General features: G+C 38.9%; 19 protein-coding genes and 1 non-coding gene across 29 annotated transcripts; 14 read left to right on the forward strand and 6 right to left on the reverse strand.

Moving 5' to 3' along the window:
- Positions 1-1708: 1708 nt before the first annotated feature.
- On the reverse strand, positions 1709-5335 carry LOC121962292 (RNA-binding protein 4.1-like). The gene is made up of 4 exons (XM_042512529.1): positions 5250-5335; positions 3430-3848; positions 2683-3326; positions 1709-2314 (listed from the first exon to the last, which is right to left on the reverse strand). Exons 2-3 carry the CDS (start codon positions 3836-3838, stop codon positions 2701-2703), a joined length of 1035 nt encoding a protein of 344 aa, XP_042368463.1. The 5' UTR covers positions 3839-3848; positions 5250-5335; the 3' UTR covers positions 1709-2314; positions 2683-2700.
- A 5357-nt stretch (positions 5336-10692) lies between these two features.
- tifa (TRAF interacting protein with forkhead associated domain) lies at positions 10693-11948 on the forward strand. Its single transcript, XM_042512491.1, has 2 exons — positions 10693-10804; positions 10897-11948. Exon 2 carries the CDS (start codon positions 10969-10971, stop codon positions 11551-11553), a length of 585 nt encoding a protein of 194 aa, XP_042368425.1. The 5' UTR covers positions 10693-10804; positions 10897-10968; the 3' UTR covers positions 11554-11948.
- A 3512-nt stretch (positions 11949-15460) lies between these two features.
- LOC121962054 (RNA-binding protein 4B-like) lies at positions 15461-21928 on the reverse strand. 4 transcript variants are annotated; one of them, XR_006107107.1, is made up of 6 exons: positions 21863-21928; positions 20908-21336; positions 20172-20795; positions 16966-17041; positions 16689-16795; positions 15463-15634 (listed from the first exon to the last, which is right to left on the reverse strand). XR_006107107.1 is itself a non-coding variant. In XM_042512244.1 (4 exons), the coding sequence occupies exons 2-3, from the start codon at positions 21314-21316 to the stop codon at positions 20185-20187; spliced, it is 1020 nt and encodes a 339-aa protein (XP_042368178.1). In that variant the 5' UTR covers positions 21317-21336; positions 21863-21928; the 3' UTR covers positions 16540-17041; positions 20172-20184. The 4 variants fall into 4 exon arrangements, 2 of the variants coding, with proteins under 2 accessions (XP_042368178.1, XP_042368177.1); XR_006107106.1 differs by having other exon boundaries at positions 15461-15634; positions 16689-17041; XM_042512244.1 differs by lacking the exon at positions 15463-15634 and having other exon boundaries at positions 16540-17041.
- Positions 21929-24800: 2872 nt separating this feature from the next.
- On the reverse strand, positions 24801-29970 carry haus4 (HAUS augmin-like complex, subunit 4). The gene is made up of 9 exons (XM_042512463.1): positions 29802-29970; positions 29337-29476; positions 28200-28331; positions 27280-27420; positions 26852-26948; positions 26607-26752; positions 25585-25715; positions 25377-25445; positions 24801-25251 (listed from the first exon to the last, which is right to left on the reverse strand). The coding sequence occupies exons 1-9, from the start codon at positions 29866-29868 to the stop codon at positions 25065-25067; spliced, it is 1110 nt and encodes a 369-aa protein (XP_042368397.1). The 5' UTR covers positions 29869-29970; the 3' UTR covers positions 24801-25064.
- A 3242-nt stretch (positions 29971-33212) lies between these two features.
- Positions 33213-57518, forward strand: fxr2 (fragile X mental retardation, autosomal homolog 2). 4 transcript variants are annotated; one of them, XM_042512050.1, is made up of 17 exons: positions 33213-33442; positions 37570-37622; positions 38685-38778; positions 40484-40555; positions 42690-42838; positions 43062-43155; positions 43459-43575; positions 45065-45235; positions 45346-45424; positions 47043-47200; positions 48596-48682; positions 52420-52639; positions 52747-52926; positions 53533-53727; positions 53889-53996; positions 54180-54268; positions 55740-57518. In XM_042512050.1, the coding sequence occupies exons 1-17, from the start codon at positions 33392-33394 to the stop codon at positions 55848-55850; spliced, it is 2028 nt and encodes a 675-aa protein (XP_042367984.1). In that variant the 5' UTR covers positions 33213-33391; the 3' UTR covers positions 55851-57518. The 4 variants fall into 4 exon arrangements, with proteins under 4 accessions (XP_042367984.1, XP_042367982.1, XP_042367983.1 ...); XM_042512048.1 differs by having other exon boundaries at positions 33298-33442; positions 53889-53987; XM_042512049.1 differs by having other exon boundaries at positions 33298-33442; positions 47043-47152.
- Positions 57519-60596: 3078 nt separating this feature from the next.
- Positions 60597-154337, forward strand: dock11 (dedicator of cytokinesis 11). Of its 2 annotated transcripts, XM_042512383.1 has the most exons (54): positions 60597-60848; positions 68836-68952; positions 71614-71703; positions 72517-72599; positions 74670-74736; positions 77360-77455; positions 77944-78078; positions 79066-79249; positions 80209-80288; positions 81624-81707; positions 81918-82058; positions 85748-86026; positions 92380-92502; positions 94370-94452; positions 95541-95663; positions 95900-95976; positions 97032-97216; positions 97839-97904; positions 100135-100227; positions 102639-102762; positions 103483-103595; positions 104187-104270; positions 104382-104471; positions 105607-105728; positions 105827-105896; positions 106708-106833; positions 107103-107174; positions 108393-108539; positions 109115-109198; positions 110283-110394; positions 110731-110769; positions 112706-112887; positions 114317-114430; positions 116323-116398; positions 118248-118336; positions 120442-120565; positions 120868-120934; positions 122227-122274; positions 122687-122832; positions 125237-125352; positions 125624-125761; positions 127316-127498; positions 127939-128052; positions 130315-130530; positions 132995-133052; positions 135589-135695; positions 136390-136512; positions 137319-137432; positions 139573-139719; positions 140089-140299; positions 141855-142045; positions 143745-143845; positions 144000-144138; positions 152962-154337. In XM_042512383.1, the coding sequence occupies exons 1-54, from the start codon at positions 60744-60746 to the stop codon at positions 153049-153051; spliced, it is 6288 nt and encodes a 2095-aa protein (XP_042368317.1). In that variant the 5' UTR covers positions 60597-60743; the 3' UTR covers positions 153052-154337. The 2 variants fall into 2 exon arrangements, with proteins under 2 accessions (XP_042368317.1, XP_042368318.1); XM_042512384.1 differs by lacking the exon at positions 110731-110769.
- Positions 154338-161696: 7359 nt separating this feature from the next.
- On the forward strand, positions 161697-177434 carry il13ra1 (interleukin 13 receptor, alpha 1). Of its 2 annotated transcripts, XM_042512077.1 has the most exons (11): positions 161697-161770; positions 161870-162043; positions 165957-166096; positions 167836-167995; positions 168101-168191; positions 168387-168553; positions 169082-169212; positions 169324-169465; positions 174764-174861; positions 176050-176136; positions 176216-177434. In XM_042512077.1, the coding sequence occupies exons 2-11, from the start codon at positions 161971-161973 to the stop codon at positions 176297-176299; spliced, it is 1173 nt and encodes a 390-aa protein (XP_042368011.1). In that variant the 5' UTR covers positions 161697-161770; positions 161870-161970; the 3' UTR covers positions 176300-177434. The 2 variants fall into 2 exon arrangements, with proteins under 2 accessions (XP_042368011.1, XP_042368009.1); XM_042512075.1 differs by having other exon boundaries at positions 161719-162043.
- Positions 177435-178522: 1088 nt separating this feature from the next.
- LOC121962394 lies at positions 178523-191852 on the forward strand. The gene is made up of 11 exons (XM_042512653.1): positions 178523-178656; positions 178875-178906; positions 181066-181205; positions 183140-183260; positions 183420-183519; positions 184987-185177; positions 185555-185682; positions 187281-187431; positions 189027-189126; positions 189211-189286; positions 190553-191852. Exons 1-11 carry the CDS (start codon positions 178523-178525, stop codon positions 190646-190648), a joined length of 1269 nt encoding a protein of 422 aa, XP_042368587.1. The 3' UTR covers positions 190649-191852.
- Positions 191853-197728: 5876 nt separating this feature from the next.
- On the forward strand, positions 197729-197802 carry trnar-ucu. The gene has a single exon. It is a non-coding gene; the product is annotated as a tRNA-Arg (tRNA).
- A 4790-nt stretch (positions 197803-202592) lies between these two features.
- kirrel1a (kirre like nephrin family adhesion molecule 1a) lies at positions 202593-251699 on the forward strand. The gene is given in 20 exon segments (XM_042512235.1): positions 202593-202859; positions 225109-225267; positions 231383-231532; positions 231617-231675; positions 231678-231708; positions 231711-231778; positions 233047-233094; positions 233097-233208; positions 234457-234500; positions 234502-234531; positions 234533-234564; positions 236776-236924; positions 237081-237208; positions 238377-238503; positions 239717-239817; positions 241880-242096; positions 242425-242532; positions 243496-243623; positions 243945-244022; positions 250178-251699. Coding segments are annotated over 20 exon segments (2490 nt in total). The 5' UTR covers positions 202593-202813; the 3' UTR covers positions 250853-251699.
- A 3310-nt stretch (positions 251700-255009) lies between these two features.
- On the forward strand, positions 255010-265622 carry ndufs2 (NADH:ubiquinone oxidoreductase core subunit S2). Its single transcript, XM_042512107.1, has 14 exons — positions 255010-255136; positions 256519-256622; positions 257091-257281; positions 257760-257880; positions 258777-258889; positions 260847-260921; positions 261091-261168; positions 261948-262033; positions 262150-262269; positions 262749-262878; positions 263150-263245; positions 264326-264409; positions 265267-265324; positions 265414-265622. Exons 1-14 carry the CDS (start codon positions 255030-255032, stop codon positions 265449-265451), a joined length of 1401 nt encoding a protein of 466 aa, XP_042368041.1. The 5' UTR covers positions 255010-255029; the 3' UTR covers positions 265452-265622.
- A 234-nt stretch (positions 265623-265856) lies between these two features.
- fcer1g (Fc fragment of IgE, high affinity I, receptor for; gamma polypeptide) lies at positions 265857-277107 on the forward strand. Its single transcript, XM_042512109.1, has 5 exons — positions 265857-266058; positions 272725-272819; positions 273818-273862; positions 276346-276369; positions 276461-277107. The coding sequence occupies exons 1-5, from the start codon at positions 265992-265994 to the stop codon at positions 276503-276505; spliced, it is 276 nt and encodes a 91-aa protein (XP_042368043.1). The 5' UTR covers positions 265857-265991; the 3' UTR covers positions 276506-277107.
- Positions 277108-280374: 3267 nt separating this feature from the next.
- On the forward strand, positions 280375-298752 carry nectin4a (nectin cell adhesion molecule 4a). The gene is given in 12 exon segments (XM_042511911.1): positions 280375-280830; positions 285822-286019; positions 287068-287235; positions 288225-288503; positions 289217-289334; positions 292950-293064; positions 293066-293108; positions 293340-293493; positions 293849-293924; positions 294192-294254; positions 295310-295498; positions 295639-298752. Coding segments are annotated over 12 exon segments (1845 nt in total). The 5' UTR covers positions 280375-280775; the 3' UTR covers positions 296026-298752.
- Positions 298753-300455: 1703 nt separating this feature from the next.
- LOC121961864 (ubiquitin thioesterase OTUB1-like) lies at positions 300456-309673 on the forward strand. Its single transcript, XM_042511912.1, has 7 exons — positions 300456-300692; positions 304734-304795; positions 305520-305618; positions 306831-306949; positions 307254-307338; positions 307589-307783; positions 309077-309673. Exons 1-7 carry the CDS (start codon positions 300608-300610, stop codon positions 309272-309274), a joined length of 843 nt encoding a protein of 280 aa, XP_042367846.1. The 5' UTR covers positions 300456-300607; the 3' UTR covers positions 309275-309673.
- Positions 309674-311423: 1750 nt separating this feature from the next.
- On the forward strand, positions 311424-313963 carry cskmt (citrate synthase lysine methyltransferase). Its single transcript, XM_042511913.1, has 2 exons — positions 311424-311570; positions 312993-313963. The coding sequence occupies exons 1-2, from the start codon at positions 311489-311491 to the stop codon at positions 313673-313675; spliced, it is 765 nt and encodes a 254-aa protein (XP_042367847.1). The 5' UTR covers positions 311424-311488; the 3' UTR covers positions 313676-313963.
- A 2734-nt stretch (positions 313964-316697) lies between these two features.
- On the forward strand, positions 316698-321372 carry LOC121962169 (macrophage mannose receptor 1-like). Its single transcript, XM_042512376.1, has 5 exons — positions 316698-316753; positions 319128-319493; positions 319585-319941; positions 320411-320508; positions 320594-321372. The coding sequence occupies exons 1-5, from the start codon at positions 316717-316719 to the stop codon at positions 320723-320725; spliced, it is 990 nt and encodes a 329-aa protein (XP_042368310.1). The 5' UTR covers positions 316698-316716; the 3' UTR covers positions 320726-321372.
- Positions 321373-324001: 2629 nt separating this feature from the next.
- epdl1 (ependymin-like 1) lies at positions 324002-327463 on the reverse strand. Its single transcript, XM_042512245.1, has 6 exons — positions 327353-327463; positions 327215-327249; positions 326063-326197; positions 325793-325985; positions 325545-325632; positions 324002-324674 (listed from the first exon to the last, which is right to left on the reverse strand). The coding sequence occupies exons 1-6, from the start codon at positions 327417-327419 to the stop codon at positions 324551-324553; spliced, it is 642 nt and encodes a 213-aa protein (XP_042368179.1). The 5' UTR covers positions 327420-327463; the 3' UTR covers positions 324002-324550.
- Positions 327464-335951: 8488 nt separating this feature from the next.
- On the reverse strand, positions 335952-339253 carry LOC121962031 (ependymin-2-like). The gene is made up of 6 exons (XM_042512212.1): positions 339142-339253; positions 338922-338956; positions 338230-338364; positions 337286-337472; positions 337108-337195; positions 335952-336953 (listed from the first exon to the last, which is right to left on the reverse strand). Exons 1-6 carry the CDS (start codon positions 339206-339208, stop codon positions 336818-336820), a joined length of 648 nt encoding a protein of 215 aa, XP_042368146.1. The 5' UTR covers positions 339209-339253; the 3' UTR covers positions 335952-336817.
- A 3143-nt stretch (positions 339254-342396) lies between these two features.
- On the reverse strand, positions 342397-351386 carry alpk1 (alpha-kinase 1). The gene is made up of 14 exons (XM_042512645.1): positions 351316-351386; positions 350039-350218; positions 348604-348758; positions 348321-348519; positions 348051-348110; positions 347872-347958; positions 347709-347785; positions 347501-347596; positions 346504-346608; positions 344559-346362; positions 344313-344460; positions 343776-343938; positions 342980-343166; positions 342397-342891 (listed from the first exon to the last, which is right to left on the reverse strand). The coding sequence occupies exons 2-14, from the start codon at positions 350142-350144 to the stop codon at positions 342680-342682; spliced, it is 3399 nt and encodes a 1132-aa protein (XP_042368579.1). The 5' UTR covers positions 350145-350218; positions 351316-351386; the 3' UTR covers positions 342397-342679.
- A 1692-nt stretch (positions 351387-353078) lies between these two features.
- LOC121962248 (RAS guanyl-releasing protein 2-like) lies at positions 353079-401459 on the forward strand. Of its 2 annotated transcripts, none has more exons than XM_042512477.1 (17): positions 353079-353504; positions 367967-368104; positions 369000-369102; positions 369291-369347; positions 369634-369765; positions 370919-371069; positions 371643-371816; positions 375925-376041; positions 377203-377484; positions 382081-382155; positions 382399-382521; positions 383617-383732; positions 383816-383957; positions 390739-390775; positions 396577-396735; positions 398365-398427; positions 400157-401459. In XM_042512477.1, the coding sequence occupies exons 2-16, from the start codon at positions 368035-368037 to the stop codon at positions 398421-398423; spliced, it is 1797 nt and encodes a 598-aa protein (XP_042368411.1). In that variant the 5' UTR covers positions 353079-353504; positions 367967-368034; the 3' UTR covers positions 398424-398427; positions 400157-401459. The 2 variants fall into 2 exon arrangements, with proteins under 2 accessions (XP_042368411.1, XP_042368412.1); XM_042512478.1 differs by having other exon boundaries at positions 382402-382521.
- The last annotated feature ends 175257 nt before the right edge of the window (positions 401460-576716 follow it).

Consider the following 576716-nt stretch of genomic DNA (forward strand, 5'->3'; position numbering starts at 1 on the left):
ATTTCATTAACAGTATTTAAGTTTTACAAGAGTTTAAAAATGTATGTCTGCCTCTATGTAACTTATCCATTCAAATGTGCCCAACTTAGAGAAAACTAGATGTCTTGAATGTTTCTCTTAATTTCAGATTTTTAAAAAAGGCCAACCGTATACCATAATCCATATCCAATTTCCTGGAAGTGACGACTGTCAGTTTTGAAGTAGCTTATTAGGGATGCACGATTTTTTATTTCTATTTTTTGGCTGATATCTGATATGCTAACCAATAGATATATCAACTTTTTTCTTACCTAATTCTAGTGATGGAGTTTCTTCTTTAGTGAAATTAAAATATTATGTATACTCTTACTGTGATGACCCACCAGTAGATGGAATCAAGAAAGACAATGTTTTTCAACGTCAACTTTCATTTTTTTTTATGCAAAATACGAAAAATACTTTTAGGGCTGTTTTGTACATGTTCACTTTGTCAATAATTTTACAAAATATCAGCTTGTGATATCGCCGGAAATCAGCACTTTGGCAAATTCTGATATTTCATTTTAAAGCCAATACAGGGTTTCTGCAGCTTAAAGGCAAGTTAAATTTATCATTTTTAAGACATTTTTAATGCCACTTCGAATTTACTTTAAGACTAGTACTACAGCAACGGAAATTGCAGGAAAAACACATGAACTGACGTAAATTACTCGGGGTTAGGGACAATTTTACCCACATTTTTTATTGTAACATGTCACAATAAAAAGTAATATTTAAATGTAATATTGGAAAAAAGTGTATATATATATATATATCCCCTAATCTGCATGCCCTAAATGCTTAAAGCGATCCAAAATTATTTATAAAAAGATTTCGCCAGTTATTTTGCCATTTTCCACTACCGTGTCTGAAAAAATAAAAATAAATTCACAATGTCCTACTTCCTATCTCATAGCATGTTTGAGACTTTTGAAAGACTGATTTACGACATTTCAATTTCAATTAAGGACTTATTTTTAGATGAATTAAGATTTTTTTAAGGATCCGTGGGAACCCTGCATTACCTGCAGATACCGATGATTTATCGATATTATCGTGCATCCCTAAAGCTGACAGCTGTTTTTAAGCTAACACTGCCAGTTAAAGCAGGCTTACAGTTGAATGGATACATGTGTGTACAGGTGACGAGTTAAAACACATATCTAACACTCTGAAACAGTAAAATGATTCATTATCAATGTTACAAACCTCGACAGTAAACTAGTGATATTTAGCTGGAAAAATGAAATGTGTGCATGTTTCTGCATGAGTGTCCTTAAAGCCCTTCACTTACCTGTCGACTCTGAAGGTCTTCAGCTGCCTCTGTCGTCATCTGCCCCCAGATTCAAGGTAAACTAGCCTCAGCTCCGAAAGCTCACCTGGTGGAGTACGGCTGAGGCGCGTTTCGACCTTCTTCACTCAATCTTTACCCTCGACAAGTTTCAATTTTGGAGCTAAAAGGGTACGCTGATGAATGAGCAAAGCTTTAGCATTCCAGACATATTTCTTTAATCAGCGTGACGATTTTAACAAGTTTGTTATCCGTGATGTCATTAATGAACGAATGGTCATTAAATGAAGGATTATTTTTTGCGAAAGGTCCTAGCAGAGTTTTCGAATTCATTCAAGCGGTTACAGTGATGGTGTTTTTTAGCGCTGGGCATGGTTTGGGGCACATCTGTGAACAACATTAACTGCACAAATCCGTTTATTTAAAACAAGGTCGGTAACATACAGGTACATTTGAGCGGTTTGCGGTAACTGTCCTATTAACAGTTACTTTCTTCATTCGTAACCTACGTCTTACAAGTTTTAGTTTTCACAGCAACGTCACATGGAGGTTTGGTTTTCGGTGGGAAAGCGTAACATGAGGGAACCAACGTGCAGGTTAGATTTGATACCAAACATGATTCAGTTGATTTAAATCTACAGTCACAAGTATCGCTTAGAAACTGCTGCTGAGATTATTCAGCTGTCTACTGTACACACAACACCAGAACACTAATTTTTCCAAACGTAAAAAGTACAAATAAAAAAAAAACACGCATATTTCAGACGTCAAGCTTAAAAAAAGTACTACAGCACAATGACAAACTAAAACAGTCATGGGAGGGGGGAAAAAACGAGTAAAAACTCCCCCAAAATAATAAAAACAAAATCAGACGTTGACGTCGGGAATTCGGTTCCTCCTGTGAGCGTCGCAGGGGAACGTAACGCGCTCAGCCGCAGACAGGGGGGGAGGATAGTGTCACGTGCATCAGGAGGCGGCGAGCGGCGACGCAGTTGGACGACGATCCTGAAAAAAGAGCAAATGACACACATGAACTGTCTGCAACTGTTGATCCAAAGCTCGTTGTTCCATCTCATGACATTTGGGCCTGTCGAGTCCCGCTCTTCAGCCAGAGATCCCAGACTCAGCAGTCTGCCTTCGTTGGATTATTATCAAAGTTTTCACTAAAATTAGCTAGAATCCATGTGAGGGCACAGACGTGCGCCACCAACGATTTTACACTTGCTGAAACTTCGTACGCATGCTCCTACAGGCTACTTTTTTTCCACATCAGTGGCGTGCAGGTTAAGTCATGAGCTGCCTCTGCCTTTACAGGGACGGTTGGCACTTTTAGAAAAGAGAAGAACACCAGTCTACCTCAGACCTATTCTCACCTTCACATGTCAGGGTGCTTAATAAGCGTAGCGTGCAGGCGGTGGCGGAGGCAGCCGTTCGGAGTAGGGGTCCCTGGCGCGTGGAACTCCGTATGCAGGGACCCGGGAAACCGGAGAGAGTCGTGAGCGCTCGTAGGAGTAGCCATTACTGGCGGGGGGCACTGGCGCGCTTGGTGCTCTCCTGAGAGGACTGCGATCTCGGGCGTAGTATGAGGACGGAGGAGGTGGGAGGGGACGACGCTCATACGGGTCAATAGGCGAGGTCATAAGACGGTCTCGGGCGACGGGAGGAGGAGGGGGAGGAGGGGCGCCGGGACGTTGGTCCTCGTAGGAGGGGATGCCATACGGACGGGCTCTGTACTTCTCATAGTAATCTACCACGCTGTACCTGTCCCTTTCACCCTCATAGGGACGTTCGGGATAAACTGCTCGTCTAGGGGGCGGCGGTGGCAGAGGAGGGGCGGGGTAACCTGGGGGTATGTGACTGAGGCGGCCTCTCATGTAGCCGGGCGGAGGAGGCTCGTGCCTCTCTCCTGGATAGCGAGGGGGCCAGTAGCCACCCCTGTCTGGCGGAGGAGGGAGATAGTCATCGCGTTCATCATGTCTCGGCCGGCTCTTAGAAATCTGGACATGGATGCGTTTGCCTTGATACAAAAAACACAACGAAAAAAACATATTGAACAATTAAAATTCAGTCGAAACACACCACAACTACAGCTTCACTTGCACATATAAGCCCTTTCTTACCTTGAAATTCAGAATTGTCCAGTCCCTTGATGGCATCCATGGCCTCGTCAGAGTTGGACATGTGTACAAAGGCGAAATTCTTGACAACAGCGCACTCTGTGACTGTGCCGTACTCTTCGAAGAGAGCGCGGAGCTCGTCATCAGCTCCCTTCTCGACGTTGGCTACGTGCAGTTTGACAGAGCCTTGGTTCTTCCCGTGGCTGGACTCCACATTGATCGGTGTGCCGTGAAGTTTGTAGAGGTGCAGACTCTTAATGGCTTTGGTGGCGGCCTTGCGGTCATCCATGTGGACAAAAGCGTAGTTCTTGATGATGGCGCATTCTGTGACTGTGCCGTACTGAGTGAAGAGGGCCTTGATTTCTTCCTGGTCTGCCTCTCGGGGCAGGTTTCCCACAAAAATTTTCACCATGGTTTAGAATCTGTTTCAGAGCAAATGAAGAAAAAAAGGAAATACGTGAGTCGGGGGTGGGGGGGCAGAAAGATGAAGGCCTGTTAAAAAAAAAAAGAAGCACTGAGGTACTGATGATTTGTTATAAATTTTGACATTTTTCCAGCAATGTTTTTTTGCTTTTTTGGCATGCTTCACCTGCTGAATGTTCTCTTTAACAAAAATAAATAAATAAAAAAATACTACAATTACATAATTTATCATAGCTAGGTACAAGCGTTGGATTTTTAAATTGCGGATGGTCCTTAAGACACAACGTGTGCTATGAAGACTTTTGCCAGAACCAAATCTGAGCTTACTATAAGATTTTATTAGAAACACTTTATTCTACATCTCATTTAATACTTTTGATTTATTTATTTTACTTTTCTTATCTTTGATTTATTTATTTAGCTTTTCATTTCTTTGGCATTGTTTAGGTAATTTTTCTTGTAACTTTTTACAACAAATGTTTGCTGATGTTTGGGTCATTTCTTGTTAGGCTGCTTGTCACATTCTCCCCACATTTTTGGAAAAAAATGAGGCAACCTGCACAGGTTTAAAGGATTAAAATCGCGATTTACACTACAGCGCTTTTTAAATAAAAAGAGCCAAAAATACACAACTTGCGTGATCCAAAGGGTATACACAAGAGATAAAAACAAAGACTCGATGATTTTGCCACCAAAATTTAACTTTCAAATCTCAAAAGATACTTTTAAAACACACTGAAGATAAAAAATCTATTTTTTGATTTTCGTAGCTTAAGGGAGGGTAAATATAAAGTCACACCGAGCCACCCCCTTGTCTGACAAATAAGAACATTTGTTGTAATTTAACTGGTAGTTCACATTTGGTCTATTTTAAATCCGTTTAAGAGTAAATTGCAGATAAAAAAAGAATACGTAGGAATGAAAACAAACATATTATTGCGTTTAAATAATCTGTGTTTTACTATCATGAAGTAACGTTATGTGTCAATCGTTTTCTCTCACGCGACAGTCGAAGTTTAGAATGAAAAATGACGTTTTTTTGCAAAATGGCGGACGTCAATTTTATACAATAACCAAACGAGCCTTAATTTCATTGTGAAAACACAATTTATCGAATTTTTTTAAATACTAAAACGTAAACACGAGTGTTATTGCTCCAGTAATACAGTGTGGATTGTCTAAGCGCAATTTCTGGTGTCAGTTTAGCAAATTTGTGCTAGCTGTTAGCTCCGGGCGAGCTAACCGGAGCTAACAGCTATTACACAAAGCACCGCTCTCCATATTAACGTAAAGCAGCGAGCAGGCAAATATTTCATAAAATGTTAGAAGACATTTTAGGAATTAAATAAATGCTGTAAAATGCAACATAAAAAAAGATTAATGTGTGTATGTTTTGTTACCTTTTTTGCCTGCTGGCCTCTACAAAAAAATTAGAGCCCTTTTCCAGAGCTTTCCTAATAGCAGAGCAGCTTTCCCTACGCCGAGAGACTTCCGCTCCGGTTTTTTCCTGCTTCTTCCTCCGCCACAGTTTTTCCTGCTGAACCACAGCGCCTCCAACTGGCCAGGCGGATTTGCGTATTTTTTAGGATTTTTTTTTTTTTTTTAATTTTACTTAAATGTGACGTCTACGACGGAGTTGTAAGGCCACATTGAGGATTTATTTATCTTTTTTAGAATGAAGTCCCAATATTATGAGAAAAAGTTGTAGCATTACGAGAATAAAGTCCTAGTTTAACAAGAAAAAAGTCGTAATATTATGGAAATGAATTCATAATATTACGTCTATAAAGTTGTAATATCACAAGAAAAAACTCGCCATATTTATATGAGATTAAAGTCGTAATATTATGAGAGTAAGTATATTACAAGAAAAAAATAGTAATTTTATGAGAATTAAGTCATATTTTTATGGGAATGGGGATTATATTACCGAAATAAACATAGGCTATTGCCAGGACAGGCAGCCTCCTCTTCCTGTTGATTGTTTTGCTCTCTTCTTTTTTGTTCTCTTTATCTCTTGATGTAAGATGGGATTTATTTTCTTTTCTGTTATTATTATTATTGTTGTTATTTTAATAGGATGTATTTTTTTTTATGATTTTTTCAAAAAAGGAAATTAGATTACATTTAATTCCATTAGATTAGATTGACACCACATCAACACAACAAAGGCAACGAGTATTAGCCAATCAGAGGGAGAGTAGGGCGGGTCATACCTTAGCTATCCAATTCCATTGTTATTTGGGTTTTAGGACAATGTCAACAAAGGGCTAGCTTCTTTGTTTTTTGCCTAAATAAATAAAAATATTTTATTTTATTTCTGGATGGAAAGTTTAATGGGAAAATAAAGTGGTAAATTAAATAAATATCGGCATTTTTGGCATTTTCATTAATTCATTGACACGTGTATTTATTCTTTTTTTTTCAATTTTAATTCATATTGAGTACTTCAGACAGAAGAAGCAGCAACATTCAAAATTTTAGATAAATCACTCACTTGCACTGAAGAATGAAAAAATATATGGACTGTGACATAAAACTGCTGCATAGGTGGAAATATTAACTCAATCCAAGCAATAGACAGTACGTAATTAAAAAGACAATATACACACACACACATATATATAATTACAAAAATAGAAGTAATACTGATAATATCAGCAATTCAATTCTAAAAATCATGATAGCAATAATAATAATAATAACAATGATAATGATCTAAATTTTTTTTAAAAGTTCCAGTTTACATCGGCAATGCAGATTTGAGAGGCACGTCCCTGCTCTATACAACTTAACAGATGTCCAGTAGAGTCTACTGAGTATTTTGATTTGGACAAGTTTAGATCTGGCATCTCTCATAGGTTGCAGCGTCTCTCTCAGAAGCGTGGTCCATTCATCTACTTGATACAGTAAGTTACCTGTAAGTCTCTTTCCCACACAGTTTTTAGACCTCTTTTAGTACAGTTAAAGTTCTCCATTAAATAAGTAGATTTGGCCTGCCAAATGTGGAAGATTGTTAAGCAGTATAAATGTAGAGTATATAGGGGATTGGATAAGTGGCTTTGTAACTACTAATCCCGCTTTAGAAAGACAGTCTCTTAACTGGAGAAATCTCCAGAAATCTTTGTTATGGAGGTTGTAAGTTTCTGCCTGTTTTCTCTGTTGGAGAGGAGAGATACTATCTGGGCGCCCGTGAAGGCCTCCTGGTATAGTATCATGATAGGCAAGCGCAGTCGTCCAAACTCTGTTTTGGCCTGGAGTCTTTTAAGTTTCATCCTTGCCTTTTTCCAGCCCAAATGAATTGAGTTATCATTTTTTCTATAGTTTTAAATATAGTTGCTGGAACATTCAGTGGCAACATGCTTGAGTTTAGGAGCGTTAACCATTTTTATTATTTATTCTCTCCCCCATAATGAAATCTGTAATTTATCCCATCCCTTTAGAAGGACTTGTATCTTAGTCAAGGCTGGATCAAAGTTATCAGATATAATGTTTTCAAGTCCAGGGTTCAGAAGGATACCCAAATATTTAAGTTTTTTTGGGACTCACCGAGATTTCCAGTTTTGAAAATGACTTCTATAGCAGGACTTGGATAAAGGCATCACCTCACCTTTAGTCCAGTTTATTTTGTACCTGGATATGCCTGAGAATGAATTAATCAGATCCTGCATCGGAGGGACTGACCTCTCTGGGTCTGACAGCAAGATCAAAATGCCATCTGCAAAAATTAACATGTATTTTCCTGACCGCCTGATGTGATACCTCTTATTGCTCCACTTAGTCTTATAGCTTCTGCAAGAGGTTCTCGTTCAATAATGAAGAAAAGAGGTGAAAGCGCTCTCTGTTTTGTTCCACGTCTGACTGGGAAAGTGGGTGATCTCAGATCATTAGTCGTAACCATAGATTTAGATTGTGTATATATCATTTTTATAATATCCTGGAACAAGGTTCCAAATCCAAATTCATTAAGAGTGAAATTTAAATTGCTCCAACTAACCCGATCGAATGCTTTTCGGCAGCTACTGGGGTGTTCAGATCTTGGGTCCTCCAGATTAAGTGCACGTGGCGCCTAAGGCTATCTGAAGAGGATTTGTACCATTTTTGTTTTAATCTATAAAGAGAGTGTTCTGCCTTTTTTTTAAAAAAAGATTGCACTGAGCTCATATTTAACCCTTAGTAAGCTGGCCAGACAAGTTGCACAAAGGTTTTCCCAGTATTACCTCTTCAGATGTTTAATTTCTGTTTCATAATTGGAGACTTTGAGCTGGTCTTGTTTTTTAATTAATGCTGATTGTTGTATCAAAATTCCCCTTATGTAAGCTTTAAACTCATCCCACACAAATCCCTGTTCAGCAGTTTCATTATTGGTTTCAAAAAATAGGTTGATGTGATTTTTCAGATTTAGATAGGATGCTTCCTTCTGTGCAATGCTGATGTTCATCCGCCAGCCTTTAGATCTTTCTTGTGGTGTCCCCAATGAAAAAACTAAGTAAACAGGGGCGTGATCTGTCAAAGCAATCATGCCTATACTACAGGCTCCAATACTTTCAATCAGAGAATGAGAGATCAGAAAGTAATCTATGCAGGGATGAACAGCATGCCTATTTGAACAGAAAGTGTAATCGTGAGCAGTCCAGTGTCTTTACATAGGGCTTTTATAGCATCCTGGCCTAGGAATATGGTTCCCTGATCTGTCTAAAAACACATCAAGCACTTGATTAAAATCACCACCCAAAATCATAGGGACATTGGAGAAAGAAATCAGGGTCTTCTACATTAGGTGTGAAAATATTGCCTAAGATTATTTTTTGCTCTGACATATTTACCAAGAGTATAATTGAACTTCTCTCTTTATCTTTGGATTCCTTCTGTGCTTTAACACTGGGCCTTTTTTGGTTGAAAGTGTGATGATAAGTGAAAAGTCTTGTCATCTGTCATGAATTCTAATTGTATCCTTTTCCAAGAGGTGCATTTCCTGAAGCATCACCACATCTGAGTTATTTTGTTTCAGGTAACTTTTGGTATAGGAGGCCAGGCCATTAACATTCCAAGAAGATATCTTAATCACACTGGTTCCCATAATTGTTTATCTATGCCAAATTATCTTTCATATAGATCCAGATCAGGTTAACCTCAAACCACTGAACTCTTATACAGTGCCACCTATAGAACAAACAACAATACTGGCTTTTTATTCCCATACAGAACACACCAATCCCTTGGTAACAACCCTCTCATTGACTCATGTATTTATGTATTTATTCTTTTTTTATTTTGTCAGTTTCAGTCCTCCTACCATACTTCTATGTATGCAGTGGGAAGTTATCATTGAGCCCATACAGCATGTTTTTACCTGTTTGGGCCGAAATCTCCTTCCAGCACATTCCTTTAATAGTAATAATTAACTCAGTCTCGTATTTAGGAACTCATTCCATCACTTCTCATGGCTTAAAAATGCAAACAACTTCTGGTAATCAGCCTCCATGTGTTATTGTGCAGTCATATGATTTTATAGCAGGGCTCAGTTTCCCGCTAAGGTTGGTTCATCCGGTCAATAATAAACGTGAAACCATGCAGTGACTGCCTTTCAGTTTCAACTTACATCATTGGGGAATTTTTCTGAGCTGCTGTGCTGCATTCAGGAGCTCGTCTTTAAATCGTACGTTAGAGAACAGCAAACTATTATGACATATTTGATAAGAAAAGTACATGATTTAACTTTAACCCTGGATTGACCAGTTTTCTTGTGTTGTCATCTGTTATTGATATAAATTCATTATATATTTAAATGTATTATAATTATATTACTGTTATTTATTTCGAATATGTAAAATACAACAAAAACAGTTGTTAAAAACATATTAATAACAAAAGAGAAAGAAAAAAACCCATAATGAATCCAATCAGCAAATTGCATTGATTAACATGTGAGAAATAAAGTGGGAAGTTGTATGAACTTCTTGAATCCTACCCCTTTGTTAAATAATTAAACTATCATTAAAAAATCCATTTTGAAAGCTTTGTTATATATATGTACCAACATACACACATATATCTCAATATTTACCATTCTGCCCACAATATATACTACTACATACCAACATACAATTTCTAATGGTCCTTGGATCATGTGCGCAGAACACTTCTGTCAGAAAAAAAACAATAACCAAAGCTAAGCTTAAAATAGTGAGATTTCATCAAAAGCCCTCTACATCTAATGTCAAATTTAGCCAAAAATGAAACATTTGTACCTACTAAGCAGCATACACGACAAGAATGAAAAACCAAGACTTTTTTCAACCCCAAGATTTCATCTTCAACTTTTCACTCACAAACGTCAAAAAGTTTTTTAAGTCTTATAAAAAGTCTAATAAAATACTTTGGGAAGAGTAAAATTACCCAAACAAACAAAAAAACAAAAAAGTCACACCCAGCCACCCCTTTTCTCTGATAAATAAAGATTCCTAACAGTCTTTTCAGTATATTCAGCTCAATCGACAGACCATTTCATTATTAAAGTGGAGCAAATGACTCAGCATGGAATATATTGTTTCACTAATTTCTTGCATCAAAAGAAAAAGAAAAAAATCAATCATAAAAAATTGCAATAAAAATGTGGCTAACACACTCATTTTTCCCAGTTGCTGGACAGAACTTCGATGCTCGCCTCATGCTGACAAAATGAAATGGAAAATCCAGACTTTTCTTTTCTATTTAGCACTGCATTACATCATCCACAGCTTGCAGCGTTGATTTTTCCTACTGGCACTTGAAAGCAGCATGGACTGGGTCTTATGAGAGTGACGAAACTCCAGAGGGAAGTCAACAGCTTGCAGACTGCAGAAAGTCTTCCTGTTGTTCTCACAGCAGCTGCACCGTTAGTTCCTCCTGAGTTTTCGCCGAAGGCTGAATTTGATCCGGCTTTTCTGAGAAAAAAAAACCCTTCAACATTCAGGTAAGAAACACATCTCTAAAGCAGAAATGTACTTTCTTGACTGGTAAACATATCGAATTCCTAACTGGTTTATTTTTCTTTTGTTGCAACAGCCCTTCATCAACAAAGATCAATAAGTCAATACACCACTTATTGATTTCATCGGGAGCTTTTTTGTTTTTACGATGAGTGTGTCCCAGACAATGGAGACAGAGGAGGACCTCCTGACTTGTCTCTACATCAAGTTTTACCACCCTCGGCAGCAATATGAGGGCCTTTACGGGCTGCTTCCTATGGGGACCAAGAGCAAACACCCTGCGGATGAGCCCCTCAGACTGGGACGTGACCCCCAGTCCTGCACCTTCTCCCTGGTGGACATGCGGGTGTCTCGCAAACAGCTTTGCGTCTACGCTTTCCGCACCCCCCAGAGCCCGGACATGCTGTTCTGCATCCAGAACTTGAGCAAGAAGGGACGGCTGTCAGTGAACGGTGCCATGCTGGGCTTCCTGGAGAGGATGGATCTCCCCAACAAGGCCCTGATCCGGTTCGGAGAGTATGAGATGCTGATCATCCAAGAGCCTGGGGAAGCCATGGGGAAAATTGAAGTGGACTTTGAGGTGCTGGCAGTACCTCCGTCCAGAGAGACATGCACACGTGTGCCTCCTCCAGCACCTGTCATGGAAATGGGCTCCTATGGGACAAGCTGTCCAGGTGAACTCAGAGTTAGTGCCCCCCTTGAGAACGACGAGACCATCATGTGTTTCTCATGATGTTTTTACTTTCCCTCTGACTTGCATTTGAATGCAAAACACACGACTGCGTAGATGTAACATAGACGTTAACGCGCTTGCATAGAATCCCTTTTGTAATGTGAAATCATTGTATTGTTTGCAATGTGAAATCATTGTATTATTTTTGAACCCTATTACTCCATGTTTAAAGCTTTGATCTGAAAAGTGAAGATTTAAACGTTATTTAGCTACTTTTAACCCTTTAAAATCTGAAAAGAATTTCTTTCAAAAACATGGGAAGAAGGCACTGAGCTATGACAGAAGAAATACCCCAGAATTAGTGAGAAATTTGTTGGGGGAAAAGTACAAGAAAATTACCAGAAAAATTAGTTAAAAAAAAAAACTAACAAAAATTAAAAAGAAAGAAAAAATCAGGCATGATAATTCTAAATATAGTTTTTTCCTTGTGTTTTTCTTTTTCTTTTTTTTTTACCCCTAGACATCTTTCCCTGGCTTTTTGAAATTTATTTTATTTTGTTTTTAAATAAGTTTCTAAATCAACTCATTTCATGCAATTTGTGTAACATTTCTTACCAAGTATCTCATTGCCTTTTTCCCGTGTTTTTGAAAGAAATTGCACCAATTTGTTTAGAGTTGAAAGGCTGAAATTCTTGTGACAGGTGTCAAAAAGCAGCACAAGAAAAGTGATGCAACCCCTGGCTTCAGAGGGCTAAAGCTATCATTTATACACATTTCCCACACTGGCTCGGCGCCTAACATTCTGGAAACAGGTCTGTCCAGATTTGCTTCAGTGAATGTAGCCATGTCAGCTTGAGCTCGGGTTACAGTGTTAGAGCAAAGACAAAGAAAAAATGAAGAGCTCTTCTGTTTTTGGCATCAAATTCATGGAAACATGCACTTTCTGTTTCACTCAGTGGTGGAGGATGTGTTTAGTATTCCTTTGCTTTAGTATGTAAAAGTGTCTAAACAAATTACAACCTTCCTAGTAAATGTTTTCTATTCCAAATTTTGCTCTCTAACAAAAGTATTAAAGGAACATTATTAAATATTAAAATAGAGGTATCTATCAGGCATTTGGCACCTGTGTTATGTTGCAATATGGTTGTAAAGCCTTGTAAAGGTTTTATGAATAGCCCTGGATGTGTGTGTGTGTGTGTTTCAAAAATAAGAATAAGCCTAAATTCTAAAAATAGCTCCAGATGTAAAATCTGTCTTTTCCTACAAACTTTTTGAATAAATGACTGAATAACTTTGAATAAATGTACTGAATTACATAGACTTTGTTAACATAAATATATTTAAATGTTTTCCAAATCTAGTCAATACATTTTTAATTGTAGCATTTGTATTCTCATTCTACTTACTAATAACATTTTTTTAATCAACACAATTCACAATTAAGCTGGAAAGTTGAAAAACAAAAAAAACCTTAGGGTAAATAAGGTGTGAGAGTGCATTAAAAAATATCAAAATAGAGCTTCCTGGACCACCCAATAAGGTTGGGGCTAAGCCCCCAATATCCTCAAATCCTGGATACGCCCCTGTGGTATAATATATAATTTAGAATTGCTATCACTGGTACATTAACGGGGAAGCAGTGACCATAGCTTTCAAATAAATATAATTAAGTATAAAGTAAATTAGGTAAATTAAAACAAATAAAATGTCCTTGTCCGCCACACTACCTTCAAAATAAATTAAAAAAAGGTCTTTTTCCAGGAAATTAATAATTTGTCTCGTTGTGCTCCTGATGTTCAGCACCAATTCAAAATATTTTAGTGGAAATACATTGGTTTAAAAAAATAAGATCTTTTACTTTATTACTAATACAAAATTTGTCTTCAGCCAATGAGCAGCTGTCACAGGAAAAAAAACAGGGCCCTGCCACCATGGCTGTATCCAGACTCTCTTAATACATCTATGACAAGGACCTGCTCCCTATACATAAACGGCTCATTCTTAAGTAACGAAAACATGACTAATCTTATTTTCAGGTGATTATACACGAAAGGAAACATTCTTCATCTTGGCCCCCGAAATCCTACACTTTGGACCTTTAAGTAAATGTATAATCCACTACTAATTTCAGAGCAGGCTGTGCTGGCATATTTATCCGATCCACTAATCAACTTGATGATTAGATAAATAGCAATATAGATGCAGAGGTGAGAGTGTCAGTATCAGATATCGCATTTGGGTCTGTTCTAGGAACTGGTGCTATTTTTTTAATAGTCTTAGAGCAAAGTCCAATTTGTTCATAAAATCCTAATCTTAGTGCTGACTTCACAGGCAGGCAAACGCTATGCGACATCTTTATCTACTCATTGAAGAAGAGGAACCGTGTTAATGTAACAGGTCATAAAAGCTTGGAATGTGATAGTTGCTGGAAGCGGTTAGACGGGTTCAGCAAACCACTATAAAAGAACAACGGTCAGCACAACAGTGATGACTCTCTGAACACATGATTTCCCAGAAGACCTCATTTGAATTCAAATAAAGATGTCCCCAACTTTAAAAAAAAAGAGGAACAGAGGATAAAATATGACACCTTTCATTCTCTGGAAGATGCGGAAGGATTTTCTTTCAGTTTTACTTATTTTGATTTAGTCGTTTTGCTTTGTTGAGTTTTTTTCCTACTAAGAAAACACTCTATCTATGGTTGGGTACTATTTTTGGTGTTTTACACTAATCAACTGTAGTCTGTTAGTCATTTTTCTAACATGCTCTGATCAAGAAACACATTGTTTCATTCACATTTTTTACTGAGACTGAGCACCAAATGTGACAGCATTATCAGATAGATTATCAGATCAGATATATAAGACAATGTTTTTAGGGCAGGGAATATGTTCAGTAAACTATATTCATGATTATATTTCCATTCGGAGACGTGAACAAATACGTTATACAAAAGCAGCTGTCTTCTGTATATTTTAATGAAGTGCTAAGAGATTTTTAAAAAACGGTCTATTTCAGCTGAAAGGACAAAACTCAGACACCGAGTGTACTATGTGAGATCACATCCTGTCACATATTTATAACTGAAAACACAGTGCAAGGAAAACAAACATTTATGTGTTGACTTCAGGTCAAATCAAATGTTTATATAAAGTGCATATTTAAATTAAAAGACCATTTTTGCCTCAACAACCAACACCACTCTTGAAAGTATATTTAATATGATATCCTATACTGTATTTATTTCTAATTCTTTTGTCTATGTATGTATAGAGTGTTGTTCTTTATACTATAATGCATGTTTTCCATATTTCTAAATATTTACACACTAGTTTTGCACAATGTGATGTAGCATAAAGGATAATTTCTTACATGCTTTGCGCATTATACATTTGTTTTCTTATTTTAAATACTAAATGAAAGCATAATGCACATATTTGTACTTTATTTTAACTTGCTTCTTTATCTCAAACTTCCTATTCCATTCTCTATATTTCTCTAAACATCAGAGTGACTGTAGGGCGTCAAAATTTCCCCCTGAAAATCAATAAAAAATACTGATTCTGAGATCTCATGACTGCAAATTTTGTTGTCCACATATCTTTGAAAATTACCCTTCTTTTATTCTGAGACTGTTAACTCTGTGTCAAACTCTCTCCCTGCAATAAACAATAAGCCATCTTTGATCAACAGCAGAGATCTCAAACTCCTCACTTTCAGACATTAATGTATTATTAGTGTAACCTTTTAAATAAAAAAAAATTAAAAAAAAGCCACAGCAACATTGTTTGAACAAGATGGGACAATGGAGACATTAGCTCAGTTTGAGAAAAATGTGTTTATCTATTCAGATTGATCACTTTACAACTTTACAAAAGTAAAAATATTTTTTAAAATGTTCAAAAATATATCATTAATACTTAAAAATAAAAAATATATATCTATAAATAGCTTTCAGTGCTTATTTACACGAAGCTATCTCTGGAATGAATAATTGAATTAATAAAAAGATAACAGCTGTGTGCCAAAGGTCGGCTGCAGAGATCAAGGATGCCACAGCGAAGGTTTTCTGAGGACTGCACATCGACTCCACGTCACCAACCGATGGACCAAACTGTCCCTGAAGGAGCCGATCCACTTCCTGTAAAACAGACGACACCTCAATCAAAGCTCATAAAATACACAAGTCTGATATCAGGGTGTATACGGGTATCAGGGTGCTGAGGAGTCTGTGGGAATTAAGACCTCACAAATTCAAATCTAACCCCTTGATTCCACCAGCAGTGTGTCAATGACATCACATCTGTGGCAGTGTTATGCTCCGTCCACCACGCGGCTCTATATCGTACCAGGAGCATCTGTGAGCATTACTTAGGTGGAGCTGATGCTGCAGACTTGCTGAGATTGCACATATTTTGTCATTTTCCCTTGATATTTGTTATTCTACCATGGCTGAGCCACACATTTTCAATCTATTCCATGTTAAATTGGATTGTTTTTATACTGATCTGTATAAATATTAGGATGAATATTTTTTTTTGACTGAAACACAGCCATAATTCTTTTATGTGCTTTGTTCCTGGTTGGACTTAAGGCTACAGCACAACAAAATGGGTCAAAAAACATCAATAAACAGAATTTAAACAGAATAGGAAAGTGTTTAATTATGTGGCCTGCTCAGCCATGGTAGAATCACAAAAGTCAAGGAAATCAAGGAAAAACGACCAAATATATCAATGAAAAAATGACCTCTAAAATTAAGAAAAAAAGACAAAAAAAAAACAAGGAAAAATGAGCAAAAAAATTAAGGAAAAATGACAAAAAATAAAGGAAAAAATGACAAAAAAATCTAGATAAAATGACTACAAAATCTAGGGAGAATGTCCATAAAAATCAAGGGAAGAAGTCAAAATAAACACAATCTCATTAACAGTATCAGCCAGCTGAAAGCTCAACTCCTCATTTGAAATGCTCCCGGAGGGATATAGAGCTGCGTAGAGGATGGAGCAAAGCACGCTGCTGGTGGAATCAAGGTGTGAAACGAATGACTTTCAAGGCGTAATATTTAAAATATTGGGGGCGACTTCTAGCTCACCAGGTGTGTGCGTCCCATATGCCTAAACCCTGAATTTAAGACATAGTTTAATGACCTGCACCCTGGTTTTGGACTTCATAGTGAACTTACACTGCTTTACCTTTAACTGCAGGAACGTCTGATGATCCCAGCTTGTAACGTTCCAAGACCACAGAAACCTGTGACTTCACTTCGAGAGCCATTAAAGCCACCAGTGCAGCGACAGGCCTGTGGACAACAGACAGAGTCAGTGATCCCATTTCTTATCAATGATCACATATGTCATAGCTCTTGCTAGAGTATGAGAATACTGTAGCATGAATGCAAAAACACGAGGAGGAGGCAGGAGATTATCTATTGCATTAGTAAAGTGTGTTTTGCGGTGAGATGACACCTACCTCTTTTCTCCTGGATGCTGCACATCTTCCCAGGCTGACTTACCATGAGCTGGCATCTCCTGCATAGTCTAACAACCTACAAAGAGCACAAATACTAAGAATACCAAGACTGCATGCAATTTTTGATACAAATACATAAAGTTAAAATATAACGACAATAATGTAAAGGGTGACTAATATATGGTGTGAACTTAATGATAGAGAAATGAAGAATGTAAATTGAGAACAGTTGTCGCACAATGACAAAAACACGGGTCATCGCAAAGCTCAGTGAATCGGTAACTTCCACGAAAAACTACTAATTTCCTCGACATAAAGTAAGCAGTGGGCATCGCAGCAACAGGTTACAGCTGGTTTAGCCACTTTTTTTTTCTTAAATCACTCCTTGGTTTGTGAAAAGTTACAGATTTATTAGCCATATTGACTCCAGTGGTTTTAGAGGGAAAGTCAGAATCAAAATCTCATTTTTTTTGTCATCCGGACTTACACCAACCTTTTATTGTCACGGGCAAATTGCAAATTTCAACGTCAGAGTGAAATTATGGTTTTACCTCAGTCGGTGGACGCTCCCGTGATCTGGATTGTTTACTGTAAGGGTGTCATAAAACTGCTGTCTTAAATCTTTTTTCACCTTGACATTCCGTAAAAGTAAAGTTTGGTAATATTAACATTTATCAAATATTATCGCAAGTTTTTAGTCTCGGCTCATGCAAATCTTTAAGTTCAATGATGTGAACATCAACAACCAATGGCAACGCTCTCTTCAGCACCAAACAGGAAGCAGCGAATCGGGTCGAGAGTAAACATGGAGGGGCCTCCGCGAGTTGTTGAGTGCGCAAGAGTCAAGTTGAACGAGGTGTTTATCTGATTTAACAACCAGCACTTTTGTCAGTGCGAAATCCAAGAACTTATACAAAAAAAAAAAAAGAAAAAAGAAAAAATCACCAACTGACTGAGGCTGCTACAGTTGAGGTAACAAAATCAAAAATGGAAAGTTTGCATGTAAACAATTTTTTTTGTGGATTACATTGATGCCGAAATGACAAGAATGCTGTTGACATATGACGCCGTTTATCTCATGTTCTCGAGTTGCATGTGTTTTTGTGGACATGTTATTAATTGTTAACATGTCACATTTTCTAAAGGAAGTTTGGCGTAATAGTCTCCTCCAGGAGTAGGATGAAAAATAATCACAGGAATCTAGAACCTTTTTCCACCAAAAATAACGCGGCAAACCAGCTTACAAAAGGCTATCGACTGCTTTCCCATTGCTAGTAAAGTTGAGCTTTGTGCACAGCTCCGCAGCAGACGAGTATTGTGAGAGTGTGTTTGGGTTGTTTTGGTGTGTCATGTTCGATGTAAGCCCGGGGGCCAGGTGAACTGTTGTAAAGTAATGTGGACAGAGGTCTGAAACTTTACAGTGGTTACTTCTATTTATGTATTACTTATTCAGTCTCTTTTAAACTCGGTGTGGACTAATTTAGATTGATGTTTAAGCGCTGCTGGGGCAGAGACAGACAGTAAGTGACGGCGCGTCATCGCATCTCGCTGATTGTCGCCTTTCTCATAACATTAAAAATGCATACATTAGAGGGTGTTAGTGGGTTTTTTTGAGCAGAGGGAAGGAGGCTTAGTTGCAGTCTTGCAAATGGGACACTACAAGATCCCGTCTTTACAAACTCTTAAAGTGCGCAATTAAGTCACATTGTCTTAAGATGTGAAAGGCCATCAGACTTTAGTCCCTGTAATAGTATTTTTTAAGTCTTCTCGTGTATTGTAGGCGTAAATGTTTAACTTTGCATACAAGCATTCTACAGAAGTAAAAATCATTTTAACCTCCATCAAGTTGTCAATATACAGGTGCTCAAAAGTTTCTTACTTTGCATCGCAAGCCAAGTTGCTCAGGTGAACAGGCATCAACACAAGATTTCAATGAAAAGCCGATCGAGTCTTCCTCCGCAAACAAAGACCTAACGTCTCACACATTTTTCAGAATTTTCCCCGGAATTGAACAGGGCCAAGAACACATCCCCTACCTATGTGTCAAGCTGATAAGTCTCACAGCTGTGCAGAGTTTAACAAGCGTGTTAGGAGTTAATCGCCTGAGTAGTACTGACTAAATTCGACTACATTTGGTCCGGTGAACAGAGTCATTAGGCCTATCCTGCGAGGAAGAATTTGACAGTTAAAACGCCGTTTTTGGTTTGATTTGTTTATTAAAAAGCCTTCAAATGAAAAGAAAGTCGTTAAGTAAATAAAATCATACATATTGGTGCTATAGATTCTATTTTCGCAAGAAAAGATAACACAAAGCGTAAAAAGACCAAAACCACACTGGAACTTTTGACTTGTCATGCTAATATGTGTCGCAAATCTGACGGTACAACCTGACACACCACGTCTCATATTAAAGCCCCTCTAAACTGTTGTTTTGATGGGTTTTTTTTTAAAACTTATTTCGATGAGCACTGTGTTAAACCAACAACCTCAGCCTGTTTACAAAGACTAGATATATTCATTTAAATGACTTCCCTTGTTATGAAATAATGTCCTCAGAGGGCAGATCCATTGAAAAAGATTGAAGACCATGGTGAGTTTGGCCATTTAACAGTACTGCGGCACACTGAAATAGACTAAGCACCTAAGCCAGCATCGTATTGTGTAAAACATTTGAAGGATTTAAACAATAAAACAAGCAGAGGAACAGAAAAGGCATGAACAGCTCAGAAGAATACGTGAACTGTAGACATGGAATCATATGGTTTTAATACGGGGCTGTCTGCAAAACAGTATCTTCCAGTAAGTCTCAGGTGAACGCAACGCAATCCGCCATAGACGAGGGGGTGTATAGCGCCACGTACATCAGCAGACGACGCCGATCTTGTCATATTCTAAACCTGGAAAGAGAGCACACCACACATGTCAAGGAGCGCGTTTTACTCAGGATTCGCGCAAGACTTTTTGATTTTGATGTTAAAGCAGCAATATTTTAAGTTTCTATCAGCAAAGTTTAGTTCTATAGTGATCTCCTGGCTGGACTAGATCTGCTGGAGTTAAGATCTCTGGCTGATGGTGATGGTTTAAAGCATGATTCAACCTCCACTTACGCATTCTTCTCTTATGTCGGTACATATTTAAGTTTTCTCAAGTACGTCTTATCAATGTGATTTATCATGTCACGTTCCGTCTCACCTCTCTGTTCTCACCTTAAATTACACTCTAATAGCCTGCGTATCGGGGTGGTGGTGGCAGCGCCCTCTCTGCGAAGGAATCCCTGGGGCGGGGAGCTGCATACATTGGAGCCCTGGACGCTGGGGAGAGCCGGGAGCGCTCATAGGAGTACCCGTTACCAGCTGGCGGAGCAGGCGGAAGAGGGGCTCGTCTGATGGGGCTTCGGTCCCTGGCACCGTAGGCTGGTGCAGGAGGCGGCGGGAGCGCATGGCGCTCGTACGGATCCCCCATTGCAAGGCGGTCTCTAACCAGTGCCGTGGGAGGAGGTGGAGGAGGGGGGATAGCGCCGGTGCGTCTGTCATCATAGGGCGATGCACCATAAGGACGGGCTCTGTATCTCTCATAGTAATCAACTGTGCTGTAGGGGTCTTGCTCGCCATAGCCACGGTCGGGATACCCTGCTCGTCTCGGAGGAGGGGGCGGAGGAGGTGGAGGCGGAGGAGGACCGTAAGCAGCCATGCGGCCTCTGTAAGGAGGCTCAGGCCTGTCCCCTGGGTAGCGAGGAGGATAATATCCTCTGCCTGGCGGAGGTGGATAGTCCTCCTCCTCGGGTGCCCCTCTGGGTCTGCTTTTTGATATTTGAACATGTATGCGCTTTCCTGAGAGAAAGAAAAATCATTGTCCCTCAAATCTAAAAAGGCACAGCACGAACTGAATGAACACCCCCAAAATTTCCAATTCTTTCATTCGTAGATTATCAAATGCACTTACCCTGGAAGTCTGAGTTATCCAGGCCCTTTATGGCATCCATGGCCTCATCAGCATTGTCCATGTGGACAAAGGCAAAGTTCTTGACGATGGCACACTCTCTGACTGTGCCGTACTCTTCAAACAGGGCACGGAGCTCCTCGTCAGAGCCCTGTTCTACATTGGCTATGTGGAGCTTCACAGGGCCCTGGTTCTTCCCTCTGCTGCGCTCCACATTGATGGGCCTACCATTCAGCTTGTGGAGGTGGAGCTCGCGGATGGCTTTGTTGGCCATCTTGCGGTCCTCCATATGGACAAAAGCATAATTTTTGAATTTGGCGCATTCTGTCACTGTGCCATATTTGGTAAACAGGGCTTCGACGTCTTCCTTCTCAGTGTGCTCAGACAGGTTACCAATGAAGATCTTCACCATTGTTACTCCAGTGTACTTCTCTAAAGAGGAGCAGAGACAACACAAGGCGCCATGTAAGGTTAGGAGCAGAAAGTAAGCAGTGAGAGAGCAAATGGTGAATCCATAACGTCATTGTCAGGATATAGAAAGCGTGTAACTGAGACGGCTGGAGGCTAAGGGCCACCAGAGCGGAACAATTTTCATCACTGTAAATAAGTAGTGTGTTTTCCTTCCACCTTAGTAAGCTTTAACTTTTAATTTGACTAAAAAAACTGCACGACTTTGGATATTGCTGACTTTTGAAGTAAACTGGAGTCGAGTAAGTTTTCGCGTTTTCACTTCCTGGTCAGAGAGCTGCTAGTCAGGCCCGTTTCATTTCAACGACTGCTACTAGCAAGCTAACGCTAGCTGTTAGCCATTTTGTATGGTGTGAGCGGACTAAATACACTTCGGTTTAACAGTTTATATTGAATGCAGTTACGTCTTAAAACTTGTAAAAAATACCGCGACAATAAAAAAAAAAAAAAAGAATAGAAATAAGCATTAAAAACGACGGTAACTACTCACAGCTTTAGGTCGGCGCCACAGCTAAGCCGAAACTCCTCTGATAATGACTCAGTGGATATCCGGCTGACGATAAGCGGGCAAGTAGGAATCTGATTGGTAGAGAGACGTGTCTATCAACAAGTACGGACTGTGATTGGATAAAGGTACGAAGGAGGAGGGTTTGCTGTGGGAAAGGCTTTTCACTATGGAACAGCTCGTTGTTATTAATTTATAAAAAAGTTAGCTTTGGCCTTTCAATCGTTTAAATAGAGTAGCTACATTTGTGTAAACGTTATTTCTTGACTTCTTTATATTCATTAAGTTTGTTTCTACTCTCACACTAGTTTTATATCTACTTTGATGTATTAATCTTTTGTCACGTGAATTCAGGTTATTTGCATGGGCAGATCATGAGACAATTGGCCTCTGGGCATCGACATGCAAAGGGCCCCACTACCCCTTCTACTTGAATAAAGCACGCAGGCTATGTTCGAAACCGCCTACTATACTAGCAGTATGTACTAAGTTGGTTCAAAATGTAGTATGCAGTACGCAAACAAAAGCGAAATCCACAGTATGCCAGAAATACCCAGATATCATACTGATTTGGAGAAAATCCTCAGTGTGCATCGGACCAGTCTGCCTTGCTTACTGTTTCCCACAATGAACTGCACCAATGTTTATCAGTCCAAGAGAACAATGGCAGAGAGTGCAATTCTTGTTGTGCCACCCATGGCTGGAGCCCAGCCATCACACAGCTGGGAAGACCTAAGCCATCAGATTATTAGGCCTTGCAAAAATCATATTTTTATCTTTTATTTTAATGTATACATTTTAATTTTAATGTATTTTATTAAAAATATTTGGCTACTGTAAAGGGGCTATGGTTCATGATACCACCAAACCAGCTTCGGCTTTCACATGAAGATAAAATCAGAAAGTTTAAAAGGGCACCCGTGTGATTTTTGCAGAATAAAGAGGATAATAGTGCGTGTCCCAAGCAAAGCTTAATTAATACTGGGGAAACTCGGCAGTAATGCAAACGTAACAGTGGTACATCTAGTCACTTCCAGTCCTTACAAAGGCGTTATTCATCTCAAAGGTAAGCCTTCATCACTATTGTCTATATATCACTTGTTTACTGTATTTCAAACCGTAAATAGATGCTACACAGTAGCGCTTTTGCTATTGTTTGCTTCAGCTTTCCAAAACCGAAAACCAGCCATGCCTGGCTCAGCATACTCTAAAACGGATCGAACTAAACAACTATACTGCATACTACTGTCAAAAACAGTATGTAGTATGTAGTGCATACTGCATACTGAGTTCAGCTTTAGCATGCAGGACACAGTTTCGAACACAGCCACAGACTCTGTGGGAGGCTGCTTTTCTTTGTGGTTTTGTGTCTCTGTGCCCATTATTCTGTGCCTCCTTGACATATTTATTTGTCTCTCCTGTTGCTTTGTAGTCATTAGCTGTGTTCCAAACTGTCCCCTCATTCACTCACTCACTATTCACTGTGTAGTGTGTATTAAATACTGCACTTTATAGGCAATAACAAACTAGATTTCAGACACTACGTTGGAATTTTTTTCCCATTTCCCATTTTCCGCATTGCATTGTGGTTTACGGTAGTTAGATGTAGGGTACATCGTATGTACCGTGGATGTATTTTAGTAAAGTTGGTATGTGGAGAACACACTATGCAGTGTGTGCACTATATCCATAGTAGGGAACATATTTGAACACAGCTACTTTGTGTCTTCTCATGGTTGTTTTGTTTATTTTTGTAATTATTTCATGTGTCTGTGCAGTTCCTTTTTACCTCTTAGTGGTAATTTTGAGTCTCTTCCTGGTTGGTATGCGCTAATTTGGGGGTCATTTTGCAAGTGAAGGCTATGGGGGCCCCCCTAACACTTCGGGGCCCCTGAGCTTGTGCCCAGATAACCTGTTATGTAGTCCATCAATGGCTACTTGTATCTATACTACATCTAAGATGTCAAAAAAGTCTGTCAGTACATTCAGTCAGTAGAAAATATATATCAACTTTACTTTTACAGTAGGCTACATAACAAATAAAAATGATGTTGTAAAATTTCTTGAAATTATTTTTTTTGTGATACTTGTATGATTATGATTATGAAATGCCACTGACAAGACATGTTTAGACAAGTCTTGTATACATTATTCGCATTACACAACTGTAGTAAAATCAGAAAATATGTTTTATAAATATATATATAGAGAAATTCCCATGCAGACTCCTGGTGATAATATATTATTTTGTCGATGTTGATTCAGCATTCACACTACTGAGAACCAAATCTTTTTCAGTGAGAGTGCTCATTAATATTAAAGGACCCTTATGTGTGTATTTTGTGTATTATGTGTGATTTTTTAAAAATTCTTTATGACTATGTATGAAGCATTTCTTCTTTCAGCCTTGTCAGATAATTTCAGCTTCCACCTCTGACGGTTTTACAGTTTAGCATCCAGCTTTTCTTAGCAATGTATTTCAGCTGTGTTTTTGTTTTTTGGTAATGCAGTTCAGCCTCCATTTCTGCCACTTGTTTCATATCTGTGCATTATCAGTCATGCATTTGAATCCATTTCTGCTGTAGGCATTCACGTGCATTTTCAGCGGAAGATGCAATTTCAAGTTTTAGTAGAATACATAGAAGAAGACATAGACATACATAGAAACTCTCACAACTTTTGGCATATTTTTTGTGTAATGCTACCATAAGTAAGGTGTTAAATGAGAATTCAACTTTCACAAAACTTCAAAATTCTATTTCAGGTGGTGTTAGATTGACCTACCCTGCAGATGCAACTAGGAAACCAATTCAAGGGCCACAGTACTTTGCATTATCAGTATGACTGTAAAGATTCTCACTTCCTTAAGCGAATACAGAAAGCAATTAGGTGTCCATGCAGTCACACACAAGACAGTTAAAGCTTAGTGTTAACTGCATCTTATTAAAAGAGTAATGAATACTGAACACCTTGAAGTCTAAAAAAGGCAGAAAGGCTGCTTACCATGGTGACATGCTGAAGACGCTTGAGTATTTTAAGAAATCTGAATTTACTGAAGTTAATTAAATAGCATTGTTAAGTTAGGAGCTGTCTTTGTCATGAATCCAAAAGCCAGCATGTCAATGTGAGCAATGACACACTATGAAAAGGGAACGGCTGGCCGATGTCCCAGCAACAGACATGATCTTCACTTGTCCTTGTACTGGGTAAACTCCTTCAGAGCCCAGTGTTTCATTTCTATCTCCTGTCGTAATCTGCAGTACTCCTCAGCCAAGGCCTCAAACTCTTTGCCCAGGATCTCAAAGGAGGCCAACTTTAACTCAACAGACTGCTTCTCCACCTGACAGGCCTTCAGCTCCGATTCCAGCTTCTCTCTGAAAATGAGACAACAAAAAGATTGTTAGCTTTTAAGAGAAGTATCAACCAGAATGTGTTTTTTTATATTAACTTTCAAAAAGCCTGATATTGGGGAGTAAGAAATGGACAAAAAATGTCTTGCCTTATTTTTCTATGAGCAGATATTGAGTCCGGAGTGTACGTGTCCAACTGAATTTCCACCATCTCAGTCCTTTGAAAGAAGAAGAGTAAAACTTTTTTTTTTTTAAATCTGAAACTTATGTCAAAGTGATTGTTTAAGACTCTCTGGATAAGGGCTACAGTAAAGCATTAAAATATATTTAATCAGACAAAGAAATAAAAGTTCTTACTTGATCTTCTGTAGGACTAATCCACATTTTCCCTCCAAGTAGTCCAACTTCTTCCTGTCCAAATCAGTCTGGACTCTCAGCCTGTGGTCCAAGATGAAGGACTGGAGAAGCTGAATACACTTGATCAGTTCCTGGAAACAAGTAAATCAGAAGAAAAAAACAGTTTGTTAACATTACAAACGAAACAGACTACATTTATGGCTTGTACACACATGAACATTTTAAATATTTTATTCTTTAAATGATCATGATCCTCAAACACAGAGTTGCAACAAAGTTGGATTTCACTGTCTTCAATCCAAAATATAATCAAAAGATTCACAGAATCTGTATAAAGGATATTATTACATTGGCTTGGGAATACATTATAAAAACACTGTTGGTCAACACAGTTCATCGCTGTATCTACAAATACAAGTTCAGACTCTAACATGCAAAGTGAGAGCCAGATATCAACGGCATCCAGAAACATTGTTGACTTCTCTGAGCCCGAACTCATCTGAGATGGACAAAGTGGAAAAGTGTGCTGTGGTCTGAAAAGTCCACAGGTAGATACAGGTTTTAAAGAATCATATGCTGCCATCCAGGCGATGTCTTTTTCAGGGACATCCCTGCGTATTCCAGCAAGACACAGAGACCCATTCTGCACGTTACAACAGCGTGGCTTCGTAGTAAATTAGTGCAGGTACTAGACTGGCCTGCCTGCAGTCCAGACTTGACTCCCATTGCAAAGCACAAAATACAACAACAGAGACACTGCACTGTTGGACAACAAACAAGAATGTAAAAGAATTACACTAAATCTCTTGTCTTTGGATTGTATTCATTATAGGTCAAAAGAGATTTGTAAATCATTGCATTCTGTTTTTGTTTTAATTTTACACAGTGGCTCAACATTTTTTGGAATCGGTGTTGTACTACATACATAAACACTATGTACAGTATGTGCTAATATTACAAAAACATAAAGAACACAGAGTACTTGGTTTTAGTGAACAACTTGTAATTGAAAGAACACTCACAGAGAGGTAGAGTTGAGTCTGTCTTTGCAGGAGGAGTGTGTTTTCCTGGCAGGTCTCCTTCAGACTCTCTGCTCTTTTCTTGTCTTTGTCCAGCTGAGCTGATAGATGAGACAACTTGCTGTTCTTCAGACCCTCACTCTCGTTTTCTGCAAGACATTACGAAACAGCATTCATGTCAGAACAGTGGTGTGATATAAAGGCAGTGAAAGAGAATACTCAATGGTAGAAAAAAAAAAATACTGCACCCCACTCAGGTTGATAGTAGGAGAGCAGGCTCAGGCACTTTTTCTTCAGATGTTTCTCCAGCTCTCTGGGAAGACTTTGCTTCATTCTTTGAACATTCTGGTGAAGGTGAACACAGCATAGCTGGTAAACAAGCTACATTTCTTACAGAAGTATTTCTAGTGATGGTCAGCTTCCTTAGGATGTCTGTTTTTGTACTTTTTGTTGTAATATCAAGTATGTAGGCCAGGGATGCTCAACTTAGGTTTACGCCCTTCTGCAAATAAAAGGAGCCATGGGCAAGTCGCAGCAGCCTCATACTTGTTTTTAGGATTTAATTCAGCATATTTCTATGATTTTGACATGTCTATGATTTTAGGACATTTCTAGGATTTTGAGACATTTCTAGGATTTTCCCACATTTCTAGTATCGCTGTTTTTTATGACTCACCTTCTCTAATGGCGTGAGCTCCATCAACTGTTGGGGGTTGAGACCCAGAATTGAGGGCTGCTGCTGGTTTGTAGTGTTGCTTGGGTCCAGCTGTCTGATACACTGAGCCACCAACAGACACCTCTCCATCGTGTCATAGAACTACACACACACACCACACACAGAAAATCAGAGATTGTTTATAACTTTGGTAAACATATCTGAACAAACAATGTGCAAATATAATATTACAGCGTATTTTGCATATATTACAGGGTACATTTCAAACTATAACCTTTAGCTTTAATTTGTAGATGATAAAATATATTGTCTTTGATTTACTTGCAGCCCCTTAAAGATTTTTTTAAACCCACTCGGAATAAAATTTAAGACTTTTTTGGGTATTTTTTAAAATAACTCAAATAAAACGAAAAACAACATGAACTGACATCAATTACTTTGGGACAGGGATCATTTTCCCCGAATGTTTACTTCAACATAAACACGAAAGTGAAACACATGGCAAACAGTGAACAAATGTAATCATAATTATTCATTCCTTGAAAGAAGCATGTTCGTTTTTCATATTATTATTATTATATTTCATTTTAAATAATGATTGGTGTTGTTGGTTCGTCTATAATGATTTGCCATGCGCTAAAAGTCAGTGCAAAGTTACATTAAATATTTTTTTAAAATAGATATAACCAATTATTGTGAGATTTTACAACGCAACATTAGAAAAAATATATATTAATATCCTTCTTCCAATGTCTTTGCATTTTTAGGACCGATGAAAGATTGATTGACATTTTAATACCAATTAAGGCCTTATTTATAAACTTGTGAATTTAATGCCTTTTAAGACTTTTCAGGGATCCACAGGAACCCTGGACAGCTGTCTGTCCATTAGTGGACTGTCAAAATAAAGATAAAAGTACCATGTTCTGGTCAGGGGGTACAGTGGCGTGGTGCTTCCTGATACAGTGCTCCTGGATCATCTCCTGCAGTCCTTTGTGGAGGCTCTCTGAGTGCAGCCAGTGACGCCTCTGGCTCTGCAGCTTCTGCTCAGCCTGGAATAAAGCTTCTGTAAGTGCTCACAGAATAACAAAAGCTCACACAAACTCAGCGCTGTGCAGGGTGAGACAGGTTTCATCTCTGTGACTGTAATTCTTACTAGTTACCAGTAGAGGTCGGTAAGTCATAGACCTTTTACTATGTAAATATATGAATGACTTCCCTTCATAATGTGGCAAATCCAGCATAGCTGTTTGCTGTAGTGGGAGAATGGTTAAGATCCTTTACTTACACACAAGGACTAATACCATCCTGTGAAAATACTGTGTTACAAGTAAAAATCCTGCTTAAAAATGGCACTTAAGTAAAAGTACATAAGTAGTAGTAGTACAAAAGTTCCCAATGCAGAAAAAGCTTGTTTTTTAAGAAAATCAAAAGTATTTAAAAAAAAAAAAAAAAAAAAAAAAAACACCTCAGACCTCAAATTAGATTTTTTTTAACAGGTAGGACACATCTTTTCTTTTTTTTTTTTTTTTTTAAAAACAAACTCAAAAGCATTTAAAACATAGAAAAGAAAAAAAACAATCCAAACTATTGTGTTTGTTGTTGTGTTTGTAAAAATTATTTTTGACTTAAATGTTTATTAATACTTCTCTGTGAATTGACAGATTGAGTAATCAACTAATCATTGCAGCTGTACCTTTGTAAACCATTGGGTAATTAAATAAAAAATAAAACGTCACATTTTACAAACTCCTTTTGTGATTTTCATGCAAAAATCTTATTTTTTGGGGATAAGTGAAGCTATCAGATAAATGTAGTGATGTTAAAATTACAATATTTTCCTCTGAAATGTAATGTAGTAGAAGTATGAAGTGTAATGAGAATAAAATACTCATGAAAAGTGCAAGTACTTGAGATTGATACTTAAGTAAACTTGAGTAAATGCACTTAATGACATTCCACCACTGGCTGTTTGGTCAAACTGCATCGTGTATCTCTGTTAGCAAATGTGGCAGGTAACATTACTGAAGGTTTTGTCCCCCAGTGCCTGCTGATACCTTGTCCAGCTCTGTCTTCAGTGGGACAGTGAGTCCACTTTGGTCCACATGTTGTGCCAGGGTGGCCAGCAGCTTACAGAACTGAGGGTTCTGGGTCAAATCCTCCTCTGTGATGTCACACAGAGGGAAGGAGGCCAGAACTGGTGAGAGGACAGGAAATACAGAAAACTTATAATTAATAGTCACATCAAATCACTGTCAGGACATTGAAAACAGTACAAAACTCAAACTTAGACTACCTACTACAGCTTCTGTTACGTTCAGCCTAGGCAGACTAACGTTACATTGACTTATAACGGTTAATAATTACTGTTGTTTTAGGACATGAATAAGTAATATGGGTGTAAATTCGTCTCTTATGTAAAAAAAAAAGTGGCTTCAAGCTACAATATTGGCATTTTATTACAGTAAATTGACAGTTTAAGGAGCAGCTAACGTTAGAAAAGTTTGTATTTACTTTCTTACCCTGTTGATGCAGAGTGTCACCCTTTCCGAGCGATGTTACATGTGTAGACTCGGGGCCAGCGGACATCTTCAGCTCAGTAATGTTCCTTATTAACCAAGCAATTTATCAATTTGGGGATTTCTGACGACTTTTCTCGATAACTTAAGCGCAACATAAAAATGAACTGTGTACTTCCGGAATCAAGTTCCGCGCGCATGGAAGAAGCGGTTTCTATTGGCTAGCAGACTCACGTGGTCATGCTTACGCGAACCCGCAAGCCACTTGTGTGAACGCGCATTGCAAAAACGAAAATTAGCCCATATTTTTGTGGTTTCTAAGGAAAATTGCCGTTTAACAACAATAAAATCTTCATTGGTGTTAATTATTATAGATGTTAAGAAGTCTAGATTTGAATAGAAGAAAAACAGCTCATGCATCTCCTCCAAAATCGACACAGAAATGTAGTTTATTTATTTATTTAACCTTCATTTAAAAAACAAAAAAACTCTTGAGATTAAAAATCTGGTTTTCAAGAGTGTCCTGACCAAAACAGGAAGCAATTTAAGTTGAAGTCAGACAACATACAACACACAAAGTCAGTCTTCAGAATACACTTTTATTGTATAGTTTAGTGTTAAAATCAGTCTAGCAACATTATCTGTTCAGAATGTTAAAGAAATAGTGCAAGCCATTAAATTAAACATAGACTATATACTTATTCCCTTACCTGAAGTGCTGTACAGTGGTGCCTCCATAACTTAACTTTAATATTGTTCAGCCTCCTGACTCTCTCAGCTTGGATCTGTAGCTAAAAGTCCAGCCATCTACAATAAGTTTTATGAATGCTCATAGTCTTTTCACCAGATGGATTATTATAACAGCTCTTTCCCTGCCAGAGAGGGCGTCATCTCAGCCATCCACGACGCACTCATGCTTTGCTGTTACACCATGCCTCAAACATATTCTTCAGGGTGTGAATGATTTTTTTAATAACCAAAATACCAGTGTTTTTTTTTTGTTTTTTTTAAATTTGTTTGCCAGTTCCAGAATCAGGAAGTCTAATCTCTGTAATAGAGAGAGTGCAGTGTTAGTGCAAACTGATATCTCTACTACCAGTGAGGCTGGTTCACAACTAGATAATGTTAATTCACTCTACACTGCCTTCCAAACATAAACTTTCAGAAATTCCTTAACCCAAACCCCGTAGCCAAATCTGGGCCGTTTTGCAATTGGTTCAGTGGCAAAGAAAATGAATTTAAATCTTTTTTACTATGGTCCATGATGACAATGATGACAGCCAGAATCAGGCCACTTTATTTGGCCAGATTCTAGGTTGTCACTCATCCCAATCTGAGCCAAATCAGGCAACTAAAAATGGCCTGACTTATTTCTCCTGGCATGCCGAGTTTGGGCCAATGATGGACCAGGTGATTTTTGATAATGGCCTTGTGATTGCATTGATAGCAGCTGGAACTGGGCCAAATAAACTGGCCCAATTCTGGGGCATCTTTCATCCTGATTCTCAGCCAAGAAGGGCAGCTGGAAGTGGTTGGACTTTTTTTTTGTTTGGGCATGCCGATGCTAGGCCAGGTCCTTTTTGATATTGCCCAGTGACGGCCCAGGTTTGGCCTGAGTCTCAGGCGTCATTCATTCTGAGTCTCACTTGAGTCAGACAGCTGGAGTGGACCTATTTCTTCCAGCAAGCTGAGTTTGGGCCATTGCTCTGCCAGGTCATTTTGGCTATCTAGAAATTAATATGATTACAATTTCTTAATATCAGTACTTGAACGTTGATTAGAGAAGATTGCGTTATGTTTTGTTATTTGTTGGCTCAATGGCTGCCATGTCCAAAGACAGTCATCTTCCTACTTATGTCAATAATCTCTGTTTTAAGCTTTTTTAAATTCTTTGTTAAGCACAATTTGAACAATTGTATCAAAACTTTCTGAAAGACTAGTTATGTATATCACAGTTAATTAAGCATGCTGTCATATTCTCTATCCATATTGAATCTGGAGTTTCACAACTGTGGATATTCCTGTAGGCCTACAGTGTGGCATTCCCCCGTGACCTCTGGCCTCTCTCGTGTGCTACTCACAGCTGTCTCTTCACAGCAGTCTTTGCCCATATGTGGTCTTCATGGTGCAGCATTCCTGGTGCTTTGGAACTATACCCTTACCTAACTTTGCCCAAAATGTTTTACACCTCTTTATTTGTTATTTTACTGCAATATGGTGTCACAATTTTGTGAGTCTGGACAAAATGTCAAGGTATGCCAATAAAGATTATAAAAAGTGTTTCTCTATCCCTTTTTACTCTAAATATGGGTGTTTTGAGCATGGGATGTAACTTTTGCTTGATTTATAACATGTAAAGTAAGATCCCTGTAGTGCTGTTTACACAATGGTTGGTGGTCCTCACTTATTAATGAGTGGGCAAAATTAGATATGGGAGCCAGTAAATTTGAATAAAACTATAATTGACATTAGTAAAACCAATGGAATGTGTTGGGATGCCAATCTCTAAATTTTATCATAACAATTTAATAATATAGTGTTTTCCCCTCTTTTTAAGTCAGAATATAGGTGTTTTGAGCATGTGATATAACTTTTGCTTAATTCATAACATGTGTAGTAACTTTCCTGTAGTGCTGTTTACACAATGGCTGGTGGTCCTCACTCATCAATGAGTGGGCAAAATTAGATATGGGAGCCAGTCAATTTGAATACAATTATAATTGACATGGAGTAAAACCAATGGATTGTCTTAGGATGCAACTCTCCAGATTTTATTGGTCACGCTTATGGACCAGCCCTTATTTACTAAACCAATTAACGAAAGCTAGTATTGATTGGCGAAGTATTTAACCAATCAAAATCCAGGATTTCCTAATGGGCGGGTTTCTGTCACGGAGGGGTGGGGTGTTCGAGGTCATTCAGTCCCTCTCTGATTCACTCTATCGGCGTGTGTTTGTGGGGACGGGTAGTTGGAGTAAGGAGTCGCCGGGCGGCAGTGCACCTCAAACCGCTTTTTGGGAAAGAAACGCCGCTGAAAAATTGCACCACAGACTGAAGAAACGACCCCCGGCGACGGCTTCTGTGAAATTACTCAACGCAACGACTGCGCCACACGCACAACCAACAAACGCAGCCAGGCTATCACATGCTAGCCAGCTAGCATCCCTCAGAACTGACGGGATCAAGGTGTTGATAGCTAGCCTCCCAGCTAATTATCCATCAGCTAGCATCCTCCTGCCGTAGCATCATTAGCTTGCTTCTCCTCCTCGCGCACGTCGAGACTCCACCATTGCTCGTGGCGGTGCCTTGTCAGCTCGCGAGCACCCGAATCCCACATTAGGACAAAAACAGCCGACGGAGCTTCCTAACTAGCCGGAGACAGCGTCTGCGTTGCATTAGTTAGTTGACACCATCACACCCATCTCCCCAACCCCTTCACCTCTGCCCCTCTCCCTCCACCCGAAACACTGGAAATCCACAAGCGGCCGGAGAGCGGCGAAGGGCCGGCGAAGCTGGGGGTGGTAACGTTACCGGACTCGCCGGGAGTCGTAACGGCTACAGACAAGCTCAGCCGTGGGGACCTACCGACAAGTATGGACGGGCTGGCCGTGGAAGTTCGCGGCTCGAATGGGGCCTTCTACAAGGTAACCAGGTTACAGTCGTAGTTTCTAGTTGTCCCAGATAAAAGTTTTGTTGCAGGAAGAGCTGTCGGGTGTTGTTCTCCGTAGCAAAGCCCTAGCTAGCCATTAACTACTTGACTAATGTTAGCTTAGGCTCACTTCAGACAAACAGGGATGGTTTTGCGTTCCATTGGGGCTGGCCATTGTGGGCTGGGTAGCTAGCTCCAGCTAGCTCCCAAGCTAGGCACACTTGTCATCACTATGTATGGCCTATATTTGGTCGTTTTTAGTAAATGTCAGTATGAATACATGGCATTCAAGTGGAATTAAATTCTCACATTTTTTGACACGGCATATAGTGTTTCTCATAGAATGTTGCTTTGTCTGAAAGTGTGGGATACAAGCTTTTAAAAGCGAAGCGAGCTGCTAATCAGACAGCTGTTCCTGCGTTCAAGTATGATGAGAAGCTACATCAGAGCTCACCTACTTCAGAATTGTTTTGTCCCCTAACCCACCTTAAAGCTACACTACTGAGCCTGTAGTCTTTGTGTTTATTGCTCTGACAAGGAAGAACTGCAGCCTCAGTTTCTGTTTCATTTCTGCTCCATTTTCAAAAGAAAGAGTGGTTTCATATTTAGACACATAAAGTCACTGTTGCTGCTGTGTCACAGCTTGTTTTCATACATCACACTACAACTCTGACTTCAAAGTAAATTCTGTATGTTCATTTTATTGAAAGATAGCTTAAATATCAATGTTTAAAAGCCACACATGCAAATTTGGGTTTTGTAAACATTATAGGTTCTGACATAATTTGGGATTTTATAGAAATTTAGTTTAAGACCAAATCCCAATCTGAGGAGGCACCATAGTGACTGGGGAGTGGCACACAACCCCTCTCATCCCCCTGGTTTTCTTATCTTAATTTTTTGTCTCCTCTTATTTTCATTGCTCTCAGCTGAATTTCCATGTGCTCTCCTTCTCTGTCTTCGGGTGTTCAGATGGTCAACCGACCACATGGTGCTTTAGAGATGAGCCTATATTTACTCTCCTCGTGGCGCTTCACCTGTCGTTCTGTTTTACAGGCTGACAGTTTGGCTCTGGCATGAATGAACGCTTCCACTCCTCTCTATTATCTCACAGCTCTCATTTTGTGGATGAGACGGACACTTAACTGTGGTAGTGACGTTCTAAATGTCATATTCCAGTAGACATGTTGTCCTTGATGGGAGTGAGTGGGGCTTAAGCTTTATTTCTTTTTTTTTCTCTTGTGACTGACACATGAGGTATAATCATTTTCGGTCTTGAATGCACTTCATTCACCTTGGTGTCAGTGCGAGTTATTTTTTTTTTTTTTTTTTTTCTTTTTAACTATGAATCAGGATCATATTTATGAACCTGTCAGGGCAATACAGCACCTGTCAGGAAACTGGCACTTGTGTAAAGGCTGCATCTTTTGCAGCAGCAAGCACATACCAGGCAAGGTGATAAAAGCCTAAATGACGATTCAGACAGTTTTTGTGGGCACATCTGATGGCTGAAACGATACAGAAAAGCCATAGCTATGTTTTCTTTAGCTTATAATCACCTGAAAATAAGAATTGACGTATGTTACCCTAGAATGGGCTGTTCAGGGTTTCCCATACATTTGCTCTGAGTGCAGAGCCTACTCTGAGCACAGTCGGAGCAGCAGAATGAAAGGCGCAGTTAAAATGAAATGTAACCATTCATTGCTCTTGGTCTTAAAGTTTTCTTTCACTCTCTTCTGCAACAGCTGCTTCTCTCAACTATTGATCTGATCAGTTCTGACCGGATCGAAAGACCAGTTATCCTCCTAGTGACTCAAACTCCTCAAACTGCTGCAGAGGGAAAAAAAACAACATGAGTTCCACCGGCGTTATGTTCACCAGCCCGCAAACATGTAGGAATTTAGAGAGGCAATTCAGAATGATGAAAAAAACAAGGTCATAGTCACCAGATTTAAGAAAACAATTGGGAGGTTTGCTAATTCATCTTCCACAGAGTCTGCCATGTTTCTTTTTTTTGCTTCATATCTTGCATCAACAAATATCTCATATTTTAACATTTATTTATATTTTATCATGAGCAGGCAGATCAAATGATTATATCTAAACACAATGGGTTCTCGAAACGATACAGTTATCCCATGTAATCTGTTTTAAGGTTGCAAATGTGGTTCTTCTGGTTGATGAGGTTTTGCTCATCACCACATGTACCTGCACGTGGCTGCTGGATGTCATAATGAAGCAGCCTATGTGACCCCTCTCTGCCCCCCGTCATATTAGGAAGAGGGCATGCCTGCCCTTTGACCTGGTTGTACTTGATGGAGGCATTACTCTGACATAACAGGCAGCTCTCTCCTAATATGACCTCTGAAAATTGGAGGACAAGGACCTTTTCACACCGACCTGTTGTCACTCACTGCTGGCGTCTTCTCAAAAAGCGATCCGGCACTTGTGCCACTGGGATCTCGTTGTGTGAGAGGAAGATACTAACTTTTCATGTTGCATGTATTGACCATTATCTGGGACCATGTCTGAACAGCATCAGTGGTGAATGATAATCAGAGTTGCAGTGAAAGTGGACTGCTTAAAGGTTGTAAAAATTCCAATGTGTCTACACACATATACCCATGATGCAGGCTGAAACTCTAGCCACCTCTTGTACTGCAGAGGAAGCACCTTCCCAGTAGGTGAACAGACATGCTTGCAACATACTGCCTGATCTCTCTGTCCCATATACGGTAGTGTCACAGTGAAACATGCCACACCCACCACTTTCCTCCCATCATGTCATTTGCTTGGCGTTGGTGGTGGTGATCAAAGCATATGGCATGCTGTGACAGATTTGTGGATGGTCATGATTGATAAGCAACATGTGATCTCTCTCTCTCGTAGTAGTAGTAGTAGTCTCTGCTTTCGCGTAACACGTCCATATCGGCGAGGCTGAGCGAGTGCAAAAGCGAATGCTGCAGTCCTTTTTTTCTGGGTTTTTTTGGATGGTCATATAGCACAAGTTTCAGAAGTATTTGTGTCTTTGTTCTGCATAGACAGATTCTTTTTACAAAAAGTCCATCTTACCAGCAGTGAAATACTTATTTTACCCTTTGAAATCTAAACTAATTGGCTTAATTTCTTTTAAAAACATGAGAAAAGGGACATTAGCAAAGAAAAAAAAGAAATTACCCAAGAAATCGAAATTGAAAATTAGTGAAAATAAATAAATAAAGAACAAAACAGAAATGACTAGGAAAAAGTGCCACATTTGAAATAACTAAAAATTAGTCATAATAATATTATTTTTTTAAGGTACAGAAATGACCAGGAAAAAGTGCCAAATTTGAAATAACTGTAAATTAGTAAAAAATAATTATTTTTAAAAAAGTATAGAAATGCCCCTGAAAAAGTGCCAAAAATTGTAACAACTTTTTTATTAATTTTAAATATGTAAATATGATAGTTATAATGTTTTTCTTCTAGCTTTTTTGTTTTTTTCTTAATGAATTATCACTAATTTTTTTCCTGCCCTTTTCTTTTTCCCTAGACATTTTTCCCTCGCATTTTAAAAAATAACTTTCTAACTCTACTAATTTCTTTTTTGAAACATTTATTACAAAGTCACTCATTGCCTTTCCCCCATATTTTTTAAAGAAATCGCGCACCAATTTGCTCTTGGTTCAAAGAGTAAAATTCTTGTGAAAGGCATCTGAAAGCAGCACAAGGAATCTATGTCTTCATACATGCGCCCTCATGAACATGTTTGTAAAACCACAAACTTCCACACAAAGCTTGTGTATTTTAATTCTGTTTGTTTGCAAGTGTGAGGGAGAAATTTCCAGGCTGTCTCTGCGCTGTCAGGAGGAGTCAGCGTTCATCGTCACTTTATCCACCACAGAATTCACAGCCAGAGAATTGTGTCAGTGATGGGATGTCTCGGCTTCCAAAAAGCCCTAGATGCGCTCTCTCTCTCTCTTTTTTTTTTCTTCAGCAGTAGTCACAGTATTGGTCTAGCACTAGTCTTCCAAGTCAGCTGTCTATGTTGTTTACATGCAAAAATAAAAGCCCCACCCCTCATCACTGAGTGTCTTGTGCATTCATGGGAATAAAATTCTGTCTCTGTTTTTCTTCTAGGGTTACATCAAAGATGTCCACGAAGACTCACTCACAATTGTTTTTGAAAACAAGTAAGTTTGTTCTCTCTGTGAACCTCCTATATGTGCGCTGTATGATGAATAGTCCAGAGTTGTGACCACTGCTCCATGCTTTACCCAGGCATTTAAAATCCTCCAATTCAGCACCTGTGCTTTGCAGCTGTCCATACATGTCACTAACATTTTTTTTATTTTTTTTTACCTCCTGCTCTGATCCCTCCAGCCCCGACCATACTGATAGCATGCTTTCCTATACTCCTAGCCCCACCTACTGTCCCTTTCCACCAGCCACCCATCCCCCTGGTCCCTCTTTATCTACTTGGCTCAGAGTGCAGAGCAGGGTGGCCCTAAAAATAGTGACCCAAGGTATGCAGGTTGGGAGGGGTGGCAGTATGGTGGCCTGTGTTGTTTTTTTGGATGCCCCCCACCCCTTCTCCTTTTACTTTCTCTGAGCACATGGAGGTGTCGGAGCAGCTGGTTTCAGGCTTCCTGGGGATCCTTAAAAAGTTTTAAAAGGCATTGAATTCATTACCAAAATAAAATTGCCCTTCTTCAATTTTGGTTATTAGAAAATTGGTCTTAAACTTTATTCCAGCGGCATTAAAACATCTTAAAAATTCTTAAATCTAACTTGTCTTAGGCTTCAGGAATCCTTTGGCTGTATAAGATAATGAATGAAGAAAACACCCTTTTGGGTCTCAAATGGTAGCAATAAGGCATAAAAATTATTTTAATGACTCAAAACGAGTTATTTTAGATATCAACACTGAATAAGCGTCGAGATAAGCAGGTCTTTACTGAATTTTATGGCAATCTTTATGAGCTATTTTCAAGTTCTTATTAACATAAAAGGACCTATCATTAAGTCACTCACTGTCCAGACACAGCTCCTCAAACTTCCTCATTAAACTTAACGACCCATTTTAATTTTTATTTTCATTATGTCTGGCAATGTGAGCTGGTAATACCCCCATGTCGTTGCCATCCCGGCATGAGAGGAGAGGAAAATGAACTGCTTTAACTGTGAAACTATATTGCGATTTGTTACCTGTAGTTGTTGATAAGCTGACGGGCGTTTGTGTCTTCTTGCAACAGCTGGCAGCCAGAGAGACAGTTGCCCTTCAGCGACGTGCGGTTGCCTCCTCCAGCCGACTACCACAAGGAAATTGGTGAAGGAGAGGAGGTGGAGGTAAGGCTTGCCGCTTTGCGTCGACTCTGACTCAGCTCGTCCACTAGAGTTTTCACTGACCTCATATCTCAAGGCCTCTGTGTCTTTGCACTTCACCAGAAGGATCATTCTCGGATATTATTGACCAGGGCTTCAAGAGATAATGAATGTCATTGTCGATTAATCTGTTGATTACTTTCTCAATCTATTGATTAGTTGTTTGGCCTATAATGTGTAATAAAATGCTGAAAATTGTCAGTCAGTGTTTCTCAAAGCCCAAGATGATATCCTCAAATTTCTTTTTTTGTCCACAAGCCAAAGATATTCAGTTTACTGTCATAGAGGAGAAAAGAAACCAGAAAATATTCACATTTAAGAAGAAGAAAAAAAACCTCAAACCAATTACCGTAAAACTTCAACAAATAGCCCAAGCTATTATTTGCTTAAACCACTGAACTCAGCAGGCTTATATTTGGGACATGCGTCTATATGGGACTGGGGCTGGCTGATATGGCTTTGAAATGGTATCACAATATTTTTAGGATATATCGCAATAAACAATATATTTCTCAATACTTTGAAATCTTTCAACTACTGTAAACTACTAAAATACGATAAATAGATTAAGTACAATTAAACTGATACTTTACCGATTTATTTTATACAAGTGGATAGTTTTTCAGTGAACTATGGTTAACTTTCCTCCATCTTGCCAGCGCCCAGATCAATGAAAATCTGCCAAATCATGCTGATGTTACTCGAACTACAGATTTAGTATGGAAACATATTTAGATCTCTTTCTCTCTCTCTCTCTCTCTTTCTGTCTCTCTCTCTCAGATCAAATGATAAAACTAAGCAGTGCTGATCAAAACCAAACCAAGATCCTGTAACTGCGTTGCCTTTTTGTCACCTAAACTGTCTTCAAAAATACATTTTGGTGCCCTGTTATGCTGTTTTAGAGTTATTTAACAGGAAGTGGGTGCCATACTGTTTCTTGTGTTTTTTAAAAAAAACCCAAACAGGCTGAAAAAACTGAGATCAATGATAAAACTAAGCAGTGCTGATCAAATATGAATCATGATTCTGTCACTGCATTGCTTATTTCTTGCCCAAAATGTGATTTTAGTTCACTGTGTGTCTGTAACTTTTGTTTTGAAACCCAAACAAATTGGTTTGACTTCTTTTAAAAACACGAGAAGAGAGCAGTTGGGAACCAAAGAAGAAATTACACAAGAATTAGCAAGAAATTAGTTTAAAAAATACAAGAAATGTAACTGAAAATCATAAAAATAAATAATAAATAAATTTAAAAAAATAATAAAATAAACAACACAGAAATTACCAAGAATAATTTCTTAAAAATTATAATAACTTTGTAACAGTTATAAATAATTATTTATGATTGCAAATATAGTTTTTCCCCTAACTTGTTTTCACCCTAGACAATTTTTTCCCCCAGCTTTTTCAAAAATAATTTTCTAAATCTACTCATTTCTTGCAATTTTTTATAACATTTCCTGCCAAGTTGTTAATGCCTTTTCCCCATGATTTTGGAAGAAATTGCACCGATGTGTTTAGCATTTAAATATATATCAAAGGCATTTGAAAGCAGCACAGCATAGGCAATGTGGCTCCAGGTTACAAAGGGTTAATGTATGAAACAGTTCTTGTTTTGTTTGTTTTTTGTCTGCGACTTAGCTGTCATTTCCTATGTATCTCCTTACAGGTTTACTCCAGGGCGAATGAACAGGAGCCATGTGGCTGGTGGCTGGCCAGGGTCAGAATGATGAAGGGAGAAGTAAGTGGGAACGTTCTCTTTCAAAAACAAAGAAAAGATAGAGAACAAAAAACAATGCTTTATTTTTCTAAATGGTTTCATTGTCAGTACTAAAGCAGAAAAGCACTAAGCATAACCTCTCTACTTCGGTGACGCACTTTTGTCTTTATGGTGTTCTTAAATCCCCTTTCCGCCCCCTGTATGTCTCCGTTAATTCAAACACCACAGTCACACAACAGTAAATAACAAAAGAACAACATGGCGCTGCTTTGTTGTCTTGTCATAAACCATGCAGTCGCTGTTTTTTAATCCGCTCTAATTTGCCTAATCTTTACAGCGCCTTGAATGCGGTAAAAACGCTATGGCGCTGAAGGGATAGTTTAGTTCCTGAATTTTAGTTCCTGGCGCTTAAATATTCTTGCAGCTATTTAGTTGAAAAAATGATTAAGAATATGATCTCATGTATCGGTGAAGAGATCTAGTGAGGCTAGCTCCGTATTTAATAATCAGTAACAGAGGCTCGGCTATTATCTTTCACTTTGCCAGCAGTGTTTAGTTGCATTGCCAGGAACTGTTTATTGAGCTCTGCTGTACAGAGAGTGAATACAGGCCCGTGGTGAGATAAGCACTGCTGGGTAATGAGCTCAAAGAGCCAGTATGTCCTGATGTGCTCTGACATTGTACCTTCGCATTATATTTCTTCATAGACTGTGCTTTTTCCTTCACTCTGCGTTCTTGTGCCTAAATGGATTTCCACCAGGTTCACTCTAAGTGGCACAGTTGGCGTATTTTGACATATTTTTTGATAAAAATCAAGAAGTGGCTCTTAGTCACCAGCCGGAGCTGCAGGTTGAATAGTGGGTCAGTGGGATATGGAAAGGACAGAGTTGTAGTGCCACAGTGCCAGGGGAGCTGCTGCTGCTGCTGCTGTAGTGCTGTTATTTGGAGCAGGCTGATAAGAGCCTGCAGGAATGTCTAACACTGACTGATGGCTTTAATTCTGTCCTTCTGAGCATGCAGTGTGCACTGTTCATCTCACCGTCTCCCTGCCTCGTGGTTCCCCTTTTTCCTTCTCTGCATCTTTTTCCATCTTTCTCCGCATCTTGCTTTTGTTCCATCTCATGTTTTCTCAAAAACAGAAGAAACTGGGAAAAGGAGTGTAGTGTGGCTTCATTAAAAAGATGAATGAATTTGTAGCATAAATGCATTTTTGAGGTGACCTATTATTTCTTAATTTGAGAGCGGACATCAATGGATTTTTAATTTGAGAATGCACATAAATTAATTTTTGATTTGACAGCTGATTCAGAATTTTTATGTGAATATGAAAGCTAAGAACTGCCAGGCCAAAAAACCCCCCCCAAAAAAACAACTGATCTGTTTTGATAAATGAAAAATTTCTTATTATGACAAGATGTTTTTTTCTGTTTATACAAGATATTTTGTGTTATAACAAGAAAGGTTTCTTGTTACGTGATTATATTTTTTACATTTTTACAAGATATTTTCATGTTGTTAAAAGAAAACATTCTTGTTCAAACTTTATACATATTTATTTGTTATAAATTCAAATGTTTCCCATTATTGTGTGACATGGGATCCCTTACCGAATGAAATGTTTCACGTTTTAACAAGATAAATCATTGTTCAAACAATAACAGTTTATTGTTTTAACATAAACATATCTTGTTATTACAAGAAACATTTTTTGTTATTACCTAAAATTATTTGGCCTGGCAGTTCTATGCTTCCATAGATCTTCTCTGTATATATCTTGGCGTGTGCTTTTTGTCAATTAATTGAGCTGTAAAGCTTTTTTTTTTGGTCATTCTCTTTTTCTTGGTTTATGTGAATGTTCAAAAACAAAATACACTGCCAAATGAACATGAAGACCTTTCAATCATGTAAAAAGGAAAAATAAATACATAGATAAACAAAGAAATAAATAAAGACATTAAATAAAAAGATAAATAAATAAAATTAAATCACTTCGTGGCTACTAGTTACACCACAGTGTGTTTCTGATACTTGTTCACACAGTCAGGTTTGATACTTGAAGCATACACTATTCATTTTGTTAAGTTTTTGAGGCCTTAAACTTTTGTGTATCTCACTGTTTCTGGATTAAAAATCTATCATTTTGTTCTGTTTTCAGTTCTATGTGATCGAATACGCGGCATGCGACGCCACATACAACGAGATTGTCACGGCAGAGCGCATCAGGCCCCTCAACCCCAACAGCCCCTCCTCTCGAAACTCTTTCCACAAGGTCCCCATCCCTGTCCCAGAAGACCTGAGGGACATGTGAGTGTCTTTACACCGTCAAACTTACACCCTGAAGATAGATTTGTGTGAATTAACCCCAGAATTTTGATAATCTTTGGTGTGTGCGTAGATGATTTTCCTCACTGGGACACCTTTCTTTGAATGTCAAGTTGTCTGAGTGAGCGGTGACGCTCTAATGGCCCACTGCTGCCAGATGAATAACTAAGGCTGACTCTCCTGTGGATTGTTTTCTTATCGACAGCTGTGAAAACGACAACATTCACAAAGACTTCAGGAAAGCGATCGGAGCCAACTGCATCTTCTACAGTGCCCAAACACACGAACTCATTGTGCTGGTTAGTACTCACAATACACCCTTCAGCTGGAGTCCACCTCATGAACAAGGGAACGGCTGTTTGATATTCACAGATGAGGAAATGATACAAAGGAGCTGCAGTAATTCTAACATAAATTAGGGTTTTCTGGGTATTCCTTAGGTATTGTTTGGTGGATATTACCTTACCTCCTCTTCCTGCCTCTTTTAGGTGTTATTCTTTGACATGATTTTCAGTCCATATTTTTGATAACATAGTCAGTCATTGTTAAAGATGAGAAATGTGATGTTTTGTAACTTGATCCATTTTTTTTGTTTTCTTCAGTCTACAAATGAAACCACAGTAAAGCGTGCCACTCTCCTGAGCGACATGCATTTCCGCAGCATCCGAACCAAGCTTATGCTAATGTCCCGCAACGAAGAAGCCACCAAACATCTGGAGGTAAACGTTTTACGTACACATGCGCACATCCTGTCCGGTGCAATTAAAGGAATAGCTTGGTTTTTTTGAAGTTATAATGGGTACTTATGTGCTGTTTTACATACAGTGGATGTCTGTCAGCATGTTCCCAGTATGGAGAAGCGGCAGGAGTACCATCACTTAAAGAGATCCATAAAAGTGTACACTGTATTAACCCTTTAACACCTGGATCAATATCAGTATACTTGTGCTGCATTGATGTGCCTTTCACTAGCATTTAAACCTCTGAAACCATTAAAAATTGGTTTGTTTTCTTTCAAAGCAATTTTGACAGGAAAAGCAATTTGATAAAAAAACAGTAAAAGGTGACAAGTAATTGATCTTAAAACTAGAGGTGGAGGGTATTAGATATTATCAAGAAAGGGAAACATTTCCAGAACACTGTTTTCATAATTCATGTCGAATGCACATCTAGAAGTTTAGCACTTTCTTGTATGGTGTTTTTTTTGTATTTATTTTTTGTTGTTTTTTTTTATTTTTCTTTATAATTCTCTTAATTACATATTTAAAATTATGTTACAGAAGCACGTCTAGACGTTTAGCACTTTCTGGAGGTTGTTTTCCTGTTTGGGTTTTTTTTCCTTTAAAATAAAATGGTTGTTTTTTTTGTTTGTTTTTTTTTTTTTACTTTTTTGTGCTTATTTTTGGGTAATTTCCTTGTTTTGAGATTTTTTTTGCCGTTACTTGAGTTGCACGTCCCCCACCCATATGTATGAAAAAAACATGTCAGTTTGCTCAGGTTTCAAAGGGTTGAGAGTAGTTTCATTGCTTTACCTTTTCTTTTTAGACAGTCTTTTAACAGGGAAGTCGTTGACGGCTTCAGTTTCCCTATCTGTGCTCTCATTAAAGCCACCAGACTCCATTGACAAAAACAGTCATTTTGGCTCACTGAACACTGGAGCTGCTGGTCTACTGCTGCCTACATCAGTTGGATTATTTGTGTTCATCTGTGACTTAAATGAGCCTAAAATAACACTTGTAAATGCCAAAGTCAGTGCTTTTCTCAATGGAGTCTGGCTTTAAAGAGAGCACTATTACTGACTTCAGCTGACTGTCAGAAATTGCGGTCTGACGGTAAGGTAAAGCAGTAAAAAACTAAATAGATTTTTAAAAAAAAAATCAAAATATAATGTACACTTAAACTTGTATTGATTTCTTTTGTTGGCTAAAATCTGTTTTCTTGCGGCCCCCATCCACAGCAGTACACTGCTTTACTTCTGCGTTGATACTCCTGTATGCTTCTCCAAACTGAGGGTGTACTAGCCTACATTTACTGTATGCAGTACACTCACTATGGATAAATATCTCATACAGCCCCACTCTCCCAAACTCTCCCTTTAATTTTGCCTGTATACTCATATATTTTAATTTAAATATTCCAAGCCCGAGCAAGCCATTTTGGCTAAAATTACTCAATGGCCCTCAAACCAACTTTGTGTTTTCCTTCCAGACAAGTAAGCAGTTAGCGTCAGCGTACCAAGAGGAGGTGAGGGTCAGGGAGGACCTGATGGGCCTTGCCATTGGCTCCCATGGTGCCAACATCCAGCAGGCGAGGAAGGTACCCGGTGTCACAGCTATTGAGCTGGAGGAGGAGAGCTGCACGTTCAGAATCTATGGAGAGGTACGCTGTTTCATCAGCTCGTGTGCCATAATATGTCGTATATCAGTTTTTTTTGACTAATATTTGGATACATGTACTGCAGTGTAATATGATGTGATGTTGTGTTACAGACCCCAGAGGCAGTAAAGCAGGCTAGAGAGTATCTTGAGTTCAAAGAAGACTACTTTCAGGTACCCAGGAACCTTGTAGGTGAGTGAGCTGCGTTCCTGAGGAGGTTCATTTTGTTGGTGACCTAGACCACTTCACATCCACCTGCTAGGGATGCAGAGATTTATCAGTCACACGTCACTGATATTTCAGAATCAGAATCAGAATCAGAAATACTTTATTGATCCCCGAGGGGAAATTGCCTTTAGTTACAGATGCTCCCATTCAAAAGTCTTAAAAGAAGTAGAAAAGTGTAGAATATATCAATTAAATTTCAACATAAGTACTAATATATTAAATAAATATATCTAAACACTAAAGTATATATATAAATGTTCACATTTGCCTCGTTAACTGCCATTGGCCTATCAGCAAATAAGAGGAAATTCCCGGGTGGCAGTGGGCAATGTTTTTCTGTTGTGTCACATTTACTTTGCGCAGGCTAAAGCCCCGTGTCTACCAATGGGTTTTTTTTTTCCCCAGCTGAAGATGTCCCACTGGGAGCGCATGAAAGCATTTTTTTCCAGTGGTTGCTATGATATAGAATATCTTCAGAAGTAAACATGGTGGCATTGGCACAAGGTAGAGTACTTGGTCAGGATAATGACTAGTCTGAAACATGCAGAGAGAGGATGGAACTGCTGGTCTGTGTCAGAGGTTTTATCCAGAGTTAAACATTTTTTTCACCTATCAGTACTCAAAACAGAAGAAAAAAATCGTCCCATGGGCAGCACTCAGTGCAGAATAGATACTCAGCAGCGTGTCACGCCGCTGGTGTTTGTAGCTCAGTGTACGCAGCACTACCTTTTCAAAGCAATAAAAAAAAAAAAAGATGCTGGCCTCAGAAAAGACACTTTGGTGGACACGGGGCCTTAAAAGCACGGCTCGAGACTACGGGGATGAGAATGTGTTTGGATAGAAGCAAATCTTTCCTAAGATGCCTTTAGGAGGAAATTGGGCAATAAACTCACCATTGATGCACAGTGAACAACAAATCTGCGTTGAAATCTGCAGGACAGCAGTTAGTTAATGTCAGCTGTCAGCTGTTGGCAGCTGCTGGTTGGAGGAAACAGCTGACGGAGGTTGCATTTGGTTACATTCTGATGCGTTTCAGTTCTGTTCAGTAAAAATAAGTGTTGGGCGATGGTATATTCTATCGTTAACTGGATGGTTTCAAATATAATCGTGTAAAATTAAGTTTTTTGGCGACAAACTTGTATAAATACAACAATTTGAAGGAGAAAAATTAGTGAGGGAATTATGATATATTGTAAAAAGGCTTTTAAAGTAATTATTTCTTTCAAAAACATTCTTAATCTAAAGTTAGGGTATGTTAAAGATTGTTTCATAAATTTGTATGATTGAATATGTGCTCATGCAAAGATGCGCTGAATAACTTTGAAACAGTTTTTTTTTGTCATGCCTTTGTTAATTTCTTTGTTTACTTGCACAAACAGCAAAGTAAATTTCAAAACTCAAACAAACAACACCCAAGAAAACAATTGTATTGGCTTAGGGACAAATTGTTGTTTTAAATATTGGTACTGCTTAAAATTTCAGAGTCGGCGCATCCCTAACTCCTACCATTACACATATACACTCTCATCATTATGATATTCTTTTAACCTTCTTGTTTTTGTCTTCTTTCTCATTTGCACAGGCAAAGTCATCGGCAAGAACGGCAAAGTCATCCAGGAGATCGTGGACAAGTCGGGCGTGGTCCGCGTCAGGATCGAGGGAGACAACGACAAAAAGCTTCCCCGGGAGGAGGTAGGCAGGCAGGGGGCAGGCAGGGACGACACTGCCAGCAGCAAAGAGGTGAATTGACCGTTCGGCTGGCCTCCCAGTCCCCTATTAACCCCTCCCTCCCCACCAACCCACCCACCACCACCACCCCCCCACCCTCCCCTACACCCTCTGCTCTCCAAAAAAGCAAAGCTTATTAACCGCAGCAGAGTGTAGAAGCCCCGTGTGCCGTCTGCTTTGACACTGTTGAGTTCTGCTGCTTTGTCTCTTTGTTTTGTCACTAGAAGTTGTGTCTTCATGGCTTTGAATACACACAGCCGCGTATGTCACTTCTGTTGGCTGTGTGTGGGAACTATGCTGTCTGTTTCTGTTGCTTCATGTGGTTTTTAAGCATATTAATAAATCCAGAAATGGTCTGTAATTCACCAGTTAACATGATATTTTTCAGTAAGGTCTGAACTGTTTCGGAGTCTCCTTGAGAATGGGGCTCAGTGTTTAACCCCTTGAAACCTGAGCAACTTTTTTTTTTTCAAAAACATGGGAAGAAGGCAATGAACAACAAATAACAAATGACACAATAATTAGCAAAATAGCAAGACATAATTTTAAATATGCAATTATTGTAATTATAGATGTAGTTTATCCCTAGCCTTTTTATTTTTTCCCTGGAGCTTTAAAAAAAGAATCTACTAATTTCTGGCTATCTGAAGAAGGCAATAAGCAACGAAAAAAAGAAATAACACAAAAATGAACGAGAAGTTAGTTTAAAAAAGTTCAAGAAAATTACCTGATAAATAGTTTTTTAAAAATGAAAAAGAAAGTAAACATCAAACAAGGAAATTACCTAAAAAATGTGCTTAAAAATTCATAATTTTGCAACATAATTTTAAGAATGGAATTATGATAATTATAAATAGAATTTTCCCTTGCTTTAAAAAATAGTTTTTCAAATGTGCTATTTTTTTGCAATGTGAAGAAGGCAATCAGAAATGAAAGAAAAAATTAGCAAGAAACCAGTAAAAAGTACAAGAAATTACCCGAAAAAGAGTTTCTAAAAAATGAAAAATAAAATAAAAAACAAACAAACATGAAATGACCTGGAAAAGGTGCCTAAAAATTGGTAATAATTGTGCAAAATAAATTTAAGAATGTAATTATGCTAATTATAAATACAGTTTTTCCCCGAGCTTTTATCTTTCTTAACCTAGACAGTTTTTTTTAAATCTACTTATTTCTTGCAATTTGTGAAACATTTCTGACCCGAGCTGCCCTTTTTCCCATATTTTTGAAATAACTTGAAATAATAATTTTCTCAGAGTTAAAAAATTTAAATACTTTTGAAAGACATCTGAAAGCAGCATAAGAAAACAGATGTCGCTCCAGGTTTCAAAGGGTTAAAGTGATGATTATCTGTTTATTTGAAAAAGACACTATACTCTTTATCGCCTCTTCTTTGTGTTTCACCAGGGCATGGTTCCCTTCGTGTTCGTGGGAACTAAAGAGAACATCAGCAACGCTCAGGCTCTGTTGGAGTACCACGTGTCCTATCTGCAGGTCAGTCCATCCTCCATGTTCACCAGTAGATGGTGGCACTAGCTTTTTTTTCCCTGTTCCTGTCACTCAAAACAAGTCAGATAAAACTTGATTTCATACACGTATTTCTGCTTTGGACACTTAGTCGAGGAAGCTTGTTTCTTAGAAGCACAGGTCCTTATAAACGTGGATAGGACAGAGCGCTGTTTGGAAATATGGGCGTGTGTGCAGGGTCATTTCATATGGGTCACCTGTTTCCCCGCCCTGCCCAGCGCCTCATGAGGAAAGCTGCTGAGAGCGCCTCGTTTTGCCCTTACCTCATGTGCTTTTATAAATAGCCTCCCTCTCCGGGATGGGGTGAAGGGTACGCAGGAGTTTAGATTACAAGCTATCTGGACCCTCAGCTACCAAAAATAACAGCAGACCCCTCTCTCGCCCTGCCTCTCTTCCTTCACGCCTCCCTCGAGGGTTCAGCTGTCGTTGGTGGAGGCAGCTGTCACACTGTGAAGTGAGACCCCCCGACTCCAAATCAGCCGCTAAAACACCACTGAAACTGCTGTCACCGCACTGCTGTCATGAGACGTCAAAGCCCACCCCCCTTATCTGTGTAAACGGCATTAGTGGCTTTCCAAAAATATTTTTAAAATTGTGATACTGCCAAAAGATTGTACTAGTTATGGAAAGATTTTGTTGAAGTTTCAGAAAGCTTATACCATATTCTGGCTTTATTTGTTTTTACAGTACTAAATTTGACTTAATGTGTCACAGTACTTTTACTTTTTTTTTTATAACAGTACTTTATTAAACTTTACTAAAACAGTATTTTATTTGACTTTACTATAACAGTACTTTGACTTTTCTTTTATGACAGCACTTTATTAAACAATACTTGATTTGCCTTTATTGAGCCAGAACTTTATTAAACCAGTACTTTATTTAGATTCATCATAACAGTACTTTGTTTTACTTTATTATAACAGTACTTTAACTTTTTGATAACAGTACTTCATTTAAATTAATTATAACACTACCATATTCAACTTTATCACAACAGTACTTTGACTTTATTATAACACTACTTTCTTTGACTTTATTATACAGTACTGTAACTTTATTATAACAGTGATTTTCTGAAGTTACTATATTTAACTTTATTATAACAGTATTTAAATCAATTTTTGACAACAGTAATTCATTTACCTTAATTGTAACAACACTTGAACTTTACTATAACAGTATTTTAAATTTCCAAAATGTGATACTGCCAGAAGATGATAGTAGTAATTAAAGATGTTATTTAAGAGTCAGCAAACATGATAAACCGATAGCTTATCTTGGCTGTAACTTTGTGTGTTGAATGCTGTGATGGAGAGCATTGGTTGTCACATGGACGGGACAGAGGTCCAGTGGATCCCCCGCAAAATGATACTATTCAGCTGGAGAACTGTGATAATGTCTGTTGATTGTTAGGAACCCCAAAGCTGGGGGAAGAACACGTCGGCCTGGGAAACTTAAATAAATCTTAGCAACCACTCGGGACGATCTATCCAGTGAGTTTTTGCATGTGTGAGTCAAAGGGGCCAGAGTGCACATTATGAATCTTTCAGCTATACTGTGCCATGTGTTGGTCATTTTGTCTGTCCAGGTAGATTAAAAAGTGAGGGGGTAGTTTCCGTCCACTTTGTCATTGAAGTCACATCCAGAAATGTTCTACCAATAAGACAACGCTGTCTTTTCCCAACCTGGATCTCTACAAGCTAATCAGTCGTTTGTCAAAAATTCGGAGGTGTTTGAACAAAAGTGTACATTCTGTGAAAGCACTCAGGGTTTTCAGGGGAGGTGATTTTGCACCAAATGTCTGGTCTGGTTGGAACACTATACTTTACGCATGACTGCCACTTAGTGGTAGAGTGATAGACTTAATAACAAGCACAAAGGCCCACAGCAGGTGTCTGAAGATCACGGCTTGGTCTCAGCTCAATACGGCAAAATTTGTGTGCAGTGTTTTACAGGCAGAACAGAGATGTCTGCCAACAAAATACGTTTTTCCACAATCTGTATGTATATAATCTCATATCAGTTTTTTATCACCCTTGTGTGATTGCAGTGAGTCATTGCAATCGTTTTTTTTTTTGAGCTTGCACATGGGGACCACCTGGTTTAAAATGCAGCACAGCTGCTTTGTTTCTAGTTAATCCTCATCGTGCATGTTGGTCAGATCATTTGCATAGAATGTCAGCACTCTTTTGGGCCGCCGCATAATTATGACAAACAGAGCCCAGTTCACCTTGTTATGTCTAGATACAATATCCTGCGTGGTACTAGCAGAAATGAGATTAAATTACTGTTACATTATATATTTATTATACAATTGCAGCTTGTTCCATGTGGGATGTATGAAATTACTATATCGAGAACATTAAATACAAATGGTCTTATTTTTGTAAGCTAGCAGCATTAGACTCTTGCTCTCTTCCTCTCACAGACACTTTATAACAATACTTCTTTGACTTTATTATAACAGTACTTTATTTCACTTTATTAAAATAGCAATTTATTTTGACTTTATTATAACTGTACCTCACTTAATGTTATTATAACAGTACTTCATTTAACGTTATTATAACAATACTTTATTAGACTTATGATAACAGTACTTTATGTAACTATTATACCAATACTTAATTTGAATTTATTGTAACTTTTTTCGGTAACTGATTTATTTAGCTTTATTATGACAGTCCTTTATTTAACTTAATTGTGACAACACTCAAACTTCATCATAACAGTGCTTTAATTTTATTATAACTATATTTTATTTAGCTTTGTTCTTACAATACTTCATTTAAATTGAATCTAAAAGTACTTTACGTAACTTTGTTGTACATTACTTTATTGGACAACAGTTATTGGATTCAACAATACTTTATTTCACTTTATGTGTAGTACTTTAACTTTATTACAACAATGTTCTATTTAACTTTGTTTTAACACTCCTTTATATTAAAGTGCTGTATTCAACATTTTAAAACAGTCCTTTAATTAACTTTAATTTAATTATACCAGTACTTTAACTTTATGATAACCATATTTTATTCAACTTGCTGTAACAGTAATTTATTTAATAATTTCATTTATTGTAATAGTACTTCACTTTACTTTTACCTTCAACTCATCCTTCAACATATGTAATTTTGTTTTTTAAACTTTGTTTAAAAAATGATAAATAAATCTACCTTTTACCTTTATTCAGCTTTATTATAATATTACTTTAACTTTATTATAACAGCAGTTTAACATCTTTGTAACTGTAGGTTACTCAGTAATTCTGTATTAATTAGTCTACAGTACTTTAAGGAGATCTCAAAATATGGAGAAATGCATTGTGAATTGTGATATAGGCCAAAAATATTGCAATATAAATTATAGGCCATATTGCTCAGCCCTTTATAATTAATTAATTCATTTATCAAGGAATCAATGCCATAAATGACTCACCTTGATAACTGTTATTTTTTTAAAGACTGTTTATGTTGGTGCTATTTGTTTTTCCGTGCGCTTTTCTTTTAGATGTTTTCATCTGCACTTTTATTTCCCATCTGTTTGTGTTTAATATCAGGCAAACATCAGGGTGTGCGGACGAATAGGCTGCAGGGAGGGAGGGGGATTTTCTCGAAACATTTCAATAAACCGTGTCCTGAGGAAGACACTATGAATCACACACTATCAACAGCTGTCTCATTGTCCCTGTCTTGTAGGAAGTGGAGCAGCTGCGCCTTGAGCGTCTCCAGATCGACGAGCAGCTCCGTCAGATCGGGGTTGGGTACCGCGCGCCTCCTAGTCGGACCGGGGGCCCAGGTGCTGAACGGGAGAAGGGCTACTTGACCGATGAGAGCAGCAACTCACTTCACACCTCTCGCACCTACGGAGGCCGCGGCAGAGGACGCCGAGCCTCCAACAGCCAGTACTCTGGATATGGTGAGAATGAAAGAGCGGAGACATTTTATCAGTTGGACACATTTGAGAGTGATATAGAGGAAAAGTTACACACATGTTTTCACATTACTTGTCTGTGCTTGATCCAGGCACCAACTCTGAACTGTCGAATGCTTCTGAGTCGGAGGATGTTGGCGAGCGAGATCAGCGGCCCCGTGGCATAGGCGGCGATGAGAGAGGCTCCCGACGGGGCGGCAGAGGCCGAGGCTCTAACTCCGGCCGAGGACGTGGGGGGCCCGGATCCAAGCCTTCCAACTCCATCAGCTCAGGTAGTTAAAACCCCAAAACAAGAGCATTACATTTCAACCTGGACTGTTATGTGATCTTTCAATCATAAGATGAGAAACAGAACCTAAAGCGAGCATACTCAGCTTGGTTTGTTTTTGCATTTCTAGGATGTCAGGACTTTTCTAGGACTTTAGGACTTTTTAACAATTTTAGGACAACTCTAGGATTTAGGACATTTCTTAGATATCCTGACACTTCTAGGACTTTAAAACATTTCTGGTATTTTAGGATCTTTTTTAGGATTGCCGGACATTTTTAGGATTGCAGGATGTTTCTAGGATTTTAGGACCTCTGTGAGGGGTTTTTGGGAATCCTCCACTGGCACTTTTTTTCACAAGCAAGCTCTAATTTGATGCTGTTTATGTACTCTTGCACCTCATGTATACTAAAAATACAAAAACAATTCTCAGTGTGAATCACTTTCATAAGTCAGAATCTAAGCCACTGTAGAACGCTCCTCATTTAAAGCTGTTGAAGAGCATTCACAGCGTGGTTTTTAATTTGGCAGTCTTTGTGTTCAAATTAAAGCAAATCTTTAACATTTAGAGAAGTGTAGTTGTGATGCTAATTATCTTTGGCTCATCCAGTGCTGAGGGACCCGGACAGCAACCCGTACTCGCTGCTGGAGGGTGAAGGCGAGTTGGCCGACACAGATATCAGTGAAGGCATGGGAGGAGACCGCCGTAGACGCTCCAGACGCCGCCGCAACGACCAAGAGCCCAGCGTGATGGACGCTGCTGCAGAGTCGGATGGCCAGGCGGGCCCCAGCGAGAACGGACTGGGTGAGCTGTCCAATCATGTGTGAAAATGGACATTTTTACCACTTGTGAAAGTGGATGTACTGCATAGTGAATCACTGAAACAGGCTTGTCGATGAAATTGAAAATGATTTTCTGTGACACTATCAGAGGGAGTAACCCATATTTTCTCCTTTGACTGTTAGATGAAGAGGCACGACCTCAGCGCCGCAACAGAAGCCGCCGTCGTCGTAACCGTGGCAACCGCCCAGAGGGAGGTTCAGCCAGCCGTGACAGACAGCAAGGTGACAGTGGTGAGACACCGTGTCTTACTGGTTAACTTTTCTTCTCTTTAGATGAAGAGGAGATTCTCTATCAATAATATCTACTCAGCAGCTTCATCAACTTTGGAATTTGCATTTTGAATCTCCATCTACAGCGTATGTACCCTGTAGCTCCCAGCACTTGTTCTAGCTAACAGATTGTAATGTTTCCAGTGACTGTTGCTGACTACATATCCCGTGCTGAGTCCCAGAGCAGACAGAACCTGCCCCAGAAGGAAAACCATGCTGGCCCCGAGCCCAAGGTACAGGCAGAAACATACTCACTGACCTCAGCCAAAATATGTGTTTTGACCCAAAGTTCCCGTCATTTTATCTGCGTTTCCACCACAGTCTAAAGACCCATGAAAATGTGGCAAATTAGTCTGCTGAACACATTGCAGCCTGCAGTTCAGTGTGCCCCCATTTCAAAGACATGTTGTAAGAAACTTGTAAATCGCTGTGATGGCATTTAGTGCTGCAGAGTATTGCTGCAAGTTGGATATATTAAATGAAAGAGAGCAGGAAAATTGAACTAAGACTCTATCTATACAGTAAATCATCTGTTGGGTGTTTGATGGTTATTTATTGGTGATTTAGAATGTAACCGCCCTGAAACCATCAAAAAATGCTTTATTTCCCCCATTCGCTGGCTCTCTCACTGCACCTAAGCGTCGTCTCGCCTGCGCTGTGTTTTCAGGTCACTGCTGCCATCTCTCACTTTTTTCTTTCTCTGTTAAAATGAGTTGGGAAGCTGACAGGAAAGCCGAATTTAACTTATAATGTTATCAAACAGGTGGTCTCTCCTCCTCCTAAAATTGTCTTAAATCAATACTAAAGTATTTTTTTGTTATGCCTGCAGCTGTCAGTCTGTCCCTCTGATTCTTCTGAACGTGATATCTCAAGAATAATATTGCAAGAACACCTTGAGGGAATTTCTCCAAATTTAGCACAAACATCTACGTGGACTCAAGGATGAACTGATTAGATTTTGGTGGTCATTGGTGAAAGTTCAAGGCCACTGTGGCCGTGTCTGTCATTCTTGTGAACACGATATCTCAAGGGAATTTCTTCAAATTTGGCGCAAACATTTGAAAAGACTCAAGATTAAACTGATCAGGTCTTGGTGGTTAAAGGTCAAGGTCATGGTGAAAGTGGTATCTAATGAACACCTTGAGGGAATTTATTCAAATTTAGCACAAACACCTCCTTGGACTCAGGGATGAGCTGATTAGAATTTGGTGTTCAAAGGTCAAGGTCACTGTGACCTTGCGTCCGTCTCGTTTTCATGAGTATCTGAAAAAGGCCTTGAGGGAGTTTCCTCAAATTTGTCCAGCTGGACAACTCAAGAATGAAATGATTACAATCAAATGGTCAAAGGTCAAGGTTACCATGACCTCATACAACATGTTTTTGGCCATAACTCAAGAACCATCAAGGACCACCTCGGAACTGTGCTTATGGTATAGATCATCTGTATGTGAAGCATCCAGATTTTCATGGGTGTAAGCTGTAAGTGCAACTTGACTGGTGTGTGGAGGCATACATCCACATGGCATGAAGTAGAAGTACTGTGTGATTTTGACCGATTGGCAACAGTCATCTTTGTAATTCCCACCCCAAATTTAATTGGTTTCTCAAAAAGTTCCTAGTTCCTGTGTTTGAAAAGGGGTCGTAGTTTTTGGTAAATCAGTTTGTTGTTCCATTCTCATCTGTTCTCGCCTTTCCCACACACAGGAGAACGGGACCAGCGCCACGAAGGATGAGCGAACGCCCTCCAAGGGTTCCCCCAACAAAGGCATGAGCTCGGCCGGCGAGACCTTGACCCTGGTCAACGGGGTCTCGTAAAGAGACGGCCCTGCCCCTCGCGAACCCAAGTCTAGAGCAAGACTCCATGGCAAACTCTGTCCCTGCTTGCATTAACTTAAACCTTAAACAGATGAGTGAAAAGTACCTGACAAAATACCTGAATTCATACTACGAGAGTGAAAAAGTACAAAAAAACGACAAACGCATCTACTTAAAAACACACGTTAACGGTGTATGCTATCCTATCTATCAGTACTTAGTGCTTATTTAAAAAAACAACTAGCTTGCCAAAAAAGAGCTGGTGGATATGACTTGATTTTTAAAAATACTGAAATACAAGAAACAGGACGAGACTTTTTTTTTTTGTTTTGTTTTTTGAAACGGTTGTCTTTATTTGTGTCTTTTTTTTTCTGTTAATTTTGTTCATTGTTTATCACTGGTTTGGACTTGGTGGTCGCTCTCTCTCAACCAAAACAGACGCGTCTCTTTAACAGTGTTAAAGTACAGACTCGAGAGATGTAGGCTGTAGGGAGTGGCATTACGAGCAGACAGTCCAATAGCTTACGTGACGCGGCGTTCGCACACTGAACCTGGGAGCGGAGACAGACAGATTGGAATATTGATAGACATTGTGCCTTGAATTTGAAAAAAATAATAATTAAAAAAAAACAGTTTTTTCCATTAAGTTTGTTTTTGTTTCCTAAGTGGAAAAAAGAGGGAGAGGTGTTCTTCCAATTTTTTTTTTTTTTTTTTGGTTCCAAGAGGAGAAAAGAGGATACAGAAATGGAAAGAGTGGCTGGCCAACGTGAGGAAAAACAAGTCTGGTGCCAAAATTCAAGGCGCTTGTCCTCATTCCGAGTGGACAGCGTCGGGGTCAGTGCGTGCGTGTACGTACGTGTGTTTGTGTTTGAGACATTTGGCAACCACAAAAACTAAACCGGGAGGGGTGATGTGACGTAACGCAGCCCTGGGCGGGGTCGCGCGCTGAGGCATCTCTATTTATCAACAGGACTGAGGGGGGCGTCTTCCTCCTCTCACCTGTTTGGGGGTCTTCTGAGGGTCCAGGGTGGCTCCCACACAGCCTTGTAAACCAGGACAGGCTGAGACCAGACAGACGGCAGACTTGAACTCTAGATTTAGACTTTAAGATACCGTGCCTCTTTTCTCTGTGTCGGAGGGGGGCGGCGGTGCTAGCTTCCAGCCACACTAGTGTCTTGATAAAAATGACAAAAAAACAAAAAAAAAAAACCAACAACCACTGCAGCGCACAGCTCCGGACGCACACGAGGGCGATCACCTTTCTGGGACGGGTGCTGCTAGTGGGAAAAAGAGTGGGAGGGGAGGGGCCCGGAACTTTGTGGGATTGGGACAGCTTCAAATGACATGAGAGCCACATGACACACAGGCCCACACTTACAGGTTACATACACACACACACCAGGCGCGTGGAAGTCGCCCGCACGGCGCAAAAGCAGAGGACCGCAAAAAAAGCGAACAAAACAAGCGAGGTGTCCGTCTTGTACCTGGCAGTTTGGGGTTGGCAAAAGGAGTAAGAGAGGGGGGACTCGATTAAAAAAAAAAAAAAAAAACCCTCAGTGGCTCTCTGCTCATGTTGTTACTGTTGTCTTGGTTACCGCTCTCAAGTTTTTTTTGTTGCTATTTCCACATCTTAGAAAAATATGAAATAAAAAATTGAAGTGAAATCAACCTCTTCTCTGGAGACGAACTTTGATTTCTCTGTCTTGTGAGTTTGCAGTCTATTTTTCTAACTTGCATGGCATTTAGTTTAAAAAAAAAAGAAAAAAAGTAGGTGGTGCCTGTCCTGTGCATGAGGAAAAAGGGTTTCATTAATCTGACTTACAAAGCCATTGTTCCATTCACTAGAACTGCTGCTAATGTACACATTGAATGTCCGACTAACTGTAGAAACCTTGAAGAGATTTGTGACTTAATGAAAAACAAAACAAAAACCAACCCCCCCCCCAGCGCCCCCACCCCGCCCCCGCCCCTACTCGCTCTCCCGCTCATCTGCCCAAATTTCTACGAGTCAGGAAGTGACCCATTCAAGATTCACAAAAGTATTTGATTACGAGGGCAACATTTTGCATGACAAGCAAGCGTCCACATGACCAAAGGTTTCGAGAGAGACAGATGAATGGGAGCGTGGTTGAGACGACCCAGATGCTGCTGTCATACATTTCTGCTCACCTGTATGTTGTGTTTTTAAAGGAATGAACGAGCACTTGAGTATTTGTACCTCAGTTTCAGTTGCATGTGTGCGAGTGGAGGACGGAGCCCTATCTGGTATGTTTGTGTTTACCTTTATACCTCATTGTGTGAGTACTGTATATCCTCATGTATCTGTAGCCCTCATGTCCTGTTGAAAGACTGCTGGCTGCTGTGTGTGTGTATGTGTGTATGTGTGTGTGTGTGTGTCTGTGTGGATGCCGGTTGTACAGACGACTCCTCACTCTGTCAGATTTTGTCTCTGGTTTTCTCACTCATGTTCTGATGGCAATAAAGGACTTTTCATTGTTTGGTATATATCTTTTCTGAACATTTTTTCTTTTACTATAGGCCAGTGATGCTCAACTTTAGGCTCGTGGGCCAAATCTGGACCCCGATAGGGTGCCGGGTGGCCCCCCCCAACCATTTTCTAATTCACAATAAAAATAAAGTGATACACACTGAATTGCTTTTGTACTTCTGTTATACATAATGTGCCAGAGTGCGTTAAACAATTTACTACAAAATAGTTTCAAAAAAAGTGCCAGTGGACAGTCCTGCACCCCCAACAGAGGTCCCAGCTAAGCCTTTAATGTCCTAAATTACTAGAAACATCCTGAAATTTTCAAAATGTCTTCAAATCCCGGAAACATCCTGAAATCCTCGAGACGTCTTAAAATCCCGGAAACATCCAAAAATCCTAGAAATGTCCTAAAATACTAGAAATGACCTGAAAACCTAGAAACATTTTAAATTATCCCAGAAATGTCCTAAAATACTGGGAACGTCCTAAAATACAAGAAACGTCCTAAAATCTTAACAATGTCCGAAAATACTACAGATGCCTTGAAATACTAAAAACGTCCTAAAATGCTCGAGGTCACAAGATCCTAGAAACGTCTTGAAATTGTAGAAATGTCCTAAAATGCAAGAAATACCCTGAAATCCGAGGAACATCCTAAAATGATAGAAATGTCTAAAATGCTAGAGATGTCCTGAATTACAAGAAACATCCTTAAATACCAGAGATGTTCAGAGAAATGTCTTGAAATCCTAGAAATGTCTTAAAATACTCAAAAAGTCCTAAATTACTAGAAACATCCTAAAATCCATAAAATGTTCTGAAATCCTGGATATGTCCTGAAATCCCAGGGATGTTCTAAAATGCTAGAAATGTCCTAGAATACTAGAAGTGTCCTGAAATCCTAAAAATTGTATTAAAATCCTAGAAACATCTTAAAATCTAGAAACAAGTATGGAGCTGCTGCGACTGACCCCTGGCCTCCTGTCATTTTGCAAAAGTGGCCCCCAAGCAAAGTACCCTAGCCCTAACTCTGACATGGAAGGGTTAATATGATAGAGGGACTCACTTATACACACTGTAATAATTTTAAGCACCAAAAAAAGTCAATTTGGTTTAAATGTATCTGCTGTCAGCCATATTCATGTTTAGCAAAACATTCCCATAACAAAAAGTCCAGCCGATGTAATATATATTATTTTTCTATTATTGTTTGGGGCTTAATCCACAAGATGGCAGTATGTTTTCAATTTTGACAGGTCATTTCCCATCAGACATGCTGTACACCCAGCAAATGCCCTTGTTCTGCTTTGCTGTTCTTAAATTTTACACAACAAAGGCCTGCAACTTTTTTAAATTAAAGAATTAAAGCTACACACATTAATTCATCTAAAACACTGTTAAGATATTTTGTTTTAGCACTTTAAAAAAAATGCATAATCATTTCTAATTCAAGCTGTTAAAAAGCTGACTTCCATCACATGTCACAGCAGTTGAGAAGTAACTCTAGTAAGGGACTGTGTGTTATTTATGAGAGGGGAGGGAGTGGTGCAAAAAGGGAGAGGCGTATAAGGGAATATGTTTTTAGTACTTGGGATGGGCTCATTTTTTTTTATTATTTTGGCAAAGAGGAAGTGCATAGAACTTTACATGGCTGTGTTTTGTAGAATGTACAAAATGACATCATTTATCATAACCAAAAACTGAAATAGAGGTTAGCGTTGGATTTTAAATTTTCTGACGGTCCCTGGATACTTCAGGCATGATGAATGCTTCAAAACTAAACTAAATAAATAAATAAATAAATAAATCTGATCTTAAAATAGTGATATTTCATGTATGTTTACACAAACTAACCAGACTTTTTTTTAGCTCCAGGATTGTGTCTTCAACTTTAAAATTTAAAACATCAAAAGGTACATTTTTAAAATATTGTAAATATGTATTATTATTATTATTATTATTATTATTATTATTATTATTATTATTATTATTATTATTATTATTATTATTATTATTATTATTATTATTATTTTATACTTTTTTATTTGCTTTATTCATGGTTTAAGGAATCATCTTTAATATTTTGATATTGGCACAGATAAACGCTGTCAGGTTAACGCACACTCCGTTGTCCGTCTAGACGATCTTTGTTTAATTCCGCTCCATTTAGAGGAAACGGAAGTAGCTCAGAGTGAAGCATCTCGCGTTGTTCCCCCATCTCTGCTCTCCTCTCATCAGCAGCACGCTCGAGCCCCGCCTCGCGACGCGAACCGCTGGCTGGTTCACCTCCAACACAACCCACATCTGGCTGTCACACGCAGCTGCTGCCGCTCCGTCCGGTACCGCGGCATGCTCGCGCTCACACCGGGACGTACGAAGTGGATTTTAACGCGAGGAAAACGATGTCGGAGGTGCGAAAATTCACAAAGAGGCTAAGCAAACCCGGGACGGCCGCGGAAGTCCGGCAGAGCGTGTCTGAGGCTGTGAGGAGCTCCGTGGACCTGGTGGTGAGTGGAGCTGTCTGAGCACCGGGCGCTCATTTTAGCTAACGAGGAGAATTAACCGGTTAGCTAGTAACTTCCCTCCCCTCTGCTGCCCCTGGGGAGTAAAGCTGGTGTATTTATTTTATTTTATTTTTATTTTTTACTTCTTAGGTTTAATTTTCACCACATTTTTACTCTTTTACCTCCGTTTTTCCCATTTTTTCCCACGTACGTCACATTTAACCTTTAGCTAACTGTGCCGCGCTGGTATGTTTGAATGCACTGAAACAATTTAGTAACTGGCAGCGCTACATGCTGTGTAAAGAAGAAGACGGGTCATTTTGGAGCCATTATACGCCGCGAAATTCAACTCCCATATGTTGGCTCGGTTTTCCAAATTGCCGGCGTTACAAAATAGTGTGACATTGTCCTGAAACACACATGGTTTTTCAGTCATGTGCGGCTCCTTTTGTGTGCTGGCGGATGAGGAGCGGTGCCAGTTGGACAGCTGCGGCATGGCTTCCCTCACTCACTGTCCTTGCACTGGAGCATTGTGTGTGTCTCTTTATTTCTGCTGAAAATTGGCCAAATTGTGCAAAAAAAAGCATGCTTCTTTAAATGATGCATATTGCTAAAGACATGTGCAAAGCAAAAGGTTTATTTTTCTCCTTTTGAACCAATAGCTGGTGGCTGATAGTTGGAACAGACTGCAATAATGAGGGATTAGGCGCAGTGGTTTGAGATTGAGGCTCCTGCTGATGCGGCATTTGTGTGTACGTGTCTGTATGTGTGTGTGTGTGTGTGTGAATTTATTTCCATGTCTGAGGCGTGACATTTGTCTTAGTGTCAGTGCACATTGACGCTGGCCTGATGATGACTTGTTTTCTTTTTGTTTTAACTAAAACCATCTGCTTACTCCTCCACTTTCTCATTATGTGACAAACTTCAACCCTCAAGACAGCAGTCCCACATCTTTGGCTGTTTAACCCTTTGAAACTTGAGAAAACTGGCTTGATCGCTCTGGAAAACATGGGAGAAAGGCAAGGAGCTAATTGACAAGAGGTAAAAAGTTGTAAGAAAAAAAATACCTAAAAAGAAAAAAAATGATAACAAATCAAACAAGAAAATTGCCTCGGGAAAATGCAAAAACAATAAATGTTATTCATTTTGAACACACAGTTACTATTAGGTAGTTTCCTGGACATTTCCCCATTTTGTAAAGGGGATTTCTCTTTCTCTCTCTCTGGCTTAACCCCCTCCCAAAACAAACAAACTTATTCTATGTTTATTCACTTTAAGGTTTTCCTAATTTCTGTCAGTTTTTGGGACATCTTTTGCCAAGTTGCTCATTGCCTTTTTAACCATAGTTTTAAAAGCCAATCCAAACCAGTTTTGTCAGTATTCTATGGTTAAATTGCTTGTGAAAGGTATCTGAACATAGCACAAGAAAACAGATGTCAGTCTAGTTTTTAAGGGGTTAACCCTCTAAAACTTGAGCAAATTGGCTTAATTTATTTTTTTCAAAAACATGGGAAGAAGTCAACAATTAGCAAAACAGGAAATGACCCCAAAATATCAAGAAATTAGTTAAAAATACAAGAAAATTACCTGAAAATTATGAAAAAAATCAACGAAAAATGTGAAAATCAAATTTAAACTAAACAAGGAAAACCTGGAAAAAGTGCTTAAAAATTGATAATGATAATTAGAAATGCAGTTTTTCCCTAGCTTTTTAATTTTTTCCCCTAAATGGTTTCCCTAGCTTTTAAAAACATTTTTCTAAATCCCCAGATTTCTTGCAATTTGTTCAACATTTCTTGCCAAGGTGCTTACTGTATTGTACAATATACACCAAATTTCTCATGGTTTGAAGTTTTAAATACTTGTGATAGGTGTCTGAAAGCAGCACAAGAGAAGTGGTGTAGCTCCAGTATTCACAAAGTCAAATAGCAGAGCTGTAGAAGTTTCCTGTAAGAGATAAACTCTTGTCCCCTTGGGATTATTAGGCTTAAGTCTTATGATGATCATCTAGAGGAGTGTGACGCAAAGAGGATACTAAGCGTAATAATCATGTGATAAAGTTTTAGTTTCCGTAGCAGAGGTGAGAGTGTGTGTTTGTGTGTGCAGCCATGTGTTCTGATTGGTTTTAGAGTAGCAGATTCGGGCTGATTTGTTTTTTGTGGGACATGGTTGGCTTGGGATGTGAGAACAAATGTCGTTTTGTGGAGGGTGCATGGGGATTCCCTCAGGCATGCTGTGACCATGCTTCCTGTGTGACTGTTTGTGTGGTCATTCTCTAGAAAGTCAGTCTCATTTCTGAGTCTCTCCCTCCGTGCCTGTGTTCTTAGATTTTCCAGGGAACAAAGTGCTTTTACGTGTTTCTAGGCAGAAAGTCATATACTGTACAGTTTTATAAAAGGAAAGAGCAGAGTGAAGAGCATTGGCTTTTTTTTTACTTAAAAAACAACCTTTGAGTTAAGTAGTATTCATTTGCATCATTCTGCAATCACTTCTTCCTTACTCGTATTAGAGTTCATAGAAAGTCCTGTGTTTTGTGGTCTTTTACATACAGTGTTTGGGAACGTAATTCTCAACCCTATAATTGGAAGTGCCCGTATAGTCATCATTCAGTGGATTACTCGGTTCCTATAAGTGAAAGCTACAGTGGCCCTGAGGGTCAAAGCACAACAACATTTTACAAAACACAACAATATTCCAGAAAACACAACATTTCACAGAATAGCATCAACATTTTAGAAAGCACAACATTTCCCATAAAACTACAACATATATGAAGCGCTGTCACGTAATATTATGTTTTATGAAATTTCGGATTTTGTGAAATGTTGTCTGGTTTTGTGTATTCTGAAATGTTATTGTGCTCTCTGAAATGTTGTTGTTTTTTGATCCTCAGGGCCACTGTAGAAACCACTGTGGTATAGCTGAAAATGAACAATGAACACAATTGTTAGTTGCAGTTACAGCCTTAAGTGGTTCCCGATCTTGGGAGATAAAAATGTGGATTGAGACCAAAGTTGAAGAGATGCTTTTTACGCCAGAAATTCTGATGTGTCAATATAATCACTAATTAATAACTAATTAATTACTGAATTGAACTGAACAGTAATTCCAGAAACAAAGCCAGTTTATAATATCATTACTTCCACCTGCACTATTAAAGTTCAAATATCTGCAGTGAAAATGTTCAGTGAATCCGGCTAATTTGGGTTCAATTTAATAAGTTGTGCGCTGGTGCAAACAAGATTCTATCTATGAAAGATTTTAAAGATGTCTATCTTAAGAGATACATCAGCCTTCATATGATTGTTTATGTCAGACTTCATGTCAGACTGCATGTCAGGCGTGTCTACTCAGTGAACATGTCACCCTCTGTGGATTAAATGTCTGAGTGCTCCGCTGAGTCAAGTTGACATTTCTCCCTTCCATGCAAGCCTCGCTGCCACATCACCATGCAGTGAAAACATACATCTCTATATTTGGTCATTCTTTCTGTTTAGATCAGCTGGTATGCTTTGGTATGTGTTTTAGGCAAAAAAAAAAAAAAAAAAAGAATCTATTATAATTACAAAAAAATGCACTGCAACAAATTTTAAGCAAGTTTTTCTTGTTTTCTGTAAAACAGTTTTGGGATAGATTGATTTTATATGACAGCAACACACTTCTAGTTAGCTATTTGCAATTAAATAAGTTATGAATATTAAGTTAGACCAGTGGTTTTTAAATTCATAGAAACCTCCTTTCACTGAATTTCGGTATATATTGTAAAGAGATGTTTTGGACAATGGAAAACAAATAATTTGATTTAAATTCAGTGTTAAACTTTCTCTCTGAACATTATTATTGTGAGAGCAGCAAAAAGCCCTATTGATATAATAATACATTTTTATGCCTCTGTGCCAGCGACACAGTGACATCCCATTCTCAAAAACACAACATTTCAAGAAGGGGGAATTTCCTCAAATTTGGCAAAAACATCCATTTGGACTCAACAATAAATAATAAATGAAAAATAAATAATAGATTTTGGTGGTAAAGGGTCACTGTGAACTCACATCCATCCCATTTTCTCAGGAACGCCTTGAGGGAATTTCTTCAAATTTTGCACAAACATCCACTTGGACTCAATGATAAACCGATTAGATTTTGTTGGTAAAAAGTCGAGGTTGCGGTAGGAGTATTTCCCTACACCTACCTTTCTGAACATTTTCAAATTGCTCATTTTAAAAAAAAAAGAGTGGAAACACCAACAATTGAAGGGATTCTTAAAAGATCTCAAAAAGTTTTTGCTATTGATTACAGTTTTTATATCTTGATGAGGACATGCAGTCCTCGATTTTGTAGCTTTTTTGCAGCAACATCCATATTTGCAACACCATCTGCTGTCATTGCTACATGAGTGTGTGCAGGCATGGATGTAAGCTGGAACTTGCCTGGTTGGCGGAGGCATACGACCACAAGGCGGTAATTTTAGTTTGGAATAGACAGGATTAATACAGGGATAAAAGAGGCTGTCTGGGCTCTTTTCTTCCATTGAACGAGCCGCTGTGTGTGTCATATACACACAGACTGGAGCACTTAGCGGGGTCAGCTGTGGGACAGTGGAGCTGCTTCACTGTGTCTGTCACTTTCATGTCAGTGTGTATGCACTCATCCATTGTGTTTTAGTGTGAGCTTCCCTAGCCAATGTGATAAAATCCACCTGGTTGTGTTGGAGCACTGTACATCTGCTGGAGTGTAATGGGACACAGACATCTGGACTGTTGCTAACATCGTCATCATCATCATCATCATGGTCCCTTGGAGGCACACTGGGAGACTTGCTTTGTAGTCAGCGATTGTTGTTTGGGTTTTCTCCAGCCAGAGGAGAAAGTGCTTGCGTTGTAGAGTCACGCCCAAGTGTTGGGCCACGTTTAGCTTCTCTGTGCGTTTCTCAATCAGTGACACTGCGGCTTTACAGCTGCCTGCTTGTGATTCTTCAGCTTCTTTCCTCTTCTGTAAAAGCAGAACTCTCTCTCTCTTTCTCTGTAACATGATCAGAGTTGCAGTCAGAGCCACTACGCTGCTGGTAGCCCCTGACTTATAGCGCTGCGGTTCAGCTTGTTGCACATGACAGGAAGCAGAGCTGCTGTTTCGGGTGCATGGGCGGCACAGTCGTGTGTAATGCTTTCAGCAGACTCGGAGGTGTTGTGTTTTACTGCAGGTCGCCCACTGTAAAAAAACAACAGTGACGCTTCATAACAGAGGAAAATGCAAAAACTAAATCTAACATTTCATAAGTATCAGTGGGAAGTTTTTATTTAGATTAGTGGTCTCGTGGAGACAACTGAGAAAGTCGGGGTCTGGTGGAAAAATCTGTGCAGAACATGTACTTGTAACCAGCTTATTTCACCACTGGCCAAATTATTGGTTGGAGAACACTGAAAGGGAGAACTTTCTTTCCTTTACTGGCTAGTGCACAGATACCAGGATATTCAAGAAGGACGGTTTAACCCCTTACTGTGGTGCCAGTGTTCAAAACCACAGCTCTTTTTGAAATTCTAGTGGAGATTGCAGAGGTTTTTCCAAAGATACCAAACATGTCTGAAGATGCGGAGTCTTGGGTTTGAATATTTCACTAAATGTAAACATCGTATAGCTTTAAGGAGTGGAACAAGCTGATGTGTATTATATAAACAGTCAGACAGTGTGGAATTCAATTGTTTTTCCATCTTTAAAGCAGCTTAAATCCTCTGAATACACAGAGAATCTCAGAAAAATGTGTTATGAAGGTCCCTGTTGCTCATAATGAGCGGGTGATTGAAAAAATATGTTATCAGATCCTAAAAAGGCAAAGGGGGAACCCTTGTTGAAGGGAAAGTCAATTCCAAAATCAAAAACACATATTTTCTATTTTTTTCTATTTTCTCTCTAACCTGTAGCGTTATCTATTAGTCTAGATTATTTTGGTGTGAGTTGCAGTGTTGGAAATATCATTCTTATGGGCTGCTGAAATGGCAACGTTTCTTGCATGAACGTTAAACTTTTGTTGCGGTTTGACCTTTTGTTCACACGCCAACAGCATTTGGGTACCTGAAAAAAAGTTTTGAAACCAGGTTCCAGAGTGTAATCTTTTGATAACGCCAGCCCGTCTGTCGCCATTTACTGCAAATGCACACATTCTGTGAGAACGGTGATGTCACGGCCGCACTGTTTCAAACAAATAGCCGTGCATGAGTAGGACAACAATAACAAGTTTGGTTCTCAAGCGTGTGTTTTCCATTGTCTTCTTGTTTGTTTATACTGTAGAAGAACGCCTTTATGCGCAGGCATGTGGTATGAATAGTAGTAAAATATAAAACATAATAAAGGATACAGATTTACAATAAAGAGATATAAAAGATGATAAAGAAGATAGAAAGATGATTTAAAATGATATAAAATCCAGTTTAAAAATAAGTTTTCAGCCGTTAGTGGGTGGAGTAGGCAGAGAGAGAGAAAAAAGTTTCTAGCTTTGAGTTAAAAGTCGGGGCTTGTTGCATGATAACAAAACACTGCTTCATTATGATTTGTTATAACATTATCTTGAGTTAATGAGTCATGAATTCTGGAAAGAGACATTGCTGTTCAGTTTCCTCAAATTTATTTTTTTTTAGCATTTTGAGCACCACAAGCTGAGTGCCATCTAGTTCCATTATATTGGCAAGAAGATGGACAGACATCTGTAGGGCTGATATTTCCAACACTCAGCAACTCACACTAAAACAATCTAGATTGATAAACACAACTACCGATGAGACGAAAAATATGTGTTCGTGATTTGGGGTGAACTGTCCCTTTAAATGGTTCACCAGACACATAAAACTGCATGTTTCCAGAACTACTGAATAGCTGCACATATAAACAGTGATAGTTTCAGAGGGGTGGCAGTATAAAGAGAGGGGCAGAGGTGGAAAAAGGAAGCAGCCAAACTACTGCATAACTTTATGGCTGGCTTTCTCACCCTGCCTGCTCACACAGTGGCAGGAAAAGTAACTTCTGGATCTCAGCTGCCTGGACAGCTCTTTAATGGAAATAAAACAGTTTGGAAAATGACTCAGTTGTACTCTTCCAGCTGCAGGACATTGTCAGAGTCCATCTCCCCACTGTGCTTGTTGTGCTTGTTCTCTAAGCAGTATGTCAGCTGCCGTGCACGTACCGCCTCCAGCCTCTGGTGCTGCAGCTCAGCAGTGCAGCACAGAAGCTGATCAGAACCATACAGTCTGGTTTCCTCTGCTCGGTGCTGCTCAGCCAAGGCTTATTGGCTTAGCTATTCATCGCCATCTTCACTGCTTAGCCTGAGCTTAAAGTGGCACTTTCTGGGAATTAATTCTCAATCTTTCCAAGTGGTTTGGGTTTGTACTTGTGATCACATCTTGACCCAGTTGTGAAAGGCAAGGTTTTAGCTTGTAGGCCTCTTTAAGACATAATGCAGAGTCTGATTTTATATATTCCACTTCTCTATGAAACTCAAAACAGGAAGTTTTGATATTTAGCCATGTGCCATGTGATATATATCTTGTGTTTTGTTTCGTTATTACACATGCCTCGTCAAGCACTTGAGCTTTATTTGACAGCACATAATTATCAAGTCAGATGTCATAACTTGCTCATTTCACATACTTTATCTAACCTCTATCTTTGCATATGTTTTTTGTTGTCAGTTGCTTCTCTTTCGTCATCTTTTACCTTTTTTTCCCATCCACCCACAACTCTCTGAGCAATCATTTCCTTGCACTGGTCTGTGACAGTCCTCTGAACTTTTGTGGTTGTGCCTTCGATCTTTTGCAGCTCTGCTTTTGCATGGGCGGTGAAAAGATCCGAGGGCGAGCCCTTGGTAACTGCTTTCAAACAGCAGGGGCATGTGGAGGTTGCAAGAGCTGCAGTAAAGACAAAATTATCAGAACACGTGATCAGATAAGTTTCTTTATTTGATGTGACATGTATTTGTGTTCTGTCCATCTTCGTTTCTCAGGAGCAGCCAAAGATTATCGAACCTCTGGACTATGAAGCTGTGGTGTTTCAGAGAAAGGCCCAAATCCACAGCGACCCCCACCGGGACCTGCTGCTCTGCCCTGTTGATGATGTTTCGGTGAGTCCCCTCATTCTGTCCCCCTGTGTCCTCTCATACTGGCCTTCACCCAGTTCATCTTACTGCACAGGATGAAGTCGTAGTCCTTCTACTCAAGACAGGAAACGGCCATATTGTCAGCTTTTTATTATCTTTTTGGGTTGTCTGTGCAACCGTACATCAGTACATCCATTTTGTTGTCAATATGTCCGTCCATCCCATTCTCGTGAATGCAATGTCTCAGGAAGACCCTGAGAGAATTCCTTCAAATTTGGCACAATCTTTAAGTTGGACTCAAGGACAAACTAATTAGATTTCGGCGGTCAAAGGTCAAGGTCACTGTGAAGCTGGATCCGTCTCATTCTTGAGAAGGTGACATCTGTAAACTACTTAAGGAAATGTATTCAAATTTGGCACAAACGTTCACGTGGACCTAACAATGAAATAATTATTATATAGATCTTCTTTGCTGCTGCAGGGGAAGATGCGTGTGAGGCATCCATATTTTTGCAGACTTGGTTGAAAACTTTAGGTAAAACTTTACTCGTGTGCGGAGCCATTAAAGCGTGAGGTGGTAATTCTAGTTTATTGTAAAGCTGTGCGGGTCAAACGGGAACAAAGAGCTATAAAATATCACTCTCTAGAAAGGTTTCCCATCATTAATCACTGCTCAACCCCAGCACGCCAGGCTCCATTCTTTACGGGTCGGTCCAGAAAGGCCTGACCAATCAAACACTATCAGGCCAGGTACCTCTGCTCTGTATTTATTGGTGCAGCTTCAAACACATGTGGTTTAGTTTAGTGGCACGTCTCGCTTCGTGTCTCTCTCTTTTTTTTTTTCCCCATCTGTTGACACTCATCTGTTCCTGACTGTGTGCCTTCTGTTTTCTCTCATCCACTTTCTCATGCTGTTTGTGGCTTCCTGCTACGTTACTATTTGATGGGAAGATGAAGAACTGCCGTAACCAACGTCATATACTGTATACATGTTTGTTTTTGCTTTGTGTAGGGCTGTACCACATGTCATTTTTTTTTACATTCAAAGCTTCTGCTAGCTTTTTGAGTGACACTGGAATGTCATCATATTTTAGGACAGTGTCACTCTAAAAATTTTCTTTAACAATCCAGAAACAAAATCCTCTGTCTGACTAAAGTGATTCGTTGGATTAAATTACTTCTTTACTATTAGAAAGGGGAAATAAAGCAATAGAAAGGAAAATAATATATAAAATAAAAACAAAAATGCTGACATTTTTGGTTCTAAATCATTCTAAGACCGGCACAATGCAATGTTTTAGTAAGGTTTGTAGCGGCAAGCTTTCTTTTGGTTCCCAGAATGTTTTTTCTTGAAGTTAGGATGACATTTTCTATATAAAACTGTTTTTTTTTTGTTTTTTTGTGAACATATCACATTACAGGAACATTTCTTAAAAAAATGTTGTGTAATCTCAAGCCTTAATAACTTCCTGAAAACATGTTCTGAGTGTTGCTTTGAAAATGTTCTTCCTTTATTCTCGTGTGACAGTGTGGGAGCGTTTCATAAAAGAACATCTTATGATCTGTCACCTCTCAACGTCACCAAAACACCCTCAGAATGTTTTAAATAAAACGCTATGTCTTGGCTAGCATTAAACCTTATCAGAAAATATTATAAGTGATCGACATCTTTTTAAAAACATTTTTACGACTTGTAGTTAACGTTAGCCAGTGTTGTGGGAACAGCTGATGTTAACAAGCTCTCCCCTTGCAGATTTCAACACAGATTTGTTGTTTAAGTTGTGAAATTATTAGGGAAAAAACAGGGTGAGTCCCAGATGAGTTGAAATTGTCTCCAGGACAACAGGATGCTGTTAGTCTTGAGTTTTTAGCCTGTGAAAAACATCAGCCATCGCCATCAGTGAATGTCATCATATTCGCCAACAGGACCATGGCACCAAATACTGGCTGATCCTGATATTCAGCCGGTAAATCTGTGCACCCCTAAATTAGTCTAGGCTAATCTTTACCTGCAGCTGTGCAAAAATGCCACGTGTTAACTGAATGAGTAGACATGCAAGAAAGAAGCGGGACAGAAAGGGTCGCCGATTATCGGGGCGATATTTGGCATTTTGCCGATTACGTGTAGGGGCGTTTTATTTTAATGATCACAGATAGAATTAATTAATGAAAAAGTGTGTGTATTTCACCTCACCAACACCAGGTAAGGCAGTCTGCAATATATGCCAAGAAAGTGCCAGAGTGGGAGGAACTTTTACTTACCTTATTTCTTATTTAAATTTTCACTGAACTTTATTAAAAAAGTTGCTGGAAACTTGCTATATATATGATGTCAAAAGTTTCATTTTTGATTTTACATTTGCATTTAAACAAAGTTTAGAGTTTGAGTTTGTTATATTACAAATTCTTGATTTCAACAGGAATATTTCCATTTTCATTGTAAATGCATATCGGTTCCAAATATCAGTTATTGATCTCATTAAGTACTAATAATAGGTATCGGTATTGGCCCTGATAAACCAATATTGGTCGACCCCTACTGCACAAACTTCAAATGTTGATTTAGAATTGGAATAGTAATGTCATGAATGATTCTTCTAAGCTTCAAACTATTTGTACAACCTTAAATATGTGTCTCACTGTGTGTGTGTGTGTGTGTGTGTGTGTGTGTGTGTGTGTGCGCAGGAGTCCCAGATCTTGCGGCAGAGAAGGACTGTTGTTCCCTCAGTGCCCCAGAATGCTGAGCGGGAGGCCAGGAGTCTGTTTGCCAAAGAGGTACTCCAGTAAAGCATCAGTCCCATGTGTACGACTTGGCCGCACGTGGTCTCAAACAGCACATTTGTAGCAGTCGACCTCTCTAAAAAGAATAAAAGGAGTTTTTGGAGTGAAAAAAATGGAGCTACGGTATTCATAGTCGATACTAATTCTTTTCTTTATTCCTTTCATTAATTAGAGTCTGCTCAATAAAAAGCAGACATTAAATGCAATGGGTTCTTAACAAACATTTAAGATGTTTTCATGATGACTTCATGGCAGACCTCATGACATTCAGCTTATAGTGGTCACTTGAAGCTCATAAAAGGAACACAGAATACACAGGCCAGTAGTAAACACACATTGTGCTGATGATATATTGTATTAGCAATGAAAAACAGACTCCTCTGGCTTTATGTGGATGCACGCTGCTGCTCTGCCAGCCTGTAAATCTGTGTTCCTCAGCCAGCTCTCATGACTGTGATACAGCATGGAAACAACTGTCCCAGGGACTGTTAGAACAGATCCAGGCTTACTCAGCATCTACCCAACAAAGATCCTTTCAGCTGATTTCATTTAGAGTTTCTGCTCGCAGTTTCACACTGAATAAAAAGTAATATGCACGATGAAAACCATCTTGAGTTAAGCAGAAGTCACAGCACACGTTTTGAGATCATAAATGATTGATTTGGGGCTGGAACAGTCTCCGTCTTCTGTGAGTCACAGTTGGAGGACAGGACTGTGAGCTCAGCTAGGTCACTTTGCTGCTGTGGCACGCTTGTTATATTTGCGTTATCTGCCCCTAATCCTGCTCTGTGTCGATCTGTTTGGCAGTGCATCAAGATGTACAACACCGACTGGCACGTAATCAACTACAAATATGAAGCTTACTCTGGTGACTTCCGCATGCTGCCAAGGTAAGGAAGTGAAAAAAAAAACCCTGTAAGGGCTCAAAGATTGTGCAAAACAACATCTCAACAGCCAAATATGTAACATTTACAAGAGATTTACTCAGCTCATGAGGGTCTGCTGGATGACGACATGCAACAAATCACTCTTTCTGTACATGAACGCAGCTCTGATCCCTCAGCAGAGGAAAGGAAATACTGCAAATGAATCGAAAAAACAAGTTCAGCCAAATTTTTCTCTGCAACACAGCAGGTTGCAGCCCAGATGTTATGAATTTTTATTGATGTAAAGCTTCCTAAGAAAATTATTTTTTATTACTGCAACCTCCACTTGAACTATGAATTGGAGTGAGAGAGATATATTTGTATTTCCAAATACCCTTAAAATTCCAAAGATCTTTTAAAAGCACTAACTAGATACACTTAATATTTATGGGAACGCCCACAAAACGTCATATCCTTTTACGTCAATGAGGAAAAAAAAGCATTTGCAACCATGCTGAAGAGTTGCTGTGTGCTTTCTGCAGATCAAAAAATTTAAATCTAGAGTTAAACCTGGACCCTATTTTCTCACATTTCTGTGTCCAAGTGGCTAAAACGAATAAAAATGTTTGAAACTGATCCAGGATTGAGAAAGCGCTTCAGCTGATATGTCCAATAAAAGATCTTGTTTTTGTCACTGACAGGCTTAGATTGTTGTTTTAAATGTCTGACAACATTATGGAAACGATCCCTACAGAGATAGACCTTTTTGTTAAAGAGTAAGATCCATTTTTAACCAGAAACAACTCCTAAATCACTTTCCTCAAATCCACCAGACTCCATTTAAATAAACACTTATTTTATCGTCGTAAAACACACCTCATTCAAAGTCAACAGAAACAAAATAAAGCTAAAATCTCGAAACTAAACTAAAAATCATCTTGGTTTGTCTCAACCAGCTCTGGCCTGGTTGAAGTACATTCTTAATTCATTACGGGCGACATGAAAAAATCAATACAGCATAGTAAGGACATACTTTGCATGGCAATATTGTATTGATACATGGACGCCAAGTATCGAATTTTCATCATAGAAATGATTAATGTTATAAAAACAAATTAAACTTTTGGTAGCCAACCAGAGTCATTAAATCAGTTGCCTTTCAGGCCAATTGATTAATTTTGCTGCAGTGAAGCTGATTACAGAGGAACAGACTGGAAATCTTATCTTATTAGATTAAAAAGACTTACATTGCGATATATATATATATCTCAATATATGTGTAGGCAATACTCAGCATATTGCAAAACATTTAAAATTGCAATAATATTGTATTGTGACTGAAGTATTTTGATAATATTGCATTGTGAAACCTCTGGTGATTACCACCCCTATAATTCAGCGTGTAAGTTTTTAAGCTATGCTGGCGATATACACAGAAAATGTTTTTTAAATAGTGGGTTTGGCAGTGGTGATTTTGAAACTGTTTCTGGCTAAACAAAAATAATCTAGAGCTTCATTCATGCAGTGCTGTATTTTTAGTGACTGGTAAAAAAGTTGTGAGCCTCTAAGGATCTGTGGTTCTTGAGGTTGCAAATGGCAGCATGATAACATCATAGTACATTGTTAAAATGTGGTTAATTGACTTTAGTGCTGTTATAATGTCTGGAAACATGCATGCCATTCACTAAAACATGCTAATTTGATACATCAAAGCATTAACGGTTGTAGGGTACTGATACTATGGGAAGTTTAATTCATCATATTTATAGTAAATGTAACAGTGTCTTTAAATGTAAGTTTTAGAACCGCTCTTTTCCTGCATTAACAGTTTGTGGGGAAAGGAGTGTTTGCCCCCTCACTGACCACGCCCTCTAACTATGACTAGACACCAACTGTATCTAAAAGGTGGCACAAAATTTACTGACCAATGCAGGACATCCATAGCAAAGGAAGCAGTGCAAGCAGTGATTTGTTGCACACTCTCCAAAGAGTGAAGAGAGATAGCAGACCTCACCACCACAGGGGGAGTACAGCGGGGAGGGGGGGGGCTGATTTATCCAAGACCGCTGACTTTCACTCACTGTCTTTTCAAAGCAAAGGCCTGAAGACGGACAAGCTGCCGGCACATGTGTTCGAGATCGACGAGGACGCCAAAGACGAGGTGAGTAGAAAGGGGCCCGAGCGCCGATAGATCACAGACATTGATAGCTAGAGTGAGGATGAGTGCTCCGCTATTGACTCAGAGGGCCCTTTATGGACACACTGCAGCGTGCATGTATGCAGAGCTTTTAGCGATGTGCAATAAAAATAAAAACCATCCCTTCAAATCCAGAGATACTCAACTGGCTTTACTTGGGGACAACTTTTGCAAAATGACAGGAGGCCAGTCGCGATGTCCCATTCATGTTTCTAGAATTTCAGGACATTTCTGGGGTTTTAGGACATTTCTGGGATTTTTGGATGTTTTTATGATTGTAGGACATTTCTGGGATTTTAGGACATTTCTGGGATTTAGGACATTTTTAGGATTTTAGAAAGTTTTTAGGATTTTAGGATATTTCTGAGATTTTAGGACATTTCTAGGATTTCAGGATGTTTCTAGAATTTTGGGAAATTTCAAGGATTTTAGGACATTTCTGGGATTTTAGGATGTTTCTGGGCTTTTAGGACTTTTCTAGGATTTCAGGGTGTTTCTGGGATTTTAGAACATTTCTGGGTTTTTACAAACAAACAAAATCAATTGTGTGTTATGCACTCTGGCACCTTATGTACTATATACCTTCAGTACAAATACAATTCCCAGTGTGAATCACTTAATTTTTATTGTGAATTAGAAAATGGCTGGGGAAACACCTGGCATGCTATGGGGGGGCAGATATAATCTGAGGACTTTAAGTTAGTATGATTACTTTAATCTCTTTGTATCATGGAGAAAAGACACAAACTTGGAACAGCCAGGCCCAGCGTGGACGTGCACAGAGCTGGTAATGGTGCTGGAAGATTCCCTGTGACTTATGGGCTGTCAGTCCTTGAGTCCACCCAGCAGTGTGACCCCTCAGAGACTGAACCCAGTACCCTCATGTATGCTATAAATAGCCCTCATCGATCCTCCTCCTCCCCTCTGGCCGGATGCGGATAGACAGAACGAGTTTAATTGAAGGAGAATAAACGTTGCTGCTGCGAGGACGAGGAGGGTGGGGAGGAGACGGCTTTATTACTTCTCGAAACGGCCCACGCTACTGTCACGCTTATCTCTGTGCTATCATCTCAGGCTGTGATGGCTGATCATGTAAAGTAACAAGAGTATTTGTTTGTAGAAATATTAGCTTTTCTGTCCTTTATATAACCTTTACAACCATCCACAGGACCTTACAATAAATCAGTAATAATGCAGTCTGGGACATTAGGTGGCCATGCAAAGTACCATTGTGGATAGGGTGTGGCGAGGTGTGTATGCATGGTGGTCAGCTGCTTATCTGCTGCATGTCAGAGGGAAGTACAGACCGCTGCAGGAGAAGAGCCAGCCAATGAGATCACAGGATGAAGCTGGAGAGGAAGGCAGAGGCATGACGCTTAGAGGACAAAATGCCACTTCAGTGTCATTAGGCTCATCTCAGCTGTACACACACATACATACACACGTCACCCTCTCCACTCACTGTTATGATGTGTGTGTCAGGCTTGCATTACGTTAATTAGCCCCCTCCTTTGCACCGTGCATTCCTCCAAGCAGCCGGATGCATCACTCTCAACCAGAACGTGTGTGAGAGAGGCCATTCCCTTGTGATGAATGCTTGTATTTTTGTTTGTGTGGTGCTGATGAACAGTCCCATGATAGTTATGGGATGGCAAGGCTGCAGTGACGTGACCGAGGCTAAGTTATGATGAACCCTTTATGGGAAACTAAAGAAATTCTCCAGATAAATTGATTTGGCTGGACAGCGTGGGATTAGAGTGGATGGCATTTTTCACTGACTGAACTATGTCATAAGATAAGATAAAATGAGATTAGATAAGATTACATAAAACAAGAAAAAACTACATAATATTGGATAACATAAAATAAGACAAGATCAGATAATATACGATTAAACATTAAATAAGATATAATTCGATACAATTAGATAACAAGGGATACTGTGCGATACGTAAAGATGACTGATAAATAAAAAAACAAAATAACATGACAAATAAATAAGATAAAATATACACTAGATACAACTAGAATCATTCAGTAATATATAATAAATAAAAATAGAAATGATACAGTAATACATGAAACAGAATAATTATATAAGTTATTAATTAATTGACTATTATAGTTAATTTACTAAATCTGTAATCAATGACCATTTCTTGCTGGTACTTAAAAAAATCATAATATTTGAAAAATTCATTCGATTGGGTCTAAAAGTTTGCATTGACTCACAGCAGCTTCTCCAGTCATCCATCAAACTGATCTGATCAGCTCTGAATGGAGCGACAGATCAATTATCCTTAGCCTGAATCATAAATTTCTGCTGCAGAAAAAAAAGAACTCATTAGAGAGCTCTGCCTGCACTGCGTTCATAGACCAGCAAAAACCTCTGAATTTAGAGAGGGGATGCAGAATGATACAAAGCAACACGCACACATTTAAAAGAAGTCTTCAAAAAACGTCAGCCCGGCACCCCTCTATTGTGATGCATAATATGTATGACCAGTTATAACCCGAATGACCCTGCACAATAAAATCCGTCTCGATCTGAAGATCGATCTTCAGCATTTGTGTCTGTGTCCATCAGGACTCATCATCGCTGTGCTCCCAGAGGGGCGGCATCATGAAGCAGGGCTGGCTTCAGAAAGCCAACATCAACAGCAGCCTGTCCGTCTCCATGAGGGTGAGTCACCACCAGACCTCCTGCCTGTTATTCACACAACAGCAACAAGTGACACAACAACAGCAAAACACAGAGTTCACAACAGATGGCAACTTTTTGTTCTGCATATTTCTAACCCATCATACTGTACTGTATGTTATAGTCAAGAATTATGTCATTGTCTACAGCTAAGTTGACATCAGCACTTACATCTATAAAATACAAATCTACTGCAGTTCTTTACAATGGTGACAAAATGCTTTATAAAGTACAATTTAAAATACACCATAAAACTTACAGTAAAAACAAGAAAAGAGTCATAAGCATGAGAACAGGTTGGTCAAAAAAAAGTCATCAATAAAATGTCTAAATATTATGTATAACACTGAGTATCTGCAGCATCTTCCCAGATAAACTTGTAGGCACAATGAGAAGAAGCCACACTTGAAGTTGTCAATAATCTGTTAGATATGACTCTCTGACTTGCTCTCTTTCACTGTGAATCGCAGGTGTTCAAAAGGAGGTACTTCTACTTGTCTCAGCTCCCCGACGGCTCCTACATCCTCAACTCCTACAAGGATGAGAAGAACTGCAAGGAAACCAAAGGATCCATCTATCTGGACTCCTGCATAGACGTCATTCAGGTATACAGGGCTGCCTGGAAGAAAAGAAAAATGAAATGCACAGTTGAAAAAACTGCAATAACAGTTGCAGCATCAACTCTTCGGCCTTCAGTATGCTATGCTGCTGGTTTAATAGAACCCGTGTTGATGAATCTTGCCATGTGCCCACTGTTAGTTTTCAGTTTTTTGGCACAAGTCGTCATCCTCATGAAAGTCAGTGTGTTTCCTCGTCTCGCCACGCTCCAGAGGCTTTTAGCCGCCTTGATTGGACAGATTTACTGCATTCCATTGACTTGGGCAGAAAAGTCCCGTTCTGGTGGATTAAGAGGGGCTGCTGCTGTTGGCTCATGGCACAGGCTGGTACCTCATTCAGGTCTGCACTGAGCGGAGAGGCTGCCAGGGAGCTTTCAGTTTGATGAACACATTCAGAAGATGAATGGGCAGAGGGAGGAAACTAATTTGGGCAAGTGGATTTAATGTGGAGGCTTGTGGAGTATGGCGTGTTTGTCATGTAAATCATGTTTCACACCCAAAAGCTTTACATTGCTTTCACAGAGAAATGACCCATTATAAGAAGAAACAATAATCTTTAGAAAATAATTGATTCAGCCGCTGTGACGTCATCCATAAGTTCGTGGACTGCTGTTTTGAAGCAATAAATTTTCATGAACTAAAAGCACTGAAATAGTGACAGCTACGGTTACGCATACACTCATAGACATTATAAAGTAAAGGATGAAGCCATTGTGACAGCATTTTTTAGCCCCTAAGGTTCCTGCTTGGTGAGGGCCTTGTCTCTTTGAGTCCATTTGGAGCTCTGTGCAAGAAAACGCTCACCATAGACTTGTTTTGAAATGTTTTGGTCGGAAAAATGCATACATCGCCTAAATTATATTAACCTTGAAGGCACGTAGGATGGTCTTTTAATATTGTAAGTGTTTTGTTTTGGGGAAAATGTTAAAGAAAAATTCACAAAATATCAAATACAATAATTCTTGCCCCCCTCAGAGCCCTAAGATGCGGCGTAATGGCTTCGAGCTGAAGATGCAAGACCGCTACAGCCACTTCCTGGCTGCAGACAGCGAAGCAGAGATGGAGGATTGGGTGATCACACTGAAACAGGCTCTGCAGAGCACCGCCGAGGCCAGCCAGGACAGGAGGAACGGTGCAGAGACACTGGACTGTGCCCTGGGTGAGTTCTACATCTGAAAACAAAAACGCTCGTGATAAAAACACGTCCAGATCATCTTTCAGTCAACCTATTATTTGCAATCTTATGAATAGCTGCTGTATGGTCCGTTTAGCTATGATGATAATAACAGCAGGTTTGAACATAACCTCTGAGCCTGTGTGTGTGTTAGCCAGGGTTAAAGTGATCCCTCTGTATGGCAGTGAAGTCCAAAGCTTGCCTGAGTTTAAGTCTGATTCCTGTATTTTGACATTTTAATGGCTTCCATATTATAGTGATACACGGACATTAAACAGGCTTAAAATTATACCCATAGTTGCTGCCAGCAGAGAGATATAAGCTTCCACATCAGCTGTAAATTCTATGATCTTCAGGTAAATCACAACTCAGGAATCCGTTTTCAGGTGTTATATTTTATTCTTTTCCCTCTTTAGTTTCTCTCCAAAATTCTCTCAAGCGCGTCTTTCTTCAGGGGGCAGTTATGATGAATTGTTGAACTCGTTGCTTGTCCCGAGCCGTGGAAGAATGCCAGCAGTTTTATGCAGTTTGCTGATGGCTTGCCAGAATCTATGGGGCCTTTTTTTTCATATATAATAATATACTATGCAGAATGTTCTAGAGAAATCCAATAGCTTGGTCAGAGATGCTGATGAGGGACTGGGAGGCCGTCCAGAGAGATGGAGAGGCACTTAGGGTTCACTCAGTGCATCATCTGTCACCTGGGAGGCAGCAGGAGAGTGAACTGCCTCTTTTTTTTTTTTTTTTTTTTTAAAAAAGGCCAGTAGACCGTAAGATATTAATTTGTCCATCTAGGAAACAAGATTTTCAGACAGTCACATAGGAAGCCATTAGAGAAAGTGTGCAGAGCTCTTTTGGATCAGATTAACAATGCTGTGATTTTTTTGTCAGACTGGGTGCATTCTGATGACATTTATTTATTATCATCATCCCTTTTAAATCAGACGACGACACTGCCAGCCAAGGTAAAGGTGAGAGCCTCCTGGAGAGCCTGGGGAGGAGCTTACACCCTGAACTCATGAAGGTAAGAAGAACGCATATATTTAAATGAATGCAAACAGACTGGCTGAGGTGGTGAGATATAGATGTGCAGAATCATTAAAGGACTACTTCACCTTCAGAATGACCAATTGTATTTGTTTGGGAAGTACTGAGCATACAACTAGATTAGGGATGCTAATTTAAAATGTTTTAATAGCCAATTGCCTACCCTCGTCAACCTATCATTGACTAGTAACAGCCAGGATAAAACCTCATTTTACTGTAGACCTGCATGTAGTGTGTTGCTTAGCTCAGTGCCTCTTACGTTTAGAGTTTTATGGTACGACTTGTATTATTCTGCATGAGTTGTGTGAGAGCTTGTAAATTAATGTTTTGCTATAGTTTTGTTGTCAAAAGTGGATGCAGATTACTTCAGTATATGAAGACTGTTCACCTTTTTTAGGTTGTCCATTCAGTGACTATAACCAAATTTTCTTTACAAATTCAAGGCAACGCATGGTGAGGAACTGATATACAAATGATCATTTTGCAAGTGAAGTATTCCAAGTGTATTCTCTTTTTTTTCTTCATCATGGTATTTGTCTGTATCCCTCGTGGGCAGTGTTATTAATATAACTATATTTCATTTCTCAAAAGAAAAAAATGACACATCTGTTCTCAGACATTAGTCGGAGCTTTTATACTAGACCAAATGTATAATCTTGTTTATGGATATCTCCATGATGGAAGAGATTTAAAAGAGCAGCTCTTTGTTGTATTTTCCGTGTTTGAGTCTGTTTTCGGAGCCTGAACGCAGCCGTGTTCTACAGAGAGCGTGCTGTTTTCATATGTCTGTGAACCCAGAGCTGCACACAGACAACAAAGCCCTCTGTGCTCTGTGCTGCTGCTTCACTGCTGTTAGCTCTGGGCCACTCCAGCTCTGCTTCCCCCTCTCTACACTCAGGATCACTAGTTAGCGTGTCTGCAGGCTGGTCACAGCGAGAGCAGAAACAAAGGGGGAGGAGAAGAGGGGAAGGAGATGGATTAGGGCTCTTACCGTGACCTGAGGGTTTGATATGTTTGTCTCCGTTAGATGCTCTTCTCCTCCTTTTTGTCTGTTGAGCGATTGTCTTATTCTGTGTTGGTTAACTAGCAGAGAGAGGCAACTCAGTCTGCTACTTTTCTTTTGAATCAGTTTTTGGCCTGATAAATATTTCAAACTAAAAGGCATAATTAAAATTGCAAGAACGCGGGGTATCAACGTGGCTAAATAAATTCCAAATGCCCAATACATTTTAGTGTGCATACAGTACTCTTTGTCTCTTTGTGTGTGTGTGTGTGTGTGTGTGTGTGTGTGTGTGTGTGTGTGTGTGTGTAGTACGCCCGGGAGACCGACCAGCTCAATAAGATCAACAGGAACGAAGGCAGACAGAAGCTTTTCTCTCTGGATCCTGAGACACAGGTATACAACATGTTTCTTTTAACATGCGCTTATCTTATTATTTATTTATTTCACTATCGATTCACACTATTTGGTCTCTCCTCCTCTTCCTTCTTTCACTGCCCACATCCTCGTTTATCTCCCTCCTCTCCACTGGATCAATCTCTTCTCTTCTTTTTGTTTTATATTCTGCCTTCTCTTCCTCTCTCCTCCCTCCTGTCTGATATCCAGAGGCTGGACTTCTCAGGCATCGAGCCAGATGTGAAGCCATTTGAGGAGCGTTTTGGCCGCCGGATCGTGGTCAGCTGCCACGACCTGACCTTCAGTCTCCAGGGCTGCGTTAGTGAGAAGGGCGACGGCGTCCTCACCAATGTATGTCATTACCTCACTTCCAGAACAGTCTTTTAAAAAAAAAAATGTATTTGTGACTTTTAAAACCATACCTTCAAAAATACCTTTTTTTTTTTTTACAATTACAATGCCTGTGTAATGCAGATATAGCACAATTTACAGGCTCATTGCATTTCTTTTTTTTTGTTTACCAAAAAAACAGCAACAAAATAATGATGAAATAAATAAATACAATACAATTAGAAAATAAAAAAAAATAAGGCAGAGGTGAAAAACAGACATTGTTACAGTAGTATGTACAGAAATCTTAAATGGGCTATAACACTTAATACTCCTGCCTCCAGTTGCCCTGACCCTACTCCCATCTTTGTTTTATTAATCTTTATCAATATTTTGTTTCAAAAAGTCCATGAAGCTCCCCCAAATATTTTCAAAAACTGTCAGCTTTCCTTTTGTAACATATGTTAGTTTCAACTTTAGTTGTTAGCAACACATGTCGATAAATCCTCAATACATTGTCTGGTATTTGGTTTATTCACATTTTTGTAAGAGTAACAAGTCTTCTAGCACACGGTCACTCTTCCTGGTTGTAAAATCACATAGATAAATACCCAAAATGCACTACTTTGGCCAACAAGGGATCTTCAGTTTTGTTTTTTCTCTATTTTCATTTCCATTTTTTGCCTCATCGTTTTGTTAAATGTAAAAGCAAATATATAATACTTCCATATCCACATATGCTCACATACTTACACTGACACACACATACACTGAAGCATTTACGTACTCGTGTATAACTGTCCATCCCAAACTCAGTAAGCTTAGTAAACTATATACACTGGAACTGAGTGTGCATTGCTACAGGTCCTGTTGAATGTGGGATTATACATTTAATCAGTTTATTCCAGATTTGATCCTCAAGATTCATTTTATATTCAGATAATATGATTCCATTACTACCTCTACTGCCTTGTGTTCCTCACCATTTATATAAACATAAGACCTTATATTCATAAAAGAAATTAAAGCAAGATTTTATTTTATTTTATTTTACCTTTATTTGATAGGATAGATTAGAAAGAGGGGATGACATGCAGTAAAGGGAAATGAGCTGAAATCAAACCCACGACCGCTGCAACAAGGACTTGGCCTTTGTAAATGGGGCACCTGCTCTACCAGCTGAGCTAACGGGTGCCCAGAATTCAAACAAGATTTAAAAATAGAAATAGGCACATTGGTGTTAGACCTAAAAGACCCAACTAAGGTTTAAAAGGTGATCACAAAAATATCAGAAAAATCTCTGGTGATTTTTGTTTCTGTGTGTACTTCAGCTTATCTAGTCACAACACACACTCCCGCTTTTAACATTGCACAACTTCTACCACGCTCGCCCTCTGCAGCGCTGCCCCAAAAAAATACACCTTCATTATTCATGTTGGCCTGTCTGGAAGCAATGGAAAGAACCAGACCAAAAAAAACAGCACAACCACGTATTGAGACAGCTAGACCTTTTTTATGACCACTTTACACCAAATAATCGAAATCAGTGGAGCGCACAACACACCAAACGACTTTTCAAGTGTGCATTTCCACTGTTGGAGTCAGATCAGAGTTTTGCCTCGTTTGACTCTCATGATCTCCATCCTTTTTGTCTAGGGTGGTTATAAAACTCAGTCTGCGCTGTCTTAAGGAAGCCCTTCTCTTGTCTTTGCGTTTTAAAAGTAAACATGTATGATATTATCAGAAGTTTATAGTCTTGGCTCCAGCAAATGGTGACTTTTATGACGTGAACATCTTCAACTAATAGCTGCGCTCTCTCCAGCACCAAAAAGAAAACAGGAAATCAGGTAAAAATAAACATGGAGGTGTCTCCAACTAGTGAAGTTTTGAAGTTAAAAAGGGTCTGTTTTTGATTCAGCGTGTATCTGACTCTCTCAGCCAGCACTTATTTTAGTGAGAAGTAATCATTTTTTAAACAGTTTCCCTCTCATTCCTTTCACTAAGATAACACAGCTAACCAACAGAGGCTGATCGCGAGAGCTGAGGTGACGAAATCCAAAATGTAAAGTTAGTCGACAAATACGCTTTTATCTTTCTGGATTTTATTGATGCCGAATTGACAAGAGTCAAGAGTACTGCCTTACACCTTTAATCTTTTGTTTCTAGAGTTGTTGTTTTTTTTGCAGACATGTTTGAAAATTTCCACTAGGAGCAGGATGGGAAAGAAATTTGTTGTAGTCTTGAAAATACAGACCCTACAAGACCCCCAGTCTTTACAAAATGAAAGCTCACATTGAGACGTGAGAGGGGGGTCACATTTTAGTCTTTCACTGTATCAAAAACAAGATTTTATCCTGACATTGGGAAGTTGTGTGCAACAATCAATTGAAAAGTAATAAGTTGTTTGGCCCGCAAACAAACTTTTTTGCTCCCAATAAACAAAAACTTTAGGTTATGCAAGAAGTGGGTCTGATAAAGGAGGAAACGTCCTCGATGTGCTCTATGTGAGGAACTCCTGGCAACATGAGACAGCAGTTTGGAGCGTGTGTGAGCACCGCCGCTGTCAGAGTGGATTGCTGTTGCCATAAAACATTGAGTTGGTGCATTAGAGGGGCTGCTGGGAGAAGGAACTGACTCATAATTGTGGTTTAGAAGCAGCACGCTCTCTCTCTCCTCCCTTTCTTCCTCCCCTCCTCTCCCTCCTCAGTCTCTGATAATGTTTATTGGATGGAATTTGGCTCGTCCATCGTGCAGGAACCATCCATTTGGGCAGAAGCGCACAGTCATTGAGAAACGTGTGGGCGAGCTAATGTAGAGCCAACATTTGCTCCCAAACTACAGATGAACTAAATAGGAATTAAACCTAAGACACAGAAATGCAACATTTTTTATGATTATCAGTGATGGAATGTAACAGAGTACAATAACTATGTGTTTAAGTACAAATTTTAGGTACTTCACTTTAGTATTTTCTCTTCAGGTCACTTTCTGCTTTTACTCCACAACATTTCAGAGGGAAACTTTTTACTTCAGTACATTTACCGGAACACTTTAGTTAAGTTACAGATTAAGATGTTTGCATAAAAACGTAATAAGATTTTTTTTTTTTTATTAAATCACTTAACAGTCTATACAAGTACAGTTGCAATGATCAGAATCGATCAGTCAGTTGACAAAATTAATTGCCAGTTGTTCTGATAAACATTGAAGTCTTTTTCTTTTTTAAATAAATTAGAGTTTTGAGGGTTTTTTAAATTATTTTTTGTTTTTAAATAATTTAGAGTTGTATGGTGGTTTTTTTCTTTCTTCTTTCTTAAAAATATAGAATTTTGGTTTTAAGTAATAGATTTTTGTGCACCGGGTTGTTGAAATACTTTTTCCTGAATATTCTTACTTACTTTTACTTAATGCAGGACTTTATAGTAACAAAATATTTTCACATTGTGGTGTTAGTACTTTTGCTTAAGGATCTGAATACTTCTTACATCACTGATGATCATAGTGTTTATTCTGATGTATTTTGGCTCAATTTATTTTTCTTTATGTAGTCCTAAAACTTCTGAAGAAATGCATATTTTGGGTGAATTCTTAATGGAGGGATTAAGCGAAATAAAGCGTGAAATGCGATATATAGTGAATGAATCTAGGATTATCATAAACCCTGGCTGATGTATTAAAGTGTGAAAAACGCTGTCTCTGCTGATCCTCAGGTGGAGCCGTTCTTCATCAGCCTCGCTCTCTTCGACGTCTCCAAGAGCTGCAAAATCTCAGCAGACTTTCATGTTGACCTCAACCCGCCCTGCGTCAGGGAGATGCTGACCGACACCTCGGGCCAGCTATCTCCTTCATCCGACACAGAGGGTGGGGGAGGAGGAGGCAGGGAGCCAGGAGGGGGAGGTGGAGTCATGGTGAACGGAGACTCGGCAAAAGGGAACGGCCTGCCGGTTCTTCAGAGGGTGTCTGAGGCTCTGCTGCGCTTCCCTACACAGGTAGGAACATGGCCGTGATTAGCTGTTTGATTGAGGAAATGACTCATTGAGTCAATGACAGTGAACAGCCTGTGAGAGGTATGTGTGCCACCTGAATCACTGTTGTATCACTCACACTCATCACACAATGTTCTGTTCTTTTGTGTAACATCTTTTAACAACAATATCTCCTGAAAAAAAAAGGAATCTGCTAGACAAAGTCAGTCTGTGTGTGTCATCATGGTAAGATATGCTGCTTGTGACACCTATTGTTGTGGGAACTACCACAAAAGCGATTTTGTAGGTGTTTATTTTATTTTTCAAGTCCTGGATTACTGGTTTGCAGCTGAAGTGATTCCATCACAAGATAATCTATAGTTTATATTCATGATACTAAAAAAAAAAAAGAAAGTTATTGTTTAGTAGTGCTTTAAATTTAACAAAATACATTTAAATATGATTAGCACTATAGGTGGGGACCATCTTGCCATGGGATCACTTCAGCCGCAGTAACAATCCACAATTTAAAAGGACTTTGGGCCAGGGGCGTAAAGAAGGGTGGCCAATTCCTAGCCCCCTTCTTTTGGACCACATCCATCTACAAACTCTGCCTTCATTTTGATTGCAAGTATACACATCAGGGTTCCACATACATCATACATTTATTTGAGGTGGCCACCACAATTAAATTCATCTACTTCCATGTATTGAATATGTAATATAATTTTGGAGCCGAAGTATCATTAGGAGTGCCGTATATATATATATATGTTATGTTAATGATTGCATCACGCTCTCAAAGTGCAGAGCGTACTCTGGGCACAGATGGAGCAGCAGAATGGCAGATGACGAAACTAACCATTAATTGCGCTGGGCCTAAAAGTTTACATTCACCAGCTTCTGCAGGATCTGCTACGCTCATCCATCTATTTGATCTGATCAGCTCTGACTGTATCAACAGATCAATTATTCACCCTGTGACTGCTGCTGAGTTCTGCCTGCACTGTATTCAGGGACCTGCAAAAACGTCCCAACTCAGAGAGGGATCAAAGATTGAAAAAAAGAGGACACATACACATACAAGATGAAAAAAAAAATGGAATTTGCTGACTGCCGTCATCCATCTTGTATGTTTGTGCCGCTATCACATTGACAGAATCTCTCCACAGACAGACGTATAAATACCTAGCAAAATACTCCAAACTGCTTTTTGTGGTAGTTCCTGCAACAATACCAGGATCAAACTTTGCCATGATTATAAACAGACTCAAGAGGTGAAAACAGTTACCAGCCGTCCAGTGAATATACCAAGATTACATCTGGTGGTACATTTGACGGGTGAAGGAAGAGTTTATCAAATCAGTGACAGTAATGTATCTGCTATACTTCTAAGGCAAGTGACTTAAAGGTCTTTATTTGGATTTTCTGTAGTTGTAGTAATAGCAGTTAAGTTTGTGTTGTATTTCTGACAGTGGTTTGTTTAGGTTGATGCTATTTACTAACGGGCAAAAGAGTTTTGGCAGCATGTGTCTTCCTGTTTGGTTAGAAGTTTTACTGATCATGTGAAACTGTGAAACTGTGTGAAATTTTTTCAACTGTTTATTTCTCTGGTGTTCATGGCAATTAGGCCACATGAAGAACTAGCTGAAAATGAGCACGAGCTCAGACTGTGGTTTGTTTTTCCTCTGTATTCTTTGGTCTAGTGTCCCAGCATTGGGAACTACTGAGAGTCAGATGTTAATAACTTTGTCTTTGTAGCTTTTAATTGTAGTGCTTTGGTGTTGTTTCTTGTTTTTTTGTTGAGATTATGTTCTTTACTTAAGCAAGATGAAAAAAACTGACACAACAGTTACGGATGAAGACATACGAAAGAGAAAGCTTTAATCTAAAATATTCAGTGTAACAGAATGCTACATTTTACCCTCTTGTCCATCTAAAGACACCATAGATTGACTGTTTGAAACCCCAGAAAACACCGTTGTGTCCTTAAGAGACCTTTTAGTTCCTCTTCTGAAACGGAAACACACTAAGGATTTAAAACTGAATCATTAACCTACACCCTACATTTTCTAAGCTTCATCACGTTGTGGTTTGGTGCTGTCTAGTGTTGCATTGCTTTGAAAATGTGCACACAGATTTCTGTGAGGTGACACACTGCTGTGTTCAAGACTCAGCAATCTGACTGCAGCTGGCCTGGCTGCAGAGGAGTGACCACATGATGGATTCCCTGTTCACCCTTATGTCAGAGGACTCCACTGACATTATCATGATGGATCTCTTTATCCAAATACTTTACTACTAATACTCTTCATCCTAGTCTGATGAAAATTTCTCATCTTGAATTCTCCCTTCAGTGTGCTGTGTAATATTTCTGGACGGTGAGCGTGTCTCCAGACAATGATTGGTCCATGTCCAACCTTTAAGAAACCCTGAATGGAGCCATGAGGCCTCAGTTTAGCTCATTCAGCAAACATTTGCAAGTGATTTTAGAATCTCTGTGGTTTGCCAGTTGTTCATCAGCCCAGTGCTTGTTGATGTGAGCTTTATGTCTTGTCACTTCTCTTCGCTTTTTTCAAGAGTTCATCAAGAGTCAAGAGTTCATTGAGGAAACAGTAATGCCCATGTGACAGTGATTCTGTTGGCTCAGGCTCTTAACTCCTGCAGGTGCAGTGAGATCAGTACACAAACACACACACACACACACACACACAGCTTGGCCACTCAGCATGACTTGTGCCTGTTATAAATTAGCAGCAGTTAGGTTATAAAACGTACTCAGATACTTACTTTCCACTTCCGTGATAAGAGACACGACTGGGCTATCACGGCAGTAATTACAATACAGAAACAACCTAAAGGGGACACATTATGATCATTTCCAGGTTCCTGCTTGTATTTAAAGTTTCTATTTGAACATGTTTACATGCTTTAATGGTCAAAAAACACTGTTTTCCTCATACTGTCTAAGATGCTCAGTTCTGGTCCCTTTAACACCGCCCCTGAAAAAGCTGAGTGCGCTCTGATGGGTCAATGTTTCAGGGTCTTCCATATCTCAGCGTCTCTGTACCGTCATCTCTGTGCTGTTATCGGATAGACCATAACAAATCACCAATAAAAGCTTCTAAACACAACTGGACATGCTCCAAAATCAACTTGAGTCACTATTAGGTAGATACCAAATAACCAATAACCAAATTGTATTTTAAATTCTGCTGAAATTTAAGGCATTTTGTGCTGTGTATTATGAGCATTGCATATTATCCTAAAAAACATTAAAACAGCTCATCAAGTAAAATCAAAATGCTGCGAGAAAATGTCATCTTTGTTCCCAGGAAGACAATATTTTATAGGTTATTAAAATGTAACGTCACCGTTCTTTAATCTGGACATTATTTTCCATGTTTTTGTTTCTAAAACCTCCTGCAGACCGTGAGGTTTTTGCACTCATAGATTTAGTGCAGCTACACTGTGTGACGTAGATTTTAATAAACTTGGGTACAACATCAGGTTTGATGTGTGCAGACTGTGCGATGACGTCACCTACTGAATCATGGGCTGCAACATACGTCCATCGATGTCAATACGCAAGAACAAAACGTCCTCGGCATTTGACATCCATCTACGCCACTGTAGAGGAAAACTTAAAACAAAAAAACATGAATGGAGCTCTATAGTGGCATTTATGTGTGTTGAAAAAAGTTGAAGAAGAAAAGGAGAATGTGGACGGAATCAGAATATTTATTAGCATCTATTAACATTTAGCATGCACTAAATGTAACATCAGTCACACAGTGTGATAGTCATCCCAAATTTCTGACAGTCTGAATGTTATCCCAGGCTGAACACACGACTGTGACAACTGTGTGATGTAGGACACCGTTGTAGAGCCACGACCGAAGATATCGCCACACTCCTGTCATGATCATTATCCTTCACATGAGCTAGCTCAAAAAAACAGGGTTAAGTGAGTGAAAACCAATTTTTGACATTGGCCTAGTAATGAGAGGGAGGGCTGCAGCTGGCGGCGGTGCAATGCTCACACTGTAACCAGATGGGCCAATTGTTCGGAAGCGTCTCTTTGTCTTTCACTTCATCCCGATATTTTGTTGGTGCAATTTTGAAATGCGTAAACACGAACCTTGTTTTGTTTTGTTTTTCTAATCTTTTAGATGGCATTAAACTGTGTTTGCTGTACACCGACACAACAAACTGTTACAGCACTATTCTCTCAAACTCTCACTTGTGTTTTCAGCGTTGTTTTCCTGCCACATCTTGTGAGGTTTTGGAACAACATTTTTTGAATGACACTTAGACACAATAACAGACAGACTGGATCAAGTGAAAGGTAAAGAGACACTTAATGTCTCCACCTTTAATGAGTGTACAGTGACAATTGCCCCATCTGGTTACAGTGCGAGCGTTGCATGGCAACATCCTCTCTCTCAGTACTGATCCACTTTAAAAAAATGTTGCTCGCATCAGTCACTTAGACACAAAAACATATGAAAATAGGGTCCAGGATGAGGAACTCCAAAGCTACCCTTTAAATGTGTACATCAAAAAAATAATACCTTTAGTAAGAAGTTTAATACACCAGTATTTCTGATGCCGACTTGAGATTTGAGAGCAACGTTTAATGGACCAGTTTGATGATTGCACACACCTTTATTGAGAAGATGAATTGGGAAAAGTCAAACAAGCACCAGAGCAAAAACAGTATTTCTGACAGAGAATGTAGCACTCAGTAGCAGGTCAGGCTGATATACACAGCGACAAAGCTGCTGTCATAAAATAATAGATCTGTTCCAAGTCTAATTTATGGACTTAATGTTACATTAAGCCAGCCGACATCTGCGAAAGTTCTCCACCAGCAGAACACACACATACAAACACATGCATACAAACACAGCAGGCTCTACCTCTGTGATTAGAGTGCAATTATAGCCCGGCAGACCACAGTTTAATTTAGGTGCATTGGGCGCGGTCCAAGGACAGAGCCTCCACTTGCTTTATGTCTCCACCGCATCATCAGCTCTCAGCCTCTGTTCCACTCCATTGCATAATTCACAAATCTAATAAGTCAAAGTGCAAATGTTAAGGAGTGTCCCCTTCCTACAACCCAGCAGGTGGTGTTTGCAAAAAGAGAACACTGTGTACAAACTATTCCAGGAAGTATGATGAAAAAATGAATTTAGGAACTTTCTTCTCATGTTTTGCAAAATGTATGCAGCCGTTTGCTGTTGCGTTAAAACTCTGAGGATCATTACGTTGAGCTGCTCAAATATTGTTCCGGTTCCAAGTTTATTTGTGTTTTGTTTGTTTCTTTTTTTAAGAGTACATATGCAGCCAGACCTTATTTCAGATTATTATTGTTGAAAAAAGAGAGTCTATTATTATTAGTAGTAGTAGTAGTAGTAGCAGCAGTAGTATTAGTTTTAGTCCTGTCTGTTGTTTGTTTGGGTCTTTTTTGGAATTTGCATTTTTTATTTTTTTGTTTGTTTCTTTCTTTTCTTGAGAAAAACATATTTTTGTAACTGTTGCTTGTATGAATAATATACAACATATACTTCCAATTCTAATTTATTCATTTTTTAAAAATTCTATCTCTCTCCCACTTTAATGTTAAAAACAGAAAATGATAAAAGTATGCAGTGCTGTATTATGTTCACATTTTCTTAAAATTCCAATAAAAATGTAAAATGAAATAAAAACTGAGGTTTAGGTGGGAGAGGATGGACATGACTGTGGCTTGGAGGGCAACCAGGGAGTGTGTGTGTGTGTGTGTGTGTGTGTGTGTGTGTGTGTGTGTGTGTGTGTGTGTGTGTGTGTGTGTGTGTGTGTGTGTGTGTGTGTCTGACTGGCACAGAGCTAGTCTCCTCTAAGATGTGTATTATTAATGTGCAGTTTGTCTACATGTATTTTAATTTAATAGTCGTGACGATGGTGCATCTGCTCCCTTGGAAGTGTCACTCAGTTTCATTACAGCTGCATGGTTTATGTCCGAATGTAATTTCTGTCCCCTCGAGATTGTTTGTGTGAACTGACACTACAAGACTAAAGACAGCCCCATCACGCCAGACCCAAAATAGATGTGAGCCCCATGTGGTTTTCCTGTATAACTTTGGCCAACAGCAGCCACTTCCCCTGCACTTGCCTTGTAGAGAAGCAGTGGATGAATTTGAAACTAAAAAGACATCTCAGGTTTTGAATTACTGATGACGAGTGCCTATTTATTTGAGTACCCAGCAGTTTGGATAAAGTGGTTTCTAGAGGGAGGGTTGCTCACAGTCTGATCCACAGATCTTGCTGCATAATATATCATTAAGTCCCAGGTCTAATTAGCCTCCTCGTTCATTTCTCCCTCTCTCCTGCAGGGGATCTTTTCAGTGACCAACCCTCATGCAGATATCTTCCTGGTGGCCCGGGTGGAGAAGGTGTTACAGAACGGCATCACACACTGCGCCGAGCCGTACATCAAGACCTCTGACATCAGCAAGGTCCACTGCCCTACTTTGCTTTTCACCTCATTTAAAGGAACACTTCATCCACAAAATTACCATCTGTATATCAGTTCCTGTGTTATGCAGAATTTGTGAACAAAACGTTTTTGCATGCCTACACTGTAGTCAGAGAATCCAAAAAAGGCAACAACATTGCTCATGAATGGGAGTTATCGGGGTCCGCATTTAAGAACAGCAAAACTATGTCAAATTTTTTGTTTGCAAACTCTTATACAACTCTCGTTTTTCCAGTCATTTGCTTAGTACTTACAAAACACATGCATTTTTCTTTAAATTTAACAATAAAAAACACCACCACCTATATGAGTGTGTGGTGTGCATTTTAGTTGAAAACTGAAGAAATGTCCCACAAACTTAAAGAAATTAGTTAAAAAAAAAAAGTTTAAAGAAGGGGGTGGTGTTAGAAAAATATACCAAAAAAGGGGAAAAAATGTCCAGAAAGCAATAGTTATTGTTGCCATAATATTAGTTTTGAATTACGTTACAAACAAACAAATTGATTGAAATCGACTTTTGGGGTCATTTTCCTGTTGGTTTTTGCTTTATTCTTTTCTTTTCTTTTTTTTTCTTTCTTTTTTTGCTTATTTTCAGGTAATTTTCTGTAATTTTTATACTTCTTTCTTACAATTTGTTTGGCAATATCTGGTTAAGTTTCTCATTGCCTTCTCCCCATGCTTTTTTTTATGAAATCATATCAACGCCAGTTTTCATAGGATAAAGTAACTGACATATTTGGGCACTTGCTTAAAATTATTATAAAGTGCTTGCAAAGGATAGAGTTGTAAATTGGCCAAAAGCAGAAAATAAGTTTAATTTGAATTTCATTAATAGAACCACCAGGCTTCAATTAGCCTATTAAACCATAAATGCAAAGTTCATAGAAGAAAAATAATAATATCTGCTGCTGCTGCCATTACATAGGTAGATGCAGACTGAAGGACAATATTCGGAGTCTGGAGCCGCTCTCTTCCCACTCAGTTCAACATCTGTCCTGTTAGCAGGAGCTAACAAAGCAGCAGTTGCTTACATCTGACACTGAACTGCTTAGCGATCTGAACAAACTCACATGACACTGAAATGGCTGACTGTCGTTAAACACGTTAATAACAGTTAGGTAACAATAGCTGTGTGATGCTAACAGTTAGCCCTGTCACTGTGTGAGTACAGGCGGACTCACACCAACTTCTAAATGTTGCAGAGCCTACACTCCTGCAGCAGTAGTCTCAACATGCACCGAGAGCTTCAGCGTGTCAATGAGGCGCCAAGTAAAGCTATATACTACCCGTAGCTTTACAATGAAATAAAGTTTTACTCATTTTATGTAGTAACAAAGATATGTAAGGTTTGGTGGTGATTACTCTATACGTTAAATGAATACATCCAAAGCCAGTACTCAAGTACTCGAGAACTCATACCATGAATTTTTAATTTCAACTTTTTAGTGAAACTTTTTGGTGAAAATGCATGTTTTTGGAACTACTGAGCATATGACTGGATGAATGACACTTTATACTTCACAGGTAGTGTGAGAGTTTGTAAATGGATACTTTGATTTACTTTTGCTTTTGTTACTCCAAAGAATGTTTTCGTTTTTGGGTTCTCCGTTCACGTATGTAGAGAACCCATGCGAGAAAAGGCATGCGAGAAAAGCTTAATTTTCTCCCAGAATTTAAGGTAACGTGTTGAGTAATTGCTGTACAGATGGTCAATGTGCAGGGGGACCTTTCCTTTAAAGACACGCACATGACAAAAGCAGCAGTGAGCTTTCCAGTTTAACACTCTGTCTGTCGCCTCTTCTGTTTTGATTTTGCGTCTTGTGTTTGTCCTTTCTCATGTCTCGCAGACTGCTCAGAAGGTGCTCAAAGCTGCCAAGCAGACATGCCAACGCTTGGGCCAGTACAGGATGCCATTCGCCTGGGCTGCCAAGTAAGACAGGAATAATCCATGAGTCCAGATATCACCCTGTCATGAATCTGTTTGGATTTTTTCTTTGGAATACGAATGCATTAAAGATATCCTTATGATAAATTAACCCTTTAAAATACTAGCGTCCTGGTTTGATATCTTTCAAAAATGTGGGAAGAAAACAGAAAACAGAGCAACAAATGAAGAACGTTCCTAAAATTAGCAAGAACTTGAGAGTATTTCTCATACTCTCAAGTTCTTACCTTAAAAACTATTGAAATAAATTTTAAAAAAGGAAATTACCTGGAAAATTAAAATAATTATGTAACTTGTAATTAAATATGTAATTATGATAATAATTATGATATATAATTATTATTATAAAAAAGAAATAATTACCTGTAAAAAAATGTTTTTTGCTACTTTTTTCTTTTCTTCATAAGACAATTTATTGTAGCTTTTAAAAAAATAATATTCTAAATTATTCTAATTTCCAAATATTACCTGGTGATGAATCTGCTTGGATTTTTTTCTTCATAATAAGAATGTTTAAGATATCCTTATGATAAGTTAATGCTTTAAAAAGAGAAATGGCCCCAAAATTAGCAAGAACCTACCCAAAAATATATAAGAAAATTACCTGAAAATTAGTCAAATAAAATAAAATAAAATAAAAAATGTAAAAAAAGAAAGTGACCTGGAAAAATATAATAATTCTGTCACATACATTTGAATATGTAAATGTGATAATAATTTCATAATATATAACAATTAAAAGGATAATTATGTTTGAAAATAGTTTTTCTCTAACTTTTTTTTTCTTTTTTTCATAAGACAGTTCCCCTAGCTTTTTCAAAAATAATAAAAGTAAAATAAAGTTTCTTATTTCCTACAAGTTTTGGAACATTTCTTAGCAAGTTTCAAGAAACAGCACCAAGTTGCTTAACGTGCAAAAATTTAAATGCTTTTGAAAGGCATCTTAAAGTTGCACAAAAAAGTGATGTCACTATAGTTTTCAAAGGGTTAATGCATCTTTTTTGAAACCATAAAGTCCATTCATGTAGGATGTGTAATGTATAAATGTCAGACATCCTCTCATGTGTTTGCAGGCAGGTGTTCAAAGACGCTCAGGGCAGCCTGGACATGGATGGCAAGTTTTCTCCTCTGTACCGCCAGGACAGCAGCAAAATCTCCACTGACGACATCATCAAGCTGCTGGCCGACATCAGGAAGTGAGTCATGCACCACTCCTCTGCTATTTTAGCCCGCGCTTCGGTTCTGTCGCTCCAAACACTCGGGCCCTTTGCATATTTATGCTCTTAAGTCCTGTTTGAAATGCTAACTCAGGATTCACCTCATGGAGTTCGTGCCGTGAATAAATAAATGGCTCTTTGTAAATGCGGAAAGATTCTATATTCTGACTTGATTGCATCTTGTTCTTACTTTGAATCTTTTTTTCACTCATCAGACCTGAGAAAAGCAAACTCCAGACCATCCCCGGACAGCTGAACGTCACCATCGAGTGTGTCCCACCTGACTTCTCAAGTATGTCGTCATTCCTAAAAAGACGTCTCTCTGTAACAGCAAAGGGAACACACTAAACCTCTGCAACACCATGTAGACACAGTATGATGGAGCATTCTTACTTTTAGCTTTGGAAAAAAAAAAAAAATGCTTAGATTAACCCTTTGAAACCTGGAACGGCATTACTTCTCATGCTGCTTTCAGATGCCTTTCACAAGATTTTAATCGTTTGAACATATGGGTGCTATTTCTTTCAAAAACATGCAATAAAAGACAATGAGCACACTGGTAATAAATGTTCCACAGATTGCAAGAAATAAATAGTTTTAGAATTTTTTTTTAAAGCAAGGGGAAAATGTTAAGGGGAAAAAGTAAAAACTGTATTTAATTTATAATTATCATATTTACATATTATGAACTATGTTACAAAAGTATTAACATTTTAAGCACTTTTTCCAGATCATTTTTTAAAAATAGTTGTTTTTTTTTTAAAAATTTATTATACAGAGTTCAGGTAACGTTTGTGTGCATTACCTGATTATCATAATTACATATTATAAACTATGTTACAAAATGATTATCATTTTTGAGCACTTTTTCTAGGTTTTTTAAAAAATCTTTTTATTTTTATTTTATTTTTAATTTAATTCTAGTTTTACTAACTGTAACACTTCTTTTCTTCATAGCTCATTGCCTTTTTCCTTTGTTTTTGACATAAATCATGCCAATTTGCTCAGGTTTCAAAGGGTTAAAAGATGATGAGAACTTACAGCGAGCAGCTGTGTGAGTCTGCTGTAGCTTGCTGCTGCTGCTGTTGATCTGATTTAGACTGTGGTGTTTCTAAACCAAAAGCAGACAGAGCTTCAGTTTCTTGATCACCAAGATTAAGAAAAACAATAGTAACAAAGTGTAAAGCCCAAATCTGTGGTTCCCTCACCACACATGCAACACTATAATGATATTCTTGTTCCTGGAATGCAAATGATACAATAGAGAATAGAAAGAAAGCCCTTTTAGTTATTTACACAGAATGATTGTGTGTTTACTTAATTAACTCTTATGATCTGTTCCCACAGATACGGTCACTTCCTCTTACGTTCCCGTCAAGCCCTTCGAGGACAGTTGCGAGCGGGTGTCGGTGGAGGTCGAGGAGTTTCTTCCAGATGAAGCCAAGTACAACTATCCCTTCACCACCTACAAGAACCAGCTGTACATCTACCCCCTGCAGCTCAAATACGACAACCAGAAGACCTTCACCAAGGTGTGTGAGTCACAGTGAAGCTCGATTAACACCTGAACAATTTGGTTTGATAACTTGCAAAGAAAATGAGGAGAATGCAACAAGCAACTCAACAAGACATGGTCTTAAAATTAGTAAGAAATCAGAAAAAAAAAGTTACAATAAAATTACCTGAAAGTAAGCACAAAAAGGAGTAAAAAAAAAAAAGTAAATGACTCAAAAAAGTGCTGAAAAATGAAAAAAAATCTGTTTTTAATGTGTCTTGTAACACAGTTTTAAATACATAGTTATAATAACTGTGAACTTGGTTTTCTATTTTTTTAAAATCTATTTTCCCCCTTTTTAAAAAAATCAATCGTCAGGTCACTTTGTTCTTACCTTTTACTAACTTCATTTTTACAAAAGAAATTAAACCAATTTTACTGGCGATCAAAGGGCAACATAGCTGTTAAAGGTGTCTGAAAACAGCACAAGAAAACTGATGTTGATCCAGGTCTCAGAGGGTTAAGAATGGTGATGCTGAGATTGGATGGTGTATTGGTTTCTGTTTTGTAGCTGCCTGCAAAAAGTGAAACTCATATCAGTGATCATTTGCTCTGCCGTATGCATTGACTGACTGACTGTAACATTTCGTCCACACCAGGCGAGAAACATCGCAGTGTGCATCCAGTTCCGAGATTCAGATGAAGAAGGTGCAACTCCTCTAAAGGTGAGCCGTATGAACTGTGTTCTGTGCTGTTAAATGTCACGCTCATGACATACATACATGCATAAAATACAGGCAAATAAGCAGATTATAGAGTCCAGATGTAGTTTTGAAGGAGATTGAAGCAGAAGGTAGAAAAAAAAAGAGGATAGATGTTCGGAGGGATGAATGAAGCACACACTTTATTTCCAACAGAGTAGCAGGAGTCTAAAACAACAATACTGTCATGAGAAGTTGTGGAATGTCCCACAGGAGATTTGATCAGCAGCAGACGCCACAAACATGATGAACTTTTCATTTTATTGCTTTTCACAAAGTGAAAGTCGGAGAGCAGCCGAGGGGCCAGAGAAGGAGAAAGGAAACGCTTCCAGAAGCCGGTTATTATAGCTGGCAGCAGAAGATAATGAATGGTCACTCTTTTTCACTCTCACCCTCTTCCTCGCTATTCCTCTCTGGCCACACATGTCAAATATCTGCGGGTGGAAACAGCCACCGAAGCCCCGCAGATCGTTTTTCTTTTTCGCTTTTCCAGAGGGAGGCAGGAAAACACAAATTCTTTAACTTCAACCGCCAAAACATGTACACTTGATGCCCTTGATTAAGTCGGTCCAGACAGGCAGATGAGCGCGCAGTCATGCGTGTTACACCTCAGATAGCAGACAGTCTGCTCACAGACAATGTCTGAAGCACAGCGAGGCAGAGAGGTGTTTACAAACAGAGATCAGGAGCCAGCAGCAGCAGCACACCTCTCAGGAGATTTCAATCAGAGGCGGCGGAGGCTCGGAGAGGCACAAATCTGACCGAGAGGAAATTCTTTACAAGCTTGAAGAAGATGGGATTTCCCAAAGGTTGTAAATACATAAAATACATTTAATATCTGCTGTGCTGCCTCCATAAATAATGTTGCTGACCAGTCAAACTTACATTCTTAAGGTATGATCTATTTTTGCCTGAATTGTACTTTAACCCTTTGAAACTCAAGCAAATTGGCTTGATTATTGGCAAAAACATTGAAAGAAGGCAATGAGCAGCGATATATATAGAAATGACCCCAAAACGTGTGAAAAAAACACATTAATGACTCACTAAAGCATTGTTTTTTGTTTTTGGTCTCAAACAGCAGTCTGCAGATAGGCAGGTGTCTCACTGAGGTATAACTTCATCTACGATCCCCTTAACCTCCTGATGACAGTCAGATCAGATACTACATCACTTTAAAAACATTGTTTGGAATGAAATTTGCAAATGCAACGTATTTGCTGTTTGCAGCAACTCACAATACCAACATTTTTCCACTGGGGACTGGACCGAGTGAAGCAGGTAGAAAATGTTTGTTTTTTTGGTTTTTGGCCTTGTGTGGTTCAGTGCCTGTATGAACAGGACAGCCTCTCTGACAGATAAGATCCACTTTGCACCACCTGGACCCTTATCCTGATTCAAGTTATCAGGACATCAGCCCCCTGAACTTGCTGCTGCTGTACGGACCCCTGAATGAACTTGTCCCTCACCAGTGTGCAGCGCCTGTGACTGCAACAACAGATCTTTGCTAAAATCTGTGTAATCCCCCCTCCCTCCCTCCCTCCAGCTTCCTCTCTGAGCTGAGAATTTGTCCTCTCCCGTCCTCCAGGCTCATCCAGTCCTCTTGCACAGGCTCCAGATTTTTTTTCTGACCTCACTTACAATCAGGCACAATTTGAATCAGTTGACTCCAGAACTCCGTCCTTCCTCCGGCCGGCTCATTACTGTTCATTACAGATGACTACAACTGTTAGCATCCTAATTACAGCATCGGAGCAGAAGCTTTTCTCCCCTTTTGTCGCCCCTCATTAGAGGTATCCTGACCTGGCCTAGCATGACCTCGCTGCTGCACAGGTTTATGTTTCACAGAGCTTTGGTTTTTCACTGTTTCTCTTACAGGCTGCATTAGTAAAATAACCCCATATTAACATCTGATCATGTCTCTAGTTGCCGTTTGGGAAGAAAAATAAGGTGAACAGCTTTGTAAGGCCTGAAATGTTTTAGTTTAGGCCATGCTTTGATAATTTTAGGTTCTCCTCTCTGCTCTCTCAATTTCTTGTTTAATTCAAAGATGCGATGAAAGACTCACACTCTCACCTCATCTTTAACTCTAAATATTGTCAGTAATCACAGTTTTCTCAGCACTTAATCACAGCTGTGATCTGACACCAAAACGGCCAGAGTGTGATGACTGATGTGTGTGTTTGCTTTTCAGTGCATCTACGGCAAGCCGGGAGACTCGCTCTTTACCAGCAGCAGCTACGCAGCCGTCCTGCACCACAATCAGAGCCCGGAGTTCTACGATGAGGTCGGATGATTCCCTTTGTATCTTTATTACATAAACACTCGTTCATCAGGTTATTGACACTGAATTACATCATGAGAATATCAGAACAACACTGAAAAACTAGGACATTTAGGATTTTAGGACATTTCTAGTATTTTGCTACATTTTTAGGATTTTATGACATACATTTCTAGTAGTTTAGGACATTTCTAGCATTTATGAAATTTCTGTGATATCAAAACCTTTTTAGTATTTTCGGATGTTTCTATGGTTTGAGGACATTTCTAGGAATTTTTGGACGTTTCTAGGACTTTAGGATGTATTAAGGATTTCAGGACATTTTGGGGATTTTGGGACATTGGGGGCTTAGCTAGGACCTGGATGTGTGAGGGGGGTCCTCCACTGGCACTTTTTTTGATAAGTAAGCTCTTTTATGATGCTGTTTTATGCACTCAGGCACCTTATGTATACTTAAAGTACAAAATAATTCCCAGTGTGAATCACTTTATTTTCACTGTGAATCAATTTTCATTGTGAAATGGTTTGGGGGCCACCTGGCACCCTATTGGGGGCTGTAAGTTGAGTATCACTACCCCAGAGCATAAGTTTTTTTTTTTTTTTTTTTAGAGGCAGTTGCTTTAGTCCTCAAAATTCCTCAGCCAGCTCTGAGATAATCCCATAAATGAGTTTAGGGTTTAGCTATGATGTCACACTCTACTGGTCAAACTGTCAGAAACGCCGCTACACACACGAAGGAAGGAGCTCAGCTATAGAGGCATGGTCAGGATACTGTGAGAGACGGAGAGCAGAGGGGGTCCATATGGCCCTGATATCAAACGGATTAGGGTTTTAAGAGCCCCCATACACACCCGCATGCACACATGGAGGCACACTAGCTGGGATTTACCTCCACGTGCTTCAGCTTCCTGTTACCTCGTGGAGCATTTCTGCTCAGAGAGGACAACAATGATCTTTTTCTGCGGGACATATTTTACCCCCATCTTTGTCTTCTCTAGAGATGTGGTTCCCAACTGGTCCAGATTTCTCCTTAGCCATTAATTTAAGGCCCACACAATAGATAACATGATAACCACATATTCAGTTTATTTTTATTTTTTTCACAAAATGTAAACAACACATTGGCTTAGAACACACCGAAATAAAACATAATGCAAGAATATACAGAAATGACACTCCAAAATAAAAGCCTTGTGCCAGAAACTCACCGTTACTTCAAAATAAAATGTATTTTTTTTATAAAGTTGACACATTCATCAGTCACTTGCAGTCCAGTAAGAATGGACCTGCAACCCAATTTTGGAACTGGACCCAAGAGTTGGCAGCCAGTGCTTTACAGCATCGAGTGTACTGAAAAGTGATATATACATTTGATTATTATCAACAGAGGTGGGACCAAGTCATTGTTCTGCAAGTCACAAATAAGTCTCAAATCTTGGCACTCAAGCCCAAAATTAATTCTTAAGACTGACAAGCGCTGCATCAAGTACCAAGTCAAGCCTGACAAGTCCCAGAATCAAGTCCCAAGTCTTGAATCAAGTCCCAAATTAAGACTTACACGTTCAGAGTCAAGTACTTAATCAAGACTTACAAGTTCTGAGTCAAGTTTCAAATCAAGATTTGACATGTCAAGCCCGAAGTCAAAACTGAAAGGGCCAAAGTTTTGATTTTGTGACAAAAATTTGACTTGATTATGACATGATTCCACATCTCTGATTATTGATATAATCATATTCATTAATGCACCAAGGAGTCTGATATTTCACAAAAACCAGCCTTAAAAACTGTCACAGTCTGATGGAGGTCTTAAATGCACTAGCTGAATGATACATACTCATGTCATAAATTGGAGTGTTGTGATATTCATTCATGACATTCTTAAGCAGTTTGGCAGTTACTACATCTGAGTTAGTGGTGAGTTACTGTTGTGAATCTGTATGTGTCACTTCCTGTGAGGAAATCTGCAGTGCAAGAAACAGGGAAACACATTTCCTTGCTGCTGCTGCCCCCTGGTGGATAAAGTGTTTAGTCAGGAATTCACAAACGCTGCATCATATGTGTCTAAAGGGTGTTTAATACCAGTAAAATATAGAAGCAAACAAACATTTTTATGTAATTTCTCAATATTAATTCAAAGATAAGAAAAAGTTGCAATGCAAAGTTACAAAGTTGCAAGGCCGATATGAAGTGAAGATAGTTACTAACTCTGCATGAAAACAAGGCGCCCCACTTTCAATTAATTTTACACCAAAATCTCTTTCATTGGGGACAATTTTGGTATTTTTTTATAAGCAGTACTCCATATCACAACTATATGTAATCAATAATTGATGTCAGTGATGTCCTGGTATGATGTCAGTGAGAATAAAGCAATATTGCAGTAAGTTTAAGGTGACATGTTTTGCTTTGTGCAGGTGAAAATTGAGCTGCCAGTCCACGTTCACGAGAAACACCACATCCTCTTTACCTTTTACCACATTAGCTGTGAGTCCAGCAGCAAGGCCAGCAGCAAGAAGAGAGAGGGAGTCGAGTCTCTGGGTGAGTCTGCAGGGAAATTCTCTCTGTCACTTTATTTAAGTGTGTCCCTGAATGCAACATTCGTAAAAAAGAAAATAAAATGACATTGCTGTCTATAGTCAGGAATTATATATATTTATATACTATATATTATAGTCTGGAATTTATACACAGCAATTTTCAGGCCTGGAAAAGATTTGGAAAACTAAATATACCCTAAAAGTTTAGGAAAAGTCATTGGAATATTTTTCACAGTCCTGTCTAATAACACATGATGTGTACAGGTACCATCGGAAATTTTGAAAATCCAAGGATAATTTCTGTTTTTACAGTTTCTGGCCGTATTGAATGGCATCCTTTTTGCTGATTATTTTTTTTATTTTTAAATAGAAATCATAAATATTCAGTTCTCATCCTGATCTGAATCCACTACTTTTTTTAAATAATGCATATTTTACAAAGCTATTGTATAGTTATGAAAAAGAACTGATCAGGAGTATTATTGGTTGTTTTAGAGAATATATGGTATTTAAGTTAAGTAAGTCATTGAAAAGTCATGGACATTTATTAAAAATGTGTATTAATCCTATGCAGTGTTCATGTTCTTAGAGGATTCCTGAATTCCCCCAATTTATTTGTAATTTATTTAACTTATAGTGTATTTGGTTTTGTTCTGTTATATTATGTATCCTCATAAATGCGGCTCAGTAAGTGAAATTCATCTACTTTGTTGTGTTTCAGTTGGTTACTCGTGGATGCCGCTGCTGAAAGACGGGAGGATGCAGTCAGTGGAGCTCCAGCTGACTGTAGCAGCCACTCTGCCAGCTGGATACTTGTGTCATGACACCAGGAAGGTAAGTCCAGTGCATCACTTGGGATATTTCGGAATTACACTGAGATGCTCACTAATTATTTTTATAGATATTTATTAATTATTTTGAGAAAAAAAATCAGAATTTCAAGAAACTCAGTCATTGTTTGAGAAAGTTTCTTATAATTTTGACATAATAATTACTTTTTTGGAGGAAATTTCTCATTTTTTTTTAGATGCTAAACCATTATTTTGGGATACTATATCATCATTTTGAGAAAGTTTCATTGTTTTGAGATAATTACATTTTTTGAAAATGTAGAATTTTTAGATACTATGTTATTATTTTGAGATACTAAGTCATGGTTTTGAGAGGGTTTCTAATAATTTTGAGATGTTAATCTTTATTTGAAGACATTACTCTTGCTTTAAAGATACTAGCTCATTATTTGAAGATACAACATCATTATTTTGAGATACAAGTTTCTCATAATTTTAAAATATTTACTTATTATTTTGAGATAGTTGCTATTGTCTCATCCAAATCCCACCAATGGACAAGGAAAAATGAAGGCTAATAGATAACTTGAAAGCTAAATGTCCACATTTATAACTTTTGTGTGTTCTTCTACAGTCCCACCCAGATATTAAATGGGTGGAAAATGCCAAGACACTGTTCAAAATGAGGACCCATGTGGCATCAACAATATATGCTCAGGTCTGACTCGTTGTTCTTTAGTCATTCTTTAAATACCCACATACATGTACAGAATGCATTAAGATAGTTGTGTCTATGGACGATTCTAATATTGTGCGGTGTACTCCACAGGATCTGCATCTACACAAATTCTTCCAGCACTGCCAGCTGATGGGGACAACGTCAGAAGGCAACCCAGCAGAACTGATCAAATACCTGAAGGTGAGATACCGTGACAGTCAGGGATCAGTTTACAAAACCACTAGGATGCAGCCCCATATAATGTAGTATTTGTGTTTTCTTACTATATCTGCATGGCACTAACAAACTCCCATGTACTGTAAAGCCTACTGTTTTTTAAGCAATTTTTGGGTTTCTCTAGGGGTGGAAATCAACAGAGGCCCATATTATCATGATACTTAACCCTTTGAGACCTGAGCAGCTTGACTTGATTTCTTGATTTTTAACAAAAAATTGGTAAATAAAAAAAAAAAATAAAAAAAAAAAAATTTGCAAAATAGATAGAAAAACAAAAAACAAAAAAACAAATGAGGAAATTACTGGGAAAAATAATAATATTTAATTTAATAATAATAATAATAATAATAATAATATGATAATTATAAATATAGTTATGTGGAATTTTATCCCTTAGCTTAAATCAATTAAAATTATTTTCTAACTCTCTTCTTGTTGAAGGTGTTTACTTAAGGAAAGTGATGTTGACCCAGGTTTCAAAGGGTTAAGTCATAATACAGTGTTATTGTGATTTTAAATGTGTTGCGATATGCCGAGTCTTGCAGTAACATGTAGTGCAATATATTGTGATTTACTCTTTTTTAAATGGAAAATTATGTCCCCAAAGGAAGACTTTGTCAACATCTCTGTTAACTCATGAGATAAAGTTTTCAGGCTTCATCTCACTTTATTTTTATTGCAGCAAAATGTATCTGTTGGACTGAAAAAGTAATTAATTTTATTATTCAAGTAGGCTACAAAAATATGATTTTTTTGTAGTATAAGTAACATTGTATAATGGAAAAAGATATCAGTAACCATTAAAGTATCAGTAATTCAATCTATTCAGCTACTGTCAATTATGGTGTCCCTCAAGGTTCAATTTCAGTACCTCCAACGTTTTTCATTCACATAAATCTTTGTTTCAGTAAAGTGTTCACAACTAGATACAAATAAAATGTAATCTAATTTCAATGAGTTTTGCCTTTAGAATAACCTCTTCGAAGACCCCTACTATCAGAATCAATATCTTCTGCACATGTTTTGACAAAAAAGCTCTCTGGAATGCAAGTTGAACTTATTTTACATAACACTTCCATCTATTTCTCCCTTCCGATAGTGCCTTCATGCCATGGAGACTCATGTAATCATCAACTTCCTGCCGACAGTGCTGATGCAGCTGTTTGGGGTGCTCACAGCAGCAACCAAAGAAACTCACGAGATTGCTGTCAACTCTCTGCGGTCAGTTGTTCACTTGTGTAAAATGCAGTTGCAGTTTGTACTTTTCGATACTGATAAAAATGCTCTCAGTGTAACACTTCCCTGCTCTGTGCCTTCAGTGTGATCATACATATAGTCTCCAGATGTCATGAGGAGGGCCTGGAACACTACCTGCGCTCTTTTGTTAAGGTAACCAACACAAACATGTATGGAAGTCAATTTCTGCCAATGTTATATGTTATACAGATACTGTAAGCCATTATAACAATGACTTAATATTGCAAAATAATTGTTTAGTGTCATAAAATAATGTATTTTAAGATATTAACTCATTATTTTAAGATACTAGGTCATCATTTTGAGGTAGGAAGTCATTATTTTGAGAAGGTTTCTCATAAGTTTGAAATATATACTTATTATCTTGACAAATTTCTCATTAATTTTAAGATACCAACTTGTTTTTGAGATACACACTTAATACTTTTGGAAACTAAGTCATTATTTGGAGAAAGTTTCTCAGTACTTGGGAATTTCCTAAATACTTAAAGATACTAAGTATTTTTTGGATAAGATTTCTCATATATTTAAGATATTGACTCATATTTTGAGATGCTACAATGCTTTTAGAAAGTTTCTCAAAATTTTGAAATATTTACTGTCTTTACAGACTATGTCATTATCTTGAGATACTTAGTTACTGTTTTAAGATATGAAGTCAGTATTTTGAGAAAGTTTCGCAAATCTTTGAGATATTTAACCTTTATGAGGAAATTTCTCAGAATTATGAGGCATTAACTCATCATTTTAAGATACAAAGTAATAGAAAAGTAGAATTTTGAGATATTGACGAATTATTTCAAGTCATTATTTTGAGAAGGTATTGGCAGATATAGGCTGGGCTCCCATAAACACTGCTACAGGGGTTTATAAATTCAAAAGAATTTCATAATTGTGTGTGTGTGTGTGTGTGTGTGTGTGTGTGTTTCCTTATTTTTCTTAGTATGTATTTGTGACCAACAACCCTGCATCGGGAAACTCCGTGACCACTCATGAGGTGCTGGCCACTGCTGTAACAGCCACCCTCAAGCAAACGGCTGATTTCAACACCAGCAACAAACTGCTCAAGGTCTGTACTCTGCCTTTGTGTCACTGCAGTCGCAGTACCAATAATGAACAGTGGGTAGCGTAGTTGCCTATAAAATGGCTCATAATGTAATTTCTGTAACCTTTACTTCCTCCTTCACTTCAAGAGAAGATATCCTGAAGCATGAAGCCGATTGTACTGTTATGTTACCTCTGTGATATTCAGATTATACATCTTCTCAGGAAACTGATTAGCATGTTTGGGAATACTGGGGTTTTCCAACTCTATTCCTCTTTAATGCCTCTCTGCAGTACTCCTGGTTCTTCTTTGAAACCATGGCCAAATCCATGGCCCAGTACCTGCAAGAAGGAAATCGCATGAAGGTTGGTATGAAGTGATTTCTTCCTTCCTTATCATCACTTTTTTATTTGTGTTTAACAAAGTGAGTCTGTGCTTGTGTCCCTTACTAAAAGTTCAAATGTCTACATCTGGCCGGGATTTCACAAACCAATTTATATCACGTGGTGTCACAAAGCATGTCAACACATTTAAACAAACTCCACACACACACACACACTCACTCAAAGACAGAACGTGAGACTCAAAGTGAATCATTAAGCTCTGTGTGTGTGTGTGTGTCTGTGTGTGTGTGTGTATATTTCACATTCTGATTCCCCGGGTCTGCATTTCATCCCAGCAATATCAGATGTTCAGCAGCAAGCAAAGTGCTGGCTGGAGCTGTTAGAAGACGTTGAACTGCAATCTGTTTAGAGAACATACACTCAGTCAGTAGCCACTTCATTAGGTAAACCTGTGTAATCTAATGCAACTCAATGTAACTGTTTTTCCATAAAGTCCACTTTTATTTAGCCAATAATGTGTTTATTTCAACAACATGTTTTAGTATTAAGTTCGTAGTCAAAGGTGGTGATGCACAAAACTGCACTGTATTCACATATTCTCGTGTATGTGAATGACAAAGTCACCAAAAATTGCATATCATGAGCTTCTTTGAAACCTGAGCAAACTGCCTTGATTGCTTTCAAAAACATGGGAAGGCAATGAAAGAAGAAATGGCCAAAAATTTGGCAAGAAAAATGGGAAAAAGGTACTAAAAATTATTTAAAAATTGGCTTTAAAAATTATATAATTCTAATTATAAATACAGTTTTCCATAGCTTTTTTTCTTTTTTTCCCCCTAGACATTTTCTGTAGCTTTTTAAAAGACTAATTTCTAGCAAATTGTGCAACCTTTCTTGCCAAGTTGTTTCATAACTTTTTTTCTAGGTTTTTAAAAGAAATCATACCAATTTGCTCACAGTTCAAAGGTTTAAATACTTCTGAAAGCAGCACAGGAAAAGTGATGTCGCACCAGGTTTCAAAGGGTTAAAGACATGTTCTGGCAGAGTGGTTGTATAGGACTTTATTAGATTGTACCAGTGTAACTAATAAAGTGGCCACTGAATGTATATATATATATATATATATATATATATATATATACTGCAAAAATTGTATTAATGTACTGGTAATCTGTTTTTTAAATTTTGATGCCTTTGAGCGATCTGTGGTTGCATATGTTTTTGTGGTCATCTGGTTAGATGCCGCGGGCCCAGCGCTTCCCCGACAGTTTCCACCAGGCGCTCCAGTCTCTGGTGCTGTCCATCATGCCTCACATCACCATCCGCCACATGGAAATCCCAGAGGAAGCTCGCTGCGTCAACCTGAGCCTGGCCACTTTCATCAAGGTCCGGATGCCACATCCAAAAACATGACACGAACCTATTTAACTTACTAAAGACGGTTTAAATTAATTACAAAAAACTGTCTGATGTGTGAAGAATAACTCAATTGATTTACATTTTTGTGCAGTAACAAACTATTAGAGATTAGATATTAGATATTTTTCTTTTTTTTTCTTGTTTTTGTAACTCTCTTTATTCATTCTAAATACGAAAACAAAATACACAACCAAATAAACATAAAGGTTTTTTTTTTTATCATGTAATAAGGGAAAATAAAAAAATGAATAGATAGATAAATAGATAAATGACATAAAAAGATAAAATAAATCAATCAAATCAAATCAATCAAAATAGAATGAACAAATAAATAGGTGGTAAAAAAAGAAAAGAAATAGGGGGTAATTAAATTAATGAAAATAATACATTAAAATAGGGGTACACAATAAGTACAGAGGCAAACAAAACAAGATCACTTTTCTTTGTACAAGTCATCATGTCTCGATCGTGTTCATTTTTAACTCTGCTGCAGCTCATTCTCAGAAATTTGTTTGTTTGCTAACAATTCTTTCTCCCCTCAGAGGTGCCTGACCGTCATGAACAGGGGCTTTGCTTTCGGCCTGGTCAACCACTACATGTGTCATTTCGGTCTCAAAGATCCCAAGGTACAGTAAGCCAGCAAACCACACCTGCACACCACAAGGTTTAAGGCAAGTGAAAGGCGAACGTAGTAAATAGGCCTGTCGCAATAATTACGCTACTGACTTATTGTTATACGAGCTTGATGAAAGCAATATGCGAAATAGGCCTAGAAGAATTCACCTTAAGTTTTATACAAACATCCACTTGGACTCAAGAATGACCTGATTAGAAATCGTGTGGTTGAAGGTCAAAGGTCAAGGTCACTGTGACCTTGCGTCCGTGTCCTTATCATGAACACAATATGCAAAGTAGGCCTTAAGGGAGGTTCCCTAAATTGGGCACAAATGTCCACATGGAGTCAAGGATGAACTGATTAGAATCTGGTGGTCAAAGCTCAAGGTCACTGTGACCTCATAAAATATGTTTTTTTTTTTTTTGCCTGAACTCACAAATTTATGCCCTAAAAATTCACACAAATGTCTAATTGGATATAATGATGAGATTAGGATATTTTATATCCAAGAGGTCAGAAGTCAACTGTGCATACAACCTCGAGGCGGTAATTTTAGTTAAAAATATATCAGATTAAACGTTCTTTGCTGTTTCTAACTTTCATTATTATGCTAATATATTATTATTATATCATTTACAAAGTCCATTATAACAAATCACAGTTTGCCTCAGAGGGCCTGACATTATACGACATCCCTCTGTCCCTCACATCGACTAAAGAAAAACTCCCCCAAAAAACCCTACAAAGGGGAAAAAAATGATAGAAACCTCAGGAAGAGCGACTGAGGAGGGATTCCTCTTCCAGGACTGACAGACGCGCAATAAATGTCGTAAAATCATCTCAAAATGAAAATGATATTATTTATCACAATTTTTTCTCAGAGAATATATCATCCAACAACTACACAGTAGTCTGTCAGTAGCACATTTGACTAACAAATGAAACCAACAGAGATGCCCTGTGTTTGAGGAGCCCTGTCAGCGGCGTCAAAGATTGTATTTGCTTAGTATGGAGGATTATTTGCACTGAGGCGGTTGATGGAGATTTGCATATGTTCATGCGGGTGCACACTCATGTCTGTATGTTTACCACAGGTGCTGACTGAAATGAAATTTGATTTCCTAATGACGGTGTGCAACCACGAACACTTCATCCCTCTTAACCTGCCCATGGCGTTTGGGCGCACCAAGCTGCAGCGCGTCCAGGGTGAGAGTCTGACAACATCCTCTGCCTCCCACTGAAATGCATTAAGCCTCCCACCACACATGTAACCACTGACTAGCCCTCACATGACCCCTCACTGATCCCCTCTATTAACCTGCCTGATTGTTTCACCCAAACAGGCGTCTAGCAGGTGGCAAGTCACACCCACCTGCAATTCCACCTGCTTAACAAGTTTTTACAGACTTGACACCACACGTTACACAACCACAAGTGAAAAGCAAAGTGGAAATGCTGCATGGATTGTTTACAGTTTCACCCCCAATTTCTTTATTTTTACTCCCCCCTTCTCTGTTTTTTTTGTGTTTTGCTTGTGGTCAGATTTTATTACGTATGCGACGGAGCTTTTTGGCCCTGTAGGTAGGTGACGCTCAATGCACCATCACGTACATCATGTTTGCCGCCGTATGCAAACCTCCTCACTCTGACCTGCACTAACTCGCCATCCTGTCAGCTCCCCCCCTTTTTTCCTCATAGGCAATTCACTCCCACTCACTCAATGCTAATGCTAGGCTAACAACCTGACACGCCTGAAGCTGTGTGTTGTAGAGGAGAGGAGCTTGGCTGTTTGTGGGAATCAGACGACCCTCTTTTCGTAGCGTTCAAGTGACTTCAGCAACATCTTTCACCAAGCTGCGGCTCTCTCTCTCTCTATCTCTCTCTCTCGCTCTCTCTTTCCTCTCTCAGTCTGCCTGTCTATCTCTGATATTAGAGAGGATAATTGCAGACAGGCACTCTGTTCCCACGCTGTATTGCCTGTTGATATTAACACAGCATTATTGTGAAACTGTACGCCATAGTTTGTGTTGACAGAGACAACTTCTCATTTCTAGTGGCACGTCTCTCCTGATTGCTGTTGATTTATTTCTCTTTTCTGAGTATAGAGAATGAACATAAACATAACATAATACATTTCATAACAAAGGCAATGAGTAATGAATTTTCGTCATTTCTCCCTTTGGTTTTGTGTGGGCACATTAATGTCTGACTGTTGTTTTGTTGAAATTCTGTTGCATATAAGTTTGCAGTGTTGCACTTTGAATGATTGGATGTTTGCCAGTGTATTACAGTACATTACAACTTACGTATCATTACTGATTACACCGCTTGTACTAAGTCATATACATGCCAGACTATGGAGATAGATTTGTCTCAATATTATTGAACAGATCGACAATCCATATGTTAATGAGTACTCTGTATTCATAAAACAACTTGCACAAAAAAGAAAAAGATTTGTAAACTCACAAAATGTAAAACGGATCTGCATCTACCAAAAATCCACAAACTAAAAATAGTCTGTGAATGTGTTAAATTGATTTATGAATAACTGAAAAGCATTTTTGTATGTCTTTTTAACAATTACAACTTAATAACAGTTATTGAATTAAATTGTATTGGTACGAATCCAGTTTTTTATTTGTGAATCTCAATTGTTAGTTTGTGGATTTACAGTTTACACACACTGAGTTTTGTCTTTTTCTGTTTATGGATTTTTTGTGTATTTACAGATCTGTTTTATACCAGCAAGTATTTTTGTAAGTTTATAAATATTTTTTTTTATTTATGGAATTCAGGGTTTCCGATGCATAAATTTGTGGCAGCCTGCCACAATGTAACATCTGATGCTGCAAATAAGTTTTGTATTTTTGAAATGGACAGTTCATTTGGAGCGCCGTTGAAATATATCAATCGTGTGGTTAGTTATAGCATCACTCTCTTGGAGCGCAGAGCGCACTCTGGGCACAGATGGAGCAGAACATTATGCCGCATTGAATGTGAAACTGAAACATTTACTCTGCTGGGTCTGCTGGGCCTCAAGTTAGCATTACCTCACAGCAGCTGATGAGCGGATTGACAAAACGGTTATCTACCCTGCGAATCACAAGATACTGCTAAGGAAAAAAGGAACTCATGGAGAGCTCCACCTGCGCTGCTTTCGTGGACTCGCAAAAACCTCAGAATTTAAAGAGGGGGCACAGAATCATACAAAGGAGCACACATTTAAAAGAATTCTTTTTGAAAAAATAAGGTTTGCAGTCATCTATATTTAAAGATGACATGTTTGGATTATTGAGACAAATCTATAGCCATATAGGACCAACAGAGAAATTATTGGGATTAATTCTAAGTTTTTGGGGATCTTCTATGTAAGACATAGATGCAGTAAAAACACATTTCTTAAGACTTATTATCAGATTTGGTCAAACAGAGTGTCTTAATAAGCCATATTATATCAGCATCAGTTGAGCCCATGCTTTATATATTGATATCATTCCTGTCTGGCCAACCACAGAGCAGAGTCTGGAGTTCAGCCTCACAGAAGACTACTGCCGTAACCACTTTCTGGTGGGCCTGCTGCTGAGAGAGGTGGCCGAGGCCCTGCAGCAGGGGCCCGAGGTCAGACAGCTGGCAGTGAGCGTCCTCAAGAATCTGCTGATTAAACACGCCATGGACGACCGCTACACAACATTCAAGGTGAGGGAGGGCGATGATGGGAGGACAAAGAGACAAGCAGATACAATAGAAGAAGTCAGAAGAACAAAGTCATTGTTCAGAATAATTCTATTGGAGAATGGCACTAATGTCACTAGCAAACAGTGGACTTGGCATACCTTGCTTTGTCACCTATACAAAAAACTAACAAAACTTTTTGTATATTATTTAAAATTCACTTCAAATATTCACTAAAATTTAATTTTTAACAGAACAGGACATTCCCACACTTAGGACCTTAAAATAAAATAAAACAAGTAAGTAAGCAAATAAACAGAAAATGCATTTCACTTTAATTTATTATTTTTCTTTTTTCTTTATTTGGAATGCTTTATGTCATTTTTCATTATTTTAAAAACAAAAACAAAACATTTCTTGATATAGGGCCTCAAAAAAAAAAAAACAAAAAAAAACTCCCAGATGTTTCACTTTACTTTTTCCTTTTTCTTTTTTTTTTGGAACTTCTTATTTATTTATGTTTGAATTTTTAACAAAACAGAATATTTCCAGTCATAGTGCCTCATAAAATGAAATGAAATAAAAATGAAATTTCAGTTTATGTTTCTTTTAAAAAAACAGAACTAAGCATTCCTTAACATATGACATCATAAAATGAAATAAAATAAAGCAAAATAGAATCAAATAAAATAATCAAGCACACATTTCCCTATTCTTTTCTAAAGATTCTGTCTTGGTCAAAAATAAGTCTTAACACTTGTCTTTCCTGAAGCAACAGAAACTGCCCTGGAAATGACTGGAATTATGTTTGTATAATTAAAAACATTTGAGTGCTAAATATACGATTTAATGCTCATAGTGGTATACAGTATATCCATCTTTTATAAAAGCTGTCCCAAAAAATGTTATTACGAGCTCTTATTTGCCATCAAACTTGGTCTGATGTTAACTGTAAGTAAAAGTCCAAACATGCAAAACTGTCATCTGTTTGTCTGCTGCATACATTTCTTAGTTACGCAAATTAACTAAGGTCCTAGGTGAAGCCAATGATGTTTGACAAATACACACAGCATGTCTCCTTACAGTGCAATCTGTGGGGATCTGAACCTCACTGTCTGCATGTGAAAAGTTAATGTTTAATGTGACGCAAGTTTGAGGTCACCCTCTGCACCTCCGATAAACTGCAGTTAAACGGCGCTTTCACTCCAAACAAGACATCAATGTCAGTTATGCAAACAAGCCAGTGTTTAGAGTGCAGGAACCTTAGACAGCAGCTTTTTGAGCTCTGTGTTTAACTGTGTTTATCTTGAATCTACAGTCTTCTCTAATTACAGCGGTAGACATTCCGTCTGCCTCTCTAACAGCATTTAACGTCACTCATCGTTCATGTACGGCCGTTTGACAATGCATTTGTTAATAAAAAAAGCTCATCTAATGGTGTTTGATGTTGCAGAACCAGCAGGCCAGGATCTGTCTGCTCTACCTGCCACTGTTTGAGCTGCTCTACCAGAACTTGAAGCAGCTGTCTGCGCAGCCACACACCTCCAGCCCCGGGCTCGGCCTCAATGTGAGTCCCCTCAGAACCAAACAGCGCGGTTACAGAATGCTCTGTTACTGTTTTCTAAAGCAAACTTTCGACACTGACGTCTGCTACTGAATGCAGTGTTTTTAGTAAGAAAACTGTTTACGATAAAGATTGAAACTCAAACCATCTCAAGTTCAAGTGAAAAGGAGGCTTGATTAATCTGCACTAAACCTGTAGTTTTCTTTTTTAGACTATTGTTTTTTTTTATGCCTTTATTTTGATAGGGTAGGGTAGCTTAAGATTGAAGAGGGTAGGGAGAGGAAATGACATGCAGCGCAGGGCTGTAGGTTGGAGTCCAACCTGCTGTCACTGCAGGAAGGAAACACATGTACTACAAAGGTGCCCGCTCTACCAGGTGAGCTACTGGGCGCCACAACTTTGTAGATTTCTGTTGGACGTCCTTTGACAGGATTCACAGTCACAGTTTCTCGAGCCTCCTTTACAATGCCTGTTGAAGGCGGGAATAGAGAACCCCATTGATGAGTCCTAAAACCCGGAAAAAAGAACAAGTTTCAGCACCTCCGGTTCCCTCGTCTCAAAGTTAATGGAGTTTTTTTAAAGGGTTTTTGGTTGGAAGCCTGAAATAAAGTCTGAGGTTAACGTAAGCTGAAGACACTTACACGTTTTGTTTTATGATATAAAATATGTCAGTAAATACCCCTCTGTGAACTTTTAAACTTGAATGTGATTTAAAAAAGGTGGTTGCTAAAAAGTGGCTAAATGAGACTACGGAACGTCATCACGCTAAACCGTGCTGAATACGCTTTTACAGCCTCATAGCAGTAGTGAAGTGACCACAGTGTAGTGGCCTAACATTAGCTTTTTAGGCCATACCGCGTTACACGTTATATTTTTATATATGTATATATATTTTGAAATCTGTAAACCACTGTTAAACTACCAAAATACAAAATTATGACATGAACTACAGTTACAAATAAAGTAGCTACTGCCATAAAGTCACATAAACTGCTGTTTAAGTTTAATAAAATGCTGTTATAATGTTGAATAAAGTATAAAGTTAAATCAATTATTTTTCTATAATTATGTCAAAGCGCAAAGCATTGTCAGATCATGTAAACAAAGTAAAGGACATTGCGTGATATGAGATGATAGACGTTTTTTAATCGTCAGATGATATATTTGGTCATATCGCACAGCCCTATTTGCGCAATAAGTACAGGAGCACCGAGAGGCTATTTGTCTGGCAGTGCAGTTAGGGGTGCATTTAACCCTCTGAAAATGACACAGCTTACTTTTTGTCCAAGTTTAGCAGTCGCAAAAGCAGCACAACTGTTACAAGGATTTTCTCCTGACTACCCCAAACAGCTCTTAAAAAACTGGAGAGTGAAGCCCTTTCACATCTAAATACAGTGTGAGATTTGGGTTAGGGGTTAGATTTTGCAAAGACTGGGGATCTTGCAGGGCCACTATTTGCGAGACTACAACTAGATTCTTTTTTAGATTATTTCCATCTTACTCCTGTTGGAAAATATTACACCAAACTCCCTTTAAGAAATATGACATATTAACAATTTCTTAACAATTTCCTAAAACACATACCTCTAGAAACATAAGACAAAAGGCGTCATATGTTGACACCATTCTCGCCATTCCGGCATTAATATAATCTATAAAGATAAACTGTATTTGTGTACAAACTTTTATGTTTTGGATGTTGTTGCCCCAACTCCCAACCAGCCTCCATTGTTTAGCTGTGTTATTTTAGTGTGAGGAGGCTGTGAAAAACGGACTTATTTTTATCATAAAGTCTGAGCATGCCTCGAGTTCACATGACGCAAGTGTTCTGTACGTAACAGTTTATATTTTAGTAGTAAACCATATTTCCTGTCTTCCATCCCGTTGTCGTCCAGGGCTCCAGAGATGACCTGATATCAACCGTCTCCACAGACAGCAGGAGGATCAGCACCGCAATCGACAGAGACCACGGTGAGCTTAGAATATGTGGCATCTGGTCGCTTCCTGTTTATACATCATCCATTACCATCACCACAGAGGAAACATTTATATTACACACATCTCCGTCCATTAGCAGCACTCAACGACAACAACAACAACAACAACAACAACTACAATGTGCCGCAAACTCACAGCACTCTGTATAGTGTTGCTGATTTATTTGTTGGGATTGGATGCTGCATACATCATAGCACTTTACTTGAGGTTTGCTTTTAGTTGTATACCATTCTTTAGTGATGTCAGGAGGAAAGTATGTGGATGTTACAGCAACCACTGACAACAATCAATGCAAAAGATAACACAAGTTCAAGTAACAATAAACTGAATCAATATATATCTTTTTTAAATTTCAGATGTTCACCATGAGCTTCCTCTGATTAATTTGTTGAGATTGTGATACTCAAAATAATGTTTTTTTACATAGCACTTTAGAAAACAAGTTTGCAAAGTGCTTCACAGACATAAACACAGAAAGTACAAATCGCAGTTAAAAGAATATATCCAACTTTTTGTCTTGCAAACTTGCAACATTAATCTCAGAGTTTTTTTCTCTGATTATTTCCCCTGCGATGTTGTATTTTTTTAATCCACAGTGGTCCTAACATGCCTCTATAGAGTAAGAATAAACAATGGTTAAAATGAGTGCAGCTAAAGATATTCTGACCTTCACTCTCTAGAATGACTCCTCGAAACGCACGTCCAAAAATGCAGCTCAAATGCTTCTTGTCCCTGGTGACATTGTGAGGGTTGTTTTTAAAATATACAAAAGCAACTAAAGACTCTCTACCACGGGGTTCACAAGCTCTGTATTGTTTCCTGTGTGACGTAAAATGAGCCTGCAGTAACTGGTGGAGTTCCCCCTTATGTCAGGGTTATTCCCTTCCAGGGAGAGATAGTCAAAACAATAAAAGAGCTTGGTACACCTGTTCTTCTGTGGGTACAAATTTGCCTTTTGGGGGACAGTTTATCTAAGATCTCAGAACCAGCATTTGCTCTTGCCCTCACAGGTTTTAGCACAGCAGTTACAGTTATCCTCCACTACTGGAAAAGTCATGTCAGACCTGAACATAGAGAGTGGATTCAGTTAATGACAGAGAATGCATCATTTGAGTTGATGATAGCCAACATGCATAACCACAGAAAATCATATTTGCTTGTCTAGAATTAGTTTTTGTCTTTTATAAAAGGATTAAACACGTCATGGGAGCCATACACTTTACTGAACTTTTCATAAACTTTTCTGCTTTTTGCATGTACATCTCATGTCAGACTAATATTATGAATAGTTCTTTCTCAATTAATTACAGCTGTAACATACAGATGGAGGAAGTGGGTTTTTGTTTCTTTGACTTTTGCTGTGCCGTTGGGACTTCTCTTTGTTTGAGAGGCTTGATTTAGAGAATGGGTCAGCTCATGAATCCTACAAGGATTTATGCTGTGCTGATGGACTTTTGATTCATATGTGTTATGAACATTGCAGTGATGATGTTGTGTTTTTGTTAAGTCTGTCAGTTTTTTTGTGGATCTTTTTTTTGGACTCCCATCCTTTTGTTTTGATGCTCTTTAAAATGGAAAATTAACAATGTAGGGGTTATTCAGATGTGTTTATCTGCCAGATATCACATATCATTGGAAGACAAATATACAGCACAGTGCATCTGCTAACTATATTTGCATCCAATATCAACCTAAATCCATCTTTTGCTAGAGTATGTCCCCTAAATTTTCAAATGTCAAAAGTGAGCATGCAGACTGTAGTCATGACTTAACTGTGGCGCTTTCAGTTGGTGTTAACAACACTGCACTGTGCTGTGTTCAGGTCTGCCAGCTCAGAACGGCCATGTTGTGAGGAGAGAGGACTCCAGATGCTCTCTGTTTATGGACCCAGGGACACCAGACAGCACCGAGGTGAGAACATTTCACAGCAGCTGACCCTTTGCTGCTAACACAGCGTGATGCGTCTGCGCTATCAGTCCTCCATTTGTAAAAGTCTTTTGAGCAAAAAGGCTCATGCCACGTACGCACACCACTTTGAATCGAAATCTGGCGACTCTACAGCTAATTTCCTCAAAACAAACAGTCATAAAAAGAATCTTTCAAAAAACATCTCTTTATTGCTTTTGAACAGGGTCACATTATCTTCTCAGTGGGGTGTGTGCTGTGTCTGAACACATGGCCAACATAACAAGCCCTCCACGCTTCCTGCTATTCAACTGTGGAACATTAAATAAGATTGGATTGGAAGCAAACTTACATTGCATTGATCTTTTTTTAAACACACACCAAAGACTTGATTTAATGCTAAAGTCCTTTTGATCTGAACACCACATGTTACATACTGAGGGACGCATGTTGGTATTGTTTACACAGGGGGAAAAAACCACAGGATTCATGTGATCACAGGCTTATTGATATTCTCTGGTCCAGTTCCATAGCTGAGTGTGCATCCGCCATCTGGTCATGCACCCAGATGTTGAATATATACAGACCAGAGAGGACTATTTATCATCCGTGTAAAAACACATACTTGAGGTTCTTTTTAAGCATCTTTGGGTCATGGCAGCTGGTAATTTAAAACACAACAGCTACATTGTGGGAACTCGAGCTAAAGTGTCTCCATTGCAGTGTATGTCCCTGAATTGGGAATACTGGACTCCGGAATTGATGTAGTCATTCTTCGTCTTCTGCTGTTTTTTTTTTTTTTTTTTTTATGTTGCCTCCATTTGATGTTTGAATAATCCAAATTATGACTTTTCCAGTTTCTCATGAACGGCCTCTCATGTCCGAAAAACAAGTGAGAGATAACTTGATAACAAGAGTTCTTGTTTAAACACTGTTAGCATTGCAGAAAATTGCCTTAATTTCTTTTAAAAACATAGCTATAAGGCAATTAGCAATTTATGAAGAAATGACTCAAAACATACAGAGAAATTATTTTAAAAAATAGGAAATTATCTGAAGAGTTGCAAAAAAGAAAAAAAAAGTTTAAAACAAATAAACAAACAAGGAAATGGACTGGAAAAAAAGGAGCTTTAAATGTATTATCATTTTTTGTAACATATGAAATGTTCTAGCTTTTTAAAAAACAGATTTTTCTAAGAAATCAAAGCATTTTGCTCCGGGTACGAAGATTAAAATATGTGTGAAAAGGGTCTGAATGCAGCACATTGTGTGTGAATCATCTACGTTTTACACTTTGTAGCTTCTTTGCAGCATCATCCATATGTGGAGCACCGTCAGCTGTCATGGCTACATACGAGTGTGGACAGACATGGATGCAAACTGTAACTTGACTGGTTAGTGGAGGTACACAACCTTAAGGCAGTAATTCTAGTTAGAAAGTGAAATGATGCATATGTGACCTTTTTTTAAAGATGTACCTCTTCAGTAGGAACTTAGGGCTGTAGTGCCACAGACAGGTTTGGAATGTCAGAGTAATGAGAGACAAAATAACTTATTGTCTAAACAAAAGACCCCAAATGGGTATCAAACACAGCAGGCACGTTAACCTGGAGCCTACTAATCTGATTAGAATAGGTTTAAAAGCCCAAACAGATTAAACATAGTCCATATAAACACCTTAGTCAGCTTAAACAGGCCCTAAATTGATTCAGAGTTCAATCTGTTGCAGAGGAGTAGTTTAAACATTAAAACCAATAAACCAATTTAAATTTTTTATCATGTAAACGATGAAGCAGATTCATCTCTGGCTGCATTCGTTCTGCGCATATTCCGTCATCACGTAAGACCAAAAAGGATGTCTTGTGCTCGCCTGCTTCTCCTCTTCATTGCCTGTATAAAATGTATAAAATAATGCCAGAAATGTTTAAATACACGTAAGTGTGCTATGTCTCCATCGTTCTATGTAAGCTCTGTCTCAAATGTAGAGTTGTTGACTAGAAAATCTTGCCAAATACAAAAAACAAATTCTGGTTTGGCTGGCTCTTCTTTTCTCCACCCTATGACTTTGAATGTCTCATTATTGAGTACGTATTTTGTGTGTGTTGTTGCAGCTGCAGAGACGTGGCTCCACCATGAGCACCAGCAGCACCATGCCTCCCATCGGCAGACTGGGACCGTATGAGATCAAAGGCCTCCTGCTCTGCTTCCTGCACATCGTCAAGACCCTGTCAGAGGGTCAGTGATGATCTATAACCATGCTGCACAGACAGGCCTTAATTCATTATACACAGGAAATTAAATAACCGTCCCTCTTGATATTTTGGGATAGAGTTCTTGCAGAAACTTGGCTTGGCAGCTAAAGAAAAACTGAGGTGACTGATTGTCAGCCAAGCATGTCTCGTCTAGGATGTTTAGTTGACTTAGCTGCACATCTCCTCTAAAGTCAACAGGAACTATTTATTCAAACTTGACTACACCTTGATTAATGTTGCCTAAAAAAAGAAAACATGCATCAAAGAGTTTCTTTTTGTCTACAGACACTCTAATGGCCTACTGGAACAAAGTGGGCCCCCAAGACATCATGAACTTCCTCAGCTTACTCGAGTGAGTAGTGGACAAGAATTTACCCCATAATGGTTTGCTGTAATGCAGTAAAGCCATGCGTTATGTCATGTCTAATAATGTTAAAGCTATAGTTGATAACTTTTAAAAATATATATGTTTGAATCATATTTGCTGTAACTGTCACTTTATCCCTGACAGTAGTACACAAGACAGATGGTATATTAAAAAAAAATCATGTTTATCCTCCTAGGGCTTCTAATGGCATTTGCAAGAATCCACCGGGACTGAACAAAAGCAAACAATCAGAGCCAAGAAGTCTTAAACGCAGCTGCATAGCCTATTTCTCGCCTCAGATGTTTTCAGAAATATATTTTAGTATACTGTTTAGCTGTTAAATGAGAAAGAGGAGGAGGAACATGATTTGTTTCACAGGTTATCTGTCTCATGCACTACTCTCTGGACTAGGATAGCGAGGTATATTGTGATACGAAAGTTGACGATTTCATACCGTGTACATTTACTTATTTTTGATACTTGAAAAAAAAAAAAAACAGGATGGAGAATCTCACCTTTATTTTAATTATTATCAAAAGGGAGACTTTTTACACATACGTCCATTGGAAAAAAAAATCATGTCTTAGTTATAGTGACACAACATTTGTTCAGAAAAAAACAAGGATTCTGTTTTCATCCTTTTAAAGGTCCTCGTAACAGATAGTAATAATAATTCTGTAATAATGTGATCCTGTGAAACCGCAATGTTTTCTATCGTACCATGAAAATCTCATCCAACCCTCGTCTGGACGTAGTAAGAGTTATATATGACAAAAAGTAATTTTTATAAGAGCTACTAAATATTGCTTAAAAGTTGACAGACTTATGTTGCAGTTGCGCTGCACTCTTTCCATGCCAAAAATCTTTTATTTTTCATTTGACAAGTGTTTTATGCAAGTGACACAACACTGAGTGCAAAAGGGGACTTTGAAAATGGAGAATACACTCAGATATTTGAAACTATGTCAGTAAGATCAACTTCTTATTTTTGCTTCGCTGTTGTAGAGTAGAGACAACTGTGTGATGATGAAGAGATGCAGCATATTAAAAGCATTTAGCAACCACACACAGTGGTCTTTGTGTTGACAGAGAAGCGGCTAATATTTCTCAGATGCTGCAGTGTTGCCTTATTGCTCACTTACCAAAACCAAATCAAAGACTGAAAAGTTACTGAAAAAATACAGGGACTGAAAAATAAAACTAAATTGAGCAGGATGTCCATAAACACTTTCTCTTCTCTTGCTAATATCAATATTATATTTTCACTCTCCATGCAGGATCTGTGTGGTTCAGCTGCGATACATTGGAAAGAGGAGCATTGGCCGGTAAGGCTGAAAACCCCAAGCTCTGTAATTTTACCTGGAAAGTGTGCCTGAAACTTGAAACACAGCTGTATTTAGTGTAGTTTAGAGGAAGCAAAATTCTGAGTTGTCAGATTAATGGAAGTGTTTATGTGGTTTGGTTAATCTTTGCATCACCCGCTGTCTCTGATGTGAAGCCTGTATCTTGTTTCTTTACTTTTTGTTAAACTTGAGGCAGGCAACTTTTCAAGATAAGTTGATATGCTTAAGCAAAAAAAAAGGTCCTATTGCCACTTTAATATAATAGGTTAGAGATCTTCAACTGAGTTAGAAAGTTTCTGCAGCTGATACATTTCCTTTCTGTGTCTTCCTGTCTTCTCTCCATGTCTTTCAAAAAAATAAAAACACTCACTCTGTGGATGTATTATTCATACAGGAGTCAGGAGATGTGTGCGTCCAAGTTGTTCTCATCAGACAGGAAGTCTCAGACGATGCCGGCTATGCGCTGCAACCGAGCCAGCCTCATGCAGACTAAGATACACCAGTTCAGCACCATGGAAGCCTCCCTCACTCTCAATATAGGTAACCTAACACACAAGTCAATATGAAAAACTTAAGGTTATTTTTATCTCAAGGACTACTATACCCTAATGATGGTTGCAACAACTGTGGTCAGAGGCATTATGTGTCTAGGTTGTCTGTCTGCCCATCCATCCATTCTGGTGAATGCGATATCTTAAAGGAATTTCTCCAAATTTGGCACAAACGTCCACTTGGACACAAGGATGAACTGATCTTTGGCTGGTGATTTTGGTGGTCAAAGGTCACTGTAACCTTTTGTCGCAGTCATTTTTAGTGAACATGATAACTTGAGAACACCTTGAAGGAATTTCTTCCAATTTTGGCACAAACGTCCACTCAGACTCATGAATGAAATGATAGATTTTCGTGGTCAAAGGTCACTTTAACCTTACATCCTAGTCATTCTGGTGAACATGATATCTCAAGAACACCTCAAAGGAATTTCTTCAGGTTTTGCACAAACGTCCGCTTGGACTCAGTGATGAGCTGTTTCAAAGTGAACCGTAGTTTTCCTATTGCAAAAAACACTCTGGATTGCATTCACCAAAAGTATGAAAGTGTACTGGAAAATTGGAACGTGCAGTGGTGTGTGATTCGGGTTGTGACTGACAGCAATATGATCAAAGCATTTAACCTCCTCCCTGGCACTGAGGAAGCGGATTATGACGTGACCGCACTGCATGCAGCAGCTGCTGCACTGTACATGAGGAAGAGGAGGATGAGGGACTACCTGTGCTCTCACAAGTCAAACAAGCTAAAATTAAAATACAAGGCAAATGTTGTTTTTTTTGTTTGTTTTTTTTTTTTGCTGAGCGATTTGAGTGGAGCGGGGTGAAATCTGAATGAAGGGTTGAGCAATAATTAGTGGAGCGGCCTGCATTTCCTCTGAGCTGGCGTAACTTATCGCTTCGTACGCAAGTAGTGTGAATTCTCATTGCTCCACTCCAATCACATGTTCTGGTGAGTATAGAATTTCAAAAAATTACTCAATCAGTCAGACAAAGCTTTACCAAAATGCATACAGACAAACTTATATTGCACAGTGATATTATCACCTTCATTGCTGAGCAGAAGCTTCAAAACCACGTTTTCCACAGTAAGCAGCTGTTATACTTTAGCCTGGACCAAAAAAAAAAATCTCAGTACTGGAAGAAAGTCTTGTTTAAACATCAAGCAAAGTTGCACTTTGCAGTTGGACTTGGAGAGCCCAAGTGAGGAAACAGCCACACGAGTTGTTGATGCAAAGTTAATCTCATAGTCATCATAAACATGCTGGATCTTAACTGAGGGCAGGAGAAAATCAAGCACAAACTGTTTTATAGCCAGAACAAACAAACCTAAACCAAGATATAATACCATGCTTTACCTGAATGGAGACTAACCAATAGGCAGCTCTTGAAAATAACACTTGTAGTAAGACTCACCTCAACGGTGAGTCTTAAGCCTCCAGCTTTCATAGATGTATTCTCCATCTGTTATTAGTTGCTGACTGTGTCAGCTCAAAGGCTTCTGTGAGCTTAATAGATATCTGAGCATATTAAGATTAAAGCAACAATGCTTATAATACACACTGAAACTTGATGAGAAATGCGTTGTTTGTTTCAGAGATAAATGGTACGATTATCTACATATCGACTTATTCTGACACCGCCAAAATCATCCATGTGTACCCTATAGATTACAGTATCATATGCTTTTTTCCTTGCTGGATCCAGCAAATTACTGATGTACCGTATAAGCAACATGCTTCATGCTAATACTGGCAAACTTGAAAGAAAATTTAATCATGCAAGACATTTCTTAGTAACATTTTCTCCCCTGTAAAGGGTCTGTATGTGGCATTCAAAGCATAAATATAGTAGCAAACCACTTGGTGCTTGGTAAAGACATAGATGAGTAATGGTGTTCTGAGTAGAGAATGAAAAATTGTAACCTGAGCTTCTCTAGTGGGAAGCAGGTCCTGCTGTGTGTGCGTGTGAGTGCTTGTGTGAGTGCTTGTGTGCATGCGTGCTAGTGCTTGTGTGCATATATCTTACTGATTAGCTTATTGCGGCTGCTTTGCTCTGATGATGTTGGGATGGCGTCATCGCAGGAGCATAGCACAATACCCATTATGTGAATAATAATTAATTAATATATAATTAATTAATATAATTTCCACATGCAATTGGTGTAAATTATTGTAAATATATTTTTTAACTCCTAAGGTTTGTGTCTTGTTTGTACTATTTATATTGTTCTTTTTGCTTTATTGATCATGTACATATCTTGCTTTGGTATCCCTTTTCTGCTGTAATAGTGCACGTTTTTTTGCTAGTATATTTAACCAGTTATTGTGCTATTATCTATGTGATCAAATTCAGTACACAATGAATAATTTGCCTGATCTGTGTGTGTGTTGTAGGGACGGGGCCATCAGAGGCAGAAGTCCACCATCAGGCTCTGCTGGAGGGCAACATCTCCACTGAGGTCTGCCTGAGCGTGCTGGACATCCTCTCGATTTTCACTCAGTGTTTTAAGGTCAGTGCAGACACACACACACACACACACACACACACACACACACACGTATAAGTACACTTTTCTTCTTCAATTCCACGTCATTGGCTTGAAGATATAATGACATTTGAGTCAAGAAAAGTGTTTTTCATGTATCAGTTTGTTTGTGTGTGTGTATACTTGTATTACTTGTGTTTTGGTGACAGAGTCAGTGTTTTGGTTTAGTTTGGGACATATAGTACCTCTTGTTAATCATTTAAGTCAATGCAGTGTCGTCCTGTGTGTGTATCAGACCCAGCTGCTGGACAGCGACGGTCACAACCCTCTTATGAAGAAAGTATTTGACGTCTACCTGACCTTCCTAAAAGTGGGCCAGTCAGAAGCCGCCCTCAGGCATGTGTTCGCCGCTCTCAGGGCTTTTATTAACAAGGTACGTCAACACACGCACACATACATATCGTATGAATAAGATAGTGACCGACAGTTAAATACTGGCATGTTGTTGTTTTTTTATTTTTTTATTTTTGTGGACTTGGCCTGGAAGATTTTCCACCACTAGTAAACAAACTGAAGCGTATGTCATCACTCGTGCAGCCTACGTGTCATTGCTGCAGTCTGTTCTCGTTTTATTTTTAACATCCTAAACAGTTTGCAAGGACACAATGTAATTTATCACTGCTAAACAGGAGAGGAAGCATTCGAATAAATATTTCTTGCTTCCTGTGTTTGTCAGTGTTGCTGGAGCCTTCTCCCACATTCACATGGTGCCTTAATACTCTTACTATCATATGTATTTTTAGATTTTTTATTTAGGGAGTAAGCAAGCTCGAACGTGACTCAATCTCAAACTCTTGAGGCATCACGCAGTTTCCCATGTAAGGGGGACTGCTCATTTCCTGAGCAGCATCCTCAGATAACATCGGCAGTATCAGTGCCAGCTGCCTGCGTGATGAATCAGAGGAGAGCAGCAGGAGAGACTCTGTTCTGGCATGTTAGTATCTGAATATGAGTGGGAAAGCGGTTGAGTCACTGATAGTAAATGTCTCTCTGGAATTATGAGTATGACCTTTGGCAAAGCTGAAGCAATAACAGACAGGATGTCAAAAATGAGAGAGAAATGTCTCTTGAGTTCATTAAATGAAAACATCTACAGAAAAATCTGCATTTTGATTCCAAGGCGCACATTGTCATTGAAATAATCATAGGACAGTAAAAGCAGAAGAAAAAATGAAATATTTAATGGACATACACCCAATCACAGTTCAACTTTAAATTATGTCACACTAAAAAAAAAGGAGCTTGAGATGAAGAAAGAATTATTTTATCCGCTCTCATTGACCCTTGAAACCTGGAGCGACATCACCTCTCTTGTGCTGCTTTCTGATGCCTTTCACAAATATTTAAACCTTTGCACCCTGAGAAAATTGTGATTTTCTTTTTTTAAAAAAACAAAGAAATTGCACGACATTATTAGATTTAGAAAATTTGTTTTAAAAAGCTACACTTTAAAACAAATACTTCTCAGAGTCATTTACTTGTTTGCTTTCTGTTTTACATTATTTTTCTTGTCATTTACTAATTTTTTTGCTGATTTTTGGGTCATTTTTCCAAGCTGACACATTCATTAAAATTGTTACACAGGACAGTAAAAGCAGAAGCAAAAATCAAATATTTGGACAATAAACATTCAGACTTTAAACCCCTAACTTTAAATTACGTTCCACCAAATTTTAAAAGGAGCTTTAAATGAAAAAAGATTTATTAAAAGTCAGTTTAGGTTTTACTCTTAATCGAGATTCAATTTGATTTTGTCGCACCAAAATTTTAAACTCCACTTTAAAATTGGATCCACACAGACATATATTGTAACTGGGCATACCGCTCTTGTTCCTTTCTAATGTCTTACTGTTTTCCTGCTGCCCTCATAAAGTATTTTTCTAATCCCATCCCTGCTGTTTAACACACTAACGCTTTGTCCCGGCAGTTCCCGTCAGTGCTGTTTAAGGGCCGCGTGACTCTGTGCGAGGCTCTGTGCTGCGAGGTGCTCAAATGCTGCGTCTCCAAGCTGGCATGCCTGCGGGCCGAGGTGTCTGCGCTGCTCTACCTGCTGATGAGGAACAACTACGAGTACACCAAGAGAAAGACCTTCCTGCGCACGCACCTGCAGGTAAAGCGGAGTGAGTGATGAAGAGGAGGAGAGAGCAGAGCAAACATGTCGTCCCTTTAAAGGCCTGGCCTCTGTTCATACATGCTCATGTTAACTACATACAACTACATACATGTTAACTCTCTCGATGGTTTGTAATGAGGTCTTTCATGATCTCAGTTCACTCTGATACTGACCTTAAACATTGTGTCCACACACACTCCTCCGAGTACTTGAGATGCTTTCAGAAGGCAGGTGGAGAATGTTAATAGGGTTTAGTTTAAACACACACTTCCTGCTGCGTTTTTGGCTCTACTTCCATTACAGTAGCAGCTCTCCATCAGCGCTCGCTGCACTCCCTCAGTACACTTTTCATCTTCTTCTCATCCACTCTCCTTCTTTCTCACTCGGTCGTCTCTCCTCCAAACATCTTCACACTTTGCTCCTTTTCTTCTGTCCAGATCATCATCGCAGTGAGCCAGCTCATCTCCGACGTGGCGCTGACGGGCAGTTCTCGCTTCCAGGAGTCCCTCTCCATCATCAACAACTTTGCAAACAGTGACAAGGCCATGAAGGTAAAGCAGGAATCAACAAGACTCTAGAGGGAAAACCAGAGAGTCTTAGCAATCACAGCTTCAATATGATTTAACCCTTTATCACCTAGACCCACATCAGTTTTCTTGTGCGGCGTTCAGACGCCTTTCACTAGCATTTAGACCTCTGAAACCTGAGAAAAGTGGTTTGATTTCTTTAGCCAACATGGGGAAAAAACATAATGAGTAACTTGGAAGGAAATGTCCTGCAAATTGCAAAAAAAATAGTAAAAGGTAAAATGACTAAAAAAATAGCTTGAAGGATTACTCACTCAGAATGATTGTTACCAGCAAAAAGTTGGCTTAAGAAAGTATATACAGTAGAATTCTTCATATGCTGCTTGCCCCACACAACACATTATTACCACATTAATGTTTACAATAAAAGTCCCTGTACTCATTTTTGACAATAAAAGTACTGTATAACACTGCTTTCAATTCATACCTTTTCACAAGTGTTTGAAATATGTTTGAGGGATTAAAAAAATTTGTTATTATGTTTTTATTTATTTATTTTTTTTGAAAATGCCAATTGTAATCGGCTTATAGGTCATCAGAAGTTTTAACTTTTTACTTATTTTTTGCAAAGTTTTTGGGACATTTCTTGTTAAGCTGCTCGTTGCCTTCTTCCCGTTTTCTCAGATTTCAAATTGTTAACCAAGAAAGCATAAAAAAATCAAAAGGAAATTCTTAATTCAATACATTTCTGAACATGCAATCTGTCGAAGCCAAGAGAGGATTCAACCAAGAAGTGCAGAAAGCCCCTCTTTGATCCAGCTGTCTGTGTTTCTGTTTACTCTCTCTGCAGAGCAGCCGCTGGATCCCATTTGTTAAACATTCGTGATGTGAGATCAAATATGTAGTGAGGCGTTATGACTGATGTGGTTTGTTGAGACAAAACATGTCTGGTGGAGGTGATTAATTACAGATTCTACTTTAAAGCGCCATTTAGGTTTATCCATGTAAAGATTTGACTGATTTGGGATTTGGGGTTTTGAACAAATACAGTGGAAAGTTATGTAACATTGAATGCATCAAATGTGTTAGTTACTAAGTGTAGAAACAATGGAAGCATTGTGGATCACAATGTAAACCAAACACAACAACACACACACACACACACACACACACACACACACACACACACACACACACACACACACACACACACGTATGTATATATCAGTTACCTCTGTTCATGCTGGGAAGCTTCCATATCACTCATGTAACTGCAATCACTTTAACAGCATAGACTGTACAAAATAATGGACGTAGCCACAATGACATCACTTATTAGTTTGTGGACTTTTGAGGCCTCGAGTTTCGCCATCTTGGATTTTTGGACCATTTTGGGGCGAGAGGGTAAAGATAACCATTACGCTAGCTGTTAACTTAGTCAGGACAGCTCATGTAAAGCTATGATTAGCTGTAATGATGCTGGTGCTAATTTTCACTACCAAAAAACTGTCTTAAAACCATTAAAATAAACCGTACTTACCGGAAAAATTTAAAATATTAGAGGGTCTTTTAGTACTATGAGTGCTGAACAACCAAACCGTTACAGTTAACTTTCATTAACTGAAAACAATCTGAAATAGCGACCGCTACGGCTAAACCCAAACTGTGTGAATCTGGGGTCATACTATGGTTACGTTAACTTACTAACGTTGTCACTATAGTTGCAACTTGTCAACTGATTGCTCCACCTGGGGTGGCAATGGCAGTGGCCATGTACTTAATTATGCATAACTTTAAGCCTTAATAACATTTAAACAAATGACTTGTATAAAAATTCACCCCTCGTACAGTTGTCTTGAACATAAAAATTAGCTTTAGAGACCAAAACTGTTTTTTGTTCCAGGCTGCAAACATGTTTATTTCTGCTGTAAAGTTGGGCATTTTAACATGGAGGTCTAAGGTAATGGTCTCACTTTTTGAGCCAGCCTCTAGTGGCCATTAGAGAAACTGCAGTTTTTAGAATTTCTGCACCGGCCTCAGGTTTCAGCCTCGGAAGTTGCCTCTTGGATCAGCTCAAAAAACACGAGTGATGATTCTGGTCTCTTTACATTGTCACTTGAAGAATGTCACTTAGTAGTGTGAATGGAATTAACAGGATTACCTAAACCTGATAACCAAACCCTGGATTAGTTCAGCCAAATCTGAAGTTCAGTATTGTATTTTTATTCAACATTCAATCATGTTTTCACAAGTGCGTGTGTGTTGACTCCTCTCTGTATGATACAGTCCACGGGATTCCCCTCCGAAGTAAAGGGTCTGACCAAACGGATCCGCACTGTGCTGATGGCCACGGCCCAGATGCGGGAGCATGAGAAAGACCCGGAGATGTTGCTCGACCTCCAATACAGCCTGGCTAGGTCCTACGCCAGCACCCCTGAACTGAGACGGACCTGGCTGGACAGCATGGCCCGAGCGCACCTCAAGAACGGAGATCTCTCTGAGGTATGAACAGGAAGACCCTGAATAATTTCTGTTTAACTTTGTGTTCCTTATTTTTCAAGCTGTTTGACCACTTTTAATCACTTCATACGTCTTTGCCTGCAGTCTTACCTGTTTTCTTTAAAACTTCCAACAATAATCTCTCCAGACAGAACCATGTATAGACGTCTTTATACTGTATATATGGTGTGGAGGCTCTTTCTTGACACTATGACTGTTCATGATGATATGTAAAAGTTTTCTTATAAACGGTCCATTTTAACCCCTTAAAACCTGGATCAATATCAGTTTTCTTGCCATTCACAAGCTTTGAAACCTGAATAGATTAGTTTGATTTTTTCCAAAAACGTAGGGAAAAAAAGGCAATGTGGGCAAAAATTGTCCTGCAAACTGCAAGAAATTAGTAAAATGTGACAGGAAAATTACCCCCCCATTCATTTATTTTTTAAACAGAGGATGATTAGGTAAAAAAAAAAACTATCAAAAAAACTTTAAAAATGTGCTTAGAATTATAACAATTTTATATTTGAAATTATATGACAGTAAATAGTGGCAAGAAAATTACCTAAAAAATAATATTTTTTTTAAAGGAGAGAAGGATTATTAAAGTATTATCCACAAACAAATAGTATGAAGTGTCCCAGAAACTATATTTATAACAAGAACAGTTTTACATTTAATATTATGTTACAAAAAAATGATAAAATGCTTACTTTTTTTTGCTAATTTTTTAATGTTGCCCGTTGCTCAAGTGGATGTTGAACTGTTGAACTAAAGTGTTCTTATGTGTAGCTGCTTTGGTGTACGTGTTCTGTAACGGCCACCTGCCACTGATCAATAAAAGAGTCATCAGTGGTGCCATGACATGCACAGTAACCGCGCTCAGTGAAACGCCAAAGCAAACATCTTACTGAATGGCTGACCTACAGCGCACTCTCCTCCCGCAGCACACTGTGAGTCAGTCCCTCAGTGTTTGATTTCAAACCCATAAAGTTTCAGGGAAGAATTACTCCCTTATCACTCCTGGTCCATCCAAAACAAAATGTAGCCAAATGTTACAAAGCTGTTCACTTACCTCAGGGGCTGCAGTGACCATCAGCTGAACAAACACCAATAAGTAACCACAATAGTCTGTGAACAACCTAAAGTGTTTTTGTGTTAAAACTGCTTTTTTTTTTTTTAATTTTGGTGAAGCTGCCAAAAAAATTAATAAAATTTGTTACTAAGAAATAAACATTGGCTGTTTCATCCTATTTCAGTGTAAACAAGGGAGACAGACTCAGGCTAAGAGGGATTCAAAAACAGGGAAAATAGGATGAAAGCACAATAAACTCAGCAAATCTATGCTAAATATTTGATTAGATGATAAGATATTTTCCATTTAGTTTTTATTTTATTTTGTTATTTTTTTAATCTTTAAATGTGCTATAATATTTTGATTTTATGTTTATTCATTTTCTATTTTTTCTATTTTCTTTTTTATCCAGTTTTATTTTTTGTTTAGTATTTATTTATTTATTTTTTTTGAGGGGGGGGGGTACCTCCTTTTTGTTTTTGTTTATTTTATGTTTTTATTAATATTTTATTAATATATTATATTTTTTAATCTCCTTTTGTTTGTCATATTTTGTTTTATTTCTGGGTTTATTTCTTCTAATTACAACAATGCTATACACAGAAAGGAAAAAAACGAAAACAAAAATTATAATTCCTCCCAGTAACTTGAAAGAGACTCATAAAACATGTGACATTTCTTTTTTTCTTTTTTTAGTTTATAATCATATGAAAATAAGAAGTTTTTGTGTTTTAGTTTGTTTTAGTTACCTTAGAATGAGCCGTTTATATCTACATGCAGGTGGTCTTGAGTCTGCCATGTTGTATCTACTGTAGCCCCGAATGGACAAACCAAACAGTGGCTCTAATTAGAGCCATTAGTGTTTTCGCCATCATAGCTCCTCTACAGGCTCGGCACACAGGACAAGTTTCAGTGGGCTGCAATCTCACCACTAGATGCCACTGAATCCCACACACTGGACCTTTGAAAATGTCTCAGTTAGATAAGAGACAGATAAGGGACCTTATGAGGGACACTTGAGATTGAATGCATCAAATTAAAACGGATATACTTTTCACCTGGCACCTGGCCTGAGTGCACGTTGTTCCACAGATACAAGCTTAGAGAGAAGGTGTGGCTGAAAGGTCTCTCACTGCTGTAAATTTGCAGTTTAACACAATAAATCATGAGTAACACATAATAAAACAGTCAACCCACTGATATATAATGACATTACAATGGCAACAATTTGAAGTATTACAGTTAAAGTTGCCAACTGCTGTTTCGCTTTTGTCTTACTGATTGTGGCAACGTGTTTCCTTTCAGTTTCATAAAGAAGTGAATTTTATCACTCTTGGTCCTGTTTTTCTGCTGCAAAAACGCTCACTAAATCTCCTGTTGTTGTCTCCACAGGCGGCGATGTGCTACGTCCATGTGGCTGCGCTGGTTGCAGAATACCTGCACAGGAAAAGTAAGACCACACACACACAAACAACGCTTTGACCTCCTTTTGTGACGCTCCCATGGCTATTACATTGCATGAATGTAACATAATGGTGAATTTATTTTCTGCAGCTGATGGCGTAACGTAGCTTTAATATGCTTTGGCGTGTGACAACATTTAGTTGATTTTGTTCATTTGTTCATCACAAAACTTTATTTTCTCTCGCATTCCATATCTCCCTTCAAGTATGCCCACTAGGCATGTCAAATCATTTTGTAAGCACTTTGGAAGGCAGGTTTGAGGGCTTTTTTCTTTTAAATTTAATTGGAGATTTCTTTTTAACCCATTTTTAAACATTGTTTAAAAAGTGAATAATATATTTATCTTCTGCCTTTTATTTTTATTTTTTTTAATTGTTTAACAATTTCTAAGCTTTTTTTTTTAGTTATTTTCTTTGCTTTAAAAAAACAGGTTTAGAAGGCATGTTTTTTTTAGCAATTATTTTCTTTAAAAGAAAAAAGATTTCTTTTGTCTTTAAAATGCTTTAGGCAATTTTCATAGAAAACTTGGGGGGCAAGTTTTTTTGGGTTTTTTTTCTTAAATTTTTGAAAGGCATGTTACAGTCCTCAAAATGACACCATTTATAATTGACAGAAACTTTAAAAAACAAATTGTTTGATTTCTAAATTTCCGGCAGTCCTTGAACTCATTTGGGATGCTGAAATTAAATAGAATCTCATGTGTTTGAAAAACGCCGGGACAGACAACAAAAAAAAGGGGGATTCCTGAAAAATCATGTTTTGTTTTGTTTTTTTGTGTTTTTTGTCCATGTTAATATTTGAAAACCTTGACGTATATTGTAACACCAAGCAGTGTGTGCAGTGTTTTTAAACAGCCCTGCTGGTTGAACCATCAAGAGAAATATTTGCTGACCTCAAACCATCTCAAATAAGGAGTTAAATTACAGTCTTAACCGACATGATGAGGACAAGACTACAGAAATGTGCCTAACCCTCTGCAGCAAACATGCTTTTTAACATGATGTGCCTGCACTGCTGATGAAAGATGTGCCAGTTTGTTTATTGACTGTTGTTGGAAACAGCATGCAAGCACTCCACAGACTCGTACTGTAACACCAGCATGGTGACATCTGGCAAAAACAAAGCCTCACAATGTGCTTTGTTTCATGGCCATTTTAATTTAATGCAAAACCTGTTGTCAAATAATCTAAACAAATGGTATTTATCTTGGAGCAATGTCAACAGTAAATGTCAACGATAATTTGTGAGGTGCAACAGTTGGTCGACAGGTAACGCTTATCTCTGAAAAATTTGTTTGACGGCTAGACCAGAGGCAGCACCATGTCTGTGTACACAGTGTCTCTGCTTTTATTAGTGATTTGTCATTGGGTTGTCACGAGCAACCAAATACAGCGTGACATTTAATCTCTCTGTCTGTTACATGTATATTTTCAAAGAGTTCCTCCTATTTAGTCATGACTAATATAGATTTCCTCCTGGAATTTCATGAGTTTTCACTTTTTGAGAGCCAGTTGCTAAGATGCTGTGCCAGTGGTGCCCCAAAGTTGGGGGCCCCGGGAGGGGGGCATGGCCACAATATTTGGCCTAACCTGGCAAAAATAATTGAAGGCTGACATATTTTTAGCCAGGAATTTGTGAATGTAGTGGTATCTTGTGATACTACACAAACCAGGGCTTCCACTGGTACTAACCATGTTAGCATAGCTTGTCAGCAAGAAAGCTTAATAATACTCCAAATTTAGGCAAAATTTTGGCCAGATAACATACATTCAAAAGGGTCCCTTTAACTCTCATCAAAAGATATCTGAATGAAAATGGGCTCTATGGGTGCCCATGAGTGTCCCATAAACTTAAAAAGGCTTGTTACCAGTTGTGAGTTAATCTTCACAATCAATATATCCCCTCAAAGGAAAGCTGTTTAATTTTATTATGCTTTCGGCTTGTCTCTCCGCTCATCAGTCCCATTTTCGTGAACGCAATATCTCAAGAATACCTAGGGGCAATTTTATCAAGTTGGAAACAAACGTCCACTTGGACTTAAAGATAACTACCTAGGCTTTGGAGTTCAAAGGTCAAGGTCACTGTGACCTTGAATCCATATCCGATATCTCAAAAAGGGCTTTCAGGGAATTTCCTAAAATTTTGGCACAAACGTTCACTTAGACTCAATGATGAACTTATTAGAATTTGGGCAATATGTACGTGAAGCATTCATTTTTTCCATGGTTTGCGAAGGCGTACAACTGCGATTAATTTTAGGATTTTTAGTTCTTTTTAAGGAAAAGGACATCCAGCCTGTTTGAGGAACAGTGAATCACCTGACATATATGAAGATACCAGATAATAAGTAACATTATTTCTGAAGTTTTTTTTTTTAAAAAAAAAGCATTATATAATTCCTGAAATTCAGTTATGGCTTTTAGTTTTGTTTTGCCATCGCAAGATTTTCAGCGCCTCCCTCTGGCCAAACATGTATGTCTATCAGTTTTTTTTATACCTTTTCTTTTGTGTTTGTTCATTAGAGTTGTTCCCAAGTGGCCTTGCAGCTTTTAAGAGGATTACCTTGAATATCGACGAGGAAGCTGCCATGAGGGAGGACACTGGAATGCAAGACGTCTATTACACTGAGGTGTGGCCAACGGTGCTTGGATTTTGTTCATTGTGTAAGACAATGTGAAGTGACAAAAACAACTTAGTCAATCCAGATGCCCTGATTTTACTTCAGCAGCTTACTTAACTGCCACAGAATTATATTAAATTTGAGAAATCTCCTTATGTTTCTGTTTCTTGATTAACCCTTTGAAACCCGAGTGAATTGGCTTGCTTTCTTGGAAAAACATGGAAATAAGGCAATGAGTACCTTAAGAAAAATTAGCAAGAAATTAGTGAAAATTTACAAGACCAAAGACCAAAACAGAAAATAACCTAAACAAAAAGTGATAAAATAAAATAAAAACTAATAAATATAAACTTTATTTTTATTTTTTATTTTTTTCATTTTGTGGGACATTTCATGCCAAGTTGATGATTGCTTTTTCCCACTTTTTTAAAAAAATAAATCAAACCAATCTGCTCATGTTTTGAAGGTTTAAACACTTCTGAAAGGTGTCTGAAAGCAGCACAAGAAAACTGAAAACTGTTTAAGGTTTCAAAGGGTTAATCTGCACCGTAACTTGCTTATTGAATCAGCATTAGTATTGGACATTGTAAAATGATACCTACATTTAAATCCTATAATAGAATATTTGCACTTGATGTGCTGATCTGATGACTTGATACAGTGAATGTGGATAAATAAAAAGCCCTCTTCTATCCCTTTTTAGGAAGTACTGGTGGAGCACCTGGAGGTCTGTGTTGAGGCACTGTGGAAAGCCGAGCGCTATGAGCTCATCACGCACATTGCCAAGCTCATCATCCCCATCTATGAGAAGCGTCATGAGTATGAGGTACCGTAGCAAAGCCCCCACACACTCAAATATCATATCGTAAACACGCAGCTACTGTTTCTTGCCTTTCCTCACAAAGTGATTTATCCACGTCCTTTTGCTTATGAAGAGCCAGTAATCACACCTATGTAAGGACTTTGGTTGGTAGAAACAGTTTCTTGATATAAATATGTGTTTAGTGTTTAGAGTTTACCCAATTAATTTTCCACCCATCAATAAACTTCTTGGTTGTTTAGACTTGTTGTTGCAGGGCTGTTATTATCTTTTCATCTTACTTTGCAAGCAGGTGAAAGTACTGCATGTGCTTGTGGAAATAAAATAAAAGCAGCTACTTCAGTTACACAACATGATGGCAGTGGAATCATTCTAAGTACCTTTTAAGGTCACTTTCTTTCCTTTTATGGATGTGATTTGGTTGTTATAAAGTGCTTTTAATAGCTCTTGATTATTGCTCTTGAAAACAACATCAGGGTGGGGCAAAGTCAGAGTACAAGGTCAGGGGCCTCACTACACACACGGGGCGAAAGTGAGAACACCAGCGTATCACAAGGCTAATACACAGGCTGACATGTTAATATCTGTCAATTATAGTTTTTAATTAGACTAATCTTTTTGTGTTTGATGCATGAGAGAAAACCCACACAGAACATGCAAATTGGTACCTTTCCTACAAGAAGACAGACTTAATTATATCATGTGAAAGTGAGATGTTTGTCAAGGCTTCCTGGCCTGTTTCTACATGTTCTGTTCAGTTTCTTTATAAATAATCTGAAAACAGACTAAAGGCAATGCTCTTATTCCCTCAGAAACTGAGCCGACTGTATGACACCCTGCACAGAGCCTACAATAAGATCATGGAGGTGATACAATCAGGCCGCAGGCTGCTGGGGACGTACTTCAGAGTGGCTTTTTATGGACAGGTGAGGTCAACAAGCATTTACAAGGGCTACAGTTGCAACTAGAAGGAGTATTTCTGCAGAAAATGCTTGTGAATGAAAAAGGCTGAAATTGCAAAGCATTACTGAAAAACTTGCAAACTGAGGCGTAAAACTGGCAGATTTGGAAGCCGAACTACATTACTGAAAGAAGCTAAGAGCTGAAATACATCGCAAGAAAAGCTAGCAGCTGAACTGTCACACTGTCAAATGTCAAATGATTCAAAAAGTAGTTTAAAATTGATGTAGAGGTTGAAAGAAGAAATGCTTTGAATGTTGAGTCATGCACTTACAATAATGACTAACACAGTTCACCTGAGGCACATGCTGTTAAGCTGCACATAAAAGGCTGGGTAATTGTACATTGAATAGGTGTGGTGGTGACTCATTCTCCTACCTCTTTATAGAATTACAACCTAAATGAGAATTCTATTGAATCACGACACCACAACTGAAAAAAAACCCATTGCAAACATGCATTACACTTCCCTTGTTAAAGGGTAACTTTGGTATTTTCCATCCTGGACTCTATTTTCCCATGTTTCTGTGTCTAAGTGATTAATGGAAATGACATTTTGGGAACCGGTCCAGCATTGGGCAAAAGCTCTGGAGACAGCCGCCCTGAAACAGGCTGCATTGTAACGTTAAGGGACAATTGGGCACCGTCAATGAATATCCAATAGCAGTGCTTTTTTTTCCACTTACAGGCTCAGATTGCTATTAGAGTGTTTGACAACATTATGGAAAGGATCCCTACAGAGATAGACCTTTTTGTTGAAGAGTAAGATAGCCCCAAAATTGCCAAACCCACCGGACTCCATTTAAATATACAGCAATTTTATCATCGTAAAACAAACTTCATTTGAAGTCAACAGAAACAAAAAAATTTTTTTTTTGTCTTTGCACTGTTCCAACAATCACCAGCTTTGGTTTTGTTGAAAAAGAAAAACCCTTAATTCAGCCAGTTAGATGTGAAATGAAGCTGAATCTATACATGCTACAAATACTATTTATTAAAAAAATGGTCTGTCTCTGTAGGGATCCTTTCATTATGTTGCCAGACATTTATAAAAACCAGTGGCACCCCCCCCCCCCCCCCCCAACTTTTAGTAGTTGTAAATTGACAATTCACAAATGCTCTGAGGGGTTACATTGCAGCCTATTTTGCTGCTGCTGCTGCATGCAATCTGGGACTCGTTTAAAAATGTTGTTCTATTAGTCACTTTGCTACAAAAACATGGTAAAAAAAAGGGGGCTTCAGGTTGAAAAATACCACAGTTTTCCTTAAAGCTCCGCTCTGGCAGGTCAAAAGATGTGACTGGTGACATGATGTCACAGAGGTAGCACATATCAGTTGTTTGGGAAACAATTTGAAGACAGTGGTATTGTTAGTGTTTGGGGCTTCTGTTAAAAAAAATTACAATTAGAAGTACACATCATCACAAGGCTCTTTATTTTTGTATTCTGGTGGACTGAGGCGATAAATTCCAGTAATGTTGCTGCAGCTGCACAAACACAAAGCAGGATGTTCAGTATTATTTTAATACATGAAAAGAGTGCAAAGCAAATGTAATGCGATGCCATCTGCACAAGCTGGGTATTGGATTTCACAGTTAATGCCAGGCCATCATGACACATGAAGAATGGCTGACCTGACTTGTCTCCATCCATTTGTGTGGATTGCATAAGAATGCATCAAAAACCTTTACAAAGTGGACAGATTATTGAAAATCTAAAATTACCAGTGTAATTACACTGGTAATAGCAGCCAAGTGCAACACAATAACTATTCTCACTGTGCAAAGGTTATGTTCACAAAGCATGGCAGCAAGCAGATTCAAAACAGAGAATGTAACAAATGAAAGCAAATAGCTGCAGTGACGTGAGGAGGAAACAGACACATTCAGGAAATGTTGTGTCATGCAAATGTGTTCTGCCAGTAAAGCACGATGTGGTGGATGTTTTGCATCTTACTTGTGCAGAAAGCAATATTAAAACATCACATCAAGTTTTCTTTATCTGATGCTGGCAGTTAAAGTTTTACACAGCAGAAAACAACGCTCAAACATTTATAAGACTCAATACTGAATCAAATGGGTTGTGTGAACATGTGTATTTCATCCAGGGCTTCTTTGAGGAGGAGGATGGGAAGGAGTACATTTACAAAGAGCCCAAACTCACCGGCCTGTCCGAAATCTCTCAGAGGTTGCTGACGCTCTACGGGGAGAAGTTTGGGCCAGAAAACGTCAGGATAATACAGGACTCAAACAAGGTAGATAAATGGAGGAGGTAGAAGGTTTGAAAAGTTTGGGAAAAAGTATCTTGATGTGTGGTTTCAGACTTTGAATGGCAGTCAGAAATGAAAATTAGAACTTTGGCATTGAAACCCTGTTCATGTGTTTATTTAGAAAATATTATTTGTCTAACAAAATGTGGGAAATGTTGAGTTTCTTTTCCACAGTTTTATTGTGAAGTCTCAGCTGACAAGTTAAAATTGTATTTCTTTGCTTGTGTACAAGTCAGTGGAGGTTGATGAGGCCGCATATTTATATTATTCCTTAGCAATGCACTTTCAACAAGACAAGGCTTTTTCAATTTAACACTCAGTTATCTTGCTCTGCTCTCCAAATATTTCACACAGGTTAACGCCAAAGACCTGGACACCAAGTTTGCCTACATCCAGGTTACGTTCGTCAAGCCGTACTTTGAGGAGAAGGAAGCGCCGGAGAAGAAGACTGACTTTGAGAAGTGCCACAACATCAACCGCTTTGTGTTCGAGACGCCCTACACGCTGTCAGGCAAAAAGCACGGTGGAGTGGAGGAGCAGTGCAAGAGGAGGAGTGTGCTCACAAGTACGCAAAACACACTCCTTCACAGAAAAATCCCTTGTGTTTAACACGATAAAGGCACAAAGTATCTCATATGAGAGACTACACTACATTAAAGGGATAGTTGGACATTTTTTTTTTTGAAGTGGGGTTGTACAAGGTACTTATCCATAGTCAGTGTATTACATACAACAGATGTCAGTCAGCACTGTCTGACAGAATGGTAAAGCAGTGAAAATACTCTCAGTATAGCTTTTGTCAGTGTGGATATTGTTTTTTTTTTTCTTCAGGTTGTTAAATACATTTGGCTGCTGGCCTCAGCCCACAGCAGCACATTACTCAGCACTCATGGCACTTCTCCAAACTGGGGTTGTGCAGACAGACATCTACTGTGTGTAATGCACTGATAATATAAAAAATACCCCAAATAACTGCACTTCAAAATATCCTTGCTATTCCTTTAATAATGTATTCATCTCAATATCATGATGACTCATATCACAGCGATGACACAGCAAAACCTTCAACTGTCCATCTCATTAATTTGAAGTCAGTCAACCCTTCGAATCCTGAGCAAACTGGCTTGATTTTTTTCAAAAACACGGAAAGAAAGCAATGAGCAATGAAAGAAATAATGGCCCCCAAAAAAGCAAAAAATGTGTAAAAAAAAAAAAAAATACAAGAAAATTAGTCATTAAAAAAAGGACATAAAAAACAAGGAACTGGCCTGGAAAAGGTGCTTAGAAATGTATAATAATTTTGTAACATGATTTTGCATATTAAATTATGATTATAAAACACAGTTTTCAACTAGCTTTTTTCTTTTTTCAGTTGACATTTTCCCCGAGCTTATGTCATAAATACTAAGTGTACCAATTTCTTGCAATTCCTGGAACATTTCTTACCAACTTGCACATTGCCGTCTTCCTTAGTTTTTGAGAGAAATTGCAATTTGGTCATGTTCAGATAAGGATTTAAATACTTCTGAGAGCAGGAAAAAAAAGAATGTTGCTACTGGTTTCAAAGGTTTAATGTTTTGTACAAAAACTTGAACCTTTTCTAACAGAGCAGATGTGCATTGGTTTATTTTAATAACTACTGACTGCTCACCCATCTGAACACATGTGAACTGCTGTGACCTCCTCATTTGCAGTAAACATAAGAACAGCTGGTTACTGTAGGCACACCCTGTTAGATACAGTATCTCTGACTTATCTCATTAGCATTAAAGAGCACCCTCAAGCCATGTTAGATTTTCTCGATAACCTAACACATGTAGTTGTCATAATGATGCACAGTTATTGCAGCACACAGCTTTACTGTACGTGCTAAAGAGAAGAAAAAAAACAACAGATACTTTATCTTATTCTTCCGCATGTTTTTTTGCAACATCAAAACAAATATAGTGTTGCCACAGCTTCAAAAACATTCACACAATGTGCTTTTGTCTTCACATTTGAAGACAAAAACCAGAGGGGTCACCTCATGATAACCCCTAACAGAAGCATGTCACGTTTATTGTTTTTTACTATATTTGCATAAAAGAGCTAACCTGCATTACCTGCTCTCTTATCTCCAGCTGCCCACACCTTTCCGTATGTGAAGAAGCGCGTGGAGGTGGTGGGGGAAAAGCAGGTGGAGCTGAAGCCGGTGGACGTGGCCATTGACGAGATGAAGGCGCGGACAGCGGAGCTGACAAAACTATGCTCCAGCCAGGAGGTGGACATGATCCAGCTGCAGCTCAAACTGCAGGGCTGCGTCTCGGTGCAGGTAAACGCAGCTCAGTGAAAAATACAAACCATTGATTTATATTTGTCATGTTTGAATTGACATGAAATATGTGTAAAGAAGAAACAGGAATGACAGTTAATGTGTAAAACTGGGCAGGGGTCAGTATTTAAAGGGACAGTTCACCCTCAAATCAAAAAATACATATTTTTCCTCCTACCCGAAGTGCTATTTATTGATCTGAATTGTTTAGGTGTGAGTTCCCGAGGGTTGGAGATATTGGGAGTAGAGATGTCTGCCTTCTCTTTAATATATTGGAACTAAATGACACTCAGCTTGTGGCACCCAGTGAAAATAAGTTTAAAAAATTCAGCAGCAATGTCTATTTCCATAAATCATGACCTGTTTACTCAAGATAATCCACAGACCTTGCTGTAAATAGATAATGCAGGAACTATTTTCTTTTCACCGAACTACAACTACCAACAGAATAATTGCACAAAGGAAGCATCGACTGCCAGCTCACCTGAATATTCCCTGTTTTGTTTGCGTTCGTGTTTGTTTACATCAGAATTTCATATTTTAGCCACGCCAGTCAACTTGCCCATGTCCAAAGAAAAATAAACACTTCAAAGACGACACAGTGTAGCTTGCGGGTAGCCTGCAGCTGCACTGTAAAGAGGCAAAAAGTCTGTCATTTGTAGTTGTTCAAACAACTTCATCTTTCATTTCGTAAATCCTCCTGCAAACCAGGCAGTCCGTCCCCGGGAGCTGTCTGCATTCCACCGGCCAGATTATGTAACATGTTATGTTAACGGAGCTTTGCAAAGCTTGTCCGTTAGTCCCAAGAGAGATTACTTGATTTTGCTTTTGCTGGCCAAATTTTGCGTTAAGTCTCTAATTTAGTAACATACATTTACAGTTTTAGTTTCAGTTTAATAATATTAGCTAAAATTGACCTTATAAATAAATAGTAATAAATAACCTAAAAAATGATAATAAATAACACACAGTTAAAAAATGAGCAGCAAGTTAAAGAATACTACAAAGCAGCAGTGAAGCAAAAGTGCAGAGGACAAACTTTAGGTCACGGAGATCATAAGCCTCAGCCTCTGGGAAGGAGCTGCACTTTAGTCTAGTTGTTCTTGCTTTGAGGCTGTTAAGTTTTATTGTATTTTTTTTACTCTCCAGTTGGGATGTCTGCATATTCTTGGGAATCAAGGTGTACTTGCATTATTATACTAGTGACATTAAAAGGTCTCAAAACGACAATAATATCATTTATCACAGAAGTATTCATCGTAACAGGCTGTCTCTCATCAACAAGTAGATGCACACTTCCTTCTGGCAGTGATACAGTTGGCAGGTGTAGTTTGGTTGAAAATTGAAAAAGTTCCTGCATTAAACTGTCCACATCAAGGTCTGTGGATTATCTTTAATAACTGTGTGTTTTAACTTATTTTTTTGGCGCTTTGAGCACCACAAGCCAAGTGCCATCTAGTTCCATTATATTGGATAGAAGGCAGACATCTCTACAGGCAATATCTCCAACGCTCGGCAACTCACACCTAAACAATCCAGGCTGCTAAATAGCACTACGGGTAAAAGGAAAAATATGTGTTTTTGATTTTGTGGTGACCTGTGCCTTTAAGTGTCAGCCCAAATGTTAGATGCTGATCAGTATCTGTGCGCTGATCAGAGACGAGGAATGCTCAACACCTCTGGGCTTGTTCTGCTGCAGGTGAATGCAGGTCCCATGGCGTATGCCAGAGCATTCTTGGATGACAGTAAATCCAACCAGTCGGGCAACAAGAAAGTCAAAGACCTGAAGGACATTTTCAGGTACCCATTTCCCTTGTGATTAAATACCTGAGCTGCTCACTCTGCCTCATTTCTTAGTCACTTTGTTTACTTTTCAAAGCTGTTTGTCAGTGATTTTATAAGTAGTCATTGAAGTATGTAATTAAGTTTGTCATCCTACTTATGATAATTGCAGGCGTTTTGTCCAGGCTTGCAGTATGGCTCTGGACATAAATGAGCGCCTGATCAAAGAGGACCAGTTTGAGTACCACGAGGGCCTCAAGGCCAACTTCAAAGAAATGGTAAAGGAGCTATCAGACATCATCCACGAGCAGGTAATCTTACTTCATCAAATGTTCTGGTGGTTTGACATTGTCTTTGTTTGGACCACACCCCATACCTTATTACACACAGACACACACCCTCTCCTTAAATACTCAGATGTGTACTTCTGCTCTGGCATGTTTTTTTAGTTAGAGAAGTTGCTCCAAATCAAACATGGGCCTCCTGTGTGGCAAATCAAAATTCTGCCACTCACCCATTATCACTTTAAAACCATTCAGCCTGCATCAATCGTGATAAAAGATGTGCATTTTATTCATGGGAGCATGTTGGATGTGATTATACCTAAGTGTAAATTATTTTTTGTAGTGCTGCAGTATGTTGTGGTTAAGTTGATATTTATCTCTTGTCATTATGTCACATTCTGCAGAGCCCCTTAAAACCTGAAGGGCGAAATTCTTTGTGTACAAGTTAACTGTCTTGTCAGAAAAAGTTATTATTGGAACAAGATAAAAACTGCCTTCGGGCAGTTTTGACATTCAGTTAATACATACTTTGAAAATTATAGTCTACTAACAAAATCAAGACATAATGACTTGGTAGATAAAACGCCGTAATAAGTTCCTTTAAATTTTGCTGGACCTCAATAGTGGCCGCCAGCTTTTAGTCCCCCTGGCAACCAGCTTCAGCATGGATTCCAAATCCAAAAAAGGAAGAGTCTTGGAAAAATAGAAGATTTATTAGTACATGGACAAATTTGTTAGCTTTCACCACCAACACAGCAAAGTTGAAATGCCAAATAATTAAAAATAGCCCAGTGCAGACTAGCCACCCATGCCCATTTTAGGCCCATACCCATTAGTACACAGGTGGCCCTGGTATAACCAGTGTGGGGCCAACTTGAGTAAAACCAGCCATATGGTCAATTGGCATGGGGCCACATAGGGCCGATTTTTCAAGCATTTTACTACCCAGATGGGCCCCACATATAGACATAAACATTTTCAGTCCCTTTAATGTTGTGATTGGAGACCATGGAGAGAGTGGATATCCACTAATCTTGACAAATAGAATCAAAACAAAAGTGTGTATAGATTGCAGTAAATGAAAAATTATGTGAATTGGTTTTTTTTTGTAACATGGTCGGGGCTACCAATTAAGATGATCTTTAAAGTTACTATAGTGACAGTCAGTATAGCCGAAACCCATTAGTGTTGCATTAATGGTGAGCCATGCTCTGTGTAAAAGGCAAGCCAATGAGATTATCATCCACTGTGAGCCATGTGGAGTCAGTAAATTACAAACAATGGAAACTGAGTCAAATCAAACTGTAATAACATATTAATCATTATTATATTTTGAATGGTGGTGTCCACTGCCATGTTTTCTCCAGACACAACTACAAGCACAAAGAAAACCTGTTTTGTAATTATATTTTATGAGATATCATAATTGTAATGTACCCATGATTACCTTGAGCAGCAATAAATATAAATAGCAACAAGCAGTAAACCTGAGTGAGCCACTTTTATGTGGGAAAACATTACCGGCACAGAGAGAACTATTGTCACCCCATTAACCCTGCTCGTTACGTTTGATAAACACAGGCTTGGTTTTCTAAAGACTTTGGGCTAATGTTTCTAGAAGTTTACGGCACCCTGCTGCTGCCACTATAATGTGTTTGTGGAAGTCAAAAGTAGAAGAACTCAATACCTCATGATTCCTCATCATCTTACATCATGATCAGACTTGGAGTGAGTCATAATGAGTTGCAACCGGAAGCTGTGTTCATTTAAAGTCCAGGAATAATTGGAAACTGAATTTCCTCTTAAACATTTCCTGGAACGATGATTCACACTCATCTGTCCCTGTTCTTACAATCCTTGTGAGTAGGTAACGTAAAGACTAGCTGTTTCCCAACAGTATTTACTGAAGAGCTGCCACCTCGGGACCTGAGCAGCTTGTTTGTTTGTGCATGTGATATCATGTTGCAGTCATTTTTCACAGAGAAAATACTTGCCTGCTGATATTTGATGCTACTTTAGCTACTCTGACTAACCAAACTAACACCCCTTTTCTCTCCACTGTGCTCGCCTTAAGCTTTAAGGAAATGCAGGTAATGTGATCATGAAGTGTGTTTAAGGCTTTGTTTGTCTTTGTGTTCCTTTTGAAACTCATGAATTCTGAATTTGCACCTCCTCAGTTCATTTCTTCCAGACATTTTCTGTTAAACGCAAAGGTGATTGAAATACAATCAGCTGCGTAAAAAAAATTTGGGATCATGAATGCAGTGCAGGCGGAGCTTTCCATGAGCAGCAGCAGTTTGTGACTAACAGGGTGGATAACTGATCTGTCGATCTGTTCAGAGCTCATCAGATCAGTGGATGAAAGAAGCAGCTACTGCAAGTGAATGTAAATGTTTAGACCCAGCAGAAGGAATGGTTTCACTTTCAATGTGCTGGACATTCTGCTGCTCCATCTGTGCCCAGAGTGCACCCTGCACTTCGAAAGTGTGGTGCAATGATTAACCGTACGGCATCTATATTCCAATAGCGCTCCTAATGAGCAGTCCAGCTCTGTGGTGGCAGATGTTTTAACTGTGGCAGGCGCCTCAAATAAATTAATGTGAGGGAAACTTGAATGTAAACATGGGAGAATAAACAAGAATAAATCAGGTGAATGCAGCATAAATTTAAATAGTGAAAAAATAAACGAAAATAAAATGCATTCAAATGGAAGATTGTCATGTTTTTAGCAGACATTTAACATTTAACAGCTGTTGAATCCTCCTTTGACAAACCTGTCGGATCACTGCAACACACAAGAGGGTATTTACTTTGTAGATAGTGGTGAGCCCTGGCACCAGAGAGGGTTTTGAAAACAATGCAAATGACAGATGCCACTAATCCAGTGATTTACATGCACAGTAGTTTCCCAATAGGGTTGGAACATTTGCATGTCCACCCACGTAATGACTACATCCTGGTAGCAGATCTGCTGCTGCCTCCCTCATTCCAAAACTAACCAGGATGATGGCGAGTAAACATTCAGGTTTCGGCCGTCATTCACGTCTTTGTGTCAAGTCATGCAGTTGTGCTTGTAGTAGTAAGACTAGAAGAAGAATTCTGTCCTCTGGAGATGAAATAACTTAATGTTTTGCAGGGATCGGATGCCGAATGTATCAATCCGTTTAAATTAGCTGTAGATTAATTGCAGGATGTTACTGTTCCACCACAAGTCAGACATAAACTGAAGTGGACTTATCAACTGCAGACTTATCCAGAAATGAGAAAAACTAGAAAGTTGAAATAGAAGAAAGACCTAGAATTACAGCTGACTATTAATTGGGGCTTGAGTCTATCCCAGTTAACACTGGACAAGAGGCTGGTTACACTAACTATCACAGATAGAAACAGACAACCATTCACACAACTTAAAGATCCCATATTATGCCAATTTTCAGGTTTACCCACACTATTTAGGGTGTCTGCGAGAACATGTTTACACAATTTATCTTCAAAAAACACATTTTCTCACATTGTTTTCACCTCCATTCACCCTCTTTCCAAAACACTCTTGAAGGCTCCCTCCTGAAAAGCCTAGTGTGCTTTGATTGGTCAGAAAATCTGGGTCTTACACATCTGCACTCCCTGCGTCTTTGCACCACCATTGCTGCTCGTAATGACTGTAACAGTATTGCAGTCACAGTTTCAACCTTCTTTTTTTTTTTTTTTTAGCAAAGTTGTGACATCACAACTTCACAGAAGTCCTAATGACTTGTTTGAGGGCACAGTTGGTGAATATGGACTGTGTACATTCCTCTGTGGATTGAGCATTTTCATACTTTTCCACTATTTATATAGCGTTTGTATTTGCTTTATAATTTAAAAAAAGAGAAATTTGTCCTTAACAATATGGAACCTTTAAAGTCACCAAATGGAAGGAAGCTGGAGAACATGCAACACGCATATAAACTCCACACAGAAGGGCCAAAGCCAGCCAGTTTTGTTTGTTTGCTTTTTTCAATGCACATTAATGCACATCAAAAATCCATCCCAAATAAATATCATATATGCAATAAAGAAAAAAAAAGGTTATAAAGGTTTTCTTAAAGGTTATACCCAGCCATCTTTCAGTTACATTAGATTGGACTGTATTAACTCCTAAGTTGCATATAGCCAGTCAGTGAAAAGGCCCCATGTAAGCATATACTGATCAAGTTTGTTAAATAGAGAGTATGTCACCCTCTTATAAGCAGCCAAGTGAGCAGTTGTTGTAGTCCATTCCTTATATGGGGGCGGGTTTTCCCTCAGTGCCTCAGTAGTATCTGTTTAGCTGTTGAGAAAGCCAAGATAATCCACCTCATCTCAAAATAGGACAAGTCTCGTTTATGGTTGAACCTTGTATACCAAGTTTTGCAGAGATTTGGAAGCTCTTTTTTCAGTACATCAAACATAACCTGCTGGATATTTTTCCACCTGTCCTCAAATGTGATGTGACAGTGTTTAGCACTACCCTCCATTAAATCATATATTCAAGAGTATTCTAGATAAAACTGTGCATAAACACAGTGATGATTCCAATAACTTGATGGTAACCCGGCACAGCTGATTTTCTTCAGAAGTTGAGTTTGACATTTTTCTGGTTCTCCGTTAGATCTTCTTGTAATGTTACAGAATTTTTTAACCTTTTTCATTTTACCGTTAATGCAGAGAGTCAAGGCCTGGTTTCTGTTGCAGCAGAGACTATTGACAGGCTTGGCAGGGTTTCACTATAAACCACATCTTTGCCAAATCACAGCAGAATTAACCCTCAGGCTGCATTCACACTAAAACAGGCATTGCTGCAAAAATGCTAGTCCTGTCAATCATTTGAATGTGAGCAGTGCATCAAGATATACACGATACAGGGAGAGGTGTGCAAATCGAAAAGGTGGTGGGGACGGACAAATAAGAAAACTGGAAACACCAAAACAATGTAAAGAAAAACACAGAATCAAATTTTCCAGTAACACAATTTAACATCACTCTGCAGTGGTCAGTCACACAACTGGCAGTCAGACCACAAGATACCCAACAAGCAAAACAGTCTCTTTCTACCGTTAATTGTTACAGTGAGTACCAGAAATAACAAACTTTGTAGTACTACTGTGTGTACTATCCTGTCTTTTGTGGCAGTAAAGAAAGCCAACACAAACAAACTTTACAAAGACAAATGCTCAGTCATTAAGATGTGGGAATTGGCTCTCCATCACTGGTTTCCACCCTCCACTTTCCCACACCACCACACAACCCTGCAGTTAATCTCCATCAGCCTCAGTCGAGCTTTATTTATTAAAGCGTGGCATGGATAGATGTCCTTTGGCTAGAAAAATTTGATTTTTAAGTTGTCGCAGGCCATGTATCACTTATAATACATATTTGTACTTTGAAGGTGTATTATGTAAGTTGCAGCCATCCAGTCCAACTGAATGGGAGGGGGGGGGCAGTATTTCACCCTTTAAATGTCGGTCTACTACTGTGTCCGTACGACAATTTACAGTCAGTTATAAATAATAGCAACTCATAACCGACAGCAGAGCAAGAATACAGTCACTCAAACTTAGACTACCGTCTTCTGATCTTCACGTGTGACGTTTGTGTTAAGTTTATTTTTTAGCTTACTGAGCTTAGTTTTAGCAATACCACAGTCTAAAAGAAAATTCAGCATCAGACTGCATCTTTTTACTCTCCAAGAGCTGTCTCCAGGGTTGGAAAGCCACACAGATATTTACTCTAGTTTTGCTTCTTCTTGCATCGCGTCTTTTCTTTGCCTCGGAGCGTTGCGTCTTTCCAGGAGCTGCTTTAGATGGAGATAACGGTTGTTGTTACCGGAACTTCTACCATCGCCGTGTTTCTTACGCACTAACTAACTCATTCACTGAGACTGCAACTTGTACGCTGTATCCATTGACTCTATGCTGCGGCCGGCTCAACGTCTTCTCCTCTGCTGCGGCTCAGTGGAGGCCACAGTGACTCACGTATCGCCCCTCAGGCCAGGACGTGTTATTGCAGAAGGGTCGGTTGTGTCTGGCTGTTTAGCAGTGAATATCTCTACAATACATACTTTTTTTACACTCTGTTGAAAGGGTAAATTTTTGAATGTTTTAAACTAAAATATGTCAACATTATGAGCGACACTTCGAGCTATTACAGCCCTACTTACAACCATATTTTATCATGTTCATTATTTTAGTGGCCTTTGATTTGAGTTAAGGATGATGCCAACATGCCAAACAAGATTTTGACTTTTGTTGCAGTTTGTTGACAAATCTGTCCTCAGGAGGACAGTACACCAACAACATGTCATTAGATCATTCTTAGTTTAGTGTGGCATGTCACGCAAGCTGTTTGCAGTTACACCTGCAAATGCTGGCATCGGTAGATCAGAGAGTTGCCTCTGGGCTTTTCAACCGAAACCCGCATGGTTACATTAAGTGTCGTTAGAACACCAGACTAAAAGGTAAAAATAATATATGACTCAGGAGATCGTTCCAGAAGTCGTGTCTGTTCTGCTGCCTGCACATCTAAACTGCTGTTTAGTTGGTGTAAATACAACTATTTAGTAAGAGATGTAAACACAGTGAGTCTTACTTGCAGCCAGACCTCTGAATCCCAGAAAACACCAGTGAAAAAAAAAACAAAATAGCATGTGTTGCATGACTTTAAATACAGCATAGTGAATACTCTGCGGGCACTTTGATGTCTGTTTTCAACACAGTCTCACAAAAACTACGTGTCATTGATATGACGTCTTAACAACACGTGAAACACATGATGCGTGAAATGTCTTCAGATAACTTGCTGGTAACATGAAAGCAAGGCGTGTCAGGTTTATGTTGTCCTGACAACCTGTTTTTACTTTTGTGCTGCATGGAGTCATTGTTTTAGTGTTGACTATGCAATGTCGGCTTATTGATTTTGTCTTTTTGCACATAACTGTCTTGTTTGTTAATGCACATAATGTGCATTACTACTCATTTTTATGTCTTGTTGTACAAGTTATAAATGTTGCACGTACTGTCTGTTAGCTACTTACATATGTTCTGTCCTGTAGAATTGTCTTCCTCATGTGCCAACCATTTGGCTTTACTTTATATTCTTGTTTTTATTCATGCCTCTAATTATTCGCATGCTTTTTTGTCTTTCTGTGTCAGTGGCTTAACACCTGGCCCAAGGACAACAGTTGAAAATGAACCTTTGGCCAATCACTGGCACATCTGCAGTAATCTTTATTAATGTTAACTGTCCCTGTAAATATGCAATCATGAATTACAATAGGGTTCTTGCACCATTCGGGGCTCGGGCCCGAATAAATAAATGCCAATACAAAGTCTGTTATGAACGGACACAGTTTCAACTGTGGTTAAAGTGAGAAGATCACAGTTTGATTTGGTTAAGGAAACAAAAAACAACGAAAACTTAGTTAAGTGCAGGAACAGATTTTGGTTTCAGTTCAAATAACTACATACTGAACATAAGTAATGTACTTTGCTTTGTTAATAGGGCTGTCAAATTATGAATTTTTTAAATCACGATTAATCGCAGAATTTCAATGGCTCATCACATTTTTTTCATCGCATGTTTTCAGTTCAATTATTTTGCACTGCAGTACAATTTTTAAGTCCATATTAACAAGGTAAAGCAGAGAATGATCTCCTGGATAAAAATGTGTTTTTTAAAGATCATGCTTTAAAAAAATATATACATTAATATTATTTTTTACTTCCACTGAGTTAATTTTTTTCAACCAACATCGGTACTAATTATAAATATAAAATATTCATTACTTTTTAGAATTTTAACCCTTTAAATGTCAGATGTCAAATGTGTTTTCAGATGAAAAAACACAGGTAATTAGATTATTTTCAATATACTACATGCAAAGTTGTTGTTGTTTGTTTTTTGTTTTTTTTTGATGAACACAGTCTGGGATATGTCAGTGATTTGCAGCAACATTGATTGTGACAGTGCACCTAGTGGAAATAGCATGTATTTTATCCATATGCAAATTATGGTAAAAAATGACATCATCAGGTGGGAAACAAAAATACACAATCTTGCCAAAATTTATGCCATATGCCTGAAGTCAGCCATGAAGATTGAAAAGCGCGTAAAATTTGCCAAACAGCCCCTAAGGGTTAAAACACGGCCATGCATGCAGAAGAACTACCTGTTTCATCAAATTGGTACATTTGCGCAAACCTGGGTTCCTGCCAGGCCCAGTCAGGATAATAATAATAATTATTATTAATATAATAATAACTTATTGTTCATGTAGCACCTTTAAAAACAGTTGTTTATAAAAAGGCAGGAAGTCAGGAAATAATAAAAGTAAACATCAACAAATGTACCAAACAGAGAAAGGTCAAGTCAAACAAAAAGACAAGAACCAAATGCAGAAACAAAAGCTCAACAAAAATAAAGCAAATAAAAGACATAAAAGTGATGAAACAGGCAGATCACAAAACAAACAGTTATAGTACTAAATGAAAAAAATATTTTAGAAAATGTAAGAATAAACGCAAGACGATAACAGAAGACGGTAAAAATAATAAAAGAAGTGATATAACAAGACGACATCAGTGGGGATAAATCGAAGATAGGGGGATAAAAACAGATGAATAATAGATCTTTGTGTTTGGTAAAACCTGGTATTTAACCTGCGTTTTATGTATTTTTTGGTATACACATCATCATTTTTCACCGTTCGCTTCTGTCACTCACTGTACACCACATCTCATAGTGTGTCACATCCCATCAGCCCATGCAGTCTAATACTTGTGTGTGTCACCTCTGCCTTTATGTATTAACTCTGTGTTTTTGTTTCCTCCTCAGATCTACCAGGAGGATATGATGCGCTCGCTGATACAAAACTCCCTCCACGTGTTTCGCGCCATCAGCGGGACGTCCAGCAACCTGGGCTGACATCCCTCTCCTCCGCCTCTACTGCCCTTTGTGCGTAACTTCGCCCTCAAGGACCCGAGCTGGATGGCGGTCAGGGATGAGAGGTGGCAGCAGAGCAGTTGGATGTAACATTCAAACCACAGTAGCAGTATTTCGGAGAATGTATCGCAGCAACGCCAACTAAACGTCAGCATGTCGGGTTTAGGCGTTGCGCTGAGTCTTGCTAGGTTGCACTTTTTTTCTGCCTTTGCGATAAACTGCGGGACTGATGTCTCTTTTGATGGAGAAACTGTACTAAAAAAAAGTAAAAGTCCCCCTCTTGTCCTCTCTCTGCATCGTCACCCTTTAGATCTATGCAGGACAAAACCCTCCCTCCATGATTCATTTTTACCACTCGAGTCCACTTTTAGAAGATCTTCCAGTTACAATTCAGTGTTTAGTTTGGCCGGGCCTTCACGTCAGGTGAGCAATATATCCAACCGGTTCTGCTGTAAAAGCAAGGGATTCCAGTCGAGCTGCTGGGTTTACTAGCGAGCGGCACATTCCAGCCACGTTACCAGGTTGTGATGAGCAGATAAATCTAACTTTCGGAGCAGGCGGCCAAAGTCACTGCTCTGTTTGTTAAACGGCAAATGCCTTCTCAGTGTGTTCCAAAGCGAAAGAAAAGAGACCTCAGGGTTGTATTAAAGCTGCTCTTAAGAAGGTAAAAGTAGCTCAATTACATAATAAATATAAAGAATCATTTGGTGATAATGTTGTAGATTGTATTAGAGGTAATGAGTAATGTCAAAGCAGGAAAGATAATGATTACAAATTCTATCAGAGCTTTTGAACAATCATGGATATTCTCACTTTTAGACATTTGAACAGGACACACTGATCACAGCCGTGTGATTATATTTCCTTCAGTACAGTTAGAAGAAAGTTCCTCATGTCTGGGTTAAGATCCAGTGCCTTTGTGCTTTGCCTTCGGAAAAAAAAAAGACACCCTTATCTCAAGTAATAAAACCGTCATCACATGCTGGTTATCTACAGTATTTCACAAGTGCTACACTGTAATTAGCAGATAGATGAATAATATTTAAGCAAATGTACATATATTGTTGCCAGGCTGTAAAGTGAATTCTGTATGTTTGTATGTACTGTATGTATGTATTTATATATGTAATGTTTTGGACTTATGTTCGGTCCAGAGTCCTCCTAGCAGAGAGATTTTTTTTTTCCATTTTTATTGCATTGTATACTGAAGTGCAGCTGCTTGTCAAACTTACTTTGTAAAGCCATTTTTCAATAAAACATGGAAAAACAATCAAGACTGTAGACGATTAGACCTTGGAGCAGTGCCGGCACCATAGGAAAGCACCCCTTGCCCCCCAAAAAGTTATTAGCATTATTTTTGTTGTAATTATTATTTTTTTATTATTATTTTTGTATTTATGCCTAAAAAGAACAAGATCTAATTAAAATAAACACAAATAACTTAGCAAATAATCAATAAATTCAATATTTTATTTTATTTTTTCCATTTTATTTATTTATTTTTGGTAGAGTGGAGGAAATTTGTGAAAGTGGGCGTGTAGGAGGCAGGAAGTTTCATAAGGAAAAATTGCATTGTGGGAAGTGTAGGATCCAGTGTTTTTGGAGATTGACCAATAATACTGGACTAAAAGCCAGGTTATCTTGTCCTCAACTGCACTACTTTTGACTATTCTTGTCTTTAATCTGCCCCTCGTGAGCCCCCCCACAACTTTATTACTAACTCTGTACAAAATTGCTAGAGTACCCCTTTAAGATTTCAATCATCTGTGCTGTTCCCTAAAGAAGTATTTTATAATTGAGTAAATCTTCATTTGTTGGCCTTATATGAAATTCAAAGTATTAAAGACCTCATTTACTTGTAGCTGTCGCGAACCCTCAACCAAAAACCCAATTCCTACCCTAACTTTGTTATGCAACTGAAAAATGGGAATATCAGATAATGTTTGCCTCTTTCTATGGCAGCAAGAGTGACAGTGAGTCATCCTCCACATGTGTGTTCAAGATCATGAAGACAGTTGGATACAAAACAGGTTCTACTGGATGATTTATTTTTCCTCGACAACTGTCATGTTTTTCCCAGGAATTTTGTTATCTCACATCTTGGAAAAAAAGTGCATATTACAAAACATAAGAGTACATATGGGGGAACAAGTTGTTAAGCTGTGTGCACAAGACAACAGGCTAACTTGTCTGCACAAGATAGATGGTTTCCACAGATAATAACTTGATCCCACAGTGTGACTGATTATTTTTTGTACATAGTATAATAACTTGGTCCCACAGCATCATTATCTTGTGTACACAGCATAATAACTGAAACGGGTGTGTTGTGGACCCAAATGCAGTACTTGGATGCTCGATGACGGTTGGTAATAAACTTTATTAAAACCAACACAATAATAGTCAAGTCTGCTCAAAGTCAGTGGTGCGGAAAGTTCGTTCTTCAGGCTGAGAGCCCAAACACAGTCTCTGGGAATCCCACAAGAAGACACGAACCTTGCAGTTGCTGCAGCTGGAGAGCAGGAAGCCCCGTAGCGTGTCGAGCCGACAACACGTGTGAGCGATCGTCGTCGGTTGAGCACAGGGATAGTCGAGGGCAGGCAGGCGGAGTCGCATATCGACCAGTGGCCCGTAGCAGAGCAGCTCTGGCCTGTGACCAGGTTTGGCGGCAGCGCCGGATGAAAGTCAAGTCAAGTCAGTTTTATTTATAGAGCCCATTATCACAAAACAAGGTTTGCCTCAGAGGGCTTTACAGTGTACGACATCCCTCTGCCCTTAGACCCTCACATCACCCAAGGAAAAACTCCCCAAAAAGAACCCCTGTAACGGGGAAAAAAAAGAGGAAGAAACCTCAGGAAGAGCGGTAGAGGATAGTGAGGGATCCCTCTTCCAGGACGGACAGACGAGCAATAGATGTCGTAAATAGCAAGTGAAATACAATCATGGCAAAAAAGGAAAGAGAAAGAGAGGGGGGGAGAGGGGGGGAGAGAGGGGGGGGGGGGGGGGGGCACAGAACAATAGAAACAGATGCATGTCATATTACAATAATGGTAGGTGTGAAATTAGTAATTGCTCTCAATGCTGATGTTGATAGAGATGATAACAGTCTCATGCATATGTGAAAGGGAGTTGTCCAAAGGCAAGATCACGGCATCGGCGAACCAGGACCAGACCACGATGAAAGCCTCCACCGACGGGTACACAGTGTCCTTCTCCTGTTCGGGAAACAGAGGGGGCTGGAAGCCGTAAGCACACTGAAAAGGGGAGAGTCCAGGTGGCAGAGCTGACCAGGGTGTTGTGCGCATATTCCACCCACATGAGCTGCGAGGACCAGGAGGCAGGATGAGTGGAGGCCATGCATCGGAGCGCCGTCTCCATCTTCTGCTTCATCCTTTCAGCTTGGCCGTTGGATTGGGGATGGTAACCCGAGGACAGACTGGTGGACGCTCCCAGGAGGCGGCAAAACTCCCTCCAGAATGCTGACGTGAACTGGGGTCCACGATCAGACACCACGTCGGTGGGGAGTCCGTGGAGTCTAAATACGTGGTCCAGCAACAACCCAGCAGTCTCTTTGGCTGACGGGAGTTTTGGGAGGGGCACAAAATGTGCCATTTTACTGAATCGATCTACCACTGTCAGGATGGTGGTGTGTCCTCCTGACAGTGGCAGACCAGTAACAAAGTCCAGGGAGATATGGGACCACGGACGATGAGGCATAGGAAGGGGTCTTAGGAGGCCGGCAGCGATAGGAGAGCGTGAAGTTAAAATGGGCAAAGAAGAGAGCCCACCAGGCCTGGCGAGAGTTCAACCTTTTGGCAGAGCGGATGTACTCGAGGTTCTTATGATCTGTCCAGATGAGGAAGGGATCCCTGGTACCCTCCAGCCAGTGCCGCCACTCCTCTAATGCCAGTTTCACTGCTAGCAATTCCCGATTCCCAATGTCATAATTTCTCTCAGCTGGGGACAAACGTCAGGAGAAGAAGGCACAGGGGTGCAACTTTTCATCCTCTGCCGAGCGTTGGGAGAGCACAGCCCCTACCCCCACATCCGAGGCGTCAACCTCCACCACGAACTGCCTCTCCGGGTCAGGGATGAGTAGGATGGGAGCTGAGCTGAAGCGTTCTTTAAGATGTTGGAACGCCTCTTCGGCAGCCATGGTCCAGCGGAACGGGATCTTGGAGGAGGTGAGGGCAGTGAGAGGGGGGGCCACGGTGCTGTAGCCTCGAATGAAACGTCTGTAAAAGTTGGCGAACCCCAGGAACTGCTGCAGCTGCTTGCGTGAATCAGGTACCGGCCAGGAGGTCACCACGGACACTTTGGAGAGGTCCATTTCCATGCGGTTGTGGCCGATGATGTACCCCAGGAAGGTGACAGAGGGGGTGTGAAACTCACATTTCTCAGCTTTAACAAACAGAGAGTTTTCCAAAAGGCGCTGCAGGACTCTCTGAACATGATGAATGTGTTCTTGCTTGGACTGGGAGAAAATCAAAATATCGTCAAGATAGACGAAAACAAACTGGTTCAACATGTCCCTGAGAACATCATTTATGAGGGTCTGGAAAACGGCTGGGGCGTTGGTGAGTCCAAACGGCATTACCAGATATTCATAGTGTCCTGTAGGGGTGTTGAATGCCGTCTTCCACTCATCCCCCTCTCGAATGCGAACCAGGTGGTAAGCTTTGTGGAGATCCAGTTTGGTGAAGATGGTGGATCCCTGCAACAGCTCGAAGGCAGAGGCAATGAGGGGGAGGGGGTAGCGGTTCTTTACTGTGATGTCACTCAGACCTCTGTAATCAATGCAAGGTCTGAGAAAAACCCCGCCCCAGCGGGTGACGATGAGGGTCGAATGATACCTGAAGCCAAGGACTCGGAGATGTAGGTATCCATGGCCTCCCTCTCAGGTGCGGACAGCGAGTAGAGACGACCCTTGGGAGGAACAGACCCAGGCAGGAGACCAATGGCACAGTCATATGGTCAATGAGGTGGTAGAGAAGTGGCTCTAGACTTGTTGAAAACCTCCCAAAAATCATGATTATCAGAGGGCACCCCGGAGAGGTCTGGAGAGGGACTGGAGTTAGCAGACGGTGCGGGCGTGACCTTCTGTTGGAGGCATATCTGCTGGCAGGAAGGACTCCACGACAGAACCGATCCAGTGGCCCAGTCTATATGTGGGTTGTGGCGTCGCAGCCACGGATATCCAAGGATCAGCGGTATGTTGGGAGAATCCAGGATGTGAAACTGGATGGTCTCATGGTGTTCACCTGCCAGGAGCATGGAGAGGGGGACGGTCTGATGAGTGACTGTCCCCAGGAGATGTCCATCTAGAGCACGGGCCGGCACGGAACGAGGAAGAGGGACCTGCTCAATCCCCAGCTGACGGACAAGTTCATTGTCGATGAGGTTTACGTCGGCCCCAGAGTCAACGAAGGTTGCGAGGGTGTGGGACCCCTCTTTCAACATGAGCTGGACGTGGAACAGAGGGCGAGGGTTGGGGGCAGAGTTCTGGGAACGGCTCAGCAGGATGCCCCTCTCTCCTGCTGAGCCCTCCCTTTTACCGGGCATTTGGAGACAAAAGGCAGGAGTTCCGTAACCAGGGAAGCAGTCCGCGAAGGCAGCAGCACCGATGAGGAGAGAGCAGAAGGGTTGTCGAAGCCAGGCAGAGGAGACGTTACCAGTGGAGCAGTCAGGATTCCGAAACGCCGAAACAGAGCACTTGGTCAGGGACAGAAGGCAGGTAGGTACACGAGGAGTCAGGCGAGGAGAGTTGGTCGGGGACAGGCAGAGTCGGCGTCGGAAGGTCTGGCAGAAGAACGCTGGAAAGTCTTGCATAGTGCAGTAGAACAATCTGGCAGTGAGTGAGTGTGCTGGAGTGGCTTATATACTGGGTTGATTGGTGATCAGTAGCAGCTGAGAGGTGAGCAGGCTGTGGAGGTGGGCGTGGTTTGCAGGTGGAGTGGAGCAGAGGGAGAGTGAGTGGAAAAGTACTGGCAGCAGGGGAGGAGGAGGCAGGCAGGCAGGGATTCACCATGACAATAACTTTGTCCCACAGCATCATTATCTTGTATACACAGCATATTAACTTGTTCCCACAAGATATTTACCTGCTGTCTCAACATAATTATATGTTCCCTCAAGATAATAATTTGTTCTCACAAGATAAAACTCATTCCCACAAGATACTAACTTATTGCCGTAAGATAGTAATTTGTTTTCACATAATAACTTTTTCCCATAAGATATTAACTTGTTCCCTCAATATAGTCACTTGTTCCCACAAGATTTTTTTTTTTTTGTTTTTCACAAGAGACCTTGTTCCTAATTACTTGTTCTCGTGAGATAGGCCTGAAATAACTAATAACACCAGATATGAACTTGTTTCGACAAGATAGTAATTTTTTCTCACATGATAATAACTTGTTCCCTCAACATTATAACTTGTTCTCAAGAGATAACTCCTTCCCATGAAGTAATAACTTGTTTCCATAAAATTAAAAATAAATATCAGCTTCTGAGACTTTTTAGGCTTTGTAGTATACACTGTAAAAAACACTCTTTGTTTTAACTTTAAAAAAGTTAGTGTCCGATCTGCCTTAATTTTTTACGTTGACTGAATTTAAGTTGAGTCGTTACAAAATTACCTGAACTTGTCATTTCAAATTGAGTCAACTTCAAAGTTTAAGGCAGCCTGGACACTACCTTTTTAGTTAAAACAAATAGTTTATTTTTAACAGCTGTAAATGGGGAGGAAAAAAATCTGCGCGGAGCATACCCCCAGACCACACTGGAAGCATGCTCGCTCATTTCCAGTGGAGCAGAGTTCAAAAAACAATACAGCTGAGATCAGATATAGTTAAAATGTATTCCTTCTGTATGTTTTCTCTGGCCCTTAACCATCAGTTTGTGCCTTTCGATGCTGCATGAAGCCATTATCATAACGATAATCAACTTATTGATTCACAGACTCATTTAGAGGCTGACGACTTCCTGGAGGAATGGAGGGACACTTATGGCACTTAAGACCACACGCGTGCGCGGTGTGCCTTCATTAGCGCTTCAGAGGCCGCATCCTTTAACCCTTTAAAACAAAAGCGAATTGGTTTGACTCCTTTCAAAAACATGGGTACAATACAATTTAACAACCAAATATAACCCAAATATTAGCAGTAAATAAGTTTAAAAAATCAAAAGTAGGTCCTAATAACAAAATTACCTAAATATAAGCACAAAAAGGTAAAAAAAAAAAAAAAAAACAGAAACAAATGAGAAATTCCCCCCCCCCCCCCAAAAAAATTAATAAAATAAAAAAATTATTTTTTTTAATTTAAGTAATAACTAAATTACCCAGTTACAAGTAAAGGAAAAAACAAAAGCAAACCAAAAAATTATCCCAAAAATTCCCAAGAAAAAGAAAAAAAATAATGTATAAATTTTTTCTCTGACAGAATTTTAAATATGTGGTTATAATAAATATACATATAGTTTTCTGGACATTTTTTCTTGAATTTTTAAATTTTCTTCTTTTTTTAAAACCAATTTTCAGGTGATTTTCTTGTCACCTTTTACTAACATAAAAATCATTTTAAAAGTAACAACAAAATTGCCTGTATATTATCAACAACAACAACAACAACAAAAAAGTTACAAGAGAACTACCACACAAAAAATTTAGATTTTTTTTCTGTTACAGAATTTCATAGAGTTATAATAATTACATATATAGTTTTCTGGACATTTCTCCCTTTATGATTTCCCCCCATCTTTTTAAAACTAATTTTCTGGTCATGTTCTTGTCACATTTGACCAATTTCTTGCCATGTTGCTCACTGCCTCGTGTTTTGTAAAGAAATCAAACAGTTTTGCTTTTGTTTCAAGAGTTGAACAGCTGGTGAAAGACATCTCAACGCAGCACAAGAAAACTGATGTCGATCCAGGTTTCGGGGAGTTAATTCTTTAAGGCTGAGTGGTTTTGGACGGTGGGATGTCTTGTGTTGGAAAGTGTTGGAAAGACGTACAACATTCCCGCTGGGAACATTTTTTCTCTGACAGAATTTTAAATATGTGGTTATAATAAATATACATATAGTTTTCTGGACATTTTTTCTTGAATTTTTAAATTTTCTTCTTTTTTTAAAACCAATTTTCAGGTGATTTTCTTGTCACCTTTTACTAACATAAAAATCATTTTAAAAGTAACAACAAAATTACCTGTATATTATCAACAACAACAAAAAAATGTAGATTTTTTTTCTGTTACAGAATTTCATAGAGTTATAATAATTACATATATAGTTTTCTGGACATTTCTCCCTTATGATTTCCCCCCATCTTTTTAAAACTAATTTTCTTCTCATGTTCTTGTCACATTTGACCAATTTCTTGCCATGTTGCTCACTGCCTCGTGTTATTCAACAGTTTTGCTTTTGTTTCAAGAGTTGAACAGCTGGTGAAAGACATCTCAACGCAGCACAAGAAAACTGATGTCGATCCAGGTTTCGGGGGGTTAATTCTTTAAGGCTGAGTGGTTTTGGACGGTGGGATGTCTTGTGTTGGAAAGTGTTGGAAAGACGTGCAACATTCCCGCTGGCTCGCTTGCTGTCGTCGTGCCGTCGTCACAGCTTTCCTCCCACTCTCACACCGGCTCCGCCCCGCGCTGTTCCCGGTAGACCTGAGCTGACATCGCAGGGATACCACCACTGTCAAGGTGCTCCGTCTATTGACTTTTTTAAAACTTCTTAGTGTGTTTTTATTTCTCTTTATCATCCCAGACATCACGTCTCCTGTATTTGCCCTCTTTTTTCAGTTACATTAACTGTTGAAGGATTTTTTTAACGGGAGTACCGGAGGACTCCGTCAGTTGACTCGTCTGCAGATGAAATAAACGCTCAGACGCTCGAGGACATCATGAATTTTACTCGGGAATTTTGTGTCTTTTTAACCTGCACCGCCATGATAATGGTACACTGCTGTAAAGCAGGTAAATATGTCTTCGCTACTTCTTACTCACACTTTAAATGAGCTTGATCCGAGTTTCAGTCAACACAACACGCCTGTAATACCAAAGTTCAATTTGACGGTTTTAATGACGCACTTTCGACCCCTGGCTCTATGCCATGTTGTTAATGACCTGCCATTAATCATGGTGGCTTTTTCAATAAGGTCTGTTTACCCTGTTGTTTTTAATTGTGGGTTTTCTTACATTTTTGAAGTATAGGCATATCTATTAGCCAACTATGACCTTGTTTTGTTTTGTATTTTTAGTTAAGCTAGGTAATTTGGTGTGACTTAGCTTCGCTGTGGTTTGTTTATCATTTGTAGCCTAGCCTGTCTAGTTGAGTTTTACAGTAATAAATACTTTAGTCATGATTCGGTGTCACGTTTACCGCAAAAAATGTGGGCTGAGGTGATTTAGGTTAGAGAAATGTTTTTAACACGATTTAAAAATGCACTCCCTGAAACATTTTCACATGATTTATGAGGTAATGTATTAATTCTGCTGCTTAATGACATTTTCTACATTGATTTAGAAACCACTGATAGCCCTGTTTCATGTGTGGTTGCTGTCTATTTTGCAATTACAGTAAGCGCAACCAAGACTGACGAAAAAATGACTATGTTGTAAAAATGGAAAAACCACAGTCTATAGATCAAGTTACATCTTGAAATGGACTGCTTTTAAAATGTGACAATATGGGGCCAAAATGATCTGGGACAAATTTGTAAATAAGTATTTCCATGACTATTAAACCTACAGATCTCTTTTGAGATATTAAAAAAATGACATTGCCATACATTATTTTTTTTTAGTTTAGTCCAATTCAAGTTTATGTGTCCTGCACATTTTTTCTTTATTGACGCTGCTGGCTATTTATCTTTTTTTAAATTCTGTTTTTATGCTATTGTCTGTTTTTCTGTTTGTGCTTCTGTATTTTTTTTCCTTTTTTGATACTGCCCCTTTTCCTTTTTTTAGGCTATTTTTTCTCCCTTTTGATGCTTTCTTTGTTTTTCTTTTTTTTATCCTGCCATCTTTATGACTTTGTATATACTGCTGTCTTTTTTTAATTTATTATTTATGCTGTTTTTTTTCTTTTATGGTACTGCCTTCTCTTCCTTTTTAGATGCTTCGTTTTTTTTCGTTTTTGATGGTGTCTTTCCTCCTTTTCAAGCTATATATTTTACTTTTTTGCTGTTGTCTTTCTTCTTCTTTTATATGCTGTTGTCTTTTTATTCATTTATTTTTTATGCCCTCTTCTATTTTATGCTGCTTACTTCCCTCCTTTCATCCTTAATATGCTGCCATCTGTTTGTCTTGCTTTATGCTGCTGTCTTCTTAATGTTGATGTCTTTCTCCCTTGAAAAGATGATTATTGATTATTGATCACTGGGACTTACCTGGTTAAATATGGTTTGAGTTTAAAAAAAAAACAAAAAAAACAAACACCTGTTAACTGTGTGATTTTTCTGATGGGTTTGATCCTTTTTGTTTTTTATGTTCTTTCAATCCCTAATAAGATACATTTCTGTCACTATATGATAGACAATAAAGTTTTTGAATCTTGGAAAAAACAGAAAAAAATAAGTGTTCAGGAAGTGTTGAATTATTCCAGATTTTTGGTGCATAATAACTGAAAGCTGCAACTGTATGTTTGGTTTATGGCCACAAACCATTCAGTATAATACTATTTTTAAGTCAAAAAAAGACTAAGAATTGGGGTGATGCATTCCACTTTTCTTGTTTTAGTAATTTAGTTTAACAAAGCTGTAGAAAGTGGAGGCATGTGCAAACTCAGTGGGCAATGGCACACAGATGTTTTTATCACAATTTAATCAGTTTTTGAAAAGGTTAGCCAAAAATTCCTATACAAAATTTAGAATCAATCTAACATATACATATACTGCACTCACGCTATCACAACTTTAGAAATTTCAAGTTATAACCATCATCATTTCCCAAAACATAGGCAAATTCTTCAACTCATATTTGACCTCATGCAAAGTTCCCCTCATATAAACAGTCCAATAAATAATTCTCAGTTCTCGATATGAAAACACAAACTAATTTTACTGTACCTGATTAACACTACATAGACATTATCTGCAAGTGTGTTGAGAAGACGCTTTAAAAAGGTCAAATACAAGGATAATTTATGATTTTACTTGGATTTTTACAACAATTGACCCATTCAAATGTAGCTTTGTTTGTTTTTTAGCTGCAAAATGTTTGAAATTTATATTTAAAGCCATTTTCTCATAGTCTGAGCCAGAAATCTACATTCAAGTAGCACTTACAAACAGAGGCGTTTGTTCATATATTATTCATAGCCTGATTTATAGAGCATTTATTCCTAAAAACATGGTGGAAATGGAGTCTTTATGGCTTTTCTGATTTAAAATATACCGATAAAAACAAAAACAAATTACTCCACATAAAACTTGTAATCTCTACAAAATGGAATACCATTATTTCAATAATTCCTAGATATGAGACATCTTTAAAAGACAAAAAAACCCCCAAAAAAACAGATATAAAAAACAGATATAAACCCTTCACATAATTCATAATGGGACTCCATATGTACTCAAAAATATGCTGTTTACTTTTTAATATACAAGTTATTCTCTCTAATGGGAGGCATGATAACAAGTCTTATCCACTGATTCGTGTTTGGTCTGCTAAGGTTTTTCCACACAGGCCCAACAAAAAAAAAAAATGGGGGTCCAGAGGGATTCTTTTTGAAATAATAAATAATAAGTAAAATAATCTTCTCAGTTATAACTCTCACCTCTTCCCAGAATATTTTGTCTCTTTCTACACTGTCAAACACAGTGATCCTCTGTATGGATTTAGTTCCACTGATGTGGCATAAGTCCACATTAGTAATTTATATTGTAATGATTTAAGGCGTGCATTTATAGATCTAATACGGGCATCAGCACAAGCTTCATCCGAGATATCAGATTGCAAGCTCTCCTTCCAGGCATTCAGTTTATATTGTGAAGTTTTGTTTGTGTGAGATGTCAGCAAATTCTAGAGCTCTGATATGATCCCTTTTCTTAAGCTGTCTTTTATCATCATTTTTCCTTAGCATGTGTGTGAAGGGTCTAGTAAATGCATTATATTGGTTTGCTTTAATGAAGCTTCTTCACTGAAGATACTTAAAGAAATGTTTTCTGTTAAGATTGTAATTATATCTCAGCTCATTAAAAGACATCATGGTCCAAAGGTCCTGGATTATTTTAAGTCCCTTGATTTAAATGTTGCATCTGCTCTTCCGGGAACAAAGAACTGATTGCCCCATATTGGACTGTACTGTGACAACAAATATGATGTAATGATCATGGCTTTTAAGATTGTTTAGGTAGTTTTTTAACTGTATCTGAGTATATGTATGAGGGAATAGGTATTTTTAGACCATGAGAATCCATTTTAGCCCAATGTGGAGAAAAATATTTGTTGAAAAATATAACATAACAGAAGTCTTAATTATTGGATATTGTTGTGTTTTTTCGTATATTTTAAAGGATGCATTACAGTAAAGTGATGTACTTTTTTCAACTTATTAGACATTTCTACTTATTTTAATACTTACTTTGTGTCTCCCAGTTGTAGTATTGCTTTTGTGCTTTTGAGGAGATTAAAAAATATCGAGATACATACTGTGTATGGAGATATAGCCTAAAAATATTGCAATATATTTCAGCCCATATCGCCCAGCTCTAGTGGCAGTTGTGATTTAAATAATACATATAAAAAATGTTGTTTTTTTTTTTATTATTGAGGCTGATTATAGTCTGTTGTTGTTATTTAAACCTAACCCTGGTATATTCTTCTTTCTTCAGGTGAGATTAATTCCTCATTTCTTTTTCTTTTTTTACCTCCCATCCCACAGATGACCCTCCTCCACCCACAGGGCTGTCATATCAGTGGCTCGACCCGTTTACAGTAAACGTGTCCTGGCAGAAGCCTGACGGTGTGCCGGAGGGCGAGGTCCTTTACAAATACTACCTGATGAAGAACGCAGAAGTGAATGTAGGAAACATGGTGGAACTAAATCTGTTGTTTTTTTGTGTGTGTGTGTGTGTGTGTGTGTGTGTGTGTGTGTGATCTGCAGGTTGCGTCCTTGGAGAATAACCATATTTGTTTGTTATAAATGCGTTTGGTTATTTAGTCCTGCCATTATTCATTAAGAAGGAACAATGAGCCGTGCATTCAAGGAATCCCTAATATCCAAGTCTGAGAGTCAACTGTAGATTGCATTATTACTGGGCCATAGGATTATGCTTCTGTTATGACAAAAAACAATAATATCAGCTGCTGTGGGCTGTAATATTCTCCCATCTGATATCTCTGTGACTGCCATGTCCCGTCACGCCTTTGTCAATAAACCTCTTAAAAATGAGCAAATTGAAATTGCGATATAATATTGTCTAATGGAAACACGTCATTTTTGACTCCCATTTATTGCAAAAAAAGTTTTTACACTCATATGAGGTGGTATTCCAGGTGATTCAAAGAAGTCATATTTCACAAAACTGCAACAGAAACCCTTTTTGGCATTTCTAGGTCACATGATGCTATGGCTATGTGTCTGCAGGAGCTACAAGAGGTATTACTGCATCACATAACTCTTCAAAAGTTGATCATACAAAAGTTTTCAACCCACAATTCTTCTGTGACTATCACCTTCCAGAAATCCCTCATTCGTCGCCTCCATATATAAGAGGCTTGCCTTTCCATTATCGCTCAATAACACGCCTATGTGGCCTTGGATTGGAAATAATGACGGCTAATGGTGTGGCTGTACCAGAAATAAACCTGCTAATGTTTTGATGCTTCTTCAAATGTTGTTACCAGAGGAGAAGTCGTAGAACATCACTAAGTGGAAACACAGTCATCTAAAAACATTTTAACAATATCGCTTAAGTTTTGAGCGAATCTGTAATGGAAACCCACCTTATGTCTGTCATATTAGTGTAATGAATAGACCAATTTATCTGTGATGATTATATGTTGGATTGGTGTTAATGTCAATATTTAGACACATTTTCATTTTTGAAAAAATAAAATGAATCGTCAATAAATAATTTGGTGCCCCCTGAACGTCATGGACACCCTGTTGAAGACCCAGGTATTAAAGCAGTGATGGGTATGGTGGAGATCATCAGCATGAGAGAATATGAAATACACACCATCATGGGAGCATTACAAAACAAAAAAAAAAAAATGGAAGACAAAATCTGCACTTTGGCCTCCTATATTCTCGTGTTATTTAATAATGTTTGTTGGCTAAGTTGTTTTAATAATAAATACAATGAGCTTTCTTAGGGAGTTAAATGTGCTAGTTTCTAGCACTGTAACATTGCTAGAATATGTTTTGGTCGGAGCATCTTTCAGCAGCAGAACTTCATGTTCCATATTGTGAAGCTTTTTCTTTTTTTTTGCAGAACAATGTAGAATATAAACTTTCCCTCAAACTTTGCCAAACAGGCGCTTAATTTATCATGTTGAAAGAGACTTTGAAATATTCATGTGAGCAGACCTTAGAAAAAATGAGGAAAAATAATAATCTAATGATATAAAGTGTTCCTGCCTTCGGCACACTTTCTAATAAATAATTAGATACTAAAAATAGGACTGTAATAATAAACAATCATGACATGTGATGTAACTTTGATGAAAGCAACATTAGGATCAAAGTTATTTATTTATTACAAACAAACCAGCTTGTTCCCAAATGTTTTAACTGTCATTAAATGTTTGTCTTGCAGTCTCCGGTGTGCACGATCTGGACTAATTTCACAGACAGCCTTCTCACAGAAGAGACCGGCTCTGACAGTTGGACGTATCAAATTTGGACTGTTAGATCCTGTGACAATTCGAAAAAGAGCTCACCTGCGTCTATTAGCATTCGTGCTCATAAGCCAAGAGGTAAGAAGCAGGAAGCTAAAAGTTGTCCTGTGCATCCACAGTGACGCTTTCAGGTCAAATTTGAATCTTGCTGCATGTATGAATGTTTGTTTTTGCACTTTACAGCTGAATTGAAAGACTTCAAATGTGTCATCACCTCCCATCACATGAACTGCTCCTGGAGCCCTGGAAATCAGCCTTTTAACCTCTCTTATAGGTGAGAGTTACAGCCAAAATAAAGGAGATACAGTATGTCTCCAGATACGGGATATAAATGAAATTCTGAGGCATGATGATGATGTTGATGAACTTTATGAACATGTAGTGGCGCCTGTAGGAATTGCAGAAACATGTTTCAGCTGTAGTCTTCCCTGTTTTCTATTTCTGTCATCAACTCATTTTATCGTCGCAGGATGTGTGGACGCTCCGAGGAACAGATGAAGAATTTAACAGTGTGTGATCAGCCTCACAGCAGCGGAACAAGGAGTGGCTGTTACCTTAAATTTGATGCTGTCAGTAATGACGTCTGCATGTGTGTGGACACCAGAGCTGGAAGGAGCACCTTGAAACCTAAGCTTGGTAATTACTGATTTCATTACAGAAAAATATTAAACATTTTCACAGTTTCCCACGGAATGAGAATTTATGTGTGGTGGTAGCTGACGATGAGGGATGTCCCTGTTTTTATCATCCTGTTTCGTCTCTCTAAATTTTTTTGGGTCATCTGTGAACGCAATGCAGGCAGAGCTCTTCATTAGTTTGGCAGCAGTTTGTAAAGTTTGAGACACCAGAGTGGATAATTGATCTGTCAAGCTGTTCAGAGCTAATCAAATCAGATCGATAAATGAGAGGAGCAGCTTTGAGTGAAGGCAAACTTTTGGATCCAGTGCATTTAGTGTCATTGTCATGGTGTTCTGCTGCTCCGTTAGTGCCCAAAGTATGCTCTGTGCACCAAGAGTGTGGTGCAGTCAATGGGACGACACAAGTCAATTAATTTGTGGGAAACCCTGATTTATCTATTAAAGTACATTTTTTGATTGATACTTTAGGCAGTCAATAAAACCTGTTTTGAGGGGGAAATGAAATTGGGTATGTTTTTGTCCTCAGTTATACATTCACCAAAGCTGAGTGTCAGAGAAGAAGAAGATTACCTCACACTGAGCTGGACATATCCAGAGTTTGGAGAACGATGGTGCTGGAGATACGAGGTCTGCCACAGGCAGTGCAATAAACCTGTGGTAAGTGGTGAAATTTAACTGTTTCTCCTAAAGTTTTAAAGTCACATATGTAGTTTTTCTACATCTGACACTGAGGGCTTTTTGTGTTTACTTTTTTTTTTTTTTTTTTAGGAATGCAAGAACTTCACTTCAGAGGAAGAGTCCTTGAAGATGGCTTATGATAGAAGGTGCCGTTACGAGTTTCGATCCCGAGTCACAACTGCAGACTATTGCAAAGACGTATCCAGCGACTTTGGTGATGTGGAATCTTATGGTAACTTTTTAATTTATTAAACTTTCACATTGATTTCTCAGAGCTAATTAAACATGTTTCGTTCCAGCACCTATAACTTTAATAAAAATCACCTTTATTTAGTGAAGCTATATAGCAGAATTTCAGGAGCAGGACCACACCTCTACCGCACCTCAACCGCGCCTCTTCCCGCTTAAATATCCTCCTAACCTGAACTTCCCCTTTCATTCTCGTTATTCTGCATGAGCACGTACCGACACGCCACAGAGCTGGTCCGCCACCCTCAGCGGAAAGAAGAGGATGCAGTCACCCCCGTGCAGCCCTGCGCTGCTGCGGTTCTCCCACTCCATCGCCGCAGAGGATGGTGACAGCCTCCCGCCGTTGTCTTGACTCCGCCGGCTTGGCGGCTCGCCGTCGGTCGCGGCGCCACCACATTCCAGCGAGGTCTCCCGATTGCCTGCTGCCTTCGAAGATGTCCAACTGGACGGTAACCAACCTTCAATGGGCACTGAGGGACCGGGGAATACCGTTTCGCAGAACTGACAACAAAGCTAAGCTGGCCGCTCTGTCAACATCGGCGCTCTTCCGGGTGACATCATCGCGGCGGCTCCCGTTGTGCGCCATGACGTCAGCACCTCTGTTAAAGGGCCAGTTCGTTTTCAACCACCTCCGCATGACCGGTGGACTGTGCTGAATGGGGAAGCGGGGACTTGCTGCCTCAGGCAAGTCGCAGGGCGCCGGGGCTGAGGCAGTCGCTTCACCTCGGTCCCGCTGGCCTGAAACTTTTGCCTGAAACTCCCTCCTACGCCTCCCAACCCGTTTCGGCCGGGGTCGTTGGCACCGGGTTGCCACCGAATTTTCCCTCTCATCCCATGCACCATGTCGTTCCGTCCCACAGTTCTGGTCTCCTTTCCGATGGTTTTCCTTTGCAGCAGCCTTCGCCTGCTTTCACCCTGGCCAGGGCTAATCCTCCCGTCCGCCCTCCTGGCGCTTTCGTCTCCCATCCATCTCCGGTTCCCTCCAATCTTCGTACCCAGATTCTTGACGGCACCGTGTCTATGGCGGCCATTTCTCCTAGGTCCCGTCGGCCACTGCGGTCCGATTTGCCTGGGGTGTCAGCGATGTTGGCAGCACCCTCCTACTCCAACCGGCTTGCCTTACCTGGGGACCTCGGCACCAGGATGCCTGCGCCCTCGACTGTTCTCCCACCTCCATTTTAGTGGCTCGTTCGTGTTGGCTCATCTGGCACCAGGATGCCAGCGCCACTACTGCCCAACCGTTGCATCTACGGCAGCTCACTCTCCTTGGGGCGTCTGGCACCAGGCTGCCAGTGCCCTCCAATGCTCAACCTCGCCACCTGCAGCAGTTAGATTTTGGTGGGGCATCTGGCAGTGGGATGCCAATCCTCCTGGCCATCCACTCTCAGCAACCGCATCACTTCGCTCTCACTGGGGCATCTGACACCAGGATGCTGCTGCCCCCAGTAGTACATCTGCAGTGACCTCGACAGTTCGCTCTCGTTGGGGCATCTGGCACAGAGGTGTCGGGGCCCCCGGCGGTACGACATTGGCTACTGCACCGGTTTCCTCTCCTCGGGGCATCTGGCACCGGGCTGCCAGTGCCCTCTACTGCTTAACCTCGAAACCTGCATCCACATCGTTCCCCAGGGGTGGGCTTTCTTTTCTCAACTGTTATCTGTCGCTTCTTCCGTCCCATTGCTCATGACCTCCGTCTCTCGTTGCGCTGAGCCGCGCCAAGCTCTGGTTCTGGCTCTATCTCCTTGGCAATTGGAATGGAATCTCCTTCTTTTACGATGATCACCTGTCTCATCCTCAGGACATCAACCTGTTTGCTGACGCGGCTCCGTCTGCCGGTTTTGGGGGTTTTTACGATGGAAGATGGTTTGTAGGCAAATAGCCCCCAGAGTTGGAAGGAGACTGCCAGGTCACTTCATCTGCTCTCTTTGAGATCTACCCCACCATTGTCACCGCCATGTTATGGGGCCATGAATGGAGTCGCAAATCTGTCCTCATCTACTCAGACAATCTCGCAGTAGTTGATATCATAAATAAAGAAGTTCAGAAGCTTGGCCCCTCATATAGACGCACACCTGACTCCGGTTCCTCCATATTCGGCCTTGACTTTAAACATCTAAACCCAGCTTTCATGCACCTGATCTTGGAATCTCAGAACACCATCAATAGTCTGTCCCCCGCAACTCTCTCTCCATATTGGTCTGCTTGGAATTGTTTCCACAACTTTCACGACATGCATAACATAACTTTTCCTTCTTTTGATCTCATCACCTTAACCTGCTTTATCACCCATGCCCATTCTGTCTTGGGAATTAAAACCCAGACAATCAAAGTCTACTTCAGCAGCATTTCGTTCATCTCTAAACACCTAACCGGTAGTCCTGGCCCAGCCCATGGTCATCCCCAGATCACCTCACTGCTCAGAGGCCTCTCACTCCAAGAACCAGCCCAAAATCCTCGTAGACTCCCATTAACCACGGATCTGCTGTCACGCTGCATCCACACCATCCGCTCCGGATATAGCATACCTCACGTCAACCAAACTCTAGAGGCAATGTTCATTCTGGCCTTCTTCAGTTTCCTCAGATGCTCAGAATTCACTGCTTCGACCCTTCGATATGATCCACGTCGGCACGCCTGCCTTTCGGACCTTTCTTTTCTCCAACGACACCATAGTTTATTAGTTTATTATTTGAAAAGAACCAAAACCGACCAATCTAGCCAACCCACTCCCGTCTTCTACTTCAACATTCAATCAGTTCTAAACCCCTTCCTTATTCTCTCCAACTACTTACATTTCCGGATGTCACAAAGCAAATCCCTGGATGACCCTCTGTTTGCATCTGAATCCAGCCAGGTGGTTACCCGCTTCTGTCATTGTCAGGCATCTCTCCCATGCATTACTCCGGACATTCTTTCAGAATCGGAGCTGCCACCTTGGCTTCCCGCAGCGGTATACCGGAACACTTTATTCAGACCATGGGCAGATGGTCCTCCCAAGCTTATCACCGTTACATCCGTTCCGACCTAAGAGATCTCAAATCGTCTTTGTCTTCTCTCGTATAATGCACGCTTTTGAGGGTCTGTCATGCCCGGGAGCCACGGCGGATTCCCACCGAAGCTTCCCCACACCGCACTCAACCATCCATCCCACAATAATTCAACATCAATGTTTATACCAAATTTACATTCACGTCAATAAATTGTTAAAATTATTTCCGATTGAGGTGTGGTCTTTGCTAGTGAAGTGAAGCTATATAGCAGAATTTCCGGAGCAGGACCACACCTCTACTGCACCTCAACCGCGCCTCTTCTGGCTTAAATATCCTCCTAACCCGATCTTCCCCTTTCGTTCTCGTTATTCTGCACCCCTCCCTCCCTCCCTTGACCTCTTTCCTTTTCCTCTTTCTCTCCGTAGGGCCCTAGGGGTCTGTCGTGTCTGGGAGCCACGGCGGATTCCCACTGAAGCTTCCCCACACCGCACTCAACCATCCATCCCACAATAATTCAACATCAATTTTTATACCAAATTTACATTCACGTCAATAAATTGTCAAAAAGATTTCCTATTGAGGTGTGGTCCTTGCTAGTGAAACCCTTTGTGAAAAGCAACTTCTCCTACTAAATCATAGACTTTATCAACTGATGTCAAATACAAGAAAATCCATCATTAAAACCTGACCCACTACCAGCACAAATCTTTGGAAGCAGAGAAGAGACATTAATACTAATGTCTCTGAATATGTTCATTTTAACAGCCATTAAATACATGGAATTTATACAGCATTGATTTCATTGCATAGTATAGCAGTGAAACACTTAAACAAAAATGTATTTGTTCTCAGTTCATCTCTCTGAAATTGAAATTTGACATTTCTTGATTTGCAATTTCAAAAGCTGAATTTTGATTTATTTTTTTACAATGTTCACATATTCAGATCTAATAATTCAAGTGCGAAAACTGTAAAAGGCAACATCCAGGCTACAATGGACTGGATAGGCAGTAGAACCTGAATGTTTTCACCTGTCAAATTTGACTGACGTTCTGGTTTTTTTTTTCAATATGAATAATTAATCTGAATTGACCAATCAAGGATGAGGTACCTGAATTTATTTCTTTTATTTTGATTCAGATTCAGAAAACTTTTATCAGTTGACAGAAAACTGACTTAGACATGACAAAACAAACTCAGACAATTAGCATACTGCATGTGGTCCTAAAAAACAAAAATAAAATACCTAATACAATTATTTAGACAGAACAAAAAACACAATATACGCAAGGCCTTTTTTATTTTATTGGCTGGAAATATACAGTTTGTCTTTATATCGGCATTTTATTCATTTCTTTACTAAATGAAATGGTGTTTTTTTCTGCACATAATAATTACTAACTGATGCTTTAAATGAGGCAAAATCCCACGTTGACTTTGATTGCAGCTGTTGCTTTAAGACTTACCGTACGTACCCACCAAACGCGATAAAAATTATTTCATCGCGCCGCAAATGAAATCGCGTCGCGCCGGACGCTCCAGTTTTGACGCTCGTACAAAAACCCCAAAATGGGACTCGACGCGCGACGAAATCGCGCCGCGCGTTGAGCCCGCCCAAACAACAACATTTCTTCCGCCATTTCATTCTCTCGTTGACGATCGCTGCACCGCACCTGCTCTGGAGAAGTTCCCAGCGTCGTCTGCGGGCTAGGCGCCGACGTCGGTTCTGGGTGCATGCTACCCTACGGAGGCGGCGTGAGCTCGGCGAGTTCCACCGTCTCCTGCAACAAGGGACAGGAACTGTCGTACAGCTCTGGGTGAGCGGTGACGGCGACGATAAGCTGCTCCTCCATTGTTTCTGGCGGTTTGATTAGATTTTGCGAGGGAACACCAGGACGTCCATACGTCAGCACGTCGACGATCTCAACGCTGATAGGCTCTCGCGGCGCGTCTTCACGCGACGCTGCCGCAAAAGTTCAATTATTTCAACTCGAGCGTTGGACGCGAGGTGTTGGACGCGACGCGAATTTCGCGTCCAACGCGCCGCGAATTTCGCGTCCAACGCGCCGCGCAATCGCATCCATCGCGTCGCCCGGCAAAATGAGGCGTCAAATCGCGTCTTTGCATTGACTTTGTATGTAATCTTGAGGCGCGATCATTTTTAATCGCATTTGGTGGGTACGCACTGTTAGAAATTTCTCCACTTTGTGTGCTGCATCGATTTTCTGTCAATTATCACATGTAGCAGTGGCGAAAATGAGCTGAAGAAAATGTGTCTCTTTTCATCGCAGGTACCAATGAGCCTCCTGACCAGACGATGACTGTGGTTTCCATCGTCATCCCGATCATTCTGTCTGTCTGCATCATTCTGTCCTGCTACTGCTTCAGGCTCCAAAATAATGGCACCAGATGGCACTCTGCTTGTGGTGCTCAGAGCACCACATAAATACATTTGAAAAACTCAACAGCAATGTCTCTTTCCAGAAATCATGACCTGGTTGCACAAGATAATCTACACACCATGTTGTGAGCAATTTGGAACTATTTTCTCTCTATTAAGCTGTACCTGTCAACCAAGTCATTGCACAGGTGGAAGAGTGCATCCACTCATGGATGAGAGGCTCATGCTTGTGACAGTGTGAGATGTAAACATTAATGTCATCCTCCTCAGCTGAGCTGAAACGTTAGCTAGTGTAGTGGTGCTAGGTGAGCTAGCAGTAGATGCATGCTTCCTTCTGCACAGTAATACAGTTGGCAGGTGTAGTTTGGTGGAGAGAAAATAGTTCAGACAAAAAACTGCTCCCAACAAAGGTCTGTGGATTGTGAGAATAAAATATGACCAGATTACTTGAGATAATCGACAGACATTATTGTTCGCATTTTAATGTAGGAACTATTTTCTTTCTACTGAACTACACCACCTTGCCGTATCACCGTGCAGAAGGAACCGTGCATCTATGGCCAGCTCACTTAGCATCACTGAGCTAGCTAACATTACAGCTCAGCCCAGGAGGACAGCATTTATGTTTATACCTCTTGTCCATGAGTAGATGCACGCTTCCGTCTGCACTGTGATATTGTTGACAAGTGTACCAAGAAAAAGAAAAATAGTCCCTACATGAAACTGCTCACTGCTCTGTGGATTATCTTAAGTAAACAGGTAATGATTTCTGGTGAGAGATATTGCTGTGGGCTTTTCAATTTTCAATTTTTTTTTTTTTGGTCGATTGAGCACCACAAGCCAAGTGCCATCTAGTTCCATTATATTGGAGTGAAGGCAGACATCTTTACAGCTGATATCTCCAACACTCTGCATCTCACACCAAAACAATCAAGACTGATAAACAGCGCTACTTGTAGAAATATATATTAACGATTTTGGGGGGAATTGTCCTTCAGCAGACATTTTTTAAGACATACAAGTACTGTGCTCTGAAAAATAATGACCATCTGATTTGGGACTTTTTTACACATAAAAGTTCAATATCTAGTTGAAAACTCTGATATATATATTCTAGCTGTGGGTGCTGAAAACACTGTGTGCTGCTTGTTGATTTCTGTCTTTGTGCCTGCTCTTAGGTACAGCTCCATTCTTTGCCCCATCATACCAGATCCTTCTGCAATCTTTAAGGAAATGATGATGAACGGAAACAAAGAACTTAAGGTATGTTTATTAAAAAAAACCCAAAAAACTGGTGTGTCTCCGTCTCGACAGACACTCATGGCACTGTTCTGTTTTTCAGCCCCCAGGAAGTCTGTATACGCCGGTGCCAGAGCCTGTTGAGTCCTGCAACATTACTGTTCCGGAAAACAGTGTCCTCCAGTAAAACTCCTGACGTGTGCATAGACACTGCAGTGCCTGCAGTTCAGCTGGACTTCAACACTGGGTGAATTCATCAGGAACATTTACGGAGTAACTTGACACCAAGCTGGAACACTTTGTGCCACTGACCTCCTCTGTTGAAAAGTGTCAAGTCTGTTGTACCTCTTTGTGTTGCACCTTTACTGTACTGACCTGACTGTATCAATGTAGCCAGGGACAAACTTGAGCCACTAGAGGGCAGCAAAACACAAGATTTAAGCTGCTACTTGCTCAGGTAGCGCTAATACTCTGCTGAGGCCTGTCCCGCACAGGATGAGGAAATACACTGAATCCTTGAAGCTACCTTTAAAAAAGCCTCCAGGCTGAGGGCCCGGAAATACCAACGGACAAGAGAGTTGGTCATGCCTGCACTGTGCTGATATCCTCCTGTTGAACACTGGGGAGGAAGACAAGGATGAGGGCAGGCTGTGTGTGTTTTTGGATAGACTCTAGCTGTATTTACTGGGAACTGTCTTGCTTGTAAAGAGGAGCTACTCGTGGAAACCTACTGTATCAACCTAAGAGAAGAAAAGAAAAAGAGGGGAAATAAAATAGGTGGAATAAAAGAGGTGTTTGCATCGGCACAGCATGAGCCCTGTTTGTGTGACTGATAAGCAAATGCCAGTATGACTGCCGTCATAGCAACAAGACAATGGGCAGGAAGCAATAAGCTACGTGAAAAGCACATACTTCTAGTGATCCCTAAAAACGTTTTTAAACAGTTAATCTGCCTCTTGAAAAAATCGGACGGTGCGGTGTTAAGCATTTCAACCTTTGCATACACCTTGTACCTTTTTTTGGAAGGAGAACATTGTGAGAGTATTGTGTAGATATCTGATAACAGATCAGTAACACTGATAACTTGGCAGTTTGTTGATTTTGCGTAATCCTATGTCTGCTCACACGTACACACACACACACACACCTAATCCAGAAAATGCGACATCACTATTAGTCACACAGTCTTCCTTCCTGAAACTGAGAGAAGCTTTGTTTCTTTTTCCCTGTTATTCAGTGGCAGTTGCTGACAGGACTTGTTGGGTAATTGTTGGACATTGTCACGACTTAGACAGAAAATAAAGAAAGAGAAAGTGAAAATGTTTGGTATGTTTCTTGGCTGTGATTGCTGGTTATCCATCAGCTTTTTTTCTTTTAAATTCTTTGGAGTCATATTTTACAGTAATGGACTTGTAGCAGCTTGCTGATTTTTCTTGTGGATTTTAGTATCAGTTTTAAGAGAGTTTTAAGATGCTGACAACAAAGTTCACAACTCAAGTAACCTGCAAAAGTTTTAACCCAGATTCCCAACAAAGATTGACCCAAGGCCACTTTATAAATGTGAGTTTTACCTAATGGCTTCATTTTAATGAATTTACTAATATATACTTATATTGTGACTAAAAATAACTTTTAGGCTACCTTTGAAAGCTCTGCAAATTGGCTTGTTTTCTTTCGAAAAACATGGGAAGAAGGAATTAAGCAATTTATGAGGAAATCACACATTCTTAAGAAATTAATAAAAGGTGAAGGAAAATTACCTGAAAATTAGCTACAAAAAAGAGAAGAAAAAGAAAGTTAAACACAAATGAGGAAATTGCCTAAAGAAATACTTTGAAATATATAATTATAGTTTTTTTCTACATTTCCCCCCCTAGAATTGTTTCCCTAGCTTTTAAAATACAAAATCTTTAAATCTACTACTTACATAGACAGAAGTGATTAAGTATTTTACTACAGTTTTCACTACTGGTGAGGCTCCTTCGACTTTAGAAATACAACTTTATGGGACATTCCTGTTGACATTTCCAGCTGGGAACTTGCTTCTCAGGGCAAATGCAACTTGCCACCAATTTGTGCCTTTTCTGCATCCATTTATGGTATCAATGTCTTTCATTTTTTAAAAAAAAAACAAAAGTCCTGTTATTTTCCTGTTTTTCTTGGGGAGGGAGACAAACGCACGTTATAAATATTGTGGGGGCGTGTCCCCTCTGCCCCCCCAAGAATCTACACCTCTGCTTTATGTGACTTTTAAAGCTCTATTCAACTTTCCTTTCATGTTTGACCTCCCCATGTGGAAGGGAGCTGCAGAGTATTTGTACGTACTTTTTTTTATCATGAAGCACTAATGTTAATAGTAAAAAGAAGAAACAAAACTTTATCTGTAACATCAACATTTATCTCGCAGAACATGTTGCAATCGAGCACGGGCGTATGTGAGCGCGTGCGAGCGCTGGCGTGTGTTTCCCGAGCCGGAAAAAAAAGGGAAGCTCTCACTCCGCCCAACTCCAACCTCCAGCACTTTTCATGTCTTCCCAAGAAGAGGTCAGAAACGAAAGCAAAGAGAAGACACGGACACGTCTTGCTTTTCTCAAACTGTGACAGGCAAGCTGTGCGCGAGACGCGTCGTTTTTTGGTAGCGCTGAGGATCAAAGGAAAACGTTTTATCCTCGCGCGGACGGTTGTGGAAAAGTAAACTGAAGTAAAAACCAAAAAGGATGACTAGGAAGTTTCAAGTGTTGGTGTTGTTCGTTCGTTTTAAGCTGCTTCTTTCAAACGGTCGAATCCCAACAAGGTGAGAAAAAAAGTTTTAACAGTTTATAACTTTCTGTGTTAGTCGACATTTCTCGTGTCCTGCTTTTATTTTCTGCTTCCATGAAGATTTAAAAAAAAAAAAAAAAAAAAACAGGCGATGAGTGTGTTTCCCAGTATTGACGTCACATCTGCTAATTGAGCAGGACATTTAAAACATGTCAACTCAGGATACAAAAAAACTACGAATTACACACATTATTAACACATAGCTTGGCTACACTGTTTCTTTTAGGGTTTTTTTTTTTTGGTACAAACCAGAGACGTCTTTGACAGCTACATACGTCATATAAATAGAAACTGTCCACCTTCAAATGGGACATCATGTTAGGTAAAGTCAGTTAGTCAGACAGTTATGATATTAAATTAATTATTTATGTTTTTTAAAAAGTCTCTTATCTACTAAGTAGATTCACAAACTTTGTAAAACAAGAAATAACTATTTGTTTTGATGAAAAAACTCAATTGTTATACTTTTTTTTAATGCAACCTGGCGCCTTATTTAACCTTAAAATGTTTTTTTTTTCTTTTTTTCTTTTTCTTAACTTTCCAGATTAATTCTGAAATGTGATGAGAAAAACAGTAGCGGTTTTTGGTGATTAAAATTATAAAAGTGCAGTACACTTTACAAATGCTATCATTACAATATGAAAAATAGGTAAATGCATGCATGTTGAGGTCTAATGTAAGGGACTGTACTTTATTCATCGCATTGGATCGTGTGTGAATTTTTTTTTTAAATTATTTTTATGACGTAACACCCCCACCCTTTTAAAGTTTCTTTCGATGACGATGATTTTGGAGATTTTGGAGAAGAGAACATGCCCCGCAAACCAGCTTGTGGGTTTAGGGGCTCTGAGAGTATTTAAAATAAATACAAAATACAACCATTGAAAGTTGAATGTCCTGCCCCTCAGCCAAATCAAAAAAATTATATATATATATGTATATATATATATATGTCTATATGTTTAGATCCGAGGCTGTGTGCAAAACATTTGGGCTAAACCCTTGGAAATCCTCTGCTGCTAACCATGTTACATTTACATATTAGTATACAGAATATTATAAAACTGATATGAGATGAAGTTTCTACAAGGCTGCTTTTCAAGTGTGGTTAGGTTTAGACTCAAAAACCGCTTGGTTGTAAGTATAAAAAAAGTTCATGATTTGGCTGAAAATACCCTGGCTTTGGGGGCATAATTGTGGCTGTAAATGCAATGCAAAAACCAACTTTTCATGACACTATCCGCACTGGAAAAACAGCAAGGGGTCAAAACACCCACACTCTGCGCTGAAAAAGCCACTTAAAAAAACAGTAATGACTCACTGGTCTAGACCGCTTTTTGGGCTACAACCATTTGGTCTGTAGCTCGTCAGGCGTCTCCTAGGTGACACACCATCCATGATCCCTTCCACCCCCTGATGATAGAGTAAGCTTTTATACTATGAAACATACAAATGTGACATATGTGTGGTTTGCAGAACTGTGTAATACTAACATTTTCCCATTAAGGAACTTAAGGTGCGGTTAAACAACAGTTCAACAATTTGTGGAAATGAATCATTTATAGTCAGCAATGATTCACTAGGTCACATCCCACAGAAAACATTGTAAAAACGGCCAGTATCAAAGTGATTTACATAAAATAATTGCAAAGTAGTAACTTCTAAGTTTTTTCCTTGAGACCAATTTATTACTATTTTTAGTACGGATATGGCCGAGTCATCATGAATCCATTGGAAAAAAAATGTATTCATTGATACCCCAACCCCCCACCCCCACCCCTCCTGCTAACAGAGTAAGAAGATGTTGCTGGTTTTGGAATGAATATCGAATATTCAACTTAAAACTCCACTGAGGTGTCTGAGGTCGAAAATCAAGAAAATAGCACAACATAAATATGACTTAAAATATATTTTCTGGAGCAGCATGGAAAGTGATCTTCGGCATCAAATCTCCTTATTTAGAGATGTCCCTTTGGATAACATCCCCACTGCACTGCTGTAAACAGAGTCAAAGGGAAGTGGCTTTGCATAGGCACACTGAATGAAAGGAATTAATAGGTCACATCAAGAAGGGAATTAAAGTCACACTGAAGTCATAGAATTGGACTTCTGTCTTTGCTTTCTCCCTCTAAGGCCAAATCTTACCACTGCAAGATGTCTCCCTAGTATGGATCAATGGCTTTCAAACACAGTTGTCCTGGGCACCAATGGCGAACTGCACATATAACGGGAGCATAGAGACCAAATTGCCAAAGGACAAGCAGCAGGTGCCTGTGAGTATGTTTCTCTGTTGAGTAAAATGTGATTCTGTTTAATAACTATGCAGGCTTTTTGTTAAAAATACCCTTTAAATGAGTGGTTCCCAACTGATGAGCAACAGTCCAAAAGTGGGTCGTGGGTCCATTCTGAAGGGACTCAGTGTTTCCCATAGGACCAATGTTTGTTTTTTTGTTGTTTTTTTTTAGAGGGTGGGGATTAATTAGTTATTAGTTGATTAAATTAAAAATGTTATTTACTGAGTTCGGTATTGTAGAGCCGAGAGGAGCATTTCTAAGTTGGATTAAAGCCTGTCGTCCTGTGGTGAGTCCTGTGCTGCTTGTCAGGGATGCAGTTTCAGCAGGAGAGCTGGTAGCATTCTCTTTGGGACTTTGACTAGCGACAGGCTAATATTTGCATCCTCGCCACTGATGCTAGTTTCATATTATGTGCGTCTAAAAAATGTGGATATTTTCGCATGTTTTTCAGACGCTTGGAGTCAGCGTTTCATCATTAATGATTTACTCGCTGGCCTTTAGACTATCAGTCTCTGTCAGGTGACCACAAAAGCAGCAGTGCTTTGCAATATATTTCACATAACGTGTAAAATCTCTCCTGTGCTCCACTCTACTCTCTGTCTGAATGTGGGTGTGTGTGTGCACGTGTGTGTGTGAGCGGAGGAGAATTGACAGCGACGCAGTAAAGACTGAAACATAAATTAGATAAATAACATAACCATATTTAGTTTTGTTTATTTAAAAAAACAGTCTGGACCTATTCTATATGAAAAGTGACCTTACATGACTTCCTTTGTGATTTGGTGTTATAAATATACACACACACATTTTATTTTATTATATTTTATATATATATATATTTATGGCTCATGAATGTGTTTCAAGTTTTTTAAAAGTTTTAAAAAAAACAAAACAGACATTTTGAAGTACAGGGAATTTCCAGCACAAAGCTTTTACTTTGAAGTGCTATTTATGTTTACTCTTGTTGTATTTCTTTGTGTTCTAAGCCAAACTTTTGTTTACATTTTGTGAAATTAAATTGAATATGTGGTTATTTATCTAATGTCTGGACCTTGATCTAATGACTGATGGGAAATCTGTGCCCTGTGACTGGACCAGCTGGAAACCGCTGTTTTTAAGGAATTTTGAGGATCTCTGTAGCACTTGCATTAAAGTATTTCCTGGAAAAACAAATAATCTCAAAACATTTCAGTAAGCGCAACAAACTGCAGTTGACAAGGATTTGATACACTATGAGGTATTATTCCCAGAAAACGGACTGATTTCTATGATAGTGTTTTTTTGCACACTGGGGATAAGGCTCAAGGTTCCACACCCATACTGGGTTTAATGCCTGCAACTCCTGACGAGTCTGGTTAGAAATGAAGAAGCCTCTTGGATGAAAGCTGAAACATATTAAAAAAACTCAAGCAAGTGTGTGACTGCTGTCGAGTCCCGTGGGTCCTTTTATGTAACATTACATCTGGAGTCGAGTCGCATCATTTAAATCCACTCACTGGTCTACATACATTGATTGTGCATCAAATTTAAGCTAAATGCAGAACCTTTGACTGTCTTTGGGTTAAAAAAAACATGGGCGAAACATTTGTTTTCCCAGCGATATAAAAGAAACAGTCATATGTTCAGCAATAAAAGCTAAACCAGTTCTGTTAATAACGTGTCTTCCTTTTCGATATTGCTCGATTGACATAGTACTTAGAATTACCTGGATGACTGAGAATCTTCAACTTCCACCTTCGACTACAATCTTAACATAGGAGCTTTAATGTGAAGCTTTCATCATAAACCACCTGCATAAATTGCTTTTCTCTCGATTCTTGCATTGCCTGTGTGACTAATGACAATGTGCCCGAGTCCACCTTATTTTTATACAATTTTAACCTCCTCTCTTTCTCTGTTCCCGGTGTATCTAGCAGCCCCCCAATCCCTGGTTGACGGAAATTGTGATGCAAGGAGGATTTCTTAAACTGACTGTTGATGCTCAGTGTAGTGACTCGCGTAGATACCAGGCTGTCATCAACAAGACTTACCCAGGTAGCTCACTTTTCTCTCCGTGAGCCTTAATAACACCTGATTTTGTTCTCAAACGTTGCATGCTTTTATGCAGACTAAGTTTTTCAACCATATATGTAGCGCATTAATACGTTTGTATCTGTTCATTAAGATGTGTTTATGTATCTCATGTCCACCCAGACCTTGTGAGCAATTTGATTTGCTCCGTCCATGCTGTAAATAAAACTCGCTGCACCTGGGACCCAGCCAGTCCTGATTCGGAGCTCAGGTTTTTCTTTCGGTAAGTGGGTTTTTACATTGAACATACACAATAAATAGGCAATGGGGAGCAGTTCAGTAGCTCCAAAGTAATTAAAAAGCTGAAACTCTTCATTACACATACTGTAGCAAGCGGTATTGCAATATTTCCTGACAAAAAGTGGTTAACCTTGGTTTCATCACATAAAGTAAGAATCTGACTGACCCAAGTGGAAGTAATGAGCTAGAGTTCAACTGAGGCTAAATTCCTCGTGTTCAGTAGCTCAGTTTTTTATCAGTCCAGGCCTCAGGGAGGGTCAGTTTGAATGTTGCCTTTATTTGGGGAGAGATAAATGACAATAATTCTTTTAAGCCCAAGCCATGCTTAGGAATGTAAAGTCAAATGACAAGGGTATATGGTGGCCCTTAGGGTCAAAAAAAGTCACAACAACATTTCCCGGTTAGATGAGTTTACAAGACAGGACAGAAACACACACAGAAATGTTAGTTTCATTTTTTTTTTAAATTAATACATTTCAGTCCCATTTGTTTTAAGTTTTAACACATTTTTAATAAACAAAAACATTTTTTTAAGCATTCATAAATGACTCTACATTTGATGAGGACAATATTATGACTTGTTCAGGATTCGAGACTCAAAGTTTGGGACTTGGGACTTGAGTGCAAAGACTTGAGACTTACTTGAGTCCCACCTTTGAACACCGATTTGACCCAACGATCTCTGTCACGATGCATAACGTCTAAAACAAACTAAAACAATAAATCCACATGCCTAATATGTGTCATAATTTATAAGTAGATTTTTTATTTAGAATTAATGATCTGGATCTTCAGAGTAATTAAAACTGTAGGATATATGAAGTTGAGTACAAGAACAATATTTTCATCTGCGGTGTCATTGAGTAGAACTGTAAAGCAGCATAAAATGGAGATACTGAAGTACCTCAAAATTATACTTAAGCACAGTACTTGAGTAAATGTACTTAGTTACATTCGACCACTGCTAACATAAATAAATTCAATATTTTTGCTCAGCTCTAGTGAATAGCCAGTTGTGAGGTATTCTGTTTCTACTCAGAAACAGATACTAATTGCTACAAATTACTAATATTTACTAATATTATGAATCACAATTCATAAATTGTGCAGTAAGACACTTTTGAGATTTACATATCAAAAATTTTCACATAAAGTTGTGTGCTTTGATTGTTAAGAAGGTAAAAATCATAATCAAAACAGCTTGTTCATCAAAAAATTTTTCGGGGGGGCTACCTCCCCCCAGAACCCCCTACAGGGGGCGAAGCCCAAAGGGTCCTCAAGTTTCGATCCTCCCACGTTCTGTTGTCCTTTGATACCGTCCAGGTCTAATTAGCATTTTTTGGGAACATTTCTGCATATTTAAGTGTTTGTATTTTTTTTAAATGGATTCATTCATTTAGGAATAGTGTGCAGCATGAAAGTACATGACTTTTTTCTCTATCTTTCCAAGGTTAAAGACTCCCACAGAATCTGATCAGAGAAAGTCCTCTATCCAAGAGTGCCCACAGTACCGGAAAAATGCTGCAGGTGTCAGGACTGGTTGTGATCTGAAAGCAGACTTCAACAACAACATTGAAATCTTGTTTAGGGGAGAGCCGAACGACTCCAGGAACACCTTCAAAATAGATCTTCTGTATAATGGTATGTGGACTAACCCATTCTAATTTAGTAGCAAGAGTCCCATGGAGGAAACATTCTGATGAAATACATCGCACTTCCGCATTCAGACTCAGAGCTATAGGAGAAGTTGCTCTCTGTTCTTTCTTGGAAATGTTTTATCATGGTGAGGAGATTGTGTGTGTGTGTGTGCGCAAGCATGTGCATGTGCGCGTGTGTATACAGCCATTGTGTAATGAATCCAAACACAACTTTGGACAAAACACGATGCAGCTGTTTAGGAGAGCAATATTAGCGTGACGGGGGGACTTTCCAAGAGTCTTCAGTTGCTGTTCAGTATTTTTTGACAGTATATGTTGCATTGTAGTAGCTATATCTCTGTCATGTCTGTCTTCATGCAGTAAGACCTCCAGCCCTTAACTGGACAGTCACAAAAACTGGGGATAAATTCCATATAAGATGGTCTCTTCCAGAAGTCCCATTTAAATGGAAGTATATACTCAATTACACAGAGTGTAATGAAACAAAGGTAATGTTTTACTTCTGTATTTCCAACTAAACCATCTTTTTTTTTTTTTTTAATTGATCATGGTTTGTTTTCCCCTTTTTGAAAATGTCTCTTAAAAGTACCTTGTGTTAAGTAAATGTTATGTTTACAATGTTTCCTGCCCAAATCCATTGTGTGTATCCCTCAGGTCAAACAAATGTGGTATCTACATTGTTTAAATTCCTTCTTTGCCTTTGTTGTGGGTATTGTTATCAGGCAAGATCGTAAATTGCATTGTTTGCATGGTAATCCAATGCAATTCAATTGGACCTTCAACGTGGAGAAGGGGGAAAAAAACTCCCCTAAAAAACCCTTTAATGGGTAAAACATATGGTAGAAACCTCAGGAAGAGCAACTGAGGAGGGATCCCTCTTCCAGTCCGGACATATGCAAATGATACCATTCATACAGAACAGATCAATATAGTAAAATTACAACAATCTGTATGACAAAATGATACATAGAGAGATGCACAAAAACTACAATAATTATTTTTTTTAAAAAGGGGAGCGCTCAAAGGCTACAGAGAAGAAGCTGAGTTAGGCATATGCAGTTAAATAATGTGTGCAAATTAATAGAGAGAAAAGGAGAGAGGAGCTCAGAGTACCATAGAAAGGCAGGTACCCCTGGCCACAAGGGGCTAGTTCAAGGCAAGCCTGAGCCAGCCCTAACTGTAAGCTTTATCAAAGAGGAAAGATCATCTTTTGCACAGTAAAAACAAAAGAGGGACTTTTTAAGTCTTTTGTTTTTCTGAATTAGTGAATCCTGAAACAAAAAAAATGCATCCAGTACTCAGAAAAAAAATCTGATGGAAAAGATGAAAAAATCATATTGTACTGTAATATTTGGGCTACCAAGCCATTTAAGCAACTTAAATGTTAATCATGCTGGCAGCGTGGCTTTAGCGATGGCAGTGTCGGTTGATCCGTCCATCACTTTGGTCCCGATAGGATAAATCCTACCAACTTAAACGAGCCCCAAACTTTTCATCCAGCCCCACCATGAGATTGACATTTGTGGTTTTTAGTGAATTGCCTTGAAGATTGCTACAGGTTGGTTTAAGTACAATGAAATTAGGTCCAGACATTCATTATCCCCTGAGGATGAATCCATTGTAATACATTTGTGTATACCCTGACTTTTTTTTTTCTAGCACACAATCAGGTAGAAATTTACATTTTCCAGATTTTTTCATACCGAATATCTGCAAAACTAAAGACCTTATCAGAATCAGCTGTAGTTATTTATCCTTATCTGTGCCCCAAAGAAAACCCTAAATCAGGTTTTGGCTTGAAATGACCTGGAAAATTCAAAACACATACATTCATATAGACAGTTTTCAAAGTAATATATCTCTTAGCTTTAAATCCAATTGTTGGATTGCTTCTTAAGTTCACAATCTTAGAAGTAACTGCATACAAGGTATATAAATACTTCTAAGATTCATATGGTTATGGCCATGGTTTACATAAAAAATACACAGAATTCATTCATATTGTCAGATTCATTATTGTGCTTCAACAATAAGTCAACTATCTGATGAGTCACTCTTACAATTGTGCCTTCATTTGTTTTTACAGATTAAAGATTTCAGAAATGGCGAAACATCATATGAGTTGGACGGGGTGGTCCCTCACTGTCCGTACCGTATGGCTGTTAAAGCAGAGAGTGCGTTTGAGAAAGACGGGAATCCAAGAGGAGGGACACCATGGAGTGAAGAGAAGTATTTTGGTAAGGTCATTGTCTCTTATCTTGCAAAATGAACTGCCTGGCAGTTTTTAAGCCACTGTGTGCAGAGTTTGAATATGACTCATTTTGCTGCCTTCTAGTGGTTGTTTAAAGAAGGACAGCGGCAGACAGAGATGCATTCTGTCCCACTAAATTTGAGATTGGTGAGATTTAACTGAGTGCAATTACATACATTTACTCAAAGACTATACATGAGTGAAATTTTAGGTAGTGGTACTTATTTAAAATGTATGACATTTAATGATTCTACTCCATTATGTCTCAGAGGGAAATATAGTTTAAAGATTTTACTCACCAACATATAAAGGACTTTGAAAATATGATTCATAGTAAAAGAAACTACATTACAGTATATATAGTTTGAGCTTAACCCTTTGAAACCTGGAGCGACGTCACTTTTCTTGTGCTGCTTTCAGAAGCCTTTCAAAAGTGTTTTAACCTTTGAACTAAGGCTGGGCGATATGGGCTAAAAACCTATATTGTGGTATTTTTAGGCTATATCTCGATACACGATATATATATATATATCTTGGTATTTTTAAATCTCCTCAAGAGCACTTTTTTAAAAATAGAAATGGGAGACAGATTCAAGCATAAATTTTTTTCAAAATTCCCTCTTTGATGTGACGATATATTTAAAGGCCATTGGTGCTTTGAAAAAGTATTAACACAGTTCTGTTTTTGATCAATAAGTAATGTAGATATAATGACTAAGTGGGTAAAGGCAACTATTAAAACAAGTAGCACTCTCTGATAAGTTGAGAAGAGTGCATCACTTTACGTCATGCAACCTTTAAAATCAGGGAGAAAAAAAACACTATTTATTTCATATCATGATATAACAATATCCAATATCTCAGAAAATATGTAGACTATATATACGATGTAATATCTTAATATTGCCCAGCCCTACTCTGAACCCTGAGAAAACTGGTGTGATCTTTGATCAAAATCATCCATTTTTGGTTTAAACAGGGGACTTTATGAACCACCCCTCCCTTCTCTTGCCTCATTTGTTTGTTTGTGCGTTCTAATCATAGACTTAAAAAAAAGAGCTGAAAGAAAAGAGTTGCAGCAGTTTTTTTTTTCTTTTTACAGTGATTTCAACCTATGCTCACACACACACACACACACACACACACACACAGGGGAAAATAGCTTTTGTCATTTTTCTAGAGAGAAAAACTATATTGTAATCATCATAATTAAATATTTAAAATTATGTTACAGAATTATTACAATTTTTTACCACTTTTTACAAGTCCTGTTGTTTGTTTTTCACTTTTTTAAAATGTTTTTTTTGTTCTGTTGTGTTTTGTTTTTTTTTTTAACTTTTTTTTTTTTTAAAAAAAGCTTTTTGCTAATTTCTTGCTGTTTTTTGGGTTACTACTTTTCAGGCCAGTTTGCACAGGTTTCAAAGGGTAAAACAATTGGTCAAATATTTAGCTTTATGCACTGTATGTATTTTTACTTGAGTAAAGGATCAGAATACTTCTTCCACTAATTGAAAATATCACTGGTACACACTGTAGCTGACTAAGTCACTCTGACACTCTCATAATGTTCATGTTTTGCAGAAGCGGAACAAGGTCAAGGTAATAAGTTGGTGTATGCAACCTTTATCATCCCTCTGATATTTGGTGGCCTGGCAGTCCTGGTTTTCATGTGTTGCAAGAAGTACGTAAAGTCTTTATCTTTTTATTTGGCTCCTATCAAATTCTGTTATTTCCTTGCTACTGATATTTAACTCTTTCTGTTTAGTCATAAGGAAAAGATTTTCCCCAAAGTACCAGTACCTCGGGACCTCCTCAGCGATATTTTTGACAACAACAATAAGGTGACTGTTTTTTTTTTGTCTGGGGTTACTCACTTATTGTCCTGTCTCCCTCAGTTATTGAATGAGTAGTACTTTGCAAAACAATTTTGCAAGTATGCTTATTTGCTGTTTTGCCTAGAGTGAAACTACCACTAGCAGGTGTTAAGTTCATTTTACAGACCACAAGTTAATTGTGTAAAATCTTAAAGGGTAATTTCAATATTTTTTGGGTTGGTCCCTATTTTCAAGTGTTTTTGTGACTAAGTAACAGATAAAGATAACATTTTCGAAACTTCAGTACTGAGCAAGAGTCCTGCATGCGGCAGCAGCAAAACAGGCTGCAATGTGTTGTCAGTGGGCAATTTTGCACCGTCAATTTATGTCCACTAAAAGTGCTTGTTCTTGCCACTGACAGGCTCAGATTGTTATAAGTGTCTGACAACATTATCAAAAGGATCCCTACAGAGATAGACCTTTTGGTAAAATAGAAAGATCCTTTTTGTTTAACCATCGCCAAACCCACAAAACTTAATTTAAATAGTTTTAGCGATGATAGAGCCAGCACAGTTTCACATAAAACTTGTTGATTAAAGCGTTTATATCAACAAAACTAGAGTTGGTTATTGTTGGAACAGTGGAAAGACAAACTGCGACAGCATTTTTTAGTTTTATTTTGCTTGTGCTGACTTTGGATCAATTGTTTTTTTTCTGATGATAAAATTACTGTTAATTTAAATGGTATCTGGTGGGTTAGACAATACCAATTTAGTGGCTGTTTCTGGTTAATAAAAAAATGATTTCACTCATTTCCATAATTCTGTCAGACACAGAATAACAAACTGATCCTGTCAGTGGCAAAAACAAGCACTTTCAGCGACAGTGCTCAATTGCCCCTATTAGTTACATTACAGTTTATGCCGTTGTCTGAAGCGCTCTTGCTCGTTTCTAGACCAGTTTCAAAAATTGTGAATTCCATCAATCACTTAGAGACACAAAATATGTCAAAAATAGGGTCCAGGTTGAAAAATATCAGTTACCCTTTAAGTGTAAAAATGACACATTAAAGTTTTTGTGGGCACAGTGACCCGCTATAGTCTTGTTGCCTGGCAACCTCACCGTGACGACAATTTTTTTTTTCTCATTTAACTCTCAGTGAAAAATGCGAGTTAGGCCAAAATGTCTGTTTCTTGAACAATAAAAGCAGTGAGAGGGAACAATGAGCTGGACAAAGTAACCTTGTTAATGAATGCTATCCAAATTCTCAAACCTGTCTTCCTATTTTTCCAGTGCACTGTTCGCAACCTGTACATCCCAGAAGCTGAAGAAGAGAACTGTAAAATCACCCTGGTGGTAGATCCCCAAATCAGCAAACTGGACATCTGACATACCTCTGCAGCGGTAAAAACTTGAATCTGTTGCAAATGGAAGTCTCCCAAACTCTTGTTGTACTGGCTCAACAAAAAGTTGGGAGGCTTTCCTGTCTCCAACTGAATTTGGGAGATTCATTTTCTGAATGTATTAAGGCAGATATCAACTCAGTCTTCCATTTTACCAAAAAACAGAAAAGTGGCAGCTACTCCATTCTGGTGCATTGTTGTTCCCAAAGTGATGCAGCTGAAATCCGACTTCACAAGGCTTTTTGCTGTTATTTAGTCAAACAAAGTGACTTACACTGAACGGCATGGAGCTGAAGGAACTTCTCTTATCAGCCCAAATATGCCACTGCATTACGCCAAATTTACATCCATATCTAGAAATCCTTATCACCACACCAGCAGCTCCTTGTTTGGAAATGCATTCAGTTAGTACAAAATATTTGCCCTTGTTTAGATTTGCACAACAATTCTGCTATAACTCCTTTTACAAAACAAGCACATCGAATGGTCTATATCTTGTTCCCAACATGGGGGGTCCTGACCTCCACTAAGGGACGCCAAAGCTTCATGAGGGTGTTGAAAACTTAGAAAAATGTGTGTGGGTGGTGGTGGTGGTGGTGGTGGTGGGGGTTTCAGCAAACTTTTATTATTTATTTATTTATTTTTTTCCTTTTTGAATGTGTGTTTGTATGATTCTGTGTCCCCTCTCTACATTTAAAAGTTTCATGCGTTCAGTGGCAGTTTGTGACACGCAGGGTGAATAATTGATCTGTCACTCCATTTAGGGGTGATCAGGTGATCAGATCAGGTTGATGGATGAGGAGCAGCTGCTGTGAGTTAGTGTGAAGGCAGAAGGAAGGGTTAAGTTTAACTTTCAATGTGCCTGACGTTCTGCTGCTCTGTCTGTGCCCAGAGTGCAACGCATATTCCAGTAGCGCTTCTAATGAACGCTCAAGTAAAAAAAATGTATATGTAGTATCTGTTTGTTGCGGTAGATGTTTTAACCCTTTGAAACCAGAGAAAATTGCTTTGATTTCTTAAAAAAACAGAATGCAATCGGCAACTTAAGAAATTACAAAAAAAAATTGCAGTCAGCATAAATTGCATATCAGTAAAAAGTTACACAAATATACCTAAAAGTTACCATAAAATAAGTTTTTTAAAAAACAACAAAAAAAAAAACAACAAAAGTACCTGAAAAAACTATTTAAAAATTATAAAGATTCTGTAAGATAATTAAAATTATGAAATTATGATCATTATAAAACTTTTTTTTTTCCTCTAAGTCTTGCATTTGCTGTACATTTGTTGCCAAGTGGCTCATTTTTCCTCTGTTTTCGAAGAAGAAATCGAACAAAGTTGCTCGATTTTCAAAGGTTTAAATATTTGTCAGTGGCATCTGAATGCAGAACAAGAAAAGTGATGTTGTGTCAGGTTTGAAAGGATTAATTGTGGCCACCACAAGTAAATGAATGTGTTGGAAACCCCGAAATAGTTTTTTTTTAAGTCAAAATTATGATTCAAAATATGAACTTAACAAAGCGACCAATGAGCTAATAGCGCAATGGCCAAGTGTCAGGTAGAAGAAAACACTGAATTTAATATTGCAGTATTTTTGCTTGACAATATTGTATCAATGCACAGTACAAATACAAATTCAACTAGAATAATAAAATTTGTATCTGTTTCAATCCACTAGATATATTAGCAAATTACAATATAAATCACAATAAATCCCAACATATTAAAATCAAAATAATGTTGTATTGTTATTTAAGTATCGTAATAATATTGTGAGGCCTCTGGTGAGTCCCACCACTAAAGACCACACAGGATTGTATAAAAAGTTGCTAAAAATGTCAGGAAAATGTATCTGCAATGCAATATTCATAGGAAATAATTTGCTCAGAATTAATTTAAATTTCTGGTTTTACACAAACTTCCTGCAGGTTTTGCATTTTACTGTTGCATTGTACAGTTGATCATTTTTTGTGCATTTATTGTTATACATGTCATATAATATGCCACTTAGTCAGGGGCTAAAAGTTTACTCAATAATAGAAAAGGGGGCCCTTATTCATTCAAAGCTTTATTTAAGACTCGGGAATCAACTGAGGGAGACCATCATTTTCAGTGATGCCGAGCATGAACAAAGACAATAAAAACAATCAACAAGCAAACAAATTACAGTAAAAATGCAAGTAAAATCATACAAAACAACAGTGTAAATAGCTAAAAATAAAAATACAAATACAGGATAAGAGGTGTGTTGCAGGGAAGATGTTATTAATAACAATAATTATAACAGTAATAATTAAAAAAACATTTGCAATCAATTAAAACAAGATGTGAAATAAGGCGTTTGAACAGCTGTAATGGTGGCAGGGTGTCCAGTTCCTTTGCAGATTATTCATGTGTAAGGTGCACTGTAAGAGAATGACATCTTTTCTGACAGTTAATGTTGAGGATCCTCAGCTTTACATTTTTATCTAAGCATAGGGTACTTTGTTGCACATATTAACCCTTCTACTGCACTGTTGATTTTTTTTGTTTTTTAATTTTTTTTTTTATTATGAATTTTTTAAAGAGGTTTTTGCTAAATGATGTATTATTTGTAGCACTTACGAGGCATTAAATGGCTAAATACCAGCTTGTGTGGCCTTGAGAGAACTGAAAGCTTGTAGGCTGAACCTACACGTCCTCTAAAAAAAAAAAAAACTACACGGCCGACACTGAATTCACCACAGCATTGTCCCTTGATTGTTTGACTTCTGCTCAGACCAAGGTCAAGGAAACACTTGGCTGTCTTGCACAATAACTGAAGCTTTAGTTATCATAACGGACAGTGAGCGGCCCCTCTAGATCTCTCTGGTTGAGTTTGACTGTGCTGGGTGCTGCCAAAGACAAATAATTTAGCTTTTTTATGACCTGTTTCTTTCTTTTTATGTTCTTCTTAGTGCTTCAGTAAAAAGAAAAAAAAAAAAGATGTGTGTTACCATCAGAGTGAGACCACTGAACAGGTAGTTTGATGCTGAGCCTAATAGTTAGACACTGAACCCTGCTGATATACTTCAACTTGCTGCTCCTGTTGGATCTGAGCTGGTCCACAAAACTTTGCTTTAACTTCTCAGTGATTTCCTTTTTTCATTTCTGCTTTCAGAATAGCTCTGCAATGTATTTAGAGAAAATTTAACCCTTCATGAAAATCTCATGAAGAAATATTTGGAGAGCATACACAAATACAATAAATTGAATGTTTCGGGAAGTTGAGGGATGATTGGGCTTCGAGAAACCTCCGTATTTTATCAGAACGGTAGGCGGAACCTCCCATTTACTGTGCCTTTAATCATCCTCCTTTTTTCCCGTTAAGGTCTAAATAAACTTTTGCAAGAATATAAATGTATGAATATTGATGCTGTACAGTTTATGATAGTAATCAACTGAATGATTTAACAAGCTGCCCAGACTGGCAAATTCTGGGTAGAATATATACTATATTGATAGTTTGTCAATAAATATATGCTATTTCTACACAAAAACAAATTCATGTCTCAGTTTTTACACACTCCATAAATGTATCTCTTTTTTATACGCAGATGTTGAGCATTAAGTTGCTGACTTAAAGGTACAGTCTAACATTTTACTTTACTAGTTATATCTTGTGGGAGCATGTTAATTATCTTTTTCACACACATTATCATCTTGATAGAGCCAGAAAATTTGCGCCCACAAATTATCTTGTGGGAAAGAGTTATTTTTGTGTGCACTTGTTTTCTTTTGGGAACCATTTGTTATTATGTGCACAAGTTACTATCCTGTGGGAACAAGTAATTTTTTGTGCGCACAAGTTATTTTGTGGAAACAAGTGACCAAGTTATCTCTTGGGAACAATTTATTATTATGTGAACAAGTTATTATGTTGTGGAAACAAGTAATCTGGTGCAAACAAGTTATCATGTGGGAACAAGTTACTATATTGTTCCCACAAGATAAAAACTTGTTCCCATAATATAATAGGTTTACTAAAATCTCCCCTTTCAGAACATAAGTGGCTCTGTTATAACCTGATCAAGGGAGTGATATGGGTGGAACAAGACTTTACAGGCGTTTTACATTACCACCGCCTACTCTGTTATGAATTTCCCAATATTGACGTGAATTTATTAGAAGGGGGTTTCACAATATCGACTTTTGTAGTTCGTGACAGCGTCGACTCATTCCTTTGAGCAGCTGTGTGTCATCTGTGTCAGGGCTGGAACAGGATATTATGTGTCCTAAAGGTATGACTGGAATAAAAAAGTGTCCTACTGCAGACCCATAGGTCACCCAGTTGAGAATATTTAGGCACACAGGCCTGATGATTGTGATATCATCAAAAACTCCAGTCTTCATCAAAGCAGCTCAAGGCAGTTCAGGTCTTTAAGATGATCAAACAGAATGGAAAGGAAAAGCTCAAAGAAAATTAAGAATGATGATGATAAATTTCTAAGAGTTAAGTCTCACTTCTCCTTAGTTTGACATGAAACAAGAAGAACAAGCAGACAATTTCTTAAGTAATTCTAGCCGGAAGAGGAAGTTTCGAAAATGATTTAAAATTGCTTAATTTTTGCAGATCTTGTGGCTTTTTCAAGAACAGTCAAAGAACTGCATTTCTGAAAAATGACTGATGCTACAGAGCTGGTTTCTGTTGCGTTGATATACAATAATATCACATTCACAGCATCGGTTCAAGTCTCACTGCTCAGATTCCAGGTTTATTATACAGCGTAAGGTAGATTTAAGAATTTTTCAATACTTTTTTAATGGCACCCAAAATTAATTCCGACCAGCTCAAAAACTTCCAAAAATAAAGAACAAGTTTCCAAAATGTTTTCTCTGACATAAAACATGGCTTTTAATGTCCAGTTAAGAAGAAGAAGAAGATATCACGTATCTCTGGGCAGTCTTGTGTTTCTCAATCTACATGTGAGATTCCACTGTGTGGATTCCCATCATGGCAACATTTAGAAACAGGAATTTATTAAATCATGTGACCAAGATTTTTTTTTTTTTTTTTTTTTTTTTTCAATGCAAGGTCAGAAGGTAATTTTAATGCCAATAAAGGCCTTTTATTTTTGAGATTTATATTTTTTAAATTAGATCCGGCCTGTTTTTTTTAACTTTTTAAAAAAAAAATTGTGTTTTTTTTTTTTTTTACAGATTAACACAGTGCGAATACACAACACATACCTATTTTCACATGAAAATTGAATGCATTTGACATACAAGGCAAACAAGACAAAACAGGACCAGGTATAAAACACAGACTGCACAAGACCAAACAGACAAGACAAGCAAAACTGGACTTCAATGCCTTTTAAGACTTTGTAAGGATCCACAAAAGCTCTGTTATTGAGGCCCCTGTCTCCGACTTTGCATCCAAAATGACTGGGATAAAAATGTCCAGTATATTTTAGAGTGGATTTCTTTTTGTGTGATTTACAGAATGAATGGACTGGCAGATTGAGGGGAGGCTCTGTCGGCTTTATGCATCATGAATTTTACTGTTGAAAAACTAAGAAAAGTTTAAGAACCTATTGCACTACTGTGTCATAAATCTCCACAATCCCTGCTGCCCGGGACAAGCTGCTTCTATGTAGGTGTCCTTGAGAAGTGTACAAAGTCGGCAGAGAAGACATGAAATTAATTATGGTGTCACACTATGGTGAAGGGCATGTGTGAGGGAGCTGCATAATTGGTTATCTGATGCAATCCTGGTGTAACCCCACTACTGTTGTTCCATACAGCGAGAAGTCTGCACTATTTAGCATAAAGCACTCTCACTGGTTACATGTGAGAGGGAAGCATTATGAGTCCAACGCAGGAAAAAATAAAAAATGACCGTTAAATTGTATTTTTCATTAAATAAAACATCTGACATGATGTCACAGCTATTTAAAGAGCACGAGCCGCTGTTATAAATTAGAAACACGTGCTTTTTCTACGTATATTCGTTAAATATGGCTGACGCGCGCGCTATCTTACCCGGACTATCTCGTTTTTGTTTCTAAATTCGTCACATAGTGTGATAAATATTATATTTTTATGTGAAATCGAAGCTCTGACAGTCTCCATTTTGGCTCTGTGGATGCTGTTTTAGCGTCGAGCGTCAAGTTACTTCAATTGAAACAAGACTTCCGGGAGAGCAGTATCAAAATAAAAGTAGCTCACCTAAGCAGCGATAGAGACTTTGCTGGGGGACTTCTCCTGCCAGTGGCGTTTTTAGACATTTAAGTATGTAGGCCTACATATATTATTAAACAAAAATCTAAATCAAATACGCTAAAATCAACAAAATGAGAAATCTTATTTGAAATTATAGCCTACATTTGATTTATGACCCAGGTACCCAGGTGCTCTCAGTATTCACATATGTTACTGGTGAAAAGTATATGTTTTATAATTATAAAATTCAAACTATTTGCAATTTATATCATGAATACCTATGTTTCAAATAACTTTAGATAGATTGAGAGTAATTCTGTAAATCTGTGACTGGTTTGATTATTTATTTAAAAAAAAAAAAGACTTTTGATAATAATGATATTAATTTGAAAAAAAGTTAAATCTCAACCTACATTTTACATTCACAAATGTGAATATACACATACTAGAACTGAAAATAGAAACAAATTATTTAATCACTACATGGACTGAAAAATAGTAAAGCCATGAATTTGTGTAGCATTGTTCTTTTTTTATGATGCCCCTTTGTATGTACTTTTATTTAATTAATTAATTTTTGATTTCTTTTCAAATTGTGTAGCTATCTTTGACTAAAATAATCGCACGGATTAAATGTGGTACAAAAAAATAAAAGATTCACTCTTTTATTTGTTTCAACTCCACCTCTGTACTTCCTGTTACACGCCCGCTAACGTGACTCATCGCCTCCTCGTCGTGCAGCGACAGTACCCTCTAGCGGCCGGCCCCGGTAGCGCCAACATGTCGGCTCAGACTGGTCCTGATGCTGCGAGGATGCTGCGAGCAGCCGATATGAGAGGATAGATGTATGTAAAGTGAGCCAGGCCCGACATATCCTGGCGCAGTCTCTGTGGCGCAATGGAATAGCGCGCTGGACTTCTAATCCAGAGGCTCCGGGTTCGAGTCCCGGCAGAGATGAGTCACTCTGTATGCCGTGATGGCAGACCTGTGGTCATTTTTTCACAGATTGAAAATGATGTTTTGGTCGCAGATTATTATGATGGAGCAGTCGGTCTTCACTGTGGGAGCCAGATTGTGAGCTGCAGTGGAAACACTGAAACACTGTCCCATCACTCCTCTGCTGTCCATGCTGAGCATCACGTGCTGTACTCTAGTAAATTTGATCTAATAGTTAAAAAAACAAAAAACAAATATAGATTTAATCCATATTAAATTAGGTTTACTCATATGAGCGTACTTGTTCTATACTGATATCACTGTTTCTATGTTTCTTGACAATTTGTTCTTTTATTATTCTTATATATTAAATGTGTTTACAGATTATAATTTAAAGCACTTTTCCCAAGTCTTGTTTGCCTTTTTCTTGTTTCTTCTTTTGTCTTTCTTTTTTTAAAAAAAAAAATCATTTTATGAAACAAATTTCTAGGTAATTATTTTGTACATTTTTAAATGAATCCTTTGTATAAATTAAATTATTTTCTTGATTGAAGAAATTTAACACTGCTAAATTTGTTTTTTATTATTATTATTATTTTTTGCCTAATGGCAATTAACCCTTTAAAATTTGTGCTGCTCACACAATGCCTCACACAAGTATTTAAACCTTTGAGCCCATATTGGTGCAATTTCTTTCATAAATAAGAAGAAAAGGGCAATAAACAACTTAATAGGAAATGTTCCACACTTTGCAGAAATTAGTAAATGTAAAAAAATTAAAAACTAGAAATAAAAATAAAAACTAGATAAAAAATGTTAGAGAAAAAAAAAACAAACTACAGAAAAATGTTTAGGGAAAATGCCTATAGAAAAAAGAAAAAAAGGCAATATGTCTTGGGACAAAGAAAAAAAGCTAAGGGAAAACTATATTTCTAATCATAATTACATATTTAAAATCACTTTACAGATTATAATTTTTAAGCATTTTTCCCAAGTCTTGTTTGCCTTGTTAGTTTATTTATTTCTTTTTTGTCATTCTGTTTTATCATTTGAAAAAAAAGTAATTTTTTGTACTTTAAAAACATTTATTTATTTATTCATGTATTTACAAATTTCTTGCATTTTTCCCCATATTTTGTAATTTCTTCTCTCGTCACTTATTTAAAGGGTTAATGGTACTGCAACATAACCTCTCTCTCTCACACACATACAAAGACATCATAGAGCATTTTGACTATCCTTTTTTTTAAAAAAAATTATTTATTTTTTTAATCTGATTTTTTAAATGTAATTACTTTTATATACGTATTTACAGCCCCTCTAATATATTTCTTTCAGTCGGTTAAGGTAGATATATATTTTTTTATATTATAAAAAGGTGAACATTTCAGGTTAGAATCCATTGCATCACTCACCACGATTTCAGCTAAATGTGCGTGCGCACGGGGGTCGTCCCGGGTCGGGGCCACCAGGGGGCGCTGCTGCATCAGTGTGTAAAGGTGTGAGGCGGGAGAAAGCGGCTCCGCGTGCAGAGCTGCTGAGAGGTGACAGACAATATCATGAAGAAACATCCCCAAAATCTGTAGCCCGCATTATGTGACAGACATGACGACACGCTCTGCTTATTCACCACGTGTGACGTCATCATGTGTGACATCACTGCCTCATCACGACAAATAGTCCGTATTATTCTTAGAAGTAACAATGTGAGTATGTTGTTTCCAATAACTCCCTACTAACAGAAAACAATGTCTCCTATGATATATTTTAACTGTACAGTGCTCTGATATTATGTTATTAATATCAGTTATTATAATATCATTACAGTATATTTATATTTCAAGTGTGACATCATCTAAAAAAATGACAATATTAAGGTAAAATAAAATAAATAAATTAATAAAAATCTAAGGGCACACAGTGAACAAGAGAAAACAAACAGCCCGACGACGGCAAATGTGTCAGAATGATTATGCCCCTCTAAGCTGGTTTATTTATTTATTTTTTTATATTTCATAATGTATTTTTGCCGGTGTTGGCCTGAGAGCTCCAGAGGGAGAGAGAGAAAAGGGGGCAGTGCTGAGGTGCTGCTGACGTGAGAGAGAGAGAGAGACAGAGAGAGGAATGCCCCGTGAATGAGAACAGGACGTCAAGTCAGAGAAATTACGAAGAGGACAACACCGGAAGTCGAGTGTGGTCACATTAGGGGAACTTTTAACTTTTATCATATTTTTAAAGGAACCTCAAAACAAATCTGTGCAAATTGGCTTGATTTCTGTCAAAAGCATGGGAAATTAGCCATAAAAGAAAATAGACTGAAAATTAGCAATATTAAAAGAAATACATACACAGCAAAAAAAAGTTTTAAAAAAGTAAAAAAACAACCCCCCCAAATAAAACAAGAAAATGACCATAAGAAAATGCTTATATATAAATAATAATAATAACAATAATAATAATAATAATAATAATAATAATAATAATAATAATAATAATAATAATAATAATACACATTACACTACATTTATAATCCTATATATATATTATATATAGATAGATAGATAGATAGATAGATAGATAGATAGATAGATATGATTATAAATGTCATTTTTGAAGACTTTTTACCCCTTTTTTTGCATAATATCTAATTAATTATGCCATGTCATTTCCTTTTCACTTGTTAATAATTTTTCTGCAAATAGCGAGGTCGGGGCTAAGCCCCCAGTATCCCTAACCCTTAGAAACGCCCCTGCTTTCACCTATGTGGGGCTGCTGCAACTTGATTTCCCTCTTGCTAAAGATTAGAAAGGACAGCAAACGTAGAAAGGTTGAAAACAGACAATTCATTTATTATTTATACTGAGAAATATTATGGATATTTAGGGTTTTTTTTTGTAAAAGAGGCCTGGGGCATGTCATCAATATTTGAAGTAGATGGTTTCAGGGCAGAGCATACAGGCTTTTATTTGAAAGGAAATATATATATATATGAATTAAGAAAACGTAAATTCTTTTAGAAAGTGGCACTCACAAGTTGTGGAAGGATGTAGACTGTGATGGATCTTCCTGTAGGAGATAGTCTAAAAAGATCTAATGCTTACAGTCATCGTACACACGAGTGCCATCTCCATCATGCTCATCAGTGACCGATCATCACTGTCAGAACATGTTAGAACATTTACAGATACATCATGGACTCTGTCGGGGCCTCCTTCTCCTCCCAAAGCCCGCCTCCTGCTGCTCCTCCTGCACACACCTCCCTGATCACTCTCGAGCCAGCACCTGCCAGGCTGTCAGCCAATCAGCTGCCGGCATGCTCCTCCTGCCACACCTGTTACTTGCTGGCTCATTTAGCCTTAAACCAGTCAGTCTGTCTTTGTTATCAGTCACATGGTAGTTTGCTCTCCAGCCTGCTTCATAACTCGTCTATAGGTATGTATTGCATCTTGGATTTTGACCTATGACCTCTTACCAGTTTTAAACCTCACCTGATGTCACTGTATCCCTGCCTGAGTGTTTGGGTTTTTAGTTTTTGGCCTCTGCCCTGTGATTCTGCCTGTGGGAGTTCTCTGATTTGTGACAGGGTACGGAGGATCGGAGTGTAATTGGAGAGTGTTAAAGTGAGAGAAAATAAAATAACAAAAGCCATTTGGGATTCGTACAAAAAACAAACAAACAACATTTGCAAGATTTTTAATGTCATTGATTTCTCTACAAGTCTTTAATATTTTTTTTATTTCTATCATTGGGGGTGGCTGTGAGGGGTTGCTGGGGGAAGCTTACTTAGGGCCCAAAATGGATTAGGTCCAGCACTGTTTTCAGAGGACATTGAAGTAAATGAAACTTCTTGAACACACTGTAATCTGGGCCTTGAAGAAATTATACTGTTAATATTAATACTACATTTATTGACAATATTGGCCAATTCATATTTATTGATTTCAATAGCCTAGCTCAGGGATACTCAACTTGCTTTGCTTGAGGGCCGCATTTGCAAAATGTCAAGAGGCCAGGGGCCAATCGCAGCAGCCGCATACATGTTTGTAGTATTTCAGGACATTTTTGGGGTGTTTTTGCCTTTAATTGATAGGACAGTTTAAGTGTGAAAGGGGGAGGCAGAGGAGGTGACATGTAGCAAAGGGCCAAGGCGGGAATTGAACCCATGGCTGCTGTGGCAAGGACAGAGCCTGCTCTATCCACTGAGCCACCAGGCACCACATATATAGGATTTTAAGACATTTCTTGGACTTAAGGTGGTTTGTATGATTTTGGGATTTTAGTACTGTTTAGGATTTAGGACATTCTTAGGATTTTGGGGCGTTTCTTGGATTTCAGGAAGAGTATCGGATTTAAGAACATTTCTAGGATTTTAGGATATTTCAAGGAATTTAGGGTGTATATAGGATTTTAGAACATTTTTAGGAATTTTGGACATTTCTAAGATTGCAGATTTCAGGACATTTCCAATATTTTAGGACGTGTCTAGGATTTTAGGATGTTTGTAGGATTTTAGGACATTGGGGGCTTTGGTAGGACCCCTGTTGGGAGGTGTGGGGGTCCTCCACAGGCACATTTTTGATAAACAAGCTCTATTTTAATGCTGTTTCAACACTCTGGCACCTTATGTATACTAAAAGTTAAAAAACAATTCCCGGTGTGAATTATTTTATTTTTATTATGATGTTTTTGCCCCCGGTTCATATAGTATCACGGGACTAGAGCCAGTGTGTATTTTATTTTGAAGGGAGTGAGCGTAGGTTTCCGGTGTGGCTGCTGCTAGCTTCCCGCCTCAGTGTAGAGTAGAAAACGGACTGTCGCTGGAGAGCAAAGAAGAGGAGAGAGGTGAAAAAAAGGAGTGAAATGTTGTAAAAGCTGAACAAGTCCGACCCGAGTCAGGGGACAAACGCGGAGGGACGACGCAGGAGGATTATTCTTCTTTGTCTCATTACTATTAAAGTCAGTAAACTCCCGCTTTTTGATGCTGTCCTCACGGAGGTTTGAGCCAATAACGGACTTATTGGTCGGCTGAACCATGCAGAGGCTGCTGCTCCTGAGTTTGGTGTTGAGTTTTCAAACTGGTAAGTCTGCATTTTCTCTCTTTTTTTATCACATAACACGCAGCGAATCGTCTTTAAAATGTGCCTTTGACACAGACAGAGCCGCTGTGTGCGCATTCCTTCAGAAGTGTGTCGAAAAAGAGAAAGCCATATAACGCGATTTCACAGCATTCCCATATGAACCGCAGCAATGGATCACCTTAGGCGTGTGTGTGCGCGTGTGCGTGCACGTGCAGCTACGTGTGAGCGCGCGCGTGTGTCTGCGTGTCCGCACCGCAGCAATGGATCACCACACTTTTTTTTTTCTTTCTTTTTTTTGGAAATGTTCATTGTCGCGCGCGCCTCTGTACGAGTACATGACTGCGCGCGTGCGTGACTGGTGCATGCATGCGCGCCCACCTTAATGGCTAAATGACCTTTTGCATATGACAAACCCCTCGGTGGCGTTATTCAGACGGGCCGTGGTGAGGCGCTGAGGACGTGACGGGAATGACAGTGATTGACCAGTGCTGCTCGTCATGCCAGGAGCACTTCCACGCGTCTGAATGGCTTGTCAGTCAATGAGACCAGCGCCAGCAGCCCCTGTAGTGAAAGATATGTAGCTCTGCTCCCTGCCTTAACCCCTTCACACACCACCCGCCTGTCCTTGTGTCCTACCTGAGTCTATTTTCACCCTCTCTGTGCAGCTCAGCAGCACAATGAGGCGTGTGCAGCATCAGCACCCATGCATCTGCTCCCCCCCGTATACCTGTGGGGTGCCAGGTAGGCTATTGGTTTATGATAATCACAGTTGCTGGGAGACAGGAGGCTGGAGGAGGAGGAGGATGAGGAGTAGGAGGAGAGGATGCTTGTAATTTCTATAAGCTACCTGTTTGATCGAGGTATATCTGTGTGTCGTCGTACAGCAAACCTCCCTTTTTTTTTCTCCCTCCTATTGTCTACCTTGGCTGACCGGGAGCGTGCACGGCTTGCCTGGCCAGTCGACCACTCCATCATAGGTAGGGGGCGTGTTCGGAGAAAGGAAGGTATGGAAAGGGATGATGTCACCGTGTCTGCCAGGCTTTGTATCGCTCAGCATCCACCCATAATGTGTTGTTGAGGGTTCAGTCTATATACTGTAGGGAGCTGCTTTTCATCGACAAATCAGGCACTCCCAACATGATCGTCGCAACACACAAACACACACACTCACACACTCACACACACACACACACACACACACACACACACACCCTGGCTCTCAATCAAACCCCTTCCTAACTGTCACATGCTGTTGCCCTGTTTGTCCACTCGTAAACCGCTCAGTCCACATGACTAGCTCGGCAACACTTGCAGATGTGCACAATCACGCGCACAGCCTATTTACATGTGTGTCCCATTGTCTGCTACAACTGTATGATCCATCATTACTCTCGAGCACAAAGACATTTACTCTCTGAGGCTTTCCTGAAGACAAGATTAGCAGCCTGCGAATGGGGCTGCATTTAAAATGGTGTAAAGTCTCAAATGTGGGTTCGAAAATATAAGCTATCGTCACAAAAGAGATAGGTTGGGAGACTCTTATCTCCTCATTAGATTAGTAAAACAGTATTTCACGGCCTGCAATTAGCACACATGTAATTGCCTACCAGTGCTAATGATTGGATGGTTATTAGTCGAGCAGCTAATTAAAGCGTTGGCGAATCAGAATGTTTTATTTTTTATTTAGATTCAGTGTATCTGTAGTAGCAACACTACCGGAGTGATCTCCAGCCTCATACCAACCTGATAATAAGTCCCGAGCAAGCGCCACCATTAATGCAGCTGTTAAATGTTACTGCATAATCAATCATCGCAAACACACGCCTTTAACTTCCTAATGAGCACCAGAGCCTTGAGGTTGCAGCAGTGCACCTACAACCTCCCGGAGCTCAAGTGCTGACTCGGACAAAGGCTCCAGCGCAGGTGTACCATTTGTCAGCCTCTGTCCTTTTGTACGGATGGAGGCCATGAGCCGCTGCTGCTGCCCGTACTGTATGCTCGGGCCCCTGAATCACACAGCTGTGAATCATAGACCTCAGACGGATTCCTGTGTGAGAAAATATTCAGAGATTGGAAGACACATTTGAGGGGGCTTTTTCTACACCCAGAAAAAAAAAGGGTTGCTCAAGGGTTGTTTGATCAGCAAAGTTGTGCGTCTATGTGTAATGTTAATGACTCAAAGTGGGCTGTAATAGCTCAAATAACAATGAGGAATTAGGAAAGCCTCATAAAGAAGCCAGCGCGGCGCTAAAACACTCTGTTAAAAGTGCTGATTTACAGCATTTCATGCATTCTTGCCAGTAATTCTCTGTAACGTTTTCATCTAAATACATTTTTTTCCACTCTCTACATCTGATTCATATACAGCGACTCTGGATTCTGGGCAAACAAATCCTTGGTCTCACAGCAAGTGACGTGTTTTATGTTTTCACAATAAATAAAAGAACAGTTAGTTCGACTTAATGCAGATCTGGAGAAATTTAAGCACTACTGTTGGTTACAAAAGGATCTGATAAGCACTAAAACTGCACTTGGGATAACTAGTTTCTGCTCTGATAATGTCTATAAGAGATTTTATATTAGCAGTAGTTGCCACTGGGCATGATAATAAAAAAGTGCCACCAAAAGAAAGTCAAACTTGTCAATCTTATCCAGTGAGGACCTCATGGATTATCACTTGTCAGAAGTGTTGTTAGGCCTTGGCTTTCGAGGCTTCAGCCCTGAATGTTTTATAAATAGCCATGGATCTAAATATATACCCATATATTTCCCACATTTTCATTTATTTATGGCAGCCTGCCATGACTAAAACATCTGCTCCCACGTATTGATTTTATATTTTTGGAACTGGATTGTTCATTAGGTGCGCTATTGGAATATATATACCGTTTGCTTATTGATTGCACCTCACGCAGACCGTACTCTGGGCACAGACGGAGCAGCAAAACACCAGGCATCCTGCCACGATGTAATCATTTGTGGCCACAAATAGATTTTCAATTTTTTGGAGCTGGATCGCTCATTAGGAGTGCTGTTAAATATTGTTAGGTTATTCGTGGCACCACAGTCTTGGAGCTCAGAGCGTATTCTGGGCACAGACGGAGCAGTAGAACTGTCAGGCGTATTGAAAGAGAAACTTGACTGTTCCTTTTGGGTCTTAAAGTATGCATTCACTTTCAACATCTGCTCCTCTCATCCGTCGATCTGATCAAGTATCTGCCCTGCGACTAACAAACTGCTGCTGAGGAAAAAAAGAACTCATGGAGAGCTCAGCCTGTACCGTGTTCATAGTCCCCCTCCAAATTTAGAGAGGGGGCGCATAATGATACAAAGAGACACACACATTTAAAAGAAGCAAAACTAAACTAGACAAAAATTTGCCCTCCCACCCATCGTTAGCTACCACCACACATACACTCTTATTCTGTTGGAAACACTAACTATGTCTCCGACTCTAGTCAATAAATTTTGTAATCATGGCCGTTTTTAATTATTCTGTTTTATGCAATAACTACTACTTTCATCATTGAAATTTAAATATTTTAGAAAAAAGGTTTTTAAGGCTAAATAAGGTTTCAGAAAGCATAAAACGTGTCAAAATAAAGTTTGTTCATCCAAAGAAATTCCCGAACCTCTCTCCAGCGGTCTGGGTTTAAGCCCCCAATGTCCTCAAATCCTAGAAATGCCCCTGTCACTTATAGATTTATATTTTAAGCTCCACGAACCTTTATAAAAGCATTCTGCCATGGTTTCAAGGCCAGCGAACCATTCTGCGGCGCTATACTGAACCCTTTCCCACTCAGAAATGCAGTGACATACGTAGTGAGGCAGAAGTCTGTTTTTAATTCAGATCCCAGCGAGCGAGATGTGGCTCCGAAGCATCCTACCATTAATATGCGAATTCGGGTCATGTTTTTTTTTTTTTTTGTATGGGATCTGAATGAAGCCTATTTACCGAAAAGCATCTCTAATTGACATCGGCCACTGAAAGCAATCACTGAACCAGTAGAACAGCTCAATCTGGGAATGGAGCCCGTAATGTTATAATGTACATCCACTCCTGTTGTTCCCCCCATTCAATCAACAAATTCTTGGCATTTCTGTCCCGGCGGGTGTTTGTCAACGTGTGACATGGTGATTGCTTCTCTCAGTTGATATGTTTGTTTAGGGCATTCCTCTGGACACGAGTGTCTTATAATGCCTTTTGAAGGGGCGTTTGGGGAAGAAGAAGCTGCCTGCTATCACAAAACCGAGTAAAAACCCAACAGGGGTGCAGAAGAATTTGTTCCGATAATTTATAATCAAACTTGTGGTCAGAGAGAAATCCAATCAAAAAAGTGTCGACATTTCCTTCACCACAACCACATGAACGCTCCTCAAGTGAAGCCCCAGGATTTAAAGGCCCCATAATCTGATTGTGTTTGACAGGCCGGGGGCATCCAAGTTATAAAAAGACTACGGGAAAAAAAAAACATCCCCTTAAAAATGTTTCTTTATGCAGAGTCCCCCGAGCAAGAGAGGAACACTTCATCACATCTGACTGAATCTATTGGCCTTGTTTTTCCCAAACTGCACGGCCACATTTCTGCAGCGAGGACCAATTTGGGGTGATGGAGAAACAGGGAGAGGTTGGGGGGGGGGTTGTTTTGGGCGAGAAGTGACAAAGACGTGTAGCAGGCAGGTGGGTGAAGCTTGATGGAGAGTGATTAGACTTTTTTCTGTTTGTTTTAAAGGTGGTGATGTGGAAGGAGGGGGGTTAGTTTTGTAGTGTTTGAGGAGCGGTGCGCAGGGTGAAAAGAAAAAGCCGAGGAAAAGGAGAGAAGGACGGAGTAGGAGGAGGAGGAGGAGTGGTCGGGAGGCCAGCGGCGGAGAGAAAGGGACTATTACTCAGGCCTGACTGCTCCCTCAGTGGGGACAGTGAAGCCGCTCATTCAGACAGAATATGGTTGAGGCCAGTTCAAAGGCTACATTTGCGCTGGAATCTGGAGTGATTGAACCCACATCTGAGGTGCCAGGCGAGCTCTTCCCCTGCCCCCGTCCCCGCCGAGGTTAATTGGCATTAATCGGTGTTGCTGTTAACTTTCTTTTTTGTGTCTTTGGCTCCCTACACAAGCCTTTTTCTGCTTACCAAAGTTCTCTCTTTCTGTCCCCTCCTGGACTTCTTTTTTTTCTCCTCCTCCTCCTCCTCCTCCTCCTCCTCCCCCCCTACCATTACTTCTCTTTCCATCTACCCCTTTCTCTCTCTCCCTCGCTCTCTAATAAGTTCCAGATGTGGTTCTTGCATTCCTCTGGTCGGTGGAGAGAGAAAGACAAGAGGGGAGGGGGTGGTATGGGTGGGGTGGGTGGGGGGTAGATGGGGGTAGGGGACAGGAGGAGAAGCACATGAATTAAAACAGGGAGCGCATGATGAGGAAGAGGAGCCCGTGTACTGTAACACACAGGAACGTGCGCTGGAAAACATGCACAAGCAGCGGGAGAATTGATGCATCTGTGTGTATGTGTGTGTGTGTGTTCAAGGGGATGGGGGAGGGGGGATGTCGGTCCTGTAACCTCAAAAGTTTTGGGACATTCTCCTCCTCCTGCTCCCCCTCACTCCCTCCCCCCCCTCCCTCCACAGGAATGTGGCTGACGCTGATGATGTCACTTCATTTCTCTGCTCTCCCAGTTTCTGCTCCTCTACAGGGACAGGGCCGAGAGAGAGGGATAGATTCAGCTTGCTCCATCCATCTTCCCTTTACGATAACAACATTAGGGTCAGCCGTCCAACTAAATCGGTTACCACGGTACGGCGACGCTCGCCGTCCCCTCGTCATGTCACATAACAGCCTGCAGGCTAAATCGTTGCCGACCATAAATAATGAGTGAGTCGTCTCTTAGTAGTAATAATCATCAATGGATTTGAAGTCCACTCATTAAAAACCATTTTGTGCAGTTGCATTATTTTGTCAAAGACGGCTTCTGCCAACCTACCGTCCCCTCCAGTCTAATAACTTCAACTCAGTGTACCCGTGTTTTTAGTTTCAGAGTAGGCTTTACCTAGTTTACATTTTGACATGTCAAGATGTTGGAAGACATGCCTAAAAATATGTGAACCATAGGCATCAAAGCTGCAGTTGGTCACTTTTATAAAAATAACTTTTTGATGTATTTGCTGAAACTGTAACTTCATCCAGATAGTAGTACACAAGGCTGATAATCTGTGGAAAAAAAACAGACACCTCTGCCTCCCTGTTGTGCTTCTAATGGCATTTGAAAGACGCTACTGTGGCTGCTGCAACCAATCAGAGCCACTGAGTCTCTAAAGCTGCTGTCAATTATATCAATCACTGTTCCTCCAACTTCAGTCAAATTGACAAACTAGGAAGCGCTAAACAAATATGAATAGGATTTTGTGACTGTGATGCCGATGATGTTTTCAGAAACATATTTTTAGTGTATTGTTTAGCTGTCAATCATCTAAATCACTGCTTGTGAACTGAGGTCAACCTGTCAATCTCGGCAGTGCGCTGATCAAATATATAAAATCAGGATTTAGGGGACTATGTTGTCTATTTCTCACCTCAAATGTTCTCAGAAAAATATTTTAGTGTACTGTTAAGCTGTAAAATGAGAACGTTTGTTCCAGCCAGTGGGCAATGCTTCGTTTTAGCTCGACTGTCTTCAACATGGCGGCTAGGTTATAAACAGTACACTAAAATACGTTCCTGAAAGCAATTGAGGAAAGAAATAGGCAATGCAGAAACAGAATCTCAGTATATATTTGTTTAGGCGCTGCCTCGTTAGTGCTAGGCATTATAAAAATGTGAATCAAAATTCTGTTACTGCAATACCATGTTGAAAACAGTGGAGTGAAAACTAAGTATCCCCCCACAAACCAGATCAAGCTTTTACAGCTGAGTAGTACACTAAAATATTTGTGTGAAAACATTTGAGGCGAGAAATAGGCATCGTGTTTCATATGTGATTAGACGATTAGTGCTGCCTAGTTTGACAATTTTACTGCAGTTCTTGAACAATGATTGACAGCTGCATTAGAGACTCCTTGGCTCGGTTTGGTTGTTTTTGTAATTCTTGCAAATGCCATTAGAAGCATTAGGAGGAGGCAGAAGAACATGATGATAAAAGATTATCTACAGCTTTAATATGCTGCTATAGTAGGCTCCACTCTTCTGGTTTCAGGCTCTCCACAAGATTTTGGAACCTGGCTGCAGGGATTTGCTCCCATTTAGACACAAGAGCATTAGTGAGGTCCAACACTGGGGTTTGAGTGATATCGCCTGCCTTGCAGTTGGCGCTCCAGGTCATCTCAAAGCTGCATGATGGGGTGCAAGCCAGTCATGTTCTTCCACAGCAAATTGGGAAAACCATTTCTTTCTCGAGGTGGCATTGTGTACGGGGGGCATTGTCCTGTTGGAACAGCAAAGGGCCAATCACAAATTGTTGCCGCAAAATTGCACACTATTAGGGCTGCACTTAACGATTATTTTTTCATCAGTTAATCTATCGATTATTTTTTCGATTAATCGATTAATCTATCAATTTCTTTTATTGATCTAACCATTATTTTTTTATTTCTCAGTTAATATAACAAAAACTTTTACTGAAAATAACATTTTCAAAACTTGTCATACACTGCAGGGCAATAAATAGCCCAGTCTTAACTGGTAATCTGTGTTTTACAGTCTGATATTAAAGTCTCTCCAAAATAAAATTAATGCAAGAGCTTGTTCCACTCAAGTAAAAGGAATGCAGTGCAATCTACATTTAGCAGTTCCACAGCAAAAAAATTAAACAATTTCAAAGTCACAAATTCAAGTCACTTAACAAAACAAAACTCTTTGTTACAGTATCAAACCTCAAATCTAGCAGTCCAACAAACCATCTTAAAGTAAAATTAGTGCAATTTGAATAACGCTATAACTTTTCTCTAACAGAAATAATTCTAACAAGTACATTCTTATTGCATCAAAAATTCCAGCCTTAACTGGGCCCTAAGGCATATTGCTGCCTGCTAATATGAGTGCTGTATTTTCATATTTATAAGCACATATTCCACTCATTTATGAAGTCATGCAAGCTCCTGCACAGCTGACAACCCCATCCTGTAAATATTTAAAAATAAAATGCATTGTATCAGCAACTGGTGGCATTCTGTCCACAGAGACACAGTCAGAGGGCTTTTGTTTTGAAAGTGAAGCACGGAAATTGAGGTAAAACAAACATTTTTGTATTTCCTCATCTCTGTGAAAGAGAGAGGCTTTCAACTGCAGTATAAAGTGGAATAGAGTCAACAAACGCAAGCGGCACGCGTAAAATAACGGCGAGCCACCGTTTCTCTAAATGTGCTGCAGCTGATGCGTAGCTCAGACGCGCCTCACAAGCGCTGCTCGGGCAGGCAGTGTGCACGCTCTAACTTGATACATGAGCGCCGATACAAAAAACAACATGCCCGGCGCTGCTCACGCTCGAAGCACGTTATGTGAATTGACGTATTCACGTAATTAATTACGTCGACGCTTCGCCCCAACCCGACTAAAATGTCACTGTTTGAAGTTTCCCTTACTTGGAAGGGACTTAAAAAAACAAGCAGAGGCACAGCTAGATTTTTTTCTTAGGGGTGGCCAGTTGGAGTCATTGAAAATCTTAGGGTGGTACACCAAAGCCAAAAGCCATAACTGATTTTCAGAAATTCTGTTATGCCGTGGAAGTACAGAGGCTAGTTGAAAACTATGCTAATATGTGCAGTTAAAGAATTTTAGACTGACATACTTTTGGTTTCTTATTCTGCTGTTAATATTACTAATAATCTGATTTACATCAACTAATACATGTGCAGTTAACGTTATGATTTAATGTGTTATGTTTCTTTAAATGTTAGTCGATCTGTTGTTGTCCAGACACGCTGATTGTCCTTTTCCTAAAAAGGACAATTATTAAGCTTTATTGTGAAAGAGTGTATTGACTGTAAGGAACAAAACATTTAAGGAACAAGCCTTCTCAAGTTGGAGAAGACTTGTGGATGCCCATAGAACCTATTTTCATTCAGATATATTGAGGTGAGAGTTCAAGGGACCCCTTTGAATATTGCTCTGCCAATTGTTCTCTTTCCAAAATTTAGCCTAAATTTGGAACGTTATCCAGTCCCCTTCCTGCCAAGTTAGCATGGCATGTTTGGTATTATTGGATGCATGTAATAATAAGCATGCCACAGCCTCTTAAAAACATTAATGTCGACAAGGCTTGGGCGGTATCCAACATTTCATACCTATATACCTTCCTGAAATTTCACCAGGGTGATCATACGCCTTTTGAATTTATCTTTCGCTCGGTCGTGGAAGACTGCAATAAGAACTCATCACAAAACACACATCATTCAAACTTGACAAACAAAATAAAACTCACCAAAACTTTCTTGGTTACTCTTGCTGGTAATCTAGTTAGTAAGCCCACTGCTCCAACAAACACTAGCTCCCAAAATAAAAATTTATCACGTTAGATGCAACAAACATGTCGTTATTCCCCACGGTCTCTCTCTGCCTGCTGGCCGCTGGCTGTTTTTTAACTTTCCATCCACCACTGTCGCAATGTCTTTCAGCTCAGCTACGTGCTCCACCAGTAGAGACTGGAGACTCTGGTGGTGCATGCAGTGCACTACATACAATGAGTTTAATCGAAAGAGGAGCGTGTGTATTTATGATGGTATTGACAAACATACCTTCTAAATACCCTCGTATACCGTAAGACTGTGATACCTCCCAAGCCTAATGTTGACCTTCAATTATTTTTGCATTAGGGAGCAAACATTGTTTCAGGGTGGCCAAAGCCACCCCCCAGCCACCCATAGGGGCGCCACTGACAACAGCCCCAGACCATGTATACGGACTTACGTGGCCATATAAAGTAGGCTGTATTATGGTCCTCATGTATTTTTCTAATATTAACCAAAGGCTTTAAAAGTCTAGAACACCCAGTCCAGATTTATTATCACTCAACTCACTTTGCTTTCCAGTCTTTTAGTGTGTTTGCCATCAACAAAGAAGCCCCCCCTTTGACGCGTCAGTATGGCGATATTGGCGAGGGGCTCTGTATGAATATTACTTTGCTCTAGGAGGTCAAGGCCTTGGGCTTTTATTGGATGGTTTGTGACAGATGACATTGCAAGAAGCTACAGTACATACCAATAAAATTAGATTACTCTGGATTGAATTAAAGCAGACCTTGGAGGAGGTGATTTATCGATGGGATGCCGCTTGTAAAACAGTCCTGCTAGATTCCATTACGATGCCGTACTGTATTGCGAGGTGGACCGCCACGGCAGACCATCTGAAAGCTGTCACAGCTGATGGTGCGGATGTTTACGCACCGCATCACGTGGCGCGTGGAGGCAGAGTGGCTTTAGGAATGGGTCGCTGCCCAAAATCAATGGGGTACCACTGCCTTGAATTATTGATTCATTATGATATCGATTGTTGAATTCTGTGGCGCTACAAGCTACTGCTGCAGAGAAGCAGCTTGATATGTATGTATCCCCTTGTTCTAGCTTATCCAGAGGACGGCTATTGTTAGTTCTGGTCACCCTTGGTTACAGCGGCGTATTCTTTGTCAGCCGCTCGGCATGTTGGCCGCACAAAGGCTCGTGGATTACCAGAGACGGGGTCGGCTTTCCAGCACTTGAGCATATTCATGTGTCCGTAATGTGTCGGATGCCTCGTCCATGAATTATCATATTACCCACCACTGATCCTGGGGTTGCCATGGCCACTGTGTCTGTCATTGTGTCAGTGGTCCTCACTGGCTGTAGCTATGGTAACAATGTCTGTAACAGAGGTTTGGTACAAATAAAGCTCTTCAGAGGTGTATAAGAGGAGCCTCGGAGAATGGAGGGGCGGCACACACATTCATAGAAAACGAGTGCACACCTTGACAGAAGCATATCTCGTGGTTGTATCAAAATGGGCAGACAAAGCGCTGTAATTTTCCTCTCGCCATTTCCAAATAAACCTGTTTCCACAGCAACCATTTTGATAATAATGGAGGAGGGTTGGAGGGAAATAGATGCAGATAATGCTTGAAGGTGGAAAGGTAGCCCAAGAAGGGAATAAGGTGGTAGGCGGAGAGAAGAAGGAGGAGTGATCATTTCTTAAGTAGATGCCCGCCAGACAAAAGGAAGTGAATTCGGAATGAGAAGGGGGCAAGGCCACAAAAGATGAAGAAAGAGAAAGGTCGCCGACTGCTAGTAAGGGGGAGGATGGCAAGGTGAGGTGACAGAGGAAGGGAGCGAGCGGGTAGACAATGCGGCAAACAAAGAAAGGAGCCTTTTCTCTTTCTGGATCTTTCCCCCCTGATCTTCCCCCGGCTCCCGTCCCCACCTCCAGGAGTCACCTTTGTGTTTGAGTGACACTGTGTCAGCACGCTCAGTGGGTCGCCTCCTTTCACTCTCCCCACTCCTCTCCATCTATCGCTCGTTCCTATAGCGCCATCGCCATGGTTACGGGTTATTATGTCCGTCCTGCCAGGCAGCCATGTTGTTGAGAGGAGGCAGGCACAGGTGGTAGAGTTCCCACAGCCAGATAAATAGACAGAGAGACTACATGTATGTGTAGTTTAGGGCTGAAATGAATGGTTGATTTATTGATGAGTAGACTGGCAGAACATTGATTGACCACAAATTTGATAAATTAATATTTGCTTTTATCCTTTGTCAAGCAGCATCTCTGAGAGTTTGGTGCTTGTCTTTGTTTTAGGGCTCGATGTTATGGAGAATATTAAATGTATTTTTGACCAAATACCTCAATATTGCAAAATATTACAAGGTTGATTGTTAGTGCTTTCACAAAATAATCTTCATAAAATCATAAAAATCATCAGTAGTTTGAATATAATGACCAGGATTTCCCCATGCATGTTTTCCACAGAATCTCTAAAATCAGAGGTTTTTGCAGGTCCTTGAACGCAGCACAGCAGGCGGAGCTCTCCATAAGTTTGTTTTTTCCTCAGTGGCAGTTTGTCTCTTGGGGGATGCATAATTGATCTGTCGATCCATTCAGAGCTGATTAGATCAATGAGAGGAGCAGTTTGTAAACAAAAGTAACTTTTAAAGCCTTAAGACACTTTCAATGCGCCTGATGTTCTGCTGTACTTTCTCTGCCCCAAGTGCGCTACATATAACCCAGTGATATAGGATGTTTGCACATGACGTCACATCGACGCAAATTCAGATTGGGAAAAATATAAGCTACTTTAGAGTAGCACAAAATGTAAGCACAAAAGCGAAAAGTTTAAAAAAACTCACAGAGACACGGCGGCAGATATGGATTAAAAACCTCCGTCTGGAGAAGCGAGTCAGACAACGCTCAGGGATGTCTTTCTATGTCACATCTTCAGCGTTGTTTCTGAACACCTCTGAGAATGGCTGACCTCTTAGAACAAGGTGGAAAATAGAAACTTAAGTTAGCCAGCTAGCACATATCCTGATTCTAGTACTGCATTCATCAATGTAAAGTTACTTTAGAGTTGTAATTGCAATATACAAAGACAGTGATTCTAAAGCACACATACTCACCCAGGCAAAAACAAGACGGCAGTCATTCAATGCTGCTTTTGATCCAATGTCTTTGACCCAGCCACAAACAAAATGGTTATAAGCCTCTAGACTCTTGTACGACATAATTTGGCTAGCCCTGTAGTATAGGTGTTGACGGATTATCGACCTGGCAGATTATAGGGGCCGATATTTGGCATTTGGCGATTATCTGTATTACGTTTTATTTTCATATTTGATGTTGATTGCCTCCATGCCAGGCAAATCAGTCAATCCGTAGGAAAAATCAATTTTCAGTAAAGTGTAGGGATCATATCCTATGTGTGTAGACATTTTCTAACAATACCTGCTTCATCGGGTCTCTTTAAAGCTTTAGTGTAGTTACTTTCTTCCATTCCCAACAATTTTCAAATGGTGTTTTTCACCTCCTGCCCCCCATCTGACTTTCACATGTCACAGGGATCACATGACCGTAATAGTGCTATAATAACCAGTCCAGCTCCAAAAATCAGATGATTTAGTTGTGGCGGACCGCCACAGATAAATTACTATGTGGGAAACCCTGCATTTGTCTAGCTATTTGTAGACATTTAAATGCAAAAAAAGTTACATATTATATCTTTAAAGCCAGGAAAAGACTACACATACGATATCACCTTATACAAAATCTAAGACAATATATAGTCTGATACTGATATAATGTCAACATATTGTCCTGCCTTATTTTATACCATAGCACACTGCATCTTTGGCCTTTGGATGGTTTAACAAGGAACTTCACAGCCAAAATTTGTATGTTGGGGATGTAGATGGTAAATTGGCTGAAAAGGTACCACAATGGCCCCATTCCAGTTGCCCACATGCCCATTTTAGGCTCATACCCAACTGGTACCCAGGTAGTCCAAGCATAACCCATGTTCGGCCCACTTGGGTAAACTCATCCATGTGGGCAACTGGCATGGGGCCACCATGGACCCTGTGGATAATCCCATATAGGGCCCACTTATTGCCCATTCACAGGTGTCCTATATTGAAATGGCTTCAAAGAAAGTGTAATGGAAATGTTTCCACTACTTTTTTATTTTTTACATTCTTTTACATTTTGTCGGCTAGAGATGAATCAATAATGAAAAACGAACATTACTTACGTACATGTCTACATAAATTATACATCATGCATGCATTCATAAAAAATATGTAGGCATAGTGTTAAATAGTGCATGCATACAGTTACAATGTAGAGTAAGATCGTATTCGCCTTTATTGATCCCCAGAGGGGAAATTAAGCTGACAGAAATAGTACAGGTACATAGAGGAAGGTATAAATAAATAAATAATTAGAAGTCTATAGATTAAGAATAGAACAAAAATAGAAAATATAAAAGCGTAATTAGGCTCAAAACTACAAGGCAAGCAGTACATAAAGAGTACCCATGAGCACAATTGTACTTGAAATAATACAAGCAAGGTGACATAGTGTTGTGGTAAAGAGCAGGAAAGTGTAGTTAAGTATTGAAATTAACTATAAAAACTATAACAGTGGTCATAATGTAGTAGCCTATAGTAAAGGATAAATAAATAATTTTATGAATGAATGGATAATTTTATTTGTTACATGCATTCTGCAAAACACATTAATTCACACATTTTTTTTTTCCAATCAGGAACTGATAAAGGAATAGGCTGAAGTCCAAGGTTTATTTTTTCCTAAATCAAGCAAAGGATAACCCAGAACAACAGCAACACCAAAAGAAACCCACAATTAATGAATTAAAAACAAAACCTGTTACACTCTAAACTGCAGGGCTTTAATATTTCACACTATAATTAATCCTCAGTTATTATACATTGTAATTTGTGATCATTTTACATTTGAAGGCTTTTTTAAAACCTAAACAGAGAACACAATATCAACTCATTAGTGAGACTCCCAAAACTGAATGTGTGCAAGTGTGTGCAATATACAGTCAAAATACAAGGTGAAATTTAACTGTGTTTATTGTCTTTTTAAAAAGTAAAATAAAATAATACATTACAATCAACATTTACACCAATACACGCACAGATATGTACAGTAAAAAAAACAACAACAACAAAAAAGGTGAAATCTGTATTGTATAATAATGCATAGTGCTGTATTGCTTTAAATCCTCATAAATGCAGGTCAGCAGTTTAGGAGCTACAAACAAACATTTGTATTTTAAAGTTTTCTGAATTAAAAGGGAACTTTGAAAGAGAGGAGAACCGAAGCTCTCGTACACACACACCGACTGATGCATCGATCCGTCAGCGCACACACTGACTGACATTTAAATGTATGGACAGTCAAAACAGGGAGGGCCAAGTCAGTGCCGCATGACTCCTATGGCTGCAACTTTGTCCCGAAACAATGATGTCATCCTCCTCCTCCATTCCACTTCACAGCTCTGTGTCTGTGGACCTCGCCGTCTCTTTGTCCCACTCCTATCCCTGCATCTCATTTCCACGCAGCCCCCTCCATAACACCAACACATTGGCCACACGCGGCGGCGATATGGAATTAGACAGATAACAAAATCAATTTGGAGCGGATTGACTAACAGTGAAGAGAGTGGGGGGGGGTAATGAGAGACCAGCGCGGCCGCCTGACTATTAATTGGATAGGTGGAGGGAGGATGAGGTCATTGAAAAATGTTTTTTTTTTTCAGGAAAATGGGTGTACCGAGCACTGGGGAGGATTTCATCAGACACACAGATGCACATACGCGTGTACGCTCACAGACTCGTACAGAAAACTTTTTTTTTTTGGGCAGTTACTTTCCACGTCAGCTGTTGCTATGGTGACGCAAGTCTGTGATCCAGCCGGAGCGCGGGATTGGCTGGAGAGGGAGCAAGGGAGAGGAAGGCAGGGGGGACTTTGTCGGAGGGGTACAGAGGGGTACGGGGGAGCAGACACAAAGATAATTAGATCGATGCATAACAATCCATACAAATGCCATTTGATTTAATGGCATCTCATTCAGTAACACTGAATGAAGCTTTCCCAGAAGTCTCTCTACTGCTGCATGGCATCACTTCCAGGACCGCTGTCCCATAGAGAGTAAAAGCTGGCTTTGACATTCACCGCCTAACGCTGGGGTGTGTGGCAAATTAAGGAACACAGGGCGTATGAGCAGCACACTTTCTAAAAATAGCTCCATGCATATACCCTTTCAGTAATTTCCAAATTGACGCTTCATTACTTTGCTATTAGAACACCGTGGCGTGGTGCAAGAGGTTCTCCCGGGCTAAATTGCCGCTGCGGTTCACACCACGGCGGCGTGTGGCCATGCTTTTTTGGTGAGTCACCCGGGCCAAGCTGTGCGTGCTCGCCTTCGGCTTTGTGTCTGCTTTGACAAGCCGAGGTTGGTGTCACAGTGTCTGCAGGGGCTGTTGTCCTAGGCCCCGGCTTAATCCTAATCCCTTTCCAAACTTTGACTAGGGCTGTGCTTAATCCCAGACTAAACTGAGGACCCACTCCCGACGGAGACGCTCCGCTCACTAGTCCGAGCCGTGGTGGAATCCATGTTCAGGAAACCGCTCGTACGTGTCGATTATATGTTTGGGGTTGTGGTTGTGTTTGTGACTGCGTTGATGGTTAGCCCATGTGGTGGAGGGTTAGGTCATCCGTTTTTGTTTGCGCGTCCATGTGGTCACGGTCGCGGCTCCGTGCGCCCGTGGTCTGCATATGGACAGGGTGCTCGGAGTCTCCCGGTTGGTATCTTGGGGATCAGTGACTCAAGGAAATCAGGACACACTCTAAATTTGTCACTGCAGCATAACCCACATAATGAAAGAATACAAGCTCCCTTTGCATATCCTGCCTTCGCTCTGGCTTGCTCTCGGCGCGTAGACTTCCTCCTTTAAATACACACTCACACACACTCATGTTGACAAGTGTTAACTGGGTAATATGGAAATCAGAAGGCGATGAGCACATGTTTAAATGAGTCAGTGTTTTCAGCGCTCAGCCTTTGCATGGGTGTTTTCAGTGCAGATTGTGTAGCCTCCGCTCAGGAGTGCTCGCTTTGGATTATGTTTGTGGTTTACTGAGGCAGTTGAGGGAATACCTCCAGCTAGCATATCTGAGGTAGTGGAGGAAAGGATTTGCTTGCCCTCAGGCTGCTGTCAAGGTTGCGGGGTAGTTTAAACCCAGCTAAACTCTCTTTACACCCATCTGAGAAAGGGCTTTTATAGATGGCATGAATCCACACTGTACATTCCAGTAATCAGCAGAAGACGGATGTGAGTTTCATCAAATTAGTGTGCAAACAGGAAATTAAAGCAAAAATCGATATTGCCCATAATTACCTTTTGTTCATAATATTATTTTTTTAAGTATTTCTGCTGATTGTACTTACCCACCTTAATTACCACTGCATCATTGCTACATGTGCTTGCCACAGTGGGCTCAAAACTTTACCAAATTTCTCAGAAAATCTTGACAAAATAATAAATACCTGATTGCAGAGTCCCTTTGGATTTGTCAAGAGAAAGAAGAGTGTCCTATATGTCTTAGAGATTTACATTGTTCCCACGGTCTTGATAAACCAGGAAAAGTAATGGAATTTTACAGTCTCATTTTCAAGCTTGGAAATGTCATAGTATTTGTAAAAATGACATGGATAACCTTATACGTAATGTTATATAGTAACAAATGTGTTAGTAAAAATCACTGAAAAATATGTAAAAGTTATGGAATTAGTAAAAATCATTGAGAGTTTTGGAAAAAATAATGTTGTTTTAATAAAATTGTTATACTAATATATTGTAGATAACCTTTTATGTAATGTAACAATGTAGTAAATTTGTTAATAAAAATAATTTAAAGTTATAGAAAAGTTATACAATTAGTCTAAATCATTGAGAGTTTTGGAAAAGTCATGGAATTTTGTTGTTTGCAATACAATTGTTACAGTTATATGCCATCGACAACCTTATACGTAATGTAACATAGTAGAAGATTTGTTCGTAAAAATCATTGAAAGTTATGGAAAAGTTATGGAATTAGTAAAAATCATGGAGAGTTTCAGAAAAATCATAAAATTTTGTTGTTTGTAATGAAATTGTTACAGGTAAATACCATGGAAAACCTTCTATGTAATGTAACACAGCATATTCATTTTCTGTGGGTGTTGATGTACTGTAGCTCTAATATGCTAAGATGTGTGACAACGTTTTGTTCACCATCACGTACGTTTCATAATTTTCTTCTCGTATTCCGTCTCAGTATGCATGTATGCAGCCAGCTGTTTGAAAAAAGCCAGGCAAGTTTGGCAAGAATAAAAGTTATTACAGGTCCATAAAAAGTCATGGAAAAGTTTTGAGATTCGTCCATAACATTGTGTGGGAACCCTGTATACAGCTATATAATTTTATTTATTAATGTATTTTTATTTTAATGATTGTACAGTGTACACGTCCTCCCCATCACCAAATTGCAAAAAGACAAAGCTAGCAATTAGCTGGTGAGCATAGTGAAGCATTCAATGGCTACACTTTATTTTGGAAAGTCCACCTACATATAGTTTATAGAGTATTTGAAACATTTCAACAGCTAAGCTATATGTGACAAGTCATGAACATACCCACATATTATGTATATGTCAGAATAATTATGTTGATCTTGACCTATTACTCAAGATATGCGTCATAGACTGAGTGAAATGATTGTGCTAATATATGGTGAACTGTCACACATACACTGTAGATGAACATCTGTCAGCAAGCAAAACAGCTGAATTGTTGAATCTCAACAAATAAGCTGTTAAAATGTTAAAATGTTCTATAAACTTTCTGTCGGTTGGACTATCCAAACAAAATGAATCATAATTAACAGTGAAAAACAATAAACTGATCATATCACTGTTCTGTGTTTACATCTTTTTTGCCCCCTAAGTGCACAAATCCTGAAAAAATGCATAATAAAATGATCAGTCGTTATCTGACAGAATTGCCAGCTATTTGGGTAATCCATTAATTGTTAACATATTTTTCCAAGTCAGTCAGTGTAAAGTAAATATGTAAATATGTTTGAGTTTTGACTTGTTGGTTAAACAGGAAGACTGGCTCTTGGCCCAGAAAACACAATTTTGGGCCAGCTGAAGAGTCAAGCAAGTAGGAAACAGATATAGTTGAGCGCTGCAAATGCAAACACAGCCTTGTTGATAGCCCCTAGAGACTTAGTTTGAATTCCTAAGTGTTTCTCTAAGACTTTAAATGTTCATGGATAAATTGGCAACAGCGAAATGTCAAGCTTTTTTATTAAGAGTTGGACACTAAAAAACCAATGTAATCTGTTTCATCAGATTCTAAATCCATGCATGCATGATTGGTGCACGGAAGTATGTGACCAACTGAGCCCTACTCACTTCAAACCAATAAGAAGAGCACAAAGAAGAAAAAAGCTAATGCAGACATTTCTCTAAATTACCAAAAACATAAAATTAGCAGAATATTGCAAGTTTGTGTTGGAACCCATTGTTCATTGTAAGATGATTAAGAAAATCAGGGCCTTTAATTTTCACAAAATCGACACCAAGACGCATTAAAAGAAGTGCAACAAACGAACCAGTCAGAAATTTACTGATTTTGTATTGATTGCAGTAAGGGACTATACTTTGTGGTTTCTTATTTAAATACAAAGGGTTTAACAGTACATCATTGTGGATTGATATATCAGTTCAATAAACCACCATCCAGTATTATCAATGCAATGTGAAAACTGATACATATTGTCATCTTTTTTTTTTTTTTAATTCCATGGCATGACGACATCACTATTTTCCGTCGAAGTACACCTCCTTCCTAAACATTCAGACAGTGCTAGCGGCCTAGCGCCAGGCAGACAATAGAAGGTAAAAGATGAGGATTTTTACTTAAAATATCTCAATATGGTAAATTCAGAAAACTTGTGATTTATTTCTCTAATATATACAGTCATAGTCATCATTCTTCAAGTGAGCATGCAGTGGCCATCAGAGGAATCATTTAACAGAGGCATTTCCACACTGTTGTGCATTTTTACTGTACAGTCTACAGTCAAAGACTTTTTGACTTATACAACATAATTTTACTTCCCAACTTTTCACTGCCAATCGTTGCTGCTATGTTGTTTGTTTTGTTTATCTTAATTCATTAGTTTAGTTAATTTTGGCGTTCCTCAGGGAGCAAATTAGGGCCCGCTATTATTCTTATTTTTGGTTCAGTGCTGAATTATTTGAGGTATGTGTGCTGCAAAGCCCCATCTGCATCTGATTCCCTTTTCCACTGTGTATCCTCGCGCATCCCCTTTATCTCCCGAATATTAATGCGCTGCACTGTCAGAAGCCATTGTTATGATTGGTAAGGAAATCTTTTTGCATGACTGGGTTCTTTTGTATTATCAGGCATATTGTACCTCTGCAAATCACACCAAATCTGACATGATAGGGTGAGGGTGCACGTCTGCGTATATGAAAGAGAGGGGGAAACGTGCGAGATAGGGACCGAGGAGGTCACGCGGGGGAAAGGCGGGAGGTGGGGTGCGGAGGCATATGGCGGTTGTTAAAAAAAGTGAGAGAGATGGGAACCTTCAGAAAAGTGCTGGAGGGGCTCAGAGGGAGAAGTGTGAGGGAACGAGAGAGGGGAAGTGATAAAAAAAAAGTGGAGAGGACAAGTGAGAAGGAGAGATGTAAATGGTAGGAGGTGAAGAAAAGGGAGCGGGGGGGGTGAGAGAAAAAGAGACGGGTGAACGGGGGAATGAGGAAGAGAGGTAGAGAGAAAGTGCTAGAGGGCTGATATTTAATGTGATAAATGAGTTGTGACAGTCCGCCTCTAACCCCCTTCCAACCAGCGAGGAAGGAGCAACACAGAAATAGAAAGCATTATGGGTAAAAGGACATATACAGCATTATATATGTATATAGAAAGAAGGAGGTGCGTACATACTGTCGAGGTGGAGGGAAATCAGTGCAGGCAAAAGGACATTCATAGACAGCATTATAGATGTACAAAGCGAAGGAGGCGAGTGGGGATGCATACATATAAAGCAGAGAGTGAAGCAAAGCAATTTGGTTAAAGGACATACAACATTATGGAGAGAGAATAGTAGAGAGGTAATGGCAGAGGAGGTGGGGTGCACTATTGGGTTAATGATGTACTGTAGGAGATTCTTCGAAATAACAAGTGGGAGAAATGGAAGCGAGAGACAGAGTAGAGAGGAGAATTTAAAGTGAGATGCAAATCCTCCACGGTGATTGCCTCTCCTCTATTGTACGGGTGTCATGTCTTCAAGGGACAGCTAATTACAACTTGTCATCATACAGCGTGGAACAATAGCAGAGAGGTTTTTTCTCTCATATTAGACAGTCGGGCGGTGGGCCGGCGCGGCGCTGGTCTCTCTGTTGTAGTAGTGGACTGCAGCAGGGATTCTCAACTTGATTTGCTTGGGAACCACTTTTGCAAAATGACAGGAAGCCAGGGGCCAGTCGCAACAGATCTGGATCTAGGATTTTAGGACATTTTTAGGACTTGAGGATGTTTATACGATTTTAAGACATTTGCAGTATTTTAGGATGTGTGAGGATTTTAGGACATCTCTAGAATAATAGGACATTTCTAGGACTCTAGCACATTTCTAGGATTTGAGGAGGTTTGTAGCATTTTACCTGGTTTCTAGTATTTTGTGATGTTTCCAGGATTTTAGGTCAATTCTAGGATCTAAGGTCATTTCTGGGATTTTAGGACACTTCTAGGACTTAAAGATGTTTCTAGGATTTTAGGGTATTTCTTGGATTTTATGATGTTTCTCAGATTTTTAGGCCATTTCTCTGACTTTAGGATGTTTCTGGGATTTTAGGACATTTCTAGGATTTGAGGAACTTTCACGGATTTTGGGACGTTTCTAGTACATATCAAGGGTTTTATGACATTTCCTGGAATTTGGGACATTTCTGGGATTTTAGGATATTAGAGGCTTAGCTAGGACCTCTGTTGGGGGGTGTGGGGGATCTTCCACTGGCTCTTTTTTTGGATAAAAAAGCACTACTACTGTTTTATGCACTTTGGCACCTTCTGTATACTAAAACTACAAACAATTCCCAGTGTGATTCACTTTATTTTTATTGTGAATTAGAAAATAGTTTTGGGGCCACCCCGCACCCTATTGGGGTCCAGATTTGGCCTGCGGGCCGTAAATTGAGTATCAGTGGACTTCAGACTAGAGGGAGAGTAGACAATGACAGCCACTGTAGTTTGGGTTGTGCGGTGGAAGCCTGGGAGATGACTCATAGGGAGGAATGAAGACGGGAGAGGGAGGGCCGGAGAGTTTTGAAGAAATAAAAAGTCAGGAGCCAGGAGAAAAAGGGGGCTGTGAGAAACCCTATGGCTGATGTTTGATGTGCAGCTTTTCTCTCCTGAGTCAGCATTAACCACCTCTTCTTTCTTTCTTCTTCTCTTCCTCTGCTCTGATTTCCCCCTTCTTTGACACTTCCATCTTTCCACGCCGCTCTGTACTCGGCGGCGCTCGGCTAATGGCCGTGAGCCAACGTGTGATCAAAGATGGCATTCTGCTGGGGGAATGCAGTTTCCAATCAATTAACCATAAAACCACAAATACAATAATATGCGATATATGTGGTTAGCTTGCCTGCAATGTCTGCACAGTGAAAAGTCCCCTAACTTATCCTGCCTTGTCTCTATCTCCACCAGTCTCTCCAGTGTGGACGGCAAGGTTCTCTCAGGAGCCGGCAGACCAGTCGGTGGTGCGGGGCCAGAGGGTGATCCTGTCCTGTGTTGTCTTCAACTACTCAGGCATTGTTCAGTGGACCAAAGATGGCCTGGCTCTGGGCATCGGCGAAGACCTCAGGGGTGAGACATCATACGGCCTCCTCGGGCCTCCTTCAGTCTGTTCAGCGTGTGACTAAGACGGCTTTCTCAGAGCTGATGCTGATACTTTTGGATTGCAGCTGCTGATGGGCGAAATGTTATGCAGCGTGTTTAAAGATGGAGAAATGTTGCAATGTCTTGAGTTCTTGCTGGTGCTCTTTAAAACATGATTGTGAAGATGGCTCACTGTTTACACGTTTAACTTATTCTACATTTCAGAGTACCGAGAAAAGAAATTATTTTAATGTTTAAAGCCTATTTCATGTTTACAGTGCAGGGCTGTAAGTATAATACATATTGTGGGGGACACACCCCTAATGTTTAAACATGCTTAATATTTCCCCCCAATATATAAAGTAGAAAAAAGGTTATGTCACTGTTGGTTGTGAAAGTTGTTAATAATTTTATGAATTTATGAAGTTTATTATCTTACAGTGTTATGCTAAATTCCTCTTAAAGCATTAGCTAGCTAGCATAAGTGCCATGCATTACCTAGCTAACAGTCAATACACTAAGCATATTCCACTTGGGGGCATGGATGACAAAGCAACATTAACGTTAATACGTCATTTTGCACTGGAATTGTTATTGTAGAAAATATTTTTTTGCTAATAAGGGTTTAATGATAATAATAGTAATTATAATTATAGATATCTTATATAAATAAATATATTAATTTATATAGCACCCTTTAAGCTCAAGCACAAAGTACTTCCCGAAATAAAAGATTTACAGAATAAAAAATAAAATATCAGAAGCCCATGTAGCCCATCCCCTGCCCCCCTTATGACATAACCAAAATTAAGAACATTAAGAACATTAGCCATACATTCACCAAGTGACCAACTATGGCACCCACAAGCATATTCAACTAATATTAATGTCTTTATTAAGTTATACTTGTTAGATAACAGCATTAAGTCTGAGTAAAATGTCAATTATTTCAATTTTTGTGAAACTGCATGTGTAGTTTATGCAGACAGAAACCTAGTAGATTTCATGTATTGCATATTTGTACAGTTTGCTGTACTTGCTTAGAATAAATAATACAATAAAACAGGTGATTAGTTTTCAAATTTTAAACTTTTTTCAGGGGGAGGGGGCTGGAGGGGCAGACCCCGAGGTATCAGGCCACCGTAATCTTGATTCCATAGCTACGGCACTGTAAATATGTAATCTGCAACATTTGCAGTGCAGAGGGTCACATAAAATTGATAAACTTTGCAAAAAAATTGATATTTTCAAGGAGATCTTGGAAATTATGTTAAGTCTGCATCCACCCCCAACAAAAACTACACATGCACAAGCACCACTGTTGTAGCCTCCATGCCAATGATAGTGGAGATCCTGCTTAGACCAGCGATTTCCAACCAGGAGCACTTGTGTCTCAAGGCAGCTTCTGCAGTTACCAGAGGGTGTGTGGACAGATACAGAGTTACTGATCTAATATGAAACCAGACTGCAGCCATGCTAGGAGCTCTGTGAGGCTGTAGCTAAAGGCTAACGTCATCTCTATATTTATTTTCACAATAACGGCTAAGCTACCAGTTATGATGGGCTGAGTGCACAGCACACACTGCAGTTGTCAGATTTGACATGAACTGATGAAAAACAATGCTTTTCAGTATATGTAATGTTAATTTATTATGCAAAATAAGAAAAATACTTCAGTTTAGGGTTGATGTTTTTGGCATATTCCCTTTGTCAATGAAAAAAGAAAAAGAAAATATTGGTTTGTCATATCGGCAGATATCAGCATGTTAGCCAATACTGATATTTCATTTTAACCTTCTGACACCAGGAACAACATCACTTTTCTTATGTTGCTTTTAGATTCCTTTCACGAGTATTTAAACTTCTGAACACTGACAAAATTGGTGTAATCTCTTTCAAAAACATGGGGGAAAAGGCAATGAGAAACTAAGAAATGCTCTACAACTTGAAAAGAAATTGGTGGATTAAGAAAATTAAAAAAGAAGAAAAAGAAAAAAAAATGCTAGGGAAAGCTATATTTAAAATGATCACAATTACATATTTAAAATACATTTACAGAATCACCATAACTCTTAAGCTCTTTTTACAGGTCATTTTTTTGTCTTTTTTTGGATTTTTTTTAAACTAATTTCCAGGTAATTTTCTTGTGCTTTACACCAATTTCTGTCAAAATTTTGAATCATTCTTTTCTTTTGTTACTCATTGATTTTCCCCCATGTTTCGACAGAATACAAGCCAATTTTTTATGGTTTCAAGCCAATATCGGCCGATACTTACAACAATATTATCCCTAACATTCACTTCTCCCCAAACTTTCTGTAACTCTTCACATTTCCAAAACACATGTATATACACCCCAATTTTACAATTACATTTAATACATGTAGGAGAGCTAAGAACCAGCCTGCCCTTCAATAATGGTGCACAAAAACATCTTTTCACCGGCATCTGTATGTTACCGAGTTTTCTCTCACAGCATTTTGAATGATAGACGCTCGCCCAGTATGACATTGCGTGTTTGTAACTGCTGCTGTATGCTGACCAAATATTTTTGCTGCTGAATGTAGTTTTACAGTTAGATTAAGCCGGCAGAGCAGTTTTGACCATGAGGCCACTGTTACACTGTGCACTTATATATTTATTTAAGTTAACTCTGGCCTCCTCCTGCACATATCATCCAGTGTTAGCTGGGGAACTTGAAGCTCCCTGGGGCACACTTTACAGACTGACACCCTTCAACTTGGCTGAGGAGCATCACATCATCACCTCCGTCACATCAGCAGTGGGTGACACTGACCGGCTAATGCATGTTAGATGAACTATTTTTAACCAAAGGCCAATTCATCAGCTAATATGCAGCTTTCTGCTTAAGCTCCTCACTCTAGTTTCTTTACATTATTGTCCAGAGTCACTGACATTTCCAGTTTAAATCATTAACCCTTTGATTCCTTGATTCAAATATTAAAACCTTTAAACCCTTTGATTTGAAAACATGGAGGAAAAAAGACAACAAGCATCTTGGTAAGAAATATCCCAAAATTTGCAAGACATTAGGAGATTTGGAGGATCATTTAAAATAAAAAAGGCTGAATTACCATAAAACTATAATTACAGTTATGATAATCACATCTTTAAATTTATGTTACAGAATGATTAAAATTTTTAAGCACTATTTTCAGGTAATTTTCTTTCTTATCTTTATTTTTTTTTTGCTAATTTTCAAGTAATTTTCTTGTTTTTTATTTTTTATCTATATGTTATTATTATTGTTATTGTTGTTATATTATTTATTCATTTATACAAATTTCTTGACAATTTTGGAAAATTTAATTTCTTCTTAGGTTGCTCATTATCATCTTGACGTGTTTTTTTTTTTTTTTTTTTTAATAGAAATCCAACAAATTTGCCATGGTTTTAAAGGGTTAAGTCTCCAGTTTGTCTCGTCAACAAACAATTAAAGACGTAGCTGGATTTTGACAAAATAAATACCTGAAAAATTGCAAGAAATTAGCAGATTTTGAAAAATAATTGTAAAAAGCCAGGGGAAAATAATCAGAAGAGACCATAACAATGATCATAATTACATTTTTTTTTTTTTTACATTTTTTCCTGCAAACTTCTTAAGTTGCTCATTGTCTTCCTCCTGTTTTTTTTTGTGTTTGTTTCAGACAGATCTAGCAAAGTCGCTAAGGTTTTTAAGGGTTAACTCTCCCATTTGTCTGCCCGTCAACTAACAATTTAAGATGCAGCTTGTCTGACTTTGACAAAACTTGGGGGAACGATGCATCTCATGGCTGTGCTGCAGCATTTTCAGAGTTGCACTGATTAGCCCAAAGGGGGCTGCGCAATTACTGGTCAAAACAAGCGGGCATATTTTTAACTGATTGGTCCAGAGGGAGACTGCATCATTTGTGACATGCTGCTGCCTTGTTTTGTTTTTTGTTGATGTTGCTGTTGTGTTTCTGCAGACTTTGGGCTTTAATATTCTGGGTTTTTATCATTTCCTCCCGTCTTTTCGTTTTTCACTTCTCATCTACTTGTGCTGTGATTTTGGATTTATTTTTTAATTCTCTGGCTTTTGTAATCATCCTCTCCTCCTGTCCAATCTCCTCTCCTCTCCTCTCCTCTCCTCTCCTCTCCTCTCCTCTCCTCTCCTCTCCTCTCCTCTCCTCTCCTCTCCTCTCCTCTCCCTTGTTCCTTTCTCTCTCTCTCCTCTCAGCTGCCTCCTTTTCTTCCTTTAACTTCTCTGCCTTGTCTCTCTCCTCTGCCTCATCTTGCCTGACACACACTCCTCTTCCAGTCAACCCTCCTTGTCCCTTCTTTCTCTCCTCCTGTCCTCCGTCCCCTTCTCCATTCTCCCTGTCCCTCCCTCTCTTTCTTTGAATCATATTGTTACTGTAATGGTCCAGCGCTTCAAGCCAAAGCTTTTAAATAAAAACGTGAATGAACACTGGCTGCTTCATGCACACATACACATACACACGGGTATGTGTGTGTTTGTGTATGAGGCTCTGTCCCTCTCCTCAGCCCCCCCCCCCCCTCCCCCCCCCCCTCATTCTCTGGGCTTTTCATACGCTTTCTCGCTCACATCATTTCACATGCAAATGCACGTATATACAAGGCACACATGCATGCAGAAACAAGGACACACAAGGTTAGGCGAGCGGCAAAAGCTCAGTGTGGGGGGAACATGGAAAGAGAATTTCACATGCGATCTACGTCTGGGCAGCAAACATGAATTCTGCACCACGGACTGGAGTCGATTTGAGTCCTCTAAAACGTTGCTGTCATAATGCATTCATCTTTTTTTTTTCCCTGCTGGTGAGAGAGAGCAGGGATGCCACCTAATGGTGAGAATGTACAGCAGTGACACAGCTGGGTCTGTGTGGCGGATGGGGGAAGGGAGGACTGGAGAGGCATGTGTGTGTGTGTCAATGTGTGTGTTGGGCATTTGTGTTCATGTGGACTCTCATCTTTCTGGTGTCAATCAGCCTGATGATGAAAAAGTCAGTTTTTTTTTTTTTTTTGCTTCTTGTGTGTTCTTGATGTTTTCTCATCAGCGTGAAGGGCCACACGCTGCGTGCCGTGGCATTTTTTTTTCCAAATTCTAATACAGACCACATGGGTATGTGGGGATGCTGAGGCGTGACAAATTAGCAGTTTGTATTTGAGGGTTCAGATATCAAAGATATAGTGACATGATTTATTCTTCAGACAGTTTTAGAACAGTTGACATGCAGGAGAAGAAAAAAGTAAAATACAAGGACTCTAGGATTTTTTGTTTGAAAGAATGTAAAGCTATAACTGATATGTAGCACAAGCAAAAGACTGAATAAAGGGAAATGTTTATCTTTTTTTTGACATCTGTGCAAAGTTACAATAGTATTGTATTATTCATTAATTTTTATTTTCATTTTTGTTTAATTTTTGCTATGGAGCCCTGAAGTTTTTTTGTCTTGTGTGCACAGTCTTGTGCTAAAAAAATACTTTGGAGGTAGATTTGTCTCAGTATTGTTTGTGTTATTAGATCTAATCTGTGTGTTAATGTGTAACCTGTAAATATATAAACAACTTCCACAAATACAAAAAAATTGTTAACTTACAGAATTATTTGGCAAATATGTAATGCATCTGCAAATACAAAAATTCCAGGATTTTGTAAAGCTCTAATTGTAAAGCTATAACTTAAATATAGCACAAGCAGACTAAAAATATCAATGTTTTGTTGATCTTTTTGACATCTGTGCAAAGTTAAAATAGTTTTGATTTTTTTTTTTTTGTTTTTTAAATTTTGTTTTCTACAGACAAAAATAGTGCCATATATAGTGCTGAAAACAGATTTTTTTTTTTAAAATTTGGTGGGATATTAACTTTTATCTTGTGTGAAAAAGTTATTATCTTGTGCCAAAAAGATAATTTATACACTTATGTAGCGATAGATTTGTCAGATAGTGTATGTCTAAATATATACACAGCCCCCCAAATCAGATGTAAAATTCATCATGAAGGCCTGAAGTTGAAGTTTTTATTTTATGTTTGTGCCCTAAAAACGTAATTCTGATGATTTAACTGTTTATCTGCTCTTTCTGTGTGTGTGTTCCAGCGTGGCCCAGGTACCGTGTCCTGCGCGTGCAGGAGCTGGGCCAGTACAACCTGGAGATCCTGTCAGCTGATCTGTCCGATGACTCTCTGTACGAGTGCCAGGCCCCTGATGCCGCCCTGAGGTCCAGGAGGGCCAAGCTCACCGTCCTCAGTACGTCTGCATGCATGTGTGTGTGAGTCTAGAGAAGTGTGTGAAACAATGAGGGTTTCTGACACTGTCCCTCTGCCACCGCAGTCCCCCCAGACGACCCGGTGATCGATGGGGGTCCGGAGGTGCTGCTGAATGCGGGGGAGTGAGGTCCTACAACCTGAGCTGCGTGTCTCGAGGGCCAAACCGCCTTCTATGATCGAGTGGCTTAAAGACGGTCTGCCTGTGGAGGGGGCCGCCAGCACCACTGTGAGTCTTGAAAAAAAAGAGACCACCCTTTTAACCATATATGGTAAACATAATGATGCCAGTTGGTAAAAAAAAAAAAAAAAGAATTATATATATTTTTTTAAATTATAAAATAGACTAGTTAGTTAGATAGATCTTTATTTTGAATGTGCCAAATAAAAAAGGAGGAAAAAGAAGTATTTCATGTCCCAGAAGGAGTAGGAGGAAGTGAATACTTGAATAAAAATCCTATCCCCTTTTTTTTCAATTTTATAAAAAAAAATGTAAATTTTAAACTAGGGGTCGACCAATATTGTTTTTTCAGGGCCAATACCAATTATTAGTTGTACACGAAACCAATAACCAGTATGCACTTACAGTAAAAATGAAAATCTTTCTGTTGTAATTTAGAATTTGGAATATTAAAACAAACTCCAACCCAAACTATGTTTAAATGCCTTTAGGAAATGTTTAATCAAAACTGAAATTTTCAATATATACAGCAAGTTCCAGGCAACTTTTTCGATAAAAAGCTAAACAACAAAATGAATAAATGAAAAAATAGCTCCTTGAGTTTTTACTTGATGTAGTCAAGTAAAAATAATTTATGGAAATTTAAAAAAATGCAGGTGTTGGTTTTCTTTTATCATATGGTGTTGCCTCAATTGTAAAAACATTTTTTTTTTTTTTCAGTTATTTGTAATGTAAATGGGCGTTTTTGTACTGACAGTTTGAAGACAAAAGACAATGAGCATCTTGGTAAGAAATATCCCAAAATTTGCAAGACATTAGGAGATTTGGAGGATCATTAAAAAAAAATAAAAAAGGCTGAATTACCATAAAACTATAATTACAGTTATGATAATCACATCTTTAAATTTATGTTACAGAATGATTAAAATTTTTAAGCACTATTTTCAGGTCATTTTCTTTCTTACTTTTTTTTTTGTGCTAATTTTCAAGTAATTTTCTTGTTTTTTATTTTTTATCTATATGTTATTATTACAAGGAAGGCCCCAAAATAGAGACTCAATGTGGCCTCCAGAAAGTAATTTTCAATATCAAACAGTGTCGATATTGGTTTAGAGCCTTTAGGTCCTGGCTCTTATTTTTAAAGTATTGCAACAAAGTTTAGGTGTATTACGGGAGTGTAAACAGGACAAAAATTGTGTCTAAGGTACCTTAAATAACACAATAGTAGGTTAACTAGATGTTCATGACATTTTTTTTTTCTTTTTTAGTATTTTGATCTGTATTGTAAATGTTTCATCAGATTGTCTCTCATCGAGGAGGTGCTCCCAGGAGACAGGAAGAGGGTGACATCACGAAGCTACCTGAGCCCATCCAGCCCGTCGACAACCGTGACACCGGAGGAACTACAGCTGTGTGGCCACACAACCTGGCAGTCCCCACCGGCGAAAAGCACAACTGTCCAACCCTCAATGTTCACCGTAAGCAGTCAAATGAAATATAGTCTGCTGGTTTATTTTAATTATAGCTTCCACATTTATTAACAAAAATCCTGGAATTTGTGTATTTGCAGCTGCATTATATATTTGCCAAAATAATTTGGAAGTTTATAAATCTTTTATTTTTTTGGAGTTTTTTTAATATATTTTACAGATTACACAATAAAAACACATGGATTGACGATCTAATCTCACAAAAAATTACTGACACAAATCTATCTCCATAGTATTTTTTTAGCACAAGACACAAAAAAATCACCGTTTTGCCACTTCAGGGGCTCCATAGAAAACAAAAATGAAAATAAAAACTAATCACTAATACAGAGCTATTTTAACTTTGCACAGATATCAAAAAATAGCAACAAAAATTGTGATAAATTAAGTCTTTTCTTGCGCAAAATTTTAGCTATAGCTTCCACAATTCGTTTACAAAAAATCCTGGAATTTGTGCATTTGGTGCAGCTGTTTTATATATTCCAATTTCTAACTGTTAACAAATCTTTTTCGTATTTGTGGACATTGTTTCGTAACATAAAATTTCTATCATAAATTTTACAGATTTACAGATTGTCGATGTGATCACACGAATAATACTGAGACAAATCTACCTCTGAATGAATGATGTTTGAGTAACATGATTGTAACACACAAGACAAAAAAAACAAAAAAATCACCTTTGCCACTTCAGGAACTCCATAGTAGAACAAATTTTAAAACAAAAATGAAAATAAGAAACTAATGAATAATACAAAACTATCATAACTTTGCACACATGTCAAAAAGATCGCTCGCCAAAAATGTCCTTTATTCAGTCTTTTTGCTTGTGCTACAAATAATTATTGCTATCTGAAGAATTAATCATGTCACTATTACTTTTAATATTGAACTCTCAAATACAAACTGTTAATTCCTCACACCTCAGGATCAGAATTTCATGGGTTTTTGGCAAAAACAACATATTTACATTACCAGTGAAAACAAAACTTCATTTTTATCCCAGTATAATTCCACCGCCCTGCTAATTGCTACATAAACGAATATTTTTTTTAAATTTCAGGGCTCATTAAAAGCGTCACCACATTTTAAAACATAAAACACCTGCTGGCAGCTGAATGTTTTATAGCTATTATTAAGTAATGCCATGGCAGCCATTTTGCCTCAACTGTCCTCCAGATTGCAGCATTACATTAGACGTTATGTGAGTCTCTCTCTCTGTCTCTGTCCCTCCAGATCCACCCACAGTGACCTTGTCCATTGAGCCTCGCTCTGTCCTGGGAAGGGGACAGAGTCACCTTCACCTGCAGGCGCGCACGCCAACCCTCCTATCATGGGCTACAGGTCTGCATCCCATCAGAGAAATTTTGTGTGTTTTTTTTTTTGTTTTCCTTAACCCTTTAACCCTTTGAAACCTGGATAAATGTCAGTTTTTCTGCACTCAGACTCCTTTAACAACTATTATTCAACCCTTTGAAACATGGACAAACTGGTTCGATTTTATTTGTAAATTAAAAATTTAACTACAAAGTGCAAGAAAGTAGAAAAAGGTGACACAAAATGACCAAAAAATTAGTTTATAAAAAAAGGGAAGGATTATAAATAAAGAAAAAAAATGTCCCAAAATATATATTTAAATTGATATTAAATTTTATAATTTTAAAGTATGTTACAGGAAAAAAAAAAAGAAAATTTAAATAAATACCTTTTCTCTGTACTCGTTGTAGGTCAACACATTTTTTTCCTGATTATTTTCAGGTGGTTTTCTTGTAACTTTTTTTACTTTTTTTTTCTTTTGGCCAAATTTTTGGTCAGTGTTTTGTTAATTGCTTGCTGCTTTCTCTTCATGTTTTTTAGAAAAATCCAATTTGCTCAGGTTTTAAAAGTTAAAATGCTGGTTGGTTTGCGTCGTTTCTTGATTTTGCTTTGAAAAGAGTCTGTTCGCACTGGGGTGATCAGTCACACTGCAGCTATTCTACTATTGCACCCATTCCTTACCACGTGCTATTATAGATCCTGCTCAGTGATATTATTGGCTAGCGCTCATCACGTTGATGTGTCGAGGTCCGGAGGCAGTTACTTTAAGAAGAAGTCACGGTTTGGGCGAGTACTGGCCAATCTTGATATTCTCTGAGATTAAATGGTAAATAAACAAATCTGCTGCCAGAAAGTCAGGTGATGCGGTATAGGAGGGAGATGTGATGGATGAACGGGTGAGGCACAGGACTTTCATGCACGAGCGGGTCTGAGTCTTGTGTGATACAACTTTGGCTTATCAATTTCAGACAAAGTAGATTTATTATATTCAGTTTTTTAGGATGCATAAAGCTGCTGAATGCACATTGTGTTCATACACTTTAGCTGAAGCCCCAAATCGATCATTTTGTGTTAACGTCATAATTCAATCTCGCTGGGACGCCCAGGAATTGCACACACAGCTGAAGTTTTCTGGTGTAAATACCGAATTTCCCAGGAATGAGCAGTTGAATTTGTCGGGGTGTAAATAGTAGAATTTCCGATGTGTAAATAGCTGAAATTCACTGTGTGTCACCTGTAAATGTATCAGGTTGTAAACAGCCAAATTTATGGAGTGTAAATAGCAGAATTTATTGGATGTAAATAGCCAATTTTGGGATGAAAAATAGCCGAATTTTCCATTTATATATAGCTGAAATTTCGGGTGTAAATAGCTGTTTGTACTGGGCATAAATAGCCAAATATATAGTGTATAAATAGCAGAATTTCCTGTGTTTTAAATGGCTGAATTTTCTGGGTTTAGACAGCTGCATTTATCAAATGTAACTAGCTGTATAAATAAAGGGTGTAAATCGACAAATTTTCTCTTGAGCAAATTCAGAATTACCCGCATGTAAATAGCCACATTTGTGGGTGTAAATAGCTGAATTTCCTGGGTGTAAATAGCCGAATTAATTGCGTAGAAAAAGCCAAATTTCCTGGGTTTTAATATACAAATTTGTCGTTGTGAATAGCCAAATTTTGTGTACAGCAGATTTTCCAGGGTTTAAATAGCCATATGTCCTGTGTGTAAATACCTGAATTGCAGGTGTAAATAGCTGAATTTATTTAGTTCAAAGAGCCGTATTTGTTGGCTGTAAATAACTACATTTCCCAGGTTTAGATAGCTGAATTTTATCAGGTGTAAATAGCTAAATTTAATGACGTCTAATAGATGAATTTCTCTGGAGCAAATAGCAGAGTCAACAGGATGTTAATAACCAAATTTTGACTGAATTTATTGGGTGTAAATAGCCAAATTTTGTGGGTGTATATAGCTTATTTTCCTGGGTGTAAATCGCTGATTTTCCTGGATGTAAATAGCTGATTTTTCCTGGTGTAAATAGCCAAATTTGTGGGTGTAAATAGCCGAATTTCGCTCTTTGCCTCAGGTGCAAACAGCTCTTGGACTACAGACACATGGGTTCTTGACTCTGCCAGATGCTATATACTTGTGGGTATAATAGCCAAATTCGCACCTTTTTAATATTTTTGCTCTCCATTTGTGTCATGTCATTGTGTGTAACATTTGAACCTCAGGTGGGCCAAGGGCGGCGTGGTGCTGCAGGGCGCCAGGGAGAGCGTGTTCACCACCAAGGCTGACCACTCCTTCTTCACCGAGCCCGTCTCCTGTCTGGTCTTCAACGCTGTGGGAAAAACCAACGTCAGCATCCTCGTGGACGTTCACTGTGAGTCACGCGTTACTCACCTCACCTTGTTCACTCACTCGTGGCCCGCTTCACTCGCTCCGGTCTGGAGTCAGACGGATAAAACACACACTGTTGTTGTGTCTTTGTTGCATTATTACTCCAGCGCAACATGTTTCTCTCTCTGTGTTTCTGCAGTTGGTCCGATTCTGCTGGTGGAGCCGCAGCCAAAAACGGTAGACGTTGACTCCGACGTCACCCTCAACTGCAAATGGGCCGGAAACCCTCCGCTCACGCTCACCTGGTTCAAAAAGGGTTCAAACATGGTGAGAAGCAGAGAGCCCACGCTTCCCTCTGTTGTTGCATTCACACCGTTTCCACAGTTCACTCTTTCTTCTTCTGCGTTTACAAAAGCAGCCTGTCATTCAAGGGAAAAAGTCTCGTCTCAACACCGAGACGTCTGTCTTCTCTTCTTCCCCTGCAGTGACCTATTTCTCTCCATTTCACTCTCTCTTTGGTCTTTCTTTTTTATCAACTTAAGATCGGATTACATTTAAAAAATTCAGTGTCTGTGATATGGGAAAAAAGAAAAACAATTTATGATTATCACACAATATCACATACAGAAAGTTAACAGGAATGTAGAAAATGCGTATGCATAATAAGGAGTATAGGTGTATGCAGTGTGCAATCATAAAGTAAAAGGATTTAAATGTAAAGTGTTTCATCTAGTTTTTCTAGTTTCATGTCAGACTTGAAATACAATAAAATACCTTTATTGTATTGTACAGATTAATACAAAAAAATTCACTTACTCTGCCTGAGCGGGTTCTTATAGAATAAAGGCGCATGAGATAAAATAAACAGTACAACAGATAAATAAATAGTGTTAAAACATATCAACACGCAGAATCATACACAGTACCTTTAATATGGCATCAATTCTCTCATGTAACTCTCAAAATATTTTAATATAATAATTTAAGCATCAGTATTTTGTTATTAAAATCTCCTGTACACTAGCCGCAATCTACAGACATGGTTAATAGGTGAATGCTGTGCCTCTCATTAAACTACATTCAGCACCAGGAGCAAAGAAAAGACATAAAATCTGCCTCAGCAAACTGTGGACTGCCTTACACCTACATCTATGTAATCAGTCTTGTTCAGGTACTTCTCTCTCTCTCTAGGTGGTTACATATTTAGCCATAATTTCCCCACAGCTAATTTTCCAATGGATGCGGTTGCTAGGCAACTGCAAAACCTTTGTGATGGGTTAAAAGCGGATGTGCAAGTTTGCATTGTTAGCCAGTCAGGGTCAGAGTGGTAGAACACATAAATAAGGCCAGACATGCAAATATGCAGCACGATGTGTTACGATATTAAGGGGAGGCACAATAGCACATTAGCATATCTTCTTTTATTTTGTTTAACCCCTTCTGTTATTTAGCAGTTTTGCCTTGTTTATGTTTTTTTTTTTTCACTCCCCCACAGGTTCTGAGTAACAGCAACCAGCTGTATCTGAAGTCGGTGAGCCAAGCGGACGCCGGCCAGTACGTGTGTAAGGCCATCGTCCCACGGATTGGAGTAGGAGAGACTGAGGTCACGCTCACAGTCAACGGTCAGGAAACATCCACACAATTTAATGTCTCACTGCTTGTAGATGAAAATCATGTGCTTTCTGAAAGGTCAGCTTGTCAGTAATTGAAAAAAAAATGTCCAAAGTGGAGGCCATTTATTTTTAAAATAGCACAGTTCGTCTTGAGCAGGCTTGGTAAGGTCAGCGCCCTTAGAATGCCTTTGTTTTATTTTAGGTGTAACTGTATGGAGGTAGATTTCTGTCAATATTGAGTCTGAACAGATTGAACAATGCCTCTTTTAATGTTTAATATTTAAATTGGGAAACAACTTCTATAATTCCAAAAAAAAGATGGGTAAACTCAAAAAAGTATGCAAATATAAAACAGATCTGCAAATTCACACATTTCATGAAATTAAAAAAATAATAATTAAATTAAAAACTGTAAAATGCAAGTTCAGAAATGCAGAATTGAGATTCATGAAATGAAGCCAGGATTTGCTAACATTTGCTCAAAAGTTGTTAATGTTGGGAAGATATTCAAAAATTGCTTTCTTTTATTTGTAAAATTATTTTATTAAGAGATTTGGAATTTGTGTATTTGCAGTACAGCTTTATATTTACAAAACATTTTTATGAGTTTACAAATCTGTTTTTTGTATTTGTTGAAGTTGTTTTATTTAAATATGATTTTTGCAATTTATGGTATTTTAAATGCAATTTTAAGGAGATCAGTGTGTGTCAATATTTATCGTGTAAGGAGATTTTCAAACTGTGTGTTAATGTTTAAACCCTAAACATAAAAAAACCTCCACACATACAAAAATAGTATTTCTTTGCAAATGAATTTAATATATACAGAGATTTTTTTTTTATTGTGCATTTTTTTTGTATTTGCAGATCTGTTTTAAATGAGTGAAAAAAAGCAAGCAAAAAAGCAATGACATTTGCGGATCTTCATTTCACACACTGAGTTTCACACACACATTTTTCTCCCAAAAGTAACAACTTTTTTTAGCACTTTATGATGAATTTGTATACACAAGATTTAAAAAACGATCAATGTTCGGGTATTCAAGGACTCCGTAGAATCAAAAGAATTAAAACAAAATGAAAAATAAAAGCTGATGAAAAATGCAAACCTATCGGAAAGATGTCAATAGGAGTAACAAAAATGAGATATATTCTGTCTTCTAATATTGACACAGATCTGTCTCCATACATTTATTTGTCTTTTCGTTTTTGGCCCATGCAGGTCCCCCTATCATCTCCAGTGATCCGGTCCAGTATGCAGTAAGAGGGGAGAGAGGAGAGGTGAAGTGCTACATCGCCAGTACGCCTCCTCCAGATAAGATTGTGAGTGAAAAGAAGATGTCTTTGCTGTGAAACATTTCTGCCACCACAAAGAAAAAGTCCAAGTTTTTAATCCCGGCGTCAATTATTCAGACAAAAAGAAAAAAGCCAAAAAAGCTTTGATCACAAAGAGCACAAGGTTGTAGCTTTTAGCCCAACAGCGATTTACTGTTACTGTACCTTCCCGTTCCTAAATGGCTCCACTTCTGCACGGTAAATGCTTTTAGGCGCTGTCCCCCTTTTTTTTTCTTCTTTTTTGAGTGGTGACTCACCCTTAAACTCTCACAGAATTTCCCTCCATCCCATCACATAAACAAACCAACACTAAGCCGGGCCGCTTTTAGCTCCTGCGTCAGAAATCGGGGCCCGGATGCTTTCTGCACTCGGTATCACAGAGATGCAGCATCAGTAGCTCCTCGGCTCCTGGGCCTCTGTGACTGATCCGTCCTGACTCTCGGTGCGCGCTCCTTAATGCAGGCGGCGGAGGTTGGGACAGAAAAAGATTTATAAAATATAAAGGAGTGGAGAGGAACAGTTGTCCCAGTAAACGCCACAGCCAGGAGATTATCCTCCTCTGGAATAAGTGGGCAGATTATGGGAACATGTGGGCTTATGCATAATTAACTGGCCTTAGCACAGCGCTTCAATGCTGAATAATACAGCTGCTTTTAGTGGCTTTAAAGTTGGAGAATGTGCAAGATTCTCGGCTCAGCCTACCCCCCCCACCCCACACCCACCTGCACTTCAGGCAGCAGGAACATACAAACTGTTGCTGCTCAGAGCGAGTCACGCAAGTGTTTACATGGGAGTGTGTACTCAATGTGAGTTTATGAGGTCTATTTCTGTCATCCGTTTCCTGTAGTATTTGTTCCAGGTGGACAGATAGAGAGTATCTGGCAAATAAATACTTTTCACTAAATATCACATTAACCCTAATGTAAGTGTAAGTGGGTGATAAACTGAATATCAGTCAATCAATCCAGATTTGTATAGCACTTTTCATACAAATAAACTGTAACATAAAGTGCATCCGTAAATAGAAAATCTGTAAATAGAAAGATAGAAATAAATAAATAAGTACATAAATGAAAAAAGAAAGAAATAAAATGATAATAGTAACAATAAAAAATAAATAAAACACTCAAACTGTAAAAAAAGGCACAAAATAAAAAAGCACAAATTTAAATACTAAATGAAAATGTTGAAAATTATAAAATAATATATGAAGCAGTAAAACTGTTTGTTTTACTTTGAAGTTTGAAAAAAAAATAGGTGTACTCATTAAAACCAGGAACTGAGGAAACGCTACAAGGGGTTGACCGGGCCGATACTAACACTGATTATTACTACTTAATGAGACCAATAACTGATGAATATATATATCAGTGTGACTTGCAATTATTAGTAATAAATAAACAGGAGTCCACAACAAAATCGTCGACACTTCCGGCCTGAGATAATCTGGGTCCTTCAAAATAAAAGCATCACAGGCCTGCTTTGATTTATTTAAAATTAATTTAAACTTTCTTTGTAAAAATACCTTGTTTAACTTTCTTACAACCTTACTTATTAGATGACATTATGAGATAACAGTAGTGCATTCAACTTTGTTATTCGACTTAAACTTTATTTTACTTTAAGTAACTTTATTATAACTGCAGTTCATTCATGTTTTTTTATTTTAGTCGTTGACATTAGTTAAAAGGATATTTGAAGTATCGCAATATATATTGTGTATCACGATATTATTTTAAAGCCATTCTGCCCAGTCCATTCTAGACACATCTCACATGGCAGACTAATGTGTTCCTGTCTGACTTGACTGTGGGTGATGTGATAATGTTCTGTATAAATTTACAGCAGTTGAGAAGCAATATTAAAGCTTCATTTTGTGGTTTTACTGGCAGATGACCTGGTATAAAAGTGGTTCATGGATTGATTGAAATCCTGAAAAATGTGTGCTTTTGTAAAAAAATATGTGGTGCGTTTGGATTGATCACAATTTTATGATACGACTTAACCACGTCAAAGTAATCCCTTCGAAATAACTGCCATCATTTCACAGGTGTGGGCGTGGAAGGAGAACGTGTGGGAGAAGGAGAAAGGGACGCTGCTGGAGAGGTACACGGTGGAGCAGAGCAAGCCGTCGGCCGAGGGCGGCGGCGTCCTCTCCACCCTCACCATCAACAACGTGATGGACTCTGACTTCCTGTCCACCTACAACTGCACGGCGTGGAACTCTTTCGGGCCGGGCACCATGATCATCACGCTAGAGGAAACAGGTGAGTTTTAGGAATTCCCAACTTTAAAACTCAGTGAGACGGTGCACAGTTTTGCTGATGGTAAAATGCATTTCTTGGGGTCCAATACTGCCCCCTCTACTTTATACTGTCCAGAATGTTTTTATTAATATATATTTAATCATCTCTTTTGGCTGCCAAAAATATTTTTATTGCAACTATCCATTTCATAAAATGGAGAAACCATAATCATGATAAAATTTTATTGTGTTTTGTTTCCCCCACCACTAAAATCAAAACTCTGCCCCTGTGCCTAACTCAATCTATTACTCTCTCTCTGTCTCTCTTTTTTTCCCCTCCTTCCTTTCAGAGGAAGTCCCGGTGGGGATCATAGCTGGTGGGACGGTGGGCTCGACCATCCTCCTGTTCATTTTTCTGCTGGTCCTCGTTCTGATCTTCTACCGGCAGCGCAAAGGCAGTGAGTCATACTCTCCATGTGCTTAACATGTACAGCAGATTTTGAGATATTTATAGGATTTTAAGTTTGTAGGATTTCAGGATGTTTTGTGGATTTTAGGACGTTTAAGGTTTTTAGAAAGTTTCCTGGGGTTAAGGATGTGTCAAGGATTTTAAGATATTGGGACATTTCTAGGATTTTGGGATGTTTCTTGGATTTTAGGATATTCTCATGATTTCAAGACATTTCTCAGATTTTAGGACATTTTAGGATTTTAGCACAGTTGTCAGGGGATCCACCGCTTGCACTTTTTTTAGGAGGTTTCTTCGATTTTAGGACGTTACTAGGATTTGAGGACATTTCTTGGATTTTAGAATATTTCTAGGATTTTAGGATGTTTGGTGGATTTTAGGACGTTTAAGAATTTTAGGACATTTCCAGGGTTTAAGGATCTTTCCAGGATTTTAGGACCTTTTTAGGATTTTGGACATTTCTAGGATTTTGGGACCTTTTTAGGATTTAGGACATTTCTAGGATTTCAGGACGTTTCTCGGATTTTAGGACGTTTCTACGACTTCAGGAAATTTCTCAGATTTTATTACATTTTAGGATTTTAGGACAATTGTCAGGGGATCCACTGCTTGCGCTATTTTTGATAAACAAGCTCTAATTTGTTACCGTTTTATGCACTCTGGCACCTCATGTATATTTAAAGTACAGTGTGAATCACCGAGTATCACTGACATACAACAACTATAGAGATCAGCTCTGCATGTTCAGTACACGCTTTCATGTTTTTCAGTAGATTATGATAAATATTCTCATCCCTGGATCAAATAACCTGCAGAAACCAAAGCAGATCAGACTTCCTCTCTGCCAGATGGATGCAGGTCCCCTCTGAACTCGCTCCTCCAGCTCGTGAAAACACGCCAGCCACGGTGCGTGCGTCCAGCTGTATTCAACCTTGCCGTGTTTTGCTTCCAGGTCGGCGCGGGGTCACGCTGGGTAAGCCCGACATCAAGGTGGAGACGATAAACAAGGAGACCCACAGCTTGGAGGAGGACTCCGGCAGCGTGTCCACGGCTTCGCGCATGGTCAAGGCCATGTACTCGGTGAGCAGCAGCGGGATCCGCGCGCTCGGGCCGGACTCTGTTTACACAGCCTGTAGTCGTAGAAAAAACCTCAGATTAACTCAGTAACCTCTCCCTGTGCCACACTGTACCTTTTGACTGAAAACAAGCTCTGTGTTTTTCCCCTGTAACCGCTCCTTTAACACTTTGAATTCCGTTTTCTCCCCTCCTGTCACACTCTGTCGCCTCCTTCCCTCCTCCGTTTCGTTATGGCACCTTCTCTCCTCCTTTTTGTTTTTTTTTTTGTTTTGTTGTTTGACGGTTTAGTTTCTCCCCTCTGTGTCCTTCTCTCCTTCCAATCAGCCCTTTAAAGACGACATAGAGCTCAAGTCTGACCTCCGCAGCGACACCCTGGACACCCGCCAGGAGTACGACCTTAAGGTGAGCTCATCAAACTCTCATTTATATCAAACCAGGAAGTGTCTTTAAAATCAAAACAAACTGACTTGGTTTTCTAACTAAAACACTAAAAAATACAGAGAAAGGCTGCAATCACAGGCACAGAAATACAGCAGACAAATATGTTCAATATAAAAGCAAAATCAAGAAAATATTTATAATAAAATGATGGCAAAGTCGAAGTGAGGTCTTGCGGAGTTCATTTTGGTGCAAGGTTTCATTCTAATTATATCTCAAAGGGCTGCAAATATCCTAATCATTACTGACATGGCGACTCTGAGTGATGACTTTGATCCAGCCTGAATGACACTGAGAACATCCACCAGGCAGAAATCATCACATGACTGACATAATGTTAGTTTTTGTGAGTTTTATACTATAAATGCATGGGTGTAGATTTTGGTTGGGACGCATGGGTCACGTCCCCCTAAATATTTAGAACATGTGCATTAATCCTCCCCAATACATAAAAGGAGCAGGAGACTTTACTTTTTTCAAAATTTAAGACATTTACACTTGGGATTATGAAGATCAATCGGTTAATCAGTCGGTTGTCAGGAATTCGATCAAACAATTAAACCCTAAACCTGAGCAAAGTGGCTTACTTTCAAAAACACTGGAAAATAGAATGAATAGTGAAGGAAGAAATGACCCGGAAATTAAAGAAAATAAGATAAGTTAGTAAAAAGTACAAGAAAATTACCTAAAAATTACCAAAAATAGATAAATAAAAATCAAAAGCAAAGTAAAAAACACCAACAGGAAATTACCTTGGAAAAGTGCTTACAATTTGATAAAATAAAATAAGAAAAAAAAGTTTTAAAAAATTAAAGAAAATTATCTGAAAATTAGTTTAAAAAATTAAACAAATCCATAAAAAAAGTTAGTAGAAAAGAAAAAGAAAAGGGAAGTTAAGAAACAACAACAGGAAATTATATGGAATAAGGGCTTCAAATTTTATAATAATTTCTATCATTTTTACTATGTAATTATGAATATAGTTTTTCCCTAGCTTTTTTCTTTTCACTCCCCAGACATTTTTCCCTAGATTTAAAAAAAATCTACTGATTTCTTGCAATTTGTGGAACGTTACTTGCCAGGTTGCTCATTACCTTAATTCCCATATTTCTGAAATAAATCGCACCAATTTGCTTTGAATTCAAAGGTTTAAAAACCTGCGAAAAGCATCTGAAAGCAGCACAAGAGAACTGATGTCGCGTCAGGTTTCAAAGGGTTAAAGATCTGATTCAGAGATATAAATAAAGTTTAATCTCCTTTTAGATTCCAGCTGTCAGTAGATTGGTGAATTTTGAACGCATGTTTCAATGACTCGCATCAGCAACCAAAGGGAGCGAATCTAACTTTTATGACGGGCATTAAAGCGAAGCATTATACAATTATATTCAATGTGTTTCATACGTGTAGGCTTCTTTATATATTTTGGCTATGCAGTGTTGTCAGAGAATATGCAACATGTTGCTGTGAGCTTTGATGTGCTATTTATTATTTTAAAAAATCACGATTAATTAGTTAATTGATCTTAAATGTTACGAATGATGGATTTAGGAAAGTGCTTTCAATCCCTAACCCCATTTTACACCATAAACTGATGAAGAAAATGCACGAATTGGTGTATAAAAATCTACTAAAATGCAGGAAATTAAATTTCTGATGCTCAAAAGTTTCCAGCTGAGCACCCCAAACGCCCTGTATTGTGCTCCCCCCTCAGTGTTGAAACTAAAGTTTATGTATAAATGTAACAATGAAGCCTTAATCATTAATATAAACTAACTGATCACAAAAATGTTTGTTTCACTGCTGTTACAGAAATCTAGGTGCAAGTCTGAGTTTTCCTTTTACACACAGGTGTTGTATTATATGATTACTGCAACTTCACTACCTCTGCAAAAGACTGAATTTGATTTTTTTTTAAGTCTGATATGTTCCAAAAAAAGAGTTCAAATTTCATTTTTGAGAAAATCATCAATCGAGTTGTTATTGTAAAGTGTCATATTTTGCCCTCTAGAGGGCGCACATGTGCACCTAAAACAGGCAGAAGAAGACAAAGAGATAGACATCTCCAGACAGAGGACTGCAGGTGCAGATGCAGGTTTAATGCAAACGGCAGAACTGAATTAGCAGCTCAGTCCAAGTTCATCTAATGGAGAACAAACTGATGCTTGGACCAACATTTGTGATGATTATCTGCTTTTTTTTTAAATTGGATGTCAGATTTGTTTACACAAAAAAAAACGTTCCAAGAAAATTACCCAGAAATACAAAAAAAAAGAATAAAATTACCTGAAATTAAGCAAAAAAACAAACAAACAGAAAAAAAAACCCAGGAACAAACAAGAAAATGACCCGAAAAGGAGAAAAAAAGAGAGAAAAAAAAACCATTGAAACAAACAAACAAGAAAAAATACCTTAAAATAAAAACAAACAAGGCAATTACCTTATATATATATTTAGATTTTTCCCCCCTGCAACATAATTTAAATCTAAAATTTTAATGATAATAAATATATTTTTCTGGAGACTTTTCCCTAGTTTTTGATAATTTTCTTATAATTCTCACTCCCTTTTTTTTAAACTAATTTTCAAATCATTTTCGTCATCACCTTGTACTAATTTCTTGCAATTTGTGGGACATTTCTTGGCAAGTTGGTCATTGAATTTTCCCCCATGTTCAGGTTTTGCTCAGGTTTTAAAGGGTTAAAGAGCTTGAATGCAGCACAAGGAAACTAGGGGGTCAATTTCTTCTTTGGTCTTTGCTCTCAGTCCAGCTGTGGGGGAACTCACTCATCTGATGTTCGGAAACTTGTCTCACTCGTCATGATGAAATTCAAAGAGAAAATCTGGAAACAAAAGAATTCAGATTGGATGGAAACAAAACGAGAGGCGAGATAAAGGATGTTTGGGCGAACTCTGCCCGTTCAGCCGGCATGAATCATTTATACATTTTGACACCGTGGGGCCGGGCTTAGGTGATGAATGCGTTTCACGCGCAAAGCTGCCAAAATGTTCTGCTCAAACTCCCCCCCATGAATATTTTGTGAGGGCACACGCAGCACCCCTCGAGCTGGAGCGCTGCCTCGGATCACTTTGAAGAAACACAGACACGAATCCACCCCAGGAGATGGTTAGATCACCCCGACAACACACTCAGCCAGACTGAGCTTTTTTTTTTTTCCTCCCCTCCGCCTGAAGCGCCAAAGCAGTGAAACACAGTTGGGTGGGGGGGCAGTCGGGTACATGAGAGACAATGAGATGGCAGAATGATGTCGGAAGTGATAGTGGAGTGAGATGGAGTGGGTGTAGTGAGCAGGGTGAGCATCCTTCTTTCACCCAGACGATCTGGGATCAACGCGCATGTTGGCAGGAATCCACTCGGCTGGGGAGAGGCCGTAAAAACAAGGAAACTGAGTTCTTTTTTTTTTTTTTTTTTTTTTTTTAAAGCATTTGAAACTTTCAGTTTTCTTCCTTGAAACCAAGGAAGAAATAAGAAATTAGGAAAAGGTGACAAGAAAATGATCTGAAAATTAGTTTTCCACTAATTAGAAGTTAGGAATAATTGGAAAAATAGCCAAAAAAAGTCCAGAAAACAATTTATTGTTTTTTTTGTTTACACTGCTAACTTAACTTGGTGACATGGTAACGTGGTGAGAGATGTCCCACACACTGCAAAAATAAAGGGAGAAAATAATTATAAGTAATGATAATTTGACATTTAATATGGCCCCAAAAAAAGCAAGAAACAAGTAAGAAGTTACAAGAGAAAATATATTTTTAAAAAAAGTAAAAAAAAAAAAAAAAAGTAAATTTAGATTTTTTAGACATAATTTTAAACATATAATTATAATGATTATAGATATAATTTTCTGAATAGATATAATTTTCTGAATATTCTGAACGTTCTTGATCAATTTTCTAATAATTCTCCCCCCTTTTTAGAACAAATTTTCAGGTAATTTTTCTTCGTCAGCTTTTACTAATTTCTTTCACCTTTTTATTTATTTATTTATTTATTTTTTTTTTTACCTTTTTTTATTTTATTTGCAGTAAATTTCTGGTGATTTTTGTTTAACTCATATATTTTAACTTTAACTGTCTTTAAATAAATCAAGCCAATCTGCTCCGGTTTTGATCCTCTTTTTATTATCATTTCTATTGTAATGTGCATTAACCCTTTGAAACTTGGGCTAGTTGATTTGACATATTCCACAAACAAATGGGAGGAAGGCAGTGAGCAACTTGAGAAGAAATGACTCAGAAATAGCAAGAAATTAGTGGATAAAAAGTACACGAGAATTAGAAAAATTGAAAACCCTCCATGTTACCAGAAAGGATATGGACCACACTAAAACTCAAATCACATGTCAAATAAATTTTCCCCCAAAGATAGTTTCTGTCACTTTAGGTAGTTCTTATCACACCGATTTGCATTCAAGCATCCATTTTTATGACAAGTTTGGTTTTGATTAGTTATTTAATGCTATAAAAAGGGAATTTGACCCCATAATTTGTGAATATGTTCAATAACCATCTAGTACACTTCTCGATTTTCTGGAGAAAGACAAAGGCAAGTGCGACAAGAATATATATATTTTTTATTATGGATCTTTAAAGGTCATTTAAAAGTTTTAAAATTCAGTCCATGAAAATGTGTTAGAAGCTTTGATACAGCAGGAAAACTGCTCAGACTCCTGCTCCAAATGATGTCACCAGCTCAAGATGGCACCATCTGGGATATTTTGGCTTCATGTACAATGGTATGAAGTTGAGTGTGGTCCACTTTATTGTCAGTCATTGGTATATATACCATGTGCTTTTACCATGCAGAATAGGCAGATGGAATTTTCTTCCCACATCTTTTTTTTTATATTTTATAACCGGACTTCATAATTGTATGCTAGGAATATTTATTTTGAAGTCCCCAGAGGTTCTAGAGTTCATCCTGTTAACATTTACTGACTCCTTCCTTTAAAAGTTAATAGATACAAACTATATAAAAGATCTTTTGAATTTTAAGCCCCCCTCAATACATAGAACATATGCTTTTACCCCCTTAATGAAAAACATGAAAGTAAAGTAGGACAAAAAAAAAGAGCAAACTGCTCTCACAGCACAATCTGGAGGAATCTGGACCTGGATGCCGACCAGCTCCAGACATGCACTTCACCCTGACCTTTGACCATCTACAAGAGAATCACTCTTTGGGGATTAGAGGGGAACAGAGCAGTATTATTACAGAGCCCTTTGGACCTGCAGAATCTGAATACCAAACCAGAGAAAATGTTGCTAATTTATGTTTCAAATGTATCATATTAACATTTTCTCTGGGTCACAAAAAAAAAAAGAGCAAACTGCTCTCACAGCACAATCTGGAGGAATCTGGACCTGGATGCCGACCAGCTCCAGACATGCACTTCACCCTGACCTTTGACCATCTACAAGAGAATCACTCTTTGGGGATTAGAGGGGAACAGAGCAGTATTATTACAGAGCCCTTTGGACCTGCAGAATCTGAATACCAAACCAGAGAAAATGTTGCTAATTTATGTTTCAAATGTATCATATTAAGGTTTCTGCAGCGTGGTAGTTTATGAGCCAACTTTGACATTTTGGGAGGTGGATGAAATTGTGAATGTTGTGCATCTCAGCTTGACGCCTGCAAAGAAAACAAATTATGTTTTAGAAAGTCATTGCTGTGTCTTTCACTGGCTTTTTAGCCACCAAAAGTGGTTAGTTTTTCACCAGGACATTGCTGCATTTTCTGCCGAGATAGCATCATGAAAAATTGTTTTTCACAGAGACTTTGCTGCCTTTCCAGCGAGGATTGTGCCACCCAAACTGTGAATTTTTAAGCCAAAACAAGATTTTGTCCTAACCACAAACAAGTTGTTTTAATGCTTGAACCTAAAGACATGTTCACTGCGTTGTTGAAATGTGAAAACATGTAAAGTTTCAAAGTATCTGCTCAATAATAACATGCAAATCTAATGTATCTGTTTTTTGCAGAAATGTACATTTATTCTATTGCTGGGTGATTGGCGTATAAAACTTTTGCTTCCCTCATTACATTTTGTCCTAATGTCCTCTCTGTTTTTGTCTCTTGCGTTTGTTTGTTTCTTCAGGACCCCACTAATGGCTACTACAACGTGCGAGCCTCCACCCACGATGAAGGCCGCCCTGCCTCCCGCTCCACCTTGCACTATTCTGACTACCGCTCCCCCGCAGGAACACCAGGGGGAGCTGCGTCTATCAGCAGCAGTGCCGGAGGCTCCGGAGCCACTGCCAGCGGAGGAGCCCCCGGCCCCCCCGGGCCCCGCACCTCTCCTGGCCGCCCCCAGGCCTGCTACGACCCCCGGCCCCCCTCCAGACTGTCCCACATCAGCTACGCCCAGTTCAACACCTTCACCCGCGCGGGCCAGAGCCAGCAGCCCCCGCCTAACCCCGCCCCCGTGGCCAGCGACTTCCCGGGAGACTGCAGCCTCCTGGACTCCACTTCCCAGCTGGCCTATGACAACTATGGATACCCCTCGCATTACCAGACCTACCGCATGGGTTTCGCCCCATCCAGCTTGGCCCCGCTGGAGGCCGGACCATCCTACGAAATGTACGGCGTGGGATCCGGTGTGGGACCCTCGGTGGGGAGCCCCGGGGTCGGCGTGGGTCCCGGGGGTCCCGCTCCCTCGGGATCAGAGACTGGACTCGGGAAGTACGGCAGCTCCACTCGCTTCTCCTACACCTCGCAACACTCTGACTACTCCCACAGCCGACACACACAGAGGATGCAGACTCACGTGTGAGACCGAGAGAAAACACCTCACAGTCTTAGCAGAGCATGAGGACGCATCTTATAAATAGTGTCACATCGGAAAAACACACACATAGATTTACACGCACACATTTTTCCAACACGCCCTACTGAACACATCACACACATGCACAGTCAGAAGACCATGCCCGTGAGACAGGGAGGGTTCGAGAGAGAGAAAAAGAGACAAGTGGAAAAGTTTTAGTGAGACAGGGAAGGGAAATTCCACACAATTTTGAATTCCCTCACTCCCGATGTGTTTGTATATCCGAGCTCTGAAAGAGCAGACGGCGCAAGTCACAATCAAGACTGGGAACGAGAGGGAGAGCCAGAGGATGGACGAGAAATCACAGATCTTCGGAGCACTATAGGTTTTTGCTATGACTTTGTAAATGAGGAGAACGTCTTAAGGGAAAACTGACTGACTGTCAAATATCGGGAGAAACCTCAACCAGTGGAAGTCATTTCTGGCCGCCATTTTTAAAATTTCTTTGCTGGTTGTCTTGTTCAGCAATCATAGAGCACATCAGGCTTGGGTGGTATATAATTTTTCATACCTTCCTGAAATTCCATCAGGTTACACTTTAGGCTATATGACAACTAACTTTCAGCTTTTCAGACAAACAAATACAAGGTACAAGGTAGATTTATTTGTCATTTTTCTGATAAGAAAACAAAATGATAAGAAAAGTCATATTCTCTCGCCTATTTTCCTTTTAACCTGAGCAGATTGGCTTGATTGGCAACGAGCAACTTAACAAGAAATGGCCCAAAAATTGGCAGGAAATTAGTAAAAAGTTACAAGAAAATTACTGGAAGATAAGCATAATAAAGTAAAGCCAGAATAACAAAAAGTGCTAAAATTTATTATTACTATTATTATTATTATTATTATTATTATTATTATTATTAATATATAAAAATATAATTATAATTTTATGGATTTTTCTTTTTTTATAATATCTAATAATCCATCCCATCTTATTTTCAGATAATTTCCTTGACACCACTTACTAATTATTTGCAATTTACCTGACATGTCTTGCCAAGTTGCTCATTATGTTTTTTCCTGAGTTTTTGAAATAATTCGAACCAATTTTCTCAGGTTTGAGTTATGAAAGGCGTCTGAATGCAGCAGAGGAAAACTGATGTCAATCCAGCTCCTAAAGGGTTAAAAAGTAATCATAAAATGCACCTCATTAAAACTGGACAGAAACAAAATAAAACTCACTCAAACTGCTTGGTTACTGTTGTTAGTAATCCAGTTCGTAAATCCACTGTTCCAACAATCACCAATCCCGGTTTGGTTGAAAAAAATCCTTAATTCATCAAGTTAGCTGTAAAAAAAAACATACCATTGTTCCCCATGGTCTTTCTGTCGCTGGCCGCTGGCTGTTCACAATCCTGTAACTTCTCCCTCCACCACTAGGTGCTGTGGTTGCAAATTAGGTCAAATAAGTTTTTTGCCGCTTGAAACAAATGGAAAACTCAAACAGCTGTAAATTCCCAGGACTGATACTGGCCAAACTTTCCCCTTTAAAACAGGTTATGTGTATATGTGACGTAGTGTGGCTGCGTTTGCTATGGGAAGCGAGTCTCTCCTGCGTGTGTTCTTTGCAGAAAAGTACTGTTACCAGGCTGGCAAGTGTCTCAGACACACTGAGGCGCATGCATTTCCGAAATGTTATCATGGGTCCTCAAAAAGTCATGGAAAAGCTTTGAAATTTTGTCCATGAAAATGTGTGGGAACCTTGGAGACTGAGATCTGGTGGTGCGTGCTGTGCACTACATACAGTGAGTTTAACAGAAAGAGGAGCACCTGTGTTTATGAAGGTATTGAAAAACACTTTCGGGATTTCTAAATACCCTGGTATACTGTAATACCGTTATACTGCCCAAGCCTAGAGCACATATATATAGCATCCCAGAATGCCCTTGTGTACAGCGGTACATGCCATCATGCCTGTTGGGCGGCGTGCAAGAGCAAGTCGGGGATCATCATTTTTGCACTGCATTGACAGTATTCATGCTTAAACGTCCCTTATCTATATCTGTGTAATGTCTTCTTTTTATTTGCACACCAGACTAGAGCTTTGTATTCTATTTTTTAACATTACAGAATTATTTTTGTCAATGTAAAACATGTAATGTGTACGTACGGACCAAAAGTTTGAGCCCGCTTGAGCTCGGGTCGCCTGGGTGATTCCACTGAGACAGGAGCAAGGAGTGGACGGCAGAGGACGCATCTGACATCAGAAGGGTGTTATCAGTGTATAAAAGCAGAAACCTAGTGCCAAGTGTTCATGTTGTTCTTCACCTTAGACCATGTATATGCAGTAGAAGCTCCTTCTATTGGTGACTGTTGCTTTACAAACCAGGCTTGGGGCCTTGAGTCATTCCCAGACATTTTTTTTCGTAGGTTGGAGCCTTTTTTTTTTTTCTCGGAGCTCCGAACTCCAAGCTTGGTGCAGACAGAAAGATCGAAACACAGATGTTGGGTTTAGAACTGAGTGGCCTTATAGGGGAACATACATTTCCATTTTTAAATCATTCCTCATTGTCTGTCTGCCAAAAAAAAAACAAAAAAAAAATGGCCGGAGGAGAATGTGTATGGAGAGGTTCAATGAAGGCTTGTCCACAATATTGACATATAGTAGTGTGTGAGTGTGTGCGAGTGTGAGAGAGATCAAGAGGGAGTGTGTGGGCGTTGGCGCGCACATGGATTTGTACAGTGTGTTTGTATAGATGTGTGAATGACTGGATGGGAGGCATACTGTAAATGCGCAGCGCCCGGCTCGAGCGCGCGTGGCTATCGTATGCATGTATACAGTGTGTGTGTGTGCGCGCGTGTGCATGTCTGTGTCTAAGTGTGCGGGTGTGTGTTTCAGTATATGTCCATATCATTTCTCTCACAATCCTGTTACAGTACTTTTATACCTCTGGTAGGACTGTATCCTGTATTATTGTGTCTTTGAATTTAGAAAAAAAATCCAATGTTTATCTTATTGTACTGTTCTTCGTAGCAGAGACAGCTGTTCAAAAGATGTACAACGAACGTTATCAAACTCTCATTTTTTAATTTCATTATCTTCAATATTTTTTAAAAATGGTATGTAATTATTTTTCCACAGTATTACATAAATAAAAGCACTGTTTTTTATAAAAAAAAGTGAAGTTTGTCATCTTTGTGCAGATGGATTTAAATAGACATGTTTGTTTATTTTTTGTTGGAAACACCAATTAATTGTTAATGAATGGTTTCCTAAAAGAATATTATTATTTTGGAATATGGCAACAAAAGAAAATTTTCAAAAAAATTGTAAAAGTACAATAAAATTAGTAAAAAATAATATTAATTGGTAAAAGTTAGTAAAATTTCAAAAAATTAAAAAAGGAAATGAACTGGAAAAAATGCAAACAATTTTAAATATGTAATTCTGATAATTATTAATATAATTTTCCCAAGCTTTTTTTCTTTTTTAAAAAATTGTTTTTTTTCTAAATCTACACCAAAAAAAGTAATTTGTGGAACATTTCAGACAAAGCTCACCAGGGTTGTGCAAAAAGTGGGGATTGATTATTTACAACTACAAAACGTTTTGTAGCGTTTTGTCATATTTGCTTGTTCTGTCACTATATTCTAACAATAGTACATAAGACAGAAAATCTGCGGAAAAATCATGTTCTTCTGGCTCCTCCTAGTGCTTCTAATGGCTGCTGCAGGAAGCCTTAATAAAAACAACTAATCAAAGCCAGAAGGAGTCTGTAAGGCAGCTCGTCAAAGAAAAATGTCCAGAAATACACATTTATTATTCTATTAATTACATAGTTAAGACCATGATACAAAAAGAATTTTTCTGTTCTATTTTGTGTTCTTATTTCAATCAATTTTATACTTTTTATTTATTTATTTATCACTAATTTCTTGCTTATATTTGGATATATTTTTATTTATATATTTAAATTGCTCGTTGCCCTCTTCCCATATTTTTGGAAGAAATCAAGCCAATTTACTCAGGTGTCAAAGGGCTAACCAGAAGCTACAGTGTGTACTACCCATCAGACCGACAGGTGGCAGACACGCACGTGACAAACGTAGTGCGCCTTTAAAACAACAAAAGAAGAAACTCCTTTACGTCATTGGCCAGACCGGTTGTCCAGCAGCCAAGATGGCGGCCACGATGTTGAGGTCGCTTACTAAACTAGGACGTCCTTCAACAAAATTAATATTAAGTAATAACTTACTGAGTCCTGGCTGCACTGTCGTGCAAAACAGGTAAGAAAACGCAGATACAAAACGCGTCGCTTCGCGTAAACACTGTTTTTGTCGCCGTCTGAGCTTAGACTCCACATAAATATGCTCACTGAGGGGCTAATGTTAGCATAAAGCTAAATGAGCCGACATGGTCTCCGCTAAATAATTATTATCATCAGCTGCAATTTGTACTTTATGTCTGAATGGAAAACGTATTTGCAAAGCACACAAATGAAGCTAGTCGACTACTTTAGCAATGTCATTGTTATAGCACGTGTACGTTGCAGATTAACGTTAGCCTCTCAGCTGTTTACGTGTTACCTAAGCTGTATTAACAGTTAGCCGTCTGATTAGCCAGCGTGTGTCAGTGTTTACCACCCTTGTAATGTGTATTTTTTTATGTTCTATATAAGGTCACCATACTTAACGTATTTTACAAGAATTAAATGCTAAAGTCGTCAGTTAAGGTTGATGGTGCGGTACTTTAAACCACATATTATTTAAGATAATCAGCGTTGAACAGGGTTTGTTTGCAACTGTTCGTTAGCTAACTTCCTTCGTGTGCTTGTTATGTAGCACCAAAGTCAAGGGGACTCGGACATGTATGGGAAGCAAAGGGCTTGTTATTAATGTACTCCGATACTGGGTCTTCATTTAACGATATTTGAGTTAAAATTAGGGGTGATGACAAATAATCGACGATCAGTCGTTTAGAATTTATTTGCACATGTGAAATTTATCGATAGACTATGCTGTCAAAGTAGATGCAATATGTTGCCACAAGCTTTAAATTGGGAAAACACGCATGTGGTATTATTTGAAATAAGCAAATTGTTTTTTTTGTTCTACAGTCGATTAATCTATCAATGATTTTAGCAATAATCGATTTGGAAAAGTGCTTATGATTTGCAAATTATGTAGCTGGGTATTGATGTCAGAGTTTAAAAAAAGTAGCCCCAGCCAAATGCTTGTTAATTATGCATGTGGCTGTTAAATTTGCCTCACTCCCAAGCCCAAAAAACAAGGGTTATCTTTTGAATTTGGAATCCATGAGCCACAGTGGCAGGTGGATAAAATATTTATTTTCCAACCCTGGTTGATGTTGCCAAAAGGAGCATTAATAAACACAGTTTTTTATACCAGCATGACTCATAAATCTGCTCTGCGTTTCTCCCTAAGGAGCCAGCATCAGTTGTCAGGTTGCCAATCACTGTGTGACCCAGATTATCACTCATTCTTTAATGACGGGTTTATCAAAATGGGATTAGAGCCTCTTTGGCTGCATGCAAGCAGCGTGAGAGGTGGCACCTACTTGGCACGTCTCTTCAATTTGTCTGTGATCAAACCTAAAGGTTTACAAACACAACCTTCCTTGTAAATGATATTCTGAATGCTTTGTGCAGGCAGAAACAATGGCAGCCAGACGTGGAGTGGACGGAGCAGTTTGCGGGGGCAGTGATGTACCCCACTGCCATCAATGAGAAATGGACCCCGCCCCCATGGAACGGTACCATCCACACACAGTCACACTTTTGTTTCAGATCAAACTACACAACCGCATTTGTTTTAATTCCGCTCTGCTTTGAAGCATATTTTGATAATTGTTACTTCACTTGGATGTTTGAGCTTCCTGAAATATCAGAAACTTGAGTTACACTTTATGCAAAGAAAATGTCCTTAACTTTTTGTTCAGGCGGTATTTTAGCGCCACTAGTTAAAAGATTCCCCTTCCTCACTACCTACTTGGATTTTGTGTCTTATTTATTTCAAAGTTAAAAAGTTTTTTCCCCATGATATGGAAACAAACTTGACTTGTTTAAACCTTATTCTGTGACTTTTGCTTTATTTGTTCCTGTTTGAATTTTGAAAAATCTGATCCTGTAGGAAAACCAAGTTTTTCTTTAGTTTTGTTTTACTCTTCAGTGATTTTCTAGCCTTACCCTCTCCTGATTTATTTTATTTATTTTCCTCACAGACAAAGATCCTCCTGCGGAGAAGGATGTCTCCAACCTGACCATCAACTTTGGTCCCCAGCACCCTGCGGCTCACGGCGTGCTGCGTCTTGTCCTGGAGCTCAGCGGAGAGTCCGTCAAGAAGTGCGACCCGCACATCGGCCTGCTTCACCGCGGCACAGAGAAGCTCATCGAGTACAAGACCTACCTGCAGGTACTGGACCACTCACAGCAGCTGTTAAAAACATTTCTGCAAAACATTCTACATTTTCTAAATCATATTTATTAGGAAGTGGTTTGGACAGCTCATACTGCATGTGTGTATAAAAGACAGAAAAATCAGGAAGTATACAATCAGCAGTGCTCTTCTTGGTTTTAATGGAGCTAAAAACAGCAACTGTGGTAAATTTAGAGGACATTGCAACACAACTTATTGAAAAACCCTGTTTTCCTGAGTTTAACACAGCAACATAGAGAAGAGAGTGAGCCAGATTCACTGTGTTAAAGAAGATGGTTCAAGAGAAACCCTCCCTAGAAAGGGGAAATAATTAAACCTGACTTGAAAATGACAAATTAAACTCATGAGGTCATCGTTCGTGATAAAAAATTTAGAGGACATTTATCATGCCTTAGGTAATTCTTGGAATTCCCTTACCCAGAAGGCTTCACTTCCTCTTCTTTTAATGCCACAGGCTCTGCCCTACTTTGACCGTCTGGACTATGTTTCCATGATGTGTAACGAGGAGGCGTACTCGCTGGCTGTGGAGAAGTTGCTCAACATCCAGGCTCCGCCCCGCGCACAGTGGATCAGAGGTACACGCTGAAATCTGCTTCACCGTCTGAAGAATTTATATTGAATTATGTAAAGCCTTTGAAATCTGAGCAAGTCGGCGTAATGAGAAACTTAGTGAGAAATTACCCAAATATTAACCAGATATTAGTAAAAAGTTAAAAATTAAATTTTCAAAAAAAAAAAGGGAGTAAAAAACAAAAACGGTAAATGACCATAGAAAAGTGCGGTAAATGACCATAGAAAAGTGCAACAATAAAAGAAAAATAATAAATAGAAATGATATATTCTGTATTCTGCAGCCTTAATTTATATATATGTTATTATAATTATTATAAATAAGATTTTTAGGAATTTTTCCTCTCCTTTTTTTTGGATGATTTTTCTAATAATTCTCTGTTCTTTAAGCTAATTTTCAGGTATTTTTCTTGTCATTTCTGGGCAATTCATGGAACATTTTTATGCCAAGTTGCTGATTGCCTTAAATATAACAAAACAATTCACTCAGTTTGAAAGGTTTTAAAAGCTTGTGAAAGTGTCTGAACACAGCACAAGAAATCTGATGGTTTCTAATAGGTTAAGGCCTGAAAATGTCTCCATTAGGAACAGGCTGTCCTATGGCCTTTTATTTTGATGTATATATGGAATATCATGAGCTGCTGTTCATATAATTCAAACATATTCAGGCAAATAAATAAAACAAAGTACCAAAACATGTCAAAACCTAAAAAAATATTCAGTTTATCTCAAAGAAAATAAGTGAAAAATACAAATGTTGACATTTGTGCAGCTCGAAACAGTAAAATTTTGTTAAATGGGTTTTAAAAAATGTGAAAGAAAATTGATTTACCAATTACTTCTTCTGTCAATAGACTCCTCAGCTTTAAATGGGTGTGTGTTTCCTGTGCTGTGTTTGCAGTTCTGTATGGAGAGCTGACCCGCATCCTGAACCACATCATGGCCATCACCACGCACGCCCTCGACATCGGAGCCATGACCCCCTTCTTCTGGATGTTTGAGGAGCGAGAGAAGGTCAGAATCATGTTTAAAACGTTGTTCATGAGGGGACTGTACTGTTTGTAGACTGGCCTTGTTCTCACAGTTATTCAGAAAACACTTTTAAACTTCACAGAATATTCCTCAAAATACCAATAAGCCAGTGGTCTTAAAGGTGTTAAAATAAGTAATCGAGTTACTGAAAATGATGCAACTCTTTGGGAGTAAACAGAATATTTGGGGTTTTAAAAAAAGTGACATGACTTTTTTTAAATAGCTGCAGACAGTACATTGAGTTTAGTGTCATTCTGTTCTGTTGCCGACTGTCTCATTTCACCTAATTGGTTACATTGGATTTAATGATGCTTCATCTTCAAGGGAAATCGCTGCTTATTAAATGGAATCCTCTTCAAAACGGCTTCTTCGACTTCTACTAAAACCGACCGTATAACTGAATGCATTAGTTGCAGTTTTATTCATGGCTCAAAATGAAGCAAATGTATCACAGGGTTCCCGCGGATCCTTAAAAAGTCTTTAAAGGCATTAAATCCATCGATCTAAAAATGAGGCCTTAATCGGCACAATGTCTTAAATCAGTCTTTCAAAAGTCTTAAAAATGCTTAGACATTAGAGCTGGAATTCTTATTCATCTTTTTTTTCTGATGTTGCATAGCAAAGCTCAAATTAAAGCATTACTTAAAAATAATAATGATCATTTTGATTATTTTACTTCCAATTTTAAAGAATTTGTCTTAATCAGTATATGTGGCGTATATCACGTAGTTCAACAAACCAACATGTTTATCTGTGTTTTACTTTTGTACTGATAAAGTGGAGAAAAAGTAACTTTAAAAAAACTTTATTTCCTTTCATTTCACAGTTGTAGTACTTGCTGTCTCAGTACAATAATAAATAAATAAATAATGTATGTTAAAAGTTATTATTATTATTTATAAGGCACCTTTAAAAACATAACTTATAAAGTGTTTTGACTAAAAAGCAAAGCAGAAATAAGATGCATAGATGGAGATACAACAACAGCAAGCCAAGCAAACCTTTTGAACACAAGCAAGAAGAAACTAGACTAAAGTTAGTGTTCAGGACGCATAATGTCAACATAAAATTATACGAAAAAAGAGACCAAAAACAACAACAAAAACGATAAAAGCAATCAAACCACAAATAAAAGGAAATAAATGAGATAAATCACAAACTAAAAATATAAAAAAAGTAAAAATGAAATAAAAAGACATCGCATTAAAGCAATTTTTTAAAAAAGTGGTTTGTTAAGTAATTTAAAAGAAGTCACTGATTTCATTTTTTAAATTTAATTTTAAAATCAAAATTATGTAATGTTCAATATCATATTCAACCAATTCCCAGCAACCTTTTTTTGTATTTATAAAGCCAAGTGAAAATTTAAATAAAAAAAACGAATACATAAAAATAGCCCTGAGGTTTTACAAAGAAAACGTTCCTCCCATGCTGACACTTTTTGCCCTTTTTAATTCATTAATTTTGTCAGCAATCATTCAAATATCCTAAGTCCTAATATGAAGCCTTCGTCGAATGGCAGGAAAAAGGAGTTTTGTGTTCTTTAATGGTTCTTTTTGTTGTGGTGGAAAAGATTTTAACTAGTGGAAACACAGTGGAGCGCTGCTGCGCTCCAAAACAGACGACTCTTTTCTTCTGCTTTGGTAGTTCGGGGGCACCTTTCCCAAACCACTGTGCTGATTATGACGGCGCCACCTTATCTGTGTGATGTCACATCTGCAGTTACAAATGACAGAAATCCACAAAATGCAATCAGTGTTTTATTGGAGCTGGAGGCGGGATGAAATTTGACACTGGTAGCCACTTCGTACATTAAAAAGTATTACTACTCACAGAGTAAATAAATAAATCCCAAATACAAGCACTACCTATTGAGTAGATTGTCTTTTTAGCACTGACTATTTGAAGTCCTCTAACTGTGACCCTTATTTCCTCTCAGATGTTTGAGTTTTATGAGCGCGTGTCCGGAGCCAGAATGCACGCTGCATACATCAGACCTGGTGGCGTGCATCAGGTACGTATTTTATTTATTTATTTTTTTAAAACAAAATAAAGCCATCTCTCTGGAAAATAGCGTCAGCTGCAAAGAGCAACAACAAAGGTGTAACAAGAATATGACATGAAAATCATTTCATCATTCAGATGATGATGAAAATGAGGACAATGAGCCTTCTGTGTTTCAGGATATGCCCCTCGGCCTGATGGACGACATCTACGAGTGGTGCAAGAATTTCTCCATCAGAATCGATGAAGTAGAAGAGGTGAGTAGAACTTCTTTAACCCTTTCAAACCTGAAAACATTAGTTTGATTTCTTTAAAAAAAAAAAAAGAGAGAGGAAGGAAACAAGCAAATTAACAAGACATGACCCAAAAAACTTAAAATGTATTTATCTTTTGTCTTTTATTATAGGTTTTTGGTAACATAATTTCAAATATAAAATTATTATAAATATTAATGTGGTTTTCTAGACATTTTCTGTTTTTGGAATAATTTTCTAAAAATTGTTGCTTTTTTTCCAATGAATTTTAAGGCAATTTTCTTGTCCAATTTGTGGGACATTTCTTGCTAAGTCAGTCATTGCCTTGGGTCAAGACATGACCCAAAAATTTGCAAAAAAAAACATTACAAGGAAAAAAAGGTAAAGAAAAACAAAAACAAACAAGAAAACGGCCTGGAAAAAGTACAAAAAAGTAAATGTATGTATCATATATCTCTTATTTTACTCCATATTTTTGGTAACATAGTTGTAAATTTTCCAAAAATTGTTGCTTTTTTTTAAAACAACTAATTTTGAAGGTCCCCCTTTTTTTTTTTTTTTTTGCAATTTGTGCGACATTTCTTGCCAAGTTGATAATTGCGTTTTCCACCTCGTGTTTTCGAAAAAAAAATCAAACCAATTTTCTCAGGTTTCAAAGGGTGAAATAGCTCGTGAACCTAGCACAAGAGAACTGGTGTCGATCCAGGTCTGGAAGGGTTAAATCTCCGCAGGCTGTGAACACGATAGGGTGTGATAAGGTCTGTGGGTTTTCCTCCTTGCAGATGTTAACCAACAATCGTATCTGGAAGAATCGCACTGTGGATATCGGGGTGGTTTCTGCCGAGGAAGCCCTCAACTACGGCTTCAGGTAAGCCAGCGACGACCGTGGAAAGACCTTTTCCTTCCCCCTCAGTTTCATTTTTGTGAAATGTGGAACAGAAATGTGAATATTTTCATGGTCTCTCTCCTCGGCCCCTCCCTCAGCGGAGTGATGCTGCGAGGGTCGGGCATCAAGTGGGACCTGAGGAAGTCTCAGCCGTATGACAAGTATGATGAAGTGGACTTTGACGTCCCCATTGGAAGCAACGGAGACTGCTACGACCGGTAAAAACATCAGTTGAAGACATCATTTATTGGCACCCTCTGTCCCATTTTCTTGCCCCCTTTTCTGTCTCAAGTCAGGGGCCCGTTTCACACATATGTGCAACAGGAAGTCGCGACTGGTAACATGAGATTATTTCCTGTCACTCCCACAAAAAAGTCATCACCACTACTGCTGCAGGTGTATCAGTATCAAACACATTATTTAGACACTGAGAACTCTTTCAAAAAGGAAGATATTTGTCAGAATTTGCTATTAAAAAAAAATCAGCATATAAATTTCTAAAGTAGGTTATGGCACATTATTTTCAGATTTAACACTGTCTAACACTGCATGTATTAGAAAGGCTTTAATGGGCATACTGAAGAGCAATACATAAATACATGGTAGTGACTGTCGCATTTTCTCGAGGGCTGTCAAATAAATACATTTTTTAAATAGCAAATAATGGCAGAATTTCAATGTGTGTGTGTGTGTTTAGGTATCTGTGCAGAGTGGAGGAAATGAGGCAGTCTCTGAGGATCATGCTGCAGGCGCTCAACAAGATGCCAGAAGGAGAGATTAAGGTGGATGACGCCAAGGTGGCCCCACCCAAGAGGTCTGAGATGAAGGTGAGCTCACCGAGTGATGCTTTGACCTCTCTCAAAATTTTTTTCCTTTTTTTTTTTTTTTTTTGTCCTCTTAATGTGTGAGATGGTTTCATTTCAACTGCAGGCGGTTAAATCTTGAAAATCTGGATTTCCCCCTGTGCTTGATCATTCCTGTTAGGCCATTTCTTTCACACGCTTTACTGTGGCTGATCTACAGTTCACCTCAGTGTTACAACTTTCAGTCACTTTGTGTGCGTCAGACATCAAGCATTTTACCTGCGTCTTGTTCTAGATGTCCATGGAGTCTCTGATCCACCACTTTAAACTGTACACAGAGGGCTACCAGGTCCCCCCAGGGGCCACATACACCGCTGTGGAGGCACCAAAGGTTAGACTACTCTGAATGTCTATAACATTTGTGTATAAAATATCCTTTTTTAATTTTTTTTTTGTGGTAGATGTAGATGCCATTAGACAGTGGTTCCTAACTGGTGGGTTGTGGTCCAAAAGTAGGTCATGGGTCCATGCTGAATGGATGACAAGTGTTAATTTCACATTATTTTTAACTACAATGAATTTCAGGTACTCGGCATTTATTTTGAAGTGCAGTTTCTGTTTATTCTTGCAGTATGTATTTATGTCTTTGTGTTCTAAGTCAAGGATACTCAGCTTGTTTTACACAAGGGGTCACATTTGCAAAATGACTGGATGCCAGGGGCCAGTCACAGCAGCCCCATATATGTTTCGACCATTTAAGGACATTTTTACAGTTTTAGGATGCTTTCAGGATTTTAAGTCATTCTAAATGTTTTTAGGATTTTAAAGATGTTTTGGATTTTAGGACATTTTTTAAACGATTTTTAGGAAGTTTCTAGGATTTTTGGACATTTCTAGGATTTGAAGACATTTAAGGCCATTTCTGTGATTATTGAGCATTTTTAGTATTTTAGGACATTACCAAGATTTTAGGCTATTTGTAGGATTTTTGGACATATCTAAGATTTTAGGACATTATCAATTTTTTAGGACATTTCCAGGATTTTAAGATGTCTCTAGGTTTTTAGAACATTTGTAGGATTATAGGGTTTAGTCGGTTAGTCTGTCGAGGGGGCGGGGGATCGACTGGCACTTTTTTGATCAGCGGTTTCTATTTTGAAGTTATTTATGCAGCTCTGGCACTGTATGCATAATGTCGTTTACATTATACATGTGTAGACCTTGAAGTAATGACAAAGGAAAGATCCGGACCCCCCTGTGCTGGACCAGCAGGGGACCACTGCGCTAATAGATTTTAACTTAGCAAACAAAGAGTGGAAGACTCTGTAGATCCTTCGCACACACAAGGTTTTCTTTTCAGTCTTAATTAATTGCGAGGTCTTTTTCGGCCTTTAGGGATTTGTTGTGATATAATATGCTTACTACAATGTGTGTGTGTGTGTGCGCGTGTGTGCGTGTGTGTGTCTTGCAGGGAGAGTTTGGTGTTTATCTGGTGTCGGACGGCTCGAGCAGACCCTATCGCTGCAAGATCAAAGCTCCTGGATTCGCTCACTTGGTGCGTACTGAAAAACTTCATAAGACAGTGTGAAATATTAAACACACCGGGCATCAATTATTCAGGACGTTTAACGGCTTGTCCTCGAGGCTACTTTCAGTTCATTAAGTAGATTTTCTAAAGTACTATAGAACCATTTTTAAACGTGTACAGAAGCCCCCTCCTGCTCTCCTCCCTCCCTCCTTCCTGCTCATGTCGTAGCTCATGGCTGCATGAACTGCTGGTAACGCCGTTGTTTGGATTTCGGTCTTTAAAGTTGCATAAACAAACTATTAGAGTAGTTTTTGCATTAACTTAGGGCTATAATCTCATTATTTATTAATGTTGAGTTTTATAAGAGCGCATGTGGCCTAGAATAGCTGGTCCTCTGAGTGTTAACCCTTTAAAATCTGAGCAAATTGGCTGGATTTCTTTCAAAAACAAGCGCAACTAAAGAAGACGTGACTAAAAAAAATAGCTAGAAATGAGTGAAAATAATAAGAAAGTTCGTACACAAAAAAGAAAGTAAAAAGAAACTAAAAAGCAAGGCTTCAAGACTTTAAAAAATGCAAATAATATTGTTTAATATAATTTTAAATATGTATTTATTTTTGCTTATAATATTAATTTTATTTTACATATGTATTTACTTTTTACATCATTATTTTTATTTTTAAATTGATAAATATATTTTATTCTTTTATCCCTAGACATTTTTCCTAGTCTGAAAAATTAAAATATCTAAATCTACTAATTTCTAGCAATATGTGGAACATTTTAGTTCAGAAGTTTAAATATTTCTGAAGGGTGTCTGGGGGATAAAAAAAGTAATGTGGCCCCAGTTTTCAAAATATTTATAAATGTTTTCTTTTTTGTAGGCTGGCCTGGATAAAATGGCCAAAGGACACATGTTGGCTGATGTTGTGGCCATTATTGGTAAGAAATTGCTCAAGAATTTAGTTTCCAAAGCCCAAATATCATCATTTGTGTGACGCTGTAAAAACCTTTTCTTGTTCTTGCGACAGGTACACAGGACATAGTGTTTGGTGAGGTCGATCGTTAAGATGATGCTGCTCGTGTTTTTGTTCTATGAAGAAGAAGTCTCTCCTTCACACATCTGTTAGTCAGGCTCTCTTCCTGTTCACTATCCGCTGTAGTGAATCTTCTGACAAATGATCAGAATCAGTGATGTACAATGCTCAAATAACCCTAATAAATATTTTATGACCCAACAGCAAAGTTGTCAACTTTAAACAGTGTTTTTTTTAAATAAGATCTTAAACATTGGTTGTTGTTTTTTTTAAATGTTCCATTTCCTCACCTCTGAATATCAAGTATGAACGGTGACAGACAGAGACGGAGACCAAAGCCTCGCTGTGTGTCCTTCCTCTGGTTGGTGTTAGCGGGGGGGAGTGGTCTGATGAGATCTGACACAAATGGACTTAGAGCTCAGACCACAACTTCCCCTGTGTTGGCTGTAAGGTATGCAACACTCGAGCTCTCACCAGAGAGAAGAGGGAAAAGCCACCCACAAGTCGTCGTGTCTGCTGAGTGCTGGCCGCTTTACGGAGCACGCTTTTGTCCGCGTTGAGCCTGTGTCGTCATGGCCGTATGGGGCAGGAGCCCGTTGCTGGTGGCGATCCCTCTGTGGATGAGCATTGGGAGAGCTGGTGAGTTTTGACACAAATCTTAGATATATTTCAAAGTTTTTCTGTCACGGTGTGTAGGAGGTGAAGGTGGTTTGATGTGTAAAGGCCTCACTTTGATTTGTTCTTTTTAAGAAAAACCTTGTGAGCAAATTTAAAACTGTGTCTAGGAACAACAATTCAGACTGAAGAGAAGTTGAGTTATATGGTTTCGACCTGATGATTTAGTTTTAAATAAGTTTTAAAAATATGACTTTTGTTGGCAGATGCTTATTCAGAGCAGTGAGATTTTCTGACATTTATTTCTTTCAATGTAGGCAGCAGAACTGTAGTTACCTCTTTACAGTTCCTGTAAAAACAAAGCTGACCCTGGTTGTTCTTGTTTAATGTGCCATGGGGCGCTGAGATAAGGCTGGCGTGTGTGGACACTTTTTTAGTCAACGCACTTGTTAAACCATTTTTCACACACACACACCCTGCCAACAACTTCACTTTATAAGATCAGATTACTTTCATACAGCTTTTATGAGATTATATCTTAACTCCAGCAGCTAACCATTTAACTGCATTGAAATAAGTTCAAGTACAAAAGATCCAGTTTTGTTGTAACATTTGGGGGGGGGGGGGGGGGCGCATTCATGAAATGGGGTTGGACGTATTAGGTTTCCTGTTTTCTGGTTAATTTTTCTAAATGAATTTGTGCCTTTTTCGCATCAATTTATGGTGGAAATAAGTTGTGTCAGTTCTTTCCTGTTTTTCAAGTTTTTATTGGAGGGGGCAAAACAGATGGTAAACATGTTGAGGCTGCAATCTATGTTCATACAAAAGTACAGATATTTAGCCTGAAGAGGTCAGTTCATATGGGGGATCAAATAGGCTAAGATAACGGGGTAAATACCGCAACAATTTTAGTTATTTATTATTTTTACATTATTATTTTTTAGCTTGCTGACAAATATTAATTGGTTCCCAGCTTGTCATATATGTGATTTTCCTTCTTTTGTCTTAGCTACATTATTTTATATTAAATAATTTGGAATTTTCGACTGTTGATCCAAAAACACAAAAACAGCAATTCGAAATGGTAATCTCAGAAACTGTGCTTTTCCCCCCACTTTTTTAAGGTTTTATTCATCAAAATGTGATTTATCAAGAAAACAATTGGGAGCTAAATACAATAAAACATGGCTGTAGTCACCTTTTTAAAAACATTTTGGGGAAACATTTTAAATTAATATCTCCTGCAACATAAGCCTGTGGGTGGGTTGGGGGAAATAGAGCTAAGTCAGGTAGTTGGTTGAAATGAATTAAATGGAGAAACTATTTTTTACCACTGATTTTCATTTTTCATTCATTTTTAGTCATTTTTTTTAGCACAATGCCAAATATTTGATGTTTTCAGTTTTTTCCAAGATTTAAAATGTAACAAAGTTCATCTAGTAAGTAATTGGTAGATAAGTCAATCAGTAAAAATAACTGCAAATATAGACATAAATATTTTAATTTAAAATTTCTTGCACAATCCAGAAAATCAACCATGTTCAGCCAGGGTGTTTTAGATGACAGCTCAGATATTTTACTTTTAAATCGAAACCACAACTGACTTTAGCCTGCTTCTTTGGTCTGTCAGACAAAAAACACAACAACCAGCTGGTGTGTCGGATTTTAACAGAGAAAGAAAAAAACGTTTTAAGTTTATGTACTTAATTTGCTTAACACTTTAAAAAGATGACATTGACATGCTTTACCTGACATTTAAAATATAATTTCTATGGCAGGACACAGAACTGCACATAGACAATATTTTTGATCATTATTGCACCACCAGGAGAAACACATTTTTTTTCTAATTTAAAAACAAGCTGATCAACTTGTTGGTAGATCAGCACGCCCCTTAAATGGTTACTGTGTCAGGACACACATTGAAATATTAGTGACACTTTAATATCTGACTATTTTCGTGGTTGTATGCAGTGTTTCCTTTGAATCTGCTCTACATATGAGCTACGGAAACCACGAAATGTTGATGTAGATAACTTGCCACATTTCTCTGGTTCACAGCACAGAGATCATGTACAGCCTAACAGAGGTGTTTCAAATTTCAACATTTGGCATTTATACTTTTAATATAACTTTCCATCCATAACCCACATGCCAAAATATGTCCAGCATGAGCCTGTAGTCTATAGTGTTAAAAAGAGTTTGTTTTTTTCCCCTAATTTTACTAATACTCTTTAAAGTAGACTTTATTTTGAACTGTGGGAAGCAATCATGTGATTACAAAATTAATCGCTTCTCTATAATGAAATGCCAAAACAACACGTCATCCTCTGTCCCTTCCTTCCCACTTTCTTTGCTTTACATTTTTTAGAGAAGTTGTCATGGCCATTTTCTCTAAATGAAAAAAGTTATATTTCATCTTTCAATAACATCTAAATTCTGTTTAAATGTAATTAATCTTAACATGTTACACATATTGCCAAAAGTCAATATTAAAGTCCAACTTAAATTGAACAGAATAAACTGACTTAGCTGATTAAAGCAACACACAAACAAACAAATATGTAAATAAAACACCAAATCTGTGGAGTGTCAACTGTGCCATAATTTGTAGTGGTTAAATTTTTTTTAGAATGAGTCAATAAAATCAGATTATAAGCATAGCCGTAGCTGTCACCATTTTTATGTTTTTAGTTAATAAAAGTTCATCGTTTTGGTCGGCTAAAAAAGTTTTGTTCCGCGTTTGTTTGTACTAAAATACCCTCTTAGGGAGTCCAATGGTCAATTATTCAGTAAGGATATTTTGTTTTTTAATTGTCTTCAGTCTTTTCCTCCACAGGCATTATCACAGTTAACCCATTGAAACCTGAGCAAAATAGCGTGAATTCTTTCAAAAACATGGGAAGAAGGCAGTAAGCAATGGAAAAAGAAATGGCACAAAAAATAGCCAGAAATTAGTAGAGTACAAGAAAAATAACTGAAATTAGAGGGAAAAAATAAAGAAAGAAAATCAAAGTGAACGTTTTTAAAAACAAACAAGGAAACTACTTGGAAAATTTATTACCAAGTTGCCCATCGCCTTTTCCCATGTTTTTGAAAGAAATCGAACAATGACATCACTCCAGGTTTCAAAGGGTTAACCATGGCCTTAAATGCACAGTGCTAATCAAGCTAGCAGCTAGCTTCAGGGTTAGCTCCAGGATTACTTCTGCTCCAAATATCCACGGTGGCGACGACTAAAATGCCAAACTTGAGACTTCAGAATGGGAGTCTACAAATCAGTGAGTGACAGCTCAGTGGTTACGTCTTTTACTTTATGGCTTCTTGGCTTATGTTTCAAGAAATTTAGAAAAAAATCATACTCCAGAAAAGGAGAAAAAAAAAGGAAAAAAGAATAAAGAAATAAAATGAAATTAAAAGTTGAAAAAAACTCAAAACAACCAGCAACAAGAAAACGACCTGGTAAAAGTGCTTAAAGATATATAATAATTTTGTAAAATAATTTTAAATATGTAATTAGGATAATACTAAATAGTTTTTCCCTAGCTTTTTCTATTTTTCCCTTGACATTTATATGTATATGTATTACCAAGTTCCTCATTTCCTTTTCCCGTGCTTTTAAAAGAAATCGCTTTGCTTGATTTTTCAAAGGTTTAAATACTTGTGACAAAAGGTCCTCCACAAACAAAAGGTCCCAAGAAAAAAGAAGAATAAAAGTAGCTCAAACGTCTTCAACAGTATGTGTTATTATGATAACCAGTAGCCTATCTTGAGATGCACTACATTCCGATTTGAAACGTTGACACTCAGAACTAGATAGATATGAAGAATCACCCCGAGTGAAGACAGGCTGGTCCTTATGGTCCCCTCCACCCTCAGAGGGATGTTTTCCTCTGTCTGCAGTCAAAAGAAACACAGACCTGGATTAGATGTGGGACAGGAAAAAAAAGTTTGCATCTAATATCATGCCTAGCTTGAAAACTTTTGTCCGTGATTAAACTTTTATATTATATTATATTTAATTTTTATAGTACCCGCTGACTAACAGCAAATATCTTTTAAAGAAAAAACAAAAAACTGAACAAATGCGAACATGATTGGGTTTGTTGTGGCAATTAATATTTTCGGATTAAAAATAGGCATATTGAATATAAAATGTGACTCATCAAACTTACATTTTCTTTCAAAAAAACAACTTGTGTAATTATTTAGGAATTATACATGACTGATATTTTGATTATTATTTAAAAAACAAACTTACATACCCATTTGGAGTACTCAAAAGTACCCAATGGGTACCCTTACTCTTATTTGAGAAAAAAATAATTAATTGATTAATTGAAAGAACATCTTGGAATGTGAAATGAAATGTAATATACAAACAAGTTATAAAATAATAGTTAAAAATGCCAGTAAGTCAGTTCCATTATTCTGTATTTAATTTATCAATTGTCTATTATGTCATCATTTTCATTTAAACTAAAGGAAGCGTCTTTTTTTATCTGTCCAATCATGCTTGATTTTTTTTTTATTAAAGAGAAGAAACTTAAAAATTGAGTGAAAACAGTTTAGTAAAGCAGTAAATTGTGAAATGGAATATGGCTGGAAGATGCATAATAAATAAAGTAACATTTAAAAGACATTGAAAAAAAAAATAGGAATAACAATTTTAGAACTTTGATCAGTTTAGATGGTGTGAGCACCATAACATCACGAAATAAAGTCAGTTAAACTAAATTTACATGCACATTTTATGAATTACTTATAACCACAATATTTTTTTAATGCAGCAATTTCTTAACTAATTATTGTTAACCAATTAAAGGCTGTGCAGCTAATGTTTTTATAACTGTGAACCTAGGGCCAAAAAAAGGTATTCCAAAAAATGCTAGCTGTATATTTAGGAATATCTCACATGTAGAGCTTTTGGCAGATATTTATGAGAGAAAATATGACCTCATGTCACTGTGCTTTGTTGAGAGTTAGCTTGCAAATTCTGTAAAGTGCAAAAGCTTGAAAACATAAAAGCTGCTGTGGGAGTCTGATGGGAGCAATAAGCAGAGTGAGACATCTTTGAAAAGCTGGGTTATAAATTCACCAAACCACCAAAGAGAAGAGGCTGATGTGCACTGCAGGTTCATATATAATATTTTGTGTTGCAAACAGAGAGCCGTAACCAAAGATTCGGCCTAACGCTTACATCTTTTAATTTAGCATAAAATTATGCGCCTGGAGACAATTAAAATGCTTCTTTACTTTTGTATAAATTAAATGAAAAGTTGCACGGGGATAAAGTCAGTGTGAGATTAATGAGACATTAGTTTTCTTTTTCTTAAATTATGGTCATTGTTGCTATGCATATGATATTAAAAAAAGTTACACGACGTAAAACGTAACTTAAATGTTTTTCTTAATATACATTTTGATGATATAATGATATTTTCCTTAAGAATTATTGAATTGTCAACCAATTAATCTCAAATCAAAAACACAAAGTGATGAGCAACTTCACAAGAAATTACCCAATTAAACAGGAATAAGCCAAAAGTTACATGAAAATAACCTAAAAATTAGCACACAAAAAGAAAAGAAAAATGGTAATAAACACACACCAAAACAAACAAACAAAAAGCAAAATGGCTTGAAAAAGTGCAATAAATGTAAATGTAATTCACTTATATTATTCTAATTAAAGAATTATTGTCCAATGGCAATACATTTTCCAGATATCTCTTTGCCAAGTGGCTTTTGCCTTTTTAGCCACAAAGCAAGGGTTTCAAAGGTTTAAATACGTGTGACAGGCGTCCGAATGTTAAGGCCGGAAACTGGTGTCGATCCAGGTTTCAAAGGGTTAATATCCACAAATTACTATGCCTGCATGCAGCACAGATGAAAAGAAAATCCCAACATATTATACTAATAGTAATAATAATGTATTTTTCTTTTCCCAAATACAACTATATTGAATGGAATTAGAATAAATACTTATATGGACCATATCGTGTGTGTGTGTGTGTGTGTGTGTGTGTGTGTGTGTGTGTGTGTGTGTGTGTGTGTGTGTGTGTGTGTGTGTGTGTTCACTTATCTAAAGGCCAAGCTGTATCTAATTTTTGGCAGGAAGTCCTGCTCTAAGATTAGCCAGAGTGATTTTTCAGTGAAGAACGAGAAGTGAAAAATAATCTTCATGAATCATCCTTCTCAATAATTTCGTTAGCTCATGTTAGTTTTGAATTTTCCATGTGTAATAGCAACGTTATGTTTGAAACAGCAGTCAGTGGCACACGACACTCGTCCTTCCTGTCTCCCTTTAAACATTGCCGCATAGACTGTATTGACCAGTCGAGATAATTCACATAGTCCGCTTCTTGTGTTCTCTTATGTATGTTGTTATTTTGTAATAGCTGCTGTTGCTGTTTGTTTCACAATCCAAAATGGTGACACTGCCATGACTCAATAACTCTGTTTAGTAAAGAACAACGAAACAACTCATCAAATGAGAACTAACAGATAAACTACAGGATATGTTTTTGCAAGAATTGGGCAAACTTTATGGAAGAGGAAATGATTGGTGATTATGTAACTCAAGTTCTCAGGCTCTGTCTTATGTAATTATTATCAATTATTTTGTAAAAATGTTAAGTGGAATTATTACGGTTTTGCTGCTAACAAAGTGTACTTATGTGTTTCCAGAGGCTGGTCTTGCAGAGCCGCAGATCTGTTACGTTCTGGATGGCATCCTGTTTTTGTACGGCATCATCCTGACGGCTCTCTACTGCAGAATCAAGGTTTGTACTTTACATATATATGTGTCAGATCCCAAATATGGTTTAAGTAGGACAAGAGCAGATAGAATAATTTAAATGGGAATTAACCTTTTACTGTTATTAATGTTAATGTGAAATAGGGCGTCATTAGCAAAATGAAGCGTGCTACGCATTCAGAAAGGGAAAGAAATGAATTACAATTTATTCATTATTTATTATTATTATTGATACCAGTATTAGTATTCAGTGTAATTTTTATATTTTGATTTTTTTTTTCTACTTCATACTTGGTAACTTTCCACTGCTGCAAGCAGTGTGTGTAGCGAGGGTGCTGTAGGTAACCTACTTTTTTTTTTTTTTTTTTTTTGACATTGTGTGATATTATTGGCATTCACCATTTTGGAATAATTAACATTTGAGCCTTAATTTGTTTGTTTTTGTTTTTGATTTAAATGGCCAGTAAACTAAACTAAAAGTATGCAGCCCCTAAAGTCTGGAAAAGTGATATTTTTAAATCTTGTTGTAACAGGTTTTTATCTTGTGTGCACAACTTAATTATCTTGTAACCTGTGCACACAAGCTGATTTACTTTTTCCAAAAATATAACTTGTTCCCACAAGATTACTAACTTGTGCAAACAAGAAAACAACTTGTTCCCAAAAGATAACTAACTTGTCAGGACAAGGAAACAGCTAGGTCCCTCAAGAAAACCTGTGCACACAAGATAATTTACTTGTTCCCAAAAGATACTGAACTTATGTGCACAGGAAATCAAATGCACACAAGTTAATAACTTGTTCCCCTATGATAATTAGCTTTTTTGCACAAAATAATAATTTGTTCCCACAAGATAATAAACTTGTGTGCACAATATAACCCACTTGTTTCCAAAAGATAAGTAACTTGAACGCACAAAATAAAAATCACCTTTTGGGACTTTAGGGGCTCCAAAGAGGAAGTTATTGGAAATAGATTCAAAATGGTGTTTTAACTCTCTCATTTCAAACTATGTTCTACAGGTCATCAATGCAAGAGCTAACACTGAGAACGCAAAGGGCAAGCAGGTAAGAATACACTTTTACACTGTATATGCTGAAATAGACATAAAGATATGACTTGTAGTCTAAAGTGGATGCTGAAGGCTCAGAGCAAACTCTATAGCAGCGAGTCACCAGTCACCACAGAAACAAAACCAGAGACAGAGCGTTTGACGCCAAAAATAATCTCACTGGTCAAGTCAAACCACAGCAATAGCAAATACACGACAATGGTTTTTCTCTCAGCAGCTGGCAGCTGTTTGTGCAGTTTAAACTAAAGTTATGGCCCCGCCACTGCTGCAAAAAGCCTTTTTATCATGATGATGTCATTTGTAGCCACCTGCCAATAAATTACCCAAAAGCCTTTTTAATTTCTAAATTTGAATGACGATGAAACTTGATGATCTTAATATGCATGTTTCTGTAAATAACTTACAAAGCACACAATGATAGAAATGTTCATTTCCGTATAAGAGTGCTGTTTTACCACTTTGTTTTACCCTTGTGCCTCACAAGGTGCATATTTGGCTTTTTCATTTGTCAGTTATTTTGTATATGGTAATGTATGTGGTGTTAATTTAGGCAAGGATGTGAGTTATATTTTTAATTTTGGATGTTCAACCTCTGTGAGCTGTGTGGCATAAAAACACCCTTTTTGATTCAGAGGTTTAAATCTGCCTCTGCACAAAATATAAAAATCATGATGTCCCAGACTACAAAATAATAAAAAAAACTACACATTACTACACATAAAATAATTTCACTTTAAAAAATGGTGGCATTGTGTCAAAAAAACTGGCATTTAAAGGATTAAAATAATATTATTGGGTGACTATTTTCTTTTTAACTGATGTTTGTTTGACTCTAAAAATTGAAGATACTATCAACATATAGTATTTCTCTTGCAGTTAAAAAAGTTCAAATCTTATACTAACCAAAAAACAATATAATTAAATGTTGCCAGTCATTACATATTCCATACTGTGAAATAAGAGAAATTCCCCACTAGCATTTACATTTTTTTTTCAATTTTTCTGTTGTTTTCATAAAAAACAACAGTGGCATTATGTCAAAAAAGCTGGCATTAAAGGGTTAAAATTCTGAAATATTTGGTAGTTATAATTAGGACTGATATTCAACAAAAAATTTAACACTGTGAAATTGAAAAATAATATTTATATGTGGTGTTTCTATTGCAGTTTTAGGAAGAAAAGTTTTTTGTTCAAATCTCAAACTGCACAAAAATAAAAAAGCATCAAATTAAATGTTGTAAATATTCATTGACATGTCCCGGATTGTGAGAAAATAGAAATGAAAATTCCCACCAGCATTTAGAATACAGAAAATAAATCTATTTTTTTTTTGTTTTCATAAAAAACAACCAACCAACCAACCAACCAATCAACCAACCAACCAGTGGCATCATGACAAAAACTGAAAGCGTTAAAGTAAACTGAACTTAAAAGTGTGCAGCCCCTAAAGTCTGGAAAAGTGATATTTTTAAAATCTTGTGTGTACGAGTTGTTAGCTTGTGGTTCTGTGCGCAACTTGAATTATCTTGTGAAAAAAAGATAAAAACGTGTTCTCACAACATAACTTGCACACATGATGACAGATTAGTTCATGTGCACAAGATAACTTATCCCTACAAGATGATAAACTTGTGCACATTACATAATAAATTGATGCTGGTTAAATGATTTAAGTCATCATTTAAGAAGTGGGCATTTGTTTTGCTATAAGAGGGAGTTTTTTTGTTAAAATTAGTCACTGCACAAAAATAAAAAAAGTATAGAAATAAATGTTGTTGTGTGGACATTTCCCCAGATTGTGAAAGAATAAAAGATAAAAATTCCCACTGGCCTTTAGTGTGCAGAAAATAATTCGTGTTATATTATAAAAAAAACAGCAGCATATTGTCAAAAAAATGGCATTTAGCGGGTTAAAATTCTGAAAATTAATAAATTTTTGGTGGTTATGATCACAATTGGTTTTGGTTAAAAGATTTAACGTGGTGAAAAAATCTGATTAATATTAATAATAGTTTTTTCCCCCAAAATAATATCAAGTGAGAGTTTTTTTTGTAAAAAAGAGAAAATAGTTAAATTCTGTGTACAAAAATAATATATATATATTTAGAACTATTAACTATAACTTATTGGTATTTTTTTTGTCATTTTTTACGGCAGTTTTTTTTTGACATTTTTGTCCTCTTATGACACCAGAGGAGCTTTTTTTTTTTAAAGTGAGACTCGTGGATTAATTTAGTCTGCCATTTCCTATTAGCAGCCACAAAGTGCATGTAGCCTAACCCACTCTGACACTCACAAACACACACTATAAAGTAGTCACATCTGGTGTTTTATGTTCTCATGTAGCGCCTTCTTCCTCTGAAAGACTTCATGCTGTGTTTTCACCAAGTATTTAATAAGATTTCATGTCACAGTGCGTATGTGTATTATTAGTTTCACTGTATTTGACATTTTTCTTTTGTTCTGTCCCCCTGACAGAACGCTGAAGAGGGCATCTATACGGTGAGTTTTGATGCTGGGAATTGTGCAAAAGGATAAAGGACTGCTGATTTTCATGACTGATTTTCTTAATGTCACTCTTTTTTCCCTGCAGGGCCTGACTCCTCACGCCCAGGACACATACGAAACCATCGCATGAAGAAGTGACACCATGAGCCAAAGTCCACACACAGATATTTTCCTTTAAATAATCTGTTAATGTATGTAACATAGCTAATCTGCTTAAATTTTAAGAGAATGTGAAATAGCCAGTGCTAATTTCCTGTTTGCTTTTGTAGCTTGTTTTGGGGGAAGTTAAGAAAGTCCAAAACAGAGAAGTTGAGCTCAAAGATGAGCAGCTTCACAAATGCTCACTCCTGATGTTCTAAGTTATTTTTGTAAAGTAAAAAAAAAAAAGAAAAAAGTTATACACTGTACACTGTCCAGCTAGCTGCCTCTTTTTTTCAAAGTTGTCTTTTTATAAAACTGCAAAAGAAAGGTTTTTTGCAAAATTAAAGATGGTGCATATAGATAAAGCTATGTGTAATCCTCAGAGACACCAAGCAGTGTTTCCTGCGCGCCACAGGATGGCAGTGACAGTGTGTCAAAACACAGACACACGTCTCTCCCAGCAGAGAGAGCCACCCCCCCCCCCAAAAGAAACAACTAACACTGCTATAAAGATTTGTATGTAACCTGCTGCCTGTCTGACGCATAGAGCTATTAAACAAAACCCATTAAAGTTTGAAGTTGCTTATTAAATAATGTCATCTCTGTTTCATTTTCAGTGGTGAATTCGGGAAACCTGGGACCTCATGCGAGAAACTATTTAAATTTTCTCTTATTTTTGCTCATATTCACAATTTGTTCTTATTTTGTGAGTACCCATTGATTTTTAGGATTCACCAATGTTTTCTTATCTTTGCGTTTCTCTTTCGTAATTGAAAATTTTCTGAATGGTCCCAAGCACTTGAACCAAGATAAGAGAAAATCACCCAACACAAGGAAAAATAAAATTCAAATTACTATTATTTTCCACTTTGCGTATAAATTCCCGTTTATTTAATTTTCCACTTTATTTTCCATTTTACATGTGTATTCATTTTTAAATTCATTTATTTGTTATTATTTAAGCATTCACTTATGTATCGTTTTCCCTATTAACCTCCCCCTCATTTACTCAAACAGGATTTTTACCCGTTTTCCCCACATTTCCACATGCATTTCCTACTCATTATGCAAATAACGAGGACTGGCCTATGTGCCATGGGGGTGTCAACTTTTCGCCTCTTGGTTGATCAACATCAGAGTGCACAAGACATGGAATATTAAATAAATATTGTCATTTTCATTTACTTATTGACACACTTATTTATTTATTTAGTTTTGATTTTGTCACTTTCAGTCCTCCATACTCGGTCACTCCCCACGCCCATACAGGACCCGCTATCGATAATGAATGAGATGGACTTACCTGGAGCGTGTCCTCTCTGCAGCGGCCGGATGCAGAGAGGACACCGTAGATTCCGGTGAGCTGTCCACCGTCCCCGTTCCTTCGGGTTTTGCAGTCTCATGTCTTCGACTCGGCGTGGGCTGGCGTCTTCATTTAATCGTAAATCTCGTCGGTACCGAGCACGTCTGTCCGGTCTGTCTTCCTCTCCTCACACGTGTGCTGCACCCCCCTGATTGCTGTGAGGAGGGAGGTAAAAGTTATGTTTTCATTGATTTTAACAGTCACATAAAGAAATTCCTTTGCAAAAACAAACAAACAAACAAACAAACAAAACAAAAACAAGACAACATTATAGACGGTAGAATATGTTAACAAAACGCCTCAATTTATTAAGAAAAAAAAAATCCCAGTATAATGTGTTGTAAAAATTCAAAAAGTCAATGTAATATCGAAATCTGAAAATAAAGTTACTAAATAAATAAACAAAATAAATACATTAAAAAAATCAGTAACAAAAAAATATGTATAAAATATATGGTAACACTACATACAAATAAAAATGAATCAAGTAAAAAAAAAAATCGATATAAAATAAAATGGTAAAAAAAAACAAATGATCAATGTTGTATAATAAAAATCTGAAAATAAAGTTAACCTCATACAATAAACATATAAAAATAACTTAACAAAAATAAATACATACAAATAAAAATTAATCTTGTTAAAACAATCTGTATAATAAAAAATAAATGTTCAATGTTATATAATAAACATTTGACAATAAAAGTAACTTCATACAATAAACAAATAAACAAAATAAATACAAATAATAATTAATCTAGTAACAAAATCTGTTTAAAATATATATGGTAGGAAAAACACTCAGTTTAATTTAATACAAATAGAATTTAATATAATTTAAGTATAATTAAAATACTAAAAAGCATTGTTATAAAATATCTGTATACAATTTTATTTGGTTTTTCCAAGTTCTTAGTGGAGAAATTTGATTGCAAAAGTGCACGTTTAAACTAATGTTGGGATAGCAGTTTGTTTTGCAGGGCAGCAAGCTAATGTTAACATTTAGGCTAACGCTAGCTAAAGTTTATGTAAGCGTTAGTGCCTTTGATACTGGTTTTGTCATCTGCATCCGCCTGTGGTTGTCTTTGGTTGTTGTGTCTCTTTGTTTTTTTCTTTTGCTCCTTTTAGCAGTTATTTTGTATCTCTTTGCAGTTCCAGCTTAGGCCTATCTCTATGTGGTGGTTTCGTGTCTCTTCGCAGACATTTTATGCCTCTATGTGCTCGTTTTGGGCCTTTTTGCAGTTACTTTGTCTCCTTGCAGTTTCTTTGCATCTTTCTGTGGTAATTTTTGTCTCTTTGTTTTTCCCTTTTTGTAGTTATTCTTTGTATCTTTGCATTTCTTTTGGCATTTTGTGTCTCTCATTTTTGTTTTTCTTTGCAGTTCCTTTGTATTCTTCTGTGGGCATCTTGTGTGTGTCTTTGTGTTTGTTATTGCCTCTTTGAGGAAGTTTTTGTGTAATTTTTAGTCATTTTGTGTCTCTATTTGTTTTATTTGTCCCCTTTTTCAGTTATTTTATGTCTCTTTGCAGCTCATTTGCATCTCTCTGTGGTAATTTCTTCCCCTCTTTGAGTTTTTTTTTTTGTTGTTGTTCTTGTTGTTTTTGGTTGTTTTGTGTCTCTTTGTAATTGTTTTGCTCCTTTCAGTCATTAACTTGTATTTCTTTGCAGTTTCAGTGTATCTGTCTGTGGTTGTTTTGTGTCTCTTTGCAGTCATTTTATGCCTCTTTGTGCTTTCTTTGCATCTCTCTGTGGTTGTTTCATGTCTCCTTGTAGACATTTTGCTTCACCTTGTATGTGTTTTGCACAGTTTTGCAGTGATTTTCTGTCTATTTGCCATTCCTTTGCATCTCTTTTTATTCTTTTATTTTCTCTTTGTCATCAGTTTGAGTTTCTACCTGGTAGGCACATGTTAATTTGCGTGACATTTTGCAGGTGAAGGCCCTGTGCCTGTTACACCCACTCAGTTATCTATCCACGCTAACAGTTTTGTATGACGCTCCTGAAGATTTATGTCACTTTGGAAAGATTGTATCTGTCACATTTGGCCCACATCAGATTAAACATGTTGAACATATGGTAACCAATAAAGAGGAGAAGGATTGCGATAATGTGGGGAGGAATAATGATGCACTATTGATTTATGAGGTGGTTTAGACGATGACATTTCATTTGGAGATTAGATGCACCCAAAGTGGGTAGATTGGCTTATTTCTGTGATTTAGAAATTCTTCATAGTGTCTGTGTGGTGCTAATATTCACAAATATTTGTCTTTATCCCTTTTAAATGAAAGGATTAATCTGTTTTTCTCCTTTGGGAGGAGGCACTGTTTTTGTCTTGGCACCAGCTTGCTATAGCAATCCATTCTTATCCAGTCTGCGTCATCAGGACGCAGTTTAAAACCGCCTTGCTTTTTTTCACCTGCCTCTCCTCTTAGCAAGTAAAGGCGAGAATATAACTGTCATGTTTGTCAGCCAAACCGGAAAGGTGAGTTTTTGGCGCAACTGTGTGTGTCTGAGGGTAGATTAGTGTGTGTTAGAGCGAGAGAGATAGAGAGGGAGAGGTGTAGCACAAACAGGTGTATCCCAAACAGGTAAAGCTGCGCCTTCTTTTTTCTAAAGGGCAAACATGGTGGCTGGTGCTTGACAAAACAACATCTAACCAACCTGAGAGGATTTACTCTTTCGACTCTTTGGACTGAGTTTATACAGCTGTAACATTTACGTTTCCCGCCCGGGGACTGGACTTTGTAAGGGATCAAGGATGGAGGCATGAGTCCGCTTCAGGGTCTTCATGCGTTCCTTTCATTTAGGATCCCCTTACCTGGACTGATGAGCTTTGTTTCAGTGCTGAAATTGTCCCAGCTTGTGCAGAGTTAGCGGTAACTGCCGGGGAAGAATGACACCTCAGCTGAAAGGACTATCTCCGTGTCTCTGTGTCCTCTGGATCTGTGGTAAGAGGGCCTTACATGTATATCTGTCCAAAGTCATGCAGAAATTATTGGCTGCTTAGTTTTTTTTTTTTTTTAGTTTTCATTCTTGGCTGCTTTTTGTAAGGATAGACCGAGCTGGAGCAGTGCTGTTAAAGAAAAGCACTAGTCTGATATTTCTGGAAGAACAGGTTGCTGTTGATCGGTCCCCCTCCTGCTGTCTGATTCAGAGAAGCTGCATGGACCCTCCTAGTGTGTGTGTGTGTTTGTGTGTGTGCGTTTGTGCTGCTTAACCCTTTGAAACCTGGAGTGACATCTCTTTTCTTGTGCTGCTTTTAGCTGCCTTTCATGTGTATTTAAAGCTTTGAAACCTGAGTAAATTGGTGCATTTTCTGTCAAAAACATGACAAAAAAACCTGGTGAGAAATGTTCCATAAATTGCAAGAAATTAGTAGATTAGAAATGTATTTTCAAAAGCTTGGGAAAAATGTCTAAGGAAAAAAAAGCAAGAGAAAAGCTATATTTATAACAATAACAATTACATATTCAAACTTCTTTTGCAAAATTATTTAAGACTTTTAAGCACTTTCCCCAGGTCATTTCCTTGTTTGTTTGTTTTTTAACTCTTTTCCTTTTTTCATTATTTATTTTATTTCCTTTTTTATTTGTTTATTTTAATTCTTTTACATTTTTATTTAGGTGTCTTGTACCCTTCACTTTTTTTTCTATTTGCAAGTTTTTGGGTAATTTCTTCTATTGTTGCTCATTGCCTTCTTCCAATGTTTCAGAAAGAAATCAAGCCTGTTTGCACATATTAACATGTCATATTTCACTGTTTTTCAGTGTAACACAATGTATTTTAATGCAGTGTCTCAGCCATTTTCCTATCAGATAGGCAGAGTGCCAAAATGAAGACTCTTACACACAGTCACACAATGACATGTAAAAGTAAAAGCTTTTTCAATTTCATTTCATAAAGCAGGATGGGCTGTGTGTTATTTCAATTATGCAGGGGAGGCAGATTCCACACTTTAACTTAACACACACACACACACACACACACACACACACGCACACACACACACACAAACATGTTTTCATGGAAAAACACACCTGTATGCAGAGTACACTCATCAGTTCTGCTGGTAAATGCATGAATCACATCCAACACACTGACATATCTCAACAGATTCTCCCACATCGGGTTCTGAATCACCTGTAGGAGTGTGAGACCGAGACTATCAAACAGACAAACCATGTGAACCTGGTCCAGGTTTGACATTGGCTGGAATGTTTGATTATGTTTCAACGAAAATTAGTGTGTACTGGATCATGTGCAATGTGACTGACAGTATGGTGCTCAGAGTCACGTGTCCCAAATTCTTATCACAACTGTTTTGAGTGCCATGTTAGTGTCAGAATTATTTTAGTTCATTTATGTTCTGGCCTCATAATTTGACTTCCTATTTCTGCTATTCATGCTAGCAGCATAGCTCTACAGATTCTAAGATTTCACAACTATCGGATGGATTGCCGTGGCATTTTGTTTCACTTTCTTGTCTCCAGTGGATGAATCCTACTGATTTTGGTTACCCATGATTTAATCTTGCATTGGCATGAGGTTCTTTCCGATGTCCTCTTGTACAGTGGTTTTTATGACTGTAACAGATTAGTGCCCTATGAATGGCTTTGTTAAGTTACTTAACGTAAAGTATCGTAATGTAAGGTTACTGAAGTTAGCAAGTGAAGTTATGAAGGTTAGGTTCAGGAGAAAAAAGTAATTATTGTCACGTTATGTTGCAATCACTCTTACAATTGCTCCGTGGCTTTATCCAGTCAAGATTTCAGTCAAAAATTTGACCAGATATTTGCAGAACTAATGATTCCCATCATCCTTAGCTGGACGTGTTTAGTGCTAATTAGAAAGGGTTAGCATGCTAACAGGCTAAACTAAGATGGCAAATGTGGTAAACAATAGACCTACAAAACAGCATGCTAACTTTAGCATTCATTCAAAGCACAATATGAAAATGGCCTTAGAGTCTCAGTGTGGTTTTCTTGTAGCAATTCTTCTGTTCCTACTTTTAAAACTCATCATACAACGGTGAAACTGAGAATTGACTTGTGAAAACAAATCCTGTAGGTGATCAGTAAAAACAAGATGCAATGTCTGTCTACATCACAATAACTGTATTGTTTGTAACAGCAAACTGTGAGAATTGTGATCAAGATAGATGCTTGAAGAGGCTCAATTTCAACTGATTAAGCCATTGTGGTTGTAATTATTGAAAATGTCAGCTGTATTGTATTTCAGCTTTCATGCACACACATGATCTGTCATGCTGTGAATTGATTGAGTGTTTGGGAGCAATCCACCTGCTGAAATTCATCTTCCATGCCAGCTGTTTTTCTTCAGTCTCAACAGTGTTATTGGCAACAGGAAATCACTTTCTCTGAAAGAGAATCAATCACCAGCATAGAAGCCAGATGTCAAGGGTAGCAATATAATAATATACTGTGATGATCAATCACCTGTCCAGGCTTTTAGGTAGCATAAGCAAACATGAACACTTGGCAATGGCATTAGCAGAACTTTCTCAAACAGGGTGTCAAGACAACTATCACTGCAAACTCTTGTAAATTCTTGTTATTCATTAAATGCAAGTGGCAGGGATCAACATCTCGTGAATGTTTATTCCCTAACTGTACTTAATGAGATTGCTCAAGGAAAGCAGATAGATAATATGCCACACTGTAGTTTGCTTACATCAAACAGAAGCAGAAAAAAGCTGCTAAACGAGAGAGATGGGTGCTTGTGCTCACAGTTTATAACGCTGCGGTTTGACACATTGCACAGTGTATTTTATGTCTTGTATGTTTCCTTAGGCCTTGAACGTCTCACTCGGTCCAGACACTGAGGTAACCCCTTTGTAAGTTTACTTTGAAAGCTTATCTCGAACAACTAGTTAAGCGACATATCTTCTCTTGTGCTTCTCCTCACAGACAGCTTGTTTTCTCACTCCTCCCTCTTGTCTGTCTTCATTTGGCATGGACTGTTTAAACCCAGTCTTTGCTCCTCTGCCTTAAAATTCAATGCTTGAAGTCTGAATTTGTATTTTTCATACATTAAGTGATGTTTACCTGTATTTGTAATGAAAACACAGGTCTACAGAAACTCTGAAACCTTAAGAAACACAATGTTAAAAGACTTTTGTCCCTTTGTGTCAAGCTGAGCTAACTGGCTGCTGGCTGTAGCCTAATATTTAAAGGACAGATAAAAGATCTGGCTATACCTTGAACTTGAAAGGTCAGCACAGATAAAGTAGGAAGGCTATAGACCGAATTCTTCGGTTGGAAGTGCACATGCTTTTGAAATATTAGCATCTAAACTCTTTTTCAGTTGTCAAATTAGCAAGAAGAGCAATGTTCTTTGGCTTCAAAGTATGACAATTAGGAATTGGGATTATTCTCTTACCTGCTCATTCTCCTAGAGCTATTGGACTGAAGGAACTACAGGTTCAGGTTGCAGATCAAAGGTTGCTGTCAGGGATCTGGGAGAGCTGGTAGGGATTTAGTTTTGAGCCCAGTGTCACTGGATTGCACATTAAAATTTAGAGTCATTCCAAAGTTATCAAATACAATCACTTTTGTAATGCTTTTGCCAATAAAATCCCAGTGCCAAATGCCACCTTTCATGTCTGCATGATACTGTGCTGTACAGTGTTAGCTGAGATAGAACAGAACAGTTCTTGCTGTTATTATATGCAGGCAGACGCCTTGATGACAGCTGTCTCATCTGCATAATATGCTGCTGGATGGCGGGTTGAAATGCTGCTGGCAACAACATAATATAAGGAGTGCAAAAGTCCCTATAGGGCAGGTGGGAGGGCTGGTGCATGGGTCCAACAAACCCTGAACTATAATGAAGGAGTCTTGTTTTCACTTCCTGTCTGAATGTCATGTTTTTTCTACACCGTACTATACGCCTTTTTACCTAAACCTAACCACCTGCCAGAATGTGCTTTTGTTGACGTCCCGGTTTTGTTTGCCGTCTGCTTGTATTTTGTATACATAACCACCATGTGCATTTGTTGACATCATGGTGGTGCCATCCTGGAGTGTCAACAGCAGAAACATGCACACATCGGAAAACAATGTAAACTTAGTTGCCATTGTTGTAAATTTCCCTGAGACAAGGTCATATTCCTGCTGAAACATGTCCAGTTGTGTTTTAAGGGTTTTATTGTTGTTATTTTTTTTAATGGTCTTTCTCTCCAATTTCGGGTCACAATCCAGCTTGAACATGTCCACTTGTGTTTTGAAGCATTTATTGGTGATTTGTTATTGTAAAAAGTGCTGCTATTTTCTGTAAGTCATTCCCCAGCTGCAAGTATGCTGCCCACATACATGTAGCTACATGCTAATGCCAGGGAAACATGTAAACTTGATCAGTGATGTTGTTAACTTGTCACAAATTTCAGATCATATTCCTGTTGTAACATGTCTGATTGTGCTTAGAAGCTTTCATTTTTCATTTTTCACAGCAGAAATTGTTGGTGCTGATATTGTTAATATTGATAGCATGAATGAATGAAAGAAAGAATAAAAGCTGGTGAATATTAGTTATTGACAGATATAGTTTCATGGATGTTCACCCCAGAAGGACAATTTATTCTGTATTCTTTCCTGAAAGTATTTCACATAAAAATACTGTTGCAGAATACTTTTCATTATTTCATTCTTTAAAGTCACAAGAATGCTGAAAATAAAGTCTCTAGAACTCAGAATTTTCAGCGGTAGCATCCCCAGGCCCCCCCTCATTGGCTTTAAAGTCCTCCTTTTTTTTAAGGTCCTATGTGTGTCCAATTACCCCAGACATATTTAAAACCAAGTGAAAACAGAGCCATTTGAGGATCTCTCAAAGGACAGATTTCAGACTTGGTATCTCTTTCTATTTTCATCTCTTACGTTTGTTAAGTAGATATAATGACTTATTGACCCTTCTCCTCTTTTAGTTACAGTGATACAGGGAGACTTTTTGGATCTCCCTCCAGACAAACCCATACTGTCCTTGGCAGAGGAGGAGACCGTCTTGCCCTGTCGCTACAAAGCCACCACTGATGAAACTGTGGTGCAAATCACCTGGTTTAAGGAGAAGCCCGATGGCAACAGGGACCAGATCATCACTGCACACCGTAGTGATGGACAGACAGGTCAGTTGGCACCATGGCCTAGCTTTAGTTGCCTCTGTAGCATTAAAGGTTATTTTAAAGGTCCAATATTTTAAAAATCTGATTTCCATGCCTTCTTATTTTAAAGCAGCTATATGCTCATGGCAAATGTATCAAAGCACTAACATCACAGAGAAATGCACACAGCCTGTATTCAGAAACTGTGCCTTTAAACAAGCTGTCATGACTTTGTGAAGTTGTGAGGTCACAAGTACACTATGTAAAGGTAAACAGTGCCATTACAGTGCGGTTACAGTCATTTTCCAGATGCAATTATGGTGCAAAAATGTGGAGAGTGCATATGTAGAAGACCCAAAAAACACGACCAATTAGAGCAGACTGGCCTTTCTCAAAGGTGGTCTTAAAGAGACAAGGTGCTAAACCAGAGCATTTCAGACCCATTAAGAAAGATATAATCAGGTAGACAGTATGAGAACTATATATTTTTTATATTCAAGCATGTAAATATATTATTGTAGAAACCCAAAATACAAGTTTGAACCCAAAAATGCGCATAATTTGGGACTTTTAAGAATAACTTTCCATTTCCTCACAGTGAGAATATCTCATAGTAGTTTTACATATGTTACCTGACCGAGCAACATTTCTGGAGGTATTACAAGTTGATTTGTCAGTTGACATGTTTTTTTTTCTTCCCTCAATGTTTTAAATGAACTGTGAGAAAATGATAGTTTTGCTGCAATATCACAAGATTATTTCACAGGCGCCAATATTCTGATCTTCTGATCAGCGAATATTCTGGTTGCTGTTAATTCTGGTTTCATATCTTTCGGTGCTGATTGGGGAATTGAAGATAACACCCAGTGTGAGTGTGACATGCCAGAAAAAGACAGGGAGCTAAACACCCAGAATGTAATTTTCTAGCAGAGTGCCCGCCTGTATAGGGAACTGAAAGTGACAAAAGAAAACTGCTTGAGGTCTTCTTTGACTTGCTGGACTTCATTTTTTTGTGTCACATCCTTTGCTCTTTCAGCTCACTCCTACCCTTAATCTTTCTCTTTCTCTGCAGCATTTGGGCCGTGGTCTAGCCGCGTGCGCTTTAAAAGCGGTGATCCAACCACGGACTCATCTCTGGTCATCATGAGCACGGAGGTCTCTGATGAGGGGTCATATATGTGCCGCATCAGCACCTACCCCAACGGCAACTTTGAGTCAGACATGTCGCTCACCGTGTGGAGTGAGTCCCTTCCTCGTGGCTATTCAGTAGAAAAAATTGTCAAGATTGTTGCTGTAGAAACAGGAGTGCTTATATGTTGCACAAAGGATCAAAACTGACAGTAACTGCAAAAGTCTTTCTGGTCGCAAAGGGAATCGATATGAATGTTTCTTAGTTTGCTTGTCAAATTGCACAGCTTGATTCACATATATTCTAAGGTACAATGGGTGTCACGAATAATAAAAGTAGTAATAACAACATAGGAACAACAACTTACTTTGTCTGTAGTTTTTAACATGTTTCTTAAAAATTAATAACTTGACTTGATACTCTCTTTATAATTGCCAGCATAGGAAACAAAATGTAATTTTATCAAGAAATTAATGACAATAATCCTCGATAATGATCCTTTAGATTTTCCAATCAGATCAGTATTTTTGAAGACACATTTTAAAATATATGTTTTCCAAAATTTTTACAGTATTTATACATATTATTCTGTCTCTAAAGTGTCCTGGAAGATTGTCACATATAAGTTCTAATAACTTTATAAAATGAATGAGTATTTCTGAGTCTACTGACAGTGGCGCCCCCAGAATTTTTTCATGCGGTGGGTAGATGGTGCCCCTGAAAATTTTGGGAAGGCACACTAAAATCAAAAGCCATAACTGAATTTAGGAATTATTTATGATGCTGTAGTATATAGACCAGTTAAAATGATATCAATACAAAAATTTTAAGACTGAATTGTTATTGTTTTAAATATATTTAACACTTAATTTAATACTTATCTGGAAATACTTGACATCACATTACTTTAACAGAGCTCCACCTACAAACAAACAAACACAGACAACTATGTTCATGTACCAATCTGTCTTAGTTGCTAATTGAGAAAATGTGTTTACAGACCTCTTTAAGTCGATGCGTGCATTCAGTGCTTACTCCTAAGTGTGTTTACTTATCATTACCTTCACTCTGACCAAACACTGTAACAATCTTCCCTGCAGCTGTTCCCATCTCCTCCTTGGAACCTGTGATCCTGGTGGAGGGACAGTCCTACCGGCAGGCTGCTTCCTGTCGCTCTGTAGCCCGGCCACCTCCCCACCTCACCTGGGACACTGACCTGAACGGCCAGTCTGTCAATCGCTCTTTGGACAATGGGGCTGTCTCCTCACACTACTCCCTGCACCCCCTGAGGGGCATGAACGGCAAGAAGCTGGACTGTCTGGTGTGGCATCCGACTTTTAAGGGCCCCCGCAGGATCCCAAACAAGCTGGTGGTGCACTGTGAGTATGCATCCCCATTAAACAGAGGCAGTCTTACATTACAAGTCAAAGTTTGGTCAAAACAGTGCATTCAAAAAAAGTTTCCACACTGGTAGCACTTTTAGAGCTTTATTTCCTGTTTTTATTGCTGCAACATCACCTCAAAGCACTTCACTTTTCACTTTCCTCTATTACTCAGTTAATTTGTCCCCAGATGTCATTATTATATCAGATTCCCTTTCCTCAAACAATTCATGGTGAAATCTAATCCATCATCATTCTACAGGATGTTGTCAGGGGACAAGGACTATTTTTGGTTTCTTGTAAAATGTTGCATTCACTGAAAGTTGTCATTTTCCAGCTTCACCAGCTGCATAAAAGCTTGACTGGTCAGCCTTCATAACTTTAGATCCTGGGGCAAGTTGCACAATGTGTGGAAATGCTAACTCATTTTGGGGTTTTAGTATAAAGTATACAAAGTATAAAGTATACAAGGGCAAGCAGACAAACGGTCTCAATGGCAGAATTTTACTGCTGTAATATCTCTCTCATTACAGTAAATGCCTTCACATCTTTAAGATAAGGAGAAAATAAGCCTTAGGTGTCACACTTAAGTAGTAAACTTAAGGTGTCTGTCTTTCCTTTTTTGTTCTACAAGGAGTTGTAAACAATGTCTTCTTTTCCCCACGTGTACCTGAGCTGAGCAACTCTGATAAATAATTTTTTTCTTCCAGTCCCTCCACATGCAGAGGTGGCTGGCTACAATGGCGACTGGTCTGAAAGAATGGAGAATGCTGCCCTGAGGTGTGTGAGCGGAGGAAACCCCAAACCAGAGAGTTTCACCTGGATCAGGTACCCGCCTCTGTCTAGTACTCGTGTGACTAACAGTCTGATGTGTCTGTTAACTGTTGCTTTTCTCGCAATTACACCAATTATTTTGCAGCAGTTACACCAGTCGAGAGTGCAAATGGGATGTTCAATGAGGTTACACTCAGGTCAGTGTCATGGGCATAAGTCTAACGTCAAAGTAAAAATATACAACAAAAGCATGTCCTTCACAAGATATTGACATAAACAATAACTGGTTTTGCAAAATGACCTCATCTTTTAGCAGAAGCTCATTTTCAAAAGAAAAGTTTGCCAGTTTCTTATCATGACATGAGCAGTTGTATTAGTCCTACAACTACTTGTGTGGAATTGGCTGATTAGAGTGAATGGAAAATATAGAACCAACGTGCTTATGTTTTTCTGCCTTCTGTTTGTATTCCACTGAGTTGGAAGCAGTAATGCTCAAAAATGTAGCAATGCGCCCACAAATGGGGGTAAAAAAGACTGCAAGCAAATAAATATGGATGGAAACAATGCATAATTTATATTTTTAAAGTCCCTCCCCACTCAAAAATGTGTGTTTTTCTTTATTTATTTGCCCTAAATGTCCATCCTTGACTATACTGACTTCAATATGTGCAAAGTTTGTCACTTGAGAGGGGTGATATCTGCCTTTTTTCCTAAACCTGAGAAATGTACTCTGGCAAGCAAGATTAGGTATGCTGCGAATACAAAAAACAATTGCAGCCATTGAGGAAAGCACATATTGATGGGTGAACAGACTTTGACACTGTGTTAACTTTATGTGGATGAAGTACTTCAACCGTGCAGCCCTTCTATGCTGTCCAGATGTTATTGGATTTAATAGATTGGACCCTGATACCAAAATTAGTCATTTTGTGGGTGTTGTAAAGCTCAAAAAATGTATCCACTGATTAATAGGTGACTATTTTTGCCACGAAAGTCAAGAGGGAAAAGTGATTTGGGGCCTCAGGGCATCACTTGATGGACTCATAAGTTGTGAATCAACTGTTTGGCTACTACAAAAATAGGCTTCAAAGCCTGGCGCACCTTTTTGGGCCTGGGTCTGACTGACGCCAACGCCAATACCAACGCCAGTGCCAACGCTAATGCTAACCATCTTGATACACACTGCTCTTGCACTTGTCAACCTAGCGCTAGTCTTATATAGCCAAACCTATGTCCACACTTTATTTTAATGATGTGTAAGCACTGAAAAAAGTGAAAAAGCAAAAGCAAAACTTTCTGCAAGTAGCAGTGGTGGGTTAGAGGCATCCAGATAGCATTTTTTAAAATTTTTCTAATCTTGTCTGAAGGGGACTTTTAAAAAAATTTGTCCCTGCAGATGTTAGGAAAATGCACTACGACACTTGTTTGACCTCAAGGATACACACAGTGAAGATCCATAAGAGTTTCTTCCAGCGTCCGCTGGCGAAACTGGCCACTTGACACACAGGGAGCGTGAGAGCGCCTTCTTGTGCCAGCCGCCAAAAACACACTTTGACGTATATATACGTCAATGGGGCTCAGTGATTTAATATTTAAAGTAGATCGGTTTGATCCTGAGCTGGCAGTGATGTTGTAGTGAACCTCCACCCATTCCACATGACTTAACCAAACAAGTCCTGGCATTGTCGCCTCAGATTCTGCTGCCTCAGTGGAAACTAACACAACTACATGTTGCATGTGTCATATAAGAAAACGCGGCACATCGCTGTGCAGCTTTTAACCCCAGACAAGGGTTTGACTCAGATCCGTCTTCTTCTGCTTGAGTCACCTGTTGTCATCTTTAAGCCATTTCCCTCGGCACATTAATATGCTCTCAGGGTGTGGCCAAGAGTTTGGCTTGAAAAATATATGAGCTACGGAAAAACAATGGCTCGCGTGGAATTATGAGTGGTGACAGTTAGGCCCTGAGGTAGAAATTCCATCTACATAAATTGGACATGGGTACTGCTAAAATGTAAAGAAAATTTTTGGGGAGGTTTCTTTTAATTTGATCTGTTTTAAGCAGATGATGATATACATACAGTATATTAGTTGGTGTTACAGGAACGCATTGTGGTAAATTAGTTTTTTGAGAGTAAGATTCATCAGACAAATGCATTTAACACACACAAACACACAAAACTAAGTCAGCGTTCAAAATTTCTTGTATCAACCTCTTCTCACACATTTCAACTGAACACACACACACACACACACAACACACAAGTGTGTGGTGGCGGCTGCAGCAGTGGGCAAACCTGTTAGCTTTGTCAATAAAAGGCAGCGGGTGAAGTAATAGCTGGTGTCACAGTGTCGTGTTGCGGCTTGTGCAGAGAGCAGACAGATGAGGCAGTTTCACACGAAGGAGGGAGGAATAGGGGGGACGAGAAGAAAAAAGGGAAAGGGATGAGAGATGGTGGGAGCAGGTAGAGGCAGATGGGCTGGGGGGGAAGAGGAAGTAGAACGTGTGGATTTGTGCTAGATGTTCTCGTAGAGGCACGTCTACGTCTCTGCATATGTGAAAAAAATGAAAGAAAAAAAGACATTTCCTCTTTTAAACTAGTGGCGGGGGTAACTGTGGCCTCTGTGAATTGTATCTCCGTTTCTTTTAGTGGATGTGTTGTTGGCAGACATTGAGGTCAAGTCTGTTCTAAATGATTAAATCTAATGTGGTCAAAACAACAACACTGAGGCAACACCCTGGACTGTGTTGCTCATCGTTGTTCCTGAAACATTTTCACTGAGTCACACTGCCGGGAAATATACGGTGGTTCAAAAAAACTATTGATGGGCACAGAACTGAAAAAGAGACATTTTAATGGACATAAATGTAGATTTTTAGCCTTTCTCTCTGATTAATGCTGTGTAATGCAAAATTGACTGTCCTCCAAAAAGTTAAGAAGTTAACTTACAACAACTTCTTTGTTGTGCTTCTGTTTTCTCATATGAAGTCAAAAACAGAACAGCAGGTTTTCCAAATATTTGCTATCAGCATCTCTGCTTGTAACATCACAACTCCACCAAATTCCAGATGTCTCATTTAAAGGCACAATTTCTTATTACGGACTGTGTGCATTTGGCTGAATTGAGTGTTTTCATACTTCACAGTATTTACATAGCGCCTATACCTGCTTTATAATAATAATAATAATAATAATAATAATAATAATAATAATAATAATAATAATAATAATAAATAATAATAAAAAGAAGAAGAATAAAAACATGGAAATCAGACTTTTGATTTTACAACATTGGACGTTTAAAGTAAAATGTGTGAAAATGTTTAAATAAATGGTTATTCTGTGAATTTATAAAGTTGCAAATTTCTGGAAAAGTCAGAGAACATTGACTGCATTAGATAAATTTATGAAATGATATTTGCAAGTTGAGCAACTTTAAGCAAAAAAGAATCCATAGATCAATATGAGCATCCAGACTTTGAAGATAATTTGTTGTGAAATGGGCCTAACTTAAGTTTTTCTTTGAATACAGAGCAAAAATTCCCATTTGAAGATGCTGCAACGTTTAAAAAGATATGGATGACCACTGATATGGACATTATAAAATAAGAGGTGCTTGTGTTGCTCTAAATGCACAAAACTGATTTTTTTTTGTCCCTTTTGCTAGGATTGATGGAGTTTTGCCAGAAGGTGTAATCCTCCACCCTAATGGAACACTGGCTTTTGGGCGACCCCTAAGCATGACAGACAGGGGCATCTACCAGTGTGTTGCGAAGAATGACGTACGTAGGAGTGGGGAAGGCGGAGGTGAATGTTGACGTGGCAGGTAAATATGACAGAAATGTCAACATCAGATAATAAGACTTACTAATTTAGTTGCACCAAGTTTGAGAGAAACGAATATAAGTTAGAGATTTAAAAAACAAGTTACCACAGTAACATTTTCACTGACCTCCATGCTGCTTTCTACCTGTCTGACTGGGCAAGAAAAATAACAAACACTGCTCTACTGGCAATAGATCTGCCTGATCTTACCTACGGACTCTCTGCTTTCCAGAAACTCTCCCGGAGCCGATGGAAAACATGCTGATGATCATTGTAGGGGCCGTGGCTGGGGGGCTGCTCATCTTGATGCTCATCATTGTCATCTGCGTCACTTGCCATCACAGACGCAAGAACAAGAAGCTGGAGAGGGAGCTGACTGAGAGGAAGTAGGTTGAGATGTTTTCTTATAAAGATGATATAAGATAATCTCCACAGGGAAGATTAAACCAGTACGAACAACTAAGAACAGTGCAAATCAGGGTTATTAAGCATGTTACCACTGACAGTTACAACAATAGAGTGTGCTAAATAGATTCAGAGCAGCGAAAAGTGTCAAGTTCACTTGATAAATCACTTTGTGTGCTAGATTTGCAAATAACTGCAGAAAATATGCATGAAAACGAAAAAGAAATTGAAAAATATGCGACATTAAAACTTAAAATGATCCAAATAATTTACAGTGGATCTCTGCCAATTTCTTCAGTCATTTAAATATCTTTTTCTCTTTTATGTTTCCCACAGGGAGGAAATAAGCACTCTTTCCAGGCAAGCTTCTTTCAGGAGAATGAACTCTGTCAGCACAGATACCAGAGGAGCGGTACTATGACAGAATTTTTTCTTTTCATACACTGTAGCATCATGTTTTCTCCTGTGTGTGCACAACCTGACTTAGGCTGCAGGTCCCACATGTTTCATTTATCACAGGATTATTCTTTGTGCTGTGATGAATACCTAATACTGTGGCAGTCAGATGATAATATCTTGTCTGTCATCCATCAGTGCATTGCAAGGGCATTATGTTAGATGCACAGAATGTTTTTCCTGTCCCACATCTAATCCAGGTCTGTGTTTCTTTTGACTGCAGACAGAGGAAAACATCCCTCTGAGGGTAGAGGGGACCATAAGGACCAGCCTGTCTTCACTCGGGGTGATTCTTCATATCTATCTAGTTCTGAGTGTCAACGTTTCAAATCGGAATGTAGTGCATCTCAAGATAGGCTACTGGTTATCATAATAACACATACTGTTGAAGACGTTTGAGCTACTTTTATTCTTCTTTTTTCTTGGGACCTTTTGTTTGTGGAGGACCTTTTGTCACAAGTATTTAAACCTTTGAAAAATCAAGCAAAGCGATTTCTTTCAAAAGCACAGGAAAAAGGCAATGTGGAACTTGGTAATACATGTTTCACACACTGCAAGATGTTGGTAGATTAGAACATTATTTTTAAAAAACAAGGGAAAAATAGCTAGGAAAATTGAAAAAAAAAAAAAAGCTAGGGAAAAACTATATTTATTATTATAATAATAACATATTTAAAATTATGTGACAAAATTTTTATATTATTATAGCACTTTTTCCAGGTTGTTTTCTTGTTTGTTAACTAACTTTAGTTAATTTTTAGTTTCATTTTCTTCTTTTTTTTGTCTCTGGAGTATGTTTTTATTTTTATTTTTTTAATTTCTTGAAACAAAAATGGGAGGAAAGCAAAGAAACCATAAATATATAGACCATTGTGATGTCACCCACTGATTTGTAGACTCTTTGACTTTGTTGTCATGGGTCCAGGAATTAAGACAAGAGTTATAAATATACTTTTCTACACCTTTTTTCTGTTTTTTTTTTTAAATAATATTTAATTCAGATGTTTTTTGTCACATTTTAGTAATTTTTAATTTATAACACTTCTTGCCAACTTGCCCTTTCCCCCCCATTTCATTATAAAGAAATTAGATTTCAGAGGTTTAAATGCTTGTGAATGGGGTCTGAAAGAAAACTGATTTCGATCCAGGTATTAAAGGGATAAATTGCTTACCCAGCTTTAACTGCATTAGAAGTAAACAAAGTTTTAAGGGCAAAGTATAACTTGGCCTGCTTCACATCAATACTACTCTAAAACTAAAGTCTCTTCAGTTTAAATTACAATCTGTGGCCTCATCAGTGTATGTGTGAATACTGATCAGTGTCTTTTCCTGCGCTGACAGGAGCAGACTCACTGCCGTGACAGTCGATCTACTATCTCCGGAGGCCGGGGAGGAGGGGGGGCGTTTGACTATCTTGGCAGACCAGTCCTGCATAACAACTCGCGGAGGGGAAGAGAAAGGCTTCTGGACAGAGACGAGGAGAACCGACTCCGAGTGGAAACATATGTGAGAAACAGCAGTATTTCTTTAGTAAGTGTGTCATTTCAGTTTGTGGGCAAGTTAAAGCCTGATTCCATGAAATTGTGGAATGCACCTCACCCAGTTTAACCTTCGCATACTCACCTAATGATGATGCAATTAAGAACTGCGACTGCTCTGTGTCCTTGCAGCAGGAAACCCGTTTCCACCCTCCTCTCACGCCATCGCCCTTCCCGGTTGTACAGTCCACGGAGATTGTAAGACAGCTAAACGGCAGCGCCATTATCCCAACTGATGGTGGTTCACGGCCAGGGAGTGTCACTAAGAATCAACAGCATGCTCCGACAAGCTGCACCTACCCACTGGGGACAGATGATGAGGATGAGGTAGACGAAGGTTTGGGGGGTCCTGCAAGTCAGGAGCATCCTGATGACCAGGACAGCGAGACCAATAGCTCCCAAGTGTCCGAAGCTCACAGTGCACGCTTTCAGCAGACTAATGGCATAATCAGACCCAAACCGCGGCCTGCTGTGGTCAGTCCCCATGCCTCCCTGATACACAAGGCCCAGATCGTTTAGCAGGAGCTGGGAGAGAACGTTAAACTGCAAGATTGACCAGCTCTGGTCCTGGAAACAGTCTGAATGCGGATACAAAGTTTGGTCAAAGCTCAGAAAACAATGACTACAACACTGCATCTTTTTTTATTGTGGGAACATGGTGCAATAGAATACAAGGACACATGTACAAAAGCATCCACTGGACATTTCTGGACATCTGATATCTGCCTGATGTTCGGTGACAACATTCTATTCCCCGGAATTTCTGACACAAACAAAGACAATGTCACGATGTTTCCGGTGCAGCTACTACAGCAGACAATATTCTTTGCTCCTATTTCGCAATACACTATCTGCTGCTCTACCCGGCTGTAACCAACAGGTGAATGCAGCTGACATACCTTTTGTTGGGGGGGGTGTCGAAAGCACTCAAGGACATGTACAGTAGGATATCAGGAAATGCAGGAGTAGCTGAGGAGCCTGTGGGAAAGTTGGATACATCAGGAGTGTAGATTGCAACACTCTGTACTGAGAGTCTGAACTGGAGTCGTGTTCAGTATCTGTACTTGTGACGGTGCATGTGTTAAGTTTCCTTGCACAACACAGTTTGGCATCAGATCCAAAACCCTTGCGTTGTTCCTCTATTGCCACACCTGCAACATTCCTACCTCCATATTGGGTTACTGTCGTGCCTTTGACTTAAGCACTTAGACATTTTGGATCAGAAAAGACTTCATACTCCAGTCAAAGCACAGTGTGCAATCCGCCCCCTGTCCCCAACCCCAACCCCCTCCAATTTTTTTTATTGGAGGTAAATATTAATTTTGGTTTAACTAGCATTAGAGATGGTTGCATTCGATATCATGGACAGGCTAGAAAATGTATTAGTAAACAGTAGAAAGCAGCATGGAGGTCAGTGAAAATGTTAAAATGGTTATGTCTTTTCTATATCTCTAAATTATTTAGTCTCTCTCAAACTTTGTGCCGACTAGATTTGGCTCGATGTTTGAGTACTGCTTGGACGGAGCCAGATGGTATTTTGTGGTCACTGCATCTCGCCAGTAAAGGGTAGAGGGTCTAAAATAAACACATCCACCTGGGTTTTTTTTTTTCATTCAAGCTAGCAACACGCTACACTGGAAGTCAGTCACTCTGCTGGCGGACATTACCTGCTCGGCCACAGTCTGCTGCACTCAGCTGCTGTAAATCTCTATCGCGCATGTCCTGTGGGCCAGTATATATGGGTATTTTTTATACTGATGGTACACCTGGAAAAAGAGCTTCTTTTTTTGCCTTATGCACCAATGAGCAACTCTCATAGGAATAAATGAGGCCCCGCCCCTATGGCTGTATCCAGACTTCCTATAATACATCCATGGGTGGTACGCATAACAAGTCATCAAAACGTCACACCCGTTACACCAACGACCCAATCTCGGCAGCAAACCTTTAATCGGCTTTTTTACTACCTCTGTTGCCAGCTTTAAGGCAAAAAAACTGTCCCCCCTGTTGTGAGATCGTACTGTTTATACAGACCATCAAGGGGCATAACGGCACTACATTCCCATTTTGAACAGTGTATTATAAAAGGGGCTAATGTGTCCCTCAAACGTAAACTGTGTATTTGTGATTTTAAGGAAAAACCATATGAATACATATATAAACATTAAAACAGGTTTGTTGTGGAACTCAAAATGTTAACTGTATCGGTATTAGTCATTGCACATCAGATAATTACTGTTATTAACTGTAAAATAAGAAGACAAAGTATAAAAGTATACAATTCCTTAACTCTACATATTAACATAGCTTTCAATTAGCCTACATACAACAGCATAATGGAATTCTTGAAATTCAGTTATGGCTTGTGGTTTTGGTGTGTCACCCCAAGATTTGTGGCCCCATGTGGCCACCTCTGAAAATTTCTGGGCGCGCCACTTCCAAAATCTAAGTAATATACGTGGTGTGTCCTATAATGATACACTAAATTTAAAAAGGTGTATATATGTTGTGTGAAAGCTGGAAAAACTGCCATATGTTTGTAAAATGTACTTTTATTTCACTTAATTTTTTTGTACTCGATTATGTGCTACTTTTATGCGCCTCGACTTTTTCACTTGAGACTATAGAGGCAATCTATATGTTTTCCTCTGCCTGCTAGTTTTTTTTAAAAAACCAAGACAAGACAATGACTTTTCAAAAAAAAAAATTACAAGAACTGGTGATTTTTAATATTGCGGCAAAACCAAACATGTATTATTTATCTGTAGATGAATAATCGTAGATACATTTTGTATAATTGTATGTTTTGGGCTCTGTTACAGCCACTGTGCCAAAGGGAAAATATAAAAATATCACTTTTGCCTTTTTTTTGTGGCAAATATGAAGTATTATTTGGTTCTTCACACATGTATTACACTGTCAGCGACTGTTTTGATTTATGTTATCTTTTGTAAGTACAAAACAAATAGAGACTGTGGCATATTTGATTTACTGGCAGCCAACAGGTAAGAGCAGCAGATGAATGGTGTCATGTGCAGGTTGTTTTTGTTGCAGACAGTGCCCCCTGATGTGTACTGCTGGAAAGTGCAGGGACCTGAATGAGCCTACCGCAAAACTACGCAACTATGAACTACTGTGATTTTGGGAAATGATCATCCTGTTCACTTGCCCGGATTTTCACTTGTTTTTAGGGCTTTGTATGGGTATCAGCTTGTATTGATGGGTTGAAATAAAACTGCATGTTTTTTTTGTTTTTTTTTTTGTAAAATGTTGGTGCTAACACAAGCTTTGGGGTACAAATTCTTTTATGGTTAATTGAGGGATTTACACTGGTTTGTTTGGTAATTTTCTGTTGAGATACATGTGGACATTTTTGCTGTAGTTGATTTAAGAAAGTAAAGTGCCTTGGGCAGGGCCGGATCAAAATATAAGATATACTATGGGCCCTGTTCACCTGTTCCTCCTACTCTTGGTGGATGGTCTTAACTTAATAATAAGGGCCATGTAAGCATTACATTAATTAAAATAGTAATGCTATAAAAACTGTATTTTTCAGATATGGCCATACTAAACAGAAAATATTTGATAACAATGCAGAGAACGCGACATGGCTGTTATCATGGTCCACTTATGCCGCACAATCGCTGAATCACGTTGACGTCAACAACAACAATTACTTCCACTTATACAAATGGCAACTGATTTGCAGGATATTTAAAACTGGAAAACTTTTTTTGAAATCTGCTGTTATTTTCAGATGTAACTGTAACATTTTAAAGTATATATTTAAATACTGTAGTCCGACCTGTTGGATGTTTTTGCAGTGCTTATATTTCTGTGGCATCACCTTTGATAAACAAAACTGACCGACACAGAAGCCATAAGTAGTAAGTAGCAAGTAAATGTACTGCTGTGATTGGGGTTGCAGCAACATATTTTATCCATTTAGAAAAATCTATATGGATGTAAGTGTGTGAAATTTTGAATTTTTACTCTACTTCACCAAACATGCTAACCAATAGAGGCTGTTATACCAGCAAAACCAGTGTTCTGCTAAGTTAAATTACTGTTTTTTTTGTCAATGGAGTCTGGTGGCTTGGAGAAATTAGCTTCAATTCCCAAAAGGCAAGGTAAAGCTGTAAAAATATTATTTATAAAGCATACCCTTAAACTGATATTGATTTTTTTTGTGCCTTTTTTTAGGTGGCAAAAAATGAACCAACTGAGGCATTGTTTTCTCAATGCTTTTTGATTTAATACTCTTGACAAAGGGGTTTTCTACCCAAACGTTGTTGTAAATGGACATTGTGATTTGGTATATGAGCTTTTCACAATGCACTTAGCCCCAGGCCAAGGCAGCAGTTAACCCTGTGGTGAAGAAAGCATTCACACTGGTATAATTCTGACACATTCAAACCAAGTCAACATTTGTATGTGGGGCCCATGTAAATAGAAAATGGGCTGAAAATGGGCCCAATGTGGGATTGTCCATGAATTTCAAAATGGCTCCATGCCAGTTGCCCACTTGGGTTGTTTTTCCCTCGTGGGCCCAAGATGAGATGCCCATTTTTGGGCCCTCCTGGTACCTAGGTAGCCCCAGCATAACCCATATAGGGCCTACTTGGTTAAACTCACCTATGTAGGTAACTGACATGGGGCCATTAGAAAAACTGTGGAAAATTCCATATAGGACCCATTTTTCTACCCACTTGGGCCCTGACTTAGCAGAGTTATCCCCTGAAAAATAGACTTAACCCTGGGCTAAAAGTAGCCATTGTGACACAAGGCTAATTGTAGGATGTTAACATACATTCTCCAACTGACATTTACCCAACTGTAGCTAAGTTAACCCTGTAAGAATGTCAAAAGGGGTTTAGTTAGTCAAATTCATAGCCCAGGGGTAAAGATAGTCCCGGGCTAAGATAATGCAGTTTGAAAAGCCTTGTTAGAGAATGTAGAAAATGTAGCCTGGACATTTTGATACTTTTAGTTGAGTCCTAATTTTGCTGATAGGCCCCTTGACATAAAAATGTCTGCTAGTGTTGTTTCTAAAAAAAATAAATAAAACAAACACAAAGTCTCGCCCGGAAGTGTGTAATGAATGAGGTCATGCAGAGGGAGGAAACAGATCTCGATAGCTAAGATGGCGGAGGAGCAGCAGGAAACATCACAGGGAGAGGTGGAGGGTGAGAGAAACCGTTACATCACTAAATATCCATTTCATGGCACGGTCATTTCTCTAACGAGGGCGGCCATCATCCACACCAGTGTCCGCTCGGTGTTTCAGCCGCTGCCGTCTCCGTGATAGCGGTGTTTGACACGCAGCGGTGTGGGGGAGACAGAGGCCACAGCTAACGTTAGCTAGCAACCATTGCTACACAAAGAGAAAACGCTTGTTTAGTTATTGACAAGACAACAGTAAATGACAGTCTCGGGGTTTTTGACGTGAGGAAATGTTAAAAGTGTATGTTTAATATTAAAGAAAGGTCACCGTCTTTTTGGTAGATAGACGAACAAATTCGTCGTGACCAGAAATTGTTTTGTTTTCGCACAGGTCGAGCTAGCTGACTGACGTTAGCCGGTGTTGTGGATTAACTTGTTTTTATGCTGCTCGTGGTGACGGCACGTGATAATAACGGAAAGAGAAACGCTGCTGTCTTCGTTATTCATTCACAGTTGTCTTTAGTATATTACATTTCGAACATCTGGTTCTGTTTTTATTTACGTAAATGTAACATTGGTTTTATCAAGCAGAACAACTACCAAGAAACTAATAAACAATCAAATGAATCAAAACAGATTGATATACATTATTTTATAAAATTGGCACTAAAGGCACCATCTCCCTGTCATTGAAGAAAAACAGTCTGTGAGATCTCTGCATTATTTCTGAACGTATTGCTCACCAACTGGTTTCTATAATTCAAACAGTACAGCCAGATTTACCTTTTGTACATGCAAAGCGCACTTCAGATTTGAGTGCTTTTCTTCTTCAACAAGAATAGTTTCAGAGAATAACTGCAAACAAATACATAAATCAAATACTTTTAATTACTTTTAAAGGGTAACATTGTTTTACAATTGGAAACATAGTTTCCCTTGTATTTGTCTCCAAGTGACGAATGTCAAGTTGATTTTATTTGTAAGCCCATTATCACAATTCACAGTTTGCCAAAGAGGGCTTTTTACATCATTTCACATCTCTCTGTCCCCGGACCCTCACAGCGGATGAGGAAAAACACCACCCCAAAATCCCTTTAATGGGGGAAAACATGATAGAAACCTCAGGAAGAGCAGCTGAGGAAGGATCCCGTTTCCAGGATGGACAGATATGTTGTTGATGTGTTGTGCTTACAGAACAATGCAATTACAGTAATGACACATAGGAAAGAAAAAGAGGGGGAGGAAGAGAGAGAGACAGAGATACATAGCAACAACAATAATAATAACATCTAACTATAGTAATAGAAATATGAATTTTAATGAATGCAGCTTATGACAGTATGTATGTTACATGCAAATATTAGAGCATATGTCTGTGACAGTTATAATCATATGTGTATAATAATAGTGGAAGTATAACTGATAATAATGAGAATGATAATAATAATAATGATAAACTTTATTTGTATAGCACCTTTCATATGCAGCCCAACTTTACAAAAAGAAATTACATGCACCAACTGCTCAACATAAACATAAAGACATTATAAAAACCTGCACGGAAAAACAAGATTAAGCTCAGAATAGAATACATAGAATGCATTTTCACATTGACAAAAACCCACTTGATAATACTAGTAAAAGTAAGATGAAAATTAGGATTAAAAATAGAATGCACATAATGCATAACATGAGATGGAAAATAAAAACCCATTGAGATACTATTAAAAAATAAGGCTTAAAATAGAGTGTATAAAATGCAAATTAAGGGGAATACAACATTGTAAAAAGGTGCAGCAGTTTGAATTGAATTGGCACAATTAACATCCACTGTAAGTGTTAGTTTTTGTCACAGACAGGCTCAAAGTGTCAGACAACATATGGAAAGGAGCCCTACAGAGACAGACAAGAGCAAGATCCTTTTGTTAAGTCAGAAACAGCCTCAAAATTACTATTGCTATATCCACCAGATTCCATTTAAAATACACAGTAGTGTATAGAACCATATTCTCACATCTAACTGGGTGAATTCAGGGTTTATTTTAACTAAACCAGAGTTTGTGATTATTTGAACAGTGTAGAGACCAAGCAAGATGATTTTTCTTGCATTTTTATGCATTTCTTTTGTGTTTCTGTTAGCTTTGACTAAATTGCATCACTGTTTAAAATGACTGTTTATTTAAACACAGTCTGGTTTCGGTGCTTTTTTCTGGTTGAACAAACAAAAGGGATCTTACATTTTAATACGAAGGCCTATCTTTGTAGGGATCCTTCCATAATGTTATCAGACATCCAGAATAATAATCTGAGCCTGTCAGCGGCAAAAACACACACTTTAAGTGGATGCAAATTGATGCTGCACAGTTGCCTGAAGGGATGACATTGCAGCTTGTTTGGCTTGTCTAGCTGCGGTACTCTTGCTTAATTTCAAACATTGTTGTCTCCATTAGTGACTTAGACACTAAAATGTGGGAAAACTGCATTCAGGTTTAAAAACACCCATTAATTTGTGGCTCGTTTTTGATGAATCTTTCAAACGTGTTGCTGGTGCATTGTGCATGGAAAGTGTCACACGATAATCCAGCTGTATTGTTTCGGTTGGTGAGCGTAACTTCTGCACAGACACAATTTGCAGTGCTTGTATGCAAGTGGTGTCTGTAACAGTTTTTTCACTTGTCTGCTGAGCAGTTTAATTTTAGTGCACATTTAAACCATTAAGTTTATTCTGTGATTTTTTTTTGCTGTAAAAATGATATCTTTGTTTAAGAATGTACTTTCCTGCTGTGGTGTAAATTTGCATCACTGACCTTCCAACATACAATTACTACATTATTATAGCTTCTCATTTTACTGCAACAGCGTGATGTTCCACTAAGGAAGTGGTTTGACCCCCATAAGTCCTTGAGAGGGTGTCAGGGGATCCCCAGAAAAATTCATTTTTATCATTTCATTCACTATAGAAGTTAATATTCTGATCAGAAGTTTATTTTTTTTTTTTAGCATTTATATCCTCAGGTGTAGTTGTCAACTATACACTTCAGCTCTTAATCATATCTGACAACCAAAATCTTTTTAAATGGAGGTCCCTGAAGGAAAATATTGTCATGTGGGAGTTCCTGACCATGGCGTCCTTGGCCCTGATGTGATCCAGATTTTTAAATCCAGATGTCACTTATTTTATTAAAGGTTTTTTATGAAGATGTCCGTCACCAGCCTCAGGGGTGTAAATATGGACAGCACAGACAGGGAGGTTGCACTGGGCTAATGGGGTGAGGGGTCACATAGAGAGAGTGGATTGTGGAAAATGGGCCTGTTAGTAATAGAAAATAGATTGTGCCTGTATTCAAAGAACTCACATTAAATTCATTTGCTATAGTTGGACAGTTGCAATCTATAACAAATTATATTATAAAAGATGTGCTTATCCAACTTAAACTTTAAATACACTATAAAAATTGGATGAAACGAGAAGGAAATCCAGGCCCTCCAAAAGTTTAGAGTGGCTGAATCATTAAAAAGCCAACATGTTTCGACCAACAGCGGTCATGTTGGCTCTTTTAACGATTTTGCCACTATAATAAAGACCTTTTAATGTTATTTCTCCTCTTTTTTCACACTTTTGGAGTGCCTTTGACTTCCCTTTCGTTTCATCCTGTTGTTTCCCATTTTCCATGAGCGCTCGATACAGTTTCATGACCTACATTTGATTGTAGTCTACAGAGCAACCATTCATCTCTCTTTGTTTACACTATGAAAATTATTCAAATAAATGAATAATTGCATATTTTCTTTGGTGTTTTTTGTCATACATATATGCAATAGTGGTTTCTGTGTTATATATTTGTTGGTTTTATGCAGTGTCAAGTCTCTATTTGATCATGTGACAAGACGACAAGATTACATGGTAGTCATTTTAAGTGCATAAGTAGTCTGTAGCATACACTGGGGACCAGTGTAACTACCTGACGCCACTGACTGGCTTTGTACAATTTCTGCCATCATTGATTTCCCATAGGAGTATTTTATTTCTAAAGCCTAATGAATCTGTCCCCCTTCTCTTACAGGAGTGAACTGTCTGGCATATGACGAGGCCATAATTGCTCAACAGGACAGAATTCAGCAGGAGGTGAGAAATATTTTATTTTTATTTTTTTTAAATTGAGGATCAGTATTGAAAGGTTTTCAGATTCCAGTCACTTCTTATAAAGTTATACATCCAAAAATCTGATGTGTGGATACAGCTAAACTCCTCTTATACATATCTAAAAGATGCCTCAATGGTTTGCCTTCAGTTTACAATTGTTCATTCATATAATTTTGAATAACCACTTTTAAAACTTCCTAGGAATCAGTACTGTTGACCATGACCTTTTAACCATCTAACATCAGTTCCCCTGCGCTGCATTCAGATGACTTTCACAATCATTTTAACCTCTAAAACCTGAGAAAATTGTGTAGCATCTTGGAAAGAAATGTCCTGCAGACTGCAAAAAAAGTAAAAGTTAAGAAGGAACTGATCTGAAAATCAACTGAAAAAATTTAAGAGAAAAATGAAAAATGTTTAGAAAACTAAGGTTTTTGTTTATTTGCTTAGATTTTCAGCACTTTTTTGATTGTTGTTTTTTTTTCCTTCTCTTTATTTTTCTTATTTTTCAGTAATTTCTTTTAACTTTTTATTCATTTTTTGGGGCCATTTCTTGTTAAAATGCTCATCCCTCTCCAATGTATTAGAAAGAAATCAAGCCGGTATGCTTAAAATAACTATGAAACTTGTCTGTACAGCTGCAGCCTGTTAAAAAATAAGTTACAGTGCATGTACTAACTCAGTCCTCTTTTGTCTGTGTGTCTAGATAGCCAACAGTAACCCTTTAGTGTCGGACAGACAGGATCTGTCCGTGCTGCAGAGGGAATACGCTGAGGATGACACAGTTTATCAGCTCAAGATCAAGGTCAGTCAAAGCACACCACCTGAGGCCCGCACTTTGAGACCACTTCAACATACCCAGGATATCTTTTAATCACCTTGCTTCTCTTAACCCTAATTTGGATAAAAGGAATCACAAAGCTGGTTATCAACTAGTTCAGTCAACTCTAGGTTTTCCTAAACGGCCACAAGCGCTCGCATTTGAAAGCGGCAGGGTCGGTAATTAGAAACGGCAGCATCAGAACAATGAATAAAGTACTTCGTATGATATGAAATGAAACGGTGACACTAATTACTTGCGCGAGAGTTGTGTTTAACCCCTCGATTCTATCAGGTCCGTCAACGTCGTGTTATGGAGCGTCTCAGAAGCGGCTCGCTGCTCTGCTGCGAGTAATATACGCAACGACTCATTTTTTTCCGGATGCGGAGAGCAGCTGCTTCAGGTCGTGTGTGTATAAATATATATATGTGTATAAAGTTATTTCACAGAATTAATATTATTTTAAACACTTTTTGACTCAGATCAGTTCCTTTCTTTTTGATGTTTTTTTTTTTCTTTTACTTTATTTTTCTTTGAGTTTTTCCCAATTTTCAGGATATTTTTTTGCAGACTACTTATGACAAAAAAATGCTTAACCTATGTTTATGGCGGACATAAAGCCAGGTTTCCAAGGGTTAATATTGCAAATACAAAATAAACTTTTGGTAGCCTACAAGATCAATAAAATTGTTGAAAAGCAGGAAATAAATCACAGTATATTGCAATATATTTTATTGCAAGACTCAGCACATCACAACGCGTTTAAAACTGCAGCAATAGTAAATCGGGACTGAAGCATCACGATAATATCAAATTTTGTGGTGACTTTCTCCCCAAATAGACATCGCTCTTATGTTCTTTTGGCCATAATATTTGTGCAAGTGAAATTCTGGTGAAAAAAACATAAATGCTTTTCATCTAAAAGCGAAAATGACGATTTCTACTCTATGTTTGCCATATAGTCATTTTGTATATTTCACGTGGAAAAAGTGTCGATACATCAGTTATGTTCGATATATTGCCCAATCCTGCTTTGTATTTCAGTCCTCTGTTCTCAGGTTACTGCACCCACATAATTTCCTCCACTGTCCAGTGTGTCATTGTATCCAGAGCCACTAACCAAAACTGTATGCTGCTTACATACGGATACCGTTTTTGCATTTGATGTTGTATCTGTGGTTTCTCTTTCTGTTGCAGGACCTACACAAAAAATACTCGTACATTCGTAAGACGCGTCCAGATGGCAACTGCTTTTACAGAGCCTTTGGCTTCGCACATCTCGAGTCGCTGCTAGATGACAGCAAAGAGCTTCAAAAGTGAGTTCCATCGCTCTCTTGACTTCATACTTGTGTAATCTTGGACAGTTAAAGTGGCACAGTTTTATTTTCTCTTGTCTGCATAGATTTTATGTATTCTTTTTTTTTGTCTTATTCAAATCTTTTACATGTGTTAATGGTAATCTAGCTATATAATTATGTATACAGTCCCCTTATGTTTAGGGGTTTTGTTGTCTTTTATGGTAAATAAAAATAGTTTGGGTATCTGCACATTTTTCCGTTACGCCCAAAAAATACGATGGTTGCTATAATACTCACGGATCCATGCTTTTTGTGTTGTCAGGTTCAAAGCAGTCGCAGGTAAAAGTAAACTGGACTTGGTTAACGAGGGCTTCACTGAGTTCACCATCGAAGACTTTCATAATACCGTGAGTTTCTTTTATTGGAAGATTCATCAGTTCTCACTGTATATCTTGTATCCCGTTGGATCAAGTGTGTGATGGTGATGCTGCTAACTTCTCATTTCTCTGATAACTCTGAACGGTCACCTGCCAAAGTACATGATGTATTTGGTCAGCTTTTGCAGGCAGACGCACTTAGAATTGCCCCGTTGGACAGTAGTTTGGCAAGCAGGACATATCAATCCAACAATGTAAATGATGTCTTTTCCTCCCCCAGTTCATGGATTTGATCGAACTGTGCGAGAAGCAGCCGAACCTGCAGGAGCTGCTGAACTCCTTCAACGACCAGAACGTGTCCGACTACGTGGTCGTGTACCTGCGGCTGCTCACCTCGGGCTACCTGCAGCGAGAGTACGGCTTCTTTCAGCACTTCATAGAGGGAGGACGCTCCGTCAAGGAGTTCTGTCAGCAGGTGGGTTTTCTTAACTTTCACGGTGAAAAGGAATTTCTTTTTTTTTTTTTTTTTTTACTTTAAAATAAAATCTATTTGTATACTTCTTTTACCTTTTAAATAACAATGTTCTTTTGTAAAATTGATTAATTTCTTATTTATTTTCTCTCGCCTTTTTGTTATCTCTAAATTGTTCAATTTATGACGGGACGATGGATGTTGGGATGTGTGGGGGATTTTTTTATTTTTATTTTATTTAATTTTTTTCCTAATGCAGATGTTCTAGCGTAACACAGCTGTTGGAATTCTTCATAATGTGTTCAGAAAATGAATAAAAAAACTGGGGGGAAAAAGACATTTCTGTAAGACGATTAGGACCATGTTAAAGGAAAAAAATGTTGAGAACAAAGTCATAATTTCTAGAAAAAGTTTTATACTTATACATACTTTAACACATACTTTTTACACACATACATTTATGAGTTAAATCCCGTAATACTGCGATTCTTTTTCATAAAGTTACAAGTTTAATCATGTGATATTACAACCTTTTTGTTATAAATTTATGATATAAAACCCATAATACTGCAATTCTTTTTCATAAAGTTACAATTTTAATCACGTAATATTACAACATTTTTCTCTTAAATTTGAGTGTAATCTTGTTATATTACAGCTTTTCTTCTTGTAAATATATTCATTTAATGATGTAATATTTCAGTGTTTTTTCTCATAAATTTACTAGCTTAATCTCTTAACAATACAACTTTTTTCTCATAACTTCATCAATTTAATCTCGTCACAAGTTACAAGTTTAATCACTTCCTATTCGTATTCTTGTAAATTTACAAGTTAGTCTCGTAATATTACAACTTCCGTCTCATAAAGATACAAGTTTAGTCCAGTAATAATACAACTTTTTATCTCTTAAATTTTAGTTCATCTCGTAATAATATGACTTTCGTCTTATAAAGTTGAGTTTAATCAAGTAGTAATAAGACTATTTTCATGTAAATTTTTAAGTCTACTCTCGCAATGTCACAACTTTTCATCTCGCAAATTTAAAAGTTCAATCTCATATTGTTACAACTTATTTCTTCTTAAGTTTAAATATTTAATCATTTAATATTGTGACTTTGTGTTGGAAATTACAACTTTATTCTCCTTAATGTTTAAATTTGATCACTTAAAAAAAATGTTCCCCTCAAAATTACGACTTTATTTTCTAAATGTAAGATCTTTTTTCTTTAATATGCCCTAATCCTCTTGTGTACAATCTCACTTAAATGTGCTTCTTTTTTCTTTTTCTTCAAGGAGGTAGAGCCCATGTCTAAAGAAAGTGACCACATTCACATCATCGCCTTAGCCCAGGCCCTGAACGTTTCCATCCTGGTGGAGTACATGGACAGAGGAGAGGGAGGAACTGTCAATCACCACGTTTTCCCCGAAGGCGGCGACCCACGCATCTTCCTCCTCTATAGACCTGGCCATTACGACATCTTGTACAAATAACACTCCCGGCCACACCTCATCCTCCTCCCGCTGTACACCACAGCGGCGGGTTTAAGAAAAATAACTTCAGCAGCCACGTTGATGAAGCCTACATCTGTGTACAAGATTACACTCATGTATTTAAAAACAACAAAAAAAAATCAAAATAAAAGATAAAATCACTTTACATGCCTCCCTTACCCCTCTTGCCCCAAACTCCCCAGTTGATCCTCAGTCATCACAAAATGGTTAATTAAAAAAAATCTTTGGAAAAATAGAAGTGACTCCAGGCATTTAGAGTTGTACAGGTTTTTTTTTTTTCTTTTGTGGTTGTAAATGTTATCTACTTGCTTTATGTTGGATTCTTTTCCTTTGTTACACTGCGTTTCATTGAGTTTTATTAAAGGGATTTACATCTTATTTCTTCTGTTGTGTTTTTCTTGTCATGTTTTATTTTTATTAAAAGAAAAAGGTTGAATTTATTTTTTTAGAATTATAAATTAGCAGCAATGTGGACTTAAGAATACATGCAAAAATGCAACTTTTCTTTTTAAAAAATAGTCATGATTAAAATGGCATTGCATTTGGTGAAGAGCACATTTTAATCATGACTTTATAATTATGACCACTAATTATGACTTGTGTATGACTCAAACCTCAAAGGTTAGCACTTTTGCCAGTCCTAGCTTGGGACATGACATGAGTTTTGCCTGACTTGATTTGAGACTTGACATGGGACTTTACTGGCTTGGCTTGGGACTTAACTTGGGACTTGCCAGTCTTGACTTGGTACCTGACATGGGATCTGCCAGTCTTGACTTGGGACATGACTTGGGTCTTGCCTGTCTGGACTTGGGTCTTGAAATGGAACTTTTCTGGCTTGACTAACAAGTCAAGCCAGAAAAGTCCCATTTCAAGTTCCAAGTCCAGACTTGGGACTTACAAGTCTTGACTTAGGACTTGGCATCTTGGGTCTAGATTTGAGACCTGACATAGAACTTGCCTGTCTTGACTCAGGACATGACTTAGGTCTTGCCTGTCTTGACTTGGGATTTGAGAGCAAAGACTTGAGACAGACTTGTGACTTGCTAAACTATGACTTGTTCTCTTTTAATTAATAATTACCTTCACTTTTATTTCTATCTAATAAATGTGTCTTCCTCAAATAGCATTTTGTATCACCCTAAAAGCCCAAATATATATTTGTAGTTTCCTCGTGTAAAACAAGGAATAGCAGTAAATTCTCACATTTGAAAAGCTGAAACCAGCATTATGGATTTATTTTGAAATGTGTTAATATTTTGCCAAGTGATTAATCAAGGAATCATTAGTTGAATTCTTGCTGTAAAAATACAGGTCTGCACAGCAACGTTGATTTGTGAAGCAGAAGGATTCTCACATTAGTTTCTTTGGAAGTCCTAAGTGACCATACATTCATAAATTCTTTTCCCCCTTTGTGATGGGAGAGATAATGAATAAAGACATAATTGATTTAAGAACTTGAGATAACAAAACAAAAATACCATAATGGTAGGTCATTCACTGAAATAATGTTTTTGAAACATCATACAAATGGGAGTGGGGGAATGGGGGGTATGTGGTGGCCATTTGTGTCCAGTTTTAACCAACCGAGTGAGAGGAGCAGACTGATTTACATTCCCTTAGCCATCAATTTAGCTCGACAGACAGCTTTTGTAATCTTTATATTCATGTAACGTTTGCTCATTCATTTGTTTCAAAAATATTTTAGAATAGAAAACATTAAAGCATAAAACAAAGGGCTTATCATATCCATCAGTCAGCATTGCATATCATATGACGTGTGATGGAAATCTCAGGCCAATCACTATTAATTTGTTATCTTGAAACCTCAAATTAATTATGTTGTTATCTAGGGGAAAAACAGTTTCATTTGGAGATCTCATGAACTTTTTCCTTTTATCTCTGTTTTAAATTTGTATTTTGATGATGTTATCTTGTTTTATTGTCTGTGTACCTCTCTATGAGCTGAGTCCTTCAAGTTTTGAATTGAATTTAAAAAAATGTATGAATGTATGGCAGTTTAAGGCTTCCGTACTTTACAATGTACCTGCTGCTATATCCCAGGATTTAGGTCAGTAGGCGCCAGCTAGGGTGTAATGACCAGTGTCAACAGCGTGAGGCAGCAATGCGCCAGCCGCGCCGAGTTTGAACAAGAAAAAAGGAATCAGAAGAAGAAGAAGTTGCTGAGGAGAAATGTCTGCGTTCACGAAGTCGTTGGCAATATCGATCAGGCGAGTTGTTGCATCTCGTGTGCGGCATCACTCCTCCCTCACAGGTACGTTCAAACTGTTTCTAAATGTTCATATTTAGTGAAATGTGTCAGTGTTGTTACAACGAGCAACACATGTCAGTGCCGCTGCAGTCAACCAATGCTAGCTTGTTAGCTAGCTTCAGTGGGTTAGCTGAAGAGTTTATGACCAACTGGTTGAATGTGTACCTAAACTAATTTAGGACGTACATTTTACTCCGCGTCAACATGTGTTGCAGTTACTTGTATGTTTGTATTCACGTTTATGTGACACCGACAGGTTAGCTAAAAAATCATTAATTTGTCTTATTTTGGATACATACAGTAAGCTACCAGTTCCCAGTTTCTTAGCTAACGTCACACTAAGCTAAAACTACTTATTGGCTACATTCATGGAGGTCACTATAAAGGCTCCAAAAGGCCATACAGTTGAAAAATACCCCTGTAAATGATTACATTTAAAGCTGTCAGCTTGGTAGACTTCCTTCTTGCAAAGTTCAGTAATGACCTCCAAAGTGAGGGACTGTATTTATCAGAGGAGAGAGTGGCTGGGTTGTGACCTTTTTATTTATTTTTATCTTCACCCCCTCGCCAAAGCTACAGCGTTTTCCCTGAGCCTCCCTTAGTGACTGCTTACCATATATAACCATGTTCATTTAGTATTCATACCAAATGAATTAGTATTTGAGAAAATGTAAAGAGCAAATGACAAAAAAGTTGTCTTCAAGATCTCAAAATAGTGAAAATGTGACAATAATCTCAGTTTTTACAGTTACTGGATAGGATAAATGGTGTGGTTTTGGTGCCTTTCAAACCTATCTGCAGGATCAAGGGTTAAGATTGTATTTACAATGAATTCAAAATAATACAAATAAATGTGTATTTCCCTCCCACAAACCAAAATAAAAACAGAATCCCCTTCCCTTTGCTTAAAAACTTATTTGATATTCCTGACCTGTTATGCAGGCAATGCAATTTATGAAATAAATGCAGGGAACTTGCTGTATACGATGTTGAACTTTTTAGTTTTGAGCAAACATTTGCTAAAGGCATATAAACAAAGTTTTGTGTTGAAATTTGTTGTATTTCAAATTCTAAATTTCAACAAGAAATATTTAAATATTTTATTGTAAATGCATATCGGTTCCAAATACTGGTTATTGGTCTATTTAAGTACTAATAATCGTTATCTGTATCAACCCTGAAAAAGCAATATCAGTTGACCCCTAGTTTTTAGTGTGCGAGAAAAAACATTTTCTTCGCAAATTGAATGTAACATGGCATTGCTTATAAATGGTTATTTTGTGGGAGAAATATTCCATTAAGTTATACATAAAGTCTTTTGACATATGACAGAAGCATGCAGGCACAAATTTCAGGTGTATGATATAAAAATAATGTCCACTTCCCAGCTCTTATGATATAACCCCAATGTGTGTTTCTGCCTAGCTGAGCTGATTGCAAACATGGACAAGAAAGCAACCTGGGACCGCTTCTACACTGAGAGCAGCAGCGGTACAACCACCTTCAAAAACTTTGAGTGGTTCTTTGGCTTCGATGCTGTCCGAGACTTCATCATGCCCCTCTTGCAGACCAAGTCCCACCCAGATGCTCCGCTCCAGGTACTGGATATGGGCTGTGGCACTTCTGCTTTAGGGCCCTGTATTTACAGACACTCTCTTCTCCCTGTGCGTGTCACTTGTGCTGACATTTCTCCTGTAGCTGTGCGACTTATGCAGGAACACATCCAAACCAAAGACTTTCAACCTTACAATCTTTATTCCTGGCTTGAGTTTGTAGAGCTGGACTGCACGCAGCTTCACAAGCACTTTGATAGTAGTAGTGTCGACCTTATAGTCGATAAAGGCACCACAGACGCTTTGTTGAGGTCAAAAGAGGGGAGACGGAAGGCCAGTCTGGTGCTGAAGCAGTGTTTGAAGGTATTGCGGAGCTCAGGATCACTGCTCCAGTTTTCAGATGAGGACCCTGATTCCAGGCTCCTGTGGCTGGAGACTGAGGCACAGGAGCCGGGGATTGTGGCAGCAGATGTTGGCGTGCAGGAGGTCGGGGAGTTAAGGGGAATGTCTTACTATTGCTACCACGTGACTCCTCGCCCTGTTGCTCAGCAGTAATTCTCTGTATGGTCAGAATATTAGATGAATGAAATATTTTACATGATTATTTTAAAAATATATGTTTTTTTTATTCTAACTTAATCATGCTTCATTGTTGTCATGATTTCATATTGGTCCATATATGTGTCAACTTTATGACAAGGTAAATGTCACCTATGGTGCAGTATGATTATACATTTAACCCTTAGGGCCTGCTTTAATATTTCACAACCGTAACCCTAAAAATATTTAGATTAAATAGATTAAATAATAGATTTTCTAATACTTTCATGGAGTTTTTTTTTTTTTTTCAAACTAACATCAGTCCTAATCATAAATATTAAGTATTCTTAAATATTCATACATTTTCAGAATATTACCTTTTAAATGCCAGGTTTTTGTCATGATATTTTTAGATGGAAAAAAACAAAACACAGTAAATAAATTACTTTCAATATACTACATGCTAAGTATATATATTTTGATTATCATAGCCAGAGATATGTCAATAATTAGCAGTGACATTGATGTTTATACATGATTTTTTGTGCAGTGTCAAATACTCACACTCATATCGTTCTGCACCGAAATTGCGCTTTTCAAAATCAGGCTATAAAAAAAACCCAAACATTAAAATGATTTTCTACTGTCATTTTTTTTTAAATCATCATAATCATAATCATAATCAGAAATATAAAATATTCATTTATTTTCAGAATTTTAATCCTTTAAATGTAAAGTTTTTGTCATGATGCCACTGTTTTTGGATTAAAAACACACACACACACACACAAAAATGAATTATTTTCAATATATTACATGGAAAGTAGTTTTTTTTCTATTATTACATTCTCATACATTATCATAAGTCAATGATTAGCAGTAATACTGACACCTAGTGGAAATAACATGTTTTTTTATACATACGCCAAATAAAGTAAAATGCGATGTAATCAGGTGAAAAAAAAAGTCCAAAGAAAAAACCCCAAAAGGAAATCCAGAAATAATACAATGCATTATTTTATAGCTTTGGTGTCTGAGGGATAAAAAAATTACTCTTTGAATGGGTTTCAATGGTGCATTTTTTTTGGCACTTAACAATATGAATGTAACAATTTGATTTCCACGGTGTATTTTAGATAAAAATTCCAAAATTAAACAAAAACAGAAACAAAAAAATACCCAGTCTTACTAAAATGTATTCCATATACATAAACACAGTCAAAATAATCAAAAAATGAACAATTGAAAGTGTGTAAAATTAGCCAAGCAGTCCCTAAGGGTTAAAGCAACAGTTTACTACAAAATAAAAAAAAATGCATATTTGTCCTCTTACCTGAAATGCTTTTTAATAATCTAGATTGTTTCGGTGTGAGTTGCAGAGTGTTGGAGATATCGCTGTAGAGATGTTTGCCTATTCTCTAATGTAATGGAACTAGATGGCACTCGGCTTGTGGCCCTCACATCACCTAAACAATACATTTGAAAAACTCAACAACAATGTCTCTTTCCAGAAATCCTGACCTGCTTACTCAAGATAATACACAGACCTTATGAGCAGTTTCATGTAGGAGCTATTTTTTTTCTACCATACTACACCGGCCAAAAGTATCACCATGCAGAAGGAAGAGTGCATCTACTCATGGTTGAGATTGTGCTTGTGGCATCGTGAGATGTAAACATTAATGTCATCCTCCTTGGCTGGGCTGTAACGTTAGCTAGTTTAGTGGTGCTAGTTGAGCCAACAGATGTTACTTTTTACTGTCAATGAGGATACATAGCAGTCAATAAAACAAGTTTTTTTTAAATCAGAGGTTTCCAACTGGTCCACCTATATTTCTCCTTAGTCAGTTCAAGGTCCACCCATTTGATAAATTACCACATATTCAAATTTAATTCATAAAACGTAAATAACAATTTGACTTGGAAAAACCAAGAAATAAAATGCATTGCACAAGTTAACAGAAATGGCACGTCAAAACCTCTGTGCTGGAAATTCACTTAAAAACATAAAAAGACATAAAAAGACATAAAAGTTTTTAAAAGGTTGACACAGTCACGAGTCACTTGCGGTCCTCTCAGAATGGACTTGTGGCCCACTTTTGGACCAGGAACCTTCAGCTGGGTACTTTTTTTTTTTTTCAACAGTTACTTCCATGAGCACAACAGTCATAAATGTGCGTGCAATATGTTCGTGCTGACTAGTCCAGTAGTTTTAGAGGTTAGCTGATACTTACAGATACACTCATGCAAGCACACGCGCACACACACACACGCACAAAACCAAATCCATGATCCCCTCCAGGCTTAATGCCAGGCAGAGATGAGATAATGTCTTCGTCCATTCAATGACCTGTCTCTTGCAGGTGTGTTGAGAGGCATTCTGAGAGATGTAGAAAGCAGATTTTAGCTGGTTGAGAGACAACCAGTAAAGAGGGCAAGAATAGAATGACGACTTCTCCTTTTCTTCCCTGAGATCTTGTCTGTGGATTATCTTGAGTAACCAGGTCATGATTTGCGGAAAGAGACATTGCTGTTGGGTTTTTTAAACACTTTTATGTCGCTTTGAGCACGACAAGCTGAGTGCCATCTAGCTCCAAAAATCTCTAGAAATTCTCCAGATCAATATAATAATCATAAATAATACAAAAACAGTAATCAACAGAAACAAACAAAATATGGTCTGGTATGAGTAGTCCTGCAAACGGATTGGAATATGAAATCCATATAAGCATCGGTGAGAGGCATACTTGGAAATAAATGAATAGACCTTGTCACAGAGAACTGATAGGAATGCTTTATTGGTTTGCTAGCTTTTGAATATTTAAATATTAACAAATAGTTTTCTTTATGATCTACCCATGATGATACCAAGTGACGAGCCACTCTGCTCTTTGCATAAAGATAAAAAGGCTCTCTTAACTTTGTTACAAAGAAAAGGAGCAGGTGTTCATTTTCCTAGATTTGACTCAGTTTGACTTCCGTGATTACAATCAGTGATCTATGTAAAATACCCAGTACCATACATTAACACAGACAGTCCACAGAGCAGCATCACGATGGAAAGGATCTATCTGTCTGTCTTATATCTCTCAGGTAAGTGAATTCTTATGATTGCCTGAATGCTTGTTGCTCAGTTTGCTGATATTGAAGCATATAGTCATAGGTGTTATCCTCATAAGTTTGAAGAATTTTTTTTATATATATACAGGTGCATCTCAACAAATAAGAATATTGTGAAAAAGTTCAATGTTTTCTTTCAGCTATTCAAACAAGTGAAAATCTAATATACTCTAGACTCATTACATTGGAACTTAAATGTTTCAAGCATTTTTCTATTTTAATTTTGATGATTATGGCCTACAGCCAGAAAAATGTAGAAAAAGCATGTATAGAAATATTGGAATATTTCATTTCAAGTTTGAGTAAATTGCCTTTCAAACAGTATAAATACTGTGCATCTCTAAGTCTAGTTCAGTGTACGCAACCACAATCATGGGGAAGTCTGCTGACTTGACACTTGTCCAGAAGACGATCATTGACACCCTTCAGAGGAAGGGTAAGCCACAGAAGGTCATTGCTGAAAAGGCTGGCTGTTTGCAGAGTGCTGTATCAAAGCATATTGATGGAACGTTGATTGGAAGGGAAAAGTGCGGTAGGAAAAGGTGTGCAAACAACAGAGACGACTGCAGGCTTGAGAGGACTGTCAAAAAAGTTGATTCAAGAACTTGGGAGAGCTTAACATGAAGTGGACTGAGGCTGGTGTCGGTGCATCAAGAGCCACCACACACAGACGTCATCGGGAAAGGGGCTACAACAGTCGCATTCTTAATGTCGAGCCACTCCTGAACGAGCGACAACATCAGAGGCGTCTAATCTGGGCCAAGGAGAAGAAGAACTGGACTGTTGCTAAGTAGTCCAAAGTTATCTTTACAGATTAAAGTAAAGTTTGCATTTCATTTGGAAATCAAGGTCCTAGAGTGTGGAGGAAAAGCGGAGAGGCACAGAATCCAGGTTTCTAGCATGTCAGCAGTGACACGGTGATGATTTGGGGTGCTATGTTGTGCCACTGTGTTTTATCAAGTCCAAAGTCAATGCAGCTGTATACCAAGAGATTTTAGAGCACTTCATGCTTCCATCTGCTGACAAACTTTATGGAGATGCCGATGTCCTTTTCCAGCAGGACTTGGCGCCTGCCCACAGTGCAAAAACTACTTCCAAATGGTTTGCCAACCATGATATTACTGTGCTTGGTTGGCCAGCCAACTCGACTGACCTGAAGCCTCATAGATTTTCTATGGGGTATTGGGAAAGATGAGCGACAACCTACCCAAAAATACAGACCAGCTGAAGGCCGCTATCAAAGCAACCTGGGCTTCAGTGACACATGAACATTGCCACAGGTTGATCGCCTCCATGCCACGCTGCATTGATGCAGGAATTCGTACTAAATGAGCCCCGACTAACTATTTTGTATAAATTAACATACCTTTCAGAAATAGGACATTTCTGTTTTGTAAGTCATTTTTTGAATGATCCAAGGAAATATTCTAATACTTTTAAACATGCCTTTTCACATTTTTCTAGCTGTAGGCCACAATCATCCAAATTTAAACAGACAGTTGCTTGAAACCTTTAAGTTTACATGAAATGAGTCTAGAGTATATTAGATTTTCACTTTAAACAACTGATGGAAAACATTAAACTTTTTCACGATATTCTTATTTGTTGAGATGCAACTGTATTTATTTTTTGGGGGGGGCTGGGACACCTAATAGAGACTTTTTAGCATAAAAATGATCCCATACCCACAAGGTACCCATAGCTGTGGCATAACCAATGTGGGCAATTGACATGGGGCCATTACAGAACCCATGGAAAATTTTGGCTGGGCTAATTTAGGAATTCCAGTATATTATTTCCATGGTCTAGAAAAGTTCAATCGATATTTAAAAGCTACTTTCTGTAAAAACTAAATCGTAGAAATATGTTTCAAAGTTGTCATCGTGTTTGGTGGCTAAAAAGTGATTCAATTTACATTTAAACAGCATAGTTACAATAATCTTTTAAAACCTGAGCAAATGGATATGATTTCTTTCAAAAACATGGGGAGAAGGTAACAAGCAACTTATTAAGACCTGGCCCAAACATAAGCAAAGAAATAGTTTAGAAGGTACAAGAAAGTCACCTGAAAATAAGCACAAAAAAGAAAAAAACAAAAACTGATTCAAAATGACCTGAAAAAGACACAATTTCTGTGACATATCAATACAATTTGCTCTGGATCAGAGGGTCAAATAGCTTATGAAAGGCATCTAAGGCAAGGCTGGTTAACAGCAAGACTGAGCCAGCCCTAACTATATGTTTTATCAAAGACTGAAGTGTAAGTGAATGGTAAATGGTGGGCATAATTTAGAGTTTAAATTATGTTGATAGACAAACCTTTAACAAACTCTTGTTCCCATCACAGGCTGGCATTTCTTAGCATGCCTTCCCCGTGAGTACCACTATATTGCAGATTTAAAGACTTGGACTGAAGCTCGGGCGTACTGCAGAAAGACATACACTGACCTGGCCACCATTGAAAACTCTGAAGATCTGACCCAATTTACTGCCACAGCTGCATCTGAATCCTGGATCGGCCTGTACAATAATATCATCTGGGAGTGGTCAGACGGCTACACGGGGACTGGAGAGGGATATAAGAACTGGCAAAACCGCAACGACAATGAACCAGACTTTGTCGACTATGATCAGTTCTGTGTGCTCATGGGACCTGCTGGAGGGTTTTGGGATGATGGCTGCACGCTCACATATCCATTTATCTGTTATAGAGGTAAAGAAGGGCACATTTCAGTTTTAAAAAATTAAGATCTGAAAATTTAGTATGTGAAATTGACAAATTGTTCCCAAACTCTTGACTGCAGGAACACAGCTGAATCCTGAATTTGTTGCTGTGACTGACAGAATGACATGGTTCGATGCTCAGAGGCACTGCAGGGAGAACTACATAGACCTAGCCACTGTGAGGAACAACACTGAGAACCAAGAGGTTAAAAATGCCATGCAGGGGGAAGACTGGGCGTGGATTGGTTTGTACAGGGATCCTCACATGTACTGGTCTGATGGGAGTGGCTACTCATTCAGCCAGTGGTCCTCAGGTTCAATCCAAATTGGCTCGATAGGCGTCATGTGTGCGACAGCACTGCAGACATCAGGAGCATGGAAAGGACGGCCCTGTGAAGTTAGATTTCCATTTGTCTGCTACAGTGTCCCTCCACCTCGTGAGTGATTCCCCAGATAGCAATTTTTTGGTTATAAAAAGATTCTGAGAACAGTACAATGCAACCACAGACTGTTTTAGTAATGTTTTCAGTGTCAAGCGTTCTTTATATTCCCGAACATTCTTCTTAAAGTTTTGGGCAATGTTATCTATAAACATAAAAAAAATCTGTAATCTCAGGCCTCAGTTGTATTTTCTGACTGTTGCTTTGAAAATGTTCTTCCTTTGTTCTTGTAACATTGTGGGAATGTTTTATGAAAGAACATTCTATGATCTGTCACCTCTCAACATCACCAAAACATCCTCAGAATGCTGCAATTATAACGCTACGTGTTAGTCAGCATTAAACCTTAAAGGAACATAATTTGAAAAGATAAACATCCTTAAAATGTCCTTAAAATGTTTTCTTTAAAATTCATTTGCATTTTTGAGGTAATTCCAAGCATGGTTTTTTTTTGTCTGTGTCCAAGCACCAGTAATGAGGCAGATAATAAAGCTGAGGATAGCGCCAGGGGACCCCTCTGTGGATCTCAATGACGCTGCCGTGAAAGCAAACCTCCTGAAACAGGTGAGCCTCCAAAATCCACCCTGAACTAATAAAAGCTACCCTCAAACTGCGCAAATTGACAACGGCTACCGTTTGTGTTCCCCAGTTCCAGGACAGCCTGAAGGAGAAAGGAGTGCAAGGCGTCACGCTGAAGTGGAGAGAGCAGTCTGATGGGAAAGTTTTCCACAAGGAGGAAAAAAGTTCACGGAAGAAGTCAGGAAAGAAAACTGAGCTCTAAAATTGATTTCCAACTTCACTTATGTTTTTCTCTTTCTCATTGTGAATGGGGATATCTTTGTACACTTGACGTAGCAACGGTGTGAAATATTTTAATGAAATGTAGTGATGTTGAGCAGGGGCGGAGCCAGACGTTTTTGGGTTTGCGCTGCGTTCATGTGATGATGGAAGGTTGGAGTTTTCCAGGTCCATTAAGTGGGAACAATATGGAATTTACAATGAAGATGTGTTGTATTTTAATGCTAAGAGCGTTTAAACAAGACGTTCATAACTGTTTTCAGTTTAATTATGACAGCAAAGAGCAAAGGAAACAGATAAGGTGCGCTATGATTTCAAAGATATGTATTTTTTATTCATATAAATGTCTGCCTATTAAAAGCAGTAGGCAATGAGGGAGGCTGCAGTCTTTAAAAATTGATATTTAATATGTGAAGTTTCTTACCCTCGAACAACTGACTTTTGCACGCCATGTTTAAGCATTTATGACGTCAAGTCGACAGCTGGTGCTGTAATTATTGCAGAGTTGTTTTTCTGACATGAGCGGCCGTTCCCAGCAGAAAGTCATCATTTCGATTATTCCGACATCACATGAACGCAGCATTAGTCCAAACATAGGGGTTCCAGGGAGATTATTTTTGTCATTTACAGCTAGCTATATGCACTATATTTAAGCCATTTGAGATCATATAAATTATAACAGTTATAATAATATACAACAGAATTTTGAATATCATTTGGGAAAAACTTAAATCATAGTCAACGTGAGTTACAGAGGTCAGGTTTAGGCTGGTAGTGTTACTTTGGTTAGGTTTAGGAAAAGACAAGGTTGGGGGGTGTATATTCACTTGGCTCAGAATACCACTCTCCTAGGTGAAAGTCCTGTGTCTTTTGACCTATTCACCACCCGTACATATGTCTCCTCAAAGACAGTGTGTATGGAGCTAATATTCTGCCAAAACTTAACAAACAAAACATGTTTTACAACAAACACAATGTACTTTGCAGTTGAAAAACATAATTAATGAAATTATTTTGTTTTGTTAATACAAAATGTACCTATTAAACCAATGCACAACATATTTAGCCTTCATCACACTTCAGAGACAAACACAACATGTCTTACTAGAAAATATATTCTACAAAAACAAAAAAGATCATGCAACCTTTGACAGTATTTTTTACGATGAAGATTTAAGGCCACATTGAGGAAAAAATTGTAATTTTATGAGAATAAACTCAACATAATGAGAATAAAGTAATAGTTTTGCGAGAAAAAAAGTCATAATATGATGAGAATAGTAATATTATTAGAATAAAGTTGTATACTGTGAGAATAAAGTCAAATAAAGCAAATAAAGGGCTAGGGTTTACGGAAATAAATATATTGCCAGCAAACTATTAAACAGGCAAAAGGCACAGGCACAGGCAGCCTAGGATTTTCTCACAAATGTCCCAAATAATTCTTCCTCCAGCAGCAGGTGGTGCTATGAGTCAATTTAAATGCCGCTGTATTTTTAAATAAAAAGCAGGGAGAGCGCCGCAGGGATGATGTTTTTTTGTAGGCCAATCTGGAAGCTAGTGTTACCCTGGTTCCTTCCCAGGATATTAGCTCCATACACATGGGGCCGCTTCCTTCTTTTCTCCCATTAGCGCATTGATCACATGATAGGTGGGTATTGCAAGAACTGCTGGCTCATCATTATAAGGTATATGTTTGTTATTTGCTGCATTACTAATTATTTGTTTTGCTGGAGTCGGGTTCACAGAATAAATGTTTAGCTGACAAATCTGCTACAATGAAATGCATACCATAATATTCTGGGTTGCTCTAATGGCAAAATAAGGAACAACAATGCTGAGTAGATGTCTTGAATAATCAAAACTAAATATAAGGCCAACAGAAGAGCATTTTCTCAATTATATTAGACTCATTTAGGGAACAGCACAGGGATTTTGAGAAAACATTCTGGGCTGGAGCCCCAGAGAGGACCAGAGGACCCCCCCCTGCTCCGCCCCTGATGTGTACCATACTTTTTATGTATATATATATATATATATAATTTATATTAATTTATTATAATTTATATTTTATATATCTATATGTTTTTTAGGGCTTTTATTACCTTTGTTTGATAGGACAGATGTAGCATGAAAGGGAAAAGAGAGAGAGGGGGGATGACATGCAGCAAAGGGCTGAGTTCAGACTCGAACCAGTGACCTCTGCAGCGAGGACACAACCTCCACCAACTAAGCCACCAGACGCCCCATGTGTACCATACTTTGAGCAATTTTACTCAGAATGTGTATTAACTCAGTGAAGAGTTTTCCTGAATGACAAAAATATCCATACACATATTTATCATCACTGTTTTTATTGTATCTTTTGAATGACGAGCTCATGTCATGTTTTAAAGTGCAGATGAATTGAGCTCTTCGGGTACTTGAGAGGGAATAAAAATGCAACACTGCCCTCTTGTAGTCACATGAATATGTTGCTTAAAAAACAATGGGCCTCATGCAGATGCAGCAAATGAGAAACTGAAATACTGTTCAATAAATTAAAAAAAAGGTAAATGTGATATCAGGGAAATGTATTTACGTACTAGAAGTAAAAGGATGCATGCAAAAATGTTTAAATAAATGTAATAAATATAAAATAATTCAGAGAAAAAGCAGCAAGTCCTCATATAAAGGGGAAGTTTGAACCTTGAAATGTTTTTTTTTTTGCATGACAAATGACTTATAAAAATAGTTGCTAATTAATTTTCTAATCAATCTACAAGCTGGACTAGTTTATTTTCATATTTTTGGTTTATGCGCAAAAATCTTAATTTGTAAACTAGTTATCTAATAATAGCAGTGGAGTAAAAGTACAACATTTCCCTCTAAAGTGTTCTGGAGTGGAAGTGGAAAGTGGCAATAGATTGAGATAATCAAGTAATGTAAAGTTTCTATAGATTTGTACTTAAGTACAATACTTGTAGAAATGTACTTAGTTATATTCTGGTCAGTAGAGGGACGCACAGTAGCTGAAGTTACGGTGATTGGGATCAATGCGCCAAGTATATTAGTATCTCTTTAGCCTTAAAATTTAATGATTCAGTTTTTATTTGCCTCATTTAAATATAATTAAATGATACTCATGCATTTACAATGTAAGCTTATTTTTCCTTGTGGTGGTCAGAGGTGAAAGGAGTACTACAGCTGATATTCAATTCTAAATTTACAACAGCCTCACTAATTCAACAGAAATGAAGGATTACAAATACAAGGTTAGTTTTTGGATTAACCACAAAAACATGTTTAATAGAAAAAGCACAATAAGACATCACTGAGGCAGCCAAAACAGAGAAGTAAGCCTCATTAACCCCTACACCCCTGCAGAAAACACACACTAAGTGCATTGAACAAATCAGTGATTGGATGTGTTGGTGTGTCTTCCAATTTTCCTATTAGATAAGAATAAAATTAAAAAATATTTTGGTGTCAAAAAGGAACAAATGTAAGTGCTCTCTTGAAGGTCAAACAAACTCTTAGTCTTGCTGATATATATCCTTTGTCTTGACCATCATTTTACTGGTTATATGTCTATTGTAGAAGAAAATATGCATTAAACAGATTGTAATATCTTGCAAAAATGAATAAAATTAACCATTTAGTCCATGTATGTTTTCTTTTTTTATACCACAAGTGAAATTACTTCATATCATTTCTGGTATCACCTGTAATAAATGACATCATTGGTAAGTACCCTCAGTCTTTTGTTAAAACACACAAATAAAAGAATGATCATCACAGTTCATTGAATTTCTGAAAATATTCTCTTTTAAAACAGGCTGAAGAAGGTCTCTGGATTCTCACTGTCCTCTTCCTCCAGCTGGGCGTCACCACAGAAGCGTGGAGGGATGAGCTGTTGCGGGTCTACCAGTCCATTGACGTTGTTGAAGAAGCTGAAGGTGAGAATACAAAATGATTTGTTACTTGTCTTTGTGCTAAACTGAGCTAAGCTAAGCTAACCATCTCCCTGCTTATAATGTATCTTCTCATCAAAGAAGTAAAAAACTGAAAAAAAAAAACTGAAAAAAAGAAGAAAACACCCAACTCAGCAATGTCAGAAATCATGATCCGGTTACTCAAGACAATCAGCAGACCTTGTTGTGGGCAGTTTCATATGGGATTTTTTTTCTACCACAAATGACATCAAGGAAGTGCTAAAAAACTATTATTTTATTTTGTCTGAAAATATAATTTGAAACATATATGTTAATTCAGCAAAAAAATTACCAATAAATCTATTGTCTGCCTTCTTCTGCCTTAATTAAAAGGAATACAGATATAGTTTTCTGGACAATTCCCCATTTTTTTAAAAAAAATAATATCTAATAATCCCCGACCTTTTGCTTATTTCCTCTCCAAACAAGCAAACAAACAAACATTAACAAATGGGAAAGTTAAAAAAAAACCCCAATATTAACAGGGAAATAATACGAAAAAAACCCTGCTTGAAATATCATAATAATTCTGAAAATAATTATGTTGATAATGACAAATAAAGTGGATTTTTTTTCACTAGCTTTAAAAAAATCCACTGATTTCTTGTAATTGCCGAACACTTCTTGCCTAGTAGCTCATTGGCATTTTTCCTGTGTGAAATCAAAGCAATGCGCTTCAAAGTGTTCAGAGGTTTAAATCACTGTGAAAGATGTCTGAACGCAGCACAAGAAAAGTGACATTGATCCAGGTTTCAAAGGGTTAAACAAGCTACTGGTGAAAAAATCTTTCACTTCCCTTTTGTGAACTGTCATGTGATGTGCACTCACCTCGTCACCACCCATCCGCTTTTACTGGAATGGAACAGAGTGCTGACGGGGACGCATCCAAACTCTGTAACAGTGCTCATGTACTTGGCTGCAGAGACAAAGGTGGGTCACGAATGAGCTGAAGCAGCACAACCAGACCAGCCGGTTTGGGAGCATAAAATACCAAAGGCAGCGATGACACTGAAGAATCACAGAAAGTCATGTGCTGCAGAACACCACATGACGTGTCTAGTTCCCTCTTACTGTACCTGGTCCCCTCTTGGTCTGCAGCTCTCCCACCCAGGTGTTAACCAGCAGCCCCTGTCCTGGACCAGAGGAGCTGCCCATCACGCTTTGCCCCAGCAGAGAAGCATTTTTTGGGATCGCCAGTGGATGAAAGTCCATTCTCAGCCGCTTCTTGCAACATGTTTGGTTTCTGTAGTTAATCTTGTACATGACACCCTGGAGGACAGGACGGCAGCCGTTTGTGTTTTGCACAGCACCTCCTGCTGTAGATATTAAAACCATGTTTTTATTACCTGTTTGTAGAGTAGAAGTGCGTCAAAGTGGAAGGACTTATTCTCATAAGACCCAAACTCTCTGAGGCGGATGCGCTGTCTCAGTGCATCATAGCTGTACTTGGCGTAGGCCATCAACTTCTCACTTTGGGTGGACTTGGAAAAAGAAGAAAGTGTAATTGAATTTTTTTTTAAATCTTTAATTTAATTTATTTATTTTGTTTATTATTACAAGAAGCATTGCATTTGAATAATCGAGTATGGTGAAAAAAAAAACTTGTTAACCCTTTGAAACCTTTTTGTTTCCCTAAAAAGAAAAAAGGAGGAACAAGCAACCACAGCAGGAATTACCCCAAAATTAACAAGAAATTTGTAAAAACAACTAGAAAGTTATCTGAAAATTAGATTAAAAAAACAAACAAAACATTAAAAAAATGTTTTAAATAAAACTAAAGAAACAAACAAAAAAAAAAAACAAAACAAAAAAGCAGACGAACAAACTAACAAACAAAAAACTGAAACAAAACAAAAAAGAAAGCAAAAAAACAGGCAAAAAAGACTTGAAAAAAAGTGCTTTAAAAGATTGTGTAATGTGATTATGTGATGTAAATTTTGTTATTTTAATTAATTAATTATTAATTAATTATGAATATAGTTTTTCCCTACCTTTTTGCTTTTTTCCCCTGTACATTTTTCCATAGCTTTTAAGAAATAATTTACTAAATCTTCTAATTTATTGTAATTTGTGTAGGTAAAATCAACAAACAAAACAAAACAAACAAACGATAATAGAAAGTAAAAAAAAAACACAACAAAACACAAGGCAGACAAAACTTGAAAAAAAATAAATGTAATTTTAAAATATAATAATTATGAATATAGTTTTCCCCAAGTTTTTTTTTTTTTTTTTTTTTTTTTTTAATTCTAAATCAACTAATATCTTGCAATTTGTGGAACATTTATTATCAAGTTGCATAATGCCCCTCCCCCCATGTTATTGAAAGGAACTGCACCAATTTGCTTGGCATTTAAAGGTTTTTAATCCTTCTGAAGGATGTCTGAAAGCAGCACTAGAAAAGTGATGTCACTCCTGGTTTCAAAGGGTTAATGTATGGTCAGAATCTCTGGTTTACACTGTTGCACATTTACATATTTGATGACATAGCTACTCACCACGTAGAGGCTTCCAGTCAGCAGTGGTGGGGATTCTGTAAAGACAAAATCACAGCTGTGCTAAGCTTGCAATGGAATAGTATTTGCTCCTAATTGCTAAAACGGAACAGCATAATCACCACTCAGAAGTAACCTTACCGCACGGCTGTGGCCTCTGAGCGAGGCAGCCTGCTGAAAGGCACACCAACAGGACGAGGGCTATCATGTCGTCTGATGATAGAGTCCTCTGCTGCTGCAAATACGCTGCAGCGCTCACTTCCTTATAAACAAGCTGCTGAGGCTCCCAGTTTGCATCCACTGCCAGGTTTTCATTGAGTCCTCAGTAGTTTACCTGTCCTTTCATAATAAAACACCATCACTAATTACATGTAAGATGTTCCAATTACTCAGACGAACAGTCAAGCTGCAGTTGCACTTCACATCCATGTCTGTCAGGAGTCATACATAACCATGACAGAAGATAATGTTCCAATTATGGATGTTGCTGCTTCCCCTTGACAGCACAGCAAAAATATACAATCAGCACAGTTTCAAGATCAGTGTGACCAGTTCTGACCAAATGTCTCCCCTTATGAGCCTGAGTTATGATGTTCAACAGTGGCCTAGAAAAGTATTTGTGCAGAATGTGATGATGTCATGGTGAAGTTGGCCTTTTTTGGATATAACATATCATCAGTTGTCATTTTATTATGCCTCCAAGCCAGTGTCATTTTTATGGCACACTAACAAAATCAATGCATGTGTACCTGGCTGGATTGGTGGCTGGCTGGATGGATGGATATACCATAATGATTTTTATACGATACACTGTACTATGAAATTTTTGAAAAGAGATTTTATGTGACATACCATACTTTTCCTTTTTTAGGACATTGGTGTGTGATGTTCTCTATTCTGACAAAGTTTTTTTTTTGGACATTTTATACGATATACAATGACTTTGTTTTAATGAGATTTTATCTGACATACTGTATTATGACATTTTTGATATTTAGATTTTATATAACATGATGCTTTTTAAAGACAGGTCTTTATGACAAAAACTATGTATTTTTTAAAAATGTGATTACATATAAAATGCTATACTATGACTTTTTTTTTTTTTTTAATTGATATGCTATACTATGATTTTTTATCAATTTTTGGAAGACATTCTATGACTTTTTATGAATTTTTGGAAGACATTATACAATGATGTTTTTGTGGCATTTTGGGTCATTTTTGACAACATACTAAACTAGGATGTTTTTAGGTCATTTTTGTCATCCTCACTGATCTTGCCAGCAAGCTTTTTTTCCTCCACAGTTGACTTTATGTTGAAAGCATACAACTCCGGGTCAAAAAATGTCGACACAGTAAAGTATGTCGAAAAATGTTAAAATATGACGTGTCCCAGAACTGAAAATCACTTAGTATAGCATGTTGAAACACGTCATAATATAGTATGATGAAAAAAGGTAAAAAAATGTCAAAATAAAGCATGTTGAAAAATCAACTGAAAACGACATAGTATGTTGAAAAATGTCAAAATATTACATGTCCAAACAAAAGCTGAAAACCATCTTAGTATAAAATGTCAAGAGAAGCCATGTAGTTTGATGAAAAAACGTCAAAATATAGCGCGTTGAAAAAGCAACCGAAAACGACATAGTCGAAAAATGTTGAAAGCATACGACTCCAGGTCGAAAAATGTCGACACAGTAAAGTATGGCAAAAAATGTTAAAATATGACATGTCCAATATAGCATGTCGAGACACGCCATAGTGTAGTATGATGAAAAAACAACAAAAAATATAGTGTGTTGAACAAATGACTTAAAACGATATAGTATAATATGATGAAGAAACGTCCAGAAATATTGTTAATTTGTTAACATAGGTTCAGGAGCATGACCACATCCCAACCACTCCTCCACTACACCTCTAATTACCTGCCTGCCGACTTATAGTGGGTCAACCCATCCTGCCCTGTTTTGGATCTCTTGGCCTTCGCTCCCTTTCCCTTGTCTGTTTGTGCTTCTGCCTTGGTTATTTTGTCTCCCCTCTCCTCGTTCCTACCTTGTTTCCTTCTCCCCTAGATCTCATTATTGATCCCTGTGCACGCCTCTCCTATGTCTCCTTCTAGGCACATCTGGGGCTCAGAAATCAGATTTGGGTGAACACATGCCGAGACGGTACCCCCACTCTGAGTCTCCCTCTATCCAGCCATCAAGACTTCCTCCCAGACCAGCCTGACAATAGACATCCTTTTGCCACCCTCACCCACATTTCGCTACTCAAATCCATTCGACTGCCCATACGATCAAACATTCAGATTAAAATAAATCTTTGAACGATATATTGCTGTGATGTGGTCCTTGCTAGTGATTCACAGTATGTCAAAATATGACATGTCCAAAAACCACTTAGAAGAAGAATGAATGTTGAGACACGTCATAGTATAGTATGTCAAAAAAAACAGCCAAACATGTAATAATATAGCATGTTGAAAAGTCAAATGAAAACGACAGTACAGTATGTTGAAAAATGTCAACTGAATGTCAACAGCTAAAAACCACATAAAATAGTGTGCCAATACATGCCATAGCATAGAATGTTGCAAAAACAGCCATAGTACAGCATGTCTACAAAACGTGGTGTTGAAAAAAATCCGCAAAAAAAAGAAGGGCTATCATATGGCAAATATGTCAATATTTTACAAGTCAAAAAAAAAAAGCTGAAAACCACCGAGTATAGCATGTAGAGGCATGTTGTAGTATACAGTGTTGAAAAATCATCCAAAACGGCCAAAAAACCAATAACATGGTATGTTGGAAAAAAGCATAATTTGACATGTTAAAAATATGACCAAAAATGCAAGGCTATAGTAAGACAAAAATGTCAAAATTTGACACATCCCAAAAACTGTTGAAAGCAGCTGGAAACTGCTTGGAATAGCGTGCAAAGACACGCCATGAAAAAGAAAACTGCAACAATAGCCCAAAACATCAGAATTTGGCATTTCGAAAAAATGACCAAAAATGCAAGGCACGTCCCAAAACTGTTTAAAACAGCTGGAAACAGCTAAGAATAGTCTGCCGAGACACACCATAGCAAAGAAAGTTGCAAAAACAGCCCAAAACAGCAGAATTTGGAATGTTGAAAAAAGCGACAAAAAATCCAAGGCTATAGTAAGGCAAAAATGTCAAAATTTGGCACGTCCCAAAACTGTTTAAAACAGCTGGAAACCGCCAAGAATAGTCTGCCAAGACACGCCATAGCAAAGAAGTTGCAAAAATAGACCAAAAAGCACAATTTGGAATGTTGAAAAAACAACCAAAAATCCAAGGCTATAGTAAGGCAAAATTGTCAAATTTGGCACGTCCCAAAACTCTTTAAAACAGCTGGAAACCGCTAAGAATAGTCTGCCGAGACACACCATAGGCAAAAAGAAAGTTGCAAAAACAGCCCAAAACAGCAGAATTTGGCATGTTGAAAAAAGTGACAAAAAATCCAAGGCTATAGTAAGGCAAAAATGTTTCAAAATTTGACACGTCCCAAAAACTGTTTAAAACAGATGGAAACTGCTTACAATATCCTAACAAGACACACCATAGCAAAGAAAGTTGCAAAAAGCCCAAAAAAAGCAGAATTTGGAATGTTAAAAAAGTGACAAAAAATCCAAGGCTATAGTAAGGCAATAATTTCAAAATTTGACACGTCCCAAAAACTGTTTAAAACAGCTGGAAAAACCGCTAAGAATAGTTGCACGCCATAGCAAAAAACAGCCCAAAACAGCAGAATTTGGAATGTTGAAAAAAGCGACCAAAAATCCAAGGCTATAGTAAGGCAAATTTCAAAATTTGACACGTCCCAAAAACTATTGAAAACAGATGGAAACTGCTTAGAACATCCTAACAAGACATGCCATAGCAAAGAAAGTTGCAAAAACAGCCCAAAACAGCAGAATTTGGCATGTTGAAAAAAGTGACAAAAAATCCAAGGCTATAGTAAGGCAGAAATTTCAAAATTTGACATGTCCCAAAAACTGTTTAAAACAGCTGGAAACCGCTAAGAATAGTCTGCCGAGTCACACCATAGCAAAGAAAGTTGCAAAAACAGTCCAAAACAGCAGAATTTGGCATGTTGAAAAAATGACAAAAAATCCAAGGCTATAGTAAGGCAAAAATGTCAAAATTTGGCATATCCCAAAACCTGTTGAAAACAGCGGAAAACAGCTTAGAATACTGTGCCGAGATACGCCATAGCAAGGAAAGTTGCAAAAACAGCCCAAAATAGCAGAATTTGGCATGTTGAAAAAGTGACAAAAAATCCAAGGCTATAGTAAGGCAAAAATTTCAAAATTTGACACGTCCCAAAAACTGTTTAAAAACAGATGGAAACTGCTTAAAATATCCTAACAAGACACGCCATAGCAAAGAAAGTTGCAAAAAGAACCAAAAAAAGCAGAATTTGGAATGTTAAAAAAGTGCCAAAAAATCCAAGGCTATAGTAAGGCAAAAATTTCAAAATTTGACACATCCCAAAACTGTTGAAAACAGCTGGAAGCCGCTAAGAATAGTCTGCCGAGACACACCATAGCAAAGAAAGTTGCAAAAACAGCCCAAAACAGCAGAATTTGGCATGTTGAAAAAATGACAAAAAATCCAAGGCTATAGTAAGGCAAAAATTTCAAAATTTGGCATATCCCAAAAACTGTTGAAAACAGCGGGGGAAAACAGCTTAGAAATACTGTGCCGAGACACGCCATAGAAAAGAAAGTTGCAAAAACAGCCCAAAACAGCAAAATTTGGCATGTTGAAAAAGTGACAAAAAATCCAAGGCTATAGTAAGGCAAAAATGTCAAAATTTGGCACGTCCCAAAAACTGTTGAAAACAGCTGGAAACCGCTAAGAATAGTCTGCCGAGACACACCATAGCAAAGAAAGTTGCAAAAACAGCCCAAAACAGCAGAATTTGGCATGTTGAAAAAGTGACAAAAAATCCAAGGCTATAGTAAGGCAAAAATGTCAAAATTTGGCACGTCCAAAAACTGTTTAAAACAGCTGGAAACCGCTAAGAATAGTCTGCCGAGACACACCATAGCAAAGAAAGTTGCAAAAAACAGCCCAAAATAGCAGAATTTGGCATGTTGAAAAAGTGACAAAAAATCCAAGGCTATAGTAAGGCAAAAACGTCAAAATTTGGCACGTCCCAAAACCTGTTTAAAACAGTGGAAAACAGCTTAGAATACTGTGCCGAGACACGCCATAGCAAAGAAAGTTGCAAAAACAGCCCAAAACAGCAGAATTTGGCATGTTGAAAAAGTGACAAAAAATCCAAGGCTATAGTAAGGCAAAAATGTCAAAATTTGGCACGTCCCAAAAACTGTTTAAAACAGCTGGAAACCGCTAAGAATAGTCTGCCGAGACACACCATAGCAAAGAAAGTTGCAAAAACAGCCCAAAACAGCAGAATTTGGCATGTTGAAAAAGTGACAAAAAATCCAAGGCTATAGTAAGGCAAAAATGTCAAAATTTGACACGTCCCAAAAACTGTTTAAAACAGCTGGAAACTGCTTAAAATATACTAACAAGACACGCCATAGCAAAGAAAGTTGCAAAAAAAAAACAGCCCAAAACAGCAGAATTTGGCATGTTGAAAAAGTGACAAAAAATCCAAGGCTATAGTAAGGCAAAAATTTCAAAATTTGGCACGTCCCAAAACCTGTTGAAAACAGCGGAAAAAAGCTTAGAATACTGTGCCGAGACACGCCATAGCAAAGAAAGTTGCAAAAACAGCCCAAAATAGCAGAATTTGGCATGTTGAAAAAGTGACAAAAAATCCAAGGCTATGGTAAGGCAAAAATGTCAAAATTTGGCACGTCCCAAAACTGTTTAAAACAGCTGGAAACTGCTAAGAATAGTCTGCCGAGACACACCATAGCAAAGAAAGTTACAAAAACAGCCCAAAAAAGCAGAATTTGGCATGTTGAAAAAGTGACAAAAAATCCAAGGCTATAGTAAGGCAAAAATGTCAAAATGTGGCACGTCCCAAAACTTTTTAAAACAGCTGGAAACAGCTTAGAATACTCTGTCGAGACACGTCATTGGAAAGAAAGTTGCAAAAAGAGTGCCAAAAAGAGAAATTTCTCATGTCGAAAAAAATGAAAACAAAATCTAAGGCTATAGTAAGGCAAAAATGTCAAAATTTGGCACGTCCCAAAAACTGTTGAAAACAGCTGGAAACCGCTAAGAATAGTCTGCCAAGACACACCATAGCAAAGAAAGTTGCAAAAAGTGTGAAAAAAAGCAGAATTTCACGTCGAAAAAAATGACCAAAAATTTCAAGGCAAAATAGTCAAATTTTGACACGTCCCAAAAACTGTTGAAAATAAAAAAATGGAAACCATGCAGAATAGCCTGCCTTGACACGACATAGCAAAGAAAGTTGCAAAAAGAGCCCAAAACAGCAGAATTTGGCATGTCGACTAAATGACCAAAGAAGCAAGGCTTTAGTGTGGTTAAAATGTCAAGATTTGAGATACCCAAAAACCAGCTGAAAACGACTTAGTATAGCATGTAGAGGCATGTCATAGTTGAAGAAACATCCCAAAACAGCCCCAAAACCTATTAAATAGCATGTTGAAAAAATTTATAAAAAAGCTTGGTGAAAATGGTGAAAACGTCAAAATTTGAAATGTCCCAAAAACAGTCGAAAATGACTTAGTATAGTATGAAGAGGCATTTTGTAGTATACAGTGTTAAAAATACATCCAATAAGGCCAAAACCCATTAAAAAAGCTTGTTGAAAAAATGATCAAAAAGAAAGGCTATAGTACGTCGAAAATGTCAACATTTTACATGTCCAGAAAAAAGCTTAAAACCAGTTGGTATAACATGTAAGGGGAAGTTGTAGTATACAGTGTTGAAAAAACTCCAAACACGGCCCCAAAAGCCATAAAATAGCATATTTAAAACATTACCAAAAAAGCAAGGCTATAGCATGGAGAAAATTGGACATTTAAAAAAAAAACTGAAAACCACTAAGTATTGCATGTAGAGGCATGTTATATCATACAGTGTTTAAATCATCCAAAAACACACTATACTGTGATCTTTTTATTAATTTTGGAACTCAAACCTTACTATGACGTTTTTATCCATTTTGGGACATCATACTTCACTCTGATGTTTTTATCAACGTTTGGACGAAATAGTACACTATGACGTTTTTATCTATGTTTAAACGTCCTACTATGAGATTTTTTCAGTTTTAGGACAACATACTATACTGTAATGTTTTTATCAATTTTTGCAGAAAATACTATACTATGACATTTTTATCGATTTTATGATGTTTTTTATCATCTTTTGGAAGATATACTTTAGTTTGATATTTTTATTAATTTTTTGATGATATACTTAATTGTTGTTTTTATCAGCTGTTTTTAGCAATTGTTTTTCGCAATTTTTGTAAGACACACTATACTATGTTGTTTTTATCAATTTTTTGATGTCATACTATACTATGACGTTTTTATCCAATTTTGGACGACATACTATGAGGTTTAGATCAATTTCTGGACGACATACTATACCATGATGTTTTTATCAATTTTGGGACTATGATGTTTTTATCAATTTTTTGGACAACATACTATACAGTGACATTTTGATCAATTTTTGGATGATATACTATACTTTGATGTTTTTATCCAATTTCGGACAACATAGTATACTATGTCGTTTTAATCAATTGCTTTTATCCATTTTTAGATGATATATTATACTATGACGTCTTTATCAATTTTTGCAGAAAATACTATATTATGACATTTGTATCTATTTTATGTTTTTATCATCTTTTGGAAGATATGCTATAGTTTGATGTTTTTATCAAGTTTTGAACATCATACAATACTATGACATTTTCCTTTTTTTTCGATGACATACTAAACTATGTCGGTTTTATTAGTTGTTTTTATCAATTGTTTTATCAATGGACGACATACTATACTTTGATGTTTTAATCAATTTTTGGACGAAATACTACACTATGATGTTTTTTTAAATTTTTGGACTATAGTATGATGTTTTTATGATTTTTTAGAAAACATACTTTACTATGATGTCTTTATCAATTCAAGGATTATAATTATAGAATGACATTTGTGTTATTTTTATAACACAAATTTCATATTACTATTAGTAATACTACTACTACTACTATAGTATTACTGCTATATACTACTATTTTTTTGACATTGTATATGTCATTATCCACAATGACTTTTTCTGACATTTTTTTACATAATAAACACATATGTAGTATAATATATTTTTTATGACATATAATGCACTCTGACTTTACATTACATTTGTTATGATACACTAAGGAGGTATTCACACAGTTTATAAAATCAAGGCAAAGTAGGCTAAATGTAATATTTAATGACGTCCAATATTTTCTCCCCAGGGAATTTAGCAGGGAGAATTTCGTCAAGACAAATATACAATAGCTTCTCTTATCATAAAGATTTTTTTGTAGTATTAAAAAATAATTTTAGCATGTCATCTTTAAGTGCAGCAATGTTGATTTCTAAAATCATATAGTCGTGTTAATTGTTTTTTTTTTTTATTGGATATAATATGTTAATTTTGTGAACTCTTAAATTCCTAAAACTGACAATTTGTTTGGGCCAAATATTAGAATTTTTTACATTTACTATATGTTGTCATTACATACAGAGACATGGTAAAATATATGCTTTTTTTTATTGATAATAATGACATGTAGTTACACATCCTCAGGTTGTTAGAAAGAGCATCCCGGTCTCATGGCAACATGTGAGATAGACACAAAAACTCAACAACTGACGTGGTGGTGGCATGAAATGTGTTAAAGTTACATCCTGGGAACCAGAAAAGTATGCAAATGCAATGTTGATGAAGCTCTTTCGCCATAGTGGACACACAAATTAAAGCCACACAGCCATACAGAACAGCTGTGTGGGGACTTTCAACCAGGAAACTGTTGTTTGTGTCCCGTGTAAAATGTAAAAGTCAACATTATTACATAACTTTACATGCTTTTTTTTAACATAAAGTCTGTAAAGTAGTAAGTAGTAGTAAAGTATTTTATGTAACCACGCAGAGAATATATGTCACTTTGGTCCTGTACCACTTTAACCAAAACCATGAAATTTCCCATAAATTAAACAATTAATTTTTTTTTGTTTTTTAAACCTAACCAAATTGCAACTGTTACACAATGAAACTGTTTGTTTGTCATACGGCCTGAATTGTTTTCATGTACCCAGCTCATAATTTTGATGCATTTCACACACACAACCACTAAATTTGCTGGGTTTTTTTGTTTTTTTTTAAATCCATTGTCGATATGAGAACATTTGTAAGTGCAGCTTTAGGTTTAGGGCAGAAATGGGTAAATGAAACGAAAAAAGTGTAAAGAAAAATTTGATTTGATTTGATTTTGTCACAGATACTCAAGATGCTTGAGTTAAAGTCATGTATGCCACATATCCAAACAACGATTCAGTAGCTCCACTTGTTAAACTTCAAAACACAAAGACGACGCGGACATTAGTTAAAGGAAGCCCTCTCAATGCTTGTTGAGGAACAAGCTGAGGAAATCTGTCGGCTCCTTTTCAACATTAGCCTGTATCTCTGCATCCATGCAGAAGTCTGGCGGATTGAGCTGACCAGGATCCGGAATTCCGATGACGTTGTTGAAAAAGCTAGTGAACATAAAGTGACATAAAATTGACTTGGCCAAATGCAAATATTTCATAAATATTTCATTTTTTAGAATCAGTGTTTGGCCTGTTGCTATTATACTGTCCTTTATGCTCTATAGGGTGATTTTTAGTGTTGATGTTAATGTAAACTAACCTGGTCACCACCCATCCAAACTGGTCAGTGTGGTACACAGTGCTGACTGGAATGCATCCAAATTCAGTGACTGTGGTCATGTACTTTCCTGTAAGGCCAGAGATGAAAAATAACAGTGTTAAACTGGGATAGATGAATAAAGTGTTAGGGCAGTTCAAACCATTACATATTCTCTCACCTGCTTTATTGGACAGATTTCCCGTCCAAGTGTTGACCAGGAGTCCTTGTCCAGGTCCAGAGGAGCTGCCCACAACAGCCTGGCCCACCAGAGACGCATCTTTTGGGACTGCCCAAGGCTGGAAGTCTGCCTTCAGAGGCTTTTTCTTGCAGGTACGGTCATGCTCATTAATCTCATACATGGTTGCCTGATGGATCAAAGTAGTCGATGAAGATGTTCAATGCATTTTTTGATTAATTCAACATTTTTTTGTTTAATACAACTTCTACACTTAGGCTACAGTAATTTGCTTAAAATGCTATTATTTGTTAAGAGCAAATACAAATTGAATGCACTCAGTGTGTCTTTTAGCAGGGAGAAAATTTTAAAGTCCTCGAATACCAAAATAAAAAATAAAATAAAGAAGGTAAAGTGTTAAATATAACAACAGTGTGCTGAAATATGAGTTGATGATTTATTTGGTCTAGTGAACCCAAATTCTTTTTATTCAGTCAGTAAATATAAATTATATTCCAACAGATATTTAGTAAACCTAAATCAAGTTTGATTACTTAATTTTTACTGTTTTTGTGTGTGTGAACATTTCTATATAACTCATTATATGGAACATTACTACCCAACATATTGCAGCTGTTGGTTTTATTACCATGTACTTATTATATTATTTTGTTGAATTTCATTTAATTATTCAATACTTTTTTTAAAAAAAGCTGAAGTTTCACATAAACATCTTCCTGCACACTAGCCTGGTGTTGTGTGTATGCAGCGCTGGATGAAGCAAAATCAACGCATGAAAATCGCAAATTTGCACTGCTTTTGTAGTGTACCCCAGATGCCGTTTGCCTTTTCAATTTCCCCGAACTGTAATGCTCTCCATACACTCCATTCCTCCATTTACCTTATTTTCATTTCAGTAGCATGATTGAAAATGATAAGTTGGGTACCTCTCTGAAGAGCAGCAGAGCATCGTAGGTGAATGACTTATTCTCATAAGTGCCCAGCTCCACGAGGCGCAACCGCTGTCCTAATCCATCGTACAGGTATTTGGCATAAGTCCAAAGCTTTTCATTCTGTGTGGACTGGAGAAAGATCATGTAAGTAAGTTTACAACTCCCACTTAAACCCAATAGCCAGAATAAATTTTAGCATTGTACGTGTCTGTAAACAAACCTATAAACAGCTTTTCATGGTACAATCTTCCCTAGAGATGTACCTTAAACTTAAACGTTAGTTTAACTTAAAATCCAATAACTTTTTCATGGCACAATTTTTACTGGAAATGCAGTAATTACTCACAAAAAACAAACAACAAAAGCTTTTCAAGGCATAGTCTCTTGGAAATGCAGCAAATGCTAAAAAAAAGATCACTTTTCGTGGCATAATCTCCCCTGGAAATGCAACGACGGCTGGCTGTAAAAAAAAGCTATTCTTGGTACAATCTCTGCTGGAAACACAGTGAACAGAAATTTGGCGATTGCTAGTTCAAAAAAACAAAAAATGCAGAAATGGAAATTAAAAACATTTTCTGCCGCCAACTGAGCTGCCCTCTTTCACACATTGTACTTCGGCTTACTCATCATGCTCAGGTTGTGCTTTACTACCTCATTAAACACACTTAAACACAATAAACACTCACCACAGTGAGGGCTCCGCTCATGAGAGGGGGAGTTGCTGTGTTGCAGATGAAGATGTGAAAAAATATATCATTGCATTCAAGAAAAGCACATATTTGACACAGTAGAGTAGCATTAAATAAGCCTTAAATAAGTCAGCGATGAAAAACAGCGACAACACAAATATTCTGTAGTTTAGAAAAAGTACAAAATGACAATGTGTTTCTTTGTTAAAATACTTACAGCATGTGTGAGGCTTCTGAGCCAGGCAGCCTGCCAGGAAACATGATAATATTACAAAGAGTCTCATGTTGTAGGATTCTACGCTCCTGTTGTCAGGTTGCTGCAAACAATCTGACGCTGCAGAGGGAAGTCACTTCCTTAAATACAGACACTGAGGCTCCAGGCGAGAAGTCCAGCTTCCGGGGTTTATGTTTAACCCTATTTCACCCATACATCTGAGTGAAAAGCTGTTATCAGGTTAACAACCAGGCAAAAGGCCATGAGAGGCGGTATCTCTCTCTACAAATTACACACCTGTCCTACTTCATGTCCATTATAGGCTTGTTAACATTTTTTTTTACAGAGGGTTTTGTGATTGTTAAGAAATATTATATCTGTTAACATTTCATGCATGAGTCAGATTATTTTGGTAAATGTAAAACATAACTTCTCAGTGAAATATGCTAAGTTTTCATGTAGTGCATGTAAACACAGTAACTGTGAGGTCTGTGCACAGTAGGTCAGGGGTAAAGAATGTTGTTTGTGCTCACTGAAGAAGGTGGTTAATAAACCCAGAACTGGATTTTGGATGAATGTGCTAATATCTCTATCAATGACATCACTGTCATATGATATGGAGGTGTGTGACTGCAGTGATTAAAGCACCTGATTGTTGCACAATCTTCCTGCCTCATTCTTGATTTAACAGCAGCATTGCCTTTACATTCACAATACCCCCCCCCAATTCAATATTTACACTTGCATTTTTACTTACACAGTGAAGGGTAAAGTCACACTGTAAGCGAACTGCAATCATGTAGTTTGACTGAATTTAGTAGGGGAGAGTGGGGTCAGTTGGGACATGGGGGCAGTGGGGGCCGTGGGAACAGTGCATTTACAATGCTCATAATAAGCCACAACATCTTCACTTTTAATCTCAGCCTTCTGATTATTTCTTCCTTTTTACAGTTCTTTTGTAAGTGCAGTTTTGGCTTTTGTTATTTTTCTTTTATCTTACTTAAAATAATAATAAAAAAGAAATCTGAAAAGCAGATTTTCTAGCCAAGTTGGTACTAGTGTTAGTTGTCTGAATTTTTGTTGGTAGCTAGCACAGGAGTCCAAATTGTGTCCGCTCTCCCTTAGAAGTTTGGGACCATTTGTTGTTTCTACCTTACAAATGCACAAAAAAGTAGACAAAACAGTGTGTGAGTGTTTTATTTTGTATTTTCAGAGTTCAACTATTAAACTTTAATTTTTTTGCAATATCTTACAGAAATCTATCAGCTACTATGGAAGCCTCATTGAGCCGATATGTGTCATTGAGAGGAAGGCCCGGAAGACAGCCAAACACCATATCTCAGTATTTTATGAAAATACAAAAAAATTACAAATGTTTCATTTATTCGCAAAGAAATGTTGGAACAAGTGACATTGTAAATACTAGATGTTCAAATTGAGTCCGCTTTTTAATTTTTTCTTTTTTTTTCTTTTCTATTTTTAGCCAGCAACAAGGTGTGCCAACTCACCCTTCCCATTGTCCCAACAGCCCTGGGGGTGAGAATGCACTCCTTGTACATTTAACAAAGTTGTGCCTTTTATATTCTCGTCAGGCCCTAAAAAACATGGTAAATTATTGGTAGACAAATTATTTTCATTACAGTTCAAGCAGTCTGTGATAATAGAAGTTTTTTTGTGTCATTCCAAAAATGTTTCACATGACCCCACTCTCCCCTATAACAAGGGACAAATACATGTTCTCCTTCATTATTATCAACACTGGCTTTACTATTCCGACTCATGCAACACTGAGATAGGCCTGAAGGGTAAAAGAGAAAAAGGAAAATATTTTATCATAATTACATAACATTTAAGCAAATGTTTGTCAGTGACGAAGAGATCTTAACACTTAAAAGATTGTCCGAACTGAACAACACACAGCAGTCACCTAATTGGCTGAACTGCAGAAGCTTAAGTAAATATTTTCTGCTTTGTTGTACTCATATAAGGGTAATGTATTATGACACATCCCCATTATGAATAAAAATTGATGCCTTATTCATCTGTAGCCTGCTTTTACATCCTTTTTTGAAAGTCACTGCTCATATTAGTATGTCCACATTTTTATTTTCTATCTGCAGTTGAAACAAATTAATTATCAAAGTAAAAACTGGACCGGAAAAAAACTGTAATAAAAACAAATACCTAACATTGAAGTATTAATACAAGCGACAAAAGTTCACTTCTACACAGTGCTCATGACGGAAAATGTTCTTGAAGCACGAGCTTGCCATTATCTGTCAATGTCAGGTGATTCCTGCGCTGTCAGTCCAGTTTGACAGCAATCCAGTCACATAACAATGAGACAGTGATTGATTACAAAACCTCCAAAGCAAAACAAGTATTAGCTATTTTAAAAAAAACAAACCCCAAAACCCCAACTAATTCTTGAAGTGGAGGCAAGCTTTAACTATCAGAGACCGGCTTATCATCAAGGTTTATCAGGAACTTGTCCAAGTACATCTAAAGAGAAATGATCACCTTACCAACACTGGATATGGCCATAATTTCAGTATCTTAATTTATGATCTAAGTATTTAGCAAAAAATCTGTTTAAATTATATTTATGATTTTATGGATAATATCTATGCTGTGTTAATATGAAATGTATCTATAAAAATCTGTTTTAGTGTTTCTAACGTTATTACTGTAAAAAGAAACTGTTTTAACTTAAAAAAATTAGTCCACTGGCTGCAGGAAATTTTTAAGTTGACTGAATTTAAAAAGACAAGTTGTGGTCATTACAAAATTACCTGAACTTGTCTTCTCATATTCAGACAACTTAAAGACTGAATCCTTTAAAACCTGGAGTGATATAACTTCTTTTGTGCTGCTTTCAGACACCTTTTACATGTATTTAAACAGGTTGCAGGTGCGATTTCTTTAAAAAAAAACATGGTAAAAAAGTCAATGAGCAAGTTGGTAAGACATGCTCCACAAACTGCAAAAAATATGTAGATATAGAAAATTATTTTTTTTAAAAACTAGGGAAAAGTATGCAGCGGAAAAAATGAAAGGGAGGGGTAAAACTATGTTTACAATTATCATGATTACTTATTCAAAACTATACAGTATTACAAAATTATTATGTTCTTAAGCACTTTTCAAAGGTCATGTCTTTTTCATTTTTTCAAACCTATTTTTTTTTTAACTTTCTCGTACTTTTTTTTTTTTTTTTTTTACTAATTTCTAGATAATTTCTGAGTAACTTTTTCTTTCATTGTCCTTTTCATGTTTTTGTTTTGAAACAAAATTAAGGACATTTACTCAGGTTTTAACGGGATACCACAGCTCAGACACTAACTTTTAAACTTTTAAAACAGATTTGTTTTACAGTGAGCTGAAAACGCACAATTTATCTACATGTAAAATACAGTTCATTGTTGCAATGGATAATTTCAGAAACCTATATCAAATGCATATTTTTGTATTTATAAGCTAAAAACATACATTTTTCACTTATTTGGGAATACAAACACTCAATCACAAACCTCCAAACAACTCAAATTTTCTGATGTAGAACTTGTGACTGTTTGACCACTGGAGGTAGTTTGAGCAGTTGGCAAATGCCATTGCACTCTGGTCCATGTTGCTCTTCCAGAAAGTACTTCAGGCCTCTGGCAGCAAAGTTGGAGGGACCCTTGGGTGTCTTAGTGGAGTGAATCTGAGGATCGGTGAGGTAGGTCAGCCCTTTGCCATTGGCTGTCACCCATCCTGTGAAAAAGGAAGGAAGATGATTCCTTGACAATTGAGAAATAAGTTTTATGATTTATAGTAAATAGTGATTTCAGTGATCACACACCTTGCAGATCTACAACAACCTCCTGGCTGTTGGAGAGCAGGTAGGTGAAGTGCCCAAATGCAAGGCCATATTCTGTAGCCTGGAAACTCTTGTCCTTCTTTCCGGTGTTGTTGGTCAGTTTGACGAAGTCGCCGAGCATGTAGGGCTCCACTGTTACACAGCCCACAATCTCATTTTCATTCAGAATCTATTAAAAAGTACAGAAAACAAGATTGTTGTTAGGAAATATTTAATGGAACAGTTCATCCCTAAATCAGATATACAGAAAAAATACAGTTATGTAAATTTTTATAGTATCATTTTGTTCAGAAATCAAATGTCTTTATTATATCTCCACAAGTCAATGGAATGAAAACAGTAAGTGGTCTGTCACTACTTAAAATACTTTCAGTTTTGGTATATGGTTTTTATTTGGAGTGTGTGCAAAGACACTTGAGTGAATACTCGCCACTAAGATATTATTTGTATCATAATGTCGACTCATGTTACATTTTAGACTAACAGCCATCAAATTGGCTCTAATACAGTCTTGAGATTGTGTTTCTAGTTGTTGGCTGTCAACTGGAGGGTGTAGTGGGGTACTTTTGAATTTCAACCAACACTGCTCCAAGACTGCTGCAGGCTATTCTGAACTCTGCTATCTCTAGCATTGGTCCTATTTGAGTGGTATTTATTGTCAAATTAAGTCATTTTTATTCTAATGCAGCATTTGATATACCTACTTTCATTATATGGAAAAAACATTTATTTAATATGTATTGTATGTAAATTTGGTCTTGGTACGATTTGGCCTCACCAGTAGTGCTTCCGAGGGAATGAAGAAGATCTGCGCCATGACCTCCTTGTCGTAAAGACTCTTGTTGAATTCAGTCACATAGTACTGGGCTGTCATCTGTCGCTCCACATCTTTCAGGTGGAACTGGATCTCCTTTGGCTTTAAGTAATCTTTGCCAACATAACTAAGGACATAAATACACAGTTACACTTGGTCCCAATCCTATTTCTTATTTTTACCCTTACACCCCATTTTTTAGTGCCCTATTACCCCCCAGAATAGAGTTACAAGAAGTAATGGTTGAAACCTTCCCCTATTAAATGGGATTACTCTCAAAGACCCTGATACATCATGTGTACCATCATTTTCATTGATCTTTTGTTTCTTGTGCAACAATTTTGCCAATGATTTCTCATAATACTCGTGTTGGAGTATGCCTCTCAAAAACCTCAATTTGGAGCGCCATGTCACCCTGACACTGCAACCTAGCCCTCTATCCCAATAAGAATATGGACACATTACCCCTTGGTGTGAATGTGCAAATATGTAGCTGCATACCTGCTTAACCTCTCCTCCTGGTGTAAAAACTGCACCCATATTGCCATTCTCTGCTTGCCCTGCATCCTCATCGACTCCCCAATGTAAACACAGGTCTCCCTGGTGGTCCACAGTCCCGTGGCTTTGGAGAACTTTAAATGAAGAGCACCTGGTAAAGATGACATGAGTGATCAGCAGACAGTTGCAATCAATGTTTTGTACCCATGACATGGACAAATTTCAACACCAATTGGAATTCATACTTACTGTAGGCAGTTCTGTGTGCCTTGAGTTTGAATTGTATCTTGTCACTCTGCAGCCTCTTCAGGAGACATTCATGGCAAACTCCAGCCAGTAGGGCTTGGTAATCCTGCTGTGACAAGAAATACTGACTCTCAGGGACGTCGCCAGCTACAGTGCTATGCTTTTGGCAACTGTAGCATGAGGGGTTCTTCATCTGAGGTACACTGGCTTTCTCTGTAGGAGTAACTTCACTGTGTCCACTTTGATGCTCTTCCAGCATCTCAAATGAACTTTCTGTGGAGGTTTCGGTGGAAGCACACTGCTCTGGAACAAACTGGGAAAGGTTTGGGTGTGAGGTTGCTGAGGAGTTCCTAGTAGCAGGTTCTGCAGAAACTGAATCCACTTCAGTCTCCATGTTTGGGTCAACATTAAGGTTCTTCACAGGTCTGGATTCCCATACAGATGTGTGGTTTATGTGCGTGGGATCATGTGCTGAATCACTGCTCTCGGAATCAAGTGTTTCCAAAAGGAAGAAGCTCCCATCAGACTCTGACGACTTGCTGCTTTGGCTGGTTCCTGCTTTTGATGGGCTGCTTGACTGAGGTTTTCTGATTGTGGGGGACCTCAGATCAGCTGGGATTTTCTCCCATGACGACTGGGAACCGAAACTGTCCCCGAGAGAGCTGGATGTTTTGAGAGCTAGCTGGGACAAGGATTGTGCCACTCCTTCAGCTACAGATGGCGTCGGCGCCACATCAACAACGTCGGCCATCCAATCCTCGTCAGTACCAAGCGTCTCTATTCCAGCTTGTATCACTTCAAACTTCTCTGAATCACTGCTCACATGGGAGAAGGAAGTGGCAGGTAATGCAGATCTCAGGACTGTGTGGGAACTGACACCTGAGTTATAGCCCTGTGAGTCTCGCTTCCTGTTTTTATCAGCAGATTCCAACTTGCTGTCGTCAACCTCAGTGGTCAGACAACTCTGATTATGTGCGTTTGCTTCACGTTCGCTGGCAACACTTCCTATGAAGCCGCTGCTGTTGGGCCTTGGAGACCCTGAAACACTCAAAGAGACGTTCTGCCATGAAGAGCCAAGGTCATCTGTGCTTTCTAAGGTGGTACACAGGTCAGGCTTTTGAGGTGGGGGCACCTTACCACATGAATTTGTACCTCTCTGTTGTGGCTCTTCTCTTTTGGGAGGGACTTTGCAGGCCTCAGTGCTGCATTCAGTATTGAGGGTACCAATGGTTGTCCCCAATGCAGTTATACATAACCTCACCCCATGTATCTCATCATTTGTCCCTTTGCAGTTTGTGTTGGTTGCCTCGCACAATGATGCATGATACTTTTGGAACCTCTGCATCACTTTGGCAAAACCTTCCAGAGTGAACTGTACCAATGCGTCTTTGATATTTCTGTAGCTGTCGGGGATAAAAGACCCCTTGTCTGAATTAAGGAAAGGCTCCACTCTTAACAGAAGCTTGACTTGGGCAACTTGATGCATGATTTCAGCACAGATGGTGTCTTTGTCTTGGGTATCTGCATTGCAGTAGTCATAGAAATTCGCTAAAGCTTTCTGGCAAGCTTGAGTTGCCTGCGCCACGACCTCCCGAGGAGTGCCGAGCCATTTGTGAGCGACAGTGAGAGAATAGGCAGCCTTGAGGAAGGTGTGAAGCTCTTGCTTGCTGGTGACCAGCTCACCCTCTGCTTTGGTGAGCAGGCCGATTGCAAATGCCTCTCTGGCTTGCAGTAAGAGGGATTGCCTTTGAGAGGGAGGACACTCCATTGAGAAACTGTACGATAACAAGCAGGTCCCTTGAGTTGCCTAAAGAAAAAGGAGGTCAGAAAGAAGCCAAAGAATCATTGAGGCAACAGTAAGTAGGATTTATACCTCTTCGGTGTCAGTATCAGAGAAACCATGAGATATGTTGATTATTTACAGCAGTGAATCAATAGAACAACCTACCACATTGGTCAGCACATACAGCGAAGCGTATTGGCTGTATACCACTGCCATCTTAGCTGCCTGTGCTGCTGAAAGAAGACGATGACCCCCGTCCCCAAGGAGAGACTGTTCCAACCAATAAGCCAGACACAGACAAGTAATTACACAAAGTTAACAATGTAGAGAGTTCTCATACATTTTTAACAATTAATTTTGAAACTAATTAAACATGCACTTCCCAGGTATTTAACCTCCCATAATCAAACTAGCTAGCACTCCAGCCATAAACAAGCAGGGTAGCCTACAGGTAGGCTATCAGGTGCACAAATTTGATGCTTTGTAGGACCTTTTCAAGATAATTTTAAATAAAATTTAAGTCTTATGATCTTTGGACAAATCACAAGTTTTGTTTTTAAAGCATTTCAGGTAAGTATAAAGGTAAATAGTATGTATGTGGTCTCATGCAGAGGTAGATCATATGTAGGAACATGGCTATCAGAGTGAGTTAGGTTAATCTATATTTTACAACATGCATGAAGTAAAAAGACAGTATTGTGTTCAGTGGTGGTTTTTCTGAAGATGCATTGCATTTTAATGTGTGCAAATAATAATTTTGACAAGTTTGTGTGCATCTATTGCTTAAATGGTTACACAATAGTTCATTTGGCATGTTCTTGTTTCCTTCCTGATGACACACCCCATTTCTTTAAACCCAAAAAGCAGGTGTGGCCCTGGCTATGACACAATGCCTGTCTGGTTTGAGTGCATCACATGATACTGATAATGGATACTGGTAACACAGAGTGCAGCAGTAGATTTTAAAATAGTGATGAAGGAGCATGACGTTATTTTGGGATTTTATGACCATATTTCAAACAATAGCCAAAACAATTCATCTTCAAAACTTTTCCAAAACATTCTGTGAATTTTAGCTTTTCTGATTTCATAACTTTTCCAGGAATTTAATGAATATTAAAAATCATACAGTTTATAAAAAAATTATATCAGTTAGACTGACCAAATCAGCATCTGGATTGGTCCTAAAAGCGTGGAAGTCCTCATCGTTCATAGACACCAATATGTTGGCCAGTATGCCAAGGGAGGTTCCAATGCCCTAGAAAATACACATACATGCAGCAAGTAAAAGTTAAAAATTTGTGTGAATTGGGATGTTTACAGGCTCAAACCATGTCAACTGCCATGTTGTGGTTGTGTCTCTGTGCTACCTTTTTATCAGGTTGAGGAAGTGCATAGAAGCCGACCAAAGAGGCCCAGATTAGCTCTGCGGCCTCGAGCCACAGGCCTGGAGAAGAGCACAAAAAAAAAGCCATGATATGACTGCATCAGCGAAGTAAACTAGTTTCTCTCACTCTGGAAGAAACATCTTACCTAGTTTTTGCAAAATCATTCCACGTACTTGAACACTAACAGCCTGCACAAGAGCCCTGTCACTTTCAGAGTGGTACACCCAACAACCTGGGTGAGAAAACAGAGATTTGGTTTTATTGTGCTGGTAAATAACAACATAATACACCATTAAAGGCAATTAAAAGAACATAAGCAGCTACCTGTGGCCCCGCTGTTGTTAATCAGGCTACTCAGGATGTATTCCGCCTTCTGCAGTTTGCCTGGAGGGAAGATGATTGAAATGTTTATCCATCTCTGTGTAACAAAACATCAAATATCTCCATAATGACAATGTGTAATTATGACAAAGCCTTTTCACACATCCATGTTATGAGTTTGCACCAAGCACTATTATTTCCCCCAAATCAATTATTAGGAGGATGAATTAAATATTATTCATCCATCAACCTCAGCCCTCCAAAACACTGTACCAGAGTTAAAGTAGACTCTAGCCTGCCGTATGACCAGCTGGGGGGCCACGGGGGTGTCAGGGTGGCGTCTGTGGAGCAGCTTGGTGATCTTCAGCAGGCGGCTGGACTCGTCCGTCCAGTAGAGGAATCGGTCGACTAAGAAGACCACCGCCAGTGCTGCACGTGCCTCCCGAGCCACGATGGAAGCCTTTAGAACAGCCTGGCGTGCAGCAACCATAAATACAGTTGATTTTTTTTCAGTAAACATTGCAAAGAAACCATTACTTAGCTGTGTCATTATTACCAGCAGCTCTGACAGGTGCTTGCTGATGAGGTCATTGAGGTTGGTCTTGTCATTGGCGCTGACTGACTGCTTGTACTGCCACTTCTCAGGCACAAAAGGCCACTTCATTTCCATCGCCTCCTGCAGGAGAGAGGCTAGTTCTGCACACAGCGAGTCTGTGGTAAATAATTGTACAAAATGCAGCAAAAAGTGTGTGAGATCAACAGGACCAAAAACTTTGTGCATAACTAAAACAGACAATACCTGATAAACGTGGTAACTTTTTGCAAGAGAAAATAACTTTATTTCAAGGGTAATCTCCAAATTTTCCAACCTGGACCCTATTTTCACTTTTTTTGTTCAAATAACTGATGAGAACAACAGTTTTTGATACTGGTCAGATTGTTATTCTCAGTGTCTGAGAACCTTATGAAAGGGATCCGAGACTTTTATTTAATGAGTAAAATCCTTTCTTGTTCAACAAAAACATCCCCCTAATTCACCATTGACAATCTCACCAGATCCTATTTAAATAAATAGTCATTTTAGTTTGATCAGATCCAGCATTTTTTTTCTCATATAACTGTGTGAATTTCAACCAAACCGGTGGTGGTGATTGTTGCAACACTGAAAAGATGAACTATGATGTTTTTTTGGGAGTTTTATTTTCAGTCAACTTTGAATGAGGTACATTTTATGATAATAAAATGATTGTTTATTACACTGAAGTTGAGTAGGTTTGGTGATAGCAATGTTAGAATTGTAGGGTAGGTATATTATATGTAAATTCTCAAATAAAAATCTGAGTCTGTCAGTAGCGAAAACAAGCAGTCTTAGCAGATGTACAATAACGGTGCAAATATTCCCCAAGTGGTTACATTACAACCTGTTTTGCTGCTACTGGCTGCAGCACTCTTGTTCAATACTGGACCAATTTAAAAAATTATTCTTCTCAGTCACTTGGACACAAAAACATAGGAAAATAGGGTCCAGATTAAAGAATAGCGAAAAGAATTAAAGACTGCTTTTAGGAAAACATTGTTTTTGCTCTTATTTGACAAATTGGGAAGCAAAGTCCTCTGACTCGACAACATAATTTGCAAATTACTGAGACCGGAGCCTCCAGTAGAGGGGATGGGACAGTTGTGGGTATTTTATATTGTAGAACTGCTTCAGTGTTATTTTAGGATTAATCATTTGTGACAAAATCAAAGTAAAACAGCTTTTATCGATTATTACAAACACCACTAGAAGGACTATGAGGAGGAGAACAAACATGATTTTAACAGATTATCTACCTTACGTACTACTGCTTGGATATACTAACAGTTTCAGACAATATGACAAAATGCATTTTATAAAAGTTACCAACATTAACTTTTATCCAAATCCTTATCTGACCTTCACCCATGCCCAAACGAAAAACTTAAACAAATAGCACCATCTTGTGTCTGACCTCTGCACCTGCAGTAGTCGAGCCTCTGTGCCTCAGAGGCCTGTGTGGACTGCCGAGCCGCTCTGAGGCACTCCTCCAGTAAACCCCCCACCTCCTGGCTGTCCATTCTGCTTAATGGATGCTGTAGCTGTTGCCCAGAATGAAGGGATTTCCTCTTTTGTTGGACTCTTCACACCGTTTCTGTGTTAAAGTGATTCAAGAAGGGGAATTCCATGAAATGACCAGACTGCTGATGACTAAGGATTGCACCAATTGGTCTGGTTGTAAATTTCAAAACACGAAAGACTGAATCAATACATGAATAAAAACTGAAATGAATTAATAAATAATATGGAAAAAAAACCCATTCTTGTTTTTTTCCTCAATTAAAATCCATATATATTTAAGGTCTTGTATTTTGACGGACAGTAGCCTACAGTGTTCGTGATTTGCCTGTATTCCCCATTAAAACAATGTCCCTGTAGGAAATATTTATGGTCCTAAACTCTTTGAAACATGGAGCGAGTTTACTTTACTTATACTGCTTTCAAATGCCTTTCACCAATATTTAAACCTTAGAGCTCTGAGTAAACTGGTGCTGTAAAAAAGAAAAGAAAAAGTAAAAAAGAAAAAAGGCAATGAGCAAATTGATAAGAAATGGTCCACAAATTGCAAGGAATTTGTGAATGCAGAAAATTATTTTTAAAAAAGCATGAGAAAACGTTTTGGGGGAAAAAACAAACAAAAAAACTATATTTTTAATTGTCATACTTGTCTATTTAAAATACTGTAACAAAATGACATTTTTAAAGCACTCTTTTCAAGTCTTGTTTGCCTTGCTTTCATGTTGTTTTTTGTTGTTTAGTTTTTAATATTAGGCAATTTCCTGTTTTGTTTTTAAAAGAAATCAAGATAAATTTCTCCGGTTTTTAAAGGGTTAACAGTGACTTTGTAATAAACTTTACTTTCAGTTCTGTCAAACTGGATGTTTTGTTCCTTCTAGCTATCACGCACACGAAAAAATGAGAAAACATAGACTGTATATAAATGTGTGGAACGCACCCTTTATTATGGAGCATGCCCATAAAGTTTTTACAACTGTTAAATTGTAAAGTGCAGTGTACCTACTGTTCTGACAGTAAAAAACAAATACACAGACATTATTTCACAGGATTGGAAGTTTCTGTGGTCACATTTACAATTAATCTTCTCACTTCAGTCAAACGCTACCTTACAAGAGTGTCTTTTTTACTATAAAGTCGGATTGATAGAATATTATTTCCATAAACAGCACCTACCGTCTGCAAGTTCTCCACTTCCTGGAAGGGCAGCGCTACACTGTGCTGCCTTCAAATACTGTCGGAAATGTTGCACTTCCAACTTGAGAGAGCTAGTTTTAAGCCTCTCCCTTGTACTTTTCAGTGACTTTTATGTGTTTTCCGGTATGTTTTCAGACTGTTTTTTCCACTGAGCTGTCAGTGAGGCAACAGACATGTTCTAAAATGACAGTGAAACACGTCAGGGCTTAAAAGGGGAACGCCATCTAAACTTTGCTTTCTGTTTTCTGTCTCTCAAAGCCAGAAAACAGAAAAGTAAGTTTCAAAATTGTGATGTCATACGCAATACAGCAGCTTGAATTAGTGGCCCCTCAGAATGTTCTTTTTTCTTTTTCTTAAATACCCAAATGAGCTTTATAAACTGAATCACTGAATTGCTGAATCATAAATTTGAGTTTTAGCACTCTAGTTTTGGGAGAGGTGAGATTTTTTTTTTTTTTTTAAAAAAGGGCACTATTTTTGGGAATTTCTCGGACCATCCAAATAATATATGAATTTTAAAAACTGGCATATTTCCCCTTAAATTATGCATCACCTGTACACAAAATGTCACATGTTGTGTTCATGTGATGCAAGTTGTGATGGAAGTGAACTCTATCATGTAGCAACAGGTATGTATACTGTATGTGCAGTATATCACGATGATAAAAATATTTATGTAGTGTATGACCTTTCTGGTTGACACGTGAATATATTCTAAACAGAGCATATACATTTAAACTTGTAGTCTATTGTTTTGGGGGCCTTTTTTAAGTGGCCAATTGAAGCAACGTTTGCTCAGCATCATTCCAATAATATGTACGTGATGCAGGGGTTTTCAACTCAGAAGTTATTCTAAACAACTATGTGATTTGGTCTATATTCAGAACATTCCCCTGGGTGCTTTCCGCATCATCTATAAGATATTTTGTAATTCATTATGGAGCAGCGCCTTACCAAATATTTAATGACATCACAATTTTGAGTTTTTGGCACTGTAGTTTTGGGATTTGAGAGAAGCTGTTCGTGTCTACTGATGTTTTGGTAACTTTCTTAGACTATAGATATAACGTATGAATTTTGGAACTTGGCATAGTTTCTCTTTAATCCTGCATGACCTGAATGCAGCATGTGACGTTATACAGGGAGCAAAACCCTATCCTGTAGCAACAGGTATGTGTACTGTAGGTACAATATATCAAGAGGGGGAAAAAAAACATGTATTTAATGCGCAGCCTTTCTGATTCGGCTATGAAAATATTCTAAATATAGCATTAAACTGATACCTTTAATTCCGCATGACATAAACGCAACGCATGACGTTATGAAGGGAGTACAACCCTGTCTGTAGCAGAATGTAGGTGTACTATCCACTATATATATATATGTGTGTGTGTGTGTGTGTGTGTGTGTGTGTGTGTGTGTGTATGTATGCATATATATTTAATGTGAATCTTTCTGATTAACATAATAAACAGCAATGCAGCACATCATTTGAACCCGTATTGAGTGTACCTGAAGGCAGCACAGTACTAGAAGTGAAGTCATGTATGAGACTATTAAGAAAATATTCATTTTCATTGACAAGACGTACCAAAATCGGAGAGTGGTAATCAGAATGATTGATTGTTATGGTGTGTAATGGTGTGTAGCGGCTCGCGCACAACAAGCATGTGCAGCCCGCGGCGTTGCTGTGTTACTACCAATAGGCGGGACTGTGGCTCTGCAGTGTGATAGCGAGCCGCGCAGCTGGAAGAGGAGCAGAGAGGGCTGGCACGCGGTCCAGCTGCGACCAGATGACTGAGCTCAGCTGCTAAACACGCCAACAACAACACACCAACATTCACAACTTGCTGCCGAGCGCGCCACGAGATGACTTGTGCGCACTGCAGGGTTAATGTGCCGTGAAAAAAAAACAACCGCATAGCCCATTCAGAGAGCATCAACCCAGCCATCAACTCCGAGGAGGGATCCGAGTGCATCTCCTCTGATGACTTGTTGGGTTTCGATCATCGGCGCCTTCTCTCCGCAGGACCCAGCGTTCCCACTTTGGGGCCAAACAGGCGTTTTGAGTGTGATGGTGCTGGTGATGTAACGTTTTGCATCTCAGTCCACAACTGTTCTTACTGTCGCCTCATCTCCCAGAGCATGGGACCCTTCAAACTCTAAAGGTAAGACGTGTCAGAACTTGTACTGAGACCACTAGAGACGTTTTTACGCACGGCGTGTTTCAGATGTCTTTTTATCTGCTCTGGTCAGACACTTAAATTTAAAAGAAACCCGCCACGGTGTAATATTAGGTGTCTTTCTAATCTACTCCTACTTTATATATCCTACAGCTGTGTAAATGTCTATTATTGTGTTGCAACCGCACTTCAGATCATGCGATGACTTGTGTTCTTGCACCATCAGCCACAGCAATGCCAGAATTGCATGGTGACTCAACTGGGAGTCATGGGTGCGCTTTTTACTTTGTGTTGGGAAAAGTGCTCCCAGGTGTTTTGAGCCCAGACTTGTTCCAAGCTGCAACCAGGCTGAAAAATGAAGTCAATGCAGAAGTGCCAAAAACTGTAGTTCCACTGATGGCCACTAGAGGCTGGCTCCAATACAGAGTAATGCTGTCTTCAAGGGCTACTCGGAAATATAATTTCTACTATTGTTATACAATTAAAGCGCACAAATGGCCCTCCACAGTCATAATTACGAGTGGGAAATTGGTAAATTTTGATGCTACTTTAGTTGCAGAGTTGTGGCTTTTGTGCGACGTTTCAGGGCAGCAGACATAGTGGATGGAAAGCATGGAAACTGTGTTAATAATTGATGTTAAGAATATATATATATATATATATATATATATATATATATATATATATATATATATATAATGTATTATTCCTAGTAGCTATCATTTACTTTTAGAAGTTGCATATTTTAGTATATGCATCTATTACCGGTAGCAAGCAAGCATACTTTAAACTATAAAGCATGCAATTAAACAGTTTCCCACAGCAACCAGACTGCTTAATCAAAGAATGTGAACAGCACATATGTAAGAGTCTGTTATTTTAGAATATTCTTTATTTTTAAATCTTTGAATCAAAATGATTTATTTTTTTCTATTTTAGCGCAATTTGAGCATATTTATCAGTGTTCTTATTTATCAGCTCATTATTTTAGTTTTTATTTATTATCTTGCACTGAATTACAATGTGAGAAACACAATTTTGTTTTTTATGTGAAGCATAAAAAGGAAAAATAAACGTAATCTGAAATACTAGTTGAGAATACTGACATTGATAATGATGTTAACTAGCCAACGTTAACGCCACAACTTTGCTGAGGCCATTGTTGTTAATCATAATAAATAAACTTAACAAATAGTAATTGTCAAATTGATGTTATTATTACCAGTGGTTCTAGTATTATGGTGCACTACGGTTTTGCATGTGGTTGGTGCATGTTGCATTGCTGTGCTAAAGCAGAAGTTTTTGTTCAGCTCCCAAAAAATGTGATTCAGGCATTTAAAAGCTGAGAACAATGATATACGTTTTTTTTTTCATTAGCTATTAAGTTTCTAAAAACTTCTTTTCCACCAGACCCCCCTTGGAGGGTTGGGTTGATTGGGCATGGTCCCCCCCAATGTTAAATAGTTGTTTACAGCCCTGCAGAAATGGAATTAACAGGTAAATGCAGTTATTTTCAGGAAGAGGAGCATCATAGCACACAGTAAAGATGGATGGAGGAATTCCTAAAATTAGATTTAGGGAGTGGCTTGGTCTTTATCCTGCTTTGACTGTGGTGAGAATGATGGTAAACAAAGGTCCGTTGGCGTGCAAAGTTATGGCTTGACAAAGAGGTGGAGAGGAGTGAAGATGCCTGGCTGAGGTTTCCATGAAATGGCAGTGACACTGACTTTCAAGGCCTCTGGCAGCTCTGCTAATAGCCAATAAACACCTGTGTGCTGATGAGAATTCACCGTGACTGGAGAGTAACACTCGGGGCCACGTCCCTGCACATCCTTGCTGCTGAATTAAACATGGGAGAGGTCAGACTTTGCCCACTTTATTTTCCTTCAATCAGCCCCCAATTATTACCTGTTCTCCTACACAGGCTGCAGCTGTCTGACTGCAGTGACTCGAGGTGATTTTTCTCCCACCGCCCTCAAAGCAGCGGGGGATTAGGAGGCATCTTTGAGTGCCGGGGCTGCTGATTACTTGCTCTGAGATGTCTTCGCTTATGCTTCACCCCTGCCTTATCCAACCATGTTTTGATGAAAGAGCAGTGGGGATTTGACTTGTAAGCCTGCTGCCTCTCTGGACATTTGAAAGTCTTAGCAGCCGTAGCTTTGCAGCCCGTCACATCCTCGTAGGAGGCAGAAAAGTCACTTTATTGTGTGTTTTTTTCCCCTGATTTGGCCAGAGCTACATGTTGCTGATTAACCCTTTGAAACCTGAGCAAGTATGGGGAGAAATGAACAACACATGGCCCAAAAATCTGCAAAGAAAATTAGAAATAAGTCCTGAAAATAAGTTAAAAAAAAACCAAACAAACAAACAAATAAACTAAAAAATGACCAAAAAGTGCTGAGAAATATATATGTATTTATCTTATATATATTTTTTAGCGTTTGAAATATAAAAATATTATAATTTTTGTTGTTTCCCTGTTTTTTTTTAAAACTTTTTAAATAATTTTTCAGTAATCCTTTCTCTTTTTTAAACCTATTTTGGGGTAATTTTCATGACACCTTTTACTAGTTTCTTGCAATTTGTGGTACATTTCTTGCCAAGTTGGTCACTGCCTTTGTGCCCCATGTTTTCCAAAGTAATGGAACCATTTTGCTTACCTTTCAGAGGGTCAAGTACTTGTGAAAGGGGTCTAAACGCAGCACAAGAAAACTGACGACAATCGAGGTTTTAAAGGGTCAACTGTTCCTGTTTTGAATGCTGGACAGGCTTGCTTTGTGTGCGCTTGTTCGTCCAGATCGGCGTCTGATTCAGAGAATGCAAATTATCATACATGACAGAGAAATCTGCCAGCAAAGCAGGGATCAATAAAACAATTAGACCAAAGTCCGTTTTATCAGCTGCTTCAAAGTAACCTCTGTGATGTGTCCAACAAGTGAAGTGGTGCTTGACTTTAAAAGTGCTTTAAAAAGATGGGATTTAAAGAATGCCATCAGTGTATTTCTCCCAAAAAATCCTCTGCATCTTGTTTTTTCTCCTCTTTCTCTCCTATGCTGCTGCAGTGCAATTACTTGAGGCCTCTGGAGCGGCCACCCTTGATATTTAACATCACTGCCAGCCACCTCCTCCACCTCAACCTGCAGCAGTGTGGCACTTATCATGAGACCCAGCCATAATTGGATCCATTGTGCAGGGCTGCTGCTTTATGCCAAAGGAGCAACAGAAACAAAAATGATGGGAGGAGGAGGGGGAGGAGGAGGAGGAGGAGGCAGAGCAGAGGGACATGGTGAGGGAGAGGTAAACAAATCCCAATCTAAACAAGAAAATAAATCAAACAAAAAAGGAAATAATTACACAAGGCGGACAGGAGCTACAGCTCAGCCAGACACGAGTACTGGGTGTTGGCCATCACTGGGGCGTACGGTCCAATGCACCTTCTGCCTCTGTCCAGTGACTCCCCTATCTCATCCCATCGATTCCTCCGCAGTCCCTGTACTCTCAACAGTTGCCAGGAGAAAATGTTGGCATTGTATGTTTCTGCAAACAGCGAATATGTTGCATTTGTATGTTTTTCACGCATCACACCAATGTTTCTATAGTGTTGTAGTACATGAGCTGCAGCTGCAGCTTTTAAGCCACAAAACGAGTGGAAATTGCTCCAAAAAACCGACATAACGGTGATTCCAGACGCGAAAGTGCCATAAAAAGCAGTTGTTTTTTTTTTTTTTTACATAGACATCGCTGTCTTTCCCGTGGAGGTAGTATCATAAAAAAACATGTTTTCTCACAGAGACATCGCTGTGTTTCCTGTTGGAATAATGTCATGAAAAGCAGTTGCTTTTTTACATAGACATTGGTGTGTTTCCTGTTGAGATAGTTCCACAAAAAGTTGTTTTTTAACGGACATCGCTGCATTTCCAGACAGGATAGTGCCATGAAAAGTGGTTTTTTTTACCAAGGCATTGTTGCATTTCCAGCTGGGCAAGTGCCACACGAAGTGGCTGCTTTTTCACTGTGACATCACTGCAATTTGAGTCAGATAGTGCCACAAAAAATGTTTTTTAATTGATTTTTTAAATATTTTTTAACCCTTTTAAAGTGCTTATTTTCCACTAAGACATTAACAGTTTCTCTAGCTGAGATTGTTCCACCAAAAAAATCTTTTCCTAAGCATGTTTTTTGTGCCCTAACCCTCCCACATGTCAACCACAGCATTGTTGAAACCCTTTCTACCTTTAAATTCTGTTTGAAAACACCCCTTTTCAGGCTGGTATATTGAGTGTGATTTTATGGTGACACACACATCTTGATTTGCACTGATGATGATTATAATGATTTCATCAAGTTATTACATGAACTTATTACTGCTTATTAATGATTATTTTAATTTATGATGCATTGCTGCTTGTTTTTAACCGTGCCTTGTAAGATGCCCTTGAGTGTGACAGGCGCCTATAAATAAAATGTATTATTATTATTATCATTTTGTGTGTATCTTATGTGAGTTTAACTCCAACACGAAATGTTGTTAAGTTCCAGTTGATAACTTTCATAGAAAAAAACTTTTTGTTATATTTGCTTAAACTATCACTGTATAATTATTAAAGAAAATAAATTTCAACATATTCACTACGTAAAAATGCACAAATATAACATATCTGTTTGTAGAAACATACAAAACCAACTGTATATTTGCGATCTATTGCTGCATTTTGCACCTGCCAGCTGAATTTATGTTTTCTTCTGATCTAGTGTGTGTTTTTACATTAGTAAAGATAAATCAAAGACATATTGCAGAGTCTGAGTTAGGATCGGTTTTGGTTTGACTCCCACAAACTTTGCAGGACAACAGTGATCCTAAAAATATGTCAATAAATGATCTAATCGTGAGCAGATGTGACATTTCTCAGGGCTATCAGGGTCACTTCAAAACCTCACCCAGGAGTTCAGTATAGAAAAATAGTCATCTCTGCTCTTTTTCTGTCCCTCCTGGGATTTTTTCTGCTCCTCCGTCATGTCTTTGACTCCCATGAAAGTGTGCAGACCCTGTAAAATCTCCACTGCTCTCCTCACCTTTAAAGGCATGGCTACAGCGCAGAGGAGAGAGGCGACAGCAGAGGACTGGGAGACACAGGAGGAGAAGGTGGCTGTTAAAGTGTTGGACCTAAAGGGCTATAAATCAAGCTGCGGCTGGAATTAAATCCGTCAGGGGGGAACGCAGTGGTGGATGAGCCTGGTGGGAGGGTGGATCGAAACCCACAGGCTGCTGCATCTAAACTGGTGTAGTGATTACTTAAGGAAGTGAATTAGTGGCAATAGTGATTGCACGGCTGTGATTAGTTACCGTTTCGGTTGCATGGCGTTGCTGTGAGCTACAGGTGTTAGGGCGTGCCTCACTTTCGGAGAGGGAATCGAAAACGCACGTTGGCGTCCTGCACCTGCAATAAAAAAAAAAAAAGCATCCTTTAGATTTGTTATCATCCGTCTGTTTGCAGTGTGTAATCTCTAACTCTCTTCATCTGGATGTGCATTGTGAATGGTGTATTAATGCTGCAGGAAACTGGGGGTGGTGGTCTGCTCAGGGATGCAAGCTGTTTTAGGGAGGAATACATAAACAGGAACTAGCCAGGGCTGTTAGAAAAAAAGAAAAAAGCCTGCAGGGGTAATGAAGAGGCTGGCTCGGTGAATGTGAAACTCCTAGCACACACAACATGAAACTAGTTCAGAATGACTGTTACATAAAAGCAACGTGCAGCTCAGTGAGCACAACTCTGACAGGCTGGGGGAAACAAAGCAGATAAACACTGCAAAAAAACAAAACAAAATTAGTCTCCAGATGCACAGTATGCCCTCATCTGCAAACCATACACATTTCTTAGAAAACCTGAATTGTGAAAAAAGATTCAGCATTGGTGTCTGAGCTCAAACAGAGGCTGTTTTTTTTTTCTGGTGGGTGTTTTCCTGCAGTCTGTGTTTCTGCATGAGGAGTGGGCCTCTGCTGCCTCTGGGCAATGAAACTGTAGCTTTCTGTTATAGGAATAGTTTTTTTTAGTTGTTACATGTTGGTACATATCTTAATGCACTTTCTCAGAGTTAATACAGACTACAGCCAGCAGATGGTTAGTGGTATCAATCTCATATAACTCCCAGCAAGAATGCAAATAAGTGCATTTCATGAAATTTTGAACTTTTGCTTTAGTTTGCAGAAGCAGAAAATATCCTGCATTTCTTACATATTTATCATAAATTGTGTTCTTATTCTTAGTATCTGGTAAAAGCACTCTTCCTGAAATATACAAATATTTCAGATTATGTTCTGTTATGTACTTTGTTTGCCAGAGATAAAAGTAACAACAGGAAGTGAGATTCCTGACCTCAGCATTGCAGAAATTGAATGCTGACCGCGGCATGCTCGGATGGTATCAAACGGTTGGCAGGAACTGCGGAAAAAGAACTCTGTTGCACATTTGCTTTTTTTCACAATGTGGCCTTAACTTTCGCTCATCACAGAGCGAGAAGGAAGTTGTGCCAGGGAGATAACTGAAAATTCTCAAATGTAGAGAGAAAAACTTGAGAAAAAAAAACCCATCTAAGAATAATGAGAAGTCATAACACTTACAAATAACCCATTGTGTATGAGACTGTTTTTAAAAAAAAGTGTGGACACGCACAATTACTCGCCACATTTCACACACACATAACAACACACCCTTCCGGTATTTGTTATGTAGCAAACTTTCACATCTGGTAAAAGGACAGAAGTTTGAACAGGAAGCCTCCACACAAAGCAGCGAAAACACTGTGACACAATGATACATTGTTATGTTTTGGGGGTGGGTGTGTGTGTGTGTGTGTGTGTGTGTGTGTGTGTGTGTGTTGGGGGATTGATTGCGGTGGTGGTGTGGTGGTGGGGGGGGGGGGGTGGCGAGAAGATATTATAACAGTTCAGGAGATCGGCAGCAGTGCCCTTTCTGTCTCACACATGGCACTTTTCATTTGAAGTCAGAAAGTTGAGATGTGAGATATGAGAGTGTGCCAGATGTGGAACAGGATGTGTGACTATTTTTTTTCTCGTTTCGGAGGATGTAATGAAACATAACACTCCAGAAGCTGCTGTGAAATGTGCATATTTTTAATTCTTGTGTTATTTCAAGATTTTGAAAAAGTGCTGCTTAGCTCTTTCACATATACAGTATTGCTTTAAGGACAGATTCAAGTTGCATGTTTTTTTCCTCCCTCTGGTGTTTTCTTTCGTTACTGTCCCACCCTGTGTGATATCTCTTTCCATGTGTGACTGGGCTCAAGCGAGGTCGAGTATGCTCTCTTCCTGCCTCCTAGTCTCTTTCTTTATCTTCCTCCACCTCCCCCCCTCTGTCCCTAAGGAGCAACTGTAGCTGCTAATCTCAGTTTGCAGCCGGTGCGCCCCCACCGATGTGGCATTCTGTGTGTCCAGGGAAAAGGAAACGTTTCTCTTCCTGCTCTCAGTACCCTGCAGTCTGTAAATAGAGCCTGTCACCAGCCGCTCTGTAAGCCCCTCCGGAGAACTATATCTGTCCCATCGTACAACACCCTTGCTACAACTTCCTGAAACAAACTAGGGGGTGTTGGGCAAGAGATAAAGGTGGAGTGTATATGACATGAAGAAGTGGTGTTTGTATGTGTTTTTGCAGTCTTGTAATCCTATCCACATGGCCTTACAAGGACAGAAAGATGCATGCATATTATTGTCCCACACTTTAGAAACTAGGCTCAAAGTTACAGGCAATAAATTACCATAACCATTTGAGACATTTTTTTCAAATAGTTACCAAATACAAAAAGGTTTGTCTGTCTCTACCAGCCATGAAACTACCTTTACAGTGTGTACTACCAGGTTTGATTATTTGTTAGATATCTAAAGCTTTAAGAGCTTCTAGTCATAGCATACGATGAAAGGATGGAAAATTCAACCCTAGCACGACTGTACTCCTTGATAAGGTGATGGTACTATCCATGAAAAATTGAAAAAAAGAGTAACAACAGCGAATTTGAGACAAAGAGGAGAAAAAGAACTCCTCTGTGACAAGAAGCAAAAATCTTTTGAACACAACACCTACAATACCACTGATGTGAAAAAAAGAGGCCATCAACCGCATCAATGTAACATCAATGTTAAGAAGAACATTTTTTGGATGTAGCAACATGTTCTAATTCCAAGTTTTCACAAATAAGCGTTTTGCAGAGGACTTCTTCATCTACATATTATGCTCTATGTATCCATGTGTGTCTGGTGTTGACATTTCGGGATGCCTCAACCAAGATACTAATACAAACACATAATGGTATGACCCTGCACAAGGTTATGTTTAGGCAACAAAAGCACATAGCAACCAACGCCTGAGCACAAGCTGGCATGGTTTAAGGTTTAGGCAAAAGAGGCACATGGTAAGGTGTAGAAAAAAACATCACATTAAGATGGGAAGCGAACACCGGACTCCTGCATGAAAGTCCAGGGTCTGTTGGTTTCATCCACCACCCCTTTCACCTGCCCTGTAGGAACATTTGACCTCCTACAATTACGTTGTTTTCGGCACTTTTTCAACCTGGTGCTTTCCAGGGGCATAATGTGCAGCAGATGGTTTAATTGTGGTGGGCTGCCAAAAAAAAAAAAAGGCCAGGAAACCCTGATATCTTATTTTGGTCATAAACCACACTGTTTGACCTGACAGTGACAAACCACAGTTAGAGTCTGTTTGAGCCAACTGCAACTCACTAGATGAATACTCATGACCAGAGTTAGTCCATCACTCATCAACCGACATTCCCATCCTGGGAGCACAACGCAGGGGGTTTGAACCTGTTAACATGTTTGTGTGAGGCATAATGAACACAGTGTGTGTGTGTTATTCAGTGCATGCCTGATAGCTAATCAGAGGGAATAAATGTGTCCACATCTTCTAGCTTGTGACCATTATCCATGAAAACATCGATCAAAGTTGTTTCACCCAAATGCCAGTGGGGAGGGAATAAAACAAAATCAATGGTGGTACGAAGACTGTGCATACGCTCAGGGTATTTACTAGCATGGAAATGAGCCAATTATGGGAATATCAATAGCAGGATGGATATCATTATCTTTTGTGTCTGTCAGTGTTGTACCATCAATCAGTGCTGGTGTCAATTTTAAGACCTAAAAAGGTTTTGAAGATTTATACAGCCAGTTTCGCTCTAATGTGTGTGGCTTTGTTCGGAGGCATGCTTAACATAGTCTGATAGGCTTTGGGCAGGGAAATAATTTACTCTATTGGAAAGAATGTATATACTCACTTTACACAAGTATATAAGAACTGACATAAGAATTCTTGATCAACTGTATTAAATTCAAGTGTATTGGGTGTGTTGCCCTGTGCTAGCTAGTTAATGTGGTGGTAAATGTGTTGCTTTTCTTCCGTGTTTCTACAATTAAGCAATAACAGATTGATCAACAATGTAAGTATTCATTAGTTTTATCTGAAAAATGAACAGATCAATTAATATGAAAGTAATTGTTGTTTGCAGATCTGTATTGATTTGCCCAATGCAGACAAGCTGTGGTCAATCGCATCAGGTTTCTGTTATATCAAAGCATCTTCAAACGATGTTCTTGTCTCACGAACATGCACATACAACGGTTCATATTTTTAATGAATTAGTGCCCCACAAATGGCATCATCGCATTATGTACTAAACATAAAGTTACATTCTTAATGTGAAGTTATGTAAGCGAGGTTTACGCAAGTAAAGACAAAGGTTAGTTTAAGGAAAGGAAACACTGGCAGGTCTTGTCACTGTATATCTCTAAAGTTATGTTCCTTATGTTAATTATGTAGTTTAGGTTAGAAAGAGAAACATCATTGGGTCATGTCACCTGATGTAATTAAAATAAAGGGACCTGTACATAGGTTAGGTTTAGGCAAGTAATATTATGTGGGTTAGGTTTAGGAATAGAAACTTGGTTGGGTCATGTCAAGTTATGTACTTAATGTAAAGTTACATAAATCAGGTTGAGGAAAAGAAACATGGTGATAATGCACCTTTAATAAGTCAAAGTTTACTTGGTTTCACATGTTCCAGAAAACAAGTCTCCTGGGTGAAAGTCCTGTTTTTGCTTGACCCACCAACAACCCCCACCTGCCTCTTCATGCAGACTTTCACTCTTTACACTACTTCCTTCTTTACTCCCATCAAAGCATTGGTCACATAATCACAGCCTTCGTGATGGCTCATGATTACGTGGATTACATACAAATTATTGCACATTACTTTTTGTGGATATACATACAAACAATGCATGAGAACAGCCTGAGCATATACAGTCTATACGTACTGTAGTTTTGCAATAAATTGTTCTTTTCCATTAAAAGAGTCTGTATATAGTCCTTCTGAGCCTCTTTTAAGGATGTGACATTTTCAGTGCCCACTAAAGCAGCAGCGCTCTACAGATTACAAATGGCTAGGATTGACCAGGCACCCTTCAACTTCCCTTTATCCCCGCTGCGCCCCAGCCCACCCCTAATCTGCCTGATCGATGGCCGTGGACCGTTGTCACCAGGCAACCAAGGATGACACCAAAGCTCTGGCAGTGTGTGCTATACCTAACAATCGATCTACTGCTTCATAGCGACAGAAACACTATCAGAAATCATGCGGGGAAAATACTTAAAGAATTGCAAGAAAGGCAGAAGAATGGAACTTATTTGGGATAAATCAATCTCTGAATCCTACTGAAAGCACGGAGAGAATTGTTCTGCGGGTCGCGACAAAGAGCTCCTGTCAGCGAGATGATGAATGGATGGCAAGATGGTATCATCATCAAAATGGGCTCTGCCTGTGCCGCAGTGCCTTACTAGACTCCAATAAAAGCAGGTTCAACCTTTGCAGAGGTGACACCGCTGCCTTTCTGTTTTTGTTCAGTGTTCGGCCTCTTGGGATGGATAGGTCATTGCATCTGCAGAGAAAGTGGTTTTATATCCTTGGCTCTTGAGGGCAGTCCTGTCTGAACGGTAGAAGAAGTGAAACATGCCCACTTTGTGGCAGACGAATCCATTTCAGGTTCAGACCTAGATGACTCTCTGATAAATAATGACTCTTGTTGTGTGGCAAGGCCACTTTTCTTCTGATTATATTCATAAGCAGCTGTATCGGTTCTTTTCATTTTATGAGCCACGTCTGGGTGTATTTTTTCTTTGAGGTCTCAGACTTACAGCACCGCTCTATGGCACAGACACATTTCCTGTGGTGACCTTAGCATCCTCACAGGAACTTTCATGTCTATCTTTAGCAACAGCACATCATTTTTGATTGTGGTCCGGCAGTCTGTAATTTTTTTCACACTTTATCTCTGTGTGATCTGACCGCGTCCTTTACAAAAGCACAGATTTGAAGTTGACTATTTCACTCTTTCCTCATCATCATAGTGGTTTCCACTTACTCTCGCTGCATCAGTGATGATTGAAGCTCTTGCGTTTAAATTCCCTCTCTTTCTCTATCTTTTCTTTTCCCCTGCAGAAATGTTTACATGTGTGTGGCTGAGACAGCTCGTGAAGCCTGTAATTGAGTGTGTCCGCCCACCGTGTTTGCAGCAGAGACAGCGCAGTGGAAGGCTTCATTGTGTCAGGCACAATAGATACGTACACATACTCATCACACCCTTCTCGCACTCTGTCACAGAACCACAACACTGAAGAGCCATTAGTAGAAGCTGCAGCGGGGTACGTACGTAGTGGATTTTGTGACCAAACTTCATCACTCAAGAACTCAATGCTACTCTCACACTTTTAAGCAGCCAACCAAAACAGTGGCTTCTTTTTTCTCCTAAGTTACCACCAGATCAAGCTGTAACCAAGAACATAGAATTAGTACATTTGACCTCTTCAGACACAATAAAAACGATTCCTTCAGGTTACTGTTACTGGTAAACCATACCTTTAACATGTTTTGTACATGTGTGTTGTTAAGGTGTGGGTATATGCGGTGAGAGTGTGACTGGGCAGTAAGATGTGGTTGCCATGGTTCCCTGCTACAAGGACTTACTCAGTCACCAAGAAAAATACCAGTATACATTGCTTTCTTAACTTATTTCTGCAACATGTGTGATAAAACCATCATACATGTTCATACATTTGTTAATACGCCTTTAATACTCTTGGAGTAATACTTGGATTTTGTTGTGTACCGCAGACTGCATGGTCGCATGTCAAGAACAGATAAATAGTGGTTTCCTGTTGATTGTGCTTGTGGCTTTCTAGCAGTTCTTTCTAACATGACATATTGAGGTCAAAGCCGAAATGTGTAAATATGTCATATTTTGATATAAAAATGACCTTATTTGTCAGTTACACTTGCTTCAGTGTGACATGTTAACCATGCCTATCTCATTATTTGTAGACTTACACACAGTGGAAGATTGAATTCTGAAAATGATATAGTTTGAACTGAAACTTCCAGACAGAATTTAAGATGGTATTTTTATTTGTAAATTTTATCAGTGGTAGTAGACATTAGATCCTTTACTTGAGTAAAAGTACCAATACCACAGTGTAAATATACTTAAGTACAAAAATAAGTCATACTCTCAGAATCAAGTTTGAATAAAAGAAGGCAAGCCTTGTTTGCAAAATGTACTTTATCCAAATTAAAATGACTCATTATGCACAAGAATTGTTGCATAACTTCTTACACAGCCTTAAATATTCTTGGACTTGTACTTACTCTTACTCTGTTGATTTCCACATCAAATTTTGGGTAAGGTACTGAATCTTAAAACTGTTTGAGTACTGAATGAAATATATTGGTTGTATAAACAACTGAGTGTACTTAGATAGCACTGATCACATATATTCTTAAATCAAATATTTCCCAATAAGTCTTAACCACAGACTGTGTGAAAAAATGGACATAGCCACTGCAACATTACCAATCGATTGTGGACTTGACCCTATTTGAATTAGGGGGTTTAGCTAACCCTAATACTAGCCACTAGCTTGGTTAGCACAGTGCTTTTACACCCATGGTTAACTGTGATAATGCCAATGCTCACTTTTGCAAACAAAAAAATAGGCTTAAAACAATTATAACGGGGCTCAGTGTATAAAGCAGGCGCCCCATATATGAAGGCAGCGGCCGTGGGGTTCGATTCCAGCTTGTGGCCCTTTGCTGCATGTCATCCCCTCTCTCTCCCGCTTTCATGATAGCAATCTCCTGTCCTATCTAATAAAGGCAAAAAATGCCCAAAAATAATAATAAAACCCAGAACACTTTTGAGAAATTTGTTTACCAAACAAACAGACTCATAAGAAGATCTTCTAGTACAACCAAATGCTTAAGACTTTTTTAGATTACCAAAATGTAACAATTAACTTTCATGATCTCAAAACATAGAAATAGCAACAATTACTTCTACACGTATGTGAATTTGGTGTTTCACTGGTTTTGTTATCCAACCGAAGTTGTCATTGTGGTAGTGACTTTATTACGATAGCACCCAACTGTCACGCAAAGTGGCCTTAATTATACTAAAGTTTAAGTCTAGTAACAACGAATGAGCTATATATAACAATTCAAACCTGTACAGTTTGCAAATTTGCAAATCTAGCAAAGAAATGACCCACTTTACTCTCTCTATGAGTGGCTGATACTTGTAGTTAAGTTGGGCATTTTAATATGGGGGCCGCTGGTGATTGACTCACTATTGCAGCCAGCCTCTGGTGGCCATTTGAGGAACTGCAGTTTTTGGCGTCATTTTTCAGTCCCAAAGATTGCCTTTTGGTAGTGTTTTAGTACTCGAGATTGGTTTTGGTCTTGACTCGGTCTCGACACACTCTGGTCTTGGTCAAGTCTTGGTCTTGGTAGAGATAGTCTTGACTACAACGCTACCACTTGGTCTTAACTTATCTTGCTACAAGTCATAACTTTTCTAGCTTTATTCTGTACTTCTGCTTGTGTTAACGTAAGTGAGACAAAAAAGCTGTTGTTTTTGTATATCATTTCTCAGTTACAGTACTGACTTCTGTATCTCAAAATGTCAAACAATGACCAGCCCTACATTTCACGAAGAATACAATTGCAAAGTTTCTCAAAAGGCATTTAAAGTCTCCACTGAACACTAGACCAATTATTGTGCTCCCTGAGGAGGATCCAGTTTCAGGTTTTGCAGACTGACACATTGAATTTGTTTGGTCAAATCAACCCATCATATCCAATAGGGGATGACTTTGACAGGCAGATTTCCCCATTAAGTGTACCAACCCCAAATGCAGTATAAACAATCACTGATTATTTCACTAACTGCAGCGTGGAACAAAAATAACTGACCACACAGCTATTCCAAACATGCAGAGACGACCACTGTGAAATTAATTTCCTCTCTCTTTGCCTCATACAGCAATTACTCTCCTTTGATCCTTTCTTTTCATCTTCTTTGTGTTCAGTGAAAGGCACGGGAGTCAAACCAGAGTGAGAGAGAGAAACGAGGGGACAAACAGAGAGGAAAGCGACGATGGAGTCCATACTGTCAGAGCAGTCAGCCGGAGTGGACGAGCTGGTGGAAGCGTGCATCCAAGCTTTTGGTTGGTGATTTAAACACTGTTCCACTGAAGTAGACATTTGCTTTAATTAATTCAAGAAAAATGTAAATCCTTGTTTTTAGTGAACTCTCTCACTGAATAAATTACAATAATACAAGGCTGGGTGATATGACTGAAAAATAATATTGGAATATTTTTAGGCTAAATCGAGATACACAATATTTACCTCTATAGTTTGAAATTTCTTAAACTATTGTAGAATACTCAAATACAAAATTATTAAATGAACTACAGTTACAGTTAGGCTAAATAAAACAGCCACTGGCATAATAAAGTAAAATAAAGTCTTGTTATAATAAAAGTTATATAAAATACAGTTAAAATGAAGTTAAACAACATGATTTTATAATTAAATTATTCAAAGTGGAGCAAGTGGTGCTTCTTTTTTGAAGCACCTGTCTAGTCTTGGGATAGAAGTGTTGATGTTTTTGCTGTGAACTTCAAACTTCAGTCAACAGTTAGCTGTTAGCAGGTTTAACCTCTTACTGCAGTGACTTTGAACTTGAAGATTTATTACACTGAGAGCTGGTAACAAACAAAGCTCTCCTGTTCATATATCAGTAGTATTTGAAAGACACACATGTGCCCCATGGTTATAAAATGTCAGTATCAAAATATATATCATGTATCGCGATATAGCCTTAAAATATCGCAATATTATTTTAAAGCCATATCGCCTGGCCCAACTTTAAGTTAGTAAATATACATAGATCAAGTTAATCTTTATGATAGACTTTATGTGCTTTATGTCAATTGTCAATTGGTGATCAGGCACTGACTCCCACTGAACACAAAGATAGATACATACTAATTAATAGCAATGCTCTATGAGTGCATCTTCCAGATGATGAGTGATGTTTTTATTTTCTTCTTACAGATGAGAGTGGCACTTTGAAGGATGTGTCCTTGGTTCGCATGTTCCTCATGATGCACCCTTGGTACATCCCCTCAACCGACATGGCTAAGAAGCTTGTGCTCAAGTATCCTTCACCTTTGTTTTCTGCTACCTTAGAGATATTTTCCTTGGTGCTCATCTACAAATTTCACTTCACACGCTGCTAACTAAAAAACTGAATCAAAGTCGGATCAATCTTTTTTTTTTGCTCCCCTAAATCTGTTAATTTATTATTGTTTTTGCATCAAAGTTGCACCTTGACTTTGGGATAAGATCTCAAGAGGAGAGCTGCACTGCTGAGCGCCGGACACGAATATGCCACCTTGTCAAGTAATAAACTTTCATTCTTTTTTTATTTTTTTCTGGTTCAATTTCTCTCTGAACTTTGGTCTCATGATTCGTTTATTAGTTTGTAAGTTTAAATACTGACAGCAAGAACACGTCACGCAGAAATTGTCTTAGTTGGCAAAATGTCACTTTTTATCATCATGTAAAACTATAACTAAAGGTCTTAAATGTAGTGTTGCATTATTGTGCTGATGTAAACAAGTCTTCCTCCCCCCAGTATTTTTTTTATCACCCTCCTCTCTTTTCATCCCTTTGTTCTGCCTTCCAGGTACTGGATCTCCGAGTTTCCAGCAGAGTTCAATCTGAGCCCGGAGCTATCCGACCAGATCAAAGACTTTAAAGACCTCTTGACCACTGAGGGCAACGAGCGCCAGAGTCAGCTCATTGACCTCGACAGTGTGTGAGTGAATTGGTGGCTAAAAGCTTTGCGTGTTGTTGACAGAGTGAATGAATGTCTCTGTCTGTGGGCGTTTATGTCAGCGTGGCCTTTTTATTGCCCGTTCTCAGAGCTGCTGAGCTGAGCTGAGCTATGCGGGGTCAGCAACTTCTCCTTTTCCCATAAAAGCCATTTCTATGTGACCTCGGCTTCCCTTTAGTGTCCCATAAGGAGACGGCTTTGTGACTTACTGAAGCTTTGTAATCAAGGGAATGTCCTGCCAGAAATAAATTTTGCATTTAGAGAAAAACCGCGATTGTTATAGTTTTTATCCATAAGACCTTAGGGACTGTTCTTTATTTATCACAGGAAGGGAGTGGCTGGGGTGTGACTTTTTTTTTTTAAATCGTGACCTAAACCTCCTTACAACACCTTATTGTTATACATGATGGGTATGCACTTAGAACTTTACACACACACAGCTTTCAGCAAAATGTGCATAATGACCATATTCCCGAATAAAATCTATAAAAAATACAACAGCGGCAGCTTATTGTTTGATATAGAAAAAAAGTGTCTAGAGCACCTTTAACTGTGACAAATAAACAATATTGTAAAAGTATATTCAAAAACAAATTCTTCAAGAACAAAAAAGAAGAAATAACATAAATTAAAATAAAGAATAAATAAATAGATAATATTGATAAAAAATCAAATTAAAAAGAGAAAAAAAAACAACAACTAATGAACAGACAAGCTAAATTCACATTACAGGTTCACAACTGTCCCTGTTATTCTTGATGGTTTGTAGGATTAATCCCCTTCCAGTGTCTGAGTATGACCCTCTTAGCGGTGATAATGGCAACTTTTAGCAATGTCAAATGTTTAAGGGTATAATTTGGTAATTTTTAAAGAAAATACACATTTTAAACCTGACAGCTGGATTAGGGGTTCGGATGGCAATTAAAAAAAATTACAAACACAAACATTTAAAGTTGCCTGTCTCTTCCGTAAGCCAAAACTTAGGTCTTTCTCCAGTGCTCTAAAAAATAATTAAAATACCTCCCCTATATTGCACCGCCCCCTCTCTCCTCATTAATAACGAACAGTCCCTGAGAACAGAAAGCATTTATATAATTTATTCTACAGTTCTTATGTGCTTTATCTCCCCTCTCAGGCCGTCATATAAATGGAAGCGGCAGGTGACCCAGCGTGTCCCATCAGTGTCCAAAAAGAGGAAAATGTCTCTACTGTTTGACCACCTTGATTCCTGTGAACTGGCTGAACACCTGACATACCTGGAGTACAAATCCTTCTGCAAGATCCTGGTCAGTTTGTCTGCAGTCTGTGCTAAATCTGTTTATATCCACCATGATGTTTACTGCTTTTATACTCTTTGAGTCCTCAAGTAATGTCATGCACTGCAGGCTCATGGCAGTTGCTAAGCAATGGCGGTTAAAATGGACTTTTATTGGCAGTAATTATATTTATTTTCTGGATGCATTTTGCTCTCTGACTGTTATTTTGGGAAGCAGAGGCAGTGTATGGGTGTGTGCTGATTTAGATGTTTTGAGATAATTCGTTCAAGTGTGATGGTGTTGGTGGTACAATGGGGGCAGCGGTGGTGATTTGTCTTGGCTTTGTCTTTGTGTCTCTCCAAAAAAAGATGCTGGCTCAAAATAAAATAAAATAAGCAATAATAAAAAGAAACATAAAGCAGCTAGCCTGCTGCTTTAAATATGCAGTAATGATGCTTTTCTGCATTTAGAGTAGGTTGCTATATTTCCCAAACTTTTCCTATAATAACTACATTTCTAAGGATATAATTGTCAGGATATATATAAAAAAAACTGGTAGGGAATGAATGAAATCAAATGTGTAATGCTCATTCCTGCTTTTAGTTCCAGGACTACCACAGCTTTGTGATGCATGGCTGCACGGTGGATAACCCCATCCTGGAGCGCTTCATCACCCTTTTCAACAGCGTCTCCCAATGGATCCAGCTCATGGTGCTCAGCAAGCCCACCGCCTCGCAGAGAGCTGCTGTCATCTCCCACTTCATCCGAGTGGCACAGGTCTGTCTGCGGGGACGGTTGAGACCGCAAAGGTTTTTAAAACAGAGCTGTGAGGCTCAGACTGAGATAACTGCCCGGAGCCGCAGAGAAAGAGGAGGGGATGCAAGTTGTAAAAAGGAGAATTAGAGATTAAACCAAGAGATGTGGAGAAAAGGGGAAAAGTCACGGGGAAGCCTTGATGACTTGGACGTGCACTCGTAAAATGGGATCATTACCACTCAGTATGAGGAAATGTGAACTGAACTTAAAAAGGCTTTAGAGATATTTGCATGTCCGGATGCCTACTGAGAGCTCTTTACAATTAGGCAGCTGTCAGGGCTAAGCATCTCCAGGAATGAAGAAAATCTTGATATAGCTAGATGATGATTCACTTTTGGCAAAAGCTTTTAGGGGCCCAAGGAGTTGTAAATTTGTCTCAAACAATGAAAGAGCATGTAAAAATGTATTAAAAAGAATAAGAAAATTTTACAAACAGGTTTTCACAGCCCAGTTGCTAGGAGAAAATGTTGGCATTGTACATTTCTGCAAACAATGAATTCATTCCATTTGCACATTTCATATGCATTATATCAGTGTTTCTAAAAGTAAACAAGCAGACTTTGTCGTTGGGAGGTGAAGGGGATGGTGAATGCTTTGTCACGTAGGCTTGTCGCATGACAAGCTGCAGACCGCTGCAGAACACTGTTTGAGAGCAACAAACAATAAAACTGGTTGTGAATTAGAAAGTCTTCACTGTTTCCAGCAGCTTTAGGCACAAAACATGGGTTCTTTTTAGCAACCTGTCGCAACCATAACAAGTGGTTTTAGTGCCTAAATCAAATAACATGATAACCACAGCATTCTTTGAACATTTGGTTTCAATGTAACTGATATATACTGTAATAACCTGCAAATGCAACTTATCTGTGGTGTGCAGAAATGTACAATTTTTTTTTTTCTGGCACTGGGTTGAGATTTTCACAGTTAGACAATAAGATGTAATAATTCCAAAAACCAAAAATTTATAGAGGAAATGTCAGGACGTCACCAAAGTCAAGATTAATTCTCTGGACACCGTGAATGAATGAAAATTTCTTGGAAGTGTGTCAAAAGTCAGAAGTCAGTCAGAATTGTTGAACCGACCGATATTACCATTCCTGAAACCATGCTGCTATCATAGCTAATCATCTTTTTCCTACAAGGTCTGCCCTCACTGGAAGTCAAGCCTTCTCTTTACTGAGTGCTCAGTCATTCCTCTGTAGGAGACAGTTGCTTTTTGCACTGCGGTTTGCAAAGATAACCTGCTGTGTAGAAGCCTAAAAAACAGGTTCCTTTAACTCGTTTATCTGTCCATCTAACCATGTAACTCTTCATTTCTATGCTGAGCAATTGAAATCATCTACGGTCATCTACAGGTCAAGATTCCTCTAATCCTAATCTTTAACTCAATCTGTTTTCCCATCAATACCTAAACAAAGTTTCTAGCTCGCTGCCTTTTATGGTTCCCTGCACATATGCCTGGAGACTGTCATCCCCTCACAACAAAGACATCCCTTTAAAATCCGTCCTGGGTTTCACTTTAATTGATATGATTTCGGTTTGATGTTATCATTTGGTCTGCCAGATGGGCTGGATTCTCCCTCTGTGTGACAATTCGCTCATCTCCGCTGTGCGAGGGAGCTCCAGCCAACCATAAAAGGTGCAGAAAATAGCATTTTCATCCTAAAAGCCTGGAGCGCTATGTAAATGCAAGTGTGCTCCCCGATTGATAGCCGTCCTCCTTCCCTTCAGCTGCAGAACAAACTTGTGTCTCTCATCATTTATTTAGGGAGGTCTCGGCAGGTTAACACCTCCCACTGTTACAGCAGCACTGCGACACCTCAGCAGAGCTCTTGTCTCTCGCTCTCGTCTCACCCTCCTTGATATTGAACACTGGGACCTTTTCCAGTGTTTTGTGAAGCTTTGACAGTGTAGTGGCAAAGACAGATGCTAATTCTGACCAGCCATGTGTGGGATGAATGACTAGAGATTAGCTGCAGAAGGCCTGACAATAGGTGGGTTTCCATTACAGATTTGGGCGAAACCTAAGCGATATTTTTGAAATGTCGATGAAAGGCAATTGCGAGATGTTTCCACTGAGTGATCTGCTACTTCTCGTCTGGTGATAACATTCAAAGAAGCATGGCAATGGATGTACAAAACATTAGCGGGTTTATTTCTGTTGCAGCCACCGCATTAGCCGTCATTATTTCTAGTCTAAGGCGTGTTATGCAAGCAATAATGGAAAGGCATGCCCCTTACATGTGGGAGCAACACATTGATGTCTTATAGGAAGTCTGGATACAGCCATAGGGACGGAGCTCTGTTCAGTCCTATGAGAGCTGCTGATTGGTGCATGAAGCAGAAAAAAAACCCAATATTTTTCTCCAGGTGAATAATTAGCGTAGAATACCCGGATCTGCTGGCCCATAAGACTGACTTTAGGTTTAACGCCTCACTAGCTTGAATGGCGGTCTAAAAAATCTAATCTTGCGGCTCTTTTATACTGTTCTAAATGTTGAACTGGATGGTTTAAATCAAGATGAAGATAAGCAAGTCATTTGACACTCACAAAAAATTATTTACTAATTTACATTAAATTTCCCAAGGCAAAGAAAGAGAGCCTTTCTCCACAGAGGGCTTGGCGTACTTCCTGGGGGCTTGGAACTACCACATATGAGGGATTTCTGTGAGGCGATTTTACAGAGGAAACGTGGATTCAAAACTTTCGGATGATCCGCTCAACTTTTGAAGAGTTATGCGATGCAATAACACCTCTTGTGGCACCTGCTGCATCATGCCCGAGGGAGCCAGTTTCTACTGACAAGCACATATCCATAGCATCATGTGACCTATGAAAGCCAAAAAATTGTTTCTATTGCAGTTTTATAAATATGGCTATTTCAAATCGCCTGAAATACCACTTCATGCAAACTAATGAAAACATAACTCTGAATATCATATTCCATTTGTGCCAGTATGTCCCCTAAATCCTACACACTGGACCTCAAATGTGGGCCATAGAGGTCATTTCGGACCGTGACATTCATACCGAGTGGGTGAACATTTGGGCAGATACATCAGAGACAGACCATCCATGCTGCAAATCCCATTTTTAATTCTCTGCCAATTTGAATCGCCTCAAACTTTGGTACTCAGAAATGCAGCCCAGAGTGAGCACATGCAGGGACAAAAATTATGTACAAGCTGATTTCAAATGTACTCAGAGGCGGCACAGAAGGTAGCCTTGACATACTTGACATTTCTCAGAGCTTCAGGGCGCGCTGGTTGTGTCCCAATTTAGCTTCCTGTTGGGGTTACAAATGCCTCATGTTCATTAGTCTTGACTGCACATTGCGTTATAATTTAAAAATGCAAAAACACCCTTTTGAAGCTCATTGAAAAGCTCCGTTTCAATCCATTTCACATTATGTTCGGTCTGTGCCTCCGGCTTTGATAAATAGCCACATTGCCAATCGGCTGTGTGATAACAATTAATTGAGAAAGAGGATGAATTCCATCTCCCGGCCAGTATCATACAATGAATTTATTGTACACCCAGTGGGAAGCCCTGGCGTGTTGACAATGAAACCTTTCTCAGGCCTCGCTCACGAACACATGCACGTGCAGTTTAGCCAAACGGTCTGTACGAACGCTGGGCTGCCATCCACACTTGCTTTGCCAATTGATTCCAAAGGGTGTTTGAGCTGAATCAAATGATCCCCTCTGGCAGGCCTCCTACACAGCTGTGACCCCATTGATTTTTTTTGTGAGATGCCATGCAGGCTGAAGGGCAGCGGGGGAGCCCTGCAGAGCGCCATTCACAAAGTGTTAGCTTAAGTTAGACATAGAAAGGTTCGGAAATTCAGTTGTATCTTCCTCATGTGTGGATGTGCATGTGGGCTGCTGAACGCTAGACTCTGGCACCACATTTTGAGGCTTTTCTCTTTCCTGACTCCTTGTACTGTAAATCTTTTTTAACCTGCACCACCTTCACTCTTTCCTTTGAGATCCCTTTTTGGCTTCAGCATTCATTTACCGTCTCCTCTTTCGCCCTCGCTCCTAATATTTCCTCCCTCTCGTCCTGCAGAAGCTGCTGCAGTTGCAGAACTTCAACACGCTGATGGCTGTGGTGGGCGGCCTCAGCAACAGCTCCATCTCTCGCCTCAAAGACACGCAGACCCACATCAGCGCTGAGACCAACAAGGTACCCTTCCTCTCCAATCGTCGCTGATCTCTCTTTGGCATCCATGGCCCGACGCCACCATACAAATTCAACATTCACTGCATGTCGATGCACTTAGAGAACAAGTGATGTTGGATCTTGATTCAGTAATCCACATGTCCTCTGCGGGAGCTGCCAAGCTCCTTATCTGTGCCGATTACTCCTACACGGTGGCTTTTTAGAACTATGAGCCATAGAACTGGAATGCAACTGTTGTTGGGGGAGTTGCAGTCAGTTATGTAAGTCCATCTGGAGCAAAGTTTTGATACTTCTAAACAAATCTCTCTTGAGACAGGCTCTCTGTTTCTGCCAACTCATCCCCTTCAATTTTGTACTCTATAAGAGAAAGTTATGCGTTGTAATGGAGTTAATGTTGATTGCACAGTGTAATGGCTATAGAATAATGACACCATCTGTGTTTAGAGTGGTTCACTGTAAGCCAATGCATATGATCTCCTGGTAAAATGAGGGCTCAGAATATGGCACAAAGGAAGTGTGTTAACCACTGCACAACCAAAACGGGAAGAGGCTATTAGTAGTTAAGCCCAGTTACCCCTAACCCTAACCCTGACCCGTCTGCATTCAGACACTTTCCATAAGCATTTCAACCTATGCAACCTCGCAAAATTGTTTTGATTTCTTTTGAAAAGATGGGAAAAGGCAATGAGCAACTTTGCAAAAATGTCTGAAAAAATGAAAAAAAAAAAAATTATATATTAAAAATTATGTTACAGATTTGAAATTATTTTTTGCACTTTCTAAAGGTAATTTCCCTGTTTCTTTTTGGTTTTTACTTTTTTTGTTTTCTTTATTTTCAGGAATTGTTCTTGTAAATTTTTACTGATTTCTTGCTAATTTGGGAGACGTTTCTTATAAGGCTGCTCACTGACTTCTTTCCATGCTTTTGAAAAATATGAAGCCAATTTGCTCAGGTCAGGTACAAAGAGTTAACCAACGATAACCAAACATTGCACACAACGTCACAATGACCAGATGAGTGCACACACCAAATTTGAGGCCTTTGTCTGTTACCGTTCCGGAGATACAGTAATTAGACAGGTATTTAAGAGGAGTTTTTATCCTTATACTTCTAACCCTAACCCTTAGATTAATTTCACCTCCCTGCATTCACTCGACCTGCAGGTTTTCAACAACCTCATTGAACTAGTGACATCATGTGGGAACTACAGTCAATACCGCAAGCGCTTCTCCGAGTGCTCGGGCTTCCGCTTCCCCATCCTTGGCGTGCACCTGAAAGACCTGATAGCCGTGCATGTGGCGCTGCCAGACTGGGTGGACAAAGAGAAGACGCGGGTCAACCTGGCTAAGACCCAACAGCTGTACGCCATCCTGCAAGAGCTGGCGCTGATCCAGACCACGCCGCCTAACGTGGATGCCAACACGGACCTGCTCAACCTGCTTACGGTGAGTGGACAGAATGTGTGCGGCATTCAAAGTGTTTGGCTCGCATTATAGATGTAGCAGCTTGCTCTGGGTAAATAAGTCTCTCAGTCAGGTGTTACTCATCACAAAGTGCACAATTGGAAAGCGCTCAGACAGCAGTGAAGTAGGAGGGAAAACTTTGAGAAGGACAAGCACACAGCCGGCGTAACAGGCAGTCTGTTTGATACACAGAATTTGTTTCTGCTGTGATTTGATTGGCTCACGGTCAGCTGGGCTAAAGAGCAGCCAGCTGGGATGAAAACTGCGTGCAGACAAAGGCCAGAGATTAGACGTAACCGAGGCATTCAAGGCATTAACCTTCAAGCTCACAGTATTTAGTTGTCTGAAACAGATATGATCCAGAGCGGGTCAAAACAGCCTGTGTATCACCTTGACGAATTGATTATATAAAAAGACTGCTGGAAACATTTATTATTTCGTACATGAAAAGCAAGATTTACAGTTCACTGGCTTCTTTTAACTTATATTTTTTTAACAATAAACAGCAGATTTGCATCTGAATGTAGGCTTTCTGTAAAAACTTTAAACCAGGGGCCCAAACTGATATTACTCCAGCGACATCATCAGGATGATTTTTTACTTTTGGTAATCTCCTACAGAGCCACAGATAACATCAGTACTGTTTCCACAGTTTGCGAAGTAGGTCCACCTCTAATTACAAGTAAATAAAAATTCATGTGTAAATTTGATGCTCCTTTAGTTAAAAAACACTGAGTGATGCAGAGGATTAAACATTGCATTTACTTCTACATTTACCTCTACACTGATATCTGGCTGCCAAATTCCATTTTCTAGTATTACTTTTTTATCCAGGACAAAGGAGTCACGACCTCTGTTTCAGCATCTCTTTATTGAACTTCACTGAACTTTAAATTGTTAACCTGCACTGAAACCTCTTGTCTGTTCCCATATCCAGATTAAAGCCTAAAGGGCTTTTGCTGTCAGAGTGCTTTGGCTTTGAAATTACTCAGAAGAGAACTTGGTTGAATCAGTATCTCCTTTTTAGTCTCAACACATTTGCAGGAAGGCATTTTGTTATAACAGATCACAGTGCTATATTATGTCGTCAGTACTATTAAAAGGGACCTATTATGCTTTTCCATATTTTAGTCTAACAGTTACAACGATGGATGTTCATATTAAGTGTGGCCAAAGTTTCAAATAATAAAGTACGTAAATGGCAAAGAAGTAATCCCTGTAATCCCTCATCTTGACATGAGAGCTGTGAAGGGCTCTTGGCTTTTTGGCCAGATGATTAGTAATCTTTTGCCAAAATTACCAAGGCTGGGAGGGTCATCTGAAAACCCTTTAACTCCAGCCTTGGTGATGTTATATGATCATATTGTCTGGCATTAGATGTATTTGGAGTTCTTTTTGGTAGAATCCTTTTAACATAAAAGCAATGAGTCAATTTCTAATAATGCGCCTCTTCCCAGTGGGATTTTACAGAAGCGGTGAGAGGTGAAAAGGTGAAAAAAAATTTTTGCAGCCAATGTTGGTCAAAATCTAAGTTTATCTCCTGTGTTTAAGATATTATCTCCTACATTGGAAATATTATCCCCTACATCACATGTCCTATATTGGAGATAAGTGGCCATTGTAGATATAATCTCCTTTGTAGGTTTTCTCCTATGTAGGAGATAAAGTTACATTTATTATCACCTACATATGCGAGGTTATCACCTCCAGAGGAGATCAAATTTAGACTTAGAAACTTAGACCAACTTAGATTTTGGCCAAAAAAATCTAACTTTGTGCAATGTTGGCTAAAAGCTAAGTTTATCCCATATGCTGGAGATATTATCTCCTACATATTATGTCCTACATTGGAGATATGTTGCTGTTGTTGATATTATCTCCTATGTTGGTTTTCTCCTATGTAGAAAGTACAGTTATATACATTATCTCCAACATATGGGAGGTTATCTTATACGAAAGAGTTCAAAACTTAGTTTCTGGCCAACAAAATTCTGAGTTTATGCAATGTAGGCTAAAACCTTAGTTTATCTCTTAAATTGGAGATATTATCTCCTATGCTGGAGATATTATCTTCTACATATTATCATATATGTTGGAGTTATGTGGCTGTTGTAGAATGATCTTCCACATAGGTTTTGTCCCTTGTAGGAGATATTATCTTCTACAAAGAAGAGATTATATTATCTCTTATGTAGGAGATCAAATCTTACATTCTGACAAACATTGCCTGCAAAAAAAAAAAAATCACCTTTTCTCTCAGGCCTTATGCCTTCTGTCATTCCCCCAGCTGTAATGATGGTGTTGAGACGAGGTACAGAAGACATGGGAAAAGCTGACCAATCAGAGCATAATGGGCTTTTTTTGTTTTGTTTTGTGAAGGAGGCTTTATGAGACAGGTGCTAAATAGAGCATCTCAGACAGAGGGTGAATGCAGTTGTTTCAGCGCAGACAGCATGACAAAAGTAAAGTGTTTTTTTTAAAGCATGTAAAAATGGTTTAATAGAAACCTTAAATACAAATATGAAACTAAAAATGCTCAGAATAGGTCCCCTTTAAACCGTGCAAGCAATCAGCAAAGCAATCATTTTGCACCTTCTTCTACAGACTATTTTTCTGTCTTGGCAAACAAAATATTTCTCTCTCTGTCGCCTTAAATTACACTTTATGTTTACATAACACTTCTATCGATCGTGGAATACAAACTGGAAGAATTGCAAGCCTCCACAAGGAAACAACATGTTGTTGCCCTATGAAATACATTTGTAATATGAAATGATGTGGGAGAGGCATACTTTAAGAATGCGTATCACTTAATATAAATACCCTTTTCATATTTTGGGTGAAAGTTATCTGTGTTTGTGCAAACAGTCACGTACAGCTAGTGCGAGCTCTTAAACTGGAAGTAGTGAGTGAGACTGATCTTGTTGCTGTCTGCACTTCAGCACAGAGGCTGGGCTGGGTGTTTTAGCACTTCACACTAAACCCCCGAGTGCGTGTGAGTATTTTTTTGGCAGATTCAGATAAGAGTTTCCTGAATTCGAGAAGCTCTCTGTATTTAAACAATCCCAAGGGATTAATCACTCAATCCGGTTGCAGGTGTTCATGTGAGATTGCAGCTGGTGCCCCTTTTTTTCTGTGAAAATGAAAGAAAACAACTTGACAGGTTTTGGAGCTGAGGGGCAGCGGAGGAAGTTTGGCGGATGGAGTCAATACCCAATTATCTTATGCCAGTGCTTATTGGACTTGATCTGTCTTGAGTCTTAGGGGAAAAGAGTGAGAAGATGGAAAGAAAGTCAATACATCCTTCAAAATAATCTCCACACAGGCACGACGGCAAACCACAAACAAACTTTCCTCTAAATTCATCAGCTTATCAAATGATTCACATTATTTCTTATTGTCTCGGATGTGGTCAACAAGTTACAGTTAACCTTCTCCCTGAAATATTGTAAGCTCCACAAAATCACAAGACCAAACAAGAAGAAAAGCCTATTTTTCCCCTTCCACACTCACCACTTCAACTCAATAAAAGCCAGAGAACACAATTACGGTAAGAGAGTAGCTCCGAGGAAAATAATTTGAAGGCAGCAATAGATGCAGTGGTTGATAGTATGAGGCAGCTGGCCGCAGCGTGTTAGCCAGAGCAAAAAATAGATGCTGCTCTCTAACCTGTTGCCATAGCGGCTGTGCTCATGTAAAGGATAGCTGCACATAACAGATGCTTCATTATAATGATGTGTGAGAAGGTCTTTGTGTTCAAGACCAAGAAAATTAAACGTGTGGAAACTGAAAGGATCGCCTTCTTTTGTTTCTTCTCAAAAGATAGTTGTTAGCAAATACCAAAGGGTCAATTTGCCCAAATTAGAATAAACCACTCTACCACCAACAACTTCAATGGAAGCCCTAATAAGCAAGCAGAAAAAAATTCTGATGTTAATTTTTGTTATAATATGTCAAAAACAAATAAAAAATGTCATAAAATGTCACAATGTAATATGTCTTAACAGTCATAAAAATCTAATAAAATGTCATAGGATATGTTTAAAAAAAAGTCAGAAACATGCCATAAAGTGTTATAGTATAATATTTCAAAAAAGTCAGAAAACGTCACAGTATAATATTTCAAAAAAGTCAGAAAAATGCCATAAAGTGTTATAGTATAATATGTCTAAAAAGCCATAAAAATCTAAGAAAATGTCATAGGATGATGCCTTTTAAAAAGTCATGAATGGGTAATAAAGTGTTATAATATAATGTCATAAAATGCCACAGTGTATTATTTCAAAAAAATGTCATAAAATGTTATAATATAATATGTCATAAAAAGTAATAAAAATGTCATGAACAGTTATAGTAAGACATGTAACAAAAATAAATTAAAAATAAAATAAAATGTCATAGTACAATATGTATAAAAAGCCATAAAAATGTCAAAAAATGTCAGGGTAAAATGTCAGTATAATGGCCCCCCCAATGTTAAATACACAATTACGGCCCTGCATAGGAATGTAGCAGAGGCTAATGCCACAAATGACTGGGTCATCTAAAGACAAAATGTCCATGTCCTGTTGTGTGCAGGTGTCTCTGGACCAGTACCACACAGAGGAGGAGATCTACCAGATGTCTCTACAGAGAGAACCTCGCAAGCCGGCGGTGAGCAGCACACTGTTGGGATCCCGTACTGGCCTGTTTTCAAATATCCCATTTTTTGGCAGTGATATATCACTCTGCTCCTGTTTGCATCTTAGAAATCTTTGTTCTTCTTCTCCTGTGACATTTTGATTGACTGTAGTAACCCTGTACAGCAGCTGTCTTTTCTTGTCTTTCGACAATGACAGCATTCTCTCTCCGAGGTTGATACTGATCTAACCATCTTTGCTCTCTCATTGGTTGTAGCAGAACTCCAGCCCTGCCCCTGCGCCTGAACCCAAACCCACCATGATCGATGATTGGGCTGTGTCGGTGAAGCCTAACGCCGACCCCACAGTCATCAAAAAACACATCGAAAAGATGGTGGAGGTGAGTGTGTCTCACAAATCCCCCCTCTCAGCACTGATTGTAGCCTGAGGGACATCAGAACGCTGACGCTGAATTATTTGTTGTTATCCTCTCCACCAACATCTTGACATGATGACTGCCAAGTGCTCTTGGCGTTTTGGCCAGATTGTTGTTTTTTCATAATTACCAAGCCTGAGAGGGTCATCTGAAATCTCTGTAACTGCAGTTTCCGTGGTGTTGTATGTATTTATTGCCTGCCATATTAAGTATATGTAGTTCCCTGTGGGAGAATCCTTTGATGCAATGGGTCAATTTCTATAATGAATGTTTTCCCACTGGGATTCTGTGGAAGCTGAAAACGGAGAAAGAAAAAGAAACTGCAAACAATGTTGGCCAAAGCCTAGGCTTATCTCCTACGCACAAGATATTATGTATAGGATGTTATCTCCTATGAGATCTCCTATATGTGGCGTACGGTAGGTTAATCAGAGTTTTATGGTGGTGCATCGAGGTGGTGTATCAATCTCTCTTTGTCTTTTTTGCTCACTATGTGCACATGTTAACCTAGATGTCACGGGTGGGCAGATCTTGCGCGTATGAAATTTAATCCTGCCAGAGTCACTGCGCAGTTGCATTATGTTTTGCAGTGTATGTGTGTAATTAGTTAACTGAGAGGGCAAAACCTTTGTTGTTTGTGCTGCACTTTCAATTCCCATGGTTATGTGCATTTGGCGCTTCACTGTGCATAGCTTTCTCACACTCAAAACAGCCTAATTAACCCTTTGAAACCTGGTTCAGCATCAGTTTTCTTGTGCTTAGGCATTCAGATGCCTCTCACAAGCTATGAAACCTGAGCAAACTGATTTGATTTCTGTCAAAAACATGGGAGAAAAAAGGCAATGACCACCTTGTAAATGTCACGCATATTGCAAGAAAACAGTAAAATGTGACAAAGACAACTGATTTTTTTTTAAACGGAAAATTAGTAAACAAGTACACTACTGTCACACATTATCAGGATTTAACCTTGGTTAAACCTGGGCAAAAACATGTCAGGGACAACTCTGCTGCTCTGTGAAACTAAAACTAACCTGCAAAACCCTCATATGTTTACAGTCGGTCTTCAAAAACTTCGACTCAGATGGTGACGGCCACATCTCCAGGGACGAATTTGAAATAATCAGGAACAACTTCCCATACCTCAGCAAGTTTGGAGAACTGGACAAGAACCAGTAAGCATTCACAGATTTATTCGCTGCTGTAAAATGCATGCAGTTTACACAATGAACCCACCTCAGTCTGCTTCCTCTCCCAGAGACGGGAAGATCAGCCGAGAGGAGATGATAGACTACTTTATGAAAGCCAGCTCTCTGCTCAACTGCAAGATGGGCTTCATCCACACTTTCACTGAGACCACCTATGTCAAGCCCACGTTCTGCGAGCATTGTGCCGGCTTTGTGAGTAAACACCTACTACTCACTTGTAATCATGTTTTGAGCTTCCTCTTTAAGGACTGTTTGCTATTTATGATAGGGGAGAGGGTGGTGCAAAACGGATGCAAATTTAAAGCAATTTTTTTTAAGCAGTGGGGGGAGACTTTTTTAAATTTTGGCTCAGGGGAGTGACGTACACCTTTAAATGTTTGTATTTTGTCATCATTTTAAATATAATCCAAACCCCAAAAGCTGTTTTGGCTGGTTTGACAGTCATGTCTTCTAAAAAAACACAAAACACCAAAATCTCATTAGTTATGATAGCCAGAAACTTTAAAACTAAAATTATTTCATATATACATATACTTCCACAGCCAGGTCACAGTCAGTTAACATGATTTATCTTTTCTAAACTATAAAAGTGAAAACAGGAACTTGGGGTTTTACTAGAAATTCATTACTGTTTCTTGGCTGGGTGGAGTGACTTCCTCAAGCCTCTGCCAGTTAGTCAGCAACCTCATGGTAACAGACTCAACAAGATAATAATGATAATATGATATTTTTTATTTATAAAGCACTTCTCAAGCTTAAGCACAAAGCACTTCCCAGATTATCCCAGAAATCTGTGTCACCCCTCTTATGACATAACCAAAACTAAGAACATTAGAGCAGAAATATTAAACAGCACTGTGTCCATAAATAGATTGGAGTGCAAGCTCAAAAATACAATTTCACAAATAAATAAGTAACATTTAGAGAATTAGGCTTATATAAGCAGATAACATTAAGAGTAAAAGATATAACCATGTGTTAATTAGGGAGGTGAAGGGGTAGATTCAGGCAAATTTAATTGACCATTTGGACAAGCTAGCTGTTTCCCTTTCATCCAGTCTTCATGCTAAACTAAGCTAAGCTAAGCTAAGCTAAGGTAAGCTAAGCTAAGCGAAGCTGTAGCTTCATATTTAGCAGATGAATTGATAAATAAACCCCAGCATTTACTTATAAATGTATTACACCAGCAGGTTTTAAAGAAAGCATTTTCTAGAGATGAAAATTTCATTGTGATTAATTATCAACAGAGGTGGGACCAAGTCATTGTTTTGCAAGTCACAAGTTATTCTCAAGTCGTGGCACTCAAGTCCCCATTACTCCCCAATACTTTTTAAAAAAATCATTTTGAATACAGAATCAGCTGTATGATTTATAAAGTCTGGAGATGTCAAGGTCTTTAATGTGAATTAATTGATGTATATTGTACTTATTTGCAATATTATCCATTTTAATTTGCATGTTATATCTTGTTGTTAGTTTTTATGCTGATTAGTGCAAAGCAAATACCCCTTCAAGAAGTAAGTTTTAATTCATTTATTCAATCTTTCAAAAACAAAACCCACCATGAAAGGGAAGTTTTCTTGAGAAAAAGCCAAAATCACACCATTCATCATAGCCAGAAAGTGTAAAAACTGAAATTATGGTTAGATTTTTACATTTCTGATGGTCCTATCACATCTAACAATTAGGATGCATAACCAACTTTCAACATGAACGTTCATCAAAATATATATCATGAGAAATTTTGCCCTGCATGAATGTAGCTGAGAAAAAAATTAAATGAAATAAGAACAAAGTCACAACCCCAGTCATAACCCTCCTCTGATAAATAAAGAACAGTCCCTTACTGCTCTATAACTGCAGTCAATCCTAAAAATACGAAATACATTTTAGATACGGTATCAGCTGTATGACTTAAAAACCCTTCAGGCTCTGGTGGAGGTTTTTAACAAATATCGATCTCTATTTTGTTTGCTTTTGTGCATCAAATGCATCGATTTCTTCATTGAACCAATCAATGGCACGTGTCACAGTTTGTTAGAAAAGGTCAAAGGTCAGCTGTGCCTTTCCATAGCCGTGTAGCCACAGAGACAATCTGCACTTCATTATTTGCAGTTGGCGGCGACGGCGCGTGATCAGCCACATCTCTTAGGGGTTCCTTCTGTCAGGTCGGGTCAGGGCAATGCCAATTACTTTGAGCTATAGCTGCATGCTGCTGAAGTTGCATTCTGGGAAATATGGGAGGAAGGTAATTGGGCGAGATGATAACCCTCCTCTGCAGCAGTGTTACATCTGTGTGTGTGTGTGCGTGTGTGTCCTCTGGTCCTTAACATTCCCCAAAGTCCCCCAAGGATGTGTGTGTTATTTAGACACAGGCAGTGAGTCAGCACTCAGCTGTAATGAGAACAGGAACAGGGCCCTCGCATTGAACTGCAGACAATGAAATGACATCCCACTCATTTGTCTGTAGTACACATAAAGAGAGGATGCTCCAAAAAGAAGTACACTATAGATTATGTGTACAGGCTTTCATTAACACTCAAAGGAGCACTTATTTAGGCAGACACACTCTCCGGGGTGGGTGGGGGGGTGGGGACTCGAGCATTTTCATCACAAGGGGGAAACTGGGAATAGAGGGCAGGGAAAAAGATAAGGACTCTGGCAGCACACTTCTTCCTTTGAATGTGTGTGTGTGTGTGTGGCAGAGGCAGATACACTAGCCACTTCCTCTTCTGCTAGTGCTTTCCTCTTGGCACCTGTGCAAAAATAATATTTTCCCCCTGCAGCCCATTTTTTCAGCTCTTGTCTCAAACTACAAAAGTTGGCCCTTCTGTAAACACAGCAGAATTCACCATCTCACGCAGATAGTCGTAATCCGACGCCCGCAACCCTAATTAATGGCACACAGATGAGTTTTACACTAAACGCACCAAGCGAGGAGACACATCAGAGTGTATGTTTTTTTTTCATCTCTGGAGAGTAGGGCAAAGTTTGTAGCTGGAGGCGCAGGGCACTTTTATATGAGATATTGCAGACAGAGATGCATAAGTCTCTTTAGGGCTTTTTGACAGTTAAGCTCCGTGGAATCAGAATAAGAAAAGTAAAAAAAAAAAGGTCGTCAAAATCTCTTCTTCTTTTCAACCCGACTGAAAAATATTTGAAATGATCTCACTGGGGGAAAATGTCTCTCTAGGCTATAATAAAGTAACAAGAGCAGAAGCATTTACTGTTCTTTTAACCCTTTTAAACCAGAGCCAACTGGTTCGATTTTTTTTTTTTTCAAAAATATGGGAGGAAGGCAATGAGCAAAGAAAAAGAAGTGACTCAAAAATCCTCTTTTTTATCTGGTGCATTTAGGTTCATACTGGAAACCAGCACTTGTAAACAAGCCATCCATTACTTTGTTTGGGCGACCTTTTCCTGCAGGGTTTCAGATTTGGAGAGGGAAGTGCCAAAAACAAATCTGTCTCCAGTCCTTGTGAGACCAGCTAAACACAATTTGTTCTCAAACCAACTCACACAAACAGTTTACAGATGATGACACAGTCTATTTGTCAGCAACATGCACACTAAGTCTGCAGTCTCTACACTGGAATATGTTCAGTCCTGTTTAGGTCGCGCACCCAGTGTGGAGGAAGGATTTAAAAGAGAGAGTCTTCAAGTTTCATAAACTGAAATTTTTTCATCTCTGTGTTTGCATGTTGCAGAAGTTAAAGGGATAGTTTTGGGGAAATACTTGCTTGAACAACAGAGGAGTGAGATATGCTTCCAAGCCTCCATCTTCATAATGTTATATATACTGTAGACACTTAAAAGAAGTTAAACTTTGCTTGTTTTGTGTTTCCCCAGTACTGTTAATGGTCAATATGCCAAAGTGTCCTGTGAGCCTGTCAACATACTTTACATCACTTAAAAAAGGGTAGTAGCTGAATGCCAAAAATGTGAGTTTATCAAATGTCAAGTGAAAACTCTCCTCACTGCGTCTGTTTATCTGCACTCGCTGTGAGCAGAGTCACATGTGAGTGTTGGCACTCTTTAAATATTAAATATAATTATAATAGGAAAAGATAGAAGGCGCTTTTTGTAGTTAAAACAGCAACTCCTGCATTATTTAGAAAAGAAAACACTTTTGTGCTCAAAATTCCCTGATTACATTAATGGACCAGGGGATGTACCACCAAATTCATGGCCCTATGCATAAGCATTATTTTTAGCCCCCCTGTCCACCTTCTCTTAATCCATGCCTCTGTTTTGGACCTTTCTTTTTTTTTCCAAAGTTTTCTTTGTGTTTCCTTTCTTTCTTGATATAGGAAAGACATGACATGACAGTGTATGATGGTATTCCACCAAAATAAGTTACTCATTCAGCTCAAGCAGTGTTAAGAGACAGTGCAGGGGCAGACTAAACCATTTTGTGCCTATAGGGCTGGAGGGACCTCAGGGAGCTTCTACGTATTTATCATCATTACTGTTATTCGTTCATTTATTTATTTATTTTCATTTGTATTATTATTTTTTTGTTTTACAAATTTTGTCTTTTAAAACAATTTATTCAGCCAATTTTAATGTAGTTAGGACACTATCAACCTTGAAATAAAAAAGAAATTGCAAACAGAATCAAACAATTAATTCCAAGGTTTTCTAGGGCCCCCTTTGCCCCCACTATGACCCCCCCTCATGGACCTACAGTTATTAAACAGTCAACTGCTTGGAGGATTTCATTTATATGCATTTGAACACGAGCTAGAACCATGAATATCTCTGAGTGCATTTCAAATATTAAATGTGTAACTGTTGGAAATAAATGGCACATTTCCATCAAAATAAAACACAGGAGTCTGCCAAATCATTCCTAGATTTATAGTACAGTGCTCTAAAGGCTTGCAGTAAATCGGTGAAAGGAAAGTCAGTATGTCTCAAGCTCTTCTTTGCAGTGCATTGTGTTTTGCCATCCGCAGAGGCAGTAAAGGTCAGTCAGTGTAGGCAGAGGTGTGATGATAGTTGTGTTTAGATGTTCGGCTCGTAACTGACTTCTCTTTGTTGTAGCGCCTCTGGCTGCGCTTGCCGTTTCCAACTGTGTTTGTGTGTATTCGTGCAGCAACAAGTGTATGTGTTTGCATGCATGTGTGTGTGTGTGTGAGTGTGCAGAGGTCAGGATATTTTGTGCCTCCTCAGATGTGCCAGTGCAGTGTGTGATCTCCAGCTTGGCTCTTTCATGTCATTGTTCCCCCACTGTCTGTGCGCTCCCTGTGTCCCGCTTGATGTCGTTCCCCCTCCGCCCCCTCTGTCCCGCCAACCTCCTCTCTCTATGCCTTTCTTTCCCTCCGTCTCTCTCTCTCTCAGCCTACATCTCTCTCTGGTCCACTGTGCCCCTTTGCTTCATTTTTAACTCCAGCCTTTGCTCGCTTATTCAGCATCAATGGGGTATATCGAGATGTGAGCTGTATGGGTGTTTAAACATGTTTTAGCCCATTAACTGCTAAATGTGTGTACTGCCTCTTTACTGCCGACCACGTACCTAAGCACAATTTTTTAGATAAAATTCCTTCCCTTCCTGCAGTTATTGGTTTCTATAATTTTCAGTTCAGTGTTCACGATAACTTAGAGACATTGTGGTGCATTCAAAGATGGCTGACAGAAAAGGTACAGGCAAAACATGTACAGAGGTCAGTTTAGATGTTTAAAAACTTGTCAGAGGGTCCATGAACATACCTGCAATTTTCAAACAGCCCCAGTTCACAATATTACTCCGTTAATTAAGTCTTTCTGATTTTTACACTTGTGACATGAATAGAAGCTAATGGCTGTCTCTTAAGTAGGACATTAATCTTAAATATATTTAAATATATATAATTATAGTTGGTAATTATATTTGTAGCTCACAGGCTGAACTGTGCAAAACTACTAGTCCTTTAAGATAGTGTGTCAAAACCAGTGGTTGTACCTCTTGTGATGCTGCATCCTCAAATGAGGATATTCAATTTTGGGTTTGTAGGACTTAATACTTCATTTTGCTTAACTTAGACTTAATATCATCATTTGTGGACACTTTCTTGTGCCCCCATATGCATCCCATAAATGAAAGGCAATACCTTTGCAATAGTGGGTTCGATTCCAGGCCTTTGCTTCATGTCATCCCCTCTCTCCCCCTTTCACGCTGCATCTGTCCTTAAGGCATAAAAAACAAAAAAAAAATTTATGTATATTAGCTGAAGGACAATAATCTTAACTTCCAAGGATGCTGCATTTGTATTTATATGCTTAACTTTTGTGAAAGGAGGAAATTAACACAAACTACAGCTAAACGTGTAAAAACACAATAACGCTGTAGTCAACCAAAAGTATGAGAAAACAGCAGACCACAATATTTACCTTTGAGATATAGTACAGGGTAGGTGGGTGGAAGTATTAGATGATATAATATATAAATACTCAAGTAAGGTACAAGTACCTTAAATTTGTACTTTAGTGCAGTACTTAAGGAAATGTACCAAGACACATTCTGGCACTGGTTGAAACTTTATTGAACAGAAACCTAAAAGGAAAGCTTACTATATGATACGAAAGCTTTATCATTTGTATGTTATTTGTATTATTTGGTTAATTTTTCGCTTTCTGAATATTTTTAAAGCTGCGTTTATTATTTTCCGCAGTTTTTCTCATACTTTATATATGAAAAAATAAAACCCTTCCCACCAGATTCATTTGATTACAACAAAAAATGTCTGAATGACTGAAACTGCAGTGGCTAAAAATGGAATCATTGTGTTAACAAAAATGCAATCAGCTAACCAAAATTAATTAAAAAGAGGCATTAAAAAGAGCATTAATTCCTTTAATAGTGGACCTTTAACATCGGCCTTCTGTCAGCTCAGATCTCTCTGTAATTGCTGCATCACCCTGATGAAATGAAAACACATCCTAATTAACATCCACCCCCGCTGCCCTTTTATTTCTCTCCGACTCTGTGCAGATATGGGGATTCTACAAGCAAGGCTACAAGTGTAAAGGTAAGAGAGCAATTCACTTTGATTTAAAGGAATTAGTGATTCTCCTTTGACGCCATTGATTCCAAATCCCCCCCCCCCCCACACACACACACAAAAAGATCCACAAAGGTTAAGTGCTGAGCAAATGTCATCATCACAGAAACAATAGCAAATAAAACACACTTTTAACGTATGTGTACACACACAAAGCTGGATAAGCTCCATCAGCTGAGACCACACCACACATAAAGAACTATTATTTGCCCTCTCAAGGCTCCCAGTAGACCAGTGTTTGAAGAAGCTGCTTCATTTCACAAATGCACATACACGCAGGCAACCTCATCCTCATTAGCCTTAAACACACACACACACACGCACACACACACACACACGCACACACACACAACACACACAAACATCTTTCCCCTCAATGGTTGTGCTCCTGGTGGTCCATGCTGACGCTCAAAAAATTGAGTAGTGATAATATGCAGCACACTAAATAACTGGCGCTGCATATGTTTCCACCCAGATGTCAAGCAAAAAAAAAAAAAAAAATTGAAAACCATGCCAAATCTAAAATGCAAATCGTGCAAGTTTCCATCTGTTAGAGTGTTTGGAGAAGTGATTGATTACAGCTCCGCTTTATGAATGGGAGAAGTTAAAAGTGGGCAGTTATTTAACGGGCAGGGATTCATTGCTTTGTCAATTGGTCAACAAATTAGTTTCAACTGCTGTTTAAAGTGCAAGGCTGTGTGTGTGTGTGTGTGTGTGTGTGTGCGTGTGTGTGTGTGTGTGTGTGTGTGTGTGTGTGTGTGTGTGTGTGTGTGTGTGTGTGTGTGTGTGAGCACCTTTTCAGTCCCTCCAGGATATCACAGGCTGTTTTTTTAGGATTGTTGGGGCCTGAAAAGCCTGACTTTATGGCAGCTTTTCTAAAAGACTGCACTGCATTTTTCAATGTTTATAGGCATTGTTTTGCAATTAAATAGCTGTGATGCACAGATTGAGAGTTTATTATTATGAGCATTTAATAGTTCACACAAAATTAGAACCTATTTGTGATTTAAGGAGTCAAATTTAAGGTAAAATTGCAGTGATTGGACCTTTCTCTCTGCCCAGTTTGTGTGAGCTAACACAGCAAAATGTAAAATTAATTCCTACTTGTCATATTTGCCACTTGTGGTGAAGCCACAATAAATAAAATATGACATCATTTTTTATATCATTTTATTTATATAATATGATTTTATATATCTCCTTTTCCCCCCAAATAGTATCTTTAGTATCTGGAAGAAGTTAAATATTATTGTATCAGTGCAGTAACTGTCCTAAAAATGGGTCCTACATGTATGTATATGTTTGTCATGTATTCACTTTTTCCTCTTTTCTAAAAAAAAGAAAAAAATCATTTGCCAACTCTCTTCTCCTAAATGAGATTTTACCCTTTAGAAATTGTTAAATATGTGGTGAAGTTGCAGTGACTGGACAAAACTGAAAGGCTGTGCAGAGTTCACAGGGACTGACTGAATTTGCATCACTTGTTGCAATCATAACATCCTGAATGGACTGCCTTTTATTCATTTATTTCTTTGCACAAACATCTGTTTCTCCTTTTTTTTGTAAAAAAAAGTTAAGTATTACTGTATCACTCAATAGATTTACATGACGTTGGAAAAAGTCGAATTACTGTGTAAGTCTGACTAAAACTGGACTTTTAAAATACATGAAAACATATATGTCCTTCTGAAATCAGATTAAATCAAATTTCTCAGGCTTTATCGGATTAATATTAATTAATTAATATTAATTCGATTGAGAGTTAAACTACTCTGTCACATAAACACGTCAGTCATATTTAAACTGGACTAGGCATTCTGTGCATCATGCTCCTTGTCGCCGTGCTAGCCTCCCTCAGTGGCTAGGGATAGGGGCTGTTCGTTACTTGGGGGGTGTGCTACAAAACATTTCAAACATTGAAGAGGGACTTGTGTTTTTAATTTTGGCTCAGGTGACGGACATGCAACTTGGAACTTAGAACTAATCAGTTAGGGCTCAGCGTTGTTTGATTATATGTATGTGATGATGCAGTTTTCTACCCCAAAGTTATTGTAAACAAACAGTTGTGATGATGTCGGTCTATATTATAGACTGTATAAATAATATAGGTTTATTGCAACTAGCTGAAAGAGGACATGTCTCCACCTGCCTTGGTAGAGTTGGACATACTTCTGTCAATAAATCGATTCTCTCCTATTGCATGTATACTGGGACGAGGACAGCAGTCCAATTAAATGGCCTAATCGACCCATAACTGTAGCTCCACTGAAATGTGCATATAAACATAATTAGCGCAATACTAGTCCTAGAAATGGGACCTTCATGCATGTGTATGTATGTCATGTATTCATTCGTTCCTTGGGGAAAAAAACCAAAACACATTTGCCAACTGTCCTACATTCCCAATGTTAACTACTTCCTCCATTCAGTCAGGTTCATTTTAGGTTGACTAAAGCTCATTAAAAGGCTTGCAAGTTACCATCAAACATATGAGTTGCGTAGCAACTAGAGTAATTAATGCTCTGTTGGGGCCCTTGAGGTCTCTTGGTCTGTTCACAGCAGTGCTCACCCTGCGCCTCGTGTTTAAGAGAAAAAAAATTCTTATTCTATTAACGCCTAATTTCTTAATACAAGACATGCTCCTCTTAAATCTTTTTTTTTTTACTCCCAGTGTTGCACATATGCTTGTATGACTGCTGCTATTTAGACAAAGGAGTGAAAAATCACTCAGACAGGTGAAAAGACATCACACACTGATGCCCCCAAACTCTATTCCACAGAGGAGCGGAGATGGGCGAGTGGAATGTATGTCTCCGAGTGTTACTGGGAAGGTTCCTGCTTGTTCAAGTGCATTAATGAGACCACAGGAAGTCAATGAGAGAGCCCCCCCCAGCCATTCATCCCCATTACCATTGTTAGGCTATACTCAGGGAGGTAGAGAGAGCGGCTGGGACATAATTGAAATGAATTACCCTTCCTTTGCAGAGCAGGAGCGCAGTGTGTTCAGAATCCTTAGTGTGTGTAGTTGGATGAGTGTTTTGCAGTGGTAGACTTTAGATATTTAGACCCTGAGAGGCTTCTCAGTGTCTCTGGATGTTGTTAGTCCAGGTGGGTTTCCATTAACCCTCAAATTGATATTGCGAATATAAAATACACCTGATGGAAACACATCAATTTCCAAAAAGTATTTCAGGTGATTCAAAAAAGCCATATTTGGCAAAACTGCAATGGATACACTTTTTTGGGGCTTTTATAGGTCACATGATGCTATGGCAATGCGCTTTTCAGTAGGAACTGGCTCCCTCAGGCATGATCCTGCAGGTGCTACAAGTGGTGTTATCGCATCGCATGACTCTTAAAAAGTTGAGTGGATCATTCAGAAGTTTCCGAATCCACAATGGACTATCACCTCCCAGAAATCCCTCACACCTGGCCGCTCCCATCTATAAGAGGCTTGCCTTTCCATTATCGCTCCATAACACGCCTGCATCACCTTGGACTGGAAATAATGACGGCTAGTGCGGTGGCTGCAACAGAAATAAACCTGCTAATGTTTTGAACATCCATTGCAATGCTTCTTGGAATGTTGTCGCCAGATAACTGTTCTCTTTCTTGCAATTTGTGGGACATCTCTTGCCAAGTTGCTCGTTGCCTTTTTTGCTATGTTCTTGAAAGAGTCAAACCAATTTTCTCAGGGTTCAAAGGTGTAAATACTTGTTAAAAATGTCTGAATGCTGCATAAGAAAACTGATATTGATCCAGGTTTCAAAGGGTTAAACAAACATTTGTTTAATGGACATGTCTGAAAATTGTTTTGAGACCTTGCTTGAACATGAGCGCTTGCGATAAATTAAGGTTGATCGTTGTCACGTCCCTTCAGTCTCCCCTCATCCAAGTGGTTGAATGACCCAACACAGTGGCCAGATGACACTTATCCAGACATCTATGTTTGATTGATCACTGTAATTACTGTAAGTGTTGTGTGTAAATAATCAACCTGTTAATAGCCAACTGTGTGATCTTGGCTGCTGTACTCTGACTGCAGCAGCCTCCCACTCAAGCTAACGTTTGTTGGAACTGACACCAGCATCATTTAGCGATTTACCACAATGACTGTGAATACTCACATATATTAAGTGCCTCAGTCGCAGCGTGGTTGGTTAACCCGCCACAGCTTTTTGCCATATTTCCATTTCTCTCCCGATGTGATAGTGCTTTCTTTCCCCCAAAAGGGGACACAGAGTTGGCAATGTTGTGATGTCTGTCAGGTCTATAGCTTGGATCTAAAGCCTGAGTTGCCATCTTCCATCTTTTATTATATAGTATGGCAAATATGAGATCACCATTATTGGATTTATTGTCAATGCAACCAACTAAACAATTGGTTTAGTAGGCTTGCATTATTGATTTAAATTTGTTTGTTTAAAGAGTTACTATGCCCCCCTATTTTTGGCATGAGTGCCTCCTCCCATGAATGTGAAAAAAGTCTCAAAAGGGGCAGGGCTGGGAGGAGTGGCCCGAGACACCTACAGTCACCCAATCGTGTCGCCTCTTGATCCGCAGCACCTCCCTTACCCTGAACACACAAAGTAGTCGGCGACAGGGGGCTCAGTTGGTGTTGAAAGCAGGCTCCTGCTATTAGCTGATAGGAAAATTCAATTGCAATAGCAGGTCTCAACCTTTAGAGTGCAGTCATTAAGCATATTTATACACAATATGTAGAATTTTAATACTTTGCACTAAGATGTCAAGAATTGGACCTGAATCAATCAACAACACTACTATATACTAAATAAATATTACCTTTCAGCTGGAAAAAAGTGGCTTGGGTGTTGAGTTACTCTTTAAAGTAGAAATTTGGAGGCATATTTTCCTGACCTTATCTAAGTGATTTTTGTGCATAAACCAAACCACACATTAACCACAGTGTTGTTGACACATTAAGTTTGAACATATCCACTACATAATAGGGTGCAAATGTAAAGAATTCATGGTTTGCAGAAACGCTCAGTGCCAATCATTATTTCTGGGTGTTGTGATAACATAGCAAAGTCAGAGCCTCAAACCAAGAGAAAAATATGCAGTGAACAGCTGAGAAGATGATTTTAAATTGCCACTACATCAGCATTTCAAGGTAGCTAGTTCATCATGGATGAAAAGGGTAACACATTTCCTGAGTGAAGGAGAGAAAGAATTTTATCTTTTTAACAAGCCTATCATGTTGCCAAGAGGTGGCCATGACATGGGATTTTTTAAAGTGTTGAAATTGTCTGAGATTTAATCATTGAGGGAAATCTGTTGCAGTGGTGTCAAGGAAAAAAAGGAAATTCTGGTCACTGTGACAAAACTAGTTCTTTGACTTATGTTTTTGTGATTCTTTGCTCGATTACCCATCGCTCCTCTCCTCTCAGACTCCCCCTTGTTGACAGAGTTGTTGTCAGGCACAGTTGGCCTCAGCGTGTGCATGTGCGAGTGTTCTTGTGTCTGCATGCCGTGTCGAAGCTCTTTGCTGTCACCACTAGCTCTTCCATTAGCCCCGATGTTTCTGTTTGCACCCATCCCTCTGTCTGACCCTCTCCCTCTCCCTCTTTCTCCACCCGGCTCCCCATCTTCTCCTCGCTCCTGGCCTACCCCTCTCTTCTTCCCCTCTCGCCTCCTCTCTCGGCGACTCTCTCTCCCTCTCCCCCGAACCCCCCGTCCTCTCCTCCTCTCCCGTCACCTCTCTCTACCACCGTCCTTCTCTTGCCACATGAACACTCCGGCGGCAGCCTGTGGGGTGAACTGCCACAAGGCCTGCCGAAGCCGCCTGGCCGTTGAGTGCCGGAAGAGGACAAAGAGCATCAGCCACGAGACGCCGCCGGTACTCCAGGCCAGATCCTACAGCTTCCCTCCACCTGCCAACACCCCACCCAGCCTGCAGAACACAGGTACGTGGTGCTCATGTATGTCTTTTTTTTTTTTTTTTACAGGTTTAAGTTAAAGATCTAAGACTTTTTTATGCACTCAACAGATATATATTTTTTAGATTTTGGTCACAAATTTGTTACAATCTGTGTTAGTGAGATGGAGGAAGATGATAGGTGAAGATAATCCATCCATGTGACCGCATGTAGCATATCTAGATACTAATTGAACAAATCATTGATAAACAGGAGTGCCTTGTGATGGTCACATTAAAAGGCCATTCTAAAATGTGCAGTTTTATCAAACAACACAATACTACATAAGCCTTCTCCAATGTCTTTTCCTGAAATTTGGCAGTATATCCAACCGTCCTCAAAACCACGCCAGCCCAGGACCTCAAAAATAGCTTTATTAGGATTTCAAATGATGTATTTTTTGTCACAGATACCCAAAAGAATCGGTCAGTATCTGGTGTGACCACCATTTACCTCATGCAGTGCAACACATCCTCACATAGATTTGATCAGGTTGTTGATTGTGGCCTGTGGAGTGTTGGTCCAACACTATGCCACAGAAGGCACAAGTTTTTAGGTTGCTGTTCATGTCACAAGCATAAGCCATCTCCAATGCCATTTCCATTTATTTGGCAGTACATCCAGCCAGCCTCACAACAGCAAACAATATGCGACCACACCACCTCAGGACCTCCACATCCAGCATCTTTACCTGCAAGATTGTCTGAGACCAGCCACCAGAATGGCTGATGCAACCAATTGTTCTATAAAACCGAAGAAATTCTGCACAAACTGTCACAAGCCATGTCAGAGAAGCTCATAAGCATGCTCATTGTCCTCACCAGGGTCTTGCCCAACAGCAGTTTGTCATCAAAACTGGCTACTTGTAGTTGTGAGGTTGGTTGGATGTACTGCCAAACTCTGAGAAACTTCTGATCTAAGATGATCTTGCAGATGTAGATGGTGGATGTGGAGGTTCTAAGCAAGTGTGGTTACATGTGGTCTCTACAGTTGTAAGGTTGGTTGGATGTAGTGCCAAATTCAGCGAAACAACATTAGAGATGTCCTACAGAAGCATAATAAATGCAGCATTCGAATATGCTACATTCGACACAATGTAGTATAGTACACAAAAAAAAAACCCTGAATACTGAAATGTACCAAAACATTTGCAAGAAAATCAAATTGTCTTTCACAAAACAGTCTGATGCAGCCTTGCTCTCAGGAAAGAATAGCTTAGAGGAATTTCTACAACCTGTTTTTAGCACTCATGTCACAAACCTCCACCTCTTTGAACGCTGCTTTTGTCTCCCTCCAAGCATATGGAGCACTGACATTTGGAAGATATTCTCAAACAATAGAGTGTAATTTGCAATGGAAATGTGATTGGCCCACTGTGGAGAGGCCAGTGACTCATAGGTGCAGTGTTTTCATCTGAACATTAGCAAAAGTGGTGCCCTGCCTGGCTTTTATATCACAGTGAAGCAGTTTGATCAATGGACTAGACAGCGTTGAGACAAATGAAAAGGCACAGTAAATAGACGAAGGCCACATATTTTCATTAGCTTTAGGCCGTGTTTTGCATTTTCATTTGATTGACCAATCTATTCCTCATTTCACCTTCTCTGTTTTCATCAGTAATTGCCGAAGAGGACATAGAGACAGTGGAGGAGGGAGTGTTTGATGTCCACCTATAACCAGGTGAGAGAGAAAAGTCCAATTCTCACACTATTCGCTGCATTTCAACTATGATTGTTATTGACATCATCATCTGTGTTCCTAATCACAGAAGCAGCAAACTGATACATTTAATGAACATCTGTGTTACGATTGCTGACTATTAAAGAAATGGAACCACATGCTGGGAAATACCCTCATCTGCTTTCTTGTTAAGAGTTAAATGAGAAGATTGATACCACCTTCACATCTGTACGCTAAATATGTAGTTGCAGCCAGCAGCCGGTTAGCTTAGCTTAGCATAAAGACTTGGGACAGGGACTCTGTGCTAATGTAACAAAATCTGCCTACAAGCACCTCTACAGCTCACTCATGAACATGTGAAACCTTGTTTGTATCAACCACACAAAACCCAATGTGTAAAAATGATATATTGTGGGTTTAAAAGACTACTTTCTGCTGGGAAACAGATTTTGTTTCATTTGGACAGAGCATATACTGTATAAAATAATGGACACAGACATTATGATGTCCCCCATTGGTTTGTGGACTCCATTGCCATGTTGCTTTCTTGGTGTCAGAAATGAACGTATAGATGGCACCCAGCTGTAACTTAAAGCCACCATGCCCTTAAATATTCAAAACTTTGAGATTTAGTAACATTTAAACAAGTGATTTATATAGAAATTCAACCCGAAATTATAGGAAAAAGTGTCTATATCCCAGAGACCAGGACTGTTTTCTTGTGCCAGGCTGTAAACATGCTTATTTCTGTTGTAAAAATGGGTATTTTAACATGGGGGTTCATGGCATTGAGCATGGTAATTGATTGCAAAAAGGCAAATTTTCCCAGAATATCAATCTGTCCCTTTAAAATTAGACTATCCAAATAAAGAGATCAATAGAGTGAAGCTTCACAGGAATGACAATGATTTCATATCATCTGCTGACCTTTTTAGCTTGTGACCCTTTAAAACACACCAGTGCTTATTTAAAATCACAGTTTGCATGTGAATATGAGCTGTGAGCAGTTCAAATTAAAAAAAGCCATTAAATGGTCTCCACAAATTATTCTATTTAAATCATTTTTACAGGCCTGCAGATAAAAAAAAACGTAATCAGTATTTTACAAGTGATTGGAGATAAAAGCAAAAATTAAACCTGGAAAAATGTCCTTCTTTCCCACCATTATTGTTAAAGATGCAGTGTCTTCATCTCTATTATGACCAATGCATAACTTAGGAAATGACCAGCTGAACAACAAAATAGGCCTCATGAAAAAAGACCATGGATAAACCAGCCTACAAGGCAGCCCTGGGGCAAAAATGAGCAATTAGTTTGTGGCAAAAATGTATTGTAATGTTCTTAAGGCTATGTTTTTAGGCAGGCTCATAGGATGATAATCACCACTTTAAGGCCCTTGATCTTTTCAGTTGATATAAATTGGTGCATATTCCCGAAATCAAATTATTGTGAGTCAGATAGCCACAAACGCTTACACACAGTGAATGTTTGGCTCCCCGGGACCCCCTGGAGGTTCAGGTTTCGAGTTTGGTTGGTGATCCAGCCTCCTATGGGACGCTGCCATTACACAAATTTATCACAGTGTTGATGTGTTTTCATGCAGACATATTCCTTCCATATTTCAACCTGCACCACTGGATGTATCAGTATCACAATCCTCGCAGCACCCTTGAACTTGTGTCTGATTTTGATGAACAGGCCAGTGACAGTCTCCAGCTCTCTATTTCAGAATCCCTCCTACGGTCGGTGTGCAAGAAGAAGCCAAATGAGCGACTGTCGGGAGCCAGACACGGAATGTGCTACAGTTTGTCAGTGTTTACAACCCCTCAACACTGATGAGAAATTGCACTGAACACAAGCCAGGATACCTACATGCTGCCACTCAGTGGACACGTACTGCAACAACAACTCACATGAATGTGACGACCAATGTGAATGGAATGTCTTTGTATAGTGTACAATTTCTGCATTTGGATTATATGTCGACCAAGAGTGTTATTGTTACTATATATAAAAAGAAAAAAAATCCATAAAATTGTATTTTCTTGGTGGAATGTTTAAGTCAGTTCATAATTTGAGTGCACTTTGCTGCAAATTGGAATGGCTGTCTATTTTTTCTTTCTCTAAAAACATAAAAGAGGTGCTGTTATTGCCAAGAATGTAAACCTGCCACCCCGACAAAGCTACCGTCTTCTTTGTCTGACAGCTATTTATCGTCTTTCATGTTGTTTTGGAATACATTTCAATGGACCAATAATAGGGCCAATTTTGATGTCAGATAAAATATTGTTGATCTGTGGTACCTGTCTGAAGCATGATGACAAAAGCAAGTGTTTGGCCGACAAAAGAAAATGACTGTGTGTACAGTTATAATTAGGACGGACTTTGAACAATGTTATATTTTTGTCATGTTTACCTGGATATCAGTAACTGTCCTATAGTTATTGCCGTGGTGTTGTTTTTCAGTGTACAGTACTGTCTTGTACTCTTGCAGTACTGTGAATGTAGCACAAACAGTGAAAAGCTGCTGTCAGATGAAGATCTCATTTCCTCCCAATAAAGACTGTATGTTGACAGCAGAGAGCAGGGGGCTGGTTAACTTCCCGCTGATTTCATCGATCAGTTTCTGAATTTCTGTCAGTAAAAATAAAATAATCAAAAGAATAATGCCAAAATGGAAGCTTTTCATTTGACAGCAGTGTATAAATCTTATATTATTTCCCTGAAAATCTGTTTTGATGCAAGATGTATTTTGTTGTTTTTTTTATCCTGCATGCTTCTCCCGTCATGGCTCTATTCTCTGGCCAGACAGGATTTTTGATTTTTCATCTTTTTTTTTTTTTAATGCAGCACGCAAAGCTATTTAGGAAACATGAAAATTGGAAAGAAATGTTTCTGTTGCTTTGTGCCTGTGCAGAGATGAATTCAGACTTCCGAGTGCCATATTGTTAAGTGCTGGTTTGTCATTGAGTGAGGCTCCTCCCGATGCTGGTATTTATTTTTCTGTATAAATATCTAAATAGCTGCTGGTCCATCTGTGTCACCGCCTGACTGACGAAAGATGTTTGTTGTCATTCTGTGAATGAATCTTTCAGACTGATGTCATGCTAATCCCTGTGGACCCCAGACGATTCCCCAGTATTAAATGCAGCAGGCGTCACTCTAATATGTGTTCTGGTTGAGAAAAAGGTCTGTATTGTCTCTCTAAAATGGGACACTTTAGTCCTCATGAATCAAAGTTATTATTCCACTTTCACTAGCAGCTGCTTTGATCTAAAAATACAGTCTATTTGACTTACTTACATTTCTGTTAAAGCAATCCTTCACCCACAGAATGACTGACTGTATATCAGTAACTCACCATGTGTTTTAGTGAATTTGTGAAGAAAACTTAGATTTCTTGCATGCCTCCATGGTGAATGAAGAATCCAAAAAAAACCAAACATTCTTCATGAGTGTCTGCATTTGGAGTACAATGCAAGTCTCATTTATCCAGTGGTAAGCTTTCCAAACACATTAATTTTCACTAATGATACAACATAAAACACTTGGGCCTACAACTGGTACAATATACACTATATAGTATATTATATATTGTTTGTTACCAGCTAGCCATTATACTGTTTCCACTGTCTAAACGGACAAGTTTGCATTGCATCACACATCAGTGGAAGCATTTATTAGTTGTAGGTTTTCTACCTTGAGCAAATGCCACAGCCCTTTTTTCTCTGTTTTCTCTGTTCATGTAGCAACAATTCTAAAAGTATCTGCATCTTTCTACTGCACAGACAGCCTATTTTTATATAAAAAAGGCCATCTTTCAGCAGTGAAACACTTCTTTAATCTCCGGGTCAGGAAAACAAATCTTGCAAATCTTAGGTTATTAGAACCTTTTCAAAACCAAACCTGAAAAACACTTGTCAAGTCAAACTCTGAGCAGTTTTTAACTCCAATCCTGAGAAGGTGACATTTCAGAGATAAGGCTCACTTAACAACAGTTGATAATGCTATTGTTTCCCAGCCTTTAATATGTTCCCGCACTGAATGCACAAATCAAAATAGCCCAGTTGAATAAAACATAAGATAAAGAGGTCCTCACTGAGGCAGTGTGTGAGATGATTTGGCTGGCGCTCAAAATGCAATATTGCTTAATACAAAATAGCCCATTAGAACACTAGAACAGCCCAGAGCACATTGTTACTTATTGACGCAACTGCTTTATCATGTCGTAACTCCACCCTTTTTCTAACAGAAGCAGCAGTTGCAAAACATCCCTAAAACACTCCAGATGTTGAAATCAATTCTACAACCGCACGCTCCTGCCATCCTTCATGTGACCAGTGTCCTCTGACTGTCTATTATAGACATTAATAACCAACCTCTGAATGAGCCTTGCAGTTGGTGCCACATCTAATTATTATCAGAGATGAAGTCAGTCTGGGCCTCTGATTGCCTGGCTCCCACTCTGTATGCTCGGTTCAATGGGGGGACATCGATCCGGCTATATCCAGTCTTTTGAGTCGGCTCATATCTCATCAGCGCTATGATACCGCTAAATGCTCTCATGTGGGGCTGTGTCGGATAACAACGAGCTGCTGAACTGCGGAGGTGATGGGTTCATAACTTGGCCTATCAAACTCGGACGCACGCGTGGATGCTTTCGGCATTAACCACACGATTATGCAACTGTGATTCATTTCCTGTGGCATGCTGAAGCTTGTGCCAAAGGAAATCAAATAAAGCAAAAGAAGAGATGCCCCAGAAGCACACAAAAGGCCTTCTTTCTACCAGGTGACATGCTGGTCAATGTCTCTCCAAGCAATGAAGTCAAGATCTCTAGATTTGTGTCTTTACCACAATAGCGGTCGATACAGAGGTATAGACGAAAAGAGGCGTCGTAAACCTGACACTCCAACATAATATCCCAGTTGAAATATCACACTTCTCGCTCCCACTTTTCCCTCCGAACTGTGCAAGACCGCGCCTTAAAGTGTGTGCGTGTGGTCATCACTTCAGCAAGCATCGAACGTCTCTTTTAGCTCAGTGATTGATACCTCCCATTCAGCTATAGAAAAGCCCTCCTGGCGTCGCAGCCATTTAGCGGGCAGCCCTATGCGATATTGATCTGAAATAAGGGGAATTGAATAGCACTGCGGCTAATTACATAGTAATGAGGACAGGAGAGAAATAACCTCATTCATTGTTCTCGCACTGCGACCTTGATTGCAAGGAAAGGGAAGATTCGGGAGCCTGATAGAAACGCAAAAGATGCCCCCTTCAACAGATGGTACAAGCTTATAGTCTCATGCAATTAGACGGAGATTGCGGCGCACATCACCCTGATGGGCTATACGGAGGGCTATTTATGCCAGGGATATTGGCAGGTAGGCATTTTAGCAGCTATAGATACACATAAAAGGTTATCATGGATGGAGAAAAGGATTTGGCACAATGAGTAACCACATGCAATATTGATTTGCTCCAGCAGCACATCACTCTTAGATTTCCTCTTGTAAGACTAATGAACAGATTATTGATTTGATGTCCGCTCATCAAAAACTGGGACCTCCGCCAAGCTGTGATTTGACGCGTCTTTTTGAACCCGCCATGACACCTGCATCTGCAATGCCGTTCCCTCTTGCGGTGCACTGACTGCAAGCATCTGGAGCTGTTAACCTCTCACCAAAGTGCGGGGCTCATGTGCATAAAGTAACCACTTGGTGGCAATGTTGAGCTGCTCAACAGGAGGAGGGCTTTCTACCAGGAAAAGGTGGGAACACTGCCAGTGATATGGCAAAAAACACACAGAGCCTCTGTTTAGGGTTTATGGTGAATCACAATGCAGCTTCACAATGCAGATAACGGCGCTGCGTTTCTCTCCATGTTGCTTCCCATAAAAATCAAACCTATGCATATGCACAAGCCGGACACACACTGTAAATCAAATGAAATGTTGCTTCATGCTTGCTTTTCATAAGCTGACAGTTCCCTCGCATGCTCTCTTTCGCCCACACACGCAGGCAAACTGAGGAAAACCCTCCAATATCACTGCAGCTGCAACACTTTGCACGCAGATCCTCAGTCATGTTATGATTGTGTTTCGTCAGTTTTTGTGACACCTCAAATTGAAAGTCATTTTTAAAAACGAAACAAGGTTGAATGCAAGTAAGACGAGTCAAAATAGGCTCTAGCACTTAAACTCTGCTAAGTGACTGTATGTTATTTAGGAGGAGGTGGATTGCTTTCCTTTTTTCTCTTTTCTTTTTATTTTTTCTTTTTACTTTTTTACTTACTTTTTTGTTCTTTGCACTAAATTTTCACTTGTAACTTCTTCCAATGTTTTTGAAAGAAATCAAGCCAATTTGCTCAGGTTTCAAAGGGTTAAAAACCTCAGCTTTTCACTCTTATCGTGTATGCCAATTAGTTCATTTTTCATAAAATATTTTATGAGACGCATAGAATAAAGTGATTTTAATGAAATATCACTATTCTATGCTCAGATTTGCTCATGTTTTTTTTCCCCTGATGGAAGCATCCATAATGTGTCAATGTAAATGTAAACCTTTGAACCCTAAACAAATTGGTTTGCCTTCTTTTACAAAATATGGGGGAAAAAAAAAACAAGAAAGTTGCAAGAAATTGGTAGAGTTGGAAAAATATATATTTTTTAAAAAGCAAGGGGAAAATGTCCCAAAAAATAATATCTGTACTTAATAATAAGTAAAAAATAATAATTATAGTAATAATTTATCTAACAGAGGTACCTCCCCTCCCTGCTTAAAAAAATATTTGACAAGCCTCCCCATTTTTGCACACCCCCTCCCCTCTCATAAATGACAAATAGTCCATAATCTGTCTTTGTCCACATTCAAGAAGCAGCTCTGCAAACTCACAAAGTCAACTGCGTGCAACAGCTTTGGCCTTAATTGCATTAAGCTCATTGCTGGTGAAGCGCTCGGCACTGTAGGGGGGTTGCAATCCTCATTAGAGTCGAATCACTTATGATGAATATTGCTTTAAGAAAATGTAACTTATTCTAAAGAAACCCTGTGGGATATGGCCCGGACCCTTTAGCTCTACTGTGTAATGATAAAAAATTAAAGAAGCACTTCAATCGTCAGGTTTAATACTGCGCTTTCAATACTCTAAGGCTTTTTAATGACTTCCTGAATTAAAGAGACGAGGAGGCAACGCTATGTGTCATACTTCTCGAAATGTCTTGTAAAATCAGGCTCTGATGTCTTAAGAGGACAGAGACAACATGAGTAGAGGAGCCCATGCTGGGATTAGTGTAATTGATAAATATTACCTGCAAATATGGAGAGTGAGAAACCTCTTCTATCTCTAGTCTCCCGCTTGGAGAAGTCTCATTTAGCCATCAGTGATACCAAATCAAGTTACTGCGGCCTCGGGGATTGACACAAAATCAATGGCGGCGCATCTGCAGCGGGGACGGCTTGCATATTTAATATTCCTGAAGCTGCAGCCGGACAGGAGGGAGGGATCAAGCCGAGGAAAGAAGGGAGGAAAGTAAACCTCAGCAAGTGCATTTTGACTGAAGGACCCTCAGATTGTATCTTGTGACCCTCACATTTATCTTACAACCTGCACGGCCAGGTCGCACTGTTGTCAAGAGTTCCCCGAAAAAAAGAGACACAACAAGCATACCTCTGTGTTTGCTCAACAGTCACTTTGATTCTCATTCTCCAGGGTATTTGAAGATTTGAAACCAGGGCCTTGGTGCATATAACATTCCTTCTTTGAGGTAATCATAAAAGCGCAGGTATGAGAGGCTATAAAAGTACATAAATGACTGCAATACAGAGCTTTCTCTAAACGCAGGCCCTCATCGCTCTGAAAGGTGAGTTATATTTCATCGCTCAATGCATCAAATAGTCTGCTTTCAGTCCAAAGCACCTCCATAATCCTCTGATTTTAAGCCCTTTGTAGCTTTTATGTCCTTCATTTATTCATTGGTCTGTTTGATGTTGCCTACACGTGTAGTGGCGGTTACACTTTTGATTTATGATTGGAGAATCTAAGTTTTGTTTGCCATCTTTGGTACCTTTTATGTGCATGTCTGAATATACATTTTAATTTTAACTTTGAGATCTGAGAGAATCACTATCATGTCAGTTGATCCAATTGTGTTTTTATTTATGTTCACCATTGGACCCAAAATATACATTGCGAAATATATTAACATCCAGCCTCTTTGCTCAAATAAACCAAGCAATAGCCAAGGTCATATTTGTATAAGGTGCAGCATAGATCCCAAAGGAGAGCCAGATACAATAGCTGGCTCACCCACTGATCCCCTTTGGCAAACGTAACTGTAGGCCGACAATACTGTCTTAAAGAGGATGTGGAGCGCTAATTCTGTTAAGTTAGCATGAAGGTAGTAGTATCTTGTGAAACTAGACAACATAAGAAATACATTGGTACCAATGTTATTAGCACAGCCTGTTAGCAAGGGTGCTAAATAACGCTCCAAATTTAGGCAAAATTTTGGCAAGGTAACAACTGACATCATCATTTTCAAAGGGATCCCTTGATTTCTCATTTCAAGATATTGAAATAAAAATGGGTTCTGTCGATACCCATGAGTCTTCCCTAAACTTCAAAAGGCTTGTTCCCATTAAATGTTTTGTTCCTCACAGACAATATACTCCTTCAAATTAAAGATGTACATTTGTCTTTGTGAAAACAATGAATTGCCTCACACATGTGCATCAATATAAAACATATTAAAACATGGTTACTCAAAATGTTAAATGTACTGGTATTAATCTATATACATCAGTTAATTAGTAACATTAACTACAAAATAAGAAACCGGTGGCCCCTAACTGGCCACTATGAAAATTTTCCATGGGTGCTAATGACCATGTGGCCAAACCTCAAAAACTTGTGCAGGTGTCTTGGCAGAGCACCTTCAGCCAACAGACGATTCCACCGAGATGCAGGACTGAACACTGCAGAAAGACTTTCCTGCGTGCTGCCATCAGACTTTTTAATGCTCTAAAATAACCATATTTAACTACTACACTTTTGCACACTGAAATTTTATACACTATCTTGCTTGTGGATTAAGCCATCAAAACTGAAAAAGGTGGTCTTTTGGGTTTGGATAGCTTATGTAGGTATCCAGGTACCATGAACCAGAAAGACAGCAGTTTATGTCATCCTGGAACAACCTGAATATAGATAAAGTTTGCTGGGTGCCATGGAGACTGACTTTTTTTTTTTGGCAAACTATCACACAGCTCAGGAAGTGGAGGCAGGGCCTTGCCCAGGCTTCTTTTTAGCAGAAAGAATTGCTGATCTTGACTGGGATATACCCAAAGCGGAGGAGGGAACACTTTGAAAAAGTCCTAACCCGACTCACATCAATACTCTGTGGAGGAGTCAGAACTGGAGGTTTTGGTAGAAATCGCCCATCTCTCTGGCAGAGGTCAATGAGGTAGCTAAAAATCTCTGCAGAGGAAAGGGGACAGTGCTGGATGAGATGTGGACATTGCTAAGCTGTCCTGGTTTAAATGTCTTTTCTAAGTTGAGGGCTTGGACAGTGCCTGTAGGTTATGGTGTCAGAAAGAATGAGACTGTGAAATCAAGAGGTCAAAATGAGCTTCCTCCACAGGGTGTTTGGGCTCACCCTTAGGGATATCTGGAAGGAACTTGAAATTGAACTGCTGCAAGTTGGTTCAGCCAAATGATCTGCTGCCTCCTGAATGCCTTTTTGTGGAAGAATGGTCAGGTACGTCTAATTGGGAAGAGACCTGGGGCAGACTCAGAGCACACTGGGGGGGGATTACATTTCCTGTCTGGCTTGGGAACCCCTTGGGATCTCCCAGGAAGAGCTCAGGGATCTCTTGGCTACCTTACTAAAGCTGCTGTCACTGAGACCTGGACCCAAATAAACAAAAAATGGATGGATGTGTACTTGTCCCCTCCAGTTACAAGTAAATAATTGTCTTCTTCAATACCTCCTGTGCAAAAGTGGTTGCCAACTCTTTTGCTCTTCGGGTCCTATTTTTGTGCCTTTTTATTGTCCTTTTTTTGTCCTGGAGACAAGGCATCTCCATCCTTCTGAGGAAAACACATCTTTTCTGCCCAGAATAGCTGCTTTGTCCCTGCCTTTTCAGTTGCATAACCCACCTTGACGATGGGGACAGAATGGCAAAGCATTGGAACTAATATACCTATCATAATGCCTTAATTTCGAGGAGGGAGCTCTTTCTCCTTTTTTCCCCCTCTGATCGAATCAAGCTTGTGACATATAATCATAGATGTAAGTGACAAGTGAGGATTGGAAGAAGGAAAAAGAAGACAATGGAGGCAAGAGGGTATACCAGGACAGAGAATCGTCCTCAGGGCAATTATGCAAGGGTTACGAGGCTCTTGGAGCCCCAGCTAGGATGTTCATATTGTCATTGTGGTCTGGAGAGGATGCTGAGATTTTACAAGCTCATAAGAGAGAATGACTCGCCAAAACCTTTCAGGTTTTTATGAGATAATGCCTCAGAGGCATGTAAAACCTACCTTTATTAAAGACCACTTAAGCTGCCTTTATGATGCCTAACAGCACTTGCTGATGGTTATAGGCATAACCTTGCATCATGCTGGTTTATGAGGTTTATGGTTTATGGATACAGTGTGAGGAAGCTTGTGACTGGTCCTGCATGTAAGAGTGATGCTTTAAATGCAGACACTCATAGCTATCAGCTGCCTTTGGCTGACATGATGTTGGATCTGTTTTGTTACACCAGTCATTTCTATTCAGTGTCTGTTTGGGTTGGAGCGTATCCCAGCATGCAGCACCTGGCAAGGGTTACCAGTCTATCATAGGGCAAACATACAACATATACACCCATGATGAATTTGGTCTCTTAGGTGAGAGACCTGTTTGTTTAACCATAGCAACCACCTCCACGTGCGAATTATCACTTTGCATCACCACATAACGAGGAGCATGGACATTTAATACACTGATAACAGCATTCTCAACCTACTAGTTGGTATAGCAGCCCCCTATTGACCCCATATTTGAGGCTGATAACCACTAAAAACACCCATATATTTAAGTAAGAACTTTCAAACCTGGTGCATTCACGCATGCAGCTGTTTAGCATCTCCAAACCACCTGATTTAAATAGAATTCCAAAGCGTGAAAGGGTTTTCGACAGACAGTTAAACCAGACATAGAGAAGACCTCTTCCTTGGCCCTTCCTCTACAAATTCTTAACATGACTCCGAGGGACAGAAAGGGAGAGGATCACTCCATTCGCTTATTATGGTTACATAATCCCCCAGAGAGGTGCTGGCCTGTCCCAAGGCTCACTGGGGCTTTAAACTCAGACAAGGAATCCCTGACATGGGGAGGTGATTCCGCTCAGGGCCCCTGTCCTCCCAGGCATAAAAGCTGAATGTACAGTATTTGACTGTGCAGCCAGCCAAACCCACTGGCCTTGTGGCTGTCCAGGCCTCTTTCTCTCTCTCTCCCTCTTTCTCCTCCTCTCTCCATTTTTTCTTTTGCTTTCTACCCACTCTCATACCCTCAGTTTTAATTGCTTTGAAGCTGAGCGCTCACCTCAGGGAGCTCAACAGGATGTTTTACAGAGGTTTGGGGAGACTGACTATTAATAAATAATACCTCCCTATCCTCTTTCTTCACCTCAATCTCTACACTAAAGTAGAATGGTGAGAATGGCAGAGGGGTAACAACAGTGTTTTGTAACCTGCAATACCAAAAGGTTAGAGCGAGACTACTTAAACCAACAAAAACAGTGTTATTGGAATTACTTTTTTTTTTTTTTATAAAATAAAGAAAAAAATAAATTCCTCATTGTTTATCTGTTACCAGCTGCCACCTTTGTAGTCAATTCAGCAATATTGTGCACTAATTAAACCCAGCCTTATCAGGTGTAATATTTCAAAGGACTGTGCCCTGCGTAATGCATATCATAAAGACGAGTGTTGTTTTTTAACCTTGTGCTGCCAGTTAATAGATTCCACGCTGTAAGGGAGAAAGTTATAATAACATCAGCCTGACTAAACAGTCATCAAAACAATATGTCTAATTATCATTCCAAATGAAATTGGCGTCACCTCCTAAGAAAAAAAAAAAACACATCTCAGTACACCTTTTTATGCACTGCTTGCTTTGTTCTTACTTACTTACAGTGGATTTCTTACTATACAGAGCTTTGACTTTTTGCTTTGTTGTTATGCTGCGAGGCACGACTTTACACTCAGGTTTTATAAGTGTGTTATGTGTCTCTAAAGCTTTCATAGCTGTATTGACCTTATAACTGAGCTAAACGCTCAGGAAACAATGGCTCCCAAATGCCCTTGCTAAAAGCCTGCCCATCCGTACTTTCATTCACTTTCACACAGAGGAGAAGACTTTATCAGACTCTTAAAGGAAACACCCATCTTAAAATGGTATGTCATGTCTTTGCCTATTTGTTTTTTTACATGCCACTGGGAAAAGATAATTTGTTGTTCCCACTAGAAATAAGTGTCAATATATAGATACTGTTTGCAACAGTAGTTTGAGTTTAAAAGCGGGTCAACTTTTAATTGGAAACAGGAAAAATAATCTCCCAATATTGGCAGTTTCACACTATGCCAAAAGTTTATTAAGAACTCAACAACAAAATGTATGAATATTATTGATTTGTGACAAGATAATTGCAGTATGGAAGCAGCAGATATGTTTATTTGTACAGAGTGTAACCTCAATTATGGTGACTGAATGGGTAAACGCCTTGCAAATAGACACAACACAAGCAAACAAACATCTTCATCAACTTGAAGACTTTTTGACGACACATTTGAAGCATCTAGAAAATATTCACCAACACCAGCAAAAAATCAAATAAATGGAACGCAAAGTAAACTCTTTCTAGGATACACTAAAAAGTGATGCATGCTGCTGTGTTGGTGCTCAAAAATCCCCTGAAATGCGAGTGCCAAATTTTATTTTAGCTTATTTTAACTATGCATGATTCAGAGTGTATGAGTAGTTTTTACACGGCTCTCAATATGACGGTAATGGAGCTGGTGGCTAGCAGCTAACGATGCGTTCTTATATGAGGTAGTACTGCATGGTATGCAAAAAAAATGATATTGCAATTATTTTTGACAAATACTGCGATATGCGTTGTGATTTAAGTGGTAATATTTGCATTCCATTTTCATTTGAAAACATAAAAAATAATCACATAATAATGTTCCCTGATCTTTGGAATATGATTTTTAGGCTTTGGCATCTCTGTGGTGCCACAATGCTATATTTATAATGCCATATTGTGACACATTTGACCTTTGTCAAAAAATTGCAGCTTGTGTAATTTGGATATTGCACTTGCACATATTGTCATTTCGATAATATTCTGATTAATTGTGCAGCCTTAATTTGAGGCATGTTGAGGGAAAGTAAGAGCACCAAATAAATTATAACTCTTAAACTCAACAAAATAACTGCTGTGAATCTCCCAAACTGTCAATACCAGGGGATATTTTTACATTTCCGGCTAGAGACTTACTCTAACTATGTGCCCTTTATACTCTGTGTCGGTATATGGGATTAGCTTCTTTAATGAAGACTTATCTTTACCTCCGGAGCCCACCTTGAATGTACAGACCGGTTCCCCCTGCTCCAGTTCCACTCCCCAGGCTGTGTGACTAATTAGATGCTGCAATGCATCATGATGGAAGGAGGAGATATTGAAGTTTAAAAAGGAAGAGGGCCAGTGAGATTGATCTGGTCCTAAATGATAGAGGAATTGATCACGCCTGCATGTGGCGGAGAGAGAGGAGCGATAGCATTCCCTAATGAGGAAGAATAGCCATTAGTGACAGAGTTAACAGATATGCGGGCAATCTCTCACGCTGATTAAAAAGGCTTATGAGCGCTGTGACGCGTTTGTCCTCCACATTCGGCGGGAGCGAGGGCGTATAGGGAGGGATGGAGGGGTTGCTGATGAAGCCAGCGGTCAGCTCCAGATTCTGATTTCGCAACCTCAACCTGTGGGATTTTACATGCACACACAGGAAAATATAAGCTTGGGATGGGAGTAACGGAGGATCTCTGGGCTGGGAGTATGGAAGACGAAGAGTGCCAAATCCTAAAACAATTAAGGTTATTCACAACTATTTATGCATCTTGTTGCTTTCCTATCCAAAGTTTGGACAGTATCAGAACAATGTGACTGTAGCTATAACCCAAGACAACAAACAAAAGTCTGGCAATGCTACTGTTGCTATGTTTCCACCATAAATGGATGACTCAAACTGACAACATGTCTTTGCTTGCATCTGTTTTGTTTTTTCTATTTACACTGTATTGCTGTGATGCATCTAGCTGTTATTGCACCATGTGACATACAGTATCTAAAAAAATAATTTGTATAATTTGAACCAGATTGTGACGAAGTCTTCATTAGATGCAGCTCATAATTTGCACATGCAATAAATTTTATTATGTGTGTAATTTTCACTTTTCTAGGTTTTAATGGTTGTCTAAGTTCAATAACAGCCGTATTTTATACCAGCAACATTTTTTTTTTTACAGAAATCAGCTTCTTTCAATGGAATTACTGTTATATGTGGATTTGCTCATGAAGGTTTAATATTCACAAATTAATTCATGTCATTTGCTAACTGTAAATTGTTTAGATAGTGCAGCAAAAGTCAAACTTTAAGGGAATGCAGAGAACCAGCTGCCCTGTCACCATAAGAAAATGCTGGCCCTAATCTAGTGTCCCCTTGGCACCCCCCGCCCCTCCCCCAAAATTCAAATAAGAAACCTAGCTTTAAAAAAAAAAAAAAAAAAAAAAAAAGATAAGAATGTGCTAGTTTGCTTTTACTAGTAATATGCTCAATATGCTGGACATGTGTTATAGTAATCAGCTAAATCAATAATCAATAAATAGGCTACTACGTAAATAATCTAAATGAAAATTGCCAAAATGAATTACAAATTAACTTGATCAGAAGACAATATGTGTAAGAAAAATAATAAAAAAACTGTACTGTACAAAACTGCCTACATTTGCATGCTAGCCAAGAAAGCTGACAAGCTGCAAACCATTGTTCAAGAACAACGAAAATGTTTGAAAACACAGGAGGTTTTGGCACCAAACATAGGTGTTTTGCATTTTTTTTTTTTTACCAAGACATCACTGTTTTTCCAGCAGACAAAATGACATGAAAAACAGTAGTGTTTTTTACAAAGACGTAGCTGCATTTCCTGTCAGCAACTGTTTTTCACTGAGACATTGCTGCATTTTCTGCCGCGATAGTTCAGTGAAAAGTTTTTTTTTTTTTTTTTTTTTTTTTTACCGAGGCCTAGCTGCTTTTCCAGCTGGGAATGTGGAATTAAAAGCGGTTGTATCTTATTGCATTTTCTGCTGGGATAGTGGCATGTAAAGCACTTGTTTTCTGTCGGGATGGTGCATGAAAAGTGATCACTGCTTTTCCAACTGGGAAAAGTGGTATAAAAAGTGGTAGTGTTTTTACAAAGACATATTTTATATATTTTTATATTGCATATTTATTGGAATAGTGGCATATAAAGCAATTGCTAAAGTGCTGCTGCATTTCCAGCCAGGATAGTGCCCCAAAATGGGTATTTTAAGTCAGAACACGATACTTTCCTACACATAACCAAAAGCTTTATTGTGACTAACATATCCACAGTGTCAAGTTTCAGCGTATCCGCTGCATATAAATGTGCAGTTGTAACTTATCCGTGGTTTTGCAGGAACATACAATGCCTGCATTGTTTCTGGTGATTGGGTTGGAACCACAATCCAAAATAGCTTCGTTTAACCATGTCTGCACAATCCAATTTTACCTAACTCTGCTCAGCTGGAAGAGAAGCCTTGCCGATAGAGCTTTTCTCGTATCCACTTTGCCACAACCAGCAGCCAGTGCATCATGGTGCAAGTGCATCACCAAGCCTCCAACATCTGTTTCAGAAGGACGTGTGAATGGACTTTGCTTTTGCTTTTCAGCTTTCTGGTGCAAGCGGCCATAATTGCTTTTTTCGAAGCTCTTGACAATAATGTTTTTTTGAGGTGAAGAATATCAATCTTCAGTAAAATTTCTTACTCAGCTGCCAGAAAAAAAATGTTGGGATTATGCATTTCTGCAAACCATGGATAAGTTATATCCGCATGTTATGTAGTGGAAATGGCATGTCCAAACTTTTTTTTTTTTTTTTTTTTATTGAGGTGGTCTAAATGGGGCACTCACTTATGCAAGGGTAGCATGAAGTACGAGCACTGCTGTGGGTACACGTGTTGCTGAAGCTCTAATTTTGTCTCCACTGCCTATACTTTAATTTCAGTTTACTTGCCAAACAGTTCAAACTGACTGGGCAGATGGCCAGTCATGATGGAGTGGCACTTGGAGTGGCCAATCAGATTTCAGGTGTAGACCATGCCAGCCCAGGTCACTGGGGACACACCCCTGTGTAGCAGATTAAACTTTTTGTATTAAGAATGCTGTAATTAACCCTGTGAAACCTGAGCAAATTGGTTTGATTTCTTCCAAAAAACATGGGAAGAAGGCATTGAGCAACAAAATAAGAAATGACCAAAAGATTTGTAAGAAATCAGCAGGTAAGCACAAGAAAGTTTGTTAAAAAAAGAAAGAAAGAAAGAAAGAAAGAAAGAAAGAAAGAAAGAATAAGACAATTAAATAACATAGAAACAAACAAGACAAGGTGAACTTTCTTAAAAAAAGAAATAATTCTCAAACAAAATTTTAAGATGTAATTATGATGATTATAAATATAATCCCCCCCCCTCCTCAAGATACTTTTCCTTGGATTCCTTAAAAAATATTATTCTAAATCAATTAATTTCTTTCAATTTGTGGAGCATTTCTTACCAAGTGGCTCGTTGTCTTTTTTTATGTTTTTGAAAGAAATCACACAATGTTTTTAAGGGCTCAAAGGTATAAATACTTGTGAAAAGCTCCTGAAAGCAGTGCAAGAAAAGTGATGTCGCTCTAGATTTCAAAGAGTTAACGTGGTGCAAAACCCACTTGGAAAAGAAAACGTTTTGTCCTAAAATACCTTGTTTGGGCGGCACAATCCCCGCTGGAAAGTCAGGGATGTCTGCGTAAGAAAAAAAAACTTTGTGCCACTATCCTGATGCAAAACAGCAATGTCTTGTTAAAAAACACCATCCCAGCTAGAAAATATCGCAATATCTGGAATTTCATATGAATAAAAACTGTCCACAAATGTTGTTGAATCAAGTCCACTTTGGTAGAGACCGTACTTTGTGACTCTGTTGTGCATCATTTATGTTATCGGGACTTTTTTCCACAAACTACACAATCATGTCCCCTTATCTAACCTCCCTTTGTCGTGAGCTGAATCTCGCCTGACAACCCACTAGAGCAGCATACTTCTCTAGGCTCAATAATGTGTGAAAAGGTTGTTGGCGGGACACTATTTTCACGTACACACACATGGATACACACACTGATCCCTGTGCCCTTTCTCTCTAATGTCATCACGCCACGGTGACAACTTGCAGCGTCCTGCTTTTTTTTTTTTAAACAAACACACACTTCTCCACTTTGTTAAGCTTGATGTGTCTGTGCTCCCATCACCCCGCCCCTCCTTTTTCCTGTTTAGGTTTACTGCTTTAATGCGGTCAAATAATTGCAGACACCACTGTTCACGACACTGCATTATTTTGTGCAGGAGGCACTTTGAATTTACGTCTTTCATTGTTCCTTCGCCCTGAGCTTCCCATGTTAATGATGTATCAGATACGACCACACACACATACAAACAGAGGAAAATCAATGGCTTGTTGTTAGCATTTATATGGCTTTTGCTGGAATATCGCTAGCTGAGAGGGAGCCTGAGAGCAACAGACAGGAAAATAAAAAGAGCAGTTGTTAGCTGCAGCAGGTGATAGCCATGAAACAGACTTAGCAATGTTGTCCACTTAACAAAGCCCATTAAACACCACTCCACTCTAAACGCTCAGTGTTTTAACACAGATTCATGACATTCATAAATGTTTAGCGTCACTTTTTAGCCAATCACGAGCCAGGGTTACTTTATGTGACAGATTCTGATTAGGCCTATTACATATATGTGAGACAAGATGTTGTACGGCAGCCCTGAGGGTCAAAACACAACGACATTAACACTACAATGTAATTGCGTTTTGGAAATGTTTTTGAGTGTGTTTTGTTAAACACAACTTTTCAGAAAACAATGACAAAAAAAAAAAAAACACAATGGAAATTGTGTTTTGTGAAATGTTTTGTTTTCTGAAATGTTGCTGTGATTTGTGAAATGGGATTGCGTATTATTAAATGTGTTTTGCGAAATGTTACATTTTGGGAAATGTTGCATTTTGTGAAATGTCATGTTTACTAAAATGTGTTTAGTAAAACGGATATTTTGTGAAATGATGTATTTTCTGAAATGTGGTTGTGCTTTCTTAAATGTTACGTGAAATTACGTGAACGTTTTTGAAATATATTTTGAGAACTGTTGTTTTCTAAAATGTTGTGTTTTAGAAAATCTTGTGTTTTCCGAAATGTTATGTTTCATGGAATGCACTGCTTTCTAAAATATGGCTTTTTTGTGAAATGTTGTCGCGTTTTCTAAAATAAGGTTGTGTTTTGTGAAATGTAATTATGTTTTTTTTAAATGCAATGTTTTCTGAAACTTGCTTGTGCTTTGTGAATGTAATTATGTATCATGAAATACTACTTTTTAAATGTTGTTTTCTGAAATGTTGTTGAGTTTTGACTTTCGGGGCCGCCACAACGTTGAGTCCTGATTTATTATGCTCAGCTTTTCATTCACCAATGTGAATCCTGCTAATAGGCTGAGAAAAGTGCTTATGGATTGTGCCTGATACCAGTGTTATAAGCCAAATTTAGATCACAGGTAGATTTCAGAGTCTGTATCAAATTCTTCTTCTCTCTCTGAAACAGTGAGATCTTAATACCCTGACGGAAATCTGGATGAAGCAAGAGGGAGGGAGAAACAGTAAAAAAAAGAAAAAAAAGAAGGGAAATGAGGAGACTGAGCATAAAAGTGAAACATAATCCACGAGTATTGGTGCTAATCTTTTGATTTGGGCAAATTTCCTTCTGCAGCAGAATCAAAAGGTCTATTTGCATTTTTTTTTAAAAAAAAAAACAGATGAGGTTTTAATTTTCACAGTTCTGTGGATTACCTCAATTCAAAGCTCCCTGTCATAAATGGAAAGATCTTTATCTTCACTCCTCTCTCCTCATCTCACCTCCTCGCCTTTCTCTTGTTGTCGTGCGCACTTGTGGACGAGAAGAATTGAAGAAATAATTATACAGAGGCTGGTCTCTCTTGTCTTAGGCGGGGTCCTCTCGCACTAAATTATATTTGGGCAGATTAGCTTTCCGTTCAATTGGATATGCAAATCTTAACGCTGCTTTTTTTTTTCTGGTGGCGAAATGGAATAAGAGAGAGCAGACGGGGGAGATTTCACTCCATCCTTTCCAACAGGTACACAGACAGACAGCAAAGGGGTCACACCTCCGATAATTGAAGTTTCTGCGTCTTTTTTTTCCCCTCACGCACTGGGACACTTTTATCATACAGGCGTCAGTATTGGTGTGACGCTCCAACACAACAAACATTATTCCTGGGAGGATTTCTCCCTTTTTTAAACAATGGCTTTGGCTTAAAGGACAGGGAGAGTCCCGTGTCGCTCGGGACGGAGGGACAGGTGGAGACTGGGGAGGCGGCAGCAGCCGAAAAGCAATTAACATTCACAAATAGCGTCAGGGAAGCTATCCGCTGAGGTTACACAGGCACTGAATGTCACCTACTGCCTGGGCCCAATTCCTTCATTAAACCCTCCCATAAGGGCAGACACACTTAAATACATATTTGCATACAAATGCAGTGATTAACCCTTTAAGTGCATTAGCTGGCGCTGATTCTTGGGGCCTCTGTGCTAATATCTCCCTCACCATTTGTCTACGTGTGCTTGAAATGAGGTGGAATAATGATCCTTTATTGACTTTGTTGAATCGACTTCCATCGGTTTCCTCTGGCTGTTTTTGTTTATGGATTTCTCAGATGCATTATTCCTTTTTCTCGGCAGATAAATCACAGAGAGGCTTCAGTTCGAGTTTGACATTATGACAGTGCGCTCTGTTTGATGTGGGAAATACATTTCCAGATAGTGTCCCATAAAGCAATAAGGCAGCGGAGCAAGAAAGTTAAATGATCTCAGCTGGGGAAACTGCATTACTGCAGTGCAAATACTCAAAGGATACAGTATGTAAGTATAAAGAACAGAATAGAGATGTAAGGTACATCAGCTCATACTCCCAACTAGGGATGTTAATGCCAAGAATAGGAGAGTCTGGGGGCAAGTTTTGGTTTTGATTTCATTTCTCAAAAACCGCTTGAACTATTTGGGTAGAATACCTTTATATATTTAATATCCATTAAACAATTAACTCAGGTTTAATTAAAACTGTATAATTATTCTTCTAAAGTAAGAGAACATTTGCTCATTGGCAGTCAGAGGGACCAAATGTCATAGTATAGCATGTCGTCAAAAATACATAAGAATGTAATAGTATGTCATCCAAAATGGTACAAAAAGATAGTAAAATAGAGTAAAATGTTTAGAATAGGGTAAAATGTGCATAAAAGAGGATGCCTCATCTTTTACTGCAAACCAGATCTATCTATGGGTACAAATAAAGTAACCATACCTTAAAGCACATGCATGGTTTCATGATTCTGTCTTATTTCTGATTGGTGCACAACAGCAGCATTTTGGGGGCCTGAAAATGCAAAATTTGAAAAAGTTCCACAGTGTAATCTTTTGAAAATGCTCCACTTTTGTCGCCATGTAAACTGGCAATGTACAGATCCTGTGAGAATGGTGACGTCACAGCCGCACTTTGTGCAGGCGAATGATAGTCATTACAATGTTACACCGCCAGCTACCGGCACAACATACGCACTACAGCTTTTTTGGTTGTTGTTATCATGTGTCATATGATGTTATCATATGAACGCAGATTTTTTTTTTTAAATGCAAAGGGAAGATTTCTCAGTTTTTGTAGGGCCGTTCCTGTCTAAATATGGCTTTAGTGTCACACTTCAAAGCAATATCTATTTAGAAGTTGTTAAACTGCAATTTTTTGTGATGTAAATATTTTTATTTTATTTGACTTTATTTCTTTATTTTCATTTTTAATTTGATTTAATCTTATTTTATTTCTGATTTAATTTTTAATTTATTTTTTTTTAATTTCATTTTGGCTTTGCTAACAGACAGCTGACTAGCTGGGTGACCATATGAAATCATAGTACCTGCTGCCCATCTGTTTGTCTCCACTGGCTAGTTTCCGGGCTGCGCAGCGGTTTAGGCCAAATCGCAACAAAAGACAAAAACCGCTGCATGTAAACGCCCCGTAAAGCTCACAGTGAGTCAATGGAGTGTCAGAACAAAAGGAAAGGCCTCTTGTATCTCACATAATTCTGTGTTTTCCTCTTAAAAATGAAGCTATAAGTCACCAGTTAATGAGCGCCCGGCTATTGAAAGCAAAATTAACTTTAACTGACATATCTACTCCCAACAGTAGGATTGCAAAGAAAAGAAGAGCTTCACTAAAATGAAGAGAGTGTATCCAAACATTTCTTCTCGCTTTGCAAGCTTTGCTCTATTTGCAGCAGATGAACACTGACACATAAGAGGGGAACCACTGAATATGCCAAAGGGCTGATATGTTCCTCTGCTGCTGCACAGGCTAGTGTGCAGATCGGCGAGTGAGTCGGGGAGCAGAAAGGCAAAGAGTAACAGAAGAAGAGGACAGAATGAAAATGGTGAGATCAAATTTTTTTCTTTTTCCCTGAGTCACACTTTAAAGGCACGCTTCATGACCTCGGAGGCTCACCTCGAGGCTAGCACAGACAGCTCCCCGCGGAGTCGACAATAACAACACGAGAAACAGAAGCTAGTCATTACCGACTTCTTTCTCCATCCTGTTCCCCCTCCGCTGCTTTTCCACTTTCACTCCACACTTACTAAGTTACATATTGTTGCGTAAAGACGGAGAGCAAGTATTAAATAATTTGTTTTTTCCTTTCCCCATGCCTCCATCGCTCCCTGGCTGTCTCCCTCCTCCTCCTCCTCCCTCCGTCTCGTCCTCCCTCCTCTGTCCATTGGCAGTGCACACAGCCGTGAGCAGAGCTAATTAAATGCTTCTAAGTGAGTCGCCTCGCCTCGCCTGCCATTCCAGCCTCTGCAAAAGGTCATCCCACTCACAGGCACGCGGCAGACATTTCTCATGACTGTTTTCCTTTTGAGAAATTTAGCAGATTGTTAATTATCAGATTACAAAGTTTGCCTCTTTTAAAGGCCAGCACGCCGCCCCGAGTCGCGCGGCCGGGGGAAGAGAGACGAGAGACGGCGAGGAGAAGGAGAGGAGAGGGGGTAGCAGTGATGATGGCTGAGGGGGTCCAGCTTTTTCTTTGCTCGAGTTGAGTCAGGGCTACGATTCGTGATCAGACAGAGAGAGAATTTGAGATAAGCAGCGGAGGAGAAGCTCTCTGTCTGACAGTAACCCCCCGCGCTCTCTGTCTGCTCCCATCATCTGCTCGCAGTCTCCCCCCACCTCCCTTTGACGCCATCCAAAATCAAACAGAGACCGTTAACCCTTTGAAACCTGTGCGCATTGGCTTGCATTTTATTTATTTTTTTAAACATGGTGAGAAGGCTGTGAGCAAATGAAGAGGATACGACACAGAAATTAACAAAAAGTAAATGGATGACTTAAGACCAAGAAATTAGCAAAGAAAGAAAAAATAGCAAAAAAAAAAATTACCTAAAAATTTGTTAAAAAAAGTTCTCCTAAACAAAAAAAGAAAAAGAAGAAAAACCTTTAAAAAATGCAAATATAAAACAAATTAACAAACAAAAATAAATGGGAAAGTTAAAAAAACAACTAAGATGCTTGAAAATTCTAATTCTGTAAAATAATTTTAAATATATATTTTGATGATTGGAAATCTATTTCTATAGGAATTATTTTCCTAGCTCTTTTAAAAATGAATGTTCTAAATGTGCCAATTTCTTGCAATTTGCAGGGCATTTTTTGCCAAATTGCCTTTTCCCATGTTTTTAAAAAAGAAATCAAACAAATCTGCTCAGAGCTTACAGATTTAAATACTTGTGAAAGGCGTGTGTGAATGCAGCACAGGAAAAAGGGATGTCCATCCAGGTTTCAAAGGGTTGAAAGAGCCGAGGTAGAAAACACACAGACGTGGCCTCTGGAGATGACCGTTCTCTGACCAACGGGGGCAAAATCGCCACTCGTGGAAGAAAAAAAAGACAGACAATACTTGCACACCTCTTCATCCCCTTTCATCACCTTTCATCGCTTTCATCCGTTCCGATCCCGCCTGCAGCGTTGAAAGAGACGCGAGGCCGGGGGAAAGCCAGCCAGGTGACATTTTGCATCCTGTTCGCGGAGGTAGGTCTCTATGGGAGAGAAATTCAGGCTGTGGCGGTTGCTATCGCTATGATCAAAGGGGTGGGAGTTAAACATGTCATCGGCGGGAACCTGTGAGTAACTGTTCCGTGGCTTGTTAGTGTGTTTGTGTGTGTAACTCTAGCCGTTTTGTTGCACTCCTTGACTTTGAAACATGCAAATCTGCACTCACATCGAAAAACATCTATCTTTGTGGTAGAAACATCCTGATGGTGACCATCTGTTAGATGCACATACGCCACGAGGCACCTTAAACCTCCAAGAAAAGCTCCTCCATCTACCAAATTGCTCGTGTTTAACTCTGTTTCTTTGGCCTGATCCTTCATCACCTCTGGCTGCGACGCTTTTCAGCCATCAATCTATAAATTGATATGGCGCGTTAATGAGCCGATAATTGAGTCATGAATCAGCTGTGGAAATGGGAAATGGCGAGTCATTGATGAAAGATGTGTGCTTTGTAGCCCTTGGCCCAGAACAAAGGAAACAATAAACACTGTATAGAAAGGATTTGAATTAGAGCAGAATTCAGCCTAATCAGAAACTGAAGAGTCAAATTTTGGTGCTCATTTTTTAGACGTGCGGAGTCAGTAAAAATCTCAAAATACAGCAGATTTTCTTGATTATGGCAAAAGTGGTTTGAAAGGATGACATGGCAGAAACAACTGTGAGTTACAACATTTTAGAGAAGCATCCCGAGGCTTTACCAGAGGTTGTGCATATTTCAGCCCAATAAAGCTGAGGTAGGCAGGAATCACATAAAAAAAAGGAAATTAGAAAAACAAAATAAAAAGGCAAAGTTCTGTCCAAAGCCTGCATTCCCATGGAATCTGGCAGATGGTAACAGCAAACCAGATGTCATTTTAGTGAACGAAAGCAGGACAGTAAAATTAGGCAAAGTCGGCAGAGAATACCAGCAACAGCAGACAACACTGCAGTGCAAAGTAAAAAAAAAAATTAAATTAAAATAAAAAAATCAACTTTTTGTCTTCCTTCGGAATTAAATTTTCTGGATTTTGCCTAGCTCCCACTCAAAGAGGAAAAAAAACAGCTGATCTACACAACAAAAAGCTAATTATATTGGTGCAAAAACACCCGGCACAAAGTAAGCTTAGTAAGTGCAGACGGATCCTCTGTCTGCAGCTGTAGTGGCTTGAATTCAGCTTCCCCTTTCACTACTGGTTCTGTCATGGGCTCATGAAGGCAAAGCTTTTCTGCAGCAGACTCAAATAATAGACAACCGACCTTCCTTGACAGCAGCACCAAAGAGAGTTTGCAGAATGGGATAGATTTTCATAACAGATTTTCATGAAGTGAATAGAAATAAATGACTGGATGTAAAAACATCTAACAAGTTATCATATGTTGTTAACTTTTTGAAACTTTGGTCAACATCGCTTTTCTTGTGCTGTACTCAGACACATTTCACAAGTATTTAAATGATGAAGATTTAAAAAAAAGAAAAAAGAAAATAATTAGTTTGATTTCTTTAAAATCCACTGGGGAGAAAGGCAATGGACAACCTAGGAACAAATGTCCCACATATTTAAGAAATTAATAGATTATGTATATTTAATAATTATGTTTCAGCATATTTTGTAAGTAAATTCTTTGCTTGTTTTTTTTTGTTTTTTTTAAACCTTACATTTTGTTTTGTTTTTTTTCCATTAATGTTTTCTACTAAAATGTGTGTTTGTGTAAAATTTATGTTTTTGAAAGAAATTAATCCAATTTATATTATTATTATTAATTTGCTAAGGTTTAAAGGATAAAAAATGCAATAATGTACAATATAAACAAATATAAATGGATTAACCCTTTAAAACCTGGACAAATTTGCATAGTTTCTTTCAAAAACCCTTGAAGTAAGTAATGAATGACTGAAAAAGGAATGACCCAGAAATTAAGCAGAAATTATTCTAAAGAAAACAGAAAAAAGGGAAATTACCAAAAAAATATTTTAAAAAAAAGGCTTTCCCCAAACAAACAAATAAACAAAGCATAAAACAATTACAATTATTCTGCAAAATAATTTAAAATATATAATGTTGATAATTAGAAGTACAGTTGGACATGTTCCTCTGTATTTAAAAAACATATATATATATTCCTAAATCTATTAATTAATTACAAATTGTGGAACATTTCTTGCCAAAATGCTATTTCCAGATTTAAATACTTGTGAAAGGCATCTCTATGCAGCATAAGAAAAGTGCAATCGATCCAGGTTTGAAAGGGTTAATAATCTACTCTCTGCAGTGAGATTGCACAGTGTTGTCTTTTACTCCTGCTGACTGCGTTTCACATCCTCTCATTCCTCTTTTAGCCGCACATATTCCCCGTTTTCTGACCTTCACCTTGCATTGGTGATTTGTAACTAATGTGCATAAGACGTTATTTGTGTCCCTGCCTGGGGCGACCAATGCTCTCTGTCCAAACAGCCCGCTGCCTAGCCAACTAAGTAAATAAATTGGACAAGACGAACAAATGAATAAGGAGATGGATGTTCCCTTCTTGGAGACACAGAGGCCTAATTTGAGCTAATAAAGGACCGCATCAAGCGTGACCCCGTGCTGAGAATGGAGGGTCGATGGAGTGTCGGAGGAGCCCATGCAATCTCAAGTCAATTGCTCACAGGCCCAAAGATCTCATCAGCTCCTTTTCTCTTTACAGAAAGAAAGCGATGGGAGAGGGAATGAGAAAACAGGAGACAGAAAGGGAAGGAGAAAGGCAAGTGATGGCTGAAGTTTTAAAAAAACAGAATAGGTCTTTATCATCGTTCTCTGCTCGCCCTCTTGGTGCTCTGTCTCATCAGCTCGCCGCTAATCTGAAAAGGAGCCACTTAAGAATGAGCTGTTGTTTGTAATACCTCCGATCGATGGATGACCACTATCACTGTGGTGAAATGGCGAGGGGGCGGGGGGCTGACGAGAGGAAAAACCACAGTAGATGAACAGAATTAGTCTCTAACCCTTTCCCTCTTGCCTGTCTCGCAGTCTCTCTGGAGTTAGCCCCTGATCCGTGGGGGTGGGGGGGTGGGGTTATGGGTAATCGCCAGAGCACTCCCAGCGCCAGCTGTGATCTGATTTGTGGCAGAGGGCAGCCAATTACAACCATTGCGTCACTTTGTGCAAGACGGTTACTGCCTGCAGGGGGAGGGAGGGAGGGAAGGGAGGTGGGGAACAAAGTGTGAGGCAAGGCAGGAAGAAGGGATGGAGAGAAAGAGAAAGAGAGAGAGGGAGAGGAGGAGCTGCCGAAGAGTTTAAAGAGAAAGAAAGATGCGCAGGGAGAGATGATGAAGAGCGAGAGAAATTAGATTGAGTCAAGGATAGTTCCGTTTTTTTTACTTGGGTTTTAGCAGTAATTTCTATTGGTTATGATCATTTTGCAATCATTTGGGGGCACATGTAGATCCTCTGAATTTTTGCAGGTACTGGATACAAATAGTCTGTAGTCTGGTAAAAATGGTAAATGGACCTGCACTTGTGTTGCGCTTTTTTAGTTATTTTGACCACTCAAAGCGCTTTCATACTATGAGTCACACTCACCCATTCACACACACTGGTGGCCAAGGCTACCGTACAAGGTGCCACCTGCTCCTCCATTTTTAAACATTCACATGCACTCACACGCTGATTAAACAGCCATCAGGAGCAGTTTACTTTGACAAGCTGACTGGAGGAGCCTGGGATTGAACGGCCGACCCTCCAATTAGAGGACGACCCGCTTTATCTCCTGAGCCATAGCTGCCAAAACTAAACAACTTCCACAGAGCGTTCCCAGCTTCAAGTTTTAAAGTCCATTGGTGGTCAAAAGCATTGAGAACATAATTATCAACATCAATATTTCCTGTGAAAACATAAAGTGTACTTTAAAAAGTCACAATGCATTTCACAGGCGTAGATAGCCATGGTGTCCCAGACCACCAACAACAAACGCACCTAGGATACCAAGCACGCCACGTAGATGTGAAAAGTCCTCTGTTACAAGTGGTGATATGTAACATTTACATGGTGTGGTTTAAAATTGATAATCAGCAAAATCACAAATAGTTAGTTTTTGTTCTCTAGCATCACATGGCGTGCAAAGGGAGTGGTACAAAACTTGAAAAACATCATTTCAAGCATCCACACTCCTCACAGGAAATACCATCTCACTCTACAGTGTCCCACCTTCACAAAAAAAAAAAAAGTTCACTGCTTGCAGCTTTAATGTTGGATTGTATCTGGATGTGAAACTAGGCAACTGTTTGGCAACAAGCTCATCATATCAATTTAAAAAGGTAAAAATATATATATATATATATACAATATCAGGGTTTCCCATATATTCATTTATTTGTTGAGGGCCACCACAATTTAAACATCTGCCTCCACAAAAAGATTTTCTAGTACTACTGAAATATAAAAACCATGTCAGTATTCACTGCACCACATTCTCGGCACGAAGAGAGTACTGTTGTCACAGATTGAGCAGAAGAATACCAGGAGCAGTGAAAGCCAAACTAAACTGTTCATTGTGCTGTCTGGCTTTTATGCGGTGTCTTATTATCACAATTTTATGGTTTATACTTATTCTATTTTATTAGAATCCATTTTTTAGGATGTATTTTTGCTTATTTCTTATGGTGCTCTTGTCTTTTTTCCCCAATCAAACCATAAAGCACCTTGAATTACATTTGACTTGTTTGAAAGGTGCTATATGAATAAAATTTGATTGATTGACTGACTAAGCATCGACCTCCACCCCCTTAAACTGCATTTGCTACCACCACACAGAGAATCTGATAATGTGGGAAATACTGAATATATAAACATTTCTACGCCTTCTCATCATTGCATTTATACCTAATGATTTAACCCACATTAATGATTTTATCTTAGTTTTCATAGATCACAAAGTTAAATATGTTCCGCTGTAGCAACTCCAATTGGTTTTTTTTTTTTTTTTTTTTTTCCATTTGATATCAGCCAGTATTAGCATAATATGAGAGGAACTGTGTGTGTTTGCCTCCAGAGTCTCTGCAGATAACAGAAAGACTAGACAGAATATTCATAACAAACCAGCATCAAGATCTCTACTCCTAGACCAGCACACACACACACACACACACACACACACACACACACACACACACACACACACACACACACACACACACACACACACACACACACACACAGTGGCCATTATAACCACAGACGGGGTTAGGCAAATGATAAGAGAGTTTCTTTTTGAAAAAGGAGAGCAATGTGATAGAAAACCAGACACAGGAGACAAATAAATAAATAGAAAGAGAAGTTGACTTTTTAGTTTCTATAAGATGCTGAGACAGCACAGCATTGCGCTTCTACAAGTGAATTCACCCACACTGACGTCCAATACAGCACAAGTCTTTCCGCTTTAGCCTGAAATATGCCAGCAAACATCTCAAAAGATATCAACAACTTATAACTTTTGACCCTGTCGAAGAATGAGGCAGAGCGCTGCAGAACGCGCTGCCCCAGATTCCTGCTTCCTACCATTAAGTTCATTTCCTCCCCATACTTCCTTCATTAGCGCCCATGTTAAGCTCTGCAGAATTGCTAATAAGTTAATTGAGGGCTTCTTAAGACTTTGTAGGTGACATTGAGAGGGAGATTGGCTTCACAATGTGTGGGAATGAGCTTTGCATAATATTTAATGGCCGCTCATGCTCCATATAGTGCAGCCGGAGTCGACTTTTGGGCTCATAGTGTCGCACACACACAGATATAGAATCACACACAGCAACACACGCGAAGTTTCCTGCTATGAGTGTGGTGTCAGTATTAATTAAACACGTTGTCTCCCACTAGGGGAGGAGCTGTGTGTGTGTGTGTGTGTGTGTGTGTGTGTGTGTGTGTGTGTGTGTGTGTGTGTGTGTGTGTGTGTGTGTGTGTGTGTGTGTGTGTGTGTGTGTGCACGCGATCAGTCACCTTCTGTCTCACAGGCTGAGCAGAGGGTTTAAGTATGAAATCGACTATTTCTGAGTTGTGGCTCCACTTTCCTCTCACACACACACACACTCGCTGCAGTGCAAAGGCGGTTGTCTGTTTTCATTGGTGCGTGTGTGAGTGTGTGTGTGTGGGAAGACAGGTTGACAGTGCATGCAGAGAGTCGGAGAGAAAGAGTCAGGCAGGCAGGCAGCAGCTGTATTGGGACTTCCCATTGGGGCCAAAGGTTTCCTGCCTCGCTCTCTGTCTCTTTGCCTCTCTCTTTCCTCCCCCCCAGAGGCTTTGTGTCGACAGAAAACCTCCATCCACACACACACTAGCACACATGTAGCTACTCTTCCTCCTCCAGACCAATGCTACGCCCACCAACAGGCCGCAGATGGTTGTCTGAGTGTCAGAAGAAATACACTGTAAAGTGAAATATTGAAAGGGAAGTCTTGTATGGTAATTCTGTCTCTTGAGTTTCTGTTTTTCCTCGGTTTTGTGCGTCTGTGTGTGAGTGCGTGTGTGTGTGTGCGCTTCCCGGGTATCTGCAGGACAGCTTGATTAGCTAGCTGTCCGATGTCAAAATTGCCCACAACAGATCAACCTTGAACAACCTTTCCGTCCACTTGATAAGGTCCACTTACCTCCAAAAGCTCTTATCTCATTCACTCATTCACTGCGGTGAAGAAAGAAGTGAGCGGCGAGATATTGCAGAAAGGCTTCGAAAGCCAGTCTGCAGTATCAATACAAGACAACACATTCAGTTTGACACTTCGGTATATTAAAAAGACTCAGAACATTTATTCAATTATTTATTTATTTACACTTAAGCTCTTTCAATTTGCAGTCCTTTAAATGAACTTGTTCCATTTTATGCTGCATTGTACTTCCGGTAAACCACATTTGACTGAATTATTCTTATTCTCTATTTTGCTCCCATTTTCACAAGCTGAAATAAAAGACTATGCATACAAAAGATTTCTCACTTTCGTATTTTGATCATAAATGTGTTAAAATCTGTTTTAGTAAGAGCTTTGCCAAAATAATCCATCCACCTGACAGGTGTGGTAAATCAATATGCTGATTAAACAGCATCATTACTGCACAGGTGTGCCTCGGACTAGTTAAAATAAAAGGCCACTCTTAAATGTAATTACACACAACCCCACTTTAAAAAAAACAAACATCCCTATAATGTACAGAAAATGTGTTTGTGCAGCTCTATTCTGAATGTAAACATCATTGTGGTCTCCTCACTTGAAGATCACATAATGTCAAAACATACCACATAATGTCTGTCGTTGCTAAGCCTAAACTCAAAGCCACTGAGGGGATGCGTTGACGCGCTCGCCTGCCATAACCAACTGCTGGTTATATCATGAAAACAAAGAGTCCCACTTCTTCTATTGTCTTTGATGCATAATTTATTTCTCGCTGTTGTAGTCTTCAATGGAAAACATGCAAGAATCCAATAGTCGGTTTCCATAAACATCCAAAAGAACAATATTTCATCATTATGTTTAGCAGCGCACATCTGGCATTGCAGTCAAAAAATGATATGTGCTGCTCTGTCAAGCAAGAACTGTCCCTCAATGAATGGTTTGGACCTATATTGACAAATATTCATGACACAACAATAACCCCTACAGGACAAGTTTGCATCCCACATACATTTCACACCGCAAATGGCTTCTGTAGTTTCAATCATTTTGTCACATATAATTATTCAAGGGACAACTCGGGTAAAATGTGATCACATTAGCTCCTTTTAGTTGTTTTTTGCATCCTCTTAAATTATTGGCTGCTGCTTTATAATTTTCCACATTTCTAGATTGTTCTGGCTGTGGGATCATTAAACTGTCTACACATCCAAATCTCTACAAGGCAGCCACATGGTCACTTCTCCTGAACACGGGAGCACCACACTACAGCCACTGTTAGCAGTGATCCACAGCAGGAACAGGACAGCACCTCACATTCCCGTCAACACACCAGTGCTTATTCACCGTAAATCAAACTCCTCCTCTCCTCCACTCACCAGAGTCACCTGCTCAGTTAGATCAGCATATAGAAATAGAGTCACTTCTAGGAATTGTTGAAGTTGAACCATCACAGGAACAGGACACCACCTCACATTCCCATCAACACACCAGTCCTCATCTACGGTAAGGCACACACCCTCTCTCACCAGAGTCCTCTGCTCCATCGGATCAGCAAATAGAAAGAGTTACCTGATGGAATTGTCCAGGATTTACCCAAGTTTCAATGAATCAAACTATGTAAGTTCCTGAAATCCTGCAGGAAACTGATGTGGCACGGAGGTCATCCAGTTTATTTCCCAACGCCTGCTGAATGATTAGCAGGATGCTACTTCAGCTGGTGCCCATTTCCTAGCAGCTGGCCAGCTCGAAGTCAGATGAAGAGTCTACAGACTGGTGAGTTGACATCCTCATCCTGATGATGACCTGCAGCCACATGCCACCATCATCAAACACCAAAAAACCTTATCTAAGACTTGACAGATAGAAGCTGAAATTTAACTGAAATTTAGCAGAGCTGACAGATGGGCAGCTGGGAGCATCTGTACCTCGTGATATACTTTATCACAGATTTCTTTTATTACATTTATTTTGATATATTTTATTCTAAGTTGCAATAAAACTGCAATCAATATGCTGTCAAATATATATGAAGCTATACTACAGCTATGTCTTTGTAATATTTAGATTGTCTCCTAGATGCCTCACTCGTAAAAGCACTGCAAAGAGTTTGGCAGTGCTCTTGCAGGCAAGGTGCAGCAGCTCCTGCAGCACTAAACATATTGCAGTAAAAAGCACAAAGATGAATGGACTTAAAGCTAACAGGGGGAGAGTTTTTTTGTCATATGTGAAAGCTCCCTAAAAACAGCTTACCCCAGACCAGTCACATTTGAAATTCCATCAATAGTGGTCTTCTCTATATAAAAAAGAAGTAGAGTAAAAAAAAAATAAAAAAAAAAGAGGATGGAGGTTAGAATGAAGAGAGAAAAATAGATCAATATTTAATTTTCTCCCCAGGAGATATGTTCAGGCACTAATCAGCAGTGACTGGAAAAGATGACACCTGGAATAGCAAGCAGCAGAGCTGAGCCGTCCTCTCCTCTCCTTCCAACACAGCTTTTGCCTCTCAGGGCAGTCTCTCACTTTCGGCTCTACTGTCTCTGTCAGCCCCGCGCTCCTCCTTTTTATTCAGTCAAATTCATCACTCCATCTCTCTGTGCAGCTTCTTTTTTTCTGTCATCCTCTGCCCTTGCTCTCTTACTTTTCCTTTCGGCCATGTCTCTCACCCTCACTCCCCACCCTCTCTTTCGCCCAATCTCTTCTTTCTCACTTTCAATCTTTTGCTCAATAACTACTTGTCCAGCATGACAGACCAGCAGAGATTGGTCTCGCAGGAGAAAGCAGAGATTCACTTAACAAAATCACTGTATGTGCAGCAGGTATCATTCACAACAGGCCTTCCAGCTGTGCGTGGAATTGGTAATCCCGCATTGTGTGCTCTTTCTTCATTACAAAGCTCACCAACATGCCCCATGTGCACGAATAGTACAGTTGTTGTGAGATATATGGCGCCGTCACACTCGGGCGATATTTCCTGGAGAGAGGAATTAGAACGCAATTCAGTGCAGTGATTTCGCCGAGGCTAGTTGCGATTTGATTTGCAAGGCTTTCACATTTTCATTTAGCAAAAAAAAAAATGGAGCAACCCATCTGTATTTCAAAAGCATTTCAAATCCATGTTCCTTCTCTCACTCAGGGTTTAACAAGACCTCGAGCACAATGTGCTTCATTTACAACTTGAACAAATTCATACAAATTGGGTCTTATCGCTTCAAATTACTTCTCTGATTTTTTTGCAAGAGATGCCTCCCTGATAGCAGTATTGTTTTTAATATACCAGACCAGTCATGGAGGAAGAGCTCAGATCCTAGACCAAACTAGAGCAATGTAACAATGTAAAAGTACAACTTTACAAGGAAAACTCCTGCATTTAAAAATTCACAGTACATTCAGCAGAATATACAGTACAGTGATGGTCCCTCTGCTCTGCTCTTTTGCTGTATCTGCCTTCTCATGCATATATAAGACAGCAGAAATCTACCCAGTGTTGGCAGAGCTTTTTCTTGTTCTTACACAAAGCACCCATACAGCACAATTCTACCCACCCAAGCCCTACACTACTGACTCCACAGGTTTCTCCTATATGTTTCAATACTTTTTAGTCTATAAATTTCTCTCTTCATCACCCATGTGTTTCCCACTTTCTTGTCCGGCCTAATAGTGTGTTCACATTGAACATGAAGCATGCCTTTTATTTGACTCAGAGTCAATGCAGAGACGAGAATTAGTGCTTTCAAAGCAAAAAGAAAATGCAAAATTTGCGCTGTTTGCAAATTTTGCGTCTTCGTAAGACAAAATTTTATGTCGCTGTGTCACAAACTACCACTCAGCATGGATATCTTGTTGAGATTCTCCTGACGTTACCATGAATCAGAACTGGATGACATACTTTTTGTCCCCATCTGTGGGCACCCGGGGCTCTCCAAGCAGCCTTCAAGGCTAAAAAATGGTGCCAATGTGAAAGTACCAAAAACTGCAATTCATCAAATGGCCACTTGAGGCTGGCTCCAAAACAGAGTAAAACATTAAAAGGAGTAGAACAGTAAAGTGCTATCACGACAAATGATTAGGATTGTGTCTGTCTTATTTCATGCTGGTTTGGAGCACAAAGCCTCCGTGTTCACTATGTTTACATCACATGATATATGTGATGTATTTTACTGCAAACAAAGTTAGCCTAGCTACCTGTCCCCAGATAGCCAACGCAGCTGTCAAAGGCCATCCCATTCTTATTCCTCAACTCATCAAATACCACTGCTTGATGTTGGTGTTTGACACCAAACGCCGTCTTTCACAGAGGTATGATACACCAGTGGATGCCATATAACACTGCCAGATAGCACATTTTGTGGCAGTATTTTACACTGCCGGATGGCCGGATGGAATCCACCGCGGCTGTATGATAGGCCAATGGATGGCATCAGTTTGAAACGCGGAGCTGGAGAGTCCATATGGGGCTAGCTGGAGGGGTTGTAGATGGGTCAAACAAACCCCGGACTTTCATGCAGGTCATGCTGTTCACTTCCAGTATGAATGTTGAGCCAAAACATGATGCTTTCTTCTGAACCTAGATATCGGATTTTGGTGCCTAAATGGAACCATGCGCTTGTGCAGCACAAGAGAATAAATGTAAATATGACAAATTTTACTTTGGAAAAAAAACTGTATGCATCTAACAAACAGAAACTGTACATTTCCTGTGAAAACGGAGGTATATTTTGAAAAGACACAATGTATATAACCAGTGTAAACTGACATGCCGTCCTGGTACAGCAACAGACGCAGAAGCATACCCCGTACATCATATGTACAGACAAAAAAGGCACTGACTAAGTGGCAATATTTGACAAGTTGGGATAAGAATGTGTTGCAAGGACGAATATTCACCAGTTGCAAAATACTATAACATTTCAGCAGATGTGTTTGTGCAAGTAACGGGACACAAACATTCGGTTTGCATTTGGTGTGAATACACCAAAATAACCTTGCTATGACTAATGGAGGCTTGTTGAGATAAAATGTACCAAAAAAAGTACTCATTATGCAAAAATATTTTAGATATTTCATTGATATGCATTTTACAGTATATAAATTAAGAATTCTAATAAAAGTACAACTGTTATCAGCAATGATGGTAAACACTTACTGCCACCCTGCTTTAAAAATGTAACAGCTGCTGGTAAAGCTGGCTCAATGCTGTCTGATGATGTCTCATCGCGAATGTCGAGGTAGTCTGACCTCAAGGTAAAAGCACACCGAAGGCAGCGAGGCCACCAGAACTTCCCACGCTGGTCACCTGTCATCACACCAATCCTGCTGTCAATCTAAATGTGTTTTCCTGCTTGTTTTCGGCACTCTTGTTTCTGTATAAACTCAGATAATGATAGAGACGGTGCAGGAGCTGCAGGTGGTAGGAGTGTTATTTCAGGGATAAAATGCTGTCATTTTCATTTTTTAAAATAAATTTACAACTAATATCAGGCGTGACTGGCGATCGCACTACCATTTTTCACAGCTTCCAGGTCACAGTTCATTTATTCCAACCCCCACCCACGCCTCCCCTTTCATTCTCACTACCTGCCCATTTCTCACTGTGCTCAACAAGAGGAAGTTGCTGCCTATCATAGAAAAGCTAATATTATATCCTAAATCAGAGTATATATTTGATGCATGGCCTATGTCGTAGATTTTATCTAGTTAAGCATTGTAGTTCACCAATTCATAGCATCACCACCACAAGATGGAAAAAAAGTATTACACGATCAGGGCATATCATGCTTTAAATATATTCTCCACTGTAAAAGTTTAGATTTTAGTTTTATTTAAATATATATATATATATATATATTAGGGATGTCAACATCTGCACGTGTAAACGGGTACACGGATAACAAATCATAACCGTTCAGAAAAATCAATAACCGTTTACACGTCATTTTTTTCCTCTCCTCCTCCTCGTTCATTTCTCACCAATAGTATTTTTAGGGGTGATAATGTTGCCTGAAAGCTTAAGATAATAACATTAACTAACTATACACTTAAATGTTCTAGGGCTGAAACGATTCCTCGAATAATTCGAGTTACTCGATTACAAAAAATGATCGAGGAATTTTCTCTGCCTCGAGGAATCGTTTAATTTTGCCAGCTCAAAGCATGGTATTTCGCCCGGACTACTTTTAATGCGGCACAACGCGCTGACGTCACGCACGTAAAGGAATAAAAAATAGGCGGCGGATATGTTTGGTTTTAACCACGGATGTAGAGGTAAAGATGAAGAAGGCGACGAAAGCGAAAGGCACAAAGAAAAGGCAGAAAATGTCAAAAGTGTGGGAGCATTTCAAGCTGGACACCAAGGCGAACACTGCTGCGTGTATTCACTGTAAGACAGCGCTTGCATACCACAACAGTACGTCTTCAATGCTGCAGCATCTCCACCGAAGGCCCCCTGTTTACTCCGAGAGCGGAGGACCGTCACCGGAGACAAGGCAAAATGAAGTTAACGTAGCGCTAATTAATGAGATTAACGTTACTGTACTTTGCTAACATAACGTTAGCCCTGCGGAGGGCTAGGTTTCTATTAATTATGACTACTGTCGATGCGTGGCTAACGTGCCTTTCATACAGGCTTTATTTAATCTGTAAAAACACAGCGCTGCAGAGTGATGAGGGTGGAAAATAAAAACATAATAAAGCTAACTGGGTAGTTAAAAAAGGAAACCAATGGTTCATTGTTAGGTGAAATGTCTTATTGTCTCATGTATATTTATAATTGCTCTTTCACTAAACAAAAATATGTTTTATCCGATTACTCGATTAATCGATGGAATTTTCAGTAGAATACTCGATTACTAAAATATTCGATAGCTGCAGCCCTAAAATGTTCCCACTAATGCAGTTATCCGCATACATAATAGATGCACAGGTGGCAATGTTAAGTTGACATTAAAAAAAAAACGCAGCCACAGCCAGTGTCGCGTCACTTCAAGTTGACTCGGGGCCGCATGGACAACAAGCAACAAGCGATGAACAAGCGGAGCTTAAAAAAATATATTGTACAAAAGTGAGCAATAGTTAAAACAATGATTAAAAAAGAAGGTTAAACCTTTTCCAGCTTTCACTTGTACGTTTTTGTGCGATAACTAACTACTGGAATGGCTTTGATTTAATGAGATTAGGAGGTATTTGAATGGAGACAGAACCATCTAGTGGTTATATAGCGCAACTGCGATAGAAAAAGATCATAAATCGTGTAACCGGGTACACGTCGGTTAGAAGTCCCGTTTACACGTGTAGAAAAAATTGTAATCGTTCACACCCCTAATATATATATATATATATGTGTGTGTGTGTGTGTGTGTGTGTAACTATCCCTTTAAATAAATTTCACAGCCCACTCTCATGATTTGGTAAAACATTAAGAAAGCAGCAAACAATCTTTCCACTTGTATAAAGCCAGAATCAATGTCAGCATCTCACAAAGATAATGTGACAACATTCAGCTCCATTACAACTAAAAAAAATCCACAGACAAAACAGTTGTCTTATACGAGACATACCCACACATACTACGTTTATGCTAACATTATTAGCATAAGCCTGCGATATCTCACATAAATTAGTCTAGCAGCTAACAATCTTTCCTCCACTCGGTTGAAGCCAGGAACAACGTCAGCATTTATCAAAGATAATACTACAACATTTTGCTCCATTATAACCTGCATGTCCAAAGACAAAACCATTGTTTTAAACTAGACACATTTATCCACATAAACACCATGCTAACATTATTAGCTTAAGCCTGCAGTATACATTGCATAAATTAGTCTAGCCACCTTTTTCTCTAGCCTACTCATATGAAGCCAGGAACAGTGTCAACATATAACGTTACAAAATTGAAATCTATTGTAACTCACAAGCTTCAACCACAAAACAACTGTCTATGCATATTATAAATCACGCTTACGTTATAAGCAAAAGTCTGTGACATTTTACACTGTATATATTAGCGTAGCAGCTAACAATCTTTTCCTCTTCTTGTATGAAGCCGGGAACAACATCAGCATTTAAAAAGATAACATTATAACATTTGGCTCCATTATAACTCACAAAATCAACAGACAAAACATTTTCATACACTAGACACATTTATCCACATATACATCATGCTAACGTTTTGAACATAAGCCTATGACATTTCACCCTTTGCATAAACTAGCCTAGCTACCTTTTCCTCTAGCCTAGTCATTTGAATCTAGGAACAACAGCAACATTTAAGGTTACAAAACTGGGATCCATTATAACTCAAATGGTTCAACGACAAAACACGTTTACCCCCACATAGACTGTATGCTAATGCCATTAGCATAAACCTATGACATTTGACACAGCATAAATTAGCTTAGTGACTTGCAGATTTTCTCAACTTATTTTTACCATTTATTTTTATTTGTGAGATTAAAGTAAATAAAAGCTTTGTTAACGCTAATGTAAAAGGATTTTTAGTTTACAATAGCCTAATAAACAGGAGGTCCACGTAGCCACTGCTCTTCATTTTGAAAGAGCAACATCCAATGAAGAAACACCAGCACACATCACCAAACTCTTCGTTAAATGGTGTAACTTCATCACTCACACACGTACAGACAGAGGCTCATGTTCAGCCAAAAACTGGAGGCACGGACTTACCAAGTCTGAGGCAGCCACGAGTCAGAACCAGGATGGCAGTCCAAACAAATCCAAATAAGCAGGCAGGAAATCCAAAGTCCAGCAGGATCAAGTACAGGTTCAAAACAGCCAGGTCACAAGTTTCAGGATCCAGGTCCAAGATAACAGAGGCTCAAAAAAGCAAAGCCATGAAAAAACAAAGCAACTTTACCAATCTGTCAAGGAGTGAGTGGAACAGGGCTGCTTGTATTATAGTGAAGTCTGGATACAGCCATGGGGAAGGGGCCTCGTTCATGCCTAAGAGAGCTCCTTACTGGCACAGAAAGCGTAAAAAACTCTTTTTCCGGGTTTAGAAAAGTGTAAAATACCCGGAACTACTGGCCCATAGAGCATGTAGAAGAGATTACAGACAAGCCGAACGTGGCGGAGTGTGCCCGAACGGTTAATTTCCTCCGGCGGAGCGACCGACTTCCGGATTAGCGCCTCGCTAGCTTGAATGGCGGTCTAAAAAAAATAATTTTGCGGCTCTTTTAGACTCTCTAAATGTTATCGAACCGGGTGGTTTACATCTAGACAGGCATAGAAGACGTTTCGCGGAGGTTTTGACGCTCACGAAAAAGTATTTACTGATTTACATACGTCTTTCTTGGCGCATTTCCTGCAGGGCTGATTGAGGAAGTGGCCACAGGTAAGGAGAGGGGCGGGTACATGGATGTATTATAAGGAAGTCGGGCGGGCACGGTCAGTCATTGGAGGGAAAGAGGGTACTGCAGGTCAAGAGGAAGTGGCTGGGACAGGTGGAAAAGTCAGACGGCCTCTAGTGGACAAGAGGAGAACTGCAATGAATGGGTTTTGTATTGTAATGGTACTATTTTATATGTAAGGATACGCAAGTGACGTTAACTCGGGGTAGTGATAGGACAGGAAGAAGTCTGGGTAGTCGGGTTCGGCGGGAGAAAGAGTTCGTGTACGGTTAGTCAACAAAGACAGATACCGCGTCCTGAAGACATTTCTACATAACACTGCAGCTTTCAGGAGGCGGGAATGTGGCTGGAGAAGGGGACAGAGAGGCAGAATGTAAGTAAAATATTTTTAAGGATTGTCCGAGTAAATGTGACATGATGTGACATGCCGTCTAACGACTGTTTGGCACATTAAATGTGTTTCATTCGTCATTTTTTTGATAATTTTGGCTGTTAATAAATATGGAATTCATTTTGGCAAAATTATGTATTGCTGTTCAATCTCGGAATTTCCTGCTCAGCTCCTACAATACGTCTAAAAATACACTGTGTAAACATAATGGTTACATTCATACTGTTAAGCGTAAAAAAAAAAAAAAAAAAGGTGCCATTGAAACACATTCAATCTTCAATTTTTGTTCCCACAGCCGTCAAAGCATAAAAACATGCATGTTATTATTTCTGGGTGTCTTTTTGGGCTTTTGTCTTGGAATGTAAAATTCCCAGTCTGATGAGGAAATGTTATATCCAGTAGGTGCACTGTCACAATCAATGTTGCTGCAAATCATTGACATATCCTAGACTGTGATAAAAAAAAATCTACTTTGCATGTAGTATATTGAAAATAATTAATTTCTTGTGTTTTTTCCCCTCTATAACACAGTGGCATGATGACAAAAACCTGGCATTTAAAGGATCAAAGTCTTAAAATTAAACGAACATATGATAATTTAGATATTTTTCATTGCCTGAATTCAAAAAGCACATTTTGTGAGTATTTGTAACTGCACAGAAAAATAATACAAAATAAATAAATCAATGTTGCTGCTAGTCATTGATATATTCTGGGCAGTGATAATCAAAAAATAAAAAATAATCTACTTAGCATGTTGTATATTTAAAAAAAATAATTAAATTTTTGTGTTTTTCTTCTTTTCATTTAAAACAGTGGTATCATGTCAAAAACCTGGCATTTAAAGAATAACTAATGAATATTTGATATTTATGATTGGGACTGATGTTGGTTAAAAATAAACTCAATCAAAGAAAAAAATATTAATATATTAAATTTTTTTAAAGCTTGATTTTGAAAAGCATATTTTGTATGCAGAGATATATGTGTAATATTAAAGCGGGCCCTATAACGGTTCACATTGTCATTTTCACAATTCTTTTATTAATGTGTATGAAGAATTTTCTCTAGGTACTTCTGTAATTTCTTACACTTTTTAAAGGTTAATATCAGCAGTGTCGAGGAACCTGCTTGGTTGATGCAACTCCTGTCAGGGTTCACGTCATTTGCATCGCTAAGTACAAACTTCTGAAAGTACACCGAGAAGGGCAGAGGGAGACCATATGACCAGAGGGTGTATCACATATAAAAGCCCAAACAATAAAAAATATTAATATCCTTCACACCCACTGCAGCCTCCTACCCTCTCAGGTGCTATCATAAATCCTCCTACTCTACCTGAGTCCTCTGGGTGGCATAAAAAGAACAGCTACGCATGTAAATCCTCTCCTTGTCCCTCCTCCTCTCCCCCCGTGTCCTGTTCTTCTCCGCGGAGCACTGGCTTCCAGTGTGACGGCCTCAGCTGTGAGGGCCCAGAGTGGTTGTGACAGGCCGGGATAGCAGCCGTTCCCCGCTGTCTGGGAGCATTAGCTCTCCTTCTTCAGGGTGACTGGGGATGCCTCCTGGCCCCCATACCTGGCTTCTATAGGGGCTTCACAGATTGGGCCACATGGACTTTTTACAACATGATGAGCCATGGATGTGATGCACCGATGATGCTGAAAATTTGAAACCTTGTTAAACTTAGAAATTTAACTAATTAATCGCAATTAAAAATGAACAGCTTTCATTTATTTTGCAGCAATATAGGAATGAATACAGTGCTGAAACCTGGAGGTGCAGCATCTTGTTAAACAGAAACAAACTGCCACACAAATGCCAGACATTATCACTGTACACAAACAAGACTACTGCCAGGAAGACGAGCAGCCTCCACCATCTATCCACTGCATTACAATGCTCACTGTGGACCGTTTAATGGCACAAAACAGCAAACAGAGCCAGAACAGACGCTACGCAGATGAATGATCTCATAGCACTCTCACATTCGGCTTTCTTTTCTGAAAGAGTGATTTTATTTTATCAAAACAACACAATATTTGAGATTTTTTCTGACTGGCTGATTCCATTTTGGACATGCGCACTATGATAACAGTTATTTTGGACAATGTGTTTGAGATGACAAATGTGTCCCCACTGCATATAAATCCAGTCATCAGCTTTAGAGTAATGTGGTTACAGAACGCATTGAAACTCCATTATTTTCTTACCAAAAATATGAGTAATAGCTGATATTTCATTATATGATGTAGAATAGGATGAGCAAATCTACATTTTTGAAATATTAAATACTGATTTAAAACCTTGGTTACACACAGTGCTGGACTGAGCAGATTTGGGGGCATAGGCAAGCTTCCCTGTTTTTTTTGTTTTGTTTTGTTTTGTTTTTGTAATAATTCATCTATTTGTTGCACTTATTTCTGTTTTGTTTTTTTTATTATTCATTTTTTTTTACATGACTTACGTCGCAGGTCATTCTGACGCAGGAGGGGAGTGGAGGGTTGGACAAAAGGTTAACTTTTTGGAGAATCAGTACTGCCAAAAATTGTAAAGAAAATAAAATATGGGCTCATATGCATGAGATGCAGACATGTATATATGCTTAACAATTATACTCTGCACAAAACTTAGCAAGATATTGACCACAATAAAAAAAAGTTTGGATCACAACCTGTCAATACCTCAAACATTGACCAGTTGGATTACTGGAAAATAAAAAAAAGATTCTGACATGTACGTAAGTCCTGACTGACACACTATAAAAAGTATATTTTAGATAGTGTTAGTATCATTTAAATATACCAGGCTTTCTATGTGCAGTCAGGTTTTCAAAAAAAGAGCATCTAACAAACTGAGTGATCATTTACAGCTCTAAACATATCATGCCGTTTTTTCCTATATTTTAACTGTGCAAAGTTTATTTTATCTCCAGAGTGATTTCTGACAGTGCAGCTGATTTTATTCTCTATAACACCATCACCGCAGCTTCAAATAACACAACACCTGCGTGATGACAACTGGAAATAAAAAAAAAGCAACAAAGATTGTCGGTTATTAGAAAAATATTCGACATTACTGTTAATTAGCTCCCGTGATTATGAATGCAACATTTCGCTCAGAGACCTCATCAGTCATTAAGTGCTTCTCCACTCTTTACTTCAGCGGCAGAAACAGTCTGGCATCACTCTAAATGTTGAGCGACATAGTCAGAGTAGTTCTTCATCATCCAACTAATTAGCAAAAATGCTCACTTTATACTTGAGTCGTTTATAATAATTCACATTTTAAGCTTTGGTCTTAGCCAGAGAGCCGATGTTAAGGTTTGTGAAGCCAGACAACAAACTGATCATGTGGGTATGTTGTTTTTTTTATTTATTTGGGTTTTTTTTGGTCTTACAGGCTTCTGGCAAGTTCACGTTCAGCTTCAGATTGGTGGAAAGCGAAGACGTAAGCATCATTGACAGTCTGGCGTGAATGTCTGGAAATGTGAGTACAAAAAAATGTTATGTCAGAAAAATAATTACACTGTAACTGTTTCTTGTTAGACAATGGAAAGGACAGCTCAAAGTATTTGCTTTTACATTTACTGGTTCTGTGCTTGGACACCAGTGATGGAGGAGGTTGGTGTATTCTGGACTGTTTAGTGCCGCTATTTGTCTGCCACTATTACTTATTTATGGTGCCTGCTGCTCAACTGCCAGTCGCTAATAAGCCTCCTGTAGAGGATAAAGTGGCTTGAATTTGAATTGAATTTCATAGTTTTTGACAGAAAAAATACATATTTCAGAAGTATAACTATAACGAGTATAACTGCAATACATTATTAGTATTCCTTTCCAATAGATTCAGTGTTAAACCTTTTTCAAGGTTCATTTTATTGTCACTCTGTACATGTTCACACATGAAAAGAACAGAATTTGTGACTCAGGTCCATCAGCGTACAATAAGTGACAGTGTAAATAAGTAAATAAATAAATAAACTAGAAATAAATTTAGCATCACCACATTATAGTGTCATCTGTTCAACCTGTCAAATAATATGTGTTGCGACGTTAACGAAGCAGGCAGGAAGTTCTGCCGTAAAGGTTTAGCACTGCAAATTCATGTGTCGACTCAGAGCTGCATGTGATGATGGTTTAAAGAGGGCTTTTGGGGCAACACTAACACATTATCCAAGTAGAATAATGGTGTAAAGTTAGTGTTAACTATGTGGAATTATGAATGTATATTATGCCGTATTTGAAAGAAAAATAGAATAAAAATTAAGGCTGGTTTTGCGGTGTGAAAGAAGCTGTATGCTTTTCCTGTTTGCCCCTAACAGCCATTAAGACTTATTGTCCCTGACATGGTAACTGTAAAGGCGCTTACAAACCAATTCCCACTTTTTCCCCAATCGACCTCTCTTTTTCCACATTGGTGAGCAATCGCTATGAAAAAAAAAGCCTGACCTTTTGTTTTATAGTCCATTTGCGATATGGAAAAAAATGTCATTGTGTGATTCCTCTAACAACCACGGGCATTAAAGAAAAACCCAACAGCCCCCAGAATAAATGGATGTAAAAGGCCTTTTGCAGTGCGTGTGTGTATTCAGTGCGGGTACCTTTATCCGCAAGTTCAATTTGAACTTTCACGCACCATAAATAGCCATCAAGCGGACATTGTGAACTTGTGAGATTGAGGGAAAGACAGCTCTTGCATTAAAAGGACGACCCCAGAACAGATGGGATGCTTTGCTCTGCTGACAAAGCCCAAGGCCTTAAGACCAGACTCCATCATGATGACCAGTCCGGCATGGTTTTCCACAAGAGAAATAGCAAGTAAATCTCCACTGGCTCAGATCCAAACATCCAATTATTCAGCGTCAGGGAAAGCCTCTCTCCTCTTCCCCAGCCTGACTTTATTTGAAAAATTTCAACAGGCCAAAGAAGGAAATGTGCTTTCATTTCCAGAGGCAGCCAAGAGCCAAGATTGAACGCCATTTTAATGAGCTTTCCCAATGAGGTGCCACCTGTTTTATCCAGATAATTGGATGATTGGCCACCCTTAAACGACCCCTGCTTGGCAAGCAATCTTTCTTTTTTTTCTTGTTTCTCACTCTGTCGCTATACCGCTCGCGAGAATAACCATAACAAATGCATGTGGAGCACGTATTGTTATTGAAAAGACTCAACAGATGATGAGAAAACTGAAAGCAGACAAACCATCATGAGTTGAAGTGCAGGATTAGTCTTGCCCACTACCTTTACAACACAGCTGCAGAACTTAAATTTTTTTTTTTCTTTTGGATTTCAATTTAAAAAAAGATATGGAGTCTCCCCTGGATGCTTTCTATACATTACATGGTTGCTATGGTTACCCCATGTACATACACTGTTGCAGTTATCATTTCATTACAGCACCATGCTATCCTTGGTCTCAATTAGACCACATTTACAGACGTCACAGCCCACTGATGGCTCCAATAATAACCTTACCGTTTTCTGTGTCATTATGAATCCATTTGCTGCGGAGCAGACACCGGACTCCCCGCTGAGACAATCCAAATGATTATTTCCATTTCAAAGTGCACTACTGAACACCACAGACTATGATGAACTTGATAATTTCATCCTTTCAGTCATACATGCTGCAGATAGCTGCATGGTGCTCTCCCTGTGGGTGCAAATTGAGCCAGTTTTACCTCTGGGTGTCTGTATAGGAGGGTTATTGAAGAAACCCAGCAAGTAGGGAACGTTCCAAAAACATTGGCTAACATTGCAATAATGGTTCAAGAAAACATTTCTATCTATCTAATGTTTTAAGGATGTTTATCATTTCAAATAATGTTCCTATAAGGTTAAATGCTGATATGGATTAGGATTCTGAGGATGTTTTTGTGATGCTGAAAGGTGACAGATCGTAGAATCTCCTTTTTTTAAAACATTCCCACAATGTTACATGAGAACAAAGGAAGAAGTTTTCAAAGCAACATTCAGAACATGGTATTGAGGACAGAGATTGCAGAACATTTTTTATGAAAATGTAATGTGATCTGATATATTAAGAAAATAAAAAAAATATATTTTAAACATTTTTTGGTATACAAAATATTGCCCTAACTTTAAGACGAACGTCCTAGGAACTGAAAGAAAACTTGCCGCTGAAAACTTTACTAAAACATTGCATTGCTTGCATTGTACCATTTTCAGAAATATCACTTAAGATTTGCACAAACCTGTAATGGAAACCCACCTAGTGTCTCAAATGACGTCACACAGTTGGGGTACAACACATGCACAGAGGAAATTGTTTACATAACGGGATTAAGAAAATCCAAGAAATAAAGTTTAGAGTGTACATTTGAAAGGTTTTCCTTTTTTTAAAAAAAAAAAAGAAAAAAAGATCATTTTTAGGCATTTTAGCCTTTATTAGATAGGACAGATTAGTAGCGTGAAAGGGGGAGAGAGAGAGAGAGAGAGGGGACAACATGCAGCAAAGATTTTGATTGATTTGATTGATGTTAAACCTGTGTTGTATTACATTGTGATGCCGGTTTGAATTCTATTAAATGTTCAGCCATAATAGTTAGGCATTTTAGAAATGCAATTTTAATCTGTGGAAAAAAACATCCTTTTTAAGGATGACTTCTGTGGTTAAAATCCCACGTTTCACACACCCAAGATGAAACAAATGGACGGACTAACCGCTGGACAGATGGTCTGGATAAAGATTAAGATAAAGATATGCTGCGTAAGGTGCGCACGTGCATGAATTAAGTCGCGGTAAAAGAGAAAAACAGCGTTCTGTCTGTGTGTATTTGTGTTCTCACAAAGGTGTCTGTTCAAGATTGCGCTTGCATAGTGTGTGAAATGTTTGAACCTGAGAGCTGGGTGGGGGGGCAGACTTAGCTGGGTAATTGAGTGCTTAATCCCATCAAAGACTGCTTCATGCCGTCCGCCTCTTCCATAATCTGCCCATAATTACACACTCCCAGCATCAGACAAACACACAAAGTTGTATACACATCTGGAGAAACACACACACACACACACACACACACACACACACAATGCCTGGTTCGGCCTTAAAAACAGTTCATTTTAAGGTTATGCTTTGTCTCCATGGTAACTGAAATAACTTTATGGAAAGTTTCACAATTTAGGAGTCCGTTCATTTATTTGACACAAATCATATACAACCCAGATTCCCCCAAATATGGGACACTGTTTAAGATATAAATATAAACAGAATGCAATGATTTGTGATTTTTAAAAAAAATGTACTTTACTTGAATGCAATGCAGATTTTTGGGGATATTCAGTGTTCAAATTGATAAACTTATACACTAAATTTGACGCCTGCAACGCTTTCCAAAAAATGTTGGGAAAGCGTCAACAAAAGACAAGGAAAGCTGTGAAATGCCCCCCGAAAAAGCTGTTTTTCCTCATTAATATGCAAATATGTGCTTCAAGGCGCTCCAAAATCTGATCAGATTATCTCCTGTGGAGGTTAACCTGTGTGTGCAAGTACGAAGTTTCTCTCCTGTTCATGACGCAATGTCTGCATTTCTTCTCCTAATGTTGCATGACATTCTATAAACCCCCCCAGATTAATGTCTTTCTTCATAATATCACCCCCGTCACTCACTTATGACTTTGTCACACTCGCTCCGCAGAGACAAATCCATTAGTGTGCGTATTTGGTTTCAGGTTGTCCGCGGAGATACAGAACCATTCGTCTGTCACAGTATGATATATACGCTACACAGCGTGCGAAACACACTCTTAACCTGTGGGTCAGGGCAGTGAATCCCAGCGCTGACACATCTTTGATCAAGCCACCAAATGGCTCCAACAAGATAGTTGTCCCACATAAATTCTAAATGGTAAACCAGGTAAGGCAAGGAGGAGATGGAGTAGGAGGAGGTGGAAAAGGAGGTGTTTTTTTTTTCCTAGGCCGGCGTGGCCAAAGGGGCTAGCGCTGATGCTAGTAAATAATATGGTAAATACTGACGCTTTTATTCCTAAACACTCCCATCTGTCAGGCCCAGGGAGGGAAAATAAATACTTGTGGAGTTGCGGTGTGAGAAGGAGGGTGCAGGGCAACAGATTAGAAATGCAGACTTGTCACTAGAGGCACATCGGTCTGAATCCCGAGACATCTTGGGAAAAAAAAAAAGGTTGAGGCAGGTGAATATGTGGAAAGCTGTCTGCACTTTTCAGTGTGTATGTGCAAAGCATTTCATACACTGAACTGCTTCAGTAAAGCTGCCGATGGCTAAAAGTAAATAACTAGAGTTGTTGTCTGCAGAGTCCACATGTGAATCAGTGTGTTTTTAACATGTCACCAGGTGCTGATGGTGTTACCATTTAGCTTTAAAGGACCTCTGAGCCTACTGTTGCATTTTTTTTAATCAGTACGATTCAGGTCAAAAGAGTTTTAACAAGATTAAAAGTGATTATTATTATTATTATTATTATTATTATTATTATTATTTATCAAAGCATTTGAACAGTCCACAATAACAGCATAATTTGAAAAACATGCTATTCATACGACATTCATTACATGCAAGTGTAAACATACACTTAATCTAATGTCGCAAATTTTAGCTTTTTCTGTAGTACTGTACGCAGTTTGTCCCTGTCATGTTGACAGCAGACGCTATTGCGCATGCAGGCATCAGGCAGTTCTTTCCGTCCTTGCCCAGACACAAAGCCAATGGACGATCTTAAAAAACAGTAAGATGACCAATTATTCAGGGATACCATGGCGACTGGGTCTGCCCACCTACTGTAAAAAAGAAAAACCACTGGTGCCAAATGCGCTTGTCAGTGGGAGCAGCATGAGCGCCTCATGATGCCAGCTCTCATGCTGCATCATCTAAGTTGTACTTTTTGTGTGGTTCAACACCCTCTGTCAATATTTGTTTACTGTTTTTGTCCCATCTCTTATCATCTCACCTTTATTACTTTCTGACTTGAGTAAGCTCAAATGCCGCCACTCGTCCAATTTGAAACTGGAGGGTGTAGCTTCTATTTCAAGATTGTCCGTTGCAGGGCCTTTGCTTCGTCTTATTTACATTGGCGAGCTGTCTCTAGTCTCGGACATGAGGCATTGAACGCGCAGTGACTCGGCACGTCAAGCAAGCGAAGTCAAAAGTAGATTACGCCCTCTGCTGTTCAAAAAGAGTATCCTGCTTGATTTTTCATCTCACCGATTTGGATCTCACATATTTTTTGATCAATTTTTAACTGCCTCGCATCGTTACATCCCTTGCCAAAAGTACTGCAAAAGCGGTGGTATTTGACGACTTTGAAATGAGAACTGGCTGAAATACAGTACTCATAGCAGCGCCGCAGCAATAATGCTGTCTGTATGAACACCACAGGAGGTCGTTATCAGGAGCTGCTCATGCAGGCCGTGAGGCTGACTTTGTGGTTCCAGCATGACATAAGTACTATGTCCACATCAGAAGTAAGAGAAGCAGGTACTGCTCTGTTAAGCCATATTCTAAGAATGTGTTTTCATCACCATTTGTCACATCTTGACTTTCAATATACAACCTTTTCCACTCCAGGAACAACACCTTAACACCTTTTACTTATTTTAGCATTCTTTTTACAATCCTGGCATTTCTTCAATAGAAAAAAAAACAACCTGAAAACGTGCCTTAAAATTGCCCTCTCATCTACATACTTATGCAGATGAGAGGGACAGGAGTCGAAAAAAAGGCCCAAACTACAAAATAAAAAGAGGACAAAAAAGTCAAAAGGCCTGCCAAATATAAACACCCATCCATTGCATCAACCACACACACACACACACACACACACACACACACACACACACACACCCACACACACACACACACACACACACACAGTTACACACGCTCCATCAAACGGTGGAGGTGGGCCAACATGCACGATGGCAAAGTTGACCTCTTGTCTTGCTCAGGTGTCTATCAGCTGAGGAGAGGGGGGGAGCCGCGGGAGGAGGAGGAGGAGGGGGAGGAAGGGGGGAGGAGGAGGAGGCAAGGGCGGCAACAGACTGCCAGATCTCTGTGTGACAGAGCAGCGTGGCCTCTGGCACTGTCACCACCGCCGCCACTGTTGTTGTTGCTGTCAGATGACGACAGGACAGAGGAAAAACAGAGGCAAACAAGGGAGGGTCGGGTTACAGAGGAAGGACTACTGAAATATCTTATTCAAGTGGAAATGCTGTCACTTTGCACAAGTTGCTCTTAATTAGAAGTGAAATTACTGAGGGAAAATGTTTGCAGATAAACTCCTTGAATTTGTTCAAGTACACAAAAGGACCTCTTAATCCCCAAATGTCCTCTTGGCTCACGGTCGAAGTTTTAAAATTGAACACAGACTGATGAATGTCTGATGAAGGTCGTCTGACTGAAGCAGTTCAGATTTGAGAAATGACACTTTAATGTCGGCAGCGTAACCTTTTTTTTCTTTAATCGTAAGTCTAGTACTTTGGCTGGACTATTAAATGGAGAACTTTATAATACTTCTGCAACTAACTGTACAACTATTTTTATAAACTTGATGAAAGTCAATAAGTGGACTATTAACCCTTTGAGACCTGAGCAAATTGGCTTAATTTCTCTCAAAAACATTGTAATACAGTGATGTACAACTTAAACAGAAATGGCCCAAAAATTTGAAAGAAATTACTAGAAGTAAAGTTACTAGAAAACTAACTTAAAAAAGGAATAAATAAAAAATTAAATAATTAAATGAATAAATAAAATAAAAAAAAAAATGACCACAGGAAAAAAAAAAATAAAAAATATTTTTGTCTTTGTTTCTGTCACATAATTTTAAATATAGAGGCTAATTAAGATAATTATAAAATAGTTTTTTGGACCTTTAAACCCATTTTTGGAAAAGATCTACCCCCCCGCCTGGTCAATGTTCAGATTATTTTCTTTAGCACTATTTTCTATGTCTTTTGCAGTTGCGGGACATCTTGCTAATTATGTTTTTTTCCCCTGAATTTCAGAACAACAAAACTGATGTTGATCCAGGTGTTAAAAGGTTAAACTTTGGCTCAGAAGTATTCGTATTTTACTCTGTACGGGGGGAATTTAACATCTATTCGATAAGCAAACAGACCTCCAGTCTCAGTGAGTATACTGGCATCAGCCCACAGCGCCATTATTCAACAGCAGTTCCCAGCCATCGCCAGCATGCCAAATTGGATTTAGTTTGGAGCCTACTGTATTGTACTGCCGGGCTAACTGCTGAGTGAGAGATGCTGGGTGTCCCCCCTCACCCCCTCCCTGCTGTACTCTAATTCTCAGGCTGGACTCTCTCTGTCTCTGCCTCCAGCCAAAAAAGCCAAATGTCAGTTTCAGTCTTCTTCCACTGCCTCTGGTTTATTTTCTATGTTTCGTGTTCATTTGGAGTTTACCCACAAAATGGTTTTGGGGTTGCTCACTCTGTTAAGACCTGGGAGACACACTTGGACACATACTGAAGAATTATTATTATTTGATTTAAACTCCTATAAGGCAGTCTCTCACTGCCATATTTATGTCCACACTGTTTGCACAGAGCCAGCGCCGCAGAAAGGTCTGTAAATTTAAAGATGCTTGAAACACTTAATGAGTTATATCAAGTACCTCATAAAAGCGAGTCATTATTATTACAAATGAGTAATTCCAAGCTCATCATGTGCAGGTCGCTGCACTCAGCTCACTGGTTTCCAGCTAAATAATGTCATTATTATGTTGAACTTTTATACCAACTGCATTCCTGTCTTATGTATACTCATTTTTTTCAAGGTGCATTGAAACAAAGAGAGGTGCTAAAGAGAGGTGAGCTATCAAGTCACATTAAGTTTATGAAATAGTGTATTCACAAAGGAAATTTAACTTAATTACAGCATTATTTTGGCATACTTGATAATAACATAAATGGAAATTAAATCAGGTTTTTTACTGGCACAAAAATCCATGTATTGTTACAGGTAAAATCCTTACATTAAATCATTAAATGATTACATTAAAAAAGAAAACAAGACAGAATTGAAAAATTATACAGCTCCACTATATCATTATGGTTAAACAGCTATGTATGTGTCACTTTAAAATGGCATTTTATTGAAGAAATTTGCACAATATTTTGCACACGATGTGAATATTAATTAAATGGTAGCCTAATGAAATCCAGGCTCCCTCTTTTTTAAAAAAGGGTTAGGATGATTAACTAAACATCATATATACTATGTGTGATATTTTTAAAAAATGTGAGAAAGGTTCATACACAGCTCAATCACCAAAATAAATGTTGGCGTACAATTCTGCAAACCACAAATGTGTAAAATTAACTTAATGTGTAACATTTGTACATTATTATGTAGCGATTATGTTGAAACCTTAAGTTTTAAAGTACCAACTTTAGGTAGCACAGTCACTGCTGGAAACATGGCAATAGCTCAGTGAAAAACACCTGCTTTCAGTGGCATATTCACTGCTTGAAATGCAGCCTGAAAAAACTGCTTTTAATGGCACATTCCCCACTGAAAATACAGTGATGGCTCACTAAAAAATACCTACTTTTGGTGGCATAATCCCCAATAGAAAAGCACTCGCTTCTGGAGGCAAAATCATCTTTAAATGCAGCAATGGCTTGCTAAAAAACACTTGCTTTTGATGGCACAATCCCTGCTGAAAATGCAGTGATAGCTCACTAAAAACACCTGCTATTGGTGGCACATTCCCTGCCCATAGGGCAATTATAGTTTTCTGGAAAAAAAGTGTATGGTGATGCAATCCTTGCTAGAAATGTCTCATTAAAACACACCTACTTTTGGTTGCACAGTGATAGTTTGCTGAAAAACACCTGCTTTTGGTGGCACAATCCCCACTGGAAATGCAGCAAGGTTTCACAGAAAAACACAATTTTGTTGGTGCTATCACCACTAGAAATGCAGCATTTGCTTGCTAAAAAAAACCCTACTTTTGATGGCACTATCTCTGCTGGAAATGCAGAAAAGGCTCACATAAAAACATTAGCTTTTAATGGCACAATCGTGGCTGCTAATGCGGCAATGGTTGGCTAAAAAACATCTGTTTTTGGTGGCACAATCCCTTATGGAAACACAGTGATGGCTCAGTGAAAAAAACAACTACTTTTGATGGCGCAATCTCAGCTAGAAATGCAGCAATGGCTTGCTTAAAAACACCTGCATTTAATGGCAAACTGCCCACTGGAAATGCAGCGATGGTACGGTTAAATCAACCACTTACGGTGGTCTGCAGCCTGGTAGCTGTTGTTTCTAGATTTTTCACCATCCACCATCCCCTCCCCCTCCAGATACAATGTCAGCACATCTAAAAAAACAGAATTATGAGGTACTTGGAAAAAACCCAATATGATACTATGAAATGTACAAATGTAATGAATCCATGGTTTGCAGTAATATACAAAGCCTACTAAAGCCTATACTTAATCTCATTTAAGAAACAAGAACAATTTTCCAACCTAACAGGATGATCAATGTACAAAGTGTAATTTGCCTATTTTGCATAATGTATAATAGATTTTTTTCTTGAAATGTCCTGCTCATATTCATAACAACATAACAAAATTCTTCTTTTCACATTGACATTACAGGATGTAGAATACCAGCAAAAAGCAGTCTTCAGTCAAGGTGAAACCCTGTATTTCTATCATATTTGTGCACAAAAAAAGGCAATAGTCTGAGAGGACTAACCATCTTTGAAAAATTGTGAAAATGTTTGTTCATTCACTCACTTTCACCATTTGAACTTTTAAAGCCTCTTCATGTCACGCTGCCTCTTTGCAAAATCAAAGCCAACAAACTGAGTCAAGTGCGTCTGTCGATGTGATGTTAGGACAGAAAATGATCAGGGACATGCCGAGCTCCGTCGTAACCTGCTGAAACCTAAGCAAATTGCCTAGGTTTCTTCAAAAAAAAAAAAAAAGGCAAAAAGGCAATGAGCAACTAAACAGGAAATTGCCCAAACATTGGCAGTAATGACTTAAACATTACAAGAAAATTACCTGAAAATAGGCAAAAAAAGGTAGAAGAAATAAGTCAGAAAATTGTAAGAATATGTGTACTATAAAATAAAATAACCTTTTTTTCTGTGCACCATTTTAAATGATAATTATGAATTGAGTTTTTCCACTATTTTTTGATAAAATCCCATAATCTCCTCAGAGATCATTTTCAGGTCAATTTATTGTCACCATTTACTGTTTTTTTTTTAAATTCATTTAAATTTCTTGCCAAGAGTCTCATTGCCATTTTCTAATGTTTTCAATAGAAATCAAACCTATAGTCTCAGGTCCCAGAGGTCTAAATGCTTCTGAAAGGCATCAAACAAAACTAATGTCGATGCAGGTTCCAAAGGGTTAAATGCCCTTTTGCATTTGCCAACAAATAAAATGAGAAATCTTCCATTAAACTCACCACTCATGCACATCACACCCACAAATGCACGAGTCCATATGTGGCGGAGATGTTTACATTGCTGTTATTCCAATTAGCCATATTCACACTTGGCTAGTTAGCACTGTACGCCTGTAAAAAGTTCCATCTGTTTATGTATCACAGCTTTGTGTTTCTCATACCAGCTGTCACAGGTCATTTACTTAGCCGGAAGTGAGTCAAGCTTTTCACAAATCCCACAAACAGCTCTATTGTCGGCGTGTTATTGTCGAGACTCCTCTGACAGAGGTTATGTTGTCACGAGGGTGTGTGATGCAGCTGTTCTGAGTGATGACAGTGACATTTTATCGTGTTGTCTTTCTGCTCGCTACTGCAGGAAAATGTGAATGTTCTCACGGCCTGACATGAGGTGACTATTTTTAGCAAAAGGACATTTGATGATTGGAGGATTTCAGTGTCAACAGAGTTTTTCTTTTCATGGAAACATGACATGGAGCTAATCCTGCAGAGACAAGACAGACAGTGAGAGAGCTTCATCCTCGGTCTTAGAGGAGTGGCGGCGTCCAGACTCCTAACACACATAGAACACACACACACACACACACACACACACGCACACAGAGAAACCCACACAACTAATGATTAGCACAGAAGTGGAAATCATCTGGCTTAATTAAATGCCATAATCACAATTAGACTGGCGAATACAGACGTTGCTACACACTCCTGCGCACAGGTACACTCCAGCGATACACACTGCACGCACATACCGTTTAGCTCCATCCATCTGCATGCAACAGACTGACAATTTATTCAGTATTATAGGCATTAAAAATGTTTTGCAACCTGACTGGACTGTCAGATTTAGCAGCTTTGGTGAAATTACAGTTGAGGATGTAAAGAGGTAATCCTCAATTTTATTTTATCCAACAATAACTTTAATTGTGTGATAAGTGATGCTTGTCAATCCAGCATTTTTTTTTTTTTTAATTTTAAGGGAGTTTCATGGGATTTTTGTTCTTGTAGGGAGGTAAAAAAAGCTTTGATAATGTGTTACTGACATTTTTACTCCTTTTCCCCCAACATTGAACCAGTTTTGACCTGGTTCCTGCATGTTATTTTGAACCATTCAGAGCATTTCGACCAAAAATAAATTAGTTAAGAACTCAAATCACTAGTTTCATTTCTGCTTCAAAGCCAAATTATTGCACTGTAATGCGGTAGGCTTTGTTTTATGTTAACTTGTCTCCAGTGCGAGGGCTGGTTAGTATTGTCTTATTGCAGAGTGGTTAAAAATGCCTTTGAAGTGACCGAACAGTTTTGTAAGTTTGGGTTTATTACTGATATTTATATATGTGCTCTGGTTTACTTTTGTCATCACCACTGTTGTACCGCTTAGTTTACCACAGTCTCTGTTATCTGTTGGCCTTTGCATCAGAGATCAAATCCTCCAGCACTATTTTATCTTATTTTAGCATATTATACTCCTGTTAAAATATTTAACAAACTTCTTTCAACTATTTTATTGATGTTTATTGGAGCATAATGCACATATTTTTTAATACATTTTTCATTCAAATTTATTATTCTCTTTGCTTACATATAGAATGAGAGCAAACTGTAAAATTTCACAATTTTCTTCTGGGGATCAGTAATCATTTATGATTCTATTCCAACCATAAATTTGCTATTTACCCATTCATTCTACCTACCTGTCTACCAAATAAAACTTCATTTTTTGTTTTCATAAGCTTCTCAGGTATTACTTTTGAGACATTACATTATAGTATTGACACTGAATCTAAATGCTACAAACGCATATCTTTATATTGTTTAAATTTGGTTCTGTGATAGTACTGTGATAATATAAAATGATGATGTGTTGTTTGATTTATGCAAGTAGAAACAACTCACTTTGTACAACAAATTTAATTGTAGAATAGTAACGTTGCAAACATTTTCAAACAATTTTGAGATGTAAGAACTGGCTAAAACACAATCTATTTACAGTACAGTACAGTACAGTGCTCTACTCGGAGTATGTACAAGAAATAAGGGTAACAGTAGTAGTATGATTGGCTACCGATCCCCTCGTCAGGCGCAAGGCTTCCTCCTGCAAAGGCCAAGTTCCTCGGCTGTTTCGTCCTCACGAAGCCCCAACTAATTCAATAACAATAGCTAAAGGAGGTTATTTTGGTGAGCAAGAATGCTGAGAAATAAATGAATAATCATATCAATACATAAGTAGAAGAAAAGAAAAAATAGACATTATTCAGTGGGCTATATAACATGATGGAATGTGCATATTGCCACAGCGTGCCAAGAAAAAAAAAGTCTTAAAAGGCACTGGATTAATTAATCTAAAAATATGGCCTTAATTGTAAATAAAATCTCTTAAATAAATCTTTCCCATGCAGTGGTAGCTCACTTGTAACCTGCCCGTGGGTGGTCTGGCGGTGGGGGCTACTACCCCAAAAACAAGTAATGGGATATGTTTTATGTTTTTTTTTTTAAAATTCATTTATTGATTTGTTTTTAGATATTTATTTAGTTGATATTCCCCCTTTTTGTTTTTGTGTTCAGCTTACGTGGTGGGGAGGGATACGTAACTTTTTTTTTTTAATTGTACATAGTCTTAAATAGACATGTTTGTTATAACAATAAATGTTTTATAAGTACTTATCAGAAAAAAAATCAACCTCATTAACAGTCATGAATTTATGATTATACATTTACTGTGTTACAAATTTAGTATAATTTTGTCAGTAAATTTGGGTAAAACACAGCCATCACTTATACTGTGCTCCATGAAAAACAGATGTAGGGGGGGAATTTCGACATTAGAGGTCCCTAGGGAATATTATTCCAGTGCGAATGGGCCTTATGTGTCTGTTGTGTTTTTGGCCACTGTGCCATGACTATCCCTCTATATCTCCTTATTCTTTGTGTTTCTACCAGTCCACACTCCGTAATGTGGTCCATGCTGGACTTCTGGTCTCCAACCCAGTACCCTCTGGTTCCCACAACAGATTAAGCTACTTCCGCCAAACTAGATCTACGAATAGTAAGAGCCAATTTTTATTTTCTTTAAGTCTGTGTTGTGGTTTTGGTTGGCCGCCGTGCTGACCAATCTGCCTATCCATTTGTCATCTCTGTAACAATCCTTTATCTCTGGTTTTACCTCACTATCTCACTGTCTATCTCTGTTCCTCATCCCTTTGTATCTATATATGGCTGCCGTGCCTTGACTATCTCTCTTTATCCTCTCTCCATCTCTCTATGTGCTGTGAGATATAAGTGTCATTTACATTTTGCCACCTTAGAATTATGAGTTTCTATATCTGTGTGCTGAGGGGTTTTGAGATATTAAGCTTTCCAAATTTTTGCAATCCAAAGAGCAAAAATTATAAGCTTTTTTGTTTTCTAAATAAAAAGGTCCCCACATACATATAACTTGTATGAAACACCTCACATAATGTTAATAAGTTGTCACGGAATAAGAATAATGACCTCATAATGCTGAGGTGGCGATTTGTGTTGAGCTTGGTTGGTTTGATTATCTGTCACGGCCGCCGTGCCATGACTATCTGTTGTCTATCTGCTTGGATCTATTAGTTTAGATATATATTATACAATAATTGTCAAAATTGAATATTACACTCTGTTATTATTATTTATTACACACACACATGCACACAGGGGAGCTATAGACATGCATTAGTTGCAGAGATGTTAGACTGATGGAGCTGACACATATTCAGAGCTCCAAGCAGTTAGAGCTTCAGTGCCTTGCTCAATAGCAACATCCTCCAGTTTCCACGTCAAGTCCCATCAGACTAATCTATTGCCGACCAGCAAGGTCTACAAACAGTAAGTGCCATTTTTACTTATCCTGTTTCTGTTGTGTTTTTGGTTGGCCGCCGTGCCGAACGATCTGTTTGATTATCTGTCATGGCCGCCGTGCTGACATGTCTGTTTGGTTATCTTTAATGGCCGCTGTGCCATGACTATCCCTCCATATATCACCCTACAGTGTCTTTCCTTCATCTGACTATCTGTTATGCTTCTATATTTTTTAGCTTGAATCAATACTGATACAATAATATATTTTTAATTATTAATCCCTCCATAGGGAAATTCATTTTTTCACTCTTGTAATCCTTACATACACAGATACTCCAAAAATACACATATTGACACACAGGACCTGTAGGCATGTCAATAATTTTAGAGTGATGTCAGAGAGATGGAGCTGCTACATAGTGAGCGCTTCAAGCAATTAGGGCTTCAGTTGTTTTTGGTTTTCACCATAAACTGCCTGTGCATTCCAATACCCATACTACCACAATGTAGTGAACAGAACATTTGGTTTCTGTCAACCCCCCCCCAAAAAAAACGGCACACACTTATACTTTTGCAGTAGCCTGTAGGTCTGCCATATAAGTTGGATAAACTCTGAGGAGCTATAGGGTTACATTTTCACCTCTGAACTATGACTGTGGATATTTGAATGGAGGGTGGGTGAGATTCCCATCAGCTGTGATGGTAGCTCACGTCGTCACTGCGTCACTGCGTCACTGCGTCACTCACTGCGTAACAGCGTCACTGCGTCTTTCAACGGCTGCTCTCCTGCACTTGTCGTGCAAACTGGAAGATGGAGCCCCTGAGAAAGATGCAGTTAATATATGAAAAATGCAACAAAGATCTTTAGCAGATTTGAATCCAGGATATTATATGAATATTTAAGGATATCAGAGATGCATTAAATATATGGAATCATATCTGTCGGGTATCAGGTACATTTATATCTGATATCTGAAACAGGATACGTCAAAGATGTTGGTAATATATGAAAATATCCAACACATAGATCTTAAGCAGATTACATTGTAGGATATTTTATGTATATTTCATGGATGGGTATCCTAATTCCCAATTTTTCAGGGTCCAGTTTTGTCCGTTTACAGAGATATGTCAAGATAGAATCCGTCCAAGATGCATTGTGTATTCTTGTGAATATTATCCGCATCTCTGACACATACAAACATATCCGACCATGGATAGCTCCATATTCTCTGGCCGTTTGTCCAGTGTTTGTTGACGATACATCCTTGATTACAGTGGTTCTACAATTACAGGACGCGATGCTTATTTGGTGGAATAGGCATAGTTGAGTGTTCATTAGGTGTCAGTGGTGACATTTGTATCACCACGCAGAGGGAAGCATGCATCTACTCATGGATGGCATACAAACAAAAGGCGTCCTCCTTGGCTGAGCCAACATTAGCTAGCTCAGTGGTATATAAAGGTGGTATGATATAAAGGCAAATATTTGCAAACACGTTCTCCTTTTAACTTAATTGTTAATAATATAGTGTTGTTTTTACAGCGTGTTGCCCCGAAGTTGCCAAAAAAAAAAACCTGGTTTAAGTAAAACTCTGAGTGCAGGACTTTACCATTCAAGTATTATTCCACAGTTGGGCTTATATGCTTTTTTCAAATCAGGTTTAGCACTTTTACCAGCATCAGGTGTATGTTTGCAGGCGGCCCTCTCACAGCCCCTTATCGTAACCCCAACCATAACAGTCAGTGGTGTGTGCATCTGCAGCTGACTGGAAAGGCAGTGAGAGTTGTGAGCCTGCAGCTATAATTGAAATGCTGTTGGAGCCATTGGAAATGTAAAACACATCTCCTCTGTGAGCCAGGGGAACTTTTCCTAGAGCAACTGTAAAAGCTTTTATGAACCGGAGTCAGAGTTTGAATCGCTATCATGTTCAACATAGAGAGAGTGAGAGCAAGAAAGTGGGCAATTATTTGGAAAAAAAAGTTGTAGATGAGGCTATTACTTTAAAAAACGCAAATAGATGTGGAAACCACATGTTAGCAGCTGAGCTTCAGGCGGTGGCGGGTGTGAGTTGTACATTTCATTACTTGGATTGATCAAATACTTCTTTAATTGCCACATCCATGGGTGTGCTTCAACCAGCCATTTTGCTACAGCAGTGATGCTGAGCTTTGATGGTTTGATCAATGCGCTTGTGTTGCTCTCCATCCATACTGTCTTGGTTTCCATCCAAGTGTAGCACAAATTTTAACAGAGTCTTCAGGAAATCAGCAAAAGAAGGGCCTGCTTTGCCTCTTTAGATGGCGCGTTGTAGTGAGGCCTCAAGTTACTCAATTCTTCTATGAAGTTGCAAAAAGTTAGAGAGTTTTGGGGTTTGAAGGAGTGAGTTTACAAGGGGGAAAACAAAAGGCAAACACATCTATTCCTCATGCAGCATTTCCATAAAAACTTTTTTGCCTCATTTCTAGATTTTTGTTGTTTCCACTCAGCGTTTTTTTAATGCCTAAATTGAAAATGCGCATAAAAAGAGGTGGATGCACCTATTGTGTGCCGTGATATACACAAGGATTTATTGAGCCATCAGTGCACATTCTCAAGGTGTTAAGGGATATTGCAAGTGTAAGTTTTATTTTTCTCCCCTCACCTAATGCCTATATGACGGATAAGTATTATAAAGTAATGTCAGTTAAAAATAAATAAATAAATTCCACTCTTGTATTTAAAGTGATGGATTGCATTTGCCAGGGCAGCAGAATGTTTCTGTGAAATGTTTTAATAGATTTCTTGGAAACACAGAGAACAGATGACTTCAGGAGGTCAGTGCAGGAGAAATCAACAGCAGGGCTGGAGCTCCTGACTGTGATAAATACACAGGGTTCTATTCATTGCAGGCATTAATTAAATAAACTGTGAAATAGGGAAATTATTAAGGGTTCTTGAAAATAAATTAGTACTAATCACTGAATATGGTATGAATATGAATGGAAGCTGTAGGTGCAAAAAGAAAACCCAGACATGGCTCCGCGGGGTGCATTAGTGTCCGGTCTGCTGCAGCGGCTGCACCCATGCCACACTCTGGCGTGTGTTTGCACACATGCATGTGTTTGTCGACCTGTCCGTCCCTGTGTTCAGTGTGTTGGCACGGCTACCTCCATTACACTGTGACTGTTCATCAAAGCCCTGCTCCCAGGCAACCTTGTCGCCTGGCAACACGAGTGAGGTTCACCAAGGGGAGACTTCAACCAGGCGCAAAGGGAGAGAAAACAGAGGGAAAGAGAAAGGGCAGGACACATTAGCTCCACCTCTAGCTTACCACCTTTTGATTCTCTCCTGCATGGCGTTACACAATGCCAGCCTTCAGTCTCTTAAAATCTGGCCAAACTCCATTCTGCAGTTCGGCAGCATGCTGAAAACAGCTTGCGATTATACTCTGAATCACGTACGAACAGCGAGCCAGGCAGGTAAGCTGTCAGTGCCGTTTTGCTCGTGACCCTGCTGCTCAATATCATTCTGCTAATTGTTAAATGTGGCTCCAGCTCGATATAGAACCGCATGCACACTCTAACCCTCCATCACTGCCACATGCACGTGCATCCATACTGAAGGCTCAGTGATCGAATGTGAAATGCGTCTTCATTTTAGAGCTGTTACACCGTAGAGCTGCAATTACCCACTGATGCCTTCTTACCGCCAGGCAATCAACACTCCATTAGCCCCTCCACACTCAGCCCTCAGACACACATATGGGCTGACACCCACAGACACACACATGGACAGGCAGACACTTGTACGCACAAATGCACAACCCCCCCCCCCCCCCCCCCCCCCCCCCCAGCCACTGCAATTCTACAGGGGACGCAAATCATTACTGACTGCTGCGGCTGTTTTTTTCCCCCCCATTTTTGTTGATCTTCCCTGTTTTTCTGTGTCTTCCAGCGTTTTTTCTCAATCCTTAAAATCGTGCAGCTTCCCCAGCTTCTGCTTCCTAAAGGAACGCCGGCTTTTTCCATATTTAACATATTCTAGCAGAGGAAACTGATCATGTAATACTTCGCCCGAGGTACAGTAGAGAGTAAATGTGTTATTCATGGCCAAAGGCATTTCTATCATGTTAAGTGGAAAATCTGCCGCAGAGAGGTGACTGAGATGCAGGTGGTGCTGAAATGAACACAAACAGACACACACACACTGAGACATGTTTATAAACCAGTGCACAGTAGCACACACACACGCACACAGTACAAGTTGTAAAAATAGTGAGATAAATGTACAAACCAACAAAGTCAAAAATAGCGAGATACATCAAAAATAGCAAGTTCAGTGTACAAACTCACAAGGTCAAAAATAGCAAGACAAATGTATAAACCAACGGTCAAAATTAGCTAGATGAATGAACAAAGTCACGTATATACAAACACACATAGCCACGAATAACAAGATTAATGTACAGACCAACAAAGTAAAAAAATAGTGAGACAAATGTACAAAATCTAGAAAGTCCAACTAGAGACAAATGTACAAAGACCCAAAGTCAGGAAAAAGCGTGATAAATGTACAAACTAACAAAGCTGAAAATACCTGGACAAATGTACGGAATGACATTGTCAAAAATAAAGAACAAAGGAAAAAACTGACAAAGTCAAAAATCTAAAATAAACTGACAAACCAACAGTCAAAAATAAATGTATGTACCAAAAAAAATTAAAATAGCTGGAAAATGTACAAACCAACATAGTCAAAATTAGCAAGATATATGAGATAAATGAAATAAATGTAAAACCCAACTCAGTCAAAAACAGCGAGATGAATGTGCAACCCGAGAAAATCAAAAATAGTGAGATAAATATGTAATCTGCTCGGCTGGTTAAAATAGTATCTATCTGCAGGGATCAGCATTGTGCACTCAGATTCACAGCTTTTTTATACACATATATATTTGTTTGCTTATGTTTGCTCTCTTAACTTTCTAATCCAGTTGAGGACACAGGCACCCTCCAAGTATATTTTCCACCCACTCCAGTCCTCCTCGCTCAGCGTGTGTGTTGTCGCCGCCTGCTACCCTTCAAACACTTGAGGCAAGAAGCAGGCCGTCCTTCACTTTGCCTTCTTTAAATTGGCGTTCTTTTGGGGGAACTGTGAACAAACATTGAGCCCAAGGTGTCATTATTCATACTGATGATTCACAGACACGGGGGTTTTTTCTGTCTGCACACTGACTGAGGGGGACAGCAGTCAACATCCTTTATGGCAATATGGGGAATCTTGTAACACACAGAGAGCTGCTATGAAGACCCTTCTCCTCCTTTGCATATTTACTCAGTACCAAACAATGGCTTCATGGTTACTCCAGTGTGGGATTTTAAATAGCATGACGGGTGTGACATTTAAAGGAATAGTTAGGATATTTTGATTTGGGGTTGTATGGAATTCTTATGTCAGAAACACACTGCATCACATTGCCGATCTGCAGCGTCTTCCACACTTGTGGTGTCCACACTGACAGCTTTGTGGCAATGAAGCTTCTGCGGGGCTGCTTGCTGCTATCAGTAATGCATTTCCACATTTATAAGCACAAGTGTCACTCATTTATGAAGTTGTGCATGCTCCTACATTGTCAACAACACGTTCCCGCAAATGTTTCACAAAAAAAAAATCCTCGTGTCAACAACTGAGAGGATTCTGTCAACAGAAATGTTGTCATGAAGCTTTTATTTTGAAACAGGAGCAGGAAAGTTTGAGTCTTTGTATTTCCTCCTCTCTGTGGCAGAGAGAAGACTTTTAAACTGTAGTAAAAGGTGGTATAGAGTCAATATAAATATCAAAATACAATTTTCACGTAATATTTCTGCTGACAACTGTTGGCGGCACGCAGAAAACATCGGCGAGCCACCATTTCTCTAGATGTGCCGCCTGACGCCTGAGCAGCGCTGCTCACACAGCCAGTGTGGTTGCTTTTGTTTGTTGGTTAGAAGAAGAAACTTAATTGACACTGCAAAAAAAAAGGTAGAAAAATCAATATTGCTGCTAATCTTTGACATATCATAGCCTCTAATAGTAAAACAAAATCCACTTAGCATGTAGTATATTAAAAATAATTAACTTTTTGTGTTTTTCAGCTAAACACATAGTGGCATAATGACCTTGTATTTAAAGGGTTAAACTTCTGAAAATTAATGTACATTTAATATTTATTGTTTGGACTTATCTTGGTTAAAAGTATAACTCAATGAAAGTAGAAAATAATATTAATGTATGATATATTTTAAAGCTTGATTTTGAAAAACGCATTTTGTGCGAAGAGCGATATGAGTGTGTGTAGTATAAAAGCGGCCCCTAAGGGTTGAATACAGAACAAATAACAGCGCAATATTGCCGCCTTGAGCAGGCAGTGTAGAAGGGGGTCTCCAGGGATTACCATGAAATTTTCACCACATGTTTTTTTAAGTGAAAATAGAACTGCAAGGACGCTCAGTCACCTTAAATAAAGTACCGCGCAGCATGTGGAAACAACCCTGAGCCTCTGCATCATCTGTGTCTATAGGGCTTTGTTGGTTAAACTATGTTTCCATTAGCAGTGACTTTGTGGGTCAAAGGAATTCTTTACAGTGTGAAATTTCTCTTTTCTTTTGAACTTAAATCCTTTTATGCCAAAATAACCTTTGAAACTCGATGAGGAGGACCATGTATCTGCTTTTGAAAATAGCTCGCTGCAGCTGAACTATGGAACCCGGCTTGAACTTGCACAGGAAATTCTCCTTCCCCACAATATAAAGTAAATGCAGGCAAAAAGGAGAAATAACACCACTTTGTAAAATTGATATGGGGCTCTTTAAAGCGCCATGAAAGATTTTTCACACTCATCAACTTGTCCTTACAGTATGAGATGACTTCAAATCTCGCAGTGCTGAAAATGTAATGATCTCAGCATAGTGACAGAAGGCAAATGCTTTTTATTTCCTGTGGTTATTACCGTGCTTCACTTATTTATTTAGATATTCAGTCAAACCCCTGAGAGTGGAGCTTGGTAGATCACATTCCTGTAATGTCTCCCCGCTGAATTAATGCAAATATCTAAAATATTGCCTCAAGCAACTTCATTAATATGTTAATTTAGACATGATAGACTTAGTTGGAGTAGTTAGTTCATGAGGAAAAGTACACAGGTTAATTTGGAGTAATGTTGTATGTGTTGGAACTGAGCTCCGTGTTAAATACAGGTCAAAGTGATTCAGTGGAAGAACAAACAGATTAAGCGTGCTGTTCAACACCGCAAGCATGTTTAATGTGCACTGGCTTTAGGATAATCCCCAAAAGTCAGTTGTTCCTCTCTAACGAGCCTGAGTGTTATATTCAATTGACAGCTAGTGACAGAAACCGAACTCAACTCTTAGGTATCCGTTAATTCTGCATATGCACAAAAAGTTACTGGGTGGTGAAAAATTACGGCATACCATGCCACTAATTCAGGACATAGTCAAATCGTGCCGCTTTGACAGTGCTTTTGGCATAGGATCCCGACGCCAAAAGCCACCTTTGCGTCCGCATGATATGCCGCTGGACAGTGTCGGTTGAGAATGCGGGCAGACACAACCGGACGTGGGGTTATAATACATAGTAAATGAAGAAACGGGAGAGAGAAAAAAAGTATGGTTAGCTGTCACAGTCTGCTGTGTCCTGATGCCTTCAGACTTTTTGGAAGGACTGAAGAGTATCTTAAAACACTCCTTTCTTTGTTTTCACTCTGTTTCTTTTATTATTAAGAAGAATGTGTTTTTCTTGGTTATGGGGGTTCCTGTTTAGGATACTCCATCCTGGTTTCTTTTTAAGTAATGGTCTTAAGGCAGTTCTTTTTTTTTTAAACCAAATATTTTACTTTGCTGTGTATTATGACTTAGAAGTGAATTTCATTCTTGGTTTGTTGCTTGGTTTATTACTGTACATTGAACTGATGTAGTTTTGGATTTTGGTAAAGTAAGAAAAACATCCAGCGTGCTTGGTTTGCAATAAAGCACTGGTTCTTAGACAACAATATACAAAGTTAGACCTGATACAGTAAGGAAACGGGAGAAAGAAATAAGTGTAATTGGCTGTCACAGTCTGCTGTGTTGGGAGGACTGGGGTATCTTCAAACACTCCTTTTTGTTGCCTTTATTAGTTGGTCTGTCTTTTTTTTTTACTCTGTTCCTTATTATTGAGAAGACTGCGTTTTGATTGGTTTTTGGGGTTTCTGATTACTTTGTTCTCCTCTCCTGTGTTCCTGTACTGCCTCGCCCTTATTTACCATATACACACACCTGTCCTGTATCACCCTCGTTAGTCCTTCCCTGCTCTTTTCCCAGCCAATCAGCTGCCCGCCTGTTCTTCTGCCTCATCACCGTATTCCCCTCACCTGAGCTGCTCTTTCCTTTTCTCCACCTGCACTTCACCCCTCGTCAGACTAGTTTGTACTCGACTCCAGGTGCAGGGGATAGCAGTTGTGTCTTTGTCAACTGTGCCAGTGTGATGCAATTTCCTAAAAAATACTTCTTATAGACAGCAGTGGCAGCAGTTAATTTTGGGTGGGGGAGCTTAGTCAGCAAAAGCAAGTAGCTGGTTCTCACCACCACTCATGTTCCTCAGGTGTGTCTTCAGCCAAAACTCAATTCACACACAGCTGATGTGACAGGTAATATCAAAGACATAAAAGCTTGACTGAGTCTGAAAGTGCATCACACATGGCATCGACAGCAATCTCTCTTACTCCATAATTTTGTGCTGTTTTTCTGCTTCGTATTGAACTTCCACCTTCAGCAGAATAACAAAATTTGCAAAAACATGTCACAGCCACAGAACAAAAACTTATTTCATAACATATGGCATAGCAAATTTATCCAAGCTTAGCTTGCACAGTAGCCTAGTTGCAGGAAGAAAATGTTGGCATTGTTTATTTCTGCAAACCATAAATAAATTACATTTGTAATGTTCAGACCTATCTTAAGTAACATAGTATATTAGCTGACATTGTCATTGGGAAGTGGAGAATGACTGAAAGCTGTAGACCATGGTTTCAAGTCCAGCAAACAATAAAAGTGGTTGTTTTTAGCAAGACATTGCTGTGTTTCCTGGAGCTTTTCAGTCACCAAAAGCAAGTGTGTTTTAGCAATCCAACTATGTTTTCACAGGGATTATCCTGCAAAAGTGGTTGGTTTTATTGTCTATACCTCGGGTTTGTACGGAGTTTGGCAAAAGAACCTTTATGTGTGCAGCTCCATATGTAAAATCTTCTGCAGAGAGACTTAAAGCTGCACTCACTGGTTCATTGAGGCCGTTTCAAAGCGCTGCTGCAGGACTTTTGTATGTCGTCTTCCATACATGCCAGTGTCAGGAGCTGTTTTTTAATTGTCTCATTTCTATGGTTTACTCACAGCGTATGTTAACATACTTTTTAGTCCTTCCTTGTGGTAACTTTATTTTGTGTCCTTTTTGTGTTTTATATTGTTTGTTTTGGAGTAATATTTATTTATATTTATTTGTATTTTTTGTTCCATGCTTTCTCCTTGTAAAGTTTTTTGCTGCCTGTCTTGGCCAGGGCACTGTTGAAGAAGAGATTTTTAATCTTATGAGTTGTTTTGTTATTTTTTTTTGGTTGAATAAAGGTTAAATAAACAAATAAATAAAAGAAGTTGTATTTTACCAAGCCACAGCTGCATTTCTAGCCAGGATAGTGACAACAAATGCAGGTATTTTAAGTAAAAATGGTCTTTTACAAGTCATTATTAGTGTATTAGTTTTAGTTATTAGTTTTCAATTAATCACAGAATTGCTGACATGTAAAGACAGATAAAGTTTCAATGTATTTGCTACAGGTTAACATACAAATTTAACTTATCCGTGGTTTGCAGACATGCAAAGCCAACATTTATTCTGGCGATTGGGTTGAGTACAGATGAACTTCTCTCCTTGAGGCATGAGCTCTGAGCAGCCAATCAAAAGATGGGGCCAGAGGAAGTCAATTATGCATGGAATAACTATTATTTGTATTTAATTATGAATAACTCACCTGTGAGATAAACTTTTACATTGTTTGATTAAATAACTATACATTTAATTTAAATGTAGGGCTGTCTCAGGGTATGCTCAGGGGTTTTTAGGGGGAACTCAAGCGCCCCCTAACCATCACAGCTGCATGTAGGTTTTAAATAATTTGCTTTCTTACACCAGTCATTTAGTTTAAAAGTCACACCATTTCGCAACTGGTTAAAAGGCTTCACTTTAACATCTGCTTCTTTTTTTCCCTTCTGTTATATAGTTTCTTGTTTCCCTGGTTCACAGTAACTCTTCCTTTTCTGTATTGAATTGACAGCTACAAATCCATTCATTCAATTTTTTCTGTGGCCATGGTCACTGTTAAATTCCTTCACTGAGGCAAGCACTCCTCTTGATAACACTGAAACACCTTCAGCCACTCAGAGCCAGAAAGAGAAATTCGACCCATCCGCTCATTGATTTCTTTTCCATTCCCACTCTCAGTTGTCCTGCACAATTTAGGCAAGTGAAAAAAAAATTACAGCAGTGTGGATGGGCATTGCTTGCAATGGGTAATAAAGAGAGACTCGGAGTCAAGGAAAGTTGCTGATGGTAAAGTTTCTGGTTAAAACAGCAGTCCTGAGGTACAGGCTTTAGTTTGCTACCCAGAAGTGCATTCTTAAAACTTTCACTCTGAAACTGTTTGAGTAAATTAGATGTAATATATCACTGTGATTTTATGCTTTAATAAAACTGAAACCCAGTGCTTACGATTTAGCTGTCTCTTCTGTTTTTGGTAAGTATAATGCATGAATAAATAACAGCAAAATATTAAATAGAACTTGGCAAGAACAACTACTTACAACTTACTCTTACACTCGCAGCCCACGGGTCAAATCTAGCTCCCTATAGTGTGCTGGGTGGCCCCTCTAACCATTTTCTAACTCACAATAAAAATAAAGTGAATCACATTGGGAATTGTTTTTGTACTTTTAGTTTACATAAAGTGCCAGAGTGCATAAAACAGCATCAAAATAGAGCTTTTTTTATTTTTTTAAAAAAAAGTGCCTGTGGTAATCCCTGCACCCCCTGACAGAGGAGCAGCTAATGTCCAAAAATCCTATAAACATCCTAAAATCCTTGAAATGTTTTAAAATCCTAAACATCCTAAAATCCGAGCAATATGCTAAAATCTCAGACGTATGCTAAAATCCTAATTGTCCTAAAATCCTAGAAACATCCTAAAGTCATAGAAATGTTCTAAAATCCCAAAAAAACATCCTGAAATCCTAGAAATGTACTAAAATCCTGCAACGTCAGAAAACCCTAGACATGTCAGAAAATCCTAAAGACATCCTAAAATCCAAGAATTGCCCTGGAATCCTAGAAGCATTCTAAAATCCTAGAAATGTCCTACAATATGAGAAATGTCCTACAATATGAGGAATGTCCTGAAATTTAAATCTTAAAATACAAAATGTCCCAAAATTCTAGAAATGTAATCAAATCCTAGGAACATAGAAATGACCTAAAATCCTAAAACATGGATGGGTCTGCATCTGGCCATCCTGTCATTTTTCATAAGTGACCCCTAAGCAAGGCAAGTTGTGTATCCCTGCCTTAGTACATCTCAGTGGCCTAAAGTGTGAAACTCTTATTGTGTCTCAGCTGCATCAAATCATCAGGCTTCTGAGACTACAGAGCTGAGATTTACAGGAAAGTCTTTGATGTTATTATTTAAGTTTTTGCCTCCAAATTAACCCTCACCAGCTAGCTGTGCGACCTGATCAGAATGACGTAATGTTATTAAAGGAACACCTGCCAGCACAGCTGAGAATAGATCAATCCATCATCCACGCCGCTTGCAGTACAAATGCTTGGAGTTCCTCACGCAAAGCCAACAGAGAAAGTCGTCTTTTTTCATGTTTCCCCACAAACCACACTCCATTCCCTCCCTCCTCAGTCCCTCTCTTCCATTCCTCTCAGTGACACCAGCAATGTAAATAATTACCCATAGTACTGAGAATGAAAAACAAAAACAGAAAGGAAAAAAAATTCTCCTCCCACACAAACATCTCATAAACCACCACCCTGTCAAAAATGAGCCGCATTCCCAATTGCAGTTTTCGATCTGTATGTCAGTGTATCGCTGAAAGTAGTAATTAGGTTGTCAGGGAGAGAGCATGCGAGAGAAACATAATAAGCACCACACACACAGACAGCCTGTGCGGAAGGGACAGTTGGGGGACAGACGAGCCATTATGAGAAAGCTGATGGCAACGACAACCGTGTGCTATATGTCTTTACTCCTCACTACCGATAAACCTATTGACTATGGATTGACTTACGTTTCTTTTATCTCCTAAATGTAGACAAACACATCAGTGACAGGTCATTCAGATCTGAACATGTAGCTATTGTAGCAGCTGCTTTTTACCAGACTCACTACTGTATACCCACATATTCTGTCTTTTCAAACAAACTTGGAAGATCTTTATTATGTCAATCTTACAATATCTTTCGTTTAGCATCAGGCTGTTCTCATGCACTATGAAATATCGTACTCCTGTGTTCAGCGGCAGAACGAAGAACAGAATACACATCAGGTATGGCATGCTTTACAGTTAAAGTTTTGACCTCAGAGTTCCCAGGGGTCAAAACTGATTTCCCTTCACATCTGAAAAGAAACATTATGGTATGCCTTAACTATGTCAGATACTTCATGCTTATCTCAAAAAGTGCACAATCTTCACAATTTCTTCACAATCTTCACAATTTTATCCGCTGCACTACTAAAGATGCAAAACATGTTTCTTTTCCTAAACCTAACCTACGTAAATTAAGCTGCTTAAACTTAAAGATGCACAACCATGCTTCTTTTCCATAATCTAACCTCGGTAACTTTACTTGCCTAGACCTGACGACACCCAGCCATGTTTCTTTTCCATAACTTGACCTAATTGCCTTAACCCAAAGACGCTCAATCATGTTTCTTTTCCATCACCTAACCTACCTAACTTAACCTGCCTAAACCTAAAGATGCCAACCATGTCTTTTTTCCTGAACTGAACCTACATAACTTTACTTGCTAAAAGACACCAGACTGTGTTTCTTTTCCTGAACCTAACTTATGTAACTTGACTTGCCCAAAGACTCCCCACCATGTTTCCTTTCCGAATCTAACCTAGCTAACTTTACTTGCTTAGACCTAAAGACACCCAGCCATGTTTCAAATCCATAACTTAACCCACTTAACCAAAAGATGCTCCATCATGTTTCTTTTCATAAACTTAACCTTTGTAACTTTATTTGCTGAGACCTAAAGACACTGTACCATGCTTATTTTCCTAAACCTAACACATGTAACTTTACTTACTTACCAAACCCAAGATGCCCGACCATGTTTCTTTTCCTAAAGCAAACATAGACAACTTTATATTGAGTACATATCATCTTTCATTGAACAATTTAACAACGTATATTCAATATAATACAATCCATTGTATTTTATTTTATTTATACAGTTTATTTGATGCGGACAACGCAAATTAACATAATACAACTTTAGCCTGTTACAAACAAGCTTTAGTTACTGTTGTTTCCCCTATAGAGATTATAGCTATTGCTGGTTTCCAACTCCATGAGGATAAGTTGCTTGGAAATAAACACCTACTGAAAAAGACCTTCGGTGAGGGTGCAAGATAATTGCACGGATGCCTGAGCAGAGGTTAAGGTCTAGGTGTGCATCCTTTGGAATGGACCGCTGCCAAAGCCACAGAGGCAAACAGCTGTCACTGGGTTTATAACATTATCATCAACAAATGGTAATGTGCATTCAGGAGGTCAAGTACAATCCTTGGACTTTTTTATTTGCTGGTAAAAACAGGCCTGCCCCCCTCGCTCAGCTGCTTCATTTCAATGGTGAGAAGAGTCATGCAAACCCTGCTGGTGGCCATGCAGCAGAGGGCCTGGGCAGACAGCTTTTCTCTGAACGAGTCAGAGACAGGGCAAGACTAAATGGGGAAAGGTTGACAGCATTCCTCAGGAGGAGGAAAAGTAAAAGAAGCAGCGAGAGAGTGAAAGAGATCCAGAAAAGAGAAAGAGAACAGTGATAAAGACCCTCACAAGCAAACAAGCGCAGAGAGAAATCTGACGCTCATTTGGCAGGAACTGGCAGGCCCTGACAAGTAGGAATGAAATGCGACAGTAAAGGGATTTGAAGCTCCATCTTCCCACCATCAGTCTCGGTCACCCATGGCTCTTGTTAAGCCCCGACCATCAGCCACACGCAGAGTGGCTAACTAGCATCCCACAGATCCACTTCCAGTATGACAGTGTCCTTAACAGCATCAGCATGGCGTGGCGGAGAGTAACAAGGGTCTCATGAAAATAAAAGACTCATTTCAGTTGCGGAAATGTGTATTGTGTCCATGCATACACACCAGTATCAAAATACAGTCATGGTTAATTTTCATACAAACATAGGAACATAATCATGCATTGACATAATTTGACCACCAAGCTCAATGTCTTTTTTTCAACATTTCAGTCATTTCAGTTTCCTCAAAGGTATCAAAATGCAAAATCTGTTTGGATGTGATTTGATAGGCTTGTAATTCACCTTACAGGCTTTAGGATCTTTCCAACCGGCCGAAATCTGATTGGTTCTCACACAGCACATACAAGTGAACTGATAATCTTACTAAAATGAACAAAACAGAATTCCTATGGTATCACAAATTGGTGACCTATTGTGGTGTCATATTTTTACCTAACATTAAATTCACTCTCTTTATGTAAACTTATGCAGGTTAGAATTCAGAACGTATAGTTATGTAGGCTAGGAGAAGAAACATGGTTGGGCATCATCGCATTAAGTACGAAATGTTAAGTTGTATAGGATAGGTTTGGGCAAGTACAGTTATGTAGGTCTAGTAAAAGACACATGGTTGGGTTTTGTGACATTACATACTCAATATAATGTTATATATGGCAAGTTAAGTTATGTAGGATTAGGAAAAGACAAATAGTTGGGCGCCATCGCATTATGTACTTAATTTAAAGTTATATAGGACAGGTTTGGGCAAGCAAAGTTCCATAGGTCTAGGAAAAGAAACATGGTCGGGCGTTATTACATAACATACTTAATGTTAAGTTACATAACTTAGGTTTAGTCAAGTAAAGTTATGTAATTTAGAGTCAGGAAAAGAAACATGATTTGGTGTAATCATGCTACATACTTAATGTAAAGTAAGTAGTTTAGATTTTGGCAAATAAAGTCACATAGGTTAGGTGCAGGGTTTGGTGCCCCTTCACCTGAGAAGTATGTTTAGGAAAAGAAACAAGGTCGGGCATTGCCATGCTACGTACTCTACGTAAAGTTACATAAGTCAGATTTAAACAAGTTAAGTTCCTTAGGTTTTGAGAAAAAATATGGTGCTGACTCACCTTTCGATAACTAAAACTTTACTTGGTTTTTACATGGTCCCGAACAGAGGTCTCCTGAGGGGAAGTCCTGTGTTTGTTTGACCCATCCACCACTCACAGCTGCCTCCTTACATGGACTTTAACTCTTCATGCTACTTCCTATATTACACCTCTTAATGCATTGGTCATGTGATCGCAGCCTATGGGATTATGTAGATTATACAAAAAATACTAGCTCATGATATTCTGGTGAATCACTTTTTGTAGATGTAAAAAGTTTGCAATTACAATCTGCACAGCAACAGCATTCCTCATTTGCATTACTGCAATTTCAACATTTATCTCACTGTCCTGGTTTTAGTCACTGCTTTGTCCTGAATGTGTTTCAGACTGTCAAATATGCACATGCTAACCTCTTTCAGTCTCTTGCCCTTCAACCACAAGTCTTGTCACAAAACACACTTCCCCACATGGCCCAAAAATACTGTGTAGTCCATCATCGCAGAACCTTTTACCTGCTCTATTCTTCCACACAAACATGGAATTGCATGTTCACATACCTGCACGCAAACCCACACTGCAAACCCATCCTTCTCTCCAGTAATCATGGAGAGGTCATACAGATAACAGTAAGTTTTGAGCATGATGAGTCAACACTGCAACTAGACTTTTTTATTTGCCACCTGTTATTCTATATGCTCATTTGAAAGTGGAAACATTGGAATGATTAGCAGATAAATTGGGTATATTTGTTTAGTTTCATTTCTGGATTCATGTATTTATTGCATATGCATATCACTGTATTGTGTGACTCATCCACACTCATGTCATAAATTAACCCAGGATGGGAAACAGATTTTCAACTGCTCGTTGTGCTTGTTTAGTTTGGACTTAAATCAAACTGAAAACATTCTACATAAAGATAAAACTCACCAGGCTTTGCAGAATCTATAGATAGACTTTCAGTTTTCTGTCTGAAAGAAAAAAAAAAAACGTCTGTTTGGGAAAAACATAGCATACGAATGGATAAACAAGATTTGAAGGATAATGCGTGAGTTGTGTGCGAGTTTGTCAGTAGATTTTGATATAATTTTTGCTGTGGTTAAACATGGAACCTATTAATTAAATTCAGTTAGATTTTTCTGCATTTTTGGTTTCGTTGTTCACAGTGGAGGCATGCAAGAAAAGCAAGGTCTATTTCATGAATTCAGTATTCCTGTAATCTAGGGCTGTCTTCTCATAATATAACTAAACTTTATAACTTTATATTTTCCATTTGGGTCAGATCTCAAATAAACATTCCTTTTTAAAGATACTTGTATGAATATTTGAAGTCTCTCATCTGCCTTCGTATTTTTTGTTTGCCCAACGACCACAAGCTGAAGCTCCTTAGCCGCCCTTTCTCTCCTGATTAGGATCATAGCAGAAAGAGGTGGGAGGGAAGAGGAGAACAGGAACGAGGATGTGGTGGGGGAAGGAGGAGAGGGCATCAGGGGAGCTCTCTAGGAACACACACCAGTTGACTCTGCTGCACCCTTCACAGAGGGAGCTGTCAATCCAATTATGCCGACAGTCTGGCCCACACACACACACACATGCACGCATAGTACATACACTCTCAACCACTGCACTGAAGTGGTACACTCCACCCACATGCTCATGCATACATATACTCATACACCCTCAAACGTAGCAGACATTTATAGGCACATCTACACACTCCCGGCCTACACACACACATACGCACACCTACGAAGACGGCTCCAGCTGAGCCCCTGACTATCACCACATCCCCTGCGTGGTAAGAGTATCACAGCAACAACATGTGCAGCAGGGGGTGTGAAACTCTCTCCAGCTAATCAAGGCGTGTAAGCACCGGCATCTCCACACATAGCGAGAGACTTCAAAGCCCTGCTGTTGTGTGTTGCTCGCCTGTCTGTTGTAAATTCCCCTTTCAAATGCTACAACAAACCCTTTGAACATCCTTCCTGCCCCTTCTTCCCTTTCTCTCAATCTCTTCTCTCCGTCTTGGCAATCCACCTCTTTCATTACAGCTTGTTTACTGTGCGGTTAACCCTTTTTGTTCCTGATGTGAGCGCAGGCTTTTTTTTTTTTTTGTCTTTGTGTGCATGTTGCATCCTATTGCATAGCCTGACTGTTGTAATCCTGTCCTCGAGAAAGCATCGCAATATCTATTTTCTACCATCCTACACAAAAAAACTTGGCAAGTTGTTGTGTTTGCCTTGCCATGTTCAAGGGAAACAAACACAAGTAATCATGTTCCAAACAATCCTTCCTTCAATCTAAAGGGGCTTATGGCATAGAAGCTGAATACAGCGTTGAGAATGAATCCATATACGTACGGTACATGGGTGGCCACAGCAGAAACCAAAAGCCCGGTAGCGGCCATGGGTGGAATATGAGACAATTGGCACCTGGGCACAGATTGGCAAAGGGCCCCACCACCTCTTGTATATAGGAGCAAGATGCACAGACTTTTTAGTTTTAATTTTTTTTCCTGCTTTTGTATCTTTTTGGAGTAATTTTGTGTCTCTTTGTAGTCGAGCCAAAAAGAACAGGAAGAACACAAAATTTGGAAATTTTCACACCCCATATTTGTTTATTCATTATTAATGTTAGCTATGTTATTTATTTGTGCTAATATGATCTCAGGTGGGCCAGACAGCTCAAACTACTGCCTGATAACCTATAAATAACAACAACTTTAAAATTGTGTCTTTCTTTTAGCAAAAAGGAGTACATTCTTAAAACATTCACAATTAATAAACAATCCCTTTTACGAAAAGGTAAGATAAGATGTCTTATCAAATAAGTGCAATGTTAACTCCTGTATCAGTTTTTCAACATGCATATCTTCACAAATTAGCCCTGGGAGTATATGGCTTTGATGCTATTGCTATCTCATCAGCAATGATGTAGTTAGCTTTTACAGGTGCATTGACAATCTGTTGACTAAAAACAGACTGCTGTTTCCTCAAACCTGCCAAAAAGGAACTTATTTTCTCCATTTTCAGTTGTCTTTGCAAGTTCTTGCATTTCTCACCACGGTGAGTCTAATTGTGGCGCTGAATATTATATTCGTTTGAATACTGAAAGTTTCTGTGAACACACCAAGTACACTGGCTTCCCACATACCTCTGTGAAGAAAACTGGAACATTCTTCTTGGAAAGCCTACAACTATGTCCACTTTTCTCCATTTTTACAAAGACATTTTCCACCATCCACCTAACCACTACCTAGGTGTTCCTCCTTCCCTCTCCAGACAGACCTTTTCTGGAATTACAGGCTGTACTTCTGCATTTTTGTGTTGCCCACAACCTGTGCCGCCACCATGGGCACAGAGCATAGAAGTATTTCATCTCAAACTCAGACCAAACACTGATCAAGCGTCAAAACTATGCAGAGCTAATAGAATATAAACCAAGATTCTGTTATTGTGGTGCCAATGTCTCTGGAAAATGTTTTCAGAAACATATTTTAGCTTAGCTCTGTTTAGCTATAATATAGTGAGTGTTTAAACAAGAAGTGGGCGCCATACTGCTTCCTGAGTGGTTAAAACTGCATTGTCTGTTTTTCACTTTAGAAAGATGTTTTAGCCTAGAGTTTAACTGTAACTTGCATGAAGTCATATAACTTTCGGAGAAGTGCATTCTTTTAGTTGTAGGTTCTTTTACATTTATCCCTTTCAAACCAGAGCAAATTGGCTTAATTTCTTTCAAAAACCTGGACAGCAACTTATAAATAAATGCCCCAGAAATTAGTAAAACAAATAAGTAAAAAGTTAAAAGAAAAATACTCAAAAACAATGAGAAAAGACAAAATCACAAACAAATTGAAAGAAACAAAAATAAAAACAACAAAAAATTAGATTAGATACTATCAAAAAATTTTTGATAGTATCTAATAATCCCTCCCAGCTAATATTCAGATCATTTCCTGGTCATCTTTTAACTTTTTTTTTTTTTTTTTGGATAAAAATCAAACCAATTTTCCTCAAGTTTCAGAGGTTTGAATACTAGTAAAAGACTGAATGACAAGAAAACTGATGATCTAGGTGTTAAAGTATTAAGCAAAACCTGGTGCCCCCCCCCCCCCCCCCCCCCCCCCCCCCCACACTACCCCTAGGTCTAAGGCATTTGTGTCTTTTGACTGCAAAGACACCCTAGTATAATAAAAATACCATGTTTGTAGTGGTAAAATATTTCTTTAACAGCTGTGGAGAACTAACTCGCCACTCTCTGGTAAAGTGGTGCTATTTCAGTTTAATTTCACTATAAGCTGCAAAAGGCAAGCTACATTCACTAAGTCATGATGTGATTTCGGTAAGCTGCACAGCATCATCATGTTTAACAACTCCGATCAGACGGTGATCACTTAATACCACAAGCTGGTTAGCGGAAGGCAGAATTTTGAGCCAGAAATTATGCAATGGGATGCCAGTTAATTGCAAAGAAGTTGCTGTTATTTTGTAGATAAGCAAAGAAAATAAAAGTAGGACACAGGAGGTGAAGGTGCGAGTTGAATTCCACCTTAAGCGGTAGGAGGGAGTGGGGGAAAGAGGGGTGTGAGATTAGGGCGAAAAGTGCGAAAAGGTGGGGGGCTGAAAAGCATTTAGTTGAAAGAGGTGGTGTAAAAGTAAAAAGAAGTGAGTTAGAGGGAATAAGATGCTGAGTGAAGGGAGAGTGAGGATATATAGAGGTAGTTTATGGTACAAAAGATAAATATGACAATCTTCTTGGAGGGTGAGGCTAATGGATTTCTCTTGTTCAGCCCCCATCCTTTCTGAAACACATCCCCCGTCCACCCGCAGATTATATTGAAAGCTCTGGACACTTGTCACGACTCACTGCCTGAAAGTAATGGTGGTTCGCTTCCAATATGAAATGACCGTTAATATGAAATGCTTTTGTTGTTGGGACTTCCCATTTCTGTATGATTTCAATTGGCTCTGACATACCATACGGGTGTGTGATTCACAAGGAGCACCAGGCTTTCTTTGGCATTTTGAACAGCACATTACAGATCATGCTGTGATATTTTTCACCAGATCGAAACCGCACTCTTACCATGCCTGACGTGACATATGATAATGAGCTTTATGTGCACCATTCCCATGCGTGACATATATCTCTGTCACATAATGATAAATGCAGGAGCTCTTGTAGCCAGATTGATTTTTTTATTCAGTGATTTCTCAGCTGAAAAAATAGCTGTCAATGTCTCTTGTTCTGCAGTCGCTTTGCTGGAAGGTACATGCCCTTGTCAGTAATTAAACAGCTCGAGAATAAACACGACGTTGGCTATGGAGCGCCACTTGTCCACCAACAATGCAGCAGTTCATTTTTAACCATTAACATTTAAATGCCTGCTACGATTGATTGACCAAGTTTGAATGGCAATTTTAACACACAAGTGATTCCTCTCATCCGCTATCAGTGCTGATGTTGTCACAACATAGCATCATGGGGGCTTTGGCAATTATGCTTTCATCGTGCACGGTATATACTGTCAGGCACTCTCAAACAGCTCCATTTGTTACAGGCTGGAATACAGTGTGACACAACAGCACTTGAAGGAGTGACTGCCTCAAAGAGTAGCCCGCACTGCTTAGATCCTATGAGACACCTTTATTAGATTAGTTTTGCAGTTATACCAGCCAACAGCATGTCATATGGTACTGAAAGGTACTCCACAAATGACATGTATCTATGTTTAAAATGCTAAAGATCATTTGAAAATTGGATTGTGTTTAATGGTCCACATGTAATATGATTGTCTATAGAGCCTCTGAGCCTATATGGCTGGTAAGTGCACATCTGTAAAGGCACCATGAATGCTGAAAGGTACACACAGGTTTTGAAGCAACATATGCTGCCATCCAGATGATGCCTTGTTCAGGGACGTCCCTGCTTACTCCAGCAAGACAATTGGACACATTCATCACGTGGTGCAACTGCGTTGCTTTGTAGTAAAAGAGTGCAGATACCAGGCTGACCTGCCTGCAGTCCAGACTTGTCTCCTATAGAAAATATGTGCCCTGCTATGAAGCGTAAGGTGCACTGTACTGTATGCAATTGAATATAGGGGAGAAAGGATTTGCAAATCATTGCATTCTGCAATCATTGCACTGCTTTGAAATTCTGAGCCATTGGAACAATGGCATGGCAACCTGTTAACCTTGTCCTGTTTCAGTAAATTTTATCATTATTGTTTTTTTATTACCCCTCTCCAAATATTATTTATCATTTATCATGTGTCACTTGTTATTTTTCTGCTGGCAAAACAGGATGTTTTTTGCTTATTTTTATATCAAAGTGATGTTGAATTATTCGTGTCAGAACTTTTCGTAGTGTGAAGAGACAGGCTCCGAGACTTAAAAGTTGCCTGTTTAACTTACCCAGTATGTGAGCTGAAGTTATTCCTGATTCATCCATATCTGAAGAAGTCGCTGCTTCACTGAGCAAAGCATTTCAGCACCAGCTGCTCAAATGAGCCTGCTCTCTGTTTTAAAGCAGCAGACTGAGGCTGCACTGTGCAGGGTCTCTTTTTTTTCTCCATGTTGAGTAGAGCATAACAAAGTGTGAGTATGCTGTAGTTGTAAAACAGCAGAACATTAGAAGTCAACAATTCAGTGCACAGACATGGCAGTGTACAGAAGCACGACTGAGATCATTGTAAAATGAAATATTTTTTAAAAAATTGAAGATGCACTGATATAAACGCAATTGCAGCAATTAATTTTAGTTAAAAAATGAAAGATAAATAAAAGAGCTGATTTCGATATTATGTCTTCTGTATATCAGAAGAGAGGTTGGATTCCACTGAGGATGTTAAACCCATAGCCCCTGGATCTGATAATATAATATGAAGTTGTAATATAGTAATATGTATAATATATGAAGTTGAGGTGAATGAGTTGAGCGAAAATGAAACAGACAGGGCCGTCTTTTTCTACCTCTGCTTCAGTCAGGGTGTCAAACATTCACAGCCTTCATCCAATGGAGAAACCACTTTAGACGTACATCAAATGAATCTCTCCTTGGTGTGTGCTGAGCCTGAGGGGTTCATCAGTGACAAATGGCCTCCAACCAACTCAGGTGAGGGAATATCTGCACTCAGCACTCTGATGGCTCCTCAAATGGTGGTCTTGTGTGTGTGTGTGTGTGTGTGTGTGTGTGCGTGTGCGTGTGTGTGTATGTGTTGCGAGAGAGACAGATTTAAAGAGACTTAGTTGTCACGTGGCTGATTGCCGGCTCTGCTTTGGTGGCAGGTGGCCACTCAAACATGAAGTTATATTAAAGTCACTCATGTATAGTGTTGAGCATAGGTTTGGTGTTATGGGAAACAGGCTATTGGGACATTTACTGTGTGTGTCTGTTTGTGCATGCATGTGCAAAATATTAGATTGTATTTTAACTGCCCTCCTGTCAAACACTGACGTGTTTACGGGAGCAGGGAGTGCATTTGTTCCTTCGGTGCACTGAATGCAAGCACATTTTGTAACACACACCTGCAGACATATATATGTATGCAGTATCCATCTGTCACTCATTGGCTCCTGTCTGTCTTTTATTAATGAGAATTTGCCAAGGGATACAACTGGGTTTTTACCTGTACTTCATGAAGACTAATAGCTTTAATATATTTGCACATTCACATCTACACAAGCAAGATAATACCTTTTCATACTGTAATACAGTTTGTTTAAAGGCACACTTCATCCCCCGAATGACCATTTATGAACTATTCACCCTTTATTATGGCGAATGTATGAGAAAACCTTTCTCTTTATTTTTGCATGTACTGTACCTCTGCGAGGTGGTTCTTAGGAACAGCAGCACTTTGACCAAAATATTTAAGGCAGCATGTAATATGCTGATGTTAAGCATGTATGATGTTAACCATGGTCTTCATCGTTAATTTGGCATGGTTTCATGTTAACATTTGCTAATTACCACTAAACACACAGTACCAGTGTCCCCATGGTGAGAAACCTGGAAAAATTACGGAATTTGTAAAACTCATTAAAGGTTTTGGAAAAGTGGATTTGTGTGTGTGTGTGTGTGTGTGTGTGTGTGTGTGTGTGTGTGTGTGTGTAAGTTGAATCTGTGGAAAACCTTACACATAATGTAAAATCCCAGCGAATTGTTGTGGACTGGCGTAACTCCAATATGCGTCGACGTGTTATGTTTCCCTGACTATCACGTACGTTTCTTCATTTTCTCCACACGTTTTGGGTCCCCCTTCATGTATGCCGAAATTATGTCAGCTGCAATTAGCTTGAAATTATGTTTGAATAGAGTTTTACATCTGATTTGTTTGAAAAACAAACTGTAAGTGGGGCATTTTTTTAATGGAGAAAATCTGTTTTACTGTACAAAAGTTTTGACTTTTTCTACATAACTATTTGTGTGGACCCTGCAGTACATCTGAGGTCAAGGGGAAAGTCTTTAGTTTTGCAGGTAAAAATTTAGGGATTTGACCCTAACTTAGACCAAAGTGGTGCTCAGACTAACACGCCAACAATTAAATATGTGTATATGACTTGGAACAGTTGATAAAGCGTCTCATGTGAAGAATGCAATTCAGAAAACAATTTTCCAGTTCAGCTTCAAATCTAAACCACATTCTCCTCAATTACTTTAACGTAAATTTCCATATGTCTCTCTTGCCTTAATTGCAGCTTCCATAACAGACAAGTCAACATTCAGCCATCTGCTTAGCATTCTACCGTAGCATACAGCAAAAATACTTCACAAAGATCAAAGTGAGAATCACATCCTCTGAGCGATGGGAAGAATAAGCAGCTCTATCATGGAGAGAAAACGACAAGTAGCAATTACAAGCGATCAGCATTATGGGAAACAATGGTAACATTTTCTTGTCACGGCGCTACAGAAACAACGTTTTCATGTTCTCTTCATTTTAAGAAACGTTATCACTGCTTTTCTTTTCCCTCCAGCAAGAAGAATGTGGCGAAGAGGGATCAAAATTAACCTGTGTGTCTTGCATCTCTGAGTGCACAGATTGATTACGATCAGTTACAGATGCAGCACAAAGGCAGCATTACTGAAACAGCATTTATTTATGGATTCCCTTCTGATTCTGCTTTTAATTGGAATTTTTCGGCAAAGGCTTTGCACACACACACACACACACACACACACACACGCACGGCCAATGAGCAACGAGCAGTCCTCTCCCATTGATTTCTGCTTTTCATTATGCCGCGACGAGCATAGGGGGGTATTTCACAAAGCGCTCTTTATCACCTGCCTTCTTTTATGAAATGGAAATTATAACCGTGGGAGAAAAACCTTCCAGCCGTCGTTGTCAGAGCTCGTCCAGCTGGGTCTGCCAGGACGCATTCACCGACCGCAGACCGGAGGAGACATTCATGGTCAGCAACTGATCTGAGCGTATTCATCTGTAAACTGTTTCCACACAGTATCTGGAGTGCTTGGCTGCTGTCCTAAAGACTGATTAGTTACTGAAAGAAGTAATCAAAATGTTGTCTATGCGGTCCGACATCACAGCTCACACCTGCTCACCTTTTAAATGGCTCCTCTGCGTGTGGATTTATGATAGCAGGGGCCGATGGAGGGGGCGTTTTAAAAAATGAAAAAGAGAAAAGGTGTGAAAAATCTTCTCTGAGTGCCTTCTGCGAACATCTCTTCACGTCCACCTGTCGTTCTCTTTACCTGCGCTCCCTCTCTTTCAGCAACAAATCTCAAACGAAGCCTCCCTCCTCCCTCATCCCACCCACCCATGTCCTAACGCTGCCTTGTGTGTCTCTTCCACATCTTTATGCAATTTTTTTCATCTCTGCCTTCACACGCGCACCATCCGCCGATTCGTACTCCAGAGAAAAGGATCTCGTCCAACAAAGAAGACGCCTCACCGTTCCATATGTCGTCTTTGTGCTTCGCTGTGCCCCAACTTTATTTCTTTGGTAATTGGATCATCTCTCTTGCAGCAAAACCAACGTCTGTTTTGGGGGGATTTCACCACTTTTAGTTAACATCTGTTTGAATCTATTGTGTGTTGCTGTCTACAGCAGTGGCTCCCAACTAGTGGGTCATGGTCCAAATGTGGGTCGCAGGTCCATTCTGAGTGACTTGTGAATGGTCATATTTGTAAAAAAAAAAACAAATTGATTTTCGGATGCAGTGATTTTCCGGCACAGAGCTTTTATTTTGAAGTGCTATTTCTGTTTATCCTTGCAATATATTTGTATTTCTTTGTGTTCTAAGCCAATGTGTTGTCTGCATTTGTGATATAAAATTGAATATGTGGTAGTTTATCTAATGTGTGGAGCTTGACTTAATGACGAGAAATCTAGAACCTGGCTGAACCAGTTGGGAGCCACGGGACTACAGAATTAGTCTTTTTGTTCTTGAGCTATTTTTAGGGGAACTGTTAGAAACTCTGGCCCCCTGGACAGAGCTCACAGCAAGGAGGATCAATTACCCCTGGTGTGTTCCAAGAGAGCTCAGATTGGACTCAAAAGATAATCTCCGACCCTACGTGAAAATGCACACTTTCTGTCCAAGCCTGAACCTTGCTTGACCCACGGCAGCAGTTTTAGGTCTGAGCCTGATTAAAAACTACTGTAATATGTTATGCAGAGTAGCTGTGGCTTAGAGGTGAAGTGTGTTTTTCCTCTACTTGTGAGATTGGTGTTTCGATCCCTGGCTCCTCTGGTCAATATCCTTGGGCAAGATACTGAACCCCAAATTGCTCGTCAAGGCTGTTCCCTCATTGTGTGAGTGCGTGTGAATGGTTAAAAACTGAGCAGGAAAAAAGCTAAAGCTAAAGCTGACTAAAAAAAAGCATATATAATATACAAGCGCAGGTCTATATGTTATATTTTTTGTCAATATTAAAACATTTAGAACAAGCAATGTGTTTCCTTGAACCACTTTTCCTTATTTCAGTAGTCTTTCACCTGGTGCACGACGGTCCGGCAGAACAGTCTGTTCCCTGCGTTGTGTCTACAGCGCACAGTGATCCAAGGCGATGTGGCACGCAGCTGATGATCATCGCTGCAGGTTACGCACATCTCTCCCAACCCCTGGGAGGCAGAAGGGAACACTGCCCACCATGTCGCCTTGCAGTCTTTCTCACTTTCTTTTGTTTTCCATCCCTCTCTAGCATGCTCTCTCTCTCTCTCTCTACCACTATATCGCTGTATTATTCATTTACTCCCCCACCCCTTTCCCACTCTATCCCTCAGTTAAAAACCCCTGTCATTTATGCAGGAGAGTTGACAGTTTTATTTTTTTTTAAAAAAAGCAACATTAACAAAAACAAAACACAAAATTTGTGAGAACCTGACCCAATTCAAACCTGTGGACTAATAATGAGAAATTACGGCCCGGCCTGCCCTTTATTTCAGTGGGTGGGGTTGGGCCAAACTGGGTAGAGAATCAGAGTTCTAGTTCCCGTCCAGGTCTTGTCAAAGTGTGTGTCCTGATGCTTTCTGGGAAGACTGGATTGACTGCATGTTCCAATACCCACAGTAACATTTTATATAGTGTGGCAAAAAAAAAAAAATAGTATGCACCAGTGCATAGTATTTCAAATGCAGTATGCCAAAAGTACTAGGATGTTCTGTGTATGCAAGCCCGCATGCTTTTCTGGCTTTTCTTACCCACTATCTTCTGCGTAGCGACAGATACGTCACATCTTGACAGCTGATTGACAGCTAAAATAATAGAAATATGAATCGTTTAAGTGACAAACAAGTGAAAAGAATGATAGGGGAAATGCGTATGTAGGCAAATTTAATGGATATAAGATGTTAGATTCCACAAGACATGCAGGTTTTTATGTATTTCTGTTTAAAGAGACACAACATTTTAATGAACATCAGTATAAAATACAAAGGTGAATATGCCAGAGCTAACAGGGCTGCTTATTTACATCTATAGTCCCTTGGCAGGTAACAGACAATATAAATATCAAGAAAGAAAGAAAAAGTTAATAATAATGATATTATATATATTAATATAAAATAACAATAATAAAATATATTAATGAAACAATTCATACAGAGGACAAAAGTGCAGTAACTTCAAAGTTAAACATTGTAAGCAACATCCGCAGAGCTCTCTGGGTTGACCTCCATCTCGGTCGAGCTTGCTAAACGGCGATTTGTTTTATCTCCACGGTAACAGCTATATGAGAAAGAGGGTCAAAGTGCAGAGCGCAGTGTTAAAAGAAGTAGTATGTCCAATTGTGTGCGTACGGCATGCACCAGTACATACTTTGCAAGGGCAGCTGAAGTTTGAACTAACAGGAAAAGGAAAAATTATGCAATTCAAAAGGCACCCTGAGTATCTGTAGAAGACTCATTTAAGTTGCCTTCATTAGTAAGTCTTTCTTTTTTTTCACTTGGTGGGTTTATTATTAAGATTGATGTTTTTTCTTGGTTTCTTTGGGGTCTTTTTTTTATTGTTTCTGCCAACCTCTCATTTGACCATATACACACCTGTCCTGCATCAGCCTTGTTAGTCCTTCCTGCTCCTCAGTTTTCCCTCAGCCAATCAGCTTGCTGCCTGTTTTTCTGCCTCATCACCTTATTCCCCTCACCTCTCCAGCTGCACTCCATTTCCTCATCATTCGAGTTTATATTTAAGTCCTGTGAGCTATTTTTTACATGCAGTTTCCTGCATTTGTATCCACATGCTCCAAACATCATAACATGTCTTGCTTATGCCCTTTTGGACATCTTTTTGGTAAACCAAAGTAATAGAAAATTTTATATAAAGGACATTTTGCCATGTCACAACAGCTGTTTCGCTTTCATGGTCCTGGTGTTATTCAACTGTCACTTTCATAGCTTTCTTGGACACTTAAATAGAACAGAGCCATTGTATTTTTATAGTTGCACTTTAAAGTAGCATACAATACTCAAGTAATGTCACCATACACAAAAAGACTTTGGAAAAAAAGGGCTAGTCACAAGATACAAAGACTGGGGATCTGGGTCACTAATTGCAAGACTACAAATATGTTCTTTTTAAGATTTTTCTCATCCTGCTCCTGATGGAAAACATTTCAAAAATATGATATTTTAACAATTCCCCCAAAACACAAACTTCTAGAAACACAAGATAAAAAAAGCATTATATGCCATTAGAATATGTTGACAGCATTCTTGTCAATTTGGCATCAGTATAATCCATGAAGATAAACTGTATTTGTGTACAGCTTTACACTTTGGATTTTGTAGCCTCAACTTGCTGCCAGCCTCTGTTGGTTAGCTGTGTTATTTTAGTGGGAGGAGGCCGTGGGAATGAGAGTTGAACCATTTCAAACAGTAAGTTTCTCACTAAAATAAGTGGTGGTTGGTGGATCAGATGCACACCAAATTAGACACAAACTCTTGTTCACTCTACAACTCCAGAAGTTTCTACTTATTCTCCACAGAGAACCGAGATTTGTTCACATTGTTGTGCCTTCCTGGAGTTATTTTTGGTTGTTGACAGTGTTCATGTCATTGAACTTCACTATTTGCATGAGCCAAGATTTAAAAAAAACTTGAGACAACATTGAACAGCTCACAATGGGTTTTAGTCCACATTACAACAAAAAATCAGGAATATGCATGTGACCGTGAAATTACTTGAAAAGTCATTTGGTGTAAGTACTTACAAGTTAGACTTAAGTAGGGGAGACTAGGTATGGTTGTAGCATGGAGAGAGTTGTAACACCACCAATTCCACTAGTCAGAGATAAGATAGGAATCATATGACTATTTCAGTGTTTACCCACTTTCTCACCAATCATGCTGGTTGTGGAGGCTGGAAACAGGTACAGTAAGATTCTATAGATAATATTTTTTTGTTCAAGACTATACTGTACTTATACTATTGCAGTTGAAATAGTGTGACTTAGACAGGTTAGCACTGTTGCCTCACAGCAAGAGGGTCCCTGGTTCGATCCCGGGGTGGAACGGGGTTCTGTCCGTGGGCGGGGGCCCTTATGTGCAGAGTTTGCATGTTCTCCCCGTGTCTGCGTGGGTTGGTGACTCTAAATTCCCCCTAGGTGTGAATGTGTGTGTGCGTGAAAGGTTGTCTGTGTATATGTGTCGGCCCTGCGATAGTCTGGTGACCTGTCCGGTGTGTACCCCGCCTTCCGCCCGATGACAGCTGGGATTGGCTCTGGCCCCCAGGCGACTCTTGCAAGGACAAGCAGTTACGGAAAATGAATGAATGAATGAATGACTTAGACAAAAGTGTAGTTTCTCAGGGAAAATGTGGTGCATTTTTCAAATTCAAACCAACATGCTAATATGGCTAGCTAAACAGTGATTGACAGCGGTGGGTGGATTGTAACACATATGTAAAGTGTTACAGCCATCCCTTATATACAATAAGGACACTTTCTTGATTTTAAGAATTTTACAGAATGCCTAGGCAGTGGAAAAGTAAGACTGACTGAGTTTTCTCTGCCAAGTTTCAAAAGACAGTATCTGATGAGGTCACATGTATAGCTACTGGAGTCTACAATAGAGTTAAATACTAGCGTAGGTGCCAAACAAATTTAGAAAACCCTTTGTTACTGTGGACTTTCTTTTAGGTCAAAAAGTTTGCATAATATATAACTTCAAACACCCACAAAAATCGGATGAGAAGCAGATGGCAGGGCCTGACTAGTCCACATTCTTTATGAAGCAGAACCCCAGACTGTCATTAAAGAGTCTTGAAGCAAGCAGTCTTACACGGGCCACAAGTTTTAACCACACACACGTGGAACATTTCTTCAACAGCCTTCAACAGGTCATTGAGAGATACACCTTTGACAGGAGCGACATATGGAATGTAGATGAAACTGGTGTAACCGTTCGGTCTGAGAACATGTTGTTGCAAATCTCAAAGTCAAAGAAGTGTGTGATTTCATCGGGCGAGATCATTGGGCAACAAGGGCACAGATGGTTAGGTTTGGGAAAAGGAGGCACATAGTAAGGTGAAGAAAAAAAACATCACATTTGCTAGAGAAGCAAACACCTGATTCCCTTATCTAAGTCTGGGGTTTGTTGGATCCATGTATCGCCCCTCTTGCCCACCCTATAGACACCTTCGTGCTCCTGAGTTTTTGTTGCAATCTGCAGGGTTTCAACCTAAGTCTGTCCTGCCGCGTATCATGCGCACATGACAGGTTCTGTCTGGCAGCGCTCTTAAGTGATGCCGCCCATCCACGTATAATGCAGCTGCGGCAGATGCCGTCACTTGGCTTATAATAACAATATAATAGCACTTTCTAATAGCACTCAGTTTACGCCGTCCAGCAGCGAATCATGTAGACGCAAAAGGTGGCTTTTGGCATCTAACACTGACAGCAAAGTGGCAGTATTTGACAGCTTCAGAATGAGATCAGGCTGGTGAGAGAGGTGTGCTTGTGTCCTTGACTTGCACTGTGCAGACACGGGGAAATGCAATCTTTGTGCATGTAAACAAGGAATTATTTTTTTTAGAGTAGGCCAACATTTGCCCAGAGTGCTGGAAGATACACCTCAGGATTGATGCAAGTGGAAGACTTCCTCCAACAGAAGTGTTGCTTATTCCTTGGTTACTTTACAAAACACACAAAGGTCAGGCCAGTAAAGGTTTTTCTTTTGCTAGATAACCATTGTTCACATGCTATATCTATGAAAACTATCGACTTCTGCAAAGAAAAGCAGATTGTGCTACTCACCTCCCAAGATGAGCCAGGCGCCTCAGGGTTGTCTCCAGGTCAGACATTCATTTCTTCCGTTATACGGCCGTTTCAAAAAGCAGGGCCAAGAAAAAACAACTGGCAGGTTCAGGAAGAAGAGACTGTCTGAAATACTCACCGATACACCACTGAAGCCAGCATTGATGGAAGACGAACACAGCAGATGAAGCAAAAGATGTAAGAAAGAGTATCTTAGACAAGAATAAAGGCAAGGAGAAGAAAAAGGAGAGAAAGCCTGCCAAGAAATGTTGAAAGCCAATGCTGAGGATTCTGAGACTTCAGACAGCAAAAACTTTTGTGTTCTGTATGGAGCCATTCGGCAACTCAAAGCCAGAGGAAGTGTGGGTAGAATGTTCTCTATGCAGTCTCGGCCCTCCAGTCCTGCACTCCAAAGTTACCAACATTCCTTTGTCAATACTTTGACTCTTCTTAAGAATATACGAGGCTGTTTTCTTTCACTGTTAATACTTATACCTCTGAAAACTGATATGCTAATTCTGCAGGCTGTCAGGAGCAAAGGAAAAGGTCAGGTGAGGTAGTTGGGTGTTTGGGGTGGATGGGTGGTTCGAACAAAGACAGGACTTTGACCTAGGAGAATGCTGTCTGTGTCCCATGTGAAACGCAAAGTCAGCATTGAGTTATTTCAAGTAATGTACTAATATGAGGTCATGTCACATCACGTTAATATTTTACGTTGACCACCAGCCATGATTCTTTTCTTGAAACTGGTAGAGGCATTAATGCGTAACATGTGTAAACCTTAAGACATAAGATTTCATATATCAATATCATACGAACAGTTTTATGAGAATATGTTGATAAGAAACACACTCACTCCTGAGTGAAACAGAAAGTGGATTTGACTTTAGACCTTTGCCAAAATGTTCTCATCCCATGTTGTCAAGTATAGCCACTTTGCAATGGACTTTGCCATCTCCAATTACTAATTAATTAATGGTATCCTCAGGTGTCTGCTCTCCATGTTACAAGTCGCGCTACCATGATGTCAACACAAACACATGGTGGGATTGCGCTGCACGCGGTTATGTTTAGACAACAAGTACGTGTCAACCGTCTCCTGGATGTTAACATAAGCACATGCTGGCACAAATGGTTAGGAATAGCAGAGGGGGGCATATGGTAGGGTGTAGAAAAAAAACATCACATTCAGACAGGAAGTGAACACCAAACTACCAAATCAAAGTCCAGGATTTGTTAGATCCATCCACTATCATCCCTGGTAGCGTTTCAACCTGATACCGTCCAGTGGTGTGTCATACTTGCAGTGGCAGTATTGTCTGACCATCCCATTGTCCTGTAGTCTATAATAGCACTTCAAAGCTTCTGTCTGGCTACATTCTCAGCTGACGCCACCAAGCATGGCCTTTTGATGTACATTCATGTTATTTTGTAGAAGACATGTTAAACCAAAGATCACATGCATGGTCTTATTATTAGTGATGGATCGTGCTATAGGCGACAAAGGCAGCTGCCTAGTGCACCATTTGGAGAATTGAATAAAAAGTGACAAAAAAACCCCAAAGAAATTACAAATTGCAAATTTGCACATATTGTATTCTCTTATTGTTTGTAGCTAAGTTGTTCATTTCTGTTGATTTCTCATTAACTTCTGTTGTGGTTTTTATTAATAAAAACATAAAGGTATAATATAATATGTACCTTTATATGTAATATAAAGGTGATGGGGGGGGGGGCTCTTTCTATACCCAAAATATCTTTACATACCTAATTGTAATTGCCACTTAAATGCTGACACTAACATCTCTTCCCCAGGTGACAGCTCATATTTACATGAAATCCATGTGCCCTGAATGCAGCATTCATCTCTTTCCACATCTCTCCACCCTCCTCTTAAATCACTCCACACAGCCTCTTGCTTCCTAAGTGGCACATGTGATGAACACAGGTGATTAGCCCGTGTAATGACCTCTGTGGTGTGCTTACAAGTCACTGTAGCACTGTGACAGTCTGCAGAGACGCTATTTATGTAGATCTGACATTGTTTACCTGCTCAGGGATGTGAGTTCATAGTGTGTAAATACATAAACAAGTCAGTGCAGCTGTTACATACCCAGGTATCATACAGCACATATTAATACATCTGTAGATCTTATTATGTCAATATATTAGCAGACATCAGCTCGGTGATTTTTTTTTAAGTGTCTCGGGATTCTTCATCTTCTTGAAGTGGATGATGAAGGGCTGATTACATGAAAGTGCAGCTAATGCAAACACAGCGTTTGGTTTGAGTGTGTGTACTGTACAGTGGGTGGGTGGGTGGGTAAAAGTGATATAATTTACCTCCATGCTTGTCTTCATGTGTGTGGGTGGGACTCGCTGTTGTGATTTGCATGTGTGCGGAGGTCTGCATTTATGAATATGTTTGTACGTTCATGTGTGAGGCACATAAAAACCATGAAGGATTCTATTCCTCGTTGTTGCTCTGTCCCCACTGGCTGTTTATGTTCTCTCTTTCTGCACCACACACACACACACACACACACACACACACACACTCCTCAGCATCCTCCCTGTCCATCCTCACCTCTCCATCATACTTCTCTCAGCGGAACTGCCAAAAAAAATGGCTGTCTTTTAAATGGCCCACTCAGCATGGTAAGATAACTCGCTTATCATCAAGGTCTGCTCTCTCGTACTAAAACACCAGCACGCGGCTGAGGAGTTGTGCGAGGCTGTGCATTTGCATACACTTTTTTTTTTTTTTTTTTGCATACAGATAACGTGCGTGCACTCACACACGCTTGCACCGACGCTCATTCCTCATCCTTATTTCTAGCTTCCTCAACAACCGGTGCACTCTCCCCTCGTCTCCCACCCTCCCTGCTTCACCCTGTCTGCCCCATAGGGGAGATTTCACACAGAGTGAAATACAGCGTTGCCAACATATGTCTCTAGCAATCAATTTATGCCACAGGGCTATCTCTCTTGGCTCCCTCTCCCTAATACACCACAGAGGGCTGCATGCAGGCCTCCTCGGCTCTGTCCTCGTCGTGTTTACAGGCAGAATTCATCTAAAAAAAAAAAATTTTTAAAAACGTGCAGAATTTGCTTTGCATTGTGTGACTTTGCGCTTTATTTATTGACAAATGACAATAAGCAGCCAGCTTTATTATTTGAGCAGAGTTGCCGAGGCAGACACTTGTGTTTGATGTGCTGCCTTCCGTTTACGACTGTGGAAATTGCTGGTGCAGAGCCGGTGAGTAAAAGTAAAGAATCAGGTGTGAGAATGTGGCATGGAGGAATAAATTAAAATAATAAAAAAGGTCCATTTGAATAGCTTCTGACGTCTTCTTTAAGTGTTTTGTTCCCAAAGTAAAAATGTTTCGTGGAAATTGCAGTGGTGATCAGTCCAGCGTAATGTTTGTACCCCCCCCTCCGTAAACACTGTGTCGCCCTGCAGCACGCCGGTTATTCTGGTTTTTACGGCACCAGTGGAGTGGACAGAGAATTTCTTTTCCCCTCGCTTTGATTTTTTTTTCTAGCAGCAAAATAAATGCCCACTTTCAGGGTGAGGGCAGCAATGCATTAAGAACATAGGGAGGAGGGAGAGGAGATAATCTAACACAGGTGGCTGTTTTTTTTCTGCTGCTGTTTTTGAGGTGGAAATATGTCTCGCCTCTTATCTGAGCGCTGATGTGGGATCATTAATTTGCCTGCTTCTTCTTTTCCCTGCTACTGCTGAAGCCTGCCGTTTCAGTCGATTGCCTACGGTCGTTAAGACAAGAAGCAAGAGCAGAGGGAGAGAAAAAAAGCCTAGGAACAGAGGGATGAAGATTTATGTAGACATACATACAAAGAACATACAATAGGTTGCAGACAGACAAAAACACCCACACAGTCAAATCGATTCCCTTCAATCTCTCAAATGCATTCAGCCTAATCGCAGTGTAAAAAAAAAAAAAAAAGAAGAGATGGATAGACTGATGGACTGTCTTCATTATGTTCCAGTCCGCCTCTAGAAACCACTGGGAGGAGACGTGGAGGTAGAAGAGGTTTTAAATCACCATAATCCCTTCGCAGTGCCTTTTCACTCCCGCTTTTAAGTCGCCTCTTTCCCTGTATCTCTTCCTATTTGTCCATGTCAAACTATCCATGTGAGGAAAATAGGTGCCCTTCACTGTGAAATAACACCAAGCATTTTCTTCAAATAAAGAAAAAAAGGACACTGTTACGCTCCCGCAGCTTCCAATCAAAATATTCCACTTTACCACCCAGGTACAAAAAAGTACACTGAACTGGGTTTGATGTAAGAATACCTAATATACTTACTGAAAAAATATTTTTAAAAAGTGTGCTATTTGCAATATACTAACAATGTTGTTGATTCATTATTGCTACTAAAGTCATATTGAAATAAAATTAACCCTTTGAAACCTGAACAAAAGACATGGCCGAAAAATACGCATTAAATAAGTTTAAAAAAAAGAAAGAGAGAAAGATAAAGAGAAAGAAAAAGAAAACTACCTAAAAATTAACAAAAATAAATTACAAAAATATTTTGGGTCAAAGATTTATTTTAACATTTTTTTTTCTTTAACATAAATTTGAATATAAGATCATTATTTTTATAGATATTGTTTTGTCGATATTTTCCGTTTTTGGGAAAATCTCCACCTTTTTTTCTGAAACATTTTAACAGGTAATTTTCTTGTAACATTTCTAGTTTCTTGCATTTGTGGGCTGCTCATCGGCTTTTTTTTTTTAGTATAAGTATAAGTATATTAAGTATATTTTCAGAAAGTACAGAATTGGTTATAAAAGATGTTCTTATGTATATTTAAGTGCATCTTAATGTTGTCTCAAAATAGTACAGCCAAGTACACTCAGTTGTATTTTAGCATGTCGTCAGTAGCACTTTTAAGATATATTTAGGATGCTGAGTAAGTTAATAGTACATTCAAATATAGCACACTTTCAGTATATTAATAATGTGCTCATTGTAGTATATTAAATTAAGTATACCTTTTTTTTTTTTTTTTTTACTTGAGCATGCGCTTATTTCCAAGTACCACGGACTCCTGCTGGTACATGCCCTATTTCAGATTTTGGGATAATTCTCAGCTTTAAATGCTCGTATCAATTAGTGGTGGTCTGAGGATTGCTTAGGGCAGCAGAGCTACACCTCAGTGATTCAACCTGTCATCTTTTATAGATGTTGGTGAGTCTACGGCACATCTGCCCTCAGAGGGACCAGTGTGCCGAGTGGTCAGCTGTGGAATCCATTCTCCAGAAGTGGTCCAATAAAGTAGGGGAATAATGAGCAATGGAGCGTAAAAACGAGAGGCTTGGCTGAATAACAAGGTCGGTATTATTGCACGCGCTCCATTTATATCGACGGCTGAAAGATCTTAAAGAAGTGTGCCTTTTCAGAACACTTGCCGAGTTTTTTTATTTTTTTTATTTTTTATTGGGACCCAATTACACAAACTAACATTGATTCTGTTTTAACCACAAACCAGTGCAGCATTTAATGAGCCTCAGCACTATTAAAACCTGATTTCTATCTTTTTTTTTCCACTTTAACCATGCTATTAAGACATTCTAAATCAACTTGCTCTTCTCAGAGGCGTAACAGCTTTTTGTGGATTCTACTTTTCTGCTCACTAATTACAGGTGGGAGTCTCAAAAACAAACTGCAATTTCATAAAAAAACTAAAATGAAAAAAAAAAAAAATTACAAGATCAGCCAAAGAAGGTGCATTCAAATTGTACCGCTGATAATTATTGATTTTTCAAATGGGAACAAAAAAGAGGCTTAAATTAAAAGCAATTATTCACAACATAGCAAATGAAACAAAAAGACACCGAACAAAGCAGGGAACCCAACAATACAGTCAAAATGACATTTAAAGGGGTCTGATCAGGACAAAAATATTATAAAATAATGAAAAGCATTTAAAAAAAAAAGTCCTGATTCAAAACTGAAGGGTTTATCAACAGGGCATTGCCAACCCACCGACCATTGTTCTCCACTCCTAGCTTGACACCCCCCCCACTGAAGCCATTGTTATGAAGGTCACTTTGTGGAAAAGAAATGAAAAGGGTTTCATAGCAGAAAGTTCAAGGTGAGGACCTCTGCTTCATTCAGCCAGTGCTGCATTATGCTCCTGTGGATGGCTTACACTATTCACTCGGTACAATGCATCGTGGCCTCTGCAGCTCCCAGTTGGACCACTTGAATGAGGAGACCTGGAGCCTGGCCATTGGTACTTTGTCAAAAAGTTCCCCCCAAAGTTGGATGACAGCCTCCTGGGAGGCAACACACAAACTGGAAGGTCAGGTCCAGTGTGGATGACACTGTGTCTGCATTATGGGTTTTTTTGTGCTTAAATAATAGCCAAAGGTATTCTTACAGTACAAAATAATTTGCAGGATGCCCGACTTACTTGTAATTTACACTCTACGTGTTTGTATTTTTGTATTGCATTTGGCAGGATTTGTCAGTATTTGTCCCAGCATCCCAGATCTTTTGCTAGGCTTGGGTGGTGCATATTTATTCACACCTTCATTCTCTGGAATTTTACAGGGATATACGGTATATGACGGTATCGGTGTGCAGGCTAACACTCCCCCTCTCCCTTCATTCAAACTCAATAGAAACACAAAATAACTTGTGCTGGTCAGTCTTCTCAGTCATTAAGTGAGTTATTCTACTGTTCCAACAATCAGTAACTCTGATTTGGTTGAAATAATCCTTTAATTGACTGGGTTAGATGTTGAAATAAGCTGTTTTCTGCAGTCTTTCTGCTCTCTCTTTGCTGTTGCTGCTGACCGCCTGTTTACACTCTTGTAACGTTCTCTTGACTGCTCACAGTCAACCGCCTGTTGCACCACACTGACCACTGGTGGCATGTGATGCGCACTGCATGCATAGCATGCTCATTACAGCCTCTCCAGTATGAAGTAAACAGAAAGATGAGGGTCCATATATAACGCTATACTGTGATACTGCCCATTATGCACATCCATTTTAATGACAGTTTTTAGTTACAGAAGATATCTACATCTCAAATATTGTTTCTCTGAATTTGGCAGTACATCCAACCAGCCTTACAACAACAGCATACAGATGAGATTCCCTGAGACGGCTTCTGATGGTTTTTACAAATTCCACAGATGTGCAAACCAACTGTTGCATCAGTTGCTCAGGTGGCTGGTCTTCAATGAGCTTGTCGGTGAAGATGCTGGATATGGAGGTCCTGGGCTGGCCTCAGTTGCAAGGCTGGTTGGATGAACTGCCAAATTCAGGAAAATGACATTGGAGGTGGCTTATGGTAGTGAAATCAACATTCAGTTTATGGACAACAGCTCTGATTCCTACAGTCAGCATGCCAATGGCACAAAACTTGTAACATCAGTGGCACTGTGCTGTGTGATCAAACTGCACACTACAGCCTTTTATTGTGACCATCATAAAGCACACCTGTGTAGTAATGATGCTGTTTAATCAGAATCTTCATATGCTATGTCAGGTGGATGGATTATCTTGGAAAAGGAAAAGTGCTCACCACCACAGATTTTTAAATAATTTGCAGCTAATTTTGGATCTTTAACTAGCAAAAACAAAAGTGTAGTGTTTATTGTGTGTTTATTTTTTTCATTATATAATGAATATTTCATGATATTCTAGTTATTGTTTAAAATAATGGACTACAGCTACAATCTTTTAGACCATGTCAGCGATTTGCAGCTCCATTCCTGCACACACTTGTAGGACGTTAATGAGGAAGCTTCTTCAAACCTCTGACGGTAGGATGAAGAGCAATAATTGTGCAAATGTGTGTGTGTGTATGTGTGTCCGTGCATGGCAGCGAAACCTTGTTCACGTATCATAAAAGTTGCTACATGGGATTTCAACTCTGTGTCTCTGCTTTCAATTAAGCTGATAATGAGCTGACATTAAGGTCAAGCATGGACAGCGGTGCAGGAGAGCCATGAACATTAATGAAAAGAAACTTGTCAGAGTGGCCAGTGAGTATTATTTAACATAGTTTTAAGATTTCAATATGGCTCTGTAGTAAAGCCTCTCTATGTGTTTTGTGTCTGTGAACTATAAAATTCTGCAAACCCTCGATATGTAACAATTGTGCATTGTTACTTGGTTAAAACTTTGCTTTTGTAAGATTCAACCACAGTGTGGTTAATGTGTGGTTAGGCTAAGGCTAATGTGGTAACACAGTTGTCTGCCATGTCTTCATAAAAATCAACTGCTTTTCCGAGCACTATCTCTGCTGAAAATACAGTAATGAGTCTATAAAAAAAAAAGCAGGTTTTCATTGTTTGTTGGTCTTAAATGATCATCTTCAGTTGTCTGCAGCTTGGCAGTTGTCTCAGTTTTAGTGACACAATCACTTCTAGAAATGCCGGAAAAGCAGCTATGTCTTATTAAAAGCAACTGCTTTTCCTGGCACTTACCCTGCTAAAATTGCAGCAAATGGTTGCTAAAAACTGCAGTATTTGGTGTCTAAGAAGTGCAGTGAAAGCCTGGTCCCGAACAGTTATCAGCAGTGATCTGTAGCTTGGCAGGTTTCTCAGTTTGGTGGCATAAATTCTGCTGGAAATGAAACAATGTCTTGGTAAAAATCAAGTACTTTTCCGTGCATTACCCCCAGTGGAAAATGCAGCAATGGGTTGCTGAAAAAAGCAAGACTTAGTGGCTAAAAAGTTGCTGGTTGGTGGCTGCTGGAAATGTGGTAATGTTTTGGTAAAAATCAATTGCTTTTCCTGGCACTAGCATCGCTTGAAATGCAGTGATGGGTTGCAACATTTGGTGGCTAAAAAGCTGCTGGAAATGTAGGGATGATGGCCAATGTTGTTGTTTGTTAGTCTTGAACAGTAGTTTGCAGTGGTCTGCAGCTTAGCAGGTGTCTCACCTTGATCCTACAACATCCACCTTCCCTTCCTCCTCCTGGTATGAAACAGACCAATGTAATGTTTCCACGGATTGCAGAACTATAAAATGCTTTATTTACAATCACTACCTCCATGTAGCTTGAGCAAGGAGTAAAAACAAATGTTCAAAAAACTATGATGCAATAAATGGAGAAATGATGGCTTATGTTACACATACACCATACAGAGATATTTCTTGTCTGAATCTAAATCCATATCTTTTGCCCTCAGCTAAATGCCTGACATGAAGAATCTGAGCCCTTCTCATATTGTACCACAACACGTCTCTCCTCCACAGCCACTCATCCACCTACCATAGCTTATATATTTATATTTTTATCTCTCTACTATCTCTACCATAACTGTACTGTCATGCATTATTTCAGCATGGGGGTAAAGAGAAGCCTGTGGAGGAGTAGTTGGCAGTGGTGCCAGCCACCCCAGCACTCTGACAAGATTACCTCTCCACCCAATTCAATTAGAAGCCCACTTTAGTCACCGCTCACCCCTTCAGGATCTCCATAATCATAACAGATGGCTTTCTATGAGACACCCACCATCTTTCACCTTTAGGAGGCCGGGAGAGGTGCAGAGCTGAAGCACTCATCATGCTACAGCAGTGGATCATGCTGAGTCTTTTTCACTGTGTGTCAGAGTAATCTTTTGCAGCTGATCTTGTGTGTGGTGCATGGAAATACGATTTTAATATGAGTGAAGGCATAGTCAGTACTACAAAAATAACTAGAATTGAGCAAAATAGCAGAAAAGCCCTGAAACAAAACAAAAAAATGCATTGGAGAAACATAGCAATTTTCCCTCTTACAAAAGTGAAGAATCAAACACATCAGCATTACTTTAGATGGACATTTTTTATAGTGCATTTGATTGACTTGACTGATTGGCAATCCATATTCTTCTGTGAGAACTCATTTGTGTTAAGGCTTTTGAAACATCCCCTCCTTTACTATTTGAGAAGAACAGAATATGAGAACAGATGACTTTCAATCATTTTAGTCCACTGAGTCTTGTAATATCAGGCTTTTGCTTAGGCAGTCTGAGGAGGAGCAAGTGAGAAGTCAAAAGCTTGTTTTTTTCCCAGGATCTCAGAAATTCTTAGCAACAGTCTTTTGACATTGATACATGGTTACTGTAAATTATGGGCTGTGTTAGAGACATATGTCTTTACATTGCAGCATAGTGTATTCTGTATGAAATCTTTTTTATTGCTCTAATGTAAAAGTAGTCTAATTAAGCCAATTTAATAATCAGAATCATATGGGACCATAAAGAATTCAATTTCTTGGTCTAAGATGGACTTAACACAGATTATGAGAGTTACAATTTGGTTTTAATTGCAATTGTAAACATCCACCTTTAGTTCTTTCTGCAATTTTCTTTCATGCAACTGATCATCAAAATTGTTTTAAGTCAACCCAATTAACAGAAAAAAATGTTGGCACTGTATGTCTCTGCATCTATGGACGTTGCACGGAATTAAGTAGCAGATATGAAAAATATGATTTTAAGCACAGTAAAGACATGGCTGGTGCAAGACCTGGATGTCCACTCATGTCTTATTTTGTGTGTTTTTGCTCATGCTTCATTTTCTTATCAACATGTATACATTGTTTGCTAACTCTAAGCACATGAGCACAGTTTGTGTTTGATTTTGTGTGTTTCCTCTTGTGTATTCCAATGGGCAGGGGGATCTGTGTCCTTAAACAGAGTGCAAGTCAGTAAGTAAATCCAGAATCCCTCAGAGTGTGTAATGCAGCGATGGTGCAGCGCAACCATAGCAAAGTCTCCTGCCCTGACATCAAACTCCACTTGAGATTCCTCCAGAGCTGGTTTCCTCTTCACTCTATTTTTCATGTAAACTATAAAACCTTTCCCTGTGTGTGGCTCATGCAGAATAAATGAGGCCCCAGTTGGGTCATTTCATGATACATTTTTAAAATAACCAACACATCGGTCCCTTTGTGGCGCCTCAGGCTAAAGCACATACCATGTCCTCATGTCGCTATGAGTCTCGGTCCAGACCCATACCCCTGTCTGACACCATCCTAGATTTCTTTCTCACCTCCTCTGCTCTTTTAACTCCACACAACTTGAGATGCACTAGAAATGGCATCAAACTTTAACAAAAAAATAGAGCCGCTCTGCTGATTGGCTGTGTGCTGTATGAAGACAACATTGTGGCTGGTTGCATGTGATGGGAATCGAGTTTCTCCCGCTGAGAGGGAAGTTGGCACCAAAGCGCCTCTCGGTGTACACAAAACAGCGGATCAAAGGCACCAACGAGTCTTTTTGTTTTGGTAAGATGAGGATGTTCAGAGAATAGAAAGCAAGCATCCAAACAACAGGCGGTGCAGTGATATCGCTCAAGCCTCTTTTGTTGTTTAGCACCGCTTTTCTTCATTTTCGCTTGAACATAGATGATATGCTATTGTGCTCACGTCCATACTGTTAAATTACATTCAGAAATAAGACATAAACCACAAAAGCCTCTGTAAATGTGCTTCTTTTAACAAGTTTTTCAAGACCTGGAATGAACTGCACTAGAGGAGTGAGGCAGCAGTCGTCGCCTTTCGTTTCTGCAGCTTGTGTGTGTATGTGTGTGTGTATGATCAAAGCATCTCTATCCCACCATGTGCTGATCCAGCCCAGGCCAGATAGAGCTACTTAGTCCCCATAATGTCCTGGGGTCCCCTCTCATCGCTGCCTTTGAATCCTGTCACAGATAACAGTGCAGATTATATGCCTCTCCTGAGTCACTTTCAAGTTGACTATACTCCAAAATCGCAAATCTCTCAATCTGACTGCGTGCACATCTGCGGCAGAGAGAGCGGCACTATCCGGGCTTCCATCTAACTTTGTTGTTTCTATCGGTGAACAACTGGTGGGGGGGGGCAACATGTATGCTACAGCAGAGTGGTAATGTCATTGCCAGGCAAAGGTTAAAAAAAAATCCATTCCATATTATTCCAATCAACTCGACTGGGACATTTTCAATGAAAGTCAAACATATACTGGAAAGATGTGAGTCTTTACCTTGAAACACACTGCACAACAATAATCACGGTAGACGTGAGGAAAAAAGTAGTGCAGGTTTTTTCAATCAGATTCAGGTCATGTTGACCCTAAGTACCCATGTGAGAATTTCCCAGTAGAGGCAAAGAGTAAAAGCACTGGAAAGTGTTCAAATGTGTGACCTAGTGGTCATTTTAAAAACATCAGCAAAGGTGCTGCAGCAGTGACTTTTGCCATTTTCTTTTTCATTTTTGAGGTTATATTAACATGAGGACAAAGAGGTGAACTCACAATTGATGCTTAACTCGTATATCTTTTTTCCGAATAACTGTATAGACCTGAATTTATTATTCTGTCTTGCACTGTTGGGTTTCACGTCTTGTGGTATCCCAGAATACTTGTTAGTCAGAGCCAAAAGCAGGATTCAGAGCAAATTTTTTCCAAGCCCCAACGTCTGAAGCTGAAGAATGAAGCCAAAGTTGAAGTGCATAACACTGCAGTTCCTCTAACCGCCACTTTATGGTGGCTCCAAAAGCAAGTCAGTCCTATTATACCATCATGTAAAAATGACCAACTTTACAGCGAAAGTAAACATGTTTACAGCCTGATACAAAAAAAAAACAAAGCAATGGTTCATGGCATCTATAAAGAGGCAGAAATTTGCAAATGCTATTACCACAGTATCTATTTAATGTAACCTGTTCTTCGATCTGCACGTTGTTGTGGGCATGAAATCCATTTCCTCTGATGTGCTGGTGTTTTTGTCCTTGAACATGTGTGAATACAAGAAACGTAAAAAGGACAGATGGTGGTACTCTGAATTGTGAATCTGTCCTTCAGCTGTATGCTCGTGAGACTACAATAACAAGCATCCGTCCTGTTAACGTGTCTTTGTGCAAGGAACTGAGGGTCCACCAGTTACATAGTCCCTGATCTGTAGCTGAATATGCTTTATACTCCCTGTGGAGCAGCAATAGAAAACACCAAAATTTCAATGTGGCTGTAGGGGACATGGAGAAAATATGCAAAGGAAGAAATTAGAATTGATTAATGGGTCTAAATTGATAACTAATGATTGAATTACCTGTGATTCTCTGTGTGAAAGAGAACATTTACAATTTTCTGCTACAGTGTTTTGGACCCTCATCACTTTACTTGTGCTTCCATTGACAAATGAACTCATAGTTCTATTAACTCTCAGTTGCAGCTGTTATTTCTGTGTGTAATTTTTTATGTACCTAGCACAACCATTTGCATTTAATCAGAATTTTAAGTGCAAAATCCCCCTCAAAAATTTGTATGTGGCATCCGTACAGGTAGCTAATGGGTATTATATGGGATTGTAAATAATGGCCCCATGAAAATTGCTCTGAGGGATGGGTTTACCCAAGGGGACCCAAAATAAGATGCCCCTTTTTGGCCCATATCCGCCTGATACCCAGGAAGCAACTGGCATGGTGCCATTATGAAACCTGTGGATAATCCCTTATAGGGCCAATTTGTCATCCCATTTACTATCCTAATGGAGCCACATGTAAATGTTGGCTGGGATGCATTTCATCATCACAGGCAGCTGTGGCTCAGGAGATGTACCGATCGGACCAGTCATCTACCAATTGGAAGGTCGGTGGTTTGATCCCTGGCCCCTGCAGTCTACATGTCAAAGTATCCTTGGGCAACATACTGAACCTCAAATTGCTCCTCATCGCTGTTCCATCAGTGTGTGTGTGAGTGTGGGAATGATTGGCCACTAGTGTATGAATGTGTGTGTGTATAGACTCAATGGTACCTGTAGTGTACTGCACTTTGAGTGGTCGCTAAGACTAGAAAAGCACTACATAAATGCAGTCCATTATGCATTTACCATCATGCAATGTGCCTTAAATTCAATGTTTTTCATGCTGAGACAGTGGGGTTTGGACATGGTGAAAAGTTCAACCACAGTGCAGAGCAGTTCAACCATCCGTGAATTTGACTTTGTATGGCGGAAGAGTGCTCTTGCGGCTCTCTTTACATAATAATCGTGACTATTGCAGCTTTGAGAATGCATTTCGAAATGTGAGAAATCCACAGGTGGCTCTGTTTGAGAATAAAAAAGCTCTTTGGGTACATTACCTGCATAGAAGAGCCATTTCAGTTTCCAGACACTTTCTTGTGAGGAAATTACACCATACTGTGCCACATTTGCAACTGATTTGAATCCCTTGACGCTATACATCTCAAAACCGAGGACATTACTATCCATCAGCACCCCACCCAATGCCAAAATATAACTATCCTCATCTCAGTTTTGGTTCAGGTTATTAATGTCGATCATGTGGCACACTTGCAGTGTTTCACTATGCTAATGGTCTTGCTGTCTGGCTCAGCAGGGAAGAAGACCGAGCTTTATCAAATGCAATCTGTTAATAAGTTTTAACACCAAAGAGAGAGCCACTGCCTCTATTGTCCCATCCCCTTACCTGTTTCTTTTTTGGGCTGGGCTGCTGCTCCCTCATGCAAGCACGCAGCAGCAGAGCACTTAGCTTCATCCGGGACGTGTCAGCGCTCAGTGGATGTGACGACTGAGAGGTGAGGAAGATGAGGAGGGTGGGGGGGGGGGCTTGGCTTACACACAGGGCCTTGTTAATGGGTACACAATGTGCCGAGAGACAAGAAGCAGCACACTCCAGCAGACAGCGCTGTCATCACAGAGGGAGAGACAAAGTGGGAGGGTGAGAGAGAAGGAGAGGAGGGGAGGGTTATTATTCTCCCACTTTGTTTATCGGTTATTATTGGCGAGTGCACAGACACGCGAGGACCAAAGCCTACACAAAGGCACTGATTGACACACGCACCATGCGCACGCACACTCAGCGGTATGCAGGCAGGCAAAGATGCCCGTAGAAATAAGGAAATGAGCACATTCACACCCACGTACACACGCGCAGCATGGTTAAGTGAATCTCCTAAATCACAAGCCAGTATTCAATTCATTAGGGAGCTCTTAGCAGCTGTTCTTGTCTAACCACATCAAGGCGCAGATTTAACACATGAATCTAAGACTGAACACTTAGATAAGTCTGCTTTTCTAAGAGATGGGGGAATTCTTGCAATAATAGTCTGCTCAGAAATTGGTTTTAAACCCTAATTCATAAGTACTGTTAAGCTGGCAATATACAGCAAATCAAAATTAGTGCATTCTCATAGGCGCCGTGGTGGGTGTACAACTTAAAAAAGAATGCCCTGCATTAGGCTTTGATTGCTGAAATCGTGTAATTTAGCGCTTCTAATTGCGTTGTTGCCTGCAGTTGGTTGCAGTAATGTGATGTCATTAGTTGCACTTTTTACATGTGAGCTGCGGGTGCATGTTTCCAGTTCATCTGCCTTTTTTGTTTGTTTGTTTTTCCCACTGGCTTGATGTGATGTGAGAATGATTGCAGTTTGGATGTCATTTCTATCAGTCATGATACAGTGTCAATATTTACCAGTTGCTGACATTTGGGAAAAGAACACAGAAAAACTCTTACCTTATCTGTTGTGCTCCCAGGTATCAACAAGAAATTATTCAATGAGAATAATGTTATTATGTCAAATGAGAATAATGAATAAACATATTAAATTATTAATTGGTAAGAAATTTATCCTCCATTCATCTAAAAATCAGAAAAAACAGCATTCCATATTGAACAGCTTTAATATTTCTCCATACAACAGTTCATGATATTTTACAATTCCACAACAATTCCACATTCAAGGGGTCGATGTCTATCGAATTAGCGCCCAGGAAATGGTGTTGTCATAATATATACCTCATGTAGAGTGTGCTAAACATAAACTGCAGGGGTAAGGTTTAGAAAAAGAAACATGTTTTGGGCATTTTCACATTACTAACTTAATGTAAAGTTATGTACTTAACGTTAAGTAACATAGGGTAAGTTTAGAAAAAGAAACAGGATTGGGCATTGTCCCAGTACCTATTTAATGTAAAGTTATGTACTTAACGTTAAGTTCCTTAGGTTTTGGAAAGTAAAGTTAGCTAAGTTAGGTTTAGAAAAAGAAACCTGGTTGGGCGTTGTGTCGTTATCTCCTTAAGATAAAGTTACAAGTTAGGTTTAGGAAAAAAAAAAAAAAAGCATGGTTTGGTATTTCATTACGTACCTAAAGTTAAGCTTAGGGAAAATAAAGTTACATAGGTTAGGTTTAGAAAAAGAGATCTGAATGAGTCTCGTCATGGTACCTACTAAATGTAAAATCACATATGTTTAGTTTAGGAAAGTAAAGTTACATAGGTTGGTGAAAATTCTTAAAGTACTGAACTGAACTGAAGAAACCTGTTGAATGAGAGGTTAAACATCTTTAAGAAACTCAGGCAAGTCCAGTCCAAGCAAGCAGTTCCAGTTGCCTATGAGATAGCACTTAAAATAAAGTTTCATAGGTTAGGTTGAAAAAAAGAAACCTGGTCATACCATTTCCTACTAAATGCAAGGTTATGTAATTTAGGTTTGTAAATTAGGTTTGGAAAAAGAAATGAAAACAACTTGAATTGGTACATGGCATAAGTACATGGGTTATGTATACAATTCCTAGCACACTATTTGTAGGTATATATATGAACAGCGCATGAGAAAAGCCAATTTTAATGTCACATTCTTTTCCAAGGCATTCATGCATAATGTCATTGTCATTTTCTGTACATGCTACACTTAAAAGATCTCCTTACTGTACTTAAGCACCTATTAGGGGAAAAAAAGATCAGCATATGCACTGGCCACATTTATGATGTACTAGTCAGTTATTGTACTTGGCACCTTTCGTATTGCCTATATTAGATAGACCTAATCAAATTAAATATGTCCACAATCCAGCTGCTATCATGTACTTTGGACTGATTCATGGCTCATAAATAAACTTCACAATACATCTAAAATGAAGCATTTGGAATCATTCTTCAGGTATTTAAATAAAGTACAGCAGCTTAATTATTTTGTCGCTGTTTATTGCTGTTTCCAAGTGATGGATGGCTTTTAAACATGATGGATTGATGAGAAAAAAATTTTAATGAAAGGGGTCGCTCTATTCAGGAGACCATTAAACCAGCTGCACATATTCACCTCCTCATCCATCCTTTTTATCCAAGTGCTTGAAAAGACTATTCCTTGGTTGAGGGAACAAATACATCTACTTCTCTTTTTTGTTTTGTTTTTTACAGTAAAAAAAAAGCAGCATGCTGAAGTATTGACAATAGATTTTTTTTCCCACCTGACAAAATGCTACCTTACTTCAGAGCACTTTTATCTCACTGTAGCTCATCCCAAGAGAGAAGCTTGAATTGTCAGAACACCAGCTCAAAATCATTTTCAGCCACTTGTATTATAGATGTAGCTTTTACTTTTAGCACAGCCAGAGCGTGTATTGTCTTTGTTTTGGATTCCACCGTTTGGATTTACTTACTCCATCATCATCTTTACAAAACTCCACCCTCTGGAGCAGATGGATTGGACTTCAGTCAAAGTATCTGACAGCCTTTCAGAGCATGCCAGATGAGTATACTAGAACCTTCTTCTCTATTAGCAAGTTGGTTGAGTAAAGTGAGGTAACATTTAAAGGGACGATTCCCCCCCAAAATCAAAAATACATATTTTTTCTCTTACCTGTAGTGCTATTCATCACTCTAGATTGTTTGGATGTCAGTCGCAGAGTATTGGAGGTATCGACCATGAGATGTCTGCCTTCTCTCCAGTATAATGGAACTAGATGGCACTCAGCTTGTGGTGCTCAAAGTGGCACAAATAAACATTTGAAAAACTCAATGGCATTATCTCTTTCTAGAAATCATGACCCATTACTCAAGGTAATCCTCAGACATTTTTCTTTGCAGTTTTATGTTGGAACTATTTTCTCATTACTGTATTACACCCACCAACCATATAACCTGGCAGAAGGAAGTGTGCATCTACTCCTACCTCACCTAGTACCGCTGAGCTAACTAACACTGTAGCTCAGCCAAGGAGGACATCATTAATGTTTACGTCTTGTGCTGCCACAGGCATGAGTCCCTCAACCATTAGCTGATGCACTCTTCCTTCTGCATGGCTGGTGGGTGGAGTTCGATGGGAAAAAAAAGCTCTATATGACTGTGTAGAAGGAGCTGTGCATCTACTCATGGACAAATAATGTAATGGACTCCTCTTCAGCTGGGCTGTCACTGAGCTAGCAAACGTTATAGCTCAGCCAAGGAAGACGCCTTAAATGTTTACATCTCACACTGTCGCCAGCACAAGCCTCTCATCCATAAGTAGATGCACTCATCCCTCTGCATGGTGATACAATTCCACAAAAAGCTAAGAAACACAAAGTCTCCAAAAAGGTAAATGGCAGCAATTCTTTAGCACCTAAGCACTGATGTCAAAGAAGAAATACTACCAAACAGAAGCAGCTAATGCGAAAGAACACATGCTGAGGTGTACTGGGACCCCCACACACTAGATATAAAGTGAAATTTCCTCTGATTGGTTCTGGGGTGGTTAGGATTCAGATCACTCAGTTTAAGAATAAAGACTCTCAACTGCTGTCTGGAGCTCGCACAGTATGCAATCTGCTTAACTTAAGCAAAGGCTCTGTGTTTATACTCAGCTGTCAAAAACAATAAGCTCATGGACAACATGGTGGGCCGCTCATGCTGGCGATGGAGGGGTGTAGAGGTCACACCGAGAGAATGAAGAGAAAAGGAAGAGGATGCAAATAGAGAAATATGTGTGACTGATTTGTGTGTGTGTGCAAACCAGTGAGTAAGCAAATGTTAGTGAGAGAGACAGACTGAGAGACATGCCTCCACCAGTGCTGAGGGCAGCAGGTTTTTGGCAGAAGCAGCGCTTTCGTGGGCGGAGGGGAGGAGAAGGGGACGAGGGAGGAGGAAGTTAGGAGGCGGAGGAAGAGAGAGGATTTGGCCGCGGTACCGGGGCCCAGGCATGTGGCGACGGCAGGGTCATGTCAGGCCTGATTGGCTCCGGTCTTTGATGGAAGCTGACCTTGAGAGCTTGCTGCCTTTAACTGAGTCTGACTGCTCGGTGAACACCAGCCGGACACATTCCTGCGCTCTGTCCCCGAGGCCACAGTCAGCAGGAGGCAGCCACACAGGCATGAGCGCGTGCAGATGTGCACTTAACATACTAACACACACTTACTGCAGATGTGCCCTGAAGTCACCGTAGCTGGCTCTACACACAGCACTGAGATTGAAAGGGTCAGTTCGCTCAAATTACAAAAAGACCTATTTTTTCACTTACCTCTAGCTGTATCAACCTAGAAGGTATTCAAGTACATTTTCATGTTCTTAACCTGATTAGACCAACAGAAAATTGCTGCATAAGCCCACTGCATTTCCTTTACAAAAATATTGCCCAAAAGTTAGTAGATGAATTTCATACTTGTGGAGCCTGCAGACAAAAATGTCACCAGTGTCAATATGGGACCTTAAACAACTAGACAATATAAACAAAGCTGACAATGATGTCATCAGAGCAATGAGAAAAAATAAATGAGAAATTCTTTGACACTTGGATAAATGCTAAAAATATTCCTGACTTAGATTTAGGATGTTCAATTCAACATTTCTCTCTCTATACATTTGGTATCTCATTATTATTATTTTTTTTCATATTTGTTTGCTCCATCACTAAATCTACACAGTAGTACAAGAGGTGATTAAAAAAAAGTGGTCCTCTAATGGCGTTGGCTAGAATGCAGTGAAAAATCTTGGTTCATATTTTATCAGCAATGAATGATTTGATTTGCAGGCTTCCAACGGTCATTGAAAACCTGAAAAAATCATGGAATTTCACAGTCACATTTACCAGGCCTGGAAAAGTGATTAAATTTGTAAAAGTCAATTGTCCATGGATAACCTTTCACATAATGAAGTATAATGTCATATTTACTTTCTGTACCTGTCAACATAAAGTAGCTCTAATATGGGTTGATTCTTGACATTTTGTTTACTGTCACAAAGGTTTCTTCATTTTCTCCCCATGTTCTGTCTCTCCCTCCATGTACGCCAGCTGGCTGAAATCATAATCGACTACAGTTTGATATGTTCGAAAAAAACTATTCAAGTGGGGCAAGAAAAAAAAAAGTTTTTTAGTATGTGCCCTTGAAAAATCATGGAAAAGTTTTGAAATTTTGTCCATGGAAATGTATGAGAACCCTGTGATTGGCTGTTTCCCTTTAACTGTAGTAGATTTTAGTAAATGCCATGGGGAGGAGGAGGGGTAAAAAGATTGAACCACTATGGATGTACTGACAGCTTCAGAAGATATGACAAAAAGTTATTTTTTATAAATGTTTGAAGCTTTAAATAACAAACCACTGAAGACCAATCAGTTTATACGGGAGGTCCATGAGGTCCAGGGTCCTGGTTACTTGGATAACCCCCAGACTGTTTATCTTTCACTTACTTTTTTGTATTGTGATTTGACCAAAATTATAATAGCTTTATGTTACAACCTGGACAAATACACATAAAAATCTGCATAACTAAATACCCTTCAAAAGCTTTGAGAAGTCACACAAAATATCCCTATTACTGCCAAAAGTTTTGTTTTTTTGTGTCTTCTCAACTAATATTTATTCATGCAATTTCAACTTTGCAAACTTTGAATTCAATTCAAGATAGATGCTTTGAACATCCACACTCGGAATAAACTGGGCAAACTCCACCTGCTGATGGAGATCATGTGATGTGGTCTAAAACTCCACAATAGCCACCTACACAACCTTGTGGTGCGACTGTCTATTCAAGTACTACCTACTGTCTGAGCTCAGCGACAACCTTAAATTACACCCTTTTAGATGGTATGAGGATCAAAACGTCTTTTCCTTATCGTGTTCTCTTTGTAATGACAAATTGAAGTGATGACGGTGTTCCAGCACACAGACACATGTGTCATACTATCCTGCTGTGAATGAATTGGAAAGGATAGTTGGGACCCCAGGCACCTGTGGTGGTTGAAGTCACACGTTGAAGTGGTTCGTGAAGGGCACAGGAAAGTGATCCTGCCTTTAAAAACCCCACTGACATCACATTATCTGGTGTCCAGGGAACAGCAGTCGTGACACACAGACACACACACACACACATTCACACATGCTCACACACACAAACACACACTTGCTTGTGGCTTTTAAGGGGATCCTTTTTCAGCTTTAACATGTGCTTTCTGGGAAATCCTCTCGAATTGCACATATGATCCATGTCCTCCCTTTGGCCAATATATATTAGAATCAGCCCTTTGAACGGCTAAAGAAAGGCTAGCTTGCAGCCAGAAAATGACCACAGATGACCACTAGGATTTAAAATTTTTGAAGATATTTAGAGCAAAGCATGTATTGACATGTATTTTCTTGAAGATGTTTTCATACTTAGACACAAAGTTTGCTGATTAATATTTTTCTGCACACATGCCAATCAATAAACTAATTCTCCTCTTTTACCGATCTTGTGTTCTTCCTGAAATACACAACACAATGTGGCTGTGGCTTTCAAAAGTGCATTATTTTAATTCATGTGGCTGCGAAGCACAAACAACATTACTGAGGCATTTCCTCATTCAGCTGTACGAAAGCCGGTCTGCTTAATGCCTGCTTTTGTTGTTAAAAACTGCTGCTTGTTTTCTTTAAGCCTATACTTTGAGATAAGTGCCAAGCAGTATTACGAAGGAGTTGGTCCCTGCATTCAAAGATGACAGAAGACTGTGAAAGCCAAGAGATTTTTAGCTTCAACAAGGGGGAAAATAATAATATTAATGGTGGATAAATTGCAGCCATTGTCACATGCATAAAAATCTCAGGATCCATCAGCTATCGTCTGACAACAATGTAGCCTCTGGGGGCAACGAACAACATTTCAAAGGTTGCAGTGAAGCCAGTGAATGGATAGGCCAAGACTTCCTCTTCCAAGTGTCAGTTATTGCTTACAATCCGATTAGAAACTTAAGACAGAAAACATTTCGGCTGATTTCTAGGGACAGGTATCTGCATATGACTCCAGATGAATGCATTCCACCTTTTTTGCGCTCCACAAGGGCTGTTTACCTACACGCAACCAAAGCTGGTAGTTGGACCACCATTCTCATGCCCATGGCATCAAATACTGCTGCTTTGTGACTTCCCTTGTTGTGTGATAATGCCGCCAAAGGCACCCTTCAGTGTCTTTATAAGATGCACCAGGCTTTCAGCTAACTCCAATATCAATGCAAGAAAGTCAACATTGGGCAAAATGGAGGGAAGGTGGGTGGGTCAAACTACGCCATATTTTAACCCAGGAGACTTCAGATCGCGTTTAATGTGAATTGAAAAATGAAGGTTGTTTTAGAGCAATGTTATATAATTTATGAGCAGTCGTCATGCAATGACGAGCACTCAAATACATAATGTTACATTACAAAGTCACATGTTTAAATCCAAAACATTTCTTTTTCAAAACCTAACAAGTATTTTTTTGCCTAAACATTACTGTGACTGTTCCACAGCATTAGCCACCCGTTACAATGTGTTTCAGCTGTGCCTCACATAGAAACGCTAAAGGTTCGCTATGAGACACAAAGTGGCGTAACCCATATTTGACAGCTTGAGAATGCGAAAGGGTTAGGACTACAAACAGAAAACAGAGCGCTTTATGTCGTTGCCTACATTCTCTATACAAATGCAGATATCTAATTATAGAGATTATATTGATGATAATTGGATAAGATACAGTATGGTGAAAGAAAACTATGGATACCCTCCATTTGTGTGTTTTAGACGTATTATATCAATGCACTGGCTGTTTTTTGTTACACTTCACGGCATTTCTAAGGGTGTTCGAGCCACTAACTGTGGGTGTTTTTTTTTTTACCACACCTGGGCGATTTTACTGGCACATTGCTGAATTTCCCAATGCTGTTTGAGTTTTTCATGATCTAATTGCTGCTTTAGCTGCTTTTATCCCACCAAATAGTTTTTAAGCCCGAAAAACAATATTTTCCTAACCATAACCAAGTGTTTTTGTGCTTAAATCTAAATGACCTTCATCACAGTGCTGCAGAAATGTAACGTATGAGTGGTTTGCAGAAACATACAATGCAAAGAAATTTTTCTAGCGATTGGGTTGGTATGTTGACATTCTGATCATGCTAATTTAAAAAAAGATACACAAGTGAGCATCTCTTCCAACATTGCTACTGTATCCAGATTCGAAACCTGCAGCACTTGATGTACTTTAGTTTGGTGAATGTTAAGACAGCATTGTCTCTTATTGTTTCAGTGCACTGCATATTGAATAAATCGCTAAAATAATACTCGAAGCAATAAGAGTAGGAGTGTGAGATGTGCAAAAATGAATTCGGGAAAGAAAGACATAATGCTGGACTTTGCACAGTGCAAAGAAGCACTACTGCCTGCTCAGCTCAAATAAAAGAAAAAAAATCCTGATACTCAGTCAAAAACTACTACTATTGTGTTTTAATATCAATGGACATCATATGATTATCATATTTCATATAAGATATTAAGGAATATTCTAAGACGTACAAGGAGAAAGCTCACACCGGTGTTTTCTACATATACAGGCCACCTCCCTTCGCCGTCCTTTGCATCTCTTGTAATAGCACAACTTACACCTTTATGATTCTATAAACATATAGAGTTAGTGATAGCAACAAGCTCCTGCATTGCTTAGCCTTTAGTGTCTCCTCACAAACATTCGTATAACCTTGAAAACTCAAGTCAGACAATGAAAAATACAGTAAAACCCTATTCTGCATTTATAGTTGTATTTCCGTCCGCCACGTAACTGTAAAAACATCCTGGGCTGGCACAGCATTCACAAGAGGAAGAGAGATTCCTGTTTGATGTTAAAAGACAGTGACATTTCACCATAGTGTGTCCCAGAAGAATACCACTGTGTCTCTAGTTCTCATGTACTATTCATGCTATATATTTGCCCTCAGAAAATCTCTGTTGGATCAGCTAGCTGGTTGGATTTTAACCCCAGCTACAGCACATGCACACAGTTAATGGTTGGCAATTTGCAGACAAAGCCCTTTGAAGGGAAAGGGCCCCAATGGTAACAAAAAAGGGAAAACGTGGAAAAAAAGGGAACATCAAAATGCATCTCTCGCTTAGTATCAATGCAAGCTGAGAATTCCATGTTTTTAAGGTGTGTCTCTTGCAAACGCTACTGCAAACCCTTTCCTGCTCACCTCCTGGGTCTAAATATAGAGGTAGAGAAGAAGGCGAGAGTGACTGAGAGCGGGAGAGAGAAACATCTCACGCTGGCATGTTGTCAGATCGTCTTTTCTTGAGCTGATTTTTCCAATTATGGCTGAGTGACATGTAGTGTAGCAAATGGCGAAGGTGTTCAAGCTTATTTCACTGCCGACAGCAGTTAATGAGCTTTTTACCGTCTATTTATGTGATTTCTGCTAGAGAGCAGATGAAAGTGAAGACATCTTTGAGAAAATTCTTCACAGACACCTCTAATTGTGATGATATGAGATATATTCTCTAACACTTGATCAGCTTTGATCATGTTGGATTTTTACTTCCTTTGTCGCTTGTAGAAACAGTATAGGCGTATGATCTGTCGCTTTAAAAGCTTCTTTTAAAAATATGATACTGACCTGGTGACATAATTGTATGCATTAATATACCTATCTCGAGAGGGTACCTGCATACAGCTGATCAAACATTCGATTTATGGGACTATAGTATACTCATGTTCTGAACAGTATCAACAGAGATATAAACCCATTGGTTTTATGAAGTTAATTTAGAGATATTTGGGTATTTTAGTATGTAAAATAACTATGTTTCGAAGATGTTATGCTGTATATATACAATTACATTTGTTTACTTGAATATATGTAGCTATTTAAACCCCAAATCATGATCTTTTTTTTTAACCTATTCAAGTAGTTTGTTGCCTAAAAATCTGTAGTTTAATTGATGAAACCTACTTGTCTAGTGGACCAGGAAGACACTACGCATGTCAGGAAAAGTAACTGACATTCCTTCTCTGAGTATCTAAAACCAGTGCTTAAGAGCAGGATGCCTCGCATGTCATAGTTTGAAGTAAAAGGCCACTGACCAAACTGTTTCACTTGTCATGGTTTTGAATTACGCGTTTTTTTTTTCACCACTCATTTATTCACTTAGTTCGCTTGTACATTGTGTTCGAACTCTGCTGTCAGTTTAGACCCTGCCACTCCCACTGCCTGCCCTCATCAGTAGATTCACTCCACCTGCTGATCATCACTCAGCTGTTCCTCATTCCCCATTTGCACCCTGGTATATATACCGGTCCACTTTCACCAGTTTTCTGCAAGATTTTCTTTGTGCCCCATGTCTTAGCTTCCCAGTGTTTCATATCTGCCTTGTAGTTTTTGATGTGATTTTTCACCCCTGCTTGCATTTTTGGATTCTGCCTCAGCCCGACCCCTTGTCACTTTGTTTCTTGCCTGGATTGTTGGATAAGAGTGGAAGTAGATAAATTGGGGGACATTGCACCGTCTTGTTTGTCCCGAAGGGTGCCAATCCCTCCAAGCTAGCATATCGCTTGCTCTTTAGCAAATAAGCAGCCTAGGGTACCAAAATACATAAATGTTATTTATTTCTGTATCACAAAGACATTGACTTACAAAAGAGGGATCCCAAAATCTAAAATAAAAATCGTTTCCTCCATAGACACTTTCCAAAGGTAACAATAATAATTTTAATCCAGGTTAACCCTTTAAAACCTGAGTTGACATCACTTTCAACTTCTTTCAAAAATGTGAAAAAAGGCAATGAGCAACTTGGCAATCAGTTTACCTCAGTCTGCAATGAATTGGAAAATTATTTTTTTAAAGTTAAAGAAAAATGTCTATAAAACTTTATTTATAATTATCGGAATTGAATATTTATAACATTTATATAATAGTTATTATAAATCAATACTTCTTTACATAATTGTTATAATTTTTAGCACCTTTTTTTCCTGATTTTTATATTTTATTTATTTATTTTTGTCCGTGTTTTTTTTTGTTGTTGGCTGTTTGAAGGGGTATTTTTGGGGATAATAATCAGGTAATTTTCTTGTACTTTCTTACTAATTTCTTGTAAATATTTGAGTCATTCCTTCTTCCAATGTTTTTGAACGAAATCAAGCCATTTTGCCCAGGTTTTGCGGGGTTAATCATATTTGCACACACTAAATCTAATTAAAATCATTATTAGGATCTTAGACTTAGAAACTAATTGGAATCATATCATAGCTGGGTTAACTATAATATGTGAGATGACAGTGTGATATCATATTTCTAATTAATTTCCAGTATATTGATCTAACTCTGGCAAGCAATGTTCACGAATCCTAAAACACATACCTGGATGATTTCCTGTTGACGACCAGCATCAATCACTGCATTAGTGGACGCCACAGAGCTCGGAGATGAATCATCCTTCAGATGGAGAGTCCAGGGTGTCCTTTACCTTCCCCTTCTCCTCCGTCCCCATCCTCGCCCCCTGGGGACATGTAGGAAGTGCTGTAGGGTTTGAGTTGGGAGGGATGAGACACACACATCAGGCCTCGATGATTAAGAGTCCACATCCAGTGACCATGAGTGTCAGCCTCTGCGGCGCACACACCTTACCAACCGCTCTGGTCTGGTAGAGTGTGAACCCTCCCCACCTGTCCCAGTCGGCGGAAAGGGGGGAGTGGAGGAGGCATATAGCCCGTCATCCCCCACTGATGGATGGGGGACATTACGGCTCTTGGGGACAGGTGCCACTGACGATTAAAGGCCCCAGCCAGTGGCTTGGAAAGAATGGAAGTGGAAAGAGGAGAGAAGAAGGAAAGGGAAACTGTTGCCGCAGAACGAGTAAACACAAACGCTGCAGGCGAAGCAGACGTGAAACGAGTGGCGAGGTGGAGGGGAAGGAGGGGATGTTGCAGGTAGAGGAGAGACAGATGGCTGGAGCAGTTCTTTCTCCGCGTTTGGATTTTAAGTGTGATACAATACGACTGCCTGTGTACCAAAACAGTAATCACACAAGCTAACATACCCGCTAACAGGTGCAGAAACACTTTGCTTTGTCTCTTTCAGCTCCCCGTTTTTGATGTAGCCTCGCCACAACAGACACTCTCCTCTTTTTCTGTGTGTCTGCCAGACTTCTGCAGCTGCCTGGCTGCTTCCCTCTGCGCTGTGTTGATGACCTTTGTTTCCTAACCCTGTCAGCGAGCCGTAGGGACAAATATTACCTCCCCCGCCTCAGGGGTAATTCACCTGTCTGTCATCGTCACTCCTCCCCCTCCCTGTCCTGTCATGACATCATTGTCATGCTAGCTTGTAATTGGTTGCAGACGTATTTCCAGGAGTGGTGACTAAAGAAATATTTCAAAGCGGTGGCCAGATAGAGCCACTGAAAACTTGGAGGGTTAAGGTTAGGCACACCCAAACTGCAAGCTGTTCACACAAACTGTTCTTTGCATGAAAAGTACAGCACCCAAATTCGTAGATATCCAAAAGGCTTTTAAAGGTTGCAATCATGTGACCAGTGCGCTTACGAGAGTATGTAACGAGGCACTCCTGAGCTTTCTTGTAAGGAAGCAGGTTGGTGGTGCATGCGTCAAAAAAAAATTGGACTTCGTGATGCGTGTTTGAAACCATGTTTCAAACATTAGTCATTTTAGTCATTAAATGGTACGTCGTCAGCATGTTCTTTTTTGTTTTGTTTTGTTTTTTTAAAGAAATCTGAGCCATAGTAACTTGCCTACATCTAAATTAACGTAAACATTTACGGTAATTTTGTAATTGTATGTTAAGGACATTACGTCATTTGAGGGGCACTTATCACAGGATAGTTCTTATCTCAGCTCATCACATGGTGCCTCCTGCGTCTCTTTATGACATTTTAGGTATCCTTCTGCATCAGCTTTTTATGCTACAGGATGCTTTTACTGTAATATCAACAAATGCAAGTTGTTGTAATGGCATCTATATACATTTTATTGGTATGTGTGCTGTGCATTTTACTTTGTACAGCACTTTGATCAACTGTGGGTGTTTGTAAGTGTATAGTGTATATTAATAAACTTGATTTAATTAGATATCACTACCTTCGCCTGCGCTTAAAAAAATGAACACAGCCCAGCCTCTTAAAGACTGTAATATTGCCCTTCAATATTTTCGCCAGAGGGGGCTGGGGGTCATGGCCCCCCCTGGCCCCTCCTTTTGGGCACCACTGCTGTTTGGGACTCACTTGTTACAATCATTGACTGCTTACAGCTTTGTCTCTGTTCCTCCAAAAAGCTCCAATTTGCAAGTAAATACATCAGCTTTGTATGTTTAATTTCCATCTATTTCATCAGTGCAAACACAAGAAAACTGGAGATTTATCGGATAACTGGCAAACTCATACCAAATTATGCAGCCGTTGTCATGTCCCGTCTCACATGGGACCCTGCATTCCTAGATAATGATCGCACCACGAAAATGAACCCCCTGTGGAGTTTAAAATGTGACAAAAATAATCTGTGCGCTGCTGTTCGTTTCTATTATCGTTTCGATCACGGAGAGGGGGAAAGAGGCGTCGTTGAGAGGGAATGGCGTGCGAGTGAAAGACGGAAGATAGGAAGCAGAAAGCAGCAATCCACTGGGAACGGGCCACTCTTTGTTGATGCCAAGTTCAACAGACTGATTGTGGAATTGAATCTCTACAGGGCCAAGACGAGTAATAACAGGCCCGGGCTGAGAGAACAGAGCTATACTTTAGGTTTCAACGGTGGAGTGAAATGTACTGCCATCAGCAGAAAAAAAGGGACAGGAGTGGGGACCAATGTCTATCCCCGCAACACCAGTGATTATCGGGAAATTGCCTTGACATTCAGCCATAATTTGCTTTGTAATGACTGAAAATAGCTGGGGATGAGTCCTCCCAGATTGCTATGTTATCAAAAATTGAGCTCGTGAAAAACAACGTTTTCACATTTGCAAACAGCAGGGGGATCCACTTCATCAAAACACCCCCCACCCCTTCTTTCCAATTTCAAATGTAGCTCCTCTTCTGATCCATGTTTTTTTTCCCCCTCCATCTTTTTTTTTTCTCCAAATCCGTCAGTGTTTACTCTTATAATGTTTAATGTTTGCTCATCTGCTTACCCATAATCCCTCAGCACACATTCCCTCTCCTCCTTGGCCTCTATATTAAGGCTCTGTCGTCATTGACGGATTAACTCCTCTGAACTTCTCCGGGATGATACAGAGCTAAAACATACTACTGAACTATGCCTGGCTGTCATACACACCACAATGTCTTTTTCTTGTGTGTGTGTGTGTGTGTGTGTGTGTGTGTGTGTGTGTGTTGATACCCCTCAAGAGAACTACATCAGAAGTCCTCTTAAATGAATAAGAAGCTTTGATGAGGACCTAAAAACACATTACCAGCACAAACAGCTGTTTTTCCACGAAGTTGTTCAGCTTTCCATCGACTTTGTCACCTTTTCAACCCGCAAACCAGTGAGTCACATAATGGAACATGTTCCTCAAGTGCCACGCCAATCAGAACTAAGCAGACGTTTCCATCAACTGCTGATGTTCCTTTTTTAAAGTGCTTCCAAACAAACTGGAGCGTAAACAAAAAACTTTTCATGCTTCCTCTCTTAAAACCTATGTAGCTCACCTAATTATAAAGAAAGGAGTGTTCCTTCTCAGTTAGTCCACGTCTGATAGGTTGTCATGCGGGTTTCTGCCTCCTCTTGAAAGTGTCCCTTTATCAGTGAATCCGCGCAGATACTGCTCTGAGCCTCTTGCCAGCTTATCTCCGTTAGACCGTTAATTAGCAGCAAGTGCAGCAATTACACTCAAATATCCTGAGCAACAAAGACACAAAAGATGGCCCCCTACCTACCCCCACTCCGCCTTACCCTGGCCTTAAAACTATAGCTCCCACAAATGATGGCGAAGGAGAGAGGGGGCGAGGGGAAGGGGGAATCAGGAAGGGAGATTTTTTTGAACAACACAAAGACAGAACTCGGATAAGACTGCGCTGTCGTTTTTAATTGGTTTGTCTCTCCTGAGAGGAGCCCCAAATCTGGAAGGTTTTAGATTGCGAGCCGCCTCCTGTACGTACATTTGCAAGTGCATATTCACGAGTGCACTTTTGCATATGTATACTAGCACAGTGATTGAATAACCAGCGGAAATTGGCGTGAGATTGACACTGGCGTCATCTTACATGGTGACAGATAGCCTCACAATGAACTCTGCTGCAGCTAGTAGTTGCAAGACTGCTGGATAAAACATTTAAAAAATTATATTCTGACTGCGTGTGAGAGTAGGCTCAGTTACACAGACTTTCTATATGTCATGTTATGTTCAAACAACATTGTGAACTTAAAGCTTCATGGATGTACTGGATGTAAACATGTTTTGTTGCATTTGTTGGTTCAGTTTTTGTATCTGACAAATTAGGCCTGCTATCGAAAAAATACATATATTTCCCATTTTACAAATCAAACCAGTTTAAAGGACTTAATGGATGGATTCTCAAAATATGGATCTTAATGAATAGAATAAGAAGAAAGCGATAACATAAATGTGGAGCTAAAGCCATCGCCTTTCCATTGGAACAGGCTGTCTAACGGAAAAGTAAAGTGGTAAAAATAGTCTCAATGTAGCATAAACTTAAAATGTTATATACATTTTTAGGTGTCGAAAATTTGTTTGATTCCTGATCTCCTCCACAGAAGCTTTTCGTGGAGGTACTCTTGCCAGCTTCTCCAAACTGGGGCCGTGCCAAGGGCCATCTACTGAAGATAATACACTAACTATGGAAAAGTACCTCATATAACCCCACTTCAGCAAATCTGAACTACCCCTTTAAGCAGCTGTGAGTGCTCTGCTGCAGATATTACTAATACTGCACCAACTCACCCATTTCAGATCTTCCCTTGCTAGACATGGGTGTTTACAGGCGTCGCATTTGAAGATCCCTCGGCATCAAGTTCAAACAGTTCTTTCAGTGCTGTCGGAGGCAGTTTATAGAGATACGTGACATTATCTGACTCACTGAAAAGTATCTATAAGCTTTAAATCACAGTGATTGTGAGTATTGCTTACAGCTTGTGTGTTCTTATACGGTATGTTAACTCAAGTCGAGGGCTAGATTGCTGTACTTGAAGTGAGCATTGTTTTACCACAGTACATTCACCATAAGACTGCAATATTCACCTCACGGTGCATTTAGAAAGGAGCATAAAAATAACAAGATGAGGACATTTTGGGAGCATTGTTGGTGATGATTTTAGGGGCCCCAATTGTGGATGAGGAATTAGGGGACTAATTCCAAAACATCTAACTGCAGCTAAGCAGTGCTGTGTTTAGGAATAGTATATTTAGTAGATTTATATTAAATTTTAGGCAAAGGTACAAAATGAAGCATTCTGAAAGAGCGCTCCGAAAGGCACGAGCACACAGGTAAAAAATTGTTTAATCATTTTTATCAGTGAAAATTATTTTCAGAGGGGTTTATAAAATTTAATGTTATACATTAATATATATAAAACCCATGTAAAAATGAAGACAGTTAAAGAATTGATAAACAAAAACAGGGGGACGGAATAAAGGTGATGACATTGAAAATGATAATAATAAAAACTGGCGAAATGAAGGTGGGGAGAGATAAAAGTTGTCAGGTGAGTCAGCTAAACACCGGATACTGGAGACACCAGTGGGAGCATATTATATATTATAATCAAAATTGAATCTAATACAAAAATTAAATATTAGTAAAATCATAAATAAGGGGTTCCTCCAGGCTTCCAGGGTCCTTCTCTTTTTGAATAAAGTGCCTTAGTGGTTCCTTACTGTTAAAATAATTAAGAGAAATTTATATTTATTATAAAATTTAAATAGAAAAAAAAATAGAATTCATCTTTTGAGTTGACCAATGCTTTTCATAAAATATATCGCAAACAAGAACATAAAAAATAATGCATAAATATTTGTGAAAAATAAGTGCCCTTTGAAGGTAACAAAAAGTGCTTTTAAAAAATCAGTTTTAGAGTTATGGTAAGCATTGAGAACATTGATTTAACCCTCTAATATTAGACGGCCTGAGGAAAGCCATGGGGGGCTAATTTGAGTTTCAGAGGAAAGGGCAGCTATGACCTATCCTACTCTGCCATATGCAGCCTCTGATTGGCTTAGCCTGACGCTTCCTAACTAGTCTCAATCCTCATGTTCAAACCTAACCAACCCAATCAATGAAGGCAGCGAGCACTAGCCAATCATAGGAAGGGTAGAGCTGGTAGTTCCTTCGCTATCCTAAGAAAGGCAAATTCACCCAGAAATTGTTGTTTGCAAAATGCTGTTAAGATTTTACCACATAGATAGAGCATTTATTCTCTTTACCTTATCTCACTTGCAGTGCAAACTTGTTGACAGTGGGCTGTGGTGTCGGTATTTTGCTGTAATAGCCATGGGATATTGTTATTTGCATAATTCTATCTATACATCAGTCCGAAATAAAATTCTTAATAGTTAAAACATTACATACTATGCATTACATGCCATTATGTATCTCAAAACGCATAGTGGCGCCAGATGAATGAATGATGAAACTATCAAAACACCTTTGCACTCTACTCATAAAAATGAGCATATCTCAAAATCTAAATAATGTAAATAGTATAAATAACTTAAATTATTGTTTTAGGGATATTTTGTTAATGTTTCTACATTTAAAAATCTTTTGGATGAATATTTTTATTTTGTATGATTTGATGAAAAACAGTGCCCAAGTTTTATATTTTTTAAATGTAAGATACAATTTAAATACTTAAATCAACCATTATGATATACTGATGATCTTCAGTTGTACAGATTTTAGGGATATGAAGCTTTTGAAGATACTCTAAGAAATGACATTACAATAAGCAAAAATGCCAATGTAGGCACAGACAGACCATTTCTATGGAGGAGTTCTTAAGGGATGACTATGGTCAATTAAGATCCGCAAAAGCACAGTAAGACATGTACCGTGGCTGAATGCAAACTGTATAGATCACACTCCACTGCGTATGTCAGTATTTCCAAAGCCCTCGGGTGTTATAGTTCTCCCCACAATCGGCTGCTCTGTGAACAGCTGACAAGACAGCAACCGGGAAACTGGCAACCATCTGGCGCCGTTGGGGATCCAGGTCCCCCCCCCTGTAGCATTCATCATGAACTGCAGAACTCAAGGGGGAAGTAGAGGTGCAAACTGGGATGTAGCCGTAATCTGTAAGATTCTTGCACTGTTCCAGAACTACTGTCTAATTGTGGAAGGAGTCGGTAATGTACATCAAACAATGTCTGCGGCTATGGAGTGTTTACACACCGGTTAGCAAGACATTAACAAGCAGTCGTGAAACGCTTTTTCACTTTATATTGTGCCAAACTACAGGAAGCATCTGGCCTCTTATGGCAACACTCAAGAACTAGTATAAAAGTGTCTTTTGCAATTACCCATGTGAACTCTTGGGAACTTTTTCTAAAGTTGTCTGTGTTTGCTGGAGTGTCTACCTGGAACCAGTGAAGCCCTGAGTGTTGGTCTTATTTTTTTATTTGGCTTCCCCAGCATGGATCCCCCCTACAGAGAAGAAAGAGGCTGAGGTGTGATGAGAACTGTTAAGGAGCCTGGAGTTGTATAAGGTCGTGGTAAACTTATAAAGGTAATGCAAGGTTAGTGCAGTGTCTGACCATGAGAGCATTGCATTTTTCTTGCCAGTAATGGCTTGATAACAATGTGTACTGTGGGTGGCTGAAGGCTCATTGTCACATCTGATCAAATGTTTGACTTAGGCAAGTGATTTAAGAATTACTTTGACACGAGGGCCACAAATATCAAAGCTTAACGTTACAATATTAGGATTAAAAGTCATAGTTTGAAAGCCAGTGTCTGTTCATTCATTCTTGTTTTTGTGTTTTTATCACAGCAAATCACTTCTAATCTTGCCTTACTGCACTCTACCCTTAATGTTGTTGTTAATTTAAAGCTCTTTACAGAGTGTCATGGGTGATGTTCGATGCCAAGTGCCGTGGTGAAAAAAATCTCCATTTGGACAGGGAATTGATGGGCTAACAATGACTTGGCAGACTGAAGTTTTTAACTGGGACACAACACTACATTTTCAGGTGCACACTCAGCAGAAAGGTCAGGGTGAAGGGAAGAGATGGGACACAGCAGGAAAAAAAATCAAATTCAGGCTTCTCTGTATGCGAAGATGTCACTTAGGGGTACTGTCAGAAGAGGCAAACCACACAAATGTTTGGGCCCCTCCAAAAAACATGTGAAAAGGGTCCCCAATGGCCACTTATATTCGCATATTTTGCAATAACAAGTATAAACCTCCTTAAGCCTCCCATGGAAGCACTTGACAATGCAATGCCACTGCCCATCCAAAATACCTAAGTGGGGCCTCTTCTTGCTACCTCATGACAGCTGGATACTGTTAATTAGGAAAGTCAGCCAGCTACCTGTAACTGCCATATATGCAGTATTAGGTGTAACCAGGGCTGCCCAAAAGGAGGTAAGAAGGGGAAAGCTTTCTAGGGCCCAGCTCTCAGTGGGGATCCAAAGAGGCCAGCACTGATCACATGCATCCTAAATTTAAAAAATAAGGTTTTGTTTTGATCCAAAATATTTACCATTACTATTTGAAATTTCAAAAATTAACATTGTACTTGTTGCTTTAGAAAATGTAGCTTGTTTTCTAGGTTACATAAAACACCCCCTCCCCTGAAAATGGTATGAGTCTTTTTTTGTTGCAGAAAAAAAATAACCTGAAGCAGATTTGTGATTGTCCATTCAATAGACCTTATCAAGGGCCGAGCACCCTCTGTGATTACGATCATACTCTGACTGACCGAATGTAGGCTTCTATAAGCCTGCCATTAAGCTGCCAGTTTTGGCATTCTTCTTTTCACTGTATGAGTTTTACCATTTCCAAATTACGCAAAAACAACAATAACAACCTCGGAGCTAACAGCTTACACAGTGAAAATGACACTTTTTGTCAAAGACTTGAATCATACAATAATGCATGTGTGCTTTGTTCTTTCGGAGCATTGTTGTTAAGATCTACAACAAATGAAACAACTTGTGAACCCATGTCGCCGGACTCTCACGTCAGATGTTTATCCGTTTTGTGATTTGCCCTATCTTTTTACCCTTTATTTTGTGCCAGTGAAAATGACTTCACCAATGTACTGATCCATTCCATTTCCGCTTCTGTGATATTGTCATAATAATGTTCTGCAAGTGCCACATAAGGCCATTAAATTGTCTGTGGTTTAATTGATCCGTTGACTTCCTCCAGAGACGTAGTGTAGTCATGATTCATGTCATGTCCTATTTTCCAATACTTTTTTTTCATTAAAAGTTGAATTTTTTGGCATTTTCGTTTGTGAGGCCATTTTATCAACATTGCTTGCCCTTCTATGTATCTATGTTCAAGCAAAACAAGCTAACCCCAACACTATTTTGCAAAGGCACTGTTACTGCTAACTGCATTGTAGCGATGCCTAAGACTATTCTGATTGGTTTTAAGAAACAAAACCAAGCCAGAATGTTTTTTTTTTCCCTCTAAAGTAGAACATTTATTCCACACCTTCTCTCAAGCGCTAACATAGCACTTTGGAGATAGATCTAGCAATGGGAGACTACTATCGAGACCATCAGGACCTTGATGAGGTCCCATAGTCTACGGTAGCTGCTGCTGACACTTGTTGTTCTCCTGTGGTGCTTTCATGAGTTGCAAGAACCTCCAAGAATTGACGCTATATGCTGATGACAGCATATATTAATGCAAGAGCCATCTAAGTCACAGCTTTATTTTGGCGCCACATATGTTTAAAACCCATGGCTTTAATGGGAAAGAAATTTGCACAACCTTACCATTTTTGTGAACATCATTTTTTCCATCCCACAAAATGCACAAAATAAAATATTTTACTTAAAAATCCGGAGGTAATACCCTTTACCCACAGTACCACCAACAGCAGCAGTCTGACCTGCTCATTTCCTCTGGGAAAGGTGTTTCACAACAGAAAGCCAGTGATTTTATCCATTTCCTCTGTCTGGTGTGTTTCCTTAATGACTGTAATCATGACCTTTCGTGAATCCTACAGCTCTACCTCTTCCCTTACAGTGCTCTCCAGCCTCTTGTCTGCACATTAATTTGCTCTTTTGAGAATCAAACCTTATTATGCCTGAAGGTCACACCATCATCCCCTGCAGAAAGAATCCAAATACTGTAACTCCTTCAGACTGTGGAGGCGAGAGAGAGAGAGATGTCACATTACCATGTCTGCCACTGATGACACCCAAAAAGCTTGGAACCAGGCATGATATCCAAGATGGAGTTAAAAGCTCCCATCTCTAAAACGCTGTAGGTTAAAAATTGAAAATAGACCTTTTCAACAGCGTCTGTGAGAGGTACCCACAGTATTTCGGGGAATGTTGCAGCTCAGGAGGCACGCAAGCAAAGAGAGGAGGGCTGTGAGAAAAGGAACAAGAGTGTCACATCCATTTGTAACTCCTGCTGTGATGTCAGGATGCTGGCGGGGGCTCACCAACTGTGCACAGTGACGTTGATGGATGCAGGTGAGCGCCCTGACTTTCTCCCCAAATACTCATCTGTGAAGATCTCTCTGTTGTCGTTCCTTTATGAACCCATAGCTGAGAGATGGAGACAGCAAAAGATGAGAAATTGGGCCAGCGGAATAGACTAGGGTGACAAAGATAAGAGTAAAGGTGAGATCGGAGTGAAGAATAAAGTAGCAGAGAGTGTGAGAATGAGAAAAGAAGTCTTTCAGAGAAGTGGGGAAAGGAAAGGAGATGGACCATTGCAAAAGAAAGTCAGAGAGATAAAGAGAGTACACTCTAAAGTTCGTGTTTCTTACTGCCTGAACTTTTTCCCTCAATTCTGTTTAAATATTAAAGGTTTGTAATTAAAAGGTGACGGAGTGGGACGCCACAGGGGGCTTGGGCTTTATTGACCGAGGAGTGACAAAGTATCACTCGCTGCAGTCTGCATCCAAGAGGCCAGCTTGGGGATCTTGAGGCGAGTGCGTCTGGATGTTGAGATGTTTTCATCTGTTTACATCCCAGCAAGGGCTCCGCCAGCCTCCCGGGGGGCGCTGAAGGATTTGAGGCACGAGCCCACCATGGCAGATATGTATTTCTGAGCGTTTATGTATTGCTTAATTTGTTTCTAACCTCCACATGGGATTGAACTCTTGCTGAGAGATGACTGGCAGACAAGAAAGAGAAAGAAAAAAAAAAAGTCAGTTTTCAGCACTTCATAACGAGTAGTGCGGAGGCAATTCTCCTGCTGCTGCACACGCAATTTTACTTTGGAAACACACAAGGAAATTATTCGCTGCGTTTGACCCTCTGTATGTTGTCTGAATGCTGGAGTTGTTTTTCATTGTCTCTCAAGTGTGTCAGCGCTGAATGCATACTTGGATGTACAATACTTCTTCCTCTACAGCAGACACACGGCCAGATGGTGGTGTCAGGGGTTGGTATACTTACCACCTACGAACAAGAAGTACAATTATTGATACAGTAGTGGAGCTTTATTGAATGATCCGATGACACCACTGTATGATTATCAAAAGTGGCTATAGTGTCTCTCGAATGAGAGGAAACGTCAGTTCACTCTCAGCTATCCATTCATCTCCATTAGAGGTGTGGGTTGTGAATGCCAATGGTTAACTGTAGATGATAGTTTTGATCTGTTCACCCTATAATTGTATAATAATACCTGTATACTGCACTTCAAGATGGCGCCAATCCAGTCAGATGGAATTGCTTACCTGGGGCATATGCCAAAAGAAGTTTCTAGCTTGCAGGTTTACTTCCATAGTAGGTGGCTCACTGAATATGCACAATAATGTTTCTCCCATTGGACCTGCCGGCGAGTTCCTGCTCGGGTCAAAGACCTAACAATTAGAATTTTTGGATTTTGAAAGTTTCCCAAATATACCACTTCCATGGTTAAAAAAAAAATAAATCATAAAACAGATCGTCATTATTGACCCCAGGCATCTCTTCTATAATGGTGGTCTATGGGGAAAATGCTTTTTAGGCTGCAGATTTTTTTTCTCTGCAGCCGGGAGTGGCAACTGGGAAAAACTGAAAGCAAGGCTGAGCAGCTTTCCTTGGGGGCTTGGATCCCAAGCTTGTCTGTAGGTTAGGTTTGACATTACTGCACAGCACACACCCAGGTCTGTTGGTGGCTACCATTAGCTAAAGGTGGTGCTCATATGGCAACCACTGCTATCAACACCATCCTGAGCCAATGTCGTTATTGTGGAAACATTGTACCCACCCTTTAGTCCTCTCTGAGGTTGCTTTGGTGAGTAAGTCTCTCAGTTTTGAGCTGCAAACCCCCTTTTGCTTTGATAACCATGCCTATGTTATCATTGTTACAGCCATGCTGACACTGTTAGTACCGTTAACAGTGTCAGCATGGCTAGTGGTGCTAACATGCGATACTTAACAACGCTAAAGGGGTTTTGCGGCTCTAAAACAAGCATCTTACTTACCAGTGACCGTAGAGTAGACCCGGGCGTGGCCCCCATGTTTTTGCAGTCCCAGTGGTAGTACCAATTGCAAATTAGTTGCGCCACCAGCCAGCTCCCACAGCTCTAACTGTAGTGGTGCGCAGTGCAAATCAGCCAAGGCTAATGTGAGCTAACCAGGGTAAACTAAAGGGAAGGCAGTTGGCAATATTTTTTTGCATGTTAATGTGGTTAGCTGGCTATCTCTCAGCACAGCCAATGCTACAAAATTAAAACGGCAAGACATTTACATAAGTAAACATTAACATTTCACCACCTCTAAATGGATAGTGCTTTTTAATGTGGTGCTAAAGGTTACTGAGTCAATGGAGCCTTTTTTTTTCTTTAAAATTAACTGGTTAGTTACCAGTTAATGGGCTATCGAAAGCAAAATGAACTGAAATTACATACGTAGCTGTGAAGTTGTGAAAGAGTCAGGGATATTGTATTCGGCCCTTACCTTCATTAATCATACATGCCTTTGAGTAAATTCACAGCTCCACAGATTTAATAAGAGCCGTGCTGGTAGGCCCAGGCAGTCTATGTGCTTCACACATACCAGTGTAAGAGAGATCATTATGGAAATTCTCAGAGGGAGGTGAACTTTAATAACTGCTCAAAATAAATCAAGAGGCAATATGAAAATTGACAGGCATTTCTTCCCCCCCAGACTTCAGGTAGAGGCAGAATTGAAACAACACCAAGCATCAGAACATCTCAGGTAATATTGCTTCTTGAGGGAGATTCTGATTATGCAGGTTAGAATATTATGTGCCACTGCTTTGGGCAATCATGTCGCACCGCAGCCGTGCTACTATTGCAATAAATCACAGTTTATGATAATGACTCAGGAGGAAATCATTGACACCTATGCATCTGGAACACGAAGTGGTGTGACGCTCATGCATATTCAGCACAGACACCTCGGCGTGTTACGCGCTCTGCTCGTCAAAGTATTCTGGAACGGCATGTGTGATTATGTGAGGAGATGTAAATCTGAGAGAGATGACAAAACACAGATGACCTTTCTGAACAAATCCAAGATGACCTTAGTGTGTGAATGCAAATGGGAGCGGCGACTGATACAGTTTCAAAGGGCAGTTGTAGCCACAGATGGATAATATCTTAGCCTGCAGGATTTTACTGAGACATGTTCAGGTTCATGCCTCAGGTGGCTTTTCTACCAAATCATAATATCATACAAACAGAATGAGTCTTGCTCATTCTACGGAATGTGAGATTTATATAAATGATTGCCAAATGCAGAAGTCAGTTGTTTAACTTTTAGATAGTGTGATAATTACATTTCTTCCTTCAACTACAGCAGTTTAATTCCAAACACCATTGCCAATCTGATCTCACAGAAATATGTGAACTGACCACAACCTTTTATGTGATGGTGGCATGTGATGTGGTAAAATTATGTGCTGGAATGGTTGCAGTTTCAAAAATGTGTTTTATGTTGAGTCATTAGGTTAAGGCACCAAAAAATGCTTGATTAGGTTTCCGGAAAAAATACTTGCTAGGGGGTTAGAAAAAGATAACTACCAGCATCAAAACAAAATAGATGCTGATTGATTTTCGCAGGAACCCACATGCCTCAGCATCTACTTTCATAAATGGTGCAGCTGTGGAAATAGTGAGCCAATATAAGTATCTGGGTACCATCTTGGATGACAAACTGACTTTTGAGGCCAACACTGACTACATCTGCAGAAAGGCCAATTAGAGACTTGTCTTTCTGTGGAAATTCTGGGATTTTAATGTTGACAGATTGCTTTTAAGAATGTTTTATTCATCATTTATTGAGTCAGTTTTAACTTTTGCAATGATTTATTGGTTCGGCAACCTCAACATGGTTAACAAAAAGAGGCTTGGATGCATTGTTAAACTTTGCTAAAAACACACTGGCACTAACTTGCATAATCTTGATGATGTCTTCCAAGTCAGAGCCATTAAGAGGGCAAAGGTCATTTTAGCTGACCCACATCACTCTCTCTATGCAGAAATTCGGCTTCTGCCATCAGGGAGAAGATATACTTTCTCTAAGAGGGCAAAATGGAATAGATATCTCAGATCATTCGTGCCCTCAGCTATTGGGTTTTTAAACAAGCTTAAGGCCCTGATATCCTTGTGCTGTACAATTATTGATGAATCTTCAATGTTTTATATTAATCACAACTAACTTTGATGACATCTACTGAATGTTATTAGATGTATTTATGGTTTTATTGGGCGTATTTTGTTATGGTGCGAATTGGTTGTGTCGACTGCTATTGCAGACCAAATTGCCCCTCTGGGACAATAAAGACTTCTTCTTCTGGGAGTATATCATGCTACGTGACCAAAAAAATTGTTTTTAAAAAGTTAAAAAAAGTTTAAAAAAGTCTTTATGTAAGATTTCTGCATGTGAATGCAGAATCTTTACTGGACGAACATATCTATATATATCTAAATATAATATATAACCTCAATATAGATATACTTTGCATGTAGTATTTTAAAAAATATTAATTGATTATGGGTTTGTTTTAATCTAAAAACAGTGAATTTGATGACAAAAAAATTAAAGGGTTAAAATTCTTAAAATTAATAAGTATTTTATATTCATGATTAGAACTGTTGTTGGTTAAAAAAAGTTACTAAATGAAAGAAGAAAATAGTAGAAAGATTGAAGATTAAACTCTGTAAATATGCTTGATTTCTTTAAAAAAAAAATGGCCAGGAAAAAAGCAATCAAGAAAATAGTAAAAAGTTACCTGAAAATACACAAATAAATAATAAATAAAACAAGAACATTAACTCAAGAAAGTGCTAAATATTCTTTAAAATTCCGTAAAATACAAATTAATTTTTTTTTTTTTTGATAATATCTGATTCTTGACAAGTTGCTTTTTATGCTTTTTTCAGTGTTTTTGAAAGAAACCAAACCATTTTTTCAAAGGTTTAAGTGATTTAAATTCTTTTAAAAGGCATCTGAATAATAAAAAAAAACTGATATCGCTCCAGGAGTTAATGTGTATAGATATAATAAATATACATCTTGTGTCATTCTGTGCTGCAGTCTGAATCATGGTTCAATCATCTGAGCTCATGCTCTTTTAAAAAATGTTGCTTTTGCTCAACAGTGTATTTTTTATGTGTGCTAAATTATTTTCAGTCCGATATTTCCATTTATTTAAAAATGATCAATCAAGTGATATAAATGACACAAGTTTAGTTTAGTTTTTTCTTAAGGATCTATTGAAAGAGGTCCCTATTTTGTCTTGATTTGTTCTGCCTTTGATTCTGGGCGAGATCAGCTGCTCAATCAGCGAGAGTGCAAACAGGTTTGCCTCATTATGTCCTCTCAGCAGGGGGTGGCTGGGAAGAAAGGGAAGATCATCTGGCAGGATTTATATTATGTTACATTTGCTGTGCTCATTGCTGGATATTTGTGCCCATAGATTCATTTTGATGTCAGCAGTAGCTGAGAAATCTTACAGTAAAGTGTTTTTTAGTTATTTTGCTTGATTGTGATGCTTGCTATTGGTTAAGCTCACCCTATACTTAACTGGGCAGGTGGTAGGTTCCAGTCAGATAAAGCTGAGATTATAAATTGTTGTTCAGTGGAGTGGAGGAAAAGAGGCAGCTTTTCTGTTCTTTTTACTTCAGTTTAATTTCATTTTGTTGAATTTCCCCGCTACAATTTTTTGCCTGTTCCGGTGAACTTTTTGTTGATAAATGCCACTTTCTCTCCCCATTATCCCTTTTTATAGACCTGCTTTTTCAGCGCCTCTTTTAAATTTTTTCTGAGCCAAACCACATCATCTGCAATTTACTTGCAGTGGTAGTGCTACACAGTCCTTCATGCCTGCATGTTCAAGATTTTGAAATTTGAAGAATGTTGGCATTGTCCATTTTTGCAAACCATCAACATGGTACATTTGTACTTGTATGTGAATACATTGAAATTTTGTGCCTCATGTTTGCTCATGTGCTCATGTGCTCATGTTTCAGTAATGATGTAGATCATGTTTGCACGGCAGAAAACGCTATGATGTGCCTTAAAAAAGCAACCGCTGCTTTTGGAGCCACTATCCCTGGTGAAAAAAACAGCCATGGTTTGCTGAAAAATACTCACATTTAAGGGGGAAAGCATTTGTAAACACAGCAACTGGTCGATAAAAAACAAATAGTTTTGTTGTTTGTTGGTCTCAAACAGCAGTCTGCACCCTTAAGCATCTATATCAGACTTGTAAGTAACTCCATGTAAACCTATCCACAGCTATGATGTGGTATAAAGAGTGAAAAGTCTGGGGAGAGAGTGGTGGTAGATGAGTTGAACAAATACGTCCTTGTGAAACTACAAGTCAGGGGGGCTTTTTTATGACGTTAAAGTCACAAATAGGACGCTGACATTGTCATGAACTTACCTGCTGAGGTAAGTTGCCAAACAAACGAGTGATTTTATTTAAAAAATTGCTCTTTTCCGTGACCTATGCAAGTAGTTTTGGTGATAAAACCTACATTTCCTGAGAGCATGGAAACTCATTTTATAAAGACACTGTAGTATGTAACTGGCACGTCTAAAACTAATGCTAGAGGGGTACTTAGAGCATTAAAGTGATTCCAGTTGCAGACCTTTGGTGCATTTCATCTCCTTCTCTCCCCATTTAAAAAAAAAAAAAAAAAAAATCTTAAAGAGACAGAGAGAGAGAAATAAAACCTACTTTGAACTCATTCTGGCGGTAGTCTTAAAGTAAACTACAGAAGCGACTTAGCTTTTACATAATAAACACAATTCAGCATTTTATAATCTGCATTTCAGACTTTATTCTCACCTCACTATATTTGTGAGTTTGAGGGGTGCATTAGTTTGAAGCACCGTGGATACAAAAGAGTTTAATTTCAGTGCAGAGAGAGTCTGGGAATTACTGTAAATCATGAAGAGGTAACCTTTTTTAATTATGTGTGCCGCTCTGATTTGTGAGTCCGCTTAAAATATTCGCTCAAATAATCTCCCTGCTGCTTTGAATATTTTTTGCTTTAACACGCAGTACAGAGATGAACTGGCTGTTGTGTTTGCAGAAGGTTGTTGATGTTTCTGGGATATATTTCTCTGAAGCAGAAAACTTTTAAAACACATTCTTGCCTGTTGCCATTTTGCGGCGTGTGTCTTGACACATTTGCCAAAAGAATGTTTGTCATTTATTTACACCAGCTAACTACCACCTGCGGAGGCTGAGTCAGAAAAATACTGGAGGAATAGTGAAGGGAAGGCAACATCAGTGAGATTAGTAAATCAGCCGCTCTCTGCGGCAGCACATAAACAAACCACTCAACTGAAGGCCGAGATTTTTTTTTTCTTTTTTGTTCCGCCTGCTGCATTTCATCCTCAATCATGGATAAAATGCAAATCACTGTGTTTTCCTGTCCTCACCCATCATCCGGCCTCATTACAAACTTGCAAAAGGGAACAACGGGGAGAAAATATGATAAAGGTCACGCCGAGGAGTCAAAATAACTCGGATGATGCTCGAGTCATCTTAACTTTCATCGCCCAAACTATTGATTTGTTTTTTGGCACCGTTCAGAGAGAATGTTTGCTGTAATGCAATCGATCACACGCGGGGTCATCGGGAGTGTCGCTCGCAAAATAAGTCGTTATTCCTTCCTCCTCAACAGGAAAGTACAGCTAATAAAAACGCGTCCTGACCTGTCGTGCTCTCTTATCATCACAGACTTACAATGGGGTTTAAAAAGGAAAAGAAATATAGTTTTAGCTTGTGACTGCTGAGCCCTCCGGGGATTTGATGGAAGACCTGACAAGCGGTGACAAACTTCTAGGACTGTCCCTGAAGGTGCCGAGGTGTGCATTAAGCAGGCAGAGTGATGGGCCCTATTTTAGTCTCTGGGAGCTGATAAGGCTGGGATTCTGAATCACACATTTACAGTCACGCTTATTGAAAAGCAGGGTCACTTCACTCAGGCGAGCTCTTCAGATGAAGATGGGGAGCTTGAAGAAAAGAAATGAATTAAGAATTGCCCGTCTTTGTCTCCGCCGGACTAGAATTTCAAGGACTTTCTCCGCAGACCCTATTGAAGAAACAGACGCTTAATAAAATCGGTCACACCATCGCGCTGTTATGAACTTACACGCTTGTGTCTTAAGTGTTTAACATTCTGAAGCCTTGATTTTCTGCGGCAATTACATTCTTTTATCATTGCTTCCTATTGCTTCTCTTTCTGCTCTGCAAAATATGATCGTTATAAAGGAATGGTTTTCAATGCAATGTCCCAAAGGACAGGAAGCTCGTGTTGGTACACAGCTGCAGGAATCAATCAAAAACGAAGAACAAAAGGGAAAAAAGACCAAAAAAAAAAACCAGGGTTGTGCATTTCTGTTTTCACATTTTAGAATCATTTGAAAGAATAACTTATTCTGATCCTGCAACCCACAAGCTTGTTTGTTTCTGTTTACTGTAACTCTTGACATCCTGAATAACAATCGTGCCTGTTTTAGCACGAAATATTTAGAAATGAATCATGCTAATTAATGTGCTTTCTCCAACAAGAACACTTAAAGTCTTGGCAGCCTCACATGCAGAAAATCAGGCCTGTTTGTGAGTCTTTTAGCTTTTTTGAGAAACGAATGATTCTTGAATGAGCAGTAGAAGCAAAATATTGAAAAAAGGCATTATTTAAGTCAGCGTGTCATTTTGGATATGACAAATTGTAGATGTGAAAAGACCACTCGGAATTAGTCGGAGCTTATGAAGTTGGCTCAAACTCTGATAGCGTTTTATTCCCTGACAAGTAATTCCAAGGGGGGTTCAACTCGTCAATCTGTGAAATCAAAAGACTTCAAAAATGTTACAGGAATTTATCTGATTTGATGTTTGTAGAGGATTTAAGACGTGCAGAAGTACATTTTTTACATCCAGTGACAAGGAACAAACATACTGTAAAACAGTCAAGGACACGGACAGCTAGCTCACACATGGCAATGTTGGATGGAAGGCCTCATTAGATCTTTGTGGACAAGTCCAGAGGATCAAATTTATGTCACACTGATCTTATAAAGATGTGGAGATTATAATATGAGAGCAGACTGCAAGGATTTTCTGAGGATTGGGACTTCGAAGCAATGGGCATTTGTTTCTAGAATAATGGTCTGTTGAAGAAAAGGGGCTTTTGGTCCGATTGGACATTTTCTGGACGCATGGGGCTTTGGAATTCTGGGCCGTTGGGACAAATGCACAGAACCAATGACAGATAGCTTTAATCAGACATCATATGGACTTTGTACTTAAGTGCCGGCAGGGTAGAGTCCAACCCAAATGTTTCTGACGTTTGCGTGCTCACATACAGCTTCTTGAGTTAATGTGTAGATAATTTTAGGTTTAAAATACATATGTAAAAGGGGCTTATGTCTGCAGATATGTGAAATATTTCCAGCCCTTTTATTATTCACTATTATTGAATGGCAAAAACAAGAAGGCAAATATGAATTTTTCAAGACCAACACATTTTCATTGAGCCTTTTCTATCTTTTAAATTTATCTTTACCGTTGCTTGAGGAACTACTCAAGTAGAGTGCTGTGTAATGTTAGACCAAGCTAAGAAATAATAATAAAACAATGTTGAGTCCAGTAGAAGCAAGGCCCTACAGGCATAATGTGGAGCCTAATATAAAGCTTAAGGCTATGCAGAGTGGGAACGTGGCTGCCGACGTTCTCAGAGGCCCTGAAAGTACATAATAATTTTATCCGTTTCAGCCTTGAAGTGAGCCAACCGGCTACAAGATGAATCATGAGCTTATAAGATTGAAGAAAAAGAACACAAAGATATATTACTGTTTACATGACACTTTTTAGAAGGACTGAATTACTTATCACATCACCAGTTTCCTTCAGCTTATTAAAAAAAAAAAAAAGATTCAACAAGTAAACCGCTGACTTCGAATCTCCCTCTCTAGTTTTCTTTTCAAGGAGCGAGACCGTGACCTTGCAGCTGCTTTCCCTTCTTTTTTACATCAGAAATCAATGTAGGTGGCGGCACTCAACCTGAATACCGGGCCTCCTCTCTCTTAAATCAAATAGTTCCCCTAACACTCTCTATATTTATTTGTGCACACACATACCAGAGGCGCCCAAGGTCAAAGAAAGTATCATCTTGCCGATGCAAGAAATCCCCCCTTCTGATAACGGCAAATGCCAAAGCTGGAGAGGCCGCAGACACCGAGCGCGACTACACGGAGAGAGAGAAACCTCGGTGAACTTTCCCCACACTGAACCAGCCTGTGATTGATTTTCTACACAGATCTCTAAACGGGTGTTACTCTCCTATCTGTAACAGTAATGAATTTCATTATAAGGCCCTGGAAGACGGCGAGAGAGATGGAGATGCTGGCCGATGGCAGGAGAGAGAGATAAAAGAAAGATGGGAGGGGGGGACGCAGGGCTGTCATTCAGGGTCTGTCTGTCAATAGTGACAACGCATCTCGCCGCCGGCTTGAGACTGAAATAACAGCCAACCGTGGAGCAATTATAAACGCTGCCTACTGCTTTTGGGCAGCCTACGCATTCCTCAGCATTCCTTACTTCCTTACAATTGTGGAAGTATGTTTTTTGACATACATGTACATATAAGATTCCACCTCACTTCCTTTGCCAGCATGTCGTTACCCGTGTGCCCGGTAACCACGGTGACCAAGGAAGTCCTGAGGCTGCGGATGTATCCAGGCCGCAGTGAGTCAGGGTGCACAATTGGATGACTCACTGGCTTCTTGGGGCTAAAAAAGCCCTTTCATCATTATCTCTCACTCTCTCTGACTCCCTGTCTTCCTCCCCGCCCGCCTCGTCCTCCTCCTCATTTTGCACTTATCTGCACTCCGGCGTTTTTCCCAGGTAAATAAAAGCCATTTGGTTCTCTCCCAGACCCCAGGGGAAAGTGTCGTACGCCGCAGAGAGGTGTCGGGGCATTCTGTTGACTTGCCACTCGCCTTATTTTCATATCTACTCTACCCTTCTGTTTGGTTGTTAAGGAAGAGAATTGCAGCCCTATCATTTTGTGGTCATTAGTATTCATGGAGGGGCTGGGTCAGGTACCCCAGGAGTGATTGGCGCTCATGAATAAGCCAAATGCCACTCGAGGACTTGCAGAAAAATTGTTACTCGAGTTTTGTTGGCGATTTCAATCTCAAGTGGGCGCCGTCCACAGTGGATGGCTTGTAATACTCAGAAGTTATTCAAAAGGTTACACTAGTTACTTATTTATTCTTTATCGGTATGGAAATCATTTGCCAGATTTTTTTTTTCGACAGCAGGAACAGCCATTCCTACCTCCAGCGCTGTCATTATTTATGCACCACCCGAACCAAATTGATTTGACACCGTTCTCATCATGTTGGCCCCAGAAATGATTTCCCAGATGGGGCATAATGTCATACAAAAACATTAGGTTAACACTTAACATGGACTCTGGAGGAATTTTATTTTGAAATAGCTGCTCGATGAATTGGTTCCAGGTTCCACGACTAAATCAAATATTGTCAAGCTAAATGACTGTGACAAAAAAACAAAACAAAATCAGTCTTCATGAATGCTTCATCAGCTCATGAAGCATATGTAGTGGAGGTAAAAATTAGGTAATATTAAAATGAGTTGATCTTATATTTTAGAAACACAAAAGCTGTGAACTCAGAAACCACCCTGATCTATCTTTTTTTTTTTTCTAAGTTTCTAGTAACGTGTAATGATCTTGACAGCCAAAGCAGAATGAAAATATATGAGTAATAATTCTCCACATCAAACCAGCAATACAGTTGGATTATGGGTAGCTATGTGTAAAGACTATTCATTGTTAAGTCAGTTATGGTGGTTATTGGCATTAATTAAAACAAATATGCCATTATTTGAAACACTTACTTGAAATTTTGTAATAGCGTAATTCTTTTCCTGCCATTATGGGAAAGTCGAATGCAGGGGATTGCAATCAACCACCACTACTGCTATTTTCATGTTGTTGTTTTCTTGTTGTGGTTTTGTGTTTTTTGTTTTTTTTCCATGGAAGAATTACATATTGAGACTGCACTTCACTCATCATCACTTTTAAGCTGTCCAACCACAGTGAGGGAGGGTTGGTACAAATACCATAAAGAGGACAACAATGGAAGTAAGCCAGTTACTTTTTTGTGTAATTTAATCCTTGACATTTGTAGATGTGTGTTATAATTGTCTTTAGATGAAGCAGTTTTATGTGTATTAAATAATTTTGAAATCCATCTATCAGCTTTACCTTCATCCAGAGCAAGTACTCTACCTTGTGCCGACATTTTTATCTCTGCAGATATTCTGCATCATAGAAACCAGACGCAACCAAAGTGTCTCAGCTGGAAAAAAAAATAAAAAAAAAATCTCTTTGCCCCTTATTGTCCCTCATTGCCTTTCTTCTGTGTATTGCATTAACATAAATACATACATAAATTCATTTGTAAAAACAAAAAATGGTGGTAATTTTTCATATCATGGTTGTTAACATAATGAAGTCAGTTCTTTAAAGGGTTAGGGTTAGGGTTTTGTAACTGACAACTCAGGCTGTATGTCAAAACTTGACATTTGATTAAATAGGTTGCAGTCTACTTAGTTATAAGGTTAAAGTGAAATTTTCAAATCATACGTTTTCATTTGCTGAGACCAGTGAATAAGTGACATTACACTTAATGCTTAATGAAATAAAATACATTTCATTTTGCTTTGTGATGGAAATATGTTTTATGGCACCTTTTTTTTTTCCAGTTAGAAGGTGCTGCAAAGTCATTCGCAGTTAAAGTCATGGATATGAAAAAAAAGCCTAGTGAGGTTATCTATTACACGCCAACGATGAATAATTGTATACACAAGAAAGCATTGGAAAATTCAGATTATTTCCATCTATTCTGCATACAGTATTGTTCAGAGTGGCTGTGGGATAAACCAGCTGTTGTAGTAAAGCACTGGATGAACATGTGGGTTTGTGTATGAAAGCAGTATTACTCTCAAGCTGGCTAATTTAAATTTTGCTGTTGGTCAGCCGCTCATGTTCCTCCTTCAACCATAACAAATCCCACCATCTATCCTCTTTTTGTCCTACTGTTTTTAATCCGTCTACTTCATTGTCCCTATCTCCTGTTCACACTTAGTCACTCTAATCCCTTCACTGTGCCCTCGCTTTTAGCTTTTCAAGAGTACATTCCATTTCTCTTTTTATTCAGCTCTTGTTCTTTTAGTCTGCTCTTTCGACCTTATGTTCTGAAATTTTTCTTCTCTATTTTCTCGTTCTTTGTTCTCTTTCATTCTTCCTAGGCCTCTTACTCCTTGCTCTCTTTATCACTCTTTTGTCTTGTTTTTTTAATTTCTACTCCTCTACTGCTCTACCCTTTCTTCATTTCTGTTATGACCTCTCCTCTAGTCATCCTCAGCTACTGTATATGCTCATATTGTACATGTATATTACTGCAAAACACACTTTTTCATTTCTGCCCCTCAGACAATTCAAGTTTAATCCCCAGCTTTAATTTCATCCTGACCCTCGGAAAAAGCCTGACACCACAAACACTACATCGTCCTCTCAAATATAGCAGTACAAACAAACACCCACACTCCTTCTGCCCACTCTGACTTTCTCTCTCTCTCTCTTTCACGCATACCCCCATGTTGACGGCTTGTCGCCTCGGTGACGTGACTGCACAGAGGTGACACTGCGTCTGTCACTCTGACAGCTGGCATTTCACAGTGATCCACTAACTACGGTACTCACATAGCAGACAGGAGATAGATAGAAAGAGAGAGCGCGAGAGAGAGAGAACGGGGCAGAGAGAAAGAGAGAGAGAGGTTGTGTAAAGCAAAGATCAGCAAAACAATAAAATAAAACTCTGCGACAGATGGACAGTTTTGCTTTAATATTTCTGCCCTTATCTTACCCTTGTCCATGAAGATGAAGGTAAACTGCGTGAGCTCAGCGTGCTGCTCGGTGCACAGTCGCACGCAGTCTCTTTGAAGGACAAAATGTGGTACATTAAGGGATGAGTTTTAAAAGCGAGTGCTAATTGGCCCGCTTTGTTCATAAAACCATATGGTCCCGTCCATGATTTTTGGCCATATTGAATGGTAATTGAGCAGTCTTAAAGTATATGTGCAGTTTGATAGGGGTGTCATTTGGTACCAATTAGTGGTGACAAAGATGAGATAATGGCGGGATAAAAAAAAATTGGACTAATATAGGTGATATAGGTCTTACAAAAGTGAGACAAGAAATCGTTTGGTACCAATTAGTGGTGACGTAGATGAGATAATGACGAGATTTTAAAAAAAATTGACTAATATAGGTGATATAGGTCTTACAAAAGTAAGACATGGTGTCGTTTGGTACCAATTAGTGGTGACAAAGATGTGATAATGGCAAGATAAAAAAAAAAACTGGAGTAATATAGGTTATATAGGTCTTACAAAAGTAAGAACAGAAATGCATTAAGGGCAATGTAATGATAATGCAAGAACTACGTTAGCTGAAGAGGATGATCACCTTAGGGTTAGCAGTGGTGAGGTGGCACTGTTGCCTCACCCCTCTGGGTTTAAATGTACTCGTCCCCTTTGTGTGGAGTTTGCATGTTCTCTTTGTGTTAGCCTGGATTATCTCCACTTTCCTCCCACAGTCCAAAGACATAGAGGTCAAGTTAATAGTTGACTTTAAATTACCTGTAAGTGTGAATGTGAGTGTCAGTAGTTGTCTGTCTCTGTCTGTGTGTTAACCTTGTGACAGTCTGGTGACCAGTCCGGGTAGCTGAGATCAGTTTCGGCCCTGAATAGTTAATTGGTTGCAGATAATGCATGGATCGTGGACCAGATGTACATCAAGACCACTCTGGGCTGTGTCACAGCTCTAGATGCCATTAATAACTGATGTACAGTGTTTGCAACATGTTTTTATCCCAACATCACATGAAGCCATTCTGTCAATGACCTTCAGCGTCTATTTATGGTGTTTTAAGTATCCTTCTCTCTATACTGTTTACACTCCAGGATGCTGTTGCGGTGATGTCAGCATATGCATGTGGTGGATTAAGCAGCATGATCCTTATGTTTACACAACAGCACAGACTGTCATGATGATTGGGATAAGGTGATGAAGTCATATCGTCCAGCTGCGTTATGGTTGAACGTGGAAGGTGGCTTTGGACAGACTGGCGCGATTTGATGAGTTTGAATTGAAAATGGGCCGGTATTTGACAGGAAGGCAGGTCAGATCTAATGGGTGCACAACCAACAAAAGAAGGCTGGGTATTGGTACTCAATACCTTTAAGGTATCGACTGAAATTACCACTCAAACGATATAACACATCAGTAGCACTAACATCCAACATCAAGCCGTTAAACAGTCCCAACAAACGCACACTAACACTGGTAATCCGACTCAGTTGTTGGACCCATTATTGACCAGTATGTACCATTCGCCATGTGATGCTAACAGTTAGCCCTGTCACTGTGTGTGCGGCTGGGTAAACTCTCACAACTGACCCAGGCAGCGGGTCATTCCATCGCCATCCAAGGATTTGCCTCCTCCAGGCCTCTGTTGAAGCATCCTTGGGCAAGATACTAAACCCAAGTTGTCCCAAATGTGCCACTGATGTGCAATTGTGGGGGAATGTTTAAAAAACTGAGCAGCAGAGGGCACTTTGTACGGCGGCCTCATCCACCAGCACATGAATGTGTTAGTGGTTGAATGTAACAAGTAGTATGAAAATGCAGCTCCATTTACCATGTTAGTCACACTCCTGTGCAACATAAATGTTAGCTTTTTAGCTTTGTCATTGGGGGCTTGTTAGCATGCTGATGGTTGCATTTTTCTCATGGCACCACTGAGCCTTAACACAGCCTCGCAATGCTGCTTGCATAGTTGTAGACTCTTAATAATTTGTTTTCTAGATTATGCAGCATATTTTAACCCTCATTTAATTTTATTGTATATAGTTGTAAGCTGGTATACGTACAATGTACACCTGTATAAAAGCCATCCTGTTTAGACTGAAAGTAGTTACTAGAAAGGGGAACTTTAAGGTTTTACGGAGGAGTGGAGAATAAACAAGATATAATAGGCAATTCTATCTACAGTACAGCTATGAAACAGAAAAAGAGTTTGGAGTCCATTAAGGAAGTGAGAAATCTCCGAACTAAGGAGGTTTAAGTAGCAGAAATAGAGATCCCCAGTGCACTAGAGAATGAAACTCCAAAAGTAATGGAGAGAGGCAACAGAAGATGAGGAAAAGGCTATAAGTGAGCTCCCAAAAAAACTGAAGCCACTTCATAGAGACTGTTAGAAAGAAATGGAAAAGAAAGTGTCAGCTGGGACAGAGGTCTGCAAGGACACCTTTGTATTTGTTGAAAATCACTTTTCATGGGGGGTGAGTATGGATAGTCTGAAACCAAGACATACACATCCACATTTATTAAACATGCTGGGAAAGTCTTGGAGTTTTTGTAGATGATCCAGAACACAAAGGCGCACAAAAGAAGGAGAAAATATCGACTAATTATTGAGCAACTTAAGTCATTCACTTTTACCAGCTTGCACACAGTCAGCGTCTATTTCATAAAGGCATGGGTAAATAAATTACATCTAATTACAAAAAAATACTTTGGAAACAACTTCTTGACACATCTGAGCAAAATGAAGAACTACCTGGCTTCTCAGGGTGTTGAGATTATCCAGCCAAAAAACACGCTGTGTAATAGATCTGGAAGATGCTTTTGGCTCAGCAACATACAGCCTCCGTGTACCAAATGCCACCGAAAACCATGATAAAGCCCATTTTCTAGACATAATGTGCAGAATTTAATATGCTTCACAACATTGGATTGCTACTTACCAAAGCATGACAGCGACGGAAAATTGGTATCATGGCAGGGTGCACAGTCTCCCCTGTAGCATTCACAATGACAATGGAGGTAATCATTAGGCCATCAAAAAAGGCTTGTTGCAGCAAAAAGAACACTTTCTTCAAAACCATCAGGCGCATTTTCAACACTAACGGTGTTCAAATGTACAGCAGAGGCTAAGAACTGCTAATTAGACTAAATTAGAATTTCATTTTAATTATTTAGTCTGACATGGCCTTCATATCGACCACTCTCTGTTTGGGAGGGGCATAATTTTTCCTCAACATATCAATAATTTATTCCAGATGTATGTACATGTGTTCATGTGAGATATTGACATAAACTCCATTTTTATAGATTCAGTTCTGCCAGCTATAGACAAAGAAGGGGCCGAGCACTGCTCTGTGTCTTCCGCAGCTTTATGCAGTACTTATTTCTTAACATGTTTTTCCAAAGACACACCTAAATGTACTGTAATTAGTTACAGTTTGAACAGTAATGATCAAATACCATCGGACAGGCTTTTTAATTAACAATTATTTGATGCTCTGATATTTTAAAAATTTGAAAATGATTCCAAGTTGAAGATGACCTTAATTACTTCACTCCCCTTGGTGAAAAATCAGACTGCAGACAGTTTCTCAGATCAAAGCTTTAAAACGGACTGTCCCCACTGTTATTTGCAAGTGACTGGAATCGGATTTTTGTATCTAGAACGCAGTAACAATGTAGGCATCAGTGACAATGTACCGACTATAGTGATGTTTCTGCCACTCCCTGATCCATACCGGGAATCCAATTTGTTCTACGGATGTGTGAAGATGGTTGAGATTAGGCATTGAAAATGAATGGTTAGGGTCAGGATAAGCTATGGAATAGGACCTGGACAAATCAGGTTTCTGAACTGGATCAAGTAGTCCATACTTTCACCCTCCAAACAACTGTGCTGTCAAGTTGTGGTGCATAACTTGTCAGCCACTGGGCTCAACTAGTAGCAGCACAGATTCTGCTCCGCACCTCCATCACTCTGGATTTGACATCATTGTTGTGTGTCACATTGCGAGTAATGCAAAAGACACTTTAAAATCTGATTTGAATGACCAGCGCATCCAGACTAAGACTGGTCTATAATGGAATCACATTTCAAACCACCCAAATGTAGTTTGGATCTGATTTACAAAAATTACAGTTTCTTGTGTTTTTATTTTTCCAAGTAGAGGCTTTACTACGCAAGAATGGAAATACAACTCAATCTTGACTTGTCAAAGCAAAAGTGGTGGTACTAAACCAACTTCACTTACGGTGTGTCACTTCAGCATTTCTAGTGGTGCAAATGCAAACACACACACACACGCACACACATAAAAAAACAACCTTGAGGGTATGTAGGTCTTTGGAGATCTCCACAACTGCCATACCTCTCAAGGAGTCCTCAAAACTGTTTGGCCCAAAAACACTTAATGTTGCTGATGCCTGTGTGGTAAAGGTGTGACCAGGGTTAGGTGACTTTCTTGTTAGTTATTTTTGGGGCTAAGGTTAGGCAGGTAAAACCCTGAGTTACCATACATTTCTTGCAAAAAGTCTTTAAGAGGAGTTCGTATGCACTGAAGTGAAACAAGAGGTGATTCTCTTATTGTAACTGTGAAGTAAAATGATCTTAGTCTGTTAATCCACTGAGGCTGCTGCTGCTCATTCTAGCTGCACTTCTCTTATTTATTTCAAAGTAACATCTGCTGGTACTGGAGACACAGAATACTCCAGTTAATGTGCAGCCCAGCAGTTTGGGTTGGATAAAGAAAGTCTTATTTTTCATTCAAAGCAAGTGTTTTTGTGGTTTATCAGATGTTTGTCCGATAGCTATCGCTGGATACATGACAAAAGACAAATAAAACATAATTTATTATGCATTAAACTGGAATTTAACCACTTGAAACCTGGACTGACATTAGTTGTCTTTTGATGCTTTCAGGTGCCTTTCTCAAGCTATTTGATCCTTTGAACCCGAGCAAACTGTTTTTTTTTCTAAAACATGGATGGAAAACACAATGAGCAACTTGGTAAGAAATGTCACACAAATTGCAAGAAATTAGTAAAAGGTGGCATGAAAATTAGTTGATAATTGTTTTTTTTTTAAAAAAAGAAGGGAGGATTATTATAAAGATATCAAAAAATAAGAACAGGAGAATGTCCAGAAAACTATATTTCCAATTCTAATAATTTTATATATTCAAAATAAAATTATAATTATTGTAAGCTTTTTTTATTTAAATGTTTTTGCTCTCATTTTTGTCTCGTCAAATTGCTTGTTGCTTTCTCCCTGTTTTTGATAGAAATCAAACCAATTTGCTTAGGTTTCAAAAGATTAATTTCACTGTATATACATATTAGCTATGCAGGATTTTCATTAACATGGAAAAGAAAGCAGAAAAACCGACTTTTACCCAGAAAGGTACAATGCAATTTCTGACAAACTATAGAATGTCGGGCTCACCTGATGTGTGTAGAGGTACAGGAGGGGATATTGTTATCTGTACTGAAGCAGTTAGAGAACGCCAACAGCAACAGGCCTGTCTGGAGAGGGGGCGGCAACCTTATCAGAACTTCAACAGACGACTGCCGTTTTTCTTAATTTATTTTTACCAGATTGCCAGATCAAGACTGGCATTTCCATCAGGTCTTGCCAGTTGTATGCAAGTAGGCGTGTGAGAGCGACTCGGTGTGAATGTTCATTTTATGGTAATCCAGGTGAATGTGAAGGTGGCGGTGCTGTTGTAATGTGTTATTTTTGAAATACCATTTGACTCCTCATTAATAATTTTACAGAGCATGCTGGCATTTGCTTTGCAGAGAACATCTGTCTGGGACTCAACCCTGGAGATGCTATTGTTCTGTGTCTGTGTGTGAATGGCTCTCTCTAAAATACCTCAATCTCTCCGCTTCATTGCTTCCACTTTTCTAATTTTCAGTACCTCTCCCCTGCTTCTTCCTCCATTCCTTCTCTAATTACCTTTTCTTTACCATCCATTTGCCTGTTTAGCATATGAATTGGGCCCTGAACGTCTCTGTGTAGTTCACTTATTATGTTTGCACGTGTACGGATGAAAGAATATGCGCTTGTAATGAAATACACAGAGAAATGCATTATATTCAATTACAGCTGTGACTGCAACATGAGTTCAAAGTTGGTAAATATGTCTTTTGTTTAAACAATGTAATGTATATGACCTTGAATCATAATTAGATGCCACACTGGGATGTTAGCTAAAAGCAAATGTAATTGCAACGCCCTTGTTTCACCACAGTTTCCTCACTATCTGCTTTGCTTTCTTGGTTTTTTTTTTCATTTATTTCACATGTTTGATGGTATTTAAACAAATGCACATTATTATAAAACAGTGTTTATTCCTCATGTATAGGGAGGGTGACACAACGGGCAGGGTTTTGTTTCATCTTATTCGTTGCATGCTCTAAAAAGAAAATCCAATGCCTTTCATGATGACTGAAAACTGATCTCTCCAGCCTGAAATTACTGATAGTATCACTGTATTGCTGATACAGTAGCATATTATTTTCCTGGTGTTGTATATTTTTACATTTCTCATTTTCATGCAGACTACAGTTTTTTTGCTGTTTCCTGTTTTCTTTTATACTATCATCTGAACAGTTTTCTGCAGCTACACAAAAAGGACATGAACAAAATAACAGTAAAAGCAATACTAACTAGGTGGTTAACAGTGTGCTATGTTCTTTGGCACTGATAATCAACTTGTGGGCCAAATCTGGCTCCAGATAGTGTTCTGGACATTCAAGGCCATTGTGTTTTGATACCGATGTTTTTCCTGTTGGGATTATGCCCTCAAACTGGGTATTTTAAGCCAAAACATGATCTTTACCTAACCACAACCAAGTGTTTTTTGTGCCTAAATTATTTTTTCTGGCACTTGGGTTGCAGAGGGCTTTATCTACTGTGATGCTGCAGGGGTCAGAGGAGCCAGGGTCTCAGATCAAAATTAGAAGAAAAGAAGAAGGAAAAGAAATTAGAAGATCAAAGGAAACCAGTGGTATCAACCATGTTATGTTAGCTTCTCAGAAAAGTGGCTAAATAACACTCCAAAATAAGGCTAGTTTTTGGCGACAAAAAACGGCATGGCCACTTCATCTCAAGATATCGAAATGAAAATGCGTCCATGGGTACCAATGAGTCTTGCCTTTATAGACCACTTTATCCTAGTCCCATATAGTTTCTTGCTGTCATTTGATTCCTTATCAAGACAGTCTGGTAAGAATCGCTTTACCTTGTCAATAAAGACCCCAAAACTGTTTTGAAATGCAAAATAATGGAATTGAAATCATAATTTAAAACAATGTGATTAATCACAGTTAAAAATGTAATTGTTTGACAGCCCTTGGGGAGTGTTGTGTGGCTGTGGTCAGAGAAAAACCAGAGGAAAAAGAACACTGCACATGCTTGCAGTAATCGAAGGGATTTATATGTGATAAGAGTGTGCACGGATGACAGGATCAGGGCAGGGAGAGGGAGAGGGAGGGAGAGATGGCTTCTGAAGCCGACACATCACACCGTTCACTCTCTCAGATTACTCCCTTCTCACATAGCATTTCTCACTCATTTCCTAATGAGCTTAATGGACTGAGAGCAGAGTCTCACCTCTTTAAACCTGATGAGATTGGGCAGAAAATTGATCTGCCTTGAGGGTTGATATTTTCTCGTGCAATATTAGATTGATGTTATGTACAATTTTTTTCTCAGCTGTTTTAATTGCATAAAGAGAAGGCATAACTCTTGTGCTGTCATGGTGAAAGGAGTTTTATGTTTAGCTATTGGACAATATTCCAATATAAGATAGATGATATCAAAAAAATCATTTTTGTCTTAAACACAAATACTTGAATTTCCAAAATAAAGTCAAGCTTCACTGCCCTATGTGACTCATACCCCTTTTCTCTAAATTTTGCATGTATATGCAGGTATATTCAGATAAAAGTAGGACAACCCACTAAAAATAGGGGATAGATGACTCTGCAGTAGAAGAGCATTCTTTTGTTTCTTTGTTTCTGGTGTGTTTGGCATCATGAACATGTCAGAAAAACATGGTTAGTAAACAGTTAAAAGCAGCATGGGGTCCAATGATATGTTATGGTGGTTTATTTTATTTTTTATATTTGCTTGGATGGAAATGGATGTTATTTTGTGGTAGTGTAGCTTGATCAAATAAACAAACTACTGCAGGGTCATTTGTCTCAGAAACGAATGCCCATTGTGACCATGAAATATTCCCCCTTCTCCACCACAATTAGCACATATATGCAGGTTTTTGAATGCAGGAAAACCCTCTACACTTGGGCAATAGACTCCTTTCCCATTGCCAGCAGACCAGGGCTGTGTACACAGCTCTGCTGTAGATAAGAATGCCTTTTGGTTACATTAGACACCACAAACGAGTCTGCAAACACTTTAGTTAATAGCTTAAAGCAACACGGAGGCCAGTGAAAATGTTATGGTTACTTCTTTGTTATATCTAATTTCTCTATTCATTTTTAAGTGCTGCTTGGATGGAGACAGACAGTATTTTGTGGTGGTGTATCACTGCATCGCTGAAATAAGCTCATCCACCCAGGTGTTGTATTTTCATGACTGCTGATTGGAGCCAATTAAGCTAGAGCCAGTAAATACTCAGGACTGCTGCAGAGTCGTTGTTCCATTTAAGCAAAATTATGCAACTTTTTGTTGATTTTTGACTTGCAATCCCAGCTCATCAAATACTGACATGTTTGATTGATGGCTGGAAGTAACCACCAACCCAAAACCTAATTTGACAACTTGGGAATGAGACTCCAGAATAAACAAAAAGTTACATAAAGTTGCTTTAAGTATACCCATTTTCCATCAAAATTAGTGTGTATGTATGGCTTTTTAAATGCCAGATGTTACTGGATGTTGGTAGTTTTTTTGTCCAGTGGGAAAGGGGGCTTCAAATTAACACATACCAAATATGACAAGACTTAAAATGACCACGAAGACATGCAAACAGACAAAGAATAACTATTTGAAGTGGGAAATCAACTACAAATAGACACAAAATAACCACAAGAGATGGAAAATAGTCCAAAAAAGAAACATCCAAAAAGAGACACAAAACCAAAAAAATCACTACAAAGATTGTCTGTCGTGCTCTCGTGTATGAGAGGTGGTGGGGTCTTAAGCATATCTATGCCAAGAGGCTTATATTTTGCTCATAACAGTAGTCTCATTTCTCTGAGTAGGTTGTTCCAGATGTGTTGTCAGACAAAACGTGGTATTCAAATGATGTTCGACCATGCAGCTCTGGCTCTGCCACTGTCTCCATCGTCTCTTAGCTTTACTCTTAATAGGTATTTTTGTTTCATTTTCCTTTTGATGTAATCATTGTTCCTTCTAAAGGTCACCTCTTCATAGAGCAAGAAGAAAGCTTTCCTTTATCCAATTAACACTCATGCTTTGTTGAAAGGTGCTTTCCTCTCCTTTGGGTTTGCCGCGTCATAATAAAGCGTTTGACCCATCAATTTAAGAAGAGCCTGGAAAATCAATGCGAAATAAAACTTTTGTCATTTAAAGAGACAGCTGCTGTCAATCAATAAAACAAACAGCTGAATGACAGCGTTGTGATCATTAGCTAGCAACACGCAGCAGAGCCGCTTTTTCAGAAAAATTCAAACACTTGAGCTCAAATGGCGTTTTTCTTTATCAATAACAAGGTATCTTTGAATATCACGGTTACAAACGCACCATCTCACTGCACACCCATGGCAATTAGACAAAAAAGGAGTGTGTGGGAGATCAGAGCTGTGAAGCGGAGTCTGCAGGTGTACAGGGGGGGTCCAGGATGATCACAGCCTCTCGCTGGGTCTCTAAAGGTCTGACTTAAGGGGAGATATCAGATCACAGAGCTGAGGTTCCACCACCCTCTGTGTTGAAGTAAACTCAACTCACAATTCTAAATAGATAGACATTCCCCAACAAATACAGCTCCTGCCACTTACTTTGATATAAAGCTTTGACACCACTCACCTTGGAGATTCCTAACAAACACACCGTTTCGGTAACATGTGAGCATCAATGAATTGGGATGAACTGACAAAGAAAGTGGTGAAACTGGTGTGCTCAAGTTGGCTTCTTTGGGGACTCCTTTTGCAAAATGGCAGGGGGTCGGGGGCCAGTGGCAGCAGCCCCAAAAATGTTTCTGGGATTCTAGGATTTTAGAACATTTCCAGGATTTTGAGATGTTTGTAGAATTTAAGGACATTTCAAGCATTTTATGACATTTCGAGCATTTTCGGACACTTCTGGGATTTTAGGAGATTTCTGGGATTTTGGGATGTTTGTAGGATTTAAGGACATTTATAGAATTTTAGGACTTTTCTAGCATTTTCGGACATGTCTAGGATTTTAGCATGTTTCCAGGATTTTAGGACGTTTATAGGTTTTTAGGACTTTTCTAGTATTTTTGGACATTTCTAGTATTTTTGGATATTTCGAGGATTTCCTGGACGTTTCTAGAATCATAGGAAATTTCTGTGATTTTAGGATATTTCTAGAATTTGAGGAAATTTTAAGATTTTTGGACATCTCCAGGATTTTAGATCATATCCAGGATTTGTGGACATCCTTGGGATTTTAGGACATAAGGTATTACCTCTTTTCAGGGGTTGGGGTGGATCCTCCATTGGCACTTTTTTTGATTATTTTTATTTTGAATTAAAAAATGGTTGAGGAGCCACTTGGCACCCTACCGGGGTGCCAGATCACTGCAGTAAAATGCATGTCTCGTTAAATGTGATATATCAGTCACAGCGACTCTGCAGCCTTGATTCTGTGACACTGTCATACAGAGAGAAGTGTGTGAAGGTGCACATGTGAGACAATCCACCCATGATATTCTCAGACACTTCAAATGGTAGCCATCTTGTTGACATCTGTGCAACCCTGGCAACCTGAGAGCTGAAGCCTGCACTAAGGACACAAATAAGCTTGTTTGTTTGCTCGATAAAGCCCTTGTCTCTCCCTTCTTTTCAAATCCGCCCCTTTCTAGTATATTGGAGGAGCGCTGATTAAAGCTTTTGCCACCACGAGGAGCGATCCATCAGGGTTGTACATGAGCTATCAAAAACCTCAAAGCCGGCGCTCGCTGGCTGCTTTGTCTTCCAATGAGAAGCAAGGCGGCACATCAAACGGCTGACAAAACCTGGGTAAAAAGGGAATATTTTATTCATAGCTGTCAACGAAAAAGGGAGGGATGAGATATTAGGGACGGGGAGGAACCTGCTGCAATTTAGATCCTGAACCCTGAACTTGATGTCTCTTCCACTCGGGCACAATGGGGGTGTTTAATGAGGAAATGTGATCAGAGGAGCAGGTGACATCTGAAGAGTGTCAGGACACAAGAGGTGGTGATATTTACAACAGGCAGAGATCTCACTCCTACCTCTCTCCCTTTCACATGACATCAACCCCTCCATATCTATTTATTCTCGTGTTGTTGCTGGGGTAGAGTTTTTACGGCATTCTAAACCTTTTAACCTTCACTTACCGTAACCCTAAATTGCCTCATCAGCTGCTGTGCGAATTAAAACCTTATCCATGAAGCATCTGGGATCATGTTTAGATTTACACAGCGATTTCAAGCTGTTAGGTATAAAGACAAGCAGCTGAATCCTATTTAAAATTTCAGTTTTCAGTTTTCAGTGCTGTCAGCGCCACGAAATGAAATTCCATTCACTTCTAGTTTCCTTTTGGGGTGCCAGCAGTCTCAGTGGCAAACCTCAGCAGATAAAACCCAAACTATCAGCATCCCTAAACACAGTATTTAAAGCAATTTGGATGAACTGTCCCTTAAACTACTTTGCTTCTATATGCTGACAGAGAAACCAGTGTACTTCAGAGAGCCTGAGCCTTTTGTGGCGACATGTTTTATGCATTGAACAAGCTCAACTGAGAGTATTTAACAGCCAGCTGATATCTGCCAACCCTACAGCTCAATCGGCAAAAAAAAAGTGTTGGCAGTATACATTTCTGAAAAACATGGATTCACACATTTGCATATTATAATGAAGCAGTTTTGTTGAAACTTAACTTTCAACAACACTGTGAATAACTTTTGGTTAGGTATAGATGTAAAAACTACTAGGCTATGGATAGGATGAAAAAATAAAACTGGGAGGGGGCCAATTGCCACTGGAAAAGCAGAGAAATCTCAGTAAAAAAATGTTTTTCTGACTACAATCCCAGCAGGAAACACAGGAATGTATTTGTAAAAAATAAATTTAAAAAAACTTTCATGGCATGATCCCGACCAATAGGTTGCCACATTTTTTAAATCTGCCAAAAAAAGTTGAAGCATAAAAAAAATGGAAACACACTCATGGATTGCTATTAAATACCCACATTTGGGGCCAAAAAAGCAGATGAAAAAACATAGATGGGTTGCCACAAAACACCCATGTTTGAAAGCCTAGAAGCAAATGGAAACACACCGTCTGGTTGCAACAAAACACCCATGTTTGGAGCCTAAAATGGCAATCAAAACACACCAGTGGGTAACCATGAAACACCCATGTTTGGAGCCTGATAGCTGATGGAAAACCAAAGATGGTTTGCCACAAAGCCCCCACATTCTGAACCTAATAGCTAATGGGAACACACTGACAAGTTGCTACAAAACACCCATGTCTTGAGCCTAGAAAGCAGTTGCAAACACACCAATGGTCTGCTACATAACACCAACATTTGGGGCCTAGAAAACAGATGAAAAAACATAGATGGGTCGGTACAAAACACTCATGTTCGAAAGCCTAGAATCTATGGAAACACACTGACTGGTTGCTACAAAACACCCACAATTGGAGTCTAAAAGCTACTGGAATCACAGTTATGACTCTGAAACACAATTAGTTTTGCTGTTTGTTGGTCTCTGACAGTAGTTTGCAGTTGCCCGCAGCTTGGCAGCCATCTGGCTATGGTGACATGTCATGCATCCCTTCCACTTGCCCATGACAATGTCAGTTCAGGTATTACTTTACTTTAAAAATACTTATATGTATGAAACATGCAAATATAATGTATTTGTGGTTTTCAGAAATGTACAATGCCAATATTTTCTTCTGATGACAGGGCAAAATCCAACCACAACAAACACTACCTTATTACATAACTGACCGTGTACACAATGGAGCATATATACTGTACTTCCAGTCACTATTTGCTTTTAGCAGTTTTTACTCTTCATCCTGCTGAAATAGTCTCACACTCTGTTCACACATCAAAGCTCAAAGACGTGGGGAAGTCTGTCCCGTCCCCTTTAGACCAAACCTGTTTTACTGTCACTCTCCTCCATTAATGTGTCAGCTTTCTTTCTTCTATGACAGCACCCTCTATCCTCCCCCCACCCTCCTCCTACATGCCTCCGCTGCTCCTCCTCCTCTTAGACGATGCCGCTTAGAAAGAGGAAAAAGATTTTGAGCTGCAAGCTGCCGGGAGATAAAAGTACTTTCATCGGCCATTAGCTAAAGAGCGGACACAACTTCAATGGAGCAGTATTCACAGCTGAGTCATGTATCATATCAAAAGATGAAGAGAGCCCAGACACGTGCGAGTCAATGCAGGCATATCCGTGATGTTTGTGTACAAATGCCTGTATCTCTGATCAGTGATATCATTTTCGGATGTGAAGGCAGGCTGAGACATTGGAGATGACCTTGATTCTGTGCTTGTGCAATAAGTGCGTGTCCATTTTTAGGTCTCTCTTAGGTGTGAACTGGCAACTGTCTGTGGCAGATTTATGTCCCTCACTTTTTCAGAAGCTGTGATTGACACTTTGGTAGGGCAACGTGTGTGTGTGTGTGTGTGTGTGTGTGTGTGTGTGTGTGTGTGTGTGTGTGTGTGTGTGCGTGTGCGTGTGCGTGTGTGTAGGAGACGGAGACGAAGAGAAAGGGAGAAGTTGGTGTGCGTGAGGCAGTGGTTATGTGTGTGTGTGTGTGTGTATGTGCGTGACACATGTGTAAGGGGAATTTATGAGTCAGGGACAAATGCGAGCATGCCACGCTGACAGTCTCCATCACAGGGGCCTGATGTGAAGGGACAGGTCATGTCAGAACACAGGAGATGCAGTTTCATCATCCAAAGGCCAGACAGGAGAGAAAACACTCACAAAGACACACTCTCACACTTAGCTGAGGGTGTTTGTCCCAATGCACCGATTGGCAAATTAATGCGTGGAAAGACACAGATCCTGTGCACACGAACCCACACACAAATAGAAAAAAGAAATCAGATTTAATGTCAGTCAGTCAAAGGCAGCGTTCAGACAGGAGAGTAGAAATGGCGGCCGCAGAGCAATGTCATTGCTGTCATCACAACAAGAGGGTTGCTTTTCTCTCCTCCACAGGCATGATGCGCTTGGCTGAGCAGAGAAGTTGAGTTTCCCGTCCCGGGCATAAAAGTATGTTCAATGAGTACAGTGAGGCTGTCAATGTCATCAAAAGGAAGACAGGGGATTGAGTCATGCTGAAAAATGCCAGACTATTTGTTGTTATTTTTATTTTTTTTTTTTTTCAAAAAGGGGGGACCACTACAAGTGAGAAATGATGTGTTGTAATTTAAACCAGCCGTTAAAAATTAATTGAGAGGCCATGGTGTCATGTGAGTTGTCTGGATTTTATTATTGATTTAATGATTTAAGGTCCAGTGTGAAGGATATATATTATATTTTAAAACTGCTTTTATCTGTGTTTTTACAGGTTTTTATCACCTGAGTCCTTTTCTTTTTATGCCTTCGTGTTGGCAATAGCCGTGGCTGGATTAATTTTGTTTTCAGGTTGTCTATATGTCCCATTCTTGTAAAAGCAATATCTTAAGAATGTCTTGAGGAAATTACTCTAAATTTGGCACAAACATCCACTTAGACTCAACAATCAACTGATCAGGTCAGTCAAAGGTCTAAGTCAATGTGACTTAGTCTGTCTCATTCTTGTGAACACAATATCTTAAGAAATTTCTTCACATTTTGCACAGAATTTTTACTTAGTCTCAATAATGAATTGTTCAGATTTTGTTGGTCAAAGGTCATCGTCACTGTGACCTTTTTATCTGTCACATACTCGTGAATGCTATAGCTCAAGAAAACCTTGAGGAAATTTCCTCACATATTACACATGTCCACCTGGACTTAATGAACCGATTAGAATTTGATAGTCAAAGGTCACTGTGATCTTGTGTCCTTTGCATTTTTGGACCACAATGTCTCAAAAAGGCCTCATGGGAGTTGCTCTAATTTTGGCCTCAAAGTCGTAACTCGGGAACAGATGGGGAGATATTTCCTGAAAAAAAAATGTGTGTGAAGCATCCACATTTTCACGGACACTAATGTACACTGTAAGTGCAACTTGAGTGGTATGTTAAGGCTTACAACTGCAAGGCAGTAATTCTTGTTGTGAGAGAGAGACCTCTGCAGAATATTTAGCTCCTGGTTAAAACCTCCTAAAAAATTAACACTGAATGAATTATAACCAGGAGAAGATTCAGCTGGTTGCAATCTGCAATCCTAGCTACATTCCAACAAATCCCCCTAAATCTTACTCATTGTGTCTTAAAACGTAACACACAAAAAGAGACAGATCTTAGTGTTTACAGACATTTCGTCTAGATGTCAACTTAACATCATGCTAAACCATTTGCCACCACTTTCAAATTGAGCCTCCAAAGAAGCTGCACCGGAACAATGCAGGTTAAATGTTTTTTCTTGAGGGCATCTGAAAGGTTGCTGTTTTGGGTGAGCGGAGCATTCGTCATCCTTGTTCTTTGCCCAGATTTTACAATCTGCTCTAGCATCTGGACGTACAACTTTCTGACCTGTTTTCTTGACATTTGGCACGGCTGTCGCCTTGAGCTGCTGGGCATTTGATGCCGATTCTCAGCTGAGTAAAAGAGAAAAAAGGCTGAGAAAGACATGAGCTAGAATTGGCCGTTGTGACGCGGTTGTGCTACACCTCATATGTGCCACTTATTATAAGATATACCTTCTAAATTACTAAGCAAAAATTGCTGTTTTAAGATATCTAAGGAATACATATTTCCTGTGGGAACTTGGGAACATTTAATAGTTCATTTTACAAAATAAGGGTACTTTTATGTCTCTTAAAGTTTTAGGAAGCAATCCTCACCATGTGGTTATTAATAGCCGCTCGTTTTTTTTCCTTCGTCCTATTAGTAATGCCAACTCGATAACTCCAGCTTATTAGTCACACTGCCAAGAACAATGCACGTAGCAAATGAGCCTGTCGAGTTTTCTATCTCCTGCAAATAGCTCCCATTGAGAATTGAAACATATGTGGTGTTTGTTTCATGAGAAGTGATAGTAAAAGATATAATTGATTGCTGAGACAATGAGGGGAAACTCACTCATGCCGCTGTGCCAAGTCCAGTGCAGTTATTACAATTACTCGAGTTGCCAGAAAAAAAGAATTAGACATTCTCCAAGGGGCTTTCATGTTCTTCAAAAACTTTGAACAGGTATTTTTATTGTACGGTGGAGGCAGCTTTCGAAGTATTGAGCCAATGTAGAAAGAGGAAATCTAACAGTGAGGATATGAATAGCTCTAAGCATGCTCCACTTTCATCAGATAGTACTGACCTTTCCCACAGTGTCCTTCTCAAACAGGAAACCCCAGTGGTCATGGCTGAAATATACCGTACGAAGGGTTTTGAGACAACCCACCCACCCAGCTGCTCCTCCTGCAATTAGCACATTTACTGAAGAGTGCAGTGGTCTGCTCTCAGTTCAGCTAATTATCGTCTGCTGATTCCTGCAAAATGTATGTGCACACGACAAGTGTGTGCATGCACACAGGCAGACCAACATCATGAAACCAAGTATTACTGGGGTAATTGTGTGAGTGAGAGAATGGAAAAGATCGTTGTGTATACTAATAAATCAACACCAGCCTTTTCTTTTAAAATTGAAAAAAAAAAAAAAAAAAGATTTTGTATGAGAAGTATTGACGGCATGATTTACTAGTGACACATTTGATTCTAATGAGACCATCCATAAAAATATTAATAATTTTGACTGAAACTAATGTTATTATCATCATTGAGTGTTATTCCAATTTCATTGATAGTTTAATTGTTTAGTCTAAAAAATTTCAAAAAATTGTGAAAAATGCTCATCAAAATTTCCCAGAGGCCAGAGTGATGTTCAGTTTGCTTCTTTTGTCCATCCAACATTCTGAAACACAAAACTCTCTATTTACTTTTACTAATGACAACAAAAAGCAACAATATGTCACCTTTAAGAAGCTGGAATCTGCAAATGTTTGACATTTTTGCTTGAAAAACAACTGAAACAATTCGGTCATTAAATAACTGGTGAATCGTTTTCTTTCAATTGATTAATTGACTAATCATTGATTATTTTTATGAGTATAATTATTGAAGCATCTAGTTTGAGTCAACTATAATAGTAATATATGTACTTGGATACATTCACATTTTTGTCTTAACCACTGCAACATATTCTTATACAACAATCTATATGACATCTAATGGATGAGCACCCCAAGAGTTTTTATTTTTTAACTTGGCCGTCGTCACATTATGTACTTAACATAAACTTATGTATTCTATGTAAAGTAACATAGGCTACTTGACATAAAGTAAAGTTAATTCATTTATTATTTCTAAATTAATTAAATGAAGTAGGTTAGGTTAAGGAAAAGGAACATGGTGACAGTGTACCTTAACATAACTCAAAGGACTTGGTTTCACACGGTCACAAACACCAGTCTCCTTGGGGAAAGTCCTGCGTTTGTTTGACCCATCCACCACCCCAACCTGCCTTCTCATGCTGAGTTTAGCTCTTTCTACTACTTCCTTCTTTACTCCCGTCAGCCCATTGGTCACGTGATCCCAGTCTTCCTGATTACATGAATTATATACGGATTTTGGTGCAGTAGTTTTTGTAGGTGCATGGGAGCAGCTTGACCAACGACCATAAGTTGAGAGACAAATATGAATGTAGTCAACCACCTTAACTGTTACGTCTCTTATCAGTCCATAAAACTATATGAATAATCAATCGGGTCATTGCCAAAGAACTTTTGGATGATTAAAATAAACACACAACAATTAAAACATCAAATTCCCTGTGTCTCCCCTGATTGAACTGCTGTTATCCTGTAATTAAATGGAGCCTGTCAGTGCTGAATGCTGAGCCAGAGGCTTTTCCTCTCTGCTGTAAGTGGACCTGTGTGAAAACACTGTATGTTTTTAATTTCTTGGGATCAGTCCAACCCTCTCTAGTGTGCACTTTGCTTCTGGTACAGTGTCTACTTCCTGTCTCTCTGTATCAGCAAGACGAGAGCATCCCCCCCTCTGCCACCATCATCCTTCATTTCCATCAGATCCTTTCCCCAAACTGTAAACACTCCCTCACCTCCTGTCCGCCGCTGTGATCTCTGACCCTGGTGGCCTATGGGAGCTGCAGTCCTACTGATGTGTCCGTGCCCCAGTCACCTCCCGGGTGCTTTCTGGCTGAGTGGAGGCAGGCTCAGGGAGATTCCTCGGGTGACTGAGCCCGACCGGACCCAGGTCACCAGCTTGGGGATAAATCGCTCACCAGCAGTCTACTGGGAAAACTTAGCTGACTGCTGGCCATTTATTCAGCACATTTGTCAGCTGTCTGCTGTGGACAACGTGTCAGTTGCAATGGAGAGCAAAAACAAAATGCTATTGTCAGGAAGTTGAACACACCTTACAATAAGCATAGCCCAACTATTTTACAGCTGGGAACAATTACAAGGATGCAGAGCTATTATATGAAGAAAGTTTTTGATAATTATATATAGTCTATATATTTTATAGATAATAGAAAACGTTAGACTTAAGGTACTTGTTGCCTTGTGGGTAGTAAGGAACACGTACCCTTGAGCATTGGATGAAATCTTCATTCTGAGTTTCTTGTGCAAGTATACATTGTTCCTGCTGGGAAACTCTAATTCAGAAGTTATTATGTAAAGCGTCCGTAGTCTGAAAAGAGGACTTCAAGATTGCTGAAAATTTCAGCTGATGAATAGCTTGAATATGTCTTGTTTTTATTGGTATCGGTAGGAACAACAGTTCCCAATAACTTGTCTTCTTTGTCTTGATTCCCTGCATTAGGCATCCTTTGGCTGTAACTCACTGCCTCTTAGTTCATATTACATTAAATTACATTTCATTTAGCTGACGCTTTTATCCAAAGTGACTTACAATAAGTGCATTCAACCATGTGAATTGCAAGAATCAAATACATCAAGCTCAGCAAATATGCTGCACTGCTTCAAGTGCTACATTTAGAAACAATAAGAGGTAGAGAAAGTGTTTTCTTTTATGGGTCTGAGTATACAGTCTGAATAGATAAATTTTCACTCTGTAACAGAAAATGTGTAGAGTTGTGTTGAGCTGTAGCCAGGCCTCCTTCATAGTGAGGGAGTAACAAGATGATTGGTAGTAGCAGAGGAAAGTGGACGGCTGGAGTACAAAGTTTGACCATGTCCTGGATTTAGGATGGGCCAGAGCTGTTTGCAACACGTTACCACGTTGGCGTTGTGTTTTGAACTGAATTACAGTAACCGATGCGGGTTGTGGTTGAGCGGCGTAGAGTGAGAGAACTTCAGCTGTTTCCTGCAATTTGCACATTGTCTACAGTCACACATGTAGTACACACAGGAGATTGTCTGTGTCAAGGTTTCTAACCTACTGGAAATACTCTGGTTGGTTTAGTTGAGGGGTGAGTGTGAAGGAGGCAGAATATTACACGGATTATACCACAGTCATGTAGCCAGTTTTTAATTCAGTCATCAACAACCAAGTCTCTTGCTGTTCCTTGAATATGTCTCACAATTTCAGCTTCAGCCCTTACCGGCAAGTTCCTAAATCTAGTCATCTCTCCAGTTAGGATTATTCTTCTTCTTTGCCCTCGGATGTCTTTTTTCTTTGCACCAGTTGTACAACAGAAACATCATTAACACACACACACACCGTAAATTCTTCAGACGATGACCTGTTCTATTTGCACATGGGCTCAGTTGGACCATACAAGGACTTTGTACTAGGAAGCTGGCAGGATAAAGTCTGTTTAATGTCTGAATCAGCTGATCCCAACATTTACAGCTACATTCAGCTACCCCGGGTAAGCTCAGGTTTTTAATGCATGTGTGAAAGGTGCTACTGGTAGGAGCCCTAGAGGTTGAATGGCATGTAGGTATACCAACCACGAGGGAGTTACAGTGGTCTAGGCGTCAGATGTCAAGAGCCTGGACCAGAACCTTTGCCACCTTTTCGGGTGCCGAATGGACGTGACCTGTGATATTGTGGAGAATTCATCTGTACGAGCAGGTTCTTGCAGCTATGTTGGCAGAGAAGTGGTTATCCCGTGTCACACCATGGCTCTTCGTATTCAAAGCCAAGGACACGAAATAATTCTCAGCGGTAATAGAGAGGTCTTGGAAAGGAGAAAAAGAGCAGGTCAGTCTTGTCAAGGTTGAGCTTCAGGTGATGTGCAGACATCCACTACAAGACGCCAGCCAGACACACAGAAATTTGTGCCGCCACCTGGGTTTCTGATCGGATATCACTGTGTGGAAAACTCATGATAATCAACACATGATCAGAGAAATGAAACTGATTTTTGTTGTTCACACGCACCTCCCTAGGGGGATTAGGTAAATTTTGAAAATCATACAGTCATACATCACACTGTCTTTTGTTTTCCAGTCACTGCTGTCACGGAATTGAAGTATTTGGGCATTTTGTCTCTAAAATACTACTACTTAATTTGTATTCCGAAAAGAAATGTGATGTTTGATTTCTCACTGCCACTATTGACCTGTATTCATTTTTATATCAAATAAACCTAAAATTAAAAGTGCTTGTTTGCATGTGTTTGAGAGGGCTTCCTTGTATCGTATTTTCAGAAACTCAGACATCCTTCAGCCAAGCACATCTTCCCCACAAGCTCTTCTTTAACATCACCCCGTGTCAATTCTCACCCTATCCCCGCCATTGCACCGGCGCAATTACACCGCAGCCAGTGGCTGAGGTTAGAGAGAGTTCAGTGCTCTCAAGCTCAGCCCCTCAGTCCCTAAAGGACATCGATTCCTCTGACCTATGTGTGACTGCTCTTCCTCCGACCGAGGTTCACTGAGCTTCTTGCAGCATGCTTCAGTGCGCAGCTAATTTCCCAAGGCTCAGTGCACCAGGCTATTAGCACCGAGGCTAAACACTAGCTGCCACAAGCTGCTGCCTTGGTGAGATCTATAACCAGGCAGAGGGTGGGCGGGGCATACTGAAGGCTTTCACTGGTTAGTCATGCATGTAGTCGTCTCCTCCTTAACCTGTTAATAGGGCCATTTCACCACGTAGATTCAACTCATGAGCCAGCTGTAGCTGCATTACAGTGCAACAGCTGTCGGTATTCTTAATGTTAATCCCGAAATTGTATTACATTGTGTTTTGCCAAATTTAAATGATCGAGAGGCGTGTGGGACTTAAGTTGCATCGTGTACTGACAAAATCAGAAATATCTGTCAGACAAGTTACACCTAGTTAACACAAGTTATGCTAATGAAACTATAATTAGGCTAATTAATGCATTCATTAGCATAGTTTAAAGTACTTGTCTTCGCATCACCCTTGGTGGAAGTATTAATATATTCTCTGGGTATTAAAGCATTAAGAGGTGTTGTCAGTTGTAAAGAAAATTAATTTTCTGGTTGATAATCCATTTTGATCAGATCATTTTAGAGGGTTAAAAGTATGAAGAGTTGTCTATGATGATAATGTGTTGTGCCTCAGATATAGTGTTCATTGAATGTGTCCATACATGCAACCAATTTGACACCAGCTAACTTTACAATATGTATTTGTACTATTGTATTACTGTTGCTGTTTTGATCCTATCCCATGGACTTTGTTTTTTTGGGTTTTCTGTTATGTCTTCCTGTTACTCATGTTCTGTGTCCTACACATACACACACTCACACACAATACATACACAATGCATACAAGTCTTGAGCACATGGGTAAAAAAGCAAGTCTAATTAAATTTAAGCACTTAAAATAAGAGTAAAACCAGAAACTGAAGAAATGCAACCATAAGTGAGGAACACTAGAGGCAGGATAAAATCTATAGATAAAATATAAAAATAAATAAATATAATATTATTTAAAGTAAAATAAATTGAATGAATAAATAAAATACTTTAAATAGCAGATAAAAGGTAAAAAAAAAAAAGAATAACAGTGCAAACAATAATAGATAAAAAAGTAAAAATAATATAACATCTAGTAAAACAGTCAACCATACTAAAATGTATGAGTCAATAAATAAATAGTCTACTAACAACAACTTCCTGTCTTTGTGTGTTTTCCAAGTTTTTCACTTGTCTCTAACTAGTTGGACAGTTGTCACTGTTCTCACTTTAACTTCTGGTTTCCCTGTGTCCTTAGTCCCTTCCTTTGTCTGTTTCCCGCACACTCCTGTCACTGTTTCTGGTTTAGCCTTGTTTGCTGCACCCTTGTGTTCGCTGCCACGCCTTCGATTGTCAGCCAATCCCTGTGTTTTCCTCCTTTTACCTGTGTCCACTTCCCCAGCTGTGTGTCATTTTCTGATTAGTTCCCTGTACATATACCTGTGTGTTTCCCTTTGTTCCACGTCAGTTTGTCTGAGTTCCCTTGAGATCCTGTTTGGTTTTTGGTTCAAGCCAATTTTCTCAGCTTTCAAAGTTTAGTTTAAGTCGCAGCGACCTCCACTTTATACCAATGACTAAACTGTGCTGTTGGGTATTTCTATTTATCTCATTAAAATATCACAACAGTGTGTTTCAATGATCTCTGCGTGGACGCTGTGAATCCTCTGCTGGCTCATCAGGCCTGTGAAGCTCTGCAGCTGCTGTCTATCTCTCAGAAGTGCGACACAGCGGGGACGAACACCGCCTCCAAACATATAACCTATATCCCATCACCATGGAAACATTGACCCTGACCGAACCTCCTCACCCCAAGGCTTGGGACACAACTGCATGATAAGCAGCTTTTCAACCCCCTGATCCGGCCTGGACTTTGTGTCCCTACCAGCCCATCCAGTTATGACGCCAGTTGCCAGAGGCTGGCGTGAATCTCATATACAGCAGCCGCTATCAGTCAGTCCGTAGGGGCGCCTGCGACTCAGTTAGGGCAGAGATAGTCGCAACTGTGAGCTCATTTCGCCGCCGCTCTCTGCTGTATAGTGCGACAGAATAATCACACCAATAACACTCTCTGGCTCAGTTTCAGCACAGGAGCTCTGAGGAAGGAAATTAAAGGAACAACGAGGAACGAGCTCCGGATCTCACATCATTTTTTCTTTTTTCAACCCTTCTTGCCGCCGAGGGAGGACGTCCAAGGCAATAAGGCTCACAGCCTGCGGAGGGAATTGTTTTGCCAGAAATATTTGTTGTTTTCAATAATGTGGCTGTTTGTATTGCACGGAGGAGGAGAGGAGAGATCGTGGTGCACATACAGTCTCTTGTAGTGTCCTTAATTTGCCGTAGATGTCTTTTTTCTCTTACCCAGGGATGTAATGAGGAAAGAGTATGATTAGTATGATTAGTTGCCTCAGTGCAAGCTGACTTTTGCTGTGTGTGTGTGTGTTTCACGGCCGTGTTTCTATGGCTGATCCGACTATCCCTGCCTGTATTCAAACCTCGTGTTGGCATAGCGCCATTGGCATATGGTTACCACTGGACCCTCTTGAAGACAGCAGATCCCCCGAGACTCAGTTGCTTCTCCTCGTTCTGGTTCTGACAGGCTCTTTCTTTGCTAATCCCCTGGAAAGGTGCCCGACCCTGGGAACAACGGCCCAAAGAGCGCCCACCACCCCCCCCCCCCGTCTCTGGAGCTTTGAACAGGTGCCCTGAGGGGTCTTTACTGGCCTCGGAGACACAACCTCCCAATCCTCAGTGATCCTCGGGGATGAGCCAGGCAGAAAAAAAAAAAGCTGCCCAGGCGAGCCAATGGCAGCCAGTCATGCAGGCAGCAACTGAGCATCAGCAGTTTCACAAAGACAGAGGAGAGAGTGGGAGCCAGGAGATTGGACGAACACCACTGGTCAAAATAAAATGAGAACACACACACACAAAACCCCCTCCCTTCCAGTGCACAAACTTTCACTTACTCAAGGCTAACATTTGGCATGGGGATATTGCGCTTTGCTGCAAGTGGTGTTTCTCAGACAGTCAAGTGTGTGTGTGTGTGTGTGTGTGTGTTTGTTTGTGAGTGAAGGATCCCTTTCATCTCGCCTCCACTACCAATTTTGGACCCCCACCCAACACCAGCAGCAGCAGCATCACCCAGCCTCCCACTCTCCACACCCTCCCTTGCTCTTACAGTGGCTGCGGTGAGAGCGTCATCACTCTTCAGGTGATTGTACTTTCTCATGTGATGACAAATCGGCGGCGTAACCCGGCTTTTTTATTTTTTTGAGAGGCCACAGTGAGAGTGGGTGGGCCAGAAAGAGAGAGTGTCAATAGTGACAATAATTAGTAATGAAGTAAATGATACAGCAATCATATATGGCATATATCTGTTACTTTTATTACTTTTTTAAATTTATTTATTTTGGAAGTCTTTGAACATTACCTCCTTTATGTAGTTTTTCTGGTTAGCATAATCTGCAATAAACACCATGTGCAAACAGATAAATAAATCAATAGTCATAGAGATACTGCTAATAAAGGATTAATTTTAGCTGTCACAAATCTGATGGTTATTTTAAAAATAATTGTGGAAAATTAAGCATCACAAGATAACATCCTCTAATCACTCATTTTGTCTCAGAAACAGTCCAAAACCAAAAGGTGTTCAATTTACATATATTTACATTTGAAAGGAGAAGTTTGTGTGTTAATTATTTCTCATTTCTCCTAATAAATGACTTGCTGTGTATGATTAATGCTTTAAAAGCCTGGTTGGACATCAATGTCCAACTTGGCAAAAAAAGAAAAAAATCCTACAAATTGCAAGAAATCAAGGAATTAGTAAAAGGTTTTTGGACTGAAAATTTGTTTTCAAAACGGGATGACGATTATTAAAAAATATAAAAAAAAAAACATACATGCATTTTGTGTTAAATTGAAATTAAAAAAATCTTTTTTGGGGTTTCCATGCTTTTCCATGCTTTTTCTTCTTGTACCATCTTTCTTTCTTTCTTTCTTTCTTTCTTTCTTTCTTTCTTTCTTTCTTTTTTTTTTTTTTTTTTTTTTTTTTGCTTATTTTAAGGTATTTTTCAGGTTCATTTTTTGAGCCATGTCTTGTTGCTCACTACACTCTTTCAATGTTTTTGATAGAAATCAATCAATTTTGCTCAAATCAACCAATTTGCTAAATTGATACAGCATTTTTCAATATTTTCTTTTGTCTAAATATTAATTATTATTATAATATTGTTTATTTATTATTATTATTATTATTATTATTATTATTATTATTATTATTATTATTATTATTATTATTATTGTTATTATTATTTTATTATTATTATTATTATTATTAATTATTATTATTATTTATTATTATATTAAAATTATTAATATTGCAAATACAAATAAAAACTTTTGGTAGCTGGCAGGAACAATAAAGTTAAGTTGCCTTTTTCAGTCCACTAAATTTTCTGAAAATCACTAAAATTAGATGAGAATTTTATCCTATTAGATAAAGCAGATTTTGACAAATAGTTTTCTTAATTTGCAGTTGAATAAGGGTAATAAATGGCAACAGCAATAACACAATACCCAGCATATTGCAAAACACTGAAAATCGCAATACTAATGATATCACAATGTATCACGATAATATCTTATCATGGGGCCTCTGGTGATTCCCATTGTTAGTAATTTCTCAAAAAATAGATATATATGTATGCTACAGTAGATACAGCTAAGCAAAAGCTCCTCTCCTGACCTGAAAAGACAACAGACCGCACACACTCACAAGAGACAGGGTCAAGCACACCTTTCAATACCAACTCTTAGTTCCACCTTTGAGGAAAGGTGTAGGATTTGGGGGATTACATGGACCTCTGTCTGTGTTATGGCCTGCTGCTTACGGTCCTCACTGTCAGGTTGAGGTTGTGGCTGCTGCTTAGTTCAGTCGGAAGAAAAAACCACACATGCATTGCTTTTGTATGTTCTATGCATATCATATTGTTTTTAAAGCGACGTAGTTCTGATTAGATGTAAATGAGCAGACATTGTCTTTAGCAGGAAACACCAAAATGGTTGCTAAGCTGCAGACCAACAAACAACAGAGTGATTGTTTTTTAGCAACCTTCAATGCATTAGACGCACCTTTTTAGACATTATAAGTTTTTTGACAGACATCGCGCGTTTCAAGCAGGGATTGTGCCACCAAGTGAGGTTGTTTTAAGCCAAAACATGATCTATTCTGAGCCAAACCAAATGGTTTTTGTGCTGAAATCTAACCACATGTTAACCACAGCATTATAAATACACAAAGACATGAAAACTTTCAGCATAAAACCAGAAGATCAGAGGACAGAGACGAAAAAAAAAAAAGCTAGGACCATAAACACTCCTTCTTATGGCCTTGTACTAATTGAAATAGAGTCCTGCACAGCATATTCCTCATTAAATTTAATAAATACAACAGAGTATTACAAGCTTTATTTTATTTATCATAAAGTAATCACAGTCACGGTCAGCTTTATTCAGATAGATTAGATAGTAAATATTCAAAAGACTCAATCTCTTCTCTTTGGGACATGGACACAGACGCACAGTGTGTCATTTTCCATAAAAGTGACAAACAAGTGGAACATGGGGGTGGTTTTAGATAACACATACTGCACAACATGAGGGAGGAAAGTGTTAGCACTCTAGTGCATTCATTATCACATCTAATTAGCATAATAAGTGCAGTAGTTATGCAAACCTGTTATGGGGAACTCGTCGAAGAAAGGTGAGCTCTTTAACTACTGAGGAGGAGTCAGAGATCAGTGGACACACACACACACACACACACACACACACAGAACATACACACTGTATTTAGTCCACTTCATTTGCTTATTTAACACACACTGCCATCATCACCACATCATAACTAAATTCATCAAAGGCAAAAACTAAATTAATTGAAGGCAAAATGAAAGCGCCTTATACAATCATCTTTTCATGACGGTTGTCAGGAGTCGGACTTTGCTGCAGCCGGGGTTGTGACGCTAAATAAATATTTTGGCAGCAGTCTAGCTTGCTCACTGACTTTTCTGCTGTTTTGGAGAAAAACTTTATTATTTTTGCTTAAATTGTCACTTCCTGTGTGTGCTGATTTCCCAGCAGTGACCTGATGTATCTGACACCAAATTACATTTCAGAAAATAGGCGAAATCTATGTTGTCGCACTTGGGTAGTAGTGCTATTGCAATTCTAATTTACACTTTTGGCTGGTAAGATATATTTTCGATAAAAATCTTGACTAATATATCTTGACAGCATCATGCCCGGAATTTAAATTAGTCCTCACAAATATAGCAATGTAATTATAGATACACACACATTTATAAGCTGCCTTTAGACCTAAAACAGCCTTCTGGTATCTCCCAGCTGACTGTGGTTTTGTCTCCGTCATCGTGGAATAACGCGGTCAAACTTACAACCAGACTGGGGGAAAACAATGCAAACACGCATTCCGCTAACCTGTTTATTCCCTCTAAAGCCACGGAGCATGAAATGCAGCCGCTCCCTCATGACACTACTCGAGCGAAACCACAGTCTTTATGGGGCTTATTAGAAAGCCTCAACACTCTGTCTGAAAGACGGAGCGCAGGGAAAAGCAAAGCCGTGCAAAGTGTCAGGAAAACATTTTGATCTTTGCTGCAACAACAGAAGAAAGGAAATCAACTGCTCATACATCAGCTTGGAGGAAATAAAAAAAATAAATAAATAAATGAATAAAACAGGCTGCATTGAAAGTCTCACACAGACAGCTCAGAACTGGGCAGGTTTACGACTGTCTTTGTCATATTCCATTATTGTCCTGCATCAATTATACTAATACTCAACCATGAAAGGCATGCATGGGGCTATTATCTTCTTTCTCATGCTTGAGAGATGCGAAAAACTGTCTCACAATGAAGACTTTTTTCACTTTTATTTTCGCTTTTGTCAGAAGAAGGTGCTGTTCAGGATGCATTCATGTGTGCAACAGTTAACGTGCATGCACGTGTTAATTTTTTGAGTAAACAAGTGATGCATTTTCTGTAGTTAAATCCAATACTTGCATGTAAATAATTTTACAGCCGGATAAACATTATGATCTATATGATCAAGGATATCTAATCCAGCAACGAGCTCAGCTGCTGCTGCTGAGTCTGTCAAAATGGAAAAACAGAGAAAAAAAACATTATAGAATATAATAATATAATTTTAAGCATGCAGGCTTTACACATATGAGCTGATCACTACTGACTTTGGTGTGTTTTATTCAACATTAACCCTTTGAAACCTGGATCAACATCACTTTTCTTATGCTTTAGATGGTTTTCACAAGTATTGAAACCTTTAAATTCTGAACAAATTAATTTCTTTCAAAAACACAGGAGAAAAGGCAATTAGCAGCCTTCCAAAACAAGTCCCACAAACTGATGAAAGAAATGTCCTGAAAAATAGTTTTTACAAAGTGGGGAATTTTTTAATTTTTTTAAGAAAGGTTCAGCAATATTTTCTTTCTTTTTCTTTTGTTGTTCCTTGGAACTTTTACTAATTTTGTGCTCATTTTTGGGCTATGTCGTCTTAAAGTTGCTTATTGCCTTCTCCACATGTTTTCAAAGAAATCAAACCAATGTTTTTAGTGTGTTAACTTTAAGAGATTCTTTTTCAACAAAATAAGAAAACAGCAGATTTACAGGATAAATTCTGCCAGGCAGCATTAAAGCCAGTTTAAATTCTGTACAAACACAAGTGTAGACATACAGATAACATGCAGCCCCATTCTCACTAGTGCCTGGGAGAGATTATTTGATTGCTTATCAGATTCCTTATCTTATCAATTAAGCAAAGTCAACCGACTCCCCAACTGGTGAGTTAAGTCAGCCGGAGAGAGATAATTTGCATTAGCTTATGCTATCTAGCTGCAGTTGATAAAAACCTGCTATGCACAGTCATCTTTATACCCAGCAAAATCCACGTAATTGCCTCTACTGAGAAGCCTGATGTTGGTTTCTTCTGTGGGAGATAGAAAAAGTGTTAACAGCTATCACTGCAAATCATAAGTAACAAGTCTGCCCCCTTTCATGGCTGTGATCATAAAGACAGAATCACTGCGATGCTTCGCAATGATCACTTCCAGGTCAACAACTAGTAACTGATTTCAGTTGTGAAATTGTCAAACTTGCTTATTTCTGTGTCATCTTCAGCTGTAACTGTAATGTTTAAACGGTGGTCCAACTTTCATGTACTATGTTGCACACACATATATTCCAAATACAGCTTGCCCTATGGTCAATAGGGCAAGCTGTATTTGGAATATTTTCTCATCTTTAGCTTATACACTAACCCAGCAGCAGTCAACCAGCAACTCCCGTGTTCTGCAAGGTAAAATTAGTTTTTGGCAATGGTGTCTGGTGCATTTGAGAAAACTGCTTCAGTTCTCTGTCAGAAAGAACTGTTTTATAACAAGGTGCAGAGGTGAAAATATTCTAAAATATAGTGTACACTAAACTGACATTAAGTTCTTTAGATTGGCCTTGCTTTAGGTTGCTAAAAACTAACCAATTGAGGCGCTTTTGAAGAATTTTGCTTTTAATTTTATGAACATGGCGCTGGGGTTTTTTCTTTTCCAATTTTTTTTATAAAATACACCCTGAATATGCTATCCTAGAATAAATAGCTCGACAGACAAACTTTGCAAATGTGAGATTAAATCAGGCCCCAGGAACCAGCGCCGGGCTTAAAAGCCAGTTCTACATAGTGGGCAAATTGTGGAATTACAACTTCATGTGATGCCAAGACACTTTCCAATGGGCTTACATTGGCAAAGAGACATCTTTAAATCGTTGAATACATTTTTTGAGTGTCACCAGCCCCGCAAAATGACTTGTTTCACTGTCAGGATTCGATACATTTGGTCGTATAATGTTTCTACAGTCTAGAAGAGCCCTCAAGTAAATAATTTGATCCTAAATTAAGTTAGAAGAGGGCTAAACAGAAGATAGCTGCTATACCAGAGACAGTCTATAATGTCGATGCTCTATAGAGTACCCCAGTAAACCCAGAAATGAATCAGCATTTTAGCACCTTTGGTTCCCTTGTCTCAAAGTTTATGGGTTTTTTGAATGGGTTTTTGGTTAGAATCAGGGAAATGTCTGTGGTTAACAAAAGCTGAAGAGACTTTCATGTTTTGCTCTACGACACAAAATACGTCAGCAAATAACCCACGTGAACTTTGAAGCTTTTATCTGTCTTAAAAAAGACAGTTGTTAACAAGTGGCTGTATGAGACTACAGAACATTACCACGCTGAATCACGCCCAAACAGCCTCATAGCCAGAACGATGCAACTGTATATAGTTCCCAGGAGCCTAATATTAGATTTTTACCTCTGGCAATTACATTTATGCTTCAAAAATTCTAAAAGTGGTCTTAATTTGTGAAGATTATCTTGTTGAACAAACATGGAAGTATCATAAACATTTGTTTATAATAGAGCTTCATTTCTGCAATAATACATAATCCAATGAAAAGGCTTTTTTTACAAAGCAACCAGGGCGATGTTAGCTTCCGGAGGGCGCCCTATGGGCTCAACGATGTGGAAGCACAGTATAAAATCTGTCTAAATTTAGTTGTAAGTTGAACTTTCTTTGCTTCAGAACAACTTTTATTGGAATGAACTTAGCCCAGTTTTCAGAGCTGTATCTAATTCTCTCTATACATCTGTGGTATAAATTAGATCTTTGATTAATATCTTTTTAATGGGAGAGAAAAGGCTCAGAAATATGTACAGTATATGGGCCTATGTATCACATAACGGCAGCACTCTGTGTTCCTCACAAGTGAGTCATCCTTAAAGCTCATTAACCACTATTTGTTCTATGTCCTCAAACTGGCACATTCTTTACATGGTGTGTTCCGGTTACAAATATGTTAGATTCAGGGCAAATGTAGGTCTAATATTATATCTGCAACTTAAAAGACATAACAGAGGAGGAGGAGAGATTGGAAGCACCCGAACACACACTCTCATGCACACACACACATACAAGTAGGCCAGCAATGAGCTGATGTCTCCTCTTCAGAAACAGAATGCTCTGGGGTTCAGACAGTGACCTCGTCTCCTGCTGGCAGAGCAAACCCAAGTCAACCACAAAGACAGAGAACAGCTTTGACTATCCTCCTATGTACACATGCTCTACATGTATTTTTATACCCGCTCCAGTTGAAAAGAGAGGCCCATTACACTCAATAGGGATTTTCTACCCCCTACTGTTACCCACAGCCACTTTCTTCTCTTTTCTAGGAGAGTTGGCAGGAAAAAATAAAAAAAACAAAAACATTGCAGGAAAAGAAAATAACTGAGGGTTGTTTCTGAGCATCCAGCCTTCCTCTCCTTGTGCAAAACGAAATGGCATACTGTAATTCCAAAAGTAAACAAATGTTTTCGGCAGGAGCCTTGCTGTTTCGGCTTCTCAGGCCCGTCCAAGAAATATCTTTAAAGTATGGAGATGAGTACCGACGCTTTTCTAAAAAACACACTCCTCCTCTACCACTGCTGCTGCGCATGGTATATTATTTATTTCCTGTACATCAAAACTAGGCAGGAGAATAAGAGATGAAACTGAATTAAACATCATTTTAGGGAGACTAACGGTAAGTGTGCCTGGGAAAGTGGATGTAGAAGTTGCCTGGGATTTCGTGTGAGCATCTTTGACTCTGTGAGTATGTGAATGTCAGACATACTGTACCTATAAGCACATTGGCTCTTACTTTCTGAATTCCATTTCGTGACACAATGACAGATACGAACCCAACAGCATTGCCCACCCATATTTCCCTCTTCTGGCTCCGTCTCTCCGTTCCTTACTGTGCCTCAAACTAGCTGCGATAAAATTCTAAAACCCACTTGGCTGAGTTCCCTCACCCCCTCTACGCCTTTCAGAAATGCTCTTTAGTACTTAGCAGACAATCACGGAGAGATTGGGAAAAGAAAATGCCGTCTCATAAGATGAGAGATGCTTTTATTTGATGAACAAACTAACACATGAACAAAACCACCTCTTAAACATGCAGGATCTGTAGGTGACAGTTAAACTAATTCATTTGATAGTGACTTAAAATTCAGATTTTTCCATTATCAACTACAAAAACTCAAGATTAAAGATGTCCAACAGCTTTGATTAAGATCAGATAGAGGCTTATTCACTTGTGTCCAAATCTCTGCTGTGCCATGCTCTTCTTTGACAACACTATCGGTCAGTCACAGAAAAATTTGGGGGACATACTTTGAGTGCTTACTTAAAAATATCCGACAAGTTAATTGATGTTTGGATAATCTCTTGCTGATTTATGGCTAAATTTTGCACAAAGCCAATGCACTTGTTTGGAACTAGTGGCACTCCCTATTGAGCAATTTCTAAACAATTTTACACACATGGTTTGACGTGGTTCTGAAATGTATCCTACTATTTTTGGAATGATTTGACAAATAATTTCTGATTTATAGTCTGGTTTGTGTAATGCCATGCCCATTTTATTGATTTTTTTACTTATTTATTAATTCATTAATTGCATTTGTAGCGCCCCCCCCCCCCCCCGTGGACAATTTTAAATAAACTTTCAGAATATGTTTTAGGTGTTACTTTGGACTTATTGCACAAGTTCCACCATGATTGGTCCAAGGGTTGTACTTATGCGCTCAGCCACACCCCCTTTGATGCTAATTGGCCGATATTTTCAAACTGCAATGGGACATCATTTTAATCAGTTTTGATGCAGTTGATGTGGTACTGATTCACAGAAAATCTGATACAAATACGACCCATGGAGCAGGAGGAGATGTCCAAAATGTGCTTTTCAAAAAAATTAAAATGGCGGAAAATCCATCAGGCGGACTTTAATGGCCCTTGAGGCTTTTTTTCTGATCCCTAAAAGATCAGAGCCATTGCCTGCAGCTATAGAGTACATCACCAGGTCAAAGGCCAAACGCCTGATGTGCAGTGATTGGCTGTAAGGGAAGGCTTGGTATATCTAAATTCCCCTGGGTCCATTAATAAGCATCCCAAGTGATTGGATATGCCAGTCATACATAAACATCTTCTTATTAACACATGGGAACTTCCAGTGAATGCATAGGAAATGCCTTTTAAATCATAACGGACAAATAAAGGAGGGAAATTGAGAAGCATTACGATGGCATGCTACATGAATTACATGCAGCTGGTTTAATATTACCAGATAATTGATTACTTGTACATACAGGGAGTCGTGTGGTTTATGGTTTCCTGTAAAAGAGAGCAGAGGAAATGAGAGAGCTCAGAGACTGTGGGTGATGTGATCATCAGTGACACAAGACAGCATATTTAACACAAATATAACATAGAAATATTTATGGGTTTTATGACTTTTCCAATCGTGGACAGGATACCATCTGAGAAACATAAAATCCTGCATCCTGGTTCTCATTTGAGACCTCCAAAGGTCTAAATGTATAAATGGCCTATAATGTTAAACAAATAATATGGTATCAGAAGTAAATCTACATAAACTGCTATTGTAAATCTACTTAAACTAATGGTGTAAAATTACAGACATGCCATGGAAAGTAAATGTGTTATTATTTTGTGGATATGTACTGCATAATTCCGTTAACATCCAGATAAGCTTTACCACACACTCGAGGCAAAGCAAGAGGTTTGGACAGCATCTATTTTTCTGAAATTTTTCAAATGAGGTGCCATAAATATATAAATAACACCAGTAAGAGGTATAAAGTGAGGAGATGCTGAAGCCAAAAATGGTGTTGCGTGGAAGATTTCACAAGTTGTCAACTAATTCAATACAATGCCAATCCTAATCCCACTTTAATATGAAAGGCATTTAGTTCTCTCTTTTACTACTTGAATTGTGGTTGTTAAAGCACCTTTTGACTTTTGATTGCAGAGATACTTGCAGCAGAGTATGATTGTGAATAAGCACTTGTGTAAAATCCCTTGCCTCTTATGTTAAAATATATTTTACACAGTCATGGTGGAGATTACAGAGACATTATGTTCTCATAGAAATGAGGGTTCCAAGAGGGTTCTTCTTAAAGAGCCGAGGTTCTACCAAGAAACATTTTCCTCTGAAGAACATTTTTAATGAAAGGATTCTTCTATAAAGACCATTACAGGAAAAAAAATAGGTCTTCAGGAGTTCTTTGTAAACTAAAAGTTATATTAAGGACTCTTTCCAGCCAAAGAGCCCCTTTTCAAAAAGAGGGTTCTTTAAGGGTTCTTTGTAATATTAGGTGTTCTATTAAGAACACTTTTCATCCAAAGAACATTTTTGGAATAAAGATTTTTTTTTTGAGAGAGAGTTCTTTAGTTGTTGAAAGCATGGGTGTTTACAGATCCTCACCCTCAATTTCTAAATGGTATTTTCAAATGTAAATGTATCTGGAATACTTTTAATCAATTTAGTTTTTACTCATTTTTAGGGTTTTTTTTTTTACTAATTACACATTTTTAGTCTGTCAGTCCTACTGAATGTGGCATTATAATCAGTGTAAGGGGCTGCATGGCATTTCCAGACTGTTGTTAGAGAACTCTATGATGGATGTTGATTGACAACTGTCAAAAGATCCCCTCGCTCTTTTGACACCGGATCATACCGTTAACTTGATGTTTTTACTAATGAGAGCTGCTGTCTGGCCCAAATATATCTCAACATGATGCTCACATCATCCACATTTGTCCAGTTATTAAAGGGACTAAGACAGGAGGATGGGCAGAGGATACAGTGGGATGAAAGGCGAGCAGGTTAGGGGGTACATGCGGATGTGGAATATTTTATTGACTTTTTGACTTGCGGCTTTGATGTGTCTTCTCTTTAAATGAAGGAGTCTGTCTGCTCACATGTATCCAATCATATTGGAGGATAAATGGCAAGAATGCCCTCTGTATGGCTGTTAATACACATTTTACATGAACCTAAAATGTCACTAGTTTTCTGTCTGGTGTGGCAAGACCACTTCTTTCCTACCAGCAGTGATCATAAAAACATAGGATGTGCATCCATGCATCTCTCCTTTTCCAAATCAAAATGAGGCCACGGGCAACACCTCGGGTGCAGTCATGCTTGTCGAACACATTTATTCCCCATCATGAATGGATTTCTATAGTGTACAATGGCAAAATCTCTCAATTAGAAGTTACTTCATCACTCTACACTTTGATCCAGCCCAGTCCTATTGTAGGTAGCGGGGCTATTTGGAGAAAAAAGACAGCCATTTCCCTCCTAGAAAGTCACACGGAGCATTGAGCGTTCCCTTATTTAATGGTTCAATAGCGATACCTACTCCCTCCTGTTTGAGAGCATTGTTTCCCTATGGTTATTGCACCATCAGTTACCCCTGTGGATGCCTGGCTGACATAAATGCATACTTCCCATGCCAGCAGAGCAAATTAAACTGAATTGAAGGTAGAGAGAGGGAGAATGGGAGATTAAGTGAGAGATGGCCTGGAGAAAGAAAGAAAGAGAGGTACAGAGAGATTGAGTAAGAGATTGAAGGAACGACTTGCAATCAGGAGTAAAAGAGGCTCTCTCGCTCTCTCTTTGCAACCACACACACACATACAGGTTTGTTTTACTACACTTATAAGGTCCTTTACTCCTTTACTTGTTAGCATAAGGTTTGCTGTGTATGCATAAAGTTCCATGAAGTCTAGACCTGTTTCCCGTTTGACCTGTTTAACTAGACCTCCCTAAAAAAAAAATCCTAGGGTTTTGTTTAGTTCCTCGAGTCTTGTCACTCCTTGGCTCTTCTGGAGTTTTCCCTGCACACCGGTCTTGAATCAGTCTTATTTGCTCCCCCTGAGTGTAACCTACCACACCCTTGTTGTTTTCACCATTTGCCAATCCCTGTGTCCCTCCTTTTGCTATTGCCTGCCTACTCCAGCTGTTTCTTGTGATTGGTTCTTCATTTTATATACCTACGTCTTTCCCTTTGTCAGTTTGTCTGTGTTCGTGGTGTCATTCCCTGTTTTGGTTTCCCTTCTTTTGTTGGTCTCTTGTGTTTCATATTGGATTGCCTCCCTGTGTTCATTGTGCTTTTTTTTTTTTTTGTACTTTGAGTTGTGTCTGCCAGAATCTTAAGTTTTGCAGCCTTTTCTGTCAGCTTTATGCTATCAAAGCTCCTTTTTGTTCTCCAATCCTGCCTACTCTTGAGTCCTCTCTTGAACTTTCATGAAACATGACACAAGGTGAAATGGGGCCTAGTTGTACTTTGCTTGTTCGGTCCAACAAACTTCCCAGGTGGGAAGCTGGTGAGGGTTTATGTCCTTGTTGATAACACTCGTGACTCTTCCTAGTTGGTACTGGAGCACCCATGGAGATGGGTGGTGTGATTCTAAAATATGTCAGATTGTTTCCACTATCGTTGTATTGCAGAAATGAAGCTGATCAACGTATCCTCATACCACACTACATAAAAAAATCTTACAAAAATACACATACAACTGTTTGTATGATGTCTAACAAATTAGTGCCCATAGCATTTAGGTTATGGTTATGCTTAGGAAAAGAAACATGGCTGGATTTGGTCACTTCACATAATTAGCGTAGTACCAAAGGAAAGCTTTTAGGTTAAGGAAAAGAAAAGGGGCATTGTCATTTTACAAACTTAGCATAAATGTAAAAATATTTAGTTTAAGGAACTGAAGTTGCACAGATTAGGTAAAGGAAAAGAAACATGGTTGGGCATCATTACTTTATGTACCTAACATAAAGAAATGCTGGTGAGGTTTAAGAAAACAAAGTTACGTAGATTAGGTTTAAGAAAACAAACATGGCTGGGCATCATTACATTATGTACTTAATTAGGTTTAAGAATTAAGGTTATGTAGATTAGGTTAAGGAAAAGGAAAATGGTTGGACTTTACATACTTAATGTAAAGTGACATACTAAATCTAAAACAAATTCATCAACGTACTTACACAATAAAACAATATTCTTTTGCTTATTTCTTAATGCAATCAAGAGTCAAACCCATTGATGTATGCCATTGTGAAACCCCAGCCAAAACTCATGAAGGAATACTCAGACACTTTGGGAAATCTGCTTATTTGCTGTCTGAGAGTTAGATGAGAAGATCAATACTAATTTCATTTGTGCGTTCGATACGGAGGTGGCTGCGTGAGGTATTTAGCCTAGCTTAGTTCCAAGTTTGTGGCAGGGAGAACAAATAGAATCCACCAAAAGCCTTCTGCTGATGTCTAACTCTCCGTAAGATTCAAGGAAAATAAGCATCTTTGCAAAAACAACCTTAACTTCTTGATACCTGGATCGACATCAGTTTTCTTTTGTCAGTTCAGCTGCCTTTCACAAGCTATTTGACTCTTTGAAAACATGGGCAAAAATGTCAGTGAGCAACTTGGAAAAAGATGTCCACAGGTTTTAAGAAATTAGTTACATGTGACAAGAAAATTATCTTAAAAAAGAGTGTTTAAAAAAAAAAAATAAGGCGGGGTATAAGAAGATTTTTTGTTTTACTTTTTTATATATTATTTATATAATTTTTAAAATTTTTTTGTTTTGTTTTGTTTTTTAAACTAATTTCCTGCTATTTTGGGGGCTTGTCTTTTGCTCATGTTTTTAACGGAGTAATCTAAAACCTATGTTAAACGCAGCCCTGTAAAACCATTTTGATAGTGATGTAGAGGTCTGGACCAGCGATATGGCATCACCTAAAAGATGTGATGCTACACCTGCTTCTGACAAAGGTAGAACTAGAAAAGCTTGCACACATGCATGTTGTACACATGCCTCACAGGTGGGGGTAGCGGGAACCCCTGCGCTCATTTCTTCAGCCTTGACAGCGCAGCATTGTTCACCATCGGCGGGAGCTCTCCGTCTCAGGGGGATAAAAGAGAGAGGGAATAATTGCTTACCCTCGCACCGAGTGTAAAGTGTGTCTCCTATCAGCAGCCAGGAGTGATGATGACGATATTGGCGCTTCTTGCACAAGACGGGACTGCCCTTACTGCCTCCTCAAACACAAAGACAATGCTGTCTATGTTCACCACTGCGTTCTCATGGGGCCCCCCCCCCCCCCCCCTGGAAAATAGCATCCCCTGATCTGTGAACATGCTGAGGAAAGCAGCACACTCTGGGATACTCATTTAGACA

Source organism: Plectropomus leopardus, chromosome 23 (genome assembly GCF_008729295.1).
Source record: "Plectropomus leopardus isolate mb chromosome 23, YSFRI_Pleo_2.0, whole genome shotgun sequence".
Taxonomy (NCBI): Eukaryota; Metazoa; Chordata; class Actinopteri; order Perciformes; family Serranidae; genus Plectropomus; species Plectropomus leopardus.

Excerpts from the sequence above, each read along its gene's own strand:
- LOC121962292 (XM_042512529.1), bottom strand. The coding sequence starts at position 3,838 with ATGGTGAAAATTTTTGTGGGAAACCTGCCCCGAGAGGCAGACCAGGAA. Across the intron at positions 3,327-3,429 it reads GGACAATTCTGAATTTCAAG|GCAAACGCATCCATGTCCAG; the intron begins GTAAGAAAGGGC and ends TTTTGTATCAAG.
- tifa (XM_042512491.1), top strand. The coding sequence starts at position 10,969 with ATGAGTGTGTCCCAGACAATGGAGACAGAGGAGGACCTCCTGACTTGT.
- LOC121962054 (XM_042512244.1), bottom strand. The coding sequence starts at position 21,316 with ATGGTGAAGATCTTCATTGGTAACCTGTCTGAGCACACTGAGAAGGAA. Across the intron at positions 20,796-20,907 it reads GGATAACTCAGACTTCCAGG|GAAAGCGCATACATGTTCAA; the intron begins GTAAGTGCATTT and ends TCTTTCTCTCAG.
- haus4 (XM_042512463.1), bottom strand. The coding sequence starts at position 29,868 with ATGTCCGCTGGCCCCGAGTCTACACATGTAACATCGCTCGGAAAGGGT. Across the intron at positions 28,332-29,336 it reads TGAAGACAGAGCTGGACAAG|GCTGAGCAGAAGCTGCAGAG; the intron begins GTATCAGCAGGC and ends GCTTTATTCCAG. Across the intron at positions 26,949-27,279 it reads AGCTCACGCCATTAGAGAAG|AATGTTCAAAGAATGAAGCA; the intron begins GTGAGTCATAAA and ends CACCTTCACCAG.
- fxr2 (XM_042512050.1), top strand. The coding sequence starts at position 33,392 with ATGGACGGGCTGGCCGTGGAAGTTCGCGGCTCGAATGGGGCCTTCTAC. Across the intron at positions 38,779-40,483 it reads GTGAAGGAGAGGAGGTGGAG|GTTTACTCCAGGGCGAATGA; the intron begins GTAAGGCTTGCC and ends ATCTCCTTACAG. Across the intron at positions 52,927-53,532 it reads TTCCAACTCCATCAGCTCAG|TGCTGAGGGACCCGGACAGC; the intron begins GTAGTTAAAACC and ends TGGCTCATCCAG.
- dock11 (XM_042512383.1), top strand. The coding sequence starts at position 60,744 with ATGTCGGAGGTGCGAAAATTCACAAAGAGGCTAAGCAAACCCGGGACG. Across the intron at positions 97,905-100,134 it reads AAGGTGCAACTCCTCTAAAG|TGCATCTACGGCAAGCCGGG; the intron begins GTGAGCCGTATG and ends TTTGCTTTTCAG. Across the intron at positions 120,566-120,867 it reads CGTCAAGACCCTGTCAGAGG|ACACTCTAATGGCCTACTGG; the intron begins GTCAGTGATGAT and ends TTTTGTCTACAG.
- il13ra1 (XM_042512077.1), top strand. The coding sequence starts at position 161,971 with ATGAATTTTACTCGGGAATTTTGTGTCTTTTTAACCTGCACCGCCATG. Across the intron at positions 168,554-169,081 it reads CACCTTGAAACCTAAGCTTG|TTATACATTCACCAAAGCTG; the intron begins GTAATTACTGAT and ends TTTTGTCCTCAG. Across the intron at positions 169,213-169,323 it reads GGCAGTGCAATAAACCTGTG|GAATGCAAGAACTTCACTTC; the intron begins GTAAGTGGTGAA and ends TTTTTTTTTTAG.
- LOC121962394 (XM_042512653.1), top strand. The coding sequence starts at position 178,523 with ATGTTGCAATCGAGCACGGGCGTATGTGAGCGCGTGCGAGCGCTGGCG. Across the intron at positions 178,907-181,065 it reads AACGGTCGAATCCCAACAAG|GCCAAATCTTACCACTGCAA; the intron begins GTGAGAAAAAAA and ends TCTCCCTCTAAG. Across the intron at positions 185,178-185,554 it reads AATAGATCTTCTGTATAATG|TAAGACCTCCAGCCCTTAAC; the intron begins GTATGTGGACTA and ends GTCTTCATGCAG.
- ndufs2 (XM_042512107.1), top strand. The coding sequence starts at position 255,030 with ATGGCGGCCACGATGTTGAGGTCGCTTACTAAACTAGGACGTCCTTCA. Across the intron at positions 257,282-257,759 it reads AGTACAAGACCTACCTGCAG|GCTCTGCCCTACTTTGACCG; the intron begins GTACTGGACCAC and ends TTAATGCCACAG. Across the intron at positions 264,410-265,266 it reads CTCCTGGATTCGCTCACTTG|GCTGGCCTGGATAAAATGGC; the intron begins GTGCGTACTGAA and ends TCTTTTTTGTAG.
- fcer1g (XM_042512109.1), top strand. The coding sequence starts at position 265,992 with ATGGCCGTATGGGGCAGGAGCCCGTTGCTGGTGGCGATCCCTCTGTGG. Across the intron at positions 272,820-273,817 it reads CTCTCTACTGCAGAATCAAG|GTCATCAATGCAAGAGCTAA; the intron begins GTTTGTACTTTA and ends TATGTTCTACAG. Across the intron at positions 273,863-276,345 it reads AGAACGCAAAGGGCAAGCAG|AACGCTGAAGAGGGCATCTA; the intron begins GTAAGAATACAC and ends TCCCCCTGACAG.
- LOC121961864 (XM_042511912.1), top strand. The coding sequence starts at position 300,608 with ATGAGGTCATGCAGAGGGAGGAAACAGATCTCGATAGCTAAGATGGCG. Across the intron at positions 306,950-307,253 it reads GACAGCAAAGAGCTTCAAAA|GTTCAAAGCAGTCGCAGGTA; the intron begins GTGAGTTCCATC and ends TTGTGTTGTCAG. Across the intron at positions 307,339-307,588 it reads TCGAAGACTTTCATAATACC|TTCATGGATTTGATCGAACT; the intron begins GTGAGTTTCTTT and ends TTCCTCCCCCAG.
- cskmt (XM_042511913.1), top strand. The coding sequence starts at position 311,489 with ATGTCTGCGTTCACGAAGTCGTTGGCAATATCGATCAGGCGAGTTGTT. Across the intron at positions 311,571-312,992 it reads GCATCACTCCTCCCTCACAG|CTGAGCTGATTGCAAACATG; the intron begins GTACGTTCAAAC and ends GTTTCTGCCTAG.
- LOC121962169 (XM_042512376.1), top strand. The coding sequence starts at position 316,717 with ATGGAAAGGATCTATCTGTCTGTCTTATATCTCTCAG. Across the intron at positions 316,754-319,127 it reads GTCTGTCTTATATCTCTCAG|GCTGGCATTTCTTAGCATGC; the intron begins GTAAGTGAATTC and ends TTCCCATCACAG. Across the intron at positions 319,494-319,584 it reads TCCATTTATCTGTTATAGAG|GAACACAGCTGAATCCTGAA; the intron begins GTAAAGAAGGGC and ends TCTTGACTGCAG.
- epdl1 (XM_042512245.1), bottom strand. The coding sequence starts at position 327,419 with ATGATAGCCCTCGTCCTGTTGGTGTGCCTTTCAGCAGGCTGCCTCGCT. Across the intron at positions 326,198-327,214 it reads TGACTGGAAGCCTCTACGTG|TCCACCCAAAGTGAGAAGTT; the intron begins GTGAGTAGCTAT and ends TCTTTTTCCAAG. Across the intron at positions 324,675-325,544 it reads AGCGGATGGGTGGTGACGAG|CTTCTTCAACAACGTCAATG; the intron begins GTGAGTGCACAT and ends TCTCACCTTCAG.
- LOC121962031 (XM_042512212.1), bottom strand. The coding sequence starts at position 339,208 with ATGAGACTCTTTGTAATATTATCATGTTTCCTGGCAGGCTGCCTGGCT. Across the intron at positions 338,957-339,141 it reads TCAGAAGCCTCACACATGCT|CAACTCCCCCTCTCATGAGC; the intron begins GTAAGTATTTTA and ends TCTGCAACACAG. Across the intron at positions 336,954-337,107 it reads TTTGGATGGGTGGTGACCAG|CTTTTTCAACAACGTCATCG; the intron begins GTTAGTTTACAT and ends TATGTTCACTAG.
- alpk1 (XM_042512645.1), bottom strand. The coding sequence starts at position 350,144 with ATGGACAGCCAGGAGGTGGGGGGTTTACTGGAGGAGTGCCTCAGAGCG. Across the intron at positions 347,959-348,050 it reads TAACAACAGCGGGGCCACAG|GTTGTTGGGTGTACCACTCT; the intron begins GTAGCTGCTTAT and ends TTTCTCACCCAG. Across the intron at positions 344,461-344,558 it reads GGCACACAGAACTGCCTACA|GTGCTCTTCATTTAAAGTTC; the intron begins GTAAGTATGAAT and ends CATCTTTACCAG.
- LOC121962248 (XM_042512477.1), top strand. The coding sequence starts at position 368,035 with ATGGAGTCCATACTGTCAGAGCAGTCAGCCGGAGTGGACGAGCTGGTG. Across the intron at positions 369,766-370,918 it reads CTCATTGACCTCGACAGTGT|GCCGTCATATAAATGGAAGC; the intron begins GTGAGTGAATTG and ends CTCCCCTCTCAG. Across the intron at positions 383,958-390,738 it reads GCGAGCATTGTGCCGGCTTT|ATATGGGGATTCTACAAGCA; the intron begins GTGAGTAAACAC and ends GACTCTGTGCAG.